Source organism: Typopeltis vanoorti, chromosome 16 (assembly GCF_054136105.1).
Source record: "Typopeltis vanoorti isolate ZY-2024b chromosome 16, IOZ_Tvanoo_1.0, whole genome shotgun sequence".
Classification (NCBI taxonomy): domain Eukaryota; kingdom Metazoa; phylum Arthropoda; class Arachnida; order Uropygi; family Thelyphonidae; genus Typopeltis; species Typopeltis vanoorti.
This window is the reverse complement of record NC_143564.1, coordinates 53,101,713-53,678,428: the sequence shown is the minus strand read 5'-3', so window position 1 is coordinate 53,678,428 and position 576,716 is coordinate 53,101,713. Positions and strand designations below refer to the sequence as shown.

Sequence of the window (576,716 nt, the reverse complement as noted above, 5' to 3'; positions counted from 1 at the left end):
TGACAACATCAAATAGACTAGAACTTAACTTCAAACATCCATAAATGCTTCGATGAATTAGAAAGACATATCTTGGAATCCAAAGAAATAGCTTTCGACCTCTACCATCTAAACAGCAATCTCAGTTAGAGCCTGCCTGATTCACATAGCACTGTAATCCAGTTTTGGCAGACTCATGATATCATTCACACACACAGTGCTTCATGCCAGAACTAACCCTCGGACTCAATTTCAAACACAAGTACTACTTGTTCTAAACTCTGTGTTTGTGAAAGTACAATATATTTTTAAGATGTTGTTTTCTCCATGGTACTGTATTCACTTGACGAAGTCGGCATTTCTGATGAAACTAGTAGTGAAATCTTATTAAATCTCTTATATTTTTTCTCGGTATTTAAGTCAGTTAATAACTATAAACATGTCATTTAACCAAGTTAATTACTCTGTAAATACACACACACACACACACACACACACACACACACACACACACACACACACACACACACACACACACACACACACACACACACACACTATCTACCAATAACTGTCTTTACAATTGATGCAGACAAGTCCTAATATCAAGTATGTCCACCTTTGGCTTTAATCACCTCCTGCACTCTTCGAGGGAGACTTTCCACCAATGTGTGGCAGACATCAGGTGGAATTGGTCTCTATTCCTCCATCAAAGCAGCACTGAGTTCAGCAACAGATCAAAGACGTGTTGCTCTGGATCTCAATTGCTGCTCCAATTCATCCAAAGTCAGAACGCTGTGCAGGCCAGGGAATTTGTTTAACACCCATCTTCCTACCATTCCATAACAGCTGCAGCTTTGTGCCATGAGGCATTGTCGTCTTGATAGTAACATGGGTCCATTCCACATAAAAACTCCACAGTGTAGGCAGCACCTGATTATCCAGAATATCGAGGTACTGAGCTCCTTCATGGAACTACAAACAATGACCAGTGGTCCTACTCCAAACCAGCTGAATGCACCCCACACCATTACTACTCCACCACCAAACTTTAGTGTGGATACAACACTCTGGTAAACAAGCATTTACCAGACTGCCTCCACATCCTGCCATTAGGCTGAAAACAGGTGAACTTTGATTCTTCATTCCAGAGTACCATTTTCCACTGGTCAATTCTCCAGTTCACACACTCTTTTCACCAGGCCAGACGAGTTGCCTGGTTCATTGTTATGATGTTCGGCTTGTGTACCACTGCTCTTCCATGGAAACCCAGTAAATAGATTTCTTTTCATATAGCATTAGTGCTCACCATCGTATTATTATTATTGTTATTATTACCCAAGACCTCATGGAGTCAAAGACTCATCTGGGAGGTCCTTTTATCACACACACATCTCATCATACCATGTCTTAAACACACTCAAACTACTTGCAGACACCACACTCTCAGGCAAGGCATTCCAATCATTCACAACTCTGCACGAAAAAAACCTGCCTCTCACCACCCTACTCACACCCTCTTTATACAGTTTCCAGGGATGACCTCTGGTTATCTCCTGATCTCCCACTATTCTCTGTAGAACTTCTCCACCGTTGATCTTATAACAACCCATTACCAACTTGTAGGTCTCTATCATATCTCCCCTCTTCCTCTTGTCCACCAGACTCTGCAAATCACATCTTCTCAATCTTTCCTCATACTAAACATTCCAGAGGTCAGAAACTACCTTAGTCAGTCACCTTTGGACCCTTTCCAACATCTCTTCATCCTTCTGAAAAACCAGTGACCAAATCTGGGCACAATAGTCCATGTGTGGCCTAATCAAAGCCTTATACAATGGAACAAGAATCTCCCTATTTCTACACATCAGTGTTCTCCGCATCATTCCCAGAAGTCTTTGTGTTGTCTTCACAATATTCAAGTCTTCTTGCAAGGCCACAACATCTTCACTACTCTTTATGGTTCGTCCCAACTTTGCATCATCTGCAAACAACTGAATATCTCCATCCAAATCTTCGCCAATATCATTAATATACATGTTAAACATCAATGGCCCTAAAACAGATTCCTGAGGTACACCACTAGTAACTTTCCTTTTCTTGGATATCATTCCCCCCCACCCTCTTACACAACTTGCTGATACCTATCAGATAGCCAGTCTCCAATCCAATGCACCAATCTAATATCTAACCCCATCTGCTCTAGCTTGACTGTCAACTTATCATGAGGTACTTTATCAAAAGCTTTTGCGAAATCCAAGTATATTACTGTGTATCCTTCTCCTCTGTCTAAGGAAGCAGTCACTTTATTGTAATAAGTAAGTAGATTACTAAAACATGACCTCCCTTTAGCAAATCCATGCTGTCCATCAAAGATTATACCATTGTTGTCAACCCTACTCTGGATCCTAGTTCTCACAAGCTTCTCCAACAACTTAACCACAACACCTGACACAGAGATAGGCATATAGTTTGATGCTTGAGTTTGATCACCTCCTTTATGAAGTGGCACAATCTTGCCCTCCTTCCACTCTTTAGGAACTTGACCAAGTGCAAGTCTCGTATTAAAAAAATATGTCAAGGCAGGTATCATCTCTCTGGCATATTCCTTCAGAATACGCGGTGATATGTTATCAAGTCCCACAGCCTTATTTACATCTAGTTTACTCAACTCCCCAAACACCTCTTGCTCACTTACAGTCAGTCTCTCCTCCCCATCATCAACTGCTCTCAATCTCTCTATGAAGTTACATTCACAAGATTGAAAGATCTTTATGAGCTGCTCATTAAGTATCTCCACCACACATTCTGCAACAGCTGTCTTTATACCATTTCCTCCAATCAATGTCATCCTTCCATGATCATTCTTTCTTTTGCTGGCTACATATCAAAAGAACTCCCTAGGATTCTTTTTGGCTTCATTAGCTAACTGCTGTTCATACCTCTCTTTAGCTACTCTCACCAACCAAGTCACCCTCCTTGCCTGGTCTTTGTAGACCTCATGAAATTGGTTACTTCCACTTCTCTTATGCAGCCTCCACAATGCCCTTTTTCTCTGTATCGCATGCTGAATCTCTTTATTCATCCATCTCACACCTACCTTATTTAACCTTCTCACCCTTGGAATACATTTAGACATTGCATCTACTAAATAGTTATTTAGTAGATGCAATGCATCCCAGAAAATCCCCCAAGCTGCATTGATCTCTTTTCCAGCTAACTCCTCATTCCATGCTACACCCGCAAGCTGTCTCCTGAGCTCTTCATAATCACTGACACTACTGACATCATTACTGACACTCTGGAATGCATCATGGATGGTCTGTGTTGACTGCAGCCAGTTTTTGCATGCCACCTGTTTTTACACACACTCCTGTCCCTGTCAGTCATTTTCGGTGGCCACACTGGGCCACCGAAAATGACTCAATTGATCACAATATCAATTGATCACAATACCAACTGTTCATTTTGGATGCTCCTGTTGAGCAGCAATGGCATGCATGGACATGCCACCAAAGTGACAGCCCATGATAACATCTCTCTCTCTCTCGGAGTCATTGAGTTCACGTTATGTTGCCATACCACCTGTATTCAACTTCTACAATGAAATACTGCTTCCTACGATTTGTACACTGGTTTTTATGTTATTAACAAAACTGGAATGTTCCATCACTTCAAATAAGAGGGGTACCCAGACAATTATTGGTAGATAGTGTGTGTGTGTACACACACACACACACACACACACAAACACACACACATATATATACACACGTGTGTGTGTATACATATATATATATCCCACACACATAAGGTACAAGAATCAATAGCATATCAGTACCATGTGTGAGATGCAGATAAGAGCTGAAAAAGAAGAAATCTATTGACATTCATCTTAAAGAGCTGAAATGGTTAAAAAAAATAATGGAGAAAGCTGTTCCAGAGGACAAAGGTATACGGAATAAATGAGGAAGAGGAGAAGCAGGTTTGATGAGTTTACAGTTTACTGTAAAGGGATGTTGAACAGCTGCTGATCTAGTTTTAACAAGCCTAACAGCAAGTGGAGGAATGATGTATGCTAATTCAATGGAGTAGCGACCATAGAAGTATCTATAGAAGAGACATAAAGCTGAAATACTGCATTTACCAAACAGAAGTTGAAAAGCCTGAGAGAATGATCATCTATGGATTTGGATTTGCTATTAGCTCATTTACATTTATTGCATGCTTTAGCATAGGCTAAGTATAAAGCTTGGGTTCTTGATGCAAGCCACCTGCGATATAGTGAGTTTTTATTCTTGACTGCTTTCATACATTTTCTGTTGAACCCAGGGCAACTTGGAAAGTGGATGGGAATTTTGGATGGAATGAGGAATGAATGCCTTCATACCACTATCAGGGATTTCTGTGACTCACTCCGTTCAGGTGTCTGGGTCAGAAGAGCAGAAGCAATAGTCATGCCATGCGAAAGAAGAGTAGTAATAGTTCTGGAGATCATCCCACTTTGTACCTTTGTAGTGCCAGAGGACATGAAGTTGGTGTGGTTAGAGGAGGAGCATTCTGTGAGACTGGAAACTTGCACGGGATTGTGGTCTGAGTTGCCGAGAGGAGAAGTAACCTCCACAGTGTATCTGGAAGGAGAACTAGTTAAAACAAGATCAAGGGTATTGGGAAAGTGAAGGGCATTATCTGGAATTTGGGTGGGTAGCTTCTAGATTTGCATTAGATCACTGCTTATAGCAAAAGCTTCTGCATCGTGTCCAGCTTGATTGGTAGTGTTTGAGAAGGAGAAATAATTGGAGTTGTAGACATTTGGGTCACCTAGTATGATGACTTTACTGTTAGGATAACTGGGTTGAAGATGTACAAGTTTCATGGATAGCAAGGGGAAGATATTTATCTATGTGGTTTTCAAAGTTTGAAGACTGGTGAATGCAGCAAATGTTACTATATGGGGGTAAGGGTACCTTCAGCCAAAGCAAGTCAAAAGCAGGGGATTTGGCATTCTCTGGAAGACAATGTCAGAATGTAACAAAATGAATCACGAAGAGCATAATTTAGACACTGGAGGTGAATTGTGGTTGATGTAGCTGCAATTTGGATTTCTGTTAAGAGAAAGAGGTCAGTTTGGATGTCTGTAAGTATTGATGAATATCATTTATGTTGGAATTTATGCTGCAGATGTTTGCAAAGTGGATGTGGAAATTATATTTTTTTGGTAGGAACCCTCTTAAGTTTGAAATATTGTGTTTGGTTTGATTTATTTGGATGAACTGGTTGTTGAGGGAGATTTATTTTGTTCACAGTATTGCAGTCAATGTTTGTCATTTCATTTTTCATTTTTGGTTTATTATTAGATGAAAGTAAAAAGTACGGAGATAGACTTGTGAACATGACACCCAAAAAGAGAGCGACCAGTCTTCTTGCCCTTCCATGGCCCTGACACATGAACTGTTGAATGAATCTGATTAAAAACTGTACTCATGGTGGGGGGGGAGGCAAGGGGGAGTGACAGCATTTCTTGGTTTCCAATTTTGAGCATGAGCTCACCTAGATCTGGAACTCGTGCATTTTGTTTTTGACTTTAAAACTTGTAATGATGTTTTTTGATGTCTGGTGGCTGTAGTTAGAAAATGACAACCATCATATTTTTTAACTTTCTCCCTAATAGGATCTTCTTCTCTTGAAGGTAAAGAAAGAGAGAGCATTTTCAGCTCAATCACTGATTCTGATCTTTAACCTTTCTTCGGTTTGGATTTTAGTTTCTTTTCTTTCTTGGGAGCTGATTCTTCCTTTGTTTTGGAAATTTTGGCTGTTTCCTCTGGTAGTGGTGGTGACTTTCAAATCAGCAGACTAACTAGTCTGGTTATTCTTAAAAGCCATTAAACCAGGAGCTGGAGTTGATATCTCAACCAAATCCTCAACTATATTACTAGTTTTCCTTTTCCTTTCTTGACCAAACTAGTCCTACTATCAGTAGGGATCATTACTAATTTATTATTATTTTCTCTATCATTACATTCATAATTATAGCCTCTTAATTTAATCCACTTTCATGCAATTGCCCAAATACATCTAGTTCCACTGACTATTCATATTCACTCTTTCATTGACCAACAATTTTTCAAGCATCAAACAACAAACTAGATCCAGATTTAAGATAACTGTAGCCCCTAAGCTATAACTTTTTAGGGGCTCCCTCTACTGAGTAAATTTTAGGATACCCATACTGAGGAAAAGGCACCTTGTAAAGTGAGGCATTCGACTCTTCTGCTATTCTTTTTGCTACACTCAACTCTTTCATATAAATGAGGTGTCTAATCAGCCACCAATTGGTGAGAGTGACCATGAGGTGATTACCTGGGTGGTTGCCAGCAGTGTGAGGACCTCAATGAGAAAGGGGTATATGTGGAACTACAAGGGGAAGGGGAGTGATTATGAAGAGCTCAGGAGACAGCTCTTCATAATCACTTCAGGTGTAGCATGGAATGAGGAGTTAGCTGGAAAAGAGATCAATGCAGCTTGGGGGATTTTCAAGAACTATCTAGTAGAAGCAATGTCTAAATGTATTCCAAGGATCAAAAGGTTAAATAAGGTATGTGTGAAATGGATGAATAGAGAGATTAAGCATCTGATACAGAGAAAAAGGGCATTATGGAGGCAGCATAAGAGAAGTGTGTGATAACCAATTCCATGAGAATTACAAAGGCCAGGCAAGTGGGTGACTTGGTTGGTAAAGGTAGCAAAATGAGGTATGAACAGCAGTTAGCTAATGAAGCCAAAAAGAATCCTAAGGAGTTTTCTCAATATGTAGCCAGCAAAAGAAAGAAAGAATGATCATGGAAGGATGACACTGATTGGAGAAAATCGTATAAAGACAGCTGTTGTGGAAGATGTAGTGGAGATACTTAATGAGCAGTTCATAAAGATCTTTCAAACTTCTGAATGTGACTTCAGAGGGATTGAGAGCAGTTGATGATGATGAGGAGGAGACACTGACTATAAGTGAGAAAGAGGTGTATGGGAGTTGACCAAAACTAGAAGATAATAAGGCAGTGGGACTTCATAATATATTACCACATATTCTGAAGGAATGTGCCAGGGAGTTGACATCTGCCTTGACATATTTTTTTAATTTGAGTCTTGCATTGGGTCAAGTTCCTAAGGAGTGGAAGGAGGGCAAGATTGTGCCACTTCATAAAGGAGGTAATAGAACTCAAGCATCAAACTATAGGTCTATCTGTGTGACAGGTGTTGTAGTTAAGTTGTTGGAGAAGCTTGTGAGAACTAGGATCCAGAATTGGGTTGACAACAATGGTATTATCTTTGATGGACAGCATGGATTTGCTAAAGGGAGGTAATGTTTTAGTAATCTTTTTTTTATTTATTTATTTATTTACTAATAAAATTTATTTATTACTAAGGTGATTGCTTCCATGGACAGAGGAGAAGGATGCATAGTAATATACTTAGATTTTGCAAAGGCTTTTGATAGATTACCACATGATAAGTTGATAGTCAAACTGGTGTGGATGGGTGTGGATATTAGATTGGTGCATTGGATTGGAGACTGGCTATCTGATAGCTATCAGCAAGTTGTATATGGGAGAGCAATATCCAGGAAAAGGAAAGTCACTAGTGGTGTGCCTCAGGGGTCTGTTTTAAGGCCATTACTGTTTAACTTGTATATTAATGATATTGGCAAAGACTTGGATGAAGATATTCAATTGTTTGCAGATGATGTGACGAACCATAAAGAGTAGAGAAGATGCTGGCCTTACAAGATGACTTTAATAAATTGAGTGATTGGGCAAGGGAATGGGGATGCAAGTTCAATGTTGAAAAATGTAAGGTTTTAAAATTTGGGAAACAAATATGGGATGCAGAATTTATGCTTGGTGAGGATATATTGTTGGAGGCAGAGGAAATAAGAGATCTGGGGGGGGGGGTGATAGTAGATAAGGATCTGAAATTATGGGACACGTAGCCAAAATTGTGAAGACAACACAAAGGCTTCTGGAAATGATGCGGAGGACACTGACTTGTAGACGTAGGGAGATTCTTGTTCCATTGTATAAGGCTTTGATTAGGCCACACATGGACTACTGTATCCAGATTTGGTCACCTTGCTTTCTGAAGGATGAAGAGATATTGGAAAGGATCCAGAGGCAACTGACTAAGGTAGTTTCTGACCTTTGGAATGTTGAATATGAGGAAAGACTGAGAAGATGCAATTTACAGAGTCTGGTGGAGAGGAGGAAGAGGGGAGATAGAGACACAAACAATGATACTAAGAGGTAGGTAAATAAAGTAGCAGTGAATGGATGAATAGAGAAATAATTCAAAAAAAAGAGTTATGGAGATGATATATCATTGTATAATTACTGCAGTGCAATACTGACTAATTGTGTTGTAGTAAAAGTTGTGTATGTACTGTGCAACAACAAGAAGTGATAGAGATGCTAGAAGTGAAAGAATCACAGGTGTATGAAGTGGTCAGTAGCTACATGTCAGTAAGGCTATGGGAACAGATGACATACTATAGCCATGTATTTTAGAAAAAGAGTAAAAACAGTGACTATGCCTTTGACCTGGTTTATGAGAATTTCACAACAGGGAGGTCTACAAGAAACAGAAAGAATGTAACACAGTGCTAAGACAAATCTTTCCTATGAAAGATGGTTAGGAATAAAATACAAAAATACATTAATAAATATAATTCTCTAAGATTGTTGGCATAGATTTGTAGAAGGCAGGTCAGACTCAAGCAATCCACTTGTATGATAAAATGCAAATTGATTGCTTGGATATTCAAATACAATAATAGTCTTAGACTTCAGAAAGGTATTTAATGGATTACCACATAGCAAGTTAGTGTATAAGCTGGGAGAGATGGTGAATAATAGCAGATTGGTCAATGGAGAATGACTGTGTGAATAGTAAAAGCAATGCAATTAGTGGTATGCCAATAGGTTCTATTTACTGCAAGCCCGACTGTTTGACTTATGAATTATGGACACGTTTACACAAGAATATTTTAATATTTGCCAAATATTTCAGTCTGAAAATAACAGACTATCTTCAGTGGCTACATAGGAACAGTTTTTAACAAGGTGGAATACCAAAGAGAGCGCTGAGGACTTACTTCAATGCCCTAACTTGAATAATCGAAATGACTGTATATCCTATCAAAAATATGGGAAAATTTAATCAGGATAACCCATTAATTATATTTTATTTATTTACTTATTTTTATTATTTTTTTAAAGTGAGACTTTTAATTCCTACATTAGTCTAATGTTATTTATAAATTAAGATTATTATATGAAATTGTGAATTAATACCTATAATTTAATCATCACTCTGATGAATTTTTTTCTCTCTTTAATGCTTAGCAATGTCACATCACGCGGCTAGTTCTACTTTTGAATTATCAATTGTTGGTATTCCACCTTGTTAAAAACTGTTCCTATGTACCCACTTTCTGCTTCTTTAATATTCGGCAAATATTAAAATATTCCTGTGTAAACGTGTCTATAATTCATAATCATAATGTCACAAGTGTCTCTAAGGAGTAAAAATAGACTGTTTGACTTATTTGTAAACTCACATTCCATAGTCCTTAGCGGACTGTGTTTTCATGAACGCGCAAAGCTAAAAGGAAACTATAACAGTTTTGTAGAAAAGGTAATACTACTCATGACATACCGGAGTGAGAATCAGAATCCATATTTTCTATAGAAACTACACCTTTAAAGAACTGCAGATAATATTTTTAATTATTAGAGCGATTAAACGCTACTTAGCTGAAACTATACTTATATTTATGTGAAATGTTGAAATGGCATAAAAAACAAAAACTCAAAAACGGAGTGACCGGGTTACCATGGAAATCAATACATTAGCGACACCAAGCAACTAACAAATATGATAACCAAGGTGGAAACTTAAAAAATCGCTGGCAGATTAAAATCTTCCTCGCAATAACTAAAATTTGGAATATTTTTAAACAAACACTATTTCCCCCCCTAAACTAAAAAGAAAAAAATGTATATAGAAAGTTTTTTATCTTGGGTGAAAAGAAACCAAGAATTTTTATACTTGGTTTTAATCCTTTTCCCAAGTAAGCAAAACTAAGTTTTGCGCGTGAAAGCTATTCACGTCTGAGCTACTTGTATATAAATAAATAAATAAATCAGCTAAAGCCTTTTACTCCCTTATAGGGAATAGGCGAGGCCTTTATACCCTATCTAGCTTTCAGAGGCTGAATAGCCAGTTCAATCTCCACCGGTAGCCAATCAGAAATTGCTGGCCCATGTCTATCACTAATTATAGCAGCCACCGATGAAGTGGCTGGCAAACAAGTGCTGCCATCTCTTGGTACCTAACCCTAACAAGATATGTTACTGTCTGAAATAATATGAGTACTACGATCGATTTTCTTGGGTTTACGGCACGAAAAACCCGAGTTTCCGGGAGGAAAAACCCGCTTACCTGTGATCGACTAACTCGGGAACCAGTAGAAGAAAAGCTTAGAAAAAGTTCGTTCAATGACTAGACTTGAACTTAAGTCTAACTTCGAGCGACCAAGCGCAGAGGGCGCAAGCGCTGCTTCCACTAAGCTACACAGACCTATGCTACTTGTATATACTATATAGAGGCTAATAAGTTCATATCACTTGCCTCAGTATGTATTCCATAATTAGGCTGACCATACGTACCGTTTTGAACAGGACAGCACCATTTTTTTTGTATTTCTCAGCCGTCCTGGCGTTTTAATAAAAATGTCAATTTTGTCCCGTTTTTAATAAAGCCTATAAATATACTTTAATATTGGTCAATCAATATCTAATACAGCTAAGAGGAAGGCAAAACAGAAGTGGGATGTGTCAAGAGTGGAAGAGGATAGAGAGGTGTACAGAGAGAGAAAGCAAAAAGACAAGAGAGTTGTGGCACAGGCGAAGGCCATGGCATATCAAGATCTGTATGATCAATTAGAAACAAAGGAAGGACAGAGGAAAAAATTTACCAACTAGCGAAATGTAGAAATAAAGCAGCGAAGGACATCTTACATGTGAGGCAGAGATCAAAGACGCTGAAGGAAGAGTATTATGGAAGGATGTGGACATAAGAAACAAATTGAAAATATACTTTGAGGGACTTTTGAATGGGAAAAATGCAAGGACTCACAGGGAAGATGGGCAGCCTTCTGAGGGGATGGTGCAGAACATCAGTAGAGTGGAAGTGACGAAGGCCATGAACAGGATGAGGAATGGAAAATCGGTGGGCCCGACAGGATTCCAGTGGAGGCATGGAAGGCACTGGGAGAAGAGGGAATTGACCTGCTGTGGGACCTGTTCATGAAAGTTTGCCAACAGGAAAATATACCCGAGGAATGGAGGGAGAGTACTCTTGTCCCCATCTACAAGGATAAAGGGGATGCACAAGACTGTAAAAATTACAGAGGAATAAAGTTGATATCCCACACAATGAAAATCCTAGAAAGGGTTCTTGATGGAAGATTGAGGAAGGAGGTGGAGAGATTGCAAAGGAACAATTTGGTTTTATGCCTGGTAGATCAACAACAGATGCTATCTTTGGGTTACGGCAGATGATGGAAAAGTTTCGAGAGAAACAACGGGAGCTACATCTGGCATTTATTGATCTGGAGAAAGCATATGATAGAGTGCCAAGGCAAGAAGTCTGGAGGTGTCTGAGTGAGAAGAAGTTTCCGGAGAAATATGTCAGGTTGGTGCGGAAAATGTACAGAAATGTGAAGACAAGTGTTCGGAGCCGTCTGAGACAGATAGAAAGTTTTCTAGTAACAGTTGGCTTGCATCAAGTGACAGCATTAAGTCCGTTTCTGTTGAGCATTGTGATGGAGGTGGTGACGGAGGAGGTGAGAGAAGATGCGCCTTGGACAATGTTTTATGCAGATGACATCTTGCTGTGTGCAGATTCAAGAGAAGAAGTGGGAACTAAACTGGAAAGATGGAGAAAAGTACCGGAAGAGAGAGGTATGACACTGAGCAGAAGTAAGACAGAGTATATGTGTTGCACAGTGGGCGGCGGCCAGGAGATTGATCTGGAGCTGGAAGGAAATGTCATCAGGAAGGTGATGGACTTGAGATATTTAGGTTCAACAGTGGAAGAAGATAGAGGAGCTGAGAAGAAGTGGAATGCAGGATACAAGTAGGTTGGAGGAACTGGAGGGAGATGGCTGGAGTGTTATGCAATAAGAGGGTGCCAATTAATCTGAAAGGCAAAATCTATAGGACAATAAGTAGGACAGTAATGAGGCCAGCTATGACGTATGCTATAGAAACTGTGGCCCTGAGGAAAATAACATGAGCAGGATGGAAGTAGCAGAGATGAGAATGCTTAGGTGGATGTGCGGTGTGACCTGAAAGGATAGTCTGAGAAATGACTACGTAAGGGAAACAGTGAAAGCTATGAACTTAGGAGCGAAGATACAGGAAGCAAGGTTGAGATGGTTTGGTCAAGTGATGAGGAGGGAGGACGAATATGTGGGAAGAAGGGTCATGCAGATGGATGTGCAAGGAAGGAGGAAACGTGGGCGGCCAAAGAACAGATGGAGGGAGCTGGTAGAAGAGGACTTGAGGATGAAGAACTTGGATGTAGTGACATCCCAAGACAAGAGGATGTGGAGGAGACTCATCATCAACAGTGACCCCACTTAAGTGGGAGAAGCTGCAGAAGAAGTGGAAGAAGAAGAATTGGTTAATCATGTATTATTATTCATAACCTATAATCATGTATCAATATCATGGATACCATTAATTTGTAGAATCATGAAGTCGCATTGTTTGATACTAAATGCAGGATGCAGGACATACATGGCATAGAGGGTGAAGCTTGACCCTTTTTATATTCCCTGTTGTCTGTTTTGGGAGCAGTGATGGGAGAGATTTGTGAGCTATTTTAGCTCGCCCTGAGTGGGCAGAAGTGGTTATACGTCGTTGAGTGTTAGGATGGCTTTCGGTCTTTTATATTTCCAGTGGTCATTACCATCATAGTTTCCGGCTTGTTGTATTAGTTGGTTTGGATGCATAGATGTCTTCATAAAGAATTTTTCTGCTAGGGTGCGTAGTAGTGGAGAGACGTACGGGATATTTATGTCCGGGTGGATCTGGGCATTCCTGACGAACCACGGGGCGTCCAATATCATTCGCAGGCACTTGTTCTGTAGTCTTTGTAGCTTGAGGATGTTTGTCTTGGAGGTATGTCTCCAGGCTGGGGAGGCATATATAATTGTGGGACAGATCACTGTCTTGTACAGTAGAATTTTGTTTTTGATCTTAGTTTGCTATGTCTGTTGACCAAGGGGTATAGCTGGGCGATAACTTTTGAAGCTTTGGTGCATGCGCTCTTGATGTGGGTGTTGAAACATGGTCATTTATTGAGAAGTATTCTGGGATATTTTGCTTCATTTCTCCAGGGAATTTTAGAGTTGAAGAGGGTGATGTCCCTTTGGGGGATGCTTGTCTTCTTGTGAAGAGTATCGTTGTGCTTTTCTGGGGGTTTAATTGTAGTTGCCACTCTGTAAACCATTTTTTAGATTGAGGAAGGTGATTTGTAGTTTTTTGTTTATGAGATGTGGTTGGCACGATCTGGCTAGTATAGCCTTGTCATCTGCATAAAGGGCGAGAGTGGATGTGGGAGGATTTTGAGGGATGTCTGCCATATAGATGTTGAACAGGATCGGGACTAGCAGTGATCCTTGATGAACTCCAGCGAGGATTTTCCATTGGGTTGAGACTGTTTCATTGATTATGACGTGCATCCTCCTGTTTGAGAGGTATGATTTAATCAGGTGTATCAGGTTTAGTGGAAGGTTTGCGATGATAAGTTTGTAGCACAGGCCTTGCTGCCAGATCTTATCAGAGACCTTTGAGATATCTAGGAAGATGGCTCCAGTGTGCTGATTCCAATTAAATCCTGTGGTGATGTATTATACCAGTCCATGGATCTGTTGGGTGGTGCTGTGATTTTGACGGAAGCCAACTTGTTCTTATGGAATGATATTTAGTTGGTTGGCATGATCTTGGAGTCCGATGAGGATGATTTTCTCTGCTATTTTCCCTAAGTTGGACAGCAGGCTGATGGGATGGTAATTTTCAGGTAGGTGTGGGTCTTTGCCTGGTTTGTGAATTGGGATGATGTCAGCTATTTTCCATGACTAGGGGGAGTGCTGACATTTGAGGATGGAGTTTATGATGTTTGCCAGATATTGTATGGCTTTGCATGGTAGTGCCTTGATGACTTTCTTAGTGATGCTGTCGGAACCTGGGCTTTTTTAATCTTGAGATGGTTGATGATGCCGATTATTTCGGTAGGTGAGGTAGGCATTATAGGACTTGGATTGTCATCGGGACGATTTACTGTGAACCTGACTTTATGATGGATCTTGTATACATGGCTGATGTTTAGGTTCTCATATGCAGGACTGCATTGTTTCTCTAGGTTTCTTGCTATGGCTTCAGCTTTGTCAGCATCTGTTTAGTTCTGCTTGGAGAGGATGGGGGATTTCTGCTTGTTCCTGAGGTTGTTTAGGAATTTCCATATGGAATGATCTGCTGTGGAGATGGAGGTAAGCTTGTTGTCCCATTGTTGATTCCTGTGGTTCTGGAGAGCTTCTTGGACAGATTTGTTTAATCTGTTGAGGGCTGTTTTGTCCCCGAGAGCAAATGTGTTGTGGTATCTTTTTCTTTGTCTGTTTTTTCCCATATTAAGTCCATGATTTCTTCTGGGAAACGGTTTTGTTTGTGGGTAATCGTGGATACCGTGGCTGCTGTTATGGATTTATTGATTTGATTGGTGAGGTTCTTTATTGTTAATGTCTATTTCTTCCTTGGCTTTTATATGGGGAACCAGACCAATGTGTTCTGGTAGCACTTTTCTAAGTTTCTCTCAGACAATGTAGGTTTGGGGGGATGGAAGGTGACCGATCTTTGTTCCCTAAATGAAGTAGGATTGGGTTGTGGTCTGATGATAATTCGTTCAGTGCGTGAATACTGTACTGGTATTTGATGTTGTGTAGGATGGCGATGTCTAGGATGTCAGCTGTGCCAGTTGGGCTGTGGTGGGTTGGTTCAGTGGGTTCTGTTACGACAGCGTTGTCGAATCCCGTATAGCTGAAGAGGATACGGCCATTTTTTGTGGTTCTGCTGTTCCAAGAGGAATGTTTGGAGTTTAAGTCCCCAGCAACGATGAGGGATTCATGTATGCCCAGTACAGCATCCAAGTCAGAACATAGCAGGGTCTTGGTGGGGGAGTTGTAGGCGGCGTAGATTTTAAGGTCTTTCTTCCAGTTGAGTTTGAGTGGACTTCGACACCGGTGAATTCTAGGTTGGAGGTTTGGGGGTTATTCCATTGTGCCCGATGCAGTTTCTGATAAATATGGCTGTACCACCGCCTCTGTAGTCCAGTCAGTCATTTCTATACAGGGTGTAGCCCAGTGGCGCACTCAGGATTTAATCTTGGAGGGGGCAGAGTACTCAAGATTTAATCTCTTTTTGTGGGGAGGGGGAAAATCTGACTCATCATCTGCAGTGATCGCCAAATACATGATACCCGTGATCTCCTCTGGCCCGCTCGGGCAAACGAAGTAGCGCCCGAGCACTACTTCGTTCACAGCGGCCAGGATTCCACAGCGCTGTAGGGTATTCCCACCTTATTTGACCGCTAATTCATAAGTAGCAGAGAAATAGAAGACACGACACAACAACAAAAAAAAATTCCCGTATACGGGGAGTAGGCGAGGCCATTTAGCCCTATCTAACTTTTGGAGACTGAATGGGCAGTTCAATCTCCACTGGTACCAATCAGAGATAGATGGCCCAAGGCTATCACTAATTAAGCGGTACGCAGTGAAGAGAGACGGCTCAAATGTGCCGCCATCTGGTGGTCCCTAACCCTAACAGAATATATTTAATGTCTGAAATAATGTGGGTTCTACGGTCGATTTTCTTGAGTTTACGGGAAGAAAAACCCGAGTTTCCGGGGGGAAAAACCTGCTTGCCCGTGCCAGAGATAGACTAACTCGGGAACTGGTCGAAAAAAGGCTTAGAAAAATTTCCTCTAGTCGCCGACTAAACTCGAAACCAAGTCTTCCTTCGTGCGGCCAAGCGCCCTGGTTGGCAAACGCTACATCCACTGAGCTACACAGGCTCCATGACACAACATAAATTTTAAAAAAAAAATGAATTTTAATTAGTGAAAGATTTTTAGAAATTTTTCTAGTGTTTTTTCCTTTTTCTTTTGGAGGGGGCCAGGGCCCCTCGGCCCCCTCCCTGGATGCGCCAGTGGTGTAGCCTCTCAGTTTTGAATTGTCTGCAGGTCTTAGATGAGTTTCATTAATTAGGATGATGTCAGGGTTGTATCTGTGATAGAATACTTGAAGCTCCAGTGTCTTGTTTTTAGGGCATTGGCGTTTCAATCGGCGATCTGTAGTAAGTCTGGGAGTAATCTAATTTTCTTCATTAACAAGCATTGATAAGATGGTTTGAGTTTCTTTTAGAAATCTTTTTGTGGAGTTTGGTGAAGGGTTTGATTTACTGAAGTCTTGAAGCATGTTGGCCAATGAGGCTGTGATGACTCTTGTCATGTTTGGAAGAATTTGGTCCTGCTGGATATTTTTGGATGGACAGGCTACTTCGGCGTGTGTCCTGCTTCGACGGTGGCTTTCCAGACTGTTGGTATTTTCCATTTGTAAGAGCTGGTGTTTTGTTGTCTTTTGTTGAGTGTCCAGCAACTGGTAGCTGTCGACTCTGGTGCCTGTGGGCAGGGTTGAGAGATCTGTTTCCTTTTGTTGTCTGTTTTGTTCTTAGGGTAGTGACTGCAGCCTCTGTAGTTTGCCGGGTAGGGCCCCCCTGCAGTTCACGCATTTGGATGGTGAGGTCCTGGGTTTTGAGCAGGTTGCTGTGAGGTGGTTTTGCCCACATTTGAGGCATTTGTAGTCTGCTCTGCACAGTTTTTCTGCGTGTCCGTACTTCTGCCATCTCTGGCACTGGCCCTATGAGGCTCTTTTCCTTAGTGGTTTTCAGACAACAGATCATTGTTATGTTGTATATGTTCTTGTGTGTGTGTTCGGTATCTCTACGAGTACTAGGGGCATTGGACTCTTGTAGGCCCATAACATTCTGCTGACCTTGACAGGTGGGAGATCGTGGAGGCGGAAGTCTTCAGTTATTTCATCTGTCCAGATGTTTTCTGTTACTCCCCTAAATACAACTTTTAGGTTTTTCTCCGACTTCAGTGAGTAAGTATGATATTTAATATCTAATTCAGCCATGGTTTTTGTGAGGTGTCTGTAGTCGCCTACTGTGGCAGGCTGAATTTTAACTCCGTCATCTACGTTTTTTGCCCATGAATTGGCAATTTGGTGGTTTTGCATAATAGGCCTTAGGGCCGTCCATCATTCTTTTTCCCTTAGTACAATTGGCTAGACTTTTTCATTGTTAGGTGTGGGGAGGTCAGTGTTTGGGGCATATTCTTCCATCCCCTCGTTTACCTGAGTCTCCGCTGTTTTACGCTTTTTTCGAGCATGGGTTTCTGTATGGTCTTTTGGTGTGAGAGCAGAGATTATCAGGTTCATCTTCCCTTCTTCCCCTGGTGTTGAGTTGTCCCCTTCTGTGGAGTCATCTTGTCGTTGAATATAGGTTTAGAAACCCTGGCCACTCTACCTCAAATTTCTTTAAGCGTTTTTTTTTGAGGCGGTCGAGTGCCAGCTTCTTATCCAGAGATTGGACAAAGTCGTCGGGACTAGAACTGTTCATGTTTAAAAGTATTCAAATATGCTTACCTGAGAAATATATATAATGGCGAAGAGAACGGGCATGGGCCGGAAAATTGCATCAAAAGTGAAAGTCTTACCTTGTATTCTGCTATCAAAGAAGATTCACAAAATCTAAAACTCACTAATCACCACTGAAATCAAAAACATTCATCGCAACAACAACCATCATGCCGGTATTCATCTTCGCACCTAATCCAATCGCTTCCAATCACACTCAATACCACAATACTAAATATCGATATCTGCAAGAATTTATTCAGAGAAAATGAAAAATACATATTGGCAACACTTGCGCATCTCAGACGTACCATCTGTTCTGCTGAAACGTTAGTTTTTATTTTGCCTGTATCCTAACTGGTGGCTTTATAATTCAATGCAAGTGGTTTTAATTTCATATTTTTTTTAATTTTTACATTTTATTTTTTAAAGCTTCAAGTCTATCCTTGCAATATCAAAAAGGCGAATCTGCAGTTTTAATGACAATCTCCAGAAATAATTCAAATTTATAACTGTATAAACTGTAATGGAACAAAAGTAGTATGCCAACATTGTAATGGTCATTTTTCCGTTGCTTATGGAGGTAGAATCGTCATCAACCAACATCTACGTAGCCAGAAACCTAAGGATGCTGAAAGGACTCAAGCTTCAATTTAAAATCATTAGCTTGTTTATGGAGAGATGTGATAGTGATAGCGAAAGCGATAAAATTGCAGCAAGTGAAGCTATTGTTGCTTATGTTTTGTCTGTGCGTCACGGACAAAAGTTTTCGCGCAAATGACTGCAAATGACCGAATTTCTAACCTCATTTTCCCCCAAAGGCTTGTGATGCTCGTAGAAGTGGAGCTTGCACTCCACAGCGCTTGACCGCACAAAGAAAGACTTCTAAGTTCGAGTCTAGTTGCCAATTGGAGGAACATTTTCTAAGCCTTTTTCCACCTGATCCCCAATTAGTTGATCTCTGGCATGGGCAAGCGGGTTTTTTCTCCTGGAAACTCGGATTTTTCGTCCTGTAAACTCAAGAAATTGGCCGTGAACCCACACTATTTTGAGGCATTGAAAATGTTGTTTTAGGGTTAGAGACCCCGAGATGATGGCACTTATTAGCCATCTTCTTCACTGCTTACCGATTAATTAGTGATAGCCTTGGGCCAGCTATCTCTGATTGGCAGTTCAGTCTCCACACTCAGTCTCCAAAAGACAAAAGGGGCTTAAACGGCCTCGCCTACTCCCTGTACGGGAACAAAAAGGCGTTACCTGATTTTTTTTTTTTTTTTTGATTTTTCCTCGACCTTCTATTTGGCTACGTTTCGTTTACGTTTTCTTTACAATCTGGTCTCCCTTTGAGACAGAACTACATCAATTTTTAGATAAAATTAACTCCTTACACATTAATATTAAGTGACTTTTGTGCATGAGACCATCTAACAACAGTCTTCCCTTCCTGAGTACTCTAATACAGTGCTTCCCAAACTGTGGGCAGCAGCCCCCTTGGGGGCCGTGAAATAATGAAAACAAGTTGAAAATGTTTCAAGACTTAAGTAGATTTTTTAATCTTAAAAGAAATATATTTAATTTTTATTATTTCACACATTGCTGCTGGTTCACAAATTTTGCTTCCTGCGTATTTTGGCACTTGATGAATATTAGTAAATGTATGCTTATTCATATAAGTTTCATTTCAAAGCAGAAATCTTAAGAATTGCAGTTTCAAACATTTCACCTGATATTAACTTTTTGTGTAGCAGTATTGAAACACATCCATCACATTAAATTGTTATTAAACTTTTTTTATATTTTTAATTCTTTCTTTATTACTAATCGTTTTACGTTTCATGTGCTTTGTACGGCAAATGTACAATAACAATATCTCTATCTATATAAAAATATGAGATAATGTGCCGTGTCAAATGTGTATGTAAGATGCCAAAAATGTAATATATCATTTGATTTTTGCAATATTCGCTGTGTATGTTTTGTATTCAATATAAATATAATAAATATCATAATACTTTATGTGTATATTACGATTTTTTTTCCAGAGGGGGCGTGAAATATTTAAATTTTTCCAAAGGGGCCTTGACATCCAGAAGATTGGGAAGCACTGCTCTAATACATCATAACTCTGCTGGAAATATTGAAGTTTCCGTTTACAGGAAGCCATCCTTTATAGGTGGATATATCCAGGCAGCTTCATATCATCATCGTTCACAATAACAATAACAACAAAAAGGTGAATCGCGTAAAACCCTCGCCATCGTCCTGATGTTAATCAAACAGAGTGTATATCTACAGTATCTCTATATTTTGAGAAGTAATTGCTATTAATTGTTTATACTTTTGCATAATCATATTTATTTCCCTGAACTTTAATAGCGTTTCACCTGCTCGTATAGCTGAGACTGAGACATGTGGAACTATGTACATGTTGTGACTTGTTCCAATGTTCATAATTTTAATATTCTAGCCAATCCTTCTGTCTTCTCTCTGAATTAAGCTCATGACAAATTGAGCGAAATATATAGGAATATTTAATAAATTCAAATTTTATTCCCTTTACATGTGTTTATTTATTATTTAAAAATTGTATTACATATCATACTTCTTCTTTGAACTCCTTCACTTCCTTGAAGCATTTAAAACCACCTCAGCAACCCCTTCCACTTATTCAAGTCGACTGCTTCAATCGCATAAAATCCCTTTAATAACTTTTAAGTGTCTATAATGTCCATTATTTTTCGTCGAACAAATAGTCTTTGAAACCTACTGGCCTTCAATCCGTCTTTGCAGAAAACATATCATAGACTAATCTAATCTTGTTCATTCGCCTGTAGATTCTCTCCACTACGTTTTCCTTCACAAGCAGTATAGACGACAAAACCTTCGCGTGGTATTCATGTAGCCTTGTTAAGGCCTTATAAAGGGAACCATGAGCTTTTCACTGTCGTCTTCAAGAGGCAACGAAGTTGATGAAATGTTTTCACTGCCTTTGTAATATGTTCTATAAACATCAACTGCCTGCCCACAATAACCATCAAATCCCTGTTAGCATCAGTTTCCTATAGTCAATTTCTATCAAGTATGTAGCTTGTCACCCCTTTTTCCAAAATGAGAAGTGATAATTACCTGAGCCAGTATGTAATTCAAAGGTTGGATTCAGGAGTGATATGGTACTTGAAAGGAAACATGTTTAGCCATGTTACCTACAACTGGTAGAGTGATCATGTTACTCATTGCACGAATATTTAAATCATTATACAGCACTTCTATATCATCGTTATTGACAATAGTTCTTCCAACGTTTAGGCATCTTCAGAAACAGATGATTATAGCTCCTTAAATTATTTCCTATATCATTAACCACTTACTGGCCATTATGAATCAAATATGCATCCTCATACGCTTCGAATCCATCATATATTTCAATGTAATATCAACGGTATTACAATTTTAATATGCACTTCGCGTCCATGATAATCTTGACGTCTATAAACGTCTTGGCCGGTAGCGTGGTTAATGTAAAAATCAATTATCAACGTCTCATGCACCTTCAGTCCACATATTTTCACATCAGATGTGACGTGACACTACATTAACATCTCCTGAATGGTAAACCTTTGCAAAACGATTACTCAGTAACTCAACTTATTTTGTTTGCTTCTCTTACGTCCCTACCATCATGCATCGTTAAAGTTATCCATGTAGTTAAAGTTATCCGACTACATGGATAACTATCTGGATGAGAACCTCTCTCGTTCTCATCCAGATCTCCCTTAACCACATATATGTGCATTGCTGACATCTTGTCTTCCAGATTCTTCTGCCATTGCACTTCTCTGAGCAGGCTCCTCAGTCTGCAATAACCAGTTTTGTTTTGTTTTTTTGTATTTCAACATATACCCGTTATTAACTAAAAATGTCTATAAAGTTCGGGTCAATCCACATGATCCCTCTGCCAAGAGGCAACATGGCTAATATATTTACTTTCAAGGTCTCTTAGGTCACCAGATCACTCCTGAATCCAACCTCTTTTTTACATATTGTCTTAGGTAATTATCACTTTACAGGTACATACATTTAGCTTCCTTTCTTTGTTAATTCTCCATTGTAGCCCCCTCGTCTATAACAACAAACATCTATATACGGTATGGCGTAAGAAAAAAAAAAAATACAGTACTGAACTTCGCCCCCCCCCCCCCCTTCAGAAGACGCGTTATGAGAAGATATGCCGTATTCAGTATTTTTTGCCTTCGTCATACTGTATTTTAAGCTGTTGGCGTCTATCTTGCACCAATGTTCTATTACTTATGATGTTCTCCTACTCTTGTTGGCTTCATTTATTTTGCTTTGGTTAGCAAAATCGTTTTCCCCGTTCTATCCCTTTACCTTCTCTTAATACACTGCTTCCCATTGAATTCTATCCTCATGGCTTTATCTATCTCCTCCAAAGAAGTTTCACTAATGCCCATAATTTTCGGCAAAGTTGAACTAACCAGTGCCCCTTATTCACTTGCTTATGTTGATTACTTTTGGCATTGCTATATATAAAGCGCGTTATTCCTTCGTACCATAACTTCTTACACACCTTCATATATTCAATAAAAAATAAATATTGTGAATCCTTTTATTCCCTAATGGGAGTAGCGCAACTGAACGGCTATAGTCCTAACTTTTTGAAGGATAGCCTTGCAGTGATTATCCCACTCAACTTCAAGACTTGCAGAACTACATTCATCATCATATAATCATTCTTCCACTCTGTCACTAGTAGAATAATTGTATCCACCCATACACGCCTCTATTACCTGCATAATACTCCAGCTTCCCTAACTAGAGTACTTAGGAAGTGGTATATAAAAAAAAAAGTAATGCAAAAATATCACTGATGGCAAAAGTAACAAAAGATTGGAGAAAAATTGGGCATCATCATCATCATCATCATCATGTATATCAAGATTTAGGCCTAGCGTGGCCTGTTCCGGCCTTGGAACTGATCATTGAATCGTTTAAGAGGACGTCCTGGTTTTCTTTTACCTAATGGCTTGTACTTTAAGGTTTGTTTTGGTAATCTTTCTATTTTCATTCTTAGAAGTGTTCCATCTATTTATGTTTATATTTTTCAATTTTTTCAATTACTGATTCTTGGTTTAATTCTTTCATAATTTCTTCGTTTCTTTTGTGATCAAATAGCGTATACTTTGCAGTTTTTCTCATAAACTTCATTTCTGCTGTTATTAATCTTTGTTCGTCTTTTTGTTTTATTGTCCAGATTTCACTTCCATACAATAAGACTGGTAGGGCTAATATATTGTATACTTTTAGTCTGGTATGTTTTTGAACTTGGTTTGGTTTAAATATAGAGTTAATTACACCTGTTATTTTTAAATATCTTGAAATGTTTAAGTTTGTATCTTTTTTCATTTTCATATGTGATCATACATCTTAGGTAGTTAAATGAATTCACCTGTTCTAAGATCTTGTTATCTATTACTATCTTAGTAATAGATAGCAATCCTTTAAAGGCCATCGTTTTTGTTTTTTCTGTTGATATTATTATAATACCATAATCTTTGGCTATTTCATTTAGATCTAAAATAGCTTTCTGTAAGTTGTCTTCAGAATTTGTAATTATTATTTGGTCGTCGGCAAAAAGGAGAGTGTTTATGTTTACTGTAGGAGAAAGTTTAATTCCTTGATGTAAATTTTTATTCCATTTTATTTCATTTAAGTAGATATTGAAAAGAGTTGCTGAGAGCGGACGTCCCTGTCGGACCCCTTGGTTTATCTCTCTCGTATATGATAGCTCGTGATTTAATCTTATTTGTATTTGATTCTTTTCATATATACTTATGATAGCTTTCAGGATATTATTTGGTATTTGTCTTTCTTAAAAAAAAAAAAAATATTTTGTATTTGTATTTGATTCTTTTCATATATACTTATGATAGCTTTTAGGATATTATTTGGTATTTGTCTTTCTTAAAAAAAAAAAAAAATCAGCTAACGCCTTTTAATCCCTTTATAGGGAGTAGGCGAGGCCTTTTATACCCTATCTAGCTTTCGGAGACTGAGTGGGCAGTTTAATCTCCATCGGTAGCCAATCAGAGATAGCTGGCTCATGTCTATCACTGATTATAGCAGCCGCCGATGAAGAGGCTGGCAAACAAATGCTGCCATCTCTTGGTACCTAACCCAAATAAGATATTTTACTGTCTGAAATAATGTGGGTACTACGATCGATTTCCTTGGGTTTACGGGATAAAAAACCCGAGTTTCCGGGAGGAAAAAGCCGCTTGCCCGTGCCAGAGATCGACTAACTCCGGAATCGGTCGAAGAAAGGCTTAGAAAAAGTTCCTCCAGTCGGCGACTAGACTTGAACTTAAATCTGACTTTAAGCGACCAAGCGCAGAGGACATAGATTTCGCATTTTCGTGCTGAGAACGATATGGCTGATTACATGCAGTTAACACTTTGTAGGAAAAGTGTGATTAGCTTGGAAAAGTGAAGGCTATTCCTCTCGTGAAATAACTAAAAGGGTGTTGTGTAGTCAATCTACTGTGGTACAGCTTGTGTCAAAAGTGAAGGTACCAGTGAAGGTTCTGCTGAAAGGAAAAAGGGGTCAGGACGAAAGCCACTGTCTACATTATCGAGTTCTAAAGCAGCTCTTCCTCAAAAATCACGATGTATCGTCCGTGGAACTGAAACGGGAATGGGAAGAACAAACAGGAGTTGTGACAAGCTCTATAACTGTCAGAAGAATACTCATTTGACGGGAGCTGATAGCCAGGCACCCTAAAAAGATGCTGTTGTTTACAAAAAAAAAAATGAGATTGGAGATGGGGCAACATCAAAAAAAAAATATTTTAGACTGAAATTAAAAATTTAATATAATTTTTATCTAGGTGTTTATCAGAACTTTCCATACCCCCCTCCTCGTATATGATAAGTGAATTTGTACAATCCATCTCAATTCAGAATTGAATTGCGTGGTATGAGAATAGGTTTCCCCAGGGGTGATTAGCCAGTATATGAGGGTGGTCTGAAACGTTCTCAGCCTAACAATAAAAAAAAAAACGAATTTATATTATCAAAATGATTTTTATTTTTCAACATAATCTCCCTTAAGAATAATACATTTATTCCAACGATGCTCCAGCGCAATTATCCTGTCCCTGTAGTGGTTCTCAGTAAGATCTGCAAAATACCCCTCTACAGCTGCAATCACTTCTTGATTCGAAGAAAAACGCTGAACGGCGAGGAAGAGTTTTAGTTTTGGGAAGAGACAGAAGTCAGAGGGAGCCAAATCTGGGGAACAGGGTGGATATTCCAACAATTCATGGTACAGATCCCTTAATTTTCCCATTGCAAATATACCTCTGTGGGCAGGTGCATTGTCCTGATGAAAGATGACTTTTTTTTTTCTTCTGCAACCCGGGTCTTTTCTCATGAATTGTTTCCTCTAGTCTGGTTAAAAGATCGGAATAATACTCCCCAGTGATTGTTTTACCCTTTTCAAGATAATTAATAAGCAAAATGCCTTCAGCATCCCAAAACACTGATGCCATGACCTTTCCTGTTGATGGAACCGAGTTTGTCTTCTTTGGCCCAGAACAACTGGCTTCTGTCCACTGTTGTTTGGATTCTGATGTGTTATGGTGAATCCAAGTCTCATCCATAGTAAAAAAATCGAACACAAAATCAGTTTTATTCTTGTTAATTTCATGCACTTTGATTCGCCAGTTATCCAATACCATATCGTGCACTTGATCAATGATTTCTGGTGTTGTTACACTTTTTTTTTTGCAGGTCCTTCACGTGGATCATCACAAGGCTGTAATAGCCACGTTTAAACTCGGCAGCCCATTTCTTAATTGTAGAAAACGAAGGAGAAGAATGCCCAGTAAACTTTTATGAACTTCGAATGAATTTCTTTTGGCATTAAACCTTCTCTTACAAAGAATTTTATCCATTTCAAGGGATACAGACAACACTTTTGCTTCAGAAACTACTTGATAGAATGACTTGCAATTTCACATGGATGCTTATGACAGATGTACCAACTTAGAATCGTCCGCGCGGTTAGCCTAGTGGTTATGCACTTCGCAACCATATGCCTGGGGAAGGAGTGTTCTAGGTTCGATTCCCATCGACGACGTGATGAATTTAAGGATCTTCCTCAGCCATAGCCAAGTTAGCCATTCTTGGGCGTGGACAGCAGGGTTTCACCCCCGGTTTATCTAGGGTTTTTCATCCCATAAGCAGGCAAACTGGTCCCGTGAACACACACACGGATACAGTCAGGAATACTTAAGACATTTCCTCCAGACATAGGTTTGAAATTGTCAGCTATGTCTGTCTCAAACCTGGATAAAAATATAGGGATTGAGGTAGTGCCATACCTCCCCGTAAAAGGGGCTCAAGGCCGTTGAATCACCATACGAAATGAAAACGAAATGAAAAGGAAATGCCAACTTAGAAAAAAAATCTTTCCGATAGTGTTGATATCTATGGTCGAGGCAGAGCACCTATCAGACCACCCTCGTATAGTCCAAGGGATGTTCAATCTTTTTTCTTATTCAGAATTTAGTACCTCTGTTTCACGGTTTTTAATATAATGACTCCCAGATGAAGGATCGAAGGACCTTCAAGCACAGCAGTACGATATATAGGTAAGTCATTAAGAAGAACGAAGTGTTTATTAATAAGTTTTTTAAAAGTGTTGGTAATGGTACTTATTAGGAAAAGCAGTATGGGAGATTGTTCAAAGAACATAGATGAATGGAATGAAAGATAGAAAGTTTGTTCGGTATGCCCAAGTGTCGATTTGTAAACTTGTTGAAAAAAAGGCTTAGAAAATGTTCCTCTAGATTTTCGGCGACTAGATTTGAACCCAAAGCAGCACTTATGTAATGAGCAGAGGAACCAAACCTGGATTAGGTGGAGGAGGGTGAAGGTGTAGTTGAGAAGGTGACGTCACCCTTCCATACAATGACCCCCAACCAATTCTACCTCCAGAAGATATCTGTTCAGTAAAGGGGAGATGAGTGGTGTCACGAGTGACGTCCCCGTTTGTGGACTCGGTTATCAGTTTGAGAAAAGTGACGTCACTAACTAATATTCCCAAACGAGGACGTCACTCGTGACGCCACTCATCTCCCCTTTACTGAGTGGACATGTGGAGGTGGGTTGGGTGGGAGGTCATTGCAGGGGAGGGTGATGTCACCTCTCGACTACCCCTTCACTCTCCTCCCCTTGATCCTGTTTGGTTCCTCCACTCATTACAACCCAGTGATAACTGTAAAAGTGGAACAGAAAGAGTAAGCAATCACATGAAGTTGTTCAGTAATAATATATCTACTACAATTTATCACATAAGTATACCATACAGCAGACGCTATGACTTTTAATCAAACAAAACAGTCGCGAAATGTAAAAAACACTAAGAAATACAAAGAATGTATTTCTTAGCGTTCGGTGTGACTAATGAGTGACAGAACAAGACATTCAAAACATCAAAAGGCTGTAAGAGAAAGTAATATGAGGAACTTTCATTGCTGTTTTCAAAAATAAAGAGAAGATACAATTTTTGTTCTTTTCACACAGTTGTACATGATAAAAGTTTAAAATTATGTGGCTGCCGGTCGAAAAAACTTATTTCAAAACTTTTACGACCCTTACTATTCCACACACAGAACAAAAAAGACAGAGGTGATAGCTGATAACATAATTATGGATTTTTTTAATAGATAAAGAACAAAGTGAATTAAATAGTGATTTTGTTACTATATCTGTAGATGTCTCCAACAGACTAGAATATTTGTTCAACAGTTTGGAATTAAAGTACAACTATTAGAAATTGGTGATTTAACAGAGAGAGACAGCAGATATTTTAACCCAACACATGACTAAAACTCTTAAACATTTTGGTATAGAAAATTTTAAAAAATGTATCGTACTCTGCGGATAACACAAATACAAATTTTTAGGACTGAGAAGAGAGAGAAACTATTTTTCATACAAAGTTCCAACAAGAAAAGGGCAGAAAACGTCTTAGGAAATGGCTCTTACATTTTCATATTTTTACAGTAAGAGTAGAAAAACCAAAAGAAATTTGTGAGTTTGCAGAGATTGAGTACAAAAATGTTTTGTCACAGATGTGTAAATCTTATTTGATTTGGGTAGAATTGACATCTTACTTCCTTTTACAGTGTGAAATTTCTTTTCTTCAGAGACTTTTTGAAAATCCACTCAATGAATTATTAGTCATATTTATTCATGCCAACCTTCAAATATTTCAAGAAACTGTGTCAACTTTTTTGGGGAAAAAATACAATTTCAGCTACAGAAGTAGCATTGAAGCACAAGGAATTGGATATGAAATTAATAGCCACACGGACAATTCATCCACACAGTTTTGCAAACAAAAGCAGTTTCTGTATGCCAACAAAGGAGACATAAAAAAGTAGATTTAGAAAAGCATATTTTGAATTTTTTAGTCTGTTAATACATAATAAAGGATTATTGGAAACAAAGATTTCTGTTTAATTGTAGAGCGAAAATTTTTTACGATTGTAAATTACCAAGTCGTAGTGCCATCTGTTCACAAATTAATGGAACCTCGCAAACAAGTTTAACGGTTCATTTCCTTTAGAAACAAGTGACTGTTTCCCCTCAGATAAGGTAGAGTATCTTATTTGGAACTTGTAGCAGAAGATTTAATATGAAAAGTATAGTATCGGACTAATGTTCAGTTGAAACAATATTAATAATAATAAATAATTACTTTATTTGTGTTGAAAAAAATACTTAATAAGGATAAATAATATAGAAAACCATTGGAGGCACAGATATAAGCTTTGCCCTATGCTTAAGATAAAATCACATCAGCGTCATATCCACCAGCATGCGAAAACATGCCCATGATAAGGAATAAGACTCGAGTGTGTTTTTAGTTTACTGCAATTTGTACATACAGTGCAGCTATCATATTGTGTTGTGCTGTTTTGTGTACGGTAAAGTATAAAAATGGGTGATTCCCAAAAGCCTTTGAAATTTTCTTTCTTCAGGAAAATAGCATGAGACAAAACACTCCACATAGCTCTAAAAGGATGGAAACCGAATATTATTTTTAGAAGATACGTCATTGTGTTGTGGTTATCATGAAGCACATGGGGAAAGGTTGCACCGCAGGCGGAGTGATATCCTAGGATACTTGCAAAAAAAAGTAGAGTACGGATTGGACATTGGAGACTGTTATATTCTCAAATGCTAACATGATGAACTAATGATCGAGGAAACAGGAAATGGTATAAGTTAACTTTTCTCTGTTGGCTGCGAAGAAGCTGAGCGATTTCCACCAAAAATGTAGGACATTGACAATCATTTACTATTTTTGGAAAGTGAATTACTAGCTATTCGTATCATGGAAAGATTTATCACAACACATTTAAATTCATCAATAATTAAATTAGACTTTATTCAATTCTATAAAGATTCTTTATTTTGAGACATTTACGAATAATATACTAGGACTGCTTGTGTATATCTGGTGACAAAAGAATATGAGAAATCGATAAACAGGCACAGTGTCATTTCCAGACTAACGCCATAACAAATATATGGAACTGTGCTGCCTATAGTGTCCGCTCTTAGGACTCTTTTACATGACCAGTTATTTTGATGTAATGTAACCAAGAAACAATGAGTAACGAACATTTTCTTTATTAAACTCATTGGAAAATGTTAAGAGTGTAAACTAAATCTTGTGAAATATTTGTAAGTAAATACTGTACATGTTTCCAATTATTCTCTGTGAATATACTTGTAAATACTTGTATTCACTCTGTGAATATTTCAGCAAAATAAAATATGCATTTGTAAACTTAAATGAACAAAGTTTTGTGTCGTTGGTGTGTTTTCCATATTTAAGTAACATCAGCGAAATTTTTTTACTCGGTTATTCTGCTTAGAAATTGATATTTAAATCCATAATTTTATACCTTAATGCAATTCTGTTTATTTATGGTAAAAAAGTTTACATTTAATTAGGAAAAAAGTAATGAACTTTTAAGATCTAAAAAATGAGTGCTATACAAAGACCCTTTATGTATATTTTGTGCAAAGGAATCGCTAACACAGATGTTTTGTGATCAAAATATTGGTCGAGTTATATATGTAAAAAGATTATTGGAAACAGATTTCTGCTTAAATATGCATGCAAAAAAAATTTAAGATTTTTAATCAGTTATTCTACTTAGATGTTTATATATAAATTCATAATTTTTCCCTTAATACAATTCTGGCACTAAGAACCAAATAGGAGTAAGGTAGAGGAGTGGGGATGGAATGTCACTGTCATTCTTATCAGATTCTTATCCTCTCTGTTCTTATCAGATGAAATATCACACACACTAAAATCACCAAATCATACTGCCATGTGTTATCAATATATCACTACTGTGAAATTAATGCAGGGAACAAAAGGGACAAAGTGGGGAAAATTGATATCTAGTAATTAATTATTTTGCTTTTTAACTGAAAACACTAATCGTCTCCTTCAAATAAATGAATTCAATTGTGAATTGCTCAGAGTTCTATGAACTGATAAAAAAATACACTTTTTTTTTAAAGAAAAAGTTCATTCCTCTGAAAAATATGAATGGCACAATTAAAGTGAATAAATATTTATTTGAAGGTAAACATTTCATTTTTCTTTACAATTTTTTTATGGTCGACATTGATGTCATATAGCGTTTTCAAGAAATATGGTAAACTTGTAACCCTACTCTCTGACAATTGTTAAGTTAAAGTTGCTAAATAGGCTACTCTATGAGAAATCCTTCTGATTAAACTGTTGCAAAAATGCCGGCGTGTTTGCTGTCGTGTCAGAATATTAATTCTTACAAATTAACCCATTATTAGAATTATGTTTACAATATCGTACCAGCAATGATCTATTAATACATAATAAAAGATTACTAGAAACATAAAGATTTCTGTTTATTTATGCATGGGAAAAATATTTATGAGTGCAAATTACCAAGTCGTAGTGCCCATCTATTCATACAACAGTGTGAAATTAACAGAATAGGGCCTTTCTAATAAGAAAACGCTAACGCGGAGTCCAATCCCTTGTTTGTCTCATCTCCTTTAGTCAAAACTTACTAATGTTAAAGACAAATACGGCAGTTCTAAAGTATAATCTTTGGAAGTTGTAACAGAGGAATTAAGTTGAAAATTATAGTACCAGACCTAATATTCAGTTGAAATAATAATAAATAATTATTTATTTGTGACGGAAAAGACATGTAACATAATAAGGATGAAGAAAATAGAAAAACATGCAAATATCGATTAAAAAAAAAAAAAAACGTCTATTTTTGAAGTCACAGGAAATTCACACACAATTTTTTTTGCTAAGTTATTCTGGTTAGAATTTTTAATAAAGTTAACATTTCATTAGGAAAAAAGTAATGAATTTTTAAGATCTTAATTCCCATGGACACACAAATGAATAAACTTTGCCCACAGGACGTCACTATGCAGAGAACACCACTTCGAGGTCACAACCATGGGAAAACATCACCATGAGCCATAGTGCGAATGTTACAATATGAAGGCAATGGAGAGAAAACTATAGGGAACAAGAATTCAGTACATTTTCAGTTTATTTACTGCAATTCGTCCCTTCAGGTCTCAGATTGTCTTGTGTGTTGTGCTGTACTGTACTGTTTTGCCTATCCTGTAAAGTAAAAAAAAAAAAAATGAGCAAACCCAAAAACCCTTTGAAAGTTTTCTTTATTCAAGAAAATAGCAAGAGACAAATCTTGTCTAATATTTGTAGGTAATTACATGTTTGAATTTTTCATTGTGAATATACTTGTAAATAATATTTCAGTCAGATAAATGTGTATTTGTAAACTTAAATGGACAAATTTTGGTGTTGTTTATGTGTTCTCCATATTTAACCCAATGTTAGTAAGGTGGGGTGTCACAGATCCCAAAGATATATAAAAAAATAACACTGACACCGCTACCTTACTAAAGCTAAGTTAAAAAAAAAAAAAATCAGCTAACGCCTTTTTATTCCCGTATATACGGGAGTAGGCGAGGCCATTTAGCCCTATCTAACTTTTGGAGACTGAGTGGGCAGTTCAATCTCCACTGGTACCCAATCAGAGACAGATGGCCCAAGGCTATCACTAATTAAGCGGTACGCAGTGAAGAGAGACGGCTCAAATGTGCCGCCATCTCGTGGTCTCTAACCCTAACACAATATATTTAATGTCTGAAATACTGTGGGTTCTACGGTCGATTTTCTTGAGTTTACAGGACGAAAAACCCGAGTTTCCGGGAGGAAAAACCTGCTTGCCCGTGCCAGAGATCGACTAACTCGGGAACCGGTCGAAAAAAGGCTTAGAAAAATTTCCTCTAGTCGCCGACTAGACTCGAAACCAAGACTTCCTTCGTGCGGCCTAGCGCGGTGGTGTGCAAACGCCACATCCACTGAGCTACACAGGCTTTAAAGCTAAGTTAAGTAAGAATATTTATTCTGTTTAGAATTTGTAATAAAGTTAACATTTAATTATGAAAGTAATGAACTTTTTAAGATCTTGAACATGACATAGAAACAGTAAAATTGAGATTCCAGTAATTAATTATTTTAGAAAAAGGTGAACATGAAAGAAAAAAATGTGTGTGTTTGAGGGAGGTGAGGGGGACACCACTGATATCCAGCAATTAATTATTTTAGAAATTGTCTAACTACTATCTATTGACAAGCAAAATGTGAAAGAAAAAAAAAAAAATGTGTTTGTGTTTGGGGGTAGGAGAGGACACCACTGATATCCAGTAGTTAATTATTTTAGAAAATGTCTACTGATATGTATTGACAAATATTTTCCCATAGTTCTGCAATCGAGCCAAACACCCCCAACACTTGACAAAATATCCTCCCAGAATTCCAATCTCTAATCTTTATCCATAATGCCACATGTGAACAAAAAAAACTCATCTCATATCACTGACAAATACCACCACATCCCAGAATTCCAAGCTCTGACCATTACCCACAATTCCACACTCGAACCAAAGACACAATGTGACATCACTTATCTAATTCTTTTATCAATATCTGAATCGTGCCAGAATTACATACTCTAACCATCACCCAGAATTCCATACGCGAACAAATACTCAGAATTCCATACGCAAACCAAAAGACACAATGTGATGTCATAGAGAGATGTGTCCCCCAGTGAAATTCCAAGGATTCCATACTAATGACGTCACTTATCTAATCACACAATGATGTCACAGATTCTTATCTTATCTACATCTTGATCTTGTTCAAAGTGACCCCATACTACTAAGGTGTCCTATAGCAAAACATAATTAGTCAAAAAATCAATTAGTAAATAATATGCATGCACAAAAGTTAAGCTAAGCAATGCAGTATCTACATATAAACAAAATTACTGCAGCATTTAAGGCAGTACATAAATAGACAACAACACAAGTCAATAAAACAAAATGCATGTACAGAATCAAGCCAAGGAATGCAATATCAACATCTAGATAAGATTACAAGAAATATTCTTAAAGTAATACATAAACAGTCAAAGAGGAACTATTATACAGTATGTATGCATAAAATTAAATTTAGCAGTGTGGTATTTATATATTAACAAAATATACACAAATATACATGATCAAAGGCTACAGAAATACATGATTGGTCAGAAATTAAACTAATGAATAATATATACATTACTACTTAACTTCTGCACATACACAAAATGTTACATATTTTGTAATATATACAAAAGTTAAGTGAAGTAATAGAGTATTTACAAATAAACAAAAATTATCAAATGTGTTTGTGTAATTTAATTCTTTGTAAAATATTAAAAACATCATGCAATCTGCCCAAGTCCATCAGCATCTGCCTGAGTGTATGTGGTCTGGCCAGATAGGCAAAAATTTCATTCCTCTCTCGTGCAAAGCGCTGGCACTCTACCAGAATATGACAAATAGTGAGATGTGTATTGCATTTTTCACACATATGACAGGTTCACTAGCCCTCAGTAAATAAGAATGTATAAAATGACTGTGAACTATGCAGACCCTAGTTCTCTTTATTCGTTGACTGTAATGCCAATGCTTAATTTCAGGTTTAATGTCATACAATTTGTTTGTTAATGCTTCTTGCCATGATGACTGCCGTTGAGAAATTAGCTTTGAATCTTATAAACTGTCTGTAATCTGTATATGGTACTCTCAAACAGTATGTGGAGAAAGTATGAGCTGATTTAGCAGCTCCATCTGCAGCATCATTTTCTTTAATTCCAATGTGGCTGAAAATCCAGCACAACTGAACATCAAAATTAAGCATTTCCATTTTGTGAAACAGGTGTAACACCTCATAAAGTACTGGATGTGGATTATATACATAGGAGAAGAGATAGCCTGTAAAGGACTCAATGAGTCTGCATAAATTATACACTTTTGGTATCGGTTTTCTTTTATATGAACAAGCAAGATGAATGGCATGCAACTCTGCTGTATAATTACTGCAGTCTGGTGGGATCTGGTTGGAGATAATAATGTCAGGAAATTAATACCTCTGCAGCACAGCCAACAGCGGTATCAGTTCTTGAACCATCAGTATAGATAGGCAAGAAATCAGAGTGTGCTGCTCTGTGTGCATTAAACAATTGGAGGTAGACGGATGATGGATTATTAGATTTCTGTAGCTGACAAAGTGAGAGGTTGCAGGATGGCGTGCAAATCTGCTATGAAGGGATGCTCTTATGTTTTGTATAGGCAATATTGTCAAAATTTACGCCAACAGCTTGCACAGTCTCTTTAACCCTCATACCAAAAGGGGGTTTTGAAGTGTGTGGAATTGAGCTTCCCAGTGCAGAGAAAAGAGACTAGTCCATGTCGGATGATCTGGGAGAGACTTTATCTTTAGGGCATAATTAAGAACCAACTGTTTCCGTCGAAGTGACAGAGCTGGTTCATTGGCTTCAACATAAAGACTTTGAGTGGGTGATGTGCGAAAGGCACCAATAGCAATCCGTTTACATTCCATCCATCATCAGGGATGATGGATGGAATGCAACCATCGCAGGTTACTCTGTGTTGCAGAACCATAAACTTGAGACCCATTATCCGGTTTTGAACGTATAATTGCACGATAACGATGGAGCAGTGAAGCTCGATCAGCACTCCACTCAGTAGACGATAGAATGCGAAGGAGGTTTAACGCTCTCTTGCACTTTTCTCTTAGTTGACGAATGTGTGCTAGAAATGTAAGTTTTTTTTGTTTTTTTTTTTGATGAGTAGTCCCAAGAACTTGGCTTCTGTAGCTACTGGAATAATAGTGCGTTCCATTCTTAATTCAGGATGTGGGTGAAGAGTGCGTTTTCAACAGAAGTGTACATAGATACCATTTTCTGTTGAAAATTTAAACCCATTACTATGAGCCCACAGAGAAACATGATCAATTGCTAGCTGAAGTTGTCTTTCAATTACCTTCATGTTACGGGAATGACAGTAATTCTCCATGCCCAAAACGGGATTCGAACCCGCATCTTTTGTCTGGAGAACAGATATGCTAACCACTTGGCCAACCAGGCCAGCTATACATCCATATATTGTGTACATACATATACATTCATTATTCTTTCACTGGCATTCCTCATTCTAATTATCTTAATTTCCAATTGCATAATTTAGAAGGCCTGGTCAGAAGATCGAATTCCAGTTTATGGAGTAGCTATCTCTCATAGCTCACAGTTATAAAATGCAAAAAAAACTGAATGTGCAAATTACTGAGGAATTTTCCCACTATGTGTTCCTGGAAAGATTTCTGCAAAAAATAATTTATTGTTTGAATTCAAGACAAATACAAGTGGAAATTACATTTCTCTTACCACAAACAGTCGAGAGATCATGGGAAGTGTCTAGTACATCTGGAAAAGGCAAACAAGAAAGTTCCCTGAGAAATGCTTTTCAAAACCCTGCAATTATAATCTAAATGGAATATTATACAGAGCAGTAGACTAAAGTATGCTCAATTTATAATGTAACTATAGCATACTTTACAATGACCTTCATGCGAAGCTCAAAACGTCGAGCGATTATTTTGATTTATATTAAACTGAGGTTTTACCTTAACACAGTAGTTGTTTCCATAATTTTTATAATGAATGTCAGAGTAGTGGTTTGTTTCTTGCATTTAGCTTCATACACTGGTGGTCCATAGGATATACATTGCTTGGAAAGAAGTCAACATCCCATGGGTAACGTGCATCGTTCCAGTAACGAGTCACGTGTATGTAAGCCTGTATAAATTGGAGAAATACGATTATCCCAAGTCAGTGCAACTCTGTCCGGGTGGAATGGCTTCGAGAAGGGAACTGATGGAGATTGAAAGAGGCTTTATGATAAATTTATGAAAGAGGATGTCATTTTGCAGCCCTACCTATTCAACAATCACGGATTCCATACTGAGATGGAAATGCAGGGAGTCAACTCAAATGCTAACTGCAATGAACTACTCATCATACTCACCGAATGTGACCCCTTGCGCTCAAACTTGCTTAACATTTTGTGTGAGCTATTAGAAGCAGAGGCTCTATCAATCGACCAACCTTCTGGCTTAAGGGATGTGAGATTATTTTTTCATTTTTGATTTCTGTAGTTTATAAGGTTAATAAGTTTATTCGGGATTTTTCGAATTTTTTGGGCCTGTGAGTTGTGATATCTTTTCAGGACTTTGTTGTTTTCTCTGATTAACAGCATGTTGTCATCCTGGAGTCGACTTGTCTTGTAGTCGGTTTTAGTCATGGCAATTGCTGCAAATTGGTGTTGATTTGATTTGTAGGGTTGCATATTGCTTCACTGATGTTTTCTTTTTCTTTATACTTGACACATTACCGATTTCTTTATACTTGATACATTACCGATATGTTTGGGGATAACATTGGAGAATTTTCCCCATGATATGAAAGATTTAGGTTAGGTGAAGTAAATTGTTTCTGAGTGCCTAATTTGAGTAGAAATGGATTATGTTCTGAGAAGAGTTCATTCGGAGTTGTTACTGAGGGCTGGTATTTTAAAGAATTCCAACATCAAAAACATCTGATTTACAAAAGGGACCAAAATGAGTCGGTTCCAATAGACCAGCTACTGCTATGTTGTTGGAATTGACATATGCATTAAGTATTCCTCCATTTCTGTTTGTCATTTTACCATTTCAAGATGGATGTTTGGGAATAAGATTTTCTGCTATATGGAATTTTTTTTGCCTAGAATGGCATCTAGATTTGACAGCAAACCTCCACTGACTGTGGCAAACCTCCACAGTCAGTGGAGGTTTGCTCGGCGAGTGGTAGGCTGTATCGAATTTGAACTTCTTAGCATTTTAGTTTGAGATTCATTTCCTGTGATTTCTAGGTTTCTGGTTTAGGGAGTTGACTGTTATATTTAGTTTGGGGCAGATTCTGACACAAAGTACAGTAGCACCATCTCTGGCGTCTATTCTCTCCTTTCTGTGGCATTTAGATTACCTGCTTTAATAGTAGAATCTTTGGTGACAGGAACAGCGTCCAGATCTGTCAACAGAGTTTTGCTAGGCGATTTGTCGGCTGCATAGAATTTCAGCTTCCTAGCATTTTAATTTGAACTTCCATTCCTGTGGATTTTAAGTTTCTGGCTTGGGGGGTTAGATGTTATATTGTGCTTTAGGTATTTTTTGACAAATATCAGTAGCTTCGCCTCTGGCTTATATCGTGTCGAATCTGTATGTAATATAACATCTTAATTTCGGTTTATTTTCTGGTCGGAGGCTTGTTTTACAGATTAGAATTCTTCTAAATTACAGCGGATGATGAAGTCTTGTTGTTCAAGAATCTTATTTGACAAGTCTATGGCATTCCAATAGACAATCAGAAACAAATTTGGTATGACTAGATTTCTATGCACTGCTGAGAGTGGTCATGGAATTTGTCTCCTTGAAAAATCTTTCTGTAGAATTCAGAGTCGGACAGCATTTGTTGAAGTAATCTAACATTACTAATAATGAAATAGTTATGACTGTCGTTATCTCATTAAAGAGATTTCGATTTCTTTGACCATATTATTTCTGAGTATGTTTTGTTTCGCTGAAGATTTCCTTCCTGTTTTTGAAGTTTTGGTTAACTATGTGGACATCAGCTTGTTTACCAATTGATGAATGTAAGGAAGGAGTTTGTGTTTGTCTCCGTGTAGTTCTGTTGTTTGGGTGAAAACTACAACCTCTATGGTTGGATGTAGTCCGTCACAGTTTGCGCATTTTGGAAGGTATAGTTTTATGCTTTATGCAGGTATTAGTTGGGTGCTTCTCACAGCAATTCCCACTGCTGGAATTCCCCGGGAAAACTTCTGGGCGTTACCAAATCTGACATCCGTGACTGGCCTGTTGATGTTCTCTTCCGATGAGATTCGAGAGTGATAATCAAACATCATATTGATGTGATATTATATACCCTATATTGAAGAAATTATTTGGACACCCAGTTTTGGTTAAAAAAATAGCGTTTTAATTACATTTCTAGTAGTGAATGGGAACATCATGACAGCAACTATCCTTCGGGGAATGCTTTCAACCAATTTCTGATATGTCACGACAGAAGTATTCTTCCCTTTCTCTCACAAAACTATCCCCATTTCTTATGCTGACGGCCTGGTGTGGTGTGTGGTGTGGAGCAAATTTGGAGTTCCAATTAGTCCCAAAGATGTTTGACGGGGATGAGATCTGGACACTGAACCTCTTAGTCCAGCACTTCAATGTATTATTGTGGAAACCAATCTCGGACCTTAAGTGCAGTGTGACATACAGCATTGTCATTCTGAAACACTGCCGAAATATTTCTGTGGCATCTTAAGCATAACGTTGTCCAGATTAGTCATCAGACATCTTGGATATATGTGCACGTCCACCAAAGTACCAAGTGCAGTCCAACTGAAAACCCCATCAGATGAAATAAAATGAAAGAAATGTGAGAAAGTAAACATTTTATGTTTGCTACCCACAACCGACAGCATTAAGTTTGATTCCATGCAAAATCTTCTGTGTACAAGAAATGGATGAGCACTTTTAGATGTGTGGAGAGTACTTGATGGCAGAAAATACTTGGGTAAGAGAGAGAGATGGCCTGCATTCAATTCATTTGACATCAGCAGACTGGAAATATTATTAATGGAATGAAACCTAATGTAGAGAGTCAGGATAACCAGATCATTAAGGGGGCAATGGGGAAAATGTGTGTGAAAGTTCAGGTATGGTATGCAAACGTAATAATGATATCAATGGCTTCGAAAATGGTTATGAATCTCGCGAAGAGATGGAAATAAATAACACTTTGGGCGTCCGGGCAGTTCATCGCCGACAATTCAGAGCGTAAAAATTGATCGGCGACAATTCTGGGAATATTATTCCGATCTTTTAACCAGACTAAATGAAAAAATTCGTGAGAAAAGACCCGGTTTGCAGTAGAAAAAAATCATCTTTCATCAGCACAATACACCTATCCACAAAAGTTGGCAATGGGAAAATTAAGGGAACTGCACTATGAATTATTGGAATATCCACCCTGTTCTCCAGATTTGACTCTGACTGACTTCTATCTCTTCCCAAAACTAAAACTCTTCCTCGCTGGTCAGCGTTTTTCTTCAAATTGCAGCTGTAGACAGGTATTTTGCAGATCTTACTGAGAACCACTACAGAGATGGGATAATGGCACTGGAGCATCGCATGAATAAATGTATTAGTCTTAAGGGAGATTATGTTGAAAAAGAAAAATAATTTTGAAATTATAATTTTTTTTCACTGTTACGCCGAGAACTTTTCAGACCAGCCTCATATACATATCACATCTGGATGGGTGTCTAAGTGTGCAGAAATATAACCAACGGTTTGAAGAATAAATATTCTTAAATATGATGCCCTTTCCCCCTATATCTATTCCAGTTTTGTAAACATTAATATTCCATTTAGCATAACCTGCAGTATTGAAATAAAAATTATTTAAAACTTTTTAAGATGAAACAGAAATTAGGAAACTCACCGATCAATAATATATTACTTTCATTGTAAAAAAATAAAAATATTATGAAAATTTAATTCAAATCTAAACAAATAATACATAAATTTATATAAAAAAAAATTAACTAACGTCTTTTATTCCCTAATGGGGAGTAGGCGAGGCCTTTATACCCTATCTAGCTTTTGGAGACTGAGTGGGTAGTTCAATCTCCACCTGTAGCCAATCGGAGATAGCTGGCCCATGTCTATCACTAATTATGGCAGCCGCCGATGAAGAGGCTGGAAAACAAGTGCTGCCATCTCTTGGTACCTAACCCTAACAAGATATGTCACTGTCTGAAATAATGTGGGTACTACGGTCGATTTTCTTGAGTTTACGGGACGAAAAACCCGAGTTTCCGTGAGGAAAAACCCGCTTGCCTGTGCCAGAGATCGACTAACTCGGGAACCGGTCGAAGATAGGCTTAGAAAAAGTTCCTCCAGTCAGTGAACCTAAGTCTAAATTCAAGCGGCCAAGTGCACAGGACCCAAGCGCCACTTCCACTGAGCTACACAGGCCTCGACATAAATGGCACTTTATGTCGAGGCCTGTAAAAACTATATTTTGTGAAAATTATCTTGCACTGCATTTACTATTTACTATATTTTGTGAAAATTATCTTCCACCACATTTACTATTTCTATATCGGTATCAATTCAATATCTGGCAAATAATGCTTTCAGCGAATTTTTTCAGCGATGAATTTTCCTCCCAGCGAAGTTTTCCTCTCGATGAATTTTCCTGTCGATGAATTTTTCCTGCAATAAATTTTCCTCTCGATGAATTTTCTCCGCGATGAATTGTCCGCACCGCGATGAACTGTCCGTGAACCCACTGTGGGTTCGGACCTTTGACTATGCCTGTGAATGGTAAGCGAAAGTTTTACAAGGCCAAATAAACTGCATATTTAATCAAAAGAATGGGCTAGGTGCTAATTTGTTATTTCTACACAGAAATGCCAGGAGCATCAGAAACAAAGAGTTTGTGATCGCAGCTTTATTGAATACGATCTGACCAAAGATTGTTGACATTAGTGAAACCTGGCTATCAGAATCAGATATGGTAACTGGGATCAAGTGTAATTGCTATACTATTTTTAGCAATGACAGAAGAGATAGGAGAGTAGAAGGAGTACTACTATTGATATCAGACGACTTAGGTACAGGTAAGATAGAAAGGGAAGAAAACAATGATGGTAATAATGTGTAGCGGTGAGTTTGAGGCTATCTGGTTAGAAATGGAAGCTAAGAATGAAATACAGGGTGTTCGGGATAAATTTGACATATTTATAATTAATTATATTTTTCCGTAAGTTACATGTATTAACACACACTTCTCTTCATTTAAAAGTTTGGACCCTTCTTCATTCATATACAAGATGTCAGAAAGGATGGATAGCTGGAACCCACCTGAATCATGGAAGAGAATAACTTGTATCATGATGATTCGTGCCCGCCATCAAAATAAGGATATTACGACTGCTGCCCAATGCTCCCTGAATACAGTAAAAACAATCAGGCATGAACTAGAGACTTGCAATGGTGACTACGAGGATGTAGCAAGAAGAAAGATCCCTAGCAGACGATCTGATTGCGTTCGTACAGCAGAATTCCTCGCAAATCTGCAGGAACAGGTGTTGAAGAACCCTGGCATTGGAATTCGGGCTTTGTTCGTGGAGTTGCTAACTGTAGTCAAGCCCTGGATAACAAGGGTAGCCAATGGTAGGCCGTATGTATGGCAGCAGGATTCGGCCCCTTGCCACACCTCTGGGAAAAGTCAAAAATGGTTGTCTGAAAATTTCTACGACTTCACCAGTCCAAATGTTTGGCCTCCAAACTCCCCAGACCTTAACCCCATGGATTATTTTGTATGGGGCGCAGTTGAAAAGGACACCAATCGCACTTCCAGTAATACAAAAGCCCAGTTAATGGATAAAATTAAAACAGTTTTTGCGGCCCTTCCCAGGGAGACTGTAGCATCAGCTTGGTCGAGGTTCCGAAGCAGAATTGAAGCTGTGATCGATGCTAATGGTGGTTATTTTGAGTAAATCTTGTTGATAGTATTGTAATTAACTCTGCCTGTAATGTTTTTTTGTCAATTCATTAAATTTAATAGATACAAAGAAGATTTTCGTTTTCCTTACGAAACTGTCAAATTTATCCCGAACACCCTGTATAGGTTGAGGTTTTGCTAGACCTGGCGACTCAGTTGCAAGGACGAAGAAATGCATCTCTCATTTAGCTTTATGGGTTCTAAACGAGTGATCCCTATGGATGAGTTTCATTATCCAAACATGCATTGAGAGAAGAGAAACATCAAGATAACAATGAAGACGAATTTATTGAAATGTTGCAAGACAACTTTCTCAAGCAGCATGGTAAAGAAGGAACTCGATGTCAAAGGGTGTTGGATTTGCTTATACCATCAGATGGGGGTCTCTGTTAAGAATATGGCTATTTTACCATCAGTTGGTGACAGTTACAATGCTGTGCTTTTTTGGAAAGTGTGTAATTATATTGATGTTCCCATTATAACATGTTACATGCTGATTTACAAAGCTAGAAATTATGATCAACTCTTAGGAGAATACTATTATTGCCAGTACCTGTACGCAATTATAAAAGGACAAAGAATCAATATAAATTTATTTAAAATATTTCCAATATCAACACATCTCTGAAACTTCAAAAATTCTATTATCAAAGTTTTGAAATTTGAAAGTGTGGGGCCTCAGTCTAGGGACCGAAAAATCGCCATGTGTGTACCGGCCCTGGTCTCAAAACAGACAATACCACAGGAATGGAAGGAATGTATGATAGTTCGTTTGTACAAGGGGTGCAAAAACTGGTGTGTATAACTACTAACCTATCGGTATCTCTGATGTGGTAGTGAAAATTTTAGAAAAGTTGGTAAGAACTTGCATACAGAAATGGGTAGACAAGCTATACTCTGCAGGGAGCAACATGGGTTTACTAAAGGAATGTCATGTTTTAGCAATTTGCTAATATTTTATAACAATGTTATGAACAAGTTGGATAAAAGGAAGGAAGCTATTATGTTAATGTGGGATTTTACTACAGCGTTTGATAAGATACCACATGAATGGCTGTTGCATAAACTGCAGAATATGGGATTGGAATATAAACTCTTGACATGGATCAGTGTAATGTTGACAGACATATAAAAAAGTGGTATATGGTGGGTGTGAATGTACCAGTTTTAAGGTGACCTCAGGGTTCAGTCCTTGGGCAATTGTTGTTCAATCTATACATTAATTACATCAGAAAGTGTCTAACACGAGATATGCAATTATTTGATTATTATGATGGGAAGATAGGAAAGGCAATCAGGGATTCTATTGATATCCCACGCTTACAAGATGAATTGAATAGGCTGGAAATTTAGGCAAATGAAAATGGCTTCAGTTTATTGTTAGTAAGTGTAAGTTAGTAACCTCCATGGAATCCAGAGACTCATCGCGGAAGACCAACACTCCGATACCTCTCCTTGAATCCATTAGATTTGGCCGCCGACATGAAGTTCAAAGGTAATTTAACAAAATGTTGGAAATGCAGCTCAGAGGATGATTGGTATGTTGAAGCGAACCTTGACATGTACAGATAACTCATTTTGCTTCTTTATAAGTCCTTGGAAAGACCGCACCTGGATTATTCTGCTCAGATTTGGTCTGCCGAATTCCAAGGGATGGGGAAGCTATGGAAAGAGTGCAAAGAAAGTAACGAAGATTATATCTGGATTATGGGATTTAGATTATGAGGACAGATTGTATGTGGATTACAGACACTGGTCAACAGAAGAAACAGAAGTGATATGATAGAGGTCCATAAACGTTTGAATGGATGTTATAGGATATTTATTCTGATGAAGTTTTTCGCGGGAACATCGATGGAGGTTAAGTTTGTTTGCAGTCAAATAAGGGGAGAGCTAGGTTTTTCTTTCACAGAGCAGTGAGTAAGTGGAATGATTTGCCTATAGAGCTAGTGAGTACATCTGGTGTGAATGAATTTAAGTGAAGGTATGACAGCTGATTTTGATGATTTACAGCTTCTCTTGGTGAGTTCTTTGTTCCCTGGAGTTCTCAGATAAATATTTTTTTTTAAATAAATAATATTTTTATAAAAAAAATCAGTTAACGCCTATGTTGTTCCCGAGTAGGCAGGGCCGTTTACCCTATCTAACTTTTGGAGACCGAGTAGGCAGTTCAATCTCCACTGGTATCCAATCAGAGAGATAGCTGGCCCAAGGCTATCACTGATTCATCGGTACGCAGTGAAGAAAGCGGCAAGCTAGTGCCGCCATCTCGTGTTCTCTAACCCTAACACAATATTTTTAATGTCTGAAAATAGTGTGGGTTCTACGGTTGATTTTTTGGAGTAGATTTTTTAACGGGACGAAAAACCCGAGTTTACGGTAGAAAAAACCCGCTAGCCCGTGCCAGAGATCGACTAACTCGGCAAACGGCCGAAAAAATGCTTAGAAAAAGTTCCTCCAGTCGGTGACCAGATTTGAACCACCAAATCCTTTCTTAGTGCGGTCAAGCGCTGTAGAGTGCAAACGGAACTTCTACTGAGCTACACAGGCTGCTCGATAATAATATTTTTATTCATTGCTAAAAAAAAAAATTGTAAAATTATACTCAAGATAACTATTGTTTATATATATATGTGTGTAAATAGTTTAGCAATAATATTTTTATTCATAGCTAAAATATTTACACATATATATACAATAGTTATCTTGAGTATAATTTTACAAAATTTTTCTACATTGGATTTCAGTTAATAATTTTAATAACACTCTACCTCTGTATTATGCATTTACAACACTTGTTCTAATATTAACAGTGATAATTATACAGAATTTTTTTAGTAAATAACTAACATAATAACAATAATAATTTGAGAGAAAAAATGAAAGAGTTTGAGAACAGGAATCAAACCTTGGAGATTCAGTGGCAAACTCCGAAGAAAACATTGATTGCTTCTGCCAGAGAGGCATGTGGTGAGGTTGTCTGCAAGGATAAGAAAATCGGATAAAAAGAAGAGGCAGTGAAGGAAAAGAAGAAAGCATATCAAAAGTTCCTGTCAAATAAGTCAGCTTGTGCTCTTAGAGAATATAGAGACAAATGCAAGAATGCTAAACACTGTGTAAAACTAGCTAAACAAAAGTCATGGGAGGACTTTGGCAAGAATATAGAAAATAAATATCAAGAAGGTGGTAAAATATTCTGGAGGTTGTTGAAGAAGTTTAGAAAAGGAGGAAAGAGTGCTGTAAAAGGAGTTAGAGATGATAAAGATGACATGAAAACTGGAGAAAAAGATATCCTTGAAGTATGGGGTAATTACTTTGAAAAACTGCTAAATGAAACAAGCAGTGATGACAGCACAGTGGTGAAAAAACACTGACCAGGCATGCAGTCAGGAATTCATATCCATACTGGAAGTAGAAAAAGCCATCAAAGGCTTGAAATGTGGAAAGGCAGCAGGAGTAGATGATATTCGACCAGAAATGCTGAAGTATGGTGGTGTGAGAGTCTTACAGTGGCTGCACTGCATAGTTCAGAAAGCCTGACAGAGGGACGAATTCCCGATGATTGTAGTAGAGCTCTCATAGTACCCATATATAAAAAGGGAAATAAAACTGAATGTGAGAATTACAGAGGTATTTCCCTAATGAGTGTTCCTGGCAAGATCTATGCAAGTATATTTGAGAAACGGTTGAGAAGAATTGTGGAAGAAAAGCTCGGTGAAGAACAAGCTGGATTCAGGCCAAATAGAGGCTGTCATGATCAGATCTTCACTTTACGACAAATAGTCGAGAAAGCATGGGAATATAACAAAGATCTGTATTTAAGTTTTGTCGATTTGGAAAAGGCATATGACAAGGTGCCAAGAGAGAAGCTATTCAATACGCTGCAGTTATATGGTGTCAATGGGGCATTATATCAAGCAATACTTAGTCTTTATTTGAGTTGTGAGTCAGCAGTTAGAATTGAAGGAAGTACAGGAAGATGGCTTAATGTTAAATCTGGTGTGAGACAAAGATGTACATTATCCCCTCTGTTATTCATTATCTATATGGATCACATTATGAAGGAATGTGGTATTAAACCTGATATCAAAATTGGAGATGTTAATGTCAGCTCTTTGCTTTATGCGGATGATGTTATACTTCTAAATAAATCCGCTACAAGTCTGCAAGATTCTCTGACTAAATTGAATAGCTATTGTAATAGATATGGTATGAAGGTCAGTAATAAAAAGACAAAGACAATGAAAATAGGCAGAATCATTGAAAATGTCAACTGTGTTGTGAATGGAGAACCTGTCGAACAAGTAAAACATTTCAGCTACTTAGGCACGATTTTTACTGAAGATGGTAAATTAAATATAGAAATAGACAACAGAATCAGCAAAGCTGGTATGGTGGGAAGTCAATTGAATAAATTCATATGGAATAAGAGAGAAATTAGTCGGAACACTAAATTAGCTGTATACAAGACAGTGTTCAAACAAGTTTTAACTTATGGATCTGAGAGCTGGGTCAGAAGTAAAACACTTGACAAAAGACTAGAGACCGCAGATATGAGAGTCCTGAGTAATATTAGAGGCATGAACAGATGGCAGCAATGGCAATATCATATTAAAAACGAGGATATTAGGAAAGAACTTGACATTGTCAGCATCCAGGAATGCGTTAGCAGAGCTAATCTGAGGTGGTATGGTCACTTAAACAGAATGGGCGAGGAACGATTAGCAAAGCAAGTGTTCTCTGCCAGGTTGGCAGCAAAACGACCCAGAGGAAGACCAAGATACAGGTGGATTGATACAGTACAAAGTGCCAAAATTGCCTTATATATTAGTATTTTTACGTGTGTCAAGGATATGTCTTTTAATCGGTATAGTTTGCTTGCTATTATCCTTGGCTTGGTATGTAGGTAGTTTATATGGCTATTCCAACTTTGATCAGCATCGAAGTAAAGTCCGAGACAACGTGTTGTTTTCACCTGTGTGATGGTTGTGGTTTTAGGTTCGGCACTTTGTGTATAGGAGGGTGAATGTCGGATAGTGAGATATTTAGTCTCTATGGGCAGGGTTTGGGGGTTTTGAATATTATTAGAATATTTATATTATATATATAAACCCTGGGAAACATTTTCCCGGGGTTTATATATATGCCGTTTTCGGTTAACCAGTTAGTGATTTGATTGATGTCGTGTTGCATATTTGTGTAAGCGATATTTGCTTGTTGTGTATGGATACTATGTCCGTGTCGTCTGCGTACTGGAAGATTTTACTCTTTAAGGGAAAATGGCTTATGTCGTGTGTGTGTATGTGTTAAATAGAATGAGAGATAGGACAGCTCCTTGCAGTACTACGCAGGTTACCGGTACCTCTTTGCTGTACGCTGATCCTATACGTGTGACGTACTTCCTGTTTTTCATGTATGCTTTAAACCACTGGAGTAGACGACCTCCAATTCCGATATGGGTTAGTTTCGTTAACAAGGTTTTGTGTGTTATTGTGTCAAAAGATTTGGTTAGGTCAATGAATACGACTAATGTTATTTTGTTTTTATCCAATGGAGCGTTTATTGGGTCTGTGAAATCTTCCAGGAGTGTTGCTTTTTCCTTTATTTTTTTGAAAGCCATATTGTGTTTTGGGTATGATTTGAAATTTTTTAACATATGTCGAGAGTTTGCAATGCACAATGCGCTCCATGATTTGGTTGTTTACAGACAACGTCTCGATGGGTCTGTAATTACTTATAATATATCATTTTCCATGTTTGTTATGAGTGTGATTAATGCTGTCTTTAGTGTTTCAGGTATGTGTTCCGTTTCGAAGATTTTATTTAACAGTTTTTGTATAACTGGACATAGGTTGGTTGAGTGTTTCTTGATGTCTTTTGGTTTGATGCCGTCTATCCCCTGTCCTTTGTTAGGGTTAATTTCTTGAATTGCCAGTGATAGTTCTTCTTTTGTTATTGTGAGAAACCACGTCGACTGGGTTGCTCGTGAACCTAGTGGAGAATGTTCGTTTGTGTGAGGAAATGTTGTTTCTTGTAGTTTTTGGACAGAGTTCACGAATTGCTGATTAAAGTTGTTTGCCAACTGTTTGGGGGATTTGGGGTTGCAAGCAAAACTGTCTTTTATTGTTTCTGAGGCAATGCTTCTGTGTATATTTTTTAGCATTTCATTAATCAGGTGCCAGGTTTTCTTTATGTCGTTCTTAGCTGTTGTTAATTTGTTGCTGTAGTAGTTTCTTTTTGCTGTTCTATTCTGTATTGTTTGAAGATTCCGTTTTCTTTTGTATTCAGCTTGTAAAGCGATATTGTTTGGCGACTTCTTAAGTTTTTCCATAGGGCATATTTTCTTTGTATGTCTGTTAATATGTTGTCTGTTATGCTTGGATTCCGTTTTGTTTGAGTGCATATTTTTATTTTCGTTAATGCTTTGTTATATATTTTATAAAATGCAAGTTTATTATATACAACTTCTGCCGAGTCTAAAGATGCTATCTGCATCCAGTCTGTTTTTCTGATTTCGGCGTTTTCTATTGTTTCGTTTAGAATGCTATAATACTGTTTTGTAGTATCAGTGAGTTTTATGGGTTCTGATTCAGTGTGAAACTGTAATGCTGTGAAATAATGGTCTTCCATTTGCATGTTATGATGGCTGCTGTGTGACTGTTCAGAGGGGCCCTTATATTTATATGATCAATGCAGGATGAGTTGTTGTGTTTCCGACTATCTCTTCTCGTGTATACGACTATATGGATGGGGTTAAGTTATATGCTGATAAGAGGTATAGGTATTGTTCTGTGTTTTTATTTATGTTCCTAATGTTTATTTTCATGTCTCCTATTATTATCTAGTATTCTGAGGCGCCTTCGTTCGTGGCTGAGAGCCATCTGTTTAGTTCATCTAGAAATTTTGTGATGCTTAATTTGGGTGGTCTGTATATTGCATTTAATATCAAGAAGTTTCTTGTTTGGTGTTTTTAATTTCGATGCATATGTTTTCTGCATATACTAGTTTATAGTTTATTTCTGATACTTCTAGTTTATGTTTGGTAAATATTATTATACCACCTCCTCGTTTAGTTTGTCTGCAGTGTTTGTGTTGTTGGAAGTGTGGTATTTGGTAGATGGTTGCCTCTTCGTTTGTAGCAGATACTTCAGTCAGTATTATAATGCCTATATTGTCTATATCTTCCTTCAGATAAGCTTGCAAGTTCAGCCAGTATTTTTGAATGCTTCTAATGTTGACGTGGAGAATAGATAGTCCTTTTTGGGGAATAGTCACTTGTTTCCATTCTGTTATTGATTTCAGAATGTGGCAATTATCATGTTCGGAGTGATTACATCTGCTTGATGGTCTTCATTCAATAATAATAATAATAATAATAATAATAATAATAATAATAATAATAATAATAATAATAATAATAATAATAATACGTATATCATTATGAACCCTCCATCAAACTCGACCGTTGGAATGATGCAGTCCTTCCTATACTATTCTCCAGGTAAACTTCAGATCCAAACACGACCATCAGAGTGAAATATTTGGAAGCGTTATTCCTCGCTCCACCTAATCCTTTTCCAATCATCCAATGTGTGTTATGTTCGCAACAGCTCTGCCGTGGTAACCTACGGCATGCAACTATCTACAGACAGTTCTAGTGTTGACATATGTTACTACAGCATTTTCCAGGTTGATTGCGAACTTCGTCGCTGAGAAATGCAGAATGCTTCAATATTCCGAGACAGAGCTCGTCGCTCTCGGTCAGTGTGCGCAGTGGCCTCGCAGGGCATTTTCCTGCTGTGGTAGCGCCATCAACTATCAGCAATGTCACGGACAGAAAGACAACTGATATGTGACACCCAACTACCATCCCAAGTAGGAAGTCTTGTCGGTTCAGCTGAACGTGGCATGTTGACATCAAGTAGAATGCAAAACATGACATGCAGTACATCGCACCTTTTATAACCATATTTATGCAGACACTCTCTGAATATCTGCATTTGGTAAGATCTGAAATTTGCATTGCACGTAAGGTGTACAAATACTTTTATCAACATAGTGTGTTTCTGTCTGGTTATTATTAATTGTCAACTAAAACAAATAGCATTTTTTTGTCTGATTTGTGCATTCTGTTTACTTCTATTGCGTTTAGTTCATAATTATTGAAATCTTCAGTTACCTCATTTATGTAAATGTTTCTGTAACACCTCTTAAAACAACTTTTAAGTTATTTTCACTGCTGAGTGAGTGTAATATGAAAGTTTGAAATTATCTAGAAGGTTGGTCAGATTGCAATAATCTGGCACTGTAATAGGTTATATTCTGATACCTTTGCCGGTATTTTTTGCCCAGGAGAAATTATTTTTTGTTGTTTATTAACTAGTCTGGTTGACGTCCAGCTGTTTTTATCTCGTAGAATGATTGGAAAAAATTCTTTCACTGGCAGGGTTAGTTTTATTTTCTGAAGAGGTCCCCTTCTTCTACGTGAATCATTTGTTTTTCTTTATATGTTCATATTTTGTTTCCAACTAATGAAATTCTTTTTGTGCGAAAATTTCTAGATTAATATTTTCATTATCTGTGCAGTTTTCATACTTTCTGAATTCAGTGTTGTAGTGTATAATTTGATATATGCAAGCCATTTATCACCAAACACGTTTCTTAGCAGTGCGAACGCCTGGTTTCGGTTCGAATTCTGAAGCAAGGTATTTATCGCATTGTCATCCATATTTACATGAAAATAAGCAAACTTTATTATTATTATTATTATTATTATTATTATTATTATTATTATTATTATTATTATTATTATTATTATTTTCGTGATACCTCCAAGGACTCATCGAGGGAGGACACTTACTCTACAACTCTCCATCTCCACCACTCCATCAGTGTGACTACCCAGCCAAATATTTTTGGATATTTTACGATATTACTGTCTTATTACCATAGATGAACTCAATGTAAAACCGCTAAATTAACACATGTACGACAAATGCCGACACATGTCGGCTTTCAGAACACACGCAGTTTACAGACAATAATTACTGTTGTTGGTGATGGGCGATAGATGGTAGTAGTGCCATAGTTGGAGAATTAAGTAGCAGTGGAGAGGATTAGATGTATTTAGCGAAGTAGAGTAGTGTGTGCCCTTCCACGATGAGTCCTTGGACTCCCTGGAGGTGTCACATAATAATAATAATAGTAATACGAAAAGAAAAAAAGTCAAAACTAATCTACTGTAGTCATCGGAGTCCAAGAGCTGCAGTTGTCAATCATCATAACAGAAGTCCCAATTGTAACTTTAGCACTTAACATGTGTATTAATTTACCATATAATTGTTAGTCTCATTTTAGTGTTTAAAATAATGTAGCATCAAATTTTCAGTTATTTAATATGCTATTTACATATATACGGGGATTCTCACTCACAAGAAAAACACTGGAAGTATTTATTCGTTATTTTTATCAGATTTTGCTAAATTAATTAACTCTTCATAAATAGTAAATCTGTAGCTGATAAATGCTTCAATTTTTCTTTTGTCGAAGGAACCCATTCATCAAAGGAGTTTGATGAATGGATTGCTGAAAATATTCTTTCAGTTGCTGCTGATGAGGGAGGCACAGTACAGCTTTAACTAAAGTTTTTAAATTAGGAATGTTCTCCTGCAGCATTTTCAAAAACTTTATTCCAAAAAACAATGAATTCTTGACCTTTTTTCAATGCTTTTACAATCTTCAATAGTTGCCATTCTTTATATATATATATACATTATATACATTTTCTATGTCTGCCAGCCTGGTTGGCCCAGTGATTAGCGCATCCGTTCTCCAACCAAAATGCCGGGGGTTCGAGTCCGCCGTGGGCATGGATGTTTGTGATTTTCTGTGAAAATAATAGTGGTGATGGTGGACAGTAGATGGCGTTGGTGTAGATGAAGAAGGTAGTTGTCGATGGTGAAGTTGTAGAGTAGGTGCCCTCCCTCGATGAGTCTTTGGACTCCCTGGAGGTATCACATAATAATAACTGACCATTGTCGGCTGGATTTCTCTTTTCATTGGGGTTCAAATTACACTGTGCATCAATAAATGGTTGTTACTCATATCAAAATATTTAATGTTTTCATTGTTGTAATGATCGGCGTTATAATAACGCCGAGAAGTATTTGAATAGCGAATAATATATATTTTCATTGGCTAATGCCAGTCTGATTGCGTGAGTACAGGAGGGAGGGGGAGAAAGTTAGAAAACAGTGAGGGGAGGGGAGAGAAATCATGCTTGTGACATATGGGGCCAGAGGCACACTCAGTATTTAATCTTGGAGGGGGCCGAGCACTCAAGATTTAATCTTGGGGAGGACCAGTTGAGTAGACGATTTGAGAATACGTATTACATACGAGCTATGACTGGGCATCTGCAGTGATCGCCAATACATGACATCCGTGATCTCCTCTGGCCCGGCTCAGGCAAACGAAGTAGCGCCCGAGCGCTACTTCGTTCGCCTTGCGTTCACAGCGGCCAAGATTCCCGAGCGCTAAAGGGTATTCTCACCTTATGTGACCGAAAATTCATAAGTATCATAGAAATAGAAGACATGACACAACATAATTTAAAAAAAAAAAAGAAAAGAATTTTAATTAGGAAAAGATTTTTGGAAATTTTTCCAGTGTTTTTTTCCATTTTCTTTTGGGGGAGGCCATGGCCCCCTCCCTGGGTGCGCCAATGTATGGGGAGGTGGGAGAAGAGAAAAATATTAAACTCATATATCTAACTCTCATATTGTTGTTATTGCTATTATTATCCGGAAGGAAGAAGGTACTAGATCTGTTGGTAAACGTACTAGAACACTAAAAATTTATATATAAAGTACTAGATCTAGTACGAAAGTACTAGTGTTGATCACCCTGCACTTCGTCCACCAACTACACTGAATCTCTACTATTATCATCTACATCAACGCCATCTACTTTACCTGATTTGTAGCCTGCTAGTGACTAAGTAAAAGTCTAACAATATTAAGCTATTCGGAAAATCTTCGGAATAAGTGTACCTTCACTTATTGTATTAAAATATTACTCTCAAATTCTACACATTGAAATTAATTATTATTATTTATTTTATTTTATTGCCAAAAACTCGTGTATCTATTGACGATAACTGACCAACAGCATCCTTAAATAGTTGCATAGAACACATGACCGAGTATTTTGCATATACGCTGCGTAAGTGATGTTTACTCATATCTGCATAACGGTTTATAATTTAGTAGCCTATCAGTATGTGTAGTTAGATGTCCCAGATTCAGCTGCTTATTTCTGGCGAGTTTGTTGTAGTCATAGGAAACCAATCGTTAAGCGGATGGCGCAATGGTCATTATTTTCATTTATTAGATTTGTCATTGTGCCAAGAATATACAGGTAAAAGTAAAATTTCATCTGTATATTTTTTTAACCGAAAATACAACTAAAAGTGTTTCATTAAGTGACTTTATAGTAACTTAAGAACTATTACGCCAAACTTATTTAATTTCGATTTTATTACAAATCCTCCTAAATATAAATATAATGATGATAATATAAATCGAAATTTTATAAGAATTTATCCAAAGAAAAAATTTTGATGCCAGAAATGGATTCTAGGCATGAATTTTAGGTAGTTCCTCCATGTGATTAAGGATATTTATGGGTTTCTGTCATTGCAGCAGTTGAGGAGGGAAGTTTGTAAACCGACTAGGAGTTTACTGAAGCATCACGTCCAAATTGTGGTGGCTTGTACTTCATAACTATTATCATTTCTGAATGCCAGCTTAGCTAGACTAAGGCAATATCTGGACTGTTCATATTCAGAGAAGTCAGAGAATATAAATTAGAGAGTTTGGTGGATAGAATAAAAAGAGGTGATATGATAGAGACAACCAAGTTGGTGAGAGGATTTTATTGAATGGAACACATTACCGAAATATGTTAATGCAGAGAGTATTAAGAATTCGAAGATTCAGTATAATAAATATCTTGTCAGTTGAACGACCCCCCCCCCCTCCCCATGATAATTTGCTTACTCAATGGAGGGTATGATAATATAATAATAATATCATGCCACAGTGTGTGCTTTATATTGTGCATACTCACAATTAAGCTTAGCTGCTTGTAGTGCTGCTGTTTTCAAGACCATCTTGCTATATTTGTTTTGGTCTTCTTTTGCATCTCTTTGGTAACTAGTCCTTTACTTTCTTCACCCATCTGTTATCCTGCATTCTTTTCATCTTTCAATCCAAACATTTATAGGCTGTTTTTACAGTTTTTCTCTGATATGTGAGTTCATTATTTTCTTCAATATTGTTACATCTTAGTGTTTCTTAATATTTTAATCTTAGTGGTTTCATTCAGTTATCTAATTATTATTGGATCCTATAACATGTCTGTGTAGGATTGTTTAATTTATTGTTTATAGTCATGCCACAGGTACCTTTTTAAAGATGTATGTGCTATGTCAGTAATGGTCTGACAACTCCGGTTCTTAGTTTTGTATGTTTACCTTCTTAAATAGGCTGTCAAGACATCCAGATATTATACTAGCTTTAATTGCTTGTTCTTGTATCCATTTTGTGTTATACTGTAGTTATTTAGTTCTGTTCCTAAATATTTTATTTTGGTAGCTTGTTCAGTTATTTTCCATTGACTTCTAATTCTCTAGCAACTGTCATTGTTTTATTTTGAATGTTTTTTTTTTTTTCATTTAGTTAGACTATAAATTAAAGATGCCAAGAAATTATATTGGCATCATGAAGATACTTCACACTGCATGTGAAGTATCTTCATTACTGAGCTACTTGTATAAAGAGGCTAATGACTTCACACCAGTTTAGTATCCCATTAGGCAAAGCACACATCCTTTCGGACATGCATAATACTATGCATTATGGGAAAGGACAGTACCCAGACCAGTTTGACCTTTATTAAGATCTCATCAGTGGGAGCAGACCCAGAAGAGATACCAAGGTTGAAGTAATGCAGAAGTCATTATTTCCCATATACAAGTAGTGAAACGGTGTGTATTCACCTTATTATTAAATACTCTGGACCAGAAATAGATGTTCAAAGTTTTTCCACTTAATTTATAGCCTAATCTAGTAGAAAAACTTGCAACATCTATCACTGATCCAGAGTGCTTTAATAATAAGGTGCTAATACACCTTTTGACTACTTCTGCATTATTTCAATCTTGGTATCACTTATGGGTCTGACTCCCACTGATGAGATCTCAATAAAGGTCAAAACCAGTCTAGGTAGTGGCCCCTTCCCATAATGCATAGCATTATACATGTCCACAAAGATATGGACATTGCATTATGGGATACTAAGGCAATTGATGTGAGGTCATTAGCCTCTATATACAAGTAGCCTAGTCATGAAGTTACTTCATATGCAAACTTTGTTTGCTTATACTTGGATAAAGGATGAAACCAAGAATATAATTTCTTGGCATTTTTAATTTATAGTATAACCAAGTGAAAAAAACTTTCAACATCAGCAGATACAAGAAGTGACCATAAGTAGTACTTGGAAAAATAAAACACTAGAAAAGACTAGAAACAATAGAAAAGACATCATAGAATAAAATAAAACACAACATACAGAGAACATCCAAATACAGGGTAGAATTATTCTAGGAAGTATTACCTATATTATTATTAAGATAACTGTATTATTTTATAATACAGGCATCTCTATAGACTCATCACAGGAAACTCAAACTATCCACATAATATCTATCATACCTCTTATTGAACTTGCTGACGAAAAAACAAAGCATCCACAACTGAGTCAGGCAACACATCCGATTCATTTACTCTCAAGTGAAAAATCTAGTCTTCACATCCTTGTTAACCACACTCTTACTTAATTTCCATGGATGACCTCTTGTTTTTCCACCACTATCCCACTGCTGAAATATTTCTCTTGCATCACTCTTATAAAAACCTTTTAGTAACCTAAATGTTTCTATCAGTTTCCCCCCCACACACACCTTCTCTGCCTGTGACCCACAAACTCTCAATCTATCAATGTAGGGAGCATTCCTTACACAGCTTGCCAACTTGGTCACACTTGGTGCTGAATCTTTTTTCTACCACATCCACATCTCTAAGGATCTAGGCGACAGACCTGAGCACAATAATCCAGATGTATCACACCTTATAAAGAGGAATAACTTCTTTATCTGTGCATGTGTATTCTTTAATAACCAAGTAATCCTATGAGCTATCTTGGACACCTTAGCAATATGCCTTCTGAGCTTCAACTCTCTAACCATCTACTCCCCCCCCCCACCTCCCGTCCTTAGCCTCATCAATATCTTGGAGCAGAGTTCCATAAATGTGATATAAAACTTGTAATCTTTTAATCTCAAAATGCATAATTTGACACTTTTCCACACTGAACATCCATTATCTTTTGCCTATACTGCCAACTTATTTATAACATCCTGCAAGCTCACTACATCAGCTGGATTAATTATTGTGCTACCCAACTTTGCATCATCAGCAAAAAACTGAATATCTTCTTTCAAATCATTTACTATATCATTTATGTACACATTAAACAATAATGGTCCAATCACGGAACCTTGCGGGACACCACTGGTCACCTGCTTCATCCTGGACTGTATATCAGAATATATATCTATATTTTCCTAAACTACATATCAGATATATCTATAGATATCTTCATCCTGGACTATATATCAAAAAATATTGTTTGATAAACTGGAAAAAACCAAAAATTGATGGCCTTTAAAGACACTGTACATAAAATCTGCTTTAAAAGAAACGTTAGGAGAAAAAAAAAAAAAAAATTAGCACAGAAAGTAATAAAAAATGTCTGCCATAGTATAAAGTAGAGGTAAAATGCTAAAAGGGAAAAAAAAGAAAACTGCATTTTATAGAGATGAGGCAAATTCAATATATAAAGAATTTAAAACCACTACCTTTCTTCATCACACTACTATCTTTTATCCTTTTCAACAACCTTCTGATATCTATTCTTACATTCTTCTATTTCTCAGTCAAGTCATTTGTTCTTTCTACCACTACAACTCGAAGTTATGAAAGGAAGTTGTGAGCAAAACTGGGATAATTTATATAAAATGTTTATATGAATAAAAACATTATCCTTTTTCATTTGATGTAGTGTGTTAAAAAGTTAAAATATGTTAAAAGTGTGTTAAAATATTCAAAACACCACCAATGTTGTTTGGTGGTGGTTTTGAATATTTAATGATTTATAATTTAGGTGTGCAGTAGTTTACTCTGCATCAGCATCTATTAAGTTAAACTATTGATTTCGGTTTAGTAGTTGGAAGGGAATCAATCGTTCGATGCTGTTGGCACATAATAATGAGTCTTTGGACTCCCTGGAGGTGTGACATAATAATAATAATAATAAAGAGGGTGAGGTGTATTTGCATGGAGGGTGGAATGCATTGCCTGATATAGTGAAAGCATGAATGTTCAAGGAGTGGTATGATAGACTTTGTGTTTTCTAGGATAGACCTTCCATGATGAGTCTTTTGACTCCATGGATGCCTTAAGCATAATAATGATAATAATAATAAAATACAGAGAATAGCAAGATAGGGAAAATTAGACAAAAACTGGAATAACTATTCCAAACAATTAGAACATGATTTTTATGGTAGTAAAAGAAGAATCTGATAAATAATGTAAACTCAAAAGAAAGAACTAAATGAAATTATAAAACTAACTAGATTCGATAAATGGAAAGATTTTTCAAAATCTGTATGCAGAAAAGAAGAAAAACAATATAACCAAATATAATTAATGAAGAGGACAACATAACTTTCGAAATTAAAAAAAAAAAAAAAAAATATATATATATATATATATATATAGAAAAAAAACCTAAAAAGGATGTGTGCTTTGCATTATGGGGTATTAAGGTAATTGATGTGAAATCATTCCCTCTTTCTATATATTTAAGTAGCCCAGTCATGAAGTTACTTCACATACAAATTTTGTTTGCTTACCCTTGGATAAGGGATGAAACCAAGAATATAATTGCCTGGCACCTTTAATTTATAGTATAACCAAGTGAAAAAACTTTCGACATCTATCGCTAATCCAGAGATAGATGTTGGAGGTACTAGGTTAGATTATAAATTAAGTGAAAAGGTGTGTATCACCTTATTATTATTAAAGTACTCTAGATCAGTGTTAGATGTTGCAAGTTTTTCTACTAGGTTAGACTATAAATTAAGTGGAAAAACTTTGAACATCTATCTCTGATCCAGAGTACTTGCAATAATAAGGTGAATACACACCTTTTTCACTACTTGTATATGGGAAATAATGACTTCTGCGTTACTTCAACCTAGGTATCACTTCTGGGTTTAGCTCCCATTGACAAGACCTCTATAACAGTTGAAACCAGTCTGGATAGTGACCCTTCCCATAATGCATAGACATTATGCATATCTGTAAGGATATGTACATTGCTTTATAGGATAAATTGATGTGAAGTCATTAGCCTCTATATACAAGTAGCTCAGTCATGAAGATACTTCACATGAAACTTCGTTTGCTTACACTTGGATAAAGGATGAAAAACCAAGAATATAATTTTCAGCATCTGTAATTTATGTATCTGCTGGGTATATACTCCTGATGTTTAAAACTTTTACATGAATACTTTTTTTTTTTTTTTCCATGGGCTTTCAAAGTTTGGTTTCTTTTGTGCAGTTAGGTTTAACCCTCTCTGGTTAGCTGATAACTCAACTATAGAATTTTGTCTGTGTGAGGTATATTGATGTAGGCCTCATACCTACAGTAGTTATTCTGGAATTATATGCTTCTGAGCTTCACCTACATCACCCATCCACCTCCACACGATGATGAAGTACCGATAGGATTTGTACCACAAGTTGTATGTCCATAAGTGGTATTACTGTATTTGTAGTGTTTACTTCAGATGTAAACCTTTTTGTTGTAATCACAACTGCATTAATTTATATACTTGTGCTTTCATTTCAGTTACTCTGACACAGTACAATGTCTTCAATGACTTTTGATCAGAAACCTTTTAAATCAAAACCTCCTGATAAAGGCAGTTTCCCGTTAGATCACGAAGGTAAGAAAACAGTTCATTTGTAATTCATTATTCATATATATGTTAGTGCCAATGTGCCAAATATTTGTTGATCCAAAATTAATAATGGAAAAAACTCACATACAAAGATTATTTAATAGTATAATTTTCGCCTGTGTGTCACAGGCATCTTCAGTACATTAAGCTCAAATTAAACAATAACTGACAATTCCCAAAAGCGCCACCTAAGTAGCTGGTGTAAGATAACTAAAAAGGTCAATAATAACTTTCCTAAAAAAAAAAAAAAATACAGGCGAAAATTATACTATTAAATAATCTTTGTACGTGAGTTTTTTCCGTTATTAATTTTGTATCGATATGTCTACTTACGGTATACCTCTTTTAAAACAAATATTTGTTTTTTTCTTTTTGATATTTTTTCATGCGTATATACTCCTTATCATTAATCTTTTAATCTAATAACTGCAGATAAAGGCAATTTCTCAGTTATATCATGAATAAGAGAACATGTGCAAATGTTTGTTTATTTTTAATGTAATTGCATAGGTATACCTCTAAGGAACCAAAGGAGTCATTTCATCTTCATCTGTTCTGTAAAATCCATTTAACAACTTAAGGGAACCTCTGTAACTCAGTTGATTTAGACGGCTGCATGGGTTGGAAAGACTTGGGTTTGAGTCCCATCTATAACAAGAGGAACCTTTATTAGGTGTTGCCAATCAAATGGTGAGTTAACTGGTCTCATACAGAGGTTGAGGATTTTGTGTCCCAGAAACATGTTTTTCATTCCTCAAAACAGGTAAACTAGCCAGGAGAATACACACAACTACTGACAAAAAATACAGTATAATCAACAAGTGGGATTTGTTGATTTCATGAGATGGCACCTTACTTTTGCCCTAGGGGCCTCGCAGCCATTGTAACATCCTTATCATATGCTAATTAACTCTGTAACTCTTATTCTGATACATCTGATTACTTTTCTGATGTTTCTTCACAGTCTTGATACCCTGCCTGAATGCTGAGTATATTGGTTCAGATATCATAGTATCGAGGCCTTGTAAAAAATGCATAGCGATTTCCTTGATGATGAAAGTTTCTAAGATCAAGAACCCTACTGGTTCCATATTAGACTGGCCAACTCACTTTAAGTTGAAAAGCCCTTATAAAGGTACTTCACATCCTAGATGGAATTCAGAATTAGGTCTTTTCACTAAAGGGCATTACATAGGCTATGGGGGGGGGGATCCTCCATAGCACAGTTGGTATAGGTGAGTCCTTTTGCTGTAACGACCCATGTTCAAATCCAAATGTGACGAGAGGAGCCTTTGTCAGGTGTTTTTAATTAAATGGTGAGTTGGCCAGTCTTATTTAGAGATGGAGGGTTTTTCTCCTGGAAACTCAGGTTTTTCATCTCTCCAAACAGACAAACCAGCCCCATGAATATAGATCGATAGACATAGGATACTGCAAGATGTAAGAGATTAGAGCCTCACCATGTTATCTTTCTACTACACTCTATGGATCTCCAGTAGAGATCCGTAATAGTCAACCTCCTGGATGGAGATGACACTTGACAAGACAGAGCCTATAGACGTTCTTCACCATTCCCTGAACAAAAACATTAGTGTACTCCTTTTTGTTTACAGTATTATTTTTGTACTTGATTTTCTGATTTTTGATTTCATGAGATGGTGCCTTACTTCTGCCCTAGAGGCCTAGCCACCATTGTAACATCCTCATCATGTGCTAATTATTTAATTAGCAACTTAACATCTTTCATATCACTTCTTAATTAATATTCTTAGATTTTTTTAAGTGATTTCCAGGAAAAATTCCTCCTTTCCAGCAATTCCCCCCCCCCCATGTTCATTACTGTGAAAAACTCTTCCATATTTATCTCATAAGCATTAATTTATATTTTCTCAGTCTGTGTTATTATTTTGCCTGGATTTTTAAAAATTTATTTATTAATTATTTTAAGTGTTTCATTACTCTTTCCTTCCTGAAATAGAGGGAGCTAAGGCGCAAGACCTTATACACTAGAATAACAACAGCCCTGTTGCTATTTCTGTCTCCTTGTTAGCTTGAGTAATTCACCAAGTGTATTCTCCAGTTCCATTTAGGGCTTTCAACAGTGTTTAATGGTCATCATCATTTTCTGGTATATACCTTCATACCAAATATTTTGATAGTCTAATGCAGTCATTATTTTAGGACTAATTTCAACTAGGAATTTTCCAAAGTGTCAGTGAATTATATAATAATGATAATTACTACATACATTGAGGATCTTTATTGAGGATCTTAAGTAACCCACCTGGAGATCTTTATCTCCAGGTGGGGGTGCTTAAGGGTCAAAGCTGTATAACTGAGAGGAGACCTCCATATAGCCTTTAAAGGAATGCGGAGAACAGACCAGGGCTTCTGACCTAATATCCAATCCTCACCTTCTCGTGGTGCACCCTGTTGGGTAGTTCGGTATCCATCTGGATACAGAATGAACGAGGATGCACTGGCAATTTGGGATTTAGCCAACCAAATTGTATTCTTATTGGCTTAAATCAATATAGAAAATGATGGTACAACATGACAAAATTTCATGCCGGCTAGGGCGTCGCCTGGTTAAACAAGGTCCCCGTTGTTTTGGCCAGGGAACCAGGGCGAACAGCAAAAAGTCAGATACTGGAACAAATCTGAAAGCACACGGCAGCTCAACATCACCAGAGTTAAAGATCGGTACTATCAACATAAGAAGCCTGAATGGCAAAGAAATGGAGCTAGCTGAGGAATTAGATAAGTACCAGATCGACATAATAGGGATTACTGAAACAAAAAAGACAAAAAAAGGTGATCTTTCTGAACAATAAATACAAAATGTTATATTCAGGAAATGACAATCAAGGAAAAGAAGGAGTAGCCATAGTATTCAACACAAAATACGAGGCTAATCTTCTTGAATGCAGGCAGCTTCAAGTAGAGTGATGTGGGCAAATATCAGAATGGGGAACTGGACAATGAGACTTATTTGTGCCTATGGTCCCACAGAAGGTTCTACTAAGGTAGAAGTGGAGGAATTTTTTGATGCTTTAAAAAAAAAGCAACTGACACAATGAAAAAGGAAAAGTTGGTCCTTGTTGAATATCTAAATAGCAGAGTAGGAAATGATTGTGAGACATACAAAAATATTTTGGGAAAATTTGGAGAAAAGAGCAAAGCCAATAATAATGGCAAATACCTGTTTGATTTCTGCTCAGGACATGGACTGGTTATTACTAACACCATGTTCCAGCATAAAGGAGGACACTGACGTGTAGAAGTAGGGAGATTCTTGTTCCATTGTATAAGGCTTTGATTAGGCCACACATGGACTATTGTGCCCAGATTTGGTCACCTGGTTTTCAGAAGGATGAAGAGATGTTGGAAAGGGTCCAAAGGCAACTGACTAAGGTAGTTTCTGACCTCTGGAATGTCGAGTATGAAGAAAGATTGAAAAGATGTGATTTGCAGAGTCTAGTGGAGAGAAGGAAGAGGGAGATATGATAGAGACCTACAAGTTGGTAAGGGGTTGTTATAGGATCAATGGTGGAGAAGTTCTACAGAGAATAGTGGGAGATCAGGGGAGAACCAGAGGTCATTGCTGGAAACTGTATAAAGAGGGTGTGAGTAGGGAAGTGAGAGGCAGGTTTTTTTCGTGCAGAGTTGTGAGTGATTGGAATGCCTTGCCTGAGAGTGTGGTGTCTGCAAGGAGTTTGAATGTGTTTAAGACGTGGTATGATGAGATGTGTGTGAGATAAAAGGACCTCCTAGATAAGTCTTTGACTCCATGAGGTCTTGGGTAATAATAATAATAATAATAAAAAGGTGCACAAATTCACATGGAGAGAAGAGGCAAGGAATAAGAAAAGTCTCATTGACTATGTTATTGTTGATAATGATGTTTTCTCCCTGGTGCAGGACACCAGAGTGTACAGAGGATTTGAAATTGGAAGTGATCACTATTTAGTCTTGAGCAGGATAAAATTGAATTTCGCATTGAAAAGAATAACATGTAAGAAAGTTTTAAAGCGAATAAAAGTTGAGCAGCTCTCAGATGTGAACTGTAGACTAAAATACACAAAGATTATTGAAGAAAAAATGAGAGTTTGAGAACAGGAACCAAACCTTGGAGATTCAGTGGCAAGCCTTGAAGAAAACCCTGATTGATTCAGCCAGAGAGGCATGTGGTGAGGTTCTCTGCAAGGATAGAAAAATCAGAACTCCATGGTGGACACAGGAAGTTAAAGAGGCAGTGAAAGAAAAGAAGAAAGCATATCAAAAGTTCCTGGTAAATAAGTCAGCTTGTGCTCTTAGAGAACACAGAGACAAATGTAAGAAAGTTAAACACTGTGTAAAACTAGCTAAACAAAAGTCATGGGAGGACATTGGCAAGAACATAGAAAATAAATATCAAGAAGGTGGTAAGATATTCTGGAGGTTCTTGAAGAAGCTTAGAAATGGAGGAAAGAGTGCTGTAAAAGGAGTTAGAGATGATAAAAGTTACATGAAAACAGGAGAAAAAGATATCCTTGAAGTATGGAGTAATTTCTTCGAAAAATTACTAAATGAAACAAGCAGTGATAGCACAGTGATAAAAAAAAAACACTGACCAGGCATGCAGTCAGGAATACATATCCATACTTGAAGTAGAAAAAGCCATCAAAGGCTTGAAATGTGGAAAGGCAGCAGGAGTAGATGATATTCGACCAGAAATGCTGAAGTATTTTGGTGGTATAAAAGTCTTACAGTGGCTGCACTGCATAGTTCAGAAAGCCTGGACAGAGGGACGAATTCCCGATGATTGGAGTAAAGCTCTAATAGTACCCATATATAAAAAGGGAAATAAAACTGAATGTGAGAATTACAGAGGTATTTCCCTAATGAGTGTTCCCGGCAAGATCTATGCAAGCATACTTGAGAAACGGTTGAGAAAAATTGTTGAAGAAAAGCTTGGTGAAGAACAAGCTGGTTTCAGGCCAAATAGAGGCTGTCAGGATCAGATCTTCACTTTATGACAAATAGTTGAGAAAGCATGGGAATATAACAAAGATCTATATCTAAGTTTTGTCGATCTGGAAAAGGCATATGCAAGGTGACAAGAGAGAAGCTATTCATTACGCTACAGTTATATGGTGTCATTGGGGCATTATATCAAGCAATACTTAGTTTGTATTTGAGTTGTAAGTCGGCAGTTAGAATTGAAGGAAGTACAGGAAGATGGTTTAATGTTAAATATGGTGTGAGACAAGGATGTACATTATCCCCTCTGTTATTCATTATCTATATGGATCACATTATGAAGGAATGTGATATTAAACATGGTATCACAATTGGAGATGTTAATGTCAGCTCTTTGCTTTATGCAGACGATGTTATACTTCTAAATAAATCCGCTACAAGTTTGCAAGACTCCCTGACTAAATTGTATCTGTTGTAATAGATATGGTATGAAGGTCATCATTAAAGACAAAGACAATGAAAATAGGTAGAATTGTTGATAATGTCTGTTTTGTTGTGAACGGGGAACCTGTGGAACAAGTAAAACATTTCGGCTATTTAGGGATGATTTTTAGTGAAGATGGTAAATTAAATATGGAAATAGACAACAGAATCAACAAAGTTGGTATGGTAGGAAGTGAATTGAATAAATTCATCTGGAATAAGAGAGAAATTAGTCAGAACACTAAATTAGCTGTATACAAGACATTTTCAAACCAGTTTTAACTTATGGATCTGAGAGCTGGGTCAGAAGTAAAACACTTGACCAAAGACTAGAGACCGCAGATATGAGAGTCCTGAGAAAGATTAGAGGCGTGAACAGATGGCATCAATGGCAATATCATATTAAAAATGAGTATATTACGAAGAACATGACATTGTTGGCATCCAGGAATGCATTAGCAGAGCTAATCTCAGGTGGTATGGTCACTTAAACAGAATGGGTGAGGAAAGATTAGCAAAACTCTGCCAGGTTGGCAGGAAAATGACCCAGAGGAAGATCAAGATATAGGTGGATTGATACGGTACAATGTGCCTTATACGATAGAAATATAAGATATTACAATGATAATACTGGAGTCTTGACAAATAACAGACTGACTTGGAGGAAAATTGTAGTGATGTAAATTTTCCATGTAGTACTATCATATCCTGTACACCCCTTGAAGGTACGTCAGGAATTTGATGATGATGATGATTATCTCCAGGTTTCATGTCACCTTTATCATCTCTAATTGATTTTACAGTACTCTTTCCTACACTTATGAGCTTTTTCAAGAGCCTCCAGAATATTTTAGCACCTTCCTGATATTTATTTTCTATGTTCTTTCCAAAGTCTTCCTATGATTTGTTTAGCCAATCTTACATTATGCTTTGCTTGCTGTATTTCCTAAGAGCACAAGCTAGCTTACTTGCCAGGAACTTTCTATATGCTTTTTCTTTTCTTTGATTGCTTGTTTAACTTCCTGCATCCACCATGGAGTTCTGATTTTTCTATCCTTGTAGATTAGCTCACCACATGTCTCTCTGGCTGAATCTATCAGTTTTCTTTAGGGTTTGTCACTGAACCTCCAAGGTTTTGTTCTTTTATTAAAACTCTTTCAGATTGAGTAATATTGTGTATTTGAGTCTACAGTTAACAATGGATAGCTGTTCAAGTTTGGTTTGCTTGAAAATTTTCTTACACACTCTTTCTTTTCAATATGAAGTTCAATTTTATCCTGCTCAACATTAAATGGTGATCACTTCCTATTTCAAATCTCTGTATATTCTTGTGTCTTGAACCAGTGGGAAATCAAGGATTAAAAACAGTCAGTGAGACTTTTCCTATTACTTGTATCTTCTTTCATTTTAATTTGCACACATTTTTATGTTGGTGTTTGTAATAACTAGTCTATGTCCTGAGCAGAAATCTAGCAGGTATTTACCATTATTATTATTAGCTTTATGCTTTTCTCCAAATTTTTCCAAAACATTTTTATATGTCTGGTAATCATTTCCTACTCAGCTGTTTAGATCTCCAACAAGGACCCACTTTTCCTTTTTCATTGTGCCAGCTGCTGTCTCTAATGCCTCAAAAAATTCCTCCATTTCTTCCTTGTTAAACTTCCGTGGGACCATAGGCACAAATAAGTCTCATTGTCCAGTTCTCCATTCTGATATTTGCCCACATCACTCTACTTGATACTACCATTCAAGAAGATTATCCTCGTATTTAGCATTGAACACCATAGCTACTCCCTTTTTTCCCTGATTGTTATTGCCTGAATATAATTTTACATCTGTTGCTTATAAAGATCTTGCTTGTTTTTATCTTTTTTGTTTCAGTAATACGTATTATGTTGATCTGTTACTTATCTAATTCTTCTGTTAGTCCCATTTCTTTTCCATTGATGCTTCTTATGTTGATGGTGCCAATTTTGATCCCTACTGATGTTGAGTTTTGGTTTGTTCCAATGTGTGACTTTTTGCTGTTTGCCCTGGTTCCCTGATTAAAACAACAAGGGACTTCTTTAATTGGGCGACATCCCAGCCGGCCTGAAATTTCATCATGTTTTACTATCATTTTGAGTTATGGTTTAAGCTAATAAGAATACAATTTGGTTGGCTAAATCCCAAATTGCCACCCCATCCTTGTTCATTCAGTATCCACGTAGATATCTAACAAAGTGCACCACAAGGTCAGAAACCATGGTCATTTCTCCACATTCCCTAAAACACCATGTGGAGGTCTTCTTCCAGTTATCCAGCCTTGACCCTTAAGCACCCTTCTCTAGATTCCTCCACTTTAAAATGTGAAGTTGGACTCTAATAAGATGTTTTCATTATTTGACCTCATAGCCACCAAGCTTCTGTAAACATCTTCCTCAGCCATCTTCAACTGAATACATTTTAAGTTTTCCCTAAAATGTAGTGTGTGTAAGGCTTGCACTAGCAAGTCTACACATACTAGCCAGTATATACACACTTACCACCACCAAACCAGGAGTCATTAACACCCTAAGAAAAAAAAGCAATAACAATTTGCTCTGATGAGCAAGCTCTTAACCACGAATTATAAATTATCAGTAATACTTTTATAAACAATGTCTATGGCAAAAACATTATGAAATTCTTTGTAAGACTATACCTAAGAATAAAAATAGAGCATTGCAGTACACCATCCCATACATTAAAGGGATTAAAAAAAAAACAGAATACTAAATATCACACAAATACAACTTAATACTACCTTTTAAATCTTAAAAATTAAACTGTTAACTGTTGCACTCCAAACATGTTTTGATGAAGATAAAACTGGGGGAAATTTGTTTAAATAACCCGTGCATAACTACAGTAAATATATTTTAACAGGATTATGCCATAATGCTGATGCCATGGGCATGGATGTTTGTGATTTTCACTGAAAATACTAGTGGTCGTGGGCAGTTCACTAGTGACTGTAGTTCACTGTAGTTGGTGGAGACAGAGGGTTGTAGAGTAAGTTCCCTCCCTCAATGAGTCTTTGACCTCCTTGGAGGTGTCATGTAATAATAAAAATAAATTACAGATAGTTCTGTTTTTATATCATGAACAGTTCTCAGTATAGAATAAACAATGGAAAATTCAAATCAGTACCCTGGCACATGAGAAAGTAATCATTGTTTATATAGTATGTAGACTGAATTTGGTGTACTCATCCTCCTACACATTAAAAAACAACAAAAACAAATCTATTATCAGCAAACATCCACGTAATTTTTTCTGGCTGACTTCTTCTGAAGAAAATTGTCATGAACTTTATTAGATTCATGACAATTGAAATGCAAAATCACTGACAGATATTGAGCATGGGAATGTCATTTATTTAAGAAGCAGCACAGGCAAAATTAAGCAGATGTTTGTTGAGAAATAATATTCCTGTAAATTGCTAGCAGAGATAATCCTTACACAATCTGTCACATAGGGATGGAATGGAGGAAAGGAAACATAAAGAGCTAAAATAAGTGAACCCTGGGTTGATTTTCAGCATCACCATATACAAACTCATCTCCCAAATGCCACTAGCCATTGTAGATTGAAGTGCACTTTACAATTCATAGCCATTGTCAGTTTAACAATTAGCTGACAGAATTCTTGAAAATTTAACATTCAGCTTGTGTGAGTAAGCTCCAGCAATTCTTTCGGTATACTTGAATATTTCATTGTTTATTCTACACTGAATATGGTTAGTTATACACAAACCAAAATATCTGTATTTTACAGTATTATCTGTGGTTACGTGTTTTCTCATTTAAATTTTCACCAAAGGATCTCCAGACCCCCTATCCCTGCATGCTGTACCACTAAGCACCGGTAATTTCGCATATAAGTTAAACAGAACATAAGTCCAGTCTGGAAAAGGAACACAAATGACATGTTAAAATGTTGAGTAGAATAAATAGCAAATAGTAGTGTATGGGGAAAGAGGACTTCCCATTGGCATAACTTCTTTTACAGATAAAATTTGTTCTGACAGTCTTAGACATGTAGCCTGAATGAATTATGTAATCAGAAAGTTTTTCAGTAGGAAGAGTATACCTAAGTACAGAGATTGGCTGTAGAAGATGGATTTCATTGAATACCCAGTTTGTGCTCAAGATATGTTCCTAGAATGTGGAATACCAACTGAAATAGCACTAAATAAGATCATTATGGCATATTTTTATTTGATTGGTGAGAACACAAATACAGGAGAACAATAATGAATTTTTATTGAGCATTTTTATTTATTTATTTAGATTTATATGTGTGTGTGTGTGTGTGTGTGTGTGTGTGTGTGTGTGTGTGTGTGTGTGTGTGTTAGTCACTAATTCTACTGCATTTAGATGAGGGGGTTGGACTGTAGGTCCTGTCTTCCACGAATCTCAGAAGACCCACAGTCTTTCCGAGGTTACTCCCTGATTCATTGGTTGCATTAATGAAGTGTAGTTCTTATCGGACCTCCACTTGCAAGACAATGTACACAGCAACTAATTGCCTACCTGTATTCCACATGTTGTGTATTGAATGACTAAAGAAATTTTAACAATGATGGAGTAATGGCTGTTCTTGGAAATTACTGAGTTTGAACACTATAACAAACCAACACTAAATGGGACAGTGTTAAATGTGGTGTTACTGTAATTCCATAATTTCTTATAAAAGTATGTTAGTAAACAAAGAAACTGTTTACTAAGCAACTAATTGCCAAGTATGCCCATGTGCGAGCTTGGTTGGCTGAGTGGTTAGCTTATCTGCTTTCCAACTAATGGGCTGTGGGCTCAAATCCTGCCATGGGCATGGATGTTTGTGATTGAAATGGAAGATGAATTTCATTGCCTGGTGTGAGGCCACCACCTCTTTTATTGGAGGGCTGATGTGACTTGAAAAAAGTTCCATGTTTGGTCTCTAGAGTAGGGTTTCTGAACTACGTAAGCAATAAATAAAAATACAAAAAAAACATAAAATTATAAAGATAATAAGCCGAAAGGCTATTTTACCGGCAAATTTGTTAATTAAGAGGGGGAGATGGTGAATCCCGTTTTATTTTATAGTTGGGTACGAAACTCGGGTTGAAATCTATCGACATCCATAGAGTTTCAATGCCGAAAAAACTATTGGCAGAACCAAGTGTAAATGATCACTTGGGTAGTACAACACCAGGGCAACTCCATGCAAAGGTGGAGCAAGCTCCATCACTAACTTTAATATTCTCTCATAGTGTAAAACCCAGCTCCTAAGAGATGTATAAATACTGTTTTACATCATGAGAAGAGGTGGTCACTACCCAGACCGATTTCAACCTTTTATGTAAGAGGTATATAAGTTTCGGTACACTTAAAACCTTGATATTCCAGGTCTACCTACTCACTGATGAGACCTCAAAAAAGGTTGAAACCGGTCTGGGTAGTGACCTCTTCTCATAATGTAAAACAGTATTTATACATCTCTTAGGAGCTAGGTTTTGCATTATGAGAGAATATTAAAGTTAGTGACGGAGCTTGCTCCACCTTTGCATGGAGTTGCCCTGGTGTTGTACTACCCAAGTGATCATTTACACTTGGTTCTGCCGATAGTTTTTTCGGCATTGAAACTATGGATATCGATAGATTTCAACCCGAGTTTCGTACCCGGCTATAAAATAAAATGGGATTTACCATCTCCCCCTCTTAATTAACATAAAATTATTTTTAAAAGAAATGGAGAAAAAATCTTTAGCCCGCCCATAGTATTAATGTATTATAAGTTTACAAAAACCTTTTATAGGCAAGAGTCACATAAAATAAAAAAAAAAAGGCAATATGAATTGAAATCTTTTTAAAATCTAGTATTCTTTATATGAGAAAAGGATTTCCAGATTAAGACAATGTTTCATAAGCTTCTAGCTACAACAATCAATACAGTCTACTACAGCATTAAATGGAAGACTTTGTTTATGAATCTTGGAAAAGATGTACAAATTACCAGGATGTCAGTGATGAGTTTAAGTTCTTAAGATCATCATTATAACAGAAAACTTAGCCAAACAGTTTGGTCTTGCAGAACATATAATCTCTAAGGGTTTAAGTCCTCCATAAGAGCAGTTTTCTCATGTAAAGATTATATATGGATAGTTGTGAAGCATTGCCAATATCTCAGTTGATCTAATGGGGTATGTTCTGCACTTTAACTCTGCTTGTCTCAATTGATGTTTTTGTTGTTATTATTATCTCATTAGGACTTCATGACAATCAGACCATGCTACTCTATTCAAACTCATGATTTTGTGTTAGCATTTTTCTATTATTTTTTCTTGTATTCATAATGAAGATGGTAAACAATTTTAATTTTTCTTATTTACATAAGTTATTTCTTATTTATTTCTTTTAAAATGTATCTTTGTATATCTATTATTAACAGAAGTTCTGCCCTTTATAGGAGAACCTTTACTAGAAAATTCCTAGAAAATCTGCAGAAAGTACAAAGGGGTGGTACAAAAGTAATGCATTTTTTTTCCTTCAGGAAAAATAACTTAATGCCTTTTAACATGGATTAATCCTCCATCTTTCATTTTTCAACAGTCTCCCTCATTGGCATTGTTGAGTGAGATGCTATGCTGACTCTCTTTTTCTTATGTTGAAAAGTTTCTTATGTCAGAGCTCTTCATGAACAGTTTGTTTCAGCTCATCGCCACAAATTGGCATCCTTCAGAAGACCAAACAGATAGTTGTCAGAGGAAGCCAAATCTGGGCTATGGGGAAGATCAGTCAAAATGTTTGATTTACATTCCATATGTGCAAACTATATGTGTTTCGCTACTCTTCAAGTGTTTGACTCAGCATCTAACTGCTGGGTTAGACACTTTATGAGTGGTATGAATTTTCATCAGACTCACATCTTCCACAATAAGGAACTCATTCACCACTCTGCTTTGTATATTCATCTATAACAGCCTCCAGTTTGAGCTGATTGTACACTGCATTCATGTGACGAATCATAGTGACACCCACTATGGTAAAACTAAATACTACTGTATGCTCAGTGACATGGAAAGGCTTTTGCTGTGCTAGAATTGAAAAATAAATAAAGTAGGAGGCATTGCTTTCACGCTCCCTCATAGCTGGTGAAAAAGGCCAAGTATATTAACAGAATCAGATTTCTCAAGCTAGTTCTGTAGAGCATCCCAGGTAACACCTACCTATCTACTGCATAATCAAAGTGGTTAAGTTATTTGTTATAACTGAATCTCTTTCCAGTTTAAGTGTTTGTGATATGAATACAAAAGATGTAAATAATTATACTACTTAGCTGATCCATTCATCGAAGTTTGCTAATTCCTTGAATGGGATGGCAGAAATATCCTGTGCCCACATTAAGTAAAAGCTGCTATTTGAGCTTTCTTTATTTCACATGAAATTACAAGGAAATAATATTATTTACAAGCCATGTGTTTCAGCCTGAATATTAGCCATTATTAGTGGCAATGTTAGTTAAAGGGAGAATGCAAATGATCCAAGCTGAGGAAGGCCAACAGTTTATCAGGTGATGATTAGGTTAATGAAGCCAGTTAGTGTATACAGTCACATCTAAAAGGAGTTTTGTTTATGTGTATAATTTTCTATTTGTTAAATATTTATATTGAAGTGAATTTTTGTTATCAAAAAACAGATTTGAAAGGTTTTTTTTTTTGTCTTGCAGGAGAATGCAAAGCATTTATGCTAAAATACCTGTTATGCTTAAACCGCAAAAGTAATGACAATTCAGACTGTCGATTACTTGCAAAAGACTATCTACAGTGTAGAATGGACAAGTGAGTACATTTCAATGAAAGTTCCTGTTCATACATATTTGTATACTTGTGTATTTCCTCAATGTTTATTCAAGTAAAAATGCACATTGCCTTAATTATTCATAAAATTGTATTTTTTTGTAAATATATATTGTGTTATTATAATACTAACAATATAAAAGTTACCAAGAATTGAATTTAATTATTTAGAGTATTTTTTTGAAAATGATGTTTGTGCTTTCCATCAGCAGAGCAGTTTTGAAACTGAGTTTTTTTTTTTTTTATTTGTGGCTCTCACTTACATAAGGTGGCACCTTGGTACCATGGATGAGTTTGATTTTTTAAAATTTTTTTTTGTTTTTCTATTAATTTGTTATAGATATATTTTCCACGTGGTTAGCGGAATGGCTATGCGCCACGCAACCATATGCCTGGGAAAGGAGTATCCTGGGTTCGATTCCCATCAGTGACATGAGGAGCTTAAAGATCTTTCTCAACCACAGCCAAGTTAGCCGGTCTTGGGTGTGGGCAGTAGGGTTTTCTCCCCAGTTTATTTGGGGGTTTTCATCCCAAAAAACAGGCAACCCGCCTTGAGAACTCAACCCCACTATGGACATAGGATACACTGGGGCATAGGGCTTGACCATCTTATCTTGTGAACAGTTTAGGTCCGATGATTAATAAACCCTCGACACCACAAGATAAGAGGAATAAGGAAAATGAGAGATGAAATAGATGTATTTTGTTCATTTTTTACATAATCCAGAAACCCTGCCCTAGAGGCCAAACAGAGAACATTTTCAGGCTACTTAAATCATCCAGTAAGCAGAACAGTGGTCTTACATTGCAGTAAAATTCATCTCCAACTTAAAGAAAAGTACAAACATATTAATTCTGCTCACAGCAGGATTAATGAAGGCAAGTCTGCAAGATTCTCTGACTAAATTGAATAACTTTCAACTTTCAATAAACTTTCAACATATTTTATCAAATTGAATAACTGTTGTAATAGATATGGTATGAAAGTCAGCAATAAAAAGACACAATGAAAATAGGCAGAATCATTGAAAATGTCAAATGTGTTGTGAATGGAGAACATATGGAACAAGTAAAACATTTCAGCTACTTAGGCACGATTTTTAGTGAAGATGGTAAATTAAATATGGAAATAGACAGCAGAATCAACAAAGCTGGTATGGTAGGAAGTGAATTGAATAAATTCATTTGGAATAAGAGAGAAATTAGTCAGAACACTAAATGAGCTGTATACAAGACAGTGTTCAAACCAGTTTTAACTTATGGATCTGAGAGCTGGGTCAGAAGTAAAACACTTGACCAAAGACTAGAGACCGCAGATATGAGAGTCCTGAGAAAGATCAGAGGCATGGATAAATAGCATCAATGGCAATATCATATTAAAAACGAGGATATTAGGAAAGAACTTGACATTGTCAGCATCCAGGAATGCATTAGCAGAGCTAATCTCAGGTGGTATGGTCACTTAGAATGGGCGATGAAAGATTAGCAAAACAGTGTTCTCTACCAGGTTGGCAGGAAAATGACCCAGAGGCAGACCAAGATATAGGTGGATTGATACGGTACAGTGTGCCTTAGACGATAGAAATATAAGATCTGGTAATGTTGGAGTCTTGACAAGTAACAGACTGATTTGGAGGAAAATTATAGATAGGAAGTTAGTAATGATGTAAATTTTTCATGTAGTACTATCATATTCTGTACACCCCCTTGAGGGCACATGGCAGGAATTTGATGATGATGACCTATTTATGGTAGATGAATTAAAAAGGAGCAGTTTTTAAAATTGGTCTAAACATATACTTGGAATGTAATTTATATATTCTGATTCTTGACTGTTCATCTCAGTTATTGCTGGATTATATCTATTGCTTACATATGTGTTTCAGATGAAAAAATATTGGCTTCTTATAATAATTATAAAATTCTTATAAAATATATATCATCTTAGTTTTTCATCTTTCCATTGACCAGTATTGTTTTACTGACAGACTAAAATCCTGTGAAATTTTAAAATAGTTGTATTACTTTCCTTTTTTCTAGTGATGGGTAGAAGAATTAGTCTTTAATGAGTGTAAGTCAGCATCATTCATATATACGTGTGTGTAATTTTGCAGAAGATTTTTTTTTTTTTTTTTCAGACAGGATTTGAAGAAGAAAAAAAACATTGTTGAGGGTATATAAGGAGAAAAGTGATCAATAACCAGTGCAAAGCAATGATTAGCATGGTGAGGAAGGTAGAATCAGGTTATGTGAGGAAATTAGCTGTGCAGACTAAAGACTTCTTTTGTGAAGTAATTAGTAAAATGAAGAATGGTTATGGAAGGATAACTTTCATGAAGCCTGATGATAAGGCGGTCACAGAAACAGAACATGTAGCTGAAATGCTGAGCAAGCACTTTGCAAGTGTGTATCATTCAGGCAGAGATAAAGTAGTAACTGATTCAATGGGGGGGGGGGGGGGTAGATATCAGAATAGCGGTAGATGTACTGGAGGTGTTTAGCATATTAAGAAATCTCAAATACAGCACTGAGGGATTGGTTGAGATATCAGCTTGTGTTTTACAGGAGAGAGCAGGAGAAATGGCATTTCCTCTAAATAGGCTGTATGAAATCTCCTCATTGGCATAGTTCCAAAGGAATGGAACAGAATTCAGGAATGGATGGACAGGATTATGATACTTAGTAGGGAAACCTGGCAATTTGAAGAGAAAGTTCTTGTATTAGTAATTAACTTTCTGCAATTAGTGCCAACTGAGTTGGATAGGGAAAATGGCTGTTGCACAATAATGCTACACATTGCAAAGGTCTTTAATGAGATATTGCAAAACTATTAGGCAAGTTGAACATGATGCTAATGACATGCTGAGTAATGTTTGATGAACAAACATTAAATAGTATATGGCAGAGGTAAATCAAAGAGGATGCAGGTAATGAGTGGTGTACCATAGGACTCTATACTTGGACTACTGTTGCTGTTCAGTTTGTACATTAATGATATGGGGAAATGGAGTATCCAGTTGTTTGTCAACAATGCTAAACTGGAGAAAGTAATAATTAATAAAGATGATGTAGTCATTTGAATGTGTCAGAGGATAAAGTTATGCAAATAAGAATAGCCAAAAAATTATAACATTATCAGTTTCATTTACATTAACTAGAGAGCAGCCTAGTTGTGAAGATACTTTGCACATAAAGTATCTACACTACTGGGCTATTTTTAGTTTGTATGTAGAGAAAGATGACTTACATCAAATTGTCTCAATATTCTATAATGCACAGCACACCTTTCAGATACATATGCTGCCGAGCAAAGTACAAAGGCCCAGGGAATAGATAGCATGGGTCTCCCATGTCTAAAGTCTTTTGACTCCATGGAGGACCCGTATAAATAACAATAATATCCCTACCCTATATCAGAGCTCTTGAATTAGAGGTCTACAAAATCCAAGTTTCTACCTTCTTGAGATAAATCAGGGACTACCAGGATCCTCTCTTCTTCCCAAGTGTCTGCAGTATCCCTGTCAATGTGGGACACAGTATTTCAGACAGACAGAATGGGACCACCTTTGTCCAAAAAAAAAAAAAAAAAAAACATAAAAATTACATTCAGTACAGGCACTCTGAAAGTGGACTAGCACAACATGTTTTGGATAAAGACCATGTGAAAGAAACCCAGTTTACCACTGACAAATCCCAATTTAAAGCACAGAGGTTATACTTGGAAGTGACTTAAGTTTTGCAGAACCCACTTAACTGCAACAGAACTGATGGTGTGATCCTATACAAATTATGGCACACTGCTTTCTTCCCATCAGCAGTCACGGATGGTCATCACTATGAAGAGTTTCACTGTCACCTCTGTGCAAATGACTTTTTCTTGAGAATTTCATTCTCAGTGTTCACTGAGTATGTATCTTTAAAGTGGCTCTAATAATGATACATTTAACTGTTATAAATATGTAATTTAGTTGGTATCTTTAAAGATACCTGTGACATAACTATAAAACAACAAAAATTACATAACCGCAACAATCATTTTTAATTCTAAATCAAAGAACAGGAATGCAAGGTACATACGGCAGTTGGTTTATAATTAAAAATAGTCATTGCATGTTAAAAATTAATATTAATAAATAATATTAAAACTATTCTCGATATTTACATAAGATGAGATGCTCTCAAACTTTTGAGGGAGGGAGAGAGAGAGAGAGAGAGAGAGACAGTCATTCTGATTCAGATTAGGGTGATGAAAAAGGGGCTTCACAACTTTCTTTGAAAAGGTATTTATATTTTAAACTGCTTCTGTGGTGTGCCAAACCAAATTTTGAGGTTTCATGTATTCACTATTCTCGATATTTACATAAGATGAGATGCTCTCAACTTTTGAGGGGGAGAGAGAGAGAGAGAGAGAGGCATTCCGATTCAGGTTAGGGTGATGTAAAAAGGGGCTTCACAACTTTCTTTGAAAAGGTATTCATATTTTAAACTGCTTCTGTGGTGTGATAAACCAAATTTTGAGGTTTCACATATTCAATATATAGTATTGATGTTCATTAATTCCTTATTTCCATAGCATGACTTGTAATTTGGGAAGTAATTTGACATACTTCCCAAAGTATGTCAAATTACATTCACAAGGGGTTGCTTCTTTAGCTGGTAAACACCAGCTAAAGATAGAAGCAACAGTTTGTTTTTTTGTAGATGGTAACATCTTCAAAATTCTAGCAATAGGTTCAGAGATATCAGAAATATAAGGGATTGGAACCCTGCAGTCTGTCGAAGAATCCATAGGTGTTGGAACGTAGGAGTCTTATATAAATATCAAAAATAGTTTTAATATTATTTATTAATAATATTAAAATCATTTTAATTGGTAAATCTATTGTTGTAATGTACCTTGTATTCCTCTTCTTTGATTTGCTTGTTGTTTTCACACACTGATGTACTGTTATTTTCAGTACAAAAAGTTTGCACTTTCATTAAAGTTTATTATTATTATTAACACCTGACCTCCATGGGGTCAGAAGACTCATCGTGAGAGGTGCATCAATAACATGATCAACTCTTCACAAAACCATACTGCCCCCCCATACAGTATCCCATTTCCATCTATCCATTCCTGTATTTTGCTCTTGACCAACTTCTCCAATACTTTGACAACAACTCCTGAAATGCTGATCAGGTAATTTGCTACATCAGTCTTGGAGCCTCCTTTATGTAATGGAAGTATTTTTTACTCTTTCCACCTCCTCAGGACTAACTCAGAGCTGAGACTTAGATTAAACAATATGGTCAAGGGCTGTGACAATTCCTTTGCTGCTTCATGTTAAACTCAAGCTGGTATACCCACAGCCGTATTCACATTAAGGTTCTGTAATATATTATTTACCTCCATTTCATTTACTTCAGTTTCCTGTATAAGCCATTGGTTCCCTCATTTCTGTAATATCACCACCGATGATATACTCTTGCCAAGTGTTCACTTAGTAATTTTACTGTTTCAACTGACTCAGTTACCTACCTACCATCAGCGTTCTTTAAAATCATTCTGCCATATACATTCTTTCTTTTACTTGCTGCATATTGATTTTGAGATTCTCTTTAGCCTGCATTGCTAACTTCCTTTCATAATCTGCTTTTACCTTTCTTACCACACTAGTTGCCTTTCTGGCTGCCTTGTACTGTTCTTGTGCTTGCAGGTCTCCTTTCTCCTTAAATTCCCTCCACAATTGTTTCTTTTTTTGCAGCTCTAGTTTGATGGTGTTATTCGTCCATTTAACTTCCACTTGATTTACTCTCCTGACTATAGGTATGTAGTCTGCCATTACTTCCCTCAAACACTCGTTTACCACTTCCCATGCACTATCAACATCCAGCCCTTGCAGTTTTATATGCCATGGCACAGATCCAAGCAATCTCCTGAGCTTGTCATACTTACCAGCCCAGTAATTCCACCTATACCTTGTCTTAACTGAAAATTCCACATGTTTAGTCACTTCCCGGGTCAAGACCATATTGATCACTCTCACCAATTGGTGGCAACATGGTCATATTCATTATAGACAAATTCTCGGATGCAATTACTAGATCGAGCACTCTTGAATCCCTATTATATTCCATTACATGCTATCAAAAAAAAAAAAAAATCAGCTAACGCCTTTTTTATTCCTGTCTATATAGGGAGTGGGCGAGGCCATTTAGCCCTGTCTAACTTTTGGAGACTAAGTAGGCAGTTCAATCTCCACTGGCAGCCAATCAGAGATAGTTGGCCCAAGGCTATCACTAATTAAGCAGCACGCAGTGAAGAGAGAGATGGCTCAACGAGTGCTGGCATCTCGTGGTCCCTAACACAATATATTTAATGTCTGAAATAATGTGGGTTCTACGGTCGATTTTCTTGAGTTTACAGTACGAAAAACCAGAGTTTCTGGGAGAAAAAACCCGCTTGCCCATGCCAGAGATCGACTAACTCGGGAACCGGTTGAAAAAACACTTAGAAAAATTTCCTCTTGTCGATGACTAGATTCGAAACAAAGTCTTCCTTCGTGCTGTGGTGTGCAAATGCCACATCCACTGAGCTACACAGGCTCCCCATTACATGCTATCTCAGGTAATTATCCCTTAGTAACTGCATAAAACCATTTCCTTTCTCCCATGTGTCCTCTCCTTTCAATCTATGTTACCATAGTTGAAATCCCCCATAATAATTACCTGTCCTCCACTCGTTGAATCTATTTGCCGATGCATGCTGCCTCCATCTTTTCCATCCCTGGTCTATAGCAGCATCCAACTGTATATTTTATTCTACTGGCCTCAATCTCATGCCAGATAGCCTCATGTATACTATTTTCACTGTCCTGCAGTTGAACTTCTCTTTGGTTGCAGTTCATTGGCTATCATCACCAACACTCCTCCCCACATTCTTTTCTCTCTGTCCTCCCTGAATACACTATACCCTTTACATTCTATCCCACTAACTATAACATCTTCTGTTAGCCATGTCTCACTAATTCCAATAATAACCTTTGGCTGGGATGAGCCAACCAATACCAAAAAATTCCTCCTGCTTGTTCTGTCATGGCTGCCAACATATTAAATGAATAGTACAAAAGAACAAATGCAGTACACTTGATTACAAAAATACTAAAAACAAAAATTAATTGTATAAAATAAACCATATCTTTCTGTAAATGACAATCTGTAAAAGCATGTGGAATTCTCTTAAAATGTTTTCCTTTAGGAGCAACTAAGGAATGCTTCATTATATGTACATACATATAATCACAATATCTGTCAGTTTATTTTATGGCACTACTCTAGATTTCTTTTGCCTCCTTAATTATTTATTTGTTTATTTATATATAGCAACCTCATGGCAAAAGAAGATTGGACAAAATTAGGATTTTGTGATCAAGGTGCTCTCACAGATGATGATTCATTAGGTACCAAATAAGAAGCATTGCAAAAGCTAATCAGTACTGGCTAGAACTATAAGAATTAAAATAAATTACATTATTTTTAATATTTTATATAGCATAAGTATACTTTATTGTCATCATACCACGTGGTATTTTTTGATGTTTTAAAAAAGTGAAGTTTAATTTATAATAAACATCAGTCTAGCAGCAACAGCAATTTTTGTTACTATTGACTTGTACATGAATGTTATTTATTTGTTCGCTTGTTTATTTATATATAGCAACCTCATGGCAAAATTTCTTACAATGGATAGTTTGCTATAACAGCATTTCCTCATTTTATAATCAGAGTTTTCATTATAATTTATTAGAATTTTGACTTTAAAATTATAGGGAGTCTAATCTAGAGAGAATATATAGTCTGTGGACAGTTTGTGCTTGTTGAATTTGTACTTTATAGTTTATTGTTCATTATGCAGTGTTTGAATAATGTCAGCTGCAGCTATTCAGTTTATTGATATGTTATCATCCAGTCCTCTACTATTTAAGGACTAAATTTTATACTGCAGGATTTTGTGATATGTGGTGCTTGTGGGTTTATTTGCATCCTAGCAGTCAGAAATGCAGCAGGTGAGAGACCAGGGTGTGCATGTCTGTTTATAATGCAGAAAATAGGAAAAGCTTGGTGATACAGAAATTATCATAACAGATTTTGGCAGCATTACATCAGAAATCAGAGAATGCTGACTCAGATGAGTGGCATGTGAATAAGAATATAAAATTAGGGAGCATGTTAGGTTTGGAAGATGGTGTTGATTGGGAGGATGAATTGTCAAGCATGAATGGGTTGCTGGGAGAGAGGTAGAGAGAGGCACTGAAAGAAGAGGTGGAACATATGAAGAATGAGATAAGTGTAAAAGAAGAAATTAAGTGACTGGCAAGAACAGATGTGAGAATAGGAGTTACAGTTATGGGAATGACAGAGGAGAAAATAGGAAAACCAGGAAATGAGAGGAAGCAGAAGACAGTACAGAAGCCAGGGATGGAGAAATGATAGGAAGGCAGGTAAGTGGGAGGGTAAGGAGAGTTGGGGGGGGGGGTAGTGAGGAATGCATCTGAGCAAGGTAAGAACAGAGTGGTAAGAGGCATGATGTGTGGAGATTCAATGATCCATGGAGTATGAAACAGAATGCCAGAAGAGTGTTTGCTTGGAGGAACAATAGATAGTGTGACTGTGGCAATTAAGGCATGAAAGAGTGGATGAGATGATTGTGATGGTGGATACAAATGACTTCAGAGGCAGTGTAATTTGGTGGCAAGAGATCTGAGGTTCATGCTTGAAGTTGTACTGCATTTGAGGACAAAAAATAACTGTGTGAGAGACAGCTTGCATTTTAATGAGGGAGGACATAGGCATCTGGAGAGAATGTTGTTCTTTGAACATGTGTGTTGATTCAAGGAAACTAGAATTATCAGGGTGGATAGGAATGGCTTCTTATGGGAATATTTACTTGGGAGAAGGAGGAACAAACACATGATGTAATGCAGAATCCAGTGGATTCTGGAGGGAATAATGATAGGTATAAAAACATTGGCAATGTGTTGATGTTTCTTTATGCTATTGCCAGGAGTATCCTGGCAGAAATAAAGGACCTAAACTGATGATGCTGATAGCCTCAGACTGTCCAAAGATTATCTGAATCAGTTGAGACATGGTTGGTGGAAGATGATATATATATATATATATATATATATATATATATTGGCAGGAATAGCAGTAGCAGGGTATAACAATTTTTGGCAGGATAGGGAGGGCAAATGTAGTGGTGTATTGTTTATGATAAGTGAGAGTGTGTGTCTTCTCAGAGTGGAGGCCAGTGGTGCAGGTGAGCAGGACATTGTATTTAATGGGGTGTTACTATAAGCCAGGGAACATAGAGATTGAAGAGCAGGCGATGTTCAGGTAGTTGCGCTTGGTGAGTGCAAAAAAGAATGATTGTTAAAGCAGTATAAATTGGAAAGAGGACACCACGTAGCAGTAAAGGGAATAGAATTTCTGGAATTCATGAGGGACAGATGTCTTAGGCAACATGTAGTAGAAGGAACATGTTGAATGACTGAATTCAGTCATTCAACATGTTCCATTCAACAAGGAAGCCATTCAGTCATTCAGAGGATCTGAATGACTGAATGGCATCGAGAGAGTGACCATGTGGTTTTCATCCTGGAAAAGTAGGTTTTAATACTAAAGGGATGGGAAGGGTTTGAGGTTTAGAAGTGCAAGAGGAGAGTGTTTCAAATGCTGGGTACGCTGGAAGACAAACAATAGTACTGGATGGGATTTCACCACAGCTTATGAGGGAATGAGCTAAAGAACTGAGCTCTGTTGACTTGGCTTTTCAAGTCTGGCTATGGGAATGCTGCTCAAGGAGTGGAAGTAAGTGCCATTGCATATGGGTGTTAGTAGAATGTAAGTGTCAAACTATAGTCCAGTTTGTATTTCATCAGTAATTAAGATTTTGAAGAAATTTGTGAGAGATCATATACAGCATTAGGTATTATTTGAATCAGCATGGATTTCTTAGGGATGCTGATTTTAGTAATCTGATTACCTTTTGTAATAAAGTGACAACAGTGGTTGATGAGGGAAAGGCATATGCTGCTATTTTTTGGATTTTTCAAAGGCATTTGACAAGGTGCTACATAATAAGCTGATATTTAAGTTATAACACGTGGATTTAGATCTCAGATTAGTGAATTAGATTGGGGATTGACTGTCTAATAGATATTACAGAGTTGTGTATGTGGGAGTAGTATCAAGCAAAAAGAAGGTTACAAGTGTGGGGGTGCTCCCCCACAGAGTTCAGTAATGGGAGCTGTATTGTTTAACTTTTACATCAGTGATGTGTCAGTGTGTGTTGCAGGAGGGATATTCAATTGTTTGCAGGGTGAGGTGAAGTTGGAAAGGGTTATTAGTAATAGTGTAGATGTGGTAGCCCTTTGTTATATGAATAAGCTGGGCAGATGAATGGAGTGTCAGTTTATTTCAACTAAATGAAGTTTGGGATACACCAGTGGGAGGTTGCATACTCTGTTAGAGGAACTGTACTGGAGAAAGTGGGAGGGTGGGAAGGGATCTTGAGATGATGATTGATAGAAACTTTAAGTTCAGGGGACATATTACAAAAGTGCCAAAGATAGCCTAGATCAGTGCTTCCCAAACTTGTGGATGTCAAGGCCCCCTTTGGAAAAATTAAAACATTTCATGGGAGGACCCCCATTGGAAAAACAAAATCCTAATACAGACATATTATTATAATATTTATTGTATTTATATTCAATACAAAGCATACACATCAAGTGTATTTCTATCCCGCATATTGGCGCACCTGTGTACACTAACAATGGAACATTAATTTAAAGCGTGAAAAACTTGGCCGTTTTAAATTAACACAAGATTTTGCGTTTGTAAGCTTTTTTTGTGCTTCTTATCAATACCTTTGAAATTAAACTTATATGAATAAGCATATATTTACTAACATTCATTAAGCACCAAAATACGCAGGAAGCAAAATTTGTGAACCAACAAATGTGTTATTTTTTCCATTAAAATATAATAAATAATAAAAATTAAATATGTTTTTTAATATGTTCTTATATCAAGAACTCCCAACATTTCTTAGAGAAATTAAAAAACACCCATATCTCTGAAGATAATATTATGGCTAGCCTGGATGTCATATCTCTATTCACAAATATTCCAGTTTCAGAAGTCATCGACATCTTAGAAAACTTGTTCCCACCAAACATCACCAAGTTGTTCAAGCATTGTTTAACTTTGAATTATTTTACATGGCAAAAAACCTACTACAAACAACTCACTGGATTAGCCATGGGTAGCCCTCTCTCCTTCTTGTGCCGACCTATTTCATCCCAAATTACCCCTAAACCAACTACGTAGTTTAGGTATGTTGATGACATCTTCATCATTTGGAATCACAAAAAAGAAGAATTAATGGATTATCTAAACAAAATTAATTGCTTCCACAACGCTATCAAGTTCACATTGGAACTAGAAAAAGATAATAAACTTCCATTCCTAGACGTCCTTATTAAGAAACAAACTGACAATAGCGTCAACCTGTTGGTATATAGAAAACCTACCAACACTGGATGCTACCTCCATTTCGACTCGTCTCACCACATATCCCAGAAACTCAGCATTATCCATATGCTTAAAAAAAGAGCTATACAGTGTACCACAGACCCTGGCGACTTACAAGAAGAATTAATGAAAATATCCAGAGATCTATCCCTAAATGGCTACCCTACAAGACTCATCAACAAGATTCTCTTCAATGACATACCACAAAGAAAACGAGATGAAACCTAATACATTAGCTCTATAACAATTCCATTTGTTAGTACCATATCCAAAAAATTAGCTCTTCTTCTAAAACCATATAATATCAGAGTAACCTTCAACCCTATGGAGACCATTCAAAAGTTTATAAGATCCCCAAAAGATAGCCATCCTTTCTACAAATACCCTGGAGTTTACAGCATACCCTGTTCGTGCGACATCAATTACATCGGACAGACATCTAGAAGTTTTGAAACAAGAAAGAAAGAACACATAGGCTATGTAAGGAATAACAGACAAGATATATCAGGACTTTCTTCCCACTTTGTCTCTACCAACCATAATATTGAATGGGATATGAGTCATATGCCCTACATAGAAGAGAACTACCATTCCAGAACATTCAAAGAAGCTGCTACAGTCGCCCGTTCAACAGGTAACTTAAATAAGAATCAAGGCCTAATCCTACCAGATATATGGAAAACTCTTATTAGATATTTAACCAAAAAGAAATGAACTTTCATGAAAATTATAACAAATATCTCAACAAATAAAATGTACTTGCGACACGCGTATTGTATCACGCACAGTGATAACTTTATATAATTTTTAGAATTGTCGGTTAGTTTCCTAGTTTTTCTTACTTTCCATTGCTTAACAGTGTATCCCTGAAAATGCTGACAGATATTAGTCAGTGAAACATGTCGGATATTAAACAATTATTTACTTGACTAACATACTGAATTAAGTCTTTAATTTATTAATACTAGTGGTCAAGAAAAAAGGTCATAATAATTAAATATGTTTCTTTTAAGATAAAAAAAATCTACATAGTCTTAAAACATTTAAAATTTGTTTTCATTATTTCATGGCCCCCTCAACAGAACTAACCATGGCCCACAGTTTGGGAAGCGCTGGCCTAGAGGATTGCTGCAGTACTGAGGACACTGACCAGCAGAGAGTTTCACACCTAGACTGTTGTGCTCAGATTTGGTCCTTTAGGATTTGAAGGAGAAAAAGTAACGTTGGAAAGACTGTGCAATGTTAGGATGATAGACTGAGGGAATATGGACTACAAAGTTCAGTGGATAGAAGGAGAGTAATATGATTGAGGCATTTAAACTGTTAAGAGGTAGTTACAGGGTTGACACTGGGAAGTTTTTACATATGGTAGAACAAGGGGAAGTGAAGAAAAGGAGCCATCCCTGGAAGTTGTGAAATGAAGTAGTCAGCAGGAGGGTCAAAAGTGGTTTCTTTGCATGGAGGGTGGTTGAGTTGTGGAATGCATTGCCTGATAGGGTGGTGAGAGTGCTAACAGTGAATGAACTCAAGCAGTAGCATTTTATAGACTTTGTGTTGTCTAAGATGATGGGCATCCCACAATGAGTCTGGTAACTCCATGGATGATGATAATATTTATACCAAGCTTCCCTTCTCATTCTTCTGTAGCACCATCTCTAATATTGTCCTCAAATCTAGTGATTGTCATGTGTATCATGTGCCATTATTAGATTTGCCTTAAATATATCTATGTTGCACAGAGAGGTAATTTTAAATTGGAAGGCTGAAATTATTCTGCTTAGATATATCTGTTATTTCCTAAAACTTATTCGTAGGTCAGTTAAGCTCATTAACTGACCATGTCCTCAGACTCCATTCAATTCATTCGTCTGGTCCTCATTTCATGCTAGATGTACTACCCAACTTTCAGAGATAACCACAATGTAATACGGTTATAAGTCTTCTTTCTTTTCAGTAGATGCAATAGAACTCCTACTTTGATTTTATCTGCCATTATTAATAACATCATCATCATCAAATTCCTGACATGTACTATCAAGGGGTGTACAGGATATGATAGTACTACATGAAAAATTTACATCACTACTAACTTCCTATCTACAATTTTCCTCCAAATCAGTCTGTTACTTGTCAAGACTCCAACGTTATCAGATTTTATATTTCTATCGTCTAAGGCACTTTGTACCATATCAATCCACCTATACCTTGGTCTTCCCATGGGTTGTTTTCCTGCCAACCTGGCAGAGAACACTTGCTTTGCTAATCTTTCCTCGCCCATTCTGTATTAAGTGACCATACCACCTGAGATTAGTATTGCTTGATATAATGCCCCATTGACACCATATAACTATAGCTTATTGAATAGCTTCTCTCTTGGCACCTTGTCATATGCCTTTTCCAGATCAACAAACTTAGATACAGATCTTTGTTATCTTCCCATGCTTTCTCAACCATTTGTCGTAAAGTGAAGATCTGATCCTGACAGCCTCTTTCTGGCCTGAATCAAGCTTGTTCTTCACCAAGCTTTTCTTCTACAATTCTTCTCAACTGTTTCTCAAGTATACTGGCATATATCTTATCAGGAACACTCAGTAGGGAAATACCTCTGTAATTCTCACATTCAGTTTTATTTCCTTTTTTATATATGGGTACTATTAGAGCTCTATTCCAATCATCAGGAATTTGTCCCTCTGTCCAGGCATTCTGAACTATGCAGTGCAGCCACTGTAAGACTTTTATACCACCATACTTCAGCATTTCTGGTCGAATATTATCTACTCCTGCTGCCTTTCCACATTTCAAGCCTTTGATGGCTTTTTTCCTACTTCAAGTATGGATATGTATTCCTGACTGTATGCCTTTGATTGTTTTTTACCACTGTGCTGTCTCTGCTTGTTTCATTTAGCAATTTTTTTGAAGTAATTACTCCATACTTCAAGGATATCTTTTTCTCCTGTTTTCATGTCACCTTTATCATTTCTAACTCCTTTTACAGCATTCTTTCCTCCATTTCTAAGCTTCTTCAAGAACCTCCAGAATATCTTACCACCTTCATAATATTATTTTCTATGTTCTTGCCAAAGTCCTCCCATGACTTTTGTTTAGCTGGTTTTACACAGTGTTTAACTTTCTTACATTTATCTCTGTATTCTCTAAGAGCAAAAGCTGACTTATTTACCAGGAACTTTTGATATGCTTTCTTCGTTTCCTTCCCTGCCTCTTTAACTTCCTGTGTCCACCAGGGAGTTCTGATTTTTTTATCCTTGCAGACAACCTCACCACATACCCCAATCACTGTGAATCAATCAGGGTTTTCTTCAAAGCTTGCCACTGAATCTCCAAGGTTTGGTTCCTGTTCTCAAACTCTTTCATTTTTTCTTTAATAATCTTTGTGTATTTTAGTCTACATAAAAGTCAACTTTTATTCGCTTTAAAACTTTCTTACATGTTATTCTTTTCAATATGAAATTCAATTTTATCTTGCTCAAGACTAAATAGTGATCACTTCGAATTTCAAATCCTCTGTACACTCTGGTATCCTGCACCAGGGAGAAAACATCACTATCAACAATAACATAGTCAATGAGACTTTTCTTATTCATTGCCTCTTCTGTCCATGTGAATTTGTGCACATTTTTATGTTGGAACATGGTGTTAGTAATAACCAGTCCATGTCCTGAGCAGAAATCCAACAGGTGTTTGCCATTGTTATTAGCTTTGCTCTTTTCTCCAAATTTTCCCAAAATATTTTTGTATGTCTGACAATCATTTCCTACTCTGCTATTTAGATCCCCAACAAGGTCCAACTTTTCCTTTTTCATTGTGTCAGTTGCTTTCTCTAAAGCATCAAAAAATTCCTCCACTTCTACCTTAGTAGAACCTTCTGTGGGACCATAGGCACAAATAAGTCTCATTGTCCAATTCCCCATTCTCATATTTGCCCACATCACTCTACCTGAGACTGCTTGCCATTCAAGAAGATTAGCCTCGTATTTTGTGTTGAGTACTATGGCTACTCCTTTTCCTTGATTGTCATTTCTTGAATATAACATTTTGTATTTATTGCTCAGAAAGTCTCACCAGTTTTTGTTGTTTTTGTTTCAGTCACCCTTATTATGTCGATCTGGTACTTATCTAATTCTCCAGCTAGCTCCATTTCTTTGCCATTCAGGCTTCTTATGTTGATAGTACCGATCTTTAACTCTGGTGATATTGAGTTGGGGTGTGCTTTCAGATTTGTTCCAGTAGCTGAGTTTTCGCTGTTTGTCCTGGTTCCCTGGTGAAAACAACGGGGGCCTTATTTAATCAGGCGACGCCCCAGCTGGCATGAAATTTTGTCATGTTGTACCATCATTTTGTATATTGGTTTAAGCCAATAAGGATACAATTTGGTTGGCTAAATCCCAGATTGCCAGCCCATCCTCGTTCATTCAGTATCCAGGTAGATACCCAACAGGGTGCTCCATAAGGTGAGGATTGGACATTAGGTCAGAAGCCCTGGTCGGTTCTCCACATTCCTTTTAAAGGCTATGTGGAGGTCTCCTCTCATTTATACAGCTTTGACCCTTAAGCACCCTATTATTAATAACAATAAAATAAAATAATAGTTATTCACAGAGATATAGCGAACAGTGACATTGTAATTAAGCTGATCTGCAAAACACATTAGTTGACTGCATCATGTGCTAAAACCACCATATGAACAACTGTGGAATCAGAATTGAAAATTATGAGCAGATTGTTGTGGAGCTAAAAGTTGTAAGGCAGAGCCTTACTATATTTAAAAATCTCTCTCTATATATGTCATTCTCCTTACCTTCTTTTTGCATTTTATTTATAAAATTCTTTATTAATTTTTGTTTATTTAGGTGTATTTACAAACTTTTTAATACACATTTCATGGTACTGGTCCTATCTTGTTTATCTGTGTCTGAATCCAGTATCTTTCTCATCTTTCCCCTTAAACTACTAAGGAGGAAGCATAACTTCCTTATCTCTACTTTTATTTTAGAAAAAAATTGCATTATCTCATGAAAGCCATACAAAAACCATGGGAACCTAATTGTGATTAATTAATTTTGGCCTGTGATACAAAATTAGGGATCCCATTTTTGAAAACAAAAAACCGGGACACAATAAATTTTGTAGAATTAAAGGTTAAGAGAAATAAAGTTTATTCGTTAACATTTGTAGTTTAAAATAAAAAAATTAAATATTTATTTGAATTTGAATTATTAATGTAGATAACATAAATGTTTATACATACATCAAATAAATAGAATTCTAATAACACTTAAACACGTAACACTTAAATTGCACTTTCTTTTGGGGCATTTTGTAACAAACGGTATAACTTTATTAATTTAAAAAATACAATACTGACAATTAATACAAGAATACGAAATGAACAGTTCAAAACGAGGTTATATCACACACCCTGTAGCGATATAAAAACAATTTAGCGCCTGACGCGTGAAGCTTAGTTCACATAGTGTACGATATCCGACAGTCCGAAATGTTTCTCATTGGTTGAAAGAAAATGAACTATCGTGGCACGTTAATATTCAAAAACATGTCGACCAATGAGAAACATTTTGGACCATTGGATATTGTACGCTATGCGAACTAAGCGTGAGACAAAAGATTGCTAAAAATTTACGGCCGGCCAGATGAACGAAATAGATGCCGTGGTTGCGATTAGTTAAACATACAGTTGTGCGAATGTCTCCCTCATTCTGACATTCTTTTCTCCAGCTGAATGAAATGTATGGAACTAAATCGTTTTCCCAAAATTCTCACATTCTGGTAATTCATCAAACTACAAAATAAATATGTCTCTGCTTTTTGTTTTGTAAACATAAATTTTTAAAAGCACCCAAAAATATTACGACTTGTATTTATTCTTATTAGAAATGTTAATATTTTTATATTCTAAAAAATCTGGGACATTTATCGTCCTGAACTAAACACATCGGAATGCTGGGACAGAAGTAATAAAACCAGGACGTATGGGATCCCTATACAAAATGCTATATGATTCACTGAAAGTGAAAGATTCCTTTCCTTTAATGTTCCACAGTGATCGGCATTCATTTCAGTAAATTATGGAGACAACCATGTTAGGAATAATACTTAATTTTCTGATGTTTCAACTTTCATATTAAGGTCATTATTTGGAGTATACATATGTGTGCACAAAGACAAGCCATATTACATTTCATACAATATGCCAAAGTGACAATGATTTTGTAATAGATAGATCTTCTGATGCTATAACTGCAGTAGCAACTCTATCTCCAATGGCGAAAGTGACCATGCAGTCTTGTCCTCTGAGGTTGCTCAACATATGGAAATTTCAGGCAAGAAAAGGTTTATGTGGAACTACCATGCTAACAGTTATGACAAACTAAGGAGGCAACTTGGAGCAGTGCCATGGCATAAGAAACTACATAGAATGAATGTGATTAGTGCACTGGGAAATGGTCAAGAATTGTTTGAGCAAGGCAGTACAAAGTACATATCCAGGCTCAGGAGGATAAACTGAGTAGGGATTAAGTAGATGACTAGCAATATAAAGCAAGAGCTGTAAAAAAAGAAGGCATTGTGAGAAGGAATATAAACAAAAAGTGATCAGCATACCCATTAGTAGTATAAAGCACATGCAAGAAGGGTAACTAACTAGTATTGTAAGGAAGGCTAAATCAGATTGAGAGAAAATTAGCTAACCAGGACAAAAGAGTTTTTTCGCAATGTAGTATGTAAGAGAAAGAATGATTATGGAAAGATAACTTTACTCGGTGCTGATATGGCAGGAAAGTTACAGAAGAAATAGTTCAGTTACTAAGTGATCACTTTGTAAGGGTATATGAGGTGGTATAAAAAAAGTTTCGCGACTAGCTCTGTTTATTTACGAGAAATTACTTTATTTATCTACATTCACACGCTATCACCTTCAAAATAGTCCCCTTCCATAGCAATACAGTGTTCCCCACTTCTGGAATGTGTCCTGGAAGTCTTTTTTCGAAGCGTGTCAAGCACCTTCTGCAATTCATGCTGGATCTCCGCAGTGGTGTCAAAACGGCGACCTTTGAGCTGGATCTTCATCTTCGGGAAGAGGGCAAAGTCTACAGGAGCCAAATCTGGCGAGTAGGGTGGGTGCAGAAGTGAGATCATGTTGTTTCCGGCAAGAAATTCACGTGTGAGGAGAGCTCAGTGACAGGGTGCATTGTCGTCGTGGAGCATACAGTTTTTCGCATGCCACAGATCCGGTCACTTTCGCCAAATGTCCTCCCTCAGATGCCTTAAAACCTGGCAGTAGAACTTGCTATTGACGGTCTGGCCCTTGGGGACGAATTCTCGATGCACAATGCCACAAATGTCGAAAAAGACGATGAGCATGCACTTGGTCAAGCTGCAGACCTGCCTTGCCTTTTTCGATCGTGGAGATGATGGGCTCGTCCACTGTGAGGACTATTGCTTTGTCTCAGGGTCGTACCCATACATCCAAGTTTCATCACCGGTAATGATCCTTGGCATGGACGGGTCATCCACAGCATGCTGACAGAGTTCTTGGCAGACTTTGACACGGAGTTCCTTCTCCTCTTGGGTCAGTAGCCTGGGGACGAACTTCGCAGCAACACGCCGCATGTTCAAATCACGTGAGGATTATCTGGACTGTTCCATATGACACACCGACAATAGCAGCAATGTTGTGGGGTGTGCTCTGACGAACCTCATGCACAAGTTGCCAAATGGTTTCGACATTTTCGGGGGTTGATCTCGTTGAAGGTCTTCCTGATCTCTCGTCGTCTTCCAGTGATGTTCTTCTGCTCTTGAAGCACGCGTGCCACTCAAAACACCTCGAACGGCTCATTGCCGTAAACTTGCCGAATCATGTCAGACATCTCTGTGGCAGATTTGCCCAGTTTCATGCAGAATTTCACATTCGCTCTTTGTTCTAACGCCGTCCATGATGAAATTGCAGACGTGACAACGCATGTGGTCAGAATAGCACAACTCCTGATGTCTTTTGGCATACTAACTTATGAAGGCCAGTGCTCCCTGTGACTGTGCGTGCAGCCTTGTGCTGCCATCTGTTGGCGTGTTGCAAAACTAGTCTCAACTTTTTGATACCACCTTGTATCATCCAGTTGGTGACTTTGCAGTTACTGAGGTAACAGAAACTGATGCGAGCATTGAGATAGATGAACTGGAGGTACTCAGTATATTGAAAAATATCAATATAAATACTGTAGTAGGCCTGGACAGTATGTCAGCTTGTGTGCTACAAGAATGTGCAGGTGAACTAGCAATGCCTCTGACACAACTATTTAATCTAAGTTTCAGCTCTGGCAAGGTTCCAAGGGAGTGGAAAGAGGGTAAGATAGTTCCATTATATAAAGGTGGCTCCAAGACAGAAGTAACAAATTACAGACTAATTAGTATCTAGAGTGGTGGTTCAAGTATTGGAAAAGTTGGTTAAAAGTAAAATTCAGGAATGGATGGATAGGAATATGATGCTCTATAGGGGGCAGCATGACTTTGACAGTAATTTATTCACATTTTATAAGGTGACAGCAGAATGGGTTAAAGGAAATGGCTATACCATAATAATACTGCTGAGCTTTGCCAAGGCATTTGACAGAATATTGCATGGAAAACTATTACATTAGTTGGAGCAAATGGGAATGGATATGAGGCTGGTGGTATGGATGGGGGTGGCTGATAGACATCAGAGGGTGATGTATGGTGGAATGGAATCAAGGCAAATGAGGGTGACTAGTGGAGTGCCCCAGGACTCTGTACTAGGACCATAACTTTTTAATTTCTACATTAAGGACATAGCAGAAGATTTGAAGGGAGATATTCAGTTGTTTGCTGATGTTGCAAAATCAGAGAGGGCAATAGTTGATAAAGGTGATGTAGATATCTTACAGGATGATTTAAATAAATTGGCTGTGGGCAAAAAGTTGTCAATTCAATGCTGTAAAATGTAAGGTAATGCACTTCGGGATGACAAGATTACATACTTTGTATCATATTGATGGTACTAGTTTACAGGAAATTGATGAGGCTAGGGATTTGGGAGTGATGATCGATAGAGAATTGAAATTCAGAGGACATATTGCAAGAGTTTGCAAAATAGCGTTCCTACTGTTAAGAACTTACCTGGTTCCATTTCTCATCCTCCTCAGACTGCACAGAAGCTGTAGTCTGAGTCTAAGAGTTGGTAAACATAAGAAGGTCATTATTGCTCTTTATAAGGCTATGATTCAGCCACATGTTGACTACTGTGCAGATTTGGTCACCTGCGTTTCTTGGGAAGCAGGAGGTGGTGGAGAGGATTCAGAGATGATTGACCAAGCTGGTTGCAGGTCTGTAGAACGTTCGCTATAAGGATAGATTGAGGATGTGTGGGTTGCAGAGTTTAACAGGGGAGAGGAGATATGATAGAAACTTATGGGATTCTATAAGATTGACACAGAAGTTTTTCAATACATGGGGAATAAGGAGAAAAGAGGGATAGTATCAAGAGCATGTTTTTCAAAAGTGCACTATATAGAAATTGGCAGGGGGGGGGCATGGAAGTACCTTCTGTTTATATAAGGTGTCCTTCCAAGAGAGGTAACCAGTATAATTAGCAATATTAAAAAGATCAATAATGTCAGGAGAAAAGCATTTTTCAGTCAATTTAAAGTGTCAGGAAAGGGAATATTTATGAATAAGGAAATGACATCAAATCGCACTGTGGGGAAAACAAAACCATACCTATGAAATAAATCACTTAATTATTCACTCAATTTCTATAGTAAAGTGAAGATTAAGTTGGATAAAGGGAGTGACTACATCACAATACTTTTGGACTTGCAAAAGCATTTGACAGACAACTGCATGAAACATTATTACATAAATGGAACAATTGGGGATGGATATGAAGCTCATGGCATGGATAAGAGGGTGGCTGATGGACAGACATCAATGGGTAATGTATGGTCAAGCACAATCCAAGAGAAAGCAGGTAGTTGGCAAGTGATTTGCCAAAAGATACTGTACTTGGGCTTGTTTGGCACTAAGACGGAAGCAACCAAAACTATGTATGTAATATGTTGTGTTAAATGTATGCGATCTTCTCGATTCTCAACTGCACCCCCATATACGAGGGTGGTTCCATAAGTTTCTGGCTCGACTAACTTTTAGAGGTGATAGAAAACAACTGTCACTTTTCAACACACTTTTCACATCTTTGAGTTAACATTTCTATGCACTGAAAAAAAAAAAGGTCTGTACTTTTGTCTGCAAAATGGCTTAAAACTGTATCTTTCATCTGATTGTCATCTGCAAATTTTCTTTCTTGAAGGTCTTTCCTTGGTTTCGAGAGGAGACAGTAGTCACTGGGCTGCAGGGTTGGTGTTGTCTCCTGGAAGCCAGTCTTTCACTGCAGTCTTCGCAACCATAGCCGTATGGACTGGAGCATTGTCGTGAAGCAGGTGAACACTATGACTCAGCATTCCTTGTATCTTCTCCTTTATTGTGTCGTGCAGTTTGTGCAGGAGTGAAGCATAATATTCTGCATTCACGGTAGTTTCCTTTCCTTGAAGTCAAACAAGAGAATTCCTTGGCAATCCCAAAAGACTGTTGCCATGATCTTGGTGGATTGATTGGCCTTGGTGTACTCGGTGTTGCTTTGCCTGGTGCTGTGCTACTCCATGGATTCCCTTTTGGAAAGAGAATCATAATAAAGGACCATGGTTTCATCCCTGGTGACAATGGATTCCAATACTTCCTGATTCCCTTGGCAAAGCTCTAAAAACTTGTGGGAACAGGTCACCCACCTTATCCTGATCTTCGTTATGTGAAGCTTCTCATGAATGATGTGAAAGACGGTTGTTATAGGAAGCTCCAACCATGCTTAGATTTCTTGAGTTTCAGGTGTCTGTCATTGAGCAGTTCCTCCTCAACAAGAGACATTTTCCTCAATCATCACTTCCACAGGCTGACCATCACAAAGATAATCTTCCCTGCACTCTCTTCCTACGGGAACTTGTTTAGCCCATTCCTTCAGAGTGGAATATGAAGGAGAAGCTTCCAAATAAACACCATCCAACTGCCGTTTGATAGCACTTGGAGAAAGCTATTCCTTGGTGAAAAATTTTATCACAGCACTGTACTCAATTGTTAACATTACAGCCACTCAGCATGGCATGTGTTAGTTGAATAAGTGTCTCCAACTGAATGATGCAGGTTAAAGAGTTGAAACTGGTACACTAAGCTCTCCATAGATGGTACTATCTGTCATGCATAGTTTTAAAATTGGCACGAATTTTGCATGTCAGGCTGGAAACTTTTGGAACCTACCTCATATTGTACATTAATGCTCTATGTGGAGTGCAGGTAAAAACTGAGAAAGAAGAAATCTGACATTTTTTTTTTGAAGAGCTACAGGTTACAGTTGTTAGGGAAACACCTTATAAGCGAGACTGTTCAGAGGCAGATGGAATGAACGAGAAAGAGAAGTAGGCTCAGTGAAAATATTTTAATTATTTAATGAAATTTGCATTTTTCATTATATCTATTAAGTTTATTTGAATACTACATAAATATGTATAAAAAATTACTGAATACAGTATTATAATTTCTAAATGTTCTGCATCAGTATGTCACATGGATTTGTTAATAAAGGTGCCAGTATGCTGTACCATTCCAAAAAAAAAAAAAAATAATAATGATAATAATAATAAAATGAAATAAAAAAAAAATTGCTGGTCATAATTATTTCACATGTGAAAAAGTATTATTTTGGAACTGCTTATGCAAGTTTTATACTTCCAAGGGAGGTATAAAACCTCCCTTGTAATACTACTAAGTGGAAATGAAAAATTATTTCCACTATGTATAAAAATGTGCTGAATCCCATATTCCAAAGCTTTGTAAACAACTAGATAGTCTAAGAAGGTTTAATTATGAAAACACTTTTGAACCAGAATTCTCTCATTAACACATTCATTGCCAATCACGCGATATTGCGTGTTCTCACCGAACGGCCGATCACGCGTTATCGCGTAGACGTCGCTAACTAAATAAAAAAATAAAAAAAATTTGGCCACCACACGAAATTCTAATTTTCAGCTTGGCAATGAACGTTCAGTGCCAATCACGCGATGCGAGTTCTCACCAAACGGCCGATCACGCGTTATCGCGTGGACGTCGCCAACTAAATAAAAAAATTTAAAAAATTTGGCCACCACACGAAATTCCAAAGCACATTAAATCAGGACGCACATAAAAAAGAATTCTATCGAATTAAATATTCATTTTTCTGGTACATGTTATGTTACAACCCAGGGCTGAGAGGTCTGCTAAACTCTTTTCTGAAGCAATTAAGGATTAAGTTCTGTCAGCCTGAAGATAGAGCAAAAACTAAGTTTATTAATAATCATGAGGATATGCTTTGTTTATTAAATGATTTAAGTTGTAAACTTAATGATATATAATTCATGACTCAAAAAAACAATACTTCTGTCATATCCCCCAGCAACATGATACATCACTACAAATTGAGATGAAGTGCTGTAGTTGCATGTTTCATAACCTCTTATGGAAAAGAAAATTTTTATGTAATTGGTATAATTCAAAATGCTTTATTTCGACACACACAGAATTGTGATTATAGAACAGCCAGGAAATAAATGCCCTAGCTTTAGCAGTCATTTAGGAAGTTGGCCCAAGATACAATTTTTGTTTTTTCACTGCAGTGGTATCTCTGGAAATGCATTCTTTTTGCACCAGTAACAAATTTGGGTTATCAATTTCTTTTATAAAGTTCTGATATCAAAGCCGTCCTCTTTCTGCAACATATAAAATGGACTACCTCATGAAATAAATTTTGGCAATAAGTGAAAAAATTGCAATACAGTTGCCTCTTTTTGCATTATCTTCAAGTACTGAGGTAATATACTCTTCATTATAGAGTAATTGGAATTTGTTATTTTAATAGGTGACTCCTGCTCACAATTTTTATGTAAAACTATAGCATATTAGTACCATGGGTGGGCTAAGAATTTTTTTTAATGTTTTTTTATTAATCATATATATTTTTGTTGTATTTATTTATTTTTTAAAATAGTTCAGAAACCCTACTCTAGACACACTAAACATGGAACTTCAAGCCTCCAATAAGTGAGGCAGTGATCTCACACCAGATGATGAAATTCATCTCCCACCTAAAGGCAATCACAAACATCTATACCCAAAGCAGGATTCGAAACTGCAGCTTCTTGGGTTAAGAGTAGAAAAATATTATAGTTATGTTTAAAAACTGCATGATGATATTAAATTTAAGGATATATTACACTCTGTTTTGTATTAAAAAATGAAAACATAAAAATAGTCACTCAAATGTTAATAAATTTTTTTTTATTTTTCATTATATATAATTAATTTATTAAAAGCAACAGCAAGAAGAAGAGCATTACTTAAACGTTCTCTATTTATAGCAGACTGTTTTTCATACATTTCAATCTTCTCGCAATCTACATACAATTTTTCTAATAAATAATGTGATTTTTCATTTAGCATCTCTTTTACTAAATACTGGCTAGATATCCTTTCACCTCCAATTTTCAGGTTAAAAGTTTTGGTAATGGCTGTTTCTTTCATTTCTATAAAATTAGAATTGGTTTTTGATTCTTGGTTCTTAAGGCATAAAAACACGGTCTTTATAGCTTCTTGCTTTATAAAGTTAATCATCTGCAACTTGCAATTTAGAGGAGCAGCTTTCTTTTCTACTACAAACATATCTACTTTGGGCATATGTTGATAGATATTATAAACCTAAAGGGGGAGAAAAGAAAAATATGTCTTAAAAAAAAAATAATAAGTTACAGTCAAACTCTCACTATAATGAACTCAGAAACCAAAGAAATAGTTTGTTATAATAGAAGATTTTCTAGTGAATATTATGGACTTTTGGCTGGGACTTTTAAAGTAGTGCGTTATAGTGAGAGTCGACTATAATATAAATAATTACATGTTTTTTAGCTTAAGCATTTAGAAATTTTGTCAGAATTGTAAATTTGAAGATGATGTAATCAGGTGTTCTAAATACCACAATGAAGATAATTATGTTTCATACTCTAACTTTAGAGTGATGACCAAATTTTTAGCTCGGAAGACAATGACCCAGAGGAAGACCAAGATATAAGTGGAATGATATGGTAAAAAGTGCCTTAGAAGATAGACATATAAGATCTGATAATGTTGGAGTCTTGACAAGTAACAGACTGATTTGGAGGAAAATTATAGATAGGAAGTTAGTAATGATGTAAATTTTTCATGTAGTACTATCATATCCTGTACACCCCTTGAGGGTACATGGCAGGATTTTGATGATGATGACAATGAAAACAGATCATGCAAAGTTTAGTGTGCATGTGTTGGAATGAGGAAATAAATGAATACCCAAACTACTAGAAAATGTATGCTGTAATTCATTAATGAATCACTTCCTCTTTAGTATAGTGTATGATGTTTGGACTAAAAAACTTTGTACAGGAAGAATTTAAGCTGATTATATATTTTGTCTTTGGTCTTTATCTGACACCATCATATACCTTCAAATACCCTTGTTGATTGGAATTCTTTTATCATTAGAAATCAACCTTTCACTATCCTGTCACACTCTGTCGACCAAGTCTCAGTGATATATTTTTCTCAATGAATTATGTATGAATTCTCCTACTCAAATGAGATAACTGCTTCATTTGAATAGTTTGCAAATTTGCAGGCGATCACTCGTGAATCTCCATTCAGCTTCGTATATGAACGTACATTGCGAGCCTGCAACAATGCGATGAGCATACGATAGCGACAGATAAAAAAAGTAATTATATGAATCATTAGTAGATATAATTAAGACAGTTAAGCAGATATTAATCAATGTGCTTCAATATTTGGTCATATTACAAATTTGTTGTTAGTTAAAATAACGCTTAATAGGTTTGTACTACTTTTACAGTGATATAATTGCTTTAATAATGTACGGAAGTTAATAACTGTAATAAATATAATTTTTTTAGCTTTCAAATTCTTAAATATGGATCATTTGTTAAAGACTGGATTAATGCACAACAGAGAGCAATATAGCAGATACAAGTAGCTGTATCATCATCATCATCATCAAATTCCTGACATGTACCCTCAAGAGGTGTGCAGGATATGACAGTACTACATGAAAAATTTATATCATTACTAACATCCTATCTACAATTTTCCTCCCAATCAGTCTATTACTTGTCAAGACTCCAATATTATCATTATCAGATCTTATATTTCTATCGTCTAAGGCACATTGTACCGTATCAATCCACCCATATATCTTGGTCTTCCTCTGGGTTGTTCTTGCAGAGAACACTTGTTTTGCTAATCTTTCCTCGCCCATTCTGTTCAAGTGACCATACCACCTGAGATTAGTCTGCTAACGCATTCCTGGATGCTGACAATGTCAAGTTGTTTCCTAATATTCTAGTTTTTAATATGATATTGCCATGGATGCCATCTGTTCATACCTCTAATCTTTCTCAGGACTCTCATATCTGCGGTCTCTAGTCTTTGGTCAAGTATTTTTCTTCTGATCCAGCTCTCAGATTCATAAGTTAAAACTGGTTTGAACACTGTCTTGTATACAGCTAATTTAGTGTTCTGACTAATTTCTCTTTTATTCCATATGAATTTATTCAATTCACTTCCTACCATACCAGCTTTGTTGATTTTGTTGTCTATTTCCATATTTAATTTACCATCTTCACTAAAAATTGTGCCTAAATAGCTGAAATGCTTTACTTGTTCCAGAGGTTCCCCGTTCACAACACAGTTGACATTTTCAACAATTCTATCTATTTTCATTGTCTTTGTCTTTTTAATGCTGACCTTCATACCATATCTATTACAACAGTTATTCAATTTAGTCAGGAAATCTTGCAAACTTGTAGCAGATTTATTCAGAAGTATAACATCGTCCGCATAAAGCAAAGAGCTGACATTAACATCTCCAATTCTGATGTCATGTTTAATACCACTTTCCTTCATAACGTGACCCATATAGATAATGAATAACAGAAGAGATAATGTGAGACAAGGATGTACATTGAACGTTAAACCATCTGCCTGTACATCCTTCAAATGCCGACTTACAACTCAAATACAGACTAAGTATTGTTTGATATAATGCGCCATCGACACCATTTAACTGTAGGTTATTGAATAGCTTCTCTCTTGGCACCTTGTCATAAGCCTTTTCCAGATCAACAAAACTTAAATACAGATCTTTGTTATATTCCTATGCTTTCTCGACTATTTGTCGTAAAGTGAAGATCTGATCCTGACAGCCTCTATTTGGCCTGAATCCAGCTTGTTCTTCACCAAGCTTTTCTTCCACAATTCTTCTCAACCGTTTCTCAAGTATACTTGCATAGATCTTAGTAGGGAAATACCTCTGTAATTCTCACATTCAGTTTTATTTCCCTTTTTATATATGGGCACTATTAGAGCTCTACTTCAATCATTGGGAATTCGTCCCTCTGTCCAGGCCTTCTGAACTAAGCAGTGCAGCCACTGTAAGACTTTTATACCACCAAAATACTTCAGCATTTCTAGTCGAATATCATCTACTCCTGTCATTCTACATTTCAAGCCTTTGATGGCTTTTTCTACTTCAAGTATGGATATGTATTCCTGACTGTATGCCTGTTGAGTGTTTTTTACCACTGTGCTATCACTGCTTATTTCGTTTAGCAATTTTTTGAAGTAATTACTCCATATTTCAAGGATATCTTTTTCTCCTGTTTTCATGTCACTTTTATCATCTCTAACTCCTTTTACAGTACTCTTTCCTCCATTTCTAAACTTCTTCAACAACCTCCAGAATATCTTACCAACATGCTTGATATTTAGTTTCTATGTTCTTGCCCAAGTCCTCCCATCACTTTTGTTTAGCTAGTTTTACACAGTTTCGCTTTCTTACATTTGTCTCTGTATTCTCTAAGAGCAAAAGCTGACTTATTTCGCAGGAACGTTTGATATGATTTCTTCTTTTCCTTCACTGCCTCTTTAACTTCCTGTGTCCACCATAGAGTCCTGATTTTTCTATCTTTCAAGACAACCTCGTCACATGCCTCTCTGGCTGAATCAATCAGGGTTTCTTCAATGCTTGTCACGGAATCTCCAAGGTTTGGTTCCTGTTCTCAAACTCTTTCATTTTTTCTTCAATAATCTTTGTGTATGTTAGTCTACAGTTCACATCTGAGAGCTGCTCAACTTTTATTCGCTTTAAAACTTTCTTACATGTTATTCTTTTCAATATGAAATTCAATTTTATCCTGCTCAAGACTAAATAGTGATCACTTCCAATTTCAAATCCTCTGTACACTCTGGTATCCTGCACCAGAGAGAAAACATCACTATCAATAATAACATAGTCGACGAGACTTTTCTTATTCCTTGCCTCTTTTCTCCATGTGAATTTATGCACATTTGTATGTTGGAACATGGTGTTAGTAATAACCATTCCATGTCCTGAGCAGAAATCCAATAGACATTTGCCATTATTATTAGCGTTGCTCTTTTCTCCAAATTTTCCCAAAATATTTTTGTATGTCTGACAATCATTTCCTACTCTGCTATTTAGATTCCCAACAAGGACCAACTTTTCCTTTTTCATTGTGTCAGTTGCTTTTTCTAAAGCATCAAAAAATTCCTCCATTTCTACCTTAGTAGAACCTTCTGTGGGACCATAGGCACAAATAAGTCTCATTGTCCAGTTCCCCATTCTCATATTTGCCCACATCACTCTACTTGAGATTGGCCGGCCATTCAAGAAGATTAGCCTTGTATTTTGTGTTGAATACTATGGCTACTCCTTCTTTTCCTTGATTGTCATTGCCTGAATATAACATTTTGTGTTTATTGCTCAGAAAGATCTCACCAGTTTTTGTCTCAGTCACCCCTATTATGTCGATCTGGTACTTATTTAATTCCTCAGCTAGCTCTATTGCTTTGCCATTCAGGCTTCTTATGTTGATATTACCGATCTTTAACTCTGGTGATGTTGAGTTGGGTTGTGTTTTCAGACTTGTTCCAGTAACTGACTTTTCGCTGTTTGCCCTGGTGAAAACAACGGGGGCCTTGTTTAATCGGGCAACGCCCCAGCCAGCATGAAATTTTGTCATGTTGTACCATCATTTTTTCTTTTGGTTTAACCAATAAGAATACAATTTGGTAAGCTAAATCCCAAAGAAGTAGCCGTAAGCAACAAAAAAAAAACGTTGATATTGTATCTGGATCAAATGAAATTGATAATCTCTAAAGAACCCAACTAGGAAGAAGATGAAAAAACTTCATAAGTATGATATGAATTACTTGAAATGTGGATTTTCATGGATGGAAAATGAAAAGGAATCTATTCCATTATGTGTCATTTGTGGTGAAACTTTAAAAAATAAAAATATGAAACCATCTAATTTAAGTCTCCATTTTGAATCGAAACAATGAATACAAGGACAAACCTGTAGAATGTTTTTTCAAAATAAACCAAACAAATTAAAAGAATCTCAAAAAATTATGTTGATCGTCAGGAGATGAAAATATGAAGGCTTTAGAAGCTTCATGTCGTGTGCAGCTATTAATAGCAAAAAGTGGTGCAGCAGAAACAACTGGTGAAACTTTGGTCAAGCCTGCAGCAAAAATAATAGAAGAAATTATGATTTTAGATAATGCAAAAAGGTCCTTTGATCGGATTTGCCTTTTAAATAGTACTGTTCATCGAAGAATCACTGAAATGGCTGAAAATGTAAAACAAACATTGTTATCCAATATATGTATGAGTCATTATACGTTGCAGGTCGATGAATCCACAGACATTACAAATTTTGTTGCAAATCTTCTAGTGTTCATTAGGTACGAAAAAAATCAAAAACATCATGATGACCTTTTATTTTGCCAATCCTTGCCAGAACATACAACAGGAGAAGAAATATTCAACAATATAAATACATTTATGCATCAATATAAGCTTGAATGAAAACGTGTTGGAATAAGCATGGATGGAGCGAAATGCATGGTCAGATCTTAAAAAAAAAAATAATAAAATAAAAAAGGCTTGTTTTAAGAATTCAAGCTGTTGTTGCACCAGATGCACAGTCAACACTGCTGCATACAAGGGAGGCTTTGGCTACACATGTCTACATCAAATTATATTAAAGGCTATCCTCTAAATGTCAGACTTTTCTCTCAACTTAGCGAAGAAATGGGAAGTAATCATACACTTCTTTTCCATACCGATGTGTGTTGGCTTTCTCATGGAAAAGGCCTTACTCTGTTATTTGAACTTCGGAATGAAAAATTCTCTTGATGAAAATTTTAAATTGAAAAAATATTTATATGATTGGAAATGGCTCAGTCAGTTAGCATACCTGGCAGATATATTTACTGTAATATTAAGATTATTTAAATAATCTTAATTTGTCTTTACAAGGCAAGGAAATTTCTATATTTCATGTTCACTTTATCTATCATATCTTGCTTTGTCATTTTTTTCACATTCCTTTCTCTTCCTTCTCATTTCTTTCTTTCTCTTCTCTGTCATACCACTTGATCTTATGCTATGCTTCTCTCTGTATCATTATGACCACCACTTCATCATTCTCCTGATTTTCTAAAAAACATTCCTGTTATCATTCATATTTTGTTCACTTTGCTCACTTCCTTGTTGCTATTTGCACTCTCTTGCTGACACATTTCCCTGCCTACTATCAGTAACCACTTTACTCTTTAGATTCTGAAGCACTTAGTTTTGAAACACTTTTGACAAACTCTCACCACCCTCACTTTGAAACCACAAACCATTTACTCTTGGTAACAAGTACAGTTAACAAATGCTATATATCTCACAAAATCTGTTATGATGAATTCTAGAAACATCTTGGTTACATTGTGTCATGTGCCTGATTATAATCTTATATATAATAGTAAACACAAACTATACACTTTACTATAATTATGTTTATTTCAGAACACAGACTTTTTCTTTCTTTTTTTTTTTTTTAATCAAACACCTCAAAGGCTACATATTAAGGAAATGACATCATAAAAGCAAATGTACCATTATTAACAGTGTGAACAATGTGCCCAACTACCATTACCACAGTTTCTCAATGCCTGAGATCAAGCCAAATGTTCTCCCTTGTGAGTTTTCCTTGATATGTGATCTGCATTCATGTAGTTCTGTAATAACAGTATCAATAAACTACTTTAATTCATGGTTATGTCTATCAGTCATGTATCATGCCAGTATCGTAAGGACACTCATTCGTATTTTGTATCATATCTTGTGTGCCACTACAGTGCCTTTGTTCCGCATTTAGACAATGCTTCAGATCACAATTTGTGATTTTAAGTGCATTTTTATAAACATATAAGATATATAATATTAAATTTATGTAAATATTTCAATAACATGAATTAATTTAATGCTAATAGAGATCTATATGTTAATACATAAGTACATTCTAGCATTTCTTTTGTCACCTTCAGTTTCAACCACTAATTTACTATTTTTTATATTATCAAAAATAAAAATAAAATAAAAAAAGTTGCACTATACTTTTAAAAATACTTTTGGACAGTGTTACTAATTTTATTATTATTTTGTTAATTATCCTCCTTAGAACCTATAGCAAATTGATCCCTGTGCAGACAGGGGTTAAGAAAGAGGAAGTTTGCTATTATTCTTTTTGAAGAGTTGTAAGTTGTAGTTCATGGAAAATACTTTGTGGGAAAGGCTTTTCCAGAAAACAGATTCATGTGGAAACAACAAATGGGAGAAGCTGGTTTGGTGAGTTAGCAGTTGCACTGTAAATGGATGTTGGGCAACTGTTGCTCATGCTATTCTATGTTAAGCAGAAATGGGAGGAATGATGGATGTCAACTATGCTGTTCATGGAAGACTCTGTAGAAAAGACATAGCCAGTTTACATACTATCTGCAAGAGAGTAACTTGAGAGAATTTGTGGGAGAGGGATCATCAAGTAGTTAAAATGTCCTCTTTTAGAAAACATCAAGAATTTTTAAAGAGGTATTTGATGCACCATCCCAAATGTGAATGCAACATTCTCAAGTTGGGAAGATATAGAATGTGTACATAGTAGCTACAAAGTAGTCTTGAACAAAAAAAGATGCCAAGTTTCTTTGAGGCTGAGGATTGCTATAGAAACAATGAGTTTGTTCCAAGAAAAATTCAAGTCAAGTGTAAGTCCAAGAACAGAGAGAGAGAATGCTGATCTCATTGTTATCAAAGAAAATGGAAGGTCCTTTTTTTTTTTTTTATTTCCCTTTCCAATAAACAAGATAAAAGCAGTGAAGGTGATAGAGTTGTCACAAGCCCAATACAGGATGTTATGGAGATCAGAGATGTAGATCTTGAAGCACTACAAAGTTTATCATATGAGAAGGAGAAATGGAAAGAGCTAATATCAGAAAATTATGGATAGCATTTGGGGTCAGTGAGAGGAGGTCATTTATATAGATGAAAAGAGAGATAACCGTTAAAAACAGCTTTATTAGTGAAATCTAAGCTAAAAACCAGTGACCTTATCTAAGGGTGGAAAAGCAGACCATAAGATGGCAAGTTGCTGAGAAGCTGTCCAAGCAGATCCTATTAAATGCCATGGAAAGGTTTGGAGAAAGTACAAGTTTCTCTAAACTTTCCATGGTGTATGTCTAGAAATGAATGAGTAGATTAAAATATCTACTATGGATTTTAAATGGCAAAACTCATCTGAGTAGCTTCAGCTGGCAGTTCTCCAGGTAATGAGGAATTTGACTGTTGATGATCTCTATTAATTTAGTTAGAGAGGTGAGAGATTCATAGTTTCACAGTGGACATTTATTTTTGAAAAATAAAAAAAAAAAGAGAAAGAGAGATTGCTTCCATACTACACATGTGCTCCTGCTAGCTGAGTGTAGGAGCACATCTCTTAGCAGCTCACCTCTGTTATTAGAAATGTGTGAAGAGAAAGGAGTGCAGCTTGTTAATGTGGAATGAGTTTGAAGGAAGAGTTGAACTGTATAAGAGTGATGGACTACATTTGAATGGTTTTGGAGACACTGCTGCTGGAAGGGAGAGTAATGAGTGCAGAGAATGAATGTGAGCAAGTAAGAAGCAATGTGAAAGAGTGGGAGAGTAAGGTAGGAGAGATTGAATGGGTGCTTATGAATGTAGAGAAGGAAAGAACAAATGTGCAAGACAAACAAGCAAATGGGGAGACTCAGGTGGACAGGGGAACATAGTGTGAGGATATAAATGTGTGTAGACAAAAAAGGGAAGATGGCTTGAGGAAAATATGGAGAAGTCACATCTAATAAGTGGTATCAGTGAAACTTGTTATACATCCAGGAATGAGCAGTTATGTTTGTATATGGATGCTGGAAGTATCAGAAACAAGGGAAACGAAATAGTTGATTGAGATTGTTCATCCAAAAATCGTTGGCATAAGTGAGACATGGTTGGATGAGGATGACATCCTGACAGGAATAGAGAGGGAAGGCTATGATATATTTTGTGAATATAGAAAGGGTAAAAAGGGAGGTGGAGTACTATTGATAATAGAAAAAGAGTTATGTCCATACAAAGTAGAGATGCAAGGGGAAAATAACGGTAATCATTTTGAGGCAGTATGGCATTCAGAGAGGTTAATAGAATGAAATGCTTTGTTGGATGTTCCTATAGACCTGGTAATGTGGAGGGTAGTTGTTGTGAGCTTCTAGATATGACTGTGGGTCTGTAGAACTGCTTTGGCAATCTGTTGAACTTTGATGGAGTAGAGCTTTTCTATAGGGTTATTGTCAATTTTCTGTAGAGCAGCACAATTGCTGGACAAGAATAGACATGGGCAGATGTTAGTTAGACTCCTGGACAGTTCTTGCATATTTCATAACTTCTAGTACCGTCCAGCTGAATTTTCATGTCTTTAAAATGGTCCATCCTTAGTCTGATGATTGTGGTTATTTCTCTTTTTCAGTAATTTCATATTGCTTCTTGATAGTTTGTTTTAACAATCTTATTTTTGCAAACAGAATTAGCATCAGTTAGTGAGAGCGGGTGTAATTTTTGAAGTGAGTAACTTGCTTCTTTGGCTAGTCCGTCTGCTCTCTCAGTACCTTCATATTTGCGTAGGCTGGTATCCATTGCAGCGTACAGTTCTTATTTTTCAAAATAAGAACTGTACGCTGCAATTTTAAAGTTGTTAGATGTTCATGAATTTCCTGTGAGTTTTGTTTTTGCAATTTTTAATGCTTCAAGTGCAGATTTTGACTCACTGTAGATGCTTATTACTGGATTAGAGAGAGAGAGAGAGAACTTTAGAGTTGCTTGTATGGCTGTGAATTAGCAAGTGAAGTTTGAAGCTATTTTGCCTTTCTCACCTCCAGGGTGGAGTTAATAAAACCCCTGCTCCTCCTTGGTTGAGTGCTTTCAGATGATCCATCGGTGTAGGTGATGACATGGTTTAGATCAGGGGAGTTCAACCCGTCGATCGAAGAGCGATTTTTGGTCGATCTCTTGTGTATTCTTCCTTACTTACAAATTTAATTAAAACTGAAAACATAAAATTTTATTTATCATTATTTTGTATTATTTTTAATTCGCTTTAAATGTATCGCTATTTTCATTTATTTTTCGTTAAAATTGTCAAATCAGTCATTTTCTTATAAGTTCGGGTAAATGAATAAATTTGGATCTGTGGAAGTCAAACAGCAAGCCGAGTGAATACAGTTATAAGCAAAGTGTAAAAACTTGATTGTAGCTTAAATATTCCAAAGCACATTACATCTATTTTTTTACTTAGGTTAAGTCCCATGTGAATTTTGTAAAAAAATAAACTTTGTTGGTCTCGGTATAGTTTGTATTAGATGTTTTTGTAAATAACTCTTTTGAAGCTAACTGTATATACTGCTTTAATAAGAATATGTTAGAGTGTTAAAAACAAAGGCAATGTTTTTGTCACCAAAGCTGTACATGGCGGCATTAGAAAGATTGTTACTGAAACTTGTATGAGAAAGGCTTGCAGGCTCTAAGTGTAAACATCTCCGAAGTCAGCCAGAAAGAGTTCAAACAACTTTCCGATGGCCGGCAACTTACAATCAAAAGAAAGCGGAGGAGAACAAAAGGCATGCCGAACTTGAAACTTAAGATGAAAGACTCATACTGATTCTTTGGGAGTTCCCAAACTTCATGCGAGGTCTCAGAGGAGGCCTAATAAAAAGGGACTGAAGCAAGCAGAAGGGGTCCCGGTTCCAGAATTGCTGTCAGAGAGGAGGCCTCCCGGTCCAGAGTCAGGGTCAGAGAGAGATAGAGAGGCTGCCCGGATCCACATTGCTTGAGAGAGGAATTTCCTGCTTACAGAAAGGAGCTTCTCGGTTTGAGACGTCGCTAGAGAGAGACTACTTCTAGGCCACAGACAAGGTTTCAAATTGCCGAAAGGAAGAGTTCCAATTGCCAGAGAAAAGTTTCCAGGCCAGGTTAATGTCAGACATTCACCAGTGTGTTGCGTTTTAATTACAATTTGATGAATCAAACAACTTCACTGATATTGTTCAGTTAATGGTATTTCAAGATTATTCAAGTAAAGAACTTTTGAAAATTATATTATTGGGAAGGACTAAGGGAGAAGATATTTTTTTGGCATTTGATGAATTTGTGAAACAACACAAACTTTAGCTTTTTAAACTTGTGTCTATTACTACTGATGGTGCTCCTGCAATGATAGATAATAAATCAGGCTTCATTTCATAATGTAAAAAAACGATGATAAATATCCAGATTTTTTAACGTACTACTGTATTATTCACCAACAAGTACTGTGTAGTAAAAGATGAAACACAAAAGATGTTTTGGATATTACATTTAAAATTGTAAATTTTGTTCGAGGAAAAGCCTTGCAACGGCGGTTATTTAAATTACAGGCAGATGATGATAGGGAACTTCTGTTGTACAATAATGATCGCTGGCTCAGCAGAAGTCAATTTTTAGAAAGATTTCTTGTATTAATTAATGATATAAAAAATTTTCTTGATGAAAAAGGAGATATTTAACCAAAATTGAGTGATAAAAGATGGTTGTTACACTTATCATTTTTAATAGATTTCTGTACAAAATTAAGCAATTTAAATTTAGAGTTACAAGGTAGAGATAAAAATTTAATTGACATGTTAAGTTCAATATAAACTTTCCAACAATACTTTTATTAAAGAAAAATATAAATGACTGCGAATTTAGACATCTCCCATATTTATTAAAATTTTTTGAACAAAATCAAGAAATGCTTCGCTATGATTTAAAAGAATTTATTCGTGAAATAGAATTAGTTGAGGAAGAAATAAATTCAAGATTTAAAGATTTTAATAAAACTGAAATGATTGTATATTTTATCAATAATCCATTTAACGATTGGAGTAGCGCTCTAATAGTACCCATATATAAAAAGGGAAATAAAACAATGTGAGAATTACAGAGGTATTTCCCTACTGAGTGTTCCCGGCAAGATCTATGCAAGCATACTTGAGAAACGGTTGAGAAAAATTGTTGAAGAAAAGCTTGGTGAAGAACAAGCTGGATTCAGGCCAAATAGAGGATGTCAGGATCAGATCTTCACTTTACGACAAATAGTCGAGAAAGCATGGGAATACAACAAAGATCTGTATTTAAGTTTTGTCGATTTGGAAAAGGCATATGACAAGGTGCCAAGAGAGAAGCTATTCAATACGCTGCAGTTATATGGTGTCGATGGGGCATTATATCAAGCAATACTTAGTCTTTATTTGAGTTGTAAGTCAGCAGTTAGAATTGAAGGAAGTACAGGAAGATGGTTTAATATTAAATCTGGTGTGAGACAAGGATGTACATTATCCCCTCTGTTATTCATTATCTATATGGATCACATTATGAAGGAAAGTGGTATTAAACATGATATCAAAATTGGAGATGTTAATGTCAGCTCTTTGCTTTATGCGGATGATGTTATACTTCTAAATAAATCCGCTACAAGTCTGCAAGATTCTCTGACTAAATTGAATAGCTGTTGTAATAGATATGGTATGAAGGTCAGCAATAAAAAGAAAAAACAATGAAAATAGGCAGAATCATTGAAAATGTCAACTGTGTTGTGAATGGAGAACCTGTGGAACAAGTAAAACATTTCAGCTACTTAGGCACTATTTTTACTGAAGATGGTAAATTAAATATAGAAATAGACAACAGAATCAGCAAAGCTGGTATGGTGGGAAGTCAATTGAATAAATTCATATGGAATAAGAAAGAAATTAGTCGGAACACTAAATTAGCTATATACAAAACAGTGTTCAAACCAGTTTTAACTTATGGATCTGAGAGCTGAGTCAGAAGTAAAACACTTGACCAAAGACTAGAGACTGCAGATATGAGAGTCCTGAGAAAGATTAGAGGCGTGAACAAATGGCATCAATGGCAATATCATATTAAAAATGAGGATATTAGGAAAGAACTTGACATTGTCAGCATCCAGGAATGCGTTAGCAGAGCTAATCTCAGGTGGTATTGGTCACTTAAATAGAATGGGAGAGGAAAGATTAGCAAAACAAGTGTTCTCTGCCAGGTTGTCAGGAAAACAACCCAGAGGATGACCAAGATATAGGTGGATTGATACGGTACAAAGTGACTTAGACGATAGAAATATAAGATCTGATAATGTTGGAGTCTTGACAAGTAACAGACTGATTTGGAGGAAAATTGTAGATAGGAAGTTAGTAATGATGTAATTTTTTCATGTAGTACTGTCATATCCTGTACACCCCTTGAGGGTACATGGCAGGAATATGATGATGATGATAATGATGATGGTTTTCCAAAATAGAGAAATAAATATTTTATTCCAATATATATATATACAACAACAACAACAACAAAAAAAAAAAAAATATATATATATATATATATATATTTTTTTTTTTTTTTTGTTGTTGTTGTATTAAAATAATTAAAAGTGATAAATAAATTTTTAAATACACAAATAAAGTTTTTGTTGTGTATTTTTTTTTTTTTTAGTTGTTTATTTGTGCATAATCAGATATCAGGTCGGGGGAACGTGATCTATATAAGAGAGTAGATCGCCGAATAACTTTTTATAGAAAAGTAGCTTACGTAGTAAACAAGGCTGAACACCACTGGTTTAGATTATTTAAGTGATGTATAGTGTCATTCTCGTGGAAAGGCTTAGACGTTGGTTATGCATCTTTACTAAATAATTTAAGGAAATTATAATGTAAACTAGGATATACATTAAAATAAATTTTAATAAACTTCAATTTTTCGGCAACGTCACGTTGCCATTTTCAAGGAACTTAAGAACAAGACACGTGCACAGGCACAACAAACAGTAAATGAGGAAGAAGCAGGAAGCTATTATTTTTTATGAAAATAAAAGAAAAGGACTTGACACTATACATCTTTACTAAATAATTTAAGGAAATTACAACGTAAACTAGGATATACATTAAAATAAATTTTAATATACTTCAATATTTCGGCAACATCATGTTGCCATTTTCAAGGAACTTAAGAACAAGACACGTGCACGCATCTATGTATGTTGTTAGTTAGTTCTAGTAGTTGAATTAGTTCTTGACTAGTGGGTGTGCCAGTAATATGTTTCTAATAGTTGCATGTATTTATAGGCCAATTTGCTTTTCTAAAGTTCCAAGATCTCTCTTTCTGTGGTTTTTTGGTCTAACTGCAAATTAATGGTTGTGATAATAGTTCTATGATCACTGATGGCATTCTTTAGTATTTTCCAGGTAAGATTTGCAGTTTCATAGTCTACTGCTGATTCTGTACCCGTTGTTTTTGACAGATATGTCTTTTGTATGTTATTCACGATCTCGATGTTTAGATCAGCAATTACTTCCTCTATTTGCCCCTTTCCAATCTAGTTATGGGGAGCCCCAAGTTGGACTTTTGGCATTTAGATTTCCTAAAAGGATCTTTGTAAATGATTGTTTGACTTAGTTGCTTTAGTAGTTCTGTGTTATTTGGGTGATATGCTTGACTATTGTAATACTGTATTTTGGTAGAAATATCTTAACTGCTTGAGCCTCTGTGTTATTATTTATATTGCTGTATGTAGTTCATATTATTTCTTTATATTTAATGTGCTGGATCTGTAAGAGTATAGTTAGACCTCCACCAGAACAATCCCGTTGATTTGATGATTCATATTTTTGGTTTTGTTTCTTGTAGACATGTTGTGTATTTTGTCTTTTTCATTCACATTTAACATTGTTTATTATATATTAATCATGACCTGTATAAAAGTTATTTATTAATCCTTATTTAAGAATCATTATTTAAGTGTTTATTCTGAATTTTATCAGTTATTAATTAATTAAACAATAATATATGTATAAATTATTGTAACTTATATAAATATTGTAACGCGAATATTATTATAGTTATCTGTATACGAAATGAAAGAGTTGATTAAGTAGCTCTAATGTTCTATTTATTGTATTTTTATTAACTCAATGTAGTGGTATAGCCTTATGTAACATTAACGAAAATGTTTACGTTTATTTGTTGTCATGGAAACGCATGAAGTAAGCGAGCGCAAGTGGAACAGAGCGTGAGCTGGGAGAAGGATAATAAAAAAATAAAAGAAATGAAAGGTAACGGGGAGTTGGAACGGAAATTTTGAAGTGAAAGGAAGCAAGGGTATAAACTAGAGAGGTGGAAGTAAATGAAAGGTTCTCAAGGGCAGAAGTTAAAAAGGATAATATTTATAAGCGAGCAAAGACGAAGTGGATCTTATAGTTAGCTGAAGCCGAAGTCAGCAGTAAAAATAAAAGGAAATTAATGCCGTAATCGGATAATATAAAAAACTGGACTTTCAGTGAAGAATTATGAATAAATCCAGTTAGTCTAGAATTGCGACTTATTTCTAATTTTGCCCTAAGGAGAACTGCACAGTGTTTAATTAGTTATTGAGTGGTAATAAGGATAATTAAAGTACCCTAAAATTGATGTCTAGAGTTGTGAAGCGTGATTGATAGTGTTTTAGTTATAACTGTGGAGAAATTTTATGGATGTGTTCTTAAGTGTAATAAATATATTTTAAGAGTATACTCACAACGTAATTGATGTACTAGGAACTATTTCTGGTAAGGGCTGTCATATTGATTTATTTCAATGCATGAAGAATTGAGTGTTAATTACGCTGCGTTTAACCTAACTTTAACTGTGGAAATTCTTCGAGATTGAGAATTGAAAAATAAAAATTGCTTGAGAGATATTTGCAGCTATTAGTGCCTGCAGTGTTTTTTTTTAAGCGTATAGCATGGCTGAAAAATGTGTGGAAACTGATTAGAGAGGAAGTTTTATTATATTTTATTAAGTGTAGGAACTTTGTGAATCAGAAACTGAGAAAGTGTATGTGAAGGTTTGGAAGATTGAACTTATGTAATTGATTTGATCTAATGTTTAACTTATTTCTATTGTTTAAAATTAGAAGTAAAATTTATGTATGTGTTATATAGCTTATATTAAATATTTCATTTTGTTAATCTAATTATTGTGTTTGCCTGAATTCCTTTTTATTGCACCGTTCACAAAAATTCGAATCTTGCGGGAATCCCAGGTAGAAAACAAATACTTCAGCCAGAATGAATGAAGAGACTGCTAACTAACTTTGAATTGATCCTGCTGTTTTATATAGACTTATCTAAGGATAGAGTGGCGCAGTATAATAGAAATTTCTCTACCCTTGGATTGGTGATCAATTTACAATTAGTTGTGTTTTATTTTATGAAAGTGACTTAAACAAGATGGCGGATTCGAACATGAGGAGAACAACGTCACGACACTACCTCAGGCAATATGTAACACAGGGCACACAAGGATTGAGGGTCTTGGATTTGACTATCTCATCAGAAGATGTTACTATAAATGATGTGTCAAATCTCCCTCCAGTTGCTGAGAGTGACCATTAAGTGATTAGTTGGGTGGTTACCAGCTATGTGAGGACTTCTGTGAGGAAAGGGTATGGTGTGGAACTACAAGGCTGTTGATTATGAGAAGCTCAGGAGACAACTTGGAGTAGTAGCATTGAATTAGGAGTTGGATGGAAAGGAGATCAATGCTGCTTGAGTGATATTCAACAACTATCTAGTAGAAGCAATGTCTAAATGTATTCCAAAGGTCAGAAAGTTAAATAAAGTAGGTGTGAAATGGATGAATGAAGAGATTAAGCATGCAATACAGAGAGAAAAAAAAAAAAAGGCATTATATAGAGGCAACATAAGAGAAGTGGTAATAATCAATTCCATGAAGACTACAAAGAACAGGCAAGGAGGGTGACTTGATTTGTAAGGGTAGCAAAAGTTCAGTATGAGCAGCAGTTAGCTGATGAAAAAAAAAAAAAAAACCCAGGAAGTTCTTTTGACATGTAATAAGCAAAAATAAGAACGATTTTTGTAGGATGGCACTGATTGGATAAAATGATATAAGGACAACTGCCGTGGAGGATGTAGTTGAGATGAGCAATTCATAAAATTCTTTCATCCTTGTGAATGTAACATAATGGAGAGTTTCAGAGGAGTAGATGAGGAAGAGGAGAAACTGAATGTGAATGAGGAAGTGGTATATGGGGAATTAAACAAACTTAATATTAATAAGGCTGTGAGACTTGATGATATATCACTGTGTATTTTGAAGGAATGTGCCAGGAAATTGACATCTGCCTTGACACATTTGTTTAATATGAATCTTACGTTGGTTCAAGTTCCAAAGGAATGTAATGAAGGCAAGATTATACCACTTCATAAAGGAGGTGACAAAAGTTGAGCATCAAATTATAGGCTAATCTGTGTATCAGATGTTGTGTCTAGAATTGGGTTGACAATAAGGGTGTTATCTTTGATGGACATCATGGATTTGTTAAAGGGGGGGGTCATGTTTTAGCATTCTTACTTATTATAATAAGGTGACAGCAGCATTAGATGTGGGAGATGGATACACAGTAGTATATTTGAACTTTGCAAAGGCTTTTGATAGATTACTGCATGACAAGTTGATAGTCACACCAGAATGGATGGGATTGGAGACTGGCTGTCTGATCAACAAGTTATGTATGGGGACAATATCCCAGAAGAAGAAATCTATACTGGTGTGCTTCAGGGGTCTGTTTAACTTATATGTTAATGATATTGGGCTAGATTTGAATGGGGATATTCAGTTTTTTGCAGATGATGCAAAGTTCGGACAAACCATAAGGAGTAGAGCAGATGCTGTGATCTTACAAGAAGACTTGAATAGATGACACATTGCCAAAATTGTGAGAACAACGCAACAAATTCTGGGAATGATGTAGAAGTAAGGAGATTCTGGTTCCATTGTATAAAGCTCTTATTAGGTCATATATGGACTACTGTGCACAGATTTGGTTACCTGGTTTTCTAAAGGTAGAAGAGATTTTGGAGACGTTCCAGAGACAATTGACCAAAATAGTTTCTGATCTCTGGAACATGAAGAATGGTTGAGATGATGCAATTTGCAATCTAGTGAATAGGAGGAAGAGGAGTGATATGATAAAGACATACAAGTTAGTAAGGGAGTTGTTATAGGATTACCATTGAAGAAGTTTTTCATAAAATGGTGGAAGGTTTGGGGAGAACAAAGGGTCGCCCCTGGGAGCTATATAAGAAGGCGTGAACGGTGGAGTTGGAAGCAGGTTTTTTGGAGTGGAGAGTTGCGAATGATTGTAATGAACTCCCTGAGAGCATGGTGTTTGCAGAGAATTTGTTTAAAGTGTGGTATAGTGAGCTGTGTGTATGACAAAAGGGACCTCCTAGATGAGTCTGACTCCATGGGGTCTTGGGATAATAATAATAATCTCTTGTGAAGTTCATAGCAAACATATGTAGTCGTAAAAAAATGAGCAATTGAACACACAACAACATTGTGTAGCACTGCATTGTGTTTTTCAATACACATTAATAAAGATGACTGGTTTGTTGTACAATGTTGAAAATGTGAGGCTGGATATCATGTGGGTTGCTAACATTATAAGCAATTAATACTCATTCTAATGCATTGACTATTAATGTTGGTCAACTTACCATGCTATAGTAATAATGAGGATCATTTTGTAATAGCTCATTATCAAGAGAAATGCAATTCCAGTCAAAGAGTACCATATCGATGTCCAAACAAGCCCATGTTATAAAAGGAATATTAATATCTAGTGCCAGAATCTTCTTAATGCGCTAAGAGAAAGAGAAACAAATGAGAATAGTTATTAAAAAAAGTTACATTTAAAAATCTCATATATGTCAGTTTATCAAGTGCAAAAATTTCCCTAAAAGACAAAATTTTATGGAGTTACAGGAAGAATAAAAATCTCTTAATGCTTATATTATATTAACTTATATTAACAAATTATATAGGTAAGTTTGCTTGGTAAATGTACAAATAATTGCTAAACAATGTTGTACATGCACAAAAAAAAAAAAAAAAAAAAAAAAAAAAAAAAAAAAAAAAATCCTGTTAGTAGGTCTAATGATGCACAACTCAATTAGAAAAGAAAGTAGACGTCCCTGCACACAAATGCATACCTTCTGGAGACTTGGAATTTTGGACAGATGCCTTCTGCATCTGTCCCTACCTCTTTAAAAACAACTTTTTCTAGGCTCTAGTTGGTACTAAGAAAGAATCATATTTAAAGGTTAAAGGCTTTATGGAAACTATTTATGCAAGCAAGTTACCTATCACTTGGTGATAGTTAAATGTTGACTAACCAGATACTAACTGAATCAAATATCATGCTAGTTATTACTGAATCATTTTAAAAGAGCTACTACAAGCACCAAAAGATAAAACAATGACATACATCTTAGTCATGCCATTGGTGGCTAATACCTAGGCAGTTTGAAAGAGCACTTGATGTTTGTACAATGATTTCCAACCCGGACCTCTCATCGTGTGGGGGAAGGGAATATCTGTAAGAGTGACGTATAGTGGGGAGTTTTTTTTGACCCCCAAACCAATATGGCAGCCATGAAAGGCTTGCAAGAATCCTGAAAATCTGGCTAACTTGGACAATTGTGAAATTCTGATAGAAGCTTTTTTAACCTTCCTACTGGCTAGGACGTCTATAGACGTCCAACTAAATCTGGATAAGATTCAGCCCACCTGTTTAAAGAACCTGGATAAGAAGTGCAATTTGACTGTCATGTCCATTAGAAGGTGTGATAAACCCTCACGCTGAAGAGAAAGGTTAATCGGATTATCTCCCGTTCATAGCTGCCTCTCAGTTGCCTATAACAAGAAACGGTTCTTGTTCCATGCTGGTGAACTGGATTTTAGTTATATATGACAGACTAAAAATAGAGAAATTATTTATATTTTTGTTTTCTCTTTTTATTGTACAATACAATTTTAATTTCTGGACAAAATAAAGGTCTTGCATAATTTCTTCACTTAACCAATTTAATTTTTTATTTTTTTGCGCTAACTTTTTTCTAATCGCTACTAGACAAAAGATTTTTCTTTGTTCTCAAAGAAATTAATTCACGATAATTATTTGGAATATTCTTTTAAAAAAAGAAAAGAAAACCGGCTGCCGACGTTCCAGGTTATATTAATTTTATTTTTGTACAAAACCATCGAAATCGAATAATACTTAACAGATTTCCTTTAGGATACGCTTGAGCAACTTTGCTTTATAGAGAATAACATGAAATTCTTTAATCATATTACTAAATTTTTTCTTCATGTTGTATAGTAATCTGTACTTTCACTTTCTTGGTTTCCTTGTATAATTGGTCATTACAAAATGAAATTAACAGTTATGATTTAAATTTATATTTTCTGCATAATTCAGATATTTTATTCTCCAATTTTTAAAGTAAGCGATACATTTGCTTATTTTTATCATTCAAAATATGTATATGAAACGTGAAATTTCATTTCCATATTTTTACAATAGAATTGAACTTTATTTCGCCTCTGATAGTTTAAACCCCCCCCCCCCCGTTGCATTACTATCACACACCCGAAAACTGTTATGAAACATAGGTACAGTTTTTATTTAATTCGTTATTTTTCTCTAGTAATTGTTCCACATAACTTTAATTTTTCGATACTGAAACTATGTAGTGATTATTATAAATTAGCAAATTATAAATCAGACAATATACATATTTCCTGATTATTATAAATCAGGAAATTTGATATTCGGATATAGGTGAAATTAATATTTAAAATCACTGTCATCCTTCAAATGCAATATCAGAATAAAGAAAGTGAAAAACCCGAAGTTTCGAAATACATTTCGAAAGCCCGCTCTCGAAATGTATTGGTCTACAGACTGGATTCTGAACACGCCAATGTTTTGTGATGTTATGACTGAAAAACAATTCAGTCTCATCATGAAGTATTTGCATTTTCAGAATAATGAGGAATACGATCAGGCAACACATCCTTGCCCAGTCCTCAACAAAATTTATGATTTTCTGATGAAAATCCGTCAAAAATGTAGATCACTCTACATCCCTGAGAGAGACTTGAGTATCGATGAAAGCCTTATGCCATTCAAAGGTGGACTGAAATGTAAGCAGTATATTCCCAAAAAGAAAGCGAAGTATGGAGTAAAATTTTTTATGCTTTGCGAATCGGAAAGTGGATATCTTTGGGATTTCAAACCTTATACGGGAAAGCAAACTGTAATCGAGCACGATAAATATTCGGATCTCCCCTTGTCGATGCATGCAGTAATGCAGTTACTAGACCCTTTACTGGGGAAAGGTTACTGCATTATAATGGATAATTACTATATATGTGTCCTGAACTCGCGGATTTGCTTTTACAGCATCTTACAGATAGTTATGGTACTGTAAATGCAAAAAGGCAAGATATGCCTCCAGATCTGGCTTCAGGAAAGCTATCGAAGGGGGAAATCCGAACTTATCAGCGAGGGAAAGTCTTTGCACTATGTTGGAAAGACAAAAAAGATGTTTTTCTGCTATCTTCCCTGCACAATCCATCAGCAGAATCCGTGGAGAAGCATGGTTTGAAGAAAGAAAAACCCATTGCTGTGTGTGCATACAACGACACTATGGATTGAGTCGACAGGTGCGATCAGCAGCTATCATTCTACTCTGTAATGAGGAAACAGCATAAAAAGTATTACAAAAAAGTGTTTGGATTTTGTTATTTGGAACAGTTTCCTCCTGTACAAGAAAAAATGTTTGTCTACCATAACATATCTAGAATACAGAATAGAAATTGCGAAAGCATTGCTGCATGCACATGCACCTTCTTCAGCAAGCAGAAAAACAGGAAATCCTGCCAGACATCTGAGTTTGAACGCTGCTAACTCCAACCATTATCCCAAAAATCTACCACCAACGGCTAATAAAAAAAAAACCTCCACGCAAATATTATGCATGTAATAAAAAAAATATCAGAAAGGAAACAAAAATCTGGTGCCTGAGTGTAAAACTGCTTTGTGTGTTTACCCTTGCTTCAAGGTGTTCCACGCTGTTCAAGAATTTTAAATTCTGAACAGTATGAAATAAAAAATGTTTGTTTTCAAGGCCATCAAAACAGTCCTTTTCATAGAGGGATACCCGAATGCACTGTTTCTTTTTCATCTTGAAGGCTAATTTTTAAGTTCTTTTTATGACGCAGAGAAACTGGAAGGAGTATTCCAGGTAAAGTATTTCATCAAAACAATAAAAAATAATGAAATAAAATCTACCCTATATATATATATATATATATATATAAAATGATAAGCTTTTTTATGTCATGTTTATCGAAACGTTTTGAAACTCAGGGGCTACCCTGAGTGTCGAGTCATCAGAATTCAGGGGCTGAACCCCCTTTCGAGTTATCACAATTGAAGGAGAACTGGTCTACCATACCGGAACACGGGGGGTTGGGCATAGCCCCCCTAGTTAATAAATGAAATATATAAATAACGGGAACATTTTCACCTTGCCAACACTCAACATTGATGTGATATGGGTTCCAAATTTCTTGTTTCGGAGATATATATATATATATATTACAAAGTTTTGCAATAAAAATTTCTGCTACAATGAATTTTGGCAAAATCAACAATATTATTACCACCTTATTTCTGTTTCTCGTGTGGGAGAAAAACGGTAAAATGTCACTCTTATAATTATATGAGATGTTATAATGGCAAAAATAGTAAGAAAAAAGTCATTTGCAGTTTCTCTTCAAAACACAAAGAAAGAACACTGTAAATTCAGCCAGTGGAAAAGAAAATACTACATATTTTTCTCCTGTTATCTGATTTTTTTTCTTATAGTTCAAAGAAGAAATCACTGCATATAACATGAAGTCTGCAGGAGGGAAAAAAATCTGGAAATTGGTTACATTATAACGAATAGAGAAATCATGTCAGAAAAATTATTCACGTATGATTCTAATCTCAGCAGACATAACATTTTCTTCTAGATTAGATATCTAAAGTAACTGAACCTTTGCTACTATTTTACACTAAAATGAATGGGTATTTTCCCCAAGTGATTTACGTTTGTAACAGCTGTCTTGCGAACGATTTATGAAATAAATTATCTGAAATATCCGCAGATTGCTTAGGTCTATATCCCCCCCCCCCAAAAAAAAGAAGATTATGAAACGCATATGCACCTTTTCTTTGAAAATAATTCAAATCCTCTTTTTCAAGATAATTGTATGATTTAATTTCTAATTTTTGATAATAAAAGTGAAACTGATCATTATAAATTAAGCAATTATTTTGGCATAAATAATGTATAAGCATGTAAACGAAATATCAGTATTTCTGTCAGAATATAGGTAATCAACAATCTAAAAGGAAACAAGACATTCTTGACATATTCTGCACCACAGCCTGGGGCACTTTAGTGTTCTCCCCTTTTTTCTCAATAGCACTGAGAGTAATAAGCCTTCAACTTTTCCTTCAGCTAAGAGGATATTACCAAGTATTTAGAAGACGTAGATCATTTCAGAAATAGCTTCCAGTAGCAGAAGAAGTAATATTTAGATTTTTTTAAAAGAAAAACAAACACAAATAATACTACTGAACTTTCTTTTGTGTGGTATGCATATAAACAATTTTGCATGGTGAAAATATAGCATATTATTTCTAAAATTTCACATAATTTCAGCGGGCAGTAGAACAGCTGGTTTTAGATTGCAAATAAATAGAACAGAATTAGAAGTCAATACAATCTGATTGCCGTATATCTTTTGTCAAAATGGTAAAATGAAGTAATTGATTTTGAATGCTGTCTAGAAAAGCTTTCAAACCTGTGAGTTCTAGGAGAGGATAAGGAGGGGGGTGGAAAGCATTAGAAAATCTTCAAAATGAAAAAGGATTTTGAATCATTCCGTATATGATATTTTTCACATTATATTTTCAACATATCTACGAGGATGTGCACTAGATATTATCGTAATATGCATAATACAAATAAATAAATAAATGACGAAGGCAAAGAATCACTGCTAAAATATCATTGGATATAAATTTTTGATACCAAAAAGACACACAATCGGAAACCGAGTAATGCAATGTAGCATTTTAACATTTTTTTTTTATTTTGTCTTTATGAATAACAAAAAATCGTTTCTAAAACTGAAATGTGATGATCCATATAATGCTATTTCGCTAGAAACGAAAGAAAAAGGACATATTTATTTCAATAAATATTGTTTAAAAATGTAAATAGTTGACATAATATTTTCAAAGCAAACATTTGAAAATTCTGAAATTCAAAAAAAAATTATTCAATTATTATACGTAAAGTGAAAGATCAATCAGTGCAACTCTTCCGGTGCACTGATTTGTAGAATTACCAAGTATTTATAAGACGTAGATTATTTCAGAAATAGCTTCCAGCAGCAGAAGAAGTAATATTTAGATTTTTTGAAAAGAAAAACAAACACAAATAATACTACTGAACTTTCTTTTGTGTGGTATGCATATAAACAATTTTGCATGGTGAAAATATAGCATATTATTTCTAAAATTTCACATAATTTCAGCGGGATTTTTAGATTGCAAATAAATAGAACAGATTTAGAAGCTTCACGATACAATCTGATTGCCATATATCTTTTGTCAAAATGGTAAAATTAAGTAATTGATTTTGAATGCTGTCTAGAAATTTAGAGTAGTTATGCAATTCAGTTCCAGGAGAGAATAAGGAGGGAGGGGGGAAGCATTAGAAAATCTTCAAAATGAGCAAAAATGTTGAATCATTCCGTATATGATATTTTTCACATTATATTTTCAACATATCTACGAGGTTATGCACTAGATATTATCGTAATATGCATAATACAAATAAATAAATAAATGACGAAGGGGAAGAATCACTGCTAAAATATCATTGGATATAAATTTTTGATACCAAAAAGACACAATCGGAAACCGAGTAAGGCAATTTAGCATTTTAACATTTTATTTTATTTTGTCTTTATGAACAACAAAAAATCGTTTCTAAATCTGAAATGTGATGATCCATATAAATGCTATTTCGCTAGAAACGAAAGAAAAAGGACATATTTATTTCAATAAATATTTAAAAATATAAATATTTGACATAATATTTTCAAAGCAAACATTTGAAAATTTTAAAATTCGAAAAAAAATTATTCAATTATTATACGTAAAGTGAAAGAACAATCAGTGCATCTCTTCCAGTGCACTGATTTGTAGAATAAAATACACCAAATTCACTATCACTAAATAGATTCATTGCAAAAGCTGATCAGTGGGCATTTCAGGATTGATTTTTTTTTCGCATATGTGAAATTGGTTTCAATTTTTGGGAAGAGACACAATAAATCATTTTTGAAGCAAGAAAGGTCAAATAACTTAGGACAGTAAATGAAATTCTAAGCAACACAATAGACGTAAAGACAGGGGGAGGGGACACAAAGGTCACTCAGCAACAGTTAATCCACTAATGCTATAGAATAGCCGTAACGAGATTAACGGCGGAGAAAGGTAATGGCATGATAAAAGGTAGAATGCCGGCGAAGTTTTGATCCATGAAAAAAGCTAGGGCGTGTTGAATATTTCATCCACACCGGCAGGTTGGGAGGTTAAAATAACGAAACCTGTGGTGCGATCATAATTAAAAGAAACACACGTATTAACCACAGTGAAAATTATTTAATTGTAAATATTTCATCCTAAGTATCTTAGAACATCATCAGTACAGTAGTTTAAAACAAGTTCATAACAAGTCCAAATCTCTTCCCTTCCTCATTTAACAGTTTCAGTGTTTTTTGTAGTTCTCTTTCGTCTTCTTCAATAATAACAATGTCATCTGCAAATCTCAGATTGTTAATTCTCATTCTGTGTACAGATATTCCTTTGGCATCTTCCTTCAGTTTGTCCATTGCTCTTTCTAAATGTGCGATGAAAATGCTTGGTGATGGGTCTCCCTGTCTAGTACCTCTGCTTGTTTTAAACCATTTCCCCAAATCATCACCTATTCTAACAGCTGCAACTTCATTCTGATAAACATCTTTTAAAATAGCTATTAGTTTTTTTTATTAATTCCATAGGATTCCAGAACTGCTAATGTCACTTTCTGGTCAATACTGTCAAATGCTTTCTGAAAATCAACAAAGCAAGCATATATTTTTTTGTTTTTTCTCCTAGCTTTCTCTGCTATTAACCTCATTGTCAAAATCTGTTGAATTGTAGTTCTATCCTTCCTAAATCCTGCTTGCTCGTCTGCAAGGTATGCTTCCAATTGTGTTCTCAATCTTTCTGTCAATATGATCATCATCACTTTACCAAGGCAATTGTTCTATAAATTTTACATTTTAGCTTATTTCCTTTCTCATATAATGTTACTAATATTGATTTAACCCACTCCTCTGGCATTTCTGCCTCTTTCTATACCACATTACATAGTTGCATTTCTGTAACCATACTTTCACCTACATATTTAATCATTTCTTCAGTAATGTTATCCTTACCAGGACTCTTGTTGTTTTAGCCGCCCTATTGCTTTTTCTACCTCTCCCTTAAAATGTCCATATCATGCTCATTACCTAGTGGTGATATCCGCTTCAATTCTTCAGTCAGTTTCCCAACGCTATCTGAATCTAGTTTTTCTTCATATAACTCACTACAATATCTTGTCCACCGCTGTACAATTTTTTCTTTATTCATCAATGCTTTACCTTTTTCATCTTTAATTGTGGTCTGTTTTGGTTGCCACTTTCTATTAATGGTTCTGATCATTTTGCATACCTCCCTTGTTTTATGCTCTCTATAGTACCGTTCTATGTTGTTGCAGTGGGCTTCTAACAATTTCATCTTATCCATTCTGACTGCTTTTTTCACCTCATTACAACCATCTTTATACCAGTGATTAATTAAGTATATTGTCAAAGGTCCAGATTTTGCAGTAACACCTCATCAACTGCCTCATTTAGACCTCATGGTAAGTATAGAAAAAGGAATTGGGAAATTACACATAGATAAGCTGGAAGAGAAGCTGAAGTATTTGCTGTAAGCAAATGACAAAGCAAACTATTCATCTCCCATCCAGACATCCCGATAATCCTCTCCCCTCATTCAGTTCTCCTCTTTCAGGTAGTAGAGGTAGCTACTTCTTTTTGTAATTCAGATTACAATCTCATCCAAGTTTCATCTCAAGCAGAACATCCTATGCTTAGTCATTCAAGACCAAGTGGAAAGATCTCGAAGACATCTCGAGATCTTTATCCTCCTCCTTTCAATGGTCAGACTATTGTTCCTATTCTCCAGATCTTTGTGATCGTGCTATAGAAATTATCCACATTGGAATGAAGGCCTTTATTTCCCTATTCGATTCAAAATTTCTACTCTATATACAGAAAGCTCACTACTGGTAACTATGCCCTCTGGTCCCTCCCAAAAGTTAATGGACAAGTTTTTTTCATCTGTGCATCCACCCTCTCTCTATAATAGCAGCACTATAACCTGACTTAAAGATATAGCTGACCTCCAGGCATCATTCTTCTCATCTAACAATGGCTGAGAATCACCTCCTTTACCTGAAACATTGCGCTGCATGCCTCCTGTGAGCTTCTGCAAGAAAGACATCATAATAATCATCAAAAACCTGGAAGGATTTCTGGTACTGATGGAATTCCAAGAACAATGTTCAAGAGATGAACTCCTGAACTGATGTGTCCTTTATCATCTACAGGGTGTCCCAAAATTCATGCAAGAAGTAATTTTGATAGAAAACACAGGTTTTTAATTAAAAATTGTAATTTCTTATTGATTCATAAAGTATACAGCCTAGGGTTATGCATGGAATAGCATATCGGGTAAATGGCCTCCACGGCTTTGCTGGCACATACGCACTCTTTTGTTGAAATTTTCCATGACCGTTTTGCTTAAATGTGGCTGAATTTTGTTGATACAGGGCTCAATTTTCTCCTTCAAGGCATGGGTGGTCGTGGGCTTGTTGGCATAAACCTTAGACTTCAAAAAACCCCAAAGAAAAAAGTCCAACGGCATTAAGTCACATGATCTGGGCGGCCAATTCTGATCACCAAAACAGGAAATTACACAACCAGGAAATGACTCATTCAGTAATTGAATTGTTTCTCGGGCTGTATGGCATGTGGCACCGTCTTGTTGAAACCATATGTCGTCCACATCCATATCTTGCAATTTAGGCACAAAAAACTGGATTATCATGTTGCGATAGCGAGCACCATTAACTGTTATTGCCTTACCAGCCGCATTTTCAAAGAAGAATGGACCGATGATGCCTCCAGCCCAAAATCCGCACCAAACAGTGACACGCTGTGGATGCATTTGTTTCTCAACAATCACTCATGGATTTTCTGAACCCTAAATGCGACAATTTTGTCGATTAACGAAGCCATCAAGATGAAAATGAGCCTCATCGCTGAAGATGATTTTGTTTGAAAAATAAGCATCCACTTGTTGTTGTTCCATAATCCATTCAAAGCACTCTCTTCGCTGTGTGTGGTTATTTTTAATAACCCTGAACTGTCAGCTGTCACGCTGTCTTTTTTTTCTCGTTGGCAACACTTTACCACACAAATGGTGCTAAATTTAAATCTTGCGTGAATTTTGGGACACCCTGTATATGCTATATTATACTCAACTGGCACCTAGCCAAGCTTGAATGCAATTTTGTAACCGCCGATACTCTCCAGGTTTTCCTATTAACAAGACTCAGGGCTCCGTTATTTTAGCTATTCTTTTCCTCATATACAGAAATGACCTGCTCTCATTGATCTCAAATCCTATTCAGAGTTTTGCTGATAACAGCACTCTTCCATCCTACTTATACAACAAACTTTACAGTACTCAAACCTCTCAAGCTTAAAGATGATATACAATAAGCGTCTGCAGCACTGATCTCTAAACCACCCTGCAGTGGACTAGCCATCTTCAATACTTCCAAATTTGTTTCTCACAAAACAGACCTCAGTTCTTTTTCCCTTACCTTCGATAATGCTCAACAGTCAAGACCAAATCTCTTTTCTTGAACTTACTTCTAAACCTTCTCTACCATAAATCACATCAGTTCTATAGTATTCTTAGCTTCTAAGAAACTTAGCATCCTTTTTGAGCAAAAAAAAGAATGCCAAGTTTTCTTTTCTTTAGTTTTCATATATCCAGTTACTTTGTACAAATTTCAAATCTACCCAAACTTGGAATACTCCCCTCACATTTGGTGTGGTGCAGAAGAGAACAGTACAGTTGACTGATGACCACTCTCTCTTCAGCACTGTCCCATTGGCAGTTTTTGCACTATGTCTCTTCTACAGGTATATTTCCATAGATGCTATTCAGCAGAACCAGCATCCATTCTGGTAAACCCAGCAACATGAGCAACTGCTCAACACCTTTTTACAGTTGAAGTGCAGACTCACCAATCCTGCTCACCTAACCTCAGTGCTGTGGAACAGCCTTCCTCATCCCAAGGACTACAACCTCCAGCTCTCTTCAATATCAATGCATTGCTTTGCTGTTGATCCAAGCTTCCAAATGGCATTTATCCATTATAGGCTTTGCAGCTTTTTGTGTGTGGGAGTAATATGGGAGAACAAAACACACATTTCCCTTATCCAACTCTGCAGTTACTGTTATAAAACAAGAACAAATTGTTATCTTTAACAAAGCTATGTTGTCTTCTATAAAGAATTAAGGTTTTCTACCTCTCTCTCAGATATGGATCCCGATTAGCCTCTAAAGCACAATCCAGAAATACTGAATTTCTATAACTGGCTGTTTCTGTCCTAGCTTTATCCTAGGATAAGCATTATCATATCCCTCTTCCACACAGTAGGAATTGTGCTCATGTGCAGCATATGTTAAATAAACAACAAGTCAACAGGGACTGTTATTCTTTTGCACATTCCTTGGGCACCCTCGATACTCCAATGTGCTGAAGGTATTAAAGTTCTTGCAAGAGCTTTAACCAATCTACTGGCCAGGACGTATATATACGTCCAGTTTATCATGGATGCGAAGTGCATATTAAAATTGTAACACCTTTAATATTACATTGAAATATATGATGGATACGAAGCGTATGAGGATGCATATTTGATCCATAATCACCGGTAAGGTGGTTAATACTTTCAGCACATCTATCTCTGTTATAGGTGGAACTAGATAAAAATCTAGTTCCACCTAGGTATCCAGACTGCTAATGGATATGTCTGGAATATACCATGCTAAAGAAATCACTTAACCATCAGTAAATATTTCTAAAGCACATCCGACACTCTCCTGCTTTCTGCATTTGATAGGGTTATCCTTCCAATATTTTTTTTTTCCTTCTCCACACAGCAAAGGATTCTCTCAGATTTCTTCTTGCCTGTAGGGTTAATTGGTTTTTCATAATCTGATTATGCCTTCCTCATGACAGCTATAACTTTTCTAGCCCTGCTTTTTTACAGTGCCCCTAGGCCTGGTGATCTTTTCCCTGGTATTGGATTTACACCATTTTCTTTAAATGCAGCTTTTGCTTCAGAATCTTGCTCCCATGCAATTTATTTCTAACTCTAAGAAATGGTGTTAGCTGCAGCTTTCCTCAGATGTTCTTGGATAATTTTCCATACTCCTTTATCATGCAGTTTTCATGCCGATGCACTGCTTTTAGCTGCCTTCTGAGTTTGTCATAATCACTTGCTTTATAATTGGAGGTATAACATAATAATGATGCTCTGAAAACGTGCGTAACCAAAGAATATTTTTACGGTGATTCTATGATAAGGGGAGTACTTCACGAAAATGCTACAAAATCTTGTTTCTAATTAATAATTAGTAAATAAGTATTGATTATTACTTAAATAGAAATGGCTAATCACTAATTAATTAGCAATTAGTGGTTAATTGCTAATTAATACTAATACTACTACTTAAATTAGTAATTTAATAATTAGTAATAGAAAGTGAACGAACTGATTGCCTTGGTTGAAAACAATGTCCTCAGAGGTGAGAAGTACTGAATGAGGGGAGGATGTGAAAGATTATTGGAAAAAGCAAAAAAAGAAGAGTGAGAAGGTAAAATTTGTGAGTCTGCTGCCACACTACGACAGTGGCAAACTGAGAGGGAGGGCCATGACAGCTAATGAATCAATATGCAGGTTGTGCAGGAGGAATGATGTAGAGCTTGTGGACAGTCCCTATGGCCTGACTTTGATGGATGGAATTATTTGTACAATACTAACAGACTGCACTTAAATGGATTTGGAGTTAGGTGTCTAGAAAGAGAGATTTGTTCACTGAGAGCATAGAAGTGCAAAGTCAGGAAAAGGAAAGAAATTAGGGCTGATGCAAAATAGCATGTGCGAAGGCACCCATGAAGTATGTGAATGAACAAAAAATGCAGAAACTAGTCTTTGATGCAACAACATCTCAAAAACTAGATTCTGCAGTTTTTAGTCAATTGAGGACATAAAGGTGACTGGGGACCTAAGGGAATGCTACAGTTCCTATATACTAATGCTAGAAGCATCAGGTATAAGAGAGAAGAGTTTTTGGCATTGATTATGTCTAGTACATAGTAGTGAGACTTGGCTAACAGCAGATGATGTAGTTATAGGGACAGAATGTGATGGATTTAATATTTTCAGAGAGAAGACAGGGCAAAGGGTGGGATGCTGTTGATGACAGTAGTTGAATCGCAGCCAACAAGGATAGCAGTTGGTCAGGTAGATAACAGTTCTTTCAAGTCAATATGGTATGAGATTGTGGCCAGTAAGATAAAATATAAAAATTTCGTTGCTGCTATAGATCAGGGGATGCCATGGATGATGTAGAAGACATACATCAGCAGATGGGTACAATGAGTGCAAATCGAGTAATTATTATGGGGACTTCAACTTCGGAGACAGAGATTGGAAGGAGGAAAGATCACATAGCAGGAAGCAAATGGAATTTATACACCTACTGAGAGATAATTACTTGAAGCAGAATATGACAGAGGGAACTCGGGGTTCAAGTGTTGGATCTTGTTATAGGATCAGCAGAGAAAGTGATCATATGGCATTCACTTGGGAGGTAGAAAACGTAGAAAAACCAGATAAGGGATATATTATTATTATTATTATTATTAAGAGAGACCTCCAGGGAGTCAGGGACTCATCAAGGAAGGCTACATACTACACGCACAAGCTATCATACTTATTCTTGAATTCATTCACATTGCTTGCACTCACAACATCCAATGGTAATCTGTTCCAATCACATACCACCCTATGAGAGAAAAATCTGGCCCTCACCCCCTTCTTAGTAGTATTCATTCTCAGCTTCCAAGGATGCCCTTTTGTCTTTTCCCCACCCTCAATAAATTGAAAAATTCCATCAACTGAAATCCTGTATGACCCTTTCAGAAGTTTGTAAGTCTCAATCATATCATCCCTCTTTCTCCTGTTTGCTAGTATCTACAGTCTACAAATTCTCAATCTATCTTCATAATCAGTATTCCATAATCCAGATATTTTTAAAACTCTCCTTTGCACTCTCTCCATTATATCAGAATCACAACAGAAACCAGGAGACAGACCTGCACACAATAGTCCAAGTGAGGTCTTATCAACACCTTGTAAAAAGACAAAATGATATCCTTATCTTTACATGTGAACATTCGTTTCAGCACTGCAGTTATCTTTTGAGTTGTATTTGCAATCTTTGCTACATGGCCCCTGAACTTCAACTTCCTATCTACTAACACTCCAAGATCCCTAGCCTCATCAGTTTCTTCAAGCATAATCCCACCAATATAATGCAACATTAGATATCTAATCATGCCGAAGTGCATGAATTTACATTTACTACATTGAACTGACATTCATTTTCCCATGCACACAATTCCAGCCTGTTCAAAACATTCTGCAAGTACTGCATATCAGCAGCATTCCTGATTACCCTACTTATCTTTGCATCATCAGCAAATAGCCGTACTTTAATAATATGGTAGAATCTGCTTACTGTGGATAATATTATCAATCGGTTATTGTTATCAAAATCAGTCGGTCCCAAAACACACCATTTAAAATGAATTAAAAATAATCTGTCTATTATAAGATTTCAACTATGGTAGCATTGATTGGAGGGAGGAGAGGACACATGGGAGGAAGGAATTGGGTTTTATGCAGTTATTAAAGAATAGCTATCTGCGACAGCATGTAATGGAAAATACTAGGGGTCAGAGAGTGCTTGATCTAGTAATTGCATCTGAGGATTTGGCTGTAACGAATATGACCACATTGCCACCAATTAGTGAGAGTGATCATAGTGTCTTGATTGGGAAGTGGCTAAAGGTGTAGAATTTACAATTAAAACAGAGTACATGTGGAATTATCGAGCTGGCAAATATGACAAGCTTAGGTGTTTCATTGGTTCAGTGCCATGGCATGTAAAACTTGCAAGGGCTGGATGGTGACAGTGAATGGGAGGCGGTTAAGAAGTTTTTGCAAGAGGCAATGGCTGACTCTAGGTATACAGTCAGCCACTGCCTCTTGCAAAAACTTCCGAATAATAAATCAAGTAAGGATTAAATGGATGAATAACACTATTAAGCTTGAGCTGGAAAAAAAGAAACTGTGGAGAGAATTTAAGGAGAAAGGTGACCTGCAGGCACATGAATAGTATAAAACCCAGGCCAGAAAGGTGACAAGTGTGGTAAGAAAAGCAAAAGTGGATTATGAAAGAAATTAGCCATGCAAGCTAAAGAGAATCTCAAACAGTTTATTCGATATGTTGCAAGTAAAAGAAAAAATGTATACGGCAGATTGATTTTAAAGAATGCCGATGGTAGGGAGGTAACCGAATCAGTTGATATAGTAGAATTACTGAGTGAGCACTTTGCAAGAGTATATCATCCAGGTGGTGACATTGCAGAAATGGAAGAGCCAAATGGAAGAGCCACAATTCCTGTATAAGCTAAAGATTCTCTTTAGCTTATACGGGAATTTTGGTAAATGAAGTGGAGGTGAATAGTCTATTACAAAACCTCAATGTCAATTCATCTGTGGGATTGGATGGTATACCAGCTCGTGTCGTATGAAAAGCGGCTAAAGAATTGTCAACGCCTTTGACCATTTTGTTTAATTTGAGTCTCGGGTCTGGGTTAGTCCCAAGGGGGTGGAATGAGGGGAAAACAGTTCCACTGCATAAAAGAGGTTCCAAGACTGCTGTTGAAAATTACAGGCCGATCAGCATATTTCCTCTTGACGAGGAAGAGGAAAATACAAGATTGGATAGATGAAAACGGGATACTCTATGGAGGACAGCATGGTTTTGTGAAGGGTAGATCATGCCTCAGTAACTTGCTCACATCCTATAACACAGTGATGGCTGAACTGGATAAGGGTAACCTGTTTACAGTGATTCTACAGGATCTTGCTAAAGCCCTTGATATGATACCACATAAAATTCTAATCAGTAAACTGCAGCATATGAGAATGGATATAGGGTTGGTGAGATGGATAGGAGGGTGGTTGATGGAGAGATATCAGAGAGTCGTTTATTTAGGAGTAGAGTCCTAAAGATGGCCTGTGACTAGCAGTGTACTGCAGGGTTCTGTTCTTGGACTGCTACTGTTTAATTTGTTCATTAACGATATAGGAAAGGATCTGAGAGGAACTGTGCATCTGTTTGCAGATCATGCAAAGTTAGGTAGAGCAATAGTGAATGCTCAGGATGTCAAAATTTTGCATGATGATTTGGATATTTTGGAGGACTGGGCTAAGGAAAATGGATGTCGATTTAATGTGGAAAAATGTAAGGTTTTGCATTTTGAGGTGAAAAGATTAGCAGCAGTATATCACATTGGTGGAACTGTACTCCAGGAGATTGACGAGTCCAGTTATTTGAGAGTGTTGATGAATAGGAAGTTGAAATTTAGGGGACACATCGCAAAAGTGGCAAAATCAGCTCATCAAATCACTTGGTTGCTGAAAAAATATTTAACGAGCAAAGACAAACAGGTATCTTCAGGACTGGGGTAAGGTAGTCCAAGACTTGAAGCCTGGCTCCCATTGAACAGACCTCAATAAAAGTCGAAACTAGTCTGGGTAGTGGCCCTTCCCTTAATGCATAACATTATACATATCCGCAATTAAACTAAATTTATTATAGTCTAACCAAGTGAAAAATAAACTTTCAACATCTTTCTCTAAATCCAGAGTACTTTAATAAAAAGGTGGCACACTGTTTGGCAACTCCTATAGGTAGAGATAACCTTGCTAATGCTTCTGCCTGGTATCTCCACTTGGGCCTGGCTCTCACTGAAGAGGCCTTTATTGAGGTCTCTTCAGTGAGAGCCTAGTCTGGGTAGTGGCCCTTCCCTTAATGCATAACATTATACATATCTGCAAGGAGATGTGTTTTGCATTATGGGAGATACTGAGATAGGAGTGATGTTATCTTGCTCCACCTTTGCAATGAGTTGCTGGTGTTGTACTACCTTACTCCAGTTGTGAAGATACTTTCAGGTGCAAACTTTGTTTGCTCACACTTGGATAAAGGATTAAACTAAATTTATTATAGTCTAACAAAGTGAAAAATAAACTTTCAACATCTTTCTTTAGACAGGTTATTGTTCCTCTGTATCGAGCCTTGATAAGACCCCATCTAGACTACTGTGCCCAGATATGGGTGCCAGGGTTTCTTCTCGATGGGGAGGAGGTGATGAGGATCCAGAGACGAGTGACCAAGATAATAGCAGGACTATGGAATGAACCTTATGAGAACAGGTTGAAGATCTGTGGGCTGCAGAAATTGGTTGATAGGCGGAAAAGGGGTGATATGATTGAGACATTCAAATGACTGAAGGGTTTCTATAAGATTAATTCAGAAGATATTTTTGAGAACAGGATTGGTAGTGGGAGGACTAGGGGCCATCCATGTAAGCTTGGTAAGAGGGTGGTTAGCAAGGGTGTTAGAGCTAGGTTTTTTACTTGGAGAGTGGTAAATGAGTGGAATAAGCTGCCAGAGTCTGTTGTGGGTGCAATGACTGTAAATGAGTTCAAGGTGAAGTTTGATAGATACTGTGTGAATGTTGAATAGTTATTCTTGACAAGATGTTGGGCCTCCCTTGATGAGTCTAAGGACTCCTTGGAGCTGCCCGTAATAATAATCAAAGTTCCGGTTGTTGTTATCAAAATCCTCGAATGTTTAGCCTTTTGCGTCTCAGAATTCTAAGAAATAAGGGTTAATAAGGACAAAGTTTGACAAAGAACATTTGTGGAAATCCGACTTTTTTGTTAATCTTCCTTTAATCTTATTCTTCCATAAATCATATATCTTCCAGGCAAATGCAGGTGGGTAATCTTAATGTTCCATAAAACGTCAATCTTCCTGGTAAATGCAGGAGGGTATAAATACAATCTAATTGTGATTAAGTTTATTTCCGTGCTCTCTTTTTCAGTAAGTGAATTTGACTTTAAGTGCTCATTAAAACAGCCTGTAGCATTATGGCAGAAGCAATAAAAAAAAAAAATACAGATTTATCTTTTCAAGAAAAGGATAAATTTTGGAGTGCTATGATAAGTTGCCCAAAATGAGTCAGCATAGCACGGCTGTACATTTAAAAATTACACAACCGCTATTGTGTAAGATCTTAAAAAACAGATCAAACATTGAAACTTCAGCTCTTACTAATGAGAGTATGGAACAGAAGAGAGCCCAATCTGGTAAAGATACTCAAGTTGAATCAGCATTAAAAATTTGTTTTAGTAATGTTCGTGAAAAGAATGCTTCGATTAATGGGCCTTCAATGTGTTAAAAAGCAGAACTTGTAAAAACAATGGCAAAGAAAATTTTGCCACAACTGATGGATGGTTTAACAGGTGGAAAAAGTGAGAGAATATTGTGTACAAGTGTATTTGTGGTGAAGAAAAAAGTGCAGATTTTTTTTTTATCAGCTGATGTGTGGATTAAGAGAGAGTGGCCAAAAATTCTTGTTGAATATTCTCCCGAGGATATTTACAATGTAGACAAAACAGGACTATTTTCGTGCAATGCCTGAACATACTTATTTGTTTAAAAATGAAAGTACTAAAGGATTTAAATCTTCAAAAGAGTGAGTTACAGTTCTTTGTTGTGCAAATATGAAAGGTGAGAAACAAGAGCTCCTAGTGATTGGAAAAAGTAAAAATCCTCAGTGTTTTAAAGGTGTCAAGTTTGCCTGTTGACTACTGTTCTAGTGCAAATGCTTGGATGACTAATGACATTTTCAACAATTGGTTAAGTGAGATCTTAAATTAAAGCATAAAATTGTCTTGTTAGTAGACAACTGCACTGCACACACAAACAATTTATTGTTAAAGAACAAAGCAATTTTCTTTCCTTCGAACACCATATGGTTAATTCAACCATGTGACCAAGGCATCATACGAGCTTTTAAAGCTTATCACAGGGAAGCTCATACAAGAATTATAACTGAACTTGATTATATAAAAGACCAATCTGATGCAAGTACAAAAAAGATATCCCTTCCTGATGCATTGCATTTAATAACAATGTCATGGAAGCAAGTCTCAGAGAAGACTATCGAAAATAGGTTCCAAAAAGGTGGATTTTTTAAGACAAACTCTAAAGCTCCTTCTTCCAAAGAATTTGAATATCTTACAAGTGAAATTTTTGATAAAACCCCAAAGAAGAATTTGAAAATTGGTTGGATATCGATAACAAAGTTGAAGTGGTGGCTACAATGACAGTGTCAGAAATATGTCAAGCTGCTTCTGATTAGAACTTTAAAGTAATAGAAGAAAGTGAATCTAATACAAGTATAGAAGAGCAAATTTTAGAGGCTCCTCCAACTAATGGCCAGATGCAAGAAGCTCCACGAATACTTCATCACAGTGTGCAACATAGAGCGACAAACTTCAAAAGGCATTATGAGTATGAGCAATTTATTCATGAATTACTATATTCAAAGACAAGACAGATAACACTAGATAAGTTTTTTAAATAAATTTTATGTTGTTACTTATTAAAAAGTTGTTTATAATAATAAATTAAATTATGTTCATAATTTAATAAATTGAAATAAATGATGCAATTTTTTATATATTCTTTGCTTAATGTTATCAGCCAGTTATTGTTATTGTCTACTGTAATAATAATTACTTTAATAAATAAGAATTTCTTCAAGCATGTTACACTAAATTCATTTAAATGTAATCTACCTTACAAGCAGAAGCCCTTTCTGCAATCAAAAATACTATACATCAACATACCATTTCTTCTGCATAGGGTGCTCAGTGAATCACTAGCAATCAGAACTGTCTCAGTTCACCTGTGTTATACCTTGACAACAGGCTCACTATCTTAATTCTTTTTCTTTTTTTTTTTCATGACAATTTTGCATCACTCTCTCACCATACTTATCTCCTTTCAAATTATTTGTACTTGTTAATACAATAATCTCACTCATATGTTTTACCTCCTTACACATAGACTTAGTACAAGGAGTAAAAAAACCCTATTTAGTTTTTTGTCCCCTCATCCCAATATTTCATCTGTTTTCTTAGCTTTCTTCATACGTGCTAAGTGGTTTTTAATCTTCTGTTTTGTTGAAATGTTTGTCACAGTCGTGTGCTTTCATTTATTCATTGTAATAATAATTTTTCTCCTACTACTTTCATATTACTTATCTCACACTCTGACCTCTTTTACATCTCTATCACATCCATATGTGCTTGCATTCTTTTGTATGTGTGTCATTTCACTACTTGCAATGTCTCCTCCTTTAATCCTTCATTAGAGATCTTGCTCACATTCAAAACTTCATGTTTCTCTATCTAATTTGAGGATTTGGTATGGTATGAGGATTTGCCACAAGTGTGACAAATCCTCATACCACCTTTCTCCTTTATTTCAGACTACTCAAATTTGCCAATGAACATCTTTCGCATGCCACATCACATGAACCCAGTCATATCTAAATTAAATAAAAGGCTAACTACCTACACTGTTATGTAACTATATGCATTAATAATGAAATTAAATATTCACACTCAGTTAATTAAAAATGCACACTCAGCTATACTGGCATTTAATTTAACACTTGGAATTAGTTAAATATAAAGCTTAATATTAATAAAAAAATAAATCCCCTTAAAAACAAATGCCTGAATTGACACCACACAAACTATGGGGGATCAGCATTTAGAGTTTAGCATTCTGTTACTGCTAATGTTAGCTCTATAAGGGAAATAGCTATTGGCCAGAAGGTTAATGAATGTGATTAAATTCAGTAGTGAGAGAGAGAAAGAGAGGGGAGTGCTCTTGGATTAACAATCCTAGGCAACAAATCTGAGCTAGCACTAATTTGCTTGAAAACTGCTGTAGTGTTTTGTTGTATTAATGTTTATTATTGGAAGAAAAAGAGGAAAATAACATATCTTTTGGTCTAGCCAGATTAAAAAACAAAAACAAAACAAAAAAACCTAAGCTGTTTTGGCAATGAAGCAGTCTCTTTTATAACATAATTTAAAAACAGAACAAATTATATTTTTATTTACATTATACATGTATTGAATTTAAAAATCATATAGTGGGATGTTATTACTTCATCATCATCAAATTCCTGACGTGTACCCTCAAGGGGTGTACAGGGTATTATGATAGTACCACGTGAAGAACTTACATCATTACTAACTTCCTATCAATAATTTTCCTCCAAATCAATCTGTTATCTGTGAAGACTCCAACATTATCAGATCTTATATTTCTGTCTTCTAAAGACTTTTTTACTGTATCAATCCACATATATCTTGGTCTTCCTCTAGGTCTTTTTCCTGCCAACCTGGCAGAGAACACCTGTTTTGCTAATCTTTCCTTGCTCCATTCTGCTTAAATGACCGTACCACCTGAGATTAGCTCTGCTAATGCATTCTTGGATGCTAACAATGTTAAAGTCTTTCCTAATATCCTCATTTTTAATATATTGCCATTGATACCATCTGTTCAGGTCCCTAATCTTTCTTAGGACTCTCATATCTGTGGTCTCTAGTCTTTGGGTTAAGTGTTTTTTTCCTAACCCTGCTTGCAGAATCCATAAGTTAAAATTGGTTTGAACACTGTCTTGTATACAGCTAATTTAGTGTTTTGACTAATTTTTCTCTTTATTCCATATACATTTATTCAGTTGACCTCCTACTATACTGGTGTTATATCCTCTATTTCTATATTTTGTCCCTTTTAGCCTTTAAGGTTAGTCTACACTTAACTCATTGTTCTCTTAAATCTTTTTCCCCCTTTTTTTTTTAACAAACAAAATCTTTGGCCGCTTTTAAGTTTAATCACGTGTAGGATACTTAATGATTTGGGCTTTGTCCTAGAATGAGACGCGCCCATTAAACATATCTTCTGAGACAGTCCACCTGATAAGCATTGACAAATTTATTTTTTTAACTGCGCCAGCCAATATCGAGGATAGATGAGACTCTTATCCAGGATGGCTAACTAACAGTAACTAAACTACAGTAAATTTCTAACTTCTGTTCACTATATTCTTGCATGCAGTCATGGTCCGCTTTGTTAAATTATACAAGTGGGTTCTTCCCGCTAAGTTCGATAATAATTTTATGAGTGGCTGTTGGAATTCATATACTAAACCAGATCAGGCAGGTACTAAGAAACATATTTATTAATTAAAGAAATGATACACGAAAGTCTTAATTCTAGGTAATCTGAATCGAATTTTAGTAAGATCTCTGGTTCATTACTACTAATGAAATACATGAACAAATTTACTTGGACCGCCTCTATATGTAACCTAACATCATCTCATCACAAGTTATCACACGGTCTACACTCACGTGGTCACCAGTTATATCACTTAACACAACACAATTAATTCATACAAATTAAATAGAGCCCTTCTAGGCAGACAATTCTCAAACAAAGATGGGTCTATGCCAAGTTGGAGGCAGTTCCTAAATTTCCATATAATAAGTCCACTACACAAAATGTTCTCTGGAAAACACACAATTCCTTAACCGTGAATATATAATACAAGAGTCTACATTACCGTCTTTGAAATGATACTCGTTCCTTTCTTCTGCCTTGTCTGGGCATCAAGGCGTCTTCTCAGTCTGCTGCTTGTCTGGTCACCTTCGACAACTGTATGGCCAGATTCTCAGCAGGAAGGGCGATATGGCTCAGGAGCTTAGCCAGAACGGACGGCATCTACTTGGTTTTTATTGCACGATATAGCATAGCTATCCTAGTCCAAGGAAATAGCTAGCCCTATTCCTTACGCTGTGGAAGATGACTCATACCTTCCACGGCCAGCCTGGAACTTCTCTGTAGGTGTGGACTGGACCAACGTCCGAGAGGTCAGGAAACAGGAACCAAAAAAATGGGGGTTGCTCGACCTTTTTGTTTTCATGCTCTTTGCAGCGTTTCTCGTATACTGCGATGCCCGCCAATGCGGTCACGTGGATTTTCGTCACGCCGTCCAGCTCCTTCCACTACATCGCAAGTGCTTTTGGCGTGTTTTCTTAGAAAGCCTTCTAGTTTCTCTTTCTCATTATTCCCCCCCCCCTCCCCGGCACACGTAACACTGGATGATCAAAAGGTGACCCTTGGACTCTGGCTTACAGATTTTGCTATCTCATGACACATAAAATGAGGTTCTTAAATTAATTCAATACATTAAAAATTTCTCTATCAGACCCTTATACATAACAGGTTAGGTCTTACAATTTTCTTTCATTTGTTATATAATTTCTTACTCCTATCTTAGTGTTATATACATATATATACATTTCCAGTTTATAGCCAACACACCACATTCTCTGCCTATTTTCAAAGAGAGTTGTTCCTGAATAAAAAATGGTAATTCTTTTTCTTGGTTTATTCAGGACACAACACTGGCTTTGTTGATTCTGTTGTCTATTTCCATATTTAATTTACTGTCTTCACTAAAATTTGTGCCTAAGTAGCTGAAATGTTTTACTTGTTCTATAGGTACTCCATTCACAATGCATTTGATATTTTAAATGTTTCTCCCGATTTTCATTGTCTTTGTCTATTGCAGATTTTCATAAGAAATTTATTACAACAGTTATTCAATTTAGTCAGGGAATCTTGCAGACTTGTACTGGATTTATTTAAAAGCATAACATCATCTGCATAAAGTAAAGAGCTGAGATTTCTAATTTTGATGTCAGGTTTAATACCACTTTCCTTCTATATGGATCACATTATGATCCATATAGAAGGATCCATATGATCCAATAGGAATAACAGAGGGGATAATGTACATCCTTGTCTGACACCAGATTTAACAAGAAACCATTTTCCTGTACTTCCTTCAATTCTAACTGCTGATTCAAATAAAGACTAAATATTACTTGATATAATGCCCCACTGACACCGTATAACTGTAGCGTTTTGAATAGCTTTTCTCTTGGGCACCTTGTCATATGCCTTTTGCAGATCTACAAAACTTAAATACAGATCTTTGTTATATTCTCATGATTTCTCAATTATTTGTCATAAAGTGAAAATCTAATCCTGACAGTCTGTATTTGGCCTGAATCCAGCTTGTTTTTCCCTGAGCTTCTCCCTTACATAATCCTTTTCAACTGTTTCTCGAGTATACCACGTTTCTCAAATATCTTTTTCTCCAGTTTTCATGTCATCTTTATCACCTAATTCAATAAAGTCATCCCATGACTTTTGTTTAGCTAGTTTTACATAGTTTGGCTTTCTTACATTTGTGTTTGCATTCTCTAAGAGCACAAGATGACTTATTTACCAAGATCCTTCGATATGCTTTCTTCTTTTTTCCATAACTTCCTGTGTCCACTACTTAGTTCTCGATCAATCAATGTCCTCTTCATGGCTTGCCACTGAATCTCCAAGTTTTGGTTCCTGTTCTCAAACTCTCATTTTTTCTTCAATAATCTTTGTGTATTTTAGTCTACAGTTCACATCTGAGAGCTGTTCAACTTTTATTTGCTTTAAAACTTTCTTACATGTTCTTCTTTTCAATATGAAGTTTCTTTTATCCTGCTCAATACCAAATGGTGATCACTTCCAATTTCAAATCTTCTGCACACCAGTGAAAAAACATCACTATCAACAATAACATAGTTAATGAGACTTTTCTTATTTCTTGCCTCTTCTCTCCATGTGAATTTGTGCACATTTTTATGTTGGAACATTGTGCTAGTAATAACCAGTCCATATCCTGAGCAGAAATCCAACAGGTATTTGCTATTATTATTAGCTTTGCTCTTTTCTCCAAATTTTCCCAAAATATTTCTGTATGTTTGACAATCATTTCATACTCTGCTATTTAGATCCCCCAAGGACCAACTTCCCTTTTTTTCATTGTATCAGTTGCTTTCTCTAAAGCCTCAAAAAATTCCTCCACTTCTACCTTGGTAGAACCTTCCTGTGAGACCATAGGCACAAATAAGTCTAATTGTTCAGTTCCCCATTCTGATATTTGCCCACATTACTCTACTTGATATTCAAGTAGAGTAATCCCAGTAATTCAAGAAGATTAGTCTCATATTTAGTGTTGAATACTATAGCTACTACTCCTTTTCCATGACTTTTATTGCCCAAATATAGCATTTCATATTTATTGCTTAGAAAGATCTCACCAGTTTTTGTCTTTTTTTTTTTCTGTTTCAGTCATCCCTGTTATGTCGATCTGGTACTTATCCGATTCCTCAGTCAGCTCTGTTTCTTTGTCATTCAAGCTTCTTATGTTGATAGTACTGATCTTGAACTCTGGTGATATTGAGTTGGGGTGTGTTTCAGAATTTGTTCCAGTAGCTGACTGTTCATCCTGGTTCCCTGGCAAAAATAGTGAAGATCTTGTTTAACCAGGCAATGCCCCAGCTGGCATGGAATTCTGTAATGTTGTACCGTCCTTTTATTTGTGGTTAGCTAATAAGAATACAATTTGGTCGACTAAATCCCAAATTGCAAGCCCATGGTTTGTTCAGTATTCAGGCAGATACCTCACAGGGTGCACCATGAGAAAGTGAAGATTGGACATTATGTCAGAAGCTCAGTTGGTTGTTATGTACATTCCTTTAAAGGCCATGTGGAGGTCTCCTCTCAGTTATACAACTTTGCCCCTTAAGCACCCCATGTTATTACTTACACTATTACATATTTACACTATCTAAATTAAGTTTTATATTATAAGGTATTTTGCATCTTTATAGCACAGTTTAAGATAATTAAAAAATTTTAAGTGAAAAGGAGAACTAATTAAAAGTTGTTAATCAGTGAATTGTAACTTTTCTGGCATATGCCTGTTCATTATCAAAATGTACTGGATACATTCATATGTATATGTAAATCAGGTTTGTTAATTCTGTAGGTAATAGTCATTTTAGTGAAGAGAGAGAGAGAGAGAGAGTATAAGGTTCTGGCCTTACTGGCTAGAATAGTTTTAATTATGCTATACTGCTGGGAGAGGTGATAAGAGTGGCAGATATACCAACCTGTTATGAGTTAAGTTTCCGTAGACATGTTCCCTCAAGCTTTAGTCACTTGTTTATGAACTAGATCCTTACCTTTTCTGCATACAACTAAATGAACAGTCAGAAATAAATTTACTGCAAATGTTAAGCCTGTAAGATTAAGGGTAGTTCCAGAACAATATGGTGCATTAACTTCATTCATTATTCAACAACCAGTGTTGTAATTATAGATATGTACCACATTGGAAAGCAATATAATGCATAAAACAGGCAAGAATGCTCATTATAACCGAACTAATGAAACAGCTCTTATTAGGAAGCAAAGGAAATAAGAGATCTTGGGTGATGGTGGATAAGGATCTAAAATTTAGAGCACATATTGCCAAAATTGTGAGGACACTGACTTGTAGAAGTAAGGAGATTCTGGTTCCATTGTATAAGGCTCTAATTAGGCCACATATGGACTACTGTGCACAGATTTGATCACAATAGTTTCTGTTCTCTAAAATGTTGAGACGATGCAATCTGAAGAGTCTAGTGGATAGAAGGAAGAGGATTTGAAGAGGTTTTTCATGAAATAGTAGGAGATTTGGGGAGAACAAGAGGTCATCCCTGGAAGCTGGATAAGGAGGATGTAAGCAAGGAAGTGAGAAGCAGGTTTTTTGCAAGGAGAGTTGTAAATGATTGGAATGCATGCCTGAGAGTATGACATCTGCAGAGAATTTGAATGTGTTTAAGGCATAGTATAGTGAGCTGTGTGTATGACAAAAAGGGACCTCTTAGATGAGACTTAGGATAATGGTAATAATAATAATTACAGCTAATAAAATTCCCATATTTAGCACCATTAATTTATTATCAAAAATGAACTTGTCATAACTGCACACAAATGTATATGCAAAAAAGTAAAAGTCAACAGACAAAATATTTTTTTTTTTAACAATTGCATATGCTGAACAAAAGGGGCCATCACTAGACCAACTGTAAAATTAAGCACGAAGGAAGAAGTAGACAACTAGTCCTGCTAGACAATAAACAAATTATTGCAATAAATTTCTACTGCTTCAGTTATCATGAAATTGATAACAGATGGAGCAGAAAAAATTTTAATTAGTTTAAAATGATTAAAAGTAATAACTGAGTTATCGATTATAGTAATAATAAAAATACCTGACATTTCTCAGGGGAAATTGTGGGTGCAGTTAATGATTTCTCTATTTCTTCACTTTGCTTCTTTTTCAGAATACGCTTACAATATTTCTCAAGCAAGTGCCATTTAATACCATCAATCTTCAATAAAGAATCTAATGACTGAAAAAATCCAGTTTTATTTCTGTATTCTAAAATTTCAGGAAGAAATTTGTTAATCTTATAACTGTGTAGAAGTTGATCTCTAGTAGCAGTATTCAAGACAGTAAGAACTGTTTTCTGTTCTGCTTCTGAAAAATTTTTTGTTTTGTTAAACTGCCGCATGGGAACCTAGAGAAAACAAAAACTTGAATAACTATATGTCTAAATTTAATATACATATTTTTTGTTTCATGTAAAATCCAAGCTAAATTTAGTGCTTCATTTAGCATATTATGAGCTCTAGGCAAACCAGTTTTTTTTTATTATTATTAAGCTAAGAAAAGCAGTCAACTCTCACTATAGCATAAAGTGAATTTTAAGAGTAAATACTTTTTTGAGTGAATGTCTTAACCTCTATACTGAAATCATTCATTTCTAAAACTCACTATAAAAAACTACCAGTTTGTAATAGTTTGATAGAAAACCCAAACAAAGCATCTAATATCAAGCAGATGAAATTCAGTATTAATTTACAATGAATGGTTTAATAATCATTCATTATAAATAGATTGTAAATAAATTAGAATTCATTATTAAAAAAAATTATGGAAACAACTAATGTGTTATAATTATCGCGCTCAAACTTGCTTAACTTTTGTGAGCTATTAGTAGCAGAGGCTCTACCAATCGACCAACCTTTGCTATATATTTGGTTACAAATCATTAAAAGATATATTAAGCTGGAGAGCAACATGCTCTCACATAAATTAGAACAAAACAGTATAGATGGTGGCCAATAAGAGCTGAAATTATTGCTTAGAGTCCTAAAGTAATGGTTTGCTAGAAAATTTGAACTTAAGTGGGCTGAATGTGTGCCATCCAAAATCTTGGGATTTTTATGCCACCATCATTGTTAAGATTAAGATCATTCATCAAAATTTCACAGGCTTCTTTAAATTTGTTCAAGTACTTTTTCAACCAATTTGGTGTAGGGTGTTAAGAGCATGATCTGGGAGGTCTACTTTACCAAAATTATTAAATTTAATGTGTTGTTTGTGTTCTTTTGTATGGATAGGAATTGTGTGTCCAGTTTCACCAATATAAGGTAGTTACAGGTGCAACGAATATGGTATACCCCAAGGTGGGCCAAGGGAGCGGAGGAAAAGGATCCTTAGAGTTGAATATGTTTTTTAATGTTATAGATGGATTAAAAGTAGTATTAAGATTGTAATGGTGTAGAATTATATTTATTTTTTTCTGATAATCCTTTAATATATGGAATAGCTATGGTTTTACTGTAATCTATATTATATGCATTTTTCGGTAGTTTTATAAACTTTATCGATGGTATTTTTGTTATAGCCATTATTTATAAACATATTGCTAATAATTTGTAATTCTTTTTTAAGAGCTTGTTCATTAGAGCAAATTGTTATAGCTCTGTTTTTGAGGGTGTTAATGACTCCAAGTTTTTGTGAAGGGTGGTGATAAGAAAGTTAGCATGTAATTGGCCTGTATGTGTACACTTGTGATAGACACTGAAGGATAGACTGCCTGAGGGAAGATGTGTGACCAGTGTATCCAGGAAAGGAAGTGAGTTCAGATGGCTGAGGAAGGTATTTAAAGTCTAGTGGCTCTGTGGCCAGATCGGTTTGAAAGCACCAGTTCTCTTCTGATCACTGAAATTAAGCAAACACGAGCCCAGTTGGTACTTGGAAGGGTGACCACCTGGGTGCTGCTGGCATTAATTATTTGCCAGCCTGGTTGGCCAAGTGGTTAGCATATCTGCTCTCCAGCCAAAAGGCTGAGGATTTGAATCCTGCCGTGGGCATGGATATTTGTGATTGTCTGTGAAAATACTAATGGTGGTGGTCAGCAGTAGATGGTGTTGGTATAGATGATGAAAGTAGTTGTGGTTCATGGTAGTTGGTGGATTGAGTGGTGGAGATGGAGATTTGTGGAGTAGGTTTCTCGATGAGTCTTTGGACTCTCTGGAGGTGTCTGGTAATAATAATAATAATAATAATAATAATAATGAAACATTGTTAACGTATCTAAGCCAAACTGTAATGATGTTTTCTTTTGCTCCAATTTTTGTAATAGTTTTCCATGTAGAATTCTGTCAAATGCTTTTGCAAAATCTAACAGTATCTTGGTGTAGCCATTTTCCTACTCTAATTCTACTGTCACTATTATAAAATGTAAATTATTAATGCAGGAGCTATTACAAAGTTGTGCTGCTCACCATAGAGTATTTTATTCTACCCATTGCTGGAACATTTAACCAACCTTTCCAATATTTTAACCACAACTCCTAAGATATTAATTGGTCTATAATTTGCTACTTCTCTCTTGGAGCCACTTGTATATAATGGAACTATCTTACCTCTTTTTCACTCCCTTGAAACCTGGCCAGCACTGAGACTTATATTAAACAACTTCAGAGGCAGTGCCAATTCTCTTGCACGTTCAAGTAGCAATGAACTGACATATTATCCAGTCCCACTGGTATATATTCACATTAATATTTTTCATATGCTGAGCGTCTCCTGTTCATCTACCTCAATTCTGTTATCAGTCTCTGTTGTGTTAGCAACTACAAAATCTTCACTTGGATGACACTTTTACAAAGTGATCACTCAGCAACTCAACTATTTCTTCTGCCACTTTCTTACCATCAACACTGATTAAAGTCATCCTTCCATAATCATTCTTCCTCTTACTTGCTACATAGTAAAAAAAAAAAAAAACTCTTTTGGATTTACTTTGGCCTGCTTGGCTAATTTTCTCTCATAATCTGAACTTGTCTTCACATTCTGCTGTTCATGAGTATGCTGATCATCTTTTTTCTTCATATTCCCTCCACAATGTTCTCCCCACCCCCAGCTTCTGCTATATATCATCTACTTAACTTCCACTTGATTTATCATCCTATATGTAGATATACAGTCTGATGCTGCTTCTCTCAAACACTATCAGAGCACAAATAGTAGAGGCTTAGTAATAACCAGGGTTGGTCCTACCATACAAGTGAACCAAGCATTGCTTGGGGTGGCAAAATATTGAGGAGGAGGGGGGCACAGATTGATTCGAAAATATTTGGAATTTTACAATTTTACCGGTGAGGGTGCCCCAAAGGCTCTGCGCTTGGGGTGCAAAAATATCTTCGGCCGGGCCTGGTAATAACCTAGAAGTTCTGGATTGTCTACATGCAGTCAATTCACAGAGATTTTAAAATATATTTAGGCATATATGATAGTTTCTTACTGAATGTCTATATGCAAATAAATGAGTCATTATTATTATGATGAATATGGTAAAGAGAATTATTTTAAAGATAGTGAGACTATGATGTGACTGTTTAATTTCAAATGTATAGATAAAACTTAGGTGCTGGAAGTACTCATTTGAGGCTTTTAGGGTATAATTCACAACACTAAAGGAGCAAAATATATAAGATATTTATTCAGCTGCTAATATTTCACTGGTTTTCTAACTAGCATCTACAGGATATAGACAGTTTGTCACAATACACAAGCACTAACAACAGTTATTAGTGGAAACAAATTCAAATATTTCAATGGACAAGAAAATAACTACTATATTTGTCACCCTTTACTAATGGTTAAAAAGAAGTTGTTGAAGTGTTAAGTTTGTTTTACGATGACTGTTTACCAGTTTTTCTGATAAATTAATACAGCCATACCTACTCAAGGTTTAGGTGCATGTCAAACTTCAAAAACAGTCTCACCAACTTATGATTATAAAGTATTATGGTTTTCTTCCATTTAACCCACTGTAAACAGCAATCTAAAGAACAGTCTACCAGTCCCGACTTGCCACACTGATGGCAGCAAGTGCTTTTTTTCCCTTTTTTTTTTTATTTTCTCTAAAATGTGTATCAGCCTAATATTTTTTTTTTCATATCTCTCCTTTTAATATCTCTTTTAATCTGACCTATAAACAAAAGGTTGCAATACCTGTAACATATCAGTGCCATGTGCAGGCAGGAGGACAAGAAGAAAGGCAGAATCTGTTTGCAATTTTTTTTTAACAGCTGAAGGTTATAATCTTTGGAGAAGGCAGAGTAGAAAAGGTTGTTCCAAAGAACAGAAGTAGATGGAATGAAAGAGAAGAGGCAGTGAAGTTACTCTGGCACATTTCAAGCTGGACTTTATAAATGGGTGTTGGTTAGCAACAGCTTTTGTTCTTGTGATTTTGGAGAAAATTGGAGGAATGACAGTGGCCAATTCAGCACAGCACTGTCCATGAAAGTATTTATAGAAGAGGAATTAGGTGGAAACTGAGCATAACATCTATGGAGAGTAACTGAAGTGGATCTGTGAGAGAGAGGGAACATTAATTAACCAGATTGTCCTCTGGATAGCATTGAGCAATCTTAAACAGGATTTTGATGCACTCCAAATATGTGAGCAATATTCCCTGATTGGGCAAATTTGAGATTTATATACAGTTAGCAGCTCTAAAGATGTGGAATAGTGTTTTGAGTTGAAAAGTAGACAATTTTTTTGGCACTTGCAGAAGCTATAGTTGAGATGTGTTTGTGCCAGAAAAGGTTGGAAGTGAAGGTCAGTCCATGAAGAGAAATTAGTCGTATTTGAATATCAGGGTATTACTGAAAGTTAAGGGAAAGAGATGTGAACTCTTTCTCACAAGAAATCAGCAAGACACTGAGTTTTGGTGACATTGAAGTCTATGGGGGTCGACTGAATTCAAATCTACATAGTTGGCTGAGGGTTAGTATATCTGCTCTCCAACTAAGAGCCGCCATCCTGATTGGCCAAGTGGTTAGCCTGTCTGCTCTCCAGCCAAGAGGCCGTTGGGTTCGAATCCCACCGTGGGCATGGATGTTTGTGATTGTCCTACAAACTTTGTGTGGAAAGGGAATCTACAACCATACCACTTATTCTAGTAGAAGACATCATTGCCAAAACCATGTGAGGTATGGCAGTGACCATACGGCATCTACGGAATGTCAAATGTGAAAAAAAAAAAAAAACTAAGAGCCTGCAGGTTTGAATCTCATCATGGGTGTGGATGTCTGTGATTGTCTTTAAGTGAGAGATAAATTTTATCATATGATGTGAGACCACTGTCCTGCTTACTAAAGGTCTGAAGTGACTTTAAAAAATTCCAAAAGTTCTATGTTTGGTTTTTTGAGTAGGATTTCCAAATTATATAAAAATAAAAAAAATATATAAAATCAATTAAAAAACAGACAAAAATAATCCTGAGACTACTGGTGGTACTTTATGGTGGTTGGGAGTCACATATTCAAAAAATAGTTAACAAATCTTCCTGTCTGTCTATAGCAAGCCAAAATAAAGCATAAGGCAATTCAACCACTCAAGGATGTGACTGAAGTTTTTCCTTAGGTGAACAGATGAGGATTACTATTTCATATGTGGTTTGAATGCAGTACTGTATGGAGATGCTTACATTTATTAAGTGCTCTAGCTATCTTTTCTCTTCCTGGTGTTTACCAAGTTCAATGTGAGTGCCTCCTCTCACATTCTATTGAAAAAAACGACAAGAACACCAATCTTATATTAATATATAGGAGGATGATGTTAGTCAGTGATAATGGAAGAATAATAAACACCGAGGAGGATATAGTAGAGGTATTTAATGAGTAGTTCATTAAAGTATTCCATCCTTGTGATCAAAACATAATGCAGAACTTCTTAATAATGTTTCCAAAATCTTCACCACCACTCCAAAGATACTGATTTGATAGTTAGACATATCAGTCTTTGTACTACCTCTTATGCATAATACATTCTTTCTGCCCCAAGTGGAATCATCCCTGTGCTGAAACTAAGATTATACAGGCAGTTCAGCAGAACACTCTTTTAGCATTCATGCTGAAATATATCATCAGCTGCCGATTCTTATTCAATTTGTGCAACAGCTCTAGTACATCTCATACACCTGAGTTTCTTCATCCAGTGTAGAGGAAGCAGTGATCTACATATTGCATACACCAAGATGATAGCGCTTAGCAAAATGGGCACTTATTAGTTGAAAGCTCTTCTATATATCTCTCACACCACATTCAGTAATTATTCTCTGCCTTCTTTTCTTTTTATTTGAAGCAGAACAGAATTCTTCTGGGTTGTCTAAGCTTGCAAAGCCAGTGTCTTTTCACACTCAGTTTTCCATACATCTGTAACTCTTCCAGTCTGCACCATATAACCATGGGACCAAACTTATTATTCTCCTTACCTGATAAGATTTTCTGCTTTGTAGTTCAGCATATAGCCTTTCATGAATTGTACATCCATACACAATCTTTAATTGAAATTGCCTGACACTAAATTCACATCTAACACTATTTGAACTTCAGTTCCTTCTGTCACATGCTGCTTGAGGAGATTTTGACACAAACTCAATAAATTCAGCTTCATTCTTCTCATGAAATTTGACTACAACCCAATCAACGTTTGGATAATCAAAGTTACCCATGATTGGGGCTGAATAAATATGCTTGCCTATTCAAGCCTGCAGAACAGAATTTGCAAACTGGCGAATAGCAGCAGATTGAACAAAATGGAATTCTGTTCTTTTTTTAAGAAAACAGATGTAGCACCATTAATCACTTCATATGTCTTCTATTGACATACTGCAATATGCCATTAAAAAATGAAAGGGCCTTTAAGTGAGTAAATGTTTTGTGTGGCCAAGGTTTTGCATAATTTGCTGAGTCCAACTCATGATTGGTGATGCATTTCATCATCACCAGCAAATGACCCACTCTAATAACAATCTACAATGTATTTGATCTTGTTAAACTCCACCTTGGGGAAAATTTTTACTAATATTACAATCAGAGCTTTCTACCCAAATGGACTTGAATTATCCTATATCATTGGAAGCATACCCTGTCTCGTCTATCCATCTTAAATTTACTGTCCCATTAATCTTTTCTCAAAGGATTGATTGCAATGGAATGGTGGAAAGTAAAGTATGGGAACTCTATGTTGAAAGATGTGGAAATGGAGCAGGTGTCAAAAGCATGCATGTCCGAGAGGAGAGAATATGCAAAGGAGTTAAATGTGCTGGTTGGAAAAATTATTTGCGAGGAAGTGTTAATGAAATAACACAAGATTTGTTAGTGTTACAAGAGCAGCAAATAAGAACAGTGTGAGAGAGAAAATTGTGTGTTGATTAATTAAACTTAATACAGATTTTACTTATGTAATTTTTATTAGCATAGAATTTTTGCCCAAGTATCAAGGGCATCTTCAGTATAACTTTCAAATTAAACAACTAGAACAGAAACTGGAAGATTCAACAATGAAAACATATGAACTACACATACATGCTATGGAGTGACAAGATCTAATTACATTAGGATCCTAATAAAATAACTTTAACAAGAGATCCTTAATTAATTACATTTGAAAAAAATTAACTATTTCCAGAACTTGCAGAGAAGTTCTATTTCTCATAAAAGGGATATTTTCAGTCCATCAATTCTGTTTAGATTTGTACGATGTAGCAAGGTTTCAAGCTTAAAGGGAATTATTTTTATGGAGAATCTTAATTGTCTTCTAAAAGATTTGATGTTTGGTGGAGATAATGTGGTCTGCAATTTGTGACTGTTCAGGCTCAATGAACTTAATGTAGTCTAGATGTCACAATGTATGGCTGCCGATTCTATCTGTCTAGCCAAAACATGATAACTCACATTGGCAAGGAATTTGAGAGACTCCAGGTTTGTCTTTTGCAGAACCTAAAAAAGTAGAAATCTTGTTAATAGGGCAAAAGGAGACTTGTAGATGAATATAAGTAGTTTGGCTATACCTTCAAAGACACCTTTAACATAAGAAATGATAATCTGTTGGACCACCTCTGTATTACTACCATGATGAGAGGCAGATGAAAAGGAAACTATAACTATCAATGATTTAGTTGACATAAAGATTCGGTAAAGCTATTAGGAAGGAAGGCAGAATGATGCAATTTATTTCCTGGGAGAGCAGCATTTCATTAGGGTAGAGAGAGTAAACTTGATGTACCACAATTTTAACAGTACCAAATTTTTGAGAAATATGGTGTGAAAAGGCATGAATGTAAAAACTGGTATGGGTTTTCTGTCTAAAAACTGAGAAATGATGGCTGCTATCTGGTTGATGAAGTAAAAGGAGATTTAAAAAAAGGCAATCCAATTATCTTTTTCTACCTCAAGAGTGAAGAGTGAACTCTATAAGACTGAAAATTGTTGGTCTTATTGATGAACTTTTGTAGATAAGTAAGGGAACCATCTCAAACTGCATGGACATCATCTACATATCTGTACCATAAGGACAGTTTAAGGAAGATGTTATTCAGTATCTGTTGATACTGAATTGTTCTATAAGGTAGCTAGCAAATGCAGGAGAAAGAGGACTACACATTGATGTAACTACTGATCTCTTGTTTAAGTTATTTTATTATGACCTTAATTTATTTAGACCCTCATCACTCTATATCATGTATGTGTAGTTCATGCATTTTCATTGTTAAATCTTCCAGTTTCTGTTTCTAGATGTTTGAGTCATACTGAAGATACTCTTGACTCTAGGGCAAAAAGTCTATGCTAATAAAATTACATAAGTAAAATATACTTATGTTGTGTACGGGGTGCTTAAGGGTCAAAGCTGTATAACTGAGAGGAGACCTCCACATAGCCTTTAAAGGAATGCGGAGAACCGACCAGGGCTTCTGACCTAATGTCCAATCCTCACCTTCTCGTGGTGCACCCTGTTGGATATCTACTTTGATACTGAACGAACGAGGATGGGCTGGCAATTTGGGATTTAGCCGACCAAATTGTATTCTTATTGGTTAAACCAAAATAAAAAATGATGGTACAACATGACAAAATTTCATGCCGGCTGGGGCATCGCCCGGTTAAACAAGGCCCCCGTTGTTTTCGCCAGGGAACCAGGGCGAACAGCGAAAAATCAGCTACTGGAACAAATCTGAAAACAAACCCCAACTCAACATCACCAGAGTTAAAGATCGGTACTATCAACATAAGAAGCCTGAATGGCAAAGAAATGGAGCTAGCTGAGGAATCAGAAAAGTACCAGATCGACATAATAGGGGTGACTGAAACAAAAAAGACCAAAACTGGTGAGATCTTTCTGAGCAATAAATAAAAAATGTTATATTCAGGCAATGACAATCAAGGAAAAGAAGGAGTAGCCATAGTATTCAACACAAAATACGAGGCTAATCTTCTTGAATGGCAGTCAGTCTCAAGTAGAGTAATGTGGGCAAATATGAGAATGGGGAAATGGACAATGAGACTTATTTGCGCCTATGGTCCCACAGAAGGTTCTACTAAGGTAGAAGTGGAGGAATTTTTTGAGGCTTTAGAAAAAGCAACTGACACAATGAAAAAGGAAAAGTTGGTCCTTGTTGAGGATCTAAATAGCAGAGTAGGAAATGATTGTGAGACATACAAAAATATTTTGGGAAAATTTGGAGAAAAGAGCAAAGCTAATAATAATGGCAAATATCTGTTGGATTTCTGCTCAGGACATGGACTGGTTATTACTAACACCATGTTCCAACATAAAAATGCGCACAAATTCACATGGAGAGAAGAGGCTAGGAATAAGAAAAGTCTCATTGACTATGTTATTGTTGATAGTGATGTTTTCTCCCTGGTGCAGGACACCAGAGTGTACGGAGGATTTGAAATTGGAAGTGATCACTATTTAGTCTTGAGCAGGATAAAATTGAATTTTATATTGAAAAGAATAACATGTAAGAAAGTTTTAAAGCGAATAAAAGTTGAGCAGCTCTCAGATGTGAACTGTAGACTAAATTACAGAAATATTATTGAAAAGAAAATGAAAGAGTTTGAGAACAGGAATCAAACCTTGGAGATTCAGTGGCAAACTCTGAAGGAAACATTGATTGATTCTGCCAGAGAGGCATGTGGTGAGGTTGTGTGCAAGGATAAAAAAATCAGAACTCCCTGGCAGACACAGGAAGTTAAAGAGGCAGTGAAGGAAAAGAAGAAAGCATATCAAAAGTTCCTGGCAAATAAGTCAGCTTTTACTCTTACAGAATACAGAGACAAATGTAAGAAAGCTAAACAGTGTGTAAAACTAGCTAAACAAAAGTCATGGGAGGACTTTGGCAAGAATATAGAAAACAAATATCAAGAAGGTGGCAAAATATTCTGGAGGTTGTTGAAGAAGCTTAGGAATGGAGGAAAGAGTGCTGTAAAAGGAATTAGAGATGATAAAGGTGAAATGAAAACAGGAGAAAAAGATATCCTTGAAGTATGGAGTAATTACTTTGAAAAACTGCTAAATGAAACAAGCAGTGATGACAGCACAGTGATAAAAAACACTGACCAGGCATGCAGTCAGGAATACATATCCATACTTGAAGTAGAAAAAGCCATCAAAGGCTTGAAATGTGGAAAGGCAGCAGGAGTAGATGATATTCGACCAGAAATGCTGAAGTATGGTGGTATAAGAGTCTTACAGTGGCTGCACTGCATAGTTCAGAAAGCCTGGACAGAGGGACGAATTCCCGATGATTGGAGTAGAGCTCTCATAGCACCCATATATAAAAAAGGAAATAAAACTGAATGTGAGAATTACAGAGGTATTTCCCTACTGAGTGTTCCTGGCAAGATCTATGCAAGTATACTTGAGAAACGGTTGAGAAGAATTGTGGAAGAAAAGCTTGGTGAAGAACAAGCTGGATTTAGGCCAAATAGAGGCTGTCAGGATCAGATCTTCACTTTACGACAAATAGTCGAGAAAGCATGGGAATATAACAAAGATCTGTATTTAAGTTTTGTCGATTTGGAAAAGGCATATGACAAGGTGCCAAGAGAGAAGCTATTCAATACGCTGCAGTTATATGGTGTCAATGGGGCATTATATCAAGCAATACTTAGTCTTTATTTGAGTTGTGAGTCAGCAGTTAGAATTGAAGGAAGTACAGGAAGATGGTTTAATGTTAAATCTGGTGTGAGACAAGGATGTACATTATCCCCTCTGTTATTCATTATCTATATGGATCACATTATGAAGGAATGTGGTATTAAACCTGATATCAAAATTGGAGATGTTAATGTCAGCTCTTTGCTTTATGCGGATGATGTTATACTTCTAAATAAATCCGCTACAAGTCTGCAAGATTCTCTGACTAAATTGAATAGCTGTTGTAATAGATATGGTATGAAGGTCAGCAATAAAAAGACAAAGACAATGAAAATAGGCAGAATCATTGAAAATGTCAACTGTGTTGTGAATGGAGAACCTGTGGAACAAGTAAAACATTTCAGCTACTTAGGCACAATTTTTACTGAAGATGGTAAACTAAATATAGAAATAGACAACAGAATCGGCAAAGCTGGTATCGTGGGAAGTCAATTGAATAAATTCATATGGAATAAGAAAGAAATTAGTCGGAACACTAAATTAGCTGTATACAAGACTGTGTTCAAACCAATTTTAACTTATGGATCTGAGAGCTGGGTCAGAAGTAAAACACTTGACCAAAGACTAGAGACCGCAGATAAGAGAGTCCTGAGAAAGATTAGAGGCGTGAACAGATGGCATCAATAGCAATATCATATTAAAAATGAGGATATTAGGAAAGAACTTGACATTGTCAGCATCCAGGAATGCGTTAGCAGAGCTAATCTCAGATGGTATGGTCACTTAAATAGAATGGGAGAGGAAAGATTAGCAAAACAAGTGTTCTCTGCCAGGTTGGCAGGAAAACGACCCAGAAGAAGACCAAGATATAGGTGGATTGATACGGTACAAAGTGCCTTAGATGATAGAAATATAAGACCTGATAATGTTGATGTCTTGACAAGTAACAGACTGATTTGGAGGAAAATTGTAGATAGGAAGTTAGTAATGATGTAATTTTTTCATGTAGTACTGTCATATCCTGTACACCCCTTGAGGTACATGGCAGGAATTTGATGATGATGATGATGATGAAGTAAAATATATATTAAATTTAATCATCTTGGCTTATGTTCCAATTTGTCAAGGTATTTGAGTGTGTTGCTAAGGTATGACAGAGCTGAGGAAAGGAGGAATGAATAGCTGGATAGCTATTCTGATAACTGAAGAGTTGGTTAAGTGAAGGTAAAATGATATAGTGCAGTACCAGAAATTACAAAAAAGGGGTCGGTTAATTGAAAGATCATTGTTTTAAAGATCGAACAGATGACAGATCACTGTGTGTATATCCTGTAATGGTATTCCTTAAAAGGCCATGTATTTGGAGAACCAACCAGATCCTCACCTAGTGGTGCACCTTGTTAATATATATCTGGATACTAAATGAATGAAAATGAGCTGACAATTTGAATTTAGCTGACCAAACCATATGCTGTTTTGGCTTAAACTAAAAGATAACAATGGTACAAGATGAAATGTCATGCTGGGTGGGGCACTACCAGGGGAATGAGCCCCCCCCCCACACACACACACAGTTTTCATCATGGAACAAAGGCTAATAGTAACAAGCCACTTACTAAAACAAACCTAACACAACAGCAGTAAAAGAAGTGGAACTTGCATAAGAATTTGAAAAGTATTACAATGACATAATTGGTGTTACCAAAATAAAGAAGACAAATAGTTGAGATTCTTCTAAATAGCAAATGCAAGATGTTATATTCAGACATATAATGAACAGGGAAAGAAATAAGTAGCTTTAATATTCAACTTAAACAGAATGGAAAGGGTTAACAATAGAGAAAAAAGCCAAGATCTAGGTGAATTGATGCAGTAATAAGTGCTTCAGAAGACTGAAATATAAGATCTGACAATATTGGAGTCCTGATGATTAGCAGACTAATCTGGGAGGAAATTGTCCAAGGTTGGCATTAATACTACCAACATCTGGTAAACGCCGTCAGAGTGCATATCTGGAATTGGATGATAAATATAAAATATTGTTACTTTGGTTACATTTTTTTTTATGATGTCACCTGTACCACATCTTTTTGGTTTCGTTTATATAATGTCATCCTTCTTGCCTTTAGAAAAATTAACCTACTGTCTTCTGTTTTATTTACAATGCATATGAACTGTTATTTTCAGTACAAAGTATTTATTATTATTATTTGACGCCTTCAGGGAGTCCAAAGACTCATCGAGGGAGGGCACCTGCTCTATACCTCTGTCTCCACCACTTAATCCATCACGCTAACCACAGCTGTAGTATTTTTGGTATATTTGTGGTATGCTTTCAGTTAAAGTAGTTTAACAGATGGTATCAATGGCAGAATTACATTACTGAATATTAAAAATGAAGATGTTAGGAAAGAACATTACATTGTTAGTATTCAGAAACATGTAAGCAGAGCTAATTTCAGATGGTATGGTTCCTTAAACAGAATGGTAGAGGGAAGTTAAAAAAAAAGTTAAAATATTTTACTGTGTCTACACATTTTTATCTACACTTTATACATCATCATTTTATATAATAATAAAGAAACATAAAACTGAATGTGATAATTGTAAAAGAATTTCGTTATGGCGAGTTCCAGGAAAGATTTATATAAGCACATCTAGAGTCTAAGAAAACTTCTGAAGGGGGAAGTTGGTGACAAACAGACCACATTGATACCAAGTAGGAATTGCCAAGACTAGATTTTTACCTTATGGCAACAGTTAAGAACAATCATGGGAACAAAATAAGTTAGTAAGGAAATCATTATTTGAAATACTAAATACCTGTGGCAGAAATGAAACCTTATAGAAAAGCAATACAAGTTTTTATCCCTCAAGTGTACTGCTGGCAGAACTAAAGGATATTTAGGAAGTGATTATGTTCAAATGGTCATAAGGCAGGGTTGTACAGTATCTCAACTGTTACATATAATCTATATGAACAACATCATTTAAGAAAGTAGAATTAAACTTGGTATTCAGATAGGAAGTATTATGTTTAGTTTTTTTTTTTTTTTTTTTATTCTAAGCAGATGTCAGTATCCTATTTAAAAAATCAGATGCATATTTCCATCAAAATTAATGACTTCTGTGACAAATTTGGTATGAAAAAGTCAGCAATGGAAAAAAGGACAAACTAAGAATAGACAGGAATATGGACAACTAACTGCATTTCAGAAATGAACCTACAGAACTATTTGCTATTTAGACATAATTTTTAGTAAACATTAAGTTAGGCTGTTATGGTTGAAAGCAAGTTGTATATGAATAAATTTATATACAGCAAGGTTCAAACCTTGCTGTATATAACTGATTTGGAGGAAAATTGTAGATAAGAAGTTAGTAATGATGTAATTTTTTCATGTAGTACTGTCATATCCTGTACACCCCTTAAGGGTACATGGCAGGAATTTGATGATGATGAAGGTTCAAACCAATATTAACATATGGACAGAGTAGTGTTATATATATATATAAAATAGTCAGGCAATGAGTAAAGACTACAGATATGAGAGTTATGGGGAAAATTAGAAGAATGGATAGATAGCATCAATGGCAGAAGCAAATTAAAAATGAAGATATTATAAAGAAACAAACTTTTTTTTTCAGGGGAAAAAAAAAAAAGATAATCAAAGATCTTGTCACATAAATGGATAATGAAAGAAAACCAAAACAAGCATTTGAAGTAAAAATGACAGTACAAGGACCAATATATGATATAGAGATACAGAAGGGTTTAAGCATTTTAAGAGAATGAAATATAAATGCTGATCAAATCAGAGAGCTGACAAATAAACCAATTTGGAAAAAATATTCTTGATCAGAAATCAAAAACTAGTCATGAAATATTATATATAGTACACATAATATTTGCAGAAAGCTATTTTAAATCTAAATGAGATGTCCAAAGATTATGGTATGATAATATCAACGGAAAAATCAAAAACTATGGCCTTTAAAGGACAAGATCCAGCAAGAACTAAAATAGTATTAGATAACAAGATCTTAGAACAGGCGAATTCATTTAACTACCTAGGATGTATGATCACTTATGAAAATGAAAAAGATATAAACATAAAAATTGCAAAATATTTAAAAATAACAGGAGTAATTAACTCTATATTTAAACCAAACCTAGTTCAAAAACAAACCAGGCTAAAAGTATACAATACATTAGCCCTACTGGCCTTAATGTATGGAAGCGAAATCTGGACAATAAAACAAAAAGACAAACAAAGATTAACAACAGCAGAAATGAAGTTTATGAGAAAAACTGCAAAGTATACCCTATTTGATCACAAAAAAAACGAAGATATTATGAAAGAATTAAACCAATAACCAGTAATTGAAAAAATTAAAAAATATAAACATAGATGGATGGAACACATTCAAAGAATGAAAACAGAAAGATTACCAAAACAAGCCTTAAAGTACAAGCCATTAGGAAAAAGAAAACCAGGACATTCAACGATGACTTCTAAGGCCAGAACAGGCCATACTAGGCCTAAATCCCTGATACGTATGATGATGATGATGATAATATTTGCAAGGGCAAACAACAGAAAATGTCAATGAGATAAAAGAGAACACAATTTGTTGTGTTAATTTGCATAGAACAGCAACTTTTTTTTCTGATGGCCAAGATGTCAATGAAAGTACATGATATACATACTGCATCACATTAACAAGAATGGAAGTGATGTTATTCAATGTTTAGATTGCATATGTGTAATACTGCAATGCAGTTAACAAACTGTGTAGTGTAGAATTTGTGTAGCATTTTTATAGACAGGTCCTAGTTTTTATGATTTACATTAAAAAAAAAATGGGGTATTTCTTGAATGAAAGTGTTGCTTGGTGTCCTTTTGCTCAGATGTGGCTTTTTATTTTCAAAGTGGTAATGATTTTTACTGATTTTTATCAAACATCTCTGTCCTGCATGAGCTGCAGGACAGAGGTGTTTGATAACACATCTGTCATTCTTGGTCCAGTCGTTTTTAGTAATTTATTTTCTTTTAAGTAGACATGTCACTGAATAATTTTATTATGTTTAGTTTTGCTATCTTTCATTTTTATTTTGTTTGTAATTATTTCTTTTTTCTGTTGGTGTGAAGTTAGTTATAGGGTAATATTTGTCAGTGAGGTTATGTGTGGTGCGTTAGCAATTTTTTAAAAAAATTATTGTTAATGTTATTTAGTTTGCCTTATTATTATTATTTTATTAGCTGGATATTGGTACGTTTAGACTACATCACTCACTTAAAATTTGAAACTAAAAAGGTGAACGACATGGACTGTACGTATTTTCAGGTGGCAACTCATCACTCAATAAATTTTATAAACAATGGTAATACTGATTACAGCAGAAGTCAGGGTGAATATCTATATGTACTTACCATGGGATAAAAATACGATGGTATTTTACTACTCAATCTCCCATGTAAAGGATAAAGAGATGACAAGAACATCTTGAAAAGTTATATATTAATTTACTCAAAACACTGCCATATAAATATTGCATAAAATACAAGCAGATCAGTAGCCGGTATTTACCAAAGCCACTGATAGATCACACTGCTGTAATTACTTCCCATTCATACAAACCTAAAACATACAACAATTTCTCCAAGAAATATGCCATAACTGAACAGAAAGTGCTCACAAGATTACCTCCACTAATCGCAAAGTGACAACTATCTAATTTTCTAATTTAAAATACAGTATTGTGAACTGGTATGCGTAATATTCTCTCGCACATCTTTTCAAAAAAAAAAAAAAAAAAATTTGTATAATCCTTATTTTTTATAACATTAATATTACCCTAATTCTAGCTAATAGACATTTCGCAAAAGTGTTAATTATTAACTCTAGTATCGCTATGAGTATCATCTGTTTTTTGTTGGTGTTGTTCGTAATTTGAGCTTGATAATGCACCACATTTATAGCGCTGTAAGCCGGCGTAGCTCAGTGGAAGTTCCAACTAAAATGTTGGTTGTGGCAAAAGGAATACCGTTGCATTTACTAAAATAAAGAGCCAAAAGGCTTCACTTCGGCGATGCAAATTTATAAAAATTAAGTGAATATTAAATCCAGCATTACTTCAAAGCCGAATATAGAAACTATAAAAGTTTCTTATGAAATATGACCAGAAAGCTTACGGGAATACACACGCCGATAATTACGAGTTGCCCTAGACGGACCTTATAGGAGAGATGATCGCTATGCCCAAGCGTCCATATATTCCCCTCCTATTTTGAAAAGGTTTCGCTGGTCTAATAGCTGTTTCGAAACCCTAAGAGAGTTTCGAAATATTCTCTTAAGATTTTTGCCTGGTCTCTGGCAAAAATCTTAGAGAACAAAATCTCTCGGTACTAAAAAACTTGAAACATCGGAGAGGTGTATTTTTCTTAAGCGAACTCTCGGTCGGAGAATAAAAGTATTTACTAAAATAAAGAGTCAAAAACTTCACTTCGGCTATGCAAATTTATTTGTTTCAAGACCGATGTTTCAAGTTCCTTAGTACTGAGAGGTTTTGTTCTCTTAAGATTTTTGCCTGGTCTCTGACAATACCAACCAGTTTGAAACAGCTGTCAGGCCAGTTAAACCTTTTCAAAATGGACCAATAGGAGGGGAACATATGGACGCTCGGGCATAGCGATCATCTCTCCTATAAGGTCCGGCTAGGGTAACTCGTAATTATCGCAGAGGTCTAATGGCCGGCAGGCCCCACCCGCAATGAGGACCAGTGGCGGTTGAATGATTTTTTTAGGGAGGTAGATCGCTGCACTGTGTCCAAGTAAGCTCCTGAAACTCCTTTTTCCTCGTTTTTTAGGATAGTCTCCTATAACAGACTAACTTTTTGCTGGTAGACGCTTATTCTAAGCTGTCTACGGGATTTCTAGTAGACTCTCAGTCTACAGGATTACCCAGGAAACTGCTAGTTTCTCTCAAGCCAAACTATGGACTCTCCATACGACGGGCTTGATTTCAAACAGCTTTTGGCTGTCTTTAAGCATATTGGAGGCCTTCTACAAAGGAAATGGCCAGGTAAGGTGGCAATCCACCAAGTAGAAGAAGTGGATACAGAGGACTGTCAATCCCCTGACCCTCTCCCCAGCACTTCTCAAGATAACACCAGAGAGATTATATCACCGGTTAATGACCAGCCCCTAGTGCATTCAGATAACTCCACAGACTATCAGGTTGTCAGCAAAAAAAAGCGTAAGAGGAGTTCACCAGCAGCAGAGCTTGAAATAGTATATCAAATGGACACATCAGTGCTATCTGGTGCAAGAACAGAGAAAGGTATACTGACACAGCCCAAAGAGAGGATACCACCAGTAATCCTGAGATCTAAGGAAAAATGGTCGTCACTTGCACAAATGATGAAGAACAATAACATCAAGTTCTCATCAGCCAAAAACACAAATGATGGAGTCTGTATACAGCCCGAAGGAACAACGGACTACCGCCAGCTCACCAGGCTTATGGATGAACAAAAATTACCATACCATACTTACCAACTAAAAAGTGAAAAAAACCTTAAGGTAGTGACCAGAGGATTGGTAGAAAACATAACATCAGAAGAGATAGCTACTGACCTCAGATCACAAGGCTTGGAGCCGATCAAGATTTCTCGTATGTATCGAGCAGACAAGCGTCCCATGCCTCTGGACTTAGTGTAGATCAGTAAAGATCAGAGAGAAATATACGATCTCAGAATAGTCTGCAACTTGGTGATCAGGACTGAGCCACTGAGAAGAAAGGCATCGGCTGGTCAATGCCATCGCTGCCAAAAATATGGGCATGCGCAAATGCTATGCAGAGCAGACTACAAATGCGTAAAGTGCGGTGGCAACCATCCCTCGCACACTTGCAACAAGCCAAAGACCATACCTGCTAATGTGCGAACTGCAGCGGCCTGCATCCTGCGAATTACAAGGGTTGTTCTCTACATCCATCCAACCTCCAAAAGTTTAGACAGGAGTCAGTCTCATCCATTCAGAAAAGTATCATGAGATCTGCGCCTGAAATCAAAGCGCGGGTAGTTACGCCAGATAAATCTTATGCTTCGGCGGTTTCCTCACGTAACACCGAGGTACTCCCGCAACTAGCAGTCAAAACTCCTCAGCAATTCTTGCTGTCTCACTAGGGGAGATGTTAACGGCCTTTAGCAAAACAAATCCAAGCCAGGCCGACACCAACAAATTCCTTAGGAATATTCAGGTCATCTTCTCTATGATTAATGACTAATCCGGCCTCAACATCAAATTCTATGCAGATAGTATTCTGGAATGCAAATGTTCTCAACAACAAAATTTTGGAACTACAGGAACTTACAGATCATTTACAAATTAATATTCTCCTCATAAATGAGACTCACCTACGTCCCTGCGATAATCCCAAACTCAGAAACTACTCGTTACCTAGAAATGACAGACGCAATGCTAGAGGTGGAGGCACTGCCATCTTTGTCAGAAGAAACATCCGCTATAATGAAATTAAGAAGACTAATACATCTAACCTTGAGGAGACAGGCATAGAAATTCATACCAACAATGCAGGCAGCTTAAAGATTTATTCTGTATACAACCCCCCTGGCAAACCACTTCTCCCCTCCGATCTCTCTCTCAGCTACTAGACACCACTGAAGCAATAATTGTAGCAGGCGATCTCAATTCCAAGCATCCTTTATGGAACAGCAAGAGTTTTAACAACAATGGAATGATCCTCTACAATTTTGCCTTGAAGAGAAATATTGTTATTGCAGGCCCGATCGAGCCAACACATTACGGAGTGATCGGCAGACCTGATGTTTTGGATATTGCTATATTTAACAATATTTCTCATCGATTCCAACTTCAAGTGGTTGACGAACTTAGCTCAGATCACAATCCAGTACTTTTAAGTTTAGGAGGGGAGCCTGAGCTCATTCCCAGCCAATCCCACACTAATTTTGCAAAATTCAAGGCTAAAATGAACACTATCATAGACTCAGTACCTACTATCTCTTCCCGTGAAGAAATTGACGTGGCAGTCAGCAATCTTGAATGTAAAATACACTCTGGCTTATCCGCAGATTGTTCTATTTCCACCCCAGCTCAAGTAAACTTACTTCCTGAAGAAATCCTTGCTCTGATCAGGAACAAAAATAGACTCAGACGCCACTATCACAACACGCTATCTCCGCAAGACCGTCGAGAACCAAATAGAGCGTCCAACCTAGTCCGTTACGAATTAAAAGATCACCGGAACGAGCAATGGGAAAGAAAACTCTGTTCTCTCAATACTGAAGATAATTTCTCTGTGGAGGTTGACTAAAGCTCTCCGTATTGATCGCTTTAATATCCAGCCCATTCACAGAGAAAGAGATCTTGTTTACAGAGATAATGAAAAAGCAGAAGCTTTCGCTGATGCTCTCCAACTTCAGTGCCGTCCTAATTATGTACATGTGGATCTGGTCTTCATAGAGAAAATACACCGTCGAGTACGCACCGCGCTTCGGCAAACTTGTAGCCTTGAAAACATCTGTCCAACCTCACCTAAAGAGGTCTACTCAATCATTAAGAAGTTTAAAAACAAAAAAGCCCCTGGTCCAGATGAAATTACCAACAAAACAATTAAAGCCTTCCCACACAAAGCTGTCATGCATTTAGTAGCCATTATTAATGCAATGCTGAGATTAAATTATTTCCCCTCAAGATGGAAACAAGCTGATATATTCCTTATACTCAAGCCTGGTAAGGCACTGCAAATGCCACAGAACTATAGACCTATCAGTCTTTTATCATGCCTAGGAAAAATCACAGAAAAAGTCATTCTCAACCGACTTAATGAGGAAGTGAATAAAAATAACATAATTCCTAAAGAACAATTTGGTTTTCGTACCGGACATAGCACTACACAGCAAATTCACAGACTGACTGAATTCATCACTACAGGCTTTAACTGGAAACAGCATACAGGAGCTATCTTTTTAGATGTTGCAAAAGCATTTGATAAGGTGTGGCACAAAGGTCTCATCTATAAATTAATTTCAGCCAACATTCCACTTTGCCTTACTAAAATTATTGACTCCTTTCTACAAGACCGTAAAATCCAGGTCAAGTTGCGTGGAATTCGATCCTCATTGAAAAAAATCACTGCTGGTGTCCCTCAAGGCTCGCTGCTCTCACCGCTGCTTTTTAACATCTTTGTTTCTGATGTTCCTAGCACATCACTAACCACTATAGCTAGTTATGCGGATGATATGGCAATTCTTAGCAGATCTCTTAGGCCACATATAGCTACGCAGCGCTTACAAACTGCAGCAACAAATTTGGAGGACTGGTTCAGAAAATGGAGAATATCTGTAAATGCCGATAAAAGCACTGCCATTCTCTTCACAAGAAGAAAAGCATCTCACTTTGGAGAAGTTAAACTTTTTAACACAGCCATCCCATGGAGAACTAGCACCAAATATCTAGGCATTCAACTTGATAATCATTTAAACTTTGACTCCCACATAGTTTATGCATGCAAAAAAGCAAACTCTGCAATTGTGCAACTCTATTCTCTCCTCAATCGAAGAAGTCAAGTCAGCACTGAAAACAAACTACGGATCTATAAAACAATTATCAGACCATCGTTAACTTACGGATCACCGGCATGGGGTCACACTTCCCCCACTAACATCAAAAAGCTACAAGTTATTCAAAACAAATGCCTCCGTATGATTTTTAACGCTCCGTGGTTTGTCAGAAATGCTCTCTTACATCGTGATGCCGATATTCCAGATATTCCCACGTTCCTCCATAACAGTGCTGCTGCTTATTTTGCCAAAGCAGCTGTTCATCCAAATCAACTCATTCAAGAGTCATCTAACTATGACGAACACGACAGGTGGAAACATAAGCGCCCGAAAGCAACTCTGCTTATCTGTTCAGGTGCCTCCGTACAGCCCTAAATAGGGTGAGCCAGGTGCTCGCTAATCTTTAATACAAGATTATTTCATAGCGACGAAGGGATTGGAGTCCATGGGACTGATATCCATCATGCCACATCAGTCATCGGTCATCGGTCGTAATTATCGGCCTGTGTATTCTCGCAAGCTCTATGGTCAAATTTCATACGAAACTTTTATAGTTTCAATATTCGGCTTTGAAATAATGCTGGATTTAATATCCATTTAATTTTAATAAATACCGTTGAATGGTCTTGTAACCTATCAATTCTGTAAACAGTCAGAAACACTTTATCACATGATGATTTATTCTAACAATGCGGAAGAAATCTAGAGTCTTATGAAACAATGGATGCCACAGAATCAAATAATAAATGAAAATCTAATATTTTGCCCAAACTAGAAAAAGGTTAAGCAGAGTACAAACGATCACAATTATTAAAACAATGTTTACTGTTTGGGAATACAGGTGTGACCATATGTATGAAAGAACAGGTGGTGAAAATATTCAAACAAAGTTCCATAGATACCTCCAAGATGTCATGAGGAACTCTATTCTAGAGGAATTGAAGTCCTTAGGAATGCACTTTACATCATATTAATCAAGGCTCCCTTTCAGATTGCTGAACAGAAAGAACTTATATAAAAGTTGTGTATGTGTGAGAAAGAGAGCATCAGTAAATAAGACAATTTCTGGAATGCTAAGTAAACTTTAAGAGATCAAAATATGTAATCAAATTACAGTGTGTTAAAATAGCTACCAATTAAATAGTTAATAAAAGTAAAACAAAGTTATTAAGAGTTAACACCTGAATGTTAAAATAGCTACCAATTAAATAGTTAATAAAAGTAAAACAAAGTTATTAAGAGTTAACACCTGAATGTAACTAATGTAATTAGTTTCATATAACTATTCACTATTAATGACTTAGAAAAGTAAATTCACAAACTGAATTACTTCTAAAATATAGTACTACTCTTAAGGAGGTTGAAGCATATGTAAATATATGATGTATCTATTTATGATGTAATTATTTATACTACTATGTATTTATTTGTTACTGGTTTAATAAAATATACTCATTGGAAATAACGCTCATCCTCTGCACTGGGCCCACGAAGACAGACTTCAGTTTAAGTCTAGTCGCCGATAGCGACTTTTTTCTAAGCATATCTCGATCGGTTCCCGAGGTAGTCGATCTCCGCCATGGTCAAGCGGAATTCTGTCCCGGAAACTTGGGTTTTTTGTGCCACAAACCAATAAAATCGACCCTAAAACCCACAATATTTCAGACAGTAACATATCCTATTACGGTTAGGTACCAAGAGATGGCAACACTTGTTTTCCAGTCTCTTCATCGGTTGCCTCTTAACATTAGTGATTTTCATGGGCCAGCTATTTCTTTTTAGATACTAGTGGAGAAGAACTGCTCCCTAAATCTCTAAAAAGACAAATAGGGTTTAAAAAGTCCAAAGAAGGGAATAAAAGGTATTAGATAATCATTATTTATAGCGCTTATTTATTTACTTAATTTTCGTTATAAACTACCATATACCATTGATATATATACGAGGGTGGTCTGAAAAGTTCTCGGCCTTACAATGAAAAACCGAATTTATAATTTCAAAATTATTTTTATTTCTCAACATAATTTCCCTTAAGACTAATACATTTATTCCAGCGATGCTGAAGCGTCATTATCCAGTCCATATAGTGGTTCTCAGTAAGATCTGCGAAATAGCCCTCTACAGCTGCAATCACCTCTTGATTCGAAGAAAAATGCTGCCAGTGATGAAGGATTTTAGTTTTGGAAAGAGATAGAAGTCAGAGGGAGTTAAACCTGATGGAATAGGGTGGATGTTCCAACAATTCATAGTACAGATCCCTTAATTTTCCCATTCCTAAAACACTTTTGTGGGCAGGTTCATTGTCCTGATGAAAGCTGATTTTTTTTCTTCTACAAACTTGGTCTTTTCTCACGAATGTTTTCATCTAGTCTGCTTAAAAGATCGAAATAGTATACCGATGTTATTTTTTACCTTTTTTCAAGATAATTAATGAACAAAATGCCCCAAAACACCGATGCCATGATCTTTCCTGCTGATGGAACTGACTTTGTCTTTTTGGCGCTGAACAAGCAGCTTCTGTCCACTGTTTTGACTGCTCTTTGGATACTGGTGTGTAATGGTGTATCCAAGTCTCATCCATAGTAAAGAATCGAAGCACAAAATCAGTTTTATTCTTGTTAAAACGCTTTAAGCACTGTTCAGAGATTTTCATGCGAGTCCGTTTTTGATCTGCTGTGAGCAAGCACCCACGGTAGATCAAAAGCTTTTTCATTTGCAATTCTTTGTGCAAAATATATCCTTCACGTTCTTTTGCAATCCCTATAGTCTCAGCAATTTCACTCACTTTGATTCGCCGGTCATCCAATAACATAACGTGCACTTGATCAATGATTTCTTGTGTTGTTACACTTTTTGGCCGTCCTTTACGTGGATCAACTTCAAGGCTGATACGGCCACGTTTAAACTCGGCAGCTCATTTTTTAATTGTCGAAACGAAGGTGAAGAGTCCCCATAAACGTTTATGAATTTCGTTTGGAGTTAAACCTTCTTTTACAAAGAATTTTATAACCGCATGATACTCAATTTTATCCATTTCAAGGGATACAGACAACACTTTTGCTTCAGACAGTTGTATAAAACAAACTACTTGATAGAATGACTTGCAATTTTACATGGATGTTTATGACAGATGTACCAACTTAGAAAAAAAAAATAAAAAAAAAAAAAAAAATAATAATAATAATAATAATAATAATTATTATTATTATTATTATTATTATTATTATTATTATTACATGACTCATCTAAGGACTCATTGCAATACATTAAGGGAAGAGTCACTACTCAGGCTAATCGTTATGTTTATTAAGGATTCATTCCTTCACTACTCTCAGGATTCCAAAAACTCATCAGCGACCAAAATGTCAATCTTTCACGTACCTCATCATAAAAAGAAATCACTGACGCCTTTTATTCTCTTTTTTTAGGAGTAAAAGGAATTAGCTGCTTTCCCATGGCTAACGTTTGGAGAGCTCAACTTTTTCTGTAACTAAATAGTGATAACTCAGCCAAGCCTAGCACTAGTTATTGGGAGCATTCGATGAAGAGACTAGCAAAAAAAGTACTGCGATCTCGTGGTCCCTGACAGGATATGTTATTTTCTGAAATAGTGTTGGTTCTACAAACGACTTTTTTGGGTTTCTCTAGTCTTCAGTTTACGGGAAGAAAAATCTTAGTTTCTTTGAGAAGAAACATGCTTGCCCATGACAGAGGTCGACTAGAACGATAAACGGCCGAAGAAAGGCTTAGAAAAAGTTCCTCTAGTCTATGAGTAGAACTTTTTCTATGACTAGAGGTTGACTTAAGTCTTAATTCGGACTTCCTAGCGGGGATAACGCATACTCCATTTCAACTGAGCTGCAAAAACATTTCAAGTAGCTCAAAAAGTTTTTCTTTTAATTAATCTTTAAAATCACAGTGTCATATCAAATGACTTTTTTGGGTTTCTCTAGTCTTCAGTTTACGGGAAGAAAAATCTGAGTTTCTTTGAGAAGAAACATGCTTGCCCATGACAGAGGTCGACTAGAACGATAAACGGCCGAAGAAAGGCTTAGAAAAAGTTCCTCTAGTCTATGAGTAGAACTTTTTCTATGACTAGAGGTTGACTTAAGTCTTAATTCGGACTTCCTAGCGGGGATAACGCATACTCCATTTCAACTGAGCTGCAAAAACATTTCAAGTAGCTCAAAAAGTTTTTCTTTTAATTAATCTTTAAAATCACAGTGTCATATCTTAACTCCTTCCCCAACACTGTGCTGAACTTCAATTGCAAAGAAATTACAGGCATTGCCAACAATCACGCCAAACATAAACTTTAATCAGCAAGAGATAAACACCTACTACACGCATAGAATTTACTTTCCATCTTGAGGTCAGGTCCTCGATGAATATTAAAAAATGTTATTACCGTCAGCCAGAACGAGGAAATTCCAGGACAGTAAATGCAGAAATAAATACTATGTTTCCCATAAATAATCACACATACCGGCCACCGAAATAGAAGCTTTTATTTAATACCGTGTTGGACCTCCTTTACCGAATTGCAGCACATAAGGGGTTTGGCAGACATTCCACAAGGTGTCCGATTGCTTTTACGATCAGAAGCTCACAAGACAGTTCTTTAACTGGCTCAGATTTCATGGAATAAAACTTGGCTCCCAGATCTGTTTTTCTAACATATCCCATATATTCTCAATGGGGATCACGTTTTTGCTTTGGAAGATGCTGGATGTTTCTGCCATGCTCTCTGACATTCTTCACTACTATACAATTCTTGCACGATGGACATTAGAATTGAACTCTATGAGACAGCTGTCACTTAGGTTACTACCTTAGCAATATGTTCTATAACACCACCACCTCCCCTAAATATCCATCTTCATCTATTTCGTGGAGTACAGTGCCATCAATGTGATACACAGCTTGTAATCTATTTGTTCCAAAATGCATAAATTTACATTTCTCGATATTACTCTGACACCCATTAACTTTTGCCCATACTGACAGCCTGTTTAAATCTTCTTGCAAGTTACCAAAATCGCCTTGATTAACTATTACTCTACCTAATTTCGCAAAATCAACAAATAACTGAATATTGCCTTTCAGGTTATTTCTTATATCAATTATATCCTAATTAAACAGCAATGGTCACTCAATAAATTAACTATTTTATCTGCTTCTGTTTCCTCGTAACCATAATCCCTCATTAAGGTTAATCTTCCATAGTTTGATCTTTGGGATTTCCTATGGCCTGCTTGGTTAGATTCATCAAATAATCTGATTTTGTTTTCCATACCATGCTGGTTATTTTATTTGCCTGAGCCTTGTACTGTTCATGAGTTTGCTGCTCATCTTTCTCTTTATGTACCCTCCACAGCATTTTCTTCTTCTGCAGCTTGTGCTTAATGATATTGCTCATCCATCCAACTCCTACCTGATTAATCCTCCTTACCCTGGATATACAATTTACTACTGCTTCCTCTAGATCAGTGCTTCCCAAATTTCTGGATGTCAGGGCCCCCTTTGCAAAAATTAAAATATTTCACGGCCCCCCCCCCTCGAAAAAAATCGTAATAGAGAGATATATTATTATAATATTTATTGTATTTATATTCAATACAAAACGTACACAGCGAATATTGCAAAAATCAAATGCATATATTACATTTTTTTGCCTCTTACCGTTTGGTTCTGAAGACGTTGCGGGCTGTTCTGGTAAAATATGAAATACTGTCTTTTTTTTTTTTTAGTATGTTTCTGCTTCTTCTGATTGTTCGCGGGAATTTTTTTTATTTTTTATCAGCCACTTATCCATCTCAGGGTAAATTTTTTTAACGTAGAATAGATCAAATAATATCACCACTTACCGATACTGGCGCACCACAGACTGATAACATGAAATTAGTGAATATTACCTGAATAAGGGAATCCGCGGACCAGGAACATTTTTCACTTTTGTGACTTTTCTCCCTTTAAGGTAATTAAGCCTAACGCGAAACAGACAACAAAGGCAGGTTATTAAAACGTGCATATGATTGGTGCGGTATTAACAAAAGATCGCGCAACCGAAAGATAAAAGCATAGCTGACAATTGAGTTGAAATGCTAACTCTCTTCAACCGAATTCCATATGTGAAACTGCCATAACATTTATATATATATATATATTACTTGGTTTTAACACTCTTACGAATTTTAACATGTTCGGTTGAATTTTATTGCTGCCTTGGGAAATCGAACTCACACACATATAATTAATAACAATAGTTTTTAGTTAGATACTGTGTTTGCCCATGCAACATATGGTTTTGTTTCAGTCTATACAGCATCGTTTCTGTATGAGGGGACATCTGATTCATTAATTAGTGTGTTTTTATCTCAGTTGTCTCTAATTGCACTATTTGTTGAGAAATATATTACACAGACTCCCCATACCTTATTCACTGACATAATAAAAGTACTTGTTTTTATTGCCTCTGCAGTATAGTGACTTTGGGGAGGGCGTGTTGTTTACCACTGCAAGGGAGTTACTATCTTCCCACATGAACTTGTTTAAGCTTTTTTTCATGTGTGAAGTATATGCGAAACTTTTATTGGTAACAGAAAACTAGCTCGGACGACAGTGATAATATAAAACGAGTTTTGATATGTATATTAAGTCAATATCAACAGTCCCTGATTACGAATGCGTGATGAAAGGGACAGGAAGATTCAGAGCTTCCCCGGAGAGCATTCGAAGTAAATACAATTAACCACTGCTTTGAAATGAAACATATGAATAAGCATATTTACTAATATTCATTAAGCATCGAAATACGGCGCTTAATGAATATTAAGCGCCGTATTTCGGCGCTTAATATGTGAATTTTTCCATTAAAATATAAAAAATAACAAAAAAGAAATAATATAAAATAAAAGTTAAATACGTTTCTTTTAAAATAAAAAAATCTACTTAGTCTTAAAACATTTTTAATTTGTTTTCATTATTTCACGGCCCCCCTCAACAAAACCTACGGCCCCCAAGGGGACCGGGGCCCACAGTTTGGGGAGCGCTGCTCTAGATGACCCTTAACTATATCCAATGCAATGCTATTATCTTCACCTTGCAGTATTTTATGCCATGATACTGATTTAAGCTTTTCCCTAAGCATGTCACAATCACCTTCCTTGTAGTTCAACAAATACCCCTTCTTGACAGAATATTCCTCATGTTTTAAAATCTCCTAAATCAAGACGGCATAGTCACTTTCACCAATTAAAGGCAATGTCATGTTGGTTATGGATAGCTCTTCTGATCTTATAACCAGGTCCAATACTCTTCCATCCCCTAGTCCTCTCCATCACATGCTGCCTTTAGTAATTATCACTCAGGAGGTGCATAAATTCTGTTTCTTTCCAGTCATTTGATCTTTCTTCCTTCCAGTCTATATCTCTATAGTTGAAGTCCCCCATAATAACCACTTGAACTGTACTCATTGCATTAATTTGGCGAAGCATTTTTCCAGATCTTCTGTGCAAACCTTTGGACTATAGCATCAACCAACTGTATATTTTTTTCTTATTGGTCTTAATCTTACACCAGATTGCTTCAAATGAACTGTCACCATCCCACCTGTCTCCTATTCTTTTTGGTTGCAATTTATCTGCTGTCATCAGCAGTACTCCTCCCCACATTCTCTCTTGTCTATCTTCCCTGAAAATACTAAACTCTTCACATTCAATCCATGTAACTACATCATCTGCTGTTAGTCAAGTCTGACTAATGCTTTCAACTTTTGACGAGGTTGTTCTAACCAATGCCAAAAATTCCTACCTTTTGTTGCTGATACTTGTGGCATTGGTGTAGAGAAACAGAAACCTCCCGTATTCCCCCACCGACCTTTACTTTCTGAATTGACTACCCTATGCAATATTTTTGCTTGAGAGACTAGATTCTTCACTTAGTCATTCTCACACTCACTCGTATGAGAATGGCTTCATGTGTGCCTTCATAGAAATTCACTTACTTCGAGCTTAATTACTTAAGTTTCCCTTAATTTGCTCGTCAGCATGCTTGGTGAACAAGCTCTCTCCAGACACCTAAGACGAAAACAATTCAGATGAAGTCCATCCGCATTGTACAAATCTTTCTTTCCATCAAACAGAGAACACACATTTTTTTCTCATGAAAGTACGAATTTGTTACACTTTCGTTAAGTACTTCTCTGATTATGGAGTGTACATAAATAACTTTATCCTTAACTTGATTTTATTATTTGTTCGGTCGATCTTTATCATTCTTTCGGATCAGCTGCTTCTCTCTTATTTCAGCCCTGCTTAACTCTTGCCGCTTCTGCAGTTTTTCTATTTCGCGCTTTGTCTTATGAAGGATATCATTTAAGCGCGCTATTTCTTTATTGATTTCCATTACGTTCTTCTCTATTTTCACGGCAGCACAATCGACATTATTAACATGATGTTCTGTCTTATCGTCAGCATTTGTTGCGTCTCGTTACCTAACAGACACTTTGAAAATACTTAGTACATACTCCAGTGGCGCACCCAGAGGGATGGTCCAAGGGGCCTGGCACCCCCAAAGAAAATGAAAAAAAAAAAAAAAAAAACACTAGAAAAATTTCCAAAAATCTTTTCCGAATTAAAATTCATTTTTTTATTTATGTTGTGTTGTGTCTTCTATTTCTATACTACTTATGAATTAGCGGTCACATAAGGGTGGGAATACCCTATAGCTCTCGAGAATCATGGCCACTGTGAACACAAGGCGAACGAAGTAGTGCTTGGGCGATCGAGCGCTACTTCGTTCGCTCGAGCTCAACTTGTGGTATAAAAAATTTGAAAATCGTTTGCAATAGCTCCATGCAAAAACGCCATTGATGCAGTTTCGAAGTGTGACAAAATGTAATAAAAATATTTGCAACGCTTCCGGTAACTTTCAGTGAAAGGTCATTTTCTAAGTTTCGCCTTTTAAAAACCTATTTAAAATTTACCATGACAGTATCACGATTGACCAGACTGGCTCTGCTATATATACACAGAGAAATTAATGTAACCATGACCGAAGTAATTCAAGAGCTTTTAAAAAGAAAAGAAAACTGGATTTTATTCCTTATATAAATTTTTACAATCACCTAATGAATTTTATTGATTTTGCATTAAAACTATTTTTATCCGTTCAACTCGGCTCACATCCCCAACATTAAAACCTGATTGCTCCACTAACATACTCTCGCTCCTGTTTCAATTTCCATACAAATATTTGTTTAATTTTCTCGACACATGTGATTTTGCATGCAGTGCACCGAATAACATCCCGCAGATTCAACTCGCTGGAAAACGTGGTCGTTGCAGCCATTGTTCGTCGCTTTGGTGCCATGCCGATACTTTTGCAATAAATACCACAATAAAAGTGTTATCAATATACTAATACTCTAAAAATACAAAAATTTACACAAATTCACTATAATACTTTAATTTTCCGATAAAAAAATCACAACAAAACAGATAAAAATCGCTAATTTCACAAGAGCGCTAAGTTTTTGAGATCGAGTGGGCAGTTTAATCTCCTCCAGTAATCATTCAGAGATAGCTGGCCCAAGGCTATCACAAATTATAAGCGGCAACTGATTAAGAGACTGGCAAACAAGTGCTGCTAACTCTCACTACCTAAACCTAACATGATATTATTATTATTATCATTACGTGTCACCTCCATGGAGTCTAAGGACCCATCGTGGGAGGACACTGTAGACTACTCTATTTCGCTAAATACATCTCACCCTCTCCACTACTATTTAATTCTCCTAATATCACATTACTATCATCATCGCCATCTACCGCCCGTCATCATCACCAAGAACAGTATTTTTTGTCTGCAAATTGCATGTATTCTGGATATGCTCTTGTTAGAAATAGTTTGGGTTTTCGGTCGACTATGTTGAGTTTACGGAACGGTAAACCTGAGTTACTGGGGGAAAAAAAAATACCCACTTGCCTGTGCGAGAGAGCGATTAACTCGAGAACCAGTCGAAGAAAGGCTGAGAAAAAGTTCATCCAGTGAGCTGCTAGACAATAATTTTAGTCTGTCTTCAGACTGCCTATACCACATCAATTGAGCTAAACAGGTCTTCACACATCATTTCTCAATAAACTAAACAACAATGGTCCTAAGAGTGATCTCTAGGGATATCCGAAAGATCACTACACTTCAAACTTGGTTATGGCATACGATAGAGTACGACCACACACACACACACACACACACACACACGTTTATTAATTTAATTTAAATGACTTAACACCGAGTTAATTAACTCGGTGTTAATTAAATTTTTTTTATTAATTTATTTTATTTACTTTAGAAATTTAAATTAAATTAATAAACATGTTGTTAAACCGAATGAATCTGAATACGAATATATATAAGAGGGTATATACATATAGCCCAAAGCTCACTACACTTCACACTTGGTGTTATGGCATACGATAGAGTACGACTACACAACACGTTTATTAATTTAATTTAAATGACTTAACACCGAGTTAATTTAATTAACTCGGTGTTAATTTAATTTTTTTTATTAATTTATTTTATTTACTTTAGCAATTTAAATTAAATTAATAAACATGTTGTTAAACCGAATGAATCTGAATACGAATATATATAAGAGGGTATATACATATAGCCCAAAGCTCACTGCACTTCCACTTGGTGTTATGGCATACGATAGAGTACGACTACACAACACACACACACACACACACACACACACACACACACACACACACACACACACACACACACACACACACACACACACACACACACACACACACACACACACACACACACACACACACACACACACACACACACACACACACACACACACCTAAATAAAGGTCGAAACGGGTCTGGATAGTGACCCTTCCCATAATACATAGCATTATACATGTTCGTAAGGAGATGTGTTTTTTTATTATGTGATACTTAGGCAAGTGATCAGAGCTTATGCAACATTTACCACCAGTTTCCTCAAATTTGAAAATACTTCAGGCGAAAACTGTCTTATTTGCATGTTTGTTTACTTGGGAAAAAAAAGATTAAAACCAAGTTTATGCAATTTCTTGGTATCCTTAACGTATAGTACACCCAAGGTAAAAAACTTTCTCTCTCTCTCTCTCTCTCTCTCTCTCTCTATATATATATATATATATATATATATATATATATATATATATATATATATATATATATATATATATATATATATATATATATATATATATATATATATATATACATACATACAAGGATGGTCTGAAACGTTCTCGGCCTCGACCATACATAGCAATACTATCGGCAAGATTTTTTTTTCTAAGTTGGTACATCTGTCATAAGCATCTATGTGAGATTGCAAGTTATTCTATGAAGTAGTTTATTTTATACAACTATCTGAAGCAAAACTGTTGTCTGTATCCCTTGAAATTGACGACATTGAATATCGTGCGGATATAAAATGCTTTATATAAAAAGGTTTAACGCCAAAAGAAATTCATTCGAAGTTCATAAACGTTTATGGGCACTATTCGCCTTCGATTTCGACATTTAAGAAATGGGCTGTCGAGTTTAAACGTGGCCGTACCAGCCTTGAGGGTAATCCAAGTGAAGGAGGTCTCAAAAGTGTAACAACACAAGAAATCATTGATCAAGTGCATGATATGTGATTGGATGACCGGCGAATCAAAGTGAGTGAAATTGCTGAGACTATAAGGATTTCAAAATAACGTTAAGGATATATTTTGCATGAAGAATTGCAAATTAAAAAACTTTAGATCTGCCGTGGGTGCTTGCTCACAGCAGATCAAAAACGCATTCGCATGAAAATCTCTGAACAGTGCTTAAAGCGTTTTAACAAGAATAAAACTGATTTTGTGCGTCGATTCATTACTATGAATGAGACTTGGATTCACCATTACATACCAGAATCCAAAGAGCAGTCAAACAGTGGACAGAAGCCGGTTGTTCAGCGCCGAAGAAGACAAATTTGGTTCCATCAGCAGGAAAGGTCATGGCATGGGTGTTTTGAGATGCTAAAAGTATTTTGTTTATTAGTTATCTTTAAATGGGTAACACAATAACCGGAAAATATTATTTCGATCTTTTAACCAGACTGGACGGAAAAATTGGTGAGAAAAGACCCAGTTTGCAGAAGAAAAATCATTTTTCATCAGGACAATGCATCTGCCCACAAAGGTGTTATGGCAATGGGAAAATTAAGTGATCTGCACTATGAATTAATGAACATCCACCCTATTCCTCCGATTTGACTTCTATCTCTTTCCAAAACTAAAACTCTTCCTCGCTGGTCAGCATTTTTCTTCGAATCAAGAGGTGATTGCAGTAGTTGTAGAGGGCTATTTCGCAGATCTTACTGAGAACCACTACAGGGACGGTATAATGGTGCTGCAGCATTGCTCGAATAAATATATTAGTCTTAAGGGAGATTATGTTGAAAAATAAAAATAATTTTGAAATTATGAATTCGTTTTTTCATTGTGTGTGTGTGTGTGTGTGTGTGTGTGTGTGTGTGTGTGTGTGTGTGTGTGTGTGTGTGTGTGTGTGTGTGTGTGTGTGTGTCCGGCCTGGTTGACCGAGCGGATAGCGTGTCCGCTGTCGAGCGAAAATCTGCGGGTTTGAATCCCGCCGATGCAGTTGCGGTCAACTATCCTAAAGAATATTTCATTCCTGCCAAATTTTTCTGTGTTAAGAACCAATTTTTTTATGAACATGTCAGGGTCCTAGACATTTCGGCCTAACATTCCCTTATCATAACTCATCATGCATACCGATATGCTTCTCTTTGTCTGTCTCTCTCTCTCTCTTTCTCTCTCCTCCTATTGCCAAATTCTTATCCAAGTTATGCAATTTTCCCTGAACAATCATTCATGCACCTCTGTGTTCACGCAATTTGGTGATTACACCATGTGCCGTGTTATATACGCTGTTTTGATAGATCTTATCGAGTTAATTACTCATTATGCGGACAACTGATCTGCTTCTGACAGAGTCTATAGTATTTAGTAAAGTTCAGTGCTTAGTAAAGTTATTTGCCAGCATTTAGTTTTTATTTTCCTTGCACCATAACGATAAATTTCAGAATTATCAGAATTTCAAATTCATTCATAAATTTTAAACTTATCAGTGTATAATAGCATCTTATTATTTAAAATTGACTGTTTTGATTCAGTGTTTAAGTTAAGTGGCACATGAAATGGAAATTATGGCTGAATTTTTAAAGTAGCTATGAGTAAGGATATAACCTTTTATCCCTTTAAGCCTATCTGTTATAAAAAGGGGGAAAAGGTTCTGTTAGCAAATATTTGCATTTTTTTTTTTTTTAATTTAGCATTAAAATAATTTAGGAGCTTCATGATTTCAAGGAAATACATTGTGGTGCCTGCAGGAAATTGCTACTGCGTCAATAATTCTGGACCTCTCGAAGAAAACTGTTCTGAATTCGAATTTAGTCGTCGACGAGAACCTTCTCTAATTCTTCATTCAGTCTATTCCGGAGGTTTAGTTTATCTTAGGCATTGGTAAGAGGCAGAAGAACCACACTTTCAGAGAGCAATATACTGCATTAGGATAAGGGAATAACAGATGGCGGCATAATTAGAGATAGCCTTGGGCCAGCAATCTCTATTTCGCTAACTGGAGATTCAGCTGCACTTCCGTTTCCAAAAGTTATATAGATATCGCTAAAAAACGTCTTAGCCTAATTACTGTAGGTAATAAAAGGTGTTAACGGATTTTACTTATTATTTGTACATTCAATGTAATTATCTGAGTGGTCTACCACCCTAGTTTCCACAAATTATTGAACAAAGAAAAAATCCTGATAACTCGGAGGGGGGGGGGGGGCTTATGAAAGTCAAGTATATTGTCTAAAAATTTATCCTGAATCTGGTTATCGTATACAAATGAATGCTGCTGTCAGCGCTTTATGGAAATAAGCGCAACATAAAAGCAAGCGTTATGGGACGGTTTTCCATTTCGTTCTTGCACTGAAAACAGGATATTTTAATAGCAAAATTCCATCCATATGAATAGCAAAATTCATATGGATGGAAGAGATTATTCAACAATGAATACAGGCAGCGAGACTAAGTTTCGGCCACAATCAGGAGAAGGAAGCCATGTAGTTGAATGTGAGTCATTCCTTGGTTTTACAAAACCACTTGCAACAGTCACAAGCAATATCTCGGATGTACTTTGAATGAATGCCACGGGATACAACCGCAGTAAGTGACTGATATCTACGATTATCTAGTGACCGAAACAGGAGTGTTGCCTTTAATTTAGCTAGGATCTGACTTCGCGTCGGCTGCACGAAGATTGGTGTTAGTTTACACAATGCCAAGAAGGCTTCTCGAAGGTGGTCGGTTTTTTTGGGATAGATACACGCAGACGCCACAGGAGAGAACGTTTGAAATGGACCAGAGTCACCCCAACTGGATCCAAGACCAACGGGTTCGATGTTTGCAGACAAGTTTCGATTTGCTCTACAAAGCGATACCAGGGGTGCCCTGATCTGGATAGAAAAAAGGATACATTATAATCCCACTAATATTGAAAACAATACTTATGGTGGGGATAGCGTGAAGGTTTTACATGGTATCAGGTTAAATGGACCAATATCTTCAATAAGAGATTATTGTGCTTATGGCCTGGCCAGCCAGGTGCACTGACCTTAATCCCATTGTGCATGTCTGGGTTGCTCTAAGTAGATGTAGTGCTCTCCCTCCCCAGCAATCTTGAGGGATTTAAGAGTGCTTTGCCGAAGCAATGGTTGTAATTATCAATTGAACTTCTAGACACCATTATAAACATTATGAAACACTATTGTTGTGAGTGATACTCATATTACTTATTGAGGCGTTTTCATAATCTCATTTTGATCTATTATTCTTGTCCAGTACTCATTTTTTACGGAAATAAACTATTCTTTTGCGATTTTTGCGAATGTTTCTTTTCACCACATTGCATAAAAATTCATCTTTCATTTTTCGAGTCATCGCGTTATTTATCTTTGTTGCTTATTATGGTTAAAAAGATACAATATGAATAAAGACTAGATTCGGTAATGAACGAAGTGATGTTAATGTTAAATATCTGGGATTGGATTATAAACTATTTATTTGAATAACCAAGTGGCGGATAGATATGATGACACGTTAATTTACCTTTAGACATTATATCAGAATGTGATGAGGGTGTGAATCTGGCAGATTTAATGTGATGAGGTCTGAATCTGGCAGATTTAATGTGATGAGGTCTGAATCTGCGAGATTTAATGTGACCAGTGGTGTACCATATTGGTTTGTTTACCAGCTTTGATAACTGCTTTATTTACTTTATTAGAGTCTCCGTAGGTCAGTCCGTATAGATGAAGCCCCTTTTCGTCGGAAAGATCTGGGTTCGGTCTCATACTAAGATAGAGAGTTTTTTCACCCGGAAACTTGGGGCGGAAACAGGCAAACTGGCCCGTGAACACACACACACACACACACGGATATACAGTTAGAAAATACATACTTAATCCCTCATTAGGAGGGCTCAACCATTCCTAAGAGACGGTGGAGGAACTAGGGGAACCCCATACGAATAAATATATGTACCTTTATTATTATTATTATTATTATTATTATTATTATTATTATTATTATTATTATTATTATTATTATTATTAAATATTACTCTACTTCAAGTGCAAACTTTTACTGTTTGTTTGTTTATGATAAAATATGAAAATGAATATAAAATCTAAAATATAATTTGTATCTTGTGCAATTCAATTTTCGAAAAAAATTTTCAACTGTCCTATCAAACACTACTACATTATATAATTTTTTTTTTTTCACTGTCTTTGCTTGATAATTATCAACGAAGTTACAGTTTTACTGAAGGGTAATGTAGAGGGCATCGTTATTTATGTTCGAACAGGCGGTTGTAGTTTCCATGCTGTTTTATGTGGTGCAAGTTTTATGTTTTGCAAAAAAAAAAAAATTGTTTGAATTCTTGTCATTTGATTCTCTAATTCTATTTGGTTTGATTGAAACAGGTACTTACGAGTCACTCATCAGATACCTGAACTATTTAAGTGGTTATATGAAATATGATTTTAACATCAACACCTAATTGCGTTATATTAATGCCGCATTCGACTGAAATGTCATATATGTTCCTTATATTGGACTATCATCCTTTCCGTGTGGTTTAGAAGTACCACTGAATCTTTTTTTATTGCGAAGGGGAAAGGGACTTATAGGATAAAGGTAGAAGTAGGTGTTAAAGAACTTTCAGATTTTTGACAGGAATTAGAATTACTTCCGATATCTGAATTAATAATACTAATAAGGATTTATACAAGCTCCCCCTTCCCCACGCAATCTACCTGAATTTACTAAAAATTATAAGTTTGGAAAACAAGGAAGGGCATAGAAGAACCGGTAATTTCAGGAATTCGACAATATGCGTTTTGTAATGGTTTTGGTTTCTAATTTTGAAGAAGTGGTAGAGAAACCACCATTCACTTTTTTTGTGATGTGATGCACTTTGATTCGACGTTTTCTGATATCAAAGTTGGATTCTGCTTTACACCCGCAGCTGTTAATATTAATATAATGATTTATGATAATTTATAACATGCATAATTTCAGACATGACAACTGTTTTAACCTACTTCCAGCTGGGTAACTTTTAACTCAGTTTTTCATAAAGGCTGTTACGAACTGTTGTTATTTTTGTAAGTGCACATATACATGCGGGAAAACGGACATCAAAAGTTAAATAATTGAAAGTGAGTGATATCGCGGTTGCATTATTATTTTTTTTTTTTGTGAAAACTCGTTTCCTTTTTTTTTTTTTTTTTTTTTTTTTACTCCTCATCCTACTAGCAGATTAAAACCAGTCCGAAGGGCAGGAACTTGCAGTTAATAGACACAACAAACACTAGTCCTAGCCTAATGGATAGAAGGAAGAGGGAAGCCATGATTGAGATATAAGGGGTAATTACCAGATTAACATGGATGAACTTTTTTCATAGAATATCTGGAGATGGAGAGAACAAGGGACCATTGCCAGAAGTTGTATAAGGCGGGAACGAGGAGTAGATTTTTTTTTCAGGGAGAGTGATGGGTGATTGCAGTGCATTCCCTAAGAGTGTGGTGAGTGCAGAAACAGTGAATGCATTTACATCGAAGTATGATGAGCTGTGAGAGAGAGGGATCACTCGCATTGAGTCTCTTGACTCCATGGAGGTCTGTTGATTATAATAATAATAGTCACTTTTACATAAACAACAGCTGGACATTAAGGCTTTCATCAGAATTTAATATAATTTAGATTGTATGTACATTCAGCAGTCATAATTTTAAAAGATTGAGACATTAAGCCTGATTAACAACACGATTTATCACAGAACCATGAGTGAGTGGAACATTTTGCCTGTTGAAGTAGTGGGTGCATCTAGTGTGAATGAGTTTCAGAGAAGGTATGGCAGCTGGTGTTGTGATGTATGACCTCCCTCAGTGAGTCTTTGACTCCCTGGAGGTTTAATAATAATAATCTGCATTACAATCAATGATTTCAGTACCATAGATTTAATTGATTATTATGACACTTCCACAGAGGCAAGAAAACTCAATAGTCTTCTTTTGTAGTAGAGAACTGAACACTCAGTTTTCTACAATGTTATCCTTTTGCATATATCACCTTAACAGTATTTTTTTGTCTGTTAATTGCACGTATTCTTTCACAGTTTTGTTTCTCCGATAAAGTTAATAGTTGAAAAGATATTTTTTTTATTAATGCAGAGGGAGCTTGTTGCTTTTAGTACAGGAGAGCAAATATCAGAAAGTGATCCTTCTTAAATAATGTTACACTTTGTTGGGTGGGGGAGGGAGAGGATTGGAAAAATGTGGTGTGAAGGGGCAGGATATCTAGAATACCATATTACAAGGAAGTTAAAATAATTTTCTTTTATGAATTTTTCAGGTTGGATATGCAGCATTCCAGCATATTTTAAAAATCCTGAAAATAACAAAAGATTTAAAAAAAAAAATCAATACAAATAGATTGTTGCTGTTTTCATTTTCTCCCTTAGGATTGAAAAATATAGCAGTGTGGATTATACCTGTATTACTGTTACAAAAGCAGAAAATTTATATTGAAATTTTGAGGACAATATTTTATTTATTTACTTGATATTTGATACAGTGAAGGGACAGGATTGGACCTGAAGTATCTGTCATGATAGGGCCAGAGGCCTTGCATTTTTACAAAAAAATAAAAACAATAAATAAAAAATCCTTTTACTTAAGTCTATAGATCAGAGGTATTTAATTACACACATATTGATATGGAACATTCCATTTTTATTCAATTGAAAAAAATTTTATAACAACTAAATATATTAATTTTTAAAAAAAAATTTTTTTTGAAATATACAAGACTATTTAATATAGACTTAGATCAGCCAAAAAAAAAAAAAATATATATATATATATATACTATAAAGCATAATTCTAAATGATCAAATCCAGTATCACTTGAGTAGGAGCAATAAGTACAGATTGCACATAAAGATTTGAACTGCTTTTTTCTCACTTTGTGTAGTTTTTTTTTTTTTGGCGGGGGGGGGGTAATTAAAATGTTCTTATCATAGTATATATGGAAGAATCAAGGATTTTATGCACCACAGAATTTTTATATTTTTCATGTGAATTATGATTATCCTGAGGATAAATATTTTTGAAAAATTTGCTGTATTATACAACTTCACACAAAGAAATGAAAAGAGAAATTTTAATTAGTTAACACATACCAAAAATCCTAAAATTTTTGTATGTGTTAACTAATTAAATTAGAGAGATGAATGTTATTCCATACCATTCATCTCGCTCCTTTTTTTTTTTTTTTTTTTGCCTGCCTGATTATCACAATCTAATGCACATTTCCTGTGATGTGGAGTGACTAATTCTAATTGACTGCCTTGCATATGCACTTTTTTTTTCCCCCATTTTTGTGACTTATTTATTTTTTATGTTGGGTCCATGTACAAGAGGTTGGTTGGTCAACCTATAGTATCCATTAGTGCCATATATGGGAGTGATATGTCTCTTGTCCAGTGCTGAATTTTCTTATAGTCCATAGCCCAGGCCCACAGGATTTTATTGATATCATAACTCTTTAAGTCTTATATTTTTTGCACAAGATACTGTTTAGTTTCATCATTTTTTCTTTGTAATTTTTGGATTTCATAAATTTTGAGCATCAGGTAATATTGGGAGGCCCAAATTAAGATTTTTCACAACATCAATGTAATGATAATTTCTTTGGCAATTGGCATGCATATATTTTCTATTTATTAATTTTTATTAAAAATGTGCACACACTCTTACCATGTCAACACAAAACATAGTACTTAGTACCAAGAACTAGGTAATCCATCAATTCATTATACTGGTAGTTTTATAAGTAATGATTTATGCATGCTCACCTCTTTCACCACATTGCTAATCTATGATCTACTCCTTTTCATAGTCAAATTATCATTTGACAATATCATGAATTTGCAAGTTCAAATCTAGAAAAAAAATTTGATACATAATTTTTGTTATAACTTCTTTTACTTCAATAAACAATTTTGTAATACTGCTGTAAATCACTACACACTGCCTTAATAGTATCTGTAGTAGATACTCTTGAAAGGTACAGCCTTATACATGTTTCTGGCTTAGGGCCAAGTGTAAATCCAGCACTGCTCCCAATATATTTTAACAGGCAGTACTGCAAGAAGACTGAGGTAATTTAATTAAAAAAAATTTTTTAAGATGTTCATATTTTACAATTCAGAGACTGCTCTGGAGTCTAAAAATACTTTTGTGATTTCACATTGACCAATGAATCTTCCCTTGCAAATGGCAGGATTCAAACCCACATACTGTTGGTTGGAGAGCAGGCTTGCTAACTAACTATCCATCCAAGCTCTGATGAAAATTAAATAAAAGTTTAAAAAAAATAATAAAACAAAAATTAAATAAAATTGAATATTAAATTTTTCCACTACCACAGCATGATCTTTCAAATTTATGGTCATGTTTGGTTCTCTTTAATTAATTCGTGTTATTAGCAGCAGACACCTATATAGATCAGTGGATTTATCACAGAAGGACCTCTTCTGAATGACTGACATCTGCTGTATTGTACTAACTCTTTCCACACTATTACTTCAATGTTGGATTCATAGCAAACCTTACAATGCCAACAATGGAGTCGTCATTTTTAAGGAAAGGGGTAAAATTCATTCACATTTTTCACATTCAAAACACCTTCTTGCAATGCATTTCACCTCTTGCCAAGTTGTGGGGAAGCAGAGTCTACTCTTGACTCCCATGCTTAGCACATTCTTATATTAACTTTCAAAGAAGTTCCTGTGCAGTACTGAGTTGGTGGGTTACAAAAGTTAGCCGACAGGCAAAAAAAAAAAAAAAAAGAGGGAGATATAACAGAAGCATTCTTTCTTTCTTAAGTGTATTGTCAGTGATGGAGTTTAAGGAGAGGTAAGATAGGTATTATGTGAATAATGGTTAGTATGTGCCTCTCACAACGAGGCTTCAGACTATGATGAATCCTGTATAATAATAAAACAAGTGTTTCTCAAGTATTAAAACTTGTGCTTTGGAGCATACAGTGACTGCTGAAAATATGGAACAAATTAAGGCATGCATGTAAATTATGTGGGAACATGTGATTGTCCTTACAAAAAAAAGAAAAATAATTTCCTTTAGCTATTTTTATTTCTTAAAGTGAGGAGGCAATCTTTTAGCCTTAACTTTCTGTGAAATGGTATGTGACAGGTCGGTCTCCACTTCTTACTTCAAAGTTTAGCTCATTGCATGGATATATATTTCTTGATTCTAACTAATGTTAGTTTATACTTATCTGTGTGACCATTGATTTTGTTTAGTGAGGTTAATAAATGCAAAAAAAAGTAAATTTATAATGAATATATATATATATATTAAATTGATATATATTAATATATGATAATAATAAATTAAATTTTTAATTAAAATTAAAAATTAAATTAAATTAAATTCTAATTTTAATTAATTTTAGATTATAATAATTATAAAGATAATTATTTATAATAAAGTCTACACACACACATATATATATATATATATATATATATATATATATACACACACACATACATACAGCATGGTCTATAAGTCATGGAACACTGTAGAAAGGGCCAGTCTTTGTGAAGCAACTGCATAAGTTTTTTTAACAAGCCATATTTTTTTTATATATTTTTATTTATTAGTTATGAAAAACCACATCATGTAAATACCTTCCATTTTCGGTTTCACAAACAAAGAAGGGCTCTTATGGAATGTTCCATGACTTATGGGACACATGCACAGGGTGTATAAATGCAAAATATTAATATTTTGAATTTACACACACAGAGAGAGTCAGCCTCAAGAGGAATTGTCAATTGATGTGCCAAAAGTTATGAGAGAACAGGTTGAGACTGGTTTGAAAACAGTGAAAGGGAAGAGCTACAGAAGAACCTGGGATTCAGGTTAATTATTGAAATTTGGACTGAATGCAGTGGCTGACTACTTGGCAAGACTCTTCACTCTTTGTTTAAAAAAAAAAATCGTAGAATCATGGAATAATGCATTAATAATAATTATTAATCAAAAAGATGAAAAGGAGAATTTTAAAAATCATAGACCTATTAATTTATTAACAGCAGTATACAAAACATTTAAAAAAAGTAATAAAAAATAGAATAATGCAACAGCTCTAGCATATGCAGTCAGAGGAATTCAGGGTTTAGACTTAATTATGATACCATTGATCATATGCATGGTCTTAGGCAAATTATAGAAAAGTCAAATGAATAATGTACCTCTCTGTTAAGTCTTTGTGGACTTTGAAAATGCATTTGACTCCATCAAAACCTCAGCTATCTTAGAATTGTTATTAAAAAAGGGAATAGAAGAAACATATGTAGAATCCTTGAAGTACATATACAGTATATGTGCTACCTCTGTTATTAAATTGCATAAGGAAAGTGAAACATTTCCAATAAATAGAGGAATAAGACAGGGTAATACAACATCTCCCAAACTTTTGCATTAAGTGTTTCATGATGAGCTGGAAGAATGGAGGAAATAAAATTAATTGAAAGATTTTAACTCGTGTAAATAAAAAAATTAAAGATGGACAAATAGAAGAAATAAAAAGGAGACAGTAAGGGTGGATAACGTTTGAGAGAATGAAAGATATCTTCATCCTTCATTGCCATTAAAGAGGAAAGCTTTTAATCAGTGTCTTACCTGTAATTACATATGGCAGTGAAACCTGGAATTTAACCCAAAATGTGATTCATAGATTCATACATCTCTATTGTATCACCCCTATCCTAGTGGATAGGAGCAGTGTATAGTATTTTATTCATAGTGTGAATAAAACTAGTATATAAAAAAAGGTTGAGAAGATGTAGTTTACAGAGTCTAGTGGATAGGAAGAGTGATATGTTAGAGATATACAAGTTGGTAAGGGATTGTTATAAGATTAATGTTGAGATTTTTCATAGAATGGTGAGTGTTTGGGGAGAACAAGAGATCATCTCTGGAAGCTGCATAAGGGGAGTGTGAGCAATGGAGTGAGAAGATTTTTTGCATGGAGAATGATTAGAATGCATTGCCTGAGAATGGGATGTCTGCAGATAATTCTAACATATTTAAGGCATGGTATGATGAGCTGTGCATGTGTGTGTGTGTGTGTGTGTGAGATAAAGGAACTTCCCACAATCAATCTTTGACTCCATGGGGATAATAATAATATCATCACTTATGTTATGTATTAAAAATGGAGATGGGCTGGACAAATTGCAAGGTATAGCAATGTGAAATAGTCTAAAATGTTTAAGAATGGAGATTGTATGGAGGGTAGTAGACAAAGGGGAAAGAGATAGCAAGATGAAATTGTTAGGATTTTCTGGAATGCAATAGAATGAGAAAAGCTGAAAATAGACTGGAATGGAAAAAATGGGGGAGACCTTCATCCAGTATTGGACCAATCCAGGTTGAGGAAGAAAATGTATTCACAAAGAGAGCAGACAGCTCTTGTTAGCTTTTTTTTTTTTTTTTGAAGCTATTCTCCATCTGCATTATCATTCGGTATGTTCTTGATGTCTATCTAGTGTGCATATAGACAGAAGCGACAGTAATATTGAAATTAACTGCCATCTCATATTTCTAATCCTAACACTGACAGGCATCTTAATACTTTTCTACTCTACTATGTTTTCACACTTACCCAGTAGATGACTGACATGACAGGTGCAAGTTAATCAAGATATTTAATAGATGCATTACTATGCAACAAAACTCCATAAGAACAGTGTAATATATGGTGTTTGTAACTCTAAGCATAATGAAGATTTCTTTAAAGGATCATATTATGCTTAAAAATCATAAATAGCATTTAGCCATTAATTCTCAGATGAAGTTTGAAGTACCTTTTGCAAATGGCACAATAAATGTTCTTCACATAGTACCTCTGATTGTTTTAGAAACTCACAGGTTCAGATATTCATGCATTATTTGTCCAAGGACTGCATTTTACTTCTTGAAGCATGATATTTGAACTTGACTAACATCATATTCAGGGATCCACTTTGTGCAGATGCAGTACATCATTAAAAACGTTAAGAAGAACATTATGGTTGGGAAAGCACTCTTTATTTCCTGATTAGCTTTCATTGCTCTTATAAAAAATAATGTCACTAGAGCCCTTGTATGAAAACTTAGCAGTCATCTTAAAAACATTTGTCATCTTTATATGGTTAAACACGATCATCCCAGTAATTCACAGTGGGACACTGTTTGTATACCTTCAACAGCTTTGTGAGAACAAGAATATATAATTGGATATATGTGCACAGCCAGCTGTAGTTACTAACTGCCAACGTGGAATCAAACTTTGACATTTGGTAGATTCCTCCTGGAATCCTCTGTGTATTTAATATCTAAATATTCCATTTATATGATATAAAAATAATAAATATTACATTACTAAAACATGTGAGATAATGTATATTAACTGTAAATTATATATTTGGGCACTAGTGATTAGGAAAAGCAAGGAGGAGCTATAGTATTCAGTACAGAACATAAAGGCAAATGACTTGAATGGAAAGCAATTTCAAGTGGACTGACTATATGTAGGTAAATTTCACAACAGGAAATTGGATGATGCAACTTTTTTTTTTGTGCCTGTGGTCACAGAAGGTAATGGTCTAGAAATTTTTTGAGTCAGAGGTAGCTTACATAAAAAAAAAAATCTTGTTAAAGTTCTACTATAGAGTAGAATGGGAAATGGATACCAGTTATATAGAAATATTTTGGCAAAATTTGAAGAAAAAAAAGCAAAGCTTATAATAATGGTAAGTACCCATTAGATTTCTTTTCACAAATTAGAAAAAAAAAATATTATCAATTATATTATTGTTAATAGTGATATCTTCACATTGGTTTAGGATGCAAGAATATACAGAAAAAATATTACAGATAGGAAATTAATATTATTATTGTATATGCATCTCCATGGAGTCCAAAGACTCCATAGAGGTGTGTGTATATATATATATATATATATGGAAGACTCAGACTATCCGTACAATATCTATGTTACCTCTCCATGAATTCATTAACAGTCAAAGCACTCACAACTGTCTCTGTCAACCCATTTCATTCATTCAACACTCTCCAAGCAAAAACTAGTCCTCATACATCTACTAACTACACTCTTATTCGACTTCCAGGGACGACTTCTTGTTCTGCCTCCTGTAGCCAAGTGCTGAAACAATTCCCCTGCATTAATCTTATAAAACTCCTTAAGTAACTTAAATGTTTATATTATATCTCGTTTATTTTGCCTGTCAACCAGTTTCTGCAACCCACAAACCCTCAATCTATCCACATAGGGAGCATTCCACAGACCACTCACTGTCTTGTTCACTCTCTTCTGGATATCCTCTCTATGGCTTCAACCTTAAGAAACCCGAGTGACCAGACCTGAGTACAGTAATCCAGATATGGGCATATCAAGGCCTTAATAGAGAGGATAACCTTGTCTCGACTTGTGTGTGTTCTTCAATAGCCAAGTAATCGTGAGATCCCCTTTAGCAATATGCTCCTTAAACTTCAATTCTCTATCTCTACTACCTCTCAAATCCCTAGTTTCACCTGTTTCCTTATAGTTCTATCAGTGTGGTATACAGTTTTTAATATAATTATCCCAAAATGCATAGCTTTTTGCATTTTGGGATAACATTAAATTGATACCCATTATCTTTTTCCCATACTGAATTTTGCCTATATAAATCATCCTGCAGCTCTCCACATCACTTTAATTAACTATTACTCTGCCCAATTTTGCATTATCAGCAAACAGCTGAATATTTCTCTTCAAATTACTTCCTGTATCATTTATATACAAATTAAACAGTATGACTCTAGCACAGAACCTTGTGGCACATCACTACATTCTCCATTTACTCATAAGTTAGACATTCTAAAGCTTATGGCCTCCAAAAAGCTATTAAACATTTATTCATTGGGGAGGAGGGCTTTATAGCTTTCGGGCCACAACAACCTACATTCTGGTCCTGATAATCACTATTTAATTTTGAATAGGATAAAAATAATATGGTATTCAAAAAATATGTAAGAAAGTTCTCAAAATAACAGAAGTTGAGTAGCATTCAGAGGCAAACTGTAGACTCAAATGTTGTAGGAAAAATGAATGAGCATGAAAACACGTCAGAGATCTCTGATAAAATTTAATTTTAAGCATTTATCGATTCAGCCTTAAGAGATGTAAAATTGTTTGCACTGATAGTTCTGTAAAATCAGAACTTCATAATGAACTTAAGCAGTGAGAGATAGTCCTATAAAAGAAGAGATCATATTGAAAGTTCCTAGCACGTAGGTTGACAGGTGATGTAAGAGAATACACTGAAAATGTATTCTCTCTCATATTCTTTTACATAAACATCGTGGAAAAACTTTGCTCAGAATATAGAAGATAAGGTGACAATATTCTGGTGACTGTTAAAAAAAACAACAACTAAGAATTGGAGAAAAGGATAGTGTAAAAGGAATTGGAGATGATAAATGTAACATAACAATACATATAAATATATTCTAGATGTTTGGCAAAATTACTTTGAGAGATTAAATGAGATAAGCAGTAGTAGAAAATATTTGACGAATGTACTCAGGAGTGCATCTCTGTCAGTTCTTGTGATAGAATAGACAAATGCTGAAAGACATTTATAATAGATTCATGCAGAAATATTCAAATAAGGAAAGTTTAAAAGTTCTATAGTAGTTATGCTGCATAATCATTAGGTCCTGGTTAGAAAGTTGAATTTCATGATCACAGTAGAACTCATAGCACTCTGCTAAAATAAAAAAAGAAAAAAATGGGGATGGGACAATAACACTGAATATGAGAATTAGAGAGAAATTTTCCTGCTGAGTTTCAGTTAAGATTTATGTAGATATTATAGACAAAAGTTAAGAAAAATTGCGAAAGAGAAATGGGAAATAAAATAAGCTGGATTGAGGCAAATTAAAGGTTGTCAGAATCAAATGTTTATTTTCAAGTCAAGAAATTTTAGGAATATAACAGGTATATGTATTTAAGATTTAAACAGCGGAGTAGGAAATGAATACTAAACATAGAAATGTTTTGAAAAAAATTGGAAAAAAGAGCAAAGCTAATCATACTGCTAAGTACCGACTGATTTCTGTTATTATTGAAACAGAGTTCCAACATGAAGATGTTTACAAATTCAGAGAGAAGACAAGAACTAGGAAAAGGTTCATTGACTATGTTATTGATAGCAACATCTTCATGCTGATTCAGGACAAGATTGTACAGGGGATTTGAAATAGGAAGTGATAATTTAATTTTGAGAAGGAAAAAGATTGAATATCATATTGAAAAGAAAAATGTCTAAGAAAGTTTTAAAATGAATAAATCAAACTTGAGCAGTTTTCCTAAGTAAAATGTAGACTTGAATGTACAAATATTAATAGAGAGGTAAAAAAAAATTTGAAAGAAAGAAACCAAACCTTGGAGACTCATTGGCAGACTGAAGAAATTGATTGATTCAGCCAGAGAGGAATGTGGAGAATGCAAGGATAGAAAAATGAGAACTCCATGGTGGATTCAGGAAATTAAAGAGTCTGTCATGGAAAAGGAGAAAGTGTATTTGAAAGTATTTGCATCAGAGAATATAGAGAAATTGTAAGAAAGCAAAGCAGTTTTGTAAAAGTATCTAAACAGAAGTCATTGAAAAACTAGTAAGAATATGAATATCAGGAAGGTTGAAAGATATTTTGGGGGCTATTGAAAAAGCTTAGAAATGCAGGAAAGATTATTGTAAAAGGAATCAGTTGATAGTGACATGTCAACTGAAGGTGGATGTTTGGTGTAATTACTTTGAAAGATTGTTAAATGAAACAAGCAATGACAGAAGAGTAGTAGAAAATACTCAAGAGGAACGTATCGGGAGCATATATATCATTACTTTGCGAGGTTGCAAGTTATCAAAAATCTCAAATGTAGAAAGCAGCTGGAGTATATTATTCAACCAGAAATGCTCATATGTGGAGGTATAAAAGTTTTGCAGTGGCTGTAACTGCACAAGTCAGAAGGCCTGGTCACTGGATTAAATTCCAAATGATTGGAGTAGAGCTCTCATAGTACTTGTCTATAAAAGGGGAAACAAAACAATAATTACAGCAGAATTTCCCTATTGAGTATTCCAAGTAAGATTTATACAAACATACTTGAGAAAAGGATAAGAAAAATTGTGGAAGCAAACTTGGATAAGAAAAAGTTGGATTCACTAATCTGATATGGATACTTAGATGTTGATCATTACTCATGTTGATGTTTATTGAAATAAACAAATCTTCTTCTTCTTTGAGTGCTATCTCCTATCGGAGGTTGGCGACCACCTTGGCAAATTTTGAGCAATTCTCAGCTATTCTGAGCAGTCTCTCAGAGTTCATACCAGTCCACTGTCTGATATCTGCCAGCCAAGATTTTCTTCATCTTCCTTGTCCTCTTCTTCCATTTATCTTCCCTTTTATAATCAATTGAAGTATCTTATATTTTTCATTACGAAGTATCTACAGATAATAAATACTAACTAAGTTTATTATTCCAATATTTTGCCTAAGTCTCCTAGGCATTTTCATGGGCACAAACACCGCCATATGCATGCAGCCACTGGTAATGAATCAGATAGGCTATGTTTGAATGGCTGGTTTATACAGTCCTAAATGGCAACCTCTATGGGTGTGATGATGGAAAGTAGCTAAAGGTCTCCTGATTTGGCTTATGTTGTAATGCTGATGCAGATTCTAGGAAAAGTCACTTGTATTTATATGTTTTCTCATATAAGAGGGAGGTTTTCGTCCACTGAATATGGTGATTGGTATCTATAGAATGGTCTGCTACTCCAGAACAGCTTTATTGCAAGTAAGGGACATAGTTTCCATGTTCTTTTAGGTAGATATTTGTTGTTCTTCCTGTTTGCCAAAATAAGATAGCTTGCAGGAACAAGGGATACAGTAGATCCCAGGATGGTTCAGATAGATGAAGAAGTGAATTTTTTTGTAGTTACCCTTCATTAAAAGATCCATTCCATCATCTGGACCATCCTGGGGTCTGATCAAAATTTCAGTCTTCTTTAAACTTGTGTTCATACCAAGTTGCCAAGCTTTTATATGATGTAAGGGACAGGTTCTTTTCCATCTCTCTCTCTCTCACATATGCATGCATGAACACGTCATTGAATTTCTTAATTTTTAATATGATGCTGCCGTTGATGTCATCTTTTAATCTCCTAATTTTTCTGGAAATTTCATAGCTGTGATCTGTGTCTTTTGATCACTTGTTTTATTTCTGACTCAGCTCTCATATCGGTAAGTTAAAATTAGTTTGAACAATATCTTATGTACTGTTAGTTTTGTATGTTGACTAATTTGTCTCTTATTGCACCTAAATTTATTCAGCTGGGCTCCCAATTATTCTGTTTCCTATTTCCGTATTTAAATTGCTATTGTCATGAAAAATTGTGCCAGTAAATATCTGAAAGATTTCACTCATTCTGTGGGTTCTCTGTTGAGAAAGTAGATGATATTTTCCATGCTCTCGGAATTTTTTATGCTTTTTTTTTTGGTCTTTTATGTCATATTTGTTGCATGGCATACAGTTATACAGTTTAGTTAAGGAACATTTGCACTTCAGACAGATGATGTTATACTTTTATTTAAAAGTATAATATCATCTGTCTGAAGTAAAGACCTGTGATTAACATCTCCAGTTTAAAGTTTGATGCCTCCTTCTTTTATAATGTTATCTGTATAGATGGTGAATGATAGTGGATTAGTATGTATCCTTGTCTTATGCTTTATTTTACATCAAACTGGCTTTCTGTACCTATTTCAGTCATTACTACTGACTTACAACTTAAATATAGATTTTGATTTTTGTATAGTATCTCATTTAAATCATATAATCTTAGAGAATGTTCCAGGGAACTGGCAGTAGCATTGGCATGCCTGTTTAACAAGAGTTTTGCAACAGCACAGGTTCCAAGGGAGTGGAAGGAGGGTAAAATTGTTCCTGCATAAAGGTGGTGATAAGTCTGTATATCTGGAGTTGTGGTGAAGATCCTGGAGAGTTGGTGAGAAGTAGGATACAGAACTGGGTTGATAACAGCAGTATTCTCTGTGGTTATCAGCATGGGTTTGTTAAGGGGAGATCATGTTTCACTAACTTATTTATGTGCTATAACAAGGTGACAAATACCTTGGACAGAGGAGATGCATATACAGTGGTGTACTTGTTTGCAAAGGCTTTTGATTGACTGCCACATGACAAGTTCTTAATTAAATTGAAAGAGATGGGATTGGATAACAGACTTCTGTGTTGGATCAGTGACTAGCTGTCAGATAGGTATCAAAAAGTTGTATATCGGGGTGCAGTATCTTGAAAGAGGAAAGTTCACCAGTGGTGTGCCACAGGCAGTGGCGTAGCCAGGTCTGCACTGGGCAGCACTTTGAACCTTTTTGAACTTTTCCAGTTCATTCTAAAATACAGTCTCGAGAACTCAGTTCCAAATATTGTAATACTACTGCGAATTTTCCTCACAATTGCTGTAAGTGTTTTTATTTAGAAAAACTCCCCTCACAACTTGCTAATTGTGAGAGGAGTTTTTCTAAATAAAATTTGATTAAGAATTACCTATGTTACTATGAAATAGACTTCACCAATGTCATCGACAATTTTACTAACAGAAAAGGAAGAAAAATAACACTTTAGAATGTTGAAATTAAAGTTTTACTTCAAAAATAAACATAGTGTTTTAATTTATTTCCCTATACGTCATTTTGACTTTTTGTAATATTTTTGGTGTGTATTGAGCAAACTCTGGGACTGCCTAGGGCAGCAACAGCTCTAGCTACGCCACTGGTCATAGGGGTCAGTTTTGGGACCATTGTTGTTCAATTTGTATGTTAATGATATTGGGTGGGGTTTAACTAGTGATATCCAGTTGTTTGCAGATGATGCAAAACTGGGGAGAGCAATGCACAGTCAGGCTGATGTTAATGCCTTACAAGAGGACTTGTATAGATTGCATGAATGGGCAGGTAAGTGGAACTGTCAGTTCAATGTTGCCAAGTGTAAGGTTTTGAGATTTGGTAAGCAACGATGGGATGCAAAATATACACTCAGTGGGGAAGTTTTAACAGAAGTAGAGGAGATAAGAGATCTAGGCGTGATGGTGGACAAGGACCTGAAATTCAGGGGCCACATTGCACAAGTTGTGAAGACATCACATCGAATAATGGCAATGATGCAGAAATAGAGAGGTTATGATTCCGTTGTATAAGGCCTTGATCAGGCCTCATATGGATTATTGTGCACAAATTTGGTCACCGGATTTTCATGGTGATGAAGATATGTTGGAAAGGATACAGAGAAGATTCACAAAGGTAGTCAGTGGTCTTTGGAATGTGGAGTACGAGGACAGATTGAATGTAAGTTGCAGAGCCTCGTGAATAGGAGGAAGGGGGGGGGGAATATGATTGAGACATATAAACTGGTCAGGGGTTGTTATCAGGTAGACATGGAAGAGATTTTTCATAGAATTGGAGAGGGGAGTAGAACAAGAGGCCATTGCTGGAAACTGTATAAGGAAGGTGTTAGCAAAGGAGTGAGAAGCAGGTTCTTTGCAATGGAGGATGGTTGGTGAATGGAATGCATTGCCTGAGTGTTTTGTGGATGTGAACACTTCGAATCAGTTTAAGATGCGGTTGGATGAGCATTGTATGCAATAGTGAGTACCTCCCACGATGAGTCTCTGACTCCATGGAAGTTGGGTGTTAATTGATAATAATAATATAATCTGTAGTGTTTTTCAGCAGCTTTTTCTTACCACCTTGTTGTATGCTTTTCCAGATCTACAAACTTTAAATACACATCCTTTCATTATAATAAATTATGGAGACAACTATCATATTAGAGTTATAACTTCAATTTAATATAAATCAAATAACCACCCGATATTTTGACCTTCCTATCAACGTCATCATATGACTATACATACATATATATATATATTATTATAATTCATTTTTTACTCGGTGGGAAATATTATTAAAAAGTTTTAATGACTGATACCGAGAGATAAAGAGATGACATGGTATATTTGAAAAGATTTTACTAGTTTCGTTGAATTGATCAACACCTTAAGGTATCACAATCAAAGAAATATATAAAAAATTACAGAGACTTACAATTGCATACTCAAGAAGTTTAATTTCAGAACTTGCTTTACTACGCTCCCAAAACATCTTCCAACTAAGTTTTCAGGAATGTACAAGATTTTGTGTGATTGTGGAAAGCTATACTATGGCCAGACTGCTAAATCCATCCTTCTATGTTTGGAAGAACACTGTAGAGATATCTCCTACAATAGGACTAGAGCCAGCGCTCTCTAGCCACGTTCTCTTTTCATTTAACTCAGATGAAGGCTGCCAACACATTGTGAACTGGACTCAAACTTCTAACATCTATGTGTGCTATGATGAGCTCGAGAGAAAGATTGTCGAATCTAGAGAAATTTCTCTAGATTTTTCCCATATCAACAACAGCCTAAGTTTCAATCTCTCTGATGCACACGTTGCCCCTGTTCAGTATTGGCGCACTCGTGACTGCGCGTAGTCTACGTTTATTTGGAACTCAAGCTTGCATTTTGTTTTCAAACATGCTACTGTCTTTTGTACTTGTTCTGTTAATGCAATTTTAAGTATCTGTAATTTTTTATATATTTCTTTGATTGTGATACCTGAAAATGTTGATCAATTCAACAAAACTAGTAAACTAGTAGTATCTTTTCAAATATACCATGTCATCTCTTTATCTCTCGGTATCAGATATATATAGATAGATATGGTAGTTGTCTCCATAATTATATATATATATATATATATATATACACATTAAAAAAATATATTGTGTTAGGGTTAGGGACCACAAGATGGCGGCACATTTGAGCCGTCTCTCTTCACTGCGTACCGCTTAATTAATGATAGCCTTGGGCCATCTGTCTCTGATTGGTACCAGTGGAGATTGAACTGCCCACTCAGTCTCCAAAAGTTAGATATGGCTAAATGGCCTCGCCTACTCCTGTATACAGGAATAAAAAGGCGTTAGCTGATTTTTTTTTTTTTTATATATATACACACATAAAAAAAAGAGAAGCTACATTGCATTACACATGGTAAATGTAAGTCACATTAATTTAGTCTGCTGTTTAGTACCAGCCTGACCTCTGGTGAAAAAAAAAAAAAAAATCGACTACATCAAAGCTAGAGTCCTGTTATCTGCTTGGCTAGAGATTACTCACAGATAAATTAGAACAAAAACAGTATTGATGGTGGCAATATATGAAATAAGAGCTAAATTATTGCTTAGGGTCCTTAACTTACAGTTTGTTGGAGAACTTGAAAACAGAAGTTATGTGGACTGAATATATGCCATCTATGTTTTTGGGATTTTTAGTTCACCATTATTATTTAGATTGTGATGGTTGATCAAAATTTCACAGTCTTCTTTAAATTTGTGCTCATATCAAGTTGCCAAGTTTTTGTATGATGTAAGGGACAGACTCTTTTCCAGTGTTTAGTGTAGGATGTTGAGAGCATGATTAGAGAGGTCCAGTTTACCAAAATTGTTAAATTTAATGTTTTTTTTTTTTTTTTTCTGAATTGGAATTGTGCATCCAGTTTTACCAATATAAGGTAAGTTATAGGTGCATTGGATTTAGTATACCCCAGGCTTGACAGGAAGCAGATTCTTTGGAGAAGTTGAATGTTTTTTGATTTGTAGGTGGTTTAAAAGCAGCATTAAGGTTCTAATGGTGTAGCATTCTGTTTATTTTATCTGATATCCCTTTAATGCATGGAATGGCTATGATTTTGCTGTAATCTAATCCATGTTATTTTATTTTTGGTGTAGTTTTGTGATGACTTTTATTGCTGGTTAAATAATAAAATAATTTTATTGATGGTATTTTTGCTATAGGCATTGTTTATAAACATATGGTGAATAATTTGTAATTCTTGCTTAAGAGTTGCTCATTAGAGCAAATTATAATAGCTCTGTTTTTGAGGGTGTTAATGATTCAGTTTTTGTGAAGAGTGGTGGTGAGAGTTTGCATGTATGTGTTGGCTGGTATCTGGAGTCTACAGTTTACTTATGAGCTGCTTAGCTTTAATTCTTTTTTAGAACTTGCTTACATATTTTTCTTTTCAGTATGATATTTATTTTATCTTACTCAAAACAAAATTGGAATCACTTCCAATTGAACTATTCTGTATACTTTTTACTGTGAATTAGGGTAAGTTATCAGTATCAAAATAACATACCCAGAAAACACCTCTTATTATTATTTTTTTTCACCTCTCCATGTGAATTTGTCCACTTTTTTATATTGGAACATTGCATTAGTGAAATAACTGTCCATGTACTGAACAGAAATCCAACAGGTACTTATTATTATTATTAAGAGAGACCTCCTGGGAGTCAAAGACTCATCGAGGGATATCAGCATATTATATTTGTGGTGTTTTCTTCAAATTTTCCTCAAATATTTCTCTATGTCTGCTATTTATTTTCTACTCAGTTTATATCTACAAGGCTTAGCATTTCATTTTTTTTTTTATTTTTTTTTTAAATTTCTCAATGTCTTTGCATTCTTTGTATATGTACCCTGAATTTCAACTTGCTATTTACTAGAACTCCAAGATTCCTAGCCTGATCAATTTCTTCTAGCATAATCTCACCAATATAATGTGCCATTGGATATTTTTATTTTACCAAAGCACATCAGTTTCAATTTACTAACATTGAACTGACAGTCAAATCATTTTGCAAGCACTGCATGCAATTTGCATTTCTAATTACACTATCTTTGTTTAACAGCAAATAGCTTTATGTCTCTGTTAAATCCTATTCAATGCCAGTAATGTAAAGATTGAATACAATTGACCAAGAATAATGGATTCTGGGGTACACCACTAGTCATCTTAAATCTTGCATTCATATTCCCCATACACCACTTTTTGATATCTGTCTGTCAGCCATCCTCATATCCAACCCAGTAGCTTATAATCCAGTCCTATCTCCTCCAACTTAAGCAGTGGCTCTCCATGATGAATTCTGCAAAAGCTTTAGCAAAGTTTAAAAGTATCATGGTATATCCATTCCCCTTGATTAACTCAGTCGTAACATTATTGTAAAATATGAACAGGTTACTCAAACATGATCTTCCCTTAGTTAAACTATGCTGTTGATTGCAAAGTATAGATTCCCTGTTAACTATTTCTGCATATGATCTATACTTTGCAATGAATGGCATCTGTTGACCTTCAAAAATCTTCATTGCCATTTCAGAGATGCTGATGTTAATAGTCAGACACATCAGCCTTTGCATCACCCTTGGGCAGAGGGATTATCATACTCAGATTCTTTCCACTCCTGTGGACTCTTCCCTGTACTGAGACTTATTATACAGCCCGGACAATGGAACAGCCAGTTCAGCTGAACACATTTTTAGCATCCATGCTGATATCCCATTTTTCTCTATTGCCAAATTCATATTTTTTCAACAGCCCTAGTTCAGAATTCCACACAGAACTCTGTTGCATAAATTATAGCAGATGGGATGGAAATGAAGCTGGTGATTTAGATGAGAGGAGTGGCTAATGGACAGATATCAAAAAATGGTATTTGGAAGAGTTGAGTCTGGAAGAGGGCTGATGACCTACTGCAAGGCTCAGTAATTGGTCCTAATACTATTTTTTGATATCTGATGTGGTATTGCTCTTCCCAGCATTACCACATCATCGATATAGGAAATGATTTAAGGGGAATTATTCAGTTCTTTGTTGATGGTGCAATGCTGGGAAGAGCAATAGTCAATGAAGATGATGTGGTAATCCTGTAGGATAACTCGGATAACTTAGCCCTATGGGCAAAGGTAAATGGCTGTCATTTACCTTTGCTCATACTTGTACTATAATTTGAAATATTTATTCCTGTTGACTCTGCAGATAGTCTGACTGAAACAAAAATTGAGATGGCTTGACGAATATTTATAAGGATTTCAGTTACCAAATTTTAATAAAATCTTTTTGGCCACAGTCCATGAATGACTTCATCATCATCGAGTTCCTGACATGTACCCTCAAGGGGTGCACAGGATGTGATAGTACTACATGAAAACTTACATCATCACTAACTTCCTATCTACAATTTTCTTCCAAATCAATTTGTTACCTGTCAAGACTCCAAACATTATCAGATCTTATATTTCTATCTTCTAAGGCACCTTAGAAGAATTTAGAAGAAACAAAAATTGAGATGGCTTGACAAATATTTACAAGGATTTCAGTTCATCATCATCATCATCACGAACCATGGGCTCACTGCCCGTTGATGTTCGATGCCTGCTTCACTATCTTCTTCCACCTTTCTTTGTCCAGTGCACAAGGTCGCAGTTTTTGTACACCCATTCCACACCAGTCTTTTATATCATCTATCCATTCTCTGTATGGTCTACCTCTTCTGTTTAAACCATCCAAAATACCAAACATAAATGTCTTTATCTTCTGGTCTTCACTCATTCTACAGATGTGTCCAAATAATTGCAGCTTCTGTTTTATAATCTTCTGCATTAGATTCTATTTTGGTTGTATCTTCTGATAGAGCTCTTCATTGGTGATTTTCTGTCCGCATCTTATTCTTAGAATCTTCCTGTAACAAGTTCTTTCAAATGCCAAAATTCTTTTTTTTGATTCCTTATTTATTATCCCACGTTTCAGATCACACCGCTGAAGATGCATGTTTCCAGTACTCTTAGTTTTGTTTGCAGACTGATCACTTTACTTTTCCAGAGGCTATCCATGGCCTTCAGATTTGTTCTTCCCTTTGCAATCCTGATCTTTATTTCTTTTTTACAGTCCAAGTCATATGTCAGTTTGCTTCCCAAATATGTGAATTGTTCTTCATTTTCTATATCAGTTCCATCCACTTATATCTTTTGTTTCATGTTCTTCTCACCAAATACCATTTGGTGAGAAGTTTTTTTCAAGTTCATAACAAGTCCAAATCTCTTCCCTTCCTCATTTAACAGTTTCAGTATTTTTTGTAGTTCTCTTTCGTCTTCTTCAATAATAACAATGTCATCTGCAAATCTCAGATTGTTAATTCTCATTCCGTGTACAGATATTCCTTTAGCATCTTCCTTCAGTTTGTCCATTGCTCTTTCTAAATGTGCGATTAAAATGCTTGGTGATATTGGGTCTCCCTGTCTAGTACCTCTGCTTGTTTTAAACCATTTCCCCAAATCATCACCTATTCTAACTGCTGCAACTGCATTCTGATAAACATCTTTTAATAAAGCTATTAGTTTTTTTTATTAATTCCATAGGATTCCAGAACTGCTAATGTCACTTTCTGGTCAATACTGTCAAATGCTTTCTGAAAATCAACAAAGCAAGCATATATTTTTTTGTTTTTTCTCCTAGCTTTCTCTGCTATTAACCTCATTGTCAAAATCTGTTGAATTGTAGTTCTATCCTTCCTAGATCCTGCTTGCTCGTCTGCAAGGTATGCTTCCAATTGTGTTCTCAGTCTTTCTGTCAATATGATCATCACTTGAACAAGGTGACTTATCAAGGCAATTGTTCTTTAATTTTTACATTCTAGCTTATTTCCTTGTATAATGTTACTAATATTGATTTAACCAACTCCTCTGGCATTTTCCCTTCTTTCCATACCATATTACATAGTTGGTGCATTTCTGTAACCATATTTTCACCACCATATTTAATCATTTCTCCTGTAATGTTATTGTTACCAGGAATCTTGTGTTTTAGCTGTCCTATTGCTTTTTCTACCTCTCCTCTTAAAATGTCCATATCATGCTCATTACCTGGTGGTGATATCTGCTTTAACTCTTCAGTCAGTTTCCCAACACTATCTGAATCTAGTTTTTCTTCATATAACTCACTACAGTATCTTGTTCACCTTTACTGCAAAGCTCAGTAATTGGTCCTCTACTGTTTAATTTATACATCATCGATATAGGAAATGATTTAAGGGGAATTATTCAGTTGTTTGTGGATGGTGCGATGCTGGGAAGAGCAATAGTCAATGAAGATGATGTGGTAATCCTGTAGGATAACTCAGACTAGCCCTATGGTCAAAGGTGAATGATTGCCATTTACCTTTGCCCATACTTCTTGTACTATAATTTGAAATATTTGTTCCTGGTTACTCTGCAGATAGTCTGACTGAAACAAAAATTGAGATGGCTTGACAAATATTTACAAGGATTTCAGTTACCAAATTTTAATAAAATCTTTTTGGCCACAGTCCATGAATGACTTCATCATCATCAAGTTCCTGACATGTACCCTCAAGGGGTGCACAGGATGTGATAGTACTACATGAAAACTTACATCATCACTAACTTCCTATCTACAATTTTCTTCCAAATCAATTTGTTACCTGTCAAGACTCCAAACATTATCAGATCTTATATTTCTATCTTCTAAGGCACCTTTTACTGTATCAATCCACCTATATCTTGGTCTTCCTCTGGGTCTTTTTCCTGCCAATCTGGCAGAGAACACTTGTTTTGCTAATCTTTTCTCTCCCATTCTGTTTAAGTGATCATACCATCTGAGATTAGCTCTGCTAACCATTCCTGGATGCTAACAATCTCAAGTTCTTTCCTAATATCCTCGTTTTTAATATGATATTGCCATCGATGTCATCTGTTCATGCGCCTAATCTTTCTTAGGACTCTCATATCTGCAGTCCTAATCTTTGATCAAGTGTTTTATTTCTAACCTAGCTCTCAGATCCATAAGTTAAAATTGGTTTGATTTAGTGTTTTGACTAATTTCTCTTATTCCATATAAATGTTTCTGACTATTTTCATTGTCTTGTTATTGCTGACCTTCATCCCATATCTATTACAACAGTTATTCAATTTAGTCAGGGAATCTTGCAGACTTGTAGTGGATTTATTTAGAAATATAACATCATCTGCATAAAGCAAAGAGCTGACATTAACATCTCCAATTCTGATATCATGTTTAATACACTTTCCTTCATAATGTGATCCATATAGATAACGAATAACAGAGGGGGTAATGTACATCGTTGTCTGACACCAGATTTAACATTAAACCTGTACTTCCTTCAATTCTAACTACTGACTTTAGTACTCAAATAAAGACTAAGTATTGCTTGATATAGTAGTTAGTCTTTATTTATACGAATGAATTTATGTATGGATATATGAATGAAGTGAATGTATTGGGTTCATATTCATTTTGCTAAATATACCTAATAAGGGTGACGTAACTTGTTTTCTCCTAACTTAATCTTTCGGGCTTTACCAATTGTTGTATCAGTATGAGTCCTAAACTTAAACTACCCAGCAATTAAAAACCTAATTATGTCTTTGCATCTTTTTTCCTCTTTGAAACTTTGCTGTTGCAGACTGGTCAGAAGAACATGCAGTTTACAGAAATAATATGCTTATATAATAATCACTTTGATTGCAATTCCAAACAACCACAAGTACCCAAAGTCAGTTGTTTTTATCTGAATTATGACTTGTGTTATATATTCTTGATTGGTAACTTTCATTCTTGGAATGCTTGTCTGCTGTTAATTTCTAGATAACCCAGTGTATCTCCAAATGAAATTATTTCTTCCTCAAGTAGCACACTGCATTACTCCCAACTTGTTATCACCTACAGTATTTGTTGCTTTAATTCATCGAGTTTCATGTACTGATTACAAGTAAACTAAATATTCCCTTGCTATTTTTCTTCATATTATGGCCAAATTCCATAATCATTATAATGATAATATTTTATATATATTTTGTTGATGATACGTCACCTGGAAATTTGATAAGGTTGGAGGTAATGATTATATCTCTCTCTTTTTCTTGGTTGTAAACTGTTGTATGCCATAAGATGAATTCAGTGAATTTATCATTTATCTTCAGAATTATCTTTAGTGAAACTGAGAATTGTTTATGATTTGAAGGTTCATTTCAAGACTTATTGTTGTAGAATTATAGACCAGTGAATCTTCTTAGTGTTATAGAAAAAGTAATTTAAAAATTAATGAGGAATCATATTCAGAATATTCTTGACATAGTTATAACAAATATATTTAGGGGACACATCGCCAAAATTGTGAAGGCTTCTGGGAATGATGCAGAGGACACTGACGTGTAGAAGTAGGGAGATTCTTGTTCCGTTGTATAAGGCTTTGATTAGGCCACACATTGACTATTGTGGCCAGATTTGGTCACCGGGTTTTCAGAAGGATGAAGAGATGTTGGAAAGGGTCCAAACGAGACTGACTAAGGTAGTTTCTGACCTCTGGAATGTCGAGTATGAAGAAAGATCGAGAAGATGTAATTTGCAGAGTCTGGTAGACAGGAGGAAGAGGGGAGATATGATAGAGACCTATAAGTTGGTAAGGGGGTTGCTGGAGAAGTTTTACAGAGAATAGTGGGAGATCAGGGGAGAACCAGAGGTCATCCCTGGAAACTGTATAAAGAGGGTGTGAGTAGGGAAGTGAGAGGCAGGTTTTTTTTTGTGCAGAGTTGTGAATGATTGGAATTCCTTGCCTGAGAATGTGGTGTCTGCAAAGAGTTTGAATGTGTTTAAAACACGGTATGATGAGCTGTGTGTGATAAAAGGACCTCCCAGATGAGTCTTTGACTCCATGAGGTCTTGGGGCAGTAATAATAATAATAATAATAATATGATTTAATTGAATTTTAGCAAAGCCTTTGATAGCATTCCATTTGAGAGCCTACTGATCCAAATGCACCAAATAAATATAGATGATCACCTAGTGAGATGGGTAAGAAATTGGTTGACTGATGATTTACCAGTGTTCAGAGGAGAACCCTCAAAGAGTCAGATTATTAGTAGCAGGATATTAAAATGTTTTGTGTTAGAATCCTTGTTATCTAATATATTTATAAATAATTCAATTTCAGATATTAAAATTTTCTGTGTTTGCTGGTGATATTTTAAATGGATATGAATTGAATGGATGAACTTCAGAAAAAAAAAAATATAAATTAGCTGGATATTTTGATTTATAGGGCATTTAAGTGCAGGAATCACTAAACTTACTAGTTTGAGGACTAATTATTTGAGGGTGAATGAAAATCATATTGTTAATACTACTTACTAGAGATTTAGAGGTATCATGATACATGGTTATGTGAATTGATTGGTTAGTTGTAATCTGATTAGCATTATCTTAATCTAGCATAACATTTGCTTTGGCATGCTCATCAGTTGGAAATAGTATTAGTTGTAATCTAATTAGCATTATAGACAAATTAATGGAAAAATTAATTAAGAATTATATTCAGGATACTTTTAGCAGGGATCACATGTTGAACATGGCATATCATACTTTCATTAAGGAGAGATTGGTTATGATAAATCTGCTTACTTTTTATGATGATGAGAGAAATAGATTAAGGTAATGGCTATGGTGTGATTTATTTATTGAATAAATATATCACATTTCCATCTCCTTTCCATTTCTTATTATTATCTAAGTGGATGAGTAAGATTTAATTGAAGTTTATCAGTTAGTTCAGGGCATATGTAAGATAGATAGATAGATAGGAGTTTTGCTGCATTTGGCTGGAGACCAAGGTTATAAAATGATAGTGAAGAAGAGAGAAAAAATGATTAGGTAATTATAATGGCTGGAGGATAAGTAAATTAAAAATGTATGTATAATTATTATCTAATTCGGCATTGTTGAACATGTCAGTATTGTTGTCTGGAGGGAGGCCATACATCACCCACACCAACTATCATACCTTTCCTTAAACTCATTCACACTATATTATTATTATTATTATTATTCAGGCCTCCAAGGAGTCAAAAGACTCATCGAGGGAGGTCCTTCCTAAGACATAAAGTCTGTCAAGACTCACTGAGGGGAGGTCCCCCCCTGAGAAACACGAAGTCCATCATACCACTCTTTAAACTCACTGACCGTTCTCGCTCCCACCACTCCATCAGGCAATGCATTCCACGGCTCAACCACCCTCCACACAAAGAAACCACTCCTTACCCTCTTGCTCACAGTTTCCTTTCGTAACTTCCAGGGATGGCCTCTTGTCATCACTCCTTCCCGCTGATCAACCAAGCGAAAGAACTCCCCAGTGTCAACCCTGTAACCACCTCTCAACAGTTTAAAAGTCTCAATCATATCACCTCTCCTTCTTCTATCCACCAAACTCTGCAGTCCATATTCTCTCAGCCGATCCTCATAACTATCCTTGTACAGTCCTGAAACCATCTTTGTCATCCGTCTTTGTATCCTTTCCACAGTTAATTTATCCCCTTCAAATCCTGGGGACCAAATCTGAGAACAATAGTCCAAGTGTGGTCTGATCAGAGACTTATACAACGGAATGATAACCCTCTTATCTCTGCAGGTCAGTGTCCTTCTCATAATAGCAGCAATCCTCTGTGTTACCTTCACCACCTTTGCAGTATGTCCCCTAAACTTCAGGTTTCTATCAATCATCAACCCCAGATCTCTTGTCTCCCCTACTTCCTCCAGCATAACTCCTCCCATAGAGTATGCAGCATCCCATCGATGTTTCCCAAACCTCAAGACCTTACATTTTGCTGCATTAAACTGACATCCCCATTCATTTGCCCATCTATCTAGCTTATTTAAATCCTCTTGCAGGGCTACCACATCTGCACTATTACTAATAATCCTTCCCAGCTTCGCATCATCTGCAAACAACTGAATATCCCCCTGCAATCCACTGGCTATGTCATTGATATAAAGGTTAAACAATATAGGTCCTAGTACTGAGCCCTGTGGGACCCCACTTGTAACCCTCTGCCTCCTGGAAACTGCTCCACCATACACAACTCTCTGATACCTATCAGACAGCCAATCCTGAATCCAGTTGACCAATCTGACATCCAGACCCATGTGCTGCAACTTAAATATCAGCTTATCATGTGGCACCCTGTCAAATGCCTTCGCCAAGTCTAAGAAAATTGCAGTATATGCCTTTCCCTCATCTAATGTTCTTGTAACTTTATTATAAAAGGCTAGCATATTGCTAAAACAAGAGCATCCTTTCACAAATCCATGTTGATTCTCACAGATAACATTACCCTCATCTGCCCAATGCTGTACACGGTCCCTCACTACTTTCTCCAAGATCTTAACAACTACTGATGACACACAGACTGTCCTATAATTAGACACTTCCAGTCTGTTACCACCCTTATGCAATGGCACTATCTTACCTTCCTTCCATTCCCTGGGCACCTTTGCCAAAGCCAGACTTTCATTGAAAAGCCACGTTAAAGGTACTGTCAATTCCCTAGCACATTCTCTCAAAACTCGTGGCGAAATACCATCCAGTCCCACAGCTTTACTGACATCCAGAGTACTCAGTATCTGAAACACGCTCTCCTCCTGTACCTCCAGACCTCGTACCAGTCCTATCCCTCTAGCATTAAAACTGACTCCTCTAGGATGAAATACTCCAATAAAGTGTTCATTGAACAATTCCACTATGTCCTCTGCATCAGTCACTCTATTCCCATTTTTATCCCACAATATCATTCTTCCACAGTCATTTCTCCTCCTACTGGCCACATAGCTAAAAAATTCCCTAGGATTTTCTTTGGATCTTAGGGCCAATCTCCTCTCATATTCCAGTTTCGCTTTCCTTACCACACTAGTCACTCTTCTGGCCTGTGTCTTATATTCCTCATGCATCTCTTCACCTATCTCCTTATATCTCTTCCATAGCCTCTTTTTTGCATGCAATTCCTGTTTAATATTGTTTGTCATCCACTTTACTCCAAATTGCGTCCTCTTCTTCACTCGTGGTATACAACTTACCATTGCTGGTAACAAATATTCTTTCACAATTTCCCACGCACTGGTGATATCCCGGCCTTCCAATTCCTCCCTCCATGAAACTTCCCGAAGTTGACGTCTAAGACTATTATAATCACCTGCCTTATAATTCCACATAAGTTCCCGTCTCTTTGATACTCCTGCATGTCTATTCATTTTCCAAGTCAACACCATATGGTCACTCTCTCCAACTGGTGGGAGAGACGTCAACTCAGTTATTATCAACTCTTCTGATGCTATAACCAAATCCAAAATTTTTGAACCTCTTGTTCCCTCTGTTACATGTTGCCTAAGACATTTGTCCCTCAAGAATTCTAGAAATTCCATTCCCCTATTGCTACATGCATCTTCCTCTCTCCAATTTATACTACTGAAGTTAAAATCTCCCATAACAATCATTCTTCTTGCACTTGCCAAACTTAGCTGTCTAAACATCTCCTGGTCCCCATCCTCTGTGCTCCTGGGTCTGTAGCAACACCCCACTAAATATCCTGTCTTGCCTACCTCTACCTCACACCATACGCTCTAAAAATCATTTGTCTCACTTCCTTCCAAATTTTCCACTCTTAGAGGACATAGGTCATCACTTATCATAAGCAGTACCCCACCACCATGCTTTCCCCTCCTATCCTGATGAAAAATGCTATACCCAGCGATTTCTATTCCTGTTGTTATATCCCCTTCTGTCAACCACGTCTCAGTGATCGCAATAATTTTTGGCCAGGCTGATGCTATCTGCGCCACCAATTCCTCTCCCTTATTCCGGATACTCCTGGCATTAGTGTACAGCATATAAATGCCATTGTTTCTATACCCAGCATTATCTCTTCTGGACTCCACTGGGCTCAGTGTTACCTGACATTGTCTCCCTTCTCCCAAGTATCCATTCCCACAAGAGGCCACCCCTGCTATCATCCTCCCTGGGACACACTGACTCGTTCAGAACAGCAATCTCTCTAGATGCCTACGTCCTTCCTCATTCAAATGTAAATGGTCTCTCGCATACAACTCCTCTCTTTCCTCAAACACACTCCAGGCATCCACATATACCAGTCCTCTTTTGTTACACATTCTCGCTATTATGCCATTCAATATCACCGCTCTTCTGCTCAGCTCATCATTATCATACCTAGGCAACACGCACACTATTTTTCCTCTCTCTGTCTTCTTCCGTACAGTCTCAAGCAAAAATCTCATATCTCTCGCTGCCCGACTTCATTCGTTCCTACTATCACAATCATCTCATCCACCCTTTCACCTCTCTTAATTGCCATAGCCACCCTTTCTATTGTTCCTCCTGGCAAACACTCCTCACGCATCCTATCTTGAACACCACGGATCATTGAGTCGCCATACATTATACCTCTTACCATTCCCTCGCTCCTATTGTTTCCATTCTCTCCTCTTCTTTCATTCCCATACCTCTCTCTTCTACTGTTTCCATTCTCTCCTCTTCTAGCACTCCCATACATCTCTCTCATTCCCTCTCTCCTACTGTTTCCATTTTCTCCACTTCTAGCACTTCCATATCCCTCTCTCATTCTGTCTCTCCTACTACTGTTTCCATCCGCTCGTCTTCTAGCATTCCCATACCTCTCTCTCATTCCATCTCTCCTACCGTTTCCATTCTCTCCTCTTCTAGCACTTCCATATCTCTCTCTCATTCTGTCTCTCCTACTGTTTCCATCCTCTCGTCTGCTAGCATTCCCATACCTCTCTCTCATTCCCTCTCTTCTACTGTTTCCATTCTCTCCTCTTCTAGCACCCCCATACCTCTCACTCATACTCCCTAAATTCTCTCTCTCTCCTACTCTGATTCGCCTTGCCTTTATCTCTTCCATTCTCCTAATCTTATCTTTCATACTTCTGCTCTCATTCACAAGACATTCCACCTCCTCTTTCAACTCGTCTATCTCCCTCTGCAGGTCAGTCACTCTTAATCTAAATTCACTCTCCCAAACAAAACCATCTCCTAAACTTCCACAGTCACTCACACCTTCCACACTATCAACTATTATTTTCTCATTCTCTGCTATCATACTACTTGTCTTCCTACATTCATTCCCCGTTCCTGGAGCAACAAAGTCGGATATCGATATATCTAATGTACTTATTTCCTCCAACTGCCTGCATTTTGCGCACATACGCTCTCCACTCTCTTTAACAAGCCACATATGTAATTCACGAGACGCATACATGCCGCAAGTACTGCATGCCACAAAGTCCCTTATGATATTGCTAATAATTGAGTTCTTAAATGGCGGAGGACTTGGCGTTACGCCACTTGCGACTGCTGCTGAATCCACCATCATTCCTTACTGCCGAGTAGCGTAATCTTTAATAATTATTCAATTAATAAATAAGAGGAAAAAAAGTACAAACATCAGAACATTTAAGTACTAAATATAAAAAAAAAAAAAAAAAAATCAGCTAACGCCTTTTTATTCCCGTATATACGGGAGTAGGCGAGGCCATTTAGCCCTATCTAACTTTTGGAGACTGAGTGGGCAGTTCAATCTGCACTGGTACCCAATCAGAGACAGATGGCCCAAGGCTATCACTAATTAAGCGGTACGCAGTGAAGAGAGACGGCTCAAATGTGCCGCCATCTCGTGGTGCCTAACCCTACACAATATATTTAATGTCTGAAATAATGTGGGTTCTACGGTCGATTTTCTTGAGTTTACAGGACGAAAAACCCAAGTTTCCGGGAGGAAAAACCTGCTTGCCCGTGCCAGAGATCGACTAACTCGGGAACCGGTCGAAAAAAGGCTTAGAAAAATTTCCTCTAGTCGCCGACTAGACTCGAAACCAAGACTTCCTTCGTGCGGCCAAGCGCGGTGGTGTGCAAACGCCACATCCACTGAGCTACACAGGCTCTAAGTACTAAATATAATTAAATAAAATGAAATATAACTAAATACAGTAACTTAGCTTCGTTTTGTCTTCCACCATTACGCGTTCGATTCCGACGGTACCAAAATATATTATATCGCGACAGCAACTAACTTCCAAAAAACAACCACTGAAGTACACTCGTATTCAGAGAAACAATTTAGCACTCAAAAATGTAGAAAAACGAGGAAAAAAGCAGACTATTCACCGATTAAAAATAACTTTCTTCTGCACAGCTCAAATTCACCGCCACGTGTTACGGCGACGCTAGCGCTACTCCAATTCACTCCCTACTTCAATAGGCAAACTATTCCACTCACTAATGGCTGTATGAGAGAAAAATCTAGTTCTAACCCCTTTCTTAACTGCACAAACTTAACTTCCACAGATGTCCCTGTGTTCTCTCCCCACCTTCCTTATAATGAAACATCTTATCAACTGATATCCTGTAATGTTCTCTCAAAAGTTTATAGACCCCTATTGTATCACCCCTCTTCCTTCTGTCTGCCAATGTCTGCAGTTCATGTACTTTCAATCTGTCTTCCTAATCTACATTCTATAATCCAGATATCATCTTTGTAACTCTACTTTGCGGTTCCACAGCTTCTTTATCCCTTTGGAATCCAGGAGATCAAATCTTGCACAGTAGTTCAGGTGCAGTTGTATCAAGGCCTTAGAAAGGCAAAATGATTTCCATATCCTTACATATTAATGTTTGCTTCAACATCACAGTTATCCTCTGGGTTGTGATTGCAATTTTTGTTATGTGACCTTTGAATTTCAACTTTCTATCTGCCATAACTCCAAGATCTCTAGCCTTGTCAGCTACTCCAAACATAATCCTACCAATATAATATGCTGTTGGATATGCATCATGTCAAAGTGCATAACTTTACACTTACATTGAATTGACAGCTATTATTGTTTTCTCACATTTTCAGCTTATTCAAATAACCCTGTAAATGCTGTATATCAGTAGCATCTTTGATTGCTCTGCTTATCTTTGCATCATCACAAACAATTGAAGATCTCCTGTCAGCTCCTTTCCAACATCATTAATGTATAGATTAAACAACAACGGTCCAACGATCCTTGGAGCACATACTACTGGTCACCTTTCATTTGGCAGATTAACATCTCCTGTTATATCACTTTCTGATACCTGTCCATCAGCTACCCACTTATCTAAGCCAATAGTTTATTTCAATCTCATATTCTCTACTTTATGTAATAGCCTTTCATCTGCTTTCCTATTCCTTTTATCCATCTCAGCCATAACATTATTATAAAATACGAGCAAATTGCTCAGACATGGCCTCCCTTTAGTAAATCCATTTGTTCCTTGCAAAGTATATTTTGTTTGTCCACCCATTTCTGTATGTGAGTTCTTACCAACTTCTCTAAAATTTTACAGTTACTCCAGAGATACTGATAGGTCAATAGTCAGACACATTAGTCTTTGCATCACCCTTGTGCAATGGGATCATCCTAGACTTCCATTCCTGTGGGTCATAATATGCTGGCCTCATAGCCTAAATTACTTTGGCCATAAAATCTGAATAAACCAAACCATTCCTGAGATTTTTCCTGAGCTAGGACTTAAATTATATAAACTTGTCATGGACCTAGCCAGTTCAGCAGAACATCCATTTAGCACACATATCCCATCAGTTTCAATTGCCAGTTTCTTATCCAGGTTATGCAACAGCTCTAGAACCTCCTTCTCATGCACCTCTGTCTCTTTATCTAATGTAGTGCTATCACTGTGCACACAAACGTTCCATACGCTAGGTTATTAGATCTCGGTGAAGTGATGTTGAAAATTTTTTATCTTAGTTCTCCTCTTCCTCTTTATACGTATATTAGGCCCTAGTGACTCATTATGTTCGTATTAGGCATGGCCTATTACAATTTGAAACCACGACCACCTCGAGGCTAAGGTGGTTAGCCCTATGCCTTTCGGTGTGTCCTATGTCTGTAGATGTGTGTGTGTGTTCACAGAGCTGGTTTGTGTGTTCTGGGGAAAAAAACCTGAGTTTCTGGGTGAAAAAACCTCCTACCTCTGTATGAGACTGGCTAACTCACTTTTAGTTGAAAGAGACCAGATAAAGGTTCCTCACTTTTTTGGATGGGAATCGAACCCAGGTCTTTCCTACCAAAGGGCTTTGTCTATACTGACTGAGTTATGGAGGCTCACCTTGGTTCTACTATATATTAAAGATACCAAGAAATTATATACTTGGTTTTAATCCTTTACACAAAGAAGCAAAACAATGTTTTGCATGTGAAATATATTCACGTCTGAGTTACTAGTATACAGAGACTAATGACTTCACATCACTTGCCTTGGTATGTATCCCATAATGTAGAGCACACATACTCCTTTTGGACATGTGAAATGCTATGCATAATGGGACGGGCCACTACCCAGACCACTTTCGACCTTTAATGAGGTCTCATCAGCGGGAGCCAGAACCAGGAGAGATACCAAGTGAGTGTTCACTTATGAAAAGTATGACTCTCTGACATAGGATTGCTATGGTATTAATCAGAGGGTTTTGTCTTCTTTCTGCCTTGTCTCTGATGAGAACCAGCAGTTCGAAACAGCTGTTATCTTTCTAGGTTTTTGAAACCTAGAAAGTACTACTAAAAGGTGAATATACAGGCTTCTGGGCAGAGCTTGTGTCTTTTTTAAGTCTTGAAAGTCCAAGGCAATTCCAATAACAAGGGTAATACTGCATAAGTTCTCTGATCTTTTTTGAAACTTTCTTAGTTTCTGTGGATTTATACCCCCCCCCCCTCCCTACACCAAATTTTGTAAGTTTCTATTTAACTATGAAATGAGTATAGATTTATAATGTGCCTCTATTTTTATTAATTATTTGTATGTCTTGTGCATTTGGTGACATGCTTATTGCTTTCTTGCTTTAGAGAAGTCATATTAATATAGCATAGCTTGTGCTGTCTCTTATCACAGAAGTGACAGGTCATACACCTTTTCTGATATTCCTCTGATAATGGTAATATTAATTGCACTTGGCATCCTGAGGTAAGCAAGAGAGGTTAGCTTGCTCTGTCAGATAAGAATTTGGAATCTCTAATTTCTAGGATAGTAACTGTCTTGGGAAAATGAATTGTATGTGAGATATCATAAGTTGTACTATTATTTCGTTAAGGAGAAGATGAGAAATAGTAGTACAACTTGCATATCTAATCTTTCCCTTCTTCTTAATGAAAAATATTATAGAGGAGATGAGAGTTATGCTGATATCTCTCACCTTCTCCTTAATGTGGTAAACAAAACAGCCTTTTCATATCTGAGTAATTTGGTTTCATATGTACTTAATTATGCTATAATAATCCTTTTTTTTAGTGTTAGAGTTTGTTTATTTATTTTATTTATTCATATGGGGGGGTTCCCCCTGTACATAGTGATCAGCATTCATTTTAGTAAAATTATGGAGACTACAACCGTGTTAGGAATAATTATTTTCCTAACACGGTTGTCTTAGGAAAATAATTTCCTGACGTTAAGGTCATCATCTGGAGTATACACATATATATATATATATACAAAGACAAGCTATATTACATTCCTAACAGCAAGCCAAAGTGACAATGATTTGATCAAACCATTATTCTACTGGCCTAACTTCCAGTGGAAAAAAAAAAAAAAAAAAATTAAAGCAACATTTTATTTATAACAGTATCGGAGAACAAATTCATGTACATAGTTTTAATACAGCAAAAGTGGTGGCCTAATCCATAATTTAACAAGAGTTTCCCTTCTTCGGATCACTATCTTTTTCTATTTACAGAAAGCCCCCCCCCCCCCACACACACAGAGAGAGAGATACCTACATAAACAATCACATCATCATCCAGTACGGCATTTTAAAAACACTTACACACAGAGCCAGAGCCATTTGTTCTAATGATACAGCTCTGACCACTGAACTCCAATACCTGCGCCATACGTTCTTAGCCAACGGCTACAATTCCTACAAAATAGATAAAATACTACATAGGCCCATTACTCTGCCCTCCCCTAATACACCAGAATACAACATGACCATTTCTATTCCCTATATTAGAGGTACATCGGAAAAGATAGCCAAAGTATTGTTGAAACATGGCCTTCGCACTACTTTCAAACCTCATGTCAAGTTGGCAACTCTGATCCGCTCGTCTAAGGATAAACTTCACCCTTTAGCACACCCAGGAGTGTATGAAGTTCCATGTGACTGTGACTTGGCCTATTATGGGCAAACAGGAAGATCAGTGAACATCTGCCTGGAAGAACATGAAAGATACATTCGCTACTATTACTATGGCAAGTCGGGACTGGCAGACCACGCTTTTGGACACTCCTTCACACAGGATTAGATGGAGGAAAACGAATGTGCTATTTAGGAGTCGTTATAGATCTGAAAGATTATTTTTTGAGTCAGCAGTGGCTTTGAAGAATTCTCCCAACCTTAACAAATATGGTTGCATTAATTTGCCAAAAATTTGGGAGATGGTTATCCTAAGAAAAACTCCTGGATAGCTGCTGTGTTTTTTTTTTTTTTTTTCGTTAGAGGGCGCCAAAAAATAGGACTTTAGATCTTTTGTCTTTTACAATTATATTGTTTCACTCACTCACTGTCGCATTTACAAGTGTGTTGTGCTCTGATGATGCTGAGTTGAAAATCAGCAAAATATAAGTGTTAATAAAACATCTTTCTGATAAAAGTGTGTGTGGTGTTGTTAATACCGTGAAAAATAAGTCGTGAATAACCATCAACATCTAAGCTTATCAGTTAGATTAACAAGAGTGTTATATTAGAGTTATGATCCTGGATTGTCTATAGTCATAATTATAATTAACTCTTAGACCAAAAGGTTAAGTGGGTAGAATATGTATCATCCATATTCTTGGGATTTTTAGACCACCATTATTGTTAAGATTAGGATGGTTGATAAGAATTTCACAGGCCTCCTAAAATTTACACTCATACTATGTTTTCGTGTGATGTAAATAACAGGCACCTTTCCAGTTGATTCTATGTAGAATATTCAGGACATGATCAGAAAGGCCAGATTTACCATTGTTATTAAATTTAATATACCCCTTTTTTCTGATAAGAATTTTGTCATGTCCTGTTTCACCTATATAGGGAAAATTACAGGTGCAATGAATACAGTATACTCTAGGGTGGGCCAGTGGGGGAAGTGGATCCTTGGATGAGTTTAATAAGTTTTCTATTTTTGCAGGAGGTTTAAAGGTGGCATTAAGGTAGCATGTCTGTATTATTCTGTTAATTTTATCTGATATACCTTTAATCCATTCCATGCATTACTACTACAGTTTTATTGCAATCTGGTTTATTTTTATTTTTAAGTGGAGTCTTGTGAAGAATTTTGTTGATAGTATTTTGGTTGTAGGCCTGTAGCGCCATTTTTCAGTAAGATATTGCTGATAATTTAATTCATGTTTAAGAGCTTGTTCACTGGAGCAAATCTTCAAAGCACTGTTTTTTTATAGTGTGTTAACGACACCTAGTTTTTGTGTTGGGTGGTGGTGGTGGTAGGAGTTTATGTGTATACATTGGCCAGTATATTTATGGTAAACAGTGAAGGAAAGACTGCTGCGTAACAAGTGTATCTAGAAAGGGAAGTGAGTTCTGACTTTCAATTGTGAAACATGGTTGTAGTCTATAATTTTACTAAAATGATAAAATGTATGTGATGATAGGCTGATTAATCATATTTAACACTATAAATAGGTTAAATCCTTTTTAACAGTTCTGTCAGTTTTCTTGTTATTTCATCCATTTTGCCAGATGAAAAAAATCCAAGTCTCTGGGTAGAAAAATTCTGCTGCCACTCTCAACTAAAAGTGAGGCAACTTTTAGTTGCGAAAGCTTATAAAGGTTCCTCAGATCCTAGATGGGATTTGAATCCTGGTTCCATTGGACATATAAAAATTGATATTTCATAGCTGACTGAGTAATGGAATATATATGTATATACACATTTTTATATAGCAACCCATGAAACTTGGGAACTTAGGAGCACAGTAGAGAAATGGACAGCTATCAGATTGTCGTATCTTAGTAACTAGTGGCCACAGAACATTTTTTTTGAAGTATCATTATTTAAAAAAAAAAAGTTAATGTTATTTTGTACTGTATTATGAGAAGGAAAAGCTTGTTTATTTTGTTTCTGATTTAGTGTTCATTTTTCTATTTGATCAGCATTTAAATTGTGCATCAAAAGCATCATATTTAAGTTTACCTTGCTGGCTGGCATGTTGATTTCTGCCTGTTTCTTATGCAGTGTGAGCTAAGAATATTTAAAGAATATAATAAGTTGGTGTTTTGTTGTGTTGCTCATGGTTGACTGTTGCACAATAACTAACCTTTACTCTTACAAATTTTACAAAATTTGTACTCTAAAATAATTACTACAATGACTTGATTTCGAATGTTTGCTAATAATAATTTTTAGAGTTTCTAAAAATTTTTATTATCAGTCCTCCTTGAAGTTATTGTAACAGTTATTTCCAAACACAGTGCCTAATATACTGTGCATAAAGCTTGTTACAAGTCTGGAAACTCACTTGCCACTCTCAGGAAAAAAACAAACAAACAAAAAAAAAAATCAGTATTCCTTTCTCTCAGCAACTGATACATCTTGATATCATAACCCTCCCCCTCCTCTTTCCCTAACCACTAAGCTTTGCTGATGATGGCATTCTCTTTTTTCTGTCCTCATATCCAGCATCCCAAAGAGAGAGAGAGATTTGACACTACCTTAGTCATTTCTTCTCTGGACTGTCTCCAAATTCATCACCTCATAAAACAGCAGGTGACTAAATAAATCTACAGGTGAAGGAGACCAAGTGACCAAAAATCACTTAAGCTTGGCTTATGTGATTTTTCTATTCTGGTATTTCACTTGTAGTCAGAGATTTTTTGTCAGAGGTTGCATACAAAGCTCATCACACTATGCTTTAAACTCACTCTTAAATGGTCAACATTCTTAGGTAGTGCATTCCACTTACCAATCACTCTTTCCACAAAAAACCTAGTCATACTCCCCTTATGTATAGCTTCTAGGGATGGTCTCTTATTATACCTCTGTGTTTTCCCATTCTATGAAAAATCTTTTTCATATTTAACCAACTTATGTCTCAATCATATATTCCCCCTCCCCCAACCTGTGCGAGGCTTAGCTAATTGCATTTCTTCAATTTTTTTTTTTTTATTATTTTCAAGAGACCAGAAACTGCATTAATCTTCTGTGACCCCTCTCTAGCATATTTTCATAATAAAACCAAGTGACCAAATATGCCACAGTCATCCAAATGCAGGCCTCATCAAGGCCTTACCTACCTTGTATAAGGCCTTGATTAGGCCTGCATTTGGATGACTGTGGCATATTTGGTCACGTTCCATCCTTGCCTTCCAAATTTCAAAACCAAATTTTAAAACAAGCAAGTAGAGTTTGCTTCGTCTACCATTTGTCCATATCTTCCTGTAAAGCAACACCTGCTTTAATCTTCATAGTTCTTTCCAATTTTGCATTTTTTGCAAATAACTGAATGTTGTTGTTGTTGTTATGTGCCATCCAGTCAAAAACTACTGGATGGCACATAACAACAACAACATTCAGTGATCTCTTGGTGATCCTGTGAACAAAGACTCTCCATTCCACTCGGCCTCTTGTCCTTTCTTTCAGTAATTGTAAGTTCAAGTTGGTAAGGTCTTTTATGTTGTCCATCCAACTCTTTTGTGATCTTCCTCTTCTTTTCATTCTCTCAATCTTCCCCAACATAATTGCCTTTTCCATTGAGTCATCAGCTCGCGTAATATGTCCAAAGTATATCAATTTCTGTTTAGCAATCATTGCCTCCAAGGAGCATTCTGATATTATATTTTCCAAAAACCAGCTTTTTATTGTTCATTCTTATAGTCCATGAGATTCTTAATAGTCTCATCTACACCCATAATTCAGATGAATCATTTGCTTTCTATCTTTCTTCTTAATAATCCAGCTTTCACATCCATACATCACTACTGGAAATACCATTGCTTTGACAATTCTAACTTTTGTGGCCTTACTCACACCTCTATCTTTCATAATTTTGTCAGGTTTAATATCACTTTTTTTAATTCAATAATAAAATTAGACTGCGATATATTGGCTGTTGGCTTCGTCTGAGCATACATAAGGTGAATGGGACAAAAGCCCTATGCCATATTTAGAGGAAGACTTTCGTAACTGAAACTTTAAAGAAGCTACTGTGGTTATCCATTCAAAAGGCAGCCTCAATAGGAACCAAGGGATAATCCTTGTTGATATATGGAACACCCTCATAAGATCACTTAGCAGAATTCAACTTTGCTGCAGATTACAGAATGCACCTGCATAACAATGTCTGATGTCACACATGGTCCATGCGTTTGATGTAATGCATCTTTTGAATTTGTATAACGTTTATGTTTCTTTCTTGATCTGTTTTAAGCTGTTTTTTTATCACCTTATGTATGCCCAGATGAAGCCAACAGTCAGGTTGGCAAGACTAGTCGGCTAAACGTGTTATTAAAATCTTCAGCCAATATATCCCAGTCTAATTTTATTATTGAATTAAAGTCATGGTTGAAAAAATAGAATTATCATCACTTTTTTCCCCATGACTATCCTTTTAATTTCATCTTCACATTTACCATAATTTCTGATTCTAGACCCCAGTAAATCATAACTTCCAACAATTTCTATTTTATCTCCCTCTATTATAAATTTATTTATATTGCCAGAAGCCATCACTTTTGTTTTGCTGATGTTTAAATTAAGCCTAGCTTTGTTACTTTCCATCTTAACCAACAGAATCAACTACTCCAGATCTTCTTTAGTTTCTGCTATAAGGGTTGTATCATCTACATATCTTAAATTATTTTTCTGCCACCAATCTTAATTCCAACTATAAATATTAAAAAAGGAGGGCAACAGTATACAACCCTGCCACATCTCTTTTTCCACTCGAACACTGTTTCTCTAAAGACTGTTTTTACTGAAGCTTCTTGGTCGTCACACAGCTCTCTTATCAAGAGAATTAGAGGTTCAAGTATTCCCAATCTGCAATCTGTTATGATCCACACAATCAAAAGCTTTCTTATAATCAATAAAACAGATGAATACATCATCATCAAATTCCTGACATGTATCCTCAAGGAGTATACAGGATATTATGATAGTACTATGTGAAGAACTTGCATCATTACAGATGAGTACTTCCTTCTGAAATTTTCTTGTTCTTTCCATAATCTATCACGTGTTTGCTATTTGGCCTCTAGTTCTTCTACCTCTCCTAAAGCCTACCTGTTTGGTATTCCTCTATTCACATATGGCTCCAACCTTTTTTGGATCACTTTCAGCATAACTTTACTTGCATGTGAAATTAAAGTGATGATTCTGTAATTCTTGCAATCTCTGGCATTTGATTTTTTGGGATTGGAATGATGAATGATGTTTTCCAATCTCTAGGCCAGTATATTTTCTTCCAAACCTGTTGACAAATTTCAGTCAATATATTCACTACTTCATTCTCAGCTGTTCTCAATAATTGCACTGATAGGTTTTATTTTTTTCATCATTTCACTTTTTCATTATCATGGGTTGCTCAACAAATTCTCTCCTTTCAAATTCTCCTTTGATATTAACTTTCCTGTACAAATCCTCTACATACTCTTTCCATCTTTTTTTCACTGCTTCTTCTTCTATCAGACATTTACCTGAATTACTTTTTACAACTAATCTAGGGATAAACTTCCTTGTAATATTGTTTATTTTTCTAAACAGATCTTTTGTTCTACCCATAATATTACTTTAATTTCCTTGCACCTTTTGTTTAGATGTTTTTCATTATATTTCCTAGCCTGTCTTTGTAAATCTGCACTCAGTTATCTAAACTTTTGTTTCTCTGAAGTTTCATTTTTATTCTTTCCTCTGCTATTTGAATAGCTTCTTCTGACAACCATTTATAATCTTTCTTTCTTGTTGCTTTATTAAGAGTCTTCTTTGTTGCTTCTATGACTGTACATTTTGTTTCTTCCCACAGTTCTAATTCTCTTCCTGTCTTCTCCAAATTTTTAATTTCTTTCTGACTTCTACTTGACTGCTTCATTTATAGGATCTAAATCAAATCTGATTTGACCTTTTGTTTCTTCTTAGCTCTTAATTTCAGTTTAACTTCAGCTATCAATAATTCATGATCTGTCCCACAGTCTGCATCAGGCAGTATTTTTGCTGCTTGGATAGTACTCCTCCACCTTCTACTGGTAACAATATAATCTGATTTCTGTATTCTCCATTAGGTGAAGTTCATGTGTACAATCTTCTTTTATGTTGTTGGAAGCAAGTGTTTGCAATAAAGCAACTGTTGTCAAGACAAAACTCCAGCACCCTTTCTCCTGCTTCATTCCTCAGTCCTAAACCAAATTTTCCAGTGATGCCTCATTCATCTTTTTCATCCATTTTTGCATTCCAATCACCTAATATCAAAAGAAAATCTGTTTTTTTTTTTAGTAATGTATACTACTTGTTGCAAGCTGCTGTAAAATTCTTCTACCTCATTTTCACTTTCTGTGGTAGGTACATACACCTGTATGAGTGTAACATTCACTGGGTATGCCTTTATTCTGATTAGAACCTATCGGACACTTGTTGTTGTAACTCAAAATGTATTTTCTCTATTCTCTTCTAACTACGAATGCTGCTCCATTTCTTCGAAGGTCTTCATCTCTGGAGTAATACATCATGAAATCATCAAAGTGATCCATTCTTCCATCTCAGTTCACTGATTCCTAACATCTTAACTCAAGTTCTTCTCATTTCTTTCTTCACAAGTTTCAGTTTTCCTTGATACATACTTCTTACATTCCATGTTCCTATTTTATGTAAAGCGGAGGCATCTTCTTCTTCTTAGATTAACTCTATCGGAAGTTGAACTTTCAGAAGGCTTTGATCCAGCTTCATCATTCTTGTTAACTTCATTGGAATTTCCTTATGCTCTTCCCCTTTCAGCGCCTTCTGACCTTGGTGTCCCATCTTCCAGCACTATATCATAATAACTTACCCTTCTGTTCATAAAATTTTCTTGGCAAAATATATACAGAAGTGGTTTGCCATTGCATTCTTCTGTGTTTGTTTAGCCTATTAAGTAAGGCTAAACAATCTGCACAAGATGAAGAAAAGTAAAATAGGAAAGATTGGGGTGGGGGGGGGTTTGGTGAAGGAGCAAGAAGGAAAGAAGGACCAGTCTACAGATAATATAACAGATATATATTACATGAAATAAGACATGGTCCAGCATCAGGTACCTTGGGTTTGCCATTCCTGTACTCACTAAAGTGAGCCCTTGTGTGGAAAAAAATAACTGAATATTCAGTAATGGTCTTAAAACATCTCTGTGGTACCAGTAACTTTCCTCTTCCAGGACCCCCCCCCCTCTACACACACAGCTTGCTGATGTTTATCAAGCAGCCAGTCTCTTATCCAATTTGCTAATCTGTTATCTAACTTTAATCCTGGTTTAAATAATGGCACATGTATGGAAATGTATTGCAGATGTAAATTTTTTTTTTTTTGGCAGAATCTAAACTGTCTTTCAATTTCTTTAATGCAAACCATTAAAATAGTGCACATTTGTTCTCTGAGCAGACTTAGGGTATGTAATCAAGAAACCTTACTCTTGAGGCCAAATATCAAACTTTTATAAGCCATTTCAGGCCTCTAAGCAGGGTGATCGTCTCATACCACCTGATGAGATTTGTCTACCAGTTAAAGATATTCAAAAACTTCTATGTCACAGTAGGGTTTGAACACATGGCCTATTGTTTGGAAAGTGTAGATAGCTAACCAGACTGGAAAAATGCCCCCTTGTTCCTAAATGAATGCTTGATTCTGTACTGTCTTCCTATTTTGTTCTTCTACCCTAGGTAAGTTTTTTTTTTCTCTGTGTTCTAATTGCTTCACATGATTATAATAAATTTAGTTGAATCCTTTATCCAAGTGTAAGCAAACAAAGTTTGTGCCTGAAAATATCTTCAGGACTGAGGGAAGGTTGGCATCTGTTGGCAACTCTTAGCAAAGGTAGACCAAGCTCTCATCACTCCATGTCTCAGTATCTCCCACCATGCAAAGCACATCTCCTTGCGAACATGTATAATGCTAACTTCCAACTGTTTCACATGCTTATTTGGTGGTGCTATAATATTCTGAAGAACATTGCTGCAGTTTATACTCTCCTCTGTATATCAACCATGGCAATTTTTTAAGTCACTTCTGGCCCCAATAAATGGAATAGTGGTCTCATACAGGCAGTCAGTTTCATCTCCTGCCTAAAGTCAAGACATTCACAAACATCCATGCACATGGCAGAATACACAGCATTTTGGTGGAGAGTGGATACATATATTTACAATGACGTTAATCTTCTTTTTGAATCAACTGACTAGTTACCATTATTATTTTTTTTCATTTAATACTCATTGTAATTATATCTTCTCATCTGAGCACTTTATAAATTTATATCCAATAAGAATATGAATTATATCTTTTTGATGTTTTAGCTGAAATGTCTATATCCAGGGAATGCGATTAGTGAATTAGGAAAAGTTTTAGTAGCTGTTTAACAAGCCTAATTCAGTATTTATAGAATGCAGGCTGATGAGGTTAAGTATGTGCAGAGGTAAGTGTTCTAGAATGACTAGTATTATTTGAAATAGTTATCGTTGTTATTTTCAAGTATATCCTTGGCAAGAGATTTGATAGGATCTGAACAAGGTGGGAGGGGGACTTCACATTAAATTGCTATCTTTGCAATTTGGTAGCTTGTTCTCTCTGAGTTCATTCACTGTGCTTGTAATGATTGTTTTTTTTTCCTTCTTCAGATTTTTCTGCTCATGTAGGTATTCCTCTGGGCCCTGTTATGTCACTTGCCCTTTTTCTTATACACATAAATGACCTTGTCTTCCTGACCTCGAACTATAATTTTGTTGATGATCTCTCCATTCCTCCTGAGTCTCCATAGCTCAGTTTTTTTTACAATGTCCTTTAGTTAGAAAGACCTGTGTTCTAATCGTGTCTAGGTTACAAAGAATCTTTATCAGATAGTGATTTAGCTTGCAGAAACTGGTTTTTCATCTCACAGAGCAGGCAAACTGGTTATTAGAACACATGCAATTAATGGATATAATACATGGCCTCAGAGCCTGAGTTTCTTTGGCCATAAATCCAACATAACATAACTATGCCCCCTACTCCTACAAACAAATCTTGCAATCTTCAAACATACAAGCTTTATGAATTTCCATAACCAATGCCCGTGTTAGCTTGGTTGGGTTAGTGGTTAGTGTACCCACTCTCCAACTGACGGGATGCAGGCTTGAATCCTGCCATGGTCATGTTTGTGTCTTTAGGTGGGAAACCTAAAACATAATTTTCTTTTGCCTTTTTTCTTGCAAAAAAAAAAAAAGGATGCTTCCCTTATCATTTTTGATATCCATCTGAACAGTCGAGAATATTTCTCTCTTCTTGGACTGATACTTAACTCTAACCTTTCCTGGCACAAATGCGCACACTTCATTAGTTTTTCTCAGCCTCCAAAAAAAAAAAAAACCATTAGGCTTTTTTGTATTCACAATGTTACTTTTTACCTATCCACCAGTAGTGAGCAGCTTGCTATTGATGACTCTTCTCTTACAGATGCTCTCCATTCACTATCTCTGTCTCTCAGATAGTCTGTTTCTGCATTGGGTATTTTATAGATATTTCTATGGGTGCTTTTCAGGAAAACCGGTATCTCTCATTTCCCCTATCCCAATTTCTGCTAAACCTACAATAATGTGCAACAACTGTTCGACATTCATTTGCAATTCAAGTGATAATCTACTGAACCTGCAGTTCCCACTGATTTCTATTTTAATTTTCTGTTTTTCTGGAACCTCTATTCTTTTTAAAAATAACGTCAGCATGTTTCTTCCACACAAAGTATCAGAATCTATAACAAATTGATAAAAAAAAAAAAAAGGCATCCTTAGGATGGGGTGGGGTGTCTATAGTTCTGTACTCATCTAACACAAATAAATTTAATAAATTTAGTTTAATTCTTTATCCAAGTGTGAGCAAACAAAGTTTGCACCTGAAAGTATCTTCAGGACTGGGGTAAGGTCGTACAACACCAGGGCACTCCTTGCAAAGGTGGAGCAAGCTACCAACACTCCTATCTCAGTATCTCCCATAATGCAAAACACATCTCCTTGCAGATATGTCTAATGTTATGCATTAAGGGAAGGGCCACAACCCAGACTAGTTTCGACCTTTATTGAGGTCTCTTCAGTGGGAGCGAGGCCCAAGTGGAGATACCAGGCAGAAGCATTAGCAGGTCATCTCTACCTATAGGAGTTGCCAAATGGTGTGCCACCCTTTTTTAATAAATTACTCTGGATTTAGAGAAAGATGTTGAAGTTTATTTTTCACTGGTTAGAGTTTAATAAATTTAGTTTAATCCTTTATCCAAGTGTGAGCAAACAAAATTTGCGCCTGAAAGTATCTTCAGGACTGGTACAACACCAGAGCACTCCTTGCAAAGGTGGAGCAAGCTACCAACACTCCTATCTCAACACTCCTATCCAGAGTAATTTATTAAAAAAGGGTGGCACACCATTTGGCAACTCCTATAGGTAGAGATGACCTGCTAATGCTTCTGCCTGGTATCTCCACTTGGGCCTCACTCCCACTGAAGAGACCTCAATAAAGGTCGAAACTAGTCTGGGTTGTGGCCCTTCCCTTAATGCATAACATTAGACATATCTGCAAGGAGATGTGTTTTGCATTATGGGAGATACTGAGATAGGAGTGTTGGTAGCTTGCTCCACCTTTGCAAGGAGTGCCCTGGTGTTGTACCACCTTACTCCAGTCCTGAAGATACTTTCAGGTGCAAACTTTGTTTGCTCACACTTGGATAAAGGATTAAACTAAATTTATTAAACTCTAATCAAGTGAAAAATAAATTTTCAACAAATAAGTTTAATTACTAGTTACCTGTCAACAGCGTTTTCCAAATTGGTCTGTTAATTGATCAGGTCATGAACATGTTGGCTATAATATTCTTTCTTTAAGGCACTCCAAACTGAAGATATAAATGTAGTCTTCTTCATTTTGCATGCACTATACCAACATAAATGTATGTCTTAGCTGCAAGTAGTATTCAATTTCTATACTGGAAACTAAGCACACAGATTTGATCCTAGATGTATATGTAGCTAATGAAAGAAAACTAATTTATAAAATGATGCTTATTAACTGGCTTATATTTCACTGAAATTTAAATTGGCATCTTCAGAGCAAAGCAACATATTACAGTTTACATGTGACAATGAGTCAGTAAACTATAACATGTTTTGCTCTGAAGATGTTGGCTTGAAATCGATCCAACAAAAGATAAGCCAGTTAATAAACTTCTTTTATAAATTAGTTTTGGTTGGTGTTGTAATACCATTAAAATAAGTAATGAATAATGTTCAACACCTAAGCTTATTAACTCGAATATATCTAGCTAATGATAATTCCTTTCTTTTTTGTTATATCAAAAGGATTTTACATCTATAATAATTAAGACTGCATCAGCACTTAATAAAAGTTTAAGGAAGCAAGAAGTAAAAACATCTTTATTCTGCTGAGAAGCAAAAGGAAAGCCAAACAGATGGTCTCATTTCTTTAACTAACTAACTGAAAGCTATCATAAAAGTCACAAGTTGTCATATCTGATCTGCTTCTCTTACAAAATTATTGAAAATAATCGCAAATTTCATATCTTTAATAAGATAATGGAAAGTTCAACCCTTAATTTATAAATCTTTAAATTCAAACACACTGTGTTCCTTTTAAAGGGCAAAGGATAATGTTTGCAATTTTAGTTGCCAGTGTTCTCTTAATAGTCACGTAAATTTATCAGTTATCTTTATTGTGTAAATTAGTCAGTTATATTCACTTCCTTTCTTTCTGCTGTCTCCTTCAGAATTCATGACTTTTTCTTATGTTTCTGTATGAATATATCTATATCTGTACACTGGAGGTAAAGGGCACTATGTCCATTTTTTTTTACGGAATTGAGTTGTAGGTTTGTAGGTATATTTTAATGTTTTGTGCTCTTTTCAGTTGTGCAAAGCACTGTCTCCTGTGTGTAATAATAAGCGGATTAGCCAGTTGGAAAGGCCACTATGTGCCATCATGGTATTGAGGTAAAGAGCACTAAGTGGACAAGTAGCCGTTTACTTCGGATGCATAAAAAAATGGACACAGTGCTCTTTACCTCCAGTGTACATATATATATATATATATTATTTTTTCTCCCAAACAGTTGTATAGTTGTCACTTTCCTAACATAACATTTGATAGCTTTTAATCCTTTTTTTTCTTTCGTTCTGTATTAAAGATCATCTCAACACTATCAAATTCCTGATATTTCATTCTTGAGCTCATTGATGGTTTTCCTCCAAATTAATCAGTTATCATGACTCCAATACTGTCAGATATTATATTTTGATCTTGTAAGATGCTTCTTACTCTATCATTCCATCAAGATTTTGGCCTTCCTCTGAGTTTTTTCCTGCCATCCTTCTAACAAATGCATATTTTGATAACTTTTTCTCTTCAGTTCGTTTTAATAACCATACCACTTGAGATTAGCTATTCTCATATGCATTCCTTAATGATAACAATATTAAGTTCCTTCATCTTATCCTAATTTTTAATATGCTTCTACCATTGATGCCCTCTGATCACTTCCTATCTTTCTCACGATTTTCATATCTGGTCTCCTGTCTTTGATCAAATGTTTTATTTCAGATCTGAGTGATCTGAAATAAAACCTTTCTCTCAGATCCATAAGTTTTAAAATTGCTTTGAACATGGTCTTGTCTGTAGCTAGTTTAGTGTGTTGACTAATTTCTCTCTTATTCCATTGACTTCTTACCATATTCAAGAAGAATGCAAACAGCAATACATATCAGTACTTAAAGTACAAAAAGCTACAAAAGAATGAAAAGTGGATATGCAGCTGGAGTAGATGATTTTTGACCAGAAATGCTCAGATATGGAGATCTAAGTTTTTGCAATGTCTACACTGCTTAAATCAGAGGGTGTGGGTCAGATGGCTGAATTCCAGATGATTGGAGTTTAAAAAGGGGAATAAAGCTAAATGTTAGAATTGTAGATTAATTTCTCTGCCAAATGTTCCATGTAAGATTTATGGAAGCATACGTGAGTATAGGCTGAGAAAAATTGTGGCAGAGAAATTTGGAAATGAACAAGCTGGATTCAGGCCAAATACAAGTTGTCAAGATCAGATTTTCAGTTTATTACAGATAGTTGAGAAATCATGATAATATAACAGGGATCTGTACTTAAGTTTTGTTGATATGGAAAAGGCATATGACAAGATACTTAGTGCAAAGCTCTTCAAAACTCTACAATATATGGGGTGAATGGAACATTATACAAAGCAGTACAGGTAGTTCCCGCCTTTACGAATTAATTGGTTCTGGCGACCATTCGTAAATTGGGAATTCTTAAAGCGGGATTTATTTTCCTGAGAAATAATGCTATAAGTGAGAGTTACATTTGTAAGAAGGAAGATATAAAATGAGTTAAATGATAAGAAAAGACTTGACTGTCCAAAGATTTACATATTTAAAAAATAACATAATAAAAATTTTAAATTAAAAAAGATTCTTTGAAAAAAAAATTAGCTCATTTCTATATCACTGGGTGAATCGGCAGCCATCGAGGTAGTAGGAGATATATTAGGAAGCTTCGGTGCATTTTTTTTTTTCAATGAAGGCTTCAAGTGTCATCTGCTTCATTGAATTTTGCTTCTTTTCATTTAAAATAGCTCGACAACAAGCAGAAGCGTTAGTCATTTTGCAGGAAAATTTACTAAATTGTTCAAAGTCTGTATCTTGTGATTCAAAGATTGCTTCAGCTTTTTTGAGAAGTTTAAATGCTTCATCTAGGCCTTTTAAAGTGAAAAACCAATGAGAAGCTTCATTGGGTGAGAGTTCCATAGTGTGAGATTGAAGCGGCTCATTAACATCACCATTCGAAACTTCCATTTGCAACTGTTAGTCATACCTAAGATCGCTTGAGTTTCAGAATTCACAATCTTTGTTGGGTCTTCAAAGCCTTTGAAATTATCATTAAACCAAGGACAAAGTTTATGCCATACTACTTTCATAGTTTTTTCGGAAACTTTATGCCAGGCGCTCTACGTTACCCGAATTGAATCTCTTTCAAAACTCTTTGATAGAAAAATTTCCATCTTTATCATTTGCTTCTATTAACATTTCAAAAGTCTCTTTGAGATAATGTGCTTTAAACATCGCAATCACTCTCTGATCCATTGGTTGTAAAAGAGAAGTTGTGTTTGGAGGTAAAAAGACTATTTTTACATTAGAGCAAATGTAAGCTACTGATGAGGGATGGCTAGGTGCATTGTCAATTATCAGAAGCACTTTAAATGGAATTTGTTTTTTTTCCTCACAATAAAGTTTCACTTCAGGAACAAAGTGATGCATAAACCAATCTTCAAATAGGGAACAAGTGAGCCAAGCCTTCTTATTTGCTTTCCATATTACTGGGAGAGTATCTTTATTAATTCCTTTTAAGCTTCTTGGATTTTCTGATTGATGCACAAATAAGGGTTTTAACTTGCAGTCACCATCAGTATTTCCTCCTAATAGTAGAATGATGCCATCTTTTGATTCTTTAAAACCTGGCATTGAGAATTCTTCTTTTGTGATGTAAGTTCTTGCAGGCATCTGTTTCCAAAAAAGGCCGATCTCATCGACATTAAAAATCTGTGATGCTGAGTAATTTCCTTCTTTAATTATTTCTTCTAATTTTTTTGGATAAGCATAGCATTATACATATCCGCAAGGAAATATGCTTTACATTATGGGGTACTAAGGTGATGTGAAGTCATACTACCTTTACCACGAGTTGCCCCAGTCCTGAAAATACTTCAGGTGCAAACTTTGCTTACATTTGGATAAAGGATTAAACCAAGTATATAATTTCTTGGTATCTTTAATTTATAATACATAGATGATTAAAATTGGAGATGATGTGCAATCTTGTCTTACATCTGATTTAATGCCAACCATCTTCCTGTATCTCCTTCAATTCTAACTTTTGACATACAGCTCAGTATCTTCTTCTGGTTCCCATCTGCCATACGGCCGTGGGAGGGTAGCTATATGCTACCATTCTAGGGAGAGATGATTATGAGCAAGGTGGTTTCCCGTTGCCTTCCTTGCCGTAAGTATTTATGACTGTAACCTCTGTGTTCACGGGGCCGGTTTGCCTGCTTGCGGGATGAAAAATCCCAGATAAACTGGCGGAAAAAACTCTGCTGCCCACGCCCAAGACCGGCTAACTTGGCTATGGCTGAGGAAGATCCTTAAGCTCCTCACGTTGTGGACGGTAATCGAACCTAGGACACTCCTTCCCCAGGCATATGGTTGCGAAGTGCAAAGCCACTAGGCTAACCACACAGACCTTCACAGAGGACAGTCAACAGACAGACAACAGAGGACAGCTCAGTATAGATTGCCCTATATATAATGTTCCATTTACACCATATAATTGTAAAATTTTGAACAGCTCTTGTCTTGCCACTTTGTCCATATGCCTTTTCCAGTTCTACAAAACACAAATACAGGTCCTTTTATATCCCAGTGATTTCTAACTATTCAGATCTTGACCACTTCTGTCTGAAGTAAGCTGTGGAAGGAAAACTTGAAGAGGTTTCCATTCTATAATGTTTGTTAGCCTCTTCTCAACTATGCTTGCATAAATGATTCCTGGAACACTCAGTAGAAAAATTCCTCTGTCATTCCTCCGTCAGAGGTACACGCAACGTATCTCTGACGGTACGTTGCGTCCTTCGATTAGAAAAGGCCTAGGTTCGATTCTCGTCATGACGGGAGGTATCTTTATATGGACTTTTTCAATTGAAGGTGAGTAGCTGATTTCATACAGAGGTAGCAGGGTTTTTTCTCCCAGAAACTCTGGTTTTTCATCCCGCATACATACAAATCGGCCCTTCAGAACACACGCAATTTACAGAAAAAAAAATACTAGCGGTGGTGGTTGTGGGCAGTAGATGGTGTTGATGTAGCTGATTGGTAGTAGAGGTTCTGTGTAGTAGTGGAGACGGAGAGTTGTACAGTAGGTGTCCTCCCGCGATGAGTCTTCGGACTCCTTGGAGGTGTCACGAATAATAATAATTTCTTACATTCAGGTTTATTTCCCTTTTTATAGATAGATACTATTAGGACTCTATTCCAGTCATTTGGAATTTGATCTTCTGACCATGACCTTTTCATTATTCAGTGCTGCAATTACACATCAGTACTTGAGCATTTCTCATTGAATATCATATACCCCCAGCTGCCTTTCCATTTTTGATGGTTTTTTCTACCTCACATTTACTGCTGATTGCATTCCTGTGGAGTATTTTCTGCCAGTATTCTATCACTTCTTATCTCATTTAGCAGTCTTTAAATGTAATGTTATTTTTATAGCTATTTAGCCTATTTTTGTTTAAGAGTGCCCCTTTTATAATGTCATTGGCTTTTTACTCAAATTTTAGAGTATTACTGATGTTTTATATAGACAGATATATGAAAAATATATAGGAGAAATAATTCAGACATACCTTTGTAGGATGTTGCTGGCTGTCTTCTTATTCAGCAACATCCTGGCATGTGGCAATATACATTCATCTGTTGTTAAAGGAGGGGGAGTTTGGAAAATATGGGGGTGGAGAGAGATGTGGGAGAATTATTGGCAAGGCAAGGGTGTGAACTTTTTGAAAAACCCAGGTTTTTTTTTTTTATATTATTAAAGGTGGGCAGAGAATACTTTGGGAGGGGAGGGGGTGAAAATAAAAATTTTTGGGGAACGGGAAGGATATGATGGGATAAGATCGGGGTAAGAGTAATGGGATGTGAGCCATTTCGACAGTGCATCGTCTTCGGAGGTCGTGGGGGAAGTCTTCCCCTTTCGCTGAATTAGAAGACAGCCAGCAACATCCTACAAAGGTATGTCTGAATTATTCCTCCTATATATTCTTTATATATCTGTCTATATAAAATATCAGTAATGCCCTGAAATTTGAGTAAAAAGCCAATGATATTTATAAAAGGGGCACTCCTAAACAAAAATAGCCATAAAAGTAATATTTTCTTAGAGGAGTAGCATGGGAATGTCTTTATCTTCAATTTTCACATCACTATTATTATCCCTGATTCCATTTGCAGTACTCTTTCCTGCATTTCTTCAAATTTTTCAATACCCTTCTAAACATTTTCTGCCTTTGTAATATTATATTTTATATTCTTACTAGAGTCTATCCATGACTTGTTCATTTACATTGTTTTGCTTTTTTACATTTTTCTCTGTATTTTCTTAGAGCACAAGCTGGTGTACTTACTATGAACTTTTGATATGCTTTCTTCTTCTTTTTCATGACTGCCTTCTTAACCTTCTGAGTTCATGATGGAGTTCTGATTTTTCTATTGTTGCAGATTATTTTAGAGAGTCAGCAGCACACTTATGAGTATGTCACTCCATCTCCAAGGTTTGTTTTTTTTTCTTCTTTCAAACTCTCTCATTTTTTCTAGAATAATATTTGTGTATTTCAGTCTACAGTTCACCTCTGAAAGCATTCCAACTCTCATTCTTTTTTAAACTTTCATACATACTTTTTTTTTTCTCCTTCTACAACTAAATGGTGATACTTCCTATTTGAAATCCTCAGTATAACTGTTTCCCAAACTAGAGATAAGATATTTAATTTTGCATTGCCGAACCGAAGCCTTTTGGCTCTTTATTTTAGTAATCACTTTTACAAAAAAATGCATTCCTCTGACATTTCAAGTTCCTTAGTATGCACAAGAGTTTTTGCTCTCCTGGTCTACAAAGTGAACTGACCAGTTTGAAACAGTTATCAGTCCAGTGAAACCTTATTAAAATGGACTAATAAAAGGCGAATATATAGGTGTGCTTGAGCAGCATCTATGTCTTTTAAGTAGTCCACACTAAGGCAACTCGGGATGCTGAGGAATGTATTCCCTCAGGCTCTCTGGTCAATCCACAAAACTTGCATAGTTTCTACATTTGGTTTTGAAATAATACTGGATCTCACTTTGCTTATGTAATAGAAATAAGATATTACTTTGATCAATAACATAGTCAGTGAGATTTTTTTATTTGTCTTGTCTTTCTTCATGTGAATTCATTATTAATATTTTATTATTATTATTATGAGACATCCACAGAGTCAAAAGTCATTGTGGGATATCCTGCCTTCACACGCATGCAGCTCATCATACCATGACTGAAATGTATTCACTTACTTTCTCTGTACTCCCCATACTTTTAGGCAGTGCTTTCAAACCACTTACCATTCTCCATGCAAAGAAACTACTTTTAAAACTATGAAACCACTTGTTCATACACTCTTCATACAGCTTCCAAGGATGACTTTTTGTTCTCACCTTGTCTTCACCATTTCTATGAAAAATTTCATCCATACTAATCTGGTAATAACCTCTTGCCAACTTATGTCTTGGTCATGTTCCTGCTCCCATTCCTCCTGTTCGCTAAACTCTGCAGATTGCATTCCTTTAATTTGTTTTCATACTTAATATTCCAGAAATCACCATAGTCAGTCGGCTCTTGAATCCTTTCCCACACCTCTTCATCCTTTTGAAAGCTGTATGACCAAATATTATATGCACTGTGATCAAAGCATTATATAGTAGAATCTGATAAAGTTCTTGTTATCAGCTGTTGTTGTTACCTGATCCCTTATGAGTATAATTTGACATGTTCTGGACAGACAGTCCAATCTGTGGAAAAAGAATTAACGATCATCAGTACTATATTGAATACCTGGACAGTCTCGTCTGGCACAACATCTGTAGGATGAAGCTTGTCCTCTCCATAGAAGCAGTTCTTTTCCAAGAAAGTTGTGAAGGCCTTTTACGTCGGCCTGACCTGAATCAGAATGAGTGTCTCTTTCTCCCCCCCCCCCTAAAAGTTTGGGACATTCTCATCTTATATAACTATCAAAAATGTTGTTTTTCTAATATGCAGCAACCTTTCTTAATTAGTAAATTGATTGTCATATTTATCTTAAATTCCTGTTCTTTGGAATTATTTGTTGTTTCCCCACGTTGATGATGTACTGTTAATTTCAGTATGAAATATCTGTGCTTTTCATTAAAGTTTATTACTGTGGTTATTGTATTATTTTCATTGTTTGATTGTTATGTCACAAGTCCCTTTTAAAGATTAGACTACAAGGAACAGAGCTGAGGATTCTGGATGCAGCAGGATTTTCCAGTGGTTACTCTGTGGATGTGAAACTTGGAACACATGTCTGATTGGAAAAGGACGCTTTTTTTGAGATTGAGTGTATTGCAAGAGACTGTTAAGGCTCTCATACATACACTGAAAGGCAGACAAAGGGATGGAGCTGGAAAGGATCTGTAGAACCAAGACTCCTTAAGAGCATTGCCAGAAGAAAATTAAACTACTTTGGATCCTTAGAAAGAATGGAAGATGGACCTCTTGCAGTAATAATGTAGGGTAAAGTTCCTTGGTAAAGATGCCATTCATTCATCATTGAGATGGATGGTGTGTCTTTTCCATGATCACCTCTTTAACTTCCTGAGTCCACCACGGAGTTCTGATTTTTCTGTCTTTGCATACCTAACCACATGCCTTTCTGTGTGAATCAATGTCTTCTTAAGAGTTTGCCACTGAATCTCCAAGGTTTGGTTCTTGCTTTTAGACTTTCAGATTTTCTTAAATAATATCTGTCTATTTGAGTCTACAGTTCACCTGTTAAAGCAACTTGACTTTGATTCTTTTAAAAACTTTCTCACACACTTTTCTTTTCAGTATAATATTCACTTTTGTCCTAAAACTAAATGGTAATCACTTATTTCAAATCCTCTGTATACCATTGTATCCTGAATGAGCTTGAAGATATCACTATCAACAATAACATAGTGAAAGGATATGTTTCTTATTTCTTATCTTCTCTCCATGAGAATTTGTGCACATCTTTTTGTTGGAAAATGATATTACTAATGACTAGTCCATGTCCTGAACAGAAATCCAGTAGGCACTTACCATTATTGATATTTTCTCAAAATTTCCCCAAAATATTTCTATATGTCTGTAATTCATTTCATACTTTGCTGTTTAGATCTCTAACAAAAACCAGGTTTTTGGTTTTTCTTTAGTCATCTGGCTTCTATGGTGCTAAGAAGGCTCTACTAAAGAAGAAGTGGAGGAGTGTTTGTTAGTCATCAGAAAAGTATCATTGTCCAATTCCCTATTTTGATGTTTGTCCATATCACTCTGCTTGATATTATGTGTAGTTTGAATACTATAACTACTCCGTTGTTTTCCTAATTATTACTGCTTGAATATAACAGCTTGTATTTGTTTTTAGAATAGTACAGTTTCACGTGCTTTTGTCTTTTGGTAACACCAATTATGTTGACTTGATTCTTCTCCAGTTCTTCTATCAGTTCCACTTCTTTTTCATTGATGCCTCTTTGATGGTCTTGAATTCTGCTGATGGTGATTTAGAGTTTGTAGAGTTCCAGTTGTCGACTTTTCACTGCTTGTCCTGGTTTCCTGATGAAAACAGTAGGCAGCCTTTTTTTTTTTTTTTTTTAACTAGTGACATCCCAGCTGACATAAAATACCATCATATTGGTACCATCCTTTTGTTTTGGTTCAAGCCAATAAGAGTACAGTTTGGTTGGCTAAAACCCAAATTGTTATCCTCGTTCGTTCTGTATCCTGGTAGATACCTGCTAATGGGATGCGCTAGGAGAAGGTAAAGATTGGGCATTGGGTCAGATGCCTTAGTCAATTCTCCATATTTCTTAAAAGGCAGTGTGGATGATTCCTGCCAGTTATCCAGCTTTGACCTTTAAGCAATCCCTGAGACTTTTTAGTAGTTGGTTAATATTTCATTATTATAGTATTGAGAACATTCATATTTCTTATTAATAATAGTATGTCAGACTGAACATTAAAAAATAATAATAGCACTGTTTGTTGAGCATCAGCTGTATATGTGCATTTGTATTTGTGTGTTATGCATATGTTTCCATGATTATTAATTTCAAACATTTTGTTTGAATTGTTATTTTTGTTTCTTATCTTTGATAGAAGAGTTCGTCCTGGCTCCATTGATGTTCATCCTACTGAAAAAGCTTTGATAGTGAATTATGAATTGGAAGCAACATTGGTTGGGGAATTGGGTGATACAATGCTAGAGGAAACAAAGGAGTGTCAGAAAATGTAAGCAGGTGCCAATTAAATGTTTCATAATGGGGGAGTATGCTGCAATTTTTTTAAAGTGTTATGCACACATTTTTAAATTTGATAATATATTTTATCATATCTTTGAATTTGAATATACTTGAAATGGGGATTTGTTCTTTTGAAATATATTTCAACTTGTTTTAAATTTTTGAAGATAATTTTTTAACAGCAACAGATATTTTCTTCTATGGATAACATGAAACAAAAATCCTATTCAATGAATAGGATTTTTGTTTCATGTATGTGGTATTATATTTAATGTAGAATATTTTAATAACCTCTCTTTGGATTTCTGTGTTTAGTATTAAATTTTAATTCATACTTTCTTTTTCTGCTTCATATTTAGTCTGTTTCAGAAACAAGAATCAGAAATAGGCAGTAGACATATGTATTAACAGGACTAAAAGTAACATTCTGAAAAGAAATTTAAATATTTAAGAAGTACTACTAGCATTTTATAAAGAATCTCAAGTGAATATCTCTTTAGATGTGAATTAATCATACATTATTATTTTAGGTGAAAAAATAAAACTGAAAAGAACTTGCAAATATTGAAGAAATGTTAATAAACTTAGCAAAAAAAAAAAAAATAGTAGTGCCATCTGTAATGATTTTAAAATAAGGTCCTTCTGATTTGCCATGGCCAGGGTACTTTCTATTTGGCGATGTTACATCTTGTGGACATGCACTGGTTCATTATTGTGCTGAAACAGTACAGACCAGAGAAGTTATGTTTTTTGCAGCTGTATTAATTACTTAATACATTTGTAGAAGGGTGCTTAAGGTCAAAGCTGTATAACTGAGAGGAGACCTCCACATAGCCTTTAAAGGAATGTGGAGAACCGACCAGGGCTTCTGACCTAATGTCCAATCCTCACCTTCTTGTGCTGCACCCTGTCGGGTATCAACCTGGATACTGAATGAATGAGGATGGGCTGGCAATTTGGGATTTAGACGACCAAATTGTATTCTTATAGGTTAAACCAAAATAAAAAAATGATGGTACAACATGACAAAATTTCATGCCGGCTGGGGTGTCGCACGGTTAAACAAGGCCCCCATTGTTTTCGCCAGGGAACCAGGGCAAACAGTGAAAAGTTAGCTACTGGAACAAATCTGAAAACACACCCAAACTCAACATCACCAGAGTTGAAGATCAGTACTCTAAACATAAGAAATGGAGCTAACTGAGGAATTAGATAAGTACCAGATCGACATAATAGGCGTGACTGAAACAAAAATGACAAAAACTGGTGAGATCTATCTGAGCAATAAATAATAAATACAAAATGTTTTATTCAGGCAATGACAATCAAGGAAAAGGAGGAGTAGCCATAGTATTCAACATAAAATAAGAGGCTAATCTTCTTGCATGGCAGGCAGTCTCAAGTAGAGTGATGTGGGCAAATATGAGAATGGGGAACTGGAAAATGAAACTTATTTGTGCTTATGGTCCCACAGAAGGTTCTACGAAGCTAGAAATGGAGGAATTTTTTGAGACTTTAGAAAAAGCAACTGACACAATGAAAAAGGAAACGTTGGTCCTTGTTGGGGATCTGAATAGCAGAGTAGGAAATGATTGTCAGACATACAAAAATGTTCTGGGAAAATTTTGAGAAAAGAGCAAAGCTAATGATAATGGCAAATACCTGTTGGATTTCTGCTCAGGACATGGACTGGTTATTACTTTTTATGTAATAACCAGTTTGTGCACATTTTTATGTTCCAACATAAAAATGTGCACAAATTCACATGGAGAGAAGAGGCAAGGAATAAGAAAAGTCTCCCTGACTATCTTATTGTTGATAGTGATGTTTTCTACCTGGTACAGGACACAAGAGTGTACAGAGGATTTGAAATTGGAAGCGATCAATATTTAGTTTTGAGTAGGATAAAATTGAATTTCATATTGAAAAGAATAACATGTAAGAAAGTTTTAAAGCGAATAAAAGTTGAGCAGCTCTCAGATGTGAACTGTAGATTAACATGTACAAAGATTATTGAAGAAAAAATGAAAGAGTTGGAGAACAGGAACCAAACCTTGGAGATTCAGTGGCAAGCCTTGAAGAAAACCCTGATTGATTCAGCCAGAGAGGCATGTGGTGAGGTTGTCTGCAAGGATAGAAAAATGAGAACTCCACGGTGGACACGGGAAGTTAAAGAGGCAGTGAAGGAAAAGAAGAAAGCATATCAAAAATTCCTGGCAAATAAGTCAGCTTTTGCTCTTAGAGAATAAAGAGACGAATGTAAGAAAGCGAAACACTGTGTAAAACTAAACAAAAGTCATGGGAGGACTTTGGCAAGAACGTAGAAAATAAATATCAAGAGGGTGGTAAGATATTCTGGAGGTTGTTGAAGAATCTTAGAAATAGAGGAAAGAGTGCTGTAAAAGGAGTTAGAGATGATAAAGGTGACATGAAAACAGGAGAAAAAGATATCCTTGAAGTATGGAGTAATTACTTGGAAAAATTGCTAAATGAAACAACCAGGGATAGTGGTAAAAAACACTCAACAGTCATACAGTCAGGAATACATATCCATACTTGAAATAGAAAAAGCCATCAAAACTGGAAATGTGGAAAGGCAGCAGGAGTAAATGATATTCGACCAGAAATGCTGAAGTATGGTGGTATAAAAGTCTTAGTGGCTGCACTGCAGTTCAGAAGGCCTGGACAAAGGGACGAATTCCCGATGATTGGAGTAGAGCTCTAATAGGGCTCATGTATAAAAAGGGTAATAAAACTGAATGTGAGAATTACAGAGGTATTTCCCTACTGAGTGTTCCTGGCAAGATCTATGCAGGTATACTTGAGAAACGGTTGAGAAGAATTGTGGAAGAAAAGCTTGGTGAAGAACAAGCTGGATTCAGGCCAAATAGAGGCTGTCAGGATCAGATCTTCACTTTACGACATATAGTCGAGAAAGCATGGGAATATAACAAAGATCTGTATTTAAGTTTTGTCGATGTGGGAAAGGCATATGACAAGATGCCAAGAGAGAAGCTATTCAATACGCTACAGTTATATGGTGTCAATGGGGCATTATATCAAGCAATACTTAGTCTGTATTTGAGTTGTAAGTCGGCAGTTAGAATTGAAGGATGTACAGGAAGATGGTTTAATGTTAAATCTGGTGTGAGACAAGGATGTACATTATCCCCTCTGGTATTCATTATCTATATGGATCACATTATGAAGGAAAGTGGTATTAAACATGATATCAAAATTGGAGATGTTAATATCAGCTCCTTGCTTTATGCGGACGTGTCATACTTCTAAATAAATCCGCTACAAGTCTGCATGATTCCCTGACTAAATTTAGTAACTGTTGTAATAGATATGGAATGAAGGTCAGCAATAAAAAGACAAAGACAATGAAAATAGGCAGAATTGTTGAAAATGTCAAGTGCATTGTGAATGGAGAATGTGTGGAATAAGTAAAACATTTCAGCTACTTAGGTTTTTTATGATTTTTAGTGAAGATGGTATTTTAAATATGGAAATAGACAACAGAATCAACAAAGTTGGCATGGTAGGAAGTCAATTGAATAAATTCATATGGAATAAGAGAGAAATTAGTCGTAACACTAAGTTTGCTGTATACAACACAGTGTTCAAACCAGTTTTAACTTATGGATTTGAGAACTGGGTCAAAAGTAAAACACTTGACTAAAGATTAGAGACCTCAGATATGAGAGTCCTGAGAAGAATTAGAGGCATGAACAAATGGCATCAATGGCAATATCATATTAAAAACGAGGATATTAGGAAAGAACTTGACATTGTCGGCATCCAGGAATGCATTAGCAGAGCTAATCTCAGGTGGTCACTTAAACAGAATGGGTGAGGAAAGATTAGCAAAACAAGTGTTCTCTGCCAGGTTGGCAGGAAAACGACCCAGAGGAAGACCAAGATATAGGTGGATTGGTACGGTACAATGTGCCTTAGACGATAGAAATATAAGATCTGATAATGATAATATTGGGTCTTGACAAGTAATAGACTTATTTGGAGGAAAATTGTAGATAGGAAGTTAGTAATGATGTAAATTTTTCATGTAGTACTATCATATCCTGTACATCCCTTGAGGGTACATGTCAGGAATTTGATGATGATGATACATATGTAGAAATAAGAATAAAAAGTAAGAATAGAAATATCATTTAAAATATCTTCATGCAGAACTAATGCACATTTTCAAAATCTACAAGTTTACTATTTTTAATGGAGAAAAACATTGACACAGAAATTGACAAATTTCTTTGGAAAATTTGACTAATTTTAATAGAAATCCTAAATTCCATATTTCATTAAATTCCATTTAGGCAATGCTGAATTATTATGTTAAATCATTTTGTCATTAAAATGAGCTCATTGAACTGGAGACATGTTCAGGTATATACATCCTAAATTGAACACTAAAATTGAACTGTGCAGACATGTCAAAGTATATACACCCTAAATGCCAAATTTTATTAAATTCCATCTAGCTAGAGTATAGTTATTGCTGTATATAATTTTGAAAGATTTTTGTTCTTTTCTGTCATTTTCCTGTAAATGATCCAAATACGAGGTGGTTGGAAATTTTTTTAAAACAAAACTACTCAACACAGGAAGCCAGATGATATCACCAAAAAGAAATAATGAAAACATATGTATAATGGAATTGTCATAAATTCCATCAAAACATTGATGATATCAGGTCCCTCTGGCAGAAGCATTAACCAGTATGCTTCTGTCTGCAGGAAACATACCTAAAGCTGGGAAATGATCTGACATTACAAAATCCTGCCATCATTTGTAAGGACAGGACAGAGGATGGACCTACTCATGGAAGAGTTGCCATCCTTGTGGACAACTACCAGCAAGTGTCACTCAGTACAAAAGTAGAAGTAGATGTCCCTCCTGCTGCAGATATTTCTTACAATCTCGTTGATGTCATATTGCAGTTATCACACCACTTACTTTTAATGGGAGATTTAAATGCACACAACACTGTGGGGTAGTGTTTGAACAAACATCACAATAAGAGTTGTTGAGCATATGCTAGCCAATGACACTCTCTCTCTCCCTCCTAAACACAGGAAGTAATACCCTCTTCCATATGCCTTAACAACATTCACTGCCATAGACTTAACTGTCTGCCCACCTTCCCTTTTTTAACTCTTCAAGTGGGAAACCAATGAGAATTTATTTGGGAGTTATCACTTTCCTGTGATATCCACTTTTCTGTCATGATGGAATGTTGAGCAAGTTTATGGGCACATCTCAATATTAGCAAAACTTGATTATGCAATGGTCAACTCTTCTTCCATCAGTGAAGCAGTGAATCATGTGACAGTGTATAACACAAGCTGTCATGACTGCAAACCTTAAAGATTTAATCAGTTTCCATGTTTCCCTAAGCCATGGTGGAATGATTATTGCACAGCAGCCAAAAAAGCTTAGAATGCACCACAGCTCTGTATCCTCAAACACAATGATTGCACAGTTGCTGATCCAACAGTAGTTGCCAACACACTCGAGGAGATTTTTGCAAAAAACATCGGGAGTACCTTCCTCCCCCCCCTTTCCATTGAGAGTTTCTTGTACACACAAAAATAGCAAAAAACAAAAAACAACATCCACCTTTCCTTTGGAAGGTAGTGAAGAATGTAACAGGCCATTCACAAAAGATGAAATGAAAACTCAGTATTAAATTCCTGCCATGTACTCTCAAGGGATGTACAGGATATGATAGTACTACATGAAAAATTTACATCACTACTAACTTTCTATCTACAATTTTCCTCCAAATCAGTCTGTTACTTGCCAAGACTATAATCTCCAACATTATCAGATCTTATATTTCTATCGTCTAAGGCACTTTGTACCGTATCAATCCACCTATATCTTGGTCTGCCTCTGGGTCATTTTCCTGCCAACCTGGTAGAGACCACTTGTTTTGCTAATCTCTCATCGCCCATTCTAAGTGACCATACCACCTGCGATTAGCTGTGCTAGCACATTCCTGGATGCTGACAATGTCAAGTTCTCTCTGAATATCCTCGTTTTTAATATGATATTGCCATTGATGCCATCTGTTCACGCCTCTAATCTTTCTCAGGACTCTCATATCTGTGGTCTCTAGTCTTTGGTCAAGTGTTTTACTTCAGACCTAGCTCTTAGATCCATAAGTTAAAACTGGTTTGAACACTGTCTTGTATACAACTAATTTAGTGTTCCAACTAATTTCTCTCTTATTCCATATGAATTTATTCAATTGACTTCTTACCATACCAGCTTTGTTGATTCTGTTGTTTATTTCCATATTCAATTTACCATCTTCACTAAAAATCGTGCCTAAGTAGCTGAAATGTTTTACTTGTTCCACACGTTCTCCGTTCACAATGCACTTGACATTTTCAACAATTCTGCCTATTTTCATTGTCTTTGTCTTTTTATTGCTGACCTTCATTCCATATCTATTACAACAGTTATTAAATTTAGTCAGGGAATCTTGCAGACTTGTAGCGGATTTATTTAGAAGTATAACATCGTCTGCATAAAGCAAGGAGCTGACATTAACATCTCCAATTTTGATATCATGTTTAATACACTTTCCTTCATAATGTGATCCATATAGATAATGAATAACAGAGGGGATAATGTACATCCTTATCTCACACCAGATTTGACACTAAACCATTTTCCTGTACTTCCTTCAATTCTAACTGCTAACTTACAACTCCAATAGAGACTGAGTATTGCTTAATATAATGTGCCATTGACACCATATAACTGTAGCGTATTGAATAGCTTTTCTCTTGGCACCTTGTCATATGCCTTTTCCTGATTGACAAAACCTAAATACAGATCTTTGTTATATTCCCATGACTTCTCAACTATTTGTCGCAAAGTGAAGATCTCATTCTGACAGCCTCTATTTGGCCTGAATCCAGCTTGTTCTTCAGCAAGCTTTTCTTCCACAATTCTTCTCAACCGTTTCTCAAGTATATTTGCATAAATCTTACCAGGAACACTCAGTAGGGAAATACCTCTGTAATTCTCACATTCAGTTTTATTACCCTTTTTATACATGGGCCCTATTAGAGCTCTACTCCAATCATCGGGAATTCGTCCCTCTGTCCAGGCCTTCTGAACTGTGCAGTGCAGCCACTGTAAGACTTTTATATCACCATACTTGAGCATTTCTGCTCGAATATCATCTGCTCCTGCAGCTTTTCCACATTTCAAGTCTTTGATGGCTTTTTCTACTTCAAGTATGGATAGGTATTCCTGACTGTATGCCTGTTGAGTGTTTTTTACCGCTATCCCTGGTTGTTTCATTTAGCAATTTTTCGAAGTTCTTACTCCATAGTTCAGGTATATCTTTTTCTCATGTTTTCATGTCACCTTTGTCATTTCTAATTCTTTTACAGCATTCTTTCCTCCATTTCTGAACTTCTTCAACAACCTCCAGAATATCTTGCTAACTTCTTGATATTTACTTTCTATTTTCTTACCAAAGTTCTCCCATGACTTTTGTTTAGCCAATTTTACACAGTGTTCAGCTTTCTTACATTTGTCTCTGTATTCTCTAAGAGCACAAGCTGACTTATTTGCCAGGAATTTTTGATATGCTTTCTTCTTTTCCTTCACTGCCTGTTTAACTTCTTGTGTCCACCATGGAGTTGTTCTGATTTTTCTATTCTTGCAGAAAACCTCACCACATGCCTCTCTCTCTGGCTGAATCAATCAGGGTTTTCTTCGAGGCTTGCCACTGAATCTCCAAGGTTTGGTTCCTGTTCTCAAACTCTTTCATTTTTTCTTCAATAATCTTTGTGTATTTTAGTCTTCAGTTCACATCTGAGAGCTGCTCAACTTTTATTTGCTTTAAAACTTTCTTACGTGTTATTCTTTTCAATATGAAATTCAATATTGTCCTGCTCAAGACTAAATAGTGATCACTTCCAATTTCAAATCCTCTGTACACTCTGGTGTCCTGTACCAAGGAGAAAATATCACTATCGACAATAATATAGTCAATTAGACTTTTCTTATTCCTTGCCTCTTCTCTCCATGTAAATTTGTTCACATTTTTATGTTGGAACATGATGTTAGTAATAACCAGTCCATGTCCTGAGCAGAAATCCAACAGGTATTTGCCATTATTATTAGCTTTGCTCTTTTCTCCAAATTTTCCCAAAATATTTTTGTATGTCTGACAATCATTTCCTACTCTTCTGTTTAGAATCCCAACAAGGACCAACTTTTCCTTTTTCATTGTGTCAGTTGCTTTCTCTAAAGCATTAAAAAATTTCTCCACTTTTACCTTAGTAGAACCTTCTGTGGGACCATAGGCATAAATAAGTCTCATTGTCCAATTCCCCATTCTCATATTTGCCCACATCACTCTACCTGAGACTGCCTGCCATTCAAGAAGATTAGCCTCGTATTTTGTGTTGAATACTATGGCTATTCCTTCTTTTCCTTGATTGCCATTTCCTGAATATAACATTTTGTATTTATTGCTCAGAAAGATCTCACCAGTTTTTGTCTTTTTTGTTTCAGTCACCCCTATTATGTCGATATGGTACTTATCTAATTCCTCAGATAGCTCCATTTCTTTGCCATTGAGGCTTCTTATGTTCATAGTACCGATCTTTAACTCTGGTGATGTTGAGTTAGGGTATGTTTTCAGATTTGTTCTAGCCACTTTTTGTTGTTTGCCCTGGTTCCCTGGCGAAAACAACAGGGACCTTGTTTAACCGTGTGACACCCCAGCCGGCATGAAATTTTGTCATGTTGTACCATCATTTTTTATTTTGCTTTAACTAATAAGAATACAATTTGGTCGGCTAAATCCCAAATTGCCAGCCCATCCTCGTTCATTCAGTATCCAGGTAGATACCCAACAGGGTGCACCACGAGAAGGTGCGGATTGGACACATTAGGTCAGAAGCTCAGGTTGGTTCTCCGCATTCCTTTAAATTCTATGAGGAGGTCTGTGGAGGCTATGAAAGCTGCTTTGGTTAAATGCTATTCAACTACTTTTGAACCAGACAGTATTCATTACGAGATGGTAAATCATCTGTCACCATCTCCCATGGATCAACTGTTGCATCTTTACAACAGAATTTTCTGTGAGAGCATATTTCAAAATACCTGGCAAAAGGCAATTATAATTGTCTTTCCTAAGCCAAGGATGGATCTGAAGTCCTCAAAAAACTACTGTCTGATTATTTTAACCTGCTAATTATGCAAGATTATTGGTAAAAAAAAAGGCTAACTCTCATCTTTTATGGTTTCTAAGAAAAACAACATTTTTTTCAAAAACACAATCTGACTTCTGAAAATATCATTCTACTACTGATCATCTAGTCCGACTGGAGGTATCCATAGCAGATGGCTTCCTAAAATGTGAGCATCCAGAATCAGTTTTCTTTGCTATGGAAAAAGCATGTGACACTGTTTGGGATTTGGAATATTGAAAGACCTACATAATTTTGGTTTTGGAGGAAATCTTCTTCTTTTTTTATCAAGAACTTCTTAACTAACCAAATCTTCCAAGTATTGAGTGGGAATTGCTCTCTCTCAACCATATAACCAATAAGAGGGAGTCCCATAAGGCTCAATTTTAAGTGTCATATATTTTGCAATCAAGGTCAACTCAATAACAGAAAACTTCCCCCATTAGTAAACAATGCCTATGTGAATGACTTCACTATTTTCTGTCATTCATGTAACATGAGGTTGTAGAAAGATGGCTGCAGCATATCATTGACCATTTGTCAAAATGGGCACTTGTAAATAGCTTCAGATTTTCACAACAGAAGATAGTTTGCGTGCACTTTTGGCCACAGATATGGTCTTCATCCTGACCCAGAACTATGCCTAGGACAATCAGTAATCTCTTTTGCATCAGTATCCAAGCTCTTGGGACTCGTATTTGACAGCAAACTCAGTTTTATTCCTCATATAATCAGTTATGAGACAAATGCCATAAAGCAATAAACATTCTATGCAACTTCCACTCATTGGGCTGCTGACAGATGTTCTTTGCTTTGTTTGTACTAGGCATTGATAAGATCATGACTCGATTATGGATTCCAAGTCTATGCTTCTGTCACAGGGAGTACACTGAAATGGCTAGATCCTGTTCATCATCAAGCTATTCAAATTGCAACTGGAGCATTTTTCAAGTTACCTATTCCTAGTCTGTACATTGAGGCAAACGAACCACCTTTGTCACTTTAACTCCAGCAGCTATCTCTAGTATATGCAACAAAAATAAAATCCCTGCAATGCCATCCCATGTGACCCACTATTTTTTGTCCATAATGGGAGAATCCTTACAACACTCAACAGACTGTCATAAAGCTCTTTGATTTGTGTATAAAAGCTCTAGAGATTGTGGTAGACAACATAGCTCAGACACTACCAAACATACTTCCATCATGGCAATCATACAAGCTAGTATATAGGTTTTCTTTGAGCAGGCTACTGAAAATTTTTCCTCCACTCTATGAGCAGCTTTTTTGAAGCTCATAGAACTGAATACTCTGATTTTGTGCTTGCCTACACAGACTGGCTGAGAATCAGAGGACCTAGTGGGATCTTCTGCCTTTCTAGACAACATTATATCTGTGCAAATTCCACTAGTGTGTGACTTTACAGCTGAGCTGTATGCAGTAGAGCTTGTAATACAGTACATCAAATTGCATTACTACCAAAGGTGCATAATTCAGGCAATAAGAAGTCTAGAGTGCCAGAAACATCCAGTGCTCTCTTGAATCCAGCAGCTCCTCTTTTAGTTATGGAAGAGGCTGCAGATACTGCAGCTAGGTCAACCTGTTTCTCAGACATTCACCTTCTGCCTGTACCATACACAGATTATCAGACATAAATGTCTATCCCAGTGGCAGTTATCTTGGAGCAGAGAGAGAGACTAATAATAAGCTCTATCAAATTAAGCCTGAAATTAAATTTGGCAGTTCAGCCTGTTCAGGGTTCGAACAGAGGAAGTTGTTCTTGCTTGGCTCTGCATAGATCACAGTCATTGTATACAATTCTTCCTATTGATGGGTGATGACATGAATCTGTGTGTGGATGTGTTTTGTGATGTCGGACTATCCATCACTCATATTTTAATCGATTGCCCTCATTTTGCCAATGAGTGCAGTCATTATTTTAGCTACTTTTATAATCTGTCTGAGCCCAATACATTAAGTCATATTTTATCAGACTCATTGACTGTCACCCTGGTTTTTAAATTTTTATGGAGTATTAATCTTCACCATCTCATATAAATTATATACTTATTAGTTTAACTTATTGTAAATATACTTTTAAAAATCTGATTTTTATTTATATTTTACGAATTTTAATACTTTTTTTTATGCTTCTTTTTAAATCTGTTTTATACCCATCTTTTACATTTTTTTTTTTTACGCATGTTATGCCAATTTACTTATTTATTAACTAGTATATTTTTAAGAAATGCTTTATTTATGATGATTATTGTTATTTCGATTTTTGTAAAAAAAAGTTTTAGACCTACACATCTTATTTATTACATGTGTTCTGGTGCAGCAGGACCATAGTTGTCCTTGCACCATTAAACCTCCCAAAACAAACAAACATGAATTAAAACGAGAAAACAATGATCACTCTCACCACCAGTTGATGACAGTGATCATGCCATATTGTCCTTGGAAGTAGCTAAATATAGAAAAGGAAATATGCTGAATTACAAAGTTGGATATTATGACAAATTCAGGAGTATACTGTGTTTGGTTTCATAGTATCATTTAGTAAATGAGAGTGCACTGAAAAGATGCTTATATGTTGCATTGTTTGAAAGTGTTCCTAGACTTTGAAAAACAAATAGTGGGAATGAAATAATGTACAACCTTATTAAGCAAGCAATCCACAAATCGATGATGATGTAGAAAGAATATTGTAAGAATTCCATGAGAATTATCGTAGGAATTCTGAAATATATAAAGAATAAGCAAGAAAAATTATGTTGTATGGAAAGAAAAATTGGAGTATAAAAAGAAATTGGCCAAACAGGCTAAAGGTAACCCAAAAGACTTAATTGTTGTGTGAGACAGTGCATTGGTTAACAAAGATCAGGCAAGCTATTTACAAAACAAGACATGTTTATTTTAACTAAGACAAATATTTTACAAACAGCAATGGGCATATCACATGCTTGAATCATAATTTATGAAGTAAAGCTAATCACTTGAGACATTAAACAAAGAAATCTCACACTCAATTTATTTATCACGTGAAAGGTTCTTAACCCGCAAAGCCTTGCATTCAATTTTATAAAAATTAAGACAAATTATATTTAACATGTTCTATGCATTAGTTAACACAATCAATATACAAACTTATACCATTCATTTATGCACATACAGTCTAACGCTCTGGTTTCTAACCTCTTTGCTATGTACTACAGTTGATTAAACAGGACTAACATCGATTATCTGCACAAACAATCTTGGACAGTAACATAAAGCAATCTACTTACTAGCGCTCAGTATCTTGTAAAATCCTAGGGTTTTTGAGGGGTATAGTTGAGTTTTGCTGGTTCCTTCCTCTTTTTCTTGCGAAGTGGCTGCGATCGGGTACTATTCGGCAGTTGTTGTCTTGCTAGTTCTCTCCTTTGGAAAAGTAATATAGTTCTTCGGTAATGTTTAGAACTGCTCCGGTTTCAGCATATGAAAGTTGGTGAAATGCGAGTTGGTACTTTCGTCGAAAAACATCTCGGAAGGTTCTTTATGGCCTCTCCTGACTCCCCCCCTCCCCCTGCACTGGGTTTCCTACCAGCGAACTTCCCAAGATCTCCCAGACGACTCCTCGAGGGACTCCCTACTCTTCTCCTCCCAAGACTCCAGAAAAATTCGAAAAAAACCCTTTTGCCTGCCTGACTACCTTTTATATCATTCGATGTCCCTTGTCTTACCATCCAAACTTCCCGGATTTTTCGGAAGCACCCTGACATCACCTATGCTTACTTTAGGTCTTGGCAGCAAAACTCCTATATTTTAGTGACCTTAGAGATTACTGTTCACCTTCAGCTCACTAATATAATTCTGTCTAATCCTTTTAGTTACATATACTTATAGTTCTACATTCACTTATTTTCACAATATAATACAAAGTTTAATACATTAAAGCAGGTTATATAGTTATATATACTTCTAATTTTATATATTTTATGATCTATGTAAAATCGATATAGGTGAAAAAAATTTTCTTTATTTCACCATAAGAGATTTTACAGTAGGACCTGTCTTAGTAATTTATTCACATTTTATAATAAAGTGACAGCAGAATTGGGTAAAGAAAATAACTACACCATGGACTTTGCAAAGGCATTTGACAGAATACCACATGGAAAACTATTACAAAAGTTGAAGCAAATGGGAATGGATATGAAGCTAGTAGCCTGGATGATGGGGGGGGGATGACAAACATACCAGAGAGTGGTATATGATGGAGTAGAATCTAGGAGAATGAGGGTGACTAGTGGAGTACCTCAAGGTTCTGTACTAGGACCACTATTTAATTTGTATCCTAGGGCCACTATTTAATTTGTATATCAGTGATATAGGGAAAGATTTAAGAGGGGATATTCAATTGCTTGCAGATGATGCAAAATTGGGGAGAGCATTAGTTGATAAAGGTGATGTAAATATTTTGCAGGATGATTTAAATAAATTGGCATTGTGGGCTAAGGATAATGATTCAATTTAATGTTGAAAATTGTAAGGTTATGCACTTCAGTTGAAAAGGTTGCATATGGTGTATCATATTGATAGTACTGGATTGCAGGAAATTGATGAAGCTATGGACTTTGGGATAATGGTGGACAGAGAATTGAAGTTCAGAGGGCACATTGCAAAAGTTGGTAAAATGGCTCAAAGGATTACTTGGGTGTTGAAAAACACACTAACATGTAATGAGAGGGAAGTTATTATCCCTCTTATAAGGCTGTGATCACCTGGGTTTCTTGGTGACCAGGTGATCGCCAAGGTGGTAGAGAAGATTCAGAGACGAGTGATTAAGCTGGTGACAGGTCTGTGGCATTCTCCTTTTGAGGACAGGTTGAAGGTTTGTGGGTTACAAAGTTGAGTTGAGAGGTGGAAAAGAGTGGACATTAAAGAAACTTTTAAGATATTGAAGGGGATTTATGAAATTGATGCAAAGGAAATTTTTCAATATATGGTAAATAGTCAGAGAACCACGGGGCCATCCGTGGAAGTTGTGTAAGAGTGGTTAGTAAGGTTGTGCAGACAAGATTTTTTTCATGGAGAGTGGTGAATGAGTGGAATGGATTGCCAGAATTAGTTGTGAGCTCCCTTACAGTGAATGAGTTTAAGGAGAGGTATGATACGTTTTGTGTGTATAATAGTTTGTTTGGGTCTTCCATGATGAGTCTCTAGACTCCATAGAGATACCATATAATGATAATAATTTATATAGCATTTAATTTGTGGGGATTATACCCATTAGATATATACCGATGCCATTCAAAATGGATGGGGAAGATTTTATAAATTAATCTTTAAGGCTAGAAGATTGATTTATTAAAAAATAAATAAAGAGGGAAGGCATGTATCACCAAGAGAAACTTTTTTTTAATATCTGTCCTGTATACAAAAAGATCACAAAATCTATAGTACATTAGTGCTGTGTTTGTGTGACTATAATTAGTCTTGGTATTATGAAAATTATTGCAAAAATCTCAGGTGTTCTATAAATACACATTTAATTTGTTACTTAGACAATTTGAGACAGTTTTTCTATTTTTAGATCAGTTTAATGTTTAGCACATTATTTTATTTTGATAAGTTTATTTTTATTATTTTATTTTATTTATTTATTGATTGATTTTTTTACAGTATCAGAGTAAAAAGCCTGAATGAATCTACTGATCTAGCAACTCTGGCTACAGAAATTGTAGACAAATGTTCATTAATCCCGCCTTCTAGAATTCATGAGGTTGAGCAGTTACTGTACTATTTACAGACAAGGAAGGAAGTGACTCTTTCTAAAGGTGAAACAAGTAGTAGTAGTATTATTATATCCTGTATTTATTTTTGTTAATTTTACTGAGTTATTTTATCTAAAATAAGTTATCTTCACTTATCTAAAACATAAGATTGCTAATGTTCTAAATGCTCATCCACACTAGTTTTATGAGCAGTTTACAGAATTATAACTGATACACTAATCTACTATTACTTTTGTATAGTAAATCCTCATATTGAAAATGCTTGTGGAATTCCCAGCAGGAATTTTTGAACTTAAAAGCAATTTAAAGGAATGTTGTTTATTGGCATGTTGAGTAATATACTAATCTATTTTAAATAATGAAACTAAACATTTTCAGATTTACGAAGAGCTGAAGTAGAATATGATGGAAAGAATTATTTTGAGAAAGAGAAAGAAGGATTAGAGAGCACTGAGGTAGATGAAATGGCTACAATCAGTAATTTGGATAATTATATTGAACTTCTGTATGAAGATACCCCTGAAAAAATTAGAGCGTCAGCATTGGTTCTTCAACTTTCTAGAATACCAGATAATCTGTGTGCTCTCTCTACAAATGGTAAGGTCATATTTGATACTTTCTTTTGTAATATTCTATATTACAAAAGAAATTTTGTTATATATGTAAATTCTAGAGCTCTGAACGTATCATGTTTGGCATTAGTTATATGTTTAGAAGATATTGGATAAAAATGCACATTTTTAAACCAAATTACATTTCAAAGAAGCCAAAGGCTGACAGTTAAAATCACCAACAATTTTGTTTTACAATAGTAAAATTTAAATGGTTTAGCTTGAAGTCATCAGTTTTGTGCAATTTTTTTTTTTAGTCTTCTAAAATTTTATTTTGTATATTCATCTAGGATGTTAATAACCCATCAAGGAAGGGCCTATCACAGCTCACACAACCAAAATACCCATAACAACTTTGAAAACATTAATTGAAGATGCACTCACAACATCTGTTTGTCTGGTATGGAAGCTTGGATGTTGCTTATCACTCAAGTTGATGTTTAGTGTAATAAATACATTTTTTTAAAAAATATTTATTCCACGCATGAGAGGTACAAGGATCTATAGCACCTCAGTGCAGTGTGCGAGGTGCAGATAATGGTTAAGAAAGAAGAAACTTATTGACATTCTTCTTAAAGAGCATTTGAAATCATTGGGAAACACATCATAGGGAAGGCTGTTCCAGAGGACAGAGGTAGAGGGAATAAATAAGAAAGAGAAAGCAGGTACAATCAGTTTGCAGTTGGACAGCTGCAACTCTTGTTTTAACAGGCTTAACAGTAAGTGGAGGAATGATGTTTGGCAATTCACTAGAGCAGTAACCATGGAAGTGCCTGTAGAAGAGACACAGAGCTGAAAAATTGCATCTCTGAGATAGCAGAGTTAAAGTGAGCCTGTGCAGGAAGAGTCATCTATGAGCTGAATTGCTCTCCTCTGGACAACATCAAGATTTTTTAAGAAGATTTAAGTTGCACCATCCCAAATTTGCATTCTAAGGATGGGTGGATTTGGGATTTATACAGGGTTAGTAGTTGGTTGATTTCAACTGATGACAAGGAAAATAGACCAAATGAGTTGCCATTAGAAGATATAAAGAAGGTAAATAAAGAAGATTTAGGCCCAGAGATTTTGAAGACAGTAGTAGAAATCGCCATTAAAGAAATAAAATGTGGAAAGGCAGAAGGAATAGATGAAATACCTGCAGAATTCCTGAAACAACTTCAGAAGAAAGGAACTGAAGAAATAACCAAAATAATAAATTTAATTTATAACAAAGGAGAATTACCAAAAGATTTTATGACCTTAATATTTATACTTATACCAAAGAAAAGTAATGCAGTGAACTGCAAGGATTTTAGAACAATAAGCCTCATTTCCCATACATCAAAAATATTTATGAGAATTCTAACATGGAGAATTGCATCTAAGGTGGAAGAATTTCTTGGAGATCAGTTTGATTTTAGGGAGAGTAGGGGGACAGGAGATGTGATTGGACTACTAAGAATAATAAGTGAAAGAAGTCTGGACATGAATAAAGAAGTTAATATCTGTTATATAGATTTTGAAAAAGCTTTTGACTTTGTAAAATGGGATAAGATGGTGGAAATAATGGAAAAAGATTGGTATAGATTGGAAAGACAGAAGGCTAATTATTTCACTATACATGGGACAAACAGCCATGGTGAGAGACATATATCATACAACAGAACCAGGTATCATTGGATGAGGAGTAAGACAAGGCTGTTCTCTGGCACCAATTTTGTTTAACATGTATTCTGAACCAATGTTAAAAGAAGCACTGGAGAATTCAGAGGACGGAATAAAGATTGGAGGTAGACAGATATTTGCAGTATGCTACTCAGATGACAAGGCATTATTATCAAATACTGAAACAGGACTACAACATCTGTTGAACAGATTAATAGAATCCTGTATCAATTATGGAATGAAAATAACATAAGAAAAACAAAGGTAATAAAAATAGCAAGGAAAGAGGCAAATATGGATATCAGAATAAATGGGGAAAAATTGAATCAAATAAGGATGTTTAAATATCTAGGAAGTGTGATTAGCAGTGATGGAAGATGTAACAGTGACATAAAGCAAGAATAGTGATGAGAAGAGATGCCTGTAATAGAAAATGGAATTTATTCAGAAGTAAAATGGACAGAAACCTAAAGAAAAGACTACTAAAATGTTATGTGTGGAGTGTTGCCCTCTATGCAGCTGAAACTTGGACATTGAAGAAAGAAGAAATTAAGATTTTGGAAAGCTTTGAGATGTGGATTTGAAAAAGGATGTAAAAAATCAAATGGACGGATAATGAAGAGGTCTAAAATATTAACTAAAATATAAATATTAACTAAATAAATTTAGTTAATATTTATTAATATAGACATGTGTATTCCACTGAACAGCACCATGAACCTCTGCTTGTAGCCTGTTCTGCATTCTCAACAATGAGAATCTGAACCTCAGTGCTTCCTAACCCCATTGTTTTTCAGGAATGACTACAAGTTCTCATTGCCTGCATTACTTGCAAGGGTTAACATTGAAAATTAAACAAGTGGGCTAATTATATTTTACCCTCATCTTTCATTGGAATTCATTACAATATGATGAAGAGTTATCAAGATAATTAATAAAAAGAAAACATTTGAGTAGATGAGACCTGTTTTGTACTTTGTGGAATTTCAAATAAAGCATTTACCCTATGTTTTCATTTACTGGTGTGTCTTAAAGACAACTGCAAATTAAAGGAGGGAAGATATTGATACATAGTCCTTGCAGATATCTCAATGCAACATGTATTTATTTTATAGAAAAAAGGCAAGTGTAAGAAAGTTTCCAGGGTATTTTGGACATAAAATTAAGAAAATGTAAATGGTTATCCACTTTAAAAGAAGAAACAGTTGGTTCGGGAACCAATATTGAAATTGACAGGTTGTTTGTTCCTTGCAATCTCTTTCTTGTGCAGGTGTGCACAGTTTGAAATGCATTTACAAATAAACACATAAAGAACATGACTGCACCAATTGACAAGTGACATTGCAAGAGCACACAGCTCATTACAGTGAAGTCTCTATATTCATTAACCCTAGATATATGTTGGTCTTAATGAAGCAGCATATAGAATTTTTGCTTGTGATAGTCACAAGCAGTCACATGTTACAGTATGTTTGATCAGCACTGAATGTGTGCATTTTACAAACTGTGTGATACAATAGAGATAGGTATGTTGTAGTATTCAGTTTAGTTAGATGTACATTCCTGACAGATCGATTAGCCTCTGAAGGCATGGGGAGAAACTGGATGAAAGACTACAGGTAGGTGAGTCAGAGGCATTAAAGCTATTACAAGAGCTAGATTCAAACATCACATTAAAATTGGAATGGATATTGGCACCTGGTTCTGAAGTCATGCAAGACAGCACCCATTATCTGGTTGTTCAACTTGAGTCTCAGTGCCAGTGTGATTAAGCAGAAGGAGCAAGATAGTTCTATTAAAGAAGTGTGGCATTAGAATGTAATGAATTATAGACCAATCAGTATTGCTAATGTGGTCATCAGTGTTTTGGAAAGGCTAGTTAGAAAATGCATCCTAAAGTGTACACATAGCATCACAACTCCCTATAAGAGCAGCATGGTTTTGTTAAGAGTTAATTTTGCTTTGGCATTCTATTCTATAATAGGGTGAGAGCAGAGCTGGCTAAGAGAAATGGATTTACCATGATTTTGGCAAGCTGTGTGGCTTGATTCCATGTGTGAGGTTCTTATACATAGTGAAAGGGGTGGGTATACAAAATAAACTTGTGATGTGGATAGAAGAGTTGCTGACTGACATCTATCAGAAAGAAAGATACGGAGGTTCTAAGTGAAGTAAGGTGACTATTGAAATACTACTGAGTTCTGTATTTGGTCATTTTATTTGTTCTGTATTTGTTTACTTTGTATGTTTCTTGATATTTGGGATGGTCTGAATGGTGATATTCAATTATTTGCTGATGATGCTAAGTTAGGAAGAGCGATAAGGGACATTGCTGATACATAATTCCTGAAGGCTAAAATGCTGGTTATATAGGCAAATGCCAATGACTGTTAATTCATTGTTTCTAAATGAGTGTGGTTATTTATTTTGGACTGAGGACATTCCAGAGTAATGAGAATTTGCTAGTAGTCAATGAAGCTAGAGATTGGGGGTTATAGTGACAGAGAATTGTTGAGAGCCACATTGCTAAGGTAGTTAAAGCATTGTAATAGATAACTGCAGTCCTGAAGAAAACTGCAGTTATCTGACTTGTAAGAAGGAAAGAGGAGGTTATCTCCCATGTTACAAGGCTTTGATATGACCACATCAGGACTATTGCATGTAGATATGGCTAGCTAGGCTCAAAAGAAATCAGGAAGAATGTTTACTGATTTTCCCTGATGGTGTCCTTGTACCAAGGATGAAATATATAGGAGCAAATAAGTTTGCATTTTACATGCGGTAATCATTATTTATTTCTTAATTATTTCTGGATTAGGTTGGTATGATATAATGAATGGCATTACTATATAAATGCTGTTGCAGTTTTTGTTAATTGTGAACCAGTTGATTCAGACAGTAGGAAAGTGGTAGCATTTTGTGAGATTATTATAAACACTGTCTTGATTAGTTGAATTTCAGACTGAAGCATGTAATGCACATTTTTTTTTATTCTTGTAGGTCGTTTATTTATAGTATGTGAATTTCATCCATGAAAGGTTGGAAACCTATATCATGAAATCTATACTTAAACCTATATACCAGTACCATCTGTGGGCTTAAGGGTAAGAGTATCTGAAACCTTGCTCTAGAGACCAAACATAGAACTTTTATTGCACAGCTTCCCATAAGCAGGTAATGTGAAATGAAATTCATCTTCTACCTAAAGACATTCTCAGATGTCCATGTCAAGTGTCCATAGTTTGTTAATTGGAAAGACGCAGCCACTATTCAGTTGGCCAACCAGACTAGCAGTAGGATAGTGAGTGATTAAATATTTATTTAATGCAGTTTACAGATTTTAGATGGGCTGCTCTGGGAAAAAATGCTGAATTCTTTTATTACAGCAATAAAATGGTGAAAATCATAATGAATAATCTTCTAGGAGAGTAACCATATTTGATAATCTGACACAATTACTGTTTCCTTATTAGTTTCTTTTCAACGATTTTTCTTTCAAATTGATCTATTATTTATAGAAGCTGTGATGTAGTTTTCTGAAGATAGTTTTCTATAATTTTTATAATTTTAAGACTTTATTTCAGATTTCTTGTAATTTTTTAGGTGTGCTTAAGAGTTAAAGCTGGATAACAGAGAGGAGAAGACCTCTGCATAGCCTTTTAAGGAAATCAGAGAACTGACCTCTGGGCTTCTGATCTAATGTCTAGCCCTAACCTTCTCATTGTATACTCTGTTAGGTATCTACTGCATATTGAATGAACAAAGATGGGCTGTCAGTTTGGGATTTAGCTGACCAAATTGTATTCTTATTGGCTTTAAACCATAATGCAAAATGATGGTACAGCATCACCAGTTTTATGCTGGGTGGGGCATTTTCCATTTAAACAAGGCCACTGTTGTTTTCATCAGAGAATCAGGGCAAACAGCGAAAAATCAGCTGCTAGAACAAATCCCAGAACATATCCCAACTCAACATCAGCAGAGTTCAAGATTGGTATCATTTTAACATAAGATGCATCTATGGAAAAGAAATGGAACTGTCAGAAGTATTGGATAAATACCAGCTTGACATAATAGTTGTTAATGAAACGAAGACAAAGCAGGTGAGATCTTTCAAAGCAACAAATATCAGATGTTATATTCATGCAATAATGATTAGAGAAAAGGAGTAGCTATAGTATTCAACACTAAATATGAAAATAATCTTCTTGAATGGCAGGCAGTATCAAGTAGAGTAATGTGAGCATTTATCAAAACGAGGAACTGTACAATGAGACTTATTTGTGCTCATGGTCCCACAGGAGGTATGCTAAGGGAGAAGTGGAGGCATTAAAGATGACATCTGACATAAGAAAAAAGGAAATATTGGTTATTGTTGGAGATATAAACAGCAGAGTAAGAAATAAGTACCAGACACAGAGAAATATTTTGGGAAACTTTGGAGAAAAGAGTAAGCTAATAATAATGGTAAGTACCTGCTGAATTTCTGTTAAGGATGTGACTAGTTATTACTAACACCGTGTTCCAAAATAACAATTTGCACAGATTCACATAGAGGGAAGATGCAAGAAATAAGAAGTCTCATTGACTATGTTCTTGTTGATAGCAGTGTTTTCCCACTGGTACAGTTGATTTGAAATTGAAAGTGAGCACATTTAATTTTGAACAGAATAAAATTAAATTTCTTATTGAAAAGAATGGTGTATAAGAAACTTCTAAAACAATTCAAAGTTGAGCAGTTTTCTGAATTGAACTATAGATTCAAAGATGCAAACATTATTCAAGAAAAAATGAAAGATTTTGAACACAAGAACCAAATCTTGGATATTCAATGACAAACCTTAAAGAAAACATTAATTGATTCATCCAGTGGGGAACATCTGGTTACGCTGTCTGCGATTATATGAAAATCCGAATTCCCTGGTAGTCTTAGGAAATTAAAGAGGCAGTAAAGGAAAAGAAGGAAGTGTATTGACAGTTTCTAGCAAGCAAGTCAGATTGCGCTCATACAGAGAAAAATGTAAGAAAGTAAAGCACTGTGTATAACTAGGTACACAAAAGTCATGGTTAAACTTTGGTAAGAACATGAAAAATAAATATCAGGAAAGTATCACAATATTCTGGAGGCTACCGAAAAAGCTTAGAAAAAGAGGAAAGAATATTGTAAAAGGAATCAGACTATAAAGATGACTTTAAAACTGAAGATAAAGATATTCTAGATATCTGAAGTAATTACCTTGAAAGGTTTCTAAAATGAAACAAGCAGTGATAGCATAGTCGTAGAAAACACTCAGGAATGCAATCAGGAATACTCATCAATATTTGAAGTAGAAAAATCCATCAGAAATCTCACTGTGGAATAGCAGCTGGAGTAGATGATATTTGACCAGAAATGCTTAAATTTGAGGTAAAAAACAGTTTTACTTTGGCAACATAGCATGATTCAGAAGATCAAATTCCAATATGATTGGAATACAGCTCTCATAGTGCCTGTCTATAAAAGAGGAAATAAAAGTAAATGTGATAATTACAGATTACTTTCCCTTTTGGGTGTTCCTGGTAAGATTAATGCAGGTATACTTGAGAAATGGTTAAGAAAATTTGTGGAAAGGAAGCTTGGTGAAGAAGCTGGATGCAGGCCATATAGAGACTGTCAGGATCAGATTGTCATTTTAAGACAAATAGTTGAGTGATCTTAGGAATATAACAAGGATTTGTATTTAAGTTTTGTAAATCTGGTAAAGGCCTATGACAAGGTGCCAAGAGGAAACTATTCAAAACGCTACAGATATATGGTGTAAATGGGACATTATATTGAGTAATATGTAGTCTCTTTTTAAGTTGCGACCCCTAATGCTTGTGATCTGGCCACATTCTGGGCAGAAAAACTTTGGACCTTCTAGTGTACTTAGTGTATTTATGATGTAAATCGTGTTGTTTTTCTTTTCTTTTTAATTCCAACATATAATCAACTGCCGACCACTACCACTGGTATTTCCACAGACAATCGCAAACATCCATACCCATGGCAGGATTCGAACCTGCAGCATTTTGGCTGGAGAGCAGATACACTAGCCGCTCAGCCAACCTGGATTGTTATTGTTCCCATCTTCTGACACTGAAAGAAGACTTGATGATCGGTTTCAAAGACTTTGATGAGCTTAAAATATAATTGGGTCATAAATCCATTTCTTTCTGATGCCACTTTTGTTCATCCAAATTTATGTGAAGAATTTATTGACTTAAAAAATTATTTTGAAGCTCAAGTACAATTTCAACATCGTGGGTATGAAAGATTCTGGCCAAACATGTAATGCAAGTATCCTCAGCTTTCGCAAGAAATAAAATTGCTGCTCATTCTTGGTCAAGAAAGAATTCAGCGTCGTGTCGCAATTGTTAGCTAAGCAGCAAAATAGATTGCAAATAAGTGAAAGAGGAGACTTGAAACTTCGTTTGTTGAACATTGAACCTGATATTGAAAAATTAGCAGGATCTCATCAGGCTCAAGGTTGCCATTAATGATTGGCTTATTAAATATGGTAAGTTTACATCTTTTTTGAGTAAAAATTAATTTGTATCAAAGTCATTAATTTTTAATTAACTATCAGTTCACATATGTTGGTGGTAATTTAGGTTTGCCTAATAATATATTATAATTATCTTATTGAGTCATTAAACTAGTGTAAAATTGAGGAGGGGAGCCAGGTTATACAAATAGCTGAAAGTTACATCCGCAATCATTTTTAATATCAAGTCGAGACTAGCAGACCATGCTCTTTCGCATCGGATTCAATGGAAGATCAATTTTACACAGAAATTGCTATAAGTCCAAAGGCTGTATTTAGAATCAGCATTTGGTATGAAGCACTCCTCTAACCTCAACAAATATGGTTGCATTAATTTGCCAAAAATCTGGAAGACAGTCATTCTGATACCTGAAAACCGACCCTTTTCAAATGAATGTTACAGTTAACCTGATCATAGAGGGTTCTTAAAATATTAGTTATATGTCAGTTTACAAATTGAATTGTTTCTGATGTTTTAGTGTAAATGGCTATATGCTTGTCACAGTTAAAATTTGTGCTCTGAAATGGCTGGATAGAAACCACAGAATGTTAGGAAGTTCAGTAAATTGATGATTTTCCCCCTTTTGGGTGCTGTTAAAGCACTATTATGAATAATCAATAAAACCTAAGCCTTTTGATATGATTTTCATCCTTTGAACAAATGCTTGTTCCTAATTCAGTTCTCGGATTCATATTTTAAGATTGATTTGGACACTCTTCTGTGTTGTATGTTTGACTAATTCTTATTTTATATGTTTATTCATTTGGATACCATCAATACCTGTTTTACTTGTTGTTCTATATTATTCTGTTATTTTTATATTTAGTTTGTGCTTTCATTAAAGATTGTGCATGAATAGCTGAAATGTGTTTTAGTTTTTTTTATAGTTCTGTAGTTAATCTACTAAGAATGCAATTGATGCTGATTTTTGTTTATTTTCATATTTTTATTCATTTTCTGTTTTTTACTGATTTTCTTTCTATGTTTGCCAGGTAAGAGCAATTATTTAATTTAGCTAGATGCTCTTAAAGAATTATATCCTATTTATGTAAGCATATAGAATTATCTGAGGGCAGTCAAGAACTGACTTTAATATCTCCTACATTGATATCAGCTTTAATGTCACCTTCCCTTATGTGGTCCACATGAATTATCCATCACAGCAGAGATAATATGCAGCTATACTGCCACCTGATTTAACATCACACCTTCTTGTGTATCTTAACATCACACCTTCTTGTGTATCTTACTGTAAATCAGCAGTAATTTTAACTGCTGATTTACAACTTAAATATAATTATGTATTACTTTAAGATTCACACCATGTAGAAAAATTATGTATTACTTTAAGATTCACACCATGTGGAAACATTTTCAAATTTATCATTTGAAAATGTTTCCACCTCTTGGTATTTTATCATATTCCCTTTCAAGATCAACAAAACCCAAATAGAGATCATTGTAATATTCCTATGATTTCTTGACCTTTTATTTATAAAGTAAAAAAAAAAAAAATTGCCTTAGCAGATTATGTTTGGTCTAAACTGAGGTTATTCTTTATATAAGTTTTTACATTAACAGTTTTTCTTGTGTTTTTCTCTTCTCAAGTATGCTTACATAAATCTTTCCTGGAACAGTTTTGACATGCAGTTTTTTAGAAATAGGTAAAATGAGTGCTTTACTCATATCATTTGGATTAAGTCTTGAGCATTTTAGATTAGATACCATCTACTCCAACTGCTTTGATATGTTCCATATTCTAATGGTTTTCTTTTCTATCTTCATTATCAAAATATAATTTTGAATTTCTGTATAATTTTTAAAGTAATTGTTCACATCTGGTATGTTTTTATGATCTTCAATTTCTTCTTTTTTGTAGTACTCTTTTTCACAATCTAAGTTTTTTTTAGTAGTTTCCAAAGCAGTTTTTTTTACCTTCTTGATATTTATTTTCAATCTGAATACTTTCCAAAATCATTCTATGATTTTGGAAAGTATTTTATTTATTTATTTATTTATAAATAATAAATAAAAAGAAATCATTTTATTTATTTATTTATTTTTTGTTGGGAATGGGCTATTTTTTACATGTAATTATACTTTACATTTGCTTTGTACTCTAAGAGATTAATGGTTCTTCTTTTCATAAGACTTCTTTAATTTATGTTTGCCATGAAGTTTATTTTTTCTATTTTGTCTATTGACTAGATCATTGTTTTTTTCAAATTTCATGAACAATGATTTTTTTCTCGACTTGCCCTTAAGATGAATTTATCATCCTGTGAATAAATTCTTAAGATGATAAATTGTAATACATCTTGAGGTCTCAAATCATCTTACAAATTTATTTAAAATCTTAATTTTTAATATTTAATGCAAAATATTTAATGTTAAAAACATCCTAATTTCCAGAAAAGTAATTAGGTTTGTAATTTAATTAACAACAGAAGGTAAATTTTTTCTTTCCAATTTGTTTTTTTCTAGAGACTTTGTTAGGAGCTCTTGCTCGTGTACTAAGAGAAGATGGTAAAAAGAGTATTGACTTGAGCACTAACATTGTATATATTTACTTTTGTTTTTCAACTTTCTCCCAGTTTCATCATGTGATTGCTCAATTTAAGGTAATTGAAGACTTAAAGATTATGTGCATGATCTGTTTGTAATTGATAAATTTTTTCTAGATTTTAATCATTATATGTCTTGACAGTAAGTTGTATTTAGAATTATGTACATGGTCTTCAGTTTGTTTGCAGCGTCTTTGGCTGGCCAGTCACATATCATGATTTAAATAGAGTCACAATATTGAATAGGAAATTTAATAAAAATACAGGAATTAATCTATTATCCACTCTCAGTGGAACAGCTAGTCTCAAATTGAGTCTGTTTCCATTGGGTGGATTCTAGCCTGTGGAAACTTACACACACACATTCTTCTTTGGAAGTAGAAACCTGAATGTTCCACATTATCATAATGTGGAATAGAAATAGTTCTGATTTTTGGAAACTTAAAGCACACACACATTCTTACTCAGAGGTAGAAACCTGAATATTCTACATTATCATAATGTGGAATAGAAATAGTTCTGATTTTTGGAAACTTAAAGCACACACACATTCTTACTCAGAGGTAGAAACCTGAATATTCTACATTATCATAATGTGGAATAGAAATAGTTTGGATTTTGTTGGCAGCCAGATGAACAAAAGAGTAAAGATGGCATAAGTTGTAAATCAAGGAATAGTATTGAATATGACCACACAACTTTTGCTTATGTATGTAAACATAAAGTACATTTTCAGCTAATGGTGACTAGAATGGGAGACAAACTGTTTAGGATTAGAAAATTAGGTTGCAAAGTATTTTCACTGAATTGAGTAGTGTATTGTGTTTGACAAGATATCTTTTTGTAACTTTAGCTTAAGTATCTTCATGACTTTAGTATCCAGGACCTACGATAGAGTCTCATGACTCCATCATAGGTATATCACCTCTCCTTAAATTCATTCATTGTCTGCAGTCAAACTACCCTCTCAAGAAATGCATTCCATGGACTTTTAACACCCTTTACGAAAAAAGAAAACAAAAACTGCAGCCTTCAAAACTCAGTTGATAATGACAACAATACCTTTTAATTGGAAAGGCTTGAGTTCAAATCCCATCTCTATTTTCTTCAAATCACTTAAAAACATGAGCAACTGCAGATGAAAATCTTTACACAGTAAACCTTCCAACTTGGGGTGCTTAAGGGTCAAGCTGTATAACTGAGAGGAGACCTCCACATAGCCTTTAACGGAATGCAGAGAACCGACCAGGGCTTCTGACCTAATGTCCAATCCTCACCTTCTCGTGGTGCACCCTGTTGGGTATCTACTTTGATACTGAACGAACGAGGATGGGCTGGCAATTTGGGATTTAGCCGACCAAATTGTATTCTTATTGGTTAAACCAAATCAAAAATGATGGTACAACATGACAAAATTTCATGCCGGCTGGAGCGTCGCCCGGTTAAACAAGGTCCCCGTTGTTTTCGCCAGGGAACCAGCGCAAACAACGAAAAGTCAGCTACTGGAACAAATCTGAAAACACATTCCAACTCAACATCACCAGAGTTAAAGATCGATACTATCAACATAACAAGCCTGAATGGCAAAGAAATAGAGCTAGCTGAGGAATTAGATAAGTACCAGAACGACATAATAGGGGTGACTGAAACAAAAAAGACAAAAACTAGTGAGATCTTTCTGAGCAATAAATACAAAATGTTATATTCAGGCAATGACATTCAAGGAAAAGAAGGAGTAGCCATAGTATTCAACATAAAATACGAGAATAATCTTCTTGAATGGCAGGCTGTCTCAAGTAGAGTGATGTAGGCAAATATGAGAATGGGGAACTGGACAATGAAATTTATTTGTGCTTATGGTCCCACAGAAGGTTCTACTAAGGTAGAAGTGGAGGAATTTTTTGATGCTTTAGAAAAAGCAACTGACACAATGAAAAAGGAAAAGTTGGTCTTTGTTGGGGATCTGAATAGCAGAATAGGAAATGATTGTCAGACATACAAAAATATTCTGGGAAAATTTTGAAAAGAGCAAAGCTAATAATAATGGCAAATACCTGTTGGATTTCTGCTCAGGACATGGACTGGTTATTACTAACACAATGTTCCAACATAAAAATGTGCACAAATTCACATGGAGAGAAGAGGCAAGGAATAAGAAAAGTCTCATTGACTATGTTATTGTTGATAGTGATGTTTTCTCCCTGGTGCAGGACACCAGAGTGTACAGGGGTTTTGAAATCGGAAGCGATCAATATTTAGTCTTGAGCAGGATAAAATTGAATTTCATATTGAAAAGAATAACATGTAAGAAAGTTTAAAGCGAATAAAAGTTGAGCAGCTCTCAGATGTGAACTGTAGACTAACATATACAAAGATTATTGAAGAAAAAATGAAAGAGTTTGAGAACAGGAACCAAACCTTGTAGATTCAGTGGCAAGCCGTGAAGAAAACCCTGATTGATTCAGCCAGAGAGGCATGTGGTGAGGTTGTCTGCAAGGATAGAAAAATCACTCCATGGTGGACACACGAAGTTAAAGAGGCAGTGAAGGAAAAGAAGAAAGCATATCAAAAATTCCTGGCAAATAAGTCAGCTTGTGCTCTTAGAGAATACAGACACAAATGTAAGAAAGCTAAACAGTGTGTAAAACTAGCTAAACAAAAATCATGGGCGGACTTTGGCAAGAACATAGAAAATAAATATCAAGAAGATGGCAAAATATTCTGGACGTTGTTGAAGAAGCTTAGGAATGGAGGAAAGTGTGTTGTAAAAGGAGTTAGAGATGATAAAGGTGAAATGAAAACGGGAGAAAAAGATATCCTTGAGGTATGGAGTAATTACTTTGAGAAATTGCTAAATGAAACAAGCAGTGATAGCACACTGGTAAAAACCACTGACCAGGCATACAGTGAGGAATACATATCCATACTTGAAGTAGAAAAAGCCATTAAAGGCTTGAAATGTGGAAAGGCAGCAGGAGTAGATGTTATTCGACCAGAAATGCTGAAGTATGGTGGTATAAAAGTCTTACAGTGGCTTCACTGCATAGTTCAAAAAGCCTGGACAGAGGGATGAATTCCTGATGATTGGAGTAGAGCTCTGATAGTGCCCTTATATAAAAAGGGAAATAAAACTGAATGTGAGAATTACAGAGGTATTTCCCTACTGAGTGTTCCTGGCAAGATCTATGCAGGTATACTTGAGAAACGGTTTAGAAGAATTGTGGAAGAAAAGCTTGGTGAAGAACAAGCTGTATTCAGGCCAAAAAGAGGCTGGCAGGATCAGATCTTTACTTTACGACAAATAGTCAAGAAAGCATGGGAATATAACAAAGATCTGTATTTAAGTTTTGTCAATGTGGAAAAGACATATGACAAGGTGCCAAGAGAGAAGCTATTCAATACGCTGCAGTTATATGGTGTCAATGGGGCATTATATCAAGCAATACTTAGTCTGTATTTAAGTTGTAAGTCAGCAGTTGGAATTGAAGGATGTTCAGGAAGATGGTTTAATGTTAAATCTGGTGTGAGACAAGGATGTACATTACCCCCTCTGTTATTCGTTATCTATATGGATCACATTATGAAGGAAAGTGTATTAAACATGATATCAGAATTGGAGATGTTAATGTCAGCTCTTTGCTTTATGCGGACGATGTTATACTTCTGAATAAATCCGCTACAAGTTTGCAAGATTCTCTGACTAAATTGAATAACTGTTGTAATAGATATGGTGTGAAGGTCAGCATTAAAAAGACAAAGACAATGAAAATAGGTAGAATCGTTGAAAATGTCAACTGTGTTGTGAACGGGGAACCTGTGGAACAAGTAAAACATTTCAGCTACTTAGGCACGATTTTTAGTGAAGATGGTAAATTAAATATGGTAATAGACAACAGAATCAACAAAGCTGGTATGGTAGGAAGTGAATTGAATAAATTCATATGGAATAAGAAAGAAATTAGTTGGAACACTAAATTAGCTGCATACAAGACTGTGTTCAAACCAATTTTAAATTATGGATCTGAGAACTGGGTCAGAAGTAAAACACTCGACCAAAGACTAGAGATCACAGATATGAGAGTCCTGAGAAAGATTAGAGGCATGAACAGATGGTATCAATGGCAATATCATATTAAAAACGAGGATATTCAGAGAGAACTTGACATTGTCAGCATCCAGGAATGCATTAGCAGAGCTAATCTCAGGTATTATGGTCACTTAAACAGAATGGGCTAGGAAAGATTATCAAAACTCTGCCAGGTTGGCAGGAAAACGACCCATTGGAAGATCATGATATAGGTGGATTGATATGGTACAATGTGCCTTATACGATAGAAATATTAGATCTGATAATGATAATATTGGAGTCTTGACAAGTAACATACTGATTTGGAGGAAAATTGTAGATAAGAAGTTATTAATTATGTAAATTTTTCATGTAGTACTATCATATCCTGTACACTCCTTGAGGGTACATGTCAGTAATTTGATGATGATGATAATGATCTTCCAACTTAGCAAACTGATTTCTTGTCACCCTGTTTTATTCCATCATTTCTCCTGTTTTCTGGAATAACCTTTCTCACTCAGAGTCCAGGACTGTGACCTTGAACTATTTGTTAAAGACATCGAAAGATTGCTTCTTTCTCTTTAACCATGTTCTTCTGTTTTCTAGAACAACTTTCCTGGTGAGTTATTCGCAAAGAACTGCAGCCTGTCTCTATTCAGTTAGAACATCAGTACATTCATTCATCTTAATCCCTGTTTATACATGTCACTCATTTGTTTTAGGTACTGTAACCTCTCACATGTGGGACTGATATTAAAAAAGAAAAAATGTATCGTGCATGTATTTTTTAAATAGCTGTGTGTTTGCTCAGTTGAACTGTGCCATTGGAAAATGGTTTGCATGGGAAATGAAATGAGATGCAGCCAGAGCTGTGTATTTTCAGTATGTATTTGAATGCTGGTGGTAAGGCTTATGCTTTGGGTGTTCATAATAATGTTACTCATGCTAAACAACCATTGTCCCAAGATCCAGTTCACTATAGAAAAAGAAAACATCATTCTCTCTCTCTCTTTGCTGGATACGTTGATTAATGCCATCTTCATGGATTCTTGGCATTCTGTTTTCTGGAAACCCATATACATAAGTAGATACATGCCTCACGTCACTCCTAAACAGTATGGTATTAAAAAACTGTAACAGAGTAAAATTGATTTGTTCCAGTAATAATGCCCTCACCTATGAACTTGACCATATTCATGATACTTTCTTAGCCAGTTGCTACAATACTCACCAAATCCACCTCCCCACCCCCCCCCCAAAAAAGAAAACATAGACTACTCCAAATCTATCACAATCCCAGGACATCTAAAAAATTGGCAAAAATCCTGAAAAATAGAACATTGTAACTACTTTACAGGCCTTATAAAAAAAATTGGCTTTCCTCATCTGCTTTCCCAGTGACCAGCTCCATCCCTAGATCTGCTAGGTGTTTACCATGTGCCTTGCAGTTCTAAACTAACCTTCTGTGATCAAACAGGCAGGACGGCCAATGTCAGAATCACTGAGCACAAGGACTGCATTCAATTTCACTACTTTGGCTACTCACTGATTACACTTTTTGATAACCACAATAAGATATGATGGAAAAAGGAACTTTCTTCACTATAAGCAAATATAAAATGGGTGACTATTCCTGAAATCTGTGTCAGCATCAGGAAATCAGAATTTTAGCAAATTTGGTTGCATGAAATTATCTGAAATTTGGCAACATAGAACAATCATTCCTGCCTAATAGGGGACACTATTTAGGACTTTGGGCTCACCTATGTTGAACTGCTTGAGTTTCACTAACCCAGCGTAGTGCATGTGTGTGTGTATGCGTGCGCGTGCACGCACATTGCAAATGTGTATATTGTTTCATGATTATGGCAATTTGACTTTGCTCTAATATAGGAAGTACTAGTTAAATTTGTCTAATTAGTATTTGAATAGAACTCTTAGCCAGAACACTAAATTAGCTGTATATAAGACAGTATTCAAGCCAAACTGATGGATCTGAGAGCTGGGTAGAAGTAAAACACTTCACCAAAGACTAGAGATGACAGATATGAGAGTCCTGAGAAAGATTAGGGACATGAACAGATGGCATCAATGGCAATAGCATATTAAAAAGGAGGAAATTAGGAAAGAACTTGACATTGTCAGCATCTAGGAGTGCATTAGCAGATCTAATCTCAGGTGGTATGGTCACTTAAACAGAATAGGAGAGGAAAGATTAGCAAAACAAGTGTTCTCTGCCAGGTTGCCAGGAAAACGACCCAGAGGAAGACCAAGATATAGATGGATTGATACAGTAAAAAGTGCCTTAGAAGATAGAAATATAAGATCTGATAATGTTGGAGACTTGACAGGTAACAGACTTATTTGGAGGAAAATTGTAGATAGGAAGTTAGTAATGATGTAATTTTTCCCGGAGTACTATCATATCCTGTACATCCCTTAAGGTATATACCAGGAATTTGATGATGATGATGATATAATTTTGGATTAAAAGTTGAATTTCATAGCTGATCAGCAGTAAGCTGTATGTTGCAAAAAACATATCATCTGTCCACTCACACGTGAATATACTTCAACTGTGAATGTTTGATAGAATATATGATATACTTGTATTTAGAGAGAATAGTATAGTATGCTTGGCAAATTGTATTCGTTTTAATCTTTTAACCAAGTGTAAGCAAAGTTTGCATGTGAATTATCTTCATAATTAGTCTATTTATATCTGCAGACTGTTAACTTCATGTGAGTTGACTCAGTATTACATCATCATCAAATTCCTGCCATGAACCCTCAAGGAGTGTACAGGATATGATAGTATTACATGAAAAATTTACATCATTACTAACTTCCTATCTACAATTTTCCTCCAAATCAGCCTGTTACTTGTCAAGACTCCAACATTATGAGATCTTACATTTCTATTTTCTGAAGTACTTTTTACTGTATCAATCCTCCTAAATCTTGATCTTTCTTTGGGTCGTTTTCCTGCCAACCTGGCAGAGAACACCAATTTTGCTAATCTTTCCTTGCCCAGTCTGTTTAAATGACCATACCACCTGAGATTAGCTCTGCTGCATTCCTGGATGCTGACAATGTCTAGTTCTTTCCTAATATCCTCAGTTATAATATAATATTGCCATTGATGCCATCTGTTCGTGCCCCTAATCTTTCTCAGGACTCTCATATCTGTAGTTTCTAGTCTTTGGTCAAGGGTTTTATTTCTGACCCAGCTGTCAGATCCATAAGTTAAAACTGGTTTGAACACTGTCTTGTATACAACTAATTTAGCGTTCCGACTAATTTCTCTCTTATTCCATATGAATTTATTCAATTGACTTCCCACCATACCAGCTTTGTTGATTCTGTTGTCTATTTCCATATTTAAATTACCATCTTCACTAAAAATCGTGCCTAAGTTGCTGAAATGTTCTACTTGTTTTGTAGGTTCTCCATTCACAATGATTCTGCCTATTTTCATTGTCTTTGTCATGTTATTGCTGAACTTCATTCCATATCTATTACAACAGTTATTCAATTTAATCAGGGTATGTTGCAGACCTGTAGCAGATTTATTTAGAAGTATAACATCATCAACATAAAACGAAGAGTTGATATTAACATCTCCAATTCTGATATCATGTTTAATACCACTTTCCTTCATAATGTGATCCATATAGATAATGAATAACAGAGGATAATGTACATCATTGTCTGACACCAGATTTAACATCCAACCATCTTCCTGTATTCCTTCAATTCTAAATGCTGACTTACAACTCAAATAAAGACTAAGTATTGCTTGATATAATGCCCCATTGACACCATATAACTGTAGCGTATTGAATAGCTTCTCTTTTGGCACCTTGTCATATGCCTTTTCCAGATCTACAAAACTTAAATACAAATCTTTGTTATATTCCAACGATTTCTCTACTGTTTGTCATAAATTGAAGATCTGATGCTGACAGCCTCTGTTTGGCATGAATCGAGCTTGTTCTTCAGCAAGTTTTTCTTCCACATTTCTTCTCAACCGTTTCTCAAGTATACTTGCATTAATCTTACCAGGAACACTCAGTAGGGATATACCTCTTTAATTCTCACATTCAGTTTTATTTTCCTTTTTGGGTACTCTGAGAGCTCTACTCTAATCATCAGGAATTCATCCCTCTGTTCAGGCCTTTTGAACTGTGCAGTGTAGCCACTATAAGACTTCCAAATACTGAAGTATTGGAAATCTTATAGTCTTATATTGTTGAATATCATCTATTCCTGCTGCCTTTCCGCATTTCAAGCCTTTGATGGCTTTTTCTACTTCACGTATGGATATCTATTCCTAACTGTATGCCTGTTGAGTGATTTTTCCCACTTTGCTATCACTGCTTGCTTCATTTAGAAATTTTTCAAAGTAATTGCTCCATACTTCAAGGATATCTTTTTCTCCTGTTTTCATGTCGCCTTTGTTATCTCTAATTCCTTTTACAGCACTCTTTCCTCCATTTCTGAGCTTCTTCAACCAACCTCCAGAATAACTTGCCACCTTCTTGATATTTATTTTCTATTTTCTTACCCAAGTCTTTCTATGACTTTTGCTTAGCTAGTTTTACACAGTGTTTAGCTTTCTTACATTTGTCTCTGTATTCTCTAAGAGCACAAGCTAACTTATTTGCCAGGAACTTTTTCTTCTTTTCCTCTACTGTTTCTTTAACTTCTTGTGTCCACTATGGAGCTCTGATTTTTCTATTCTTGCAGAAAACCTCACCACATGCCTCTCTGGCTGAATCAATCGGTGTTTTCTACAGCGCTTGCCACTGAATCTCCACGGTTTGGTTCCATTTCTCAAACTCTTTCATTTTTTCTTTGATCATGTTTCTGTATTTTAGTCTTCAGTTCACATCTGAGAGCTGCTCAACTTTTATTTGCTTTAAAACTTTCTTACATGTTCCTCTTTTCAATTAGAAATATAATTTTATCCTGCTAAAGACTAAACTGTCTTTAGCAGGATAAAATTAAATTGATCATTTCCAGTTTCAAATCCTCTGTACACTCTGGTGTCCTGCATCATGGAAAAAATATCACTTTCAACAATAACATAGTCAATGAGACTTCTTATTCCTTGCATCTTCTTACCATGTGAATTACATTTCAAGCCTCTGATGACTTTTTCTATTTTACGTATGGATATGTATTCCTGACTGTATGCCTGTTGAGTGATTTTTCCACTTTGCTATCACTGCTTGTTTCATTCAGCAATTTTTCGAAGTAATTACTCCATACTTCAAGGATATCTTTTTCTCCTGTTTTCATGTCACATGTCACTTTGTTATTTCTTATTCTTTTTACAGCACTACTCTTTCCTCCATTTCTGAGCTTTTTCAACAACCTCCTCCAGAATATTTTGTCACCTTCTTGATATTTATTTTCTATGTTCTTACCAAAGTCTTCACATGACTTTTGTTTAGCTAGTTTTACACAGCGTGTAGCTTTCTTACAAATGTCTCTGTATTCTCTAAGAGCACAAGCTAACTTATTTGCCAGGAACTTTTGATATGCTTTCTTCTTTTCCTCCACTGCCTCTTTAACTTCTTGTGTCCACCATCGAGCTCTGATTTTTCTATCCTAGCAGAAAACCTCATCACATTCCTCTGGCTGAATCAATCAGTGTTTTCTTCAGGGCTTCAGACTCAATCTCCAAGGTTTGGTTCCTGTTCTCAAACTCTTTCATTTTTTCTTCAATCATGTTTCTGTATTTTAGTCTTCAGTTCACATCTGAGAGCTGCTCAACTTTTATTTGCTTTAAAATTTTCTTACATGTTCCTCTTTTCAATATGAAATTTAATTTTATCTTGCTCAAGACTAAATGGTGATCACTTCCAATTTCAAATCCTCTGTACACTCTGGTGTCCTGCATCAGGGAGAAAACATCACTATGAACAATAACATAGTCAATGAGAGTTTTCTTATTCCTTGCCTCTTCTCTCCATGTGAATTCGTGCACATTTTTATGTTGGGACATGGTGTTAGTAATAACTATTCCATGTCCTGAGCAGAAATCCAACAGGTATTTGCCATTATTATTAGCTTTGCTCTTTTCTCCAAATTTTCTCAATATATTTTTGCAATGAGACTTTTCTTATTCTTTGCCTCTTCTCTCCATGTGAATTCGTGCACATTTTTATGTTGGGACATGGTGTTAGTAATAACTGTTCCATGTCCTGAGCAGAATTGCAACAGGTATTTGCCATTATTATTAGCTTTGCTCTTTTCTCCAAATTTTCTCATCTCAATATATTTTTCAATGAGACTTTTCTTATTCCTTGCTTCTTCTCTCCATGTGAATTTGTGCACATTTTTATGTTCGAACATGGTGTTAGTAATAACCAGTCCATCTGCTGAGCAGAAATCCAACAGGTATTTGCGATTATTATTAACTTTGCTCTTTTCTCCAGATTTTCTCAATATATTTTTGCATATATCTGACAATTATTTCCTACTCTGCTATTTAGATCCCCAACAAGGACCAACTTTTCTTTTTTCATTGTATCAGTTGCTTTCTCTAAAAGCCTCAAAAAATTCCTCCACTTCTACCTTAGTAGAACATTCTGTGGGATCATAGGCACAAATAAGTCTCATTGTCCAATTCCCCATTGTGATATTTGCCCACATCACTCTACTTGAGACTGCCTGCCATTCAAGAAGATTAGCCTCATATTTTGTGTTGAATACTATGTACTCTTTCTTTTCCTTGATTGTCATTGCCTGAATATAACATTTTGTATTTATTGCTCAGAAAGATCTCATCAGTTTTTGTACTTTTTGTTTTATTCACTCCTGTTATGTCGATCTGGTACTTATTTAATTCCTCATCTAGCTGAATTTCTTTGCCATTGAGGGTTGTTATGTTGATAGTACCGATCTTTAACTCTGGTGATGTTGAGTTGGGGTGTGTTTTCAGATTTGTTCCAGTAGCTGAATTTTTGCTGTTTGCTCTGTTTCCCTGGCAAAAGCAACGGGGGCCTTGTTTAATTGGGCGATGCCCAAGCTGGCATGAAATTCAGTCATGTTGTACCATCATTTTGTATTTTGGTTTAACCCAATAAGAATACAATTATGTCAGCTAAATCCCAAATTGCCAGCCCATCTTTGTTTGTTCTGTATCCAGGTAGATACCTAACAGGGTGCACCATGAGAAGGTGAGGATTGGACATTAGGTCAGAAGTCCTGGTTGGTTCTTCATATTCCTTTAAAGGAATATGAAGAACCAACCAGCTATGTGGAGGTCTCTTCTCAGTTATACAGCTTTGACCCTTAAGCACTTCATATTGCATAATCCATAAACATAATTGGAAGAGTTACTACCTAGCCTGGATTCAACCTTTATTGAGCTCTCATCAGCAGAAGCCAGATTCAAGCACTGGACCAAGCTGAAATCAGTGCTGAAGTCATTATTATACAGGTATCTCCATGGAGTGAGAAGACATTGCAGAAGATTCATTAATTGCACACTACCTGTCATACCCCACCTTAAGCTCATTCACTTATGTCAAGCACTCACAACCACCTCTGGTAACATTTTCTGCCAATTCACCATCCACCAAGCAAAAAATCTAGTCTTAATATCCTTACTAACCACAATCTTATACAATTTCCATGGGTGACCCCCTCATTCTTTCCTTTCCTGCCATGTACTGAAAAAATCTTCATTGTCAATCCTATGAAACCCCTTTAACAACTTATATGCTTCTATCATGCCTATGGCTAGTTTTTAAAGCCTATAGACCTTCAATCTGTTCTCATGGAGAGCATTCCATAGAGCCGCAACAATCTTTATCACTCACTTCTGGATCCTCTCCACCACTTCATCCAATTCTGCGCACACTAGTCCAGATGTGGTAGCCTTATAAAAGGGAACAATAACTTCTCTATTCCTGTTTGCTAGTGGGAATAGAGAAGTGAGAATAGAGAAGCTGTTTTGACCACCTTTGCAATATGCCCTTTAAAATTGAACAATCACCTCACAAGTTCCTGGCCTCATCATTTACCTGCAATTCAATCCCATCAATATAGTACACATCTTGTGATTGCTTTCCAAAATGCATCACCTTACACTTGGCCTCATCAAACCCATAGCCATTTCCTCTTTGCCCATACTGCTAGTCTGTTTAAAACTTACTGCATCATCAGCAAACAGCTTCATATTTCTTGTCAGATCATTTCCTATTTCTTAGATGTACAAATTAAACAACATAGGACCAAGTACCAAGACCTGTGGTACACCACTAGTCACCTGCCTACTGTGGGATTCAACTGTGTAATGCACTCTTTTGATATCTGTTCATCAGCCACTCACTAATCTAGATTCATATCCATCCCCATTTGCTCTAATGCATGCAACAGAGTTCTATGTCTTTGCATAGAGTCCTGTCAGATACCTTTTCAAAGTCCAGCAGTATCACTGAGAAGCCAATTTCCCTTGTTGAACTCCATTGTCACTTTATGGTAAAAAAGTAAGCAAATTACTAAGGCAAGACCTACTCTTTACAAAACCATGTTGCTCTTTATAAAGTATCATGGTCCTATTCACCCAGTCCTTAAATCTGTCTCTTTCACCAATTTTGCCAGAGCCTCCGTAGTTCAGTCGGTATAGACGAAGCCCTTTGATCAAAGGAGAGCTGATAATTCCCTGGGCTGATATGCCATCTAATCCTATGGGCTGTGTTTGGATTGAGGTTCTGCAATATTCTAAGCATCTCCATTTCTTCAACCACTGTTTTCTTATCAGTCAATATCATGTCTGGCATTTCATTACAACCACCTAGATTGCATGCTCTTGCAAAATGCTCTCTTGGTTACCGTAGCAAAAGTGGACCAAGCTCTCATCACTCCTTGTCTCAGTATCTCGCATAATGCAAAGCACATCTCCTTGCAGACATGTATACTGCTATGCATTAAGGGAAGGGCCACTACCCAGACCGGTTTCGACCTTTATTGAGGCTTTGCTATGGCTGCCAAGGGATGTACCATCTTACCTCAGTCCTGAAGATATTTTCAGGTGCAAACTTTGTTTGCTTACACTTGGATAAAGGATTAAACTAAATTTATTATAGTCTAACTAAGTGCAAAATAAACTTCCAACATCTTTCTGTAAATCCAGAGTAATTTAATAATAAGGTGGTACACTGGTTAGCAACTCCTATAGGTAAATATGACCTCTCCATTGTTTCTACCTTAGTATCACCACCGTGGGTCTGCCTCCCACTGGCGAGACCTCAATAAAGGTTGAAATCGGTCTGGGTAGTGGCCCTTCCCTTAATGCATAGCAGATCATTAATGCATAGGACCAAGTACCAAGACCTGTGGTACACCACTGCCTACTGTGGGACTCAACTGTGTAATGCACTCTTTTGATATCTGTTCATCAGCCACCCACTAATCTAGATTCATATCCATCCCCATTTGCTCTAATTCATGCACAGAGTTCTATGTTGCATGAATAGCAGTGTACATGTCCGCAAGGAGATATGCTTTGCATTATGGGAGATACTGAGACAAGGAGTGATGAGAGCTTAGTCCACCTTTGCTATGGTTGCCAAAGGATGTACCACCTTACCTCAGTCCTGAAGATATTTTCAGGTGCAAATATCTACACTTGGATAAAGGATTAAATTAAATTTATTATATTTCTCTCTTTGTCTTTCATTATTTATTGTTACTTTGTTTAATTTGGTGATATGTTTCACTTTATAGTCTGTTTATATATCCTCTTCTGCATATTCACTCTTTTGGAGCATCTCTGTAGATTCAAGCCCCAGCCAGCTCTTCAGGCTATGCTCAATTAATTCCTTCATTCAGGCCATTTCAGATTGGAGTGTTTTACTTAATAATGAATACAAATGTTTACTTATTATTTAGGTGCTTTTGGCAGTTTTATCTGTTTGTCAGATAAAAATAATCTTTTTATCCAGCAACACAATTTATATTGTGTTGCTGGATCAGAAGGAGATGTATCCTATATTACAGCTACTATATAGATATAGTTATGAATAAAAAGCAAATCAAATAACTTTTAATTATTTTTTCATATATTTTCTTAGACATTTTTTGAAAATACCACTGTTAAGATGTCAGCCATTGATTTGGAAAAAGAGAGAGAGAGCAAAAGAAATGGACTTGAAGTAAATATTCCTGCATTAACTCTATCTGAAATTCTGTCATGTTGTACCATCATTTTACATTTCAGAGGCAAACTGTAGATTCAAATACACAAACATTATTCAAGAACAAATGAAAGAGTTTGAAAACAGAACCAAACCTTGAAGATTCAGTGGCAAACCAGGAAGAAAGCATTGGCTGATTCAGCCAGTGGGGCATCTGATTAAGCTGTCAGTGAAGACATGAAAATCAGAATTCCCTGGTAGTCTCGGGAAGTTAAAGAGGCAGTAAAGGAAAAGAAGAATGTGCATTGACAGTTTTTAGCAAGTAAATCAGCTTGTGCTCATACAGAGAAAAATGTAAGAAAGCAAAGCACTGTGTATAACTAGGTACACAAAAGTCATGATTAAACTTTGGTAAGAATATGAAAAATAAATATCAGGAAGGTGGCACAATACGAGGTCTGACACAGAAAAATGAGACTGTGCCTGTATCTTTTTTTATTTAACAAATTGAGAAAATCAACTATGATCTCCTTCAAAATAGTTCCCTTCTGAGTTGACACACAGCTGCATACAATGCTGCCAACATTCAAATATTGTCTTGGTGCAAAATCCAACCGTTCTCCAATTCTGGTCTTTTCCTTCTCGCACGTTTGCGCAATTTCATCAGACTTCGAGATAATCACTCTTAATACTGCAGGAGTCAGATCTGGCGAATGGGATGGGTGCTCAAGCAGAGTGATATTATTAGCTAAAAACTGCTTCACAGACAAATCATTGTGCAAAATCCTACTGTTTTCCCACAATTCTGGTCGTTTCCTTCTCGTGTGTTTTCTCAATTTCATCAAGACTTCAAAGTAATACTTCTAATTTACCGTCTGACTGCTGAGAACCCACTCTGGCATTACAATACCCTGGATATTGAAGAAAACAATTGACATGGCCTTGAATGCATGCTTTTTTTGGTCTTGCAGATGTTGCTGACTTCCACTGCATTGATTGTCGCTTGGTTTCCGGATCATATGTAAATATCCAAGTTTCATCACAAGTAATTACCAAATTCAACACATCTGGTTCATCCTTAATGCACTGCAAAAGGTTCAACACACAGTTCATTGTGACATTTTTTTTGTTCATCTGACAACATTTATGGAACCATTTTTGCACGAGCCTTTTTCATGTTCAGTTCTTCTGTTAAAATGTGTCAAACACTTTCCCTCCAAATGAACTTTCTCAGCTACAGCACGAACACCCAACCTTCTGTCTTTTCGAATCACATCTCACACTTGTTTAATGTTGTCATCGGTAACTGCTGTGCATGGGCGGCCTGGGCGATGATCATCATTCACGCTTTCTCTGCCTTCCAAAAATTGTTTGTGCCATTCAAAAACATGTGCATGAGACATGCACTCTTCACCATACGCCTCAGTCAATAATTGAAAAGTTTCCATCACGGATTTCTTCAATTTCATAAGAAAGTTGATGTTAACTTGCTGTTCACTCTTACACTCCAAAATTTTCCAACCGGGGGTAAGAAAATGTCTATATTTGAACATGTGTCCACTTGTACTGAGTAAAGCGGTGGAGTTGAGCATTGTCTCACAGTGAAAGGTTAGAACATGCTCTATAACCATCTCTTTGTCTCTCCCCTCCCACTCTCCATTCGCAAGCTATAGGGTTAGTCTCGTTTTTTTTTTTTTTTTGTGTGCGTGTGTTGGACCTCATTCTGGAGGTACTGAAAAAGCTTAGAAATAGAGGAAAGAGTACTGTAAAAGGAATCAGATGATAAAGGTGACTTTAAAACTGAAGATAAAGTTATTCTAGATATCTGAAGTAATTACCTTGAAAAGTTTCTAAATGAAACAAGCAGTGATAGCACACTGGTAGAAAACTCAGGAATGCAATCAGGAATACTCATCAATATTTGAAGTAGAAAAATCCATCAGAAACCTCACTGTGGTATAGCAGTTGGAGTAGATGATATTTGACCAGAAATGCTTAAATATGAGATAAAAAACAGTTTTACTGTGGGAAAATAGCATTATTCAGAAGGTCAAATTCCAATATGATTGGAATACATCTCTCATAGTGCCTATCTATAAAAGAGGAAATAAAAGTAAATGTAATAATTACAGATTACTTTCCCTTCTGGGTGTTCCTGGTAAGATTAGTTGGCATTAGTGAAACATGGCTGACGGAAAATGATATAGTTAGTGGGATAGAATGTGTAGGTTATAGTGTGTTTAGGAGGGACAGAGAGAATAAAATGGGGGGAGGAGTGTTATTGATGATAGCTGATGAACTGCAGCCAAGGAGAATTGAAGTTGTATTGCAGGATAGTGAAAAGAGCTTATTTGAGGCTATTTGGTGTGAGATTGAGACTTGCAGAACAAAATATACAGTTGGGTGCTGCTATAGACCAGGTGATGGAATAGATGGTGAAGATAGTATTCATAAACAAATTGATAAACTGAGTGGAAGGAGGGTAATTATTATGGGGAATTTCAACTATGGTAACATTGATTGGAAGGAGGAGAGGACACATGTGAGGAAGGAAATGGATTTTATTCAATTATTAAGGGATAATATCTGAGACAGCATGTAATTGAAAATACTAGGCGTGTGAGAGTGCTCGACCTGATAATAGCATCTGAGAATTTGACTGTAATGAATATGACCATGTTGCCATCTATTGGTGAGAGTGATCATAAGCTCTTGACCTGGGAGATGGCTAAAGGTGTGGAATTTTCAATTAAGACAGGGTATATGTGGAATTACTGTGCTGGCAAGTATGACAAGCTTAGGAGATTGCTTGGATCAGTGCCATGGCATGTACAACTGCAAGGGCTGGATGTCGATCGAGCATGGGAAGTGATTAAAGAGCATTTACAGGAGGTTATGGCTGATTGTATACCAGGATCCAAATAGTAAAACAAGTAGGGATTAAATGGATGAATAACACCATTAAGCTTGAGCTGCAAAAAATGAAACAACTGTGGAGGGAATTTAAAGAGAATGGTGATCTGCAGGCACATGAACGGTATAAAGCACAGGCCAGAAGGGTAACGAGTGTAGTAAGAAAAGCAAAAGCAGATTATGAAAGGAAACTAGCTATGCAAGCTAAAGAGAATCTCAAACAGTTCTTTAAATATGCTGCAAGCATATTTAAAGTTCTTGTTGTTGTTCTTGGACCACTGCTGTTTAATTTGTTCATTAACGATATAGGGAAGCATCTAAGAGGAACAGTTCATTTGTTCACTGATGATGCAAAGTTGGGTAGGGCAATAGTGAATGCAGAAGATGTCAAAATCTTGCAGGACGACTTGGATAGATAGGAGTTCTGGGCTAAGGATAATCAATGTCAATTTAATGTGACAAAATGTAAGGTTATGCATTTTGGGGTGAAAAGATTAGCAGCAGTATACCAGATTGGTGGAACTGTACTCCAGGAGATTGATGAGGCCAGAGACTTGGGAGTGTTGGTGGATAGGGAGATGAAGTTTAGGGGGCATATTGCAAAAGTTGCTAAATCAGCTCATCAACTCACTTGGTTGTTGAAAAATACCTTGACGAGCAGAGACAAGCAAGTTATCGTACCTCTGTACAGAGTTTATAAGACCTCATCTCGACTACTGTACCCAGATTTGGTCACCTAAGTTTCTTCTTGATGGGGAGGAGGTGGAGAGGATCCAGCGGCGAGTGACCAAGATGATAGCAAGTCCATGGAATGAACCATATGAGAACAGGTTGAAGATTTGTGGGTTGCAGAAATTGGTTGATAGGTGGAAAAGGGGAGATATGATTGAGACATTCAAATTGCTAAAGGGTTTCTATAGGATTAATTCAGAGGATATTTTTGAGATCAGGACTGGTGGTGGGAGAACTAGGGGACACCTATGGAAGCTGGGCAAGAGTGTGGTTAGCAAGGGTGTTAGAGCTGCGTTCTTTACTTTTAGAGTGGTAAATGAGTGAAATAAGCTGCCAGAGTCTGTTGTGGGTGCTATGACAGTGAATGAGTTCAAGGCAAGGTATGATAGATACTGTGAGAATGTCGAATAGTTGTGTGGACATGATGTTTAAGGCCTCCCTCAATGAGTCTAAGGACTCCCTGGAGTCACCCATAATAATAATAATTAATGCAAGTATACTTGAGAAATGGCTAAGAAAATTTGTGGAAGTGAAGCTTGATGAAGAAGAATCTGGATTCAGGCCATATAGAGACTGTCAGGATCAGATTTTCACTTTGAGACAAATAGTTGAGAGATCTTAGGAATATAACAAGGATTTGTATTTAAATTTTGTAGATCTGGAAAAGGCCTATGACCAGGTGCTAAGAGGAAACTATTCAAAACGCTACAGATATATGGTGTAAATGGGACATTTTATTGAGTAATATGTAGTCTCTATTTAGGTTGTAAGTCAGCAGTTAGAATTGAAGGAGATACAGGAAAATGGTTTGATGTTAAATTAGGTGTGTGACAAATGTGCACATTATCTCTACTGTTATTCATTATCTGTATGGATCCCATTATGAATGAAAGTGGTATTAAATATAATATCAAAATTGGCAATGTTAATCTTAGCTGTTTACTGAATGCAGATGATATGATACTTCTGAGTAAATCCAGTACAAAGTCTGCAAGTCAATGACTTATTGCATTGAATTGCAATGCTGAAATGAATATCAATGTTCATTTCAGCATTGCAGTTATCCTCTGAGTTGTATTTGCAATCTTTGCTGTATGGCCTCGGAACTTCAGTTTCCTCTCATCCTGTATTTACCTTTATTATGCACTCAGGTTATTTCAGTTGGAAGAATGAGATCTGCACATAAAACAGTTCTCACTCCCCTTTCCCCCACCTCTAGCAGATTATTATTTAGAACACCTAGATGACCAGCTATTTCCAATTCTACATCTTCATTCATTCTCTATGAATAATGTAAAGATGTGTGAGATTGTTTTAACATCTTTACATAATGGCAGTAGACAAATCATTGGACTAATTATTAATTTATAATATTGAAAAACTGTATATGAAAAATGTATGTGAAGAATAATACAAAATTATTTGTTTTGTGTGAATTTTTTACTTTTTTTTTACAAAAAAAACCTTTTCTGTTTTTTTGTAAGTTGATTTATTTTATGTTATACAAAGAATATGAGGGGTGTTTAAGGGTCAAAACTATATAACTGAGAGGAGACCTCCACATAGCATTTAAAGGAATGCCGTTCAGGGCTTCTAATTTAATCTCCAATCCGAACCTTCTTGTGGTGCACCCTGTTAGGTATCTATCTGGATATTGAACAAACAAGGATGGACTGGCAATTTGGAATTTAGCCGAACAAATTGTATTCTTCTTCTTGACTTAAAAATCAAAATAATAAAAAAAAATGATGGTACAACATGACAGAATTTCATGCCAGCTGGGACTTCGTCAGGTTAAACAAGTCCCCCGTTGTTTTCGCGAGGGAACCAGGGCAAACAGCGAAAAGTCAGCTACTGGAACAAATCCTAAAACCCTCCCACCACAAGAGTTCAAGATCGGTACTATCAACATAAGAAACCTGAATGGCAAAGAAATGGAGCTAGCTGAGGAATTGGATAAGTACTACCACATCGACATAATAGGGGTGACCGAAACAAAAAAGACAAAAACTTGTGAGATCTTTCTGAGCAATAAATACAAAATGATATATTCAGGCAATGACAATCAAGGGAAAGAAGGAGTAGCCATTGTATTCAACATTAAATATGAGGCTAATCTTCTTGAATGGCAGGCAGTCTCAAGTAGAGTGATGTGGGCAAATATGAGAATGGGGAACTGGACAATGAAATTTATTTGTGCTTATGGTCCCACAGAAGGTTGTATTAAGGTAGAAGTGAAGAATTTTTTGAGGCTTTAGAGAAAGCAACTGACACAATGAAAAAGGAAAAGTTGGTCTTTGTTGGGGATCTAAATAGCAGAGTAGGAAATGATTGTCAGATATATGCAAAAATATATTGAAACATTTTGAGAAAAGAGCAAAGCTAATAATAATGGCCAATACCTGTTGGATTTCTGCTCAGAACATGGACTGGTTATTACAAACACAATGTTCCAACATAAAAATGTGCACAAATTCACATGGAGAGAAGAGGCAAGGAATAAGAAAAGTCTCACTGACTATGTTATTGTTGATAGTGATGTTTTCGTCCTGATGCAGGACACCAGAGTGTACGGAGGATTTGAAATTGGAAGTGATCACCATTTAGTCTTGTGCAGAATAAAATTAAATTTCATATTCAAAAGAACATGTAAGAAAGTTTTAAAGCGAATAAAAGTTGAGCAGCTCTCAGATGTGAATTGTAGACTAAAATACAGAAACATGATTGAAGAAAAAATGAAAGAGTTTGAGAACAGGAACCAAACCTTGGAGATTCCGTGGCAAGCCCTGAACAAAACACTGATTGATTCAGCCAGAGAGGCATGTGGTGAGGTTGTTCTGTAAGGATAGAAAAATCAGAACTTCATGCTGGACACATGAAGTTAAAGAGGTACTGAAAGAAAAGACGAAATCATATCACAAGTTCCTGGCAAATAATTCAGCTTGTGCTGTTAGAGAATACAGAGACAAATGTAAGAAAGCTAAACACTGTGTAAAACTAGCTAAACAGAAGTCATGGGAGGACTTTGGTAAGAACATAAGAAATAAATACAAGAAGGTGGCAAGATATTCTAGAGGTTGTTGAAGAAGCTCAGAAATGGAGGAAAGACTGCTGTAAAAGGAATTAGAGATGACAAAGGTGACATGAAAACAGGAGAAAAAGATATCCTTGAAGTATGGAGTAATTACTTTGAAAATTTGCTAACAACAAGCAGTGATGACAACACAGTGGTAAAAAACCAGGCATGCAGTCAAGAATACATATCCATACTTGAGGTAGAAATAGGCATCAAAAGCCTGAAATGTTGAAATGCAGCAGTAGTAGATGATATTCGACCAGAAATGCTCAAGTATTTAGATATAAAAGTCTTTCAGTGACTGCACTACATAGTTCAGAATGCCTGGACCGAGGGACGAATTCCCGATGATTGGAGTAGAGCTCTCATAATACCCATATATAAAAAGGGAAATAAATCCAAATATGAGAATTACACAGGAATTTTCCTGCTGAGTGTTCCTGGTAACATATATGCAAGTATACTTTAGAAACGGTTGAGAAAGATTGTGGAAGAGACTCTTGGTGAAGAACAAGCTGGATTCAGGCCAAATGGGCTTTCAGGATCAGGATTTTCACTTTAAGACAGATAGTTGAGAAATCATGCCAATATAACAAAGAACTGTATTTAAGTTTTGTAGATCTGGAAAAGGCATATGACAAGGTGCCAAGATAGAAGCTATTCGAAACGCTACAGTTATATAGTGTCAATGGGGCATTATATCAAGCAATACTTAGTCTGTATTTAAGTTGTAAGTCAGCAGTTAGAATTGAAGGAAGGTGGTTTAATGTTCAGTCTGGTGTCAGACAAAGATCTACGTTATCCCCTCTGTTATTCATTATCTGTGTGGATCACATTGTGAAGGAAAGTTTTATTGAACCTGATATCAGTATTGGAGATGTTAATCTCAGCTCTTTGCTTTATGCGGATGATGTTATACGTCTAAATAAATCTGCTGCAAGTGTGCGATACCCTGACTAAATTGAATAACTGTTGTAATAGATATGATAGGAAAGTCAGCAATAACATGACAAAGACAATGAAAATAGGCAGAATCATTGTGAATGAAAAACCTACAGAACAAGTAGAACATTTCAGCTACTTAGGCACGATTTTTAGTGAAGATGGTAAATTAAATATGGAAATAGACAACAAATCTGGTATGGTAGGAAGTCAATTGAATCAATTTATATGGAAGAAGAGAGAAATTAGCCAAAATACTAAATTAGCTGTATACAAGATAGTATTTAAGCCAACTTTTGGATCTGAGAGCTGGTTCAGAAATAAAACACTTGACCAAAGACTAGAGACCACAGATGTGAGAGTCCTGAGAAAGATTAGGGGCATGAACAGATGGCATCAATGGCAATATCATATTAAAAATGAGGATATTAGGAAACATTGTCAGCATCCAGGAATGCGTTAGCAGAGCTAATCTCAGGTGCTGTGGTGAATTAAACAGAATCGGAGAGGAAAGATTAGCAAAAACAAGTGTTTTCTCCCAAGTTGGTAGAAAAAGACCCAGAGGTAGACCAAGATATAGGTGGATTGATACAGTAAATAGTGCCTTAGAAGATAGAAATATAAGATTTGATAACTTTGGAGTCTTGACAGGTAACAGACTGATTTGGAGGAAAATTGTAGATAGGAAGTTAATAATGACGTAATTTTTCATGTAATACTATCATATCCGTAAACCCCTTGAGGGTGTATATCAGGAATTTGATGGTGATGATAAAGAATATGAAGCAGCAGTACTTTTTAGTTTTTTTTTTTTTTTTATTGGCATAAAGACTAGTAAGGTCATTAAACCTGACCTATCCTCTCTGTAAAAGTTCCCGACTCAGAGCATGCCTCCAATAAGCAATGCGGTAGTCTCACACCAGATGACGAAATTCATCTCCCACCTAAAGACAGTCATGGCAGGATTCAAACCTGACGCCTATTGGTTGGAGAGCAGTTATGCTCTCCAACCAACCAAGGCGACAACAAATGACTTTGCCAACTTATCAAAGTTGATCATCATCATCAACAAATTCCTGACATGTACCATCAAGAGGTGTACAGGATATGATAGTACTACATGAAAAATTTACATCATTACTAACTTCCTATCTACAATTTTCCTCCAAATCAGTCTGTTACTTGTTAAGACTCCAATATTATCAGGTCTTATATTTATATTGTCTAAGACAGCGCTTCCCAAACTGTGGGCCGCGGCCCCCTTGGGGGCTGTAGGTTTTGTTGAGGGGGGCCGTGAAATAATGAAAACAAATTTAAAATGTTTTAAGACTAAGTATATTTTTTTTATTTTAAAAGAAACGTATTTAACTTTTATTATTTCTTTTTTGTTATTTTTTATATTTTAATGGAAAAATTCACACATTGGTGTTGGTTCACAAACTTTGCTTCATGCGTATTTCGGCGCTTAACGAATATTAGTAAATATTGCTTAGTCATATGTTTCATTTCAAAGCAGTGGTTAATTGTATTTACTTCGAATGTTCTCCAGGGAAGTTCCAAATCTTTCTGTCCCTTTCATAATGCGTTCGTAATCAGGGACTGTTGATATTGACTTTATATTCATATCAAAACTCGTTTTATATTATCACTCTCATCCGAGCTAGTTTTCTGTTACCAATAAAAGTTTCGCATATACTTCACACATGAAAAAAAGATTAAACAAGTTCATGTGGGGAGATAGTAACTCGCTTGCAGTGGTAAACAACACGCCCTCCCTAAGAGCCACTATACTGCAGAGGCAATAAAAATAAGTACTTTTATTATGCCAGTGAATAAAGCATGAGGAGTCTGTGTAATATATTTCTCAACAAATAGTGCAATTAGAGACAACTGGGATAAAAACACACTAATTAATGAATCACATGTCCCCTCATACAGAAACTATGCTGTATAGACTGAAACAAAACCATATGTTGCATGGGCAAACATAGTATCTAACTAAAAACTATTGTTATTAATTAGATGTATGTGAGTTCGATTTCCCAAGGCAGCAATAAAATTCAACTGAACGTGTTAAAAATCGTAAAAGTGTTAAAACTAAGTAATATATATATATATATATATATATATTAAATGTTATGGCAGTTTCACATATGGAATTCGGTTGAAGAGAGTTAGCATTTCAACTCAATTGTCAGCTATGCTTTTATCTTTCGGTTGCACGATCTTTTGTTAATACCGCACCAATCATATGCACATTTTAATAAACAGACTGCCTTTGCTGTCTGTTTTGCGTTAGGCTTAATTACCGTAAAAGGAGAAAAGTCACAAAAGAGAAAAATGTTCCTGGTCCGGGGATTTATATTCAGGTAATATTCACTAATTTCATGTTATCAGTCTGTGGTGTGCCAGTATTGGCAAGTGGTGATATAATTTGATCTATTCTACGTTAAAAAATTTAACCCTGAGATGGATAAGTGGTTGATAAAAAATAAAAAAAAATCCTGCAAACAATCAGAAGAAGCAGAAACAGACTAAAAAAAAAAGGACAGTATTTCATATTTTACCAGAACAGACCGTATCGTCTTCAGAACCAAACGGTAAGAGACAAAAAATGTAATATATGCATTTGATTTTTGCAATATTCGCTGTGTATGTTTTGTATTGAATATAAATACAATAACTATAATAATAATATATCTCTATTACGATTTTTTTCGAGGGGGGGGGCGTGAAATATTTTAATTTTTGCAAAGGGGGCCCTGACATCCAGAAGTTTGGGAAGCACTGGTCTAAGGCACTTTGTACCGTATCAATCCCCCTATATTTTGGTCTTCCTCTGGGTCGCTTTCCTGCCAACCTGGCAGAGAACACTTGTTTTGCTAATCTTTCCTTGCCCATTCTGTTTAAGTGACCATACCACCTGAGATTAGCTCTGCTAATGCATTCCTTGATGCTGACAATGTAAAGTTCTTTCCTAATATCCTCATTTTTAATATGATATTGCCATTGATGCCTCTAATCTTTCTCAGGACTCTCATATCTGCAGTCACTAGTCTTTGGTCAAGTGTTTTACTTCTGACCCAGCTCTCAGATCCATAAGTTAAAACTGTTTTGAACACAGCTAATATAGAGTTCAAAAAAAGGTTGTATAATACAGCTAATTTAGTGTTCCGACTGATTTCTCTCTTATTCCATATGAATTTATTCAGTTGACTTCTTACTATACCAGCTTTGTTGATTCTGTTGTCTATATCCACATTTAATTTACCATCTTCACTAAAAATCGTGCCTAAGTAGCTGAAATGTTTTACTTGTTCCACACGTTCTCCGTTCACAACACAGTTGACATTTTCAATGATTCTACCTATTTTCATTGTCTTTGTCTTTTTGTTGCTGACCTTCATACCATATCTATCACAACAGTTGTTCAATTTAGTCAGTGAATCTTGCAGACTTGTAGCGAATTTATTTAGAAGTATAACATCATTCGCATAAGGCAAAGAGCTGACATTAACATCTCCAATTCTGATATCATGTTTAATACCACTTTCCTTCATAATGTGATCCGTATAAATAATGAATAACAGAGGGGATAATGTACATCTTTGTCTGACACCAGATTTAACATTAAACCACTTTCCTGTACTTCCTTCAATTCTAACTGCTGACTTACAACTCAAATGAAGAGTAAGTATTGCTTGATATAAAGCCCCACTGACACCATATAACTGTAGTGTATTGAATAGCTTCTCTCTTGGCACCTTGTCATATGCCTTTTCCAGATCGACATAACTTAAATACAGATCTTTGTTATATTCCCATGCTTTCTCAACTATTTGTCATAAAGTGAAGATCTGATCCTGACAGCCTCTATTTGGCCTGAATCCAGCTTGTTCTTCACCAAGCTTTTCTTCCACAATTCTTCTCAACCGTTTCTCAACTATACTTGCATAAATCTTACTTGGAACACTGAGTAGGGTAATACCCCTGTAATTCTCACATTCAGTTTTACTTCCCTTTTTACATACGGGTACTATGAGAGCTCTACTCCAATCATCGGGAATTTGTCCCTCTGTCCAGGCCTTCTGGACTATGCAGTGCAGCCTCTGTAAGACTTTTATACCACCATACTTCAGCATTTCTGGTCGAATATCATCTGCATCTTTAACACATTTCAAGCCTTTAATGGCTTTTTCTTCTTCAATTATGGATATGTATTCCTGACTATGCCTGTTGAGTGTTTTTCACCATGGTGCTATCACTGCTTGTTTCATTTAGCAAATTTTCGAAGTAATTACTCCATACTTCAAGGATATCTTTTTCTTCCATTTTTATGTCACCTTTATCATCTCTAACCCTTTTTACAGCACTCTTTTTGCCATATCTAAGCTGCTTCAACAACCTCCAGAATATCTTACCATACCATAGAACATAGAAAATATTTATTTTCTATGTTCTTACCAAACTCTTCACATGACTTTTTGTTTAGCTAGTTTTACACAGTGTGTAGCTTTCTTACAAATGTCTCTGTATTCTCGAAGAGCACAAGCTAACTTATTTGCCAGGAATTTTTGATATGCTTTCTTCGTTTCCTCCACTGCCTCGTTAACTTCTTGTGTCCACCATAGAGCTCTGATTTTTCTATCCTTGCAGAAAACCTCACCAAATTCTTCTCTGGCTGAATCAATCAGTGTTTTCTTCAGGGCTTGCCACTGAATCTCTAAGGTTTGGTTCCTGTTCTCAAACTCTTTCATTTTTCTTCAATAATCTTTGTGTATTTTAGTCTACAGTTTATATGTGAGAGCTGCTCAACTTTTTTTCGTTTTAAAACTTTCTTACATGTTATTCTTTTCAATATGAAATTCAATTTTATCCTGCTCAAGACTAAATAGTGATCACTTCGAATTTCAAATCCTCTGTACACTCTGGTGTCCTGCATCAGGTCGAAAACATCACTATCATCAATAACATAGTCAATGAAACTTTTTTTATTCCTTGCCTCTTCTCTCCATGTGAATTTGTGCACATTTTTATGTTGGAACATGGTGTTAGTAATAACCACTCCATGTCCTGAGCAGAAATCTAACAGGTATTTGCCATTATTATTAGCTTTGCTGTTTTCTTCAAATTTTTCCAAAACATTTTTGTGTGTCTGACAATCACTTCCTACTCTTGAAAGTTTATTGAAAGTTCATTTTTCACTTTGTTAGAATATAATAAATTTAGTTTAATCCTTTATCCAAGTGTGAGCAAATAAAGTTTGTGCCTGAAAGGATCTACAGACTGGGGTAAGGTGGTACAACACCAAGGCGACTCCTTGCAAAGGTGGAGCAAGCTACCAACAATCCTATCTCAGTATCTCCCATAATGCAAAACACATGTCCTTGCGATATGTCTAATGTTATTGGGTAGTCTGGGTAGTGTCCCTTCCGTTAATGCATAACATTAGACATATCTGCAAGGAGATGTGTTTTGAATTATGGGAGATACTGAGATAGGAGTGTTGGTAGCAGTTTTCCACCTTTGCAAGGAGTCGCCCTGGTGTTGTACCACCTTACCCCAGTCCTGAAGATACTTTCAGGCGCAAACTTTGTTTGCTCACACTTGGATAAAGGATTAAACTAAATTTATTATACACTTCCTACTCTGCTATTTAGATCCCCAACAAGGACCAACTTTTCATTTTTCATTGTGTCAGTAGCTTTCTCTAGAGTTTCAAAAAATTCCTCCACTTCTTCCTTAGTAGAGCCTTCTGTGGGACCATAGGCACAAATAAATTTCATTGTCCAGTTCCCCATTCTCATATTTGCCCACATCACTCTACTTGAGACTGTCTGCCATTCAAGAAGATTAGCCTCGTATTTTGTGTTGAATACTATGGCTACTCCTTTTCCTTGATTGTCATTTCTTGAATATAACATTTTGTAATTATTGCTCAGAAAGATCTCACCAGTTTTTGTCTTTTTTGTTTCAATCACCCCTATTATGTCGATTTAGTACTTATTTAATTCCTCAGTTAGCTCTATTTCTTTGCCATTCAGGCTTCTTATGTTGATAGTACCGATCTTTAACTCTGGTGATGTTGAGTTGGGGTGTGCTTTCAGATTTGTTTCAGTTGCTGACTTTTCGTTGTTCACTCTGGTTCCCTGGTGAAAACAATGGTGGCCTTGTTTAACCGGGCGACGCCCCTGCCGGCATGAAATTTTTTTATGGTGTACCATCATTTTGTATATTTGTTTAAGCCAATAAGAATACAATTCGGTCTTCTAAATTCCATATTGCCAGCCCATCCTCGTTCTTTCAGTAATCAGATAGATACCCAACAGGGTGCACCACGAGAAGGTGTGGATTGGACATTAGGTCAGAAGCCCTGGTCGGTTCTTTGCATTCCTTTAAAGGCTATGTGGAGGTCTCCTCTCAGTTATACAGCTTTGACCCTTAAGCACCCTGCCTGTCGTCACAAAAATTTGTGAGAAGCTAAGTTATTACTCATCTGTAACAGCCGAATCTGCTTGCAATGTAAATGAAGATGGTATGCGACTGGAAATCATAAACATGTTTTAGAATTAAGCATGCATATATATATATATATATATATATATATATATATATATATATATAATGATTTTCACTGATAATAAATGGTAAACACTTTAATTGTAATGCATAACTTTGATCTTACTGATTAACTATTTATCTGATGAGATTACCTACCAAACTTCCAGGTTTCTGTTTTAGAAATTTGGGTTGTGTCCATAAAAACAGCCATCTTTTCTTTTAATTATAGGTGACACTGCCCCAGGCTAATCTCAAAATGATATCTCTTACCAGAAAGTGTTATTTTTATTGTATTAATTTTGACTTCATGCATTTTAATCAGATACGAGTATTTTTATTGTATGTGTTTTACTATATACATTCTGTTGCAAAAATTATGACACTTGGGTTTTTTTTAAACCTTGGTACCTTCTACTGATCCACTTTTGGTCATGATTCTACATGTCTGCTCTCCTGGGGTAAGCATTTCCACTAAATGTTGACAAATGGACATAAGTGTTTGTCTATTCCTCCACTAAATAGTAGTCATTTACTGTAGTGCTGAATATATCAGTTGAGGCTAATCTAATCTTTGCATTATCATTTCCTCAACCCACATCCCCTTACTATATATAGTATGATCGCTATATATAGTAAGAGGATGTGAGTTGAGTATCTCTGCTTACCCCCCCTATGAACAAGGTGAACCGTGCCATGTAATGAGTCGTGTCTGTAGCTGGTGTAAATTTGAGGAATATGATGCTTCCAAGTCAGTGCAACTGTGTCTGGATGAAATGGCTCTGAGAAGATAACTGACAGAGTTTGAAAGATGCATTTTGATAGGATGCCATGTTGCAGGGCTATTGTTTAGCAAATTGTTGACAAATCGGGCCATTCCAGATCAGCGATCACTGATACCATATTGAAATGGAAGTGTGTTTATCCATGATTCATAGACTGTGGAACCAATTCCGACAGTCACAAACGGCACTCCAGAGATGGTGAAGGAAAGAAGGCCATAGGCAATAACCACAGTGGGAGGGGGTACCAATATGTGCAATTATATGCTTACCGAAACAGTAGTGCTAGCTACCCCGAATCAGCTATGATCCGACCTTGTGTTGCCTACAGGAACATTGGGATCTACTTCCACTGTGCACAAAATGCTTCGCAAATGTGGTCTGTGTGCTAGATGATCAGTAGTCTACAAGCACCTATCCTCACACCAAAGGAAAGTATATTTGAAATTGGCAAGGCTCCGCACCATCTGGACCCAAGACCAATGTGGGTTGGCACTATTTACAGATGAGTCTTGATTTGTTGTACAAAGTGATGCTACCAGGCATGCTATGATCTGAAGAGAACTGGGGACATGTTTTCATCTTTTTAATATCTGTGAAATGGATACTCGTGGAGGTATGGTTTGGGTTTGTGGAGACATCTTGTTGGGTGGATGCACCAACATGTATGTGCTTCCTATGGAACAGTGAATGCTGCAACTTTTAGAGATGATAGAGGTCCTGGATCCCTATGGTTTTCTGTATGTGGGTATGATAGGGGAGACATTTTACAAGATGATAATGCTCGTCCTCATCGAGTGACACTTGTGGCCCACTATCTTCATGAAGAGCCTATTGTGTGAATGGACTGGTTAGCTAGGCTCCTGACCTTAATTCTTTTGAGCATGTCTGGGATGTTCTAGGTGTATGTATTGCTGCTCTCAACCCCTCCCCAAAATCTTGTGGGACTTAGGAGAGTTTGCAGAAGCAGTGGTTGTTTTTACTAACTGAGCTACTGACACCATTATAAATAGTATGCAACATCAGAGTAAGCATTGTATTTCTCTGAGGGGTGACCACTCTTCTTATTGAGGCATTTTGACAATCTCATTTTGACCTTGTTTTTGACTATTGTTTGCATGTTTCCATTTGTTACCTTAATTAAAAATTCAGCATTTACTATTTATTTACAGTTTCATATCTAACATGGCACATATCTTACTGCTTTTCATGAAATTGCATAAAAATTCATGCACTTTTTGAATTATCATAATTTTTCTCTGTTTCCTAATGTATGGAAGGAAGCTCTTTTCACAATGGATGTCTTGTAATGTCTCAACGACATCATCTAGATGATTTCATGCGGAAAGAATTATTGGAAAGCTTGAAGAAGGCCACAGAATTACTGATATTACCAGAGAGTTTGGCATCTCACATTAGTGTTGTATCCAGGCTCTGGGCAGCATTTCAAACCAATGGAATGTGTTCCAGATGAGAACGTTATTTTTAAGATTGCTTTTGGTCTCCCATGGAGTAGGATGACAGATGTTTGGTTATAACAGCAAAATGTAATCAACACACCACAGTATGTCAGCTTGCAAGTTGGCTCCATTCAAGCACAGGTATACACGGATATCTCTACAAACTGTGGCAAGACATCTGTGACAAGTAGGCCTATACACTCAAAAGCCTGTAGTCTGCTTTCCTTTATCCATAGCTCATTGTAGAGCATATTTTCAGGTGTTGTTTCCATAAAAATTGGACATGACACCAATGAAAATGTGCTCTACAATGATCTGTGGATAAAGGGAAGCAGACTACAGGCTTTTGGGTGTATAGACCTACTTGTCACAGATGTCTTGCCACAGTTTGTCGAGATGTCTGTGTATACCTGTGCTTGAATAGAGCCAACTTCCAAGCTGAGCCAGGCTCAGCCGGTCCTAAGGGATGGATGAGGAAAATTGGGAGAATCCCACCACAACAACAACAACAATATTTAATCTGGCATGAAAGGGGTTCTGTTTACCATCGCGATAATGTTCTTAAAAGGGATAGATACGGCAGTGCTGGGAGTGATAGTGTGGGGTGGCATTGTGCTTAATGGATGCACTGAGCTAGTTCCTTTTTCCAACACTGTTGGAAAAAGGAACTATGACTGACAAATGATATTGTAAGAAAGTTCTTCAATATCATGTTCGATTGTTTAGGTGGTGCTGTAGGTTCTAGAAGAATTCATTTTTATGGATGATGCCACATCACATCATACACAAGCAGTACAGATACTTCTGGAGACTGAGGATATTAATCGAATCAATTGGCTGTCATGCTCCCCAGATCTGTATCCCATAGAATACATTTGGGACACAATAGGGACTGCACATTGCTGCTGGAAATTCCCCTCCAGAAAACAAACAAAGCATTATCCTTTCTCTGAAGGAGGAGTGGGCCAGTGTGCCTTAAGAATTCTTGATTCACTCAGTGCTAAGTATGGTACTATGTTGTGAGAGCTGCATCGCAGTTCGGGGTGAACATATTCCATACTGAAATGTCTCTCTTCATAATTTTCTATAATCACTGTACATAATTCCTTAACTATGTCCTTAGGAAATTTGTAAATTTTGCCAAAAGCGTATTGCAATTTAATTTGTATGAAATTTATAACACATTTTTTGTGTAATAAATTTCTGTCCATATTTGGCTGTAGTCATGAAATTTTTTCATATACAGGTAAAAATGTAATTCTTGTAGAAAGGCTTATATGCTGGTTAAACATGATTATCAAATACTTAAGGAATTGACAGCGTATACTAGAAATATAAATTAAAACAAACTTTAATATATACTTTCCAATATTTCGGCAACGTCACGTTGCTATCTTCATGGGAATTTAAGATAAAGACACGTGCACACAAATACTACACAACAGCAAATGAGAAATGAAGGGAGGAAGCTACTGTTTTCCTAAAGTCCTGATGGTGCCCCTGGCGGGCTATATTAGGTGTTCTTGGCCTTTGGGCTGAAGTTCTCCTGATGTATGTTTCCCAAATTTTGGGCAGTCTCACGCATCCAAATTTGTTTAGGTTTGGCATGTTCCTAAGGGCTGAGGCTGATTCCATGAATAGTCTTTCATATTTGAACTTGCTGCGGTGTATTGCTGTGGCTTTCTTCCACCTTATTCTGTACTAGTATCCAGAGCATGGTCTGCAAGCCCAAAGCAGCTGTACTGGTGAAATCGGATGTAGTCCTTGTGTTCTGAGATTCTGATATTTGCTATCCTGCCTGTTTGGCCAAAGTAGGACAGTTTACAGCTGCAAGGGACCTAGTATACACCAGGTAGGTCTATGGGAAGTGGTTGGTGTTTAGTGGAGTAGATAAGGGATGCCAATTTTCTATATGGTCTGTAACAAGAGGTCAAGTCATGTTTTTTTAGGATTTTGTTGATTTTTTTCCAAGGCATCTCGGATGTAGGGAGTTCCCATGAAGATAGCAACGTGACGTTGCCGAAATATTGGAAAGTATATATTAAAGTTTGTTTTAATTTATATTTCTTGTATATGCTGTTAATTCCTTAAGTATTTAATAATCAGGTAAAAATGTAGTTAGTCATTAGCTTTTGGACACTAGTGTACATATGTATAGTGTTAGATCTGAAACGGGCGACCTCACTCTAAATAAAGTCACCCTTCTAGAGTCTAATGAGCATACTTATCATTTTGGCACAATTTAACTATGCCTTAAAAAGAGATAACAACTGGCAAATTAAAATAAGAACTGTTTATATTGAAGTTAATGTATCTATATATTAAATGTAACTGTAAGTCAACAAAAAGGGCAAATGTAAGAGCAGTTATCAGTGATTTTTCTACACGTGAAAGAATGCCAATAATTCGGTAAGAAGGGGCAAAGGTCGCCCTAATACTACAATAGCAGCGTAAGCGTTCGTGGGTACTGCCTCTAAAAAAACATCAAGACGCATACATTCCCGGAATTGGAAAGGCCCGTGAGGAACGGTGAGGTCACCCAGTCGGGGACGAATCGGAAGGGCAAAAGGAGAGATCAAACTTGGAAAGGTGGTGCTCTGGGAGAGCGTATAAAACCTGCAACATAGAATTGAAACCATCCCGTTTTGTTTGTTCCTGTATTCTCACCGTGTGCTTCAAGTGGTCATCGTGATTCAGCTCTTATCTTTAAGAGCTGACCTCCGAGAAATCCCAGTATGGCACCGTCACAGAACATGACAAATCTTGAATGCTGGCCGTCGGTATGAAATAGCATCGCCGTAAATCTTTAGTAAAGAAACAGAGCACCCAATACAGGGAGAGCACGTGGCTACAGAACCAAGACAGCCAGAACTTCGTAAGAAAGAAGAATGGAGAGAATCCCGAAAGATCCCGAGATAGTGTAGATTAGTACTTTTACATATTCTAGCCCTTTAGAGAACTTGACTAACAGAAACGGAAGAAAGTGTAACCCGAATTTGATAAGGATAAACTTGAAGAATTATTTTATGTGTGAATGACTCTATACCATTAGACTGAATTCTGAGAACTATTAATTTACTGGAGATTCTGTCGTGACCTACTTGAGGGAGATTAATAATGTGCCAAATACCTAACTGGCTCCTGTGAAGTTGTAAACTAAATATTTGATAAGTTAAAGGAATAGCATTGTAGAGATTAAGAAATCCATCTCTATCTAAGAATGAGAGATTGAGAGAAACATACTGAGTTTTAATCTAGCATTAATGTCAATTTTATCTTTGTATTTTAATTAATTATGAATTCATTAAATTTGTATGTTACCATTCATGCTTGTTTTTCTGACCATGTTGACTGAACTAGACCCTTCATAAAAATTACGAACCTGGTGATCATATATTTGTGCGGGGATATCCTAAGTAAGAAAGGAAAGGGGGCACGACTGCAAACAGACTAGAAAACCTACGGCTTCTGATTTCAGATGAATTATTTTAGTAGCTTTTGATACTCTATAACCATCCTTAGGCTGAGTTTGACTCTGTCCTTAAAGCCCAGGCTGGCGCAGAAAATAAATTTGTCTGAGCGAATGTGGATGACTTATAGAGATCAGGAAATAGGTATTTTCTGGGGGCCCAAAACTTAGAGATTGTTAGATAAGCAGTAAGATTATATACTCAGTGTTAGGCAGATGAATTAGGGATATGTTAGGGTTAAAGATAGCAGACAGAGGCCAACATATTATATAAACCAAGACGTAACAAATGGCGCAACCGATAGGATTATAATTGGATAAGGTTTAAAATAAAAAAGGATATAATCAAGCAACAAAACATAAATCATAAATAAAGTAAGCAAGCATAAATCATAAATAAATAAATCTGTGACATAACAATAGTATGATATACATTGTGTCTCTGTAGTATAGTTAGAAGCATGTTAGCTTTTGATTGGAAAAGACCTGAATTTAATTTTTGTCACAGGGATTGGAATCTTTGTTGATTTTTTGAAAGGATGGTGAATAGCATGTATCATATGGATTTAGTACAGCTTTTTCTCCTGGAATTTATTATTTTTTTTTTTGTCCCACAAGCAGATCATGCATAGAACATGTAATTAACAGACAAGAAATACCGTATAGTGGGTGGTAGATGGAGCAGTCTAGAGGTTTGAATATGGGGTTATGGATGATTATTATATTGCAAGTGTGTATGAGTGACTCTGTGATGAGTTTCACACTCCATTGATTGTTATGTAATAATAAAAATAATACTCACCATGGATTGTTTTCATAAAACTGCCACGATATAAAACTGCCACAAAACAGAACTATCAAGGATGTAGCATTCTGTGCTCATTTTTTTGAACACAATATGGAGTTCCTAGATTGACTGAAGGAAAGCATTCCTGCATGAATTTCATACATAATGTTTGGCACAAACCTTTCATGGTTGTAGACAGCTTAACTCTCGGAAGGAAATGTACTGATGTGAGCAGGAAGAATGCATAATATATTTATATCTCTTTCTGTAGTCTGCCTGACTTCTTTTTACCATCACATTTCTATCTTTTAATGATATCTGCCAAGTTGATTTTAATTTGATTTGGTTATGATTTTGTACTCTGATTTTGCTGTGATTGCATGAACTATGAATGAATTGGTGTTGGTAGCCTTTTAATAATACAACAATGGAAACTATTCACTTTAGATCTTATCCCATTTCCTATAGCCTTAAAATCATTTAGTCTATTCCTTTTTATACCTTGTTATGCCATGGTTTGTTGCTGAGAAAACTGAGTGTCTGTAATTTTTGCAACACAGCATATATAATATGAATGTGATTTGTTATAGCCTTTGGAAATCAAAGTTTTTTTCAGATTTTTAATACATTATTTTTAAAAACACTTAACCTGTTTCTCTTTATTTTTTCCAAGATTGGATCACTCTGTATGGATATGATTGAGTATGAACTGAAAAGGCATGAGCAGTGGAAAGAGGATTTATCTAAGAAGAAAAATATAAATATCCTTGACTTACTATATTATGTGGGTTGATTATCTATACAGTAAATAAAACACTGCTGTTCTCAGATGTTGTTTCATTATTTTCATATATATTTTCATATTTTTTAAATATTTTCATATTTTCTAAATATTTTCATATTTTGAAAATAAACATTTCAGTGACAAGTAATATTTGTCATTGATATTATGTAGTATAGGAAGGTTATGGCCTGAGTTATGAATGTAGTAAAGAAAATTCATACAAAAATTTATGAAAATGTTTGAGAACAGCAGTAAATATAGGACTTAAAACATTTGATAGGAATCTAGGTAGGTGCTTTGATAAAAAAAAAAAAAACGCAGTGAAATTTTGAATACGGCATGACATCATTAGTATCTACAAAGATAAAATAATATCCAGATTTTCTTAAGGTACACAGATTCTTGTATTTGTTTTCAGTTTTTTGTTACTAGCCATGTACTGAATAACGATAAGTGTTGGTAGCCATATAATAATATATCACTGGAAATTATTACCTTTAGAATCTTTAGATTTTATAGCATAACTGGTAATTAACTTAAGGAATTTACAATGCGTCGGTAATGAATAATTTTTTGATTCTACCGAATCAAAGAATTTTTTTTGATTCAGTAGAAAGGTCAATTAACATCAAATTATTATTTTAGATCTTATATAGCATTTACTACAATCAGAAATTTTATAAAATTCTTACAAATATTTTATGAGAATGTTTGAAAACAGCAGTTAACAAGAATCAATATCTTGTAAACACATTTATCCCACCTTTTCCTGATGATTATTGTCCAAATATAACATCTCATAGTTATTTAGAAGAATCTTATCTGTTTTTGTCTCTTTTTGTTTCAGTAATTCTTCTGCCATTTCCACTTTTTTTCCATTGATGCTTACTTTTTATGCCTATCTTGAATTTTGCTGATGTTTGAGTTTTGTGTTTGTTCTAGTAGCCTTGTTTAACCAGGTGATGCTGCGGCATGAGAATAGTAGGTTACTTTTCATCTTTAATGTTGTACCATTATTGTATTTTGGTTTAAGCCAAAGACAGTAACCTACTAATGAAGCACCGTGAGAAGGTGAGTATTAGAGGTTAGGTCATTGTTTCTACATATTCATTAAAGGGATATGCAGTGGTCTCTTGCCCTACCAGTTATCTAGCTTCGACTCTTAAGTGACCCCAACGAGGGGTGGGGTCACCGTTGAAAATTGTGCCAGTGTGATTGGCATAGGTGTGAGGAATACATTTTTTTTTGAGGGTGGTGAATAGGGTTGCCAGAGGCAATTGTGAGTGCTTGAATGAGTTCAAGGAGAGAGGTATTATAGGTAACATGTGAATAATGGTTATTCTTTGACTGAGAAAATATTGATATTAATAATAATTTGATGTTAATTGACCTTTCTACTGAATCAAAGAATTTTTTAAGTACCGATGCATTAAAAAAATGGAGCTTAGACACAACTGAGTTGAATTGTTCCATTTCCTGTTTTGAAATTTGTCCACATTTTGCTGCATATGTTTTATAATTATGACCTGTTTAGTTAAAGTTAACTAATGAGTCAATTTCATTTGGTTAGTTCATTGCATAATAAATGTATTTGAATTGTCAGTATCAAAGTTATACAAGTAAAAAAAAAAAGCATCATCATCAAATTCCTGCCATGTACCCTCAAGGGGTGTACAGGATATGACAGTACTACATGAAAAAATTACATCATTACTAACTTCCTATCTACAATTTTCCTCCAAATCAGTCTGTTACTTGTCAAGACTCCAACATTATCAGATCTTATATTTCTATCGTCTAAGGCACTTTGTACCGTATCAATCCACCTATATCTTGGTCTTCCTCTGGGTCGTTTTCCTGCCAACCTGGCAGAGAACCCTTGTTTTGCTAATCTTTCCTCTCCCATTCTATTTAAGTGACCATAACATCTGAGATTAGCTCTGCTAACGCATTCCTGGATGCTGACAATGTCAAGTTCTTTCCTAATATCCTCATTTTTAATATGATATTGCCATTGATGCCATCTGTTCACGCCTCTAATCTTTCTCAGGACTCTCATATCTGCGGTCTCTAGTCTTTGGTCAAGTGTTTTACTTCTGACCCAGCTCTCAGATCCATAAGTTAAAATTGGTTTCAACCCGGTCTTGAATACAGCTAATTTAGTGTTCCGACTAATTTCTCTCTTATTCCATATGAATTTATTCAGTTGACTTCCCACCATACCAGCTTTGCTGATTCTGTTGTCTATTTCTATATTTCATTTACCATCTTCAGTAAAAATCGTGCCTAAGTAGCTGAAATGTTTTACTTGTTCCACAGGTTCTCCATTCACAACACAGTTGACATTTTCAATGATTCTGCCTATTTTCATTGTCTTTGTCTTTTTATTGCTGACCTTCATACCATATCTATTACAACAGCAATTGAATTTAGTCAGAGAATCTTGCAGACTTGTAGCGGATTTATTTAGAAGTATAACATCATCCGCATGAAGCAAACAGCTGACATTAACATCTCCAATTTTGATATCATGTTTAATACCACTTTCCTTCATAATGTGATCCATATAGATAATGAATAACAGAGGGGATAATGTACATCCTTGTCTCATACCAGATTTAACATTAAACCACCTTCCTGTACTTCCTTCAATTCTAACTGCTGACTTACAACTCAAATAAAGACTAAGTATTGCTTAATATAATGCCCCACTGACACCATATAACTGCAGCGTATTGAATAGCTTCTCTCTTGGCATCTTGTCATATGCCTTTTCCAAATCGACAAAACTTAAATACAGATCTTTGTTATATTCCCATGCTTTCTCGACTATTTATCGTAAAGTGAAGATCTGATCCTGACAGCCTCTATTTGGCCTGAATCCAGCTTGTTCTTCAGCAAGCTTTTCTTCCACAATTCTTCTCAACCATTTCACAAGTATACTTGCATAGATCTTGCCAGGAACACTCAGTTTGGAAATACCTCTGTAATTCTCACATTCAGTTTTATTTCCCTTTTTATATATGGGTACTATGAGAGCTCTACTCCAATCATCGGGAATTCGTCCCTCTGTCCAGGCTTTCTGAACTATGCAGTGCAGCCACTGTAAGACTCTTATACCACCATACTTCAGCATTTCTGGTCGAATATCATCTACTCCTGCTGCCTTTCCACATTTCAAGCCTTTGATGGCTTTTTCTACTTCAAGTATGGATATGTATTCCTGACTGCATGCCTGGTCAGTGTTTTTTATCACTGTACTGTCATCACTGCTTGTTTCATTTAGCAGTTTTTCAAAGTAATTACTCCATACTTCAAGGATATCTTTTTCTCCTGTTTTCATTTCACCTTTATCATCTCTATTTCCTTTTACAGCACTCTTTCCTCCATTCCTAAGCTTCTTCAACAACCTCCAGAATATTTTGCCACCTTCTTGATATTTATTTTCTATATTCTTGCCAAAGTCCTCCCATGACTTTTGTTTAGCTAGTTTTACACACTGTTCAGCTTTCTTACAGTTGTCTCTGTATTCTGTAAGAGTAAAAGCTGACTTATTTGCCAGGAACTTTTGATATGCGTTCTTCTTTTCCTTCACTGCCTCTTTAACTTCCTGTGTCCACCAGGGAGTTCTGATTTTTTTATCCTTGCACACAACCTCACCACATGCCTCTCTGGCAGAATCAATCAATATTTCCTTCAGAGTTTGCCACTGAATCTCCAAGGTTTGATTCCTGTTCTCAAACTCTTTCATTTTCTTTTCAATAATATTTCTGTATTTTAGTCTACAGTTCACATCTGAGAGCTGCTCAACTTTTATTCGCTTTAAAACTTTCTTACATGTTATTCTTTTCAATATGAAATTGAATTTTATCCTGCTCAAGACTAAATAGTGATCACTTCCAATTTCAAATCCTCTGTACACTCTGGTGTCCTGCACCAGGGAGAAAACATCACTATCAACAATAACATAGTCAATGGAACTTTTCTTATTCCTAGCCTCTTCTCTCCATGTGAATTTGTGCACATTTTTATGTTGGAACATGGTGTTAGTAATAACCAGTCCATGTCCTGAGCAGAAATCCAACAGATATTTGCCATTATTATTAGCTTTGCTCTTTTCTCCAAATTTTCCCAAAATATTTTTGTATGTCTCACAATCATTTCCTACTCTGCTATTTAGATCCCCAACAAGGACCAACTTTTCCTTTTTCATTGTGTCAGTTGCTTTTTCTAAAGCCTCAAAAAATTCCTCCACTTCTACCTTAGTAGAACCTTCTGTGGGACCATAGGTACAAATAAGTCTCATTGTCCAGTTCCCCATTCTCATATTTGCCCACATTACTCTACTTGAGACTGACTGCCATTCAAGAAGATTAGCCTCGTATTTTGTGTTGAATACTATGGCTACTAATTCTTTTCCTTGATTGTCATTGCCTGAATATAACATTTTGTATTTATTGCTCAGAAAGATCTCACCAGTTTTGGTCTTTTTTGTTTCAGTCACCCCTATTATGTCGATCTGGTACTTATCTAATTCCTCAGCTAGCTCCATTTCTTTGCCATTCAGGCTTCTTATGTTGATAGTACCGATCTTTAACTCTGGTGATGTTGAGTTGGGGTTTGTTTTCAGATTTGTTCCAGTAGCTGACTTTTCGCTGTTCGCCCTGGTTCCCTGGCGAAAACAACGGGGGCCTTGTTTAACCGGGCGACGCCCCAGCCGGCATGAAATTTTGTCATGTTGTACCATCATTTTTTATTTTGGTTTAACCAATAAGAATACAATTTGGTCGGCTAAATCCCAAATTGCCAGCCCATCCTCGTTCGTTCAGTATCAAAGTAGATACCCAACAGGGTGCACCACGAGAAGGTGAGGATTGGACATTAGGTCAGAAGCCCGGGTCGGTTCTCCGCATTCCTTTAAAGGCTATGTGGAGGTCTCCTCTCAGTTATGTGTTTGGTTATGTGAGGTTCGATTATGTGAGGTTGTGTGCAAGGATAAAAAAATCAGAACTCCCTGGTGGACACAGGAAGTTAAAGAGGCAGTGAAGGAAAAGAAGAAAGCATATCAAAAGTTCCTGGGAAATAAGTCAGCTTTTACTCTTACAGAATACAGAGACAAATGTAAGAAAGCTAATTACTGTGTAAAACTAGCTAAACAAAAGTCATGGGAGGACTTTGGCAAGAATATAGAAAATAAATATCAAGAAGGTGGCAAAATATTCTGGAGGTTGTTGAAGAAGCTTAGGAATGGAGGAAAAAGTGCTGTAAAAGGAGTTAGAGATGATAAAGGTGACATGAAAACAGGAGAAAAAAACATTTCAGCTATTTAGGCACAATTTTTACCGAAGATGTTAAATTAAATATAGAAATAGACAACAGAATCAGCAAAGCTGGTATGGCGCGGGAAGTCAATTGAATAAATTCATATGGAATAAGAGAAATTAGTCAGAACACTAAATTAGCTGTATACAAGACCGGGTTCAAACCAATTTTAACTTATGGATCTGAGAGCTGGTTCAGAAGTAAAACACTTGACCAAAGACTAGAGACCGCTGATATGAGAGTCCTGAGAAAGATTAGAGGCGTGAACAGATCGCATCAATGGCAATATCATATTAAAAATGTGAGGATATTAGGAAAGAACTTGACATTGTCAGAATCCAGGAATGCATTAGCAGAGCTAATCTCAGATGTTATGGTCACTTAAATAGAATGGGAGAGGAAAGATTAGCAAAACAAGTGTTCTCTGCCAGGTTGGCAGGAAAACGACCCAGAGGAAGACCAAGATATAGGTGGATTGATACGGTACAAAGTGACTTAGATGATAGAAATATAAGATCTGATAATGTTGGAGTCTTGACAAGTAACAGACTGATTTGGAGGAAAATTGTAGATAGGAAGTTAGTAATGATGTAATTTTTTCATGTAGTACTATCATATTCTGTACTCCCCTTGAGGGTACATGGCAGGAATTTGATGATGATGATGATGAAATATAAGCTGCAAGTTTGAATCTCACTGTTGCCATTGGTGTTCATGAATGTCTTTAGAGCATAGAAGGTATTTGTTGCTTAGTGTGTGTGACCACTCCTCTGTTTATTGAAGGCCTGGAGCAGCTTGAAAAAGCACCATGTTTGGTACTTTTTCAAGACACTGAAACTATTTAGTATCTTGAAAAACTATTTGATAAAACTATTGATAATCCTGATCAAAGTTCCATACACACTCTTCTAAAGGAAAAAATTGTTCCTTGTACTCCCTATGAGTTTGTTATAGTAAAATTGAAGTAACAAAGAACAAATGTTAATCCAGCATGCTGCTATATATTTTGCATAGTAAACTTCAATATGACTAAATGACATCATCTTGACTAGCCTAAACATTTTGTGGATATGGGATATCTCCATCAAAATGATCAAAAAATTAAATTTTTTATATAATTATGCTAAGGACATAGAGATCTATTGCTGTATAATGGATAGATAATGGTCATTTATGCAGTTCACCTACTTTTTAGCAGACAGTACGTCTTGAGGCAAGTTTACATCTTAAACTCTAGTCTCTGAAATAAAATATGCATTCTAAATGAAGATCTTGATTTGAACATTAAAATGAGTTGGTAGTTTTAATATTCAGGTTCAGTTTATTCCCACTGGTGGTTGGGTCCACACATCCATTAAAATGAATGAAGCATCATTCACTCAGCAAAAGAAATTTTGATTTATCTAAACCTATGTTTTAGAATGTATAACAAATGTGTATATTTCTAAAGTGAAACAATGTTTTGTTTATGTAACAAGTTACAAGCTAATGTAAGATACGATAGCTATTAATTAAGCATGCATGATCTCATCTAGTTCAACCTTGATCTGTTGTTGGGGAAGGCACGTTTGTATCAAAGCAGGAAACGAAAGTATGATACAAATAGTTAGCAAAGCCACATGAAATATCAAAATATTTCATATTTTGATGTTCCTTTTGTGTGCATGTGTATGAACATACACACATACAAGAACATTTCCCAGAAATCACATGATTTCTGTTAACTGTTCCATTCTTCTGTATACTCTTCTATATACTCTGGAGGGTTCAGTGATTTGACAATATAATAATCTTGAGCCTTTGTGTCTTGTTCTATATTTTATTCTGTTAGTATCTATCCAGCTTTCTATGAAGTTCATTTTACAACAATATAGAATGATGGATCATTTTAAGTACAGTAAAACCCTGAAGTTACGCGGTAGGTTGGACCAACAAAAAGCGCGTAAGTCAAATTCGCGTAACTCGGGGTATAATTTTGCATGTAATTTATATATACAAACATACAATTGGGACCAAAGGTTTACAAAAACACCTATATTTTTTAAGAAATATAATCATAATTGTAGTTTTTCGTACATAAAAAAAAAAAGAAAGTTATTTCGATGTCGATGGTTTCATAAAATCTAATAGATTCGTCTGGCGGCATAATGTCTTTTTCTTGTCACGCAAAATTTCTTCATAGCAAGCTAATGATTTTTTTTATTCCTTGCCTTGTGGCTACATTTTGTTCCTCATTAGAATCTATGTCCTCCAATATCTGTAAACCTTTCTTTTATGATTGTTCTTACTGTGGATTCTTGTAGATCAAACTTCTTTGCTAGCTCACAAATTTTCATTCTGCCTTCAAAATTCTTAATAAGGTTGAGTTTTGTTTCCAAATTCGATGTTTTTCTTTTCTCGCTAACTGTAGATGAATCGGACTTGCTTCTTTTGGATGACATTATTATTTTTTATGTGATAAAATTTTTATCATGAACATAACATTAAACAATTGCAAGGTTTGTAGACTATAAAAATTGTTTATGAAAGGAGACCGCGCGAAACACGTCAGTGCTTGTTCACAGCATGTGTGACACTGGCGAATGTGGCCGGCGCCTGAAAGATCCAACTAGTGGTGCGGTATGAAGCGGGACAGGAATACGTACATATAAGAAACCACGTAACTCCGGATTCGCGTAAGTCGGGGTATGATTGTATACTTTATCTCTGCCTTGTTGATATCCCTCTTTGAAAGATATTCTTTGCACTGGAATACCCATTTTTAGGTGTATATTGCAAAAAAAAAAAAACAAAAAAAAAAAACTATTATATTGGAGTTTTGTTTCATCATCATCACGAACCATGGGCTCACTGCCTGTTGTTGTCTGATGCCGCCTTCACTATTTTCTTCCACCTTTCTTTGTCCAGTGCACAGTGTCACAGTTTCTGCACATCCGTTCTCTGTATAAGTCTACCTCTTCTGTTTACACCATCCATAATACCAAACGTGAATGTCTTTATCTTCTGGTCTTCACTCATTCTGCAGATGTGTCCAAATAATTGCAGCTTCCATTTTATAATCTTCTGCATTAGATTCTCCTATGGTTGTATCTTTCAATAGAGCCCTTCATTTGTAATTTTAAAAAATCATCTTACCCATCCTATTCTTAGAATCTTCTTGTAACAAGTTCTTTCAAATGCCAAAATTCTTTTTCTTGATTCCTTATTTATTACCCATGTTTCAGACCCACACAGTACACTGCTAAAGATGCATGTTTTCAGCACTCTTAGTTTTGTTTGCAGGCTGATCACTTTACTTTTCTAGATGTTATCCATGGCCTTCAGATTTGTTCTTCCCTTTGCAATCCTGATCTTTATTTCTTTTTTACAGTCCAAATCATATGTCATTTTACTTCCCAAATATGTGACTGTGCTACATTTTCTATATCAATTCCGTCCACTTTTGTTTCATGTTCTTCTCACCAAATATCATTGTCTTTGTTTTTTCCAAGTTCAAATCTCTTTCCTTCCTCATTTAACAGTTTCAATGTCTGCAAATCTCAGATTGTTAATTCTCATCCCATGTACCGATATTCCTTTTGCACCTTCCTTCATTTTATCCATTGCTCTTTCTAAATGTGCTATGAAAATGCTTTGTGAAATTGGCTCCCCCTGTCTAGTACCTCTGCTTGTTCTAAACCATTTCCCCAAATCATCACCTATTCTAACTGCTGCAACTGCATTCTTGTAAACATCTCTTAATATAAATATTAGTTTCTTTCAATTCCATAGGATTCTAGCAGTGCTAATGTCACTTTCTGGTTGATACTGTCAAATGCCTTTTGACAAATGGTTTTGTTTGCACACTATATATCAGTATGGATTTTTTTTTTTTAGCTAATTAGATTATTAGCTAATATTTTGCCTCAGTCACCAAGGTATCTTCATGGGCACAAAGAAATACTAAGCATGTGCGTACATGCATGCATGCACACCAAGAGGAAGGCAAATATAGACTGATTTGAAAAGGCCAGCTCCTTAAGCAAGATTCCACCACTGTACCAATAGTGGATGCCACTTAGGACTGGCATCTTCTATGGATGTGGTGGTGGAATCTTGCTGAAGGTCTCCCAGATTTTTCACAATGTGATACAGCCAAATTTGTTTAGATTTGGAGAATTTCGTAATGCTGTAGTGGATTCCAGGAACAGTTTCTCTGATTTCTATATATCTATTTCTGTATTGTATAAGAGGGAGATTTTTTCCCATTGATCCAATGGAAAAAATCTCCCTCATATACAGAAACAGATAGATAAAAATCAGAGAGACTGTTACATGTGCAATTTTTCTGAAGTGCCTTGAATGTAGGGGATAGCAATGGATTTTTTGTGTTCTGTATTTTGTGAGTGGTGGGGGTTGAGTTTGAGGGTGGGCAGAAAGCTCCATTGATTTTGTGAAGAGGGAAGTCATTGGCTTAAAACATGTCCTGAATGTGATTGAATTCAGTGAAAAGGCTAGTGTGATCCAAGCAAATGGTTCTTGCTGTATTAGCTAAGTTTTGATAGCACCATACTTCTGGAAGGGATGGTGGTGTTATAGGTGAATGATGTACCTTCCATTGTGGGTAGGCTTTGTGTAGACAGAAAAGGATAAGGATATGTTGGGAAGCTGTGTGGCTACTAGCATCAGAGAAGAACAGATAATCATTTTCCTTTTCAGTTTTCAGTAGTAGAACATATTCTTGGGTGTTGGCTGCCAGGGTATGCTGAAAACTTTTGTAACATATCCCTGCCATGTGGAGAATATGTTGTCAGTGTAGCATAGCATATTTTGGGTTAGAGAGGGTATAGTGTTTAGTGCTGTGTTCTCAAAATGTGCCATGAAAACATTGGTGGGGAAAGAGAAAGGGGGAATTCATGGCTGCACCTTCAATCTCCTTGTAGGTTTCCTCTGCCATGTAAAATAGCTGATTGCATAATGAAAGTGAATAAGACAGATATATCATGTGGGGGATAGAGGATATGAATGATTTTTGAGGTTTTTTTTAAGAGTATATTGCACCACATTGCCAAAAATCTGGTGGTGGGAGGGGAGGATATATATATATATAGAGAGAGAGAGACACCTTCAGCAAGATTCCATCATCACACCCATACAAGGCACCCTGGCTGGAGCTTATTCGGTCATTATAATTTTGGTTTAGATTAACCATTCTAATGTCAGTATTGTCAGTATATGTTTTATCAATAAATAAATACCAATATGACAAAAAAGCAGCTAAATTCAGTTGTAATAATTTAGAACACCATGCAAAAATGCTTTTTCAAAACTCACGTTTTTATGATATTTACTGTTTTAAAGTATCCTCATCATATCTTAGAAATGTTATTATTCTTTTCAGAGCATTATTTCTATGCTCAAAATGTCTTTGCATTAGTTCCTAGTTCTGTCACCTAATGTCCTTACTCTCAGGTAATTTTTTGCATATATAGTTCTCTTTCACTCACTCAAGGGTGAGATCCTACTGATGAAATGTGTAATACACTATGAGAACAAAGAATTATTGCTGTCCATGTTTGAAAGCATTTTTATTATATGTTATTGAATTTTGGTGTAGCTGTTCTATTGATATGCTATATCCTGTAATTCTGCAGAAAGGAATAGAGTAGTAAATGCCTCTGTAGTTAAAAATTAATAAATTCACGCCCATATGCATTTTGCATACTGATGTGGCTTACAAATAATCATGATGTATTCTCTTCTTGAAGTCTGCATTATATGATTATGCTATTATGATGCAATCGTAATGTATTTTTTCACCTTTTTTTTGATTATATAATGTTCCACTTTTTAATTACTCAATTTTAAGATATTGTTAGATATATGAAGAGCTAAAGGCTTCAATTCGGTGACATATGACTTGTTTAAGTTAAGGGATATTACATCCCATATCATTTCTTAGCCGAATAAGAAACTCGGCATGAAACTCTCTGAGTTTCTTATTCGGCTAAGAAACGATATGGGATGTAATATCCCTTAACTTAAACAACTCAATTTTAATTTAATAGAGCATTTAATAAGATAGAATACTATACTATTTACATATTTTATATTCTTCTGTGATTAACCTTAATTTTTTACTGGACTGTGATAAAGGAAATCCATCTTTGAAAAAGGATTATGAAAAAAGTTTAAAAAAATTTTTAAACTTGGTTAAGAAGCAAGATCAGCTACTAAGGGGTAAATATTATGAAGATTTCTTTTTGATAACATCTAAAAGCATTAAATTTCATTTTATGCTAAGTAATTTTAATTCATTAGTTTAAGTAAGTTTCATGGCTTACACATGTAACAAAACTTATAGAATTTATTCAAAAACTCCAATATATTTCCAATGTTATTTGGACATTGTCACTGAAATAGACTGTTAACTACATTCAAAATATGAATTAAAATAATAGTCATAATCATGCATATATGACTGTGTAATATCATATACATGATATTACACCATAATGGTTCAAAGGAACAATTATAGTAAGTTGCATAGGTTAAAAAATAAATAATATAAAAATAATAATTAGTAATTAAAAAAACAACTTACGAACAATTAATAGTCATCTCTTCCCAAAAGTTGGATATTGGCATACAGTCTGATCAGTTCAGGTTTGGATGATTTCATAGCGTTCACCTGTTTCAAGGAATAGATGATTGAATTTGAACTTGCTGGAATGAAGAATTTTGTTGGGTACCAAAGAAATCTGCGCTTTACGTTAATAGTGTGAAAGCAAGGCCAGACGTGTCAGATTTGAAAAATGTAATATAGTCTTGATGTTCTTCAATTCTCATCAAGGCAGAATGGCCAGTCTGTCCAAAATAGGAAAGATGACATGAGCAGGGTACTTGATAGATAACAAGTAAGGAAAGAGATGTAATGCATCCTTTGTTGATGGTAGGAGGGAAGACAGTCTCCAAGCTCGTTTAAAGGAAATACATAGCTTGAATTTATAATGAATCTTGCTATTTGTTTAGAGATTTCTTTAAGGTAGGATATTGAAATTCTTTTCACATAGGATTGTCGTCTGGTAGAAGGATAATAATTATCAATAATTTTTTTGATGGTAGTTTTGTTGTATTTGTTACATATCAGATTAATTTTATATGATCTGCCCTTCTGATTCCATTTTGTTAGATGAACTGAATAAAATTAAAAGCAATCTGATTTGTAATGAATACAACAGAACTACTATTCAAAAAATTAATGATAATTATCATCCTTCTACCAGCCTACAACTGATGTGAAAAGAATTTCAATACCCTACCTTAAAGGAACCTCGGAACAAATAGCAAAGATGCTTCATAAATTCAAGTTATGTTTTTCCTTTAACTTAGTTCTGAAACTGTCTTCCTTTCTACCATCAACAACAGGATACATTATCACCTCTTAACTTCCCAGGTGTCTATCAAGTACCCTGCTCATGTCATCTTTACTATTTTGGACAGACTGGCCGTTCCGCCTTGATTAGAATCGAAGAACATCAAGACTTTTGAATCTGACAAGCCTGCCCTTGCTTCTCACGCTATTGACACTGGGCATAGAAATTTTTGAAACCAGACAAAACTTCTTCACTCCAGTAAGTTCAAATTCAATTGTGTTTTCTTTGAAACCTGAAGAAATCATCCAAACCTGAATGATCAGACTGTATACCTGTATTCAAGTTTTGGGAACAGATCATTATTAATTGTTCATAAGTGTGTTTTTTTTTTTAAATTACTAATTATTATCTTTTAAATTATTTTATTATTTTATTATTTTTTTAATCTACACACTTACTACAATTGTTCCTTTGAACTCCAGTAGTGTAATATCATATACTTCAGCAGCAACCAAGACACAAGCTAATATATGCATGATTTATGATTCATTATTTTGATTCATCTTTTGAATGTAGTTAATGGTCTGTCTCCATGACAGTCTCCAAGTAATGTTGAATGAAATATATTGGAGTTTTTGAATAAATTCTATATAATTTTTGTTATATAGAATTTATTCAAATATGTGTATAATTAATATGTGTATTGCACATGTTCCATTAAAGCTATTAATTCATTAGTTCTGTGAGAAAAAGGCTACCCAAAAAAATGTGCTAAGAAATCATATTGAATGTTTAATGGAACAATAATAGTACAAAGGAATGAATTATTGCTCAAAGACTGAAGATTCTTACACAATGCTCTAATAGTACCTCATTCATTCATTGACAAAATGTGCCTGCCTGGCAAACCATTTCACTCTTTTTCCACTTTCCAAATATATATATATATATATTGATTGCTGCAGGAGTGATAATCTTAAAGAAAATATAAATACCACAGACAAAGAAAATACTTAAATTTTGGCAAAACCTATAGGACAACCCTAAGAGGCACAATAATAAGGCAAAGTGGATGAACGAATCTCAAGAACGAAAAATGGACCAACTAAAAATAACAACTGAAATGGTTCAAAAGCAAGCTAAAAGGATAAAAAATGGTCAACACTCGGGAAGGATGAATTACATGGCTACTGGTTGAAATATCTGCCAGGCTGTCATCATCATCACGAAAGACTTGCTAACCAGTTTAACGATGTTTTAGAAGGCCAAACCAAAGAAGAGTGGCTAACATCAGGGAAAATGTTTTTGATCATAAAGGTTAAAAAAAAGGCCCAAAGCCCAGAAAACTTCCGACCAATAACCTGCCTGCAAACAATTAAGGCTACTCACAGGCATACTAGCTGACAAAATATACAGCTATCTTAAAGCAAATTCTCTTTTTCCACTTGAACAAAAAGGTAGCAGCAAAAATTCAAGAGGCACGAAAGACCAATTGCCGATTGATAAAACAATTCTGAAAAATTGCAAACATAGAAAAACCAATCTTCATATGGCTTGGATATATTATAAAAAAGCATTTGATTCAGTGTCTCATAGTTGGAGTTTAAAATGCATGGAACTGTTCGGTATTAGCGAAAACATACAAAAAGTTTTGCAATCCAGCATGAAAAATTGGAAAACAACGTTGGTTCTGAATAGAGAAGAAATTGGAGAGGTAAACATAAAAAGGGATATCTTTCAAGGAGACTCATTATCTCCTCTATTGTTTACCTTGTCATTGATCTCCTTAACTAGAATTTAAATAAAACTGCTCATGGTTATCAAACTGCGCAAAAAAGTGCAAAGATATCTCGCCTTTTATACATGGACAATCTGAAGTTGTACACAAAATCAGAGAATGAACTCGGATCATTGCTTAATACTGTGCACATATTCAGTCAAGATATATCAATGGATTTTGGCTTAGACAAATGCACAATTGCTGGAATAACAAGAAAAAAGTTTGAAGATCTGAACGAAATTGAGCTGCTCAGTGGTGAAAAAATCAAGGCAATAAAATTTGAAGATAGCTACAAATATTTGGGTATTTTAGAAGCATCAGAAATTGTGCACAATAAGATCAAAGAAAAAACTTGAGCAGAATACATAAGGAGACTAAGGAAACTCCTTAAGTCAATTCTTAATGCTGGAAATTTGATAAAAGCAATTAACACCTGTGCCATACCTGTTCTGAGATATTCAGCAAGCATTGTTGAATTGACCCAGCTAGAGGTGGAGGATTTGGACTGAAAAACTTGAAAATTAATGACAATGCACCGTGTGCCCTCAATCCTCACAGCTACATTGATAGGCTCTATATATCACGCAAAAAAGGAGGCAGAGGATTATTACAAGTAAAGCTAGTTATCGAAGAAAAAAAATGAAATCTGAAAGCTTATTTGCAGCAAACAACGGAAAAATTTGTAATCGAGGTAAGGAAAGAGGGTTTATTTAAACTCATGGAAACAAAATTAGAATACAAAACCAAGTAAAAGTGAGAACTGAAAAATGGAAAAATAAGGCATTGCATGGAAAATACCTTCATAGCATAGAGGACTGTGCTGACAGCAACTTGACTTGCCAATGGTTGAGAAATGGAGCACTAAAGAAAGAAACTGAATTGGTAATTTTTGTAGCACAAGAACAGGCCATTAAAACCAATGTTATGAAGGCAAATATACAAAAATTTCAAGAAGACAGTAAATGTAGATTGTGCAAAGAAAAGGAAGAAACGATAGACCACATTATAACTGGGTGCAGCAAAATTGCAGAAATTGAGTACAGTACCGTAAAAGGCATGATAATGTAGCTAAGATAATTCACTGGCATTTATGTAACAAGTACGGGATTAAAGTATCTAAAGACTATTGGAAGCATAAAGTTCACCAGAAAGTGATTGAGAATGAAGAAGCTAAAAAACTCTGGGAATTCAAAATGCAGACTGACAAAAGCTTGGAATGTAATACACCTGATATAACAGTGGTTGAAAAAAGTGAAAACAAAGGTGTTCAGTTTATTGAAATATCAGTACCAGGAGATAGTTGGAATGACGACAAAGAAAGTGAAAAAATCACAAAGTATCGCGAGTTGCAAGTCGAAGTTGAATGAATCTGGCAAAAGAAAACAAATGTTGTTCCCATAATAATAGGTGTTTTAGGTGCCATCCCTAAAACATTGAAAAATCATCTAGAAGCACTCGAGTTAGATGGATTAAAAATTGGGAAGCTGCAAAAGGCTGCTTTGTTTGGCACAGCATTCATATTCAGAAAATATTATCACAGCTCATAGGCCCTTGGGTAGGGCTTGAATTAGTGGAATATAACCAGCCTTTTACTTAAGACTGAGGAAGCAAATCAAGCTTCGATGAATATTATATATATAAGACTTCCTGACTTTGCTAACCATGCTTCTACTACTTCTGGATGTGACCAGTTGATTCATTCCGTTCTGTCCCTTTTTTATTTTATATTACTTTAATTTATGAATTTTTTAAACTTTTTATACTTCTTTTCGTTCATGTTTTCTACACATTTTTTATATTTGTTATTCTTTTTTTTCTACATGTTTTTATATTGGTTTATGTTCCTTTCTTTTAGTGTTGCACGGTGATCAGCATTCATTTTAGAAAGTGTGGACTTTACAACCGTATTATAAAACACTTTTAATTTCCCGACGTTTCTATCTTCATATTAGATCATCATCTGGAGTATATACAAATATACAGGACAAGCTGAGTTACATTACGTGCAGTAAGCTAGAGAAACAATGATTTGATCACAGGTTATTCTACTGGCATGACCTCTAGTGAAAAAAAAATTTTTTTTAATTATTTAGAAACTACATCAAGCTAAATTCTATTTATGATAACATTAACATTCTTTCTTATAGATAGTTTTCTTTCAGTAACAATGATGTTACTATTTTTAGCATTACAATTGTTATTTTTGATTTAGGATCCTGGATTATCTATAGTCCTGTTTATAGTTACTCTTAGAGAGGAAGGTTCCATGGGTCGTATATGTGCCTTCCATATGTTTTGGGATTTTTAGACCATCATTATTATTCAGATTGGGGTGGATGATAATAATCTCACAGGCTTTCTTAAATTTGCATTCATGCCATGTTTTGGTGTGATGTAGACAACTAATGCTTTTCCAGTCAATTCTATAGAAGGTGTTCAAGGGCATGATCAAAAAGGCCAGCTTCACCATAATTATTATATTTAATGTGTTGTTTATGTTCTTTTTGTCTGATAGGAATTATGCGTCCTGTTTCCCCTATATATGATATGTTACAGGTGCAATAAATACAGTATACTCCAAGGTAGGCCAGCAGAGGGAGTGGGTCTTTGGATGAGTTGAGTAAGCTTTTTAATTTTGTAGGAGGTTTAGAGGTGGCTTTGAGGTTGTATTTTGTAGTATTCTGTTTATTTTATCTTTTTTTCTAAAGGTTGTATTTCTGTAGTATTCTGTTTATTTTATAATTTTTTCTAAATATGTGGTTTGGTTTAAAATAATGGTGGCACTTCCTTTATCGGCTCTAGTTATTACGATGTTCGGATTTGAACGGGTGTTCAAATTTGTTTGGATTACTATATTCAAATTCAAACATCATAATAACTAGAGCCGATAAAGGAAGTACCACCGTTATTTTAAACCAAACCACTTATTTAGAAAAAATGAATCTGCTAGTTCTCGGACAATAATACATACCAACTCGTTGACTACAACCCAACCAATAGAATAAAAAAGAAAACAGAGAAACTACTTAGATCAGTTACCACATGGCCCGAAGATAAGGTCAAAAGACTGTTTCCGCACTACGCTCTTTCCCCAAGAATTTATGGGTTACAGAAAATTCACAAACAAAACACACCACTCCGGCTGATAGTCGAAGGGATAGATAGTCCGAATTATCACTTAGCCAAGAAATTAGCAGCAACACTCAAGGAGTTGGTAGGACATTTCCCCTCCTATATCAGAAACACACTACACTTCATAAACATTATCAAAGACATTACATTAGAAAAAGATGATTTATTAGTCAGTTTTGACAGCTCTGCCCTCTTTATGAATCCCAATCAATGACACAATCCTTCTTACAGAACAAATTCCCTCTGGATATCACGGCACTCTTTGCGCATGTATCACGTTCTGGTTATTTTGTATGGCAAAACTTTCTACCTACAAAAAAGAAGACACAGCCTTGGGCTTGCCATTATCCCCCCCCCCACCCCCATTGCTAACTTTTATATGGAACATTTTGAGCAACATGCTTTACATTCCATCATCATCATCAAATTCCTGTCACGTACCCTCAAGGGGTGTACAGGATATGATAGTACTACATGAAAAATTTACATCATTACTAACTTCCTATCTACAATTTTCCTCAATATCAGTCTGTTACTTGTCAAGACTCCAACATTACCAGATCTTATATTTCTGTCGTCTAAGGCACTTTGTACCTTATCAATCCACCTATATCTTAGGCTTCTTTTGGATCGTTTTCCTGCCAACTTGGCAGAGAACACTTGTTTTACTAATCGTTCCTTGCCCATTCTGTTCAAGTGACCATATCACCTGAGATTAGTCTGTTAACGCATTCCTGGATGCTGACAATGTCAAGTTGTTTCCTAATATTCTAGTTTTTAATATGATATTGCCATGGATGCCATCTGTTCATGCCTCTAATCTTTCTCAGGACTCTCATATCTGCAGTCTCTAGTCTTTGGTCAAGTGTTTTATTTCTGACTCAGATCCATAAGTTAAAACTGGTTTGAATACTGTCTTGTATACAGCTAATTTAGTATTCCGACTAATTTCTCTCTTATTCCATATGAATTTATTCACTTGACTTCCTACCATACCAGCTCTGTTGATTCTATTGTCTATTTCCACATTTAATTTACCATCTTCACTAAAAATCGTGCCTTAGTAGCTGAAATGTTTTACTTGTTCCACACGTTCTCCATTCACAACACAGTTGACATTTTCTAATAAATTGATATGACATTTTCATATCAATTCTAACTGCTGATTTACATCTCAAATAAAGACTAAGTATTGCTTGATATAATGCCCCATTGACACCATATAACTGTAGCGTATTGAATAGCTTCTCTCTTGGCATCTTGTCATATGCCTTTTCCAAATCGACAAAACTTAAATACAGATCTTTGTTATATTCCCATGCTTTCACGACTATTTGTCGTAAAGTGAAGATCTGATCCTGACAGCCTCTATTTGACCTGAATCCAGCTTGTTCTTCACCATGCTTTTCTTCCACAATTCTTCTCAACCGTTTTTCAAGTATACTTGCATATATCTTACCAGGAACACTCAATATGGATATACCTCTGTAATTCTGACATTCAGTTTTATATCCCTTTTTATGTATGTATAGGTACTATGAGAGCTCTACTCCAGTCGTCCGGAATTCGACGCTCTGTCCAGGCATTCTGAACGATGCAGTGCAGCCACTGTAAGACTTTTATACCACCATACTTCAGCATTTCTGGTCGAATATCATCTACTCCTGCTGCATTTCCACATTTCAACCCTTTGATGGCTTTTTCTACTTCAAGTATGGATATGTATTACTGACTGCATGCCTGGTCAGTGTTTTTTATCACTGTGCTGTCATCATTGCTTGTTTCATTTAGCAAATTTTTAAAGTAATTACTCCATACTTCAAGTATATCTTTTTCTCCCATTTTCTTGTCACCTTTATCATCTCTAACTCCTTTTACAACACTCTTTCCTCCATTTCTAAGCTTCTTCAACAACCTCCAGAATATCTTACCACCTACTTGATATTTATTTTCTATGTTCTTGCCAAAGTCATCCCATGACATTTGTTTAGCTAGTTTTACACACTGTTTAGCTTTCTTACATTTGTGTCTGTATTCTCTAAGACCACAAGCTGACTTATTTGCCAGGAACTTTTGATATGCTTTCTTCTTTTCCTTCACTGCCTCTTTAACTTCCTGTGTCCACCATGGAGTTCTAATTTTTCTATCCTTGCAGATAACTTCACCACATGCTTCTCTAGCTGAATCAATCTGGGTTTTCTTCAAAGCTTGCCACGGAATCTCCAAGGTTTGGTTCCTGTAATCAAACTCTTTCATTTTTTCTTCAATAATCTTTATATATGTTAGTCTACAGTTCACATCTGAGAGCTTCTCAACTTTTATTCGCTTTAAAACTTTCTTACATGTCATTCTTTTCAATATGAAATTCAATTTTATCCTGCTCAAGACTAAATAGTGATCACTTCCAATTTCAAATCCTCTGTACACTCTGGTGTCCTGTACCAGGTAGAAAACATCACTAGCAACAATAAGATAGTCAGTGAGACTTTTCTTATTCCTTGCCTCTTCTCTCCATGTGAATTTGTGCACATTTTTATGTTGGAACATGGTGTTAGTAATAACCAGTCCATGTCCTGAGCAGAAATCCAACAAGTGTTTGCCATTGTTATTAGCTTTGCTCTTTTCTCCAAATTTTCCAAAAATATTTTTGTAAGCCTGACAATCATTTCCCACTCTGCTATTTAGATCCCCAACAAGGTCCATCTTTTCCTTTTTCATTGTGTCAGTTGCTTTCTCTAAAGCATTAAAAATTCCTCCACTTCTACCTTAGTAGAACCTTCTGTGGGACCATAGGCATAAATAAGTCTCATTGTCCAATTCCCCATTCTCATATTTGCCCACATCACTCTACCTGAGACTGCCTGCCATTCAAGAAGATTAGCCTCGTATTTTGTGTTGAATACTATGGCTATTCCTTCTTTTCGTTGATTGTCATTTCTTGAATATAACATTTTGCATTTATTGCTCAGAAAAATCTCACCAGTTTTTGTCTTTTTTTTTTTCAGTCACCTCTATTATGTCGATCTGGTACTTATCTAATTCCTCAGCTAGCTCCATTTCTTTGCCATTCTGGCTTCTTATGTTGATAGTACCAATCTTTAACTCTGGTGATGTTCAGTTGGGGTTTGTTTTCAGATTTGTTCCAGTAGCTGACTTTTCGCTGTTTGCCCTGGTTCCCTGGCGAAAACAACGGGGGCCTTGTTTAACAAGGCGAAGCCTCAGCCGGCATGAAATTTTGTCATGTTGTACCATCATTTTGTATTTTGGTTTAACCAATAGGAATACAATTTGGTTGGCTAAATCCAAAATTGCCAGCCCATCCTCGTTCATTGTATCCAGGTAGATACCCAACAGGGAGCACCACGAGAAGGTGAGGATTGGACATGAGGTCAGAACCCCTGGTTGGTTCTCCATATTCCTTTAAAGACTATGTGGAGGTCTCCTCTCAGTTATACAGCTTATTCCTCTCCTTTAAAACCTACAGTGTGGCTTAGATACGTTGACGATGTTTTCACGATCTGGTTCCATTGCCGCCAGACACTAGACATATTCCTTAGCCACCTAAACAAACAACATAAACACATACAGTTCACAACTGAGATTGAAAAATAGAACACACTTCCATTTCTAGATACACTTGTCGCACGTCTTCCTTCTGGCAATTTTTCCTTCACTGTTTGCCGGAAACCAACACATACTGGCCAATATATACACATAAACTCCTACCACGACCCAACACAAAAACTAGGTGTCATTAATACTCTAAAAAACAGGGCTCTGAAGATCTGTTCCAGTGAACATGCACTGAAAGATGAATTTAAAGTTATCAGCGATACTTTTCAAAAAAATGGTTACAGCCAAAACACTATTAACAAAATTCTTTACATGACCTCAATAAAAAACAAAGACAACCAAACTACAATAAAACTATAACCATTCCTTATATTAAAGGGACATCAGATAAAATAAACAGAATACTACAAAAAATACAACCTGAAAGCCACCTTTAAACCTCCTACAAAATTAAAAAGCTTACTCAACTCATCCAAAGACCCACTCCCTCCATTGGCCAACCCTCCATACTCACTCCATGTCAAACTCATTCCATACATTTACAAACTATGCATCATTCCACCTGCACAGCCTATGCATTGACTCATTTGTAAACTAGTCCCCCTTCTCTTAATTCGCTTTTTGCAGTTTGCAATAACAGACTTTCTCTCTTCCCTCTTCTTTATGGTTTCATCCAGTTTTTTTTTTTCCCCCTCTTATTTCATTTCATGCTTGTCATCTTTCAGATCTTTTGTACTTACTGTATTTAGTGCACCTGTAACATACCATATATACAGGGGAAACAGGATGCACAATTCCTATCAGAAAAAAAGAACATAAACATCACATTAAATATAATAATTATGGTGAAGCTGGCCTTTTTGATCGTGCCCTTGAACACCTTACATAGAATTGACTGGAAAAGCACTAGTTGTCTACATCACACCAAAACATGGTATGAACGCAAATTTAAGAAAGCCTGTGAGATTATTATCAACCACCCCAATGTGAACAATAATGATGGTCTAAAAATCCCAAAACATATGGAAGGCACATATACGACCCATGGAACCTTCCTCTCTAAGAGTAACTATAAACAGGACTGTAGATAATCCAGGATCCTAAATCAAAAATAACAATTGTAATGCTAAAAATAGGACATCATTGTTACTGAAAGAAAACTATCTATAAGAAAAAGTGTTCATGTTATCATAAATAGAATTTAGCTTGATGTAGTTTCTAAATAATTAAATTTTTTTTTTTTCACTAGAGGTCATGCCAGTAGAATAACCTGTGATCAAATCATTGTTTCTCTGGCTTACTGTCATCATCATCATCATCATCATCAAATTCCTGCCATGTACCCTCAAGGGGAGTACAGAATATGATAGTACTATGTGAAAAAACTTACATCATTACTAACTTCCTATCTACAATTTTCCTTCAGATCAGTCTGTTACTTGTCAAGACTCCAACATTATCAGATCTTATATTTCTATCATCTAAGGTACTTTGTACTGTATCAATCCACCTATATCTTGGTCTTCCTCTGGGTCGTTTTGCTGCCAACCTGGCAGAGAACACTTGTTTTGCTAATCTTTCTTTGTCGATTCTGTTTAGCTGAGCATACCACCTGAGATTAGCTCTGCTAACGCATTCCTGGATGCTGACAATGTCAAGTTCTTTCCTAATATCCTCGTTTTTAATATGATATTGCCATTGATGCCATCTGTTCATGCCTATAATCTTTCTCAGGACTCTCATATCTGTGGTCTCTAATCTTTGGTCAAGTGTTTTACTTCTGACCCAGCTCTCAGATCCATAAGTTGCTTACTGTATGTAATGTAACTCAGCTTGCCCTGTATGTTTGTATATGCTGCAGATGAGGATCGAAACGCTGGAAAATTAAAAGTTTTTTATAACATGGTTGTAAAGTCCATAATTTCTAAAATGAGTCTGTTTATGCTCTTTTATCTGTCTCTTATTGTATAACTGCTAAGACATGTTTCATCACATTTTTAGAGCTATATATGCCACTTATTTATTACTTTGTGTACTAGCACAGCATGACTATATAGCTCTCCTTGCGTAATTAAACCAAAAACAAGCAAACTGAACTTCTACACTTGTTGGTTCGATTTCTTCTGCCACTATGAGCAATATGCCTTTCCTCTTCTGTCCATTCTTCCTGAAAATGCAATATCCCTCCTTACATTCTTTTCCTGTAATTATATCAACCTGTGCTATCCAGTTCTTACTAATGTCATAATTTCTGGCAAAGTAGAACTAATCAGTGCTAAACCCTCCTCACTCTTATTTTCCTGATTTTTCTGACATTAGTATCTATGAATTACAAAATTCCTTGTGCCCTCATCTCTCCTTGCATGTTATAATTTTCCTATTCAAATTGAGACCATCATCATCATCATCATCAAATTCCTGCCATGTACCCGCAAGGGGTGTACAGGATATGACAGTACTACATGAAAAAATTACATCATTACTAACTTCCTATCTACAATTTTCCTCCAAATCAGTCTGTTACTTGTCAAGACTCCAACATTATCAGATCTTATATTTCTGTCATCTAAGGCACTTTGTACCATATCAATCCACCTATATCTTGGTCTTCCTCTGGGTCGTTTTCCTGCCAACCTGGCAGAGAACACTTGTTTTGCTAATCTTTCCTCTCCCATTCTATTTAAGTGACCATACCACCTGAGATTAGCTCTGCTAACGCATTCCTGGATGCTGACAATTTCAAGTTCTTTCCTAATATCCTCATTTTTAATATGATATTGCCATTGATGCCATCTGTTCACGCTTCTAATCTTTCTCAGGACTCTCATATCTGCGGTCTCTAGTCTTTGGTCAAGTGTTTTACTTCTGACCCAGCTCTCAGATCCATAAGTTAAAATTGGTTTGAACCCGGTCTTGTATACAGCTAATTTAGTGTTCCGACTAATTTCTCTCTTATTCCATATGAATTTATTCAGTTGACTTCCCACCATACCAGCTTTGCTGATTCTGTTGTCTATTTCTATATTTCATTTACCATCTTCAGTAAAAATCGTGCCTAAGTAGCTGAAATGTTTTACTTGTTCCACAGGTTCTCCATTCACAACACAGTTGACATTTTCAATGATTCTGCCTATTTTCATTGTCTTTGTCTTTTTATTGCTGACCTTCATACCATATCTATTACAACAGCAATTGAATTTAGTCAGAGAATCTTGCAGACTTGTAGCGGATTTATTTAGAAGTATAACATCATCCGCATAAAGCAAAGAGCTGACATTAACATCTCCAATTTTGATATCATGTTTAATACCACTTTCCTTCATAATGTGATCCATATAGATAATGAATAACAGAGGGGATAATGTACATCCTTGTCTCACACCAGATTTAACATTAAACCATCTTCCTGTACTTCCTTCAATTCTAACTGCTGACTTACAACTCAAATAAAGACTAAGTATTGCTTGATATAATGCCCCATTGACACCATATAACTGTAGCGTATTGAATAGCTTCTCTCTTGGCACCTTGTCATATGCCTTTTCCAGATCGACATAACTTAAATACAGATCTTTGTTATATTCCCATGCTTTCTCGACTATTTGTTGTAAAGTGAAGATCTGATCCTGACAGCCTCTATTTGGCCTGAATCCAGCTTGTTCTTCAGCAAGCTTTTCTTCCACAATTCTTCTCAACCGTTTCTCAAGTATACTTGCATAGATCTTGCCAGGAACACTCAGTAGGGAAATGCCTCTGTAATCCTCACATTCAGTTTTATTTCCCTTTTTATATGGGAACTATGAGAGCTCTACTCCACTCATCGGGAATTCGTCCCTCTGTCCAGGCTTTCTGAACTATGCAGTGCAGCCAGTAAGACTTTTATACCACCATACTTCAGCATTTCTGGTCGAATATCATCTACTCCTGCTGCCTTTCCACATTTCAAGCCTTTGATGGCTTTTTCTACTTCAAGTATGGATATGTATTCCTGACTGCTTGTCTGGTCAGTGCTTTTTATCACTGTGCTGTCATCACTGCTTGTTTCATTTAGCAGTTTTTCAAAGTAATTACTCCATACTTCAAGGATATCTTTTTCTCCTCTTTTCATCTCACCTTTATCATCTCTAACTCCTTTTACAGCACTCTTTCCTCCATTCCTAAGCTTCTTCAACAACCTCCAGAATATTTTGCCACCTTCTTGATATTTATTTTCTATATTCTTGCCAAAGTCCTCCCATGACTTTTGTTTAGCTAGTTTTACACACTGTTTAGCTTTCTTACAGTTGTCTCTGTATTCTGTAAGAGTAAAAGCCGACTTATTTGCCAGGAACTTTTGATATGCGTTCTTCTTTTCCTTCACTGCCTCTTTAACTTCCTGTGTCCACCAGGGAGTTCTGATTTTTTTATCCTTGCACACAACCTCACCACATGCCTCTCTGGCAGAATCAATCAATATTTTCTTCAGAGTTTGCCACTGAATCTCCAAGGTTTGATTCCTGTTCTCAAACTGTTTCATTTTATTTTCAATAATCTTTCTGTATTTTAGTCTACAGTTCACATCTGAGAGCTGCTCAACTTTTATTCGCTTTAAAACTTTCTTACATGTTATTCTTTTCAATATGAAATTGAATTTTATCCTGCTCAAGACTAAATAGTGATCACTTCCAATTTCAAATCCTCTGTCCACTCTGGTGTCCTGCACCAGGGAGAAAACATCACTATCAACAATAACATAGTCAATGAGACTTTTCTCACTGTGTTGAAACATGGTGTTATTACTAACACCATGTTCCAACATTTTTATGTTGAAACATGGTGTTAGTAATAACCAGTCCATGTCCTGAGCAGAAATCGAACAGATATTGAACAGATATCCAACTCAAATTGAGACCTTAGAAACTAATTTTTCTCAGTTATGCCACACACCTACACTCAACTTCATCACCCACTCCCCCAATAGCCTAGTTTCTTGAATTTGCACTTTCATTCTCTCACTGGGCATTGTTTTCTCTAGACCCCTAACTCCAAATCTGTTCAAGTATAATCCCCAAGTGATATCCATGTCATTTCTGACTCTCAAACTCACTCCATACATTTACAAACTATGCATCATTATTCCTGCACAACCTATGCATTGACTTATTTGTAATCTTGGACCCCCCTTCTCTTAATTCACTTTTTGCAGTCTGCAATAACAGACTTTCTCTCTTCCCCCTTCTTTATGGTTTCATCCAGTTTTTTTTTTCCTTTCTCTTATCTCATTTCATACTTGTCATCTTTCAAATCATTTGTACTTACCAAAATAATTTGATTTTTCACTTTCCTTCATTGTATTCTAACATCATCACTAATACTTTGTCTGCAAAACATGGTTTCATCATGTTATTGTCAGGTATGCTTCTTATCATGGAATGCACTTTGTTTTGTCATACTCTCTTCCCCCTCCCTCTCTTTCTTTGTCATATTCTCTTTTCTCTTCCTTTTCAACTCTTCTTCTCTCCCTCTTATTTTCACTTTATCTTACTTTTTTTTCATTTCTCTTCCCTTTCACCTCTCTTTCTTTCTTTTCTCTGCCGGTCACGTTTCTCCACTTGCCCAAGCTTATGATTTGTCCATGCAATGTCATGAAAGATAGTACATGTTTAAGTGCATTATCTTTCACGACAGAAACTTTGTTATCATTCAAATTTTGTTCTATTTCACTCACATCCCCCCCCTCCCTTTTTTTTAAAAAAAATGCTGCACATAAGAGATATAATGTGTGTGTGGGCAAGAAGTTAAGGAGAAAGAAGAGATCTATAAATGGCTATCTTGAAAAGCTGGGGTTGTATTCATTGGGAAAAATGTATGGGGACAGCTGCTTTAAAGAACAGAGGTAGATAGAATGAAGGAAGAGGATGAGAAGTTGGAGTCGTACTCTGCATAGGTGTTGACTGTTAACTATGGCTGTTCATGTTTTTCTTTTAGATTTAGAATGAGAGAAAAGCAGAAAAAATATAGTGGCCAGTTCTGCCCATGAAGGTACCTTTTAAAAGCATAATGCAGACAGTGCCTATGAGGAAGCGACTGTTGGGAGTCTGTGTGTGTGTGAGCGAGAGAGAGAGAGCCATGTCACTTATGGGCAGATTTTCTCTCTTTTGTATATATATACAATCAAGAATTTATAAGAAGGTTTTGATTGTGCACCACCCGTAATGTAAGAACAGTATTCTATGGTCAGTTGGATTTTAGATTTCTAGTTTTAGGAGCTGGGCAAGAGATAAGTAGTGTTTTGAACTAAAAAGAACACTAAGTTTTTTAGAGACTATGGGTTATAACATATAATATATTTATGCCAGGATAAGCTCCATGTGAAAATCAGAACAAGATAAGAAAACTGATCTTGACCAGAAATTTGAACATTATCAGAAGTAAGAGGGGAGTGAAGTTGGATCTTTCCTCTAGTTAATAAGACAGGACTGTTTTGGTAGCATTGAAATTCACTATATTATCTTTGCCACGCTTGAAAATGGTGGGGAAATCAGTATTTAAGACTTTGTTTATGGAAGATTTTGAAGCATTTGAGTATTACAGGGTTTCTTGAATGAAGAGGAGGAATGGAAAGAGTGCTGTCATCAGCAAAATTATGGATAGGATTTGAAATCAGGGAGAGAGTCATTAATGTAAAGGGGGAATGTATGGTACTCCAGTATTGGTGAAAAACAAAAAAAAGACAGAAATCTGATGAAAGCCATTAACCTTGTCATGCAGTACATAAATAGAGGAAACTGACACTCCATTCACAAAAAAAGGGCTGGTGGGAGTTCATCACATAGCTTGGTAAGAAAAGTTTGATGTTAGATATAGTCAAATGTCTGGAAAAGATCGAGAGTGACTGTGAGTTTCTCCAGATCTTTTCATGTCCTGTGTCTGCTGTGGGGACAAGGATGGCAGAATCCATATTGGTGATCGCTGACTGATAGGTTTCTAGATAGTGAAGAAGCTAGTTATTGACCTTCTTCATTTTGAGAGAAGGCAATGGGATAATAGTTGGGCTGACTTTTATTTTCATTTTAGTGACATTCCAGATATAGGCTTGTTTCTATGTTGTTTTTTAGATGCCAGATGAGTTTGAGAACTTACAGAATGGGTGTGAATTTTGAGCACAAGTTTTGAGCAGAACTTGATTGATGCCATTTGGACTAGAGGACTTATTAATATCAAGTGTCTTGAGTATTTTTCTAATGTCCTGATAAAACAGCATAGGAGGCATGCCATTGGATAGATAGCAGAATGCAGGGATAAGATTTGCCTTGGTTGTCTTAACAAGACTTGGAGGAAAATCTGATTCCAAGAGGTCCACCTTATGTTTGAAACATGTTATGAATGTTATGACTCATCAGAATGTTTCAGAGGTGGAACCATAACATGGTAGAAGCTTTGTCCAACAACCTTTGTGAGAGACTAGAAGTTTGAATGCCATATGAGTAGGAGACAAGCATTAGTGCATTTGGCCTTGACACAGTCTTTGCAATTTTTTCTATGGGCTATAGTTTAAGCTGTATGAGAAGCTGAAGTTTTTAACTTGTTCTGTTCAATGTATGCTGAATATTTATCTTGTACTGCTTGGCACATTTATTGGAGAATCAGGCCATGAAAAGGGGTGGAGATTTTGAGGGGACTGAGGAATAAAGGCACTGATTCCAGCTAGAATAATTTCAGTTATTTGATAGAAGAAGCAAGTTCTTAGATCAGAAGGATGGAACCCATAATTAGACTGCAAAAAAGAGGTAGAGAAATCCTGTTTAACATAATTGTAATGATATAGGATATGAGGCTGAGAAATGCTTGAATAAGGATTATCTGTAGAAAAAGAAATATGGAAAAGTTAGAGCTGCCAGGAGGAGGAGAGAGCTAACATGATGATGTATTTGGAGGGAGAGCTGGGTAAGAAATGTTGGTATTTGGAAAGTGATGAGGATAATATTATATGATATTCTGCTGGGTGAATGATTTGCATTAAATCATTACTGGTGGATATGTGAAGGAGACACAGTGTAATTTCTTAATGTTGAAATCTCCAAGGAAGATTACCTCTTTGTTTGAATAATGAGACTGTAGAATCAGCTCCAAAAGGTCAGTATATTCATATGGAATTAAAAAAAGAACAACAGTAAAATCAGCAAATGAAGCCAACATAATGAACTGAAGCACATTAGTGCATATAAAAGTGGATTCCAGTCTAATAACTTTTGGAATGGGATATTAGGCTTGACAAAAGCACATGTTCTGCCCTTCTTCTGGAAGGCAGCTTACATGATGTAATGTAGAAAGTTGAGGCAAGCTGTAATTCTAGTGGATGAATTCCTCTGAGCGGGGGATGCATGTCATTGATGTTTAGTATTGAGACCCTGAATGTTAGTAAAGTCAATGTTGAAGTTTCTACCCCTCCCCAGAATTGTTTGCATTTTTTTGTTGCATTTTGATATTTTTTTGAATTTTTTTTTTTGTTAGTTTTTGTGGGGGCTTTTATTCTAACTGCAGTGACTATATAATTTTTTATGCTAACTAGGAGAGAAGAACTTGTGAATACAATTCCCACACAGGAGTACTCTGACTCCAAGTGTGGCATTGACAGTGCCTCCTGCAAGCCTGATGTATATTAACTCCCCCTGGGCATAACTTGACAGAGTAAGTGGCAGTAGGATTATTTAATTTGAAATAGATTTACACATTAGGAACAGTTAAACATTTGATTGACCTAGGTTAATTATAGTATAGATATTTCAGTACTCATATTGTGAACCATATCCTGTGAAGTACATTACAATGTGAAATTAAAACATCAAACTACAATAAAGGTGTATGGTGAATGGAAGCTTTTCTTGTATGCAGTTGCAAGACAGCAAAGTAAAAAAATATACTATTATGATCAAATGAGGTGTGTGTATGTGTGCACACATGCAAGTCAAAATAATATTAAAAAAACCATGCATGCATCCCTCCTCCCCCCCCAAAAAAAACTTATGTAAATTTGGACTTACACAAATTATCCTGGGAAGGCTATGAAAACAAATTGTGTGTAGAGGCTTAAGTGCTGTGAGGACATCATGTTGGAGGCTTAATTGATTTTTTACACTCAAAAGAATTAAAATAGAATTTAATACTTCCTATATTTCGTCCTAGTCACTAGGACATCTACAGGGATTACAAAAACAATTAATGTAACATATACACAAATAACAAACAATACTAAGCCCAACCACGTGGGTGACACTAAAGTCCTATCTAGGTAGAGCGTCCTCTAAGGGCAGTAGTAGGTGGCCTGGAACGTAAGGTGGGAACTCTGGTGATGAGTGTTTCCCAAATCTTCGGAAGCTTAATGCAACCATATTTATTAAGATTTGGTTGATTTTTGAGAGCTGCTGCTGCTGCTTCTAAGAATAGTCTCTCTTTCTTGAATTTGCTGTGGTGGAGCATGGTTGTTTTCTTCCATGACACTCTGTGGGTGGTGTCCAAAACATGGTCAGCCAAGCCTGAATGGCCATAGTTGTGTTTGAAGATGTAAGATTTGTGTTCCTCTAGACTCATGGATGCTGATCTGCCTGTCTGTCCAAAGTACACCAGCTTACATGAACAGAGTACTTTGTAAACTCCAGGCAGAGAGAGAGGAGGGAGCTGATCTTTTGTAGAACGGATAAGGGTAGCAAGTTTGCAGTGGGGCTTATGCTCTGTGTAGGTTGTACTGTTTTAGTATCTTGGCTATTTTTTCGGATGTGCCATGGATGTAGGGTATGGTGATGGCATTTTTAAATTCTTGTTGACGAGAAGGATGGGGAATGGGGAGGATTATTTTTTTGATACTGTGATCGCTGTAGCCATTGGAGAGGAAAGTGCTGTGTATGTGGTTAAGCTCAGTAGTGAGGGCGGTTCCACTGGAACAAAGATTGTGGGTGCTCTTGGTAAGAGTTTTAATAATGCCATATTGTTGAGAGGGGTGGTGGTGGGAGTGTTTGTGAATGTATCTGCCTGTGTGTGTGGGTTTTCTGTATACGGTGAAGATAAGTGTATCATTAGGCAGGTGTGTGACTAAGGTGTCTCGGAAGGGTAAACAATTGTTCTTTTCCTTTTCCATAGTGAACTGGATTCTTGGATGTAGACTATTGAGATGACTGAGGAAGGAGTCTAACGTGTCTGGGCCATGAGGCCAAATAGAGAACACATCATCTACATATCTTAGCCAGATAGAAGGTTTGAGTGGGGCTGAGTCTATGGCTCGTTTTTCGAAATCTTCCATATAGAAATTGGCAAGGGGGGGGGGTGAGAGGGGGGGAACCCATGGCAGTTCCCTCTATCTGCTTGTAGATTTTTTTGTTCCAAGAGAAATACCCAGAGTTAATGGCAAAGGAAAAGAGATCTAAGATGTCAGAGGGAAAAACGTTTTCTAAGAGAGATAAGGTGTCAATTAAGGGAATATTGGTAAACAAAGAGGAGATATCAAAGCTTACCAATATGTCTGTCTTATTCAAGGTTAAATTTTCTGTGAGGGCTTTAAAGTGGGTCGAGTTTTTTATATAGGAAGGGGACCTTCCGGTGAGGGGGATCAGAGAGTTGGCCAACTGTTTAGATAGTCTATAGCAAGGTACATTGGTGGCATCTACTATAGGCCTGAGTGGGGAATTGGGTTTGTGGATTTTTGGTAAACCGTATATTCGAGGGGGACGGGAGCAGAAAGGTTTAAGTTTTTTCGTGATGTCAGGGGGCCAGGAAGATACTTTTTTGAGTAAGATTTTTAGTTTCTTAACTTGTGTTTTTGTAGGGTCGTGTTCTAGCAGGATGTAGGTAGCGTGATCGCGCTACCTACATCCCGCTTATTTCACTTACTGCGTGTACATTACTGGCACACCACCTAACAGCAGTGATCTGCAAGGCAGCAGCTTATGTGGTATATATGTGTGCATTCTTTACTGCTGAACATGGATTATATCAACACTAATAATTTTTAGTGTCTTTGTGTACTTGTTCCTTTTTCCATTTGAATGACTAGAAAAAGTGAACCAATACATAACCACACCAAAATGAATCTAGAGATGAAAATTATAAATTAAAAAAATATATCTAGGTTATCTGATAATTATATTTAAAAAATTCTGTACCATGATGTACATAACGTGTCCTGCTACATATTTAGAAGTTTTCAAAGTTGATTTTTATATTGTGGTAGGCATTAAAAATGTCTTTAACCATAAGTTCTTGCTATTTGTGCGTGCAACACTCTAGAATGTGATGTTTTCATGATGTAATGCTTTTCATGATGAAAATGTCTGGATAATGCAGCAAAGCCATTTATAATGTAAATATGAGGATAGATAGAGCAATTGGAGGACGGATACAATGCCTCAATGTTTTCAAAGAGAAATAGATGGTGTTTTTAGCCTGTTATTAAGAAGCTTTATGAATAGAAGAAAGAAATGACCATTTAGTCATCTCTTGATAATTTCATATGAGGTTGAATGGTCAAATTAAACATTATTTCTATTTTCTTATACTATTTGCACTTTATTAAATAACTACAAAGTAATAAATACAAAGTAATAACTTTGGATTAACAATTACAGAAATTTAATTTGTGTGTGCATCATGTGATGAAACTAACCTTTATAACCTTTAAAACATGTGTTAAGTGGCTGTTGTAATATGTAAAACTGTAATATGTAAAATATGTAAAAAGCCATACATTTCAGGTCAAAATATATGACTGTTTAATAAATTTTATCTATCCTTTTCTTGTCATGTGAATTTTAAGAAATCATCAGCTCTATGTTACTATCTCCAAAAGATACAGTTCAACTGCTGTTGCTACCTGGAGTATATTCAGTCCTATGCATCTGCTTGTTATTCCATTTTGAATAAACAAATCTGTTTCTAAATGCATCTCTGAACATCAGCCCTACATTGTCTCCAGGAAGCATAACAAATTGGGTCTAGCTGAATGGAATTACAGATATCACGACCACAGGCTCCTCTGGGTATACAGATGTTATACAAATGTTCCCATAAAATATGAATATCTTTTTAAAGAAAGTACTGAAGTCCATCATCATCCCTTTAATCTCAACATTAATGATGGACTCTCCATGCCAAAACTGGGAAATTATTATAAAGAAAAATATTTTTTTACCTGGTTGTCTCATGACACAAGAAAAGACTCCATTCTTCGTGTACTTGTACTTTCATTGTTGTTTGATTTTTGAATTTCGGGGTATAGATGGTTCATGATATGTGTACCGAAATATCTCTACTTTAATTAACCTTAGTCAGTTAGATGTTTAACTCTCTCATTACCATGTAATTCTATTTCAGAAAGAAATATGTTTTCTTATGCCTCAGTAATTTACTCATTTTTCTGTTATAAAGTGACACTTGAGTTGGATAAAGGGAATGGCTATACAGTGATATGTTGAACTTTGCGAAGGCATTTGACAGGATGTTGCATGGAACTGTTACATAAATTGGAGAAAATAATAATGGATATGCAGCTGGTGATGTGGACTTACCCTTCTATCAGCTATCCATAGGAGGATAGCTGATAGAAGGGTAATTTATGTAGGATAATGTGACTGACTAGTAGTATGCTCAAGGCTCTGTACTCAAGCCACATTAATAATATAATAATGATAATATCAGAAATGATCTAAATGGAAATATTCAGTTGTTTGCTGATGATGCTGAACTGGAAAGCAGTAGTCTTTAAATGTGATGTATCTTGCAGGATGATTTAAATGGGACAGTAGTGGCAAAGGAGAAAGATAGCAAGTGTAAATTTATATATTTTGTGATGGGAAAAAAAAAAGGTACAAGCTGGTTACTACTTTCATAGAACTGAATTGCAGGAAATTGTTGAGGCTTTTGGGCTCATTGACATTGAGTTTAGAGGGTTATATTGCAATAGTGGCTAAAGTAACTCATATAATTACCTGGTTATTGAAGAACATATTGACAAGCAAAGGTTATTGTTATAATTATTTATAAGGCTTCAATATTGCCACATCTGGATACTACTGTGTGCCGATCTGGTCATCTGAGTTTGGTTTCTTGAGAATGAGGAAGTGGTAGAGAGGATCTAGAAGTGAATGTGGGTTGCAAAAACTAGTTCATAGGCAGAAAAGAGAGGATGTTTTTAGACACATAATTTATTAAAATGTTTTTATACTTGATACAGAGGAATTTTTCAGTACATGACTAGAGTGGGAGGGATAACACAGATCATTCCTGAAATTTAGTTAGTGTTTGTTAGTAAAGGTGTAAGGACTTGATTTTTTGCTTCAAGACAGTACTGTATGAATGGAATGGGTTGTCAGTGTCATTCACACCTTGTCAATGAATGCGTTTAAAGAGAAATATGAAAGGTATTGTACAAATGATAGTTATTGGTTAGTGAAGCCCGTTAATGAGTTTTTGGACTTCATGGAGATGCCCATGAAATAATAATAACTTTAGAATACAGTATTTAAAGTTCAGTAATAAAGTTAAACAGGCAAAATGCCATGAGAATTTATTCAATTTTAAATGTGTTGTCAAGATTTTCAAGTTTCAGTATATTAAAATAATACTTTCTCTGCTTTTCTAGTATCATATTACCTTTTATTGAATATTGCCGAAGATACAAAAGTAGAAGTAAAAATGGTTAACAGAGGTATTATTCCACTTCTCATAAAAAGTCTAGATCGAGAATTACCAGAGCTGTTGATCCTTGTAGTCTCATTCCTTAAGAAATTGTCAGTTTTTGTTGAAAATAAGAATGAAATGGTAAGCAGTGTGAAATCTTTTTCATTATTCTTGAATTTGCTTTGAATAGTTTTAATATTGCAAAATAATATTGAAAAAACAAAAATAATGACGAACAAATACATAAACCATAGAACTGTCAAAGTTGAAAACCATGAAATAGAACAAGTTACTTCATATATATATTTGGTCCAATTGTTATCCTTTGAGGATTACCAAAGAAAAGAGATTGAACGAAGAATTCACCTTGGATGGATTGCTTATATGAAAATGAGAGACATATTCAGAAGTGACATCATTATGAGTCTAAAAAGGAAAGCTTTCGACCAGTGCATACTTCCTGTCCTAACGTGCGGAGGAGAAACATTAACAGAAGCCCTAAACAAAAAGCTGAGAACAACACAACATCGCATGGAAAGAAGTATGCTAAAAATAACATTGAGAGTTAGGAAGACAAATACCTGGATAAGATCTCAAACAGGTGTAATGGATATTGTAAAATACATTAAACAGGCTAAGTTGAGATGGGCTGGCTATATTGCCAGATGCAGTGACGGGAGATAGACTAGAAAAACAACAGAGTGGAGACCAATGGATGGAGCAAGACAAAGAGGAAGACCGAGAAGAAGGTGGAGGGATGAACTGGAACAAATTGCAGGAGCGAGATGGATGGGAGAGGCAGAAAACCCAGTGGTCTGGAAAATCATGGGGAAGATCTTCGTCCAGCAGTGGACAGAACCAAAAGGTTGAAGAAGAAGTCTTAATATATACTGTGTTGCAAAAATTAAACCAACATCTCTCTTTTTGTTGAATAATGCAAAGCACTGAAAATCCATGTGAGAGATCAGTGTTATCAGGCTGCCAATATTAGTCATTAAACAGTTCATGTGATTGAGTGCCATTAGAGCATCTGATATCCACCAGCTAACATTAAAAAGATGAAAATGTAATGGTAAAAGGAGGTCATGCAGACCACTCAGACTGATTTGAAAAGATGAGAGAGAGAGAGTACATGACATCTGATTTCACAGCTGTGTTGGATTCTCTCTTTCTCTCTGGTTGAGAGAATCCACTGAAGCATTACAGGAAGAATTCGCATAATTCATCATCATCATCATCAAATTCCTGATATTTACCATCAAGAGGTGTACAGGATATGATAGTACTACATGAAAAATTACATCATTACTAACTTCCTATGTATAATTTTCCTCCAAATCAGTCTGTTACCTGTCAAGACTCCAACATTATCAGATCTTATATTTCTATCTTCTAAGGCACTTTTTATTGTATCAGTCCACCTATATCTTGGTCTTCCTCTGGATCTTTTTCCTGCCAACCTGGCAGAGACTACTTGTTTTGCTAATCTTTCCTCTCCCATTCTGTTGAAGTGACCATTAAACACCTCAGATTAGCTCTGCTAATGCACTCCTGGATGCTGACAATGTCAAGTTCTTTCCTAATATCCTCGTTCACATGCCTAATATTTCTCATGACTCTCATATCTGCACTCTCTAGTCTTTAGTCAAGTGTTATACTTCTGACCCAGCTCTCAGATCCAAGTTAAAATTGGCTCGAATACTGTCTTGTATTATTCAGCTAATTTAGTGTTTTGGCTAATTTCTCTCTTATTCCATATAAATTTATTCAGTTGACTTCCTACCATATGAGCTTTGTTGATTCTGTTGTCTATTTCCATATTTAATTTACCATCTTCACTAAAAATCTTGCCTAAGTAGCTGAAATGTTTTACTTGTTCTATAGGTTCTCCATTCACAACACAGTTGACATTTTCAATGATTCTACCTATTTTCATTGTCTTTGTCTTTTTAATTCTGACCTTCATACCATATCTATTACAAGTTATTCACTTTAGTCAGAGAATTTGCAGACTTGCAGTGGATTTATTTAGAAGTATAACATCAACCGCATACAGCAAAGAGCTGAGATTAACATCTCCAATTTTGATATCAGGTTTAATACCACTTTCCTTCATAATGTGATCCGTATAAATAATGAATAACAGAGGGAATAATGTACATCTTTGTCTGACACCAGATTTAACATTAAACCACCTTCCTGTACTTCCTTCAATTCTAACTGCTGACTTACAACTTAAATACAGACTAAGTATTGCTTGATATAATACCCCATTGACACCATATAACTGTAGTGTTTCGAATAGCTTCTCTCTTGGCATCTTGTCATATGCCTTTTCCAGATCGACAAAACTTAAATACGGATCTTTGTTATATTCCCATGATTTCTCCACTATTTGTCATAAAATGAAAATCTGATCCTGACAGCTTATTTGGCCTGAATCCAGCTTCTCTTCTGCAATCTTTCTGAACGGTTTCTCAAATATACTTGCATAAATCTTACCAGGAACACTCAGTAAGGATATACCTCTGTAATTCTCACATTCAGTTTTATTTCCCTTTTTGGGTACTATGAGAGCTCTACTCCAGTCATCAGGAATTCTTCCCTCTGTCCAGGCCTTCTGAACTATGCAGTGCAGCCACTATAGGACTTTTATACTTCCATACTTCAGCATTTCTGGTTGAATATCATCTATTTCTGCTGCCTTTCCGCATTTCAAGCCTTGGATGGCTTTTTCTACTTCAAGTATGGATATGTATTCCTGACTGTATGCCTGTTGAGTATTTTTTCCCACTTTGCTATCACTGCTTGTTTCATTTAGAAATTTTTCAAATTAATTACTTCATGCTTCAAGTATATCTTTTTCTCCTGTTTTCATTTCACCTTTGTCATCTCTAATTCCTTTTACAGCACTTTCCCCTATTTCTGCGCTTCTTCAACAACCTCCTCCAGAATATTTTGCCACCTTCTTGATATTTATTTTCTATGTTCTTACCAAAGTCTTCCCATGACTTTTGTATAGCTAGTTTTACACAGTGTTTAACCTTCTTACATTTGTCTCTGTATTCTCTAAAACCACAAGCTAACTTATTTGCCAGGAACTTTTGAGATGTTTTTTTCTTTTTTTTCACTGCCTCTTTAACTTCCTGTGTTTGTCATGGAGTTCTGATTTTTCTATCCTTGCAGACAACCTCACCACATTCCTCTCTGGTTGAATCAGTCAGTGTTTTCTTCAGCGCTTGCCACTGAATCTCCAAGATTTGGTTCCTGTTCTCATTCTTTCATTGTTTCTTCAATAATGTTTGTGTATTTTAGTCTACAGTTCACATTTGCAAGGTGCTCAACTTTTATTTGCTCTAAAACTTTCCTACGTGTTCTTCTTTTCAATATGAAATTCAGTTTTATCCTGCTCAAGACTAAATGGTGATCATTTCCAATTTCAACTCCTCTGTACACTCTGTTGTCCTGCATCAGGGAGAAAACATCACTATCAACAATAACATAGTCAATGAGACTTCTTATTCCTTGTCTCTTCTTACCATGTGAATTTATGCATATTTTTATGTTGGAACATTGTGTTAGTAACCAGTCCATGTCCTGAGCAGAAATCCAATTTGCCATTATTATTAGCTTTGCTCTTTTCTCCAAATTTTCCCATTATATTTTTGTATGTCTGACAATCATTTCCTACTATGGTATTTAGATCCCCAAAAAGGACCAACTTTTCCTTTTTCATTGTGTCAGTTGCTTTCTGTAAAGCCTCAAAAAATTCCTCCACTTCTACCTTAATAGAATCTTCTGTGGGACCTTTGGCACAAATAAGTCTCATTGTCAAGTTCCCCTTTCTCATATTTGCCCATATCACTCTGCTTGAGACTGCCTGCCATTGAAGAAGATTAGCCTCGTACCGTTGCCTGAATATGACATTTTGTATTTATTGCTTGAAAAGACCAACTTTTCATTTTTCATTGTGTCAGTTGCTTTCTTTAAAGCCTCAAAAAATTCCTCCACTTCTACCTTAGTGGAACCTTCTGTGGGACCATAGGCACAAATAAGTCTCATTGTCCAGTTCCCTATTCTCATATTTGTCCATTTTACTCTACTTGAGACTGACTGCCATTCAAGAAGATTAGCCTCGTATTTTGTGTTGAATACTATGGCTACTCCTTCTTTTATTTGATTGTAATTTCCTGAATGTAACATTTTGTATTTATTGCTCAGAAAGATCTCACCAGTTTTCCTTTTTTGTTTCACTCACCCCTATTATGTCAATCTGGTACTTATCCAATTCCTCAGCTAGCTCCATTTCTTTGCCATTCAGGCTTCTTATGTTGATAAGAAGCCTGAATGGCACCGATCTTGAATTCTGGTGATGTTGAGTTGAGGTGGGTTTTAGGATTTGTTCCTGTAGCCGACTTTTTGTTGTTTGCCCTTGTTCCCTGGTGAAAACAACGAGGGCCTTGTTTAACCAGGCAACGCCCCCGGCGGCATGAAATTCTGTCATGTTGTACCATCATTTTATATTTTTGTTTAAGCTAATAAGAATACAAATTGGTCTTCTAAATCTCAGATTGCCAACCCATCCTCGTACATTTAGTATCCAGGTAGATACCAAACAGGGTGCACCACGAGAAGGTTAGGATTGGACATTAGGTCAGAAGCCTTGATCGGTTCTCTGCATTCCTTTAAAGGTTATGTGGAGGTCTCCTCTCAGTTATATAGCTTTGACCTTTAAGCACCTCATTCACATAATAATATTCTGAACTTCTTATTTTTAGTTCCCATAAAAGGAGTGTTGTTATATAGAAGCCAAATAATATCCAAATCAGAACAAGCACAATCTTCAGATTAGATGGATGTTTTTTAGGGATTTTATCTGCTAAGAGAATGCTGTTTGTCAGAGTAGCTGTTCTATTTGTTAAGTGTGCTAGTTCTGGTATGAGAGGATTTGGAAAGTTTTGATAAACACCTAAAACAAAAATAATATTAAAAGAACTTAGATAACCACAAGAAAGAATATACTAGTAGCAGAGCTATGAAGGTAACTTGTGCTCTTATATCCTTATATCCTAGCATATTCTTTCTTGTGGTTATGTCAGTTGCTTTAATATCATTTTTGTTCTAGGTGTTTATCAGAACTAGTTGCAAAAATATACTAGTAACAGGCTATGAAGGTAACTTATGCTCTTATATTCTCATATTCTTGTGTGTTCTTTCTTGTGGTTATATCAGTTGCTTTATTATAATTTTTTGTTCTAGGTGTTTATTAGAACTTCTCAGACCCCCCCCCCCCCCCATAATGATGATGAGATTTCTTGAGGTTTGGAGTAGAATTGCTCATTATAGTCATAGCGCCTTGAAAATTGAAGAATGAATCATGAGTATTGAGTGTTTTGTTGACTTTCTAGAAAACTTTGAGTTATCTATATTGTGGCAGTTCTGTTGAAATGATTAGTCCGAGTATTTTTATTACAAGGGTTGTGATGACATGCAAGGACTATCAGCACAGAACCCCTAATTAAGCCTCTAGAGAGCACTTATGAGAAGAATGAACAGCTCAACATTAGACTATTGTGTCAATTTGTGTTCATTTATCAGTTTGTGAGTTGTGACAAACTGATAAATGTGTGACACTAAGATGTTTGTATAATTTTTATAATGTATTGTGAGTATTCAAAAATTATCTATGCTATGAAAATGGCATATATTATTTCATCATTGTAATCATCATAGAATTATGGTGAAATGATTCTGTCATTTATAATAGAATAATTTCAGTTGTCCTTTGCCATAAACATCAATGAAACTTGCCATCTTTGGCTACACCCAAAAAGCCTTCCCTGCTCCCTTCTAAGTCACGAGCTTGAAGCCCTTATTCATCGCTTAATCATTTTTATTGATCATGCTGCATATTTGGGATTATCACCTTGCAGATTCCTCAGAAAATGTTGGGATTAAAGTATTTAACTTCTTTATCCACTATGTTGTGTAAATCTATTCAGTCCTCAGAGCAGCATCAATAAAATATTAAAATAATCCTCTGTCATCTTTTGTTCACATATAGGTCTGATGACTAGGGTCTTAGAATGTTAATGGTTGTAAAATGTAGCATGAAAAAAGTTATTATATATTGTTAATCATTTGCTATACTGTGTTTGTTAATACATGTTTTCTCTGACTGGTTTGTCTGCAATATGAATCTTATTGAGGTCCGTGCCATGCTGCATAGTGATATTTTTGACAGCAGGAGTGTGTGTGTGTGCGGGGTGGGTGGGTGAAATGATGATTCATGATTTTGATGGTGCAAGGACAGCAAAGGTCACACTATGCCATATAGGTTATAGTAGTACAAAAGGTAAGACAATCACAAATATCCATGCCTGCAGTGGGATTCGGAACCATGTCCCATTGGTTGGAGAGTGGGTATGCTAACCAATCAGTCAACCAGGCTGGCTGGGGGGGGGTGAACAATTGGGATGGTGGTCATAATATTTTGACTGTGCTGTGTAAATTGCAGAACAATTATGTGATGTGGATGTGCTCCCACTTAGACTTTCCTTTTCCAGAACTATTAAACTAAAATACAGCTCTCCTTTAGACTATTCATATTTGGTCTTTATAACGGTTACTGTATTATTTCGTGTTTTTGTATTTATTATTATTTTTTTGCCTTTTTTAGTCTTGACAAAGCTAGACAGTATGCTAGCGAAACGGCGTTCTTGTACATATGTGTATTAAACCGATGGTCTTATAATCAGAATAAGTTTTTGTGTTTATTACAGATCTCCTTGTTCTGTTCTCATGATTTTTTGACATGCCCAGTCCCCTAACTTTTTTCTCATCTTAAAGTAAAAATTAAGTATTGACAACTCCTGTTTGGCTTGAACCTAACTTGCTATTTTTTCAATTGTCTCTTGAACAAGTTTTGTTGGCCCCCTTCTCAACTTTGACTGAATAAATATATCTGGAACACCAAGCAGGAAACTTCCTCTGTAATTCTCACAGTTTTATTTCTCTCTTTAGAGATGAGCTGTTGATCTGTATAAAATTTTTATACTTCCATGTTTGTACATCTCTGGTTACTGAGCATGGATGTGAAGTCTAGTGTGAGTTTTCTTTTAAAAGACTGAAGGTTTCCTATATGGCTGATGAAGCATTGGCAGGTATATGAAGGAAATGCATTGATTCTTTCACTTTCAGGAGTTAAGCGTATGAGTGGTTGAATGCTATTCATCTTTGTATGAAAGTGTTGAAGTTCAGGCAGGGAACCTTACCATACTGCAAAGATATTACTATGTATCCGTACCATGATGTGAGTCTAGGATGGGTGTTACAGAGTAGCTGCTGCTCACATCATTCCATAAAGTAATTTGTGAGGGTAGAAAAAAGAGGACAACCCATGTTGTGATACCCACTATTTGTTAGTAAAATTTATTCTGAAGAGTGAAGTAGCCTAAGTAGGTGACAGAATCAAAGAGATGAACACTATCTCTATGTGGAAGTCTTATCAGAGTAACTCTTATTCATCTGATGGAACATCCATTATGAGTTTATGGATTTTGATAATGGCATATAGATTTACCTATGAAGGATGTTAGTAAATTAGAGATATACTTTGTGACTTTGTAATAATAAGGTAAATCTATACAGTCCACCACAGATCTTAATGGAATCTCTAGTTCATGTGTGGAGTCCTTACAATCTAGCAGTGTGACCATGACAGGTTTTGACTTTCATTTTGGTTTCTTTATCCCACTTGGCAACATCATCGATGACTTTGTTTTGTCTACAGATTGTGACTACATCACTAATCTTCCTCAGAAAGATGAAGATAATTTGTGTTGTCACCGTATTAAAGTCAGTTTTCTATAAGCATTCTTTCCTGTCTAGGAAAAAAAAATTGCTTTTCCTTTATCAGCCTTTGTGATTACAAAATTTGTATATTACTTTATTGGCAGTGATGCTTTAACCTTTGGATAGGACAGATGAGATGATGGAGGTTTTAGTTTTAGACTTATGTAGAATTTATGTTACTTTGAAATGAAGATGGTTATCTATTGCAAGGAACAAATCCATAACTGGAACTGCTTCAGGAATAATAGCAAAATCAAGACTTTTGGACAAGTTATTTGTCTCTTCTATAGTGTGAAGTCATCCAGAAATATTATTATTGATTTTTATCAGGATTGCTAACAGTATAAAAAAATGAGTGAAGTGAACTAGAACTTCAACAGTCAACCCATGATGAATCGGCTACGATATTATCTCTGAAGTTGTTTAATGTAACAGTGTGTATATCTGTGAAGCCTTCTAATGGATATTGTCATTGTATGAGATAAACTGATATGGAAGTTTGATCTTCTAGTTCACTATCTTTCCTCAGTGTTTATAAGTTGCACCAAGTTTACTTTTGATCATGCATGAATGAAAGAATGACAAATAAGGAAGGATGATATGAAAACAAAGATACTGATACTAAACATCAGTCCAGACTCCATATGTCTACCACATGGTTCTATAAAATGTCTAGTAATAGAACATCTTATAGTAAATTATTTAGACGTACCTCACCTGTTTCTGCCTTTGTCTCATTAACCTTCAGGATACTGATAGAGCATTTCTGCAATGTCTTTGCTAGCTCCACCTCTTTTCTATTTATGATTCTTATCTTCAGTTCTATAAAGTTAGAGTTGTATTTGATAAATTTACCTAGTTAATGCCTTGAAGTGGCTGAGTCCAGATTTCATCTTCTATGCAGAGACACTAGCTTCTAGCCAACTGCACCCCCCTCCTTCACACATGCATGCACGCATGTGCTCACTCACACACGCAATACTATTTTCTTGCTATTTTCACTGGCCTGCAGTTGAACATCTACTCTCTTTGGTTTCAGCTCATCAGCTATCATCAATAACACTCCTCTCCCTATTCTTTTCTCTCTATCCTCCCTGAACACTCTCTACTCTTCACTTCCTATCCTACTAGTTATATCATCTTCTTTCAGCCATTCAGATGCAACCATCCTCTTGTATAAGTCCTTTCACCATCAAACTCACTCCATATATCCACAAACTCCCCCATTATTTCTTCTGCATAACTTGTGGGAAAGAGGACCATTCGCTATTATGGTCCTCTTTCTCAGCTCTATTCTGTCATACCGCAGCAATAGATTTTATCTTAACTTTCTCAGTCTTTTTTTATACTACTTCCAGTAATTCTTTCATGTCCTTCCTCATGCCATACTTTTCTCCTTTCAAATCATTCCAACCAAAGTGATCAATTCTTTCACTTTACCCTTTTGCGCTCTAATAGTCTCACTAACATCATTAATTCTTGCCCTTGGGAAGCATGATTTTGTCAATATCTCGTCAATCATACTTCTTATAGGATCATCATACAAGACTTGCTCCTTGATTTCTCTCTCTCTCTCTCTTAGTTAAGCAAAAGGTCTAGTAAAAATTCCTTAATTTGGTGACTGGAATTGAACTTATGATGCTCTTTTTTCATGCAGTTTGTTGCCATCAGCAGTATATGCAACTTCCACTTCCAAAATCCAAAAGTATCATGGTGTATCCTTTCCCCTTGTCTAACTCAATGGTAACATTATTATAGAGTGTGAGCAAGTTGCTAAAACATGACTGTTCATCACAAAGTAGAGATTCTCTGTCATCCTATTTCTGAATGTGAACCCTACCCTAACCAACTTTTTCAGTCTTCACCATCACCACCTCTCCAGAGATACCAATAAGTTGATAGTTGGCTACATTAGTCTTTGCACCACCCTTGTGCAATGAGATTACCACACATTGTTTCCACTCCTGAGGAATCTTCCCTGTTCTGAGACTCAAATTATATAGCCTGGTCAAAGAAATAGCTAGTTCAGCTAAATAATTTCAGCATCTTTGCTGATATCCTATCTGTCCTTATTGCTGAATTCTTATTGTTTGTGCAACAGCTCTAATACTTCCTTCTCATACACCTGAGTTTCTTCATTCAGTGAAGAGGTAGCATTGAGTATGATATTGCATACACCAGGTTGATAGCTTTTAGCAAATTGGGCATTCATTAGTTCAGTGTTTCTCAAAGCGCATACTCCCCTGGGGGGGTATGCGAAAGGTCTTCAGGGAGTACTTGGCAATTTTCGGATGCATCATTAATGCATGGAATCATTATATTTCTCAACAAATAGTGCAATTAGAGAATTTGAGATAAAAACAGCACAAACTAATGAATCACATCTCTCCAACAGAAACTGCTGTATATACTCAAGCAAAACCTTATGTTGCCAGTGCAACATATGGTTTTGCTTGACACCACTCTGTTATGAACGTGTTAAAACTAAGAAATATATAGTGAATGTGTTTCAGATATTATGGAATTCGGCTGAAGAGAATTAGCATTTCATATAATACAATAATAATACAATGAAATATACTTTGTTTATTTATTATTTGATAATGGAGTACTTGGTAATAATGAAAATATTTATTTGATAAGGGCGTACTTGGTAATAATGAAAATTTAAGAAGGGGTATGCAGATATCTGAAATTTGAGAAACACTGCATTAGTTGAACAACCTGTTTTGTTACTTATCTAAAAAGGCCATATATTTAAGGCTGAAATATATGGCCTTATATAAACAGTATTACTTATCTCTTATGTTTTTTTTGTGTTTATTGAAGAAACAACCTCTTCTCCATTTGTCACCCTTGCATTGTATGTGCATTCAGTAGACTTATTCTTTCATATTCATTCTTTCTTTCTTTTATTTGCAGCATAATGTTATAATTCTTTGGGGGTGGGGTTGTCTTTAGCTTGCAAGGTCAGTGTTTCTTTTCATAACTCAGACTTAGCTTTCCACACAAGAGTTGACTCTTCTGGCCTACTGCTTATAATTTTCATAACAGACATCATCTTTATGCACACGTAAGAAAAGGATAATATTCTATCCATATCATCCTTTTCTTACGAAACTCTTGCTTGATTAGATTACTTATCCATTTCACTCCTGCTCTATTTATTCTTTGAACTCTAGATATACATTCTGATGTTGCATCATTTAAGTATGTTTTTAACACTGCCCATCCACTGTTGATATCCTTCCCATCCAACAACTGATACCGTGGTACATCCAACACACTCCTCAGTTGGTTATAATTTCCAGCTTTGTAGTTCAGCATGTAACCTTTTTTGAATGGAATATTCATAAACTTAGTTGCTTCCCAAATGAGTACTGCATGGTCATTGTCACCAACTGGAGGCAGAATAGTCACCTCTTTAACTAAAATCCCCTCTGATACTAAAATCAAATCTAACAATCTTTGACCTCGAGTTCCTTCTGTCACGTGCTGATTAAGGAAGTTATCTTTCAGCAGCTCAATAAATTCAGTTTCATTCTTCTTATGAGATCTTACTGTTACCCAATCAATGTTAGGATAATTAAAGTCCAATATTATGATTATTTTTTGCACTGATCATGTTTATTTGGTGATGCATTTCTTTGTCAGTAGCAACCAATATAACAACACCCTGCTATGTATTTGATTTTGTTAACCTTCACCTCACATGAGATGGCTTCAAACTTACTGCTAGATGAAAAACTGTTACTACTATTACAGCATAGATCTCAACACTAACTGGATTGAAGTCATCCAATTCCCTTTACACTCGATACCGATTAGCATATGTGCTTCTGATAGCCAGGTTTCACTGATGCCCACAATCTGAGTTACCAACGTAAGGCGACAAACTGTATGCTTTTGTTTCTGATAATCCTAGCATTCATGTACGGACATAATAAGCTACCTGCATGTTTTTGTATACTCTTGTCTATAGTCTGTGTGATGCAGACTATAGACAATTGTCACACAGACTATAGACAATGTACAGCTTGCAAATTTCTGTTCTTATCTGCTGTCTTATTAATGCAGACGTCTTTGCACATGCTTGATGGGTCTGAACGGGATGAACACAAAATCAAAAATCATTCTCTCTTCATAATCATTTCCATGTTAATACCTATTTTCATTATCAACACAGTTACATAACATTATCATTCTTACACACAGATTTTCATCATTCCTCCCATCATAGTTTAGTTTCCCTGAGGCTCTGTGTTAGGTCTCATACTAGTTAGTTTTTCAAGATTCCTGGTACCAAACTCATTCAAATGTAGGCCATCTATCTTCCTTGAAATTCAGTCCACACATCCAACAACTTGCATCCATTTCTTTTATGCAACCTATCCATTGAATCATTTGCTATCACACCCTTCTTAATTCATTTTTATCATATATAGGTAATATATTTATGATTTTCACTTTCTCATTTTTCACTCTTGCTTCTTCCAACAATCCTTTCATATCCTCTCTTATGCTGAACTTATCACTTGTTAAGTCATTAGTACCTACTCCAATTATGAGCTCTTTTACTTTCTGTTTTTGTTTTTCAGTTGCATGCACTATATTTTTAATTTTGCTCTGGGAAAATTTGAAGTTAAAAACTGCTCATCAATAGCATGTTTTGTGATAGTCACCATACCACATAATGTCCTTTTTTTTTATAATCAATATTAGTTACCTGATTTTTGTTACTTACTAACTTACCTGATTCCTTGTGGTGTTTCTTATTTTGCAGCTTAATTTTCATATCCTCCCTATGTTCATTTAAACACTGCACGACTTTCTGATTATCAATAAGATTATCAGTCGTCTGTCTGATAATCTTCTTTAACTTCGCAATTTTTGAGGTTAAATCATTTTCAATATCCTCCTTAGTGGGGCAAGCCTTATTCTTGACTTTGCCTGTTCTTCTTAGCATTATGTTTCTTGTGCGTTTTGGGCCATTTTAAACTATATTTAATATTGCAATATCTTAATAAAAATATGTTATGAAACACTAACTACTCTAAAAACACAAAAATCTGCCCTAATATACTATAAAACACTAATTTGCTAAGGGAAAAAACACAAAACACACCAATTGTACAAGGGTGCTAAATACACTGACCACTCACAATTATAAAAGTTTCGTAGTGGCTGCAATCCATGATTCAAAAGGTTTCAGAAATTCAAATTCAGCATAATTAGCATAGTGCTCTCATAGTAATGAATTATCAAAATAAGAGAAATAAAACGATGTGAGAATTACAGAGGAATTTCCCTAGTGTGTTCTCCATGGTAAGATTTATGCAACCATTCTTAAGAAGAGACTAAGAATAATTGCATGTATCCTAAGAAAGAAACTGTTATTTAACCTGGATGTGAAAATCTGAAATATTAAACTTGGTACTTTAATGTACGCAGAAATGTTATACTCCTAAATAGATAACTTTAGCCTTTTCAGCACTCTTTAACTTAATCGAATAACTGCTTCAAATTTGTCATGGAAATCTACAATTAAAAAAAAAATATATATATATATATATATAAATAGGCAGGAACATGCAAAATATCAACTACATTCTTAATGGAGAATCTCTAGAACAGGTAAAGCATTTCAGAATTATGCACAATTTTTAGTGAGGAAGCAAATTATGAAATTAGATAACAGAACGAGCATAGTTGGTATGCTGGGAAGCTAATTGAATAAATTTATATGGTACAAAAGAGATATTAGTCGAAGCATTAAGCTAACAATATATATATATATATATAAAGGTATTTAAATATTTTAATGAAAGAAAGTTTTATGACTAAAAGGAATGCATAGAAAACAGGAATTTATTAGTCATTATTAAAATAAAGAGCCAAAAGGCTTCAGTTTCAGTGATGCAAAATTATATAAGCAAAGCGGATATTAGATCTAGCATTATTTCAAAGCTGAATGTTGCAACTATGAAAGTTTTGTAAGTTGACCAGAGAGCTTGCAGGAATACATTCCTCTGCATGGGATCTAATATTTACATTTTACTAATTACTTTTACGTCAGCCAAGAGTTTGCTTATGAAAAATACATTTCCCTGACATTCAAGTTTGCCTTAGTATGCCTGAGAGTTTTTACTCTTAAGGTTTCTGCCTGGTCTCTGAGGAGAACCAACCAGTTCGAAACAACTGTCAGGCCAGTGAAATCTTATCAAAATGGGCTAATAAAAGGCGAATATATAGAGGCTTGGGCAGTGCCTATGTCTTTTAAGTAGTCCACACTAAGGCAACTCGGGGATGCAGGAATGTATACCTGCAAGCTCTCTGGTCAACTTGCAAAATTTTCATAGTTTCTACATTCGACTTTGAAATAATGCTGGATTTAATATCCACTTTGCTTATGTAATTTATTATTCATTATCTAAATCAACAAATTACTGACTAGTTTCACCACCTAAAAGAGAACTGTGGCTTCTTCAAGGCTAGACATCAAATATAAATACAAAGGTCACGAAGTTGATTAAACACTAAAAAAAAAATTACTACAATGCAAATAAGCAAGTTTATGCTACTTGCTTATTTATGTTTATGACAGTAAACATAAAACATGTGGTGTGCATTAGCTGTCTGCAGTTAGTTATAGGAAGTGACTGTTGGTGAAATTGAAATCTCTAGTGCGTAAGGATTTAATTATAGGTTTCCATATATTACTTAGAGTCCTTGGTTTTTATTCAGTGATCCTTGCAAATGGATGACATTGCAGTAATACAATATATGATATATTGTAGCAACATACACAGTCTGTCCATTAAATAGCGAGATGGATTTTTTAACTGGCATACTGTTGTATAAACTGGAAAATATGGGATTGGAATATAAACTTGGATCAGGGGATGGTTGACAGACAGATATCAAAAAGTAGTTTACAGTGGGTGTGAATCTGCCAGATTTAAGGTGACCAGTGGTATACCTTAGGGTATACCAGTGGTCCTTGGGTCATTATTGTTCAATCCATACATTAATGATATTAAGAGAGGGGTCTAACAGGAAATGTGCAATTGTTTGCCGATGATGCGAAGATATTAGTGGGGTCATGCTGCAAGAAACTGAGGAGGCAAGAGATCTTGGCATATTGGTGGATAGGAATTCAAAGTTCATTTAAGGATAAAGAAGTCATTTTGCTTCTTTATAAGGTTTTGGTAAGACCACACCTGGATTATTGTGTGCCGATTTGGTCTCCTGGATTCCAAGGGGATAAAGAACCTGTGGAAAGAGTGCAAAGAAGAGATACAAAGATTATATCTGGATTATGGGATTTAGATTATGAGAACAGATTGTGAGTATGTGGATTACGGACTCTGGTTAACAGGAGAAAGGGGGTGTGGATGTTATAGGATATCGTCTGGTGAAAATTTTCATTATATGGAAGGTGGAGAGAGAACACAGGGACATCCATGGAAGTTAAGTTTGTTCACAGTCAAGAAAGGGGTAAGAGTTAGGTTTTTCTCTCACAGAGCAGTGAGTGAGTGGAATAGTTTGTCTTTAGAGGCAGTGAGTGCATATAGTGTGAATGCATTTAAGAGAAGATATGACAGCTGGTTTTGGTGATTTATAGCCTCCCTCCATGAGTCCTTGACTACCTGAAGGTCTCAGATAATAATAATAATGTATATAGAATTTGGCTGAATAGTATATATCATTTTAACTATTAGAGTAAGCCCTTTAGAGGCCTGTGTAGCTCTGGTTGAAATGCTTTCATCATCTGCGCTAAGCTGTCCCAAAATAGATTTAACTTCAATTCCATCGCCAACTAGAGGAACTTTCTCTAAGCCTTTCTTTGACCTGTTCCTGAGTTAGCCAATCTCTGGCATTATCAAGCAGGTTTTTTCTTCTTGAAACAGGGGTTTTTTGTCCCATTAACTCAAGATAATTGACCGTAGAACCCACATTATTTCAGACAGTCACACATCCCATTAGGGTTAGGTACCAAGAGATGGCAGCATTTGTTTGCCAGTCTCTTCATTGGTTGCCACCTATAATTAGTGATAGTCATGGGCAAGCTATCTCTGATTGGCTACTGGTGGAGATTGAACTGTCCACTCATTCTCCAAAAGCAAGATGGCTTAAAAATACTTGCCTACTTTGGGAATAAAAGGCATTAACTGATTATAGCTATGTCATTTTCAGTGAGCACATGCTTATTTGCAATAGTTTCATTTGTCCTGTGTAGATGCTGTTTGAGTGAGTGAGTGTGATTGTTTTAGTTCCTGGTGTCAAAAATGGAACAGTGAGTGGTGATAAAATTTTATTTTAAACCAGGCATATCTGCCTCAGAAACCTTTAATCATCTTAAATTGGTGTACAGGGGATCACTACCAATCACATACATGAATTTTAGTGGTTCTACAAATTTCAAGATGTAGAGGACAACCATGACAAGGAGGGCTCTAATCACTTCAAACTAATAAAAATCAGGAAGAAGTTTGTGAGCTTATCATTGTGCATTAATGTATGAGATAAGTGCAAGGGGGAGCAGTACCAAACAAACAGCTGATTGTTGTTGCATGACAATGCACCTGCACATTGTGTGTTAAGATGAAGCAGTTTCTCTCTTCCCAGTCCACTTCAACATTCAAACACTTACTGTTTGCTGGATTTGGCACTGGCAGACTTTTTTTTTTTTTTCCAAAGTTGAAAATGAAATTCAAAGATCCTGGTTTATGCATCATTGGAGGTCATCCAGAAGAATGTGACTACCAAGCTCAGTGCTATATCTTTAGACACCTATCAGTAGTGTTTTGAAGATTTATATGAACAATGTAAACATTGTATTGCTTTCAGGAGAGATTATATTGAAAATAAATATATGATTCATCTTCCAGTAGTTGCTCTTTATTTTTATTTGAATTTCATCTCATTATTTAATGGGCACACTGTGTATTTGTATGGTATGGAATGTTTGTCTCTTGAAAGTAACAGAAAAACATCCAACATATAAAAAAACTCACAAAAAATAAACAAAAAACATGCAAAAAATTTTCCACATCCAGTTTGCCAGTATTCATGGCATTAACACAGCTGTTAATGACTTCAACCATCAGTTACCTGTATCAAAGCCTGATCTTTTGTTTCTCACTGAACCTCAACCAACCTTAACATCTTCTCTCCACCTTAACTATCCAAACTGCAGAATGTTCATTTTCAGTCCCTTGTTCTCTGTCACTACTACAATGGTACCAAATGAGATAACCTCTGTTGTGATTTCTTTTATTTTTTCCCCCCATTGTCACTTGTCAGATTACTTTCTGTTCTCCTGATACAAACATGCTCTTCCTGAATAACTGAAATAATTCTTGTGGAAATGAGGACTTTCATACATCACTCCATTCAAAACTCTCCAGCAGTATTTTGGCCTTGGTTCTGGAACAAGTGTGCCAAATTTGGCATATGTCAAATGGGTCAAGTCTCAAAAACCTCAACTTTCCACTAAGCTTGTATTGTACATCTCTAGGAATGGAAGAAGGGAGAAATCCAAATCAAACTTTGCAGGAAAGTTTCAAGAGAAACTTTTGCTCTACATACTCACATACACCATTTTTTCTCACATCTAGATGTACCATTGTAACATCAGCTGAATGAGGTTGATCCCCTTTCTTCTTTAACTTTTGTATAGATCTTGCATATTTCACATCTTTTTTTTTTTTTTTTTAGAAAGACAGAACAAGAATTTTTAATAGCTTGGTTACTAACAAATCTTTTATTCTCCCCCACTTTGCTCAAAATTTACATATCAGAATTGACACTAATCATTATCTGGCATCAGCCTTGATATCATAGAAACAAGTCTATATTCTGTCCATCTCATCCAAAAAAAAAAAAAAAAAAATGAAATTGGGATAAAAGTCAGCCATCAGACTATTCTTGCATTATTCTTATCTCGTTCCTGTTGAAAACAGGCTGATGACCTTTTCAAGGTCATCAGCAGCCAGAAACTTCACTGTTGGAAGCCCACAAATTAATTAGTGATCAGTATGAATTCCATCAATCTTGCTTCAGGAATTACTAGCCACTCTGATCATTTTTGAACACAAGCCATGGAAAGATTTGAAGAAGCTTGTATGTGTGCCCTTGACATTTGCAGGGCATTTTATTTCATTGTCTTTTCTGTATGGTTGTTAGTTTTTCCTCTGATCATTAGCTGTGCATCATGGTGGTGGTTTCTCTCTTCAGATTTTCTTACCAATGCTTGAAACCCAAGGCTTTATGCATTTACCCACACATTCTTCTCTCTTCTTCAGTTCACAAACTTTGCAGTACCCAAGTGATTCAAGTTTATCTTCCATAATGTCTTAAACACTTATCAATATGTATTATACTTGACAAGAAATTATGTACTTATTTTAAGTACATAAGTTTATGCTTATGTACTTAAAATAAGTACATAAGCATAATGTACTATCAGTGAGATGAATACATCTCACTGATACTGACTGATGTAATGTATTCATCAGTGAGAGCCAGATCCAAGAAGATACCAAGGTTAAATCAATAAGGATAATAAAGCAGTTGATGTAAAGTCAACAGCCTCTATAATCAACTAGTTGTGAAGTTACTTAACACATATGCTTGGGTATAGGATTAAAACAAGAATATAATATCTTGTCATGTATAATTCATATTGTAACCAACTATGAAATTCCACAAACACTTATCTTTTTGTTTTCCCTCCTGTACAAGGCAACTTGTGAATTTAGTGCTACTAAAACCCAGTTATGTCTTATTCCACATAACTATTTCACATCACTTCCCCTTATCTTTGATAATTCCCAAATGTCCATTCAAGATCTGATTTCACTTTTTGGACTGAGTTAAACCTCTAACTTTTCTTGCTGTATCATATCCAGATCTTCAGTATGAAGTACTCAGTGTAATCACCCATTCAAGATACTTATTCTAACTGATTCAACTTCTAAAACTATATAAATTCACCAGATTTATCTACTTTGGTGATAATGATTTACCAAAAACCTTCTTGAAAATGTTTGATGCTGTCCAGAAGAGAGCATTCCATTTAATAGATGACCCTTCACACTTGCTCACAGATTTACTCCCATCACTTTTTTATGATCTGCTTTTTACCTTTTACTACTGGTAATTTCATGGTCACTGCTCCACTGAACTGATCATCATTTCTCTACTTTCCTCTAAGCCCATAAAAACATGAGCATTTGTTGGTCAACATCCATATACAGTTCAGCTTCAAACTTACGAAACAAACTTCTCATTCTCCTCTTTCATTCCATCTTTGTTTGTTTGCTGGAACAACCTTCTTCACACATTTTTCTTTAAGGACTATAATTCAGCAGCTCAAGAAACACATCCATAGGTTCCTTCTTCTTCTTTGCCCTCACTCTTTATTTTTATTTTTATTTTTTTTTTTATGAGGATTGATATAATCTTCATAAAAAAAATAATAAATAAACAAACACATAAAAAGTGACTAAATATATACCTTGATTTAACAGCTTCTTAGAACTGTTTATGTAGGGGTATAATTTGAAATTCAGAATTCAGTTTTAATTGATATTTCCGTTTTTTTTAAATTTCTTTTTTATGAAGACTATAAATATCTAAAAAAAAAATCTAATATTCACTAAATCTCATGACTGTTTCGCATGTTATAAAGCAGTTTATAAAAGTTGAAGTTGGCTGCAATAATAGCTAAGCCATTTTTGATATATGTACTGTAAAATGTCGATCTGAAAAAGGCATATGACAAGGTGCCAAGAGAGAGCTATTCAATACTCTACAGTTATATGGACTTTAAATGGTATCAATGGGGCATTATATCAAGTGTTAAACTGTGAATGAAATTATTTTGTATGTTTTTGTTCTTCATTCACATTTAACTTAATCTACCATATACTAAGCAAGACTTCTTTATATATTATTTGTTAGTCCCTTGCTTAAGATTTATTATTCATGTAATTTTCCTTGAAGTTCTAATAATAATTAGAAAATTAATCAAAGATATAATAATAGTATTAGACTCTGTATTTAAATATTATTAAGTTTATTTTATTTATTGCTATGTTAATATTATAAGAATTTGTATTTAACATTTTTTACTGCGTATTAATTGAAATGTAAATATTCTTTATTTATTCCTACTTGTAGAAGCTTAACGTTATGCAATACCTCAATTTTATTATGTTTTGTTTTGTTGTCATGGAGACGTATGTAAGCAAGCGCGAGTTTGGAACAAGGCGTGAAGAGAATGTAAAAAAATTATTGAAAGAGTTTTAGTTAAAGAGATCACGAGAATAATTTAGGCAGGAAGAATGGATATATAAGCGAGGAAGAATGCTGAAATTAGAGATTATTAAGAGAGAGAGAAAGGAGAGGATTGGCATTAGGTTAGAATCGGAGCATTCGGGAATCACAGTGCGATAATAGCGAGTCGGCAAGTCACTCAAGCAGCTAAATAAAGTCTACTAGTCGAGAGGCGGTTAGCTAATAAGTTGTAAAATAACAATTATAGCTATGGAAGACAGCTGAGTGACTACTAAATAGACTAGCAGTACTTGAGTTGAGATTTAATTTCAGCGCCAACCTTTCAAGGACATACGGAACCTTGAAGCAAAGTACGAAGTTTCTAGAGAATAATAGAGGCTGTGAAGTTGAAGTTTACCGTTAGCTGTGTTTGGAATTATAGTGCCTAAAGAATTATTTGAATGCCGGAGGAATGAACAACTGTGCATATAAAACCTCAAGTTAAGAAATTATTGTGTTACCTTAATTCATGAGTGATCAGTAGTACTTCATGCAAGAACGTTTGTTTGTGTATTGTGACCGATGATTAATTCAGTTATTGCCTAGAAGATTTATTTTAAGGAGTGCCGTTTATTATTTAAAGTGTTTGCACATAAGTAGATGAAGAAAGAAGATTATCAGTAAGAATATTCCAACTATTAATATCCCTATACAGAGATGTGAGTGTGTTTCTTCCTAGAATTTCTTTATATTAACAGTAACTATTGTGGAGACTAGCTGAAGTGTAAATTTAAAAGTGTTTGTTTGTGAAGAGGTCTTACTGCAATTTCATTGTATTTGAAACTTAAGTAACTATGAGATGTTAATGTGAATGATCACTAAGGAATTTTATGACATTAAGCTTTATTAAATGTTAAGTGAACAGTGTGAAGACTGTATTACAGATGACAGATTTACCATTGTTTGAGTTTGTATGATTGTATTATCAGAAAGGCCGAAGTGTTTATAATAACTTATTTAGTGATTTGATCTTAAGTGTAAAATTTGTGATTCTAAAATTGAATGTTTGTTTTTGTTATTCTCAAGTTGTATTTTGCCTGAATCTCTTTTACTGCACCATCCATAAAAATATTCGAACCAAAGTGGGTGCATTAAGTTAGTTAAATATACTCGGCCAGTATAAATATTAAGGAGAAATAGTTGAGGGTTGATTTATCTTCAATTCTTGAACTAATTCAGATATAGAGTGGCACAGTCTATAAATATAAATTTTCTCTATATTTGTATTAGAAATCGGCTAGCAACTATTTTTTGTTTAAGAACATCATAGTGACTAACATGTCGGATCCAAAGTATAGGTTAAGACGAAGTAGGATCCAACGTAATGGCAATTGAACTAATTCAGAATAGAGTGGTGTAGTCTATATATATGATTTTTCTCTATATTTGAATTAGAAATCAACTAGCAACTTTCTATTTTGTCTAAGAACATCGTAATAGTAATCATGTTGGATCCAAAGTATAGATTGAAAAGAAGTAGGATCCAACACAAGCAATACTTAGTCTGTATTTGAGTTAAAACATCGTCCGCATAAAGCAAAGAGCTGACATTAACATCTCCAATTCTGATATCATGTTTAATACCACTTTCCTTCATAATGTGATCCATATAGATAATGAATAACAGAGGGGATAATGTACATCCTTGTCTCACACCAGATTTAACATTTTTAATTAATATTAAAAATTAAAAATACAAGTTAGAGCAAACAAAAGTTTATACGTGAAGTATTTTCACAACTAGACTACATCTGTGCAGAGGGATTTTTCATATCAGATTGTTTCAGCATTCTGTATTGTACAGCATATTTCTGTTGGATGCATATGGCACATACATTATGGTAAGGGTCACTGCTAATTTACATTTGATTTAGTTTGACCTATATTGAAGTCTCATCAGTGGGAGCTAGTTCTATGAAAATAAATGCTAAATCAATGGTAGGAATTATATTTGCATGTACAAGTAGCAAAATGGGATATCAGCTATTATTACATTACTATGGATGACAGATGATTGTAGCAAGTTTTACATTGAGTACAAAAAGTAAATTATACTTGACAGAAATTAACTTATCTTATTTTTATCCTTTACCCAAGTGTAAGCAAACAAATATTTGCATGTGAAGTATTGTTAAGCCTCACAATTATTCATGTTAATGGAAATTTCTTGTTATGTAAATTATACTTGGCACGAAATTATATTTTTATTTTCATTCTTTATCCAGATGTGAGCAAACAAAAGTTTGCATGCGCGGAGAGCCAGAAATTAATACACATCTGTTTATGAAAAATGAAATACATATTTCATTTTTCACTCAGTGTAGGGATAGGGAATTGGTTATTACTGTTTTATCCATAAATGTTAATTAGTTTGCATTTATTGATTAATTCACAATTTAAAAAAAAAAATTAAATTAAGATCTAAAACATATTTTTTAATAATTATGCTTCAGGCTGAACATAATGTTGTAGAAAAAGTAGCCAGGTTGATACCTAATGATCATGAGGATCTCCTAAATGTAACTCTTCGCTTGCTTCTAAACCTTTCCTTTGATCTTGAATTACGCAACACAGTGGTGAAAGTTGGTCTTTTACCCAAGTTAGTTAACTTAATTGGTAAGTATTATGAATTTTTTTTCCCTCCCAGTTTAAATTTCAGTTGTATTTTTCACTGGTAGTAATCACCAAATTTCCAGTAAGCAGCATTAATGAATGAGAGAATATACATCTAAATATTCTGAATGTTAAAATTTAAGTAATGTCTTAAACCTTAATTAGTTATGTTATTGAACTCACTTGCTGACTTGATCGGTTGAATGGTTAGCATATCTGCTCTCAGTCATCAGGCTGCTGTTCAAATCCTGCTGTGAGCATGGATGTCAGAGTCAGAGATCTGAAGTGGATGTTTATCTATCCACTTCAGGTCTCCAATAAGCAAGGCAGTGATCTCACAGTCTTGCTTATTGGAGACCTGAAGTGGATTAAAAAGATTCATTTTTGGTCTCCAGATTTAGATTTTCAGATTATATTCAGATTATATAAAAAATAAATAAAAATAATTATTTAAAAAAAATACATCCCACTCATGGTACTAATGCACTATAGGTCTACAGCTTTTTTCTGGGTGGGAGTCATATAAAAATAAAATTATTATTTTTTTTTTATCATTCATTAGAGAGTGAAATAAAGCCATTAGAATATTAAAGAAGTATAACTTTAGAAAAAATATATTGTAAAACATATACACAAAAAAGTGTGTAGATCTTATATGAGATTACATGATATAACCATAGTATAAAATTAATTTAATATTTATATTTAATTAAATTAAATATAAATATTAAATTAATTTATATCTGTTTGTTTTGTAGGCTCTGTGGCTTGCTTTCTCAGAATAAAGATTATGTTTTTTATATCAGAGTTATTATTATATTTCTGATTACTGCAACTAAAAGGTTTGTTTCATGAATATTGGTTCCTTTCCGGTATCTAAATTTATTTCTATATCAACAGTTTCTTCAAATTATTAAAAAAAAATCTCATTTATTACATTCACTTATTGCAATCCTTAAGTCAGACAGGAGAATAATAATGCAAAACTTTCTAATTAAATGAAAATTATACATTATAATTATTTACATAAAAATTGATTTAAAAAATTCATAATATAGATACTATCTCTCTTTCACACACAAATTAAGTTTAAATGCAGAATAAAAAAAAAAGTTTTAAGTTTGAGAAGCAAAGAGCAAAACCCTTTGTTAAATCTTTTTAAGCTTTTACAAAGCGTTTTGCTTTGTTGAATTAAAGCAAGAAGTTCTCATTTGAACTCCTTGCTTTAATTCAAAACATGTATCCATCTTCAAAAAGGAATCTTTTTTTTCTTAACTTGATAACAAAAAGGATAAATATCCTGTCTCAACAGGCTTCAGTATAAAAAGTTTCATGATAGATTTACCTTGTTTTAGAAAACACCCATGAAGTAACAACCTTGGTATAAAACTGACTTGGATTTGGTAGAGAGAGAGAGGGAGGGTATTAATGCTAACTCTGATGCATATTTACCATGGAAATATTTATGGAAGATTCATTTAGTAGATACTACGAGGTGGTGGTGGGAAGGGGTTTGGAAAGTTCTGATAAACACCTGAAACAAAAATGATATTAAAGCAATTGATATAACTACAAGAAAGAACATACAAGGATACGTGGTTATATCAGTTACTTTAATATCATTTTGTTTTAGGTGTTTATCAGAACTTTCCAGACCGTCCCCTCCTTTGTAAATGCTTGTGCAAGAGTGGTTGGAATGAGTCGGTAAGAGATGAGTCATTTATCAGTGATTACTGTCTTCTGTATTGTGTCGAGTATTTTTAGGGAGCACTTGGGGACACCGCACCAGATCTGTGAGCAGTTCTCAATGGATGGGAAAATTTGTGATTTGTACGGCTGTAAATAGTTGTTCAGAGATAAAGTAATAAAGTTCGGAGGTAAAGTAATGCCTTGAGCAAAAGAGGAATCCTAAGTTTTTGGATGCTGAGGAGGCAATGGTTGTAATGTGTTTATACCAGGAGACACCCTTGAGGTGTCTCCTGGTATAAACACCTCAAGGTAATTCCAAGAACATATATGGGTGCTGTCAAAGGTAAGCTGAGAAAATATGGTTTTTTTTGTTGGAAATGAGGCAGAACTGTGTTTTGCAGGCATTGAAATAGACAAGGTTATTCAAGCCCATGAGGATCATATAACCTTGTCAATTTCCTTGTCAAGAATGGTTTAGAGATCAGAATTCAGGCTTGCTGTGGTTGTTGCTTTATGGGTTGTGGTGGATTGTTTGGTGCAGGGTTTGTCAGGTGAGAAGGAGGAATGTAGAGTGCTGTCAGTGAAGCCATGTATTGGACTGATGGTCAGCTGGAGTAGGTCATTGATATATATAGAAGAAAGAGGGTGGGTTTGAGGACAGAACCTTGTGGGACCCCAGAATTAGTTACATAGTTAGAAGATATATATCAATCCACCATCACATGCAAAGTTACTAAAGAAAATAACTTTAAACTCTACAGACCAATTTTATTAACATAAATTTTTTATGCCAAAAGAGACAAAAGACAAGTATATTGAATTATTACAAATCCTTTCTTTCATAGTTCCACGTTAATCAGCATTTATTATATAATAAAAGTATGGAGACAACTACTGTGTTAAAAAAAATAACTTCAATTTAATATAAACAAAAATAATTACCCCTTGATATCAAGCTTTGACCTTTATATAGAAGATTTTGAGCAACATCCTCTAAATTCCTTTACTTTAAAACCTACACTTTGGGTTAGATATGTTGATGATATTTTTGCTATCTGACCACACAGCTGCCAGAATTTAAACTCTTTCCTTTTAGTCGAGACAGAAGACAAGTAAATTGAATTATTATGAATTCTTTATTTTATAGTTACACACTGATCAACATTTATTAAAAGTATGGAGACAACTAATGTGTTAGATGAATAACTTCAATTTAATGTAAACCAAAATAATTACCCCTTTATATCAAGGTTCAACCTTTTTATGAAAGATTTTGAGCAACATCATCGATTCCTTTACTTTAAAATCTCCACTTTGTCTTAGATATGTTAATTATATTTTTATCTGGCCACACAGCTGCCAAAATGTAAATACTTTCCTCAGCCACCTGAGCAAACAACATGACCACATGCCATTTACTATTGAAAATTAAATCTTACTTCCATTTCTGGATACACTTGTTACATGTCTTTCCTCTGCAGTCTATCCTTCATTGTCTATTGCAAGCTCACACATACTTGCCAAGTACATACTTGTAAACTTACTACCACTCTTCACAAAAACTTAGTCATTTAACACCCTCAAAAATCAAGTAATAAAAATTTGCTCTAATGAGCAAGTTCTTCAGCATGAATCACAAATAATTAGAAGTATGTTTATAAACAATGGCTGTAGCAAAATTACCATCGATATGTATCTATGTAATATAGATTGCAGTAAAATCATAGCCATTCCATACATTAAAGGGATAGCAGAAAATGAATAGAATGCTACATGATTAAAACCTTAATGCCACCTTTAAACTTCTTACAAAACTGGAAAACATGTTGAACTCCTCAAAGAATTCCCACCCCACCTTGGAGTATACCAAATCCAGTACACCTGTCACTTACCTTATATAGGGTGAAGCAGGATTCATGATTCCCATTACCATTATGTTCTTTTTTTATTTATTTGTGTTAGTAATCTCAAGTGAAATAGATCACAGGACTCTAGCTTTGATGTAGTATTTTTTTATTTTACCAGAGGTCAGGTCAGTAGTATTAATGATTGACCAGATTAGTGTTACTTCAGCATTCTATGTGTATATTGTAATATAGCTTGTCTCTTTGTGTATATTGTAATATAGCTTGTCTCTTTGTGTATATGTATATACTGTTATGTCCTAATCTTTTTATTATATATCTATATGTTGTATAGTATACCTCTCCTTGGATGTCACGTGGTACTGTTGAGAACACAAAGGAATTTCCTCAGGGACGAGCCAATTCCTAGGTCACAAAGCCTCTGAAATTTGCCTCTCTTAAAGTTCTGGGAAAATTTGTTTTTTATTGCTGTGCCACCCAGAACCCTTAGATTAAGAAAAGAGTTTCCCAATCAAGAAGTGAACTTGCAGATGTTCTTGACCTTTTGTTTGCAGTCAAGTTTTTCAATTGACCACTATTGACCTTTGTTTGCAGTTGTGACCTTAACTATCGTTTATTCCCTCCTGCTTAGATTCGAATAATATATGAGTGGTGCATCGGATTCTTAGACACAGGCAATCAAATTAAAAATAGCAAAAGGTTTATTCATCATATTTGTTGTCATACAGTGTAAAGAATAATCAATCATTATTATTAGAATGTTAAACAAAATAACTTACATATATTTTAAACAAATATGAATATCATAGAAACACTTTTCTAAAAGAATCGTAATCTAGCATTCTTAGATCATAAAACAAAAATGAAACTTCAGACTTTGACTAAATTACTCAAATAAAGACATTTCAATATCTCTTAAGACATAATTATCAATCAGCAGTGTAAAGAACATTCTTTTTCCTTTTGTCTAACTGTTATCAAAGCACTATAGTCCTGTCTTATTCTAATCAGAGTCCTTAATTCTTAAATTACAGTTACTTTCTCTTCCTCACACACATTACTTGACAAAAAGGTTACAGTACCGTACTTAATGATCCTTTATACTTGTCCCTTCGATTCCTGATTCTTTTTCTTTTAACTATTTCCTTTTCGTTGGTTTTACGGCTGGGATTCCTGCGATCGTTGGTTAGCCCTCACGTTGCTAGTATATTGAGTCTATGTCAAGAACATTCATGGCGAACGGTGATTCTGCATTCGCGTAGCATGCTACCAAGTCACTGAGCTTTCCCATGAGTTGCCAACTATCTGTGTAAAACGTCTATCCTTTCATCATAGGGCTTGAGACCTGCAACCTTTTCAACTAATATGCGGCATTTCCGACTGCTACTACCCAGGCGTGAGAGCAGAACTCCCTGCGAACTACACGTCCAGACAATCGAGAAGAGAAAACCACCAAAACGCCTTGGGGGGGGGGGGGTTTCCTAACTCTTTTATACCAACTCCTTGCCGATACTCTCTGTAACCTAAGTTGTTCACTCATCACGTTTTTATTTGTACACGTGGGTCTCACTTCCGTAGCGTCTTCTCCGAACAGCTTAGGTCTCCACGTGTTGTGGAGACTGCTTGGGGCAACTTCTTAATTCGATGGTTTGCCCTTGTACTCTGACCTTGTGTTCTCACTTTGTTACATGCAATTTATACAGCAATTCATTGTGTAACAATCTTAACAAGTAATATAAAATTTACCAAACTTCACTATCAAATATACAATCTAGTAAAAATTCTTTTACACTGAAATATACACAAATTTTCTTCTTAATCACTGTATCCTATATTTGTCAAGATATATATAATATATACTAGGATGCAAGCATATCCTTTCAGGGTTTAACTTGTTAAATTGTGATTGAATAAATTCCTAATGAATTTTATTCATTCAAAATTCAACAATACTCCAGATGATAAACACCTTGATACGAAGGTCAAAATGTTGGCAATTATTTTTGGTTTATATTAAATTGAAGTTATTACTCTAACACAGAAGTTGTCTCCATAATTTTATTATAATTCATTATTACAAGAAAGCAAAATTAACATTGTCATGATAGCATTAGACAGTGTAAAATCTTGTAAATTGCGAGAAATTATTTTTTAAGAGAAATTTCGCTAAGGATTTTCCAGTTTGTTTTGTCTAAAATTATAAGAAAAAAATGTGCTTAGTAAGATGTAGAAATATAAAAGAACAAATTACTGTTAGAATGCACCTGCACTTTAGACTTGTTTGTAAAAGCTTAATAGGAGTTAAGCCAGATTAGCGCAGAATACCACCAAAATTGTAACGTCAAGCGACCAGCGATGACGTCAATTTTTTCATTACTTCTGGCTAATCTGGGAATACTCTTACTTAAGAACAAAGGAAGGAAAATGGAATAAAAGGCAATGCAGCACGTGGTTCTGGGCTTTTTGGTCTTTGGTCTCTTGCATGGCCCTTCACCTACGAGGTCTACGGGGGCTCCTTCTCTAGTTCCAGGATGATCACTCTTCCCACCGCCGATGCCAGATGTTTCCCTGCCAGCAGCTCACTCTAGGTTCCTGGCAGCTATGGCAGAACCCCAATGCGTCCGACGAAGGAAAACTCTCAAGGATTGACTGGACGGAAGTCTCTATGTGTGATACGGAATAAATCGGAGTTTTCTCTCGAGTTTGTTAGCAAATAAGCTATTCTTTTGTTTGTAGTATGTTATATGATTGTAACTTGAAATCGTAAAGGATTGAGAGAGGTTACTTGTTAACTGGCGGTTATATTGAATTTTGAATAAGGGAAGAACTTGTATTGTTAAGTATGTCTAATTCATAAGTTGCTTGTGATAATGTCTGAATTAGTATCAATTAAGTATTGGATGTATTGGAAGAAAGTTAATGTAATCTCTCCTGGAATATTTAAGTATGCGTGTAAGCCAAGTTGTGTCATAGAAGACACCTTTATATCAAGGCACAATAAGTTTTTCTGATAGTGAAAGCACTATAGTTTCTGTTGCTCAGATAGCAAGTAATATTGTGTGTTAAAGTGCTTTTGATTATGTTATTCGATTAAGTGATTAAATTATTTTCTGATAATGAAAGTACTATAGTTTCTGTTGTTCAAATAGCAAGTAATTTTGTGTGTTGAAGTGCCCTTGATTAAGTTAATCTTTAATCAACTTTTATATGCTCTGTATCATATCTTTTAGTTTGATAATAAACATGGTTTTGTTTTGTAATTACCTGGTTCTCATTCCTTAGCCAATGCACTATCCCGAAAATATTAATGAGCCTGCGGGAATAGAGAAAAGTTATGATCCACTGACTTTCAGACTTAAAAGGATCAATTAAGTGGCGTAGTCATTAAAATCAAATAAATTTCTTAATTGATATTGTGCGATTGCTCAGGGACTGTTACGTTAGATAGACTTATAACATGAGGTCTAACTAACCGCAGAAAAAAAAGGGGGGGGGGACAAGAACAAATTTAAGTAAGGAAGGAAGTAGATAGACAGATAAAAGAAAATTAATATTTTACAACAGTATGAACTGTATTATATTACTGGGATGGGGAGGGGTGATAATACATCTAATTATATCTTAAAATTTATTTTCTAAATTTAAGTACAGTTGTACCTTGGATTGCGAGTAACTTGGTCTGCGAGTGTTTTGCAAGACGAGCAAAAATTTTTAATGAATTTTAACTTGATAAACGAATGAGGTCTTGCAATAAGAGTACAGTATTACCTGTTCGCTTTGTCTGCCGAGCGTCACGTGATCACAAGCCGCTCAGGACTGTGGGTAATTGTCTCGCATGCTCGGTCTCAGTCCGCATACCTCATTCGTTTAGTGAACATTCGTGCTAGTGTTGTGACCACGTGTGTGTGCGTAAAGCATTTTTTTATTTTGCATCCAAATGTAGTGACTGTTCTTTATTAACTGTACTATGACAATGGCCCCAATGAAGAAAAGGGTTGAAAAGGAAGGCAGTAAGAAGAAGGAGATGATTATGGTGAATGTTAAGAAGGAAATCATCGGGAAGCACGAACAAGGTATGCAAGTGGCCGCCATTGCAAGATTTTATAAGAGGTCTACGTCAACGATTTGCACAGTATTAAAGAAGAACTAAGGGGGCTAGATGTAGCAAAAGGAGTCACAAGAATATCAAAGCAACAGCCATGTATTCTGGAAGATGTAGAAAAGTTGCTTTTGGTGTGTATAAACGAGAAGCAACTAGCAGGTGATACTGTGACTGAGAACTTTATCTGTGAGAATGCAAAAACCTTGCATGCCGACCTCATAAGTAAACTGCCAGGTATGTCTACAGAAAACGAAGAAGGCTTCAAGGCGAGCAGGGGATGGTTTGATAACTTTAAGAGGAGAAGTAGCATTCATAGTGTTGTGAGGCACGGATCGGCTGTGAGTTCAGACGCAAAGGCAGCTGAGGCGTTCATTGCAGAGTTCCAAAAGCTCGTTGTTTCCGAGTGTTACCCGCCACAGCAAGTTTTTACTTGCGATGAGACGGGGATTTTTTGGAGCAGAAGAGAATGCAATGCTTGGTCACAAGCCCATGAAAGACCATCTCACCCTTTTGCTGTGTTCTAACGCAAGCAGTGATGTCAAAGTCAAGCCCCTGCTCGTGTATCATTCTGAGAATCCACGAGCCTTTAAGAAATGCAAGGTGCAGAAGAGCCAGTTAAACATTATGTGGAGGTCCAACAGCAAGGCTTGGGTCACTCGTATCTTGTTCATTGAGTTGTTGCTGGTTATGGATAATGCTCCTGCTCATCCTACAGGCCTTGAGGACGACTTACTGGAAGAATTTGAGTTCGTTAAGGTCAAGTTTCAGTTCCTTTCTCCCAACATTACTCCAGCCCATGGATCAGCACGTCATTTTGAACTTTAAAAAAAAAGCTTTACACCAAGGCACTATTTCAGCGATGTTTCGAGGTGACCGAAGGAACTAACCTTACCCTCTGAGAGTTTTGGAAAAATCATTTCCACATCGTAAACTGCGTCAAGATCATTGATAAAGTCTGGGATGGGGTCACCAAGAGAACCCTTAATTCTGCTTGGAAAAAACTGTGGTCTGATTGCATCGAGGCGTTTGCTCATGAACAGGAGCTGCCAGTTGTCAATGAAATTGTGTTCCTTTGGGAAGACCATGGGACTAGAGGTGATTGAGGACGACATTCAAGAGCTGGTGGAGGAACATGGCCAGGAGTTTACCACCGACAAACTGATGGATCTGCATTGCGAGCAACAGCAAGAGGTTATGGAGAGATCTCGTCTGAGGAGGAGGAAAAAAAAATGGAGACATCCCTCTCTTCAAATGAGATTAGGGAGGTGTGTAAAATGTGGGAAACAGTGCAAAATTTTGTAGAAAGGCACCACCTGAGTAAGGCTGTGGCAGTGCGAGCGATGAGTCTGTTTAACGACAATGCAGTGTCATATTTCCGTGAAATCCTCAAAAGGAGGCATAAGCAAGTGTCATTGGATAGGTTCCTTGTTAAAGTCGCACAAAAAGAAAAAGAGTCGACAGATAGCAGTGATAACGTTAGTGACAATGAAAGTCATCCTACCCAGTACAATTACTGTAATATGTAATTAATAAATTCGATTATGCATATTACATTTAAATAATAAAAATATAAAAAGGTATACATGTATAAGGTATATGTATTTTGTATTAATCATTTTTATATGAATATTTTTGAGTTTTGGAACGAATCATCTGAGTTTCCATTATTTCTTATGGGGAAATTCGCTTTGATATACGAGTGCTTTGGATTACAAGCACGTTTCCGGAACGAATTATGCTCGCAAACCAATGTAATTTCAAAATTTATTTTGAAACTAAGTTAATTTTCGAAAATATAATATGTGGCATATCTATGATAATCATCTGAGATATGCAAATATATGATTATATAAAAGAAAGTTTAAAGTTAATTATATAGAGCATTAACTTCATTATGTGAAAGATAAAAATCTACTGCACGTAAAGCAATAAAATATGAAAAGCATACTTCATGCACACTAGAAACACATGTATCATTGTTGATCTGACTGACTGTGTTAAATTATTTTATTACTATTACAGTAACTTTCATGGAGTCAGTAGACCCATTGTGGAAGGCCCACTCAACCAGCAACATATCTCTGATATTGAACCTTGAAATCATTTACACTTCCTGCATTCAGAATGCACTCCAGCAATGCATTCCACTTACCAGTAACTGTCCACTCCTCACAACCTTCTTCACCACATCTTTATACAACTTCCAGGGATGGCCTCTTGTTCTTCCCATCTTATGATCCTCTCTTTTAATAATTCCTTCTGTATTAATCTGGTAAAATTTCTCAACCAACTTGAAGGCCTCTCTCATATCCTCTCTTTTCCTCCTATCTACCAAACTGTAATGTACATCTCAACTGTTCTGAATAAGAACACTCCAGTCCCATATCACTTTCATCATTCGTCTTTATTATTATTATTATTATGTGACACCTCCAGAGATTTCAAAGACTCATTGAGAAAGGACACTTACTCTACAACTCTCTGTCTCCACCACTGAATCCAACAACTACAACTACACCAATGCCATTTACCGCCCACCACCACTAATATTTTCACAGACTATCACAAACATCCATGCCCATGGCAAGTTTCGAACCTGCAGCCTTTTGGCTGGAGAGCGGATATTCTAACCACTCAGCCAACCAGGCTGGCTAGGATCCTCTCTAGCATTTCCACATCATAATGAAACTAGGCTACCAAATTTGAGCACAATAATCCATGTGTGGTTAGAATATAATGCCTGATACAGAGGCACCATCTCCTTATCCCTACTTGTCACTGTACTTCTTATCATAGCATCAATGCAATGTGCAGTCTTTGCAATTCTTGCACTTAGAACTTTAGTCCACTGTCATCCTAGGATCCCGAATCTCATCCACTTCCTGAAGCAGATCTTCAGTTGAATTGCTTCACTTAATCATTTTCTTGTGTTAACTGTAACATGTAGTCTAGTAGTAAGACTTATACGTTGGTTAGACATAACTGGTAATTAATTTACGGAATTGACAACGCATATAAAGTAAATTAATTAAAGATAACTATATAGATAACTTTACTAGAAAGATAACTTTCACCAGTACAGCCGCTCTGGGCTGGCAGACCATGCCTTAGATACCCACCATAAAGTTCGTTGGAAGAAGACAAAAATAATCCATCGCAGCAAGTTTAAATACGAAAGACTATTCAAAGAATCTTCAGCAGCTCTAAAAAACGTTCCTAACCTCAACAAATTTGGGTGCATGAAACTGCCCCAAATTTGTGAGACTTTCATTTTGAGAACTTCAGCCCAACTGCCAAGACTACCAAATTAGCCCGCAAGAGGGCACCATTAGGACTTTAGGAACAAAAATTAGTTCTTATTTTCTTCCTCATTTGCTTTGTTAGTTCCTTAGTGCACATACCATATCTTTATGTTCCTGAAGATGGCAATGTGACATTGCCGAAATATAGAAGTGATTCATTAAAGTTATCTTTAATTAATTTACTTTATATGCGTTGTCAATTCCGTAAATTAATTACCAGTTATGTAACATGTAGTGTGTTCTGAAGATGCTGGTTTGAAATCCAGCAAAATGTAAGCCAGTTAATAAACATCTTTTTTATAATTTAGTTGGTTTGGTATTGTAATACCATTAAAATAAATTGTGAATGATGTTCTCCACCAATACAGTATGCAGTCTTATTTTTTTACATCCCAAAATGTGCCATTTATAAGATAAGATTACTAGTGGTTGAGTAATGAACTTTGTTCTTATTGTCTGGTCTGTGTGAATGATTCATTCCTGATACTCCTAAAATTCTAATATAACTATTATATAATTACATCCATAATTTAAGACAACCGACATCCTAAAGCAAAGACATCACTTAGTGCTCACTTCTCTCCTCATCTTCCTTTCTATTTTGCATTTTCTCTCTCTCTCTTTGTATTTGGCAACCAATCTACAACTGTCTCTGTACTTTACTATTCATATATACACTGGTGGCCAAAATTGTGGAAACCTTTTGGAAAAAGTGTATTTCTGAGGTTTGATGGTGCATAACACCGCTTTTTTTTGAAGTAATACCATAAAATTATATATCAATGAAAAGATAATTTAATCAAAAATGTAATGCGATAACTTTTATGGAGGATTTTTTATTAGAACAGCAGTTATAAAGAAGAAAGTGAAACACAGAAAAAATCAGATATACAAAAATTCTCACAATGTGAGTTAATACTTAGTTGGGTAACCTTTAGCATTAATTATGGCCTTACAATGCCTTCCCATGGAGTGAACCAAGTTTTTTAGTTCTGCAGCTGTTATAATGTGAAACCAAGATTGAATTATTGCTTCTATTAATTGGGTTTTATTGCTGGGTTGCTTCTAACAAGTTTCTTTAGTCGGCTCCATAGATTTTCGATTGGGTTAAGGTCTGGGCTATTCCCAGGCCATTCCAGCAGTGGAATATGATTATCTTGAAAACACTTTTTGCACACAGCAGTAACATGACATGGAGCTGAATCCTGTTGAAATATAAATGCTTCATTATCTTGGAAAAGATCACATGTGGAAGGCTTTAGTTTGGGCTCAAGTATTTCATTTATGTATTTTTGGGCATTTATATTCCCATTAATCATGCAAATTCTGCCCACACCTTTTGATGTCATACAACCCTAGATCATAACACTAAGTGGGTGTTTCACGGTAGGTGTAATGCAATCAGGAATGCAAATATTCTCCAATTCTTCTCCTTACGTATTTTATGCCATCCCTACCAAACGGAGAGTTTGGTCTCATCACTCCAAATAACACTGTGCCATTGTTCCGGCGTCCAGTTAACATGGGTTTTAATCTTTTCAACCTTTGTTTGAGGGATAAAAATGGCTTTTTTTTTGTGGAATTCTGGCATTTAGACCAAATTCCTGCAATCTGCGCTGAACAGACCTTGCACTCAACTTCACATTGTATTGTGCCATTTCATCTTGTATACACCCAGATGATTTTCATCTGTCACGTAGGCACAGTCTCTCTATTCTTCTATCATCACTTGCTGTTGTGCACCTTTTCCTGCCTTTACTAGTCTGGTTTTGTAGTGACTGAGTCTCCTTATACCTCTTCAAAAATTTAGAAATGCCATCTTTGGTTAAGTTTCCACCAATTTTTCTTCTAATTTCTTCATAACTGTAGCCTTGTTCACTTAACAGTACTATTTTACATTGCTTTCTGGGTGACCAGTCAACTCTTTGCACCATTTCTTTAATTTTATTACGTTTTACAAGCTCACTAAATGAAAGAACACAAAAAATCCCAACTAACTTGATAGCAATCATATAACACACTGACAAATGTCCTCCTCTCAGCTCCAATACATAACATCAATAGCTGAATCCTACTGTGACCTTATTGGCTCATTGCCAAAACAAGATGACACTTGATTGGCTCTCTAAACACTCATGCTCATTGGCTACATTCAAATGAAGGAAAGCTACTTCATATCAACCTAAGCAAGTTGTGCTTCTTTTTTCTGGTTATTTGGCTCTAACTTTTCATAGAATACAGATAATCAAACAATGTTTGTTGCATCACATTCTTGATTAAATTATCTTTCCATTGATATATAATTTTATGGTATTACACACACAAAACAGTGGTGTTATAAGCCATCAAGCCTCAAAAATACACTTTTTCCAAAAGGTTTCCACAATTTTGGCCACTAGTGTGTGTGTATATATATATTTATATACATATATATCAGTCAACTATCTGAGATGCATATCAACTCTCAAATTGCATAGAAAGCTCCACTGAATAATGATTAGTTCATTTTTCATTGTATAAAGTTCTTTAGATTAATTTTCTTAAGTTCTTATTCCTGTTGTGATCCTTAAGTCAGACCTCTCCATTTTTGATGCTAACACAGGTCACTCATTAATGCACTAAGTTTTCATTTTTATAGTTTTTATCTGTTTACATTTCAGGCCTAGCTCTAGATACTGTTTGTTTTCCTAAATATCAGTTTAATAGAATCTTGTTTTATGCAAAATAAAGTCAATTATGCCATCAGCTCTCACTGTAGCCAACACTTTTATAACAGTAAAAAATTTACATTAATAAGCTATTGAAGTCTCGAAAAATGGTGTTTTTTAATCAGTCCTACACACAAGATACAGAAGAATTTCTAGCATATTAATGTCTTGTGTTAAGGGTAGGCAAGGTTTGGAAAAGAAGGAACCTGTTGACATTTTTCTTAAAAAGCTGGAGGTTGTAGTTGTTGTTGGGATATACTTCATGAGGAAGTCTGTTTCAGAGAGCAGAGGTATATGAAATAATAGAAGTGAAAAAGCAGGTTTCCTTGCATTTGCAGCTGGATTGTAAAGGGTGGTTGAGAAGTTGCTACTTGTGTTTTAATATGCTTAACTGAAAGTGAAGGAATGATGAATGCCATCATTGGAGAGCTGCTGAATTGCTCTCTCTCTTGAACAGCATCAAGAATGTTTTTAGAAGCTGAAGAAGATATTAATGTGATGTGTTTATGCCAAGGAAGGCTAGATGTAAATGTCAGTCCAAGGAAAGATAAACATACAATGTATCAGATTAAAAAAAAAAAAAAGAAGTGTGTAATTTGAAGGTAAGGGAAGGTGAGTTGATTCCTTTTTTTGTGATAAAGAAGTATTCCATTGAGGAGTATAGAGATCAGTGTTTAAAGCATTAGTTGTAGAAAGATCTTAAAGCTTGTAAGAAAGATATTGTGTACATGGTGATATATATATAAAATCTAATACCCACACATGTCTAAAGAGTGTGTATTTTGCATTATGGGATACTAAGGAATAATTAATAGGATGAAAAAAACTGTGTATCAGTTGAAGGTAAGGGAAGGTGAGTTGCCTTTTTTTTGTGATAAAGAAGTACTCCATTGAATAGTATAGAGATTAGTGTTTAAAGCATTGGTTGTAGAAAGATCTTCAAGCTTGGAAGAAAGATCTTGTGTGCATGGTTTTATACACACACGTCTAAAGGGTGTGTGCTTTGCATTATGGGATACTAAGGCAACTGATGTGAAGTCATTAACCTCCATATACAAAGAACCCAATTGTGAAGATACTTCACACACATGTCTATCCTTTCTCCAAGTGTAAGCAATTGGAGAAAGGATTAAACTAAGAATATGATTTCTTGGCATCTTTAATTTATTGCATGGCTTGTTGAATGAGTAGGAAGAATGGAGTGTGCTGCTATCAGCAAAACTGGCTAAGCAAAATAATTAATGTAAAGGGGTAGTTGATAGAGCACTGTGGCACTTCTGCATTTGGTGGAAAAGAGGAAGTCATTCACTGTGACATGCAGTGAATGAGATAGGAAGATGGCCTATTTACAGAAGATGTAAAATAGATTGATGGTTGGTATTTTACTGAGTAAGCTGTGTTGCCACATGATCAAATGCACAAATGTCAAGAGCAACAACACATATTCCTCACTGTCCAGGAGTAGGTGATTTAGGCTAAGAGGTCTGTCATGGATCCACAGTGCAGAATCCTGTCCGCATGGGTTAGCCTAGTGGCTTTGTGCTTCTTAACCATATGCCTGGGGAAGGAGTGTCCTAGGTTCGATTCCCGTTAGCGACGAGAGGAGCTTAAGTATCTTCTTCAGCCATAGCCAAGTTAGCTGGTCTTGGACATGGACAGTAGGGTTTTTTCCTCCAGTTTATCTGGGGTTTTTCATCCCACAAGCAGGCAAACCAGCCCCATGAACACACATGGATCTACAATCATAAATACTTAACCCCCCCATGAGGGGGCTCAACTTGCCCCAATAGGGACATGGGAGATAAGGGAGGAAACTTCATAAATAAATAAAGTGCAGAATCCTTGCTGGCTATTGATTAACTATAGCAGTTAATCAGTAGCTTCTATGTAGTGAAGTTGACTGCTAATGACCTTATCCATTATTTTGGAGAGGACTTAACTGAGAGCGATTGGTCTGTAGTTTGATAACTTTTGTCATTTTTTTTTTTATTTTAGAATATATTAAATGTATGCTTGCATCCATATTGAGGTAAGTGTCAGGTGAGTATAAAATACTGTATAGATGATGTAGGACATGTGTTAGTTCTGGAGCACAACTTCTGAGTACAACATACAACTGGAGGAGATGCCATTAAAAGCAGAAGACATTTTTGGTATTGTAGGCTGTTGAGAAGTTATGATTGTTATGATGTCTTTTTTATGATAGGAAGTGATTTGCTTCTGTCTGTGCAGGAACTATGGGAGAAGAATGATGTCAGGAGTTTTATCTTTAAGTGCTATAACAGTATCACCATTTGGATGAGAGAGAGGGGCTGGGGGATGGGTATGATTATAGGTAATTAGAAGTTGTGTCAGAATGGCCTTTGCAATGGACCAGAATGTACCACTGCTGTAGAAGGTGAATTTTCTACTGTTGGCCATTTCAAAGTCAGATTGAATTTGCTCATAATTGATTTGCATTTGTTAACTGCTTTGTTATAAGCTGACTGTAAAGCTGGAGTTTTTTCACAAGCCACCTGAAGCATGCTGAATATTTTTCTTGAACTGCTTTTGGTGCATCAGTTGTTAAACCATTGCTTGAAAAATAGGCAGGAATTTTGTTTGGGCAGGGAATTTATGATGGTGAGAATATGCTCTACTGATGCTGTGGTGCACTGCTATACTGAGAGAAATTTCCTGTAGCAAACTATTCACTACAATATTCACTATTCACTTTTTGAGTCAGCAATTGCTATGAATCATTCTCCTAACCATAACAAGTGTGGTAGCATTAATCTTCCAATAATTTGGGAGACAATCATTTTAAGACCAACTCCTACACAACTAATACTTTCTTTTATACAACTTTAGAGGGTACCAAATTAGGACTTTAGATCTTTTGTCTGTTACAATTTGAATTATTTCACTTACTCATTGTCACTTACTCAATATTAACTCAAATATTGACTATGTATTTTTCAATATAATATCCCATAATAGGTGGTCTAATAGGTTCTCCATTCAGGATGCAGTTGATGATTTCATTGTGCCTGTGTATTTTCATAGTCTTTGTCTTTTTATTGCTGATTTTCATACCAAATTTATTACAGCAGTTATTCACTTTAGTTGGGGAATCCTGCAAACTTGTAGTGAAGTTATTTAGGAGTATAACATCTGCATAAAGTAAAGAGTTCAGATTAACATCTTCTATTCTGATATTGGCCTTAATATTGCTTTTCATCATAATTTGATTGATACAGATGACAAATAACAGTGGAGATAATATGACAGTGGAGATAATATGCACCCTTATCTCACACATGATTTAACATCTAACTATTTCCCTGTACCTCTTTTTATTCTGACTGTTGACTTACAACTCAAATATAGATTATGTACTGCTCAATATAATGTCCCATTTATACCTTATATCAGATAACCAAAAAAGTTCATGCAGTTTTATGTAGAGTTCACTGCAATGAATTTTTTTTATTTATTTTGTAGCGGTTTGCAGAGCACAATTTTCATGTGCATCATAAGGCACAAGATATGCATCAGTCAATCGGTACACTCTTACTTGGTGTGTACTTGTTTTCTCTGTGACTTTGAACCCTTTTAAAATGTCAGTTGAACCTGGTGTAATTCGGATTTGTTTGCTTTATGAATTTAAACTCTGTTTGAAGACTTCAGGTGTTCCCTGTAAGATATGTGTGGCATTTGTATAAGATTCAGTAGCAGAACGTACTGTGCAGACATGGTTTAAAAAATTTCTTTTCGGCGATGAATCACTTGAAGATGCACCATGTTTAGGAAGGCCTCCATTGTTGATAATGAAGAATTTCATGCCACTGTTGAAAATAATTCAAGATTAACATAGCAAGAACTTTCACAAATGTTTAACGTGAGTGGTGAAACAATTCGTTTACACTTGCATCAACTTGGAAAATCATGGAAGCTAAGCATATGGGTCCAACATGCATTATCAAATGACAATAAATTTCAAAGGCTATCAATTTGTTCTTCACTTCTTTCATGTCATAAAAATGAGCCTTTTTTTGGATTACTTGCTCACTTGTGATAAAATATGGATCTTGTTCTAACAGGAAGCAAACTTATCGTTGGTTGTCACCAAAGATCCAGTACTGCACACTTCAAAGACACCACTTCATCCCCAGAAGACTGTGCTTTGTGTGGTGGACTGGAGCTGGTATTGTCCACTACAAGTTTCTCGCTGCAGGCCAAACAATTATGGCCAAGATCTATTCGATGCAACTCGAGCTTGTGCAAGATGCATTACTTCAGAAACAGCCGGGACTAGTTAATTGGAAGAAAGTGCTATTCTTACAGGAAATGCTAAACTTACCCTTGAGAAGATTTGTGCTTTAGGATGGGAGATACTCCCTCATCCTCCATATTCTCCTGACATTTCTCCAAGTAATTAAACCTTTTTTGGTGCTAGACAATCACATGGGAAATAGACAGTTCTGCAATAAAATAGATTGATGCAGAAGTTGCTAGGTTTATTACTTCTAAAGACAAAACATTTTATAAAAGTGGAATTTACAAACTTCTATCTCATTGGGAAAGAATTGTAGATTGTGAAGGTGCTTATTTTAATGAATAAAACATTTTATTAAAATTTCTGCAGTTGTTTAATTTTTAATATGAAAAACTGCACGAACTTTTTTGGTTACCTGATAATTGTAACATTTTAACTGTTTCTTCTCTTGGCACTTTGTCAAATCTGCAAAACCTATATATAGATTCTTGTTATATTTACTTGATTTCTTAACTATTGTCTCTTGAAAGTGAAAATCTGATCCTAACAACCTTTGTTTGATCTGAAAGTAGCTATAAATTCTGCACCAATCATCTGTAATTTGACCTTTTGACTTAGGCTTTATGAATTATGTAATGTAGCCAGTGTAAAACTTTTATACTCCATATTTGAGCATTTCTAGTTGAACATCGTGTACTGCAGCAGCTTTCTGCATTTCAGCTTTTTTGATAGTTTTTTTTTATGTCAAGTATTGATATGTATGCTTGAATACATTCTCCTTGAATGTTTTCTACCACTATGCTCTCACTGTTTATTTCATTTAACAACCTTTCAAAGCTATTACTGCAGATATCTAGAATATCTTTTTTTTTTTTTTTTTCATGTCTGCTTTATCATTTTTGAACAGTAATCCTTCCTCCATTTCTAATTTTTTTCACTGGCTTCTAGAATATTTTCCTACCTTTCTGATATTTATCTTCTGTGCTCTTACCAATGTTCCCATGACTTTTATTTAGCTAGTTTTACACAATTCTTTACTTTCTTAAATTTTCTCCATATTCTTGTGGAGTACATGTTGACGTACTTACCAGGAACTTTCAATATTCTTTCTTCTTTTCCTTGACTACTTCATTAACTTCCTGAGTCTACCATGGAGTTCTGATTTTTCTATCCTGGTAAACACCCTCACCACATGCCCTCTGGCTGAATCAGTCAATGTTTTCTGCAGGGGGGTCTCACTGAATCTCCATGGTTTGGTTCTTATTTACAAATTCTGTCTTTCTTTTTTTTAATAATATTTGTGTATTTGAGTTTACATTTCACTTTTGGAAGCTTTGATTTGTTTTAAAATTTGTTTTCACTTTGATTTGTTTTAAAACTTTTTTAGATACTTTTCTTTTCAATATAAAAATATGCAATATAGAAAAGCGGTTTCATTGCTACCGGAGCCCATAGCTAATGCTCTCAGAATAAAAAACAGTATCATTCTCTCTCTTCTTCAAGAGCTCTCAATAAAAACATCACTCCTCTAGAGAAAAGAGCTATTTTTAAGTTAATGAAAAATAAAGAAATTATCATCTTAAAAGCCGATAAAGGTAACTCTATAGTGATCTTAAACATCAGTGATTACAAAGAAAAGATAACTAACTTACTGTCTGATGCATCTACCTACTGTGTTTTAGATTCAGACCCCACATTAAAGAATCACAATGATACCAACGATTTATTACGTAATATGGATAGCTGGCAAACAGACTTAAAAATAGATTAAAGTCTATGCATCCACTAACGCTGAGACTATATGGCTCTCCCGAAGTCCACAAAAATGGAATACCATTACCCTCCATTGTCGATGGAATTTATTCGCCTACTTATTTATTATCAATACACCTTGCAGGTCTCCTTAAGGCACACATCTGCAATTCGGATACTTACGTAACTCACAATATTTTGTGGAGAAATTAAGCAACTTTTCGATCTCCAATACAGATCTTCTGGCAAGCCAGGATGTTACATCTTTATTTACCAACATTCCAGTAGAGGAAGTAATCAACATTTTAAGAAGCCCCCCCCCCCCCCCACCCAAGACATCACTTCTCTGTTCAATCGATGTTTAAAATCGAACTTTTTTCTATGGGATAAAGCTATTTATCAACAATTATCAGGCCTTGCAATGGGAAGCCCTCTTTCACCACCTTTGTGCAGATCTCTTCATGAAGAAATTTGAGAGTAAAATTTTATCTCAACTAGACCCTAAACTTGTAGTATGGTGGAGATATGTGGATGACGTTTTTATTGTTTGGAAAAATACTGAAAAGGATCTGTTCAAGTTTCTAAGCAAGATCAACTCTTTGCACCACAAAATTAAATTCACTTTAGAACTTGAGAAAGAAAACCAATTACCATTTCTGGACACTTTAATTAAGAAACAAAACAGATGGATGCATCAGCCTTACAGTCTATCGCAAACCAACCAATACAGGTCAATTCTTGCACTTAACTTCTTCACATCACATTTCTCAGAAACTTAGCATTGTACACATGCTAAAAAATAGAGCCTCTCTCATTACGACAGATGATAAAGACCTCAAAGATGAACTCTCCCTGATATCAAATAACCTTACAAAGAATGGCTATCCTGGAAAATTGATCCACAAGATACTTTTCTGTGACCCCACACAAAGACAGCCTGAAGATATACATTATAATTCCACTATTGTAATTCTGTATACAGGGACAGTTTCCAATAAGATTGCCAGACTCCTCAAGCCACATGGAATACGAGTAGCTTTAAACCTTCAAAGACCATCCGCCAATTCTTAAGATCTCCAAAAGACAGTCATCCTTTTTACAAATATGCTGGAGTCTACAACATCCCCTGCTCGTGCAGCTTGAACTATATTGGCCAGACTTCTAGAAGTTTTGAAATCAAGAAAAAGAAACAAATAGGAGACGTGAACAATAATAGAGAAGACAAATCGGGGTTAGCCTTTCATTTCACTAGGACAAACCATACCATAGAATGGGACAAAAGCTCCATGCCCTACTTAGAGGAGAATTTCTGCTCCCGAATGATAAAAGAAGCCACAACAGTTATTCGTTCAAAACAAAACCTAAATAGAAACCAAGGATTAATTCTGCCTGAGTTCTGGAAGACCCTCATTATATCTTTAAACTTGTCAGAATTAAATTTTGCTAAAATTATAGAACATTCCTACATAACAGCAAGTGAGATCATACACGCTCTATGCGTGTCATGTAAGCATTCTTCTGTTTTTTGTAAAAATGCTATTAAATTCTTTTCATTTACAGTTTTAGCATTTAAGTGGTCTTACATCTATATATCTTTTACCCTGACGAAGCCAACAGCTTAGTTTGTTGGTATAGCTTAGTTTGAAATAAATCTGACTTACAAACCCAAATAGAAGTCAATCTTTCCTATAGTTCTTGTGGTCAAAAATAACCGTTTCATCATTAATTTTATTCTGCTTAGAACTTAAATAGTGATCACTTCCTGTTTCAAATCCTCTGTATATTGCATCTTCTCTCCATGTGAATTTCTGCACATCTTTATGTTGGAATATGCTGTTTATTATAGCTAATCCATGTCCTGAACAGACATCCAGTAGATCCTACTATCATTATTATTAGCTTTGCTCTTTTCTCTCAATTATCCCAAAATGTTTCTATATGTCGTAATCATTTTGTGCTCTACCCTTTGTATTTCCAACAAGAACCAGCTTTTTCTTTGTGTGAGCTGCCATCTCTAATGCCCCCAAAATTTCTCAAATTATTCCTTAGTGAACCTTCTGCGAGACCACAGTTACAAATAAGTCTTATTATCAAGTTCCTCATCCTGATAATTGCCCACATGATTCTACTTGATGTCGCCTGCCATTCAAGAAGATTATCCTCTTGAATGGCAGTATTTAGTATTGAATACTATAGCTATTCCTTTTCCCTGATGTTTATTGTTAGAATAAAATATCTGGTATTTGCTTAGAAAGATCTGACCTGTTTTTTCTTCTTTGTTTCATTAATACCTGTTATACCAATCGGATACTTCCAGTTCTTCTTCTGCTAATTCTAAATATTGTGACAGGAAGGGTGGTCAGTGTGTTGCCTAGGTATGACTGTGGTGAAATGAGGCAGAGAGCAAGGATTATGAATGATATGCCTTCTGAAATATGTGAGGAGATGGAAGTACAGTTTGTTAATGTGTTGAATGAGTTTGAGGGACGAAGTGAGCAGTATTGGAGCAATGGACTGCATTTGAGTGGTTATGGTGCAAGTCGCTTGGAGAGACTGTTGCTGGAAGGTAGAGAAGTGAATAGAGAGAATGAATCAGATCGAGAGGGGAGTGATGTGGAAGAGCAGGAGAGTAAGACAGGAGAGATTGAAGAGGTGGATATGAATGGGGAAGTGAGTGGTATGAGTATAGAAAATAAGAGAATGGGTGTGCAAAAGGAGCAAGGAAACGGGGAGGATCAGGATGGATGGGGGTACACAGCGTGAGAAAGGTGGATGCTCTAAAAGGAGATGAGACCACGTGTAAGCTGGAAAGGAAAGGGATGACCAAGGATCAAGAGGAAACAGTTGGAATTGAAAAGGGTTCTAAAATGAAAAAGAAAGGGAAATGGCCCCAATCGAGCATGGAGAGATCACCTCGAGTGAGTGGTATCAGTGGAACTAGCTGTAGATCCAGAAATGAGCTGGTGTGTTTGTATACAAATGCTAGAAGTATAAGAAACAAGGCAGATGTAATGGTTGCACTAATTGTGTCTGTTCACCCAAAGATTGTCGGAATAATTGAGACATGGTTGGAAGAGGATGACATCCTGACAGGAATAGAGATGGAAGGGTATGATGTGTGTCGTGAGGATAGAAAGGGTAAAAAGGGAGGGGGGGGGAGTACTATTTATATATAGAGAAAGAGTTATGTCCATACAAAGTAGAGATGCAAGAGCTAAATAGTGCCAGTGGTTTTGATGCAGTATGGTGTGAGATAAAGGTGAATGGAATCAAATATTTGGCGGGATGTTGTTATAGACCAGGTAATGAGATGGTGGTGATAGTGAAATGTATAGTCAAATTAGCCAAGCAAATAAGAAATGGGTGATCACTATGGGTGATTTTAATTATGGCATATAGACCGGAATGATGAGATAGCAACTGGAAGTAAAGAAAATGAGTTTCTTGAGTTTTTGAGGAATACTTGTGTAGAGGCTTAAGTGCTGTGAAGACATTATGTTAGAGGTTTAATGGATTTTTTACAACACTCAAAAAGAATTAAAATAGAATTTAGTACTTCCTATATTTCGTCCTAGTCACTAGGACATCTACGACCCCACAAAAACACAAGTTAAGAAATTAAAAATTTACTTAAAAAAGTAACCTCCTGGCCCCTGACGTCACAAAAAAAAAAAAAAAAAAAAAAAAAAAAACTTAAACCTTTCCGCTCCCCCCCCCAAATATACGGTTTACAAAAAATCCACAAACCCAATTGCCCACTCAGGCCTATAGTAGATGCCACCAATGCACCTTGTTACAGACTGTCTAAACAGCTGGCCAACTCTCTGTCCCCCCTCACCGGAAATTCCGCTTCCTATATAAAAAACTCGACCCACTTTAAAGCCCTCACAGAAAATTTAACCTTGAATAATACAGACATGTTAGTAAGCTTTGATATCTCCTCTTTGTTTACCAATATTCCCTTAACTGACACTTTATCTTTCTTAGAAAACGTTTTTCCCTCTGAAATCTTAGATCTCTTTTCCTTTGCCATCAACTCTGGGTATTTCTCTTGGAAGAACAAAATCTACAAGCAGATAGAGGGAACCGCCATGGGTTCCCCCCCTCTCACCCCCCCTCCCCCTTTGCCAATTTCTATATGGAAGATTTCGAAAAACGAGCCATAGACTCAGCCCCACTCAAACCTTCTATCTGGCTAAGATACGTAGATGATGTGTTCTCTATTTGGCCTCATGGCCCAGACACGTTAGACTCCTTCCTCAGTCATCTCAATAGCCTACATCCAAGAATTCAGTTTACTATGGAAAAGGAAAAGAACAATTGTTTACCCTTCCTAGACACCTTAGTCACACGCCTGCCTAATGATACACTTGCCTTCACTGTATACAGAAAACCCACACACACAGGCAGACACATTCACAAACTCTCCCACCACCACCCCTCGCAACAATATAGCATCATTAAAACTCTTACCAAGAGAGCCCACAATCTTTGTTCCAGTGGAACCTCCCTCACTACTGAGCTTAACCACATACACAGAACTTTCCTCTCCAATGGCTACAGCGAACACAGTATCAAAAAAATAATCAATTCCTCCCTCGTTCCCCATCCCTCTCGTCAACAAGATTTTAAAAATGCCATCACCATACCCTACATCCGTGGCACTTCGGAAAAAATAGCCAAGATACTAAAAAAGTATAACCTACACACAGCATATAAGCCCTACCGCAAACTTGCTACCCTCATCTGTTCTACGAAAGATCAGCTCCCTCCTCTCTCTCTCTCTCTGCCTGGAGTTTACAAAGTACCCTGTTCCTGTAAGCTGGCGTACTTTGGACAGACAGGCAGATCAGCATCCATCCGCCTGGAGGAACACAAGTCGTACATCGTTAAACACAACTATGGCCATTCAGGCTTGGCTGACCATGTTTTGGACACCACCCACAGAGTATCATGGAAGAAAACCACCATGCTCCACCACAGCAAATTCAAGAAAGAGAGACTATTCTTAGAAGCAGCAGCAGCTCTCAGAAACCAAATCTTAATAAATACGGTTGCATTAAGCTTCCGAAGATTTGGGAAACACTCATCACCAGAGGTCCCACATTACATTCCAGGCCACCTACTACCGCCCTTAGAGGGCGCTCCATCTAGATAGGACTTCAGTGTCACCCACGTGGTTGGGCTTAGTATTGTAAGTTTTTGTGTGCATGTTACATTAATTGTTTTGTAATCCCTGTAGATGTCCTAGTGACTAGTACAAAATATAAGAAGTATTAAATTCTATTTTAATTCTTTTTGAGTGTTGTAAAAAATCCATTAAACCTCCAACATAATTTTTGAGGGATAACTACCTCAGACAGTATGTAACAGAGGGCACACGAGGATTAAGGGTCTTGGATTTGGTCATCTCATCAGAGGATGTAATTATAAATGAGGTGTCAAATCATCCACCAATTGGTGAGACTGACCGTGAGATGATTATCTGGGTGGTTGCCAGCAGTGCGAGGATCCCTGTGAGAAAAGGGTATATGTGGAACTACAAGGGGGGGAGTAATTATGAAGAGTTCAGGAGACAGCTTGCGGGTGTAGCGTGGAATGAGGAGTTAGCTGGAAAAGAGATCAATGCAGCTTGGGAGATTTTCAAAAACTATCTAGTAGATGCAATGTCTAAATGTATTCCAAGGGTGAGAAGGTTAAATAAGGTTGGTGTGAGATGGATGAATAAAGAGATGAAGCATGCAATACAGAGAAAAAGGGCATTGTGGAGACACCATAAGAGAAGTGGAAATAACCAATTTCATGAGTTCTACAAAGACCAGGCAAGGAGGGTGACTTGGTTGGTTAGAGTAGCTAAAGAGAGGTATGAACAGCAGTTAGCTAATGAAGCCAAGAAGAATCCTAGGGAGTTCTTTCGATATGTAGCCAGCAAAAGAAAGAATGATTATGGAAGGATGATTGGAGAAAATGGTATAAAGACAGCTGTTGCAGAATGTGTGGTGGAGATACTTAATGAGCAGTTCATAAAGATCTTTCAATCTTGTGAATGTGGCTTCATGGAGAGATTGAGAGCAGTTGATGATGGAGAGGAGAGACGGACTGTAAGTGAGCAAGAGGTGTTTGGGGAGTTGAGTAAACTAGATGTAAATAAGGCTGTGGGACTTGATAATATATCACCACATATTCTGAAGGAATGTGCCAGAGAGTTGACACCTGCCTTGACATATTTTTTTAATACGAGTCTTGCACTTGGTCAAGTTCCTAAGGAGGGCAAGATTGTGCCACCTCATAAAGGAGGTGATCGAACTCAATCATCAAACTATAGGCCTATCTGTGTGTCAGGTGTTGTAGTTAAGTTGTTGGAGAAGCGTGTGAGAACTAGGATCCAGAGTCGGGTTGATAACAATGGTATTATCTTTGATGGACAGCATGGATTTGCTAAAGGGAGGTCATGTTTTAGTAATCTACTTACTTATTACAATAAAGTGACTGCTTCCTTGGACAGAGGAGAAGGATACACAGTAATATACTTGGATTTCGTAAAGGCTTTTGATAGAGTACCTCACAATAAGTTGACAGTCAGACTAGAGCAGATGGGGTTGGATATTAGATTAGTGCATTCGATTGGAGACTGGCTATCTGATAGGTATATCAACAAGTTGTGTATGGGGGTGCGATATTCAGGAAAAGGAAAGTCACTAGTGGAGTGCCTCAGGGGTCTGTTTTAGGGCCATTACTGTTTAGCTTGTATATTAATGATATTGGCGAAGATTTGGATGGAGATATTCAGTTGTTTGCAGATGATGCAAAGTTGGGACGAACCATAAAGAGTAGTGAAGATGTTGTGGCCTTACAAGAAGACTTGAATAAATTGAGTGATTGGGCAAGCGATTGGGGATGTGATTTCAATGTTGCAAAGTGTAAGGTTTTAAAATTTGGAAAACAAAGATGGGATGCAGAAATTATGCTTGGTGAGAATATATTGTTGGAGGTAGAAAAAATAAGAGATCTGGGGGTGATAATGGATATGGAGCTAAAATTTAGGGGACACAGCCAAAATTGTGAAGACAACACAAAGGCTTCTGGGAATGATGCAGAGGACATTGACGTGTAAAAGTAGGGAGATTCTTGTTCTGTTGTATAAGGTTTTGATTAGGCCATACATGGACTATTGTGCCCAGATTTGGTCACCGGGTTTTCAGAAGGATGAAGAGATGTTGGAAAGGGTTCAAAGGCGACTTTGAACTGGAATGTTGAGTATGAGGAAAGATTGAGAAGATGTAATTTGTAGAGTCTGGTGGACAGGAGGAAGAGGGGAGATATGATAAAGACCTACAAGTTGGTAAGGGGTTGTTATAGGATCAGTGGTGGAGAAGTTCTACAGAGAATAGTGGGAGATCAGGGAAGAACCAGAGGTCATCCCTGGAAACTGTATAAAGAGGGTGTGAGTAGGGGAGTGAGAGGAGGTTTTTTTTTGTGCAGAGTTGTGAATAATTGGGATGCCTTGCCTGAGAGTGGTGTCTGCAAGGAGTTTGAGTGTGTTTATAGGATCAATGGTGGAGAAGTTCTACAGAGAATAGTGGGAGATCAGGGAAGAACCAGAGGTCAGAAGAACTAGGGGAGTGAGAGGCAGGTTTTTTTTTGTGCAGAGTTGTGAATAATTGGAATGCCTTGCCCGAGTGGTGTCTGCAAAGAGTTTGAGTGTGTTTAAGACACGGTATGATGAGGTGTGTGTGTGTGTGATGAGGGGATCTCCCAGATGAGTCTTTGATTCCATGAGGTCTTGGGGTAATAATAATAATAATAGTGATAATAATTCTATTTCTTTTCCATTGATGCTTCTTTTGTTGATGCTGCTGATCTTGAACTCTGCGAATGTTGAGTTTGGATTTTTTTCCAGTAGTTAACTTTTCACTGTTTGTTCTGTTTCCTCGAGAAAACAATGACTCTTTTGTTTAAAGTGGACAATGCCTCAGCTGTCATTTAATTCTATCATGTTTCACCATCATATGTTGGTTTAAACCAACAAGAATACAATTTGGTCAGGTAAATCCCCAGTGGCTAACCCATCTCTGTTTGCTCAACATCCAATTAGATATCTACTACAGGAGATGCACCACAAGAATGTGAAGATTGTATGTTAAGTCAGAAGAGCTGGTCAGTTCTATACAGTCCTTAAAAGGCTACTAGGAGATCTCCTTCCAGTTATTCAGCTTTGACCCTTATTTATTTTTATCCCAGTCAAAACTAAAGCGTTGATCAGTTCCTATTTTTAATCTCCTGTATGTTTATCAGAGGTTTGCTGGTTTTTTGTAGGTGACCTGAACCAGCATGAGGATATCACTAACAATAACCTAATCAGTAAGATTTCTTGCATCTCCTTTCCATGTGAATTTATACACATCTTTATGTTGAAATGTGGTTTTAATAATGACTAATACCATGATTTGATCCAGTTGGTATGTACGCTATTGGTCTTGCTCTTTTTTGCTTTTTCCGAAAAATATTTTCTTTGTATTCATTTTTTATGTTGTTTATATCCCCAACAGGGACCAACTTTTTCTTTATGCCTTCTCTAATTGACTCAAAACATTCTTTCATGCTTTCCCTTCTCTAATTGACTCAAAATATTTTTTCATGCCTTCCTTAGTAGAACCATCTGTGGATCATTTGCATAAATGTCTCATTTTCTAATTTCTCATTTTGATGTTTACCCACATCATTTTACTTGATGTTGCATGCCATTCAAAAAGATTATCCTCCTTATTTGTATTGAATACTATAGTGACTTCTCCTTTCCCTAGGCATTATTGGCTAAACATATTTTCTGGCCTTGTTGGCCAAGTGGTTTTCCTCTCTGCTCTCTCCAACCGACAGACTGCGGGTTTGAATCCTATAGTAGGCATGGATGTTTGTGATTGTCTTTAGGTGAAAGATGAATTTAATTGCTTGATGTGAGACTGCCACCCAACTTGCTTATCGAAGGCCTGAAGTGGCTTGAAAAAGTTTGTTTGAGAGTGGGGTTTCTGGGCTTTCTAAAAAATAACCAAAAATATATATATATATATATATATATATAAATATATTAAAGTTAAGGGGATAATAAATCCCTCATTATTTTAAAGCTGGATACGAAACTCGGAGATCGAAATCTAAGAGTTTCATGCTGAAGAACTATCGGCGAGTCCAAGCGTAAGTCCAACACCTGGTAGTACAACACTAGGGCAACTCGGAGCAAAGGTGGAGCAAACGCTCTCACTATCCTTAATATTTTCTCATAATGTACAATGCAGTTCCTAGGAGATGTATTACTGTTTTACATTATGAGGAGAGGTCACTACCCAGACCGGTTTCAACCTTTATTGGGGTCTCATCAGTGAGTAGGTAGACCTGGATAATACCAAGGTTTAAGTGAAACGAACTTACATACCTTTGCTATACAAATTGCTAGAAAGATGTACCCATATATTATTACTACAATAAAGAGCCAAGAGGCTATTATTTTCTGGTGGCATACATTAAGTTAAGGGGATAATAAATCCCTCTTTATCGTAGTAATAATATATGAGTACACCTTTCTGACAATTCGTATAATAAAGGTATGTAAGTTCGTTTCACTTAAACATTGGTATTATCCAATTCTACCTACTCACTGATGAGACCTCAATAAAGGTCGAAACCAGTCTGGGTAGTGACCTCTCCTCATAATGTAAAACAGTAATACATCTCCTAGGAGCAGCGTTTTACATTATGAGAAAATAGTAAGGATAGTGAGAGAGCTTGCTCCACCTTTGCTCCGAGTCGCTCTAGTGTTGTACTCAGGTTTTGACTTACGCTTGGACTCGCCAATAGTTCTTCGGCATGTAACTCTTAGATTTCAATCTCTGAGTTTCGTATCGGGCTTTAAAATAATGAGGGATTTATTATCCACTTAACTTAATGTATGCTGCTGGAAAAAAATAGCCTCTTGGCTCTTTATCGTAATAAATATATTTTATCAAACTAGAAAAAAATATTCTAGGTTATCCGTTTCATGAATGCATTTACATATTTAGGCTTAAGTGCTGGTTTACACTCATAATACAATTTAATGGAATAACTATAGCACAAAAAGAAATAATTAAACAGCAGGTTTAATCATTTCAATGTTTTGTCTCTATCACAGAGATATCTTCAGAAATACAATGTTAAAATTGTAATAACACACACACAAGAAACAATAAGTGGAGGAAATGAAATTAGACTATACAAAGACTCAAGTCTTATGAGGAGTGCTCCTCTATGGGCGTTGTTGGCTAGCCTTAGTTGTTGGTGAGAGGCCTAAGAGTTCAAGTTTCCAAATCTTGGAAAGTTTAACACAACCATATTTATTAAGATTAGGCCTTTTTTTTTTTTTTTTTTTTTTTTAAATCTGCTACTGATACCTAAAGTCTTTGAAGTTTGTGTTTACTGTGATGGAGCATAATAATTTTCTTCCATCTGATTCTGTGCAAGATATCCAAGACATGGTCAGTTAGACCTGACTGACCATAGTTGTGGCTTCAGATTTTTTTTTTTTTTTTGTTCATCTAGCAGATGTTTGCAGATCTCCATAATAGCTGTTAACCATAATATAAGTTGCAAGAACAAGGAACTTTGTAACCACTTGAAACAGAGATGGGAGGAGAGTGGAGAAGGGAAGCTAGATTTAAATGAGGCTCATATGCAGTGCAGAGATTATGTTTCTTTCAAGTTCGGGCTATTTTTTTCTGAAGCGCCCCTGATATAGGGAATAGTGAGGATGCGAGGAGATGGAAGGGATAGAAAATTTGTAGATCTTTTTTGGCATTGTAACCATTGGACAGGATGATTTAGTGAATAAAGGCAAATTTAGCAATTCAAGTCTTTGGAGGTTGTTTTAGTAGCCAATTCTTTACTGTTTATTCTAGTATCACTGATGAAAATAGATGAAAAAAGAGACCTTGTATGGTGTGTTTTTCATTCAGCATGATATATGTACCATCATAATTTATATGTGAGTTTAGTATGATGCAGTTTGGTTATTTTCAGTTTTGACTAGTTATTTGATTATAATTATTTAGCTATCTGAGTAGTTTCAATATAATTTCTAATATAGAAAAGCTTGGTTGGCAAAATGCTAAATTTACAGCCCATCTTTTTATTCATCATTGAAATGAATTCCTAGTAATAGGGTTGCACTCCTAGTTAACTAGCATCAGCCCTTAAACATTGCCATATTTCTTTCTCATATTTAAAATGAAGTGCAACATTGGTTTTGAAACTTAAGAAATACATTCATTGATTATATTAATGATAACATAGGTTAGGTTCAAAAGAGAAGAAAGAATTCTTCATTGTAATGTAAAGATTGTAGCACATTTAATTGCTATTAAGTGGTTTATATGATAATATAAACCACTTTTAAACCACTTTAAAAAACAGTTTATATGATAATGATGATACTTAAATTAAATTATGGAAAATACCTGAGACAATATTCCAATGTTATTCATGGTTATTTCATTTGACTTGAAGGTTGTCATCAGACTATCCATCATGGATAATTTATGATATAAACACATGGGCTTCATTGTTTAATTGAGTTTTTTTTTTTAGTTTAAGACACTTTGGAAATGGATCTTTATACAGGTCCAAATTAGTGTATTTATAATTAAAATTTTGATTAAATTTAGTCATTCAGTAATGTCTCTTTCATGCATAACATTCAAGCCTTGTCTTGATGAGTACATTAATTCTGTTAGGTGGTAGTTTTATATTTATATTAAACAGAATTTTGATTTCTTCTGTAGGGGGTACTGTGGAATTTTTTATTTATTTTGTGTTGTTAATATATATATATATATATATATATATATATATATATATATATATATATATATATATATATATATATTTCCCCCCCTAATAATTGACTTTCTTTTTTTAAAGCTGTTGAATGCCATCGCACTGTAGTTCTGTGTATTCTCTACCACATAAGTATGGATGACCGCTGCAAATCTTTATTTACATATACAGATTGCATCCCTATAGTAAGTTGTATTCCATTTCAATAAATTTCTAAAGAAAATTATTGAATATTTCAGTATGTTATGATACCAGGCTTTTAAAACTATTATCTTCTGTATTTTATCCATTGTTTTAATTTTAATGGAGTGAATGCTAAATGTTTATTATTTTTTTTAAATCTCACTCTTTTTAAAATTGCCACTTTTTCCCCTTTCAGATGTTTATGAAGAATATATACATTACCTGGTTAGAATAGAATTTTTTATTTGGAAGAGCCATAATAGAAATGGGCTAGACAACCAACTGTATATACAATTTATTTGATAAAGGGTGATTGAAGTGCAACATGATCATCACCCACAAATTGGTATGTTGCTTTTAATGCTGTCACTGTAACTTGTACCATTATCAGGTACAAGGTATTAGCTACAGAGCCTTCAGTTTAGAGAAGGGGAGGAATGATGTTCACCTCATGCTACAAATTCTTTTTCAAGTGCAGAGATGAGGATGGTAAAAATATAGCTGAATAAAATCCTATGCTATGTAAGATGTCTTCATCTTTTTTTTTTATGTAAAAGAGAATAATTGATGACGTGCATTAATACTGAGGTTATTAATATTGCCTGGCTAGAAAATTAGTAACTGTTGAAAAGTGCAGTACATGGTTGATATGAAAGAGGAGTGTGAGACTCTCTCTCTCACTTCCTCTTTGAGATTTCTCCATATCAAATCTTTGCCATAACAAAAAAGCAAATTAACTATGTTTCAGTTAATATTTTAAATTCTGTAGTGCAATCTCAAAGTTCATACCTAGTATTATTTCCTTTTCAGTATCTGTAATTTTTTACTTTCAGTTAAAAAAAAAAAAAAAATTAGTTAACATATTTAATTCATTTTAATCCAGACAGTGTAAAATGAATAAATTGTTTAATTAATATTCTAGAAAGAAATATATATTGGAAAAGTGTGAAAGCATTTCCTTTAATTGGAACATAAGTTTAAAGATTTATAAAGGATATGCTTTTGCACTCACGCATGCAAAATTAAAGTTATCTTCAACTTTGTATCGTAGGGTCATATTTTTCAAGTTAAAAGAGATAACTTTGTTAAACTTTTTAGAAATTCACAAATTTGATTGTGGCATTTGTGAGACATAGTCTTTTAACACAATCTCAAAAGAAGTTTCAAGGCTTTATTTCAAAATAAAGAAAAACAAAACAAATTTTAAAGGTATTTAAATTTATTTAAACATCTTTACATAATTTGTCTATAAACAAATTATATTGCTTAGTTTTATTATTAAAATGAGAATAAAAGGTATATGTGGATATCATCATGTTGATTAGATTTTAGTCTGTTTGTCTAAATGATATTCTAATGTAAACAGAATGCAGCAGATAGTGCTTATAGTTTTGCTGTCAATAGAAGACTAATGAAGCTGATAAGCTCAACCACACTTCGAGTTAAAGTTACTAATGGAAAACAACATTTCATAAAATAAAAAGAAGCAAAATGTAATATTAGATATATGAAGAGCCAAAGGCTTCAATTTGGCGACATATGACATGTTTAAATTAAGGGATATTACATCCCATATTGTTTCTTAGCCGAATAAGAAACTCAAAGAGTTTCATGCCGAATATAGTAGAAACTATATATAAAATTCGTCGATTCCAAGCGTAAGCAAATACCTGGATACCTCAGCAACTGACCCTTAAGGTAGTGCAAGCTGAGGCAACTCATGTCAAAGGTGGAGCAAGCTCCGATCACTATTCTTTATATTTACCCATAATGTGAACTTAGCTCCTAGGAGCTGTATTACTGTTCTTAGTGTGAACTTAGCTCCTAGGAGCTAAGTTCACATTATGGGTAAATATCAAGAATGGTGATCGGAGCTTGCTCCACCTTTGACATGAGTTGCCTCAGCTTGCACTACCTTAAGGGTCAGTTGCTGCAGTATCCAGGTATTTGCTTACGCTTGGAATTGCCGAACTTTATATAGTTTCTACTATATTCGGCATGAAACTCTTTGAGTTTCTTATTCGGCTAAGAAACGATATGGGATGTAATATCCCTTAACTTAAGCAAAATGTAATATCTTCCTACACTGTTGGAATTAAAATATCTGTAGACATTTTCCTGCTGATTATAAATTTGGCATCAGGCAAAAAGGAAACCTCGATTGTGCCACTTACAAATGTACTGCTATGACAACCACTCTTTACCATTTGTGATGTCATTTGCATAGTCATATTGATTGAAAGTACAGAATATGCTATGCCGTGATATGAGCAAAACACTGATGGGCATATGAAACAATGCATAAAGAAGTCAAAAAATGGAATGGATAAAGATAAAAAGAGGAGAGCTGTAAAAGTCTCCCTTGAGAAGAAAAATTAATTACCCAGAAAAAATATTGTATTTTTTTGTGATTGTTATTACCAAAACTTTCTATGGATAAGTTAATTCACTTTTGGTGGTAGATGAGTTGTGAGCTTTTGTGAAGACTTGAAAGGAGGACTATATAATATATTTATGTACGTGACCACTGTCAAATAAAACACAGAAATGCTCAAAAATAGTTTTCATACTCATTATTGGTCATTTAAAAGCTTGTGAAAAGAATCATTGATGTTTTCATTCCAGCTTTAACAGAAACTGAATATATTTGAGTTAAAGCCCAAATCTGCAAGTACAGATATGAGTTGTTCTTTATTTCCTTGCAACAGCAAGGGAATCTGGTATTGCTTTTTGCTGCTTCTCTTGGAGAGCCTCCATTAATTCAGATAGCTGAAGACTTGTTTTTGAGAAGCATATATTTTGAAATTCAAGGATACAATCAGTCAGATTTTTCCTAAACTATTAATTTCTTTGGTGTATATTTGATTCTTAATTGGATATGTTAAATTTTAAATTAAACTTGCCAAGAAATTATATTCTTGTTTAACTTTTTATCCAAGTGTAAGCAGCAACTAGACTGCTTGTATATAGAAACTGATGGCTTCACATGAATTGTCTTAGTATCCCATAACACATCCTTTAGTAGATTTGTATAATGCTATGCATTATGGGAAACATTAGTACCCAGACCGGTTTCAACCTTATTTCTGAGGCAATCGATTGAAGTCGTTAGCTTTTATATAGTCTAGTCATCAAAATACTTTATGTGCAAACTTTGTGTTGCTTACACTTGGATAAAGGATTAAACATGAATATAATTTCTTAGCAAGTTTAATTTAATTTGTAACCAAGAAAAAATGTTCTATATTAAATTTTGTATCTATAGGCAACTTATAATCGATACCAGTTTAATATTTAATTTTATATTGAGATGTGCATGCTCACATACACAATGTATTCCATGTGTCAGAAGATTAAATAAGGTAGTAAAATGGATGAATGACGAGATTAAGCGCTCGCGCACACACACACACACACACACACACACACACACCCTCTCTCTCTCTCAGATGATGAAATGCTGAAAAGACATTTTAGTGTGATTTATATGAATGCTGAGAATTGCCTGGGTAAAGAACCTTTCTAGTTTAACTAAAAAAGGGAAAAGATATTTTTTTTAAATGGCATAGTTCAGAACAGGGCTGATGTAAGATAACAGAAGTATTAACATAAATAACATTAGTTTATGTTAATTGCAACATTAAGTTTTTTTCACTAGTCATCATTTCTTAAATTGTTTCAGCAAAATCCAAATGAAACCAAATGAAACCCTTCATAGAAGAAACTTTTTATATGAATTTAAGCAAAACTTGTTCTACCTCAATAAATTTTGGACTGCTTGCTATGAGTTATCCTTTTATATAGCATCCTATAAAATAAACTAGTGATACAAAATTGTATTGAGTTAACAGTTTAATGCGAACAGCACTCACTTGATGAACCTTTCTTTTTCTTCTTTCAAGAAGGCTGACTTCTGATGGATAAGGATGACATCCTGATGGGAATAGAGATGGAAGGATATGATGTATTTCGTAAAGATAGAAAGGGTAAAAAGGGAGATGGAATGGAATGCTATTGATGATAGAAAAAGTTATGTCCATACAAGGTAGAGATACAAGAGGGAAATTGGGGCTTTGGTTTTGAGGCAGTATGGTGTGAGATAGAGGTAAATAGAATGAAATACTTAGTCAGTTGTTGTTACAGATCTAGTAATGTGAATGTTAGTGACCATGAAATGTATAATCAAATTAGCCAAGCAAATAAGAAAAGGGTGATCATTATGGGCGATTTTAATGATGGCAATATAGTTTGAGATGAGGAGATAGCAACTGAAAGTAAAGAAAATGAGTTTCTCGAGTTTTTAGGGACAACTACCTCAGGCAGCAGGTAACAGAGGGCACACTAGGATTGAGGGTCTTGGATTTGATCATCTCATCAGAGAATGTTTTTATAAATGAGGTATCAAATCACCTTCAATTTGGTGAGAGTGACCATGAAGTGATTGCAGAATGTAAGGTTTTAAAATTAGGCAAACAAAGATGGGATGTAGAAATTACGTTTGGTGGGGATATTGTTGGAGGTGGAGGAAATAAGTGATCTTGGGGTGGTGGTGGATAAGGATCTAAAATTTAGTGGATATATTGCAAAAATTGTGAGAACAACACAATGAATTCTGGGAATAATGCAGAGGACACTGACTTGTAGAAGTAAAAGATTCTGGTTCCATTGTATAAGGCTTTGATTAGGCTACATATGGACTATTGTGCACAGATTTGGTCACCTGGTTTTCAAAGGATGAGATGTTAGGGTCCAGAAACAACTGATCTCTGGAATGTTGAATATGAGGAAAGGTTGAGAAGGTACAATTTACATAGTCTGCTGGATAGGAGGAGGGGTAATATGATAGAGATGTACAAGTTGGTAAGGGATTGTTATAGGATCAGTGTTGCAGAGATTTTTCATAAAATGGTGGAAGATCAGGAGAGAACAAGAGGTCATCCCTGGAAGGTGTGAAAAGCAAGTTTTTTTTTCCATGCAAAGTTGTGAATGATTGGAATGCCTTGCATGAGAGTGTGGTGTCTGCAGAGAATTTGAATATGTTTAAGGCAAGGTATGATGCGCTGTGTGTATAACAAAGGGACCTCCTAGATGACTCCTTTGACTCCATGGGAGTCTTAGGCTAATAATAATAATAATTTCAAGTATTTTTGTTTTGTTTATTGAATGTACAAGAATGCATAAATAAGTCTGTTTCAAAAAACTGCAAAGAAGATGTAGGAAATATTCTGTTAATGCTTTCACTAACTTTGTTTACGCTGCGTAAACATTTCCTAATGAATTTAGATTTTCATTTTATAGTGATCATTTACCATTAAAAAGCTTAGTATATGCCTTTTGGTCTCTCCCTTTTTATTTGCAAATTTCTGGATGTTATAAAGAAACTTTCTTCACATGGTCACTTGTCTATGTAACTAAAGCTTCATACTGAAATAAAACCATCATGTCCTGTTTGTTTGTATTTGATGGGAAAGTTACAAAAAAAAAGAAAAAAAAAAAAACAAGTTCCAGTACCATAATAATTGTTTGGTAGACAAGAAGTATCATTTTTAGATAATGGATATGGTTTATCATATATATTATATTTCATACAGAAAATCTTAGTAATGCTTTTTGGTTATAATTTTATGAAGTTTTAAAAAAGTGTCCAAATTCCAAACTTTTTATATATCATCATCATCATCATACGTATCAAGGATTTAGGCCTAGTATGGCCTGTTCTGACCTTAGAAGTCATCGTTGAATCGTTTAAGAGGACGTCCTGGTTTTCTTTTTCCTAATGGCTTGTACTTTAAGGCTTGTTTTGGTAATCTTTCTGTTTTCATTCTTTGAACGTGTTCCATCCATTTATGTTTATATTTTTTAATTTTTTCAATTACTGGTTCTTGGTTTAATTCTTTCATAATATCTTCGTTTCTTTTGTGATCAAATAGGGTATACTTTGCAGTTTTTCTCATAAACTTCATTTCTGCTGTTGTTAATCTTTGTTTGTCTTTTTGTTTTATTGTCCAGATTTCGCTTCCATACATTAAGGCCGGTAGGGCTAATGTATTGTATACTTTTAGCCTGGTTTGTTTTTGAACTAGGTTTGGTTTAAATATAGAGTTAATTACTCCTGTTATTTTTAAATATTTTGCAATTTTTATGTTTATATCTTTTTCATTTTCATAAGTGATCATACATCCTAGGTAGTTAAATGAATTCACCTGTTCTAAGATCTTGTTATCTAATACTATTTTAGTTCTTGCTGGATCTTGTCCTTTAAAGGCCATAGTTTTTGATTTTTCCGTTGATATTATCATACCATAATCTTTGGATATCTCATTTAGATTTAAAATAGCTATCTGTAAGTTATCTTCAGAATTTGTAATTATTATTTGGTCATCTGCAAAGAGGAGAGTGTTTAAGTTAACTGTAGGTGAAAGTTTAATTCCTTGATGTAAATATTTACTCCATTTTATTATTATTTCATTTAAGTAGATATTAAAAAGAGTTGCTGAGAGGGGGACATCCCTGTCGGACCCCTTGGTTTATCTCTCTTGTATATGATAGCTCGTGATTTAATCTTATTTGTATTTGATTATTTTCATATATACTTGTGACAGCTTTTAGGATATTATTTGGTATTTGTCTTTCTTTTAATATGTTAAATAATATGTTTCTTTTAACTTTGTCAAATGCTTTTTCAAAGTCAATAAATGCAATATGTGTTTCTAAATTATATTCTCTTCTTTTCTCTATTATTAATTTTAGGCAGAAGGCTGGGTCTATACATGATCGTCCTTTTCTAAATCCATTTTGTACCTCTAGAATAAAGTTTTCGGAATATTTCATTAGTTTGTTATTTAAGATTCTGCTATATATTTTGTAACATGAATTTAGTATACTGATACCTCTATAGTTTTTAGGGTCATCTCTATTACCTTTCTTAAAGATAGGAATCACAATTGCTTTTTTCCATTCTATTGGGGGGATACCAGTTGAGTAAATTTTATTTAAAAATAATAAGAGTCTTCCTTTGAATCTTGTTCCTGCGTATTTATATAGTTCTGAACCTAGCTTATCTTCTCCAGGTGATTTTCCGTTTCTTGTTTCTTTCAGGCTGATTTCTAATTCTTCTTCAGTTATTTCCTTTTCATTTTCGTTAATTGTTTGCCAGTTGTTTTTTTTTAAATATTTGTCTGTCCACAGTTCTGTGTAGTAATTTAGAAATTCTTCTAATTTCAATTCAGTGTTTAATTTTATGTTTTCTTTGGTATCTGCATTTAGGTGTTTCAAAATCTTATATACATTGGGTCTTATTTTATATAAATCATGTTCTAAATTAGAAACAAATTTATTCCATGATGCTCTGTCTTTTTCTGACTTCTCTTTTAGCTATGGCTCTTATTCTTTTATATTCTATTTCATCTTCTAATCTTTTACTGCTTAACCATTTGTGATAGGCTTCTTTTTTCTTTTTGATTATTTCTTTAATTGTATCATCCCAGATCTTCAGTTTTTTTCTTTTATTGAATTTTTTGGTCTTTCCTAAGTTTTCATTTGCTGCTGCATTTAGTATTGTTTTTATATTAAGCCATTCTATTTCTATTTCTTCATTTTGTTTTATTTTATCTAGATACTGGTTAATTCTTTGTTTATAGCCATTGTACATTTGTGTCATTCAATAGTCTAGTTTTATAAACAAATGTTTCAATTTTTCTTTCTGTTCTTGTTACTTGTAGCCATTTAGGTGGTAATCTTAATTTTATTTTAACAAGGAAGTGGTCACTGCTTATTTCATATCCTCTGTGAACTCTAACATCTAGTGAAAATTTTGATGTCTTTTCATTTAATATGAAGTAATCTAATATTGATTTCGATCCTCTTGCTGCCCAAGTATATTTATGTATGTCTTTATGTTTATAGAAGGAATTCATTATTTTTAGGTTATTATAAACTACAAAGTCAATCAATTTTTTACCATTTCTGTTTAGAGTGTGTTCTCCATGTATTCCTATATTATTATTAATTTTCATGTTTCCAATTCTTGCATTTAAGTCTCCTGCTAAAATTATGTAATCATTTTTATTTATTTTATTATATATGTTTTGTAGTTGATTATAAAAATCAATATTATCCTGTTCTCTTCCTTCTTCTGGGGCATATAAACCAATTATTGTTAAATAGCCTCTATCTATTTTTATTCTAGCTTCTATTATTCTTTCATTCCATAATTTATAATGTTTTAACTGTTTTGAAAGGGAGTTATGAATCCAAATCATGACTCCTGCTTGTGCTCTTTGGTCTCTGTCGACTCCACTGTATATCACATTAAAATTTTCAGTTCTCATAGTTCCTTTTAATTTCTTTTTTGTTTCAGTGATTACTGCTATTTTAAAATTTCTTTCATTTAATAACTGGTCTAATTCTATTTCTTTATATGCTATTCCTCTTACATTCCAGTTTGCTATGTGTATTATATTTTGTCGTTTCCATTTTCGTATATATCATGTATCATCTTTTTATATATATATATCATCCTAGTATATATTGATATATACCCATGTCAGTTATTCACAGGAGATACCAGTGTTGCAGTGTCTTCTGATTTGAAAAACCTCAGTTATAAAGGGTTTTTCATTTGAGGGTAAATCAGCTGGTTTCATGGAGGTGGCAGGATCTCCCCTTCCAGAAATTTCGAGTTTCTCATCTCAAAAAAAAAAAAAAAAAAAAAAGAGAGAGAGAGAAGAGACAGAGTCAGAGAATATACGCAATTAATAGATGTAACATAATGCCACCATAGCCTTTATTTCTTTAGTTGCAATTCTTTACAATGTTATTCATAGGCAATGCCAGATTTACGTATAAGCTAAAAAAGCTACAGCTTAGGCCCTCGCAATCTGCCGAGACCTCAAATATAAAAACAAAAAGACCAGCTGATGTAATTTAAAACAGTAGGGGGCCTCTGGGTTTTGTATAGCTTAGGGCCTCAGCAAGTCTAAATCTGGCCCTGTTCATAGGCAAGTTATATATAAAAACGGCAGTTATACTTACACTACACCCACTTACAGTGTTATACTTGTTGACCATACAAGTCAAAAGCATACTGAATACTGAGAATCAATTTTTTTTTATTAGTATTTTTTCCTTGAATTAATGGATGTTAAACTAGATTCAGGCTTTTGATGGCTTTTTCTACTTCAAGTATGAATATATAATGCCATCAAAAGCCTGAAATGTTGAAAGACAGCTGAAGTAGATGATATTTGACCAGAAATGCTCGGTATGGAGGTATAAAAGTCTTACAGTGGTTGCATTGCATAGTTCAGAAAGCCTGGACAGAGAGACAAATTCCAGATGATTGAGTAGAGCTCTCATAGTACCCATATATAAAAAGGAAAATAAAACTGAATCTGAGAATTACAGAGGTATTTCCCTACTGAGTGTTCCTGGTAAGATTTATGCAAGTATACTTGAGAAACGATTGAGAAGGATTGTGGAAGGGAGAAGCTTAGGGAAGAACAAGCTGGATTCAGGCCAAATACAGGCTGTCAGGATCAGATTTTCACTTTATGACAAATAGTTGAGAAATAATGGGAATATAACAAGATCTGTATTTAAGTTTTCTAGATCTGCAAAAGGCATATGACAAGGTGCCAAGAGAAAAGCTATTCAAAACGATACAGTTATATGGTGTCAATGGGGCATTATATCAAGCAATACTTAGTCTTTATTTGAGTTGTAAGTCAGCAGTTAGAATTGAAGGAAGTACAGGAATATGGTTTAATGTTAAGTCTGGTGTCAGACAAGGATGTACATTATTCCCTCTATTATTCATTATCTATATGGATCACATTATGAAGGAAAGTGGTATTAAACTCTTTGTTTTATGCAGATGATGTTATACTTCTAAATAAATCTGTTAGAACTCTTCAAGATTTCCTGACTAAATCGAATAAGTGTTACAATAGATATGGTATGAAGGTCAGCAATAACAAGACGAAGACAATGAAAATAGGCAGAAGCACTGAAAATATCAATTGCATTGTCAATGGAGAACCTCTAGATAAAGTAAAACATTTCAGCTATTTGGGCACAATTTTTAGTGGAGATGGTAAATTAAATATGGAAATAGACAATAGAATCAACAAAGCTGATATGGTAGGAAGTCAACTAAATAAATTTATATGGAATAAGAGAGAAATTAGTTAAAACACTAAATTAGCTGTATACAAGACAGTGTTCAAACCAGTTTTAACTTATGGATCTGAGTGCTGGGTTAGAAGTAAAACACTTGACCAAAGACTAGAGACCACAGATATGAGAGGTCTGAGAAAGATTTGGAGCGTGAACAGATGGCATCAATGGCAATATCACATTAAAAATTAGGAAATTAGGAAAGAACTTGACATTGTTAACATCCAATAATGTGTTAGCAGAACTAATCTTAGGTGGGTTCACTTGAACAGAATGGGAGAGAAAAGATTAGCAAAATAAGTGTTCTCTGCCAGGTGGGCAAAAAAAGACCCACAGGAATAACAAGATATAGGTGGATTGATACAGTAAAAAGTGCCTTAGAATACAGAAATATAAGATCTGATAATGTTGGAGTCCTGACAGGTAACAGATTGATTTGGAGGAAATTTGTAGATAAGAAGTTAGTAATGATTTAATTTTTCATGTAGTACTATCATATCCTGTATACACCCCTTGAGGGTACATGTCAGGAAATAGCTGACGATGATGATGATGAACAGTAGATTGAGGAAGAACTAAGAAAATGAATTAGCAGTCTAGAAACAAAAGATAAATAATATAGCAGATGCCTTAGCAGCTGATTTAGTAGCTGAGAAGATTCCTGAATGCTAAATGAGCACATGTCCTTTGCAAATATAGTAAAAATGTTACAAAGCTATATGTAAAAGTTACTAAATCAAAGACCATGGTAAGCATTCAGGAAGAATATAAAAAATTAGTATCATAAAACTGGGATCATTATCTACCCTGTGTTAAAGGCTTAGAATACAAACTGCTCAACATGGGATGTCCTAACTTCATTGCTTATCCAAACTCACTTTAGCCATGTTTTTTTAATTATATGTTTTTTATGTGACTGCCACCTGCCAAACATTGTAAACCCACAGTACATTAGTACTATTCGTGGGCCAAGGATATTTTGTTTTTATAAATTTTTATTTTTGTTTGTATTTTTTAAATTAATTTTTTACCTTGTCCAGAAACCCTGTTTAGAGACTGATCATAGAAAATTTTCAAGCCACTTCATCCTCCCCCCCACCCTTATAAGTGGGATGGATATCATATACTGGATGATGAAATTCACTTTCCACCTAAAGACCATATGCATCCATGCTGTGATTTGAGCCCTTAGCTGGAGAGCAGAATACTAACCACTCAGCTGCCCAAGCTTGCAATTTTCTGTTTAGCCTCATACCCTAAACACATTTCATGCATTTTTTGACAAGTGTTTTCTTTAGTGAAATGTTCATAGTGAAAAATTTATGGAGACACAACACGTGCTAAAATAATTACTTACTTAACATTAAGAAAGTAACATTCGACGCTTCGACCTCTGTATTGAGGTTATCTATAAATTCCTCTCGTATTGAGATTTTCTTCTGTTTGAGGTTGTTTTAGAAATTGTTTAATGTAGTTTTATTTTATTATTTATTTACTTTTATTAATATTTTTTTCCACCAGAGGTCAGGCTGGGATAAATCATTAACAGGCATTTAGATTCATTTTACTTTTGTATTAGTGCTGTGTCATGTAGCTTGTATCCTGTACATATGTATGTTTTCCTGATGATGTTCTCAATACAGAGGTTGAAATGTTGAATATTACTTTCTTAATTTAAATAAAGTAATTTCTCAGTGGGATTTACACCCACAGTCTATGTAATTAGACTGTCATCCAGCTCAAAATATGGCATACTAAAAACTAATACAAGTCTGAAGCTGCTTTGCAATAATGATGCATCATTACTTGCTGCACTCTGTGAACATCTGTAGAGCTACTGAGTGTATGTGTCTCAATTTTTTCTTAGTCAATGGCTACAACTCATTTAGTAGATAAAATACTGCACATTTCTTCTTCCAGTTCCTCACTCTAGATCAGTGGTTCTTAACCGCTGTTCCCTGGAACACTTGTGTTCCGCGAAATGGTTACAAGTGTTCCACCGGTGAAAGATGTCACATGACACTCTGAGTGTAAATTGGCTGAATAAAAATGTCGAGGGAATTATTTCCGTTATAACAGAACAATTAATAATATTGGAAGAAAATATTTCAAGTTACTTTCCTTCCTTAAATACACACAGTTATGATTGGATACGAAATCCATTTGGCACAGTTAATACATCGAGTTGTGAATTTTCGTTACAACAAGAACAATTAGTTACCTTGTCAATGAATTGTACTCTAAAAATGAAATTCTCTGAAATAACTCTTGAGGAATTTTGTATTTTTGTCAAGCCGAATACTTAGCTATCCACAAGAGCACTGAAAATTTTGTTACAGTTTTCAACATCATATTTGTGTGAGCTCGGTTTCTCAGTATTAACCAATATAAAGAATAAAAAGCGTGAAAGACTTACTAATATAGACAAAGAGATAAGGGGAGCTATATCACATATTAGACTTGATATTGCTGAAACCTGCAAAAGCCGACAAGCTCAAGTATCGCATTAAAACAGGTTCCATTTTTATAAAAGGCAAGTCCATGCATATTTTTATTGTTAGTTTTATGACCCTAATGTTTTTGGTGTTCTCCAAATTTTTCTTATAATGATAAGTGTTCCGTGACTGAAAAGGTTAAGAACCACTGCCCTAGATCATTGCAAACTTATTCCTGGTATTTATATATAGGGTCCTTCTGGAATAATGGCTGAAGTGCTGATTAAATATCTTCATGGCACTTTTAAATGGCATATCAAACTAGCAGCTTTATCTGTTCACTTAAGAATGAACTCACCCACCCTTTGACTTCTTCTGGAGTGTACAAAATGCCATGCACCTTCCAGTTTGTTTATTTTGGATGGACAGGAAGAACTGTTAACATCTACTTTGAAGAATATAAGGAGTTCATATTCTGCTATTATTATGGAAAACTGGAAAACCCATACTTTGGAAAATCCTTTGCACAATATTTCACAATTGTAAAAAATATTTCTATATAGAAATCATTACAATTTTAAAAAGTAGCTTGTAGAGTCAGTAGCAGCAGTGAATCACTTCCCTAATCTGATGTATGGCTGCATTGAGTTATCCACAGTTTGTGGGAATTATGCTCACTGGCCAAGGCTACTTTTTTTCAAGCCAGTGGATGTTGTTTTAATTTCAGCTAAATTCATAATTTATCATTTTATCTTGTTATGGTGTTGTTAATACCATGATAAAAATGAACAAGAGGAATGCTGCTTACTCATGACTGGGATCCTCTTTCACACCATCTGTATAGTTTGAAAGAGGTCTGTCAGACAGTGTTTGTTATATATTCATTGACAGAGGATATGCATATTTCATATCCTGTATTATTGCAGTGTAGTACTACAGATTTCTTTGATATCAGCTTTCTTATTTCACCAAGCATGGAATTATTTCTTTATATTTTTTATAGACAGCATTTTTAAATATTGATTTTTCTCTTTATTAGGTCATGAAGTTAATTTTGGAGTGCCCTGAAGAGAGAGTTCCATTGCATCTTATTGCTCTGGGTATTAATCTGTCAGCAAATAAGAGAAATTCACAACTAATTTGTGAAGTGAACGGACTCAAGCTATTGATGAAGCGAGTGTTCCGTTTCCAGGACCCTCTTCTTATGAAGATGATACGTAACATCTCTCAGCATGAAGGCCCTACTAAACTGTTATTTCTGGTATGATTTTGAGCAGTTTGGAAGAATGAAAGAAAAACTTTTCAATTTATTTTAATTGACAAACTGATAAAAATTGTGTTAATATCCACTGTTTTGCTAATTCAGATAAATATTTCATTCATTCTATCATCTTGCTATCTATGATTAGCAAGATGATAGTTTGATGAATATGACAACTGCTTTGAGAAAAATAAACTTTTTAAATTTGCCTTTTGACTCATACTTCCAGGTTATCCTCATAAGAATAATTTTCTGATCATTTGTCTCCTCATTCTCCACAATAACCTCAAAGTGGAGAATCGAAGATAGGTACTCTCACCATAAGAGAGAGAGAGAGAGAGAGCTATGAGTTTTCAAAGCACAGCAGTGGTTTGAAAGTGAGAGAAGTGTTGGGTGAGTAAGACGCATAACAGCAGAGTAGTGAATGTTTTTTGACAAAAAGCTAGAAAGTGTGTGTGTGTCAGTGATATTGTAGATGAAAAAAAGCACTGACTATATATGTGCTAATGCTTTTTTGGGACAGTACATGATGGTATGATGTACTGGCACCTTTATATTAACAGTGACATTTTGACATATGAGTACTAGGTAAATGTGTAATTTTTTACATATTGACCTAATGTACTAAACAAAGTTTATTAGTACATTCACATTACTAGTACATTACTAGTACATTCACATCTACCCAGTACTTATTTTGTATTACAAAATAAGTACTGGGTAGATGTGAATGAAGATGGAGAGAGAGAGAGAGAGCTTGCTTATGTGGAGTTGTTCATGGGATAAAGTGTGTGCTGAAATGAGTGCTGGGGAAGCATCTGGCAAGAAGCAAAATAAAAATAAGCTGCAAAGAAAGAGCAATAATGGATGAATAAGGAGAGAATTTTGTATTTGGGGGGGGAGGGGGTCTAGGAAAAGAGTATTCGATGAATGTGTAACAGAATTCTGTTTCCCAGGTGTAAAGATTAAAGATGTATGGATGCAGAGAAGGAAAGTGAAAGATATTTGTTTTGGCAGGTATGAATGGTTTGATGGGTGAAATATATATATAGTACAAGAGAAGATATGAAAGAGTTACTGGAAGAAGTGAAATGGATGACAGAGAGAGAGAGTAAAGGTCTGTTGTGGTATGTTAGAGGCAAATTGAGAAGGGCGATGATTAGAAATTAATGCATAGGTTGTGTAAGTGGAATGGTGTGTGCATTTTGCAAATGTATAGACCGAATTTGATGGATAGGAGGATTTACATATGACTGATGGATTGCATTTGTATGGATTTGGAGTTGGGTGTCTTGGGAAAGTATTGTCCATTGAGTTGGGAAGTACAGATAAACTACAGCAGGCAAAAGAACTGCAGGTGCGTGTGTGTGAGCGCAGGTATGCTTAAAGTGAGTGTTTGTGACAAGGATAAAAAAAAATGCTTTATGTTGTTTCCATGTTCAAATCTGAATGGATTAGTTGCAAGTTGCGACTAATCCATTCAATGCTATGAGTGGGAACATTGAATATTGGAAGCATGACTGGAAGGGGAAGAGAGGTGGCAGACATGATGAGGAAGATGAAGTTGGACATTTTATGTGTGCAGGAGACAAGGTGGAAGGGTGGGAAAAGGCAAAGGAACCTGGGAGATGGGTATGAATTGTTCTACTCTGGAGTGAATAAAGAAGGAAGAAATAATGTCAGAATTGTGGTGTGTATGGCAGAATGAAAAACAAAGTACTGGAAGTGGGTAGGAGGAATGATGGATCATGCGAATGAAACTGGGTCTTGGAGAAGAGCAAGTGCTTGTCTTATGTGTATATGCCCCACAAGTTGGCTGTACAGCAGAGGAAAAAAATGAGTTCTGGAACGTGCTAGATGAAGAAATGAGGGAACTGGAAGAAAATGAGATCGTGATTGTGGGAGGAGACTTGAACGGACACATAGGAAGACAGAATAGGGATTGTGAAAGGATGCATGGCGGCCATGGAGTGGGAATGATGAACCAGGTAGGAGAGAGGATTGTAGACTTTGCAGTAGCATTTGATATGGCAATTGTGAACTTGTTTTTCTACCAGAGGAAAGAACTTTTGATAACATTTAGAAGTGGTAACAAAAGTTCACAGATCGACTCCATTTTGACTAGAAGAAAACATCTTATGGAAGTTACAAACTGTAAGGTAAGGTAATCCCAACAGATCAAGTGGCACAGCAACACTGACTGCTGTGCGCAGACTTTAAAATGAAATCGAAGATAAGAACCTTTGGAAGTCATGGGATGAAGACAATTAAGTGGTTTTGCTTAAAAGAAGAGAGTGTGAGGAACCATTTTAGTGAGAAGGTGTTAGAGAGGATTTCGGATGGACTAGAAAGTGTACAAGATCGGTGGAGACATAATTCAAAATCAATTCTGAGCTGTGCAATTGAGGTGCTTGGTGAAACATCTGGAAAGATTAGAGAGCAGAAGGAGGGTTGATGTTGGAATAATAATGTACAAGAAGCAGTGATGGCTAAGAGGAAGGCAAGCAGAAGTGGGATGAGTCAAGAGTGGAAGAGGACAGAGAGAGAAAGTGAGAAGGCAAGAGAGTTGTGGTCTCATGGCATATCAAGATCTTTATGATCAATTAGAAACAAAGGAAGGACAGAGAAAAATTTATGGATTATCAAAATGTAGACATAGGGCATCAAAGGACATCTTACATGTGAGGCAGATCAAAGACTCTGGAGGAAGAGTATTATGGAGGAATGTGGATATAAGAAAAAACAGATGGAGAATATACTTTGAAGGTCTTTTGAATGAGGAAAATCGAGGACTCAAAGAAGATGGGCATCCTTATGAGGGGATGGTGCAGAACATCAGTTAAGTGGAAGCGAAGGAAGCTATGAATAATCAGTGGGCCCTGACAGGATCCCAGTGAGGGCATGGAAAGCACTGGGGGAAGAGGGAATTGACCTGCTGTGGACCTGTTCATAAAAGTTTCCAACAAGAAAATATACCCGACGAGTGGAGGGAAAGTACTCTTGTCCCCATCGACAAGGGTAAAGGGATGCACAAGGCTGTAAGAATTACAGAGAATAAAGTTGATGTCCCACACAATGAAAATCCTAGAAAGAGTTCTTGATGGAAGATTGAGAAAGGAGGTGGAGATTGCAAAAGAGAGCAGTTTGGCTTCATGCCTGGTCGATCAACAACAGATGCTATCTTTGGATTACGGCAGATGATGGAAAAGTTTTAAGAGAAACAATGAGAGCTACATCTGGTGTTTATTGATCTGGAGAAAGCGTCTGATAGAGTGCCAAGGCAAGAAGTCTGGAAGTGTCTGAGAGAGAGAGAAGAAGGTACTAGAGAAATATGTCAGGTTGGTGTAGGAGATGTACAGAAATGTGAAGACAAGAGTTTGGACCTGCCTGGGACAGAAAGAAAATTTTCAAGTGACAGTTGGCTTGCATCAAGGGTCAGCATTAAGTCTGTTCCTGTTTAATATTGTGATGGAGGTGGTGACGGAGGTGAGAGAAGACACGCCTTGGACAATGTTGTATGCGAATGACATCTTGCTGTGTGCAGAATCAATAGAAGAAGTGGCAATTAATCTGGAAAGATGGAGGAAAGTACTGGAAAAGAGAGGTATGAGACTGAGCAGAAGTAAGACAGAGTATATGTGTTGCAAAGTGGACAGCGGCCAGGAGACAGATCTGGAGCTGGAAGGAAATGTCATCAGGAAGGTTGGGAACTTTAGATACTTAGGTTAAACAGTGGAAGAGGAATGGAGAGGCTGAGAAGGAAGTGGGATGGAGGAACTGGAGAGAGAGATGGCTGGAGTGCTATGCGATAAGAGGGTGCCAATCAATCTAAAAGGCAAAATCTATAGGACAGTAGTGAGACCAGCTATGACGTATGCTATGGAAACTGTGGCCCTGAGGTAAAATAACATCAGCAGGATAGAGGTAGTGGATATGAGAATGCTTAAGTGGATGGAAATATTGCTTTGCTGCCCATTGATTCTTTCTTTATTACTTTTCATGCACTTGGTTTTAATAGATAATGGAGTGGTGCTTGCTACTTGTGTGTGTATGATCAGCAGAAGATGATAAAAAGAACTGTATTGTGGGAAAAATATTATACAAAACTTCCATTGTAATATCATCAATAACAAATATGATTTATTATTAGTGATATAAAAACTTAAAATTTATTTTTATTTTCACTGATATTAAAAACCTTTTCATCATACACTTGTTCTTATATTGAATAACATTTTAATTTGCTTTGCATCTTCATTATGATTCTGTTATAATTTCTAAATATTACAGGATTTTGTTAATAACCTGGGTGAAGCAGTGCAGAAGTGTGAAAATGAAGATTTTGTTCTGGAATGTGTTGGGGTATTAGGTAATCTTACTATACCAGATTTAGATTATGAGAGGCTATTGTTGGAATATAACTTAATTCAGTGGATGAAGAATAAATTAGTACCAGGTTAGTAATCTATCATAGTTTCTGATAAAATGTCAAATAGCAATCTAACATTTAATTTTATTTCAGAATTCAGATTGTATAACTGCTAAGCATTATAGGAATTTGTTGGCATTGGTGTAAATATTAAACTTAGGGAAAGAAAACACATTCATTTATACTAAGATTTTCTCCTTATTTTAAAAGGAAGGATAATAAATATCTATTATTATTTTATACCCAGTAGGTAATGTTTTGTTGTCTTTGAAACCATAAACATTTTGACGTGATAAGTTTTGAAAGTGATCAAACACAAAAATGTATATGTGTACTATGAATCGTCCTGGTATCGCATCACTTAACCTCACTTTCAGCCATGAAATGCTGTTTGCGTTACCCAAAATATGGATATGAAGTATACAATAGAGTTAAAGTAACATGGATAAGAATCCATTAATTATATTTATTACAAGGTGCAATAATCCTTCATACTCAGCAGAACACCTAACTGGATTAACTGTGATTCATAGCTCTCTCTCAGAGCCAGTACTACTGATAACAAGAAAAACACAGTTCCTTACAGCATGTTGGTTAGCTCCTGTGAGATATTTTAAATAGAGATATGTATGATGGACTAAACATAAACAATATATTTTTATATTTTTAATCTCTTTATCATATATACTATGTTGCCAAAAGTGTCTGGACAGCAACTGTTTGTATTTCCCATTACTGCAGTGTTGCTGTCAATATGAAGTTGGGCCTCCTTTTGCTGTTGTTACAGCCATTATCCTTCAGGGTAGGCTCTCCACTAAGTTCTGGTACTGCTGTAATTAATTTCCATTCTTCTTGTAGTATGGCAAACAGCTGACAGGTGTTAGTTGGGCGAGTAGGTCTGGCATGCAACCTTCACACCAGCTAATCCCAAAAATGTTCAGTAGGGTTGACGTCTGGGTTTTGGGCTGGCCAGTTTAGTTCTTCCACCTCCATTTCTTCAAATGGAGCTAGGTCGCTTTGTGAGCAGGTGCATTATCTTTCTGGTACAGAAAAGGCCTATTCCAAACTGTTGCCACAGTGTGAGAAGAACAAAATTGTCCAAAATGTCATGGTAGTCATTAATGTTCAAAGATCTGTACACAGAAACCAATGGGCCCAGTCCAAACCAGGAAAAACAACCCCATGCCATTATGTTATCACCTTCAAATTTCATGGTTGATACAAGACATTCCGGTAAGTATTATTCACCAGGCATCTTCTTGGTTCAGACACTTCCATTGGATTGTCAGATTGTATACCACAATTCTTCGCTCCACAGGATCCTCTTCCTTGATCCACAGTCCAATGATGGTGTTGTTTGCACCATTCCAGATGATAGCAAGCATTGGCAGGTGTAATCAAGGGCTTATTATTTGAAAAAACCTGGTTTTTTTTTCAAATAATTCCCCCACATTACTTTACCCCCACTTTCCCAAACCCCATTCCTTTTAACAGCTTAACAGCAGATGTATGCATATCGCCAGGGATAAAGAGACAGTCAAAAACATCCAAAAAAGATAGGTAATGCCCTAAGATTTGAGAAAAAAGCCAATGACATTGTAAAAAAGGGGCACTCCTAAACAAAAGTAGGCTATATTAGCCATAAAAATAATAGTTTATCTTAGAGGAGTAACATGGGAATTTTCCCAGGAATAATACCTATAGTGTAGTTTGTTGTTAATGGCAGAACAAAATAAGAGAACTTCCATACTACAATATGTTTTTTTCATTATTGCCAGCAAATTCCTGATATGGACCCTCAGTGGGTATTTTCAGGATATTATGATAGAACTTCATTTCTTAGTATGAACATAATTACTAACTTCCTATCAACAATTTTCCTTAATCTGTTATCTGTCAGGATCTGATATTATCTGCTTTTATATTTTGAACTTCTAAGGCACATACTGTATTAATACACCTAGATCATCATTGTGTTGTTTAAGGAAATTAACAATGTAGACTAGATAATAACTAAAAACATTTAATTATTACTTCCTATATTTTGCTGAAGTTAAATCAGCATATCTTCAGGGATTAATAAGCTGGTATTAAACATGTGCATGCAGGCACACTTCAGTAACAAAGATGGAACAGGAGAGTTACAGGATGACCTAAAGTCCTATAATTACACCACCTGTTGGCTTTGGTTGGATATTCTTGGCTGTTGGACTGACTGTCTGCTGATGAGGGTTTCCCATATGAGAAGCAGTTAGATACGGTCATATTTGTTTAGGTTGGGATAGTTGATAAGAGCTGCAGTAGATTCGAGGAAAAGCCTATCGAATTTAAATTTGTTTTGGTGGAGTTAGGTGGCTTTTTTCCAACAGATCCTATACCAGGTATCCAGGACATAGTCTGCTAATTCTGAGCAACTGTAGTGGTGGAAATGGATTTAGTCCTTGTGCTCTGATATACAGATGTTGGCTATCCTACCTGTTTGTCCATAGTATGAACAGTTGTAGCTGCATGATACCTGGTACACTACAGGTAAATCCAGAGTTGTAGTTGGTCTTTGGGGGAGCAGATAAGGGTTGCTAGTTTTTTATATGGTTTATATGTGGTCACAAGATTGTGCTTTTTTAAGATCTTGGCCACCTTTTCTGACACACCACAAATATAGGGGTTGGTGATTGATTTGCTGTAATCTATTTGGAAGCAGGCGAGGTGAGGTGTGGGTGCATGGTGTTAAAATTCTTTTTATTTGGTTGGAGGTATAGCCATTGACCAAAAAGATGTTTTTTTATGTGGATGAGTTCTGTGTTGAGTGCAATGTTATCTGAGCAAATAAATTTTGTCTTGTGGACTAAAGTTTTTTTTAATTCCGAACTGTTGGGAGGAGTGGGTGATGGATATATTTACCTGTGTGTGTGTGTGGGGGGGGAAGAGGAGCAGGTAGGTTTTCTGTAGACTGTGAAGGTCAGAAATCCATTTGGTTGTCTTGTAACTAGGGTGTCTAGGAAGGGCAAAACAGAAAGGCAAAGTGCCTAGTGTAAGAACTATGCATGCAGTGCATTTGAAAACAGGCACTGGAAAACATCAAAAGGTTTGCAAAAGAAAATGAAGACATATAGTGGTATTCAGATATGCATGCAGAGAGCTATTTGAATGTTGGACAAAAACATCTAACAGATAAAGGAATAAGTTATTGATAAAATATTTGATAAAAAAGATGAAATGAATCAGAAATTGTTAATGCTTCCTTAAATTAACCTGGTCTGAAGATCCGAAAGATGTGAGGAAAGAAGAAATTAAGATATTTGGTAAACATTATTATTAATATTATTATTATTATTATCTGAGACCTCCAGGGAGTCCAGGACTCATTGAGAGAGGCTATAAATCATCCAAACCAGCTGTTATGCCTTTCCTTAAATTTATTCGCACTAGATGCACTTACTACCCCCCCTAAAGGTAAACTATTTTACTCACTCACTTACTGCTCTGTTAGAAAAAAACCTAGCTCTTATCCCTTTCTTGACTGCGAACAAACTTGACTTCCATGGATGCCCCCTTCCTGTTCTCTCCCCACTTTCCATATAACGAAATCAGATGATATCCTACTTTCGAGGGATCCTGTAGCCTCTAGAGAGCATATCCCCTAGGTGGCAGATAGGGGAGCCCACCAGATATGGTGAAGTGATATGAATATGTTGAATAAGGACTTGTGGATCAACGGAGCCATAAGGTTCAGTCATCTTAATTGTAAGGGAAGTGGCACTCTCATGGTCCCCTAGCTGGATTTCTACTCTTCTTCCTCTACTCTGAGGACGATCTGATCACTTTAATCTTTCCTATAAGTCCTTAGCAGCCACCTCTTCTTATTTTATGGTAGCAGCCCTACCACTGGACTATCCATCACCAGGAGAACACTAATTTACTTCTAAGCAAATAGATTAAAAATGAAAATGGATACAACAAAATATAATACATATAGCAAACTGGAATCTAAGAGGTATAGTATATAAAGAAATAGAATTAGATCAAATATTAAACGAAAGAAATTTTCAAATAGCAGTAATCACTGAAACAAAAAAGAAATTAAAAGGAACCATTAGAACTGAAAATTTTAATGTAATATATAGTGGAGTCAAAAGAAACCAAAGAGCATAAGCAGGTGTTATGATTTGGATTCATAATTCCCTTTCAAAAGAGTTAAAATATTATAAATTATGGAATGAACGAATAATAGAAGCTAGAATTAAAATAGAGATTATTTACCAATAATTTTATATGCCCCAGAAGAAGGAAGAGAAGATGAAAATATTGAATTTTATAATCAATTACAAAATATATATAATAAAATAAATGAAAATAATTATATAATATTAGTGAGAGACTTAAATGCAAGAATTGGAAACACGAAATTTAATAATAATATAGGAATAAATGGAGAACATACTCTAAACAGGAATGGTAAAAAATTGATCAACTTTATAGTTTATAATAATCTTAAAATAATGAATTCTTTCTATAACCATCAAGACATACATAAATATACTTGAACAGCAAGATGGTGGGAATCAATATTAGATTATTTTATCTTAAATGAAAATACATCAATGTTTTCTATAGATGCTGAGTCCATAGAGGATACGAAATTAGTGACTACTTCCTCGTTAAAATAAAATTAAGATTACCACCTATATGGCTACAAATAACAAGAACAGAAACAAAATTAAAAAAATTTTTTTTTTAAAACTAGATTATTAAATGACATAAATATACAATGGCTATATGAATAAAGAATTAACCAATATTTAGATAAAATAAAACAAAATGACCAAATAGAAATGGAATGGCTTAATATAAAAATTATACTAAATACAGCAGCAAATTAAAGCTTAGGAAAGACAAAAAAAATCATTAAAAAGAAAAAACTGAAGATATGAGACAATACAAAGAAATAATCAAAATGAAAAAAAAAAGCATGTCATAAATGGTTAAGCAGTAAAAGATTAGAAGATGAAATAGAGTATAAAAGAATAAGAGCCATAGTTAAAAGAGAAGTCAGAAAAAGATTTATATAAAATAAGACCCAATGTATATAAGATTTTGAAACATTTAAGTACAGATACTAGAGAAAGTGTAAAATTAAAGACAGTTGAAATCAGAGGAATTTCTATACAGAATTGTGGACAGATGCATAGGCAAATAGAATCAATGAGTGGAGGACAGGTAATTATTATGGGAGATTTCAACTATGGTAACATTGATTAGAAGGAGGAGAGGGCACATGGAAGGAAGGAAATGGATTTTATGCAGTTACTAAGGGATAACTACCTGAGACAGCATGTAATGGAATATACTAGGGGTTCGAGAGTGCTCGATCCAATAATTGCATCTGAGAATTTTACAATAAAGAATATGACCACATTGCCACCAATTGGTGAGAGTGATCATTAGGACTTGATCTGGGAGGTGGCTAAATGTGTGGAATTTTCAATTAAGACAGAGTATATGTGGAATTGCAGGGCTGGTAAGTATGACAAGCTTAGGAGATTTCTTGGATCAGTGCCATGGCATGTAAAACTGCAAGGGCTGGATGTTGATAGTGCATGGGAAGTGGTAAAGGAGTGTTTGAGGAAGGTAATGGCTGACTGCATACCTAGAGTCCGGAGAGTAAATCAAGTGGGAGTTAAATGGATGAATAACCATTAAGCTTGAGCTACAAAAAAAAGAAACAATCGTGGAGAGAATTTAAGGAGAAAGGTGACCTACAGGCACATGAACAGTACAAAGCACAGGCCAGAAGGTTAACTAGTGTGGTAAGAAAAGCAAAAGCCGATTATGAAAGGAAATTAGTAATGCAAGTTAAAGAGAATCCCAAACAGTTCTTTTAATATGTTGCAAGTAAAAGAAAAATTGTATATAGCAGAATGATTTTAAGCAATGTTGATGGTAGGGAGGTAACTGAATCAGTCGAAATAGTAGAATTACTAAGTGAACACTTTGCAAGAGTATATCATCCAGGCAGTGATATTGCAGGAATGAGGGAACCAGTGGCTTATATGGGAATTGAGGTGAATGAAATGGAGCTGAATAGTATATTACAGAATCTTAATGTGAATACATATGTTGGATTGGATGGTATACCAGCTTGAGTCTTATGTGAAGCGGCAAAGGAATTGTCAGTGCCCTTGACCATATTGTTTAATTTAAGTCTCAGCTCTTTGTTAGTTTCGAGGGAGTGTAAAGAGGGGATAATAGTTCCATTGCATAAAGGAGGCTCCAAGACTGCATTTGCAAATTACTGACTGATCAGCATATCAGGAGTCATTTTCAAGGTATTGGAGAAATTAGTGAACAGCAAAATACAGGAATGGATAGATGAAAATGGGATATTGTATGAGGGGAAGCATGGTTTTGTGAAGGGTAGATCATGCTTCAGTAACTTGCTCACGTTTTATAATACACTGATGGCTGAACTAGATAAGGGTAATGGGCTTACAGTGGTACTGATGGACTTTGCAAAGGCCTTTGACAGGATACCACATGGAATTCTAATCATTCTGCAGCACATGGGGATAGACATAGAGTTGGTGAGATGGATAGGAGGGTAGTTGATGGAGAGATATCAGAAAGTAGTTTATTCAGGAGTAGAGTCCAAAAGAAGGCCTGTGACTGGTGGTGGTGTGCTGCAGGGTTCTGTTCTTGGACCACAGCTATTTAATTTGTTCATTAATGATATAGGAAAGGATTTGAGCAGAACTGCTCATTTATTTGCCGACAAAGCAAAGTTGACTAGAGCAATAGTGAATACACATGATGTCAAAATTTTGCAGGATGATTTGGATAGATTTGCAGACTGGGCTAAGGAGAATGGATGTCAGTTTAATGTGACAAAGTATAAGGTTATGCATTTTGGAGTGAAAAGATTAGCAGCAGTGTACAGCGTTGGTGGAACTGTACTCCAGGAAATTGATGAAGCCAGAGATTTGAGAGCGTTGGTGGATAGGGAGTTGAATTTTAATGGGGCATATAGCAGAAGTGGCTAAATCAGCTCATCAGATCACTTGGTTACTGAAGAATACTTTGACGAGCAGAGACAAGCAGGCTATTGTTCCTCTTTATCGAGCCTTGATAAGACCCCATCTTGACTACTGTACCCAGATCTGGGCACCAGGGTTTCTTGGTGATGGGGAGGAGGTAGAGAGGATACAGAGGCAACTGACCAAGATGGTAGCTGGTCTATGGAATGAACCTTACGAGAACAGGTTGAAGATCCATGGATTACAGAAATTGATTGATAGGCGGAAAAGGAGTGATATGATAGAGACATTCAAATAACCGAGAAGGGTTTTTACAAGATTAATTCAGAGGAAATTTTTCAGAACAGGTTTGGTGGTAGGAGTACTAGGGGCCATCCATGGAAACTGAGCAAGGGTGTTAGAACTAGGTTTTTTTTACTTGGAGAGTGGTGAATGAGTGGAATAAGCTGCCAGAGTCTGTTGTGGGTGCCATGACTGTGAATGAGTTCAAAGCAAAGTATGATAGATACTGTGCAAATGCTGAATAGTTCTTGACATGATGTTTAGGGCCTCCCTCAATGAGTCTAAGGATTCCTTGGAGTTGTCTGTAATAATAATAACTGGCAAACATTTAATAAAAATGAAAAGAAAATAACTAAAAAATTAGAAATCAGCCTGAAAGAAACAAGAAATGGAAAAATCACTGGAGAAGATAGGTTAGGTTCAGAATTATATCAATATGCAGGAATAAGGTTTGAAGAAAGACTTATTATTTTTAAATAAAATCTATTCAACAAGTAACCCACCAATAGAATGGAAAAAAGTAATAGTGATCCCTATTTTTAAAAAAAATATAATAAAGATGACCCTAAAAATTATAGAGGTATAAGTATTCTAAATTCCTGTTATAAAATATATAGCGGAATTTTAAATAACAAACATAAAATATTCTGAAGGCTTCATTTTAGAAGTACAAAATGGATTTAGAAAAGGACAATCATGTATAGACCTGACCTTTTGCCTTAAATTAATACTAGAGAAAAGAAGAGAATATAATTTAGAAAACATATTACATTTATTGACTTTAAAAAAGCATTTGATAAAGTTAAAGGTACTCGTATTTTATTTAACATATTAAAAGAAAGACAAATACCAAATAATATTCTAATAGTTATCATAATATATATGAAAATAATCAAATACAAATGAGATTAAATTATGAACCATCATATCCGAGAGAGATAAGGGGTCTAACAGGGATGTCGCCTTTCAGCAACTCTTTTTACTATTTATTTAAAAAATACTAATAAAATGGAATAAAAATTTGCATCAAGGTATGAAACTTTCTCCTACTGTGAACTTAAGTAGTCTCCTTTTTTGCTGGTGATCAGCTAATGATTACAAATTCTGAAGATAATTTACAGAAGATATTTTAAATTTAAATGAAATAGCTAAAGATTATGGAATGATAATATGATCAGAAAAATAAAAAATGATGGCCTTTAAAGGACAAGATCCAATAAGAACTAAAATAGTAATAGATAACGAAATTTTAGAACAGATAAATTCATTTAACTACCTATGATGTATGATTACGTATAAAAATGAAAAAAAAATATAAACCTAAAAATTGCAAAATATTTAAAAATAACAGGTGTAATTAACTATATTTAAACCTAACCTTGTTCAAAAACAAACTAGATTAAAAGTATACAATACATTAGCCCTACCTGTCCTATTGTAAGGAGGTGAAATCTGGACAATAAAACAAAAACACAAAGATTAATAACAACTGAAATGAAGTGTATGAAAAAAACTGCAAAGTATACTCTATTCGATCACAAAAGAAATGAAGAAATTATAAAAGAATTAAACCAGGAATCAGTAATAGAAAAAATTTAAAAAAAAATGTATACATAAATGGATGGAATACATTGAAAGAATGAAAACAGAAAGATCTAAAACAAGTATTAATTTTTATATTTTTTTGTTGAGCCCAATGAGAGGTTGGCTGATCAACCTATAGTACGTTAGTACCGTATATAATTATTATTATTAAGAGAGACCTCCAGGGAGTCAGAGACTCATCGAGGGAGGCCACATATTATACGCACCAGCTGTCATACTTATTTTTGAATTCATTCACACTGCTTGCACTCACAACATCCAATAACAACCCATTCCAATCACGCACCACCCTCTGAGAAAAAAATCTAGTCCTCACACCCTTTTTGGCGGCTTTCATTCTCAGCTTCCAAGGATGCCTTCTCGTCCTTTCCCCACCCTCCATAAATTGAAAAATTCCATCAATTGAAATCCTGTATGATCCTTTCAGAAGTTTGCAAGTCTCAATCATATCACCCCTCTTCCTCCTGTTTGCTAGTATCTGCAGTCTACAAATTCGCAATCTGATATCATTTTTAACACTCTCCTATGTACTCTCCAATATATCAGAATCACAGAAGAGATTCAACAATGACTTCTTAGCCCACTCTAGGTGTAAATCCTTGAAGAGCATAAGATGATGATATCCTATAACACCCATTCAGAAGTTTATACATCTCTATCATATCACCCTCTTTATCCTGTTAACCAGAGTCTGTAATCCACACACTCGCAATCTGTCCTCATAATCTAAATCCCATAATCTGGATATAATTTATGGAACTCTTTTTTGCACAGCTTCTTTATCCCCTTGGAACCTGGGAGACCAAACCTGCACACAATAATTCAAGTACAGTCTTATCAAGGCCTTATAAAGAAACAAAATGACTTCTTATTCTTACATGTTAAGGTTCGCTTCAAACATTGCAATTATCCTCTGAATTGTATTTGCAAATTTTGTTATGTCATCATCATCATCATCATCATCAAATTCCTGCCATGTACCCTCAAGGGGTGTACAGGATATGACAGTACTACATGAAAAAACTACATCATTACTAACTTCCTATCTACAATTTTCCTCCAAATCAGTCTGTTACTTGTCAAGACTCCAACATTATCAGATCTTATATTTCTATCGTCTAAGGCACTTTGTACTGTATCAATCCACCTATATCTTGGCCTTCCTCTGGGTCGTTTTCCTGCCAACTTGGCAGAGAACACTTGTTTTGCTAATCTTTCCTCTCCCATTCTATTTAAGTGACCATACCATCTGAGATTAGCTCTGCTAACGCATTCCTGGATGCTGACAATGTCAAGTTCTTTCCTAATATCCTCGTTTTTAATATGATATTGCCATTGATGCCATCTATTCACGCCTCTAATCTTTCTCAGGACTCTCATATCTGTGGTCTCTAGTCTTTGGTCAAGTGTTTTACTTCTGACCCAGCTCTCAGATCCATAAGTTAAAATTGGTTTGAACACAGTCTTGTATACAGCTAATTTAGTGTTCCGACTAATTTCTTTCTTATTCCATATGAATTTATTCAATTGACTTCCCACGATACCAGCTTTGCTGATTCTGTTGTCTATTTCTATATTTAGTTTACCATCTTCAGTAAAAATTGTGCCTAAGTAGCTGAAATGTTTTACTTGTTCCACAGGTTCTCCATTCACAACACAGTTGACATTTTCAGTGATTCTGCCTATTTTCATTGTCTTTGTCTTTTTATTGCTGACCTTCATACCATATCTATTACAACAGCTATTCAATTTAGTCAGAGAATCTTGCAGATTTGTAGCGGATTTATTTAGAAGTATAACATCATCCGCATAAAGCAAAGAGCTGACATTAACATCTCCAATTTTGATATCAGGTTTAATACCACATTCCTTCATAATGTGATCCATATAGATAATGAATAACAGAGGGGATAATGTACATCCTTGTCTCACACCAGATTTAACATTAAACCATCTTCCTGTACTTCCTTCAATTCTAACTGCTGACTCACAACTCAAATAAAGACTACGTATTGCTTGATATAATGCCCCATTGACACCATATAACTGCAGCGTATTGAATAGCTTCTCTCTTGGCAGCTTGTCATATGCCTTTTCCAAATCGACAAAACTTAAATACAGATCTTTGTTATATTCCCATGCTTTCTCGACTATTTGTCGTAAAGTGAAGATCTGATCCTGACAGCCTCTATTTGGCCTGAATCCAGCTTGTTCTTCACCAAGCTTTTCTTCCACAATTCTTCTCAACCGTTTCTCAAGTATACTTGCATAGATCTTGCCAGGAACACTCAGTAGGGAAATACCTCTGTAATTCTCACATTCAGTTTTATTTCCCTTTTTATATATGGGTACTATGAGAGCTCTACTCCAATCATCGGGAATTCGTCCCTCTGTCCAGGCTTTCTGAACTATGCAGTGCAGCCACTGTAAGACTCTTATACCACCATACTTCAGCATTTCTGGTCGAATATCATCTACTCCTGCTGCCTTTCCACATTTCAAGCCTTTGACGGCTTTTTCTACTTCAAGTATGGATATGTATTCCTGACTGCATGCCTGGTCAGTGTTTTTTATCACTGTGCTGTCATCACTGCTTGTTTCATTTAGCAGTTTTTCAAAGTAATTACTCCATACTTCAAGGATATCTTTTTCTCCTGTTTTCATTTCACCTTTATCATCTCTAATTCCTTTTACAGCACTCTTTCCTCCATTCCTAAGCTTCTTCAACAACCTCCAGAATATTTTGCCACCTTCTTGATATTTATTTTCTATATTCTTGCCAAAGTCCTCCCATGACTTTTGTTTAGCTAGTTTTACACACTGTTTAGCTTTCTTACATTTGTCTCTGTATTCTGTAAGAGTAAAAGCTGACTTATTTGCCAAGAACTTTTGATATGCTTTCTTCTTTTCCTTCACTGCCTCTTTAACTTCCTGTGTCCACCAGGGAGTTCTGATTTTTTTATCCTTGCACACAACCTCACCACATGCCTCTCTGGCAGAATCAATCAATGTTTCCTTCAGAGTTTGCCACTGAATCTCCAAGGTTTGATTCCTGTTCTCAAACTCTTTCATTTTCTTTTCAATAATATTTCTGTATTTTAGTCTACAGTTCACATCTGAGAGCTGCTCAACTTTTATTCGCTTTAAAACTTTCTTACATGTTATTCTTTTCAATATGAAATTCAATTTTATCCCGCTCAAGACTAAATAGTGATCACTTCCAATTTCAAATCCTCTGTACACTCTGGTGTCCTGCACCAGGGAGAAAACATCACTATCAACAATAACATAGTCAATGAGACTTTTCTTATTCCTAGCCTCTTCTCTCCATGTGAATTTGTGCACATTTTTATGTTGGAACATGGTGTTAGTAATAACCAGTCCATGTCCTGAGCAGAAATCCAACAGATATTTGCCATTATTATTAGCTTTGCTCTTTTCTCCAAATTTTCCCAAAATATTTTTGTATGTCTCACAATCGTTTCCTACTCTACTATTTAGATCCCCAACAAGGACCAACTTTTCCTTTTTCATTGTGTCAGTTGCTTTTTCTAAAGCCTCAAAAAATTCCTCCACTTCTACCTTAGTAGAACCTTCTGTGGGACCATAGGCACAAATAAGTCTCATTGTCCAGTTCCCCATTCTCATATTTGCCCACATTACTCTACTTGAGACTGACTGCCATTCAAGAAGATTAGCCTCATATTTTGTGTTGAATACTATGGCTACTCCTTCTTTTCCTTGATTGTCATTGCCTGAATATAACATTTTGTATTTATTGCTCAGAAAGAGCTCACCAGTTTTGGTCTTTTTTGTTTCAGTAACCCCTATTATGTCGATCTGGTACTTATCTAATTCCTCAGCTAGCTGAGGAATTTTGTTATGTGACTTTTGAAAACTTCAAATTCTTATCCATCATTATAAAGGGAATGGATAGTTTATCCATTCTCTTTATCCAGCTTTGCCATAATATTGTTATAAAATATGAACAAATTGCTAAAACATAACCTTCCTTTAGTAAACCCATGCTGCTCCTTGCAGAGGGTAGCATGTTTTTCTACCCATTTCTGTATGCAAGTTCTTACCAACTTCTCTAAAATCTTCATTACCACACCAAAGATACTTCACCGGAAATGTCTTACCTCGCCAACAGTACCTTCCCTCTGTCGGTAGTTAGAAACATCAGTTTTTGCATCACACTTGTATAATGGAACTATAAATAAATATTTAAAATGTAAATATTTACTGAAATATTTATTTATAGTTCAGTGTTGTATTTATTTTTTTTGTGGTGTTCAGTCGAACCTTTAATAATTAAAATGAAGAAACCCTCATTACTTTGGCATGTTAGTCCCCACCACTATGACAGAGGGAAGGTACCGTTGGCGAGGTAAGACATTTCCAGTAATTTTAATTGAAAGTAATTTATGTTTGGTAGGCTAATGTGACTTTATTTTCATATTAAAAAGAAAACTGTATTTTGGTTAAATTGAAAACATTCAGAATTTTATTGTTAGTTATTTTATACTGAATTAACCAATTATTATTGTATATAAAAATAAAATTTCATAATGTTTTGGCACATTTTTATACTAGAAACTTCTGAAGACGATCTTGTTCTGGAAGTTATCATTCTAATTGGTACAGTAGCTGTTGATGAAGCTTGTGCAATGCTTTTGGCAGAATCAGGAATAGTAAAATCTGTTATAGATCTCCTTAATGGTGAGTGATCAATTCCTTTCCTTAAATGAAAATGCATTCATTATCTTAAGATTGCCATTGATTAATTTTAGGTGAAAGAAAGTAGCAAGTGATAATTTGGATGATTAAATTTATGAGTAGAACCTCTGTAACTTAGTCAGTAATTCCCATGACAATTCCTTTTTGGTTGAAAAGATGGGTTCAAATACTGTCAATCCTATCTAGGATAAGACAGGAATAGGATTTGATTTAATTGTATTAGCTTGTCTTGTATGGAAATGACATGGTGTTTCTTCCTAGAAATTTGGGTTTTTCCATCTTGCAATTCAGACAAAGAATATGTGCAGTTGATGGTTTATTGTATATACAGAGTGCTGACAAGATCAATTGTCTTATCAGAGCATGATACAACAGTTAATCTTGTTAACTTTCTGTGAAGCTAAGTTACTTGACTGTGTTACATCAAACCATCTTCCTGTCTTCCCTTCAATTCTAACTGCTGACTTATAACTTAAATTTAGACTATGTATTGCCTTGTATGGGGTAAATGCTAAAACATTTAGCATTTACCACATATAAGTGTAGTGTTTTGAAAAGCTTTTCCTTGGGCACTTTTCATATGCCTTTTCTAGATCTACAAAACTTAAGTACGTATCCTTGTCATATTCCCCTGATTTCTCAACTATTTGTTGTAAAGTGAAAATTTGATTCTGACAATCTCTATTTGGCATGAATCTATCTTGTTTGTCTCCTAGTTTCTCTTCCAAAAATTTTCTCAGCCTCTTTTGAAGTATATTTGCATGAATCTTACCTGGAGCACTTGGTAGAGAAATTTCTCTGTAATTCTCACATTCAGATGTCTTCCCTATTCTATAGATGGGAATTATGAGAGCTTTACTTCAATCATTTGGAATTCAACTTTCTGACCAGACCCTTTAAATTATGGAGTGTAGCCACTGCAAAATGTGTATACCTTCATATTTTAGCATTTCTGGTTGAATGTCATCTACTCCAACTACCTTTTCACATTTCAAGTTTTTGACTGCTTTTTCTATCTGAAGTTTTGATATATGCTCCTCTTTACATTCCTCTTGAAATTTTTTTACTATGATTCTGCCACTGCTTGATTCAAAGAACAGTCTTTCAAAGTAATTACTCCAGACATCTAGAATATCCTTATTTTCAGTTTTCGTGTCATCTTTGATTCACAAACTTAGAACATTTTTCCATGTTCCTAATATTTACCTTCTATATTCTTATCAAAGTTTACCCATGACTTTTGTTTAGCTACTTTCACACATAGCTTCACTCTCTTACATTTTTATTTGTATTCTTTTAGGACATCTAGGAACTTTTGGTATGTTTCCTTCTTTTCCAGGACTGCTTCTTTAACTTCTCTTGTCCACCATAGTGTTCTTATTTTTCTATCCTTAGAGACAACTTCACCTTAACTGAATCATCATTTTGTTCAGAATTTGCCACTTGCCACTCCAAGGTTTGGAGTCTCAGTGGCAAATTTTATAATTCTTTTAAAAACTTTTTTTTTTTACATGCTGTTCTTTTCAATGTTGATATTCAGTTTTATTCTACTTAAAGCTAAATAATGTTCACTTCCATTTTCAAATCCTCTGTACACTCGTGTATCCTGAACCAGCATGAAGATTTCACTATCAAGTGTTCACTATACAAATTTTGGTTACTTGTATATGGAAATATGACTTCTGCATTACTTCAACCTTGATATCACTTCTGGATTTGGCTCCCACTGATGAGACCTCATTAAAGGTTGAAATTGAAACTGGTCTGGGTAGTGGCCCTTCCCAATGCAATTGATGTGAAGTCATTAGCCTCTATATATGAATTGCCTTGTCATGAAGTTACTTCATGTGCAAACTTTGTTTGCTTACACTTGGATATTGGGTTAAACCAATAATATAATTTCTTGAGATCTTTAATTTATAATATAACCAAGTGGAAAAACTTTCAACAACAATAACATAGTCAGTGAGTCATTTCTTATTTGTTGTGTCCTCTCTCCACATGAACTTGTACACATCTTTATGTTAGAACATGGTGTTAGTAATGACTAGTCCGTATCTTGTGCAGAAATCTAGCAGATACCATTATTATTAATTAGCCTTGCCCTTTTCATCAAATTTTCCCAAAACATTTTATATGCCTGTTGGGATTCACTTTCTACTCTACTCTGCTGTTTAGATCTCCAAGTCCCACTTTTTCCATTTTCTTTATGTTATCTACCTGCTCTAGTGACAAAAAATTCCTCCAGTTCTTCCTTAGGAGAACTTTCTTTGGGTCCATAGGCACAAATAAGTTTCATTGTCCATTTCCTCATTTCAAGTTTGCCCATATAACATTCTTGAAACTGCCTTCCAATCAAGGAGTTTATGTTCATGTTTGGTATTGAATGCTATCGCTACTCCTTCCTTCTTGGTCATTATTGCCTGAATATATCATCCTGTACTTATTATTTAGTAAGATCTCACCTGTTTGTGTCTTCTCTGATTCAGTGATGTTGATTATGTCCACATGATAGTTTTCTAGTTCTGCAAGATTGATTTCCTTTCCATTAATACTCTTTATATTGATGGTTTCTATCTTCACTACTTCTGACATTGGGTTTGTTCTTCTTCTAGATATTGAGCTTGCATTTGTGCCAGCTCTTTTCACTGCTTGCCCTGGTTTCCTGATGAAAATAGTCGTTTAATTTGGTGACATCACAGCTGGCATAAAATCTCATCATGTTGCACCATCATATTATTGTGGTTTAAGTTGGTTGGCTATGTCCCAAATTGCCAGCCCATACTCATTTGTTCAGTACCCAATGGATTCTTACTAATGAGATGCATTACATGAAGGTGAGAATTGGACATTAGGTCAGAAGTCCAAGACAGTTCTCCACACTCCTTAAAGGTGATGTGGAGATCTCCTCACAGATATTTACTTTGACCTTTATACTCTGTCCATCAAAGAATCATTGGAAATGTTAAACCCAAATCAGTATAACAAGACATGATCCTACATCAAGTTTGGTCATCTTTTATCAAAAACTTGCACATATCTTGGACACTCTACTCATCAAGTTGCTAGACATTATAATGCAACATGAATTGCACATGTTCACCATTGTTGGTCTTTTTCAAATATTCTGTGTGTTATTGTTAATTTGATGGTTGTTTAATTCAGTCATTGAATTTTTTATTAATTTCATTCTTCTGATGAATTGTATGATAATATATGCAAAACAAGTAGAGGTTTAAACTCAATAAAATAATTGTACAAATCTCTATGTGTATTACACATAGAGCACGCAGGGGGCGGGTGTATATGAGATTTAAATGTTTAACATGTTCCCCATCAACAGATGTCTCAAAAGCAAGTTGTTAATAGCTTAACCTAGGAAACTAGTATTTTTGTTCAGTTCTTTAAATTGAAATTTTATTAATTCAATAAACCATTTTATAAAATTCATTTTAGCACTTTATAATTACCCATACACCCATTTTTGATGATGCAATATTTCACATTATCATGAGAACATTGAAATACTAATTCTAATAATTTTTTTGAATTCTTAGACTAATAATGTAATTTATGTTCAGTTGAACTGAATATTCCTACAGTATATAAATGAAATTTGGATTTGTTTACAGCTAAGCAGGAAGATGATGAGGTTGTCCTTCAAATAGTGTATGTTTTTCATCACATGATTAAGCATTCCTCCATAAGGGACCTGATGATAAAAGACACTCGTATCCTTTTTTTTTTAATCCTCTTTATATAATATAATTTTTTGTACCTTCTAAATTTGGTTTGATTATATGTGTAGATATGTATGCAGCACATGTTGATGTGCACATTATCTAAGGTTAGTTAAGCAGTTAAATAGATTTTATTCCAGTTATAAATTTTATAGTATATTTTTGTCATTTATGTGAATAATGCCATTGTTTTGCACAGGCATAAAGGAATTATAGATATTCTTATTGAGATAGCCAATACAGAATGTATGATTTTCAGGTCTAATTGGCTAAATCTTGGAAGTCTGAAATGCTGAAATTAATGTTCGGACCGCTGCCACATTGTGGGTATACAATGAACTTGGGCAAAGTTTTATGGGTCTCCAACAAACAAAATCCTCATCTTAAAATTTGCAGATGTTAAGCCATCAGACTGGAGTAAACCATTTAGGAGTAATCCAATATAGGCAGAAGTTTTAGGCAAGCATCTCAGGAAAAGCCAAGCTTCTGTGGTACCAGGCAGCACCTGATGGTTAGATGACTATCATTAGTACTGTGCTAGCCAATGAAAGCACTAGAAGCAACTGCTAGACAGTTACTTCTAGCAGGAAGCCTTTCTTCATGCATACGTGCATTATGAACAATGTTTTCTGTTACATTGGACATCATGGAGGAATTCATTGTTTCTTTCAGGTGTGCTGCTTTAAAATGGTTATTCCACAGGCTGATTACGTGATAGTATTTTGTATCATACTTAAGTGACACTTAAGGATAGCTTCCAGGTCAATTTGCAAATAATCGTGATGCTGTTATATTGCTGGTATACCTGAAAAGAGCCCAAGTGATGGAATGTGGAGAAGCTGCTGATTCTATGAATTGCAGAGTAGTTAGATGCGATTTTCATGTGTATGGTTTAGTAAAGAATCCATTACTGTATATTCCCTGTCTATCTCAACCCTGAAAAGTCTAGCAAAGAGAAATAGATTATGCAGAAAAAGACACACTTTCCATATCCATTTCACAGATATGAATGTCACTTCCAAACTCAGTAATATTCATTCTGTCAAAAGTTTGCCAAACCACATTTTTTATTTTGATAACAAATTCAGTTTTCATCTCAATTATTCCAGATAGAGTTGCTTGGTCTGTTTGCTACCAGAAATTTTGGTTGTTTCATCCTGTGAAATAAGCTTATTAGTTGCAACTTTCTCTCTCTCACACATACACACACAAAATTAACAGACATAATAATACTGACCTGGTTGTTGGGCTTAGTTACCTCAGCTGTGATTTCAACTGGCCAGCCCTTCAAGAAGATTTAAATAGCTTTTTTGCTTGGACAAGTATATTAGTTTTTGCCATTTTCATGTTAATAATCAGATTTTGGAGTGTAGAAGTATAATCTGTGTACAGTATTGGTAGAACTATACCTTCAGGAGATGTATGAGATCTGGGAGTGATAGTCAACAGTGATCTGAAGTTAATAGGACATATTGCAACAGCTGCTTAGACTACATAGAGTATTTTGATTATGATAGGAGAACACTAGGCAGTAAAGATGAGGATGTGGTTTGTATTGCTATATAATGCCTTCATCAGATCAACCTTGGACTGCTGCACACAAATTTGGTTTCCTAATTTTTGTTGCAGTGAGAAAGCTGAAGAACATCCATAAATCAGTAACGATGGCAATATCAGTATAGATTACCAGTTATTGAGGGCAAGGTTAAGGATGTGAATTGTAGAGTTCATTAAATAGACAGAGGCAATATGATAGACTTATATGGTGGAGGATACCAGATTTAATATGGAATGGATATACAGTGGGGAAGGGTGAAGAAAGAAAGAAAGAACAGGAAACCATTCATGGAAGTTATATGAGTCTTGTGAACAAGTGAGTGAAGAGTAAATTTTTTATATGGAAAGTGATGGATGAGTGAATGTTGCTAGAGTGCATAGCGAGTGTGAATGAGTTTGCGATACAATAATATACTGACCTAGTTGGGTGAATTCTCTTGCATTGAGTTTAACTGTATGGAGGTTTGTTAATAAGATGAGATTGGGAGAATTCTGTTTATATTTTTGATTAGACAAATTGTACATTGTGTGGTCTTTGGATTCTATACATGCATGCTTAGCTCCCATAAAGCTGTGCAATGGATGACATATGTAATTGTTGTATTTTAAAAAAGTTTTTGATAGCTTGAAGAGAGAGTCTAACACAAGAAATATTCAGCAATGTATGGCACAAAAAAAAACAGTACTGAACTTTGATACCAGTTTACTTCATGACATATCTTTGTAGTTATTCAGTACTGTTTTTTTTTTGTTTGTTTGTTTATTTTTTTGCATCGTACTGTATTTTAAACATAGTACATTTATTATTTAGAAGTTGGGATTTATAGTGAGACTGATGGGCTTTAGATGATGTGAATGAGAGAATTTGTGTATTGTGAGAGAATGTGTGAGAGAATTAATGTATGAAATGTGTCAGACTTAGAAGGATTTTTATGTTATCAGCATGTGTGGAAATCATTCAATGTATGTAATAATGGTATACTTTTATGAAATGCCTATTTATTTAGTGATTGTCAGTTATGGAATTGGAAAAGCTTGAGTGTTGCTAATAAACATGATAATCTTAATAGCATTATTTTTTTGATTTCCTTTATTTCATCAATAATTGACTCTTCATTGGATATACATCGTTAAGTTGTTTGTTGCAAGAAATTTTACTATTCCTCCTGTCCCCTTTCATACACCTCTACTTCCTCTGTTTACTTCATGGCAAGTTGCATTAGTATCCATATTGAATGTTGTACTTCTTCTGGAACTGCTCATCTGTGCCAGTGAATTGAGTTGGATTCGCTGAATGTTTGCTGAATATTCAAATTTTTGAATAATTTGTTCTGTTCTTAGGAGTTATAACATTACATTACTTTTGATGTTTCAAAGGAAAACATTTTCTTTTAGCTATAAGATAATATTGGATATTTACACAATCTTGCCGTAAATACTGCTACAACTTCTACACATATCCCACACTACTCACAGAATTGCGCAAGCCTGGTTCTGTTGGTGGCAGGCACTATGTGCAGCCAACATTTGCATGTTTATCATTATAGAGAGAAAGAGTTGTTTAGCTGTACAGATTAGCATGCATTGGGGAGATTATGATAACTGTGTAGCTGTAATAGTACTTCACAAGATTGGAATGAAGCCACTTGTAATACCACAAAAACATTTGGAATCAGTAGGATATTTGTATATTGGACTATTATAATGATACAGAAGACATATCTGACTGCCAAATGACAGGTTGGCCGTGCTGCATTAGGACGCAACAGCTTATGGGGGCATGCCTCCACCATAATCCTGTGAGAATTCAGAAAGTGATGTCATGAGAGATGAATGCTTCATAGAGAACGATATCACATGTACTAACTGATGATACCTGGGAGTGAGAGCCTATTGTCATCCTACTGGACACTTCCTAACACCACAACTTATGCAGCAGAGGATGATAAGATCAAAAGCACTTCTCGACAGTACGTGAACAACAGAAACAGAGATATCCTCTTCACAAATGAGAGGATTTTCACCATTGTTAATATTTCACCATTTTCACCATTGTTGAAGAGTTGTTTAACTGCCAAAATGATTGGATATATGCCCTGGATGGTCACACAGCACGTGCCATAACACCCAGGATTCAAAGAGGCCATCACCCTGTGTCAGTGATGGTTTGGTTGGGGGTGACATATCAGGGGGTATCCAAGTTGCATTTCTGCAAGAAAGGATTCAAAACTGCTGCCAAAGTGTATCAAGAGACACTGTGCTGGAACCTGTAGTACCACCTCTGAACAACTCCTTATTTCACAATAGGCAGTGGACCTTCCAACAGGACTCAGCCCCTGTACACAAGGTGAGATCACCCAAAAGTGATTGGAGGCAAATGTGCCCGATCACATATCACCATCTAATTGACTGTCTGGAAGTACTGATCTGAATCCGTTGGACTTCAAATTGTGGCAAATATTAATTTCATTTAACATGTATTTTCCAGTAATGCATTGTATTAATCAAGGGATTCACTGTTGATTAATGGAGACCATAAGATTTTGCATAAAGTGATTTTTATGTTAGTTGAAAATTAATGTTTTGTATTTCCATCACAGCCATTTTACTGACTTTGTGAGAACAGAGAACATTTCTCTGTCACTTTTTTTTTTGAACATGCTTGTGTTTTATTCACTGTGAGGCTTATACAGTATCAAATGAAAATAAAAACAGACCTGTTCTCAGTAAACAAGTCATAAAGTAAATATGATTTGTCAAAGGGAGGTTAAGATTAAAGAAACTCAACTAATTTGCAATAAAGCTAGTTTATAATTTCAGGTAGCTAACTTAGTCTTTAAATATATGCATTTGAGCTATTAATATCTAGTGTGATATTCCATTGTGACTTTATAGAAATATTTATCTATTTTAAGTTATTGCATTAATCAGAAAATGGTTGTATTTATATAGGTGTGCTGCTTTTAATTTGCAATTGTGCATGTGTGTGTGTGTGTATACACATACACACACACATATACAAGATTTGTAATTATATATATTTGTATATAAATCATATATATATATATATATATATATAAATTCCATTTTTTTTGTTTTGAATTTTCTTAGAATTTGAGGTAATGTTCCATATAGAACCTATACAGCTTTATTTTCCTTTACTCTAATTTTTTTCTTTGTTGCTCTAGAGGTTCCAGCTTATCTGATTGATTTAATGCATGATAAAAATGCTGAAATTAGAAAAGTCTGTGACAGTACACTGGATATTATTGCTGTAAGTTACTTACATTATAATTATTTGTTTTCATTCTGGTTTTTTTTTTTTTTCTACACAAGAAATGGCAGGTTCTGTAACATTACTGCCATGTCTAGCCAAGAGATTGAGAAAAGAAATCTGTTGATGTTTTTCTTCTTTTATGTGAATAGCTAGAGGTTTAGTTCTTGAAGAATATGAAGAAGACTCCTCCAGAGGATAATAGAGGCTTGGAGTTAGAGATTGTGAATAGTTCATTTCAGTAGAACTTAACTATTTAGTAGAGTTAGTTCAGTAGAACAATGCCCATATAAATACCTGTAGAAAAGGAACAGTCAGAAATTAATCATCTATGAGATAGTTGTTAGAGAGGATCCTTTTCATGTAGAGAGAGAGAGATAGAAAGATCATAATTTAACTGGATTTCTTTCTTCCAGATAATATCAAAAATTTAGAAATGAATAGTTTTCATGCTCTACCCTAGATCTATGAATGGTATTCTGAGGTAGATGGATTTGGGATTTGTATAGAGAGAAGTAGTCTTGAGTGGAAACAAACAAGAAGCTTTTTTTGTAGAAGGTGCTATAATGTAATGTTTATGTTAGGAATGGCTATAAGTAAATGCCAGCTCCAAAAAAAAAAAAATATATATATATATATATATATATATATATATTTGGTGTAGGTGAAGTTAAAATTTTCTTACAAAAGAGAGGATAGAACTGTGTTTTGGTAACATTGAAGTTATGAGGTGGTTTTCTTTACCCCACTGAAGAATATTAAGATTAAGATGGATCAGTGCTTAAGGCAATGGTTATGGAAGAACTTAAAGCTTCAAATATATGAGTGTTACAACTTTGTCAAATGATGAGAAGGAATGGAGTGTGCCATTATTAACTCAGCTATGATTAAGATTTGAGGTTAATATGAGATGGCCATTTATGTTTAGGAGAAAGAGAATGCACAAAAGTATGGAGTTCTGAGCAGTCTATCATTGGTTGGAAAGTCTTCTTTTAAGATCCACTGTAACTAGGCTGAATGACCAGAGAGAGAGAGAGAGAGAAAGTTGACCATCTTACACAACATGAAAATAAAATGATAGTGCGAAATATAAGATGATGGCAAGTAAACCCATATGCCAGATTCGATAAAATGCTTTGAAAATATCGAGTGATGTAATCTGTCGTGTTGGTTGCTAATTAGTTGGCAAAGTTCCGGGTGGTGAAGAAGAAAGAAGAATACTCTTAAATGATCTTCTCTAACATTTCGGTGAGAAACGAGTCAATATAGCGGTTGCCCTTATTTTCCAATCTTTTTGAAAATGGGCTTGAATTTAGGCATAGGATGTAAGTCATTTTTCTATAGCTCAGGTTTTGTTGAACACATTTGGTAAAGATATTATCTAGAATAAACAACCATCTTTCCAGAGAAAACAATTATCCATATCAGAGGTGACTGAAATGCAGCTTGGTATTTGTAGCATGTTATTTTCTTCTAGCTAGTGTGAAAATTGTGAGTACATCCTTATTTATTGCTTATTCCTATATGAAATGTGCATTTCCTTATATTAAGTATAAGAAAAATTGAATTAATTTTAAAGAAAACTAATAACTCTCTGTGAAGTTTTAAATAGTTTCATTATAATTACTGTGATGCTTTTGTAAAAAAAAAAAATACATAGAATATCTTGAGGTTAATATGTGAAGGTCATTTATGTTTAGGGAGAAAGAGAATGCGCAAAAGTATGGAGTTCTGAGCAGTCCATCATTGGTAAGAAAGTCTTCTCTTAAGATCTACTGCAAGTAGACTGAATGACCAGAGAGAAAGTTGATCAACATCTTACAAAACATGAAAATAAAATGATGTAATAGTAATGAAATGTCTAATTAAGTTTTGGTACATGTTTAACTGTACTTAGTCTGACTTTGAAAGAATTGAATATAGAAAACTTGTTGCCTCTGCCATTGGCATTCTATTCCTGAGAGATACTTGTGACATTAAATTAAGAAATATAAACACATTAGCACAAGAATATTTTAATATTTGCCAAATATTTCAGTATGAAATTAACAGACTATCCTCAGTGGCTTGATAGGAACAGTTTTTACAAGGTGGAATATAAACAGTTGATCATTCAAAAGTAGAATGAGCCCCATGATGTTACATTGCTAAGCACTAAAGAGAGGTAAATTTCATCAGAGTGATGAATAAATTATAGGTATTAATTCACAATTTCATATAATAATCTTAATTTATAAATTCGATTAAAGATAACATTAGACTAATGTAGGAATTAGAAGGTCTCAATTAAAAAAAAAAACTAGTGGTCCCTTGTAAAAGCTGTTCAGCACAATTTCTGTTCTCCCACCTTTATCTCACCCATATGGCAGTACTGCATATGGGTGATAAAGCTGACTTCCTTTGCATCATTCTTCATGTACATCTTGCATAGATGAAACAACAAAATTACATGTTAAAAATGTTAATTTTCTTGACCATAACAGTTATAAAAATATAGGTAAAGCATAGTTGTTTATTATATGTACTTGATCAATATAGTCCCATTAGAAGTCTTTACATAACAAAATTACATGATAACCACAGTAATAAACTTTAATGAAAGTATAAATATTTGCACTGAAAACAACAGTACATTCTGTAGAATAAACAAGCAAATCAAAGAACAGGTATACAAGATACAAACATGCATACAACAGTCAGTTTACCAATTAAAAATGATTGCCCTATGCTAGATGTTCTTTCCAGAATATATTAAAAAACAATAATTAAAGAGATATATTTGATTATTAGTTACTATACTTGATTTACTAAAAGATGTAAAGAATAGCAAATATAAGGAAGAGAAAGAATAGGTACGAATAAAAATACTTTCAGTAGTGCTAAATGGAGTACCTCAAAACTTTCTTGAAAAGGCATTAATATTTAAAACTGTTTCTATGGAGAGGATGAGCTTCATCCCACAGGATACTATGTTTAGTGTCAGTACTATGCTGTGTCAAACTACACTCTTTTTCTTTAATTCTTTTTTTTTTTTTTTTCAAAGAATGTCTGTTCAAAATATGTCACTTTACATTCACAAGTGATCTGATAAACACCAGCTAAAGATAGAGGCAACAGTTTGTCTTTTGTAGATGGTGACAAATGAGAAATTTTGTTGATAAGAAAATATGAACTGATAATGAACTTACCACTTTCTTACATTGGATTAGTAGTTTTCACTGACACATTCAATTCATTGTGGAAAATGCTTGTAGTTTATTATTCTTGGGCATCCTTTTTACTTGCACAGCCTCTGGTACTTTGTCAACCAGCATGTATCAGAAACCTACCTTTATTGGCAGATACATTCATCAAAAGTTTGCTCATCTCGCCTCTCAAAAAAATGGTGTTATCAAGTCATTAATTAATAAAGTACATAATATGTGCTTCTGTCCCTCAAGTTTACAACAAGAACTTCTCACTATCAAAACTTTAATGGAATTAAAGTTTGCACCCTCATTAAATCTAAGAGATAATTAACTGGTATGTTTCAACACCTAAAGATTCTTCAACAGACTGCAGAATCCCAATCCCTTATATTTCTGGTATCTCTGAACCTATTGATAGAATTTTGAAAAAGTATCACCTTAATCCCAGATATTTTCTTACCATCTACAAAAGACAAACTGTCACCTATATCTTTAGCTGGTGTTTACTAGATCCTTTGTGAATGTAATTTGACTTACTTTGGGTAGACAAGCTCTTTCTGTGGAAAAAAATAATTACTGCATTGAATGTGTGAAACTTCAAAAGTCCGATCTTGCACATCGTATTATTGACACTAAACCCAGTATCCTGTGAGGATGAAGCTCAATATCAAAAGGCTTCTTTTTCTGATGGTATCCTACCACATGAGATGTGTACCCAAAAAATCTGTACTATATTATGCTCAGCCAATATCATCCCACAACATGGAATTAAGTTTAATATATACAGCATATAAAAACTTGAGCCTATTGCACTCAGCTCAGTACTGTGTAAAGTAATGGAGAAGGTCATCAATAGTCATCTTCTACACTTGAAATTCTGTCATCTAATCAGTGCTACCAGTATGGATTCTGTAAATCAAGTCTCCATACAAATTGCCTCGCCTCTGGACACATACAATGGAAAGGTTTCTCTACTGACATTTCCAAGGCATTTTTAAAGAGTTTGATAGCTAGGGCTTCTCAATAGATTGTCATGTTAGAGTCTGGCTTCTTTCCTTTATAATTTAATTGTAAGTTATCTCTTGGGTTGTTGAATTGAATGGTGCAGGGCATTCTCTTTTCAGATTTTCTGCGTTTTGCAGGTGTTCCTCAGGGATCTGTTATTTCACCCACCCTCTGTCCCCATACATAAATGACCTATCACTGACCTTAACTTCTGTACACAGTTTTGCTGATGAAAGTGCTGCACTCATCCTGCTCATACAATAAAACTTGCAGTGCTCAAATATTTCAAGTTTCAAGATCATCTACAATGTGTCCTAAATGCATCTTCATGCCATCCTTTAATTGCACAGTTTAATAGCTTAGTCACCTTCAGTGCTTCCAAACACAGTCTTGCCCTTTTTCTTGTAAAAAAAGACCTTAGTTATTCTCCCTTTACCATTAGGTAAAGGGAGAATAACTTCGCTTCTCAAATTTACTTACTCCTAGACTTTCCTGGCACAAACACATCACTTCTATAGTATTCTTAGCTTCAAAAAAAAAAAAAAAAAAACTGTTTTCTTATGAAGTTACTTTTCTTCTGTCCTGCTGCTTACTCTGTATAAATTCCAAATCCGCAACCTTGGAATACTGTTTTCATGTTTGGGGTTTTCACCTGAACCTTTCTAAAAATTCTAGATACTGTTCGGAAGAGGGAATTTCAGCTGATTAATGACTCCTCTCTTGCAGACTCTTCAGCCACTGTCTCGTAGATGTCAGTTCCCACATTGTGTATCTCTTCTGTACATATTTTCAGGGTGCTGTTCAGCAGAACTGGCTCCATCGTGCTTCATTTCTGTTAAACCTACAATAATGTGATCAACAATTGCCCAGTTGAACTTCTGACTCACTTCTTATCTCACTTCACATCACTTCTATAGTATTCTTAGCTTCTGAAAAAAAAAACTACCATCCTTCTTTGCGTATGAAGTTACTTTTCTTCTGTCTAGCTGCTTACTCTGTATGAATTCCAAATCTGTGACCTTGGAATATTGTTTTCGTGTTTGGGGTTTGCACCTGAACCTTTCTAAAAAAATCTAGATACTGTTCAGAAGAGGGCATGTCAGCTGATTGATGACTCCTCTCTTGCAGACTCTCTTCAGCTACTGTCTCACAGATGTCATTTCCCACATTGTGAAGCTCTTCTGTAGATATTTTCAGGGTACTCTTTAGCAGAACTGGCTCTATCATGTCTTCATTTCTGCTAAACCTACAATAACATGATCAATCAATAACACTCCTGCTTCTTTCATTCATCTCTCATTCCATATATATTAGTTCTGAACAGCTGAACAGCTTTCTCCATGAAGTATTCCTCAAAGACCAACATGCAACAAAGTATCAACAGATCACTTTTGTTCTTAATCCCTGCCCTCACATGTATTTATTTGCCATAGGCCATGCACCTTCTCATGTTGGGAGTGATACATTATATATGTATGTATTGTGCATGGTGTTTGTAAATACTATATGAAGGTTAAAAAAAATCCTGTGAAGAAAAGATTTATGCAGGACTGCAAGGCTGGTGATTGTAGAAGCTTGGCAGACAGCTTTTAGCAATAACATAGAATGAGGAGTTAGGTGTAATGGGGATCAACATTGTTTGGGATATGATTAAGAATTATTTTTATCAAGAATATCTGAATGTATTCCAAAGGTCAGAAGGTTAAATTAGTTGAGGTATTTCATTCTCAACTATATCTCAATGATATTTCACTCTTGGACATAGGACATCATGCGACTTGAGTATGGAGGAAATGACAGAAGTGGGACTGGAGGTGGGCAAGCAGAAATTCAATAAACTTAATATGAGTAAGGCAGTAGGGCTCTAAACATATCACGGTGTGTTTTAAAAGAATGTTTCAGTGCATTAATAGCTTGGCATGAGAGTAGTGCAATTAGGAAAGTCTCAAAGGAGTGGAAAGTGGTTAAAATTAATCCACTTCATAAAGGAGGTAATAAGATTGAGTCTGGAGTTGTGATTAAGGTGGCGAAGAGAACTAGAAGCAAGAAGTGGGTTGCTCTCAGCAAATATATAAACTGTGTCTTATGATAGGATAGGAGATGCATATACAGTAGTATATATAGATTTTGCAGCAGCCTTTGATAAATTGCCACTTGACATGTTGCTAATTAAATTAGGATGGATGAATCACACAGCAGATTGCTGCATTAGATTAGAGATTAGCCATTTGCATGGCTAATCTCTAATCTAACACTCCTTCTCAAAACACAACTTGCTGATGTTATGCATCAGCAAGTTGTGTTTTGAGAAGGAGTATTCCTAAATAGGAAAGTAACCATGGTGTGTGCACCAAAGATTTTTTTTGTGGCTATTTTGTTTAACTTGTATTTTAATGAGATTGGGAGAGGATTAAAAGGGGATGTGTGCTTGCAGATAGGTAGATAGTTGCAAAATCCTTTAAAGCAAAAACGTATATGTTGTGGCTTTATAGGATTTGAAATTTGAAGATCACAATGCTAGTATTGCAAGGGATCCTAGCAGTGTTGAAGTGAACATTAACATGTAGTAGTAAAAAAGTTGTTTCATTGTGTGAGGCCTTGATTAGTCTGCCTATGGACTACTGGACACAGATTTGTTCATGTGGTTTTTAAGGTGCTATGGATACACTATAAAGGATCCAAAGAAGAGTGAATAATGTTGAATATGAGTACAGATTGAAGGAATACTATTTTCAGAGCCTAGCAGATAGGAGAGGATGGATGATATATTAGTCTGGAAGAAAGTTTTCAGAGAATAGATGGAGTAAGGCAAGAGTCCATCTCTGGAAGTTTTTATAAGGAGGGTGTGAACAGGAGAGAGAGAGAGAGAGTAAGTATTATGAATGGAAAGTGAGGAATAGTTTTTTTTTTTTTTTTTTTGCATGGAGAGTGATTGATAGTGGAAGATATACCCTTTTGAGTATGACAGCAGTGATGAATTTAAGGCACTGTTCAGGGAGTTCTGTTGGACCTCCCTCAATGTATCTTTCACTCCATGGAGTTCTTGTGATGATAACAATAATAATGATATTTTTTCCTTCCTTTCTTCTTCTTTTATTTCCTTCCTGACTTCCATCAGTTCTATAATAGGAGTAACGATGATTGAAGCTGTATTTTTCTTGCTTAATAGGTAACTTTTAGTTGCATTATCTAAGTTAATGCATATAGGTGTCTGCTTTGTTACACATTACTCCAATAATGAGCAGATATCAAGTGGTTTTAATTTAACAGCTATCTTCATAAGAGCTGAAAATGGCAATTATTCTTTAATTTTGTTAGAAAAATAACATAAAAAATACATTATTTTTCTTGAACTATATACTGTACAGACCTATATCTCATTAGTCAGACATCACTATATTGAATTCATTCACTTAAATTGATAAAAAATCCTTGATTATTAAGCTTCTTAGCATTAGTGCTATGCTTAAGAAAATTTATTAGAAAACTGCTTCTTCAGTTCCTAGTCTTCTGTGGTGAGAGTGGACATCATCCAGATGATGGAATAGTGGAAAAAAAGGCTTGAAACTGGTTGTATTTGAGATTTTGGGAGTCACCGAGAACAACAAAATGGGGATGAGGTTATGGAATAGGATAAAAAGAAGTAATTTACAAAACAGTTGCATGAAAACAAGGAGAGAATTACTTCACAGGGCTTACAAAGAAGTTATTGTTTTGAAAGAATCAACTTCAAAATGAGAACAAAGTTGGGCCTAGAGTCCTAAACAGTGACCCCCCCCCCCCCCAGTGGTCTAAATTTGGTGGTCATGGCCATTGGGCTGAAGATCTGAGGATGGATGCTTCCCAAATTTTGGGCAGTTTCATGCACCCAAATTTGTTGAAATTTAGGTGCATGAAAGGCAGATTCCATAAATAGCCTCTCATATTTATATTTGCTGCAGTGCAATAAAGTGGCCTTCTTCCAGCATATCCTGTGGTGAGTGTCCAAAGCAGTTGGTCAGTAAGTCCAGAGTGGCTGTAATGACAGAAATGGATGTATGTAGTCCACTTTGTTCAGAAAGTCTGATATTGACTGTCCTGCATGTTTGGCCATAGTGGAACAGTTTGCAACTGCAAGGGACCCGATAGACACCTGGTAGGTCTAGAGCAGTGTTTCTCAACCAGTGGTCCATGACGATGGGACATGTGGTCCGCAGGCAGACTTAAATTAATTAAATAAATATATATTTTTTAATTATCCAAACAAAACAAATTAAAATTGAACAAGTAAAAATTATTGAAATCAAATGGAGCCTTCAAAAATCCAACAAATAGCGTCAGAATGTTCAAAGGCAGAAGCAAAAAAACTATTGTTTTTCACTTCACCCCTCTTTTATTATTCGTCATTCTGCTGCTACATTTGTAGTTGCAGAATGAAGAATAATAAAAGAGAGGTAAAGTGAAAAACAATATAGTTTTATTGCTTCCGCCTTCCTTCCCTTGCTGTTTTGTCAGATTTGAAGTGAACATGTGTTATCAACATTTCAACCAATTGCTTGTTGTGTATAGGTTTTTATTATTGAAGGTTTCCTTCAACCAAGGCTCAATATATCTTCAGAAGCGCTAAGTGATACTTGAACAAAGTGTGTCGTGAGTTAACCCCAGTATTTATATATTTTTCGGAAACGTTTTTTTAATAATGGAAAAGTGGCTCAGAACTAGAAATTTGAAAAGAAGAGCAAATGGAACAGGTAATGCTAACCCTAATTGTAATACAGGTGTTGTAATGGCCAGTAAATCTGATACTATTAAAATAGAAGAAATAAGCAGTTCAAAGAAAAAATACAGTAGGAAATATAACAGTTCATATTTGGAATTCGGGTTTATTTGGTGTGGAGATGAAAGTGAAAGAAACCTCAATATGTTTTGTGTTATGAAGTGTTGTCGAATGAGTGCATGAAACCTGCAAAACTCCGATGACATTTAGAAACTAAACATTGTGATGTGAAAAATAAGCCAATTGAATTTTTGCAGCGATGCTTAGGGACATTAAATCATGGGAAAGATATAGTTTCGGCCATGGGTTCCATTAATAGCAAAGCACGGGAAGCATCCTATCTCTTAAGTTTGCACATAGCGAAAACAGAGAAACCTCATTCTATCAGGGAAAATTTACTACTTCCAGCTATAAAAGATGTGGTAAAAACAATGTTTGGCAGCAAGTTACTAAAAGATGTTGATTTGATTCCTCTTTCAAATGACACTGTTGGTCGCAGAATTAATCATATGGCAGGCGACATAGAATCTCAGTTAATTGAAAGAGTTAAGAAGAGCCCTTAATATGCATTACAAATAGACGAGACTACTGATGTTACAAATGATGCACAGTGAATATGCTACGTAAGATATGCGCATGATAACAACATTCATGATTACATCAATAATTACATAGTACACAAAGGGATCCAGTTGAAAAAATGTATAGGCTTCTGTTCAGATGGAGCTTGCGCTCTTACAGGCAGGCATAGTGGGGTTGCTTCTAAGGTCAAAGAAGTAGCTCCGGATATGAATTCGGTGCATTGTTTCATGCATAGGGAAGTGTTAGCCTCCAAAGGAATGCCACCAGAATTTAAAACTGTGCTATACAACGCTGTCAAGCTAGTTAATTTTATCAAAACTTGACCGTTAAATAACAGATTATTTTCAGTACTCTGCAATGAAATGGGCAGTGAATATACACAACTTTTGCTTTATTCTGAAATTCACTGGCTTTCCAAGGGCAAAGTACTAACAAGGTTATTTCAATTAAGGCACGAAGTTTCATTATTTGTAAATGAACATAATTCTAATTTTGCATCACTCCTTGTTGACAGAGCATGGTTATCAACACTATTCCTCAGACATTTTTTCGAAATTAAATGAACTAAATCTCTCCCTTCAGGGAAATTTTTTTAACTGTTCTTGATGCCTACGACAAAATAAAGGCATTCAAGAAAAAACTGATTTTATGGATTAATTATGTAAAAGACAGACAATTTGCACCTTTTCCAACATTGGAATCCTTTTTAGTGAAATTGATATTTTTGTTGATTCTGAGTTTGTGACCACCTCAAAAATCTGAAACGGAATTTTGAAACATATTTTCCGAATAACTTTTATAAGAAATTTCTGTGGGTTCGCGATCCATTTCAGGCTTGCAGTCACGAGAACGACCTTTCGTTATCGAAAAAAGAACAGTTAATTGAGCTTTCAAGTGACAGTGGGCTTAAAATGCAATTCCGTGATCTTGGTTTTGCTTGATTTTGGATCTCGTCTTCGGTGAGAAGTGAATTTCCGGAATTATCTGAAGAAGCATTGAAAATCGCCCTGCAGTTTTCTGCAAGGGTGAGAAAGGGTGAAAATCCTATCTTTGTGAGAAAGGATTTTCATCGCTCCTTCAAATAAAAACAAAATACAGAAATTGTCTTAGTGTGTGCCGATCTTTGACTGAAGTTGACCAATATTGATCCAGATACCCAACAACTCTGCAAGATCCGAGAAGCTCAACCATCTCATTAAAAGTAAGTAGTAACATAATTATATCTTATTTATTTGTTTAATAAAAATTAAAACTTTGTTCAATGATGATACACTTTTAATCGTTTACTTCCAATTTAATTAATTATGTTGCCATATCTTTCAAAACATGCTTTTAGATTTATTATGTTATAAATGGCACAGTTTTTCCGAAATGTTGGTAATTCCTACATAGGTTTTTAAAAAAAAAAAAAAAAAAAAAAAAACCTATGTAGGATTTTTTTAAAAAAAAATACAAAAAATCAAAACGACGTATAGGGAAATAAATTAAAAAAATAGTATGTTTATTTTTGAAGTAAAACTTTAATTCCAACATTCTAAAATGTTATTTTTCTTGCTTTTCTGTTCGCAAAATCGTCGATCACATTGTCGAAATTTATTTCGTCACTCAGTTGCTGTTTTATAGATAGTAAGGCAAGATTTCATAAATGCCAAAAAAAGGTGCCGCAAGGGGCGAATTCCTCCCCTTCCCCAAGCTATGCCTCTGTAACTTAGTGGTCCGCAGAATTGTTTTAGGCATTTTACTGGTCCTTGGGCTTAGAAAGTTTGAGAAACGCTGGTCTAGAGAATGTGTCTGGTTTGTGGTGTAACGGATAAGGGATGCCAGTTTTTTATGTGGTTTGTAAGTAGTTGTAAGGTTGTATTTTTATTAGTTTTTTTATTTATTTTTATTAATTTTCAGATGGGTCCCAGAGATATGGAATGGTGATTTTGTGTAATCTCTACTCTGAAGAGGGGGAAAGAAGAAGGGGGGGATGAGGTTATAGGGTTTTAATATTTTGTAGAGAGTTGTAGCCATTGGCTAAGAAAGTGTTGAGAAAGTGGTGAAGTTCAGTAGTTAAGACATACAAATTATCCAGATTAGTAGTTAGACATGCAAATAACCAGACATTTAGCCAAAGTGCTTTCATAATATACTGGCAACACTCTCAAATATAAAAAAAAACGGAGATATGCTGTCAGGTGGTGTATGGTGGTAGGTCTGTGTTTGGAGACTGATACTAGTTAAAAATTGTGTTAGAATTAGATTGCATTGTGGTGTTAATTAGATTTAAGTTAAAAGTTTTATTTTCAATTTAGTTATAGTCTTTCTGCACAATAAGTTTCGTAACTTAGCACATTGCACCGATATGAAGCAGAATAATGGCATCCAAGGTATCATTGTTTAAAGAATTCAACCAAAGGGACTTCGTACAGTGCAAGATGTATGCATTACCAAAGGCAAATGGAATTTGGTTTCAAAGCAATAGTGGTGGGAAAGCGTGCCAAAAATGCTATAAAAGCAAGGGTCAAAAGTGTGGGTAAGGTCTTGAGATTGAAGCGGTGGATGGAACAAAGAATACACGTGAAAATGTCTGATGGTGTAATGTTAGATAGGATTGAAACAGGGTTAAAAGTCACACGATTGAAAAAGAGAGAGAGAGAGAGAAGTGTTGATCAAGAGAATAGTAGTATGACGGATGTAAAGAATGAACAGTTGGCTGTATTGAGGAAGATAACTAATATTTAAGGAATTGACAGCGTATACTAGAAATATAAATTAAATAAACTTTAATATATACTTTCCGATATTTCGGCAAATGTCACGTTGCCATCTTCTTGGGAACTTAATACAAAGACATGTGCACACAAGTACTACATAACAGCAAATGAGAACTGAAGCTAGGAAGCTAACGTTTTCCTAAAGTCCTGGTGGTGCCCCCTGGCGGGCTATATTGGTGGTTCTTGGCCTTTGGGCTGAAGTTCTTCTGATAATTGTTTCCCAAATTTGGGGCAGTCTCATGCATCCAAATTTGTTGAGGTTTGGCATGTTCCTAAGGGCTGAGGCTGATTCCATGAATAGTCTTTCATACTTGAACTTGCTGCGGTGTATGACTGTGGCTTTCTTCCATCTTATTCTGTGGCGAGTATCCAGAGCGTGGTCTGCAAGCCCAGAGTGGCTGTACTGGTGAAATCGGATGTAATCCTTGTGTTCTGAGATTCTGATATTTGCTGTCCTGCCTGTTTGGCCAAAGTAAGACAATTTTCTCAGCCAATGGCTACCCCCCCCCTAAAAAAAAAAAAAAATCCAGAGAATACTTAACCCAGTTATCCACAACCCACCACCCCATCCCCTTCACAAAAAAGATTACTCTAAATCCATCACCATTCCCTACATCCGAGGCACCTCTGAAAAAATCAACAAAATCTTTAGAAAACACAACTTAACCACTTGTTATAGACCACATAGAAAATTGGCATCCCTTATCCACTCCACTAAAGACCAACCACTTCCCCTAGACCTACCTGGTGTGTACCAGGTCCCTTGCAGCTGTAAATTGTTGCTGGAATGAATGATTTGCAAGGAGAAAAGTATGGCATGAGGGAGGACATGAAAGAATTACTCAAAGCTGAGAAGGAGGACCATAATAATGAATGATTTGATGCGTAGGTGATTCAGGAGGAAAAATGTTGAGTTTGATCGGTGAAAGGACTTATACAAGAAGGATAGTTTGCATCTGAATGGATTTGGTGTTCAGAAAAGTGTTGTTGAATGAAGTGGAAATAGATGTGCAAAATTAGGGAAACAAGAGCTTTTATGGGGGATGCTGTTGAGTAGATATGGAGATATCAGTGAGGCAGTTGAATGTAAGAATGTGCATAAAATGCCTAAGTTGACACCACTGGTAACAAACCAGAATGTAATAGTTAGTATAAATTGTCAGGTTAGTGGTGGGCATAAGGGGCTTTTGCACTTTATGTACATTAATATGAGGATTCAGAACAAGGGAAAGAGTCTTTTGGCATTTGTTAATTGATCCTGGCGAAAGGTTTTTGACATTAGTGAGACATGGCTGACAGAAGATGATATAGTTAATGGGATAGAATGTGAAGGGTATAGTGTGTTCAGGGAGGATAGAGAGAAAAGAATGAGAGGAGGGGTGTTACTGATGATAGCCGATGAACTGCAACCAAAGAGAGTAGAAGTTTAACTGCAGGCCAGTGAAAATAGCACATTTGAGGCGATCTGGTGTGAGATTGAGACCAGCAAAACAAAATATACAGTTCGATGCTTCTAAAGACCAGGTATGGAAAATATGATGAGGAATAATTCTTGTAGATAAATATTATATATTGTAAATATAAATATAGGAAGGTATTGATTCAAGTTTTTTTATTAATATTTTAGTATATCTTGTCATTTCCTGAAAAATTTAAAGTCATGATGAGGGATAGTATGCATTGGCAAATAAACTGAATGAGTGGAGGGTAGGTAATTATTATGGGGGATTTCAACTATGGGAACATAGATTGGAAGGAGGAGAGGATACTTGGGAGGAAGGAAATGGAATTTATGCAGTTACTATGGATTAATTACCTGAGATGGCATCTGGTGGAGTATACTAGGGTTTGAGAGTGTTAGATCTAGTAATTGCATCTGAGAATTTGTCTATAATTAATATGATCATGTTGCCTCCACTTCGTGAGAGTGATCATATGATCTTGACCTGAATGTGGCTAAATGTATGGAATTTTCAATTAAGATGGGGTATATGTGGAAATACAAGGTTGGTATGATAAGCTAGGGGATTGTTTAGATCAGTGCCATAGCACGTGCAACTGCAAGCTCTGGATGTTGATAGTGCATGGAAGGTGCTAAAGGAGTGTTGGCAGGAAGTAATGCTAGGCTGGATACCTAGAGCAGGAGGGTAAATCAAGTGGGAGTTAAATGGATGAATATCATCATAAAAGAAAAAATTGGGGGAATTTGGAGAAAGGTGACCAGCAAGCACATGAGCTGTACAAAGCACAGGCCAGAAGGATAACCAGTATTATAATTCATTTAAATAGCCCAAAGATAATCCCAAAGAAGAAAAATAGCGTTTGCAGGACATTTGATGATGGAGTCATTCTGGAGTATTGCAGAATAGTATTGCAGGGGATGGTGGAGGGAAGGAGAGGAAGACCCCGACTGCAATGGAAAGACAACATCAAAGACCGGACGGGCAAGAGTCTTACAGAAGCAAGAGATAGAGAGGCATGGAAGCTGACTGTTCATCAACTGCAACCCTCTTAAAAGAGGAGGCCACAGGATTAGATTAGATCATCCAGGTGGAGATATTGTAGTAACAAGAGAGGTAAAGACTTATATAGGAACTGAGGTAAATGAAATGAAGGTGCACAGCATATTAGAGAACCTTGATGTGAATACAGCTATGGGATTAGATGGTATACCACTTCGTTTTACGTTAAGGTGCTAGGGAATTGTCAGTGCCTTTGACCACATTGTTTAATCTGAGGCTCAGATTTGGATTAGTCCCAAAGGGGTGAAAAGAGGGGAAAATAATTCCATTGCATAAAGGAAGCTCCAAGACTTATGTAAAAAATTACCGACTGATCAGCATATCAGGAATTGTTGTCAAGGTACTGGAGAAGTACCTTGGGCAATAGTAAAATACACGAATGGATAGACTGAAATGGGATACTATATGGGGACAACATGGTTTTTTCAAGGGTAGGTTATGCCTAAATAACTTGCTTACGTTTTATAATACAGTAACAGCTGAGTTGGATAAAGGTTTACAGCTGGACTTTGCAAAAGCCTTTGACAGGATATTACATGGAATTCTAATCAATAAACGGTAACATATGATAATGGATATATTTGGTGAGGTGGATGAGGGTGGTTGATGGAGAGATATCAGAGAGTAGTTTATTCAGTAGTAGAGTCCAGAAGAAGGCCTGCGACTAGTGGCATGCCATAGGGCTCTGTTCTTGGGCTGCTACTGTTTAATTTGTACATTAACAATATAGGAAAGGATCTGAAAGGAACTATTCAGTTGTTTGCTGATGATGCAAAATTGGGTAGAGCAATAGTTAATACAGATGATGTTAAAATTTTGCAGGATGATTTGGACTGATTGCAGTCTGGGCAAAGGAGAATGGATGTTATTTTAATGTGGCAAAGTGAAAGGCTATGCATTTTGGGGTGAAAAAATTACCAGCTGTATACCACATTAATGGAACCGTACTCAAGGTACTCATCCACCTCACCTCACCAGGAAATTGACAAAGCCAGAGATTTGTGAGTCAATGGATAGGAGAGGGTACAATGGCAAAAGTGTCTAAAGCAGCTCATTAGATTACTTGGTTACTGAAGCATATTGTAATGAGCAGAGACAAGCAGGTTGTTATTCCTCTTTATCAAGCCTTGATAAGACCCCATTTTGACTACTGCACTCAGATCTGGTCACCCAGGTTTCTAGGCAATGAGGAAGAGGCAGAAGAAAGTGTGGGTGGACATTGTGTTAGTGCCTGCATGTACATATTATTATTCTGTGATCCCTGATGATGGCAATGTAACATAATATAGGAAGTATTAATTAAAGTTATCATAGTTAATATTTATTATACTTTTTCTGAAAAATAATTAGTGATGTATGGCCAATAAGTCTTTCCATCAGAAATAGAAATAATGAATATATTTATTGCAAAAAAATCACACATACAGTTATATTTAATATTATATAATTACATTTTTAGTTTGCCAATTTTATATATGCAAATGAAAATGAGAAAAGGTAGAATGAAAGGTTGTTGTAGTGTATAATAATTTCAATAGTTCTATAATAAATATTTAATTATGTTTATTAATGTTTATTGCAATCTGTGGAATATTTTTTTGTGACCCCACCTGGGAGAAATTGGAGCCCACAGTTTAAGAACCACTACTATTCCATCTTCTGCTTCGATGATGACTTTTTCCTTTTTTTAGATCCCAGGAAGCAACCTCTGTTTCCCTTTCTTTTAAAATGCATTTTTTTTTTTTTAAATGGTTTCCTCCTCTTTTGCTCTCCTTTATTTCATTGTATTCTGATTGTCTGCTTATAGCCCTTGTTCTTTTGTTTTCAGTCCTCGTTATTCTCACTAATTCTGAAAAAAGCATTGTTCCAGACTACCCTATCATCAGCATCATTTATACAGTTCTTAAGAAAAAATCTGTTAAGTATTTTTTTTAACATATGTTAAAAAACACGTTCTTTTTCTTAATGATTAGCTAGCAAACAAATATGAGCTTGCTACGGAAGTGCTCTTAAAGATAAATCTAAACTAATGGTGAATTCGGCATGACTAACCAAAAACTTTTGTCAGAAAATAAGTTTCTGTGTCTTTACTTAAATTTTATATGATGATTTTTACAGTTAGTAATTTTGAAATTCACTTTTTTTGTGAGAGTATAGAAAGTGCAGCTAAGTAAGAGTAATTTCTTAATAAGTTTATTTTTATTTTACAATGAATTGCCTTATGATGTTTTTAATTTTTATCTCATTAGGAACATGACGAAGAATGGGCAAAGAAAATTCAGCTAGAAAAGTTTCGTTGGCATAACTGTCAGTGGCTTGAGATGATAGAATCCAGACAGATAGAAGATGGTGCAGATTTTTGCATTGAGGATCAGTTTGGACCATATATTCAGGAATCTGATTTGCTAGACAGAGCTGATCTTCTTTATACTAGTGGTAAATAAGTTGGAATGTTTATTTTGTTGAATTAATATTTAAAAAAAAACAAAATTCTGTGTTAAAATCTTCATAATAATTTTTCATGCAGTTCATTTCCAGGCCTTGTTTTGAGGAGCAAGTCATTGAAATTAACTGGAACAAAATTGTGCTGCCACTGCCTCCTGTCAATTACAGTGGATTTCTTACACATATATATGGAGGTGTCAAAATATTGCTTGCATGCCATTCTTGGTTCCTTAATATATATTCTTCTTAAGGAGCTTCTCCAATTTGGCAGTTAGCAATCATGGTATACCAGAATATCCGATCATCTGCCATTCTTTTGATCTCGTAATAGCTCTTGTAACCCATCCATAATATACATTACTTGAGAATAAGGTTAAGTTAACAGATATGATGAAGAATTAGGAATTTTTACTCTGTTAATATATAACTAAATTTTGATAAAAACACACAGTCTGTAGTGCCACCTCTCTGCATTATTATGTGACTGTTTAGCACACCAATATTAATTCACTGGATCGAGTGAACAAAGAGTAAAATTCAGTTTCATTTGCCAGAAGGTTTGTTTTGCTTACATTTCCTCCAAATAGATTATATTGATGAAATGTCATGCATATTTGTAATCTATGCACAAAGTCACATTTAAAAAAAAAATTTTTTTTATATATATATGTAATTGTCTTTCTAATATGAAAACTCTTATAGGTTATAAATTAGCCCTTTGATCTTTTTCATTGTTGAATAGAGAAGAACATCTTGCAGGTGTGTTACAGCTCATCCACAGAGTCTGGATATAATTATTCACTTGGTTTCTGTGGAGATGGAGAGACAGTACAACAAGATCCAGCTGAAGGTTACAAGGTGATATCTAGCTTAAGAGGATATGTGGTCTTAACAGTTTGAGAAATAGATGGATGAGAGGAAATATGAGAGATAACATAAAAGTTATTGAGAGATCATACAATACAGATACAGGTGTAAAATTCCACAGGCTAGATATCACCTTGTTATCCCCAGCTGGATCTTTTTGCATTTTTGGAGCTGGCTCAGGGTATGGTTAGGTCCACATTCTCATAATGTGTGCACATGTAGAATGGTTTAATTGTGAATGCATTCAAAGAGAGATGTTCACAGGCATGAATGACTAAAAGGGACCCTCCCTTCATGTGTCTTTGGAATATGGAGGGTCCATAATTATGATAACAAATAGCAATCCTTATTATATTCCCTTGAATATTTGACCATTTTTTATAAAATATAAATATGGTCTCATTGCATAGGCTTCTGTGGAGATAGGACATTTTTAGAAAATGAATTCAAGAACAAGTATGATAGCTGGTGTGTGTAGCATGTGGCCTTCCTCGATGAGCCCTGACTCCCTGGAGGTTTCTCTTAATAATAATAATAATAATTTTACATCAGGTCTGGTCTTCCTTAATCTATCATGACACACTTGTTGGAAGTTTTTCCACTTGGTTATACTATAAATTAATGATGCCAAAAAATTATATTCTTGGTTTAATCCTTTATCCAGGTGTAAGCAAACAAAGTTTGTGCCTGAAGTATTTTCAGGACAGGACAACTCATATATAGAGGCTAATGACTTCATATCACTTGCCTTTGTATCCCATAATGCAAAGGACATGTATGATGCTATGCATAAGACCTCAATAAAGGTCAAAACTGGTGTGGATAGTGACCCTTCCCATAATGCAAAGCACATCTTTATGGACATGCATTATGAGAAGGGTCACTATCCAGTTTCGACCCTTATCACAGTCTCATCAGTGGGAACCAGACCCAGAAGTGATACCAAGATTGAAATAATTCAGAAGTCATATTTCCATATACGAGTAACCAGAAGGTGTCTCACCTTATTATTAAAATACTCTGGATTAGAGATAGTTGTTGGAAGTTTTTCCACTTAGTTATACTATAAATTAAAGATGACAAGAAATTATATTCTTTGTTTAATCCTTTTATCCAAGTGTAAGCAAACTTAAAATTCTTCAGGTGCATTTGCTTACACTTGGATAAAGGATTAAACCAAGAATATAATTTCTTGGCATCTTTAATTTATAACATGACACACTTGTATCTACCATTAATATACAACAACCCATGAACCAGGAGCCATCATAATAGTGAATGCACGCATTCCATTATTTAAACATTTTCTATTATGTTTCACCAGAGATGTTAACTGTTATTATTTGCTTTCTAGTTTTTAGTTTATTCATATACTGAGTGTTCCTGGCAAGATCTATGCAAGTATACTTGAGAAACGGTTGAGAAGAATTGTGGAAGAAAAGCTTGGTGAAGAACAAGCTGGATTCAGGCCAAATAGAGGCTATCAGGATCAGATCTTCACTTTACGACAAATAGTCGAGAAAGCATGGGAATATAACAAAGATCTGTATTTAAGTTTTGTCAATTTGGAAAAGGCATATGACGAGGTGCCAAGAGAGAAGCTATTCAATACGCTGCAGTTATATGGTGTCAATGGGGCATTATATCAAGCAATACTTAGTCTTTATTTGAGTTGTAAGTCAGCAGTTAGAATTGAAGGAAGTACAGGAAGATGGCTTAATGTTAAATCTGGTGTGAGACAAGGATGTACATTATCCCGTCTGTTATTCATTATCTATATGGATCACATTATGAAAGAAAGTGGTATTAAACATGATATCAGAATTGGAGATGTTAATGTCAGCTCTTTGCTTTATGCGGACGATGTTATACTTCTAAATAAATCCACTACAAGTCTGCAAGATTCTCTGACTAAATTGAATAGCTGTTGTAATAGATATGGTATGAAGGTCAGCAATAAAAAGACAAAGACAATGAAAATAGGCAGAATCATTGAAAATGTCAACTGTATTGTGAATGGAGAACCTTTGGAACAAGTAAAACATTTCAGCTGCATAGGCACAATTTTTAGTGAAGATGGTAAATTAAATATAGAAATAGACAACACAATCAGCAAAGCTGTTATGGTGGGAGGTCAATTGAATAAATTCATATGGAATAAGAGAGAAATTAGTCGGAACACTAAATTAGCTGTGTACAAGACAGTGTTCAAACCAGTTTTAACTTATGGATCTGAGAGCTGGGTCAGAAGTAAAACACTTGACCAAAGACTAGAGACTGCAGATATGAGAATCCTGAGAAAGATTATAGGCGTGAACAGATGGCATCAATGGCAATATCATATTAAAAATGAGAATATTAGGAAAGACCTTGACATTGTCAGCATCCAGGAATGCGTTAGCAGAGTTAATCTCAGGTGGTATGGTCACTTAAATAGAATGGGAGTGGAAAGATTAGCAAAACAAGTGTTCTCTGCCAGGTTGGCAGGAAAACGACCCAGAGGAAGACCAAGATATAGGTGGATTGATGCGGTACAAAGTGCCTTAGACAATAGAAATATAAGATCTGATAATGTTGGAGTCTTGACAAGTAACAGACTGATTTCGAGGAAAATTGTAGATAGGAAGTTAGTAATGATGTAATTTTTGTCATGTACTATCATATCCTGTACACCCCTTGAGGGTACATGGCAGGAATTTGATGATCATCATATTATTTCCTGATGAAGTGAAACAAGTATTTCATGACACCAGTCAAATTAAAAAGATTCTATTTGACATATTTGTTTGCAGTTTTTTATTTTTTAAAAAAAGTTCTATAACTGTAGTCTGTTTATTTAACAATTGTAATTCTCGACACAAGAATAACAGGAAATAAATAATCTCTAACGTATTTGCTTATATTTTGCCGCTGTTATACAAAGCATTTTCAGAGCACTAAAAACAGTTTGTCACAGTATACAAATAGCAACAATTAGTTAACAATGTGACCAGTTTAAAAATTCTGACAACACAAGAAACTCAAGTCATAATTGGCATCATCTGTTGTTGGATATAGAGAGTGAGTTAACAAGTATTAATTTTGTCTTAAAATGACTATCTCCCAGATTTTTGGTAAATTGATATAGCGATACCTGTTGTGGTTTGATGAATGTTTTAAAGCTGCCGCAGATTTCAAAAACAGTCTCTCTGACTTACGGCTTCTGTGTGGCACATTTTTTTTTTTTTTTTTCCTATTTGATCCATCATGAGGAGTATCCAAGGCTTGGTCTGCTAGTCCTGATTTGCCATAGCAGTGGTGGTGAATGTCCTGTCAGGTCATTCAGGTAAGTCAGGTCACAAATACAGGGCACTTCATACACACCTGGATGTTATAAAAGAGAGAGTTGTCATTAGGCGAATGAATGAATGAGAGTTGTCAATTTGATATATGGTGGAGAGCGATATTTATTAAGCATTCTGGGTATCTTTTCCGATGTGCCCTGAATGGATGGAATGGTAATAGTTCTGCTGTGATCTCGTGTATTAAAGGGGATTTCCAGAGAAGGGGGGGGGGGCATTTAGTATTTTTTCTATTTTTTGGGAATTATAGCCATTGGCTAAACAATTCTAGGACAAGTAAGTGAGTTCAGTAGTAAGAGCATTATCATTGGAACAGATAGCTCTGGCTGTCTGCTCTGATGATAAACTGCTATTAAAAAACTATAGGTTTTCTATGAACAGAAAAGCATGCGACTAGTGTACCTAGGAAGGGCAGGCAGTCATTAAATTCATGTTCCATTGTGAAATGGATTTTAGTGTGTTAGCTATTTAAATGCACTAAAAATGTATTTTGTGTGTGTGTCTGAACCATTTGGTCAAATACAAACACATCATCAACATAGTGCAGTCAAACCACTTGCTTGAGAGTGGCTGTATTGATTGCTTGGATTTCTAAGTGTTCTGTGTAGAAATTGACTTGGGTGGGGACATGGTCCCATGTCCTGCCGCCCCTGCCCCAAGAAGATATACAAACATCTAGATGGGACATGGGTCCCATCTAGTTGTTTGTATATCTTATTCTCCAAGATAGCATATTCTCCAAGATATATTTGAATTATTCAGATATATCTTGGGGAAATGTGATTTTAACAATCAAGGATCTCTGTTAATGGTACATCACCGAATAGTGAAGTAATATTAAAACTGATCATTATGTTTGAACTTTTTTAAAATATGTTCCTTTTAATATACTTTTTTGATGAACAAAGTTTTTAACAATTGAGAAAGAATTACTTGTTTATGCGTGGGGGGGGGGCTCGTAATTTTGCCATGTTTGTGTGTAGGACTGTTTATACTATTCACAAATTGGGCATGGGGGCGGGTGTATCCTGTTTGCGAATTTTTGGTGCTCCATATATTCTGGCTGGCTTTATATGAAAGGGCTTGAGTTTGTTCACAGTTTCTTTAGACCAGGAAGTGACTTTCTTCAGTAATTTACAAATGAACTTTATTCTTTTGTGAGTTAGAAGGATTGTGATCTATGATTTGGTATAATCTTGTAAAAGAATGTGTATTTTATGAAAATAAAATACACATTCTTTTTGATTCTTTACCACAGTTAGTATTACCTTTGTCTGCTTTGTTTATCACAATATTGTTGTCATTGTAAAGCTCTTTTAAAGCACTGTGAGAACATCATGTTGGAGGCTTAATGGATTGTATACAGCACTCAAAAAGGATTAAAAACAGAATTTAATATAGGAAATATTCCTGAAATATAGGAAGAAGAATTAAATTCTGTTTTTATATATATATCATGGTGGAGGCTTATATATGTATATATATATATATATATATATATCATATATCACATTGGAGGCTTAATGGATTGTATACAGCACTCAGAAAGGATTAAAAACAGAATTTAATTCTTCCTATATTTCAAGAATATTTCCTATATTAAATTCTGTTTTTAATCCTTTCTGAGTGCTGTATACAATTCATTAAGCCTCCAACATGATGTTCTCGCAGCACTTAAGCCTCTACACACAGATATATATATATATATATATATATTAGGGCACTTTCTCAACTGTTAGAATTAAGATGGTTCACCTTGAATATTTTTGATAAAATATTGTAATTTCAATACAGTTAGCCAAAAAAGTGTACATGAAAGAAAGTTCACATAGATTTCATACATTATTCCACATTTACAATCATCCTTTCTCCAATAATGTCATTTGCAGAAATATGAAGGGGCTAACTCATGAGCAGTATGTCCTCCAAAATTATGAACATTTTCTTATTAATTATTAGAAGATAATGGACTTATTTTCAGGGTTGATAGCATCCAGGTTATTGGTGTAAATCCCCAATTCTCTTAATAGAGCAGAAAGCTCTCTCTCACCAGCAACAACCAGACTATTCTTTGGTGCCCTGAGAGTCATTAGACTTTAGTTTTAATTTTTGTTTTTGCTAATATGTAGTCACTTTGTGTGGTTATTGTTCTTCATGAAGATTTTTGCATGCTATAGACAAAATATTTAAAATTAAAATGAAATTAGTTTTAATCTAAATGTCTTAGTGTAAAATTGATAACTTAGCTATTGATGCAACAAAGTTGAGCATCTGATAAGGTTTTGTAAACTCGGCAGATTGTTTGAAGTGCTTTACTGACTTGTATACAGCTGCGTTTAAATCCATAATCATTTAGTGGCTTTATCAAGTGCACCACACTTGATAGCATTAAACATTAAATATTTTGTACATTTTTCAAATAACTTATTGATATAGTTTATTATTTACATGACAAAACCCTAGCAATTATAACATTACCTTGCATAAACTTATGTATTTTGTATATTGTTAGGTGCATATGATGGCCTTCTAAGTGATGGCAGCTTATCACCAGACTTACTTGAAGGAGATTTAATGAGTAGTAGAGCAACAGAAATTTCATCAGGCCGTCCAAGATCAAGGTATAAGAACAGGTATGATGCAAAACATATCTTTTACTAGTTGTTCTATTGTTTAGTGTTAATGAAATTCTCCAAACAGGCAGAAGGGTAAAAATACACTGATGTTCACTGGAAATGCTCATATGGAAGTATAAAATTTTTATAGTGGCTGTGCTGCATAATACAGCATGCTCTGTTCCAAGTATTTGCAATTAAGTTGCTAGCTATTAGAATTTCTGACAAACAGAAAGTAAAATCATTTCGTTTACTTTTCTAGTTTTCATAGTATCTGTATGATGATGATCATATTCTTTTCATTATGTATGAAAAACCTATTGTAGAATTTGCGTGATATAATCGATCAAAAGTAATCTTTCATTATAGAAAATACTATTACTGTGGGCTCATTCATCATAACAAACTTCTCTAAAGTTAGTAAGGATGCTATTCTATAACTAACTAGTACAAGTTATTATAATACAAGGTTCGCTCTAATGAAAATGAAAAATATAGACAAATCTCGTTATTCATGTGAGTTTTCTCCATGATAAGAGCTGTTTGTATGTTTTTCATTTTGTTTGGGATGGATATAGAAGATAAATTTAAGAAAATATTTTGGAGATTATTGAAAAAAAAAGCTTGAAAACAAAGGAAAGAACTTCTAAAGAAGAATTGATGAAAAAGACAGCATCCAGCATTTGCTGATATCTGGAGTAATTTCTTTGAAAAATTATTAAATAAAGTAAACAATGATAGAACAACATTAGACAATATTTAAAAGAAATATGAATGTAATTCTTCTGGATATTTAAGCCTGGTTGGCCAGGCAATTAGCATACTTGCTCTCCATTCCTTTTCCATCTGAAAACAAACATCCAGGCATGGATGTTTGTTTTCAGGTGGAAAAGGAATTTCATTGCCTGGTGTGAGACCACTGCCCTTCTTATTTGGAGGCCTGAAGCGGTTAAAACAATATTCATGTTTCATCTCTAGAGCAAGATTTCTGGACTATGTAAAAATAAATTACCAAAATTATATATAAAATTGATAAAAATAGAAAGGAAAATCTTTGTTCTACTCAGGATACAAAAATGTATTATAACCTTTCTTGGGTGGGAGTAACATAATAAAAATAGCAGTTGAACATATGTAAAAATTTGGTTATATTGGCTCTTATATTTTGCCACTTGTTTCAATGATATCTTCAGAGAGAGATCATATGCTAAGAATGAAAAAACTACATTCATAAGGATAAGATGACATATTTACAAGTCATGTCTTTTACAGGCTTATTCACACTATTAGAGTTTGCAAGAACCAGTGAATGTTTTTAAACATCCATTGATTAAATTGTGTGTGTCATCATCAAATTCCTGACATGTACCCTCAAGGGGTGTACAGGATATGATAGTACTACATGAAAAACTTACTTACATCACCACCATATCTGCAATTTTCCTCCAAATCAATCTGTTATCTGTCAAGACTCCAACATTATCAGATTTTATATTTCTGTCTTCTAAGGCGCTTTTCACTGTATCAATCCACCTTCTTGGTATTCCTCTGAGTTTTTTTCCTGTCAACCTGGCAGAGAACACTTGTTTTGCTAATCTTTTCTCTCCCATTCTGTTCAAGTAAAACCACCTGAGATTAGCTCTGCTAACACTTCCTTGATGTTAACAATGTCAAGTTCTTTCCTAATATTCTCATTTTTAACGTGATATTGCCATCGATGCCATCTGTTCACGCCCCAAATCTTTCTCAGAACTCTCATATCTGTGGTCTCTAGTCTTTGGTCAAGTGTTTTATTTCTAACCCAGCTCCCAGATCTGTAAGTTGGCTTGAATACTATTGTATACAGATAATTTAGTGTTTTGACTAATTTCTCTCTTATTCCATATAAATGTATTCAGTTGATTTCCTACCACATCAGCTTTGTTAATTCTGTTGTCTATTTCCATATTTAATTTACCATCTTCACTAAAAATCGTGCCTAAGTAGCCAAAATGTTTTACCTATTCTATGGGTTCTCCATTCACAATGCGGTTGATATTTTCAATGGTTCTGCATATTTTCATTGTCTTTGACTTGTTATTGCTGACCTTCACACCATATCTATTACAACAATTATTCCATTTAGTCAGTGAATCTTGCAGACTTGTACTGAATTTATATAGAAGTTTAACATCATATGCATAAAGTAAAGAGCTGAGATTAACAATTCTTCAAGACTAAATGGTGATCACTTCCAATTTCAAATCCTCTGTACACTCTAGTGTCCTGCACCAGTGAGAAAACATCACCATCAACAATAATATAGTAAATGAGACTTTTCTTATTCCTTGCCTCTTCTCTCCATGTGGATTTATGCACATTTTTATGTTGGAACATGGTTAGTAATAACCAGTCCATGTCCTGAGCAAATATCCAACAGGTATTTGCCATTTTTATTGTGTGTGTTATAATAACAATCATGAAAGTTTGTGGTCCCACTTCTCAGCATTTCATATTGGCATTCTATCCAATGATAATTTGCACCATTTACAATTAAAAAAAATGAGGTTGATTATATAACTAATTATATTATGTTGACAATATCTGGTGGCAACTCAAATTTCATATCAATGAACATTTATATATAATCTGATGATAGATTTTACTGTCTGCAATTAAAAAAAAAAAAGTAAGGTTTTTTCACTTTTCATCTACTAGAAACCCACATTCTGATGGGTATATTCAGTTGTCTTCACATCATTACCCATCACAAAAGGAAGGCATTTTCAAAACACTGGCACACTGATGTCACAATATCTTATCTGCTGAGTCCATTCTTTTGAAGTAGCATTAAACAATATAATACCTACCGTGATTGGTAATTGATACAACTAAGACATTTGATAAATCTTTGAATATCATCTCTTAGCTAGAATTCAGTCAAAATTCTGGCTAAACTGGTGAACTCTTTTAAATGGTTAAAAGCGTTTATCAGTTCTGTCTTAAAGAGACTTTGGGACAGATAGCATAAATATTTTGCAGATCAGTCTACGTACTACTTTCAAACCATTTCGAAAGCTGTCATTCTTTCTAGCTGCTAAAAGGAAAAATCACCTTCCCATTCCACTTTGTAAGTTTTTCATGAAAGATTTGTTACAATTTATTACAAACAATGTCTGTAGAAATTAGATTGTCACTTTCAAAATTTTGTGCAGCAATCACCATATGTTGTCAGTAAATTGTTTATCTTTTTATTTCCCCCTACAGTATACCAGTATGAAATTATTCTGATATAGATCACTGTATAATTAATAACACAAATTCCTTCTCTGTTCTTTGTACCATTTTTCAATTGTGTCTTTTTTTAATAAAAAATTTAACATCATATTGTTTGCTAAATTTTTCAGTAACATATTATGAGAAATAGTTATCAGATATTGTCACTTATATGTAATTAATTATATTGAACTCCTTTTTCTCTTTTTAATTGGAAATGGTGAAAAATTATCATCAACTGGAATGCCAATATGAAATTCTGAGAAATATGACCATAGTTTTGCAGTTGTTATTATGATCATCATCTTCAAATTCTTGATATACATCACTCAAGATGTTTAATGAGTACTGCATGAGAAGTTTACATTATTATTAACCTATCATTGACAGTTTTCTTCTAAACCAGTTGCTTTCTTCCAGAACAACAATATTGTCAGGACTGCCTTACCAAAGTGTTCTGCACAAGTACAACCTTCACATTTTCAAGAAAAATGTCAATAGGTTTCTTCCTTCTCAAACCTTGCCTATGCCTTACAGAAGGCACTAATGTTCTATAGGTTCTGTTATTTGCCATGCATGGGATTGATATAAAAGTTTAGTGATTTGGTTAATTTCTTTCTTGTTCCACATATATTGATTCATTTGACTCCACACTATACCAGCTTTGCTAATTTTGTTCTGTTTTGATATTTTATTTGCCATCTTTACTAAAAAAATGGTGCCTAAATAATTCAAGTGTTTTACTCGTTATATAAGTTCTACATCATCATCATCATCATCATCATCAAATTCCTGCCATGTACCCTCAAGGGGTGTACAGGATATGACAGTACTACATGAAAAAATTACATCATTACTAACTTCCTATCTACAATTTTCCTCCAAATCAGTCTGTTACTTGTCAAGACTCCAACATTATCAGATCTTATATTTCTATCGTCTAAGGCACTTTGTACCGTATCAATCCACCTATATCTTGGTCTTCCTCTGGGTCGTTTTCCTGCCAACCTGGCAGAGAACACTTGTTTTGCTAATCTTTCCTCTCCCATTCTATTTAAGTGACCATACCATCTGAGATTAGCTCTGCTAACACATTCCTGGATGCTGACAATGTCAAGTTCTTTCCTAATATCCTCATTTTTAATATGATATTGCCATTGATGCCATCTGTTCACGCCTCTAATCTTTCTCAGGACTCTCATATCTGCGGTCTCTAGTCTTTGGTCAAGTGTTTTACTTCTGACCCAGTTCTCAGATCCATAAGTTAAAATTGGTTTGAACACAGTCTTGTATACAGCTAATTTAGTGTTCCGACTAATTTCTTTCTTATTCCATATGAATTTATTCAATTGACTTCCCACGATACCAGCTTTGCTGATTCTGTTGTCTATTTCTATATTTAGTTTACCATCTTCAGTAAAAATTGTGCCTAAGTAGCTGAAATGTTTTACTTGTTCCACAGGTTCTCCATTCACAACACAGTTGACATTTTCAATGATTCTGCCTATTTTCATTGTCTTTGTCTTTTTATTGCTGACCTTCATAACATATCTATTACAACAGCTATTCAATTTAGTCAAAGACTCTTGCAGACTTGTAGCGGATTTATTTAGAAGTATAACATCATCCGCATAAAGCAAAGAGCTGACATTAACATCTCCAATTTTGATATCAGGTTTAATACCACATTCCTTCATAATGTGATCCATATAGATAATGAATAACAGAGGGGATAATGTACATCCTTCTCTCACACCAGATTTAACATTAAACCATCTTCCTGTACTTCCTTCAATTCTAACTGCTGACTCACAACTCAAATAAAGACTAAGTATTGCTTGATATAATACCCCATTGACACCATATAACTGCAGCGTATTGAATAGCTTCTCTCTTGGCACCTTGTCATATGCCTTTTCCAAATCGACAAAACTTAAATACAGATCTTTGTTATATTCCCATGCTTTCTCGACTATTTGTCGTAAAGTGAAGATCTGATCCTGACAGCCTCTATTTGGCCTGAATCCAGCTTGTTCTTCACCAAGCTTTTCTTCCACAATTCTTCTCAACCGTTTCTCAAGTATACTTGCATAGATCTTGCCAGGAACACTCAGTAGGGAAATACCTCTGTAATTCTCACATTCAGTTTTATTTCCCTTTTTATATATGGGTACTATGAGAGCTCTACTCCAATCATCGGGAATTCGTCCCTCTGTCCAGGCTTTCTGAACTATGCAGTGCAGCCACTGTAAGACTCTTATACCACCATACTTCAGCATTTCTGGTCGAATATCATCTACTCCTGCTGCCTTTCCACATTTCAAGCCTTTGATGGCTTTTTCTACTTCAAGTATGGATATGTATTCCTGACTGCATGCCTGGTCAGTGTTTTTTATCACTGTGCTGTCATCACTGCTTGTTTCATTTAGCAGTTTTTCAAAGTAATTACTCCATACTTCAAGGATATCTTTTTCTCCTGTTTTCATTTCACCTTTATCATCTCTAATTCCTTTTACAGCACTCTTTCCTCCATTCCTAAGCTTCTTCAACAACCTCCAGAATATTTTGCCACCTTCTTGATATTTATTTTCTATATTCTTGCCAAAGTCCTCCCATGACTTTTGTTTAGCTAGTTTTACACACTGTTTAGCTTTCTTACATTTGTCTCTGTATTCTGTAAGAGTAAAAGCTGACTTATTTGCCAGGAACTTTTGATATGCTTTCTTCTTTTCCTTCACTGCCTCTTTAACTTCCTGTGTCCACCAGGGAGTTCTGATTTTTTTATCTTTGCACACAACCTCACCACATGCCTCTCTGGCAGAATCAATCAATGTTTCCTTCAGAGTTTGCCACTGAATCTCCAAGGTTTGATTCCTGTTCTCAAACTCTTTCATTTTCTTTTCAATAATATTTTTGTATTTTAGTCTACAGTTTACATCTGAGAGCTGCTCAACTTTTATTCGCTTTAAAACTTTCTTACATGTTATTCTTTTCAATATGAAATTCAATTTTATCCTGCTCAAGACTAAATAGTGATCACTTCCAATTTCAAATCCTCTGTACACTCTGGTGTCCTGCACCAGGGAGAAAACATCACTATCAACAATAACATAGTCAATGAGACTTTTCTTATTCCTAGCCTCTTCTCTCCATGTGAATTTGTGCACATTTTTATGTTGGAACATGGTGTTAGTAATAACCAGTCCATGTCCTGAGCAGAAATCCAACAGATATTTGCCATTATTATTAGCTTTGCTCTTTTCTCCAAATTTTCCCAAAATATTTTTGTATGTCTCACAATCATTTCCTACTCTACTATTTAGATCCCCAACAAGGACCAACTTTTCCTTTTTCATTGTGTCAGTTGCTTTTTCTAAAGCCTCAAAAAATTCCTCCACTTCTACCTTAGTAGAACCTTCTGTGGGACCATAGGCACAAATAAGTCTCATTGTCCAGTTACCCATTCTCATATTTGCCCACATTACTCTACTGGAGACTGACTGCCATTCAAGAAGATTAGCCTCGTATTTTGTGTTGAATACTATGGCTACTCCTTCTTTTCCTTGATTGTTATTGCCTGAATATAACATTTTGTATTTATTGCTCAGAAAGATCTCACCAGTTTTGGTCTTTTTTGTTTCAGTCACCCCTATTATGTCGATCTGGTACTTATCTAATTCCTCAGCTAGCTCCATTTCTTTGCCATTCAGGCTTCTTACGTTGATAGTACCGATCTTTAACTCTGGTGATGTTGAGTTGGGGTTTGTTTTCAGATTTGTTCCAGTAGCTGACTTTTCGCTGTTCGCCCTGGTTCCCTGGCGAAAACAACGGGGGCCTTGTTTAACCGGGCGACGCCCTAGCCGGCATGAAATTTTGTCATGTTGTACCATCATTTTTTATTTTGGTTTAACCAATAAGAATACAATTTGGTCGGCTAAATCCCAAATTGCCAGCCCATCCTCGTTCGTTCAGTATCAAAGTAGATACCCAACAGGGTGCACCACGAGAAGGTGAGGATTGGACATTAGGTCAGAAGCCCTGGTCGGTTCTCCGCATTCCTTTAAAGGCTATGTGGAGGTCTCCTCTCAGTTATACAGCTTTGACCCTTAAGCACCCCATAAGTTCTACATTCAGAATGTAATTATTATTATTATTATTGAGAGAGACCTCCAGGGAGTCAGGGACCCATCGAGGGTGGCCACATTCTACACACACACACACACACACACACACACACACACACACACACACACACACACACACACACACACACACACCAGCTCTCATACTTGTTCTCGAATTCATTGACACCGTTTGTACACACAGCATCCATTGGCAATCCATTCTAATTTTCACCACTCTATGAAAGAAAAATCTAGCTCTCACCCCCTTCTTAGTGGCTCTCTCACCCCATTCTCAGCTTCCACTAATATCCTCTTGTCCTTTTCCCACCCTACATAAATTGAAAAATTACATCAAGTGAAATCCTTGTGTGACCCTTTCAGAAGTTTGTAAGACTCAAGCATATCACCCCTCTTTCTCTTGTTTGCTAGTGTCTGCAATCTACAAATTCTCAATATGTCTTCATAATCAGTATTCCACAATACTGATATCATTTTTAACACACTCCTTTGCACTCTCTCTCTCTCTCTCTCTCTCTCTCTCTCTAGTATATCAGAATCACAACAGAAACCAGGAGAACAGACCTGTGTACAATAGTCCGAGAGGTCTTATCAAGGCCTTCTAAAGAGACAAAATGACACCCTTATCTTTACATGTGAACATTCATTTCAGCATGGCAATTATCTTTTGAGTTGTATTTGCAATTTTTGCTACATGGCCCCTGAACTTCACAACTTCCTATCTACTAACACTCCAAGCATATTTCCACCAATATATTATGACATTGGATATCAAATCATGCTAAAGTGAATGACTTTACGTTTACTGACATTGAACTGACATCCATTTTCCCATGCCCACAATTCCAGCCTATTCAAGTCATTCTGCAAGTACTGCATTTCACCAGCAATTCTGATTACCCTACCTATCTTTGCATCATCAGCAAACAGCTGTATGTCACTTGTCAAATCCTTCCCAATATCATTAATGTGCAGATTGAATAACAGTGGACCAAGCACTGATCCTTGTGGTACACCACTGGTTACCTTAAATCTTGCCGACTCACATCTCCCATATTCCACTTTTTGATATCTGCCATTTGGCCATCCTCTTAACCATGCTAATATTCTATAACCCAAACCCATATTCTCCAATTTATGCACCAGTCTACCATGCTGTATTCTGTCAAAAGCCTTTGCATAATCCAAAAGTAACATGGAGTATCCATTCCCCTTGTCTCTAGTTCAATGGTAACATTGTTATAGAATGTGAACAAGTTGCTAAAACATGACCTTCCCTTAGTAAACCCCATGTTGCTCATTGCAAAGTAGAGATTATTTACTGTCAACTCATTTCTGAATGCAAACCCTAACCAATTTTTCCATAGTCTTCATCACCACTTCTGAGATACTAATTGGTCGATAGTTGGATATATCATTATTATTATTATTATTATTATTATGACACCTCCAGGGAGTCCAAAGACTCATCGAGGGAGAGTGTGCCGACAGCATCGAACGATTGGTCCCCTTCCAACTACTAACCGCGCTCAAACTTACTTAACTGAGCCATTAGTAGCAGAGGCTCTACCAATCGACCAACCTTCGCCGGCAAATAAAAGTTCCCATGCCGGGAATCGAACCCGGGCCTCCTGGGTGAAAGCCAGGTATCCTAGCCACTAGACCACATATATTGGTCTTTGCACTACCCTTGTGCAATGGAAATATCATTCATTCTTTCCATTCCTGCAGAATCTTTCCTGTTCTGAGACTCATATTAAACACCCTATTCAAACGAATAGCCAGTTCGTGTGGACAGACTTATGTGTTCGTCGTACATGTTGTACAACACAAAGACTAGAGTCCTGATTTTTGTGCCCTCTATCTGAAAAAAAAAAAAAAAATTGCAGCTATCACATAAGACTAGTACTAAACAGAGAAAAAAACTGGTACTAGTTTTTTCTAATGAATAGTGAGGTGATATCAAAACTTACTATTAAGTCTGAGCGTTTTAGGGTATGAAAACAAAATGCACACACTGTTTCAAGATCAGTCAACATGCAAAATTATAGATCGCAATCCCACCAACACACAAAGGAATAAAGCACGTAAATTATTGAATAAAGTCACTTCTTGGCCCAAAGACACAATAAACAAACTCAAGCCCTTCCATGTTAGAACATCTAGGATTTATGGAGCACCAAAAATTCATAAACAAGGTACACCCTTATACCCAATTGTGGACAGTATAAATAGTCCCACATACAAACTGGCTAGACATTTAGCTAGGCTACTAGCCACTCTCACAAACAATTCTCCCTCCTTTGTCAAAAATTCAGCCCACCTAAAAAGCATCTTACAACACCATACCCTAAAAAGCTCAGACTTAGTAGTGAGCTTTGATATCACCTCACTATTCACAAATGTACCACTAATAGACACCCTCAATCTACTGAAGTCACACTTCCCCCCTTATATATTTGAACTTTTCAAATTCACAATACATGCAGGATATTTCACATGGAAAGGGAAAATATACAAACAAATAGATGGGACAGCCATGGGCTCTCCCCCCCCCCCAGCCAACTTTTACATAGAACACCTGGAAAAACTAGCAATCAATACAGCCACTCTCAAACCAACACTTTGGCTACGCTATGTTGACGATATGCTTGCTATTTGGCCACATGGCCCAGAGACATTGGAAACATTCTTAGCGCATTTAAATAGCCAACATCCAAAAATCCACTTTACAATAGAACTGGAAGCTAATAACTGTCTGCCCTTCCTGGATACACTTATTACATGTCTTCCAGATGGTTCCTTATCATTTCCAGTTTTTAGAAAACCCACACATATAGGGAGATATTTACACAAACAATCACACCATCACCCTTCTCAACAATATGGCATTTTAAAAACGCTAACCCACAGAGCAAGAGCAATCTGTTCCAATGACAATGCTCTTGCTGCTGAACTGGCTCACTTATGCCACACCTTCTTGGTCAATGGCTATAATCCCCCATAAGATAAAAAAAATACTAAACGCTCCTAAGAAACCCCTTCCACTATCCACCACAGAGAACTACAACAAAACAGTCACCATCCCATACATTAAAGGTACATCCGAAAAGATTTCAAGAATTCTTAATAAACATGAACTACGCACTACATTCAGGCCATGTGGCAAATTAGTAACCTTTATCCACTCACCCAAGGACAGCATTCCCCCTTTATCACATCCAGGAGTCTACGAAGTACCCTGCTCATGTAATCAAGCCTACTATGGTCAAACAGGAAGAACTGTGAACATCTACATCAGTGAACATAAAAGATACATCCGGCATTATCACTATGGCAAGTCGGGCCTAGCAGACCATGCTCTGGATACCCCTGCACACAGGCTTAACTGGAAGAACACAAAAGTACTACACAGAAGCTCTTACAAGTCGGAGAGATTGTTCTTAGAGGCAACAGAAGCCCTGAAATACACTCCAAATCTCAACAAATATGGCTGTATAAATTTGCCTAAAATCTGGGAGACAGTCATCTTAAGAAAAAAACTAGTACCAGCTTTTTTCTCTGTTTAGGACTCTAGTCTTATGTGATAGCTGCAATTTTTTTTTTTTTCAGATAGAGGGCGCCAAAATCAGGACTCTAGTCTTTGTGTTGCTACTACAATTTTGTTTAACTAGTCCGATGATTACACCATGTTGTTATAGTCTCGCGTATTGTGACAAACTGTGTTTTTGTGCTCTGAAGATGCTAGTTATAACACCAGCGAAATATCAGCAATAAGTTAATAAATTAATTATTTACTTATTTTTCTGTGTTCTAATATATACATTGTTAAAAAATAAACAATGAATAGCCAGTTCAGCTGAACACTCTTTTAGCATACGTGCTAATATTCCATCAGTCCCTATTGCTGAATTCTTATTCAGTTTGTGCAACAGCTCTAATATCGCCTCTTCATATACCTAAGTTTCTTCATCCAGTGAAGAGATTGCAGTGTACTCAATGTTGCATACACCAGGTTGATAGCTTTTTGCAAAATAGGCACTCATTAGTTGAACAACCTCTTCTGCATCTGTCACCATCACACCATCTGTATTCAGTAGAGTTCTTTCTTTCTTTTATTTTCAGTATATATCAATAGAATTTTTGTGGGTTGTCTTTAGCTTACGGAGCCAGTTTCTTTTCATACTCAGACTTAGCTTTCTGTACAACATTTGTGGCTCTTCTGGCCTGCTTCTTATAATTTTCATAACGGATATCATCTTTATGCACACGCTATTCCCTCCACATTATCCTTTTTTATGAATCTCTTGCTTAATAAGATTACACATCTATTTGACTCCTACCCCCTACTTATTCTTAAAATTCTCCTGACACATTCTGATATTGCATCATTTAAGTATGTGTTAAATGCTTTACATGCACTGTTAAAATCCTTCTCATTCAGCAACCTATAACCATTGCACTGAACTCAGTATATTCCTTAGTTGGTCGTAATTTCCTGCTTTGTAGTTCAGCATGTAATCTTTTCTGAATGGAACATTCATAAACTTAGTCACTTCCCAAGTGAATATTGCATGATCACTGTCACCAACTGGAGGCTGAATAGTTGGACCTTTAACTGAAACACCCTCTGACACTATAATCAAATCTAACACTCTTTGGCCTTGAGTCCTCCTGTCACATGCTACTTGAGGAAGTTGTCTTGCAACAGCTTAATAAATTCAGTTTCATTCTTCTCACAAGATTTTATTGCTATCCAATGAATGTTTGGATAATTAAAATCTCCCATTATGATTACTCTTTTTGCACACATCGTCTCTATTTGGTGATGCATTTCTTCATCACTAGCAACTGATTCACCAATTCTGTAACAACACCCCACTATGTATTTGATCTTGTAAGATTCCGCCACACTCAGATGGCTTCAAACTCACTGGCACATTAAGTACTGTTACTAGTACTACGATCATAGGTCTCGACTCTAACTGGATTCAAGTCATTTGATATCATGAGCAGCATGCCACGTTATGTTTTCATTCTTAGTCTTTTTATTGCTGATTTTCATTCCAAATTTATTACAGCAGTTATTCAGTTTAGTCAGGAAATTCTGCAGATGGATTTATTTAAGTGTGTAACATCATATGCACAAATTGAAGAGCTGAGATTAACATCTTCAATTTTGATATTAGGTTTAATTCTACTTGCTTCATAATATGATTCATATAGGTGCATTATCATTGATAAATAGGAGTGGAGATAGGTTGGTGCACCCTTGTTATTAGAATTTCCATTTCATTGTAATGGATGTTTAACACTGGGCCATTGGCTCTTATGAACTGTAACAGTATCATCCTGCACATGCAACTGTGAGTTGACTTTGAGTTGCAAACATGTAATATCTGACCTTTGAATGTAGGTTTACCATTCTTATCTCTCTCTCTCTCTCTCTATCTGTGTGTGTGTGTGTGTGTGTGTGTGTGTGTGTGTGTGTGTGTGTGTGTGTGTGTGTGTGTGTGTCTGTGTTCTTCTGAAGATATCTCTCTAATAAGAAATGAAATTAAATACCAGCATTATTTATTGCTATTTAAAGTTATTTACAGTTTATAGATGTTGTTATTTGTAATATGTATAGGCTTGAATTGCCATTAAATGCAATTTTTATGTATGTTAAAATTATTTATATTTTTAATAGTATGACTTTATGAGAGACAAGTTTCACTAAGAATGTTTGTTTCCAAAAGTAGTTGGGATGGGTTTTGCTTTATTGCAAATAGTTGAAAATTAATACAGGAAGTATATGTATTTACTACATATATTTTTATATGAATTAATATAAAACTGGAAATGTATATCAAGGTAATACAGTTTTATGCTCTTTGTGTGAATTTTCATGATTTTCTTTATTTTTACATATGATCAAGTGTCAAAAAAATTTATATGAATCTGAATGCAACAGTAATCTACAAATGAGTATATCAGAATGCAAATGCCTTGCAAAGTGGGATATTGCAGCAAACAAGCTGCTTAAGAGTACAGTGGTACTTGAGGTGGGCAACATTCACTGATTCACAGCATGAATCAGTGAATCTATCATACTGGGTATCTGGTGTTGATGGTGTGGAGAATATTTTCTGGTCACTTATTAGCAACAATTTAGATGGCATTTCATTGGTATCTCCTGATACTAGTGAGTAACATCCAAATGGTTGCATCCAGCAGGATAATGAGTAATTTCATAAGACAAATTATTCAGGAATGGTTTCAAAAGCATGATAGACATTACTATAATTCGTTGGCTTGCTCAGTTACCATATATTAACTTGATCGAGCTTTTGTGGTGAAGGAAGTTGAGCCAGAATTTCATGACAGGGATCCATTGCAGTCCAAATTGATGGTACCATGGGATGTGATTGAGCCTGCATGAGTCAACATCCCCAACTTTCATCACTCTGCGATGTTTTGAGTTTTTTTTATCTGTGTACACAGATACTTTGCATACAGTTATGTATGCATAGTATTTCTGTAGCTCACTTGTTATAGCTGAACTCTTTATATGAAAAGATCCAGGTTCGAATCCTGTCTACAATGTGAAGAACCTTTATCAGGTCTTTTCAATCAAATGGTGAGTTAGCTGGTCTCACACAGAGGTAGAGGTTTTTTTTTTTTTTTTTTTTTTGTCCCTCTGAACAGGCAAACCAGCCCAGTGTACACACATTTCTACAGACATAAAATACTTACCTCTAGAGATGCAGTAGAGGAATGGCAAGCTGGCTGCATTAAATTGCCTAAAGTGCTTCTTAATCAGGGGACCCTATCTTGGATGGGTGAAATATTTCTATAATTTCTCTGGTAGCTTCATCTCTTTTTTTTTTTCTCAAATCCGGTCTTCAGTTTTGTTGATTTGCTTTGGTTCCCTGCTGAAAACATTTGGAGCTTTGTTTGGTTAGCAGGCGTGATTTCTCAGTATTACGTTCTTCTATCATAGAGAGTGTTTTTGTTAATCACTGATAACAATTATATCAACAGGCATCCGTTTCAATCCCACTGTAGGCATGGATGGTTGTAAATGTCTTTAGGATAGGAGATGAATTTCATTGCTCAGTGTGCGATCACTGCTCTACTTATTGGAGACCGAAGTGGCTTGAACCAACTTCCCTTATTTGGGTTGTTCAGCCAGGTTTCTGGATTGTGAAAAGTAAAAATGAATAAAAAATATATAAAAATAAAATGTAATAACTTTAGCCCATCCACTGTAGTAATGTACCATGGGTTTACAATTTTGTAGATTGGAAGTCACATTAAAAAATGTGTGTGTGTGTGTGTAAATGGTTCACATGTCTGTGATGCAATATTAGCTTCAAAATCATTAAAAGAAATCTCCACCAAAATGGGTGTTTTTTTTTTTTTTGATTGAAATAATTGAAATAAAGGGTTCTAGAATTGCAAAGTGATATTAAAATAAAAAAACACTTTTTGACTTTGCATTAATACACAAAATCTTCCATTTGGAGAGTGAACATTTTTCTTTAAAATTCATTCATGTTATCTTTGACCATTAAAGCAAATTCTGTTTTCAAAGTCCCATTCTTGGAGGTATAATATTGTTTTAAAGGAAATTTAATATAGTAAACTCTCCACTATCACAAATTATTTCTGTTAGCTCTACAAGTGTGGTATAGTAAGAAGCTGACTGTTTCAACACCATGTTAAGACAAAGTAAACTGTACATTTATTAGGTGGATATGTCATTAGATTCAAACTGTCATCCTTTTAGTAAAGATCACATGTTAGAAACATGAATGCTTCAACTAGGTACATAATGGAAACTATTCAAATTGTAACAAAAAAAAAAAAAAAAAACTAAAGCACTAGTAAGCAACACCTGAAACTTGAGATAACGGTCTTAAAATTAGCCTCCAAAGTTTGGATAAATTAATGTAGTTGTATATATTGAGAATAGAGAAATGCTTAATTTCTGCTTCTAACTCTAATCGTTTACATAGGATTATTTTCTTACATCTCACTTTTTATGCAAAGTTTCTTCACATAAAGTCTGATGGAAGGAAATAACAGTCCTCTTTGCAAATGTGAAAGACTACTTCTTTTGCACTTGTCAGCAACAGCAGTGAATCTTTCCCCTAAAATTCAAGATATGAATGCATTAATTCACTGAAATTTTGGGAGACTGTAATTTTCAGACTCCCCTCATCTTAAAAGCTAAGACTGCCCCTCTCTCTCTCTCTTTTTGATGCATGTTCACCAGGACTGTTTTTCATTACAATCTGTATTGGAAAACATGGTAATTACTACTACACTTAGTTGTAGTGTTGTGATTATGACAAGAGCTTAATTTCCCAAGGATGGTGCTTTTATTCTTGAGAAATATCAACAGGCTTAATCAAAAATAGCATGAACAATAGTCAGCACCTGTACATCTTCATATGTATGATGAGTTTATTAAATCTGCTCATGAAATATATATAATACATACACATACACACAAAAAGTCCTGCAGAATATATAGTTGTTAAGCAAAACCTGATTGTGTATATGCATGTATAGAGTTTCATGATGAAATGCGTGTACTGCAGTTGTGTTTATTTGCAGCCATACACCCATAAATTAAAACATTTTTATTATCCAATAGACCTGCCAGTGCGAAGAGTCACATACAGATTACTTGCAAACCACCTCCTGTGAGTATTAATTTCTATGCAGTTGACTATGATTTGGCTGCACTTTTTTTTTTAACATCCTTGCACAATGATATTCTTGCACTTAGAGATCCATCAGTTTTATAAATCAGTTAGCTTAATGATATTGGGTGTGTTAATCTTATTTTTTAGCATTTGGTGGCAAAACATTTGGTTTGGGGGATATTATTAACTACAAAATCAAAAGACTTAAAATCAGTAAATAATGTAATTCTTAATGTACTAATTTAGTTTATTTCCAATTAGTAATTTTAAGTTCTTAAATATTGGTGCTGCTATCATTGTCCTTTGAAGTGGTAGCACTGTGTGTGTACATATTATTCAAATAGATCTTTATGTTTAGTAAATATTTGTGATATTGCCAATTTTTACTGTATAAATTGAGTGTTTATGAATCATATTACATGATATTGTTTAAAAGCCATTCTACATGGTGCGCCAATGCATCCAAGATAAATGGCTGCCAGAACTTCAATATTCAATGATTTCAATTGTATACAGGATTCAATGCAATGTAGTGTGTTTAATGTATTCATTGCTGAGAGTGAGTGGTTTGTGTTAAGAAAGCAAGAGGAGAGAGAGAGAGAGAGAGAGAGAATGTATTGCAAATATTTTGTGAGCAAGTCCAAGAAATGCAAGTCTTATTGAAAGCAGAAGAATAAATTAAATAATATTACTTATGTAAGACAAGATAGTGAAAGTGTTATAGAGAATGTAGTGGTAGAAGTGAATAATAATGTATGAAATACGAATGAGAGTATGAAAGAAGTAGCTGAAAGTAACGATGAGGTGACAGTGAGGAGAGAAATAACATGCTTACGTGGATTCCTTCACAGGACAAAACATGAGCTCGAGTAATGAGAGAAATGATTGGTGTGTACTACAGTAGTCGAGAGAATGAAAGAAAAAGTGAATGGAAAAGTATAAAAGTGCTAGAAACTGGGAATAAGGAGGAAGTATTTTGTGGAGATTCAATAACAAGAGGTTTACTTAATGAAAAGGTGATGAAAGCATGTTTCTCAGGTGTGAAGATCAAGGATGTTAGTAAATCAGTTAGTTTGCAGAAGGAAGAAGTGAAAAAAAGTTGATTGTTTTGGCAGACATAAATGTTTTGAAAGGTGCAAAATATGCAAGGAGAGAGAAAATAAAAGAGTTGAAAGAGAATATGAAAGAAGAAAAAAAATGAAGAACAAGAAAGTAAAGATTGTGAGTCTGCTACCATGGTGTGATAGGGAGAGAATTGGGAAGAAGGGCCATGATTGCTAATGAGTCAATGAGAAAATTGTGCAGGAGAAATGGAGTGCATTTTATAGATGTATGGAGTAAATTTGATGGACTGGTTTTTGAGCTAGATGCTTGCAGAAAGTGTTGTTCAGTGAGAGATTAGAAGTGCAAAATCAAAGAAACTAAAGATGCTAAGGAGGATGCAATCAGGCATGCGTCTAGCCAATCCTGGAACAAATGAGTGTGAGTGCAGAAATAACTGTGAACAGTTTGGTGCAATTTCCTAGGTTTCAAATTTGAAGGGATTGGTAATGACATTGTGTCAGGATAACTAGGCCGATGGGTATGTTGAAATGTCAGGGGGGGGGGTCCACAGGAAGATATGGATGACATGCATTGTCAGAATGAGCGCAGGCTGAACAATTACCATAGGGAACTTCAGCTATGAGGTATAGATTAAGAAGAGGAAAGGACACGAAGCAAGATGGAAATGGAACTTACATGGTTACTAAAGGTAATTTCCTGGAATAGCATGTGATTAGAGGGGAGTAGGAGTTTGAGAAAGCTGGATTTGGTAATAGCATCAGAAGATCTAGCCATAATTACAATAGCAACTCTTCTCCAATCAAGTAAAGTGACCATGCAGCTTGTTCTGGGTGGTTTCCTAACGTGTTGAATTCTCAGTCAAAAAAAAGTTTGCACAGAGCTGCAGAACTAGAAAGATATCCAATATGAAAAGTATAAGTTGTAGTTTGAACTTGGAACAGTTCCATGGTATAAGAAGCTACAAGAAAAGAATGTATTTCTTCATAGGAAGTGGTCAGAGATTGTTTGGGAGAGGTAGCACTGGATTTGCATACCAGGGTGTAGAAATAAACTTAGTAGGTATTAAATGGAATTAAATGGATAAATAATGATATAAAGCAGGAACTGCAAAAAAGAAAGCATTGAGGAAGAAATATAGCCAAAAAGGTGGTAGGAGTTTGAGAATGCTTCAGCATAACTTATGAGCAATACAAAGTGCAGGGTGACTAGTATGGTAAGAAAGGCTAAATCAGATTATGAGAGAAAATTATCTAAGCAGTCTAAAATAAATCCAAAAGAGTTTAATATAACAGATAAGAGAAATAATGATAACTTTACTCAGTGCTGATGGTAGGAGTAACAGAAGTGGAAGAAATAGTTGCGCTGTTAAGTGATCACTAAGTGAATGTGCTATTAAGTAAATGTATCATTCAAGTGTCTTTGCAATTACTGATGTAACAAAGGGTGATGTGAGAATCGATGTAGATGAACTGGAGGTTCTCAGCATACTAAACTGTCAGTGTGAATACATCTGTGGGACTGGATGGTATGTTGACCCATATGCAAGCGTACTGGCAGTGTCTCTGAAGTTGTCTGAGCTCTACAAGATTCCAAGGGAGCAGAAAGAGGGTAATATAGTCCCATTGCATAAAGGTGGCCCCAAGACAGAAGTAGCAAATTGCAGACTAGTTAGTATCTCGGAAGTGGCGTTTGAAGTGGGAAAAGTTGGTTATAAGTAAAATATAGCAATGTGTGGATAGAAATATGATACTGTATAATGGATAGCATGATTTTGTAATAAGGTAGGCCCTGCTTTATTAATTTACTCACTTAGTGAGTAAATTACTAAAGTGGTATGGATTTCCAAAGGTAGTTATGAGTGTCCCAGTGGTGAATGAGTTTAAGGAGAGGTATGATAGGTATTCTGTGAATAAAGGTAAGTGCAGGTTTCCTGCGATGAGACTTTTGACTGCAAGAGATACCACATATACTACTAATAATAATACTATTTGAAAACTATTGCATTAGTTGAAGCAAATGGGAATGAATATGCTTGTGGCATGGATATGGGGGATGGCTGACAAACAGACAGACATCAGCAACTGGTGTATGGCGGAGTTGGAATCAAGGCAAATGAGGGGTGGCTAGTTGAGTGACTGAGGATTCCATACTACAAACCACTCCTTAATTTCTATATTAATAATATAGGGAAAGATTTTAAAGGGGGGGGGGGGTATTACATTGTTTGCTGAGAATGCAAAACTGTAGAGGACAATAGTTGATAAAGGTGATAAGTATCCTGCAGGATGATTTAAATAAATTGGCAGTATGAGCAAAGGACAGTGGTTGTCAGTTTAATGTTGCAAAATGTAAGGTACTTGATGAGGCTTAGTGATTTTTTTTGGGGGGGGGGCATGGATTTGAAGATCATAGGACATATTGCAAAAATCGGTAAAATAGTTCAAAGGATTGCTTGGATTTTGAAGAACACTGACAAGTAAAAATAGAGAGGTTATTATCCCTCTCTCTCTCTCTCTCTTTATAAGGCTATTATTTAGTCACATCTCTACTGTGTACAGGTTTGGTCACCTGGGTTTCTTTGGAATCAGGAGGTGAAGATTCATAGATGAGTGACCAAACTGGGACATGTCTGTGGAATGCTCCTAAGAGGATAGATTGAAGATGTTTGGGTTTGCAGAGATTAGTTAACAGGTCGAGGAGAGGGGACATGAATAAACTTATAAGTTACTAAAGGGATTTTATAAGATTGACACAAAAGAAATTTTTTAATAAATGATGAGTAGGGAGAGAACAAGGGATCACCTCCATAAGTTGCATAAAAGTGTGGTTAATAAGGGAGTGAAGACTAAATTCTTTGCTTGGAAAATGGTATGGATTGCCAGAGGTAGTTATGAGTGTCCCAGTAGTGAATGAGTTTAAGAAGAGGTATGATAGGTATTCTCTGAATAAAGGTTAGTGCAGGTTTCCTGTGATGAGTCTTTTGACTGCATGGAGATATCACATATGCTACTAATAATAATAGAAAGTTTTTTCACTCTATTATAATTTAAATTAAACATACCCAAGTATATCTCTGAGCAATGGATCACTTGGCTCACGGGTCGATGAAGAATGCAGCCAGCTGTGAGACTTGATGTGAATTGCAGGACACATTGTGCACTGATTTTTCGAACACACATTGTTTGCTGGCCTGGTTGGCCAAGTGGTTAGCGTATCCGCTCTCCAGCCAAACAGCTGTGGGTTCTAATCCTGCCATGGGTATGGATGTTTGTGATTGTCTGTGTAAATACTAGTGGTGGTGGTGGGCAGTAGTTGGCATTGGTGTAGTTGGTGGATTGAGTGGTGGAGAAAGAGAGAGAGAGAGAGAGAGATGTAGAGGTGTCCTCCCTCGATGAGCCTATGGACACTCCCTGGAGGTGTCACGTAATAATAATATCTGCTCAAGAATGTATACTACATGGCAGTATACATGCTTGAGCAGAGAGTGTGCTGTGCATTATACCAGAGCAACTTGGTGTGAAGTCAACTGATATATATACAAGTAGTCTAGTCAAGATGTTATTTTCTATGCTGACTGTTTGGTTCATGCGGCAGTAAAATAAGGATGAAAACAGGAATTTTATAAATCTCTTATAAAATTTAATTGGTAGTGGTGGCATAGTTTGTTTTTCCTTTAGACCAAATGGGGGGGGAAATATATTTAAAGAAAGTTTTTTTTAATTCTTTCTAAACAGATCCTCTCCAACAAACCAGGCTGTGAGTTTGAATCCCACCATGAGCATGGATGTTTATGATTATTTTTAGGTAATAGACAAATTTCATCACTGGCATAGGACACTGCCCTGGCTTATTGGAGGCCTGAAATGATTGAAAATTTCTGTGTTTGGTGTCAAGAGGAGGGTTTTGGAACTATGTAAAAAATAAATAAGCATGATAAAAAAAAATCTTTATTCCACCCATGGTGCCAATGTAAGTTTTAATTTAGAATCTTTCTGCAGGTGGAAGACTAATAAAAAAACCTACTCACCTCATGTCCTTTGTCACCTTGGCTAATTTCAACCAAACTAAACCAGATTATTGTATATGTGATTTTTCTTGCTTTGAGCAAACAAGAACGTTTATAGTTATGCATACGCATGAAAATTAAGACCACACTAATTTTATTTAATTTCAGAAGTCTGGCCTTGCAAACACCACTATACAAAGCACTTTTCAGAAGTTCCTTTTGAAATGTAAACCTGCTCTTCTTTATTGTTTAATTTAAAAGTTGGATTAGTGTTAGTTTTTCCAAAGGTGGCTTTTGAAACAAGACTAGTGTAAGCAATTAATTAGGTTCAAAAATAAAGTAATTAATCTCTTACTCATCAGTTAATTTAACATCTTATCCACATATTTTGCTCAAAAAAACATGTGGATGAGATTGCTTCCAACTTTTTAGATATTTTTTGATGCAATTTGTTTACTCTCTGAATTTTTCTCAGGACTTCCATATGTGCAATCTCTAGTTTGTCAACTCTTATTTCTAACCCATCTCTCTGATATACACATTAAAATCGGTTTAAAGACTGCTAGATATTTGCTTATTCTCATAACTGTTTCCATATTTAATTTGTCATTGTCACTAAAAATTATATCTAAATAAATGAAATATTTTGGTTTCTTTATAGGTTATCCATTCAGAATGCAGTTGACATTTTCCATGTCCTGCCTATTTTCATATATTTTGTCTTTTTTTGTTGCATCAGTTAGATAAAGAGTCCTTAAGGATTTTTTTTAATCTAAATTGAGACTTAAGACATACTGGATTTATTTAAGGATATGACATCATTTGCATAAAGTAAAGAACCGAGTTTAATATCTATGATTTTGATATTGAGTTTCATACCACTTCAGACAATAAACATGGACAATGATATTTCTGAAGAAATATCAAAAAGAAAGATTTGCATGGACCTCCTTTAACTGTATCAAATCCATCATCACAGATCATAAGTTAGATATCAAAATAAGAGATAGCATGTTCAACAGTTGTGTCCTCTGATCTTTAACCTATGCGTCCAAAACTTGGAACACCACACAAAAACCACCTAGCAGCCATGGAAAGAAGAATCTTAGGGATAAGTAAAAAAATATCACATCAAAAATACAACTATTAACTAGAAAATTAACTAGAGTAAAAGAAATAGTGAAATCCATGTATGACAAGGCACAGTGCACAGGTCATATTGCAAGACTCAATGACAACAGGTGGACCTACCATGTCACAAACTGGTATCCAAGAGAAAACCCGGTAGACCTCTGACTGGATGGGAAGATCCTCTGACCAGAGTGATAGGAAACAAATGGAGAAGACTGATCCAAGATCAGCATCGCTGGAAACTTTGTGACCTGCATTCATGGAGACATCCAGAATGAAGCAGCAGATCCACGAGGTAATCAAGGTAAAAACCACTTCATAATGTGATCTATATAGATATGTGTATGGCATTATGAAGATGATGAATAATAGTGGAAATTGGCATGCAATTCTGTATTATACCTGATTTTATATTAAATTGTCTTCCTGTACCTCCTTCAATTCTGACTGCTGAAATATAGACTATAGATATTGTTTTATATGATGTCTTATTTATAATCTTATATTGAATCAATGCAACAATACAATATAATCTTATATTGTATTGTATTGAACAATTTATCTTCTGGGTATGTTATCATATACATTTTCCAGATTTACAAAACTTAAATGTAGAACTTAATTTCTTTGGGTTTTCTACTGTTTATCACAAAGTAGAAATCTGGTCCTGACACTGTTTACTGGGAAACTAGCACGTTTTATCCTGTTTCTCTTCCATGGTTTTTCTTCATCTCTTATCAAATGCACTTGTATAGAATTTTACCGGCAACACTTAGTAGGGAAATTCCTCTTTAATATTATTATACTCCACACTAGAACTTATTCAAGTTTCTAGTTAAATATCATTTGTTTTACCAGGCTTTCCACATTTCAGATTTCTGAAAGATTTTCTATCTCCAGTACTGAAATGTATTCGTGGCTGCTGCATTCTTCCTGGGTGGTTTCTACTGCAGTTCTGTTCACTGCTTATTTTATTTAATAATTTTGCAAGTAATTGGCTGGTATAGTTTGAATTTGGCTTGTAGGATAGGTTTCTGTGTTATTGTGATACAGATAGCACAAATCAGGAAAAAGAAGTGATTTTTTGGAAATAATGGGTATGCAACTGAATGTTCCTGTTTTTGTGAATTGATAATTATTGTACATTGTTCGAACATAATACATTTCTTGGCACCAATGCTAAATAGAGTGATGAAAACTATCCATCTTTGTTTAGAAAGTTTAACATGAAGGATTTTTTCAGATGTTTTTTTTTTCCTGAAGGTGAAAGGTTGGTTGAAAAGTGATAATGGTGAGAGAGCAAGTTGGAAGTGCTTTGAAAAGAGAAAGTTGGAACTGACTTTGAAAGTCAGTGCCAGAAAATATGGGTCATATATAAAAAAAAAATAAAAATAAATAAAAATAAAATAAATAATAAAAAAAAAAAAGTGAGATAGTGAAATGTTGAATATTATTGATCCAAGGTGCAAAAAGGAGCATGTAGAGTGCTGTGAATAATGTAAATAGAAATGTAGTTATGAAAATGAGCAGCATTGAACAAAATACAAATGATAGCATGAAAGAAGTGATGGAAGATCAGCAGAATGATGAAGTGGCAAAATGAGAGGAATAGCATGCTTACATAGTATTTTACAGGACAAATTATAAGCTCAAGCAGCTGGAGAAATGTCTGGTATGTGCTACTGGGAATGAAAGAAGAGGTAAAAGAGAAGAAAGTATGAAAGAGCAAGAGAGGGAGAATATGGAGAGAGAGGGGAGGGTGAGGAGAGAAAGAAAGCATTCTATGTTAATTCTGTGATAAGAGATGTGCTTGATGAGAACATGGCTCTCATCGAGCACATTGGTGTTGACTGTTAGAATGCAAAGAAGGAAAGTGAAAGAGTAGATTGTGTTTGGCAGACATGAATGATTTAAAACATGACAAGTATGGAATGAGATGAAAAGTTAGTAGAAGAAGCATAAAAGAAGAATGAGAACAGTAATATGATATTAGGAGTAAATTTGAGAAGGTCTTTTTTTTTTTTTTGTTTTATGTGATTCCCACTTGCAAAAGATTGCAAGTTGGTAGTACATTATATGAGTGGGGGCTAAGGATTTTTTATTTTTATTAATTTTTATAAATTTTTTGTGTTTTTTATTTATTTTTTTCATAGTCCAGAAGCTCTGCTCTAGAGACGAAAAATGGAGCTTTTTGAAGCCACTTTGGCCTCTAATAAGCAGGACGGTGGTCTCACACCAGACGATGAAACTCATCTTCCACCTATCAACACTCACAAACATCCATGTCCATGGTGGGATTCAAACTCACGACCTCTTGGTTGGAGAGCAGATATGCTTAACCGCTCAGCCAACCAGGCTTGCAATTGGTTGATTGCTATCGAGATTATTATTATTATTCCGGGCAACTCCAAGGAGTCGACAGACTCATCGAGAGAGGTCCTAACATCATGTCAAGAACGACTATTCGACATTCACACAGTATCTATCATACCTCGCTTTGAACTCATTCACGGTCGTAGCACCCACAACAGACGCTGGCAGCTTATTCCACTCATTCACCACTTTCCAAGTAAAAAACCTAGCTCTAACACTCCTGCTAACCACATTCTTGCCTAGCTTCCACGTACGGACCCTAGTCCTCCCACCACCAGTCCTATTCTCAAAAATATCTTCTGGATTAATTTTATAGAAACCCTTCAGTAATTTGAATGTCTCAATCATATCACCCGTTTTCTGCCTATCGACCAATTTTTGCAATCCACATACCTGCTATCATCTTGGTCACTCTTCTTTGGATCCTTTCCACCTCCTCCCCATCAAGAAGAAACTCTGGCGCCCATATCTGGGCACAGTAGTCTAGATGGGATCTTATCAAGGCTCGATACAGAGGAACAATAACTTGTTTGTCTCTGCTTGTTAAAGTATTATTCAGAAGCCAAGTGATTTGATGAGCTGATTTAGCCACTTTTGCAATATGCCCCCTAAACTTCAATTCCCTATCCACCAACACTCCCAAATCCCTGGCCTCATCAATCTCCTGGAGTACAGTTCCACCTATGTGATATACTGCTGCTATTCTTTTCACCCCAAAATGCATAACCTTACACTTTGCCTACTGCTGCTATTCTTTTCACCCCAAAATGCATAACCTTACACTTTGCCACATTAAACTGACATCCATTCTCCCTAGCCCCGTCCTCCAAACTATCCAAATCATCCTGTAAAATTTTGACATCCTGTGCATGCACAATTGCTCTACCCAACTTTGCATCATCAGCAAACAAGTGAACACTTCCTCTCAGATCCTTTCCTATATCATTGATGAACAAATTGAAAAGTAGTGGTCCAAGAACTAGTCACAAGCCGTCTTTTGGACTCAACTCCTGAATAAACCACTCTCTGGTATCTTTCCATCAGCCACCCTCCTATCCATCTCACCAACCCTATATCCATTATCCATCCCCATCTGCTCCAGTTTACTGATTAGAGTTCCATGTGGTATCCTGTCAAAGGTCTTGGCAAGGTCCAGTAGAATCACTGTAAACCCATTACCCTTATCCAGTTCAGCCGTCACTGTGTTATAAAACGTGAGCAAGTTACTGAAGCATGAACTACCCTTCACAAAACCATGTTGTCCCCCATACAATATTCCATTTTCATCTATCCAATCCTGCATTCTTTTCTTGACTAATTTCTCCAAGACCTTGACAATGATTCCTGATATGCTAATCGGTCGGTAATTTACAACAGCAGTCTTGGAACCTCCTTTATGCAGTGGAACTATTTTCCCCTCTTTCCACCCCCTCGAGACTAACCCAGACCCGAGACTCAAATTAAACAAAATGGTCAAGGGTACTGACAATTCTTTAGCTGCTTCTCGTACAACACGAGCTGGTATACCATCCAATCCCACAGATGTATTGACATTGAGGTTATGCAATAGACTACTCACCTCCACTTCATTCACCACAATTCCCGTATAATCTATTGGTTCATTCATTTTTGCAATGTCACCACCTGGATGATATATTCTTGCAAAGTGCTCACTCAGTAACTCAACTATATCAACTGATTCAGTTACCTCCCTACCATCGGCACTCTTTAAAATCATTCTGCCATATACAGTTTTTCTTTTACTTGCAACATATCGAAAAAACCGTTTAGGATTCTGTTTAGCCTACATGGCCAATGTTCTTTCATAATCCTTTTTTGTTTTCTTACCAAACTTGTTACCCTTGTGGCCTGCGCTTTATACCGTTCATATGCCTGCTGGTCACCTTTCTCCTTAAATTCCCTCCATAGTTGTTGTTTTTTTTTTGTAGCTCAAGCTTAATGGTGTTATTCATCCATTTAAACCCTATTTGATTTATTATTCGGACTCTAGGTATACAGTCAGCCATTGCTTCATGCAAACACTTCTTAACTGCCTCCCATGCACTATCATCTTCTAGCCCTCGCAGTTTTACATGCCATGGCACTGAACCAATCAAACTCCTAAGCTTATCATACTTACCAGCCCGATAATTCCATGTACCCTGTCTTAATTGTAAATTCCATACCTTTAGCCAGCTCCCAAGTCAAGACCCTATGATCACTCTCACCAATTAGTGGTAATGTGGTCATATTTGTTACAGCCAAATCCTCAGATGCAATTACTAGGTCAAGCACTCTCTGACCCTAGTATTTTCCATTACATGCTGTCGCAGATAGTTATCCCTTAATAATCGCATAAAATCCAATTCCTTCCTCCCGTGTGAGGAAGGAATTGCGACTATAGTTGAAATCTCCCATAATAATTACCCTCCTTCCACTCATTTCTTCTATTTGCTTGTGCATACTATCTCCACCCTCTATTCCATCAGCTGGTCTATAGCAGCACCCAATTGTATATTTTGTTCTGCTAGCTATAATCTCGCACCAAATGGCCTCAAATATGCTCTTTTCTCTATCCTACAATTCAATTTCTATTCTCCTTGGCTGCAGCTCATCAGCTATCATCAACAAAACTCTCCCCCCCTCCATTTTATTCTCCCTGTCATTCCTGAACACACTATACCCATCACATTCAATCCCACTAGCTATATCATCTACAATCAGCCACGTTTCCCTAATGCCAATAACCTGTGCTCTGGAAGGGCCAATCATGGCCAAAAATTCTTCCTTCTTGTTCCTAATACTCCTAGCATTAGTGTACATGAATTTCAGACCCCCATTAACCCCATCCCTACCTTGATGCCTTATACTAACTATCCCATTCTGATTTTTTTTCCTTATTCGCTCGGGCATATTATACTCATTCATACACTCAACTGCCTCCCTAAGGTCTGCATATCTACCCCCCCCCCCCAATAAATCTAATTTCCCTGATCCTGCACATCCACTTCATTCAACAACACTTTTTCAAGTCTCCTTACACCAAATCCATTCAAATGCAAGCCATCCATCTTATATAGATCCTTTTCTCCCATTGAACTCACTATACATGTCCACACCACTCGTCATACGTAACCCACGCATAAAGTCATTTGCAATTATGGCCCTCCTTTTAAACACTTCACTGTCATACTGCGGCAAAAGACTAATCATCCTAACTCTCTCACTATTTTCTTTTGCTACCTCAAACAATTCATTCAGGTCCTCTATCATTTCCATTTTATCTCCCTTCAAATCATTCGTACCTGCCACAACAATCATTTCTTTCACCCTTTCCTTTTGCTCTCTAATAGACTCAGTTATGTCCTTGATGGTCGCACCAGGTTGGTACGATTTTGTCAAATCCTCTACTAACACACCTCGTACTAACGAATCTCCATACAGCACTCTCTCCTTCATTTTGTTTACGTTCACACTCAAGATTCAAGATGTATAGGTTGTGAGGAGAAATGGTGTGCAGTTTGTAGGTGTTTGGGAAAAGTGTGACTCATATATGATTGAATTATGCTTTAAATGGTTTTGGGGCTTGATGTCTTGAAAAAGTGTTCAGTGAAAAATTGGCAGGGCAAAATCAGGGAAAGAAACTACAGATATTAGAGGTGGCAAGCATGTATGTTTGTGCAGGCATCCTTGAAGCGTATGTGAGTGTGAGAATGATCAAAAATTGTGTCTAGTCATTCTTGCAGCAAATGAGTAAATGATCATAGAATGAAAACTGTAGTTTCTTAGTTCTTGTATTTGAATGGAATATTTACAAGATTCAAGAGACAAGCAGATATTGTAATTCATCTATATAAATACCAGAAAAATCAAGACTGAGTGTCTGGGATGAGGGTAGAATGTAAAGAATATTGTTTTCCAAGAGAGGAGAAAGGAAGGGGGGGGGGGCAGGACTGAGATGGGGTATTGTTGAATAGCAGAAAAGTAAAACTTACAAGATTACAAGGGTTGTTCGATAAGTCCGTGCAAAAATGAAGAAAACAATTTTTGGGGGACAAACATTTTTTATTTTTCAACATAGTCTCCTTTGAGGTCTATACACTTAGCCCAACGATTTGTCCAACTCTTCAAAATAGACAGTTGTTTTGGCAATCACCTCATCATTTGATGAAAATCTCTTTCCTGCCAGCCATTTTTTCATGTTTGGAAACAGATAGTAGTCTGAAGGAGCCAAATCTGGAGAGTAGAGGGGGATGCGAAAGGACTTTGTAGCGTAAATCAAACAATTTTGCAGTCATAATTGCAGGAGAATGAACAGGCGTGTTGTCGTGGAATCTTCTTTTTTGCCAAGTGTGGTCGTTTTTCCTTTATTTCATTATTTAAACGATTCAGCAAAGATGCATAATACACTCCAGTAATTGCTTTGCCCTTTTCCAAGAAGTCTATGGAGGTTATGCCACGAGCATCCCAGAAGACAGTGGTCATAACCTTTCCTGCTGAAAGAATGTTTTTTCGCTTTCTTTGGTGCGGATTCCCCGCTGCAACCCATTCAGCTTGGTCTCAGGCTGGTAGTGATGAATCCATGTTTTGTCCACTGTTACGAAATGAAGCAAAAATTCCTCTTGATTCTGTTAAGACAGCTTCAAGCTGTCCTTGCAACAGTTCACACATTGATGCTTTTGATCCAGTGTGAGCAAAGGCAGCACCCATCTTGAGGATAGTTTTCTCATATGTAAATGTTCATGTAAAATATTATGTACTCGGTCATTTGAGATGCCCACAGCCTTAGTAATTTCATGCACCTTCACCCTTCTATCATCCATCACCATATCATGAATTTTTTCAATAATTTCTGGAGTAGTGACCTCAACAGGGGCATCCAGAACGTTCAGCTTCTCTTGTGCTCATGTGGCCACTTCGAAAGTTACTAAACCATTTATAAACCGTTCTAATCAATGGTGCAGACTCACCATAATGTTCATCAAGCTCAGCTTTGGTTTCCTGAGCTATTTTGCCTTTCAAAAAGTAATGTTTAATTACTACACGAAATTCTTTTTCATCCATTTTTCACAAATCACAGTACTTGATCGATTCAAATGAATGCCAAACACAGAGTAATAGATCTATCTGACTGAAACTTAGTGTGATCCTCCAACAGTTGCCAGCAACTAAAAATAACCTCAATACGTACTGGTGGCGCCATCTCTTAGACTTTGCATGGATTTATCAAACAGCTCGCATAATGAGGGTAGGATTTAGGCAGGCATCTGATTTGAGATAGAGATCAGCAGTACAAAATTTGTATATAGTTAATTGTCGCTATAGTATTTTTAGTACAATTAAGATGTAGATGCTATGCATCGGCAAATAGGCTCAGTGAGTGTAGGCTGAGTAATTATTTTGGGGATGTAGATTAGAAAGAAGAAGACAGAATGTGGGCAGAATGGAAACTATACATAACTACTAAGAGATAATTGCATAGAACATCATGTGATGGAAGGGACTAGGATTTGAAAGTGCTGGATCTGATGATGTAGGATTTGTCTATACTTTGGTAACCACTTTGCCTCCAACTAGCGAGAATGATCATACAGTCTTGATCTAATAGTTGTCAAATGTATGGAAATTTTCAATTAAGAAATGATACATGTGGAAATCGGCAAGTAATCATGACAAACTTTGGAGGTAACTTGGAGCAATATCATGATGTAAAAAATCATAAAGGAAGGATGTCATTTGTACATGAGATATACTCCCCTTCCCACAATACGTATCATATCAGGGATGTTTGATGAAAGCAGTATTAGACTGCAAGTCTGTCAAGAGGACAAATCAAGTAGGGGTTAAATCGATGAGTTACATCATTCAGCAGAAGCTGATAAAAATTGGGGGGGGGGGGTTAGAAAGTAGAATAAATACAAAGAAAGGTTATTAGCATGCAGGAAAAAAAAAAGCACTAGAAGAGTGACCATCATGGAAGGAATCCAAGAAGTTAGCCAAATAAACTTATTTTATGAATGCTGATTGTAAGGAGATGATAGAAACAAAAGAAATAGTTTGGTTACTAAGTGAGTGATTATTTTGCACAAGTTTATCATCCAAGTGGAAATATTGCCTTTGCTAATGTGACTGAGATTGACGCGAGAACAGTGTTAGACCAACTTGCAGTTCTTGGGTTAATGTAAAATCTCTCAACCTGAATACAAACATGAAATTGGATATAGATTATAAGAACACATAGACACAAGAAAGTTCATTACTAATCTAAATATAGGTCATTTTGATACAGAACTTACTGTAATTCCTACGATTACATTATTTTTAATGTAATTTATAGTTCAGAAAAGTAGAATAACAGCGATGAATTTTGTAAGCATGAAAGAAATGAGCCACTCACTAGAATGGTCACAGTGCAGTAGATATGAAATTTATACATATAACAGGTACAGGGTGGGGGGTTACCATCACTTACAACTAATAATGCCCAAATTTTTGGCAGGAAAATACAGTCATCACAGTTTGTATTGGAGTGATGGAGAGGTGCTTAAGCACTCTCTTAAGTGCTCAAATTTGAAATAACATTTATGTAAAATGTAGGTCCAGGACTAGAAGATTCTGTGGTCAGTATCAAATCAGTGCCAAGCTAGGCCATATAAGGATTTTTTTATAATTGTTATTTTAGAGATACTGGTGCCATAAGGTTTCATAAATTAGCATGATAACACAAAGAAGGAGTGAATGATGAATTGATTATGATCTGTAATTTTTAAGTCAGAGTATATGGCATTTAAATAAAAATTAATATATTATGCACTCTTTTCCTTGTGTATCATGGGAAAGATTTTATTTTTTTATTTTTTTTTAAAATTTTTTATAGAGGATGCAGGACTGATGTTCCTATAGCTCTTCTCAAAGTAATGCCTGCTTTTGTCTAAAATATGAGAGAAGGCAGTCACAAGGGGCTTGGCAAATATCTGGGGGTGATGTAAAAAAGATTAGATGCTTATCATTGGTGTAAGGAACATGAACAAGTAGGAGAGTTAATTGACAGGAAAGAAACTACATACTGAGGTATACTTTTTTCAAGATCTTGTAATTGGTTCAGAGATTCCAGCAATGCAAGAGATAGAATACTCATGTTTGAGTTTGATTTTATTTTTATGGTGCAAACACATCAAAGTTCAAACTTCACCAGGACACAGGTGGTAAGTGGTTAGTAAGACAATCACAAACATCCATTTTCTTGGCAGGATTTGAACCTCAGCCTCTTGGCTGGAGAGCAGATACACTAACTACTCAGCTAACCAGGCTGGCAATTGAATGTTAAATGGAATTATATACTGATCCACACATAAAAGCCAATAAAACCTATAGCACATTAGTGCTGTGTGTGTGTGGGCAAAAGGAAAAGAAGAAGAAAGAAGGAATTTGTTCACATTTTGTTTGAACAGTTGAAGGTTGTATTTTTTGGGGAAGGCAGAATGGGGGAGACTATTCCAAAGAACAGAAGTAGATGGAATTGAATGAAAGAGGAGGCAGTGAAGTTAGTTCAATGAGGTTCAAGATGGACTATAAAAGGGTTTTCATTAGCAGTTGCTCTTGTTCTAATGATTTTGGAGAAAACTGGAGGAATAACAGTGGCCATTTCAGAAGAGCAGTGTCCATAAAAGTATCTGTAGAAGAGGCACAAGACAGAAACTGAATGTCTGTGTGTGTGTGTGAGAGAGGGGGGAAGGAAGGAGGGGGGAGTATTAATTAGCCAGATTTCTCTCTTCTGGATAACATCGAACAGTGTTAGAGAGGATTTTGCTGCACCAACCCAAATATGGGACCAATATTCCATGGTTTGGTGGATTTGTATAGAGTTAGCAGCTGTGAAGGTGTAGTATCTTGTGCAAAAAAGGTACAAGTTTTTTGTCAGCTGCAGAAGCTATAGTTGAAATGTGTACTGGGAAAGATCAGAGGTGTAGGTCAGTCCAAGAAGTGAAATCTGATCATATTTGGATATCTCTGTATTATCAAAGGTAAGGGGAGAGGGATGCAAGCTCTTTCTTGTGTGTGTGAGAGAGAGAGAGAGAGATATCAGACAGGACTGAATTTTGGTGGCATCGAAGTCTACAAGGTTGCCCAGTAAAGCTATGGATAGAATTGGAAGTCTGTGAGAGAAGGTCATTTATAAACAAGAGGAAGAGAGTGGATGAAAGAATGGAACCCTGCATTCAAAAGATGAATCAAAATAATGAGTCATAAATCATGCATATATTAGCTTGTGTATCAGTCACAACTGAAGTATATGATATTACACTATTAGAGTTTAAAGGAACTATTGTAGTAAGTTGTGTATATTAAAAAATAAAATTATTAATTAATTAAAAGAACAAACAAAAAAACTTATGAAATAATTAATAGTGATCACTTCCCAAAACTTGGATATTAGCATACAGTCTGTCAGTTCAGGTTTGGATAATTTATTAGCATTTCACATATTTTAAGGAAAAGACGATTGAATTTGAACCTGCTGGAGTGAAGAAGTTTTGTCTGGTTCTAAAAAAAACTATGTACTTAGTGTCAGTAGCGTGAAAAGCAAGGCCAGACTTGTCAGATTTGAAAAATGTAATATAGTCTTGATGTTCTTCAATTCTAATCAAGGCAGAATGGCCAGTATGTCCAGAATAGAAAAGATAACATGAGCAGGGTACTTGATAGACACCTGGTAAGGAAAGCGGTAGTAATTGTATCCTTTGTTGATGGTAGGAAGGAAGACAGGTTCTGAGCTGGTTTGAAAGAAGCATATAGAGTGAATTTATGAAGAATCTTTGCTGTTTGTTCCGAGGTTCCTTTAAGGTAGGGTATTGAAATTCTTTTCACATCGGGTTGTGGTCTGGTAGAAGGATGATAATTATCAATCATTTTTGAATAGTAGTTTTATTATATTTATTACATATCAGATTGCTTTTAATTTTGTTCAGTTCATCTGACAAAATAGGATCAGAAGAGTAGGTCGTATGAGCTCTGTGTACAAGACTCTCGATGTTACCCATGGTTTTGCGATGAATGATGGTGGGAGGATGAGTGAATGTAGTATCTGCCAGTAAAGGTTGGCTTCTGATAAACTGAAAATTCAGCATGACCTCTGGAATTATGAATTATTATGGTATCCAAAAAAGGATAGTTGGTTATTGGATTCACGTTTAATAGTAAATTTGATACGGGAGTTCAAGGAGTTTATTTTCTGTAGATACTGAAGTAATTCCAACTCAGTGTGGGACCACATTATAAATATATCATCAACAAAATGTAACCATATATGAAGCTGAGGGAATATAGTGTCAAAGAGTTCTTTTTCTAGATGCTCCATGAAATAATCAGCTAAGGCTGGTAAGATGAGATAGGACTGCCCATCGTTGTCCTTTCTATTTATTTGAACAACTTATACTATGTAAAATAGCCTGCATTGATGGTAAATTTAAATAGGCTGACAATGTCTTTTGGGAAATCAGATTGCAAAAACTTTGAATAAATTTTTTTAAAATTAAATTAATTCAAAAAAAATTAAATTTTTTTTGAATAAATTCTATATAATTTTTGTTACATGCATAAGTTGTGGGGCCAAGCACTCAACACAACTGCACTTAAACCAGTAGTTTGGCTGCACTATGTTATGTGTTTGCTGTTTATTCTCATGGTCCAGACATATTAAATACATTTTTGGTACATTTTAACAATCAACACCTTAAAATAAATTTCACAATAGAAAAAGAAAGTAACATTGTCTCCCCTTTTTAGATACACTTGTGACACAACTTCCTACTGGCTCATTATCCTTCTAAATTTACAGAAAATCCACTCATGCCTGAAGGGATTTACATAAAAAATTATGTAAATACCACCACCCTTCCCAACAGTATGGTATCCTCAAAATACTTACTCACTGAACCAAGGTTATTTATTTCTTCAAATGACACTGCCCTTGAAACTGAGTTCAGAGACTTCATTAAACATAGAAACATAGCGGATACTGAACTCAGTTCAGCATCAGCTATGTAGCATTCTTCTAACCTCAACAAGTATGGTTGCATTATTTACCAAAGATCTGGGAAAATATCATTTTAAGACCTGATAGTCTGACTTCTCTAAATTAACTTTGTGGCTACAATTTAAATTGTTTTTCTCAATTATGTAGTTTAGTGCTGTGTTCCTATCATAGTTATGATCATGCTCTGATGATGTTGGTTAGAAAACATGTGAAATATTAGTGAATTTAATCATAATAAGATTTTACAGCATAAACAACACCAAGAGAGGAAAATGTTTATGCTGTAAAACCGTATTACGATTCATCAACAACACCTAAGCCTTTCTGTACACTTTCATGGTAGTTTTGGTGCAACATATTTAAAGAACAGGGGGATCCTGCCGAGGTGAAGTACTTATAGTCCTTCACTGATCACTAACTGGATAGGGTGAATGGCTTTTTTATCTTGTAGTTCCCCACCAATCCTGGAAGGCATCAGGGTTTGGTTCTTTCAGTCATTCATTTTCTCTGTACCTCAGTGACCTTCTCTTTCACCCCAATTAATAGTTTTGCAGATGACAGCACTTTACATCCTGAAGCAGTGTATTGTACGAATGAATATAATTTCACGATCAGCTAACAAACTTTCTCTATACCATTCTCCAGTGGAAAAACATTAACCTAGCCAGTTTTACTGTTTCCAAAATACAATCTTTTGTCATTTTAGAAAAGTCATTTATGTCCACTTACAACATTAATTTGCTATATGGTTCTAAAACTGTGTTTTGGGCTAATATATATCTTCTCACCTGATCCTTCCAGAAATTCATGTTTTTTATCCTGCAAAATTGGTTAATAACTGGCCAGAAGAACATATGCAGTTTACAGATGTAATATGCTAGTCTCAGAGTCTTAGTTTCTTCAGCTGTAAATCCCAAAACAAACCAACAATCCTCAAATTATTTTGCATATAATTTCATCTGGGTTCACCATCAAGAAGATATCCTCACTCTTGGAATAAGAGAAGCTACACATTTTTGGCACATAAATATATAGCATTTATAGGTGTCTCTGCATCTAGAAAACTTGGTTTTTCTCTTCTAGCAGCTGTTTACACTTTACAACTTCCAACTATGATTAATATATAACCAGGCTTTAACTCACAGATGTTTTTTTTTATTAACAGTAGTTGTATTTCTTTGTTAAGTGAAAAACAACAACATAAAATCAGACTCCCAACAGTTATTTCTATAAATTGGAGGAAAAAATGGAATAATAGTTTTAATCACGTGTCATTAGGCATGTTATGTGCCGTCTCTACATTGTTGTGTATACTCTATATGTGATTGCTGCCATAGGAAACGTGAATGATCAGTCCTTGGTTTCTATTTAGTGGACCTTTTGAGTAAATGACCTTAGAAGAGTCTGTCAAAGTACCGTATTTTTCGATAGATAATGCGTATGTTATCTATACAAAAAAGTCTAAATTCATTAAAAATGAACATGCACGGTTTACATTTGAAAGGTATGAGAGGTAAATCAAATGTAATAACAAAACTAAGATAGAAGTATTACTTAATATTTATAGAACAGTACACTACTCAAATCCAAAAAATTCTTCATCAGACTCAGTATTGAAAGAATCAGTTGCGTTAAAAATTTTGTTTGGTATTTCTTCAGCTTCATAATGATTGTCACCGGACACCATCGCATTCCCTTGTGCTTTAATGAAACCGTTTCTAACACAGTTTTCACTTACAGCAGCCCAACTTTCTACAATCCACTTAACTATATGTTTATATGACGTTCTTTTCATCTGCCCTGTTTTATTATATTCATGGATGCCATTCATCATCCAGTCTTACTCTTCATCATCCATTCATCATTCCCACTGCCTGCAAATTGTCTTTGAATGGTTTGAATGTTTGAAGCATCAACCCCACACAAGTTTTCTCTCAGAAACAAACGAAATTTAACTACTTTCACTTCCCAGTCGCACAGCAAATTTTGTCCACCACTAGTGGAGGAGCGCACACTTAAATTGTTTCTCTTCATAAATCCCAAAACCCAAGATGGGTAGGCCTTGATATCCTTTATATTATCGTTTTGTGCAATTCTTTTCGATTCCTGCAACACACGGACAGTAGATATTCTCATACCTTTAGCTCTTTCACTAACAATCCAATCAAACAGTTTTTTTCCTGTGGTTGGCCACAAGCACCTTCTAAACCTCATAGCATTTCCTCGTATGTAAATATTTCAGGACTATTCCAGCCTTTCACCATTCACGAACACTACTTTCTCCAACACTGAACAATCTACCAGCTTCACGATTCCCTTTTTCCTTTGCTATTTCTACCACTTCAAGCTTGAAGTGCGCTGTGTAGGATTTTCTCAAGAAGGACTTCTGTCTTCCATGGGTAATTCAGATTTAATAACAATGCAACTAGTTACAAGAGAACGATTACTAGCAATGCACATGCTTTTAAAGAATTCCTCTGTCCTCTGTCTGTAGTTCCTAACTCTACCACTAGTTGGCACATGCGTGTTATCTATACATCAAAAGGAGTGATGAAAATGTTGCGCGTTATCTATTGAAAAATACGGTAATTATTTTCAGAGTAATGCATGGAGAATGCTTTCCAATTTACTGTATGACATTCTTTGAGGATGAGCATTGCAAGACCACTTTTTTCTTCCCTTTTGTTTTCAATGTCACCTACATGTTCTTTTTTATATATTTCAAAACTTTTCCTAGTTTGACCTACATATGCCTTTCCACAAGAACACAGGATCTTGTATACCCCAGGATATTTGAAAATTGGAACTTTGTCTTAAGAGCAACTTGGGAAACTTTGTGTGGTGTTCATTTATTTGAAGGCTGTTCTGATGTTGACTGATTTTAATACCTTAGCTATTTTTCTTGATGCTGTGGTAAGGAAACCATGCCTTTATAATTCATTTCTGGGTTAGTTCAGCAGAAAATAAAAGTTTCTTTAGTACCTTTTTTGAGTAGCCACTTTGGAGGAACTGATTAAATCAGATTTGGAATTCTTCTTTTCTTTTAATTTCATTCATTTTTGAGTATATTTAAAGCTCTTATTTGTTTTGATGACACCTAATTTTTGTTGGTGGTGATAGAATAAGCTTGCTTGTAGATAACTGCCTGTGTGAGTTTCCCCAAAAATTTATCTCGGTAAATTGGAAAGCATGGAGAATTATTTTGACAGATTGTTCAAGAAGTCTTCTGAGTCCATTCAAAAAGCCCACTAAACCGAAACCAAGGACTGATCATTCACAACATTTGGAAATCATTAATTATTATGTGTAACATTCAAGATGTCGCCTGTGCCAGCAATCACATACAGAGTTTACACAGCATAGAGACATAATATGCCTAATAATATATGTGGTTAACAACTATTATTCCATTTCCTCTCCTAGGTATAGAAATAATGGCTGTTGGGAAATGTTTAATTTTTTTATTATTTTTTTTGTTGTTGTGTTGTTTTTCATTTATGTTAAAGAGCTTCTTGAAGATGCTGTCAATGTTGGAGAAATACATCTAATATTACTAAAAAAACATTAAAAGTTACAACCTAGTTATTTCTTAAGTCAGTGTAAATTTATTCATAGTGAATTACCTAAAAAAAAAAAAAAATCCAGTTGTTGTTATTTCCAACTGTATTGTTATTTGTATTGATATCTTCAGACTGGTTCAGGATACAAGAACATACAGAGAATATGAATTAGGAAGTTCATGACTTATTTTTAACGGTATTAACAACACCAAACAAACTATTTTATAAAAAGATGTTTTATTAACTTGCTTATATTTTGCTGAATTTCAAATCAGCATCATCAGAGCAAGACACAGCATGTATATGCAACAGTGAGTAAGTGAAACAATACAATTGTAATGGACAAAGATCTAAAGTCCTATTTTGGCACCCTCTAATGTTATAAAAAAAAAAAAATTAAGCTTTATGGGAGTTGCTCTTAAGATAAGTCTCCCAAATTTTTGGCAAATTAATGCAACCATATTTGTTCATGTTCGGAGAATTCTTCATAGCCATGGCTGACTCAAAAAATAATCTTTCGGATCTATAATGACTTCTAAATAGCACTTTAGTTTTCTTCCATCTAATCCTGTGCGAAGAGGTGTCCAAAGCATGGTCTGCCAGTTCAGACTTGCCATAATAATGGTAGTGAATGTATTTTTTTATGTTCTTCTAGGTGGATGTTAACAAATCTTCCTGTTTGCCCATAGTAGGTAAAGTCAGAGTCACAAGAAACTTATACACCCCATGGTGTGCTAGAGGGTGAAGTTCCTTAGGCGAGCAGATCAGAGTTGCTAATTTAACGTGAGGTTTGAATGTGACGTGAAGGCCATGTTTCATTAGTACTTCGGCTATCTTTTCTGATGTACTTCTGACATAGGGAATAGAAATGGTATTGTTGTGTTCCTGTGTATCAGAAGAGGGAGAAGTAATGGGGCTATGTAGTATTTTATGTATTTTGTAGCCATTGGCCAAGAAAGTATGGTGCAGATATTTGAATTTTGTGGACAGAGCTGTATCATTAGAACAAATAGCTCTGGCTCTGTGTGTAAGTGTTTTTAAAATGCCATACTGTTGGACTGGATGATGATGCAATTGTTTATGTAGATATCTTCCTGTGATTGTGTTGGCTTTCTGTAAATGGAAAAAGATAGTGGTCTATCTGAAATGCAGAGGACTAATGTGTCAAGAAAAGGTAAACAGTTATTCGATTCTTTTTCTAATATGAATTGGATTTTGGGGTGTTGACTATTTAGATAGGTGATAAACGCATCCAAAGTGTCTTGTACATCGGACAAAATGGCAGATACATCATCAACATAGTGTAACCTCACTAGGGACTTGCATGTGGCTGTGGTAAGTACTTTGTTTTCAAAGTGTTCTACGTAAAAGTTTGCTAAAGGGGAGGAGAGGGGGAACCCATAGCAGTACCATTAATCTGTTTGTAGATTTTTTTCTCCCCATGTAAAGATGTAAAGTAACTTGCATACATAGTAAATTTGAATAATTCAAATATATGATGGGGAAATTTAAATTTGATCAAATCAAGAGTGACTGTTAGTGGCACATTGGTAAATAGAAAATTGACATCAAAACTAACCATTATGTCTGACTTTTTAACTAGTGATTTGAAATGGACTGAATTTTTTACAAAAGTAGAGGAGTTGACAGTTGGGGGGGGGGGACAAGAGACTTTGCTAACTATTAGGCAAGTTTATAAGTGAGACTATCTATGCTATCGACTATATGGCATAGGAGGATATTAGATTTGTGGATTTTTGTTAATCCATAAATATAGGGTGGTTTAACATGAATTAGTTTTTTTTTTTTTTTTTTTTGATGATTTCTTTTGGCCAGGAAGTCACTTTTTTCAATAATTTGTGGACTTTTTCTACAAAATAATCTACTTATTAATTCATTCTTCTTCTTTTCACTTATTTTCCTTTGTTTCTTCTTGCCAGACATCTTGCTGAAAGGATGCAGAAGTTTTTTTTTAAAGACAGTTGTCTTTAAAAAAAAACCATTAAGGGAGTTTTGGACACAAATGGAAGCTGAGCCACTGAACACAGCGGACTGAGGTAGGGAACAAGGTGCATCCGTAGAAGCTTCTACACCTTGGCTAGAAAACGGTGATAGTTATTAGGTACCATAATAATGAAAACATGGATGATGAAATCACATATGACAGGCATTACTTGTAGTAGGTTTGGTAACATGGTGTCGGTTGTTAGATGGGTAGGATATTAGCAGTGCATGGGAAATATGCAAAAAACACCTCGGTTTTGAAATATTTGAATGTGTCCCATGAATAAATGTGCTGAAGAATAAATAGGGTGGGAGAGAAATAGACATACCGTCTTATTAAGCAAGAAGTTCCTAAGAAAAAGATGATGTGGAAGGAATACTGTGTCCATAAGGTTGATGTTAGTGGTGAAAATTATAAGTACAAGCCAGAAGAGTTAAGAATATTGTGCAGAAAGCTAAATCTGAGTAAGAAAGGACTTTGCAAGCTAAAGACAACCCAAAAGAATCTTATCATTATATTGCAAATTAAAAAAGAAAAAAGAAAACTGGAAAAATAACTTCACTGAATAGATGCAGATGGCATGCAATTTTCAGATACAAAAGAGACAGATAGTTCAGGTAATGAGTGTCCATTTTGCTAAAAGCTGTCAATCTCTTTTATGTAATGCTGAGCTCAGTGCTACTTCTACACTGAATGAAAAAACTAGAGCTGTTGAATAAACTGAATAAGAATTCGGCAGTAGGGTCTGATGGAATATCAGCATGGATGCTAAATGAGTGTTCAACTGAACCTGCCTGTTCCTGTGACCTTACATAATTTAAGTCTCAGCACGGGGAAAAGGGAAGATTCCTTTTTTTTTTTTTTTATGCCATACATGAGAGGTACAAAACCTATAGCACATCAGTGCCATGTGTGAGGTGCAGATAAAGGTTGAAAAAGAAGAAACCTATTGACATTCTGCTTAAAGAGCTGAAGGTTGAAATTGTTGGGAAACACATCATGGGGAAGGCTATTCTATAAGACAGAGGTCTATGAAATAAATGAGGAAGAGGAGAAGCAGGTTCAATGAGTTTGCTGTTATACTATAAAGAGATGTTAGGTAGCTGCTGCTCTTGTTTGTGGACTAACAGCAAGTGGAAGAATGATGTTTGCCAATTCATTGGAGCTCTGACCATGGAAGTACTTGTAGAAGAGAGACAGAGGTGAAATATTGCTCAGTTCAATCTCTATACTGTGAGATAGAGGTTGAACTGAGCCTGTGTGGAAAGGGTCATCAATGAACTGAATTGCTCTCCTCTCGACAGCATCAAGAATTTTTAAAGATGTTTTAGGTACACCACCACCCCAAATGTATGAACAGATTTGGGATTTACGAGTAGTAAGAATGTATGATCATTGCATTGCACAAGGATGGTACAAAGACTGATGTGTCTATCTATAACTGTATTAGTATTTCTGGAGTGATTATCATTAAGATTTTGTAAAAGTTTCTGTGAGCTTGCATATAGAAGTGGATTGATAGAGAATCTGTACTTTGCAATGAACAGCATGGGCTTATTAAGGGAAGGTTATGTTTGAATAACCCTGCTCGCATTTTATAATAATGTTACAGTTGAGTTAGATTAAAGAAATGGATACACCATGAGACATTTGGACTTTAAGGTTTTTGACAGGATTCAGCATGAAAGGCTGTATCTACAAATGTACCTAGGGATCAGTTTGTGGTCCATTGTTATTCAATCTTTACATTAATGACTCTGGAAAGGATTTGACAGAAGACACTATAGATTGCTGATAATGCAAAGATAGGTAACGTTATCAGGAAGGTGTTGACATCCAACACTTGAGGAATGATTTGAATAGGCTATAATTGCAGGCAATTGAAAATGGCATAATGATGTGGTGTGGTGCGATGAGATATATACAGTGGCATGTTATATTGACAGAATTATGCTAGAAGAAACTTGTCAGGCTTTGGATCTTGGAGTTTTAGTAGATGGGAAATTGGAGTTCAGAGACCATATAGTAATGATTGAAAATGCAGCTCAGGGGATAATTGTGATGCTGAAATGAACATTGACATGTAAGAATAAGATAGTTATTTTGTCTCTTTATAAGGCTTTGATATGACCTCATTTGGACTATTGTGCTCAGATTTGATCTCCTAGTTTCCAAGGTGATGCAGATATAGTTGAGAAAATGCAAAGAAGAGCATTAAAGATGATTTTGGGAACTATTGACTGTAGATTATGAAGGGTGATTGAAAATTTGTGGACTGCAGTCACTAGCAAACAGGAAAAAGAGGTTGATATGATAGAGACCTTCAAATTTCTGAAAGGTCATAAGGATACCCGTATACCAATACATAGAATTTTATGAGGGGTGGAGAGAGAGGATGAGAAGACATCCATGGAAGTTGAGAATGAATGCAGTGAAGAATAGAAGTTGTTTAAGAGATACTTGTGATGTGAGAGATTTCTTCAGTTCGGGAGTGGTGAGTAAATTCAAGAAAAGGTATGACAGCTAGTGTGGATAGCCTGCCTCATTGAGTCTCTGACTTCCTGGAGGTCTCTGATAATAATAATTAATAATATTGTGATAGTAACTATTTGTAATTGGATGACTGAAATGTTTTAATTGCATTTCCAACACATTTAAAAAAAAAAAAAAAAAACTTAGTTACATGACTTGGTATCTTAATTTGGATGACTATTCAGTATCCTAGGTTTATCCCCCCCCCACTTCACCCTTTCCATTTTCTCTGCCTAAATGCTCACCTCTAATGAAACTTCTGATACGAGCTGCTATAAAACAAGTATGCTTTCCCAACATTTTTTCCTCTTATGAAATTTAAGTATTTTAGTGTTTCCCCTCCTGTTTTGAGAACACATTAACTTATGATAGATATATTCAGAGTAAGCTGACCTACCAGAAAAATCTATAACATAATGCAGCAAATCTTTCGATGAAATGTATATTCAGATTACCATAATTCTTATAATTTCAATAATAGTTATATTTATTATGAAAGAATTTTAAATTATCAGCTGGTATAAGAAGTGTTTTTCAGGTAAATAAAATGTTGACTTTATCTTTTCAGATATAGTGCAGATATAGAAATGCTGTATGAAAGAATAGGACAGGCAGCAATTTCCGATACATTTTCACCTTATTCTAGGCGTTCTCCATCACTTAACTTTCTTAACAACAATGCTAGAGATAGCACAAAAAAATTTAGCCTTCATTGACATACAGTAATTGCGATATATAGAGATATCTGTGATGAGCAAAACTGTACATTTAATGCTACAGTTGAAATGCTAGTCATTGTTTTGGCATTATACATGCTTTTTAATAGCATTTATTTTGTAAATAATTTTTTCACAACACAGATGATTATTAGTTGTACATTGTAATGTTACAAAGAGGCTGAAAATTGCTTTAGAAAGATTTTTTTTCATGTATATAATATTTATACAATGAGTTGAATGTTCATTAAAAGATGTTATCTTTATCAGGAGTTTCAAATAAAAAAGTAATATTATTTTTATTAACTGTAGTTTTTAAATTTCAAAGTAAATTCAGTAATTCATAGTAGAAACTGAGTAGATAAACCATTGTTTTATGAGTAAATAAATTATTCCTTATTTTTTGTCCTCAGTTGTGAGGTTGTCCTCAGAAGTGTATATACAGAAGACAAAGATGCTGCTAACCCATGGTGATGGGAAGCTATCATATTAATTTCACTAACTCTTACAAGGCCTGATACCCATTGGTAAAAATGCATTCAGCAATAAAATGCCTAAATTTAACTATAAGTGTATGATATTAGATTAGACCATGAGTCTTGTATAATAAATATTTAACAGTTTATATTTTTTTTCTGTGTTAATAGTAACTCATTCATTTATCTGGTTAAATAATTTGAAGTGAAAAATGTTTACAGAAGGGTGCCTATGTAGCCCTATGGAAATGGCATTCGCCTTCATAGTACTAGACTGCCAAAAGAAGGTATAGAAAAAAATTCCTCTAGTCAGTGACTAGAGCAACTTTTGCCTTCCTTTTTTTTCAGTTGGTTCCTGATTCATTTGCTCATTGGCATGTGCAAGTAGAGTTTTAACCCTGAATCTCAAAAATTCAGCTAAAGAACTTGATTTAGGTTCCAACTCATGGCAGCATGTGAGCAGTTGGCAACAGGAGTTGGCCAAACTCTCTTTCTCGGGTCTTGATTCATTTATACTCTGAGCTTGCTATCCATGAAGGCTGAAGGATCGAGGATAACTCACCCACTCATTTTTGAGACTTAAAGGTTAGAGGATTTTATTTAGTTTAAAATTTTTATAGATAGGGCCTATGATCCTGGTTGGTAAAACCCATCATATTTTTGCCAACTTGGATTCTTGGTCCTATCTGATAGAGATTTTTCACATTAAAAAATGTGGTAGTAGTAGCACTATCGCATTTGCTAGGCAGGACTATAAATGTTGTCAAAAATTGTTTAATCTAGATAGCTGAAGAAATTACTACAGTATTACATCTGATGTTGAAGAAGCCAAATTGTTATACAATTACTATGTATGACTCTAGATCAGCAACAGTATTATATATTGGATCCTTTGTCCCAACTAGTTGAAATTTTCTTTTATCTTATTTTTTGATGTATTTTTTATTAACATTAAAGACTTGTAACAGTTAGTGAAAATTTAAATACTCTAGTGTAAAGTCACTGTGGTTAAGTACCTAGTCCTTTGTATTTACTGTTTATATGCTTCTGAATTTATTTACTCATAAATTATCATCTAAGTTTCTACTACAAATGCTAAACACTGTTTTACACTAAAGAAATAAGAAATTTGATTAGGATAATTTCTGAGGAGTGAGTACTTCATGTACTAAATATTTTATAAATATATTATAACTGGGACTTTAGAGTTCCGTCTGTGGAGCTAAAGTTGAAATATTTTTGCTTTGAAACAAGTATAAAACCAAAGATTTGTTTGTAAGTATATTGCTAATAACATTTTTTCCTAACAGTTAAGGAGCTGTTGTTTTCTCAGGGATATTTATTTATTTATATGTTCATAAATCATTATTTGAAATAGTTTCCAATTTCCTGTATTAATATTAAAATGGTAACCAATTTATGTAATAGTGTATATGAAATTTAACAGAATCTATAGTTTTAGTTAATGTACATTAAAATCATTATATTTCTCATTTCATTGTTCAGGAATAAAATAAAAATTAAGTTAAAAATTTATTTTCAATATATACATGTTAGAAGAGTGTATCAACTTAAAGGTGCCCATCTTCATTTAAAGAAATGAAATAATTATACATCTTAATTCTAATTTAAAGTTGCTATTTACTTAGTTTATATTAGAAATTGTGATTGTGTTAACTGGAATGGGAAAGTTTTTAAAAATATATTTTTAGAGATTGTTTTTAAAATTTGTTTTTCAAATTTTTGAACACATTTGGTGAAAATTGTGTATTAAGGTTGAAGAAATGCATCTTTTAACTATAATACAATTTTTGGTTCAAATATTACTACAGATTACTTCTACATAATATTTTAGTTCCTTCTGATGAACTGAAACTGATTTGGTGGCTAATGTTGAAAAGTAATGCTAATACGTTTCTATGCTTTGTACTCTTCTCTCTTTCTCTCTCTGAAAGAAAGAAAATAAATCTGAACTCACTTGAGATACTCATTTAATGTATAACTGTATTTAATACAGAACACTAGTAGCATTTAATGTATTATTTTTGGAGATTACACATGTTATGATAAATCAATAGAGCATTAGCAAATTTGAAAAATTGTTAAATATGCTGTATTACTCCTTTTAGTGCACTCTGTTTAGCACTGGTTCACATATTCTTTATTCAGGAAAATCTTCTTAAGGCAAAAGCTATAGGTTAATGCTGCTCCTCTCATTTTGTTTATAATCATTTTGTCAGTGAGGAGTGTTTGAAAAGATATACAAGGGCCATTCTGAAAGTAATGCTTGCACATGCTTGGCACAAGCATTAATTTCAGAATGCTCCTCCTAGACCTTGATTTTGAAACATGTCTAGTCTTGTTTTATTCCTTAATCCATCCACTAGAGTTTAGTATATGATCAAAGTTGCATTTCTGATGTTATCAAATACACTGTTAACAAGTCTTTTACAAGTTTGTGGAACTGTGTAAAACAGTGTGCAGTAATCTTTTTTTTATGCATAGAAGTATGAGTGCTATAGAAATTCACTGTTAATTACAAGATTTTTATAGCAAAGCAAATGTAGTGATGAACACTGTACATCACGGGGTACAAAGTTGACAAGAAGCAGCAATAATGGAGTTGACACTAATAAATGATCAGTAAATGGGTGGTCAGAAACTAGTTAAGGAATGTCATAACCAGAAATCAGAGAAATCTGCCAATAATTAGAAATTGCTAGCCTTAAAATTGAATGTCGGAAATGTAAATTGGATACCACATCAGTTGACTAGTGAAATAAAACAACTCGCCAATTACTTTATTATTAATAATGGGAAAGTAATTCTTATGTTATCAAAATTGTCACTAGGGCAAAAGTTAGGTACATCATTATGACCCTGAAGTGAAAATTTAGTCTTTGGATTATTGCTACTTTGCATCACCAAGGGCCAAAAATTTCAAAATTCATCCTTCTGCCAGAAAGTTGTAGAACATCCAACAGAACATCACCCGGCCTTGGCTCAAGTGAAATTCTGGTTGTTTCAGAAATTGAAGGAATACACATTTCAAGGATGTTAAAATGAAAATCCTTAAAATTGTGTATCCATTTTGAGAATGACCAGTGGGTCAAATCATAGTGAGGAAATGGTTCTGAAAAACAACATGTAGAGTTTTACTACAATGGCCTTCAAAAACTGTTACGTGGTAAAAAAAATATATTGTGGGATGGGGATGAGAGAAACATGTTAAGAAAGTCTCCATTTTATTTACATATACTATCTCTTTTGGGTGGAGAGCTGTCATAGTGGAGGTTATTACCTTCAGAATGTTCCCTTGTATATTCAAAAAGTTCTTATGAACATGAACATTGAAGTGATCAAAGCCACTCATAACCTTGATGCTCTTTGTGAAAGATTTTTTCTGTTTTCATAGTCACACTGCAGTGCCTCTCTAGTCCTCATTTATTGTTATGTATTTCACATTCAACAAGTCTGAAAATAAACATAAATGTTAATACAAAATGTTAATACTGGTACTCTTTTAAAAACTGAAGAAGAACATAATTATCACTTCAAAAGTAAAAACAAATGTACCAAACTTAATGTAGGTGAACACATTTTTGTTTCATTAACAGATTCTGAAAATGCTCACAAAATATATCTAGCCAAAATTGCAACTCTCTTAACTTGTTCAAATATTCCATAGCTTATTCAGTAACAACTGAATAAGTTGTTATTATATGAGTTTCCATCCAGTATCACTGACTGATTCTCAGTCAGTGATACTGGATGGAATTGTCTGAATTCCATCTAGGATCTGAAGAACTGTTCTGAAAGCCTTTATAAAGACTTTTCAACTGAAAGTGAGTTAGCTTTTCTCATACTGAGGGGTCGGGGGGGGGGGGGGATTGTCTGTAAAACAGGTAGACCGGCCAGGAGAGCACAAGTCAAGTAACATAACATGATAATGTTTGCATCATAATATTAGTTTCTTCAGTAAAAAAATCACAATTCCCAAACAGCTCACACATTTACTGGAGAATAGCCCAGTAAATAAAGTTCAGATGCTAATGCTGTATATATGCTTTTCAAACAACATGCAGGCAAACTTTTACTTGTGAATTTTCAAGAAATGAACCATTCATATTATTATTACGGCTGTTTTTTGTCTGTCTTCGTTTAGGAGTGTCCCTTATTTTAAATACATTGTCTATGAACCATTCATATTTATAAATATTGTACAGACTAAGAAACTGTGATTCCCACTTTATATAACAATACCAAATCCTGCATTTATGAAGGTTTTATGATGCATGAAGTTCACCTGTCTTTTACAATGTGCAAGGGAAATGTTCAGTCTAATAATTCTTTCTCCTTTTGCAGTATATTTAAATATTATTCATTTGCTGAATGGGCAACAACAGAAGTAACTAGAAATAAATTGCAAATATGCCAATAAATGCTTAAGAAGAATTTTGCATATAAAATGGCCAAAGAAAATACTCAATAAAGAACTGTCACAATAAAAGCTAAATGGAAATGAATGATGTACAATATTAATTATAGATATTGGAAATGGATAGGACATGTCCTAAGGCAACCAGAAAAACACACAGTTAAACAATCACCAGTATAGAGCCCCCAAGGAGGGAGAGAGAGAGAGACCAATCAAAGATGTCCTGGCAGAGAAGAATAGAACAGGAGCTGAGGGAGGCCAGGAAAAAAAAAAAGCTCGATGTAGATCTGCAGTTGAGGTACTATGCTCCCCATGGAGTGAAGAGGAGTAAGTAAGTATGAAAGTGTAAAAAAGTGGCAGAAAAAGTAGAGTGATATCAATAGAAATTAAAATGGACATAATTAAGCATTCTGAAAATGGTGAATCACTTGCTTCAACTGGTCACTTATAATTTCAGTGATTCCAACAGTTGCAGCAGTTTTAAAAGATAAAAATGCAATTATATTAGCAATGCAAGTTCTGTTCAGTCTGTAGTTATATCTAAAAAATGTAATGTTGTCATCAGAGAAATGGAAACAGTTTTCTATTTTTGTATTAAGGTTATTTATTTCAGAAACACATTAACAAATTTAACAATACATATATTTTATGAAAACAATAAATGCAACTTACAAATGTTTAACTTACAAACACATTTCCAATAGCACATTGTGTTTGTAAGTTGTGGTTCACCTTGTATTACCATGAAGAGAACTAGGAGCATTTTTATCTACCTGAAAGAAAATAAAAAGTAAAGACCGTGATTGTTCATATATATATATACAAAGGAGGATAAAATGAAAAGGAAGTTATATCATTTATTAGGAAGAAAGGTCTATTAACATGTTCGCCACCACACTCCTCGGGCATAGTTTGTTACCGCACGCCAAGCACTTTCCCTTCAAGGTCAGTATGAGTAATCTTGTAGCCACGTGGTAATCGACATACGAGTATATTTGTAGTTGGCTTGTGAGGCTCATATACCAACTATGAGTATACTCGTAGTTGGCAGTGAATGTGTTAAGGAAGGCCATTTCTTCTGTATTCACTACAGTAAGACAACATTTTTTTTTTTTTTTTTGTTAGAAGCACATGCTTTACATACTTTGTCTTTAAAGAATAGAAATGTGTCAAGTTTCAAGGTTGTCAAAAATTGTGATTTGTCCTACTGTTATTTTGCTTCTTCGATATATACATTCCCTCAAATTCTGTTAGTTTTGTTTGATAGTATATTCATTTCTTCTCATTTGACAAACCATGAAGTGCTCAAACATTTGTCATTCTTCAATGAGGCAAGCACAAGACAATCACCTTCATTGTAACTTTTTTCAACATATTTGATTAATGTGTTAACAATGATTAACATATCGTTTGTGGAAATAATTCTAATTGTAACAGATTCAAATTGCAGCTTTACTTTTTTTTGGTTCAAAAATACTTGTTTAAAATCCAGTGAATATCAGCAGTGTAATAAATTTTTTATTTAATTTTTATGTAACAGAAGCTAAACTTAGTGAAAGTTTTAATTTAATATTTGATATTTTTTCTCTGTAGTGAGTAAGAGGAAGAATAATTATGAAAAGATAACTTTAATTATTTGCAATGGTAGGAAGGCAACAGAAGCAAAGGAAAAATGGTTGAGTTAATAAGTGATCACTTCGCAAGGGTGTATCATCCAGATGGAGATTTTGCAGTTTCTGATGTGACAGACTAATTTAGGAATTGAGGTAGACAAACTGGAGGTGTATTCACATTGAAAAAAATCAAGGTGAATGCAGCACTGGGAATGGATTGCATGTCAGCCCATGTTATAAGAATGTTCAAGAGAACTGGCAGTGCATCTGACAAAAATGTTTAATCCAAGTGTCAACTCTGGCAAGGTTCCAAGGGAGTGGAAAGTGGATAAGACAGCTCCATTACTAATGATCGCTCCAAGACAGAACTAGCAAATTACAAATCAATTAGACCTTAGGAATTTCAGCACATTTTATAATGAGGTGAGAAAAGAACTAGATAAGGGAAATGGCAATACTACAATACTGCTAGACTTTGCAAGAGCATTTGACAATACTACATGGAAAACTATTACAATATAAGTTGGAACAGAGAAATGGATATGAAGCTGGTGTCATAGATGGACAGATGGCTGACAGATACCAGAATAGTATATGTTGGAGCAGAATCTAGGAGAATGAGGATAGCTAGTGGAGTGCCTCAAGGCTCTGTACTAAGACCACTGCTCTTTAATTTGTATATTAATAATGTAGGGAATGATTTAAGGATGGATATGTTCAGATGTTTGCTGATGATGCAAGACTGTGGAGGGCAATAGTTGATAAAGATGGTGTAGATATCCCAGGATGATTTAAATGGTGACATTGTGGAGGAGGGATTGATAATAGTTATCAGTTTAAATTTGCGAAATGTAAGATTATGCACTTTCGGATGAAAAGATTACATACTTTGTGATGGTACTGGATTGCAGGAATTTGGGAGTGTGTTGAAATTCAGATGGCATATTGCAAAAGTTGGGAAAATAGTGTAAAGAATTATTTGGATATTGAAAAAGTAATTTCATATGCTAACAAGTAAAGATCGGAGGTTATTATCCCTCTTTATAAGACAATTTGGCTGCATTTGGCCACCTGAGTTTCTTGGATATCAGGATCCAGAGACAACTGACCCAGATGATGACAGGTCTTTGGAATGCTCCCTGTGAGGATAGATTGAATGTGTGTGGGTTGCAAAGTGTAGTAGATAGGCAGAAAACGTGGTTTCTGCAAGCTCGACACGAGAAATTTTTCAGTACATGACAAGTAAGGAGACAAGGAGTCATCCCTGAAAGATCTGTTAGAGTGTGGCCAGTTAGGATGTACAGACTGCAATTTTAGCTGTGGGAGTGATGAATGAGTGGAATAGATTTCTAGAAGTAGTTGCATGTGCCCTGACAGTGAATGAGTTTATGGTGATGTATGATGTATTGTGTGTATAAAGGTTAGTGTGGATCTCTTGTGATGAATATTCTGACCCATATAATACTTTTTTTTTTGTTTATATCCACTTGAGATATAAGATATCATGTTACCAAAATCTAAAAAGTATGCCATGTATTAGCAAATGGATAAGGAAAAAGAGAGGAATCTGTTATTAATTGGGGCAAAATGATGTGATAAAGATTGTTTCAAATAACAGAGGTGAATGGAATGAGAAGATGAAAAGTTGCATCATTAATTTTTTAAGCTTTAGATCTCTCTACTATCATTTGAAATAGCCAAACAAGTTTAATAAGAGAAAAGTGTACTAAACAGAAGACACCTATTTTTTGAACTTGTTTTTTTTTTTTTCTTCTATTTTGGGATACTGTTTCTGGTAGCATTAAATTTACTAGATTGTCCTCATACCTCTGGACAGTAGCAAGGAGATCATTGCTATAAAACATTCCTAAATGGCTAAAGTATTTTATTTGCTCTACATGTTTTCCATTCAGAATGTGCTTGTTAATTTCTATGTTCCTGTCTTTTTTCATAGTTTGTCTTTTTGTTGCCAAATTTCATGCTTAATTTTGTTACAGCAGTTATTCAATTTAATTAAAGTATTGTTAGTATTTTTATATTAAAGTATTTTTTATTTAAGAGTATTATGTAATCCCTTGCATTATACTCTTATATAAATAGCTGAGACTGACATCTCCGTAATCCATAAAGATGACGATGAACAGTTATTTGTGTACACTCTTGTCTTGTACTTGATTTCACATGAAATCATCTTCCTTCAGTTCTAACTGCTGAATTACAAATTGAATATGTACCTGATAATGTTCAATTTATATTACTGTATCATTTTGAATTCTCTTGAGACATGTCTTTATTAGATCTATAAAACATAAATACAGTGTGTGTGTGTTATGTTCCATTGAGTCGTTTTCGACTTCTGGTGATCCCATAAACATACACTCTCCATTCAGATCTGTCCCTGACTATGTCTTTCAGAATTTCCAAGCGCACTCCAGTTGCTTCTTTAATTCCATCCACCCATTTAATTCTTGGTCTTCCTATTCTCCAGCTTCCATCAACTTTAGCAAGCATCATTGTCTTCTCCAGACTGTCATTTGCTTGCATAATATGTCCGAATTATGACAATTTTTGCTTGATGATCATAGCTTCGAGGGAGCAGTCTGGTTTTATTCTATCACTGATTTATTGGTTTACTTTGCAGTCCATGATATGCATCTATCTTCCTTCTTTCACTCTTTCTCAGGGTCCAACTTTCACATCCATGCAGTACCACAGGGAATACCATTGTTTTCACGATTCTGATTTTTGTTGTGAGGCTAAAATATATTTATCTTTAAAGATCTTGCTTAAATTTATCATTGCTTTCTTTCCTAGTAATAATCTTCTAACTTCTTCAGTACAATAACCATATCAATTCGGGATCCTAGGAGCACGAATTGTTAACTGCTTCCATTTTCTCCCCATCTACTTCAAAATCACTAAGTTCACATGTTGCCATAACTTTTGTCTTTTTGAGGTTAAGTTTAAGACCATATTTAGCACTTTCTTCTTTAACTTTCATAAGTTCTTTCAAATCTTCTTTGCATTCTGTTAGCATGGCATCATCTGCATACCTCAAATTATTAATATTTTTTCCACCAATTTTAATTCCAACTGGAAACTCCTCCAGCCCTGCCATTCTTAAAATGTATTCACTGTACAAGCAAAACAGGTACGGAGATAAAATACATCCTTGTCGCACCCCTTTACCTATTGTGAAATACTCAGTTTCTCCAAGATCTGTTCAGACAGTAGCTTCTTGTTCATAATAAAGATTCCTCAGAAGGATAATGAAATGCTCTGCGACTCCCATGTTCTTAACACATTCCACAGTTTCACATGATCTACGGTAGACATTCTTTTGATATTCCTGTACTCTTTCTATTATCCATCTTACATTGGCAATTTGATCTCTTGCTCCTCTGCCTTTTTGAAATTCTGCCTGTTCATCTGGCATTTCTCTTTTCATGAATGGTTCCAGTCTTTTCTGAATGATTTTAAGTAAGACTACTTGCATGAGAAATCTGTGCTATGGTTCTATAATTTTCGCACTCTCTTGCATCGCCTTTCTTCAATAAAGGTATAAACTGATTTTTTCCATTCCCTAGGCCATGTTGTTGTGATCCAAATTCGCTGACATAGAACTGTTAAAATTTTAACTGCCTCTTCTCCCAGGGCTTTGAGCATCTCAATAGGTATTCCGTCTCCTCCTGGTGCCTTCTTACTCGATAGCTGTTGCAGTGCTCACCTCACTTCACTCTCCAGTGGTACTGGCTCCTGTGTATAATCCTGCTCTTCAAATTTCTCAGTAATTTTGGAGTCCTTTCTCTAAAGGGCTTCTGTATACTCTTTCCATCTTTCTTTGATGTCTGCAGCTTCTGTAAGATATCCTTTGTGTTTACTTTTCAATGTCACCTTGGCACTAAACTTCCCTGTTAGTTCTCTGATCTTTTTGAAAAGATCTCTTTTTTTTTTTTTCTTTTCTTATTTTGGGCTTCTATTTGTTGGCATTCCTGGTTAAAGTATTTTTCCTTGTCTCTTCTGGCTTGTCGTTGAAATTCTGCATTCAAATGCCTACTTCCTGCAAATTTCCTGTGGCTTTCATTTTCCTCATTTCCTGAGCAGTTTTGATGGCATCTGACAGCCATTTGGACTTCTTACAAACTGTTGGAATATTCTTCTTTGCTTCTGTTTTAATTATATCTTTAATCTCTTCCCATAGTTCATTTGGTTCTCTTTCACACAAATTGAGTGTGTTGAATCTGTTCTGTATGCTAATATTGTATTCAGCTGGTATGTTTCCAAGATCATATCTGATCGACATTTATGTTGTTTTCAGTTTCCGTAATTTCACATGTACGTAGCCACTAATAACTCATGGTCTTTTCCACGATCTGCACCTGGAAAAGTCTTGATGGACTGAATTGCACTTCTCCATCTTTGTCCAAGTATATAGTCAATTTGATTTCTGTATTGTCCATCAGGTGATATTCATGTGTGCAATCTTCTTTTGTGCTGTTTAAAACAGGTGTTAGCAATGAACAAAGAATTCTCTGCACAAAACTCAATTAGTCTCAGTAAATACAGATCCTTGTTATATTCCCATTAGTTCATCTTAAAGTCAAAATCTGATCCAGAATTTGGCCAGAACCCAGCCTCTTAAGTGTGCTTATGTGAATCTTACCTGGAATATTCAATATGGAAATTTCACTATATTCTTCATATTGTTTTACTTGGCTTTTTGTAAATGGATACTATGAGATCAGTGACTGAACTTTGCTTTTTTATATTTGAGTATTTGTAGTCTGATATCATTCTCCTACTTCCTTTCCATATTTCAGATTTCTGATGGTCATTTCTATCTCAAGTATTCATATGTATGAATTCTTAAATATTTCTATTAGTGTTCTATCACTGCTTTTATCAGGAGCCTCTGTAACTGAGTTGCTATAGACGAAGCCCTGGGTTCGATTCCCATCCATGATGTGAGGAACCTTTATCTGGTCTCTTTCGACTAAAGGTGAGTTAGCTGTTCTCATTCAAAAGCATAGGGTTTTTCCACGTGGAAACTCGGGTTTTTCGTCCCTCAGAACAGGCAAACCGATCCTGTGAACACAGATCTACAGTCATAAAATACATACTTAATCTCTTATTAGTAGGACGTAACCCATCCTAAAGGATGGGGGGAGAAAGGGGGAACCCCATACGAAATAAATACTGCTTTTATACCATTTGCTACTCCTTCAAAGTAAAGTAATTATTCCAGACATCTAGAATATCTTCAGGTTATTTGTGTCAATTTTATTATATCTGATTCCTTATTAGTACCCTCTTGTCCATTTCTAAGTTTTTTCAGTAGCCTCCAAGGCACTTTGCTGCCTTCGTGCTTAGCTGTCAGTTAAGTGAAACTAGCTGCATTTACAAATAGATTAGCTATCCTATATTTTTCTCTTTATTACCTGAGAACAGCTGCTGGCTTACTTATTTTCCAGTGTAACATCTTGGGTTCATCCTTGCATATAACTTCATCACATGCATCTATAGTTACTCACTGTTTTCTTCAAAGTCTGCTTCTGAATTCCAGTGTTTGGTTCTTGTTTTTAAACTCTCTCTCTCCCTAAAAATTGTATATATTTAATTCTACAGTTCTACACTGAAAACTCCTCAACTTTGGTTCTTTCTAGAACTTTCTTACATATTTTTGTTTTCAGTATAGTTATTCATTTTCTCCTGTTCGAAACTAAATGGTCACTTCCTCCTTCAAATCCCTTGTATTGTAAACCAGCTTGAATATATTAGTGTTAATAATGGTCAATGAGAATTTTCTAATTTCTTTTCTCCTTTTAAATTTGTGTACATCAGTATGGCAGAACACGATATTAGTAATAAGCGTTGCATATCCTGAAGAGAAATCCAACAGGTACCTATCATTATTATTAGCATTGCTCTTTGTTTCCAGATTTTTCCCAAACTGTTTATATATGTCATTCATTTTATTCATTTTCCTACTCTGCTCTATATCCCCAACAAGAACTAACTTTTGCTTTGTAATATCTGTCTTATTTGAAATGTTCCTGTATGTCTTCCTTAGTAGAACATTCTTTAGGACCATGAAAACATGGAAAAAAATCCTTTTTCAATTCTCCATTTTGATGTTGAAAGTTTATTTTTCACTTGGTTAGAGTATAATAAATTTAGTTTAATCCTTTATCCAAGTGTGAGCAAACAAAGTTTGCACCTGAAAGTATCTTCAGGACTGGTTTGCTCACACTTTATAAAGGATTAAACTAAATTTATTATTATCTCCATTTTGATGTTTGCTCATATCACTCTACTTAAAATTGCCTGCTCCTCTTCCCCATCAAGAAGTATGTGTTTCTGTTTAGTGATTGCTCTTGTAACACTGGCACATAACTTCTGTCAATCACTGTAGTAACATTTTTTAACAAACCTGGGAGGTTACCAGACATGCCGAATTTTCTGCTAAGAAGAAATAAATGTAGTGTTACAAGCAGATGATTATGACAAACTGAGAAGTCAGCTTTTAGCAGTCATGGCATAGGAATTTGGACGGGAAAGATGTTGCTGGTGCATGTTGGTTCAAGGGGTGTTTGAAGAAAGGAGTATGAGAGTATATCTAGTCTGAAGGATAAATCAGGTAGTTATACTCTTGGATGAATAGCTTCATGAAGAAGGAGTAGCACACAAAAGGTTGGAGGAATTATGAAAAAAAAAAAATGATCATACTCATGAGCAGTATGAAGCACAGGCAAGTAGAGTGACCTGTGTGATAAGGAAGGTCAAAGCTAGTTATACTCTTATAGCTATCTTTGGCCCTCAAAAGCTAGCTGTTGAGGCCAAAAGAAGTTTTGTAAGTAAAAGGAGGAATGACTATGGAAGGATGACTAAAAAAGTACTGACGATGGAGAGGCAACAGAACTAAACCAAATAGTTAATTACTGATTGAGCATTTTGCAGGGGTGTACCATCTAGATAGTGACATCGCAATACAAGATGTAATATTGATTGTTAGGAGAATAGAAGTTGAAGAAATGAAGAAACTTAATATATTGCAGAATCTCAAAACAAACAACAATGGGATTGGATGGCAAATGGGCTCATGTATCATGAGAATGTGCAAGGGAATTATCAGCTGCTCAGATCAAGCTGTTTAAGCCTCAGAATCGGTAAGTGCAAATAAAGTGGAAAGAGAATAAAATAGTCCCTTTGCATAAACGAAGCTTCAGGACAAAGGTAGCAAATTATAGGGTAATCAGCATCTCAGGAGTGATAGTTAAGGTATTGGAGAAATTGGTGAAAGACAGTTCAGGGCCGAGTGGGTAGGAATACGATACCTGTAGGGGACAACATTGTTTGTGAAGAGTAAGTCTTGCCTTAGTAATTTGCGTGCTTTTGTGACAATAGAATTCGATAGGGGAAATTGCAGTGATATTGCTAGTGATTTTTTGCCCTTTCAGTCATCTGGAATTCGACTATGTTGATCATGCCTTAAATATGCAATGTGGTCACTATAAAACATTTATACCTTCGTATTTGAGCATATCTGAATATCATCTACTCCAGCCTGTGTTCTACACTATAGGTTTTCGATGGATATTTTTCCCATTAACCCCTTAACGCACCAATTAAAAATCAGAAAGCGGTCTTTTTTCTGTTAATTTTTTGGGTGAGGGTGATTTGCTGGATCAAATTCATCATTATTTGAAAAATAATGATGAATTTGTGCAAACGAAATGGCCGATACACGCTGTTGGCAACGTTTCTCGGCTGAAAGGAAATAGGCACAAGATTGTCTAGCGGTCTATATTCAGTTGTATTTATATGTGAAACCAAAATTCAAAATCAATTTTGGTGCAATAAACAAAAGACGTGTCAGAGACGTCTTTGTATGTAAGGAGTTAATATGTACTCCTGACTACATTCCTTTTGAATATTTTCTACATATTGTGTGGATTCTTGTATCATCAGTGTTTTGTGAGAATGTGCAAGGGAACTGGCAATGCCTTTGATGAAGCTGTTTAGGGCTCAGCTTTGGTAGAGTTCTAAGGGAGTGGAAAGAGGGCAAAATTATTCCTTTGCATAAGGAAGGTTCTAAGACTACAGTAGCAAATTATAGACCAATTAGTATCTCAGGCATGGTGGTAAAAGTACTAGAAAAATTGGTAAAAAAAGAGAATTCAAGAATGGATAGATAAAAATAAGATAGTGTATGATGGTCTAGTTGCTGACTGGAGGAACTTTTTCTAAGCTTATCTTCAACCAGTTCCCGAGATAGTCGATCTCTGGCCCGGCCAAGCGGATTTTTTTTCTTCTGGAAACTCAAGAAAATCAACCATACAACCCACATTATTTCAGACAGTAATGTATCCTGTTAGGATTAGGTACCAAGAGATGCAGCAATTGTTTGCCGGTCTCTTCAAAGGTGGATGCTTATAATTAGTGATTAGTCATGGGCCAGCTATCTCTTATTGGCTACTGGTGGAGATTGAACTGCCCACTCAGTCTCCAAAAGCTAGATAGGATTAAAAGGCTACTCCCTATAAGTGAATAACAGGCGTTACCTGGTTTTATTTTATGAGGATCAACATGGCTTTGTGAAGGGTCGGTCATTCCTTAGTAATTTACTAACTTTTTATAACAGAGTAACAGCTGAGGTGGATAAAGGAAATGGCTATACAATGTTATTGCTGGATTTTGCAAAGGCATTTGCAAAATCCAGATGGAACACTTACAGAAATTAGAACAAATGGGGATGGATATGACACTGGTTTTGTGGATAAGAGGGTGGCTGCTGGACAGATATCACAAAGTGGTACATCGAGTGGCAGTATTGAGGCGAAAACAGGTGACTAGTGGTGTGCCATGAGGGTCAGTGTCGGGACCATTGCTGTTTAATTTGTATATAAATGATATAGGAAATATTCAGTTTTTTGCTGATGATGCGAAATTAGGCAGAGTAATAGTTAATCAAGGCGATGTGGAGAGCTTGCAGAACGATATAAATAGGCTGTCAGCATGGGTAAAAGTTGATGGGTGTCAGTTTAATGTCGAGAAATGTAAGTAATCCATTTTGAGATAAATAGATTACAAGCTGTGTTTCACATTAATGGCACTGTACTCCAGAAAATAGATGAAGCTAGAAATTTAGGGGTGATGATTGTAGACAGAGAGTTATAGTTTAGAGGATATATTCGTATATTGCTAAGATAGCCCATAAGATTACTTGGCTAGTGAAGAACACATTAACAAGTAGAGATAAGGAAGTTGTAATTCCTCTTTAAAAGGCCTTGATATCCACATTTGGATTACTGTGCTCAAGTATGGTCCCCTGGATTTCTTTGGGACGAGGAAGCGGTGGAGCGGATTCAGAGGGAAGTGATGAAGATGGTGAGTGGCCTGTGGAATGTTCCCTATGAGGATAGATTGAAGGTGTGTGGATTGCAGAAGTTGGTTGATAGGAGAAAAAGAGGGGTTATGAATTAAGTTACTTAAAGGGTTTTATAAGACATGGAGGGGAAATGTTTCAGCACATGACTAGAGGGACCAGAACAAGGGAGTCATTCCTGGAAGTTGATTAAAGGTGGGTCAGTAGAGGTGTGAGGACTAGATTTTTCGCTTGGAGAGTGGAATGGGTTGCCAGAGTCAGTTGTGAGTGCTTTTTTTTCCTGTTAATGGGTTCAAGGACAGGTCTGATAGATTTGGTCTCCTGTGATGAGTCTGGACTCAAGGGAGGTGCGCGTATAATATAATAATAATAATCATTCAAAGTAAGTACTTCAGAAATCTAGAAATTATTATTATTATTGGAAACCTCCTGGGACTCCAAAGACTCATCGAGGAAGGTCAGCTACTCCACAACTTGCTGTCTCCACCACTCAATCCACGAAACGGCAACTACACCAACGCCATCTACCGCCACCACTAGTATTTTCACAGACAATCACAAACATCCATGCCCACACCAGGATTTGAACCTGCAGCCTTTCGGCTGGAGATCGAATATGCTAACCTCTCGGCCAACCAAGCTGGACAATTTCTTTATTCTATTTTGTCTTTGTGTCATCTTCATGCTTGATTCCTTTTGCATTGCTATTTCCTGTTTCTAAGATCTTTCGTAACATGTATGATATTTATCGTTTACTTCACTTTCAGCCTTTCCGTAATTTGTGTTTAACTTGTTCTGCACATCCCTTGGCTTTCGTATATTTTTCTCTGTATTCTCTCAGACACATGCTGACTTCCATGCGACTTCTTTTCTAGGGCTGCTTATATCACTTTTTGAATCGGCCACCGTCTTCTGAGGTTTCTATATACAGACAACATTCGCATAGCCGAATGAATCACTGTTTTATTTATTCAAGAAAATTATTGAAAATGTTTTCCAAGGGAAAAACCCTTTCCTTTTTTCTTGAATAATATTTGTATATTTCAGTCTACCAGTTATCTAACGTTGCTTGTTTTGACTCTTTAAAACATTTGCTTATATTCCATTGAACTAAACTCCTCAGAACTAAACATTGATCATTTCATATTTAAATTCTCTGTATAATTTTGTGTCTTAAATTAGAATGAAGATACTGTATATCTGTCAATAGTAACATAGTCAGTGATATTTTTCTTATATTTTTGTTGCTTTGCACACTTTTGTGTTGGAACATTGAACTAGTAAAGACTTATCATGTCCTCAACAGAACTCTAGCAGCTATTTACCATTATTATTAACTTTGCACTTTTCTCCAAATTTTTCCCATTACACCTTAAGTCTAGTATTCAATTCCTCCTTGCTCAAGGCCTGTTGAAATTGCATTTGCATCCATGGTGCTAGACCACTCGAAAAAAAAAAAAAAAACTGCTAAGTTCGATTCTAGTCGACTACTAGAGGAACGTTTCTTAAACCTTTATACGACCGCATCCCGAATTAGTAAATTTCTCGCAGGGGCAAGCCATTTTTATTTTATTATTCCATAAATTTGAGCATTTCATCCCATAAACAAAAAAATCGACCGTAGCCAAACTATTCCATAAATATTGTATGGAAGAATTAGTAACTACGAGATGGTGACAGTTGTCTGCCGTACACTACTTCTCCAATACCAGTTAACATCGCTAATCACTCTTGGCCAGCTATTTTGTGATTGGTGAAATTTTATACCTTTCTTTTATTAATATTTCGTACTTTGATTGTGCCCATCTATAATTCTTCCCATGTTGAATTTGTGTTTCTTCCAGTAACTGCCTTTTCCCTGATGATAAGAGTTGGCCTTGTTTAATCAGAATACTCCCACACCATTAGGTCGTCTAATCATGTTGTACCATTATATTCTTTTGGAAAAAGCCAGTACAGATTATATTTTGTTCCATAAATCCCAAACTGGCACACCAAAATGGTGTATTCAGTATCCATGCAGATATTTTCTATCTTCTTCACCAGAAGATTGAGGATTAAACATGTCAAAATTACCATAGATGCGTATTAAAATTGTAATACCATTGATATTACATTGAAATATATGATGGATACGAAGTGTATGAGGAGTGATGTATTTTATCTATATTGACTTCAATGAGGTTAAACATGAGATTATCAGCTCAGATTGTTTCTTCATATTACTTAGTCTCTATGGAAGTCTGTTCCCAGTTATCCAACTTTGACTCCTAAACATCCCCTAATAACTTATATTATATTGTACTATTTTCGTTTGAACTCGCCAGTAAATTAAATAGACATGTATGGACACATTAGCAATATAAGAGACATAATATATGATAAAATATAATTTGAACACAGATCAGGATGAACTTGAAACAGGTTTCGTTATCAAGAAAAACATTGTGTCATCTGTGAATGATCTTGAAGTTTTAATGAAAGAATGAGCTAATAATACAAGCAAAATGATTCAAGATAACTTTTATTAATGAACATGATGCAGTAGAAGAAGTGAAAACGTTGAGATCTATGAAAAACGGACGTTTTTCATAAATTAACTATAGAACTCACTATTTCAGCAATAATAGGAACATTACATTGAAGACCATGAGATGGCAGTAGTTTGCTGTACTCTGATCCCCCTTTCTCTCTCTCTCTCCCCCTACTGAGAAGCCTACATTGTATTGAGAGTTTGAGTACACTAAGGATGAAGACTGTGCCATCTTCAAAAAATGTTAGGATTAAAGGTGCTCTGCCTACTTACTCCCTTTTGGGGGAATAAAAGACGTTAGAGAATTTCTAGTAGCATGTTTCTGAGGAAGAATATACAATCTTCTGATGGCCATACATTTTACTAAACTATAGAAGACGAAGAAGGTATATGATTAAGATGTTTCACCTGTTGAGAGCTCTTTACTAAAGGATATGGGCAGGGCTGGATTAACCATTAAGCAAAATAAGCACGTGCTTAGGGCATCATGGAAAGGGGAGCACCACAGAATTTCTGCTTTAGTTAGATGACGAATTTAATTTAAATTAAATCTTAATTAGTTTTTCATTGTTTTTATCTTTTCTTACTGTTACCTACTTTGTTTCAATAAATAATGACGTGTAGAAGGCCTAATAAAACTCTAACAACGTGCATGACGGTTCGTTTACACCGTATTATCGTTCACGACGCTTTCTGGCACTACCATTGCTTCAAATGAGGTAATTTTTTTTATAATTAACGTAACCATTTTATTTTTTATTTTCTTGTCTGTTTTAGGTCTTGTTTTAATAAATTATGTCTTATAAAAGGCTACAGAAGCAAATATAAAACAAATCACGTGGTTGTCTCAGAAACGCGCTTCCGGTAAAAGGCCTAGCTGTCACAGAAGTGCGACTCCGGTAAAATAAGAGTTAAATAAAGCACGAAAGCACAAGATTCAGCTGTAACCCGAAAATTAAATTGTTCGTATGATTTTGCCTGTGATATGTGTAACTGTGTTGATTGCCACCTAATATTCAACAAAATAATCTTTTTATTTCTGTATTTAACAGATCCCAAGAACCAAGATGAAACGTGTTCAGTTAAGTGGTGCACAAAAGCGAAAACTATCAAAAAAGAAACAGGAGGAGACTTTCGAATTAGATTCCAAGACAGCAAAGCTGGCTGATTTCTTCACACAAGTTCCACAACATTATATACCAATTCCTGATCAGAGCTAATCTCCGTTAGCAGAAGTGGACACAAATACCACTTTGATCACTTCAAAATCAAAATATGATGATGTTGGAATTATCAAGGTGTCAAAAGCAGGTTCATCTAGCGCATGTCTCACTACTGACCTCACTTTGTCTGTAAATTCTCTTGATATCTCTACTGCAAATGTTGATGCAAGTTGCTTTACAAAACATTCTGAGGTTGAAATAATTGCTGAAAATGAAAGTTTAGTGGGCCATGGTGATGAAATGTTTCAGTTTGCAAAAGATGAAGTAAATATAGCAAAAGATCCAGGGTTGTGGCTTGATTTCTCTGCTGATGATGTGGCTTATTGGACTGCTTGTGGACCCAGTGACCGTCAACACCACAATGGGCCATTTGACAAGTCTTACCGGACATTTCAGTAGTGGCAAACCAGTAAGATACTGTTCGCAGAAACGTTTTGTTGGGACAAAAGCCAATGGTGAGGAATTCAAGAGAGAGTGGTTATTGTATTCACCATCAATGGGATCAGTATTGTTTTGTTTGTAAACTGTTTGCTCCTAAAAATTTCTCACATTTTGTTACAAGAGAAGGGTTCAGTGACTGGCGAAATACTATTGTAATTGATTAACATGAAAAAAGCACTACTCACTGAGACTCTATGCTAACATACTTAATTCGCAGACAAGGTGTAAGGTTAGGTTAGGTTAGGTTAGGTCAATGAATTATCAGTGGGATGGGTGCACAAGTTGTGGCTGCAATGGATGCACAAGTTGTGGGTTCCTTCAGACAGAGGATGGTTATGCGTCATTTACGATTTCTCTGTTACTCAAACATCAACAGCGGTGTTACTACAGTTGGTGAGGCTTGGTTTCCTGAAGAATTTTCCAAAAACCTGTCCATAGCTACTTTCTTCTACATTCTTCTCTTTTTTTAAATATTGTTATTATTATTATTATACGGGCACCACTAACTCTGGCAACTCATTCCACGCCCAAACAAAAAATCTAGTCCTTTCACCCCTACTAACCACACCTTTATTCAACTTCAAGGGAAACTTCAACTTCCCTTGTTCTAGTCCCTCTAGCCAAGTGCTGAAACATTTCCCTTACATCAGTCCTATTAAACCTTTAAGCAATTAAATGTATCTATCATATCCCCTCTTTTTCTCCTATCAACTAACTCTGAAATTCACACACCCTCAATCTATCTTCATAAGGAGCATTTCACAGGTCACTCCTTATCTTGGTCACTCGCCTCGAAATCCTCTCCACCGCTTCCTCGTCCACAGGGGATCAGATGACCACTAATCCAGATGTGAGAGTATCAATGCCTTATAAAGAAGAATAACAACTTACTTATTTCTACATGTTAATGTGTTAACTTTATCAATTAAACTCTAGCTTCATCAATTTCCTCGAGTAGAGTGCCATCAATGTGATACATGGCTTGTAATCTATTTTTCCCAAAATGGTGACTTTACATTTCTCCACATTAACTTTTGCCCATGCTGACAGCCTATTTAAATCGTCTTGCAGGCTTTCCAAATCGCCTTGATTAATTATTAGTCTACCTAATTTCGCATCTTCAGCAAACAACTGAATATTTCCTTTCAGGGTAATTCTTATATCATTTACGAACAAATTAAACAGCAATGGTCCCAGCACTGAACCTTGCGGCATACCACTAGTCACCTGTTTTCGCCTCGATTCTTCCCCCTCCATATATCACTTTTTGATATCTGTCCAGCAGCCATCCTCTTATCCACTAAACCAGTGTCATATCCCATTTGTTCTAATTTGCATAACCGAGGTCCATGTGATATTCTGTCAAATGCCTTTGCAAAATCATAGTGTAGCCATTTCCTTAATCTAACTCAGTTGTTACTCTATTATAAAAAGTTAGTGGATTACTAAGGCATGACCGACCATGACCACAAAGCCATGTTGACTTTGTGGTCATATTTTTATCATATCATACTTTTATCTATCCATTCTTGAATTATCTTTTTGACCAATTTTTTCTGTACTTTCACCACCACACATAAGATACTGATTGTTCTATAATTTGCTACTGCAGTCTTAGAACCTGCCTTATGCAAGGGAATTATTTTGCCCTCTTTCCACTTCCTTGGAACTCTGCTTTGAATTCCGATAATATTCTTATAATTAATGCCAATTCTATTACTAAGGTACATAAAGCTGTCTCTTCTTTCAAAACAACATTTTTCAGTTGCCACTTCCTTTTAGTCATGTTGTTTTCACTTGACTGCAAACACTTATTATTATTATTACGTGACACCTCCAGGGAGTCCAAAGACTCATCGAGGGAGGGCATGTAGTCTACTACCACTCAATCTACCAACTACGCCAGCGCCATCTATCTCCATAGTATCTCGATGGAGTCAGAAGATTCATCGTGGGAGATCCATTTATTCATACACTAGCCATACATTAGTACTAAAACATATATTCTGAACTTTAGGTTTAGAAATTTCTGCAGTTATCAACATCATCATCACGGGCCTTTAGGATTTAAGCGAATCGGTCTTGTTGTTTCTTAATGGTTTATAATGAACTTGTTTGGGTAGTCGTTCAGTTTGCATCCTGTTAACATCTAGTTGTGTTTATATTTCTTTATTATTGATTCTTGCTTATTATTCTTTGCTTATATATTTTTTATTATCCAAATTTTGTTTCCATGTAGCAGTATTGGTAAAGCTAGAGTATTATAAACGTTGAATCGAGTTTGACTTTATACTAGGTTAGATTTAAGCACATCATTTATTACACGTGTTATTTTTAGGAATGTTGTGTAAATTTCATATTTATGTCCTTTTCATCTTCATATGGAATCCTGCATTCTAAATATAAAAAACAATTAACTTGTTTTGAATTTTGTTATTTATTACTATTTTATTTCTTTTTGTATCTTTAACTTCAAAAGCCAAAAAAAAAAACCTTTTTTTTTTAATTTTAATTTTAATTTTTATTTTTTTTAACTTCAAAAGCCGTTGGTTTTCTATTTTTCTGTTGAAATAATCATTCCAGAATCTTCGGCTATTTATTTTAGAATAACATTCTGAATCTTATCTTCAGAATATTCTGAAAAATTCTCTATTTAAAATTCTTCTTCTTGCATATATTTCAGGTTCTGAAATAACTTCTTGTAAATGTTGAATATCAGAACATCACAGCCCTTTATGAATACTTATTGTATCCGATAGATATGTTGGATCTTTATACAGCTTGCGTTCCTTCGCATTATGAGCATTATTAATTTAAGAAGTTTAGATTAAATTTCAAAATCCATTATAAAATTACTAGCTCTCTTTTTATAGGTTGCTTTAAAATTTACAAACATATATTGTTTTCCTACGTTGAGTTCTTGATATTTTTCCAAATTCCGTTGTAGTGCAAATATCTCTATACATTCTACAGTGGATTAATCAAGATGATTGATATAGCACATTGATAAGCCAAATACATTTTCCCATGTATTTTGACATCTTATTAAATAGCGTCTTGGAGAATATTCATATGGCGTGTTAAATAAAGTTATACCTCTAAAACTTTACATCATCTTGTAAGCTTTGTTATGCATTGGACAAATAATGCATTCTTTTCATACTTAGTGGACCTCTGCTGTCTTCCAAACTATTTTAATGCCATTAAGCAAGCTATGAACTTTTATTTTTCAATTTTTTTTCCTGTGGAAAAGATGAAGGATTTTTATGACAGATTGCAGTTACTTGATCTAAGAGATGAGAGAGAGGTTTCAGTGTGCATGTCGGTTTTACAGGAAATCGCATGGTTGGGTTGAAAAAGTTGGACAGTCATTTGATTCCTTCATAACATCTTAAACACCTATGTTAATATTTCATTTTCATTTCAGGCTGAGCACGTTCGCTATGCTACATAAGGAGATAAATTTAATGAACGAATACAATGGACAATACTCCACGTACACGGAATTTTTGCTTTTAGTTTTTTAAAGCTAATATACATTAATTTTAAATAGATCATGCAGAGTTTTAAAACCAGTGAAAGTGGGTTAAAATAGTTTTCTACTTCCCATCCAAAAATATCATTACTTTTATCAGAAAAGAGAGTTCAGCACCTGGATGCTTATCAACATTCAATACTGTATTGGTCTACATAAGACATTAAACCAATGGTTCTTAACCTTTTCAAAGTCACGAAACACTTTTGATTATAAGAAACATTTGGGGAACACCAAAAGCATTAGGATCATAAAACTAACAATAAAAATATACATGGACTCGTCTTTTATAAAAATTGAACCTATTTTAATGCGATACTTGAACTTGCCGGCTTTTGCAGATTTCAGAAATATCAGGTCTAATAGGTGATATAGCTCTTCTCATCTCTTTGTGAATATTAGTAAGTCTTTAACGCTTTTTATTTTTTTATATGGGTTAATATTGAGAAACCGAGTTCACACAATTATGATGTTGAAAACTGTAATAAAATTTTCAGTGTCCTTGTGGATAGCTGAGTATTCGGCTTGACAAAAATACAAAATTCCTCAAGAGTTATTTCAGAGTACGATCCATTGACAAGGTAACAAATTGTTCTTCTTCTTGTAACGAAAATTCACAACTCGATGTATTAACTGTGCTAAATGGATTTCGTATCCAGTCAAAATTGTATGTATTTAAGGAAGGAAAGTAACTTGAAATATTTTCTTCCAATATTATTAATTGTTCTGTTATAACGGAAATAATTCCATCGAAATTTTTATTCAGAGTAGCCAATTACACTCAGAACTGTGTCATGTGACATCTTTCACCGGCGGAACGCTTGTAACCAGTTCGCGGAACACCAGTGTTCCTGGAAACACCGGTTAAGAACCACTGCATTAGACCATATACCATACTCTACTGACAAGATACTGTACTGTACTATTCCTGTTGTATATTTTATTGATAACACCTAATAAATTGAATTATTATCTACATTAAAGTGACGTTTACGTGACCATTTAAGTAAAATTCATTTATTTAGTTTCAATTTATTGAATTTTTTGAATAACAGCGGACTAATAATAGTGAACAAATTATGATTTTAACATTAATGGTCTCACAAAAACCCAATCAAGCATACAGCAATGCATCATTGATTAAGATACTCATGTGCTGTCAAACCCTTCGTTGTCTTCTTTAGTATCACTCACACTATACTAGTTTAAGATCACGCCATTTTCTTTATCCACTTTAGCTAGAAATAATTACACTCAGGGCTGAATCAACACCTTCTTGGGCCCCCGGCGGGAAGAGAAATGTGAGACCCCCTATCACATTTCCTAATGTTCAGTAATAATAATAATAATAATAATAATAATAATAATAATAATAATAATAATAATAATATATTAAATAATTTTGAAGTTCCAAGTAATTCCATTGGCGGATGTGAAGGCGATATTCAAAATGAAAATAACACAACAGTCCACTCCTTTCCACCCACATGCTTCCCCATAGCAAAAATAACATTATAAAGTGACTTTTCTACATTTTGATGTGACAAAATCATGTATTAGGTCATCAAAGTTAATATTTTGTAAAATCTCATGTTCATAGATCACTAAACTTTGGTGGTTTAATCGTGACTGTGCCATGCTGTTTCTTAATTCATTTTTAGTAATTTCATTTTAGAAAATGAACGTTGACCGCAGGCATTAGTATCATTGTAAAAAAATCCTCTAGAGATTTCCATATTAGGAAATACTGAAAATATATGTTCATTTTGCATATAAGAGTAAATTTTGTAAATGGTAACACAGTCTTCTTCTTCATTTGTGGTTTAGGTCTTATCACCTACGTTTGCTTTCTTCGCTGATGCTATATCCATCATCATGTGTGATCTAAATTGGAGACATTTCATGAATAGTTCTGTAGAAGTAAGGTCTTCGCTATAGAAGTTGGCTAGATCATCTAAAGTATGAAGAGTTTCTAAGAAGCTAAATTTATGAAATATTTCTTCATACTGTTTTTCTCGCGTATCCAAACTAGTTACCAAGGGATCTGTGATCGGTGTCCACTCTAAATTTCCTGCTGCCCTTAATTTGCACGTCTGAATTGTCTGTGTTTCTACCACCATCTACAACTGTTAAAGTGCTGCTGCGTTGTTTTATTCGTTTATACGAATCCTGGTAATTCTTATCCCGTGACTTTTCTTTCGCTTGGGATTCATAGTCTTCTAAGTTTCATTTCTCAGTTACAAATGCTTTTAAGGACTTAAACAATTTCATAGCAGTAGATAAGTTCGTGCTTTATTTCTGGAGGACTTGGCTCACACTGTAAAATCCTTTCAGTATGTCATTCCAAAAAATAAATCTGTTTCTAGTTTGTCTAGTTTGTCTCTTAAACCCTGAGCTGTAAGCGTGTTTCTGGTGATTCCTGACTCCCTCCTAAATTATCCAAACTCGATCTGATTTCTTCATAACCTTCGTGTAGAGCACTTACTGCATCTACATGTGCAGACCACCGAGTTCTTGACAATTGCTTTACCACTTTAAGCCGAGATCCCAAATCCGAAACCATTATTTCCCAACGATAAGGCGAAGATGAAAAGAAATTGTAAAGATTTTGAACAAAATCAAAATAAATGGTGGCATTTAAGGTACTATTTACTGCATGGACACCTACAAGGTTCAAGGAATGTCCTGCGCATGGTATATTCAATGCATATTTATTTCGTTCCTTAATTTTAGCCTGTAATTCTGAATAATGCCCTGACATATTTGCTGCATTATCATAGGATTGACCTCTACAGTTCATTAGTGGTATATTATTTTGATCCAAAAAACGTCGTGACTACGTCAGCAAGAATATCTGCTTTATGCCCATGAATGGGAATAAACTGCAAAAATCTCTCTTTAGGAATACCTCCAGAAACATATCTTATTATAAATATCAGTTGGTCTACGTGTGTGATATCAGGTGTTGAATCCACCGATATGGAATAATACTTAACTATCTGTACTTCAGCGACAATAGTTTCCAACAGTTTAACTCCCCTAATTTGTATGAATTCTTCACAAATAGTAGCTGATAGATATGATCGGATCCCCTTTCCTGCATTACCATACTTTATATGTTCACATAAAAATGGATCAAACTGACTGATCGGTTCCAAAATGCCTAAATAATTTCCATTCCTAAGCGAGCCTATGGTTTGGTTGTCTCCTCTTAGTGGCAGGCCTCTAGACACTAAAAATTTTATAACTGCAATTATTCTTTATTCTTTTCAGTACTTCTATCCGGTACTGACGCTCACTGTCGAACTGTATTACCAATTGTGTGTTTATACGCCCATGCACTTTTAAACGACTGCAGTATGTCATCATGCATTTTCTGTGTTCCTCCCCATTTTGATGATGTGAAATGGCCTTTTATTCCGTGTTTCCAGTCATTGAATCCGCTCATTATAAATGGGGAATCAGAAGTTGAAAACAATTTGCAAACAAAACAATATACTTTTCCTTTTGTGGGAGAATAAATAAGAATCTCGAAGTTGAGTTTCTCCGTTCGACAACCATCCCGAAAACATTGCCAGTGTTAAATACCTAGTTTCTTTATCTGAGTTGTTACTTCTTACCATATATCCTCGGGCTGACTGACTAAAGCTGCACTGATTATTTTGGCATTCGGATGGACCTTTTTTAACTCACTACTCCTGTAAGATATGATTTGCCATTGGCCATTGACCGGGATCTGAACTCTTATAAATGTCATTATTTGTACTTACGTTTGCAGTAGCACCAGCGGAGGTTGTTTCTTCCTGTACACTATTTCTGCACAAGGACTTTGCTTGAAACAGAATTTGCTGGCGATTCCATATTTTCTCTTTCCCTACGTGCTTCATTCTCCCCAACAACTTCACTTTCACTGCTCTTAAAAAATGTTGTTAGTTTTGGAAGTTTTCGAATATCCTTTGCCTGTTCTTTCATTTTCTTTCGTTTAGCACAACCACTTTCGTAACGTTTCATACTGAGTGGAAGCGTGTTCTCCTAATATCCCTAGGACTCGCCTATAACTTTTAACTATTTTCAAACTAGACCAAGACAATAACACAATATACTTATCCAGTGGCGCACTGAGGATTTAATCTTGGAGGGGACCGAGCGCTCAGGATTTAACTTTAGAGGGGGGGGGGCTAGTTCAGTAGACGATTTAAGAATACACACTACGCATAGCATACGACCTATGACCGAACATCTGCAGTGATCGCTAATTCATAAGTAGTATAGAAATAGAAGACACGACACAACATAAATAAATTAAAAAAAATTAATTTTAATTAGGAAAAGATTTTTGGAAAATTTTCTAGTGTTTTTTCCTTTTCTTTGGGGGGTGCCCGGGCCCTTCCCCCCTCTCCTCTGGGTGCGCCACTGTACTTATCTACTAGTTTAAACTTGTCAAGCAGAAAGCTGAACCTGACCTGCGATGTATATATTACGGTTAGTACTCAACAATCGCCTGCACGCTGCACGAGAAGATCCCTTCATTGTTGCGGCATTCCAGCTATGAAAGTTGTTCGAGATTTATAAAAGTTTCTATTCATTTATGTATTTATATTTTGCAGTGCTCGAAATAGAAATTTAGAAGTGCCGGTATGCTTTCCAAGGTTCGAATTGCGTTATATCGGTTTGGCGCACAAAACTTTTGCACATAAGTATTATCAACAATGCGTTGGTCAGAAACTCGTGACTATCGACGTAGGATGCACCAAATCAAGTTAATGTTAATTCCATAAAAGTGAGTAACTCATAGCTTAGCACCCAAATAAAACGAAGTTTCATAGCAGTTTTTGTTTAACCGGGTTTCTTAACCGGAGTTTGAAAACGACAATCGACAAAACTAAATTAAGCTTTGCAACGTAATTCTAAGTTCTTTCCTGATGGCATCTTCATGAAATACTTTGCATCAGTTATATTAGGGTTATGTAATATTTTGTTTAAAATGAAATTTTTGTTTGATTTCTCTGTTTTTTTTAAAAAAATAAGAGAATGGGGCCCCTAAAGAGCGTGGCCCCATGCGCCGAGTTCACCATTACCTAAAAACGGCCCTGATTACACTTTATTTATTCATTCATATTTCAGCATGTTATCTTCTCCATTTTGAAATCATGAGATCATGTAAAGGATAAACGTTGTTAAATATATATATTTTAAATAATGCAAATATTTACATTAATTCTCAGTATTAGGAAGTACAGTCAGTATTTGGAAATTCGAATTATTTTATTTTTATTGATGGAATTTTGTTTTGTGAATGTAAACAGCATCTGAGTAACAAATTTTACAAAACAAATATCTCTGTTGGTTCTAACTGGTGTTGGTTTAGAACATGTCGACGAAGGTCAACCTTTCGTTGAAATGGTCGCCCACACAATTCGCATGCAAAAGGTTTGAATCCCGTGTGCTTTCTGCTATGAGTGATGAGGTTGGAAGATTGATTGAATGCTTTTCCACATTCTATGCAAATATAAGGTTTTTCTCCTGCAAAAGATTAAATCACACAAAGAATGAACGAATGCCTTTGTAATAATTAAACAAGTTTCTATAGGGAAAAAAAAAATTTGTTCGACACTTTATTCGCAAATTTCTCAGCCCATCAGTATTTTTAAACATTATAATGTGTGAAATTAAACACAGCAATGTCAATCATTTGGTTTTAGAATGAATATTTATAAACGTTTCCATTAACTATTAAATGGTTATTTATTGTAATGATTTGGCAGAAATGTACGCACATGTGCAAATCCTAGTATGATTTTCCATGACATGGAAGGTCATATACAAATCTTTGGATATTCATGACAGTGAAAATTGTTTTCACTTAAAAAAAGTTCCAGACTTGACGCGAACCTAAGTCTAACTTCGAGCGATCAAACGCAGAGGACGCAGGCGTCACTTCCACTGAGCTACGCAGGCCTTCATACGATAAATATATTTAATTAGAGGCTATGGACATAGCCTTGGGTCACTTTGCAAAGAATTTTCTATTCCCATTTTACAAACCGCAGCTATGAAGATTTCTTCTTATAATCATATTTCTAGTGGGAAAGGCATTTAGGTAACTTTGATCACTTCTGTTCATTCGAAGGATATCGCGGAATGTCCTTCCCACGTAGTTGTGACCTCGATAAACCTTATAATTATGCAGTTACTGCTTCGGGGACATGCATTATTATCCGTATTTAAGTCCTTTGGTCAAATATCATATGCAATAGTCGTTTTACACAGATTTCATTTCCCTGCATGTTAGCGAAGCATCATGACAAGAAAGGTATTTCAGTTCGCTGTTACTAATTCAGTAGATTATAAAGAACTTTTCAACAAACCAAAACATTAGAACAAAATAATTTCAAACATAAAGGTTTGTGGTAAGTAAAATTCCCACATTTATTTCTAATTTCTAAACATTAAGAAGTTAACAACAAACACCATTGCCTTTTTTTGAGATCCTTCGTTATATAAAATGAACTTCTGACCGGTATTTGCTGTTATCAACGTGTACAGACCTCATTCAGAATGGAATATCTCATATTTATATTCAGGGTATCACATGTGGCCTACTTCTAAACCGTTTGCCTACTTCTAAATAGGCAAACGGTTCTTTCCCTAGAGACGAATGCATAATGAAAATGATAGCACAAATAGAACTTATGGAAATTGGTATTATCGTGCAGAAGACCGCATCATTCAAAATTCAGAAAAGCCGAAAACAATGCAAAGATACCACCTCAGCAAACAAAAAGCACAGGAAAAAACAGAAATCTAACACCAATAGACCAAAGGGAGCTGAGGGGGGGGGGGCAGTACGGAAATATTAGCAGTTGACGATAGGCGTTCAAATAAACTATAATGGTCTAAGTTGTCCACAACGCAAAGAGGTTCTGCGAAAAAGCAGCTGAGCATAAGCCATACATCAACTATGACAATCAATAGCGCAGAGCATTACAACTGGTCCGTAGAGGCAACTCTGGAAGTATGTGATGTGGATCTAATCACACTACACTGTTTTCTGATCGAATTGTACAGTATGGGTAAGATGTCTATGGAACGCTTTATACCTGAGTCCATCATCCCAAATGTGAATCTTGATGGCGAATATGCAACAATCTGGATCAGTTTTTCTTTGTATAAACTTCGGTTTTTAATTGGAGTGTCTGGAAGGATGAATTGCTGTTCGGTTCACAGAATGGATCGTATACGCACTCTCCAACCAACTGGGTGTGGATTCGAGTCCCGTCTTAGGCATGGATGTTTGTGAATGTCTTTAGGTAGTAGGTGAATTTTATCACTCGCTATGAGACCACCATCTTGCTTACTGAAGGCTTGAAGTAGCTTAAAAAAGTTCCGTTTTTTTTTTTTTTCTGGATAATCAAACCCATAACCCATCTTGCGGTAGTAATATACTACAGGTTCATTCTTCAGTAGACGGGATTTACATTAAAAATATCTTATGTACTTATGTACATTCCACGTATAACTTATTTTGATTAGCTTTGGTACAACAAATGGTCCGAATGAAACATAAATTAAACCAGTTCGACTAATTTTAATTTGGAATTGTATTAAATTTCATCGATTCATCGCAGTAAAGCTATTTCTTTATATAATTTGATACCTTTTACTCCTGATGACGCTGAATTTCAATAAAAGCAGTCCAGGCATAGACAGAATATCTCGTTTAGAATCTAACAGGTGTGAAACGCACCAAAATGAATCAGTTTCAAAAACTCTCATTCAGACTTTTGCTAACTGGTTGATCTGTTATAAATATACCAATATTCGACAGCTGCTCTTTGAAGGCCATAAATTTGATGCTGACATAATGATATTTCTTGAAAGTAAGACATAAAAATCATCAACAGAAAATTTAACCACAAAATTCGTATATTTGATCATAACTGTGTGTTTTTGTGTTTTGCTTTATTAAGTTTTAGTAATAGTAACTAATTATGTAAATAAAATAATATTAAGACTAAAGCAGATAATGCCAAAAAATTTGGGCTATTCACTGATTTAATATATAAGAATGCTATTACGAAATGCGATTGCCTAAGATCATCTCCTTATTTAGCTTTTAACCCGTATGTATGGATAAAAATTTTCATTTAAAATAAACCTCCACTTCATTATTTTGCATGATTATTTTGTAGTATGAAAATTAAGTTCTGTACTTCATTTCAATTATACCAAACTGTATAGGGTTTATAATAATAAATCCTCTAACATATTTTAGTCCCAAAGGTAGGTTGGACAAACTCTTTATCCCTAACTTCTAAAAATCGATAGTCATTAATAATCAGGGGCGGCTCGTGCATAAGTACTACGGAACTGCAGCACCCCCAATTTTTCTCGATATATGAATATAATTATTAATTTATTTATATTTGCTTGTAATATTTAATTTTATCATCAACAATCCTATACAATTCTCTTATTTTCTATAAAAAATCATAAAAATCCATCTTGTAGACTTAGGAATGCGAAGGACGCTAGCAGCACTGTGTTTGCCACAGTGTCATATTGCTACGCGCGCAAGCATATGCACGTCATAGTGAGATGCGAACTATTAGCGTAATGCGGTACTGTCCGTCGCGCAGTTCCACTGTTGTTTATATGCGGTTTGCGCCAGTAGTAGGGTGTTCGTAGTGTTTATCGTGTTTACTCCGTCTCTTTAAATATTTGGACATTGCAATTAAATCCTTTAATTGTAATGTCCAAAAATTGTAAATCCATTCCGTTAATTACAAATAAAGGAATGGATTTTATTTTTAAGTAATTTTGAATTATGCCAAACTGTATAATTTTATCGATAATAACAATATTTTTTCATGTTTAATTTTTTTTTAAATTTTTACCATAATTTTGATATTTTATCCAAACACGTATACACTATACTTACAGTGTGTATGCATATTTCGAAAGTTGCAGCACCCCCACGATTTCAAGCCACGAGCCGCCACTGTTAATAATAATAGAATTCAGCTAGTTTCTACGCTTAGTCATCCCCAGTAGTTGAGATCGAGTTTTTTCCATGTAGTTGAGAAAAAAACCGATCGTAGAACTCAGAGTATTTCAAACAATATTACGAGTGTTAGGGTTAGGATAATGAAATAGCGGTATTATGTGCCCTGTTCTCGCCCGATGTGTGTGTGTGTGTGTGTATATATATATATATATATATATATATATATATATATATATATATATATATATATATATATATATTAAAGCAAAAAGTACGTATTACTTAGAATCCGGCATTATTACGTCATCGGTCGACAGGAGATTCGCTAAAATAAAGATACCAGTCATTTTGAACGCCATCTTCATGTGCCTCTCTAAACAAAGATATCATCGATTGTTTATGATAGATATTTTAATATTAGGAATTCATTTTATGCCTTGGCAGGAAAATTACAAAATTATCCATAAATAGGAACTATTTAAGGCTATTTTTGTTGGCATTTTGTTTTCCCCTGCATTGTTAATGAGCAAAATTATTGCGCATACTTAGGAAATAGCCTAAGATGGAGAATGATCCAATCTTAAGCGTGATTCATAGTTGATTCGATAGAAGACTAGTTGTCAAATAGGTATAAACGAAATGTAAATGTTCAGGTTGGAGAGGGATATTCTAGATAAAAGATAAGTTGTTCAAAGATAAACTGCTCTCGTAGGCCATAGAAGAGCCCAGTTTAGTTGAACATTGATTTTGTTCAGCCATAGAAGCTTATCAGCAATCTAAGAAGTCATTCATATGTATTATTTGTTTTACCTATCTTTCATAAAATTTTGTTTACTAATTGACATTTACGTTTTCAATGTTAATTCATTAATAATATTGTTCTATTCGACGAAACGACTTCGAGTAAAAAGCATTTGACGCTTTACAGTAAGAGTAAACAGATCTAAGATCGTAGGCCACCTCAGTGTTAGCTGCTATAGGAGAATATATTTTCATTAAATTATTTAGTTTGAAATTAATCTGATTAGCAATTATAGACAACACTTTTAGCATAAAATATTCTTAGCTATTAACATGATACACTCAGGAGCCAACCTACACAGTAAAGTATTGGGTCTCTTTTGGCTGAGATAACTGCTTCTCGTATTGGTAACAACTCTGGTAGACCACGAAAGGTGTCCTGAAATATTACCGACCAACTGGACAGAATAACGTTCCAGTTATCGAACAATGGTAAGGCAGTGGCGTTGACCAATGAATGCTGCGTCCCGCATGATCTCACATATGTGGAACGCAGCATGTAAAACACCTAATCATGTGGAATGTCCAATTCTCCTGATTTAAACTTTCAAATGAGGGAAACCCAAGGAATGCTCGTGTTCACATGCCCTATTTAAAGAGACTAGTCATTTATCGACCATTCATGTCTAAGGATACTTTTAACAAGAGTTTCATTATCTAGACCTAAGAATCCTAGGCTACCTCAGGATTCATCGGCATTGATACATACTCGGTTCATTCAGAGAATGTGTCTTAAGAAAAGTAGATTTAATCAGATTACTTCAACGAGACCGCTTTCATCTGAGTGAATGAATTTGAATACATTTACATCTTACCATGCTACTCTAAATTATCAGCTTCCTTGAAAGTTTATAGAGTGGCATGTGACGATTCGTATTGTGCTTTCTGCCAACACTGAAAATAGTGCTTAACTCTTTTCCAAATACGAGCTTCCTTTTTAAATGCAGAGTAAGGGAGATCATGATCTTTCATGAAACTTACTTGCACTTAAAATTAAAACAAAACTTATAAAGGTCCAAAGATTCGCTGTGGGAAAGTTAAATAAGTAATGACCAAGAGGGGTATCTAGATTTAATTAATTAGGATTTCAATCATAAAAGAACATCGCGATTATGTTTTCATTTTGTAAAAATACATTTTTATTCACTTCAATGAATAGCACGCTGAAATTCATGTCTATCAACTACTAATTACCGAATTAAGCTGTGTTTGTAGATGCGATGTAGTGATCTGAACAAACAGCAGTGTGAGGTGGAACTATATGGTTAGTTACACATTGATAACAAGAAGAGTGAGAGAACGATTTGAAATTAAAAAAATATATACATGTTAACCGGGGTGGACTCAAACGAACAAGTCTTGAAGAGTATAAAAACTTCAAATATTTGGGGAAATATATTTTTTAGTGATGGAAGTTTAGATCAGGAGATTTCGAAAAGGGTTTCACTTGGCCAAAGCTTTTTTAACAGTGTAAGCAATCTAATCTGATCTGATTTCTACTCTGGGACAAGTTCCAATGACGTGTAAGCTGTTGATTAACAGAAGTTACTTTTTTGCATTTCCTTGCCAAGGTTTTTTGGTCAATGTTTGCACAAACAAGGAAAGATACAAGAATAATAAATGCGCCCATTAGGAATGTTTTGGGACTTGAAAGTGTTAAAGAAATGTTTGTGAACTCTCAACTGAAGTGGTTTGGTGATATAATGAGAATGTATGTAGAAAGCGTACCAATAATGTATGCAAAATGAGGAGAAAAGACCGAGGAAGACTATAGAAAGATAGAGAGATTAGATAACAGAAGATTTAGCAAAAAGAAACTTGACCGGAACATGTTTATGAGGAAAATATGTGGAAGGATGGAAAGAAATGGAGTGCTTTTATTCGCCTGACCTGACAGGTTCTATCGGAGCAATTGGTGATAAAAATTGAAGCAGAAAAAAAAAAAAAAGAATATCCTTTGGGGGAGCAAAAGCGGTTATTATTGTTAGGCAGCTGTCTCTAATGAGACTATTAAGGAAAACATTTGCTAAAATAAGTATTGGGATCCCCTGTTTTAGAATGAAAACATACTGGTATGTATGTACTGTATAGACTTGTTTTCTCACACGGATTATACTGCTACATAAGGAGAAACAGATTCGCCTTCAGAGCGACTATATACGTCTGTGAACTGTCATAAACAGGTGGAGGCGAACTTGGGACTTCGAAAGAGATTTTATTCTTGAATGCTGTACGATATCCGAATACATTCGGATATCCCACAAATTAATGCAATATTTGATTTATATTTGATCACTGAAGTGTTGTCCGCGCGGTGAGCCTGGTGACTTTGAGCTTCGCAACCATGTGCCTGGGGAAGAAGTGTCCTGGGTTCGATTCCCGTCGCCGACGTGAGGAGCTTAAGGATCTTCCTCAGCCATAGCCAAGTTTGCCGGTCTTGGGCGTGGACAGCAGGGTTTTTCCCCCAGTTTATCTGGGGTTTTTCATCCCGCAAGCAGGCAAACCGGCCCCGTGAACACACGGATCTACAGCCATAAATATCTAACCCCCATGAGGGGGCTCAACTCGTCCCAATAGGGACGGGGGAGGAAACTCCGTATGAATTAAAGAAAGAAAACTGAAGTGTTGCTTGGGTATAACTGAAATTACTTAGACCATAATTTAGCAAAATGTTACTATAAAAGCATTCATAAAAAGCTTTGTCGTATTAAATTTTGATTATATACCAAAATTTAAGAATGGCGTCAAAAATGGACGCTGTGAATAACTTCAGAAAATGATTAAATAAGCTTAGTCTCACCTTGTGAAATAATAATATTAAAAAAAACTTTTACCATCTTTCATTGCAAAATTAAAATGGCTGAACTTACCTACACTATGAAAAGAACTTTCTCACCATTTAAAAAGTAGTGCTGAAACCATAATGGCGCACAAAAGTGAACAGAAGTAGAAGTTGGTATTGTCCATTTCGGATAATGCGCAGGAGTAGAAAAGAACGATAACAGAGATTTAATTTATGAAAATTATGTTTTTGACATATGACTGGAAAGGTATTAAACAGAAAGTTTTTGCTCTCTTGTTACTGCGTGGTCTCTGATTACGAACAGTTCGAAACAGCTGTCAGGTCAGTAAAAAAATCGCTAATAAAAGGCGAATACAAGACGTGTTAAAAAAAAAAGACTGAACGTTTGCTATAAAGACTTTATCCCTCATTTTACATTTTAAGCACTGTCCCTTTAAGGTAGTCCCATCTACTTGGGACACACCGTCCCGAACGTTTCTTCCATTATTGAAATGCTTCCTGGAACACACTTTCTGTGATGGCGCGCAGTTGCTTTATCACATTTTCCTGAATTTCCTCCTCTATGGTTTGGAAACGACGTCCTCTCAAAGTGGTTTTAAGTTTGGGAAACAGGGAAACGTCTGCTGGAGCTAAGTCCGGAAAATAGGGTCAAAGGGGAACCATGGATGTCTGATGTTTTGCCATATGACTGCGGATGAGGAGAGATGCGTGAGCTGGCATATTGTCGTGGTGCAACATCCAAGTTTGGTTTTCCCACAATTCAGGCCTCTTCCTGCACACAGCATCCCTCAAACGCGCTAAAACCTCCTGGTCCTTTGCTTACCATCTGACCACGTGGTACAAATTCATACTGGACAATGCCTTTCCATTAAAAAACACAACCAACATCACCTTCATCTTTTCCTTGAACCACTTATAAAACTTAATCCACTCATAATACTGCGTTCGGCTCATACAGTTCTCCCCGTATGCTTGGACACACACACACACACACACACACACACACACACACACACACACACACACACACACACACACACACACACACACACACACACACACACACACACACACACACACACACACACACACACACACACACACACACACATACACGTTGTTCTTCAAGCTCTCTCTTTCATTGTCACTTTATCACTAATCCGACGAACAGCTTGTGCACGTGCTCACTTCAGCGAATGTAACTCGACGACTAATGCTCATAGCAGAACGGGACAAATGGCAGTTTGTTGTCAAAACTTGTCACTAGGTGCACTCAGTAGCTCCAGCGCGCGCTATTTAAAACGTTCGGTCTTTTTTTGAACACGCCTCGTGTACAGACTTCTAGACAGAGCTCGTTGTCTTTTAAATAGTGCAATCCAAGGCAACTCCGAACAACAACCGAGGATTGTATTCTCAGAAAAATCTGCTCTGTATTTTTTCGAAACGGTCTGCGTTTCAGTACATTCCACTATGAAATTAGGATGAATTTATAATATCCCGTATTTCTATTAATTTTTCAATAATTCAAACAACGAATTTCGAGTATTATTAGTCCATGTACGACTTAGTTAAAATGAACCGTTCAAATGCTGACCTGTTTGACCAAGTGGTTAGCCCATCTGCTCTTCAACTAACAGGTTGCGGGGCTCGAATCCCGCCGTGGGCATGGATGTTTGTTATTGTCCTTAGGTGGGAGATGATTTTCATTGCCCGGTGTGAGAGGCTGTGATTAACGGAGTTTTGAAAAAATGTTTGGCCTCTAGAGCAGGGTTTCCAGACTGCAAAAAATACAAAAAAAAAAAAAAAAAAAAAAAACATATATAGAATCGATAAAAATGAAAAAAAAAAAAAATCCCATCCACGATAAAAATTGTATTATGGGTTGCATATAACTATTCGTGGGTGCGAACAACAACAACAACAAAAAGTCCAACAATATGTGAATTATATGCTTATGGGGTCCTTTAAGACTTCTTAGTCTAAAGAGTGATTTAAAGTTGATAGGATTTTAATTTCTTCTTTTAAATGGAATGCATTATTGGAGCGTTTTAGATGAACACTTAGCCTGCTATGCTCATTTCTGTGATTTAAGACTGCAGCAAGAACACCTAAATGGATATGCTGTCAAACTTCTGTACTAGTTTTCCTGTGGGGCTTAGAGAACGAAAATATTACAGGAAACAAGTTAAAACAAGAAAAGAGACTGAACTTCCAGAATTTTGTACATATAATACGATCTTTGTATGTTTTAAAATTAAAATATAAATCACTTGGAATCAAAAGAGTAATTTAAAATGGCTGCAGCACCAAAGAAAATCTCTAAACAATGTCATAGAATTATAGATGATTTCATCTATTGCATCTAAGAGAAGGATTTTGGCTGTATTCCGAGAAGATGGACGACGACGACGACTGAAGCACTTATGGATACTGCAATACTTACATGTTTTAGAGAATACCCGTGTTTTTCAATATGCGACTGTACGATATCATACCAGAGGTACTAATGCAACATAAAAAAATCAGCCTATTTTCTACCCACTACTAGATGAAGGCCTCTCCCATTGCGGGAGGTTTTGGGTCTACTACTCCCATTGTGACCCAGTCCATATTGGGAGAGTACAATTACAAACATCCATGTCTACGCGGGATTCTAACCCGCAGCCTATTGGCTGGAAAGCGGATACGCTAACCACTCGGCCAACCAGGCCGACCTGGTTGCAACATATTTGCAACTAATGCAACGTATTTAATGAAAATTGTGTTTAAAATTTTGACTTGCCTGTAAGTCTCAATCGCTACCCAAAACATTTCTGGAATGAACTGAAAATGTCGGGTGTGGTTAGGCCATCAGCGTTGCATGAAGAGAATACTCAGAACACTGGAAAGATCTCGCTATGATTATATATAGTCATCACTCCATTCGTTTTGCTTAATACAAATAGCAATAAAAAAGAACACACGTCGAAAAAAAAACCGATTTACTTCTCTTCATTTTATAAAATTACGTTCAGAAAACGATGACGAAGATAATCCTCGTCACTGCACAGGCAAACTATTGCTATTTCTATGGCTGATCCTGATAAAAGTTTCTTCCCATAGATTGGCTATTTCTACTGTTATTAAGTTTTAACTGTACTCTCCTCTACTCTACAAGGTTTGCTTACTAAAACTTTCTCCCTCCTGGGATCACAGAAAAAAATAAAAAAGAACCTAAAAATCAGGAAAACGTTCGGGCCATTTCGATATTTTGAGACTATGCGATTTAGAAAAACAAATGCCATTGTTTCTCGAGTAGTATGTGTTCCATAGCACCATTTTTTTAGAACCATATTTTTGCAGACCTAATTCCAACTCTTCAACCAACAGTTTCGCGTTATTTCAAGGATCACCATTCATCCACGGTAGCAGGATTCAAACAAATCGGCCTTCAGAACACGCTCAATTTACAGACAAAAAAAAAAAAAAAAGACGGTTGTTGGCGATAGATGGCGTTGACGGTAGTTGGAGAATTAAGTAGCAGTGGAGAGGATGAGATGTATTTAGCGAAGTAGAATTGTGTGCCCTCCCACGATGAGTCCTTCGACTCCCTGGAGGAGTCACGTAATAATAATAATAATAATAATAAAATTCCCTTCTTAATTTTCGAAAAAAAAAGAAAAAAAGAAAAAATTATATAATTACGTCTAAAATGGTCTAAGTCGTCACACCACAACAAACGGATTTTTTTTTTTTTTTTTTTAGGTTTAATAGTCTTCGGTGGGTTTGTGTGGCGTTTTCCACTTTCTTGAACCCACAGTTCTGCTTATTAACGCAGCTACTTAGCTCAAAAGGCGCTTCCTCCTTCATCATCATTTTCGATGAAAAGATTTGATTTCGGCATCAAGATTTTAAGATTCCACAGCATTAGGTGAAATGTGCTTCGCTGTCTTGAGATCAAATTCTTGATTCATCTGTATCTCATCAGGAGGCAGATGCAAGTCTGCGTGCAACATCCGATTCAGGAATTTTGTTGACATCCTCAGCTGAACAGAAGTCCTTCTCACGTCTGGAACTTCTCCAACCTTTCCTTCACACACATACTCAATGTTTTCCTTATCCCAAGTTATTCGGTGTCTCCCTGTAGATATTCTACCACGAGTTGATCTTTGCTTCTCCGATGAGCAATCAAATTCCGAAATGTCTGAATAATTGTTGTCGTTCGACAGTGTCTTCTCTGTCGAACGACAATTCTCTTTGCATAGCAACGACTCTTACATTATGATCACTGCGACCAGTTGTTGTGATGCGTATGATTCCATTCTTAAATTATTTAGGTCGATTTTTACAGTCGGTAAGTAACATGATTACGTCATTAAAAAAAGTTACAGCTACTTTTAAAATGGGTGATGGCTTGAAAACGGGTAGAGTTTATGAGATTCTGTATTGATTCCTTTAATGTAGGCACTAGCTCAAACCACAGTCAACGTAACAGTGACGTAATTGAGGTCTCGGAACTGTCATATTACTAGACTTGGCCCTATTATAACAGCCAAAGCAGCGGCGTGTTCTGTATAGATCAAACAACAAAAGGTTTAAAGCTAGATCGCCTTTGATGGACTAAGAGATGTTTCATTCTTTATTTATTGCATTTTTATGTGTGCTTGCTTATATAAATTTTGGTAGTGCATAATTCTTAACTAAGTAATATATACTGTACAAATATTCATACATACACATAAGTAATTTAATTTACAGTATAAGATGAAAACGGCTTCCACTTACCTGTATGTATGTAGGTATGTTTCTTCATATCGGACTTTTGGTGGAACCGTTTACCACAGAAACAGCATGGATATGGTCTGATATTGGAATGTATCAACAAATGTGTGGTCAGGGTTGATGATCGTTTGAACATTTTTTTGCAATGTATGCACTGAAATGACCTTTGACTGGCAAATTCTTGTTCCTGATTATATCTTTCGATTTGTGCGCAGCCATCCCCGGAATGTCTATTTTGGCTGTATACCAGATTACACTTTGGATAAGGGTACGATTGGGCGTCTGCCTTGCATTCAGGACCAATTTCGATGTAGTGATTACCCGAAATATTACAAATTTCCTTTGTAGGCATTTGTCGTACGATGGTTTCAGATCTGGGATTATTCCACCAACAGACTTTTCGAGAGACTAATGTTTGACTATGGATGTCAGTGACATCAGGCACTGTTGATCTAACTGAATAAGCTTCTACATTTGGCTGATTAACTTCAGGCAGAAAGGTTGTTTCGCGAGTACCTGAAAAAAAAAAAGAAAAAAAAAGAGAGAAACTTCATGCATATATTGTAATTTTGTCAGTAGTTAATATTTTTGTTATTCCTCAGACAAAATGAAAAAAGATTAAACTTTGGCTGCAATATACAGAGGCTGCCAAAATCCTACATGATCGTCGCTATTGAAAAAGGGTAATATTAGCAATAGCAGAATCTTCAATTCAAATTGGTAATATATTGATATATGCTACCGAAATACAGAAGTTCCAAATCCTCTGCAAGCCTCCCCCCCCCCAAAAAAAAAAACAACAACAACAACAACATATTCCTTTAAGTTCTGATAAGGGAAAACATACCAAATTTTGTCCGTACCCAAATTCCTTTAAGGACTTAGATCCTGGATATAAGAGGGCCTTTATGTAGTTTGAGGCTATGATAAGAGGAGTGTTGTATGAGGGTGGTCTGAAACGTTCTCAGCCTCGACCATAGATGGCAACACTATCGGCAATATTTTTTTTTTCTAAGTTGGTACATCTTTCATAAGCATCCATGTGAAATTGTAAGTCATTCTATCAATTAATTTGTCTTATACAACTGTCTGAAGCAAAAGTGTTGTCTGTATCCCTTGAAATGAATAAAACTGAGTATCGTGCGGTTATACAATTCTTTGTAAAAGAAGGTTTAACGCCAAACGAAATTCGTTCGAAGTTCATAAAAAGTTTACGGGCACTCTTCTCCTTTGTTTTCGACAATTAAGAAATGGGCTGCCGAGTTTAAACGTGGCTGTACCAGCCTTGAAGATGATCCACGTGAAGCACGTCCAAAAAGTGTAACAACACCAGAAATCAACACCAGAAATTGATGAAGTACACGATATGGTATTGGATGACCGACAAGTCGAAGTGCGTGAAATTTTTGAGACTCTAGGCATTTCAAAAGAACTTGTAGGATATATTTTGTATGAGGAATTGCAAATGAAAAAGCCTCACGCAAGATGGGTGCCACGCTTGCTCACAGCAAATCAAAAACGCATTCGCATGAAAATCTCTGAACAGTGCTTGGAGCATTTTAACAAGAATAAAATTGATTTTCTGCGTTGATTTATTACTAGGGATGAGACTTGGATTCGCCATTACACTCAAGAATCCAAGCAGTCAAAACAGTGGACAGAAGCCGGTTATTCAGCGCCAAAGTCGGTTCCATCAGCAGGAAAAATCATGACATCGGTGTTTTGGGATGCTAAAGGCATTTTGTTTATTAATTATCTTGAAAAGGGTAAAACAATAACCGTGGAATATTATTCCCATCTTTTAACCAGACTAGAGAAAAGATTCGTGAGAAAAGACACGGTTTGCAGGAAAAAAAAATCACCATTCATCAGGGCAATGCACCTGTCCACAAAGGCGTTTTGGCAATGAGAAAATAAGGGATCTGCACTACGAATTGCTGGATCATCCACCCTATTCCACAGACTTGGCTCCCTCTGATTTCTACCTGTTCCCAAAACTAAAACTGTTCCTCGCTTGTCAGAGTTTATCTTCGAATCAAGAGGTGATTGCAGCTGTAGAGAGGTATTTTGCAGATCTTACTGAGAACCACTACAGGAACGGGATAATGATGCTGCAGCATTGCTAGAATAAATGTGTTAGTGTTAAGGGAGATTATGTTGAAAAATAAAAATAATTTTGAAATTATAAATTCGTTTTGAAAGTTTATTTTTCACTTGGTTAGAGTATAATAAATGTAGTTTAATCCTTTATCCAAGTGTGAGCAAACAAAGTTTGCGCCTGAAAGTATCTTCAGGACTGGGGTAAGGTGGTACAACACCAGGCACTCCTTGCAAAGGTGGAGCAAGCTACCAACACTCCTATCTAAGTATCTCCCATAATGCAAAACACATCTCCTTGCGGATATGTCTAATGTTATGCATTAAGGGAAGGGCCACAACCCAGACTAGTTTCGACCTTTATTGAGGTCTTGTACCACCTTACCTCAGTCCTGAAGATACTTTCAGGCGCAAACTTTGTTTGCTCACACTTGGATAAAGGATTAAACTAAATTTATTATACTCTAACCAAGTGAAAAATAAACTTTCAACATCTTTCTCTAAATTTAGAGTAATTTATTAAAAAAAGGGTGGCACACCATTTGGCAACTCCTATAGGTAGAGATGACCTTGCTAATGCTTCTGCCTGGTATCTCCACTTGGGCCTGGCTCCCACTGAAGAGACCTCAATAAAGGTCGAAACTAGTCTGGGTTGTGGCCCTTCCCTTAATGCATAACATTAGACATATCCGCAAGGAGATGTGTTTTGCATTATGGGAGATACTGAGATAGGAGTGTTGGTAGCTTGCTCCACCTTTGCAAGGAGTGCCTGGTGTTGTACCACCTTACCCCAGTCCTGAAGATACTTTCAGGCGCAAACTTTGTTTGCTCACACTTGGATAAAGGATTAAACTAAATTTATTATATAAATTGGTTTTTTTTTCTTTGTTAGGCCGAGAACTTTTCATACCATACTCGTATAGCAAATTTTGTTGTCTTGTTGCTTTTGAATAAACTAACTTAGTTGGTACTTGCAAATTACTCGTCATTATTTGTTCTTAACTCGGTTATTTTACTCATTGATTTATTTTTAAAAATAAAATGAAACAGTACTTCTTTTAGGATAAATAAATCTAAGAAAAAAAATAGGTTCGTATATTAGTAAGCAATTTTAAGTTAGCCAAAAATATTGACAGTATGTGTATTTTCTCTGTTGTTTGTTGGAACAAACACATCTATTTTCTAGTGTTAATGTAGGAACGTATACGTGGTGTTCAAAGCAATTCATTCACCGAACTACTGCAGTTTTATAGAATGGATCCAAATTCTTCGCTTATTTTCCATCACATTTTTCACAACATACACACGTAAGGCAAACGTGACACAAATGTATGACTCAGTGCCATTGGTGGACCAAGGATTGAAAATTCGAGAACTTAACTGAAATACAACACATCTGCGATCTCAGAAAAGGACAAATTCCTTAAATTATTGAAGTTGTAGAGCAAACTGTGTACGGACTCTAATGAGTTTAGAGTCCGTACACACCGTTGCCGCTTGCTGCTCCTTTTAGATCTCTTATGCATTTATGAGACTGTTCCCCATACTTGTACCAAATGGTGGTGAATTTCTGCGTATTCAAAATATTCAGATAATGGATCACACTGCGCGCTTACATGCGTGATCTCGTTATAGTCATTACACAATCTGGCAACTATGGAACGACTGTGCAATACACATGTGACGCCATCTCGCGAGCGTATGAAGAAACAAACGATGCTAGCGTCCCTTAATCTATTCAAATTCCGACGGCGAACGATTTTATTATTTAAGGCATTCTCATATTATGAAATCAATTCAGAAGAAACACAAAAGTGGAAACCTGACACCATAAAAACTTTGTTCGCATTTAATGAGGTAATAGCACTGATCTTACATTGAGATGCTTCAGCTCCCATTTCCAATAATGGTTTAATTATATAAGAAAGATATAAACCATTAATAAAAAGTGATAGCACGAATATACATTCATTTAACATTTCAGACATGGTTTATGAAAGCAATTAAATAAAGTGATTTAATACACTTTATTTAATAAACTCAATGTAATGTTATTAATTTTTGTTATTGCTTTTGTTCTATGAAATAATTAAACCCTTTTTTATATAAAGAAATAGCAGGTAACTGAATGATACTTTCATAATTCATAAAGCCAGAGTATCCTGAAGATTGAAATGTTGGCTGTGTGTGTGTTGTGTGTGTGTGTGTGTGTGTGTGTGTGGTGGGAGGTCTAAAAGTTCGAGAACCACTTTAGCTGCAGGATATTGATAGCAGCATATGGACAAGAAATGAATCATTTCATGATTTCAGAGAAAAACACTCTAATCTGCAGGTTTAGTTTACCACCTGTTGCTTTCCCCTAGCAACAAACAGTGCGAGGTGGAGCGGAGCCGGCAGCCACATGAGCTACATGCTACAGACTTTGCAAACTTCTATGCAGTTGGTTCGATGTAAATTGTCAAGAGCAATGGATCAAATGACGTCAGAATAATATTAGGATTTTGCCTGGTTTACTTCTATACACGAACATGCAGGAAGGTTACGCAATCTGAATGATGAAATATAACTTTTTTTTTTTCAACAACTAGCAGATGCGTTTCTAATAAGGAGAATTCAATTCGAAAGCAGTTAAAGAATTTGACTGCTTTCTCTGTTTAAATATTATTACGAAGTTAAACAAACCTTGATTAGGACTGGTACCACCTTACTAAAGTTTAATGTCAATGTTATTCATTATTCCCAATACTGTTGGAAATTGATGGGCAACCGATTTCCATACTTAATCGTCAACAATAGTTGAGATCAAGGGATATTTTCAAGACATCCGGAAACTGCCATCTCGTGGTCCTAATGCCTAACTATTATTATTATTATCTTAAATAGTGTGAATTCTATTTTTTCTCAGTTGTGAGGGATAAAAACCCGAATTCTATGTAGGAAAAATAAAATCCCCCCCCCCCCCTTACCTTACATACTTGTGCCAGAGATCGACTAACTCGAGAACCGGCCGAATAAAAGTTTAGAATACTGTACTTCCTTTAATCACTAATAAGAATCCCAGTCTTCTTGTACACGATTTAAACTGAATTCCGTTCATCAAAGATTTTTCAAAGCATTTTCCTTCCGTTCTTACTAATTTGTTCTGCTTATTTTCTTAACAACCTGCATTTACGAGTACTTCTAAATACAATCTGCAGACGTTCATATTCAATATTAAGAAGTTTTGGCTATTTCCTTATTACGGCATTACCTTAAACATAATAAAAGGCATTCAAATATGGAATTTCCATGCGCTGCATTAAATTTACACGAAGAGCTAAAGAATTTCTCTAAGCTATGGAATTTAAAATAAAATAAACCTAACTTTCGCCTTTTTCATTCTCCAAAGAGTAGGAAAAAGAAATTTTAGAAGTAACTGTTTGGAAAGAGACAATTCGTAGGCAGTGGTCTCCATTCCCTTCATCGTCGCTGCTATTCGATGTATTTCTGAGGCATTTTAGATGAAGAAGAATTAGAAAGAAGAATTAATTAATTAGACAGAAGAAGAAGAACTAAAGAAGAATTACAAATCAGCCTGAAAGAAACAAGAAACGGAAAATCACCTGGAGAAGATAAGCTGGGTTCAGAACTATATAAATAGGCAAGAACGAGATTCAAAGAAAGATTATTATTTTAAAATAAAATTTATTCAACTGGTATCCCCCCAATAGAATGGAAAAAAGCAATGGTGATTCCTATCTTTAAGAAAGGTAATAGAGATGACCCTAAAAACTATAGAGGTATCAGTATACTAAATTCCTGTTACAAAATATATAGCAGAATCTTAAATAGCAAACTAATGAAATATTCTGAAAACTTTATTTTAGAAGTACAGAATGGATTTAGAAAAGGGCGATCATGTATAGACCGGGCCTTTTGCCTAAAATTAATAATAGAGAAAAGAAGAGAATACATTTATAGACTTTGAAAAAAGCACTTGACAAAGTTAAAAGAAACATATTATTTAACATACTAAAAGAAAGACAAATACCAAATATCCTAAAAGCTATCACAAGTATATATGAAAATAATCAAATACAAATAAGATTAAATCACGAGCTATCATATACAAGAGAGATAAACCAAGGGGTCCGACAGGGATGTCCCCTTTAAGCAACTCTTTTTAATATTTACTTAAATGAAATAATAATAAAATGCAATAAAAATTTACATCAAGGAATTAAACTTTCTCCTACAGTGAACTTAAACACCCTCCTTTTTGCCTACGACCAAATAATAATTACAATTTCTGAAGATAACTTACAGAAAGCTATTTTAGATCTAAATGAGATAGCCAAAGATTATGGTATGATAATATCAACAGAAAATTCAAAAACTATGGCCTTTTAGGGACAAGATCCAGCATGAACTAAAATAGTAATAGATAACAAGATCTTAGAACAGGTGAATTCATTTAACTACCTAGGATGTATGATCACATATGAAAATGAAAAAGATATAAACGTAAAAATTGCAAAATATTTAAAAATAACAGGTGTAATTAACTCTATATTTAAACCAAACCTAGTTCAAAAGCAAACCAGACTAAAAGTATACAATAGATTAGCCCTACCAGTCTTAATGTATGGAAGCGAAATCTGGACAATAAAACAAAAAGACAAACAAAGATTAATAACAGCAGAAATTAAGTTTATGAGAAAAACTGTGAAGTATACCCTATTCGATCACAAAAGAAATGAAGAAATTATGAAAGAATTAAACCAAGAACCAGTAATAGAAAAAAATTAAAAGATATAAACGTAAATGGATGGAACACGGTCAAAACAGAAAGATTACCAAAACAAGCCTTAAAGTACGAGCCATTAGGAAAAAGAAAACCAGGACGCCCTCTTAAACGATAACTTTTAAGGCCGGAACAGGCCATGTTAAGCCTAAATCCTTGATACGCATGATGATGATTATTATTATTATTATTATTATTTTAGATAAAGCAGCGTCCCTAATCCAGCTAGTAAATATTTGCATGTGTCCCTACGTATTTCTATTAATTTTGTAGAATTGCTAAATTTAATCCCTGAGTTTCTTCGAAGGAGCTGATTGTGCAGAAATGTGTACCTTCCATAACGCTGGAAAGGCAGAAGAAACACCATTATAAGTTCGATTCTACAATCGAACATGAGATGGTTGAGGAAAGCTACCATCCTTTCGTCACACGTAAGGGTGCAAATTGTCGGTAGCCGTGCACTGAACTATTTGTGCCGACTAAGAGCATAGATCTGCTGTCTATCGTTTTTCTAAAGTTAAGGCTAACAAGTTTTTATCTGTTTCATTAGGAAAATGAAAAGAAATTATGGGGATTTATTTATCGAGTTTCTTCAGAAAGAAAAGCCACGCCTACTTGCATCTAAGAACGACTAGCTCTGGAACTGAATGAAAAAAAAAAAAGTGTTCGATCAGTTTCTCTAGTCTGTAACTAGATTCGAACCTGTAATTTATCCCCTTTTCTTCTACAGAACTAGCTGGAAAACCACCAAGCCAAGTCTTGGGGACATAAGAAATAAGAATTTACACAAATAACATTTATATTAATATTGCTTTTTAAGTTGCTTACATCGCAACCAGAAAAACATGAATAAATTTATAAATGAAGGGAACTTTGTTACCGGAGAGAAGGAGAGAGAGAGAGATTTACCATCTACCTTTGTGATAAAATCAAAAGCTTTTCTTTACAAATACGATTTCAAAACAGCAAGCGCGATTTGTGTGTTGCAACAGAGAACTGTCTGCTGAGCAGATTGGCTGATAATCTCCGATGCGATGTATTGCTATTGAGCGCGGTTAGTGGAGGAAGGGTTGCGAAAGCCACCTGTCGATCTGATATACAATCTCACAGCTGCTTGAAAATGAGTCATTGTAATTTAAGTAATAAACGAAAACAAGTCCAAATTGTCTCCTTCCCACGCAGATACGCAATATTAAATATATTGTACAGCAGGAACCAACATAAAAAAAAAAACTTAATAAATCAAAAACTGCTAGAATGCATTTCGTAATCAGAATGTGGGAAAGAGAAGTGGGGAGACATAAAATCGCTACGAATAATATTTTGCATTCTTATTATTCGTTAGACTTTAAACCTATAGTGAATACTCGAAATTTTGTGTCTGTCTCATCCTTAGTTTTCATTAAGATGTGATTGACTTTGAAGATTCTTAAATAAATAAATAAATAATTAATAAATTATGAATGTGTACCGAATATTAATAATCGCATTAGATCTCTTTGTAGGTGATCACAGTTATATTACTTGTACAGCAAACAATGCTGTAGTTTACTGAAACGTTAAACAGTACATGAGATCTATATTTAAGCCGTTAAATGAAAAACATCTATGCCTGCATCCACATACGGAAATCGTACATAATCAACTGTTGAAGCGTTTAATTTGCACGGAATGGTTAAAGGATTTTTAAAATGGTTATATGTCCCAATGAATTTTAATGAGTTGTTGGAACCATTTTAATTGGTTTTTCAGAAATTTCTGGATCACAGAAAAATTACGGACATCTTCGGGAGAAAACTGGTTAGGAGGATCTTCTTGGAACAAGGAGTAGAAGTTAAAAAATTCATCTTCAAATCATTCTAAGTAAATTGGCTCTAGTTGTCATACCATAGTACTCATCAGAGTTCCATGGCTACACAAAGTTACATGTATGTAGCTAAATATTACCAGTCATTTACTCCACTGGTTATTGAAGAGATCTTATAGTTCAGGGCTCTGCGAATAAATCTGTATCAACCGCTGGGATTGTGTAATCAAATATGCAAAAGGAAAGGGAAACAATATCGCCATCTGGGTATGATATTGTCCAAATAATATTTGTTATATATGCATATAAAGTAACCATAAAATATATTAAATGCAATAGAAATATAGGTAGAAGAAATATAATAATACGGTGCAGTTTATGAACATGACAACTGGCAGTGCATCTAATGTTCGCGACCTGCATACAGCTCTCAGGGTATTGAACTTGTAAGATATATCAGTCAGTACCAGTTACTTAGGTTGCGCGTATTAAAATAACTTAAAGAATGCTAACGAAAATGTTTCTCTGGATAACATTGGAAACGTCTGATCGAGTTTTTGTTGTTCATTGATTTGAAAAAGCAAACATCCTGAAGGAATTTACCCATTCTTTGACTTAAAAGTGAACAAACTAGAAAAATAATATTAATCTGCACAACAAAAATGACGAATAAAACGAGAATAAAGTTAAAACAATAACAGGGTCCTGGTATTTGTAGTCGCTATGTTTACTTCTGTCAAACTATAGAGAACAACTAATCCTGGTCTGCTCTTTATCAAATGAATCGAGTTCGATGTCAGGATTAAATTACCATTAGCTATAATTTTAAACTGAAACCATGACACTCGAAGGTCAAGTTCCGTCAATGTTCCATGAGTGATATAGGATTCGTTTTTGATCAACAACAATAATAATAATAATTATAAATTTAAATAAATTAATCGATCAGAATTTATTGTCTCTCTCTCTCTCTCTCTCTCTCTCTCACACACACACACACACACACACACACACACACACACACACACACACACACACACACACACACACACACACACACACACACACACACACACACACACACACACACACACACACACACACACACACACACACACACACACACACACACACACACACACACACAATATCATACGCATATAATGTACAAATTTAGATAACATTTTAATATTTCTTTTTATTTACAAATTCTGCACTAAAGTGCTGCCTCTATAATTGGTACTTGTATACTATGTATATAGTATACATGTATACTATGCTTATTCAATCAGAAGAACTTTTTTTTTTTTGCTTTTTTTATTATTGATGGTCTATAACAGGGGTGGGGAACCTTTTTAATATCAAAGGCGAAAATTGCTAATTTAAAAACTTCCGCGGGGGACTGGCAAATTTTAATTCTTATATATAGTGTGTGTAGTGTGCAATATATATCTCAATAAGTAAATGTGCAACATTCTCATCTGATATGATATCTTTTAATTACAATGGTGTAGACATATAACTATAGCGATCAAGCAAAGGCTATATTTAATTTATTTAAAAAATGATATTTATTTTATTTTAACTGAGGAGTTTATTAAAGCAATTATAGCATAATAAATATTTCATCAAAGTTAATGAAGCTTACCTTTAATCTTTAACTTTTTAGTGAGAAGGCTGAAACTGCTTTTTTTTTTTTTATGTAAGGTCAGAAATATTAGCCGCCCTTGAAGAGACGGCTACTCGTAGTTCATTGGAGAGATTTTCGTCAGTGAGTCTTGTACGAAGGCGATTTTTTGCCAGAGTTAATTTTGAAAAAAAATTGCTCGCATTGATAAGTAGTAGAAAACTGAGAAGCTATTTTCAAGGCGTTATTTTTTAAAGAGAATTTCTCAGAATTAATAGATTTGTAAAAGTTTAATATAGGCAGATTACTATATTTTGATCTCAAAATGTTATTACACTGCAAATCAATCAACTCTAATTGCAAGGAATCGGAAGCTTCCTCAGGGCGTAAATCAGAAGGTGTTTCAACTATGTGTAACTCAATTCTTTGATTTTTTTATATCTTCAAATCTCCTTTGAAATTGATTCAAAACACTTTGACATCCTCAACATGCTCACTTGTTGATTTTTGGATTGTGTTCTCTTAATTTTGGAAAAGGTGTAAAGCGGTTTTTTTTCAGTTGGGTAAGAAATAATTGAAGCATCGATTCAAAGCTCTTGATATGAGTGAGCAAAGAGGTCATTAGCTGATTGGGGCCTTGTAATTTCAAATTTAGGTTATTCAAATAACTAGTTATGTCTACTACAGTGTTAAATCACTGAAAATTTTCATCCTCCAATTCTTTAATGGGGACACCTTTAATGTCTAAGAAAATTTTCACTTCGTCTTTAAGTTCATAAAATCGCTTGAGCATTTGAGCTCTACTTAGTCACCTAACTTTACAATGGTAAAATAAGTCCCCATATTCGGCTTCAAGATCTTTCAAAAATTCTTTGAATTTCCTGTTGTTCAATCCTTTACTTTTTATCAAATTAATGGCCTTTGTTACTACATTCATGACGCTGTTCATTTTGAGTGACTTTGCCCATAGATTTTCCATACGAATGAAGCAGTGGCACACAATTAAAGTATTTAGGTTCAATTGACGTTTCTTAAATTCATTCTTAATCAGAGCCACGAGCCCTTTTTCACGACCTACCATGGATGGAGCACCATCTGTAGCGAGACCACTCAGTTTTTCATACGGTAAATCGAAATCCTTTAATGATGAATTGACCATTTCAAATACGTCTTCACCTTTAGTTGTCCCCTTCAAAGATTTTAAAGCAAGAAATTCTTCTCATATATTAAAATCTGTAGTTATTCCCCGTGTAAATATAGTCATTTGTGCAGTATTCGACAGATCAGTAGTCTCATCGATGGCTAATGAGTAAAACACAAATTCTACTGAATCTAGTTTCAAAGAAGTTTGGATGTCATCAGCGATATCTTTAATATGGTCAGAAACAGTTCTTCTTGATAGGCTAATATTTTTAAACAAACTCGGTTTTTCTGGACATAAAATCTCGATGGCAGTAAGAATACAATCTTTCACAAACTCACCGTCATTATGGGTTTTAAGTTTTTTAGCAATTTGTTCACACAACGCATAACTAGCTTGAGTTGCAGACGGTTTTTCCTGAATAAGCTTTTTTTAAAAAGAGATTTGCTTTTGATTATATTTTCTTTCAAAGTCGCTATCTTGTCTAAAAGTTCTGATCCTTTTAAATTTTCATATTTCTTATGCTTACACAAATAATGTCGTTCAAGATTACATTTTTTTGTAAACTGCAACATGTTTACAAAAAATGTAATCTTTTGTAAACATGTCATTAATTTCAATAAACAGGTATAGTTCTGTCCATTTTTCACAAAACAGAGCACATTCACCACTTCTTTTACACTTTTCACTACAACTTGTCATTTAAAAAAATAAACTGAATAAAGTTGTCAACTGGTTAATTACAAGGTACTCGCAGTACTGCGTGAGAAAAACAAAGTCAAAAGTCAATATGTTTTGACACGCGGGAAAATATCATGGTGGTAATTGGGAAGCAACCAATCAGAGAAAGTCTGAACTTTGCCCGCGAGAAATGCTTTTGATTTCTTTTTATTTTAATGGCTGATCTCGATTTGATGGTTGCCAGACGCAGACGATCATATTTTACGTAATATAGTTATTTTTAATTTTGTATATTTAATTATTTAAATTTAAATAAATTTAATTATAATAAATTTAAATTATTATAAAATTTTATTTACATGTACATCAGCAAAGGGGCAAATTGAAATAGACTCACGGGCGAGGGATTCCCCACCCCTGGTCTATAATATTAGTTTTAGGCCAAGTGCAATGTATAAACATAAACATGCATAAATATAAAGCTTATTTGAAGATGACATTTTTATTTACTGTTTACTTCTCCTTCTCCCCCCCCCCCCCATATCTGAATAATACTGAGAATGTGATTATGAAAAGCCTGATCGCATATAGTGATTCATTAGGCCTTTTAGGAAATATAGATCTTTCGCTTTCACAATGCCTTTGAGGATCTTTATTATTTTTTAGATTACTGTAATTTGCACATTTCTGCTTTTGAATAGTAGTTTGTTTAACCTATCTTGGAGTACAGATGTCGCTGGCTTGGTTTTTCCATAATGATTCTCATATTTATTTGTGATATAGTCGATTATTTGAGGCCATCTGATACGGGATTCGATTATTTGAGGCCATCTGATACGGGATTTAGACTATTTTGTAATTTACATCAAAGTAGCATTTTGGCATAACTGAAATACGTGGTCTGTTATTAGCATCTTATCTGTTACAGCCATACGAATAAAACTTGCATGATCTCTTTGCTCCGTTTTTAAGTATCAGCCTTTATCATTTGATAATTTAGAGATATTAATGTGTTTAATTTATAGTCTGTGGAGAATGCATATACTGTTATCAAACAACAACAGTGTGGAAAAAATATGCCGTCACCCATAATCACTGACAAGAAGCTTTTTTTTCCTCAACTACTGTGCAATTATTAAATTGGTCCTAGTGCTACCCAATATTAATCAAATAGTTAAGACTTAAGGAAATAAAAAAACGTTTCCCCATATACAGTACTTGATCAATGTTTTAATTGCGATAATAACAATAGATTTTGTTAAAATAAAGATGATTTTGTTTGTAATGAAAAAAATGACATTTTAAATTTAACAATATGTTATATGATGTAATTTATCAGATGTCGCTGAAATCATTGCAATCAGACTACATCGTGAGTAGTGCTTGATGCGTATGTGCAACGTATACGACCGATCACAGAAGATGTATATATATCTCACCAGCCTCTTTCACTTGTTCTCGCGCCAGATAGAAAACAGATGGTAGGATATATTTCAAGCTAATGTGTTTATCGGATCCATTGCTGTCTTTCTGCACTGCTGATCTGACTCCTGACGGAATCTGTAGCCTTTCAGTGACGGTGCATGTGGGCAGTTTTAATACCCATTAGCAGACAAAGTCTGAGAGAAAGCCGTTACCACTTAAGTAATGCTAGGAATGTAATTCAATCATGTGACCAGCGACTGGCTAATTATATCTAATGGGTCGTTGTGGTGAATCGTGAGATGGATAGGGGAAATTTTAGGACGGGTCTTGTAATAGCGTCCCTCGATGAGGAAGGAGTAGAAAGGCAAAGCCGAACAGTTGGAATGCTGGGAATGAATACAACTAAATTGCTCCGGTGTTATTTGTTAATCAAACTGTCCGCTTCTCGGTAGAAGATTTCCGTTCCTCGAAATGCAACTTTGTGAAACTATTTCTTGATTAATAATCACTAATTAATTAAAGCTCAATAAATGAATTTTAAATCCATGGTAGAGCCGTAGATTTAAAGAGCATTTCGAAGCCAATTCAGTCCTTAAACAAAAATGCATTAACATGCAATCGTGTCAGGTTTGTATGCTGAAAGCTAACACACACACACACACACACACACACACACACACACACACACACACACACACACACACACACACACACACACACACACACACACACACACACACACACACACACACACACAAATTAAAACTATTAACAATAACAATATTACATTTATCCATCTTATCTAAATAGTTAAAGACATTATTTTCTTAATTTTACATTAAAATAGACAAAAACAAATCTCAGAAGCATAAATACAGCTATAATTGACTTTTTTCTTTCTAGCTGGCCGTTCTGAAAACCACGTTGTTGGGCATAGTTAGTTAATTCTTAGTTTAAAGTTATGGTTGAACTTTAATAATACTGGCAGTTCTATATTAGGAATAATCCATGTTGTGCAATGCCAAAAGACTGATTTTGCAGGCACAGTTGTAATTAATCGAATCAGCATTGAGTTCAAGTCAAGGAAATATACGAGTTGATTCTGTCTTTTAAGTAGGCTAATAACAAAGCAACCCATGTCGAATATTGCATTAGTTCCATCTACTGTCTTTAACAACAACTCGTACTTTTGTGTTACGTCTATATTTGCGTGTATTATTGGAGTACTTTTTTGGTTGCTTTCAGGATAAGAAATCATAGCTTTTTATTATATAAAATTCTGCTGGTTCTATGTGAGACAGGCTAATACGCAAATGACTTATTCAAGGAAGGATCATCAGTGTATACTATAGCCGAAATAGGTAAACAAATTATTCTGTTTGAAAACCCAAAAGATGTTTTGAAGGGAAAAGACAGTAGATGGAACTAATGCAACATTCGACATGGGTTGCCTTGTTATTACCTTCTTAAAAGACACAATGAACTCTTAATAATTTTTTTTCTATAATTGCATTTCGAGAGCAAATCGATATTTCATATATAGGAAAGTGAGTTTTAGACGTTTTTGACAATAGTTCAAAATATTCGGAATTCTTCATTGAACCGATAGTTGGAAATGATGTTTACAGATTGCCGAAATCGTTAATCAAAGAATCGACACAAAATATAAATCAATGCAAAGGCAGCTTTTCCAAGTAAAGTAATTCTCGAATGAACGAAAAATATTAAAACTGAGCTAAGAGGCACAACATAACACGCTTCGATCTAAAGGTCTTTGATTAGTGTTTACTTATTAGTAACTGGATATTCAGCGGTTAGTTAGATGGTAATTTTTTTCACTTAAAAATGTTATTAAAAACGTTGATATTTACCTCCAGGTTCTTTCGCAGAGGTATGCGTTTATTAACCTTATTTGATTTATTGGCATGTTCGCTTTTATGAGTTTATAGAGAAGGCCTTGGTGCCATATCTTGTCAAAGGCCTTTGTGACGTCTAAGAATACCACGCCAGTGTGCAGATTATAATTATATCCTGTTGTGATGCATTCTACTATTCGGTCGATTTGCTGAGCTGTGCTGTCTCTCGTCGGAAGCCTAATTGTTCATTTGGTATGATACCTAGTTTATCTGTTGTTTCTTGTAACTTGAGAGGGTGACGTTTTCTGTTAATTTTCCTAGGTTGGATACTAAACTGATAGGTCGGTAACTTTTGGGGGAGCTGGGGGGGGTAATTCTTTGGCTTCTTTATGGGTATGATGTCGGCGGTTATCCATGCTGTGGGATAGTGCTGCACTCTTAATATTGCGTTTGTCATGTTCACTAGGCGCACTATAGCCTTTCGTGGAAGCAGCTTAACAATTTTGTTGGTGATGTGGACCTGGTGCTTTTTTTTTTGCTGTTGAGATCCTTTATGATGTTGATTATTTTTGCTGGAGTAGTGGGGACGATGCGTTCTGAGTTAAACGCACCTTAAGGCCCTTGGAGGGCCTTAAGGTGCGTTTAACCTGTTGAACTTTGCAGATGAGGTTAATGTTTATGTTAGCATATGATGGGCTGCATTGTTTTTCCAGATTGTCCACGAGAGCTTCGTCTTTTACTATATCCGTGTGTGTAATACCATGCTTGGCCTGCATGGGGGGAACGACTTATGTTTGGGATGAAGGGGTCTCAAGAATTTCCAGATTGTACGATCCTCTGGGTTGAATGCTGATAGCTTGTTTTCCCGTTCCTGATTTCTGCGGTTTTGAAGTGTGTCTCTGACTTAGCTGTTTATATTGTTTAGGATGTTTTTTTTTTTTTTTTGTCTTGTGGGTGATTGTGGTTTTGGTAACTGCTGCTAGCCCTTTGTTGATTTGATTTGTTAAATTATTCACAGCTTCATCTATTTCTTCTTTTTTGTAGATGATGGGTGCTAGGCCGAAATCTTCTGTGAGAATTTTGGATAGCTTGTCCCATGCTATGAAGGAGTTGATCTTGAGTGCCTAGTTTCAGGATGGGGTTGTGGTCTGACGACAGCTCGTTAATCATCAATAGTTGATACTGATATCTGATATTTTTGAAGATAACAATGTTCTTTACATCTCATTTATCATGAGGGCTGTGATGAGTGGGTTCGGTGGGTTCGGTGGGTCCTGCTACTGCAAATGATTTTTATCGATTGTGGTGCTAAACCATGCTGTGTGCTTGGAGTTTAAGTCGCCTGTTATGATGATGGAGTCTGTAGAGCCGAAGGAGCCGAAGCGCCCCACCCTGACATCAGTAGAGGATTGCTTGGTGAGTTGTAGGCTGCATATATTTCGAGTCTGCCAATTATGTTGGTGTGCACTTCTATGCCGGTTACCTCAAGGTTAATGGTTTGTGGGTTGGCTATGGCATTGTGCTTCAGATAGGTTTTGATTCAGATGGTGGTGCCTCCGCCTCTGGTTAGTCCATGATTAGTCGTTGATTAATATCATGCCGGGATTGCGTCTGTATGCGAACTCTTGTACTTCTAGTATCTCGTTTTCGTAAGATCGTTGGCATTCCAGGGAAGTTCGGTTGGATTTTGTTTTTATTCATGACGAGGGCTGTCAGAATAGAGTGGGTTCCTTGCAGGAATCTCTTTCTGGAAGATGATGATGGGCTAGTTTTACTGAATTCATGGAGCGTGGTGGCTAGCGAGGCAGTCCAAATTGCTTCTAGATTGGGGCTTGTTTGGTCGTCAGGTGCTGTATTCTTTGAGTGCACTGCTTCCGCGTAGGTTTTGGTTGGGGACTGGGTTCCTGGTTGCTTCGAGTAGCAGTGTGTGTATGTGGGGGGGGGGGTAGTTCTTATGGCCTCACGATTTTTCGGACGGGGCTGCAACCTTTATAATTGGCGAGATGAGGCCTGCCGCAGTTAGCACATCTGGCCGGTGTGGTTCTTCGCTTGGTTCAGGTGATGTTTTCATTCATCGCATTAAAGTACCTATATTCTTCTTTGCATAGCTTTTTGGAATGGCCAAATTTTTAGCATCTTATGGCATTTCTCTGCTGAAGCTCTTTTTCCGAGTGGTTCCATGATGATCCTGAGACCGCAGTTATCCCGTAAATCTGTTTTTGAGTGTTTTTAATTTCGACCAGCACTAGTGGCATTGGTTTTTTGTCTATTCTGTACAGGTGACTCCAATGAAGCTTACCTTGATTGGAGTCACCTGGTTGATGAGGTCTGCAGTGATCTCATCAGATGTGATGCCCTCGGCAACCCCCTCTGAGCACCACCTTCTGGTTTCTTTCACTACTTAGAAGGTGTGATATTGTAGTTTAGAGCTGTCCATCATTTTGGTCATCTGTCTGTAATCAGCAAGAGTAGTAGGATGGATTTTTCCCTTTCATCTATATTTTGTCCTAGGAGTAGGCGATATTTTGTTCACTGAGGATCAGCGAGACTGAGGTCCACTTTTCTTTGTCTCGTAGAATTACTGGGGGGGGGACTTTTCTTTGTTGCTTGGGACCTCTTGTGCAAATGAGTCCTCCTCCATGTGATCATCTTCGGTCGTACGTCTTTTGCTGGTGGTTTCCCTCCTAGGGGTCCATCTGCAGGGGCTCCTACTGCTTTAATGTAAGCTGAAAACTGTTGTTTTTGAGACGACATTGAGAAGTACAATGACTGCCTAGATGACATGTTTTAATAATAAAACTACGGACATGAACAGTCATTTTGTGATTACTGAGCGTCTAACCTAATAAGTCCTAACTAATTTTCCTCAACAGCGTGTTTCCAATATTTAGACCTTATTGATAGAGTACTAGACCCATCAGTGAATCAAGGCTTGTCAGGTAAAGAGTACGACAGACAACTGCTGTCATCTTGTTGCCCTAAATCCTAACGCATATTATTGTCTGTAAGGGTGTGAATTCTATGGTAAATTTTGAGATGCAGCGCTAAAAATCTGAGTTTTATGGAAAAAGAATCCTGCTTTTCGGTGGGCAATGATAAAGTAATTTACGAAGTGGCTGGTCTTTCTTTGGTCTTTGGACTATCTAGCTCTATGGAAGGAAACGCCAATTTTTTAGGGACCACGCAACCAGTTATCATCAATTAAAAAAAATTATCTTTTATCCTAGAAGACAAAATGTGATTTTTTGTAGATTTTGAAACGCTATAATGATATCATAATAAAATATTTTTTTCCCAGAGATTTCATATCATGTCCTAATGGTTACGCAATTTTTAATCAAAATTTATTTGCATGTAAATAAACAGATAAATTACAACGATTGCTATTATTATTTTCGCTCGTATATCCCCCCCCCCCCAAATCTATTAAGGATTAAAATGCATATCATGGGTCTGTTAATCGATGGAAAAGATAAAATTAATAATTTATATAAATATTGCCCTGTACAAAGCGTTGGTTTCAATCCTCATCGAATACCCGTGGAATAAACTGGAATGCTGACTGTGAGCCTTGCTCCAGGCTCATGACGACCTTACCTTAAATGGAAGGGAATGTAATAGACGAATGGAAGGGAATTACCGCAGCAACATACCAGAATGAAAGGCCTGTGTAGCTCAGTGGAAGTGGCGCTTGGGTCCTGTGCGAATTAAACGGTCGAAGTTAGATTTAAGTTCAAGTCTAGTCGCCGACTGGAGGAACTTTTTCTAACCCTTTCTTCCAACTATTCCCCGAGTTAGTCGATCTCTGGCGGGCTTTTCATCCCATAAACTCAAGATAATCGACGTAGTACCCACATTATTTTGGACAGTAACATGATAAGTACCAAGAGATGGCAGCACTTGTTTGCCAGCATGTTCATCGGTGGCTGCTATATATATATATACCCTATATATATAAAATGATAAGCCTTTTTATGTCACGTCTTTTGAAACGTTTTGAAACTGAGGGGCTACCCTGAGTGTCTAGTCTTCAAAATTCGAGTCATCAGAATTCAAGGAGAACCGGCCTACCAGTCCGGAACTCGAGGGGAGCAACCCCCCCCCCCCTTGAGTCTTCAAAATTCGAGTCTTCAGAATTCAAGGAGAATCGGCCTACCAGTCCAAAGCTCGGGGGAGTTGGGCGCCATAGGTGCCAGGCGGGCATAGTATATATATATTTATATATATAAGGGGATCAAAATTAACGTATCCCTGTTCATTGATTTGTGCAGCGCCACTCTGTGATTCAAATGCTGAGAAACTTTACCGGCATACATTGTGCATGGAAGCGATATCTGAGAAGAAAGTAGCTCCAAAATACCCCACGACATTGTAAACATCAAATGCATGGACTTTGCATATCACGCAACTTAGCAGGTGCAAAGAGGGTTTAAAAAGTTCATTCACTATCTCCACATTAATAGCACTAACCTTGCTCTAACTTTGCTCATGAAGCTGTACTGCCTAAACAACTGCAATGCTGTTGCTGCAATCCGCGAATTCCTCTCCTGAACAAATGTCAACGAGGTCCACTATATCCATGCGATGAATGATTAGTCGTTTTGAATAAACAGGATCGTTGGGAGTTAGGCCTGGCAGAGGTTGCAAACCAATCAATTCACAACAAGTGAATGAAATGGCTACTGCCGTTGTGGAGCAGGCCATGAATAACAGCGATGGTTCCTGCAGTGCACGTGCTATATCAAGACCCATGTATGTGCCTTACACAACTGTCTTGAAAATTCTACAGAAGATTCTGCATTTCTATCCATTCAATATAACTCAAACGTAGCAGCTGCGTCCTCAGGACTTTCAAAGTCGACTGACATTCGCTTTAACATTCTTTGCTCGAGTGGAATTGGACGCTGCGTGGCAGTGGATGATTTTTGTGTGGAGATGAGACTTACTTTCACTTAAACAGAGCTATGAATACCCACAGTTGCCGGGTATGGGCTACTCAAACCCCGCATGCAATCCAACAAATTCATTTGCATTCATTCAAAGTTACTGTCTGGTGGGGTTTTAAAGCTTGTTTATCAATGGACCATTCTTCTTTGATGAAATTCGCCAGTCGGGTCTTATGATCTGCTCAGTTACTGCCGAGAGGTATCTCGATAGGTTACAGGAAAATTCATCGAAAAGCGAATTCATCGAAAGACAATTCATCGAAAAGGCAATTCATCGAATGAACAATTCATCGAAAAGACAATTCGTCGAAAATGCAATTCATCGAAAAACAATTCACCGAAAATTTTAAATTTTCGATAATGTTATGGTAAAAGTAATCCATTTAGAACAAAAACTGAACCATGCAGACAGCTTCTTGTACCGACAACTTCTACTAAGTCATTTAAGTCAGAGAGTTTTTGTAATAAAGTACATAACTTGGACACATTATTTCATTGTCTTCCCGAATATAGCTGAACTGAAAACAGGAACGGTTCGACATTTTCTTGTAAAAGTATCAAATAGCGAATCTGAGTAAAATTAATCCCATAATAATTGCTGTATTGAAGTCGCATATTACTACTAGCAACAATAATAATAATGAAGCCCTCATAGTTCAGTCAGTAAAAACGAAGCCATTTAGTTAGAAAGACCTGGGTAGTTGGTCCCATTTACGCATACTTTTTATCAGTCCTGTTCTGCTAAAGATAAGTTAGCATGCATAATATAGATACGGCTGTGCTTTTCTTTCGGAAACAGGCAAATCAGTCCCATGAACAGACATGAAACAGTTATCGGACAAGAAAGACTATAAGAACCATATTGTTCTATAATTTTTCCCTATGAAAGTAGCATTGTAATCTCCTTATTCACGGTTCAGGGTTTGTTCAAAATGGATCAATTTTCTCATAATATTTTCGAAAATTTGAAATTTTCGGTGAACTGTTTTTTCGAATTGCATTTACGATGAATTGTCGTTCGATGAATTGTTCATTCGATGAATTGCTTTTCGATGAATTGTCTTTCGATGAATTGCCTTTTCGATGAACTCTCCGGATACCATCTCGATAAGATAAACAATTTGGTTGTGCTTTAGCTACAGCAGCGCCTTTGCATGAATTCAGTCATTTTCATGGAAGATGAGTCTCCTCCGCACATCGATCCATATATATAAAGCAGTCGGTGTGTATATATATAGTTAATTGTGATAGTGATAGTTAATTGCCATATTCTTAAAATATGACAATGCAGTTACCCATAAAATTTTAAAATCAACATGTATTCTTTGGAATTTTTTGAATAACAATCTGTTTTTTTTTTAAGAAACCTCATCGAGAACCAGCTTACCATCACATATATGCACAATTCTTGATATATGCAATCGAAGATGTCATGACATTATGTTTATTCGACATACATAAATGTATTTATGAAGTCAACTCATATAAACCCTTATTGCATACCAGCAGGAAATTTCATCTCGAATATTAATACAAAGAAATCCTGATCTCTGAATCATATCACATTAGTAGTTCCTGCACCTATCAAAAGTGCATTTTGGAAAGTGGGAAGAGATAAAAGAAATAAAATACTTAGAATTCACAATATTGGTAATTTCACACTTATTTTTAATTTCATTTGTTCATCTAAGAGTAGCTCACACACACACACACACACACACACACACACACACACACACACACACACACACACACACACACACACACACACACACACACACACACACCACACACACACACACGCGTCTTATTTATGTCCTCTTTTCAATTCATAAATCGTTTCTAGAGACGAGTGAAGTTGAAAAACAATTTCTGTCTTATAACATGTTAAAATGACAGTAGAAAGAAGACTTCGCGCAATCCATTTCCTTGGAGAAGTATTAACTTATTAGAGAGGCTTTTTTAGTTCTGATTATTTACGCTTTTGTCCATGAAATTCTTTCGCATCTCTTATAGTTCAAAAAAGTCATACAGTAAGTTATTGTACTCTTTTGTACTTTTCGAGAATGTTGCTTCCAAGAATAAACAGAGCTTTCACCTTATATAAATTCTATATATTTATCTCTCCATATCTACGAATATATTTATGATAGTTTGAGACAGAAGCAAAGTAACGTATTTACGTTTTTACACAGTCTATCAATATAATTTTTAAATATTTTAAAGAAATAATAATGCAAATTTTTCGTAGATTTAACACTTAGATAATTGAATAATTTTTAAAAAATAGAACACACACCTTTACTCATTTTATATCAAAGTGTTATGATATAATGTTATGAAAATAATTATTGTGATAATATTAGGAGGAAAAAGCATTGACAGGACACAAGCCAATGAAGGACAAGCTGACTCTTTTGCTATGTGGAAACGCAGTGGGGACTTCAAGGTCAAGCCATTGCTTATGTACCACTGTGGAGGAATTAGTGGAAGATCACAGGAATGAGCTCACCACGGAAGAACTGGAACACCTTCAGAAGGAGCAGCAAAAGACGGAGGTAGAGGAAATGTCTTCAGACACAGAGGAAGGGATTGAGGATGTTCCTAGTTCTTTGATCAAAGAAATGTGTGCGAAATGGGGTGAGGTGCAAATTTTTGTGGCAAGATATCACCCTCACAAAGCTATAGTAAACAGCATCATAAACCATTTCAATGACAGTGCCATGTCTCACTTCAGAAACATTTTAAAACGCAGGCAAAACAAATCTCATTGGACAGGCTTTTAGTGGGACAGAGGCCCAGTGTGTCTCATTCAAAGTCAAGTGGTGCCAAGAGACAGAAAAGAGAAAGAGAAAACACCAAGAAGGACAGTAACCTGATGTTTTTATGGAATGGGACTCCCATTACTCATCTCCTTCCACTTATGCCATCAACTCTCCTCCGTATGTATATTTAAAGTGAAGTTAAATTTTCGTTTTTATTTTATCTATTTATGGTGTTAATTCTTTTTATGTAAGAGTTTATGCATTTTATTATGTTTGTATACGATCTTATGCATGAAGTACTATTGTAAAGGTTTAAGTAATCAATCGTCTGGGGTTCGGGAACGGATTAATCCATTTTACATTAATTCTTAAGGGGAAAATGTTTCAGTTTTCGAACAGCCTTCACGAACTAAGTTCGACAACCGAGGTTCCACTGTATATGGATGCAAAGCCTGTTTTATCTATACTAGAGTTTCTTGAATTATGCTAAGGGAGAAGATTTCGTCCCTTATTATTAATTTTTTTTTATTCTTGGATGAATGCTGTTCAGAGGAGCAAACATTGAGTCATGCAAGATGACTGAAAAAAAAAAAAAAGAGTAGTACACATATTTTCTCTGTTTCGTTGTAAAGAACAACATTGGATTTGTTGTTCCTTAATACGTCAATCATTGGAGTTTGCTTTTCATATGCGAAATATAAAAAAAATAACTAATCAACACCGTCGCTCAACTTGATACCTGTCAAATCTCTGAAAATCAATTTAGTAAATTCATACTAATAAAGCCATCATCCAGTTATTATCTGAGTTTATATTAGAGAAAAACATGTCAGAAAAAATTTAAAATGCTGTTTTTATTCTTAAGGACAATTATCCAAGTTTAAAAACAGAAAAGAATAATTATTCTTAATAATAATTGCGTTTTGCTGAAAGAATTCATACAAATTGATCTACATTTCTCCTGTCCTTTGTCGGAAGATTATTAATTTTCTTTATGCGATTTTATGTTCACACCTACTCATAAAGGAAGTTAATTCTTTTATTTATGAAATAAAAATTTTATTTCACGAATATATTCCTTATATCATCTGTTAAAACTGACCACGTGGCTCGTAACCAAAGAGCACATGCATCATCCTTACGAATACGCTACGAAATTATTAGGTTAATATTATTCCAAATAATTTAGCCTTAATTTTATCGATAATATTTATTCTTTTTCTTTAAATAACTCTATATTCTGATGGTATATACTTAAGTGAGTAACATCGACAAAAGAATACAAACAATAGTGTTACCTTCCGGTTTTTTTTCAGCAGTTGTTGGTAGCTTCGAAATCAAGACTTCGTCTTCCTTGGATAGCGACTTATTTTCTCGTTGGTGTTTTGATTTTGTCGGTCTTTTTCTTACAAGAAAAGAACGAGGCATACTTCCTTGTATTTAACTAGGGAAAAACTATTAAAAAAAACGAATTATTTCTATGTTTTTTAACTTCATTAAGTTACAAACAGTCCTATTCTCATCTAAGCTTCTATTAGTATCTTATAGCTAAATTTTTAAATCTTTTCTCTATAAGAAAACCTGCACATGTTTTCCTTCTACCTTTAGCATTCACGTCAGAGTGCAGTTCGAGACTATTTCTTATGACATGCTTCAGCATAAACGCGAAGTCAGTGATTGGATTTTCGAGTGCCAGGAGGGAGGGAATTTATTACTAATCAGCCCAATCAGGATGGCATTTAAAAAAAAAAAAAAAAAAGAATTACCTCGACTGGCAAACAAAATGTGAACAGTTTATTGTAACAGGTGTTCTCTGACAGATTTCGTGCTTGCATCTGGAAACATCGAAACAGTTAAACCTTGATGTAAGGATCGGTGCTATGACAGCTTCGCTGCGATATGACCTTTCGTTCACGTGCCAAACGACGGAGATACACGCTAGGAAAATGAAATATTCGTACAAACACCTACTTAAACAGCTCTCATAGCATGTTGCACATACTACATTTTTATTTATTTATTTATTTTTAATATTAATCAGGTCTAATTATTTTTTCAACCGAAGTGGAAGTTTATTTAGTATGCTAATACTTCTATATATATATATAAATGATAAAATTTATAATTCTTATACACGATCAAGATTTGGAAAAGGGGTTAAAAATCTCTCTAAACTTTTCTCAGTTTCCTTCTAATGGCACAATCAAGGTTCATATCTGTATGCTGTAAGTGTATGCGTTTGTGTTGTGTAAATTTTTGAAAGCGCCCCAATCACATATTTATATGTTTGCTTTATTCCTAAGCATCTTCATAGTTCAGTTGAGGATGATGAGGCAGTCTTCTTTCGATTAGAATCCCATTCAGGAAGCTAGGAACATTTTCAAAGTTCATTCGAAGGTGTTGGTCAGGGTTTTTCTATCAGAAATTCGGAATTTCTTTTATCCCGCAAACCGGCCAGAAAAGCACACGGTATTGGCAAACATAATGATGCTTAGTTGTTTTGGACTTCATTCTAGGCCAAATCTGAATTCCTTTTATCAGCACAAATCTCTGCCATTCTGAGAACCCTTTTTTTTTTGTCAGATAATCACAAATATCTGTCATTAATTCACCAAGAATACATAGTCGAGAAAATATGAAGCTAAAATGGAGGAATTTGTTTCCTTCATACTCTGCATTATGTATTTTAAGAGTAGTTGAGCAGAGTTTCATAAATGCAATTTAGTAATATGGGCTTTTTATTTCATAGCATCGTACATAGATAACTACAATTTTAACTTCAGCAGCGTCCTCTAGCAGCAAATTTAAGTTGTAAAATATAAAAATCAATGCTATAAATTACAGAGAACGACAGAATGTAAGGAATTAACTAAAAGAGGTCGAGTAACATGACGGATTGAAAATTGCAATGTGAAAATAATTGTTAAATTATATTATAGTCTTGTTTGGAATTACTACGCTGAGTAAATACATATATTTAATAGTATATGAAAGACCTTTTATTATTTTTTGTGGATAGCGGAGTGATGGAGCAATAGTAGAAAAGAAAATTCCGCAAACCTGTAATCAGGGTTGGATGCACAGCTGTCGTGATGTGTTTGTTTAAACAGTGATTTGCTTTGATGAAATAAATGCGGTCCTTTTGTGTATAATAGAAAGCGGACAGTAGCTAAAATCGTTCAGAGTGGAGAGTATATTAGCAAGGTTTCAGAGGAATGAGATTGCGCATTGAAAATAAATACATATATAAAATAAAATAAGGAAGTGCATGAAAACTAAAAGTTACTTTTATCATTTTAAATAATGTTTAATGTAGAATAAAGGCTTATTAAACACAAAGCAGGGTGAATACATTTTCCGTTTTTAAACAGTTTATATAGTAAAATGAAGAAATTATTCTATTCTTCCAACATTTTACAGTGTGCGAATTCATTGGAAAATAATAATAATAATAATAATAATAATAATAATAATAATAATAATAATAATAATAATAATAATAAACATGGAGTCCAAAGACCCATCGCTGTAGACCCACTCTATCCATTAACACAATACCTATCATACATCTTCTTAAACCTATTCACTGTTGGGGTGCTCACAACTACTCCTTGCAATCTATCCCACTCATTCACCACTCTAAGAACCTAGTCCGCACATCCTTACTAACCACATTCTTAGATAGCTTCCAAGTGTGACCCCTTGTTTTCCCCTTACTCCCCATGTATTGAAAATTTTCTTCTTTGTCAATCTTATAGAATCCCTTTAGTAACTTATAAGTTTCCATATCTTCTCTCCTCCATCTATTATCTAAACTCTGCAACCCACATACTCTCAATCTACCCTCATAGGAAACATATCACACATTTGTCACCAGCTTGGTTACTCGTCTCTGAATCGTCTCTGATTTAGTCACCTGCGTTTCTTCATGTTGCCGAATCAGAGCCTTATAAAGAGGGATAATAACCTCCCTATCTTTACTTATCAATGTGCTCTTCAGCATCCTCTGGGCTATTTTGCCTACTCTTGCAGGTCCTTTGAATTTCAAATCTCTATCTACTATGACCCTGGATCCATAGCCTCATCATTATTTGTAAACTAGTACCATCATATGATACGAGATATGTAATCTTTTCATACCGAAGTGCATTTTACGTTTTACATTTTACCTTACATTTTACGATATTGAATTGATAACCATTGCCTTTGTTCACACTGCCAATTTATTTAAATCATCTTGTAAAATATCTAGATTCGCATCAACGTAAAACAACTGAATATCCCCCTTCATGTGTTCTACTATATCATTAATGTACAAATTAATAGTTGTCCTAATACAGAGCCTGGGGCACTCCACTACTCACCCTAATTTGCCTTAATTCAACCCCACCATACAATCTCTCTCTATCCGCCTCCCCATCCCATCCATGCGACCAGCCTCATATCCATTGCTATTTGCTTCAACTTATGTAATGGTTTTCCACGAGGTATTCTTTCAAATGCTTTGGCAAAGTCCAGCAGTATCATGGTGTAGCCATTTCCCTTATCCAATTCTGCTGTCACCTTAGAATGAGATGTGAATAAATTAATGAGACAGGACCTACCTTTTCCAAAGTCATGCTGCTCCCTATGAAGTATTACAATTCCTATCTACCATTTCCTGGTATTATATTTAACCAACTTTTCCAATACTTTAACCACTATTCCAGATATACTAACTGGTCTGTAATTTGCTAGTTCTGTCTTAGAGCCACCTTTATGTAACAGTACTATCATGCTCTCTTTCCACTCCCTTGGAACCTTTCCAGAGTTGAGACTTTGATTAAACACCTTGATCAGAGGCACTGCCAGTTCACTTGCACATTCTCATATCACACGAGTTGATATACCTTCCAGGCTCACTGCTATATTCGTACTGATATTTTTCAATATACTGAGTACCTCCAGTTCATCTACCTCAATGTTCACATCAGTCTCTGTCAGGTCAATAACTGCAAAGTCACCATTTCTTTCAAATTAGGTATTCTTTCAAATGCTGGATGATATACCCTTGAAAAGTGATCACTTAGTAGCTGAACTATTTTTTCTACTTCTGTCACTTTCCTACCATCAGCACCGAGTAAAGTTATCCTTCCATAATCATTCTTTCTCTTATTTGCTACGTAGCGAAAAATCTCTTTTAAATTTACTTTGGCCTGCTTATCTAATTCTCTTTCGAAATCTGATTTAGACTTCCTTACCGTACCAGTTATCGTTCTTGTTTGTACTTTATATTGCTCAGGAATAGTAAGTAGAAGGAATATAAACAACAAGGTAATCATGGTGACTACCTTGTTGTTTATATTCCTTCTACAATGGTTTTTTTTGCGGTTCCTGCATTATATTGCTAGTCATCCACTTAATCCCTACTCAGTTTATCCTCCTGACCCTGGGTGTGCACTTTGATACTGACTTGATCAAACAATTCTTGACCACTTCCCATGCACTAATCACATTCATTCTACGTAGTTTCTTATGCCATGACAGCGCTCCAAGTTGCCTCCTAAGTTTGTCATAATCGCCAGCTTTGTAGTTTCACATAAACCCTTTCTTGACTGAAATTTCCACATTTTGAGCAATCTGCCAGGACAAGATGGCATGGTCACTATCCTCGATCCGAGGTAGAGTTGCTTCTGCAGTTATTGATAGATCTTCTGATGCTATTACCAGATTCAACACCCTCAAAAACCCGTGGTCTCTTCCATCGGTGCTGTTTCAAGTGATTATTGCTTAGTAACTGTATAAATTCCATTTCCATTTTGCCATATCCCCTTCTTCATCATAATAATAACAATCGTTTATTTATAATTTTACAATTATAAATAGGGAAACGAATCAAAACAAAAGTAGTCTGTTTACACTAAGATAGGACTTGAAGGTTCTTATGACGTGAAGGACAACCAGGCTTCTCTGTCATATGCTAACTGACTGATTTCTGATGCGGTGAGTTGGAGGAAAACGGAGAGAATATTGCTGATGTTCTTCCAATACTGAGTTCGGGGTCTGCCTCTTTTTCTTTTCCCATCTGTAGGGGGCGCAAAGGGCCAGAGCATCCAAAGTTGCAGAGGATGGGTGTCTGAGTTGGTGGCCGAGCCATTTTATTTGGTTTATTTGAACAGTGCTGGTTAAAGGATCTTACTGGGTTTCATCTAATGTAGTAGAGTTAGAATTGTGGTCTTCCCAGGAGTAATCCAGGATATTTCTTAGACAAGTAGTTCCAAAGCTATTTATAATATTAGTTGCCGCTTTTGTTGAGATGTTCCAGGTCTGAGAGCCGTACAAGAAAGATAGACTGACTGGTGCACTTGTAAAGACGAACCTTCGTCTCCTTTGAGATGAGGCTCGACTTCCATACTTTATTAAGACTTCTGTGGAACTGCAGTGCTTTCTGTTTTCTTGTCTTAATGTCTGTTAAATAATCTGGAATGTGTCATCCTAAGTATACAAAGTCCTCTACTTCGTCAAGGTGATCATTTTGATTTATATAGATGTGCCCATCTATCTGATTTTTTTAATATCTTTGTTTTTTTGAGAGTTTATTTTTAGTCCAAATATTTCGGTGGTTCTTCTAAGGCTGTTGAAGTGGTTTGGGGCATCTGTAATGTTGGAGTCAATGAGGACTATATCATCTGCAAAGCTCAGGTGTTCAAGGTGCGTCTGTATATATGGGTCTTTGATGAAGGTTCCATAGTTAACTTGAATCAATTTAAAAATATAGTCAATCATTATGATGAATAGATATGGGGCCAGAGTATCTCCCTGTAAGACTTCTGTGGTGATGGCAAAAATGTCTGTTTTGTCTCCATTAACTAGTACCGTGGCTTGATATCTCTGGTAGGGTGCCTTGATTGCCCTGATAATTTTAGGTGGAATGCCATAAAGTTTGAGTGTTTCCCATAGTTGTTCTCACATCACCATAGTTGAAGTGTTCCATGATAATTGCTCGGCTTGCACTCATTGTACTAATCTGCTGACGCATGTCGTCCACATTTTCTTCTGTACCCCAAGGTCTATAGCAGCAACGAACAATATATTTTGTTCACACCAGCCTCAAATGAACCGTTTTCATCAGATCTACAATCTTTCTTTACTTCTATTTTGGTTGGTTGAAGTTCTTCAGTTATCATTAATAATACCCCTCCTCCTTCCCTGTTTCTTCTATCTTCTCTGAAAATACATCATTGCATTCTATCCCTGTAACTACATCATGCTCTGACAACCAGGTCTCGCTCATATCAATATTTTTTAGCCAAGCTGAGCTGACCAATGATAAAAACTGCTCTCATTTATTTCTGATACTTCGGGCATTCGTGTACATGCATTTCAACATCTCCGTGGACCTTCCGTTACCCTTACATAATGTAAGAACGTTGGAAAGCATTCTATCCCTAAACACTAAACCCATGTTCATTAGTATTGTTTGGAATTAAGGACGAAGTAGAGAAGGCTGTGCAGCCAGTATACTGGGTTAGTTTTGTTAACTGTGTGTTCTCAGGTCAGTTATCTTTTTTTATGAAGAAAAAAAAAACACGGAGATTCTAGAAGAAAACGCCTTAACAACTCTCAACTAGACGGTTTTTCCCAAAACCGTGTTTTCAAAAATAAATAAATAAGTAAAATAAAATAAATGAAAAAATAAATGAATCAGTCAAATTGAGTGTTGATAAAATAGCTAACGTTTATTTTCCTGTTCGTTATTTTTTGTTCATGGTAAGAAGTTATCTGGTACAGATCGAATTCGTCTTTTTAACTCAGAATCGGGAGCCACAAGACAAACAAAAAAAATATAATCCCAAATAATCAGTACTCTTTCGCTATGATCTTCAGCCTTCATTTGTTTCTTTTTAATTAGTAGTATTTGATCCTTTTTTTTTTGCTCAAACCTAATCATTTTACATATATTACAATAAAAATAAAAATAATAAAAAACACTGATGCATGATTTAGGAGATTCTTTAAAAGTACACCTTCATTATCTCATGCATCGGTAGATCTTTTCTCCATATTTAATTTACACTTTCTCTTTGTAGGTTGCCAATAAAGAAAGAATCCTCATGTTGATGAAGTAAAAGAAACAAAAAATGAAGTGTACTTTCTGTATTTCGTTGTCTGACCTATCGGAATCTTACTAACATTGGGAGAACAGAATTGAGTGACATTTCTCGACAACGGATTAGCGCACTGCCTTAACTCCTCTAAAGAGAAAGTTCGTTAATAGTAGCACATTGGATTGTAAGAAAAGAAAAAAAAACTACAATCGGAAAAGGATTTCTGACATGTAGTACCAATACAAATAAATAGATATTGCAGAAATTAAATGTGTTTATTAGCTAATGTAAGCTTCAAGCTTCGCCTGCTATGCGAAGAAAAACAGACCGATTGAAATTATCCATTTACCCTGGTTATAGTACAAATTAAAGATGCCAAGAAATGTATTCTTTGTTTACTCCTTTATCCAAGTGTAAGTAAACAAAGTTTGTGCCTGAAGTATCCAAGAATATAATTTCATGGCATCTTTAATTTGTACTATAACCAAGTGGGAAAACTCCCAACCACTATCTCTAATCCAGAGTATTTTAATAATAAGATGTGACACTTTTTGTCTACTCGTATATGAAAATATGAGTTCTGCATTACTTCAACTTTAGTATCACTTCTTTAGTGTCTGGAGTCTGGCTACCACTGATGAGACCTCGTTTTTCTTGCGTTTCAAAATACCTGATCATGCAGGTGAAGAAGGAGCTGTGTCTTAGCGTTTTTATGGGTGCGGTTGACAAATGCGTCCAGACTACTAAGGCTTGGTGTATGACCCATTGCAAATCTCACTGATTTGTCTCATTTGAGAGGGAAGCATAGTGTTTTTCCCTATTTGATCAACGTCAAAAACTGACCAACTTAGTATTTTTTTTCTTCTTTTTCATTGTATCCAGACTACTGTGTATGGTCTGACAATATCCTGTATCAGGAACATTCGCATTCGATTGACTACTGCGGGTACTGATTATTTCATCGCGGTTGGATTATTTTAAACCTCGACCTTTATGTCTTTAAATTTTGTGAATTCTCTGGTTCGTCTGTTTTGCAAGAGATAAAAACATGAGTTGTTAAGAGACGGTTTTGACAGATCCTGTCAAAATTCGTAACATGAATTTTGGAAGGATGTGAACTTTGCAAACCCTAGACCATGGTGTCACAGAGGTTCCCTTTGTGTACTGAATTCGAAGGCCAATTCGAAAGAGAAAGAGCTCCCTATCACTTACCTTAGTTTATGAAGATTCCAGCGCTCATTTATAATGTAGATAGCACGCTCATCTGGAACCAACCGAAAGTGAATTATGTCCTGGAAATTTCACCAAACACATAACGCGATCTTATTCTCGAACTGATCTCTTACAGTCTGGACTGGATATGACGCTACTTGACTACACACGCAGTCTCAATAAGACCAGTCCAGATGCTTCTGGGTTTGTCATTCACTTTTTTACATACATTCCGATTGTTGAAGCAGACCCTAGTCACAATCCATTTGATGAAACGTCCATTCCACCTTGCAAGCAATCATTTACGAACAACATAGTCGCAATGCTGACCTTGTTGTAATATCAGTTCGCGCTATGAGTTTTGACAGGATCTGTTGAACTTTGCAGGCTCGAGATGGTGTTGCACAGGTTCTTTCAATGCACTGCATTCGATGGCAATAACATCTTGGAATTGAATAATAATTATTAGGCAGCAAGTTCATTGCCAATCACGCGATATCGCGTGGTGCAAGCTCTCACCGTGTGGCCGATCACGCGTTATCGCGTGGACGTCGCTAACTAAATGAAAAAAAAATAAAAAAAAATTTGGCCACCACACAAAATTCCAATTTTCAGCTTGGCAATGAACGTTCATTGCCAATCACGCGATGCGAGCTCTCACCAAACGGCCGGTCACGCGTTATCGCGTGGACCAACTAAATTAAAAAAAATTTGGCCACCACACGAAATTCCAATTTTCAGCTTGGCAATGAACGTGTTAAAAGAAAGCGAGGGGTTGGATTTCGAGTGATGTCATCAAACACGAGCAGTTTAATTGTTACTTAGACCGTTCTTATTAACAAATACTCTAGCTTTTCGTTTAGCATATGTTTCGAATTTGCTTTTTTGTCCAGTCTCCATAATGTAACAGAAGTTCTCGAAATAGTCGATTTCTTCAATTCATTCGAAAACAACAACAACAACAACAACAACAACAAAAATCACTAAAGCATCAAATACAGTTTTTCCTCGTAGAAAGCAGTTCTTTAACTTGTGTACAGATATAATTATTTATTATGACACACAATAAAAAAGTGATACAATATAAAGACATCCATTCCAAACACATGTGCTTCCACTCCTCTCGGAAATTATTGAATAAGGAATATTTCTGGAGAATTGACTTTCTTCATCTTACATGAAAAACATTTTTTTTTGTATTTTTTCAATTTATTCAATATTAATTTACTAAGATTTAAAGAGTTATGTAATAATTTATTCAGGCACATTCATATAGTATGCTATATTTTTTCTACATTTCAGTTCAAGTAAAAATTTAATTTTCGATTTCTATATTACCGTTGCGTCATCACGAATTTTGAGATGCCTTCTTCAGTTTGTTTAGCAACAAGACTTAGATGCCTATTAAAGCTGTGATGTCCTGTCTAAGCATCAGAACGCACATAGATGAACAATCTATTTTTTTAAATTTTATTTTTTAATGTTATAATTACCCTTAAAGGAAGGAAACTTATAGCACATTTTAGTGCCGGAGGTGAGGATAGGGCTGGTCGAAATTTAATGAAACTTAGCAAGTGAGTCGTTAATAATGATGGCGTTGATGGAGATAATTTGTAGTGGAGGTTCGGTGTAGTGGTTGAGACAGCTGTAGGTGTCCGCCCGCGATGAGTCTTCGGACTCCTTGGAGGTGTCAGGAATAATAATAATAATAATAATAATAATAATAATAATAATAATAATAATAATGTTTTGGAAACATTAACACCAAGTTTCTTGGATTCACATAAAGAGAATAAAAGAAAAATAAAATATATACTTTAACCATACTCAGACGACTTTTGCAAGACTTCTTTTAGATAGTCACTGATTTAATTATCCATATGTGACATACAATTACGAAATGCAAATGTCAATATGTAAGTAAGAATTTAATTCTTACGTTAATTGACAATTCTTCATACTTAATGTGTAGTATCTCTCGCTCACTTGTTAGTGCTACATATTAGGATTAACATGTGTTCCAAATTAAAAACAGCTCAGCCTCAAAAGAAATGCGGGAAAGACAGAAGAAGGAGAAGAATATAACTGTAGTTTTAAAAATAGCATCGTTAGGATTTAAGAAGTTTATTGTATTAGAATAATATTCTTATTTAACTTGCTGCGTATGTCGTTTTAGTTGAATATTACGCGATGGTTTGGGACACCAAGCCATCAATCAAGGTATGAATGACCTTCAACATAATATGCGAACAGCATAGCTCCACTATGGATTATCACAGGCAAGATACTTTCTTATAACCGTTTCAAGGAAGTTTCTGTTATTAAAATTTTATTCATAACTCTGAGCCTTGTAGGATGGAAAATACTGCTACTGTGTTTATTCTGTATGTGCTGCTAATGGTTATGAGAGAGAGAGAGAGAGCGAGAGAGAGAGAGATACGTTATTTTTGGAGACGTCAGAAAGTACAGTCCTTTTTATGGAGATGACAGTAGGCGGAGAAAAAGGTTAAATAATGAAGCTTTTCGGCATCCTCAGCCTTTCAAATGATCTCCGCACCTGTTCGTAACGCAAATATCGAGTCGTCCCAAGGCACTTAATAGTTTTACTTTCCCAGATGATTCAACAAGCGTCTAGGTTCCTGTGATTTATGGAGGTGTTATTGTCTACTTCTACTGACGTTTCTAGGCACGCGAATTTAGTATCCGGCCCCCATCACGTGTGTGGCAGACGTTTCTTCTCGATGTCTGAATGCATTTTATGGCTACTTTGTGCCTATTGATTTCAATTCTTCTTAAATCATATGCATCTGTCGTCATTATACAGATGGTTTACAGCGAAACACTCTCGATTTCCTTTCTCTTCTCCCTCTTTCTGTGGAGGTTGGTGTATTTTTCTGTCTTAATTATTATTATTATTATTATTTGACACCTCCAGGGAGTCAAAAGACTCATCGAAGGAGGACACCTGCTCTACAACTCTGTCTCCACCACTCAATCCACCAACTGATCGCAACTACACCAATGCCATCTACCGCCGACCACCACCACCACCACTAGTTTTCCCACAGGCAATCACAAACATCCATGCCCACGGCGGGATTCGAACCCGCGGCCTTTTTTGGCTGGAGAGCGGATACGCTAACCACTCGGCCTGGCTGGCCGAGTGGTTAATATATGTGATAAAGCTTAAAATAATTGATGTTATTATTGAAGTGTGAGTGCCTACTTCACAATTTTATTTCATCACAAAAATATTTTGCTCATTATCGACTTTATTTGTATCTACAAAAAAAGATAATTATAAAGAGATAAAGATCTGTTGATGCACTCCACTTTAATGGATGGCGAGGAAACTATATTAAGGCGGTAATGATAACTTATTGGTCGGTAATCAAATACTTTTTCTGCTAATACACGTAAGAAGAATTTGAAGAAGAATCTTGCATATGAAGAATTTAAAAAAAAACAAGAATTCTTGTGGTCTTAAGCAGAATAACTTATTAGGAAATAAGCTATCCTTTCCACAAATGAATGTATGCAACCGACTGTTTCTTCTGTAGTATTTATTATGGTCAACTGTATCATTAACAATCATTTGTTTTATAAAACAAAGAACTAATTTCTGTTTCTGAGAGGAAAATAGAAGTAAAGAACAAATGAAGAGAGAATAAAGTGTAAGAATGCCTCTACACCTCATTCAATATTGACTATTCTCTTGGGCTGGAAATAGCTGGGGTTCGAATCCAGGCTAGGAGGAAACCTTTATAAGTGTTTTTTCCAATGAAGGTGAGTAAGCCTGCCTCATATGGAGATAGCAGCTTTTTCTTCTTCTGAGAAATTAGGTTTTTCATCCTGTAAGGTTTTATGGGATGAAAAATGTTTGCACGGGTTCTTTGGCCAATTGGCCACAACAGTTTTATAAAGGTTTTTTCAAGAAAAAGTGAATTAGGCTAGTCTCGGCATAGTTTTATCGTCTTCAAAACAAAAGCATCGATAAATGCAGAAGTATATGGTATATGATTAACCGATTTATTGTAGCATTATTAGATTTATATGAAGTCTTTTTCAACTGAGGAAAAATCATAAAATGGTCTCAAGTGAAAGGGCAGGATTTCTCTTTTCCCAAAGCTCTGGTTTTTCGTTCTCTCAAAATAGGCAAAGAGAAGCCAGAAGGATAGACATAAGAACTAATACACCTATTTTATAAGCTTAGTTGATGCTGCCTTAATTCTAACCGACCAATAATTGTCAAGTTGATTTTGCAAAAGATTTTTCTGATACTACATTGATTTAGCTTAATCAACAACAACAAAAACCTAGTTATTTGCCATTTATAAAACGCATGTATAAAACTCCTGTTTTCAAGACCCAGAGAAAATTTGCATTTGGGAGGAGATGGGCATCTCTTAAAATGAAATAACACAAAATGGCCAGCTATTTATTTATTTATTTTTAAATTTGAGATTCGAGCACATGATCTTTCTCTCTCTCTGGATTTGGGATGTTAGGGCTAGCTGCAGTTCTATTTAATCATGCGAAATGTGTATCGTACTTTTGAGTTGAATGAGTAATAAACTTGAGTGACTAGTTAATTAGAAATATTCATGTAACAAGTGTTAGATGTTGGACCTACAACTCTTCATATCAGCCTCTACACGAAGAACCAGCCACTTCATGAGGTTCCGGAAGTAGTCAGTAGGTTCCTATCACAAACATTTCGTCCCATCACGACTCAAAGATTCTTGATGGAATCGAAATCCGATAAATCCATTAAAGTGAAGCCACTATTGTGTTATCATAACCACTCTTAGTACATACAGTTTGAGCCATAGCGATTATCGTGTTAGAAGTGCATCATACGCAAAAGCGAATAGTCAACACAAGTGAACATTTCCAGCAGATAACTTGCCACGTCACAAGACACTTGTCGTGTGGTTATTATTATTATAATAAACAGTCGTGGAACTTGTCCAAGACAAGACCATCGCCATTACATTCCATCGTTTTAATCAAGCATGATGATGAAGAACCCATGGCTTGTATCACTGGGATTCATCACTCTATGAGACCTTTATCTGGTCCACTGGTTTCCGATATTGATTCCTTCTTCCTGCTGGTTTTTTATGAATGAGGTAGTATTCTTAATGGTCTACCCATTAGGGCAGAACATAAACGTCCTACATAGTACGATAATTATTCTCTCTCGCTGTCTTTTGTTGTATCCCGGAGTTATTTGATTTTGTGATCCCATCGATTCTTCATCTTCTTTTCACATTAGTCAGCTGTTTTCAACATCATATTTTTTTCGTTTATCACACCGTTGTTCATGCACAACGGTGTGATTGTAACAGAACTACAATTTCCGAGATATTCTTCCCAACCCATCTAGTCCTGCTATCATCCTCTGCTTTTCAATCACCACCCTTGTCCATTATTACACACACACACACTTGAACGCAGATACTATTTCCAGACAACACAATACCATCTCTAGCTAGCGTCTCCCACACGTTGTTAGTCGCTTGTTACCGGTGGATTCCGTGTATATTATTATTTTTGCTCAGCTGTCGTTAAGTGACCAGGATGTATATTACTGTAAACTTTAAAAAGTGAACGAGGAAGCCTGAGATTCTGAGAAGCCGTAGTAATTCTTTCATTATTTGTATAAAAGTCTTATGATAACGAGGCAATGGTTCTGAACATTCTTTTTTTTTTTTTTTAAATTCAGAATTCAAAGCTTCGCTTACGAATACTAGACTTTCATATGCTGTTAAAATTTCCTTTGTTTTATTAGTACCTTGCTAAAAGAAAGTTTTTGCCACTTTCGTCTGCTTCCAAAATGCAGATTCTGAATTTTCATGGCAATGATAAATGATGCTAACAATAATAATACCCGAACTTACAGCAGCATTCCAGATTAAAATTCATGGGATTAACTAAATTGCATGTTAAATGAAAGGGCTTCATTTCATTGAGAAACAATTCCATGTTCGTTTTCGAATTATTATATTAGCGTTAAATTACAAGTTTAAAATCAGCAACAGTTTAAAAAACAGATATTCGCTTTTAAAGTGTAATTTAATATTATAATTACTGCAATTGTACGCAGGTTATAAGAAAAAAAAATGCAGCTGAGTTTGTCTAGAGCAAGAAAAATTTATTTGCTAAATGATGATGAAATAAGTAATAATTGAAACTTCTTTGTTTAAGTCCCAGTCGATGGAAATCTTTTTAAAAGATTTAACTCACGTGTGAATAATCTTTAACACAATGGGACTTTCTTTAGCTCGTATTATTCATGAGAAATATGCTTGCTATCGAATGCGATGAGATCCCCCATTGTACCATGTTATGGGAGTTTAATGCAATGCCTAATACGTTACTCCTCCCTTCGTTTCTTTTATAGTGTTCGCCGTGTTGGTGTTCTGATTGGTTTTCAGTATGCGTCGTTACGTACCAGCAACGCTAAACTCCTTTTTTTAAGTCGACGCATCAGAGCAGACAAACTTTTATTGGCATTTTTAAAAGTCGTCCCTTGTCGGCTTCCTCTCCCCACCATACTAAGAAGAGTTGCTAGGAAAGGGGGTTGGGGGTGGGAGTAGAGTCTATTATTGTGCCTACTTACGGTTTCAATGAGAGGAATAGATATCGTGAAAAGCTTATTATGACGATAAAACAGAAGCAAACTTCATT

The 576,716-nt window shown here is 35.6% G+C and overlaps 4 protein-coding genes and 1 pseudogene across 10 annotated transcripts; 3 read left to right on the top strand and 2 right to left on the bottom strand.

Annotated features, from left to right (window-relative positions):
* Positions 1 to 52,982: 52,982 nt before the first annotated feature.
* On the top strand, positions 52,983 to 95,712 carry LOC150098024 (uncharacterized). 3 transcript variants are annotated; one of them, XM_090406065.1, is made up of 5 exons: positions 52,983 to 53,202; positions 59,025 to 59,121; positions 72,316 to 72,427; positions 79,811 to 79,887; positions 94,386 to 95,712. In XM_090406065.1, the coding sequence occupies exons 2-5, from the start codon at positions 59,043 to 59,045 to the stop codon at positions 94,508 to 94,510; spliced, it is 393 nt and encodes a 130-aa protein (XP_090262191.1). In that variant the 5' UTR covers positions 52,983 to 53,202; positions 59,025 to 59,042; the 3' UTR covers positions 94,511 to 95,712. The 3 variants fall into 3 exon arrangements, with proteins under 3 accessions (XP_090262191.1, XP_090262190.1, XP_090262193.1); XM_090406064.1 differs by lacking the exon at positions 52,983 to 53,202 and adding an exon at positions 53,211 to 53,397; XM_090406067.1 differs by lacking the exons at positions 52,983 to 53,202; positions 94,386 to 95,712 and adding an exon at positions 53,211 to 53,397 and having other exon boundaries at positions 79,811 to 80,076.
* Positions 95,713 to 97,424: 1,712 nt separating this feature from the next.
* LOC150098023 (transcription elongation factor, mitochondrial) lies at positions 97,425 to 160,208 on the bottom strand. The gene is made up of 4 exons (XM_090406462.1): positions 159,736 to 160,208; positions 143,262 to 143,570; positions 116,219 to 116,365; positions 97,425 to 97,858 (listed from the first exon to the last, which is right to left on the bottom strand). Exons 1-4 carry the CDS (start codon positions 159,805 to 159,807, stop codon positions 97,442 to 97,444), a joined length of 945 nt encoding a protein of 314 aa, XP_090262588.1. The 5' UTR covers positions 159,808 to 160,208; the 3' UTR covers positions 97,425 to 97,441.
* Positions 160,209 to 180,903: 20,695 nt separating this feature from the next.
* Kap3 (kinesin associated protein 3) lies at positions 180,904 to 500,546 on the top strand. 5 transcript variants are annotated; one of them, XM_090406063.1, is made up of 21 exons: positions 180,904 to 181,029; positions 189,122 to 189,438; positions 224,132 to 224,250; positions 236,826 to 236,957; positions 251,881 to 252,035; positions 252,372 to 252,590; positions 263,303 to 263,439; positions 298,998 to 299,085; positions 310,551 to 310,649; positions 333,880 to 334,058; positions 356,567 to 356,729; positions 388,352 to 388,452; positions 402,101 to 402,322; positions 406,613 to 406,778; positions 420,266 to 420,391; positions 424,042 to 424,140; positions 428,895 to 428,980; positions 446,042 to 446,228; positions 452,958 to 453,078; positions 469,105 to 469,153; positions 496,433 to 496,566. In XM_090406063.1, exons 3-21 carry the CDS (start codon positions 224,219 to 224,221, stop codon positions 496,436 to 496,438), a joined length of 2,367 nt encoding a protein of 788 aa, XP_090262189.1. In that variant the 5' UTR covers positions 180,904 to 181,029; positions 189,122 to 189,438; positions 224,132 to 224,218; the 3' UTR covers positions 496,439 to 496,566. The 5 variants fall into 5 exon arrangements, 4 of the variants coding, with proteins under 4 accessions (XP_090262189.1, XP_090262188.1, XP_090262186.1 ...); XM_090406062.1 differs by lacking the exons at positions 469,105 to 469,153; positions 496,433 to 496,566 and adding an exon at positions 496,994 to 500,546; XM_090406060.1 differs by lacking the exon at positions 469,105 to 469,153 and having other exon boundaries at positions 496,433 to 500,546.
* LOC150098022 (5.8S ribosomal RNA) lies at positions 473,291 to 473,429 on the top strand (annotated as a pseudogene).
* A 24,968-nt stretch (positions 500,547 to 525,514) lies between the features above and the next one.
* LOC150098020 (uncharacterized) lies at positions 525,515 to 562,312 on the bottom strand. The gene is made up of 3 exons (XM_090406258.1): positions 562,023 to 562,312; positions 537,600 to 538,112; positions 525,515 to 525,747 (listed from the first exon to the last, which is right to left on the bottom strand). The coding sequence occupies exons 1-3, from the start codon at positions 562,150 to 562,152 to the stop codon at positions 525,548 to 525,550; spliced, it is 843 nt and encodes a 280-aa protein (XP_090262384.1). The 5' UTR covers positions 562,153 to 562,312; the 3' UTR covers positions 525,515 to 525,547.
* Between the last annotated feature and the right edge of the window lie 14,404 nt (positions 562,313 to 576,716).

Coding starts and splice junctions, on each gene's coding strand:
- LOC150098024 (XM_090406065.1), top strand. CDS start 59,043: ATGTCTTCAATGACTTTTGATCAGAAACCTTTTAAATCAAAACCTCCT. Junction 59,122..72,315: donor TTTCCCGTTAGATCACGAAG/GTAAGAAAACAG, acceptor TTTGTCTTGCAG/GAGAATGCAAAGCATTTATG. Junction 72,428..79,810: donor CTACAGTGTAGAATGGACAA/GTGAGTACATTT, acceptor ATTTATATATAG/CAACCTCATGGCAAAAGAAG.
- LOC150098023 (XM_090406462.1), bottom strand. CDS start 159,807: ATGTTCTTGTCATCTCTTTATCCTTTACATGGGAGATTGAGTAGTAAA. Junction 143,571..159,735: donor CATCGTATTTTTATCCCATG/GTAAGTACATAT, acceptor TGTTTTCTCTAG/GTTCCCATGCGGCAGTTTAA. Junction 97,859..116,218: donor CTCATTATTACTATAGCATG/GTAAGTTGACCA, acceptor CTCCCCCTTTAG/GTTTATAATATCTATCAACA.
- Kap3 (XM_090406060.1), top strand. CDS start 224,219: ATGCAGGCTGATGAGGTTAAGTATGTGCAGAG. Junction 236,958..251,880: donor ACAAAGGAGTGTCAGAAAAT/GTAAGCAGGTGC, acceptor ATTTTTTTACAG/TATCAGAGTAAAAAGCCTGA. Junction 424,141..428,894: donor CCTGATGATAAAAGACACTC/GTATCCTTTTTT, acceptor TTGTTGCTCTAG/AGGTTCCAGCTTATCTGATT.
- LOC150098020 (XM_090406258.1), bottom strand. CDS start 562,152: ATGCCTCGTTCTTTTCTTGTAAGAAAAAGACCGACAAAATCAAAACAC. Junction 538,113..562,022: donor TGCTGAAAAAAAACCGGAAG/GTAACACTATTG, acceptor TTTTTTTTTCAG/GTACTCGCGAAACAACCTTT. Junction 525,748..537,599: donor ACATACCTACATACATACAG/GTAAGTGGAAGC, acceptor AATCTTTTGCAG/GAGAAAAACCTTATATTTGC.